The sequence below is a fragment of the Dermacentor andersoni genome, chromosome 10 (assembly GCF_023375885.2).
Source record: "Dermacentor andersoni chromosome 10, qqDerAnde1_hic_scaffold, whole genome shotgun sequence".
Classification (NCBI taxonomy): Eukaryota; Metazoa; Arthropoda; class Arachnida; order Ixodida; family Ixodidae; genus Dermacentor; species Dermacentor andersoni.
In genome coordinates, this window is record NC_092823.1 from 52,063,461 (window position 1) to 52,546,144 (window position 482,684).

At 45.0% G+C, this 482,684-nt stretch overlaps 2 protein-coding genes and 1 pseudogene across 7 annotated transcripts; all 3 read right to left on the reverse strand.

The window, feature by feature from the left end:
* Positions 1 to 94,879: 94,879 nt before the first annotated feature.
* On the reverse strand, positions 94,880 to 409,856 carry RyR (Ryanodine receptor). Of its 6 annotated transcripts, none has more exons than XM_055062323.2 (129): positions 409,316 to 409,856; positions 344,683 to 344,787; positions 337,051 to 337,149; positions 323,299 to 323,376; positions 322,578 to 322,653; positions 319,032 to 319,144; positions 317,612 to 317,717; positions 316,720 to 316,813; positions 314,283 to 314,357; positions 310,570 to 310,726; positions 308,449 to 308,571; positions 308,281 to 308,328; positions 305,704 to 305,825; positions 304,863 to 304,990; positions 303,103 to 303,167; positions 302,758 to 302,893; positions 302,096 to 302,203; positions 301,027 to 301,145; positions 298,944 to 299,080; positions 296,343 to 296,581; positions 294,169 to 294,361; positions 293,055 to 293,265; positions 292,041 to 292,145; positions 291,359 to 291,462; positions 290,463 to 290,540; positions 289,175 to 289,337; positions 288,071 to 288,144; positions 285,241 to 285,320; positions 284,789 to 284,873; positions 283,625 to 283,748; positions 282,471 to 282,570; positions 282,138 to 282,218; positions 281,555 to 281,681; positions 279,280 to 279,387; positions 276,033 to 276,149; positions 275,834 to 275,919; positions 274,963 to 275,016; positions 274,127 to 274,293; positions 273,127 to 273,253; positions 272,154 to 272,342; positions 270,764 to 271,139; positions 269,805 to 269,895; positions 269,461 to 269,547; positions 267,820 to 267,984; positions 266,716 to 266,909; positions 265,478 to 265,675; positions 263,811 to 263,948; positions 261,774 to 261,926; positions 259,947 to 260,056; positions 258,593 to 258,804; positions 257,623 to 257,721; positions 235,134 to 235,401; positions 231,538 to 231,811; positions 224,114 to 224,306; positions 223,355 to 223,484; positions 222,725 to 222,964; positions 221,498 to 221,667; positions 219,638 to 219,878; positions 218,796 to 218,956; positions 217,266 to 217,486; positions 214,356 to 214,446; positions 212,094 to 212,234; positions 209,455 to 209,615; positions 207,640 to 207,718; positions 206,227 to 206,316; positions 205,403 to 205,516; positions 204,490 to 204,564; positions 202,258 to 202,333; positions 201,998 to 202,121; positions 201,154 to 201,385; positions 199,126 to 199,244; positions 197,245 to 197,355; positions 194,988 to 195,226; positions 192,918 to 192,999; positions 190,613 to 190,639; positions 189,720 to 189,856; positions 187,834 to 187,969; positions 186,765 to 186,818; positions 184,905 to 185,020; positions 183,798 to 183,976; positions 182,735 to 182,805; positions 181,875 to 181,962; positions 181,414 to 181,542; positions 180,289 to 180,447; positions 179,584 to 179,643; positions 177,786 to 177,950; positions 174,103 to 174,215; positions 164,282 to 164,375; positions 162,004 to 162,116; positions 161,471 to 161,525; positions 160,997 to 161,065; positions 158,435 to 158,455; positions 156,493 to 156,592; positions 154,597 to 154,676; positions 153,555 to 153,631; positions 152,642 to 152,796; positions 150,205 to 150,293; positions 149,697 to 149,753; positions 149,549 to 149,620; positions 148,339 to 148,443; positions 147,516 to 147,597; positions 146,623 to 146,693; positions 146,007 to 146,072; positions 145,842 to 145,921; positions 144,599 to 144,702; positions 143,889 to 143,946; positions 143,445 to 143,521; positions 143,163 to 143,242; positions 141,501 to 141,599; positions 139,970 to 140,067; positions 138,324 to 138,527; positions 136,558 to 136,815; positions 131,738 to 131,891; positions 130,720 to 130,778; positions 129,741 to 129,885; positions 122,323 to 122,409; positions 117,551 to 117,838; positions 117,292 to 117,422; positions 115,862 to 115,904; positions 115,251 to 115,366; positions 111,692 to 111,752; positions 108,908 to 109,054; positions 107,586 to 107,717; positions 105,927 to 105,975; positions 105,095 to 105,202; positions 104,396 to 104,460; positions 103,282 to 103,382; positions 102,561 to 102,612; positions 94,880 to 97,248 (listed from the first exon to the last, which is right to left on the reverse strand). In XM_055062323.2, the coding sequence occupies exons 1-129, from the start codon at positions 409,367 to 409,369 to the stop codon at positions 97,144 to 97,146; spliced, it is 15,651 nt and encodes a 5,216-aa protein (XP_054918298.2). In that variant the 5' UTR covers positions 409,370 to 409,856; the 3' UTR covers positions 94,880 to 97,143. The 6 variants fall into 6 exon arrangements, with proteins under 6 accessions (XP_054918298.2, XP_054918296.2, XP_072140947.1 ...); XM_055062321.2 differs by having other exon boundaries at positions 275,822 to 275,919; XM_072284846.1 differs by lacking the exon at positions 174,103 to 174,215 and adding an exon at positions 169,338 to 169,447 and having other exon boundaries at positions 409,316 to 409,855.
* Positions 392,315 to 392,489, reverse strand: LOC126546455 (U2 spliceosomal RNA; annotated as a pseudogene).
* Positions 409,857 to 436,000: 26,144 nt separating the features above from the next.
* On the reverse strand, positions 436,001 to 455,413 carry LOC126545630 (neprilysin-1-like). Its single transcript, XM_072285130.1, has 8 exons — positions 454,967 to 455,413; positions 452,091 to 452,225; positions 450,160 to 450,397; positions 448,009 to 448,260; positions 444,378 to 444,497; positions 443,028 to 443,198; positions 439,477 to 439,861; positions 436,001 to 437,159 (listed from the first exon to the last, which is right to left on the reverse strand). The coding sequence occupies exons 1-8, from the start codon at positions 455,197 to 455,199 to the stop codon at positions 436,738 to 436,740; spliced, it is 1,956 nt and encodes a 651-aa protein (XP_072141231.1). The 5' UTR covers positions 455,200 to 455,413; the 3' UTR covers positions 436,001 to 436,737.
* Positions 455,414 to 482,684: the final 27,271 nt, after the last annotated feature.

Here is a 482,684-nt window from a genome sequence, read left to right on the forward strand (position 1 = left end):
CCAGCTACGCAGCAGATATTGTGTTCGCTGTGAAAGGCACACCATATGTTTAAAATATAGTAATAAGAAGCGGCGGAACCCATCTAACGATGACTGTCTACTACAATACGTTTAGCACTGATTCAATATACTGACAGAAGTTACTGCCACCATCGAATAGTTGTGTATGAGACGTTTACTGCTGCGGGATTATTCTTTCGCACTTCCCAAGAGCACACGACGCCATCTAACGTTGCCGCCACGAAGCCTGCGCTCGTTGTGCGAAATTCTGCACGCCAGTGCGTGCGAAAGCTGCGAGAAACATCATGCGGAAGCTGGGCTCCTCTCTCGTGCTTCTTTTTTGGACACGCTGCAGCATCTGGCGGTATGGCCGAGAAGTTCGTGCTTGGCCTCCGAGGCGAGAAGCGTGGGGCACCGGTGCCTGCCCACATTGAGAATTGTTCCCTCGCTTGCTGCACGCTCAGTGGCACATACTCAATGACCCAAGTTAGGGAGAAGTTCATTTAAGACATGACATGACAAGAACTTTATTTGAGTCCTGAGGGACTGCGATCTTAGGGAGCCAGAACCGAAGGCTCCCGAAGATCAAGTCGGTGGCTCCGCCCACGATGGGACCGGGAGATCAAGCACCGCTGCAATGTCGTGGGTCCTCTGGACAGCCTGGAGTTGAACGTGGAGATTGCTGCTCTTGAGAGATTCCTGCCATCGTTCTTTCGTGATGGGTGGAGAGGCGTTAAGGGCTGGGCACAGCCAGAGCATGTGGTCAAAAGAGTTTGAGCCATGACCACATTGGGGGACGACTGTGAGTGTTCAGGATCTATCTTGTTAACGGATCAAGGAGTGGGATACGAACGGGTTTGCAGGAGTCTGAGTGTGGTAGCTTGAGGTTTGTTCAATTTGGGGTGAAGGGGTGGAAATGTCCTCCTGCCCAGTCGATAATCGGAAACAATTTCGTGGAAAGTACATAATGGATCTTTGTTGATGTTGACCTCGTTCCAAGCCTGGCTACCCGCGACAGTGCGGTGCGTGAAATCGCGCGCTCTCCGGTGGGCCTGCTCGTTAGGATTACATCCAAGCGGGTTAATTGAGCTATCTAGATGGGCTGGGAACCACGAGATTTGGTATCCTCCTTCGCTGCTTTCTCTAGTCCTTTGAAGTGCTTTAATCACAATACTGTTCCCCTGTTCAGACATGATAGCGGACGAGAAGGATCTAACCGCCGTGCGTGAGTACGAGAACACGATAGCGGGAACTTTTGAGCTGTGAAAAGCCACAGCGATCGCCGCTTCCTCCGCCATATGGGCAAACTTCGTATAAACAGAGGCTGTATTGACGAGGTTGCCCCCCGCGTCTAGCACCGAGACAGCGAACTTATCCCCGCTGTCATATCTGGCAGCATCGACAAAGAGGGCATCTAGTTTTTGCTGATTGATCTTTTTAAGGATGGACTTGGCTCTCGCGAATCTTCTACCCTCGTTACGCACTGGGTGGATGTTTCGCGGGACGGGCTCAACCATGATGCGACTTCTGGCTTCCCGGGTCAAACTAACTTTGGTCGTTGGTTCATGTCTGGGTTGGATTCCCGCTTCTTCTAAATTCTTTGTCCCTGGCTTAGTGGATGAAAGTCTCATTATCTGAGCCGCTGTGTGAGCTTCTATTAGCTCATCGATGGTGTTATGGAGTCCTAGCTCCAGCAGCTTCTCAGTGCTTGTGGACTGCGGAAGGCCAAGCAGGCGCTTGAGTACAGTTCTGATTAGGGAGTCGAGCTTGGCTTTTTCCGCTTTACCCCAATTAAAGTACGGCGCGATGTAGACGACATGACTCAGGAAGAATGCCTGATAAGCTCTGAGCAAATTGTCCTCTCTGAAACCCCATCTTCCATTTGAGACGCGGGCTACAAGTCTTAGGACATTATTAGCCTCCTGTCCAGTGAGCCTGTTGAGGGCCGTCGAGTTACAGCCCTTGGCATCAATGAGGAGACCTAGAATTTTGACCGAGTCCTTCCTCGGTATGGGATGCCCATTTTTAGCTCGAATTTCTATCGGCATTTTCCAGAGGCGCAAGATTTCTGACCCCCTGTCTGGACTGCGGGTATAACAGTAGCTCTGATTAAGCGGGGGAGAGTTCAAGGCCTGTGTTGGAAAGAAAATGTTCGGTAGCCTCCAACGCGCTTTGTGACAAGTGTTCGAGCATGGCTAGCGATTCGCCCGGTGCCCAGATCGTGATATCGTCCGCATAAATGGCGTGACCTACGTTCGGGATTGCAGCTAGGCGAGTGGAGAGTTCGTGCATGGCTATAATAAATAAGAGTGAGGAGAGGACCGAGCCCTGCGGGGTGCCGCAGGTGTCTAGTTCGTAGGGTCCTCCCGTGACCATGCCTAGTCGGAGGTGTGCCTTGCGATCCTCGAGGAAAGATCTGGTGTAATCACGAAACCGTTGGCCCAAGTTGAGAGACGAAATCTCCGTCAGGATGTGTTTATGCGCGACCCTGTCGAAGGCCTTGGAGACGTCCAGTGCGAGGATCCCTCTCACGTCGCGAGTAGGGTTATCAAAGATTGCTTTCTTAAGCAAAAGCATAGCGTCCTGTGTGGACAACGCCTGTCTGAAACCGATTAGGTTGTCTAAAGAGCTCCTTGTTTTCAATATCTTCAGTGATCTTGTTATGTATCGCGTGCTCCGCAACCTTGGCGATGATGATGTAAGGGAAATAGGCCTCAGATTATTTATACGTGGGGGTTTTCCTGGTTTGGGTATGAGTACCACTTTTGCGGTACGTCAGTCTGTCGGGACCTGTCCACTTTTCTATACCTCATTTATTTTGGCCGACTATCCCGATTGACCTATCGTCTAGGTTCCTGAGGAGTTTATTCGTGATTCCATCAGGTCCCGGGGCTGATCTGCCGTTTAGATTAAAAAGAACGTGTCTGATCTCTGACTCGGTGAAAGGTTCGTCTAGATCAGGTGCGGAGAATCACATGTAGTTCACACGCTCTACCGGGCGATCCGCGTCTTTGGCGAGGGTGAGATAAGTACGTGCTAAGTTGTTGGCTAATTCCTTGTCGGTGAGACCGATTGCGGTTTGTTTCTTAATGAGCCTATCCGTTGCAAGGCTAACGGTGTCCTTAGACTGTTTATCGTTGAGGAGACTTTTCAGTAAGCTCCATTTGCTACCTCTTCGCATGCGCCCGTCCGTTTCGGTACACGTCTCATCCGATTGCTGCCATGCGAGCTGGGCCGAATAGGTTTCAATCTCCTTGTTAAGAAGCGCGATTTTCGACCTGAGTCTACGATTAAGCTTTTGCGTTTTCCACCTGGTTGAGAGGTCGTGTTTGGCCTCCAGAAGGTGAGCAAGTCTCGAGTCAATTTTAGGAACTTCGAGATCCGTAATGATTTCTTTGGTTGCTCCTTTAACCGCCATGTTCAGATTCTCTAGCAGATCGGCATACGTTTCGTCGGCGGGACTGTTTAATTTGTGATTTTCCGAAAAGGTCCCAGTCTGCATATTCATATCTCGTGGGTGATCTGGGTTTTACACGCAACAGAATTTCCAGTATGTTATGGTCACTGTCTAGCCCTTCCTGGAGGTTGTCCCACGTGCCTTCGATACCTCGGAGGTAAGTGAGATCGGGAGTCATATCTCGACTGACCGAATCACCGGATCTGGTTTCACCGGATCGATTTCTATTAACTGGGCCTCGAGGCCCGCTTTGTACGCGCGGAGCTCGTGCTCAACGAACGAGATGTTCTTTCTGATTATGGTGGCGATACCTCTGCCCTTTTCTCTCCTGTGCTACCGTGCGGTACCCCGAGAGGGAAATTCCAGTTGTACATAGCGTTTTCTGTAACAATATAACTTGCGGCTTGTCGGCAATAGACCTGATAAGCTGTCCCAATGGGGCTTTGCACCTCTGGAAACTTGCGCAGTTCCACTGCCAGATTTTCAGATTGTTGCTATTCGCGTTCGCCATTTTGCCTACTGAGAATGATGAATTAGCCCTTTAGCCCCAATTTCGGGATTCGGTTTGCCTGATTCTGCACTGCCGACACCGTAAGCCTGCCTTTGGCTTGGACCTTGGGTCTCTCTAGTTGAGTTAATCTCGTCTCCATCCCGGAGAGCATTTCCATCATTCGTTCTAGGGTCTTTTCTATGGCAGCTAGCTTGCTTCTGCTGTTTATTTTGGCAGGAGGATCGGCGGCGGGAGCCATGGCTTCGCTCGGCTCAGCCATCTCATCTTTCTCTTCTGTCTCACTCACCGGTTCTGGGTTGGGAGCTTTACGCTTGGATTTGCCAGCAAATGGGCCTAAATCTTTAATTTTATTCTCATCGCGGTTCGAGATTTCCCCTCTAATGCTATTTAAGGCCTCTTAAAGCTCTGCAAGTTCGCGTCTGAGCTGTTGATTTTCCGCCTCAAGTGATTGGATTCGGGGATCATTCACTTGCTCTGACTGTGCCTCACCACTTGCTGTTTTGGCCGTCGTAGTCTTTCCCATCGGCGGCGCTGTGCCGGAGCCCTTGACTTTGTCGGCCCACGTGGCCCGCTTCGCGTGCTGGGAGCGAGACTGGGACCGGGATCTCGATCTGGATGCGCTAGAATTCCCGCCTTTCCCTGAGCCGGTTCGCCTCCTGGAGCGAGAGCGCCCCCTAGATTGTGAGCGGGCTCGCAGGGTGGAGCCACCCGCAGGTGTCACCGAGCTCTGTGCGTAGGAGATACTGATGTCATCGCCGCTGGCCATCTGTGCTTTTCGCCACATTTGTCGTCGCCATCGACGCCGACGCCTTACGATGTATGGGATCTGGTAGCGTTGTTTGCATGTCCTATCTCCGGTGATATGGGGGCCGCCGCATCCTTCACATTTGGGCTTGCATTGGTGTTCCTCCTCTTGTGGCTCTGGTGACTTCATTTTCCCACAGCAGCGGCACTTCTTTTCCTCTTCGCTACTGGGGCACACGTCGGCTCGGTGACCCACGTGGCCACACGCGTAGCATACATCCACCTGCCGTTTGTACAGAAAGCATGGAACGACGGCGGCTACGCACATGACCGTGTTGGGCACTCGCATGCCGTCGAAGAGTATAACAACTACTTGTGTGTTCCTAATTCTTCTGACTTCTAATGCCGTAGGGTTTCTTGGGTTAAGAATCATCCTCTTAAGGGCTGCTTCGTCAAATGAAGGGTCGCTGTTTCTTATTACACCTTTCCGCGTGTCATCAGGGGCAGAAATGTAGGCTGACACCTCAAAGGCGCCGAGTTTAGTATGTATCTTGCTGATTCTTGCACATTCCCTCGCGCTTTGATCGTGAGGGGTAGAGATAACCAAAATGTTCTGCACTTTGTTTGGGCACACGGTGTCGTCGGCAGTCTTCTGTTGCGTGAAGGCCGCCGCCATGGCCAGGGCTTGGGCGAGGAGTATGATATCCGTTTTGGAAACGTCGAGGTCTCCCTTCAGGCGCACCATGATCTTGATTTGGTCCTTGGGTAATTTCGGTAGCCTCGAGGCTGCCGTTACCTGCTTCGTGAACCTTTTGGCCGGCGAGTTGGCCGTGCGGCTGTTAGCCGGCATATTCTTGGTGATACGTTGCCCACCATATGACGGCGTATTCGTTGGTTGTTTTCGTTCGCTGCCGAGGGTGGTCGTTCATCCCGCTTCATCGAGCTCCTCCGGGACGATTTCCATCCCCTCGACGACTATGGTCCAAGGCATGGTTTCTGTTGGTTAGTAGTTCGCTTGGAACGCCGGTCGTCCGCGCCGGCGGGGGCGTTAGGCCTACGCCTTCTCGCGCTGCCGCGCCGTAAGTAGGCGTAGCCCGTTAGGGTTGGCGCTCTCGCGGCGTGGTCGGAGATTCAAGGGGTCACAAAATGGTGAAAAGTCCGCCCACCGATAAGAGTCTACTATCAGCGCAATCCTCGGAACTTGCTGCTTCATAAAAGGTATACTTTTTGTGGGTCGGCTTCTCAAAACAGCGAAAAACTTTGGAAAATGGGAGCCGATGGCACGTGCGCACTACACTGCGCCTTCTTCTTCTCCATTTCAAGTTCATTTAAGAGCAGCACATTTTTTTTTCGCTTGGCTTGCCACACGGCATAGCGTCATAATTAAGCTAAATATAAGCATGCAGGCCCGTTTTACAGAGATGCTGCAACAGTGACCCACAAGAGTTTTTTGTGCATTCTTGGCGTAGCTCGCTAAACAGTTCGTGCGAAAGGCGTTCATTGAAAGCGGCACATATCCAGTGCATACATACTCCGGCGGCGGCTGCGTATGCCACAGCCGCGTGCGGCCTGTCTTGAATACGATCTGCGATGCGGACAGTGTGGGCCTTTGGGCGCACCAAGAGCCGATCCCTTCGTGTGGGATAAAGCATCCATACGCTTGCGACTCAGCCGCGTTCATGAAGTGAAACGTCACTGTGCCTTTTCGTTCCTGGGAATAATTACACAGGATAGCCAAATCCTAGATACGCTAAAGCGGTCTGAAATTAACCGAAGGCCTTGTCTTCAGAATACGTGAAGGCAATGGTATAAGCGATAATAGTACAATATTTTTTCGTTAATTCTGAATGTAGCGGACTGCTTCTGACGGAACTGAACAGTGTTTCACGTCCAAAACCTATCTACAAATGCAGATTTGCGGCAGAACCCGTCTGATCATCAATGTGGACGTTATTGCGATTAGCATTGAGGACATTCAGGGAAGCACTCTATCGTCGCCGCCAAGAGCTGTCATATTTGAGGCACGTATACAGCCGGGGTTCTCTCTCAACCACCTCACCGGACAGACGGTGTCATTCAGCAACGCCACCATGAATTCCGCGCAAGTCTGAACATAAGTATATGATGCGAGTTCGATTCCACCCCGCACCAGAATTGTTTTAGAAGAAGAAGAAACTTTAGTAAAGAATAGTCCGGCAGTTCTTGATGTGGTGGCCTCAGGTGACGGCTCGAAGTTCTTGGACTCGAGCGGCATCTTTGGCTTGCCGGACGGCCCAGAGCTGGTCTGCCAGCTCTGAACTTCTGATAGCCGCCTCCCAGCGGCGGCGACGCCTACGGAGAAGGTCCCCGGCGGCTCCCGCATCCGGGGCGGCGTCGGGAAGAACGGAGCTCGAGCCTTCTCCTACTCTGGCAACAGCCGCGATTCTGGACGCGTCGCCAACGGAGCTGCTTTGATTACCGTTGTTGCCGGCACACTCCCAGAGCATGTGTGACAGCGTTGCTCTGTGTCCGCATGCTTTACACGCGTCTGTTGGATACAGACTCGGATAGCAGTGGTGTAAGATAGCGGGGCTAGGGTAGGTGTGTGTCTGTAGCAAGCGTAATGTTACGGCCTCGTTCCTGTTCAATTTATCGTGCGGTGGCGGGAATGTGCGTCTTTCAAGTCTGTAGTGTTGGGTGAGGTCTCTGAACGTGGTTAGGCGATCGCCCCACGCCCAGTGTGTATCTTGTTGCTGTGTTTCTGTTGTAGTGTCCCGATCCGGCAGATCCGATGCCCCGCTCCCGGGGGCGGAGGCGGCCACATAATCAGCAGCGGCTCGGCGTGTGAGACCTCGAGCCGTGGCGTGGGCCGCCTCGTTTCCCGCGAGCGGAACATCGGTGTGTGCCGGGGTCCAGAGGAGGAAGACCGTAGAATTTTGGGGTTGCGAGGGCGAGTCGCCGTCGTCAGAAATTTGGAGTATGCGGGCCGCTTCCCGCGAGACACGACCACGCGCGAAGCCTCGGATTGCCGCCTGCGAGTCGCTGATCACGATCGCAGCGTTCGGCACCGCGACGAGTGCTAGGGCGATCGCGGCTTCTTCGGCCGCCTCCGTGTGTCCCGTGGTCACCGTGGCGCTCGCGAGGCACCTACCCGAGCGGTCTACAACCGCTATCGCGTGCGCGCTTCTCCCTCCTCCATATCGCGCCGCGTCTACGTACACCGCCTCGTTGCTGTTACCAAACTTCTTCTGAAGGTCGCCTGCTCGTTTGTTGCGCCTCCCGGCGTGGTGCGTCGGGTGCATGTTTTTGGGAAGCGGCGGGATGATCAGGCGGTCGCGAACAGAGGCGGGAACCGCCGTCTTTTCTCCATGCTGAGTGTGGTACGCGATGCTGAGCGACTCGAGGATGCATCGACCTGCCTTTGACCTTGATAATCGTTCGTATTGCGCAATGTCGTGCGCCTCGATTAACTCGTTGAGGGAGTTGTGAACTCCGAGCTCTAGAAACTTGTCGGTGCTCGCGTTGAGTGGAACGCCGACCGCCCTCTTGAAAGCCTTTCGGATCATGCATTCGACTTTGTTTTTCTCGGACCCGATCCACCTCAGGTAGGGGGCAACATACGTTATTCGGCTTATCGCGTACGCCTGTACGAGACGGATCGCGCACTCTTCACGCATACCATTGCGTCTATTCGTGATGCGACGCAAGAGTCGGATCGTGTCATCTACCGAACGACGAAGTATTCGCACCGTCTCTCCGTTATGGCCGTTTGCCTGCAGGTGTAACCCTAGGATTCTAATTTTCTCTACGTGCGGTACGGGAGTACCATCTGCCAATGTAATGCGTATTTTGGAATATTCCCGTTCCTCTTCGTGCAGGGTTTTACGACCTCTCCTTGTGGGTTTGTAGAGTAAGAGTTCGGACTTGGTTGCCGAGCACTCGAGGCCCGTTCCACGCAAGTAATTCTGAACCGCATCTACTCCTGCCTGTAGCGTTCGCTCGACGTGACCGTCACATCCTCCTCCAGGAACCCAGAGGGTGATGTCATCCGCGTAGAGACTGTGATGTAATCCTTCTATTTCTGTTAATTTCTCGGGTAGACCGAGTAGAACTAAATTAAACAGTAATGGTGATATGACGGACCCTTGCGGCGTGCCGCACGGACCCGTCTCAAATTCCGGTGATTCCTCGTCGCCGACGACGACGCATGCGCGCCTACCCGTGAGGAAATCTCTAACGTAATTATACATTCTTTGGCCTAGTCCTAATGTTCTAATTGTTTTTAAGATCGCTTCGTGCGTAACATTGTCAAACGCCTTTTTAATATCTAAGCCTAGAATTGCCTTAGTGGAGCTGGTAGCGTCGTCAACGATCTGGTGTTTAAGCTGAAGCAATACGTCCTGTGCTGAGAGGTTGCGGCGGAATCCTAGCATGGTGTGCGGGAACGCGTCATGATCTTCGAGAAAGTCGGTCACGCGGGTGAGAACTGCGTGTTCCATGACTTTCCCGACGCAAGACGTAAGCGAAATCGGTCTTAGATTATCGAGCGTAACTTGCTTGCCAGGTTTAGGAATCATGATAACGCGCGCCCGTTTCCACGCTTTGGGAAGGGAACCCTCTCGCCAGCACTCATTGACGTAGGCCGCGAGTCGGGAGATTGACTCGTCGTCTAGGTTTCGGAGAGTCTTGTTGGTAACCCGGTCCGGGCCGGGCGCCGATCGAGTGTTGAGTTCGAACAAGACTAACCGAATTTCCGATTCGCTAAATTCCGCGTCCAGTTTCTCGTTTGTGACGCCGTCGTACTCGGCGTGCTGGATGCTTTCGGCCTTCTTAAAGTAACGGTCACGTATTGCGTCGAGGAAGTTATCGCCTTTATAATCTCTTACGAGTCTACGAGTCTTATGGCCTTGAGCGGCCCGAGTCTCCTCCGGATCTAATAGGTGTCTAAAAAGGCGCCAAGCGCTCGCCCCGGTCATCTGCCTCTCGAGGCCGTTGCACGTGTCTTCCCATTGTGCCCTGCATACCTGAAGCGCGTGTTCTTCAATGCCTCTGTCTAACTGTGCTATGCGTTTGCGCAACGCCTTATTATGTCTTTGGCATTTCCATCTCTTTAGGAGGGCTCGCTTTGCTTCCCACATGTGTAGGAGCCTGCTGTCAATTATTTCGAGGTTCGCCTCGGGCGGAACGTCGCTCGTTGCTGCGCCTACGTCCCTTCTGAGCGTCTCACTCCACTCGTCTATGTCCGTAATCGGCTCGTCGGCTCGCCCCGCTTCTTTTCGCTTCTTGCGGAATGTGTCCCACTTCACGAGTTTGAGCTGACGACCTTTGCCCTCAGGGTTAGTATCCCGACCGCTCGGGCCCGTGCCTATCGTGATCTCGATCAGCGCATGGTCGCTCCCCAAATCTTCCTGGGTATTTTGCCAGTGCGCTGTTGTTACATTTGAAACAAACGCAAGGTCTGGCAACGTATCGGCACTCACGCTGTTACCTCTGCGTGTAGGATCGGCGGGATTCGCGATCAGTGCAAGCCTTTGGTCTTGCGAGTCTTCCCAAAGGTGTTTGCCCTTGGGTGTTTCTCGGGTGTAGCCCCAGGCTCCGTGGGGCGCGTTAAAGTCGCCCGCAACAAGTAGAGGCTCGCCGCCGGAAGCCGCACGCGCGCCCCGCAGTAGGTCCCCGAATCTGTGCTGCAGCGTGGGTTTACTATACACATTAAGGACGAAGAGTCCTCGGCCGCACTTAGGAATTAATTCTACGAACACGTGAGGTATATTTACGCAGGCAAGTTCTCGCTGCGCCACAGTGACATTACGTCGAACGAGCACGGCGGCGACCGGCAACGGGCGCGGCGGGGGAGACGGCCGGCGTGGCACCATCGCCCCTGGCCCAGCGCCACCCGCCACGCGGGGTGTAGCCCGTTTCCTTCTTTGCCTGTTCTCCGTCGCGGTCGCGTCTATGGCTTTGTAGCCAGCTAGTTTAACCGGATGGTTTGTCTCCTGTAAAAGGATCACGTCCGGTTTCGTCTCGCGGCTGCGTATGAATTGCTGGAGATTACCCCGCTTCCTCCTGTAGCCCCGGCAGTTCCACTGCCAGATTGTGTATTGTTGTTTCCCAGTGTTAGTGTGCTTCGTTGCGTGTGTAGCCATGGTGATGCCTGCGTTTAATTTAACCCGTCACCATCGAGGCGACTTGGTTGCTGCTGCGGTTGCAGCTGCGGTTGCGTCTCTACGTCTGTGAGCGTGTTTTGCTGCTGCTGATTGTGTTGTTGCTGTCTGGCGTACGGCTTGCTCATTGTTCTGATTGGTCTGCCTGCAGCTGGCGACAGCCTCGTTTCTATGTCGTCTATGCGCGCCAAGTGCGCGGCGAACATTTGTGTTATTTGATCAGAGAGCTTAGCTAGCGCGTTATTGAACATTGAACATTGAATTTATTTCACATTGAAGTATGGTTCATACCCAGTGGCATATACCCAGTGACCCAAGTCGGCGTCGAAAAATGGAGTTTATTAGCACCACATAGCCAGTGAGACGTTGTCAGCTGCCCTAGTAGGTCCAACGGTTGCTTTCGAAAGCGCTTACCTCAGCACAGCAGCGCAATTACAGGATGATCCAACCAATCCCTGAAGTTGGCGGGAAACGGCTTAGCTCCGGACAACAGACAGACAGGCCGATAGCTAGTTACCGGAAAGTGCGTGAACTATGCTGGGAATGCGAATCATAATAAATATATATACCAATGTCTGTAAATTGGTCATCAAAGCACCCTTTCTGCGCCTATATTTATTTCGCAATTCTCTTGAATTGTATATTTCTTAGAAATTTATGTGTACCGTTAGTGTACTTTGCTGCACCTCTGCATTATTTCCAAGTGCTAAAAGGGTGTTATGTGCGATAGATAGACGCTACGGTGTTGTAACATTATCTACGACGAACGTTTCAAGCAGAAGGAAACGGTCACAGCTTCGATCTTTCCCGAAGTTTTGCGCCAATTTATTGTTTCCACCCATCATAGAGTCAAAGTTGGGTACATAAATCATAACACCATTACATTTCTATGGTGTGCCAAGTGGTTGTGAGAAGGATGAGAACGTCTCTTCCTTTATTTGCTATCCTGACATTTGCTCTACACCACTGGCTCCATTCAAATTATTTTAACTCTGTTCTAAAATATAAATCAACTACCAAGCTGCAAACAATCAGGGTGCATGAGAAAATCAGTGTTCCGTCCACATATTTTGTTCTTTTTTTCTGATGTAGCATTGGCAGCTGCGCAATATTATGGTCATTAACCTGCACTTTTTCATGTAATATCAGTTGGAGAAAACATTCCAAGTAGTGTACAAGCTATCAATCATCGGACAAAACACATCATTCAGTGCGAAAGTGACGCTCTCCTATGGTCAAGTAGGAAGCCATGACTATTTCTTTCTCATCTCTCCAGTCTGGCGTGTCACGTTTTACCACTAAATTTGTGTAAATCATTTCTCTTTGTTGCTTCACAGTCTGGCGTCAGCTTATTACAACAGCTAGCACGTGACCCCACTCCTCAGGCGCAGCTTTCTCTGCTGTAGCAACGATGAATAGTAATAATTTACCTCTACTCTTTCGCTGGCTTAATTACCGCGTAAAAGGAACAAATCGGTCGTGTAACAAAAAAGATCTTTAAAAATGCTTTTTTTGGCACTTCACGCGCACTGCTTAGCGCGCTACACCGGCGCCTACCGCTCTAGTATTCAACAACACGCATCGGCTTACTTATACAGCTGCAGCCAACAGGTGTACGGCCGGCTTGCCACCTTTTCGTCTTCAAGGCGGGAACAGCGCTTACGCCACGCACACGGATGAAAGCACAGGAAAAAGGACAGCTCTTTCGTGATCGCCAAGCCAGTCATTATGTAGAGTTAGGTGCTTCAGGAGCCTTTCGAGATCGCTGCTTTCGCGCATGCGTCCGTTCACTTCGCATTATTTTCGTTTCGCGGTGCAGTTTTTGAAATAGGACACAAGTGCTATGAAAAATACAGCAAACTGTAAATTCATAATTTTTTAAATGCGATGCACCATTTGACACACTAGCTTTGTCAAGCATGCAAGTAAAGCTATTAGTTTTGATTAATGTTACAGACAGATTAATGTTATCTTTAAATTTTTATTCATTCATAGTTGTGCCCCAAAAATCAAATTGCACTTTAATTGTGCAAAATGACTTAAATGAACCTTGATTCCACACTAGTACCTTGTAGCCCAGTTTTTAAGAAATAACTTGTCCAACATTAACTCGCACACGCGGTATAGTTCATGCGAGAGCACCTTTGTACTCGTTGTAATTATACGCAGGTGAATATAGTAAAACTTGAGTGACTGAGAAATAAAACTTCAGGCAACCAATCGATGAGACCGAAGTTCGAATCCAGGCACTTTAGTAGAAACCACTCTCAGACTACTCTGGCATTTCTGCGATGACATCTGCGGATGCAGCGGCCATGACTAGGGACTTATGGCATAACAGATATTTCTCTAAGAGGTGAAGTGGTGGTTGCACTTATCTCAGAAGACCGCCTGAGAGAAAGGGTATAATTGCAAACCAACCACCTTTGATGTGATGGTGTTCTTTCACGAAAATATTTTCTATGAGCGGAATGGGAGAGCCAGTTACAGACACAACAAAAAAAGCTCAATGGTGCAAGTTTCTTGCGCACGTATGAAAAGTTCGATTCAACATTATTACAGCTGGCAATTATTATTCAGTCATCTTTTTCGCATAATAAGAAGTGCCCTCGAAATATACAAATTCTCAAGTGATTCCGCGTTTGTGTGTCACGAATAGAGTGCTCTTAATTGTAGAGTGTATAAATGAACACTGCTTTTATGCAAACGTGATTAGCCACGGTAGTTTATTGGCTATGACGTTGCCCTTCTGAGTTCCAGGTTTCGGTTTGAATTCAGGCCACGGCGGCTCCATCCTGATGAGGGAAAAGCGCAATAAAGCTCGTGTACCAAGCATTGCAAGCAGGTTAAAGAACCCCAGGTGGTCCAAATTAATCCTGAGACCCCCCCCCAAGTTGTTCCTCAGAATCACACCTAGGGCTTGACACGTATAACCCCCGACATTCGATTCATTTTATCTGTGCATTGTCTTTCTATAATATTTTAGATCCGCCATCTTTTTCAAGTAGATCGACACGACCTTTCAAGCATGCTAGACATGTATTCGTTTAAGCTCACTCTCCTTTACGTAATCGTCGCATACTGTCCCCATTCTGTAAAGAGGACAAAACTCGGTGAAGCGTTTAAGACTCCTTATTCGCTTCACATGTGTATGCGTCGATAATTGTGATGATGCCAAAATGTGCTAAACCGAAAGTTTTATTGCACAGGACAAACTGGAGTCTGAAGGCAACATCCGAGAATATGTTATATCTCTATTCGCTATATAGAGGCTCAGCTATACTGCCACGATTGACCTTTTTTACATCCGCAGAAACTTTATGTATACTTCCGAGCACTTAGCACCTAATACCTATCAGGTATGGCATCTCCACAAGACCCACTAAACACAGGCAGGGTGCTGTTGGCAATGTGTTTTGTCTTTGAGCCACTCATCTGCACTAATGCAGCATCCTCAAAGGGCAGCGACGATATGTATAGCGCTATTAGGAAGCCGAACTACGGGCGCACCGTCTCAAAATATAGTATTTTAATGTTCTGCACAGGTTATTCCTTTTGCTAAATGTTATATTATAAACAGTTACTTTTCTCACTGTCACATGGCTTTCAATTCGTTTTCCTGAGTTTGTGTAAACCGTTCACAGGAACAATTTTGTATACCCGGCGACAAAAGTACACATTAGCATTTTTTTTCACACAGATGGCCGCTATCGCCGTTTGAAACAAAGAGCACATACTACGAACACCTCACTACGTTAGGTAAGTAGTGTAAAGCAATCGCTTCAGTAAAACGGTAAGTCTAGGCATACGATCTTTCGTCACATATTTAAGACACTATCGGGGCCATTTCAAAATATTGCGCATAAACCATCCTTTGATGTATTTAGCTCAAGCTAGCAACAAATTCTTCCCTACGTATTAGAATATTTATCACAATAAATTAGGTTTACAAAAAGAGCAACAGTGCAAAGATTGTGTCTGCCTTTCGAACATCTATTCTATATTATATCTTTATCTTTTATTGTGGTATTTGAAGTACATTTGTTCATATATTCCGACCATATATACCTATTACTCTTCCTTGAAATTAATGCATAATGCGTCAGCAAGACAAATAGAAGAAGACGGTTTCGGCACTGTCGAATAAGAGCAGTTTTAGAACAATAAATAACAGCACCTTTACAGAAATACTAAGAGGAAATATCAATACAAGCAAGCAGTTTTATGTCATGATAGAGCATAAAGCTCGTTCAGATACACAAATATTATGCCACCTTTTTATATGAAAATACTTTATGAGAACGCGATATTTCTGACTCCATTCTTGATAATTTTCTAGTTCCAACAAATGAACGCTTGCAATGATAAGCTCATAATGTGCCAACCAATTCGAGGTAGACGTTCCCTGTTGTGCTGGTGTTTGCGCTGATTTACCCAGTTGACAGTCAGTCCAACATAGACATAATAAAAGAGACGGGAATCAGGTAAGCATTGTCATGCACACAAGTGACAAAGGGATGTTTTAACTTGAAGTGTTGCTGTAGGCTGTATACATGACATCTTCCTTCCTCTCAATTGCAACAGACGGGTTTTTAGCTTTATGGTTAGCTGGAAAAATGGTGTCCACATTATTATCAGCTGAAATTTTCTTTAATGAAATAACTAATTCAGGTAATTGGAGCATGAAATTCAATTTGAGATACCTTTCTTATGCTAAATTTATGAGCTTCATTCGGCGGACACTATATTATCTTCTTTAATGGTGCCGCCGGGGCCAACACAAGCATAAGATAAGCTACATTAGTCAGACATCGAAGCTGATCCTAACTACTATCATGAACTCTGTGTAACATCACCTCGTGAAGGCGCAGTTTAGAGAGTTAAACCACAAATAATCTATGGAATTATTGCATCGCAAAATGAGTGACCTAAAAGCGACATTTTGTCTTTAGCATCACAACATTACTAAGATATTCCGGTTTAATGTACGAACATACATCAAGAAAGTGCAAGGCATTTCCTTGGAAAACACACATGTGAGGGGCAGGCAAAAAATATTTGTTTTTGCACCTCCGTTAGAGTGGTGTTATGACAAGGCAGGATGTCTTGTGATAACACCAGTAAAACAAGATAAACACCGGTGCATGAAAACATTAATTATTGTCTGTATGGCCCAATCCACAGCACTCAGAAAGATGTCACTTGACGTTAGTGTCACTCACGTTGGTATGTAGAATCAAGATGTCTGAGTATAAATGCCACCCATAAAAGCAAACCTAAACCCAACATTACAAATAAATTCGGCGCAACTCTTCTCACGATGTCTGTCGACGGTAATGGGTTTGTCACTGAATCAATGCAGCGACACAACGTATTGCCACCGTCGAAACGAGTTATTTATTAGGCGTGTACTACAGCAGCAGAACAGTCGGTGCCATCTAGCACTTCTGCCGCGAAGCCTGCGCATGACATCTGAACTGCATGGTGAGTTGGTGGGTGCGGACACAGAGCAATGCGTCACGGGACAACCAGGCTCCTCCTCTTTCGCGTTTCTTTCTGGTCACGCTGCGCCATCTAGTGACGCAGCCAAGAAGTCCGTGACCTGCGAGACTAAACGCCTGGCGCGCCGGCGCCTGCGAACGCTGAAAGTCGTTCCCTAGCCTGCCGCACACTGAGGAGCACATACTCAGTGACCCAAGTTAGAGAAAGATTTATAAAGAGCGGCACGTACCGGATGCCCTAATAGCAAGCTCGCTAAAGCGTCGGCGTGAAACGCATTCATTGAAAAGCGGAAAATACCAAGTGCATCTGCGGCGCAGCCTCCTAATGCATCAGATTGCTGTCCATGAAGAATGCTTGTGGCGTAGGTTCAATTCTGCACAGTATCAGAGAAAGTTATGGATTTTCTTTTCTCATTGCAGAGCGGATATCCCAGTGGCACATACCTACGACGGCAAGTCGTAAACTCCTTGCCCCTATTTTTTAGCCAAATCACGGCTGTAAATGCAAAGTCAACATATCCGTTCCCAGCGGGAGACCTTTCTTGAACCGCCTCGGCCTTATCTGCCGCTAGCTACGCGGAACGGCGCTGCTGTCAGTTGTTGAAGATGGCGGTTATGCTTCCCATGTCCACGGCGTACGAGCAGCGAAGTGTGATTCGTTTTCGATAGAGCAAGGGACGAACCCCCCTGAATGCACAGGGAAATGAAGCCCACGTATGGGGAAAGAAGTGTGAGTTCGCAAAAGGGTCGTAAGGACTTGCATGACATGAGCGTTTTGGAAGGCCGCGCGCGTCCCTGACTGACGACACAGGCATCTCAGATTTAGTGGTGCGATGGTACAAATGCTGAACTGGTGTACGTATATTTGTAATTGCCTGTACATACCTTATTTTCGCTGAGAGAAAATAGGACCAAAGGCTTTCTTATTCGCCCTCGTAGTTACCCAAGTTGATGTGCAGAAAATGTGCACTTTAACATTTATGCCGCTGTAAAAAGATCAACACCTACCTGTGCAGTGCTACTTTGCATCGGGCCCTAATACACAGAGGTGTCTTGTCTATGGCATTGACCCGGAAGACACCCCTGAGATATGTCGTGCATTGACCTCCACGACACACAGGGTGCTCGCAGCTAGATTCATGGGGAAAAGCCGTACATGCTTAGTGACGGTACAGGGCCATCAATGTATCCCAGAACGGTTTTATTACTATGGTTGCATATTGCGACCTAAACCCTACCTCCCTCAGGCAATATTCTGCTACCGCTGCTTTCAGCGTGGACACATGCAGGCATTTTGCCCACAGCGTACTATTGATCCAGAGAAGCTCACACCAGAAGGCCAACCACGATATCGATGTGGCCTATGTAAATCTGATGAGCACGATATGACAAGCAAAAATTGTCCGGCCACAGTACCGATACGAAAGGCTATACCAAAAACGACTATAGTAACCACACACAATCGTTATGAGGTTCTTGCAGAAGAGCCAGAGATGCTCTTGGCAGAAGAAAAATCCCCAGAAACGCAGCTGTATTCTTCTGTTCTTAAACGTGGCAAGCAGTCGCAGACAAAGAAACAGAAATTACCGGAACCTCTGTATCAGTCGGATGATGACCATGATGACATTGATGCTCGGATAGACGCACAGGCCAGGGAAATTGAGCGACTACGCAAACATAAAGAATTGGTAATTCTGCGTAGTCAGAACACAGGATCAACATGTGACGCAACAACCACTGCGAATGCCACCATTACGCCTGGATTCCGTCCGGCACAACAGGTCAACCAAGCTGTTTGGACCGCAGTTTCCGATCAACTTGCTCAACTAACGTTGCTCATTCAGAATTGCCTACATCATGGCTACTTCTCTGCAGCAGCTGTCACAGGATGGAATTCTACAGTGGAATTGTCGAGGCCTAAGCTCCAAGTTAGGAGAAATTAAAACCACGCTTCAATACAATAAGCTACATGTATGGGCACTGCTTATTCAAGAGTATAATAAGCTATTCTCCCTGTTCAATTTTAATGGGTATCATAACCCATCTACTAGAGAGAGACATGCTACTACAATGGCTTCAGCTCCGGGAAAAACTGAAGTTTATATATCATCGCATATTGCTCACACACTGATTGATCAGTAGCCATGGTGTAGTGGTAATGAAGAAGTTGTCGGGGTCCTGACACGACCAGTGAAGACTCCTGTCATTCTAGTGTCATTCTACGCAGACCACAGCGCACACGTTTGAACTTGGGGTGGATAGCCCATCTCCGGTCTACGTACCCGGGAATTCCTATTCTCGTGGGTGGAGACTTCAATGTCCCACATACAGAATGGGGGTACAAGTACAAATCTCGAAGAGGATACCAAGTTAAAAACATCATAAGCGATGCCACTTTTACACTGTTGAACCATCACGCTGTGGCTACTTGTGCTGTACCCGCTGTATCTAGAACAAACGCTCCAGACCTCACGTGGTGGTAGGGCCCAGGAATGCCGCAGTGGCGGGTGGAACCAGATTCATGGGGCAGTGATCATATGCCAAAAATAATTGGTTTGCACAGAACGTGCCTGAAGAAAATTCGACGGCGAGTAATAGTCACGCATTGGGATAAGTTTCGGGAGTCATCGATTGATAAAGTGCCCTCAGAGCCCTCAGAAATTCTTCCCGCTTTGCAAGAACTGCTACGAAGGAACACCACTATAACCACAGTTGACGAGGAACAACCTCAACCAGAACACGCCCATTGCAACTTTGGCCAAAGCGACGTCAGGCAGAAGTGTATGCATCGAGAAATCCCGATGCCCCAGGTAGCCGTGCACGTGCTAACCATATAGCGGCGAAGGTGCGTCGGCACGAAAAGCAACTTTCTCGACGACGATGGTATGAGTAGTGCGAGAATCTTGGGTCGGGCATTGGAAACAGAGCACTTTGGCGTACGTTCCGGTCAATGGAACGCGGTCATAAGCAACCTGACCCTGCAGCGAGCGTTAGGTTAGCGATGCAGAGTTCGCCACATCAATTTGCAGAACACGCTGCTAGAGTGTTTTTCCCAAAATACGATCAAGCGTCACCTATAAACTGCCCCGAAATTGATGAGTCTCACACAACTTCCAAATCCGAAATATCCAGCCCTTTCCGCATGGCCGAACTAATAGCGGCGATTGAAACTTCGAAGCAACGAACAACACCTGGTCCCGATGGTATTCCTTATGAGGTTTTCAAGAACACGGAAGGAGCAGCTCTCGACGCACTTTTTCAGGCTATTAATAAAGTATGGGAGACTGGAAAAGTTCCACCTGATTGGAAGCATTCAATTGTGTCGCGATTCCGAAACCAGGAAAGTCCCCAAATAGCCTGCAGTCTTTACGCCCAATTTCCCTAACCTCAACTGTCTGCAAGCTCGCTGAAAAGATGCTGGCCACACGTGTTTCCTGGTGGCTTGAAAGCCACGATAAATATCATCCTGCTCAAATTGGATTCCGTTCTTATTTGGGAACTGAAGATGGACTTTTTACCTTATCAGACGATGTTTTACGGGTTTCACCACACAGTCACGCTGTGCGCACGATAGTAGCAACAGACATAACGAAAGCTTATGACAATATAGACCATGCAATCATTATAGCCAACCTCATCAACCTGGAACTTCCACCACGTGTGATAAGATTCATCTACTCATTCCTTCAGAATCACACATTTGCGATTAGAGTAGATGGAAGGCAAGAAAGATACTTCACATCGAACAGAGGAGTCCCACAAGGTACGGTTTTGGCTGCTCTTCTCTTCGACGTTGCTCTAATACCTCTAGCCTGGCAACTACATCGGATTCCAGACATCGATGCATATTGTCAATGCATCATGCGCTAACACCTGCAAAGTCTATACGGATGCTGATATTCTCCCAGACTTCGGAAGGACATCATTCCTGAGTACTACGCCTAATTTCATCAGCGGCCACCAGCTCTATTAATCTACGGAAGCCAGCGCTCTAGTAATGAAACTTCAAGCCATCCACGGCGCTGTGCAAGAAGCGACATCTAAGCTGCCTACCATCAAGCAACTAGATAGCTTCACTGATTCTTTAGCGGCTATTCAGCAACTCAAGAAGGTTGATAAGGCGATGGAAATCTGCGAGACAGTACACACTATGAATAGTAAAACAGCTACTTGCGTCAAGGTACACTGGATTCAAGGCCATTCAGCGAACCCTCACAACATTGCTGCTCACCAGCAGGCACACTGCCCTCCCCATCCTCATCTTCCACCTATTCCCCTCCCACCTCAACCCCTTAACTCGCTCCGAGCCCGTAAAAATTTTCTCCTGCAGGACACACGCGCTCTTATCCCACCATGTATCTGCTCCCTCTCCCTTCACCTTACTAGGGCGGAGGATGTTGTGCTTAGGAGGCTTCGGGCCGGGGTGGCCATTACACCGGCTGTTATCTCAAGGTGGAACTGGTTGCATTTACCACTGAGTGCTACGTGTCCATACTGCTCCGTTCCTGTGATGGAAGCAGATACATACCGCCTAATATGGACATGTACTGGTTTAAAATCGGAACGCTCGCGTCTCTTACTGCAAGCCGGCCTCCGCTACAGTGTGACAACCAGTTATGGCCGCTGGATACATGACAACAGATTCCACAAAACACTGCTTCAATTCTTACACAACACAGGCATCACAGCACACATATAATACAAATATACGCACCAAGAATTATGCCTTAAGGGCAAGTCTTTACCGCCATAAAAATAAAGTTACCCAAGTTGCCATCAATGAAGTTTATTAAAGAGATGCCAACACCTACTCGGAGCACATACCCACTGGCCCAAGTCGGCATCAAAGACGTTCATTGAAGACCAGCACAGACAAAGTGGCACATGCCCAGTGCTTCAAGTCGACGTCAAAGTGTTTCTTTGAACAGCGGAACCTACTTAGTTCAGCATCTAGCGAGACCTATGAAGGCGTGAGAGAAGTTCGTTGAACATCGACATGTATGTACACATTGCCACATACTCAGTGACCCAAGTTGGTACACTGTTACCTAAGCACAGCAGCCGAAAGCGCTACCCATTGAACCATGGAATACGCAACGGCCCAGATAGGTGGGGAACGGTTAGATAAAACGTGCGCACAAGTGTAGATGGATAGATAGCCTCTGGAAGGGTGTGATGTACCCTAAAATGCAAACGCAATAAAATACTAGAGCAGTTACAAAATCTTATTCACAGTGAACGAGGAGAACAGAAACAGGCGCTCGCTATCTTGTTAATCGCGACTTCATAATGCCAGCTGGCAAGGAAACCGAGGAAATCATTGGAGTAATTAACTGAACTTAAAATTGAACTGCAGAAAATATTGAAGAATAGCGGAAATAAATGTGCGCTAAAAGATACATTTTCGCTGCTGGCAATTAAACACACAACCTTCACACGATTACGATGCACTACCAACTGTACTAGGGCGACGACCATATTTAATTCGTACGCTAACTTGAGCATTCATGTGTGCTAGGTCCAGCGCTGGGAATGCAAGGCAGCGCCACTTAGAGCCATGGCTGGTGGATGTAGAATACCCTTTTATTTTTTTGCCCGAAGGTGTCACGTATCACGTGAACGTAGGAATGCAGGCACATGGCTTATAAACCTTCGTATGCTGCCTAATGGCATCGCAGCAGCCATATTTCAGAGCCTTGATATGAAGAAATGTTTGATTGTTTCTACGCTAATTGATTGCCATTAATCCCTTTAAACATATTGGTAGCTGCAAGGGCGAGATAGATGCTATTATAAGTAAGTTAGCCACTCTGGCGTATCCCTTATACCTGTACAAGTCATGTAGAGCAGCAGGCTCGCGCGGACCTTTGAGGCGTTTCGAAATACCGTGGTAATGCGGAATGCTGCACTAAATCATTTTCAAAACCTTTCTCAGCACGTTTTTCGGCCCCTGTGACGTGTTTATTATATTCTATGGCATGAGGGAGCTTACGATGTTGCACTATATCGTTCGTTTGTACGATTTGTCTACCGTAATATGCAATGAAATCGTCACTTTGCCTTCTATAAGGTTATTATATTACGCCTAAAGTTTATTTTGTTACAATCTTAATAAGTAATAGCTTTGCAACAATTACCTATCTATGTTTTACTATTGTGCCTTTTTTTTCTTCACTAAATATTCGGCATATTTTTTTATATCTTTAATGTTGTTACCCAAATCCTATCATCATCATCAGCAGCATACCTTATCTTCACTGCACAACGAAGGGCTCCCCCTGCAATCTCCAATTACTCCCGTCCTGCGCCAACCAATTCCAACTAGCACCCACAAATTTCCTGATTTCGTCGCACCACCTAGTCTTCTGCCTTCCTTTACTGCGCTTGCCCTCTCTTGCTACCCATTCTGTCACCCTAATGGTCCAACGATTATATAATCTGCAAATTAGCTGACCTGGCCAGCGCCTATTTTTTCTCTTAATGACTATTAGAATATCGTCTATACCCATTTATTTTCTGAACCAAACCACTGTCTTTCTGCCTCTTAAAGTTATGCCTAGCATTCTTCGTTGCATCGCTCTTGGCGCGGTCCTTAATTAGCTCTGAAGTTTTTTTGTCAAGTCTACAAGTCTCTGCCCCATTTGTCAGCACCGGTAAAATACAATGATTGTATACTTTCCTTTTCAATGATAACGGTAAGCTCCAAGTCAGGAGCTCACCAATGTCGGCAGTATGCGATCCGACCCATTTTTATTCTTCAGTGAAGTTTCTTCTCAAGGTCAGGTTTCCCTGTGATTGGTCGACCTAGGTAAACGTACTCCTTCACCGACTCTAGATGCTGACTTGCGATCTTGAGCTTTTGTTCCTTTGCCCGGCTATGTATCATTCTCTTTGTCTCCTGCATATTAATTTTCAAGACCACTCTTACACTCTCTCTGTTAAGGTCCTCAATTATTTGTTGTAAGGCGTCCACAGTGTTGCTGAATAGAACAATGTCATCGGCAAACCGAAGGTTGCTGTGGTATTCGCCGTTGATCCTTACTCATAAACCTTCCCAGTTTAATAGCTTGAATACTTCTTCCAAGCGCACAGTGAATAGCATTGGCGAGATTATTCTCCCTGTCTGACCCCTTTCTTTATAGGTATCTTCCTACTTTTCTTCTGTAGAATGAAGGTGGCTGTGGAATCTCGGTTATTATTTTCCATGGTATTTACGTAAGCGGTCTGTACTCCTTCATTAGGCAATGTATCTATGACTGCTGGTATCTCTACTGAATGAAATGCTTTTCGTAATCTATGAAAGCCATACAGAGAGACTTATTGTACTCTGCAGATTTCTCGATAACCTGATTAATGACATGGATGTGATCCATTGTAGAGTATCTCTTCCTGAAGCCAGCCTGTTCCCTTGGTTGAGTAAAGTGCAGTGTTGCCCTTATTCTATTGGAGGTCGCTGTGGTAAATATTTTATATAATGAAGGGAGTAAGCTAATGGGCCTATAATTTTTCAGTTTTTCGATGTCTCCCTTTTTGTGGATTAGTATGATGTTTGGATTCTTCCACTTTTCTGGAACTTTTGCAGTCGATAGGCACTTCGTATAGAGAGCCGCCAGTTTTCCTATCATTATGTCTCCTCCACCTTTGATTAAATCGGCTCTTATTCCATCCTCTCCTGCAGCTTTTCCCCGTTTCATGCCTTGCAAGGCCCTTCTGACCTCCTCTCTAGTTATAGGAGGAGTTTCTGTAGATTGTTCGTCATTGTTTCGAATAGAGTACTCCTGAGTCATCTGGGTGCCGTACATGTCAGTACAGAATTCTTCTACTGCTTTTATTATACTTTCGAGATTCCTGATGATATTACCCTGCTTATGTCTCAGTGCATACGTATTGGTTTGTCCTATGCCTAGTTTCCTTCTCACTGATTTCAGGCTGGGTCCATTTTTTACGGCTTCTTCAGTCTTGCTCACGTTATAATTTCGAACATCACTTATTTTTGTTTTGTAGATCAGTTTTTGACAGTCCTGCGAATTCTATTTTATCTCTTGAGTTGGACACTTTCATTATTTGTCGTTTCTTTATTAGGTCCTTTGTTACTTGGGAAAGCTTGCCTACTGGCTGCCTTGATGCCTTGCCTCCCACTTCAACTGCTACCTCTGAAGCCAGCCTCGTTACGGTTTCATTCATTACCCCTATGTGTCATCATCATCATCATCATCTCTCTGTTCTAAGGCTGAATATTTGTTTACAAGCAGCTGCCTAAATTTGTGTAATTTTATCCTTACTGCCTCTAAGTTGACCTGTTTTTTTCTTGACCAATTTTACTCTTCCTCTGTTCAAATTGAAGTGAATCGTAGCCCTCACTAGCCTATGATCGCTACCCTTTACCCTAACTATCCCTTCTACATCCTGCACAAGGCTGGGATCAGCGGAAATTATGAAATCAATTTCATTTCTTGTTTCACCATTAGGGCTTTCCCAGGTCGACTTTCTGTGGCTACGTTTGCTGAAAAAGGTGTTCATTATTCTCACCTTATTCCTTTCTGCAAATTCTACCAGCATCTCTCCTCTAGCATTTCGGTAATCCACGTCGTAGTTGCCAATTGCCTGTTCACCGGTCTGCCTTTCTCCCACTTTTGCATTGAAGTCATCCATTACTACTCTATACCGAGTTTGCACTTTTCTCATCGCTAATTTGAACTTCTGACTACCCCAACCGAGCATTCGACATAGCTCAGTAATATAATCCCGCAGGCGGCTAGGCTACCCCGTCGCCGAAAAGTATTGCCCACATGGCCCTACATGCCAAAGAGATACGCTGATTTGTCCACCCTCTGCGGGTTTTGCTGATCGTCATCGGTTGCACGATATGGTGTCGATTCTCCGTCGCGTAAGCTTTTGTTTCCGGAATCTCACGCATGCACGCGGTCTTGAACGCGCCTAGGTACACGAAATATTTTTGCTGAATTTGAACAGCACTAAACATTTGTGTGTAAAAATAAAAAAGGAAAAGTTTTCAGCACTTACCGAGAGGCCCCGAGTCGCGTATCATCCGCTTGTCGCATGTGCTTGTCCCTTGGCGTCCGAAAACTAGCGCAGCCGGGTGGCTATTCAGAATGGTGAGTCGCGCCACTGTATCAATACCGCTCTGAGCCTCGCACAAAGTAGGTGACCTTGACAGCCCGCAGTGGTGTATCCAGCCTTTCTACAGCTTTGGGGAGTGGTTATACCAGAGCTAATGAGAAGGAGGAAATGGGGAGGGGGTAACTGACCCCGTAGTTTTACAGATAAAATTTTGTTGTGATATCCAAAGAGATTGACAGTATGTAATTTATTTAGTTATCCTAATTTTCTCAAAACCCTTTAGAAATGCCTGCCGGAGTATTACAAACGCCGATATACACAGAAGGGGCCCCAGCGTGAGTACAAGATAATAAACTTTAATATCTAACTTTACGTTTTATCGCTCTCAGATCATCGTCAATTTTAGCACGCTAATCTGGCAGCAGTATTGCAGCAAAGACATTTCGCTCATTAAGAAAGCAATACTTCAGTACTAGGCATGCTACAATTTTGTGAGCTGCTGAACAGTTGAAAACTGTTGGCAGATGGTGTAACATTGTTATGACGATGTACGCAGACTTCACCTCGTTCTTGGCTCAAGCGTTTTTTTTTCTAATTTGTACGGGAGGTTGGCGTGTAAACGTGAAATTATTACATGGGATCCACGTGCTACCCACGTGAACCTGATACATTATACCGCTCAAGTTCGCGTGTCTTTAGTGAACCTCAGCTGCACATTAGGCTCAAACATAGGGGCACGCGAATGACATCCGATTGGTTGAAGTTATTTATAAATGAGTAGCCGATATTACCAAACGCTGCATACATTCGTGTACAGCTGTTCTCAAATACAGATGTACTTGTATGCTTTATTCATATAACCTAAAATCGCAGACTAGCGTTGACTATCAAGAACATTCAACATGGTATGATGTGTGCATGCAGTTATCGTAGACATTAAGATATTTGTATCAACGCAGTGCTGTCGAGGACAACGCCAGCATGAGAAGCGTGCCTGCTTCAGACACGAGAGTAAACCTGTAGATGTGATTAGCCCATCTCGCCGGAGAAGGGCGGAATCGCGACAGCTCGATAGCTTTAGAACATGTGTTCAGTTTGATAACGTAAGCTCAGACCAAAAGGTATTTCTCGAACCAAATCTGTCAGAGACGGAGAATGAAGTCGTGCAATTGAAGCATGAGTAATATTTCGTCTTATTCATTAAAGAAAGAGAAAAAAGCCACATATTTCTTGTTGGGCGTACTAATGTACCATACATCATGCTGTCAAGTTTCTGGATTTCGTTGGCGACTGCTTCCACGTTTGTGAAATGTGTATATTTGGGTTGTTTTTTAGTTCTCATACCTTTGGATCAATGGGGAGCCTGGCAGCGCAAGTGATGACCCGAGGCTTCACGGAAGAAGGTTAGTTGACATTGCAGCTATCATAATCTTTCGGCTCATTTTAAACAGCTAGGAAGTAATATCCAGGTAATTTCTTTTCATATCACTTTTTCCTCAAGCCGCTAAGATATTCTCGTCATCCACTTGAGTGATTATTATTTATGAATGTATCTACTGCACAATTTATACAAACATATCACACTTACGCGTTGAATATGAAACCCGATATGCTTTTTTCGTAGACCGTTTCCTGTTTTCTATTTTTGTCGTCTATAGTCGAACTGTGGAATGGCTTAGATATTCTCAATGCGGCAACAGCGTTATGTAGAACTGGCGCATGAAGTTTCGAAGTACGTTCAGTGTTAACTTTTATCCTTAGAATTTTCTAACATAGGCTGTATATTAGGGTACCCGAATTCTGTATTAACCATATTGATTGCTGGCTTTATTACAGTTGTGAATTTTCTAAGCTGTAAAATGCATGGATCGCATTGTGCGTGTAATAAATGCCCAACGATGTTGAATATTATTGCGTTGTTCTGTTTTCTATACTGTATGCGTTCCTGCAATGTACCAGTATATAGGTATAACAGTATGTACAAATAAGTAAACCAAAGAATAAATGAATTATTTATCTGTATATATATTTAGTGAAAAAATATACAAATATTCTTCAATTACTGTACCTAAATATCACAGTATCAATTCAATTCAATTCAGTTTATTTTTCATTGATAATAATTTGCACAATAGAACTGTTGGGCCAGTAGCCAAAGGCTACTTTACTTCTACAAGGCTATATTCTACGACTTAAACTGCGAAGAGGTGTTAAGATATCTGGCTTGAAACAATAATGTCCTTATATAACTATTGTTACCTTGCCCATTCTGCCTGCATGTATATCAAGAAAATCTGCATTTTTCTAGGTTTCTACTTTGGTGAAGAAAAAAAAAGCCGTAGCTATAGTTCACATTATCAAATTGACTTTCGACGCTTTCCGTGAACATATTGTGGCTAAAGCTCCCTATGAAGCTTTACTTGATCGCTTTATGTTTTTTTTTTTTTTTGCTCACTCTCTTCTTCGTCTTGCAGTGGTGCCTTAGTCGACTCATCTTCAATCTAATTTTTATAATCCGTGTAAATTCTATTTCTCCAGTGGCAAGCTATTATCAGATAACAGTTTTCTTTGCAGTCGATAAACCAATGGCCGTGTCTTGTGTCTCTGTATACGTAGGCCAATGGTCTCCGGGAACGCTAAATACGCGCAGGGAGTTTGCCTCCCAATAAGATGAGGCCAGCTAGACGCGCTATCAGGCTGCGCTCAACTGGCTCCGAAGCGGAGCCAGGGCAATGTCCCGAGTTCCGCTGCTGATATGATCATTTTCACCAGAAGCACTGGTGTTCCTTCTGTTAAGCTGCCTACTCACCCACTTCAAGTTCGCCTGAATACGCGAATACTTAATTACTTGATTACACCAGTAGCTGTTGCATACAACTTCACTTCAGCCTACAGCACATACAGGTTTCCTTTGCCTTCTCGTGTACGCCATTGAGATTAGAACACCCGCGATTTCTCTGAAGACGTTCCTCCTCACGCCACGGTTGTAAGACCTCAAATAGCTGCATAGACGCTGCTTTAGCTGCGCAATTGAAGTTATTTAGTGCCCTGTGTTGCGCCCGCGTGTCGCCGCCCGTATTCTTAGAACACCGTCTCAGGAACTCCAACAGAACACCAAACGTTTCCATACTTCGCCTCTTCGGGCAAAACTGCCCTGTGTCTGAGAAAATGTTGACTCCTAGCTTGCGTCGCAGACTGATATTCTTGAATGTTTGACAAAAATATGTATGGACTCATGCCTAGACAGATATATGGAATGTGCAACAATTTTATTCATGAGTAAACTTACACGTGGAAACTAGCCTTCCCAAGCCTTAATGTGCAGATTCGGGAATTGTGACCGAAGTTCATGCACAAACTGTCGTATTGATAGTAGAATACCAATCTGGACCACTGAAATGTTGTTTTCCAGGTCGCATGTGGAGACATCGCGACGGAAGGTACGTTTGGAGTACAGAAGATAAAAAGAAATTGAGGAACAAGCTACAGTGCTTAAAACCGCAAACGCACCAAACAAATGAACAAGCAAGACGGAAAAATCCAAATCAACAGGATGCGTTTGAAGTAAGACATATTTATGACCTGTCTTAGAAAGTGTTCACAGTCACCAATCTTTGTTTCGAATGGTGCCACGTGAGATAAACTCAGAGTACGGAAGTTCTAATGAGCAGTACAGCCAAACCGACAAACTTATGGTTTAACTAATTTGTAATATACCTGCCCACACAACATTGTGGGTAGGGCAGCAGCGTACTTTTGCCAGGATTGTTCAGTATTGTAATAGAAAGAGAGAGAGCGAACAAAGGAATGGGAATCGCCGGCAGGTTAAGCAGAAAAGGAAATCCGGTTCTTTGCCATGCTCTTGGGAACGGGCAACGTTAGGTAATAACAATGTCGACAGAAAGGGCGCACGGACACACTATCAGAGCAGACTGTCATAGCATAGTATCACTTATGCTTCAACAAACGCCAATTAGGCTACAGCCACTTGTGCACGTCATCTGTAAATAAAACCTTCTTCATCGTCAGCTGAGATGGCTGATGCCGGAATTCCATATTGATTTCCAATTAGAAGGGTCGTTCACCAAACCATGCTAGCGCGATTGCGAGCGATCACCTCTGTAGAGTGTAACGAGACCTGTCAAAGAGAATGTGTCGAAGAGTCTCCTAGCGTCCACAGTCCCCAAACAAAACAGTGTCGTCCAATCCGATGCTAAAGGAAACAGGCTTCGTGAAAGCCACCTTTAGCCAAAGCCTAAAGACCAGAATAACCTCGCGTTTGCAGAGTCAAGTTGGGATGCAATTTCGTAGAGAAGAAGGTCAAACAGTCGGCTACTTTGAAATCTTGAGGTCTTCCACAAGGATAGCGTGATACCTCGTGCGAGAACTCGAAGTTTATTTTTGGGTCACGTGAGGTTGAAAATGATATCATCACCTTCTTTCTACCTGACTGAACGGCTTTATCGGCGTGTTACTTATCCATGATGCTGCAGTGGCTTCGAAGCGACAGTAATGTCACGTAGTGTTGTTTTTCCGTCAAAGTACTGACGTGTACTTGTTTCTCCTTTTTCCCGGGGACTGCATATCCCCCGCTAAGAACCTAAATCTATTTACTCAATTTTTTGCAGGATAACGTTAGCATTATCACAAAGGTCTCAATTCGAAAAGATTATGCTGCAGTTGATGGAGAGTACCTAACAGACTTCAGACGCTGATCCAAAAGAGCGTACCAACGGAGCGGAAGTTTAGAAGCATGCAAAAATGCTCAGAAAATTTACAATGTAATACGTAGGCGCATGAAAAACTTAAGCAAACAGCGCTGGCGCGATTTCTGCGGCACGCTGACCCTCACATGTTTGTCCCAAGAATTTTTCTAGTAATTCCTTCTTTAAGCGTTCTCTTAACTCTCGCTATAACCCGAGACACGTGTGAGATAATAGTCGCAGATTAATTTTGCGCGCTCATTTCCAGACCTGATTTTTCATCACAATGAGCAGAATTTGATAATTCAGTAGCGTTAGCTGAGCAGAAAAGTAATGCTTTCTATTCGGCACAGCATTCTCAATTAGATTCTGCTTTCAAATTAAGCGAGCTTCAATGTGCAATTGCATAATGTCACCAAAAGTCCACTCCTTGTCCGAACAACATTAGGTATAATATGCTAAGAAACATCAGGCCAACAGGTGAAAAGGATCTCTCAGACATCTATAATAATATATGAATAGAGGAAACTGTACATTGTACAAATGTTTACACCCTTAAGGGTGTTTTCTTCTCCCACTCATAACATCCTTACGGTTAGGTCCTTAGAAAAATTTATACAGGACGATAACGGAGCTCTACGAGTCTAGACGTGCGATGACAAAATAGGTAGTTAAAGACTATATAATCATTCTGACATCCTTTGGCGCACATAAATATTCGGCGGAAGAATTTCATATTTCTCCTTATGAAATTTTCTTGTCGGATATTTCTGTGAGCTAAAGGCTGTCAGAATGATTACATAGTTTTCAACTACGTCTTTTGTCATCGCACGTATAGTTCGAGCTCCGTTGTCGGCCTATAATTTTTTGTAAAGCCCTAACGGTAAGGGTGTCACCAGTACGACAAGAAAATACCGTTAAGGATGTAAACATTTTTACGATGTACCTGACCCTTGGAAAGTCGAATCCTCCCCATTTTAAAACCGGGTAAGACGCGCTTGCTTCTTGAATCCTTCCAACAAGTTAGGTTGACAAGTTGTTTATGCAAAGTAACGAAGAAAATTATTGACACGTGGCTCCAATTATGGCGTAATGAAACGGGTGTGTTCTCCAACTACTTGGCAGGTTTTAGAAAACAGAGACGCGCAATGGATGCAATATTTTATATAGTAAGCTACGTGGAACACGAAAGTGCGTGTGCAAACTTAATGATAGCGGCATTCCTAGACATCAAGAGGGCATTTGACACTGTTAGTCACGTTCATGTTCTGCTTTTTCAAAGCGATTTCAAAGAGTTTTAGCTAGAGGACTGTGCATATGCCTAGGAGTTCATCAAGCGACTTTTAGCTGCCATGTAATATCTAAGGCCCGCCAATCACCATTCCCAGTTATGAAAACTGGAGAAACCGGCAGCCATTATTTTCGTCTTCAAACAAAGCATAAAAGCCACCCATTGTCTCAGACATAATGGAACGAGATAGAACTTATGTTTCTAAAGAAATTCAAGAAAATCCCCATAAATTGCCAAGAAATTAATTTTGGAACTAAGACGTCGAATATCCTACATGGCTGCTTATACTTCAAGAAATCAAATTGTCAGTAGACGGGATATTCAGAAAACGAGACATGTTCATTGAAGCTCTTCAACAACCAGCACTTTACCAGATATATCTGTGGTATGCAGGAGGAGGAGGAAATTTTAATGAAGAAAAAGCAGGAGAGGTCGGCCTGGAGAGCACGGCACTAGCCTGCTACTCCTCACTGTTGTAAGAGCACGTGAGAGATACAGGGAAATAAATGTAGGTGACAGGTGATTATGATATGGTACAATGAACTACTATTTACAAGTCCAATACGCGGATGCGCGCTTTAAACGCAATAAAGGTAAGAAAAATCTTGTCCACACAACACGTTATCGCGCAAGCACATTCTGCACTGTCTTCACGCCTCCTAGAGCCGTGAAGACAGTGCCTAGAGGCATGCCTAGTGAAGACAGGTCCTAGAGACGACCGTCTAAGCCAGTCTCAGAAAGTTCAAGAGTGATTTTATGGTGTGTTGGGCATGGTCAACTTTTCTCCACGCGCCTAAAATCTTTTCTTCCGAAAAGGGGTAGCAATCCCGGAAGTCCAAACATTCAACACTAGACTTACATGTTCTTCGCTTGGCCGCATATTGAGGGCATATCCAAAGTACGTGAGCTATTCTCTCGAGAGTGTGATAGACGTTACAGTCAGGGTCTCGTTTTCGTCCAATCTTGTGAAGGTATCGATATACGAGTGTTTCCTGGCCTCTCCGCGACCGAAGTGGAAGCCGGAATCGCAAGCCAGCGTCGTGTCTATGGAGGCGCTCATGCCGATGTTCAGAGTTGTCCCATTATCGCGCCACAGACGTTTTGATAGAGTTATGGAGCAAGGCATTAATGCCATACTGGGAAAAATTAAGCTTTATAATCTTCCCCTCGGTGGGTGCGTTTGTTGCCTGCGCGCCAGCCTATTTATTTCCAGTTATTTCACAATGGCTCGGAATCCACTGCAACACGATGGTATGCGCAGATTAAGACGCCTCATTAAGCAGAGCCATGATGTCATAAGCTAGAGGACTATATGCGATTACTTGAGTCATGTAATTGCTTATGAGTCGCAGTGACGGTTTTGAGTCACAGAACACTGTCCATTTCTCGAGGTTTTGTTGCAGTATGCTGCGGCCTTCTCAAACGGCGGTCAACTCAGCTGCTGCTGGCACTTTGTATCCTATCTTGTATCCTTGCGTGATTCCCATTCCAGGTACCGTGTAAGCTGCCGCGAAAGAGGTCTGTCTTAGAGAACTGTGTTCAAAAACATGTTTTGTATATCCCTACATATAAGCAATGTAGGACGGCGCGAAACGCTTGAGCCCAGCAAGCGGCATTTTCGACTTCTTCGGTATTCCGGGGACTGAGGGTCTCGCCGTCGGCTTTGGCATCATCCAGAATGGAAGTTCAGGTATGTGATGCGATGCGAAGTCCGACGGCAGTAGATATTGTTGCGATAACACGGCTTCTGAGTAGGCGGCGTCAGGCCATACGCTTGTGACATTTGTCGAAGGGTGATTTCTCTGCCTATTCAGTAGCGTTTGATGCACTCGCAATGACTCATGCTGCAGATAAACTTGAGCTGGGCATGCGCGTGCCTCAGCAATAGTGCCCCAAGTATAAGTACATTGTGGTAGTCCTAGGCAAATTCATAGTGTGCGTGCTTGAGCAATTTCAAGTGTGCGTATGGCAGATGGGCTCTTCCGAGAAAGTGCAGGCGCGCTGTAGCGGAGGTATCTAACAAATACTACCTGGTAGAGCTGCAGAAGAGATGAGTTGCACGGCCCCTACAATTTTCAAGACATATGTCGAATGACATGGCTGAAACTATCCAAAAGGATAGAAAGTTGGGCGAGTTGGCACGGTAACATAATCTTGGATCTTGGAGTTAGCGCTGCTCCTGTCTGCTTCTAGTCTATGTCCGCATCACTTCGCGCTACAATCCAAGATCATGAAACTATGCAGCTTGTTTCTTAATGCAGAGATATGCTTCGACCAAGACAAGTCACGGTCGATAGTGACTCCGACAAACTTGTTAGGGGTTACCGAAGGTGTAATATTCCCATAAATATTAATGGGGTAGCAAGCCATTAACCTCCGTGTAAATGCCATGGCTGCTCTCTTTGCCGGTAAGGGCTGTAGTCCACGACTGTTTAGGTATGTCGACGTTATTGACACCGCTCGCTGTAGCTTCGTTTGTACTTGCAAGGGCGTTAAGCTTGTGGACCATATGCAGATGTCATCTGCATACACAGAGATTGGGACTCTGCCTGCGAGATCTTCGAGCCAGAACACGATTAAATAAAGTTGAGCACAGTACACTTCCTTGGGGTCTACTGTACCACTGTCTAGAGTTGGCATGAATATCATTCTCTCTTGAAGATAGCTGGCTATCCACTGATGTAGACGGCCACGAATGCCATATTCTTCAAGGGCATATAAAATTGCATCATATGGAATATTGTCAAAAGCAGCATTGACATCACGAAAGACAGCAGCCGTCAATCAAGGGCGAACTTTTGAGGTTCAAAATTCGTTACTAAATCAATAAAGCTGTCGATTGACGACCTACCTTTTAGGGGACTTGTCATAACGTTTGGATAAATTTTACGCTTCTCCAAAAACCATTCCAGGCGCATTAAAACCATGAGTTCCACGGTTTTTTCTATACAGATGGCAAGCGTCGCAGGTCTGTGGGAAAGCATATAATGGGGTGTCTCGCCTCGCTTCAATAATGTCACATTTTGCTCTCTTCTAGTGTAAAGGCATAGCTCCCGAGGCTTAGGAGAGTTTATACAAAGCCAGAAGCTCTTCAGTCACTCCAGGGCCTAGATTGCGCAGGGTAGAATAGGTAATGCCATCAATCCCAGGTGCACTTCAATGCCTTGAAGAAGAAATCACTGCACGTAGCTCTTGCAGCGTGAATGGAAGGTCGAGACAATTGTTCATTGTTGGAGAAGTGCACCTGAAAAGCGAAGCTACCGCTTTTGTAGAACCGGAAAGGTGCACGCAGAAATCTTTCGCGATGTTGTCTCCCTCGAATGTTTGTCATCCTTCTAGCCCAAAGATGATGGTGGGCGTCGAAGTCATCGACGGTAACATGAGGTCCTTGGCTGGAGTCAAGAACAAATTTCAGGTTTCCAGCGTCAAATATTCCCCTGGGAGAAATACAGCCACCGACGATTGATATTGTCCAGCGCTTTAGCGTTGGTGTTATAGAAATGTACTCGTCGGTGTTGTGCTGCGGAACTTAGTTTACCGAATACGTGAGGTCACATCGCACACAAAGTTAACCAAGTCCAGACAATGCTGGGAAATTACAGCACAATTGAAATTTATTTAATCCCTCGATGGGCTAGATACTTTAATCAGAGAAACACTCATAGACGGGTTACGGAAATATGAAGTAGAAAATTTCACGAAAGGCTATAGATACACTCAGCTGCGGCAGAATCGTGTCAGTCGCCTCTTAATGAAAAATTTGCCTCGACGATATATCAATCGCAGCGTATGACTGCTTTGTTTACTTTGGCTAATGCTCATATTTTGTATTTTTAGGATGACACAAATGTAATTTTAGAGAGCGTTTTCAAAGTATCTAGCGTAGTTATTTTTACTACCAACGCTTTCCCACGGCTGCTTTGTCCAGCACTTCAATTTAAACGTCCACAAAAGAGTTTCCGAACAGAGAAGCTTGTGCTGTGGCCGCTATCAGATAATGGAAGTGACATCCACAAAACGTTACGCCCACGTCAGCAGCTTTGCTTTCAAGATAACAAGCGATTTGCGACGCCATCTATGACCTACATTTTAACCAGTTTACCGCACTAAAATTGACAGACCACGTTCTGCAGTACCTGCTGCACCACCACCGAAGGGTCCGCAGCTCGGCTAGCACGTAAGATGGCTGTAAGCAACGAAACGACAGCGATCATTATTGCCTGCCACCGTCGTCACATTTATTTCGAAAGGCGAAGCGTCGAGCGGAGCCGTGGCCGCTTCGCTTGCCATTTTACCTTCAAATATGTGAACATGAGTGCACGTGATATCTATCACGGTGGAATGGGGAGCGCTTCAGCCACCACTGCGCCCGCCGCTTCGCCTTTCGAAATAAATGTGAGGACGACGGCGCGCAATGTAGGCCACGATCGCGTCACCCTTGCATGGCAGACTCGCAAATTTAGAAAGGCTATAGGCACAACAGGCGAGGCAAGAAACAGCTCATACTCAGATGCATTAGCTCGTCATACTACGTACATTTGGTCCGTGGACGTTCGCAAGCACAACAGTGAATTAAATTGTAATGACTGACTTATTGCCGCACGTTTATGTTATACGGTGGTATTTAGAATGGAGCAAGGGAATAATCGCCGTGTTAACACGAGCGAAACTATGTCGCATAATCAATTTGTCCTTTCACGGGCGCCTAAACCTTCGTTCGAAGTATACACGCATAATGCGGACCAATTGCGTCTTTCCGGTCAGAATCAGGTTACCGGTAACCTTTAGAAGGGTGACAAATATTTTATTATAGAACGTGAAAGTAAAAGGAGAATTTCAGATTTTGTGATGCATTTATTTTAAATGTAATAATAAACTAAATGAACTTCTCTACACCCTACAATAAATAATTCGTGTTAGTCAAAAAAAGTTTAATCGTCAGCTGCGTGGACACTAAATGTACGTGGAACGTTTCCGTAGATGCGTTACGCTAGGTTAGTCTGTAATAAAGTGGTAAAACAACGTGTACACTGTACGAAGCTCACTCGGCAGTTTTAGCGACACTACTATTGATTGTGGAACAAAATTAAGCAGTAATTTCGCGGCATGTTTGTCATTAGTTTAGGTACATGACTGAAAAAAATGGTATCACTGGTTCGTTGTAGGACTACAATGTCATTAAACTGCGCATCTTCGGGATCAGCGAACATTTTTATACAGCACATACCCACGAGAACGCCCCATATTTTCACACAGCGCTACCTTGGCGGTCGGCCTTTATTATCAGACCACATAAACGGCAGACATTTATTGACTGCGCATATAAATGATAATGGCTGTGTGATGCAATAACATTATTATTGGTGCACATATTAAGACCGCGCAATCTTTGTGATTGTCACCTATCTTTAGACTGCCACCTTTGGTATCGGCTCACATTTTGAGATTGCAAGAACCCAGATATATGGCCCAGATATATAGACTGTGCATACGCACAGGAACGTTTTTAGACTAATCCACCTTCGAAATCACCCATCATTGTTATATTACAGCGAAGCTGTATATGGCTCATGTCCAAGGTTTCGTGGTGTCTGTGTACAAAAACTACGTGTGCTGGTCCTCGTAATAGTGCAGAAAGGGTCCAAGCTCAATGCCACCACTGTGGGCAGGGGCACCTGAAACGCGCCCTTGAACTACCCTTGTCACAGCTGGGGCCCAAAAAGGTCACAGGCACAAAGGTAATAACAAATATTTTTGAAAAAATGTGGCACGACTTTTCCAAGAAGGACTATTAAACAAATCTTGGTGCAACCGCGCGAAAGCGCTCGTGTCACTGCTGACGCGTTCGTTGTCGTCTTCTTCCACAGCTGGCTCCGTTGTCGCTCATCATACCAGTGTAGAAATTCACTTCTGTCGTCGTAATGGGGAGACCGCATTTACGGGTGTATGAGCCATTGCTTAGAGGGGGTATGAGCCTTTCATTTTCTTACGTGACGGATACATTTATTAGCAAAGGTAATTGGCGAATGTGTGTGCGTCCCTATATCGGCACGATGACCACAGATCAGGCCAACGAATACGTTCGTACCTTTGTTCAATATTCTGCGTCACCTCTGTGTCGTGCGCTCAACAGCTTCGCTGGTCATCCACCTTCACATAGTGCAGTGGCTCATGAATTTTGCACTTTCCTGCGGGAATGGTCCACAATAACAATTTGCTACCTTCAGGATTGTCTCCACATTGAGATGGCGCAGACCACGGGAAAGGACTTTATTTTTAGACTTCTCAAACTTATGCGAACAGCTTCAGACTTCACTACATTCGGGATCCGGCCCACATATTCCACAGCACTATCTCTGAGGTTTGCCTACGAAAGAGACTAGAAACGGGCATGCTCTATACATAAAATTGTCAATAACTCGCCATGGAAGACACTGTCTTCAAAATGATTACCTTTCGAGTAAGCAAAAAATAAAAAATCTATCAAATGAATTCCAAAAAATATTTAAAAGACAACTGAGATGCGTAAATTGTGTATCCTTTTTTCGATGACCATTTTAAACCAGCTAACCTCTCTTAGAAGGTTATCGCCCGATGCAAGACTCGTTTACATGTATCAGAACATTTCCTGGTGCTCTCTCCGAGTTTACGCGTCAACGAAAGATCAGTCACGCAGAAATACCGAACGCACTTGTCTGTAGACAAGCTTTTGACGACCTACTGTTGCGCTCGCTGCTATTGTAGTACACTAAGTGTCACTTGTTTTCCTGGGCGAAAGGTCGCCCTAATAAAATTTATATTTCTGATTCCCACTATCGATACTGATAGCTTTGTGACGATGACTACAACGCTATATCTCAGGTAATCAATGTAGGCTTGTTATTACCCATTGCTATTCGTAAGCTCATTCAGTCACTATTTGTACCGCTAGGCAAGATGAGGCTTGTGTTGTTTAATATGATTGCCGCTAACGTATGAACCATGAAGAAGTAGTTATTAAGTTGCAAATCTCATTAGATGTAAAGATAGATAGGCTAATTGGTGAAAATAGATTATTTGGCCAATTTTACCTTGACATTTTAATTGTGTTGTTTGCTTAAAATAAAGCAACTCGTTCATGATTATTTTCTTCCTAATGCAGAGAAGAGGAGGCGATCTTGCGCTTGCTAGGAAGTTGTACGACCATGTTGGGCTACGCACTTCTTTCTTCGTAAGTATTTCTGTGAACTTTCAGGGTTTTTAAGAATTGCAAGATATACGGGCAATATATTCAATGACACCAATAAGGGAACACTAGTTTATATTCCTGTATATCTTAATACTGAGCCACCTGTTTTTGCAGTGCCGTATGGAAGCATTACTAGCATCATCAGTTTTGGTTGTAATGACGTGATATTAAGTAGATGTTTTCTTAGTGAGAACACCCATAATGTAAACGTACAAAAATAATTCAACATGATGAAATGTCGACCGCACTTGTTTTTCCACAAATCTCCGAAGTACTGTCATGATGCAACAGCTCTTAATTATTGTACGTGGTATACAATACCACGCGTAGCTGAAAACCATTGCTTCGGTTTTGGATACTGTGGTCAGTTCAACCACTCCAGCCACACTAATCATTATGTATCAAAGTGCGAATTTACGTTCACTGAGTCATGTCCCGCTCACTGAGCCATGACAAATAGAGGGAAGTAAAGTACCTTTTACTATTAGGTGAAACTATTCAGCGACAAAATGGAGGAATTGCAGACTGGTGCGCTCGCCGAAGCAAAAAACTTCACATTCTATTTCCACGCAAAGCTACCTGTCGGCACCAATACAACTCGTCCGTAGTGTAAATGCCATTTTCCGTTGTAGATACATTGAAGCGGACACTTTTATTTCTTATTACAGCGCATTAATCGCTGCGAAGTCACGGCTCTGTGGATTCAGCTTAAGTCGGTAGTACATACTAAAATAGCCGGGTTAAAGAAGAACTTGCACGTTTCATCTCCAGTAAAGAGGCATGTTCAATTTGCAGTGACGATCTGAACTTTTCCGAATAACGAAGTCTCGATCAGGTTATCTGCCCCAACAGCTGATTCCGTGTATTACTTATATCACGTGGTTAAATCTGTACCGTAGGTGTAATTACCTGCTGCCGCACTAGTTCCTACTCTGAAAGTAGTTCTTTCTGCGATAATCCGCTATGTGCGTGGACGGTTCTTAGCTTGTCACAACCTGTATTTCAAACGCTTCTACGCAAGGTAAGGCGAGGCTTCTAAAAATCTTGTCAATCAATACCGCTGATAGTGCGGACCTGGCAAAAGAAACCGAAGCACAAACTTCCTTGCCTGTTGAATGCTCAGCGGGTATTGCTTTTTCTACAACATGCATGTGCTCCCTCTTTGCTTGTCTGATCAAGGCCTGTAAATTTGATCATTGGGAACAAACACAAGGTCATCACATATGTCTATACAACTTAAACACCAAAGTCAAGCTTGGGTAAATAAATGTCATTCGAATGCACCACGACGCCTACCTGGGACGATGGATACGACTTGTTAGAAAATGAGAGAACCCCACTTAAAGTTTACCTGCACAGCTCTCGGTGGAATTCGTTACTTTTTAGTGATTTCTGTTAGGTAAATAATTAGAACATTCTTTCATAATTACTATTTGTCGTCATTTAGCTCCCGTAGAAACGTACCTGCACTGCCGGTACATGCACATCCTGCAGAGGCTGTGTAGCACATCGCCCTCACTGTGAAAACTGATGTTATACGAAGGATATTTCTGGTAAGTGGCTACCGGCATTGTTTGGGATTCCCCAGACAGATGCAGGATACACCAGCGCGTCTGTATCAAGCAAGCAATTGTGTTTCTGATACGAAACTGCGTGTGCCTCAAAAGCAATACGAAGGCGGTAGTACGAGAAGTTTGCTTTTTACTCCGACAAAGAAAAGTTAGAACCTGCTACATCGCGTCGTGGGCCACTCCCGGAGACAGTACACTTGTCACACAGCCTCTCTGTGGCATTATCTGCTACGAAACCCGTGATACGGGGGCCAATTCCCAAAACTGAGTTGTTTAACAAAGCATGGTTGCCGTGCTACTGGTCGCGGTGCTCTGAGTCAATGTCTCAATTGCACCTTCGCACGACCGATTTCTTGGTTATTAACTCGGCCGAAGCGAGGTGAGATAGTACGCTGTCGACCTAACAGCCGCAAAGAGCCTGGACTGAGCCAAATGATTCTTCGCAGTTATTTTTTTGGTAGATGCTCCCTCCATTTTACGCCCATAACTTACTTTCCCGGTGCTCTTATCATTTCGAGCATCCGCTGTTTGTTTGAGTCATTAGAAGGCTGGTGATACCGTAATCGGTATCGTCCGAGAAGATGAATTCCATATTCAATTGATCCTTTCACTTTTTCCCATTTTTCACTGCAGAAACCTATTTATTATTATCATATGCAAGTCTCTACGTACCACTCTCTCGTTTCAAATTTTCTTTTATTTATTCCGTTTCTTGCTCATATTGCCTCACATTCCTTTACATTTCTATATCGTTCATTTGTGTCACTGTCTCCTCTACAACGTACTTGTTTGCCAATAGCCCTTATTGGTTCGCGCCAACTAATAAGAGGATGAAATAACACACAATCAGCAATAAATAAGAACCCCAATAACCCCATACGAGCGCTTTCTCGCCAGCTATAACGTGCCGCAACTTTTTTGACACCTACGCTGGCAGGCTCACAGCAGTAATGCACCCATTACAGTGCAGTCAATATAAGAATGAAAGTCACAAACAGGTATTCACAGCTGCACAATTTCTCCACTTTTCAGACCTTTGAAGATCTGTTGTCAAAATGTGTCACAACGTGCCAAACGTTGACCACAGAGGCCAAAAAGAAGCACTTACGAGAATTTTTTCTAGCCTATGCAAAAGTAAGTTCGCATCCCAAGAAAGAAAGAAGATCCCTGTGTGTTTGAAAAGTTTGAAGGCTAACGATTTAAATGCTGTCGTTATCATTTTGACATGAAAGCCAGCATATGAACGTATTCTTCCTCGTTACTTCCGCCAATCGTGATCATAGATTACCCGCCCGTACGCTAATTACCGAACTATTGGTAGAAGACAAGTAAATGCTTCGCTGTTGCTAAGCGATGGGCGGCCACTCTGCCGAATTTTTTTCCTTCATTTCTGTGAGCTGCCAAAATACTAAATACAAGTTCAATTTTCTATATTGTCTTTAATTCTTAATTCGACGAATATAAGATGGGATCTCCGTTGCCTAATGGTTGTTTGCTGGGCCAATTGGTTCAATGCAACTTATGTAACAGCGTGAAAAAAATACCGAAGGGACCACGATAAAGACCGAGTAAAAAGAGCGCTCTTCTCACGCAGTTTCTATTGTCCTCCTTGCTCATTTTTTAGCCCTGTTACGTAACTAGCTCCGTTGCTTGAAGCATTACAATCATGGCCTGAGAAAGAGAATGTATTGTTCGTGTGTTGCGAAAACGATATTGCCCTATTTCTTCTGCTCGTGCTGTCGTGCATCGCTGCAATATTTAAACGGCTGATACCAGAAATATGCGAAATAAATGTATGCGGACTGTGTGAAAATTTACTGTCATGACTTTCTAGTGGTATCTGCTGCTGCATTAGCCTTCGAAATTTGTAATTGTGGAATTACTAACATGAATGTAAGCCCCCTGTGGCTGCGCTGTAGCGATAGAGGAAGGACAAAAAAAACTAGAAACGAGCACCACCTGATGCAGCTATAGCCTCAGCAAGCCATTGACGCTGCACCTTCTTTGACGCCGCACCTTCTGCTCTACGGGCTTATGTACGCGGTGCCTGCAGGATATGATTTGGCCCATATGGTTGCCGAACGATACGAAATTGTTTGGTACATGGAAACTCTTAGTGGCGCCTGCCTGTATATGCATGGAGGCACGCAGGGAATAACGGCTGGCTTTCTGCTACTGCGCGCGTCGTTATTGGTTTCAAATGCGTTGCCTTGAAACGTGGAGAAAGGCTGGCATGCTTTACTCATGACGACCGAATTTTCGAAGCATCGCTTGTGCTTACCAACGCTCTTAGTAGACTTGCCAGCCCTCTCACCTCGAAACCCGTCCGGAACGCCCGAGCGTGGTCTATTTTTGCCACGCACTCCATTAGTAATGTCATATCTTTTTTTCGCCTTTCCTTAAACTGTAGTGCGCATTTTCTTGCTATTTTGTGTCGCGCACCTTGAAAGATACGACATGTCTTGCGGGACAGTTTGTTTGTCACGTTTTCGCTAAGTAAAAGGTTATGCTGTGCGTCTATGGTTTTAGAGAAATAAATAGCCTTATCCTGCACCTTCTATGCCGAAGTCATCGACATTCCTTCAGATTTACGTGTGCTATTTTCTAAGATTGTATGGTGCGAAGTCGTTACGCAGTTGAGACGCACCTGTAGAGTTCTCGCCGACCTGCTGATTGGCCAAATACTTTGAGCAGAACGAAAACCTTGACTGGAACCGTCGAGCACGCTAGAAGCCGTCAAAGCCCCGCGCAGACGTCCGCGATGGCGCCGACAAGGCGGCGAGCGCTCGCGGAGGCAAAGTCCAAACCACGTCAGCCGGGGCGGATCGCCCGCCGTTGGGCTCGACGCAACTTTTACGCTAGAATAGCAAAAGTGAAACAATTGGCCGACATGGCCTTAAATATGCTCAGGGTTCCTGGCTCGGCAGTCCTGCCTTGTGCACAACAAGGTATGATTTCCCACGGAAAAGCAGTCGCTGGACGCTCGCTTAATAGCCCGCGCGTGTTTGTGGGGGGCGAAAGGCCTCGTTATTTCCCAGAAGACGTCCCCAAACGCGACGAATCGCCATCAGAAGGCTAGCTTAGTTGCCTACACATATTTGCAGTACAAAAGGTTTCCTCGTTTCTCTGGAACCGCCCCGAAACGCGACCTCGGAGTCGTCCTTGAGGTGGTCCTTGGTTTGTTGGGCACAGTGCCGGTTACCCAATGCCTTCGTTAGCTACAGCATTGGCGCCTTTGCTGATTAAGCAGCGAGCCCCGTCCACGGAACGTGTGGTCCTTCGGTTCGCTACCTAACTGACATAACACAGACTCGCTTGTGTCACGCGCCTTCCCTAATCTTGGCGTGCATTTGTCACGCCTACCATGTGTGCCTGTTGCGAAATCCCTGCAGCAGACGCAACCAAAACAAGCCAACTAGAATCAGCCTCTTTTATATATTGTATGATTAAGATTCTAGACTGTCACGTGATGGTCCCTCCTAGTGTATTCCTTCCTCCATAATAGTGGCCTACTTCCCTGTGCCCCCTTGGGTCATGCAGCATTCTGCTATTTCTTCTTCTTGCCAATTTACTCTACTCGGCGGCTTCACGTCATGCCAAAAAGGGTGGTATTCTGCCAACCTAATGTACATGTGCGCGATTAAAACTTCGGCTGGTTACCTGTATAAGAGTGCCATATAGTGAAGTATCTTTGGCTTCTTCCACTATGCCATTAGCACAATGAATTCGACGGCGTTTATTCTTTCACCGGACTACAGACTGCATGCCATAATCAATAGTCTGAACCATACTCAACGGCCAATGACCTTATTGGGCTCGTACATAAATGACTGACGGTTTATTGTAGTTATGCGAATTTAGCTGTGCTCTTTGCGTGCATATAAGTAAGGGCGTCTTTTAAAGAAGCTTTCTTTTCTTCTTTGAAGTAGACCTCTATCACTAACATTTCTGTTATTGACGATGAACATAGGCAAACAAAAGAACATAAGTAAGGTTATTATTGTTCTGTGTAAAATAATAGTTTGCAGAAGTTTACGAGAAGGCATATCATTGTCATTTTCACATGCTCAGTACCAATATTGTTGGTGGCATGCACATGGTGAGAATATATGCGCTTTAACATAATCATATCAGCACCTAAGACAAACACACAAGAATGCATTTTAGAATACTAATAAATGCGCTTTTAAAGTTCCTCTTTACGTGATATTCGATGTGAAGTACCTATGCTACATCAACCGTCTCTTACATGCTTGCAGCGCCACTGTGAAGCTGATACAGATGTTGATGCTGAATACAGGTAAGAGTTGGTGAATTTGCGTAAATATTTTTGCGCGTACTCGTATCTGATACAATATACATTTGCATTTAAGCTACGACGTTGATAATTCGCCTACATGCACTCGAAAACGTTAGAAGTGTCCTTTCACGACGTTCTAAGCAAACTAGATCATTCACTATGTTTGTATTTCGAGAAAATAACAAGCACTTGTGGATGAACATCCTTCCTGTCGCAGGTGTCACGAGTACGTGATCTATTTGGGTGACGGCACTAGTCAATAAACCCGCAGATGCTACCTGATGGCATCAATGTTGCCGGATTTGAGGCACTTGTAATGCAATGTAATGAACGAGAAGAAAGGTAGCCGAGGGGCTCGATTTCTATTTTCCATATTGTCACGACGCCAAAAACACAGCATGCAGTACCAGGATGCGAGAAAAAAAACCAGCTCTCCATTCAGAGACCACAGCAGATAACGATGATCATGATGATCATGATTACGATGATGATGATGATGGCCTATTGTTATGGCTCATACACACACTGGGGGATTGGCCGAGATCGAATTGCGTACTGAAACGATTACCGATTCTTTTGGAGTGTTACCAATTCAATGGGAGAGAAAAAAGTAAGAAAAAGAAACATACAAGAACAAACTAAGTACAAGAGAACAATCAAAAAGTTATTCGTTATGTTGATTGTATGTAAACGCAAACGGCATCAAACACGTCCCAGTGGCTGACCCCTATAACTGAAGCACCGAAAGATAGTATGATTTCTGATGATAACATTAACCCTAATTTAGGAAGCGGAAGTTCTAGATGTCTTTTTCCTTGCAATTTGTATCGCCGACATACCAAAAAATAGTGATCTAGTAATTCTGTTTCTTGTCAGTATGGACACAGGGGTGATAGCATCAGACCAGTCCTGTCTAAATGTAGGTTTGATGGAGGGACACGGCAGCGTAATCTCCTGATCGCTACTTCTGATTGTCTTGACGGACACCACTGGATTTTCCACGGAAATTTGAGGTGCTGATATTCTGTCCATGTTGTTATTGATTCATTGATATCGCTATGAATTGAATATTTTCTATATCTAATTGCTGTTATGTGCGCCACTATAACGGAAGAAACGGCATTATAGGTCCACTCAGGGATGCTCCCGCTAATGATTGTGCCATTTCATTTGAATGTAAGCCACTGTGACCACATACCCATAATAGTTTTAGAGAATTTAACTGTGGAGGAACTAATCTTAGAAACGTCTTTAGAGTTGGCGAATTGGGTGAAGATGTAAGCGACCCGCCGTGGTTGCTCAGTGGGTATGGTGTTGTGCTGCTGAGCACGAGGTCGTGGGATCGAATCCCGGTCACGGCAGCCGCATTTCGATGGAGGGGAAATGCGAAAACACTCGTGTACTTAGATTTAGGTGCACGTTAAAGAACCCCAGGTGGTCGAAATTTCCGGAGTCCTCCACTACGGTGAGCCCCATAATCAGAAAGTGGTTTTGGCACGTAAAACCCCATAATTATATTCAAGCTGTAAGCGAAGTACAAGACCGAAAGAGAATGTGTTATAATAACCGCACTTATTGAGTTCGAAGGAAGCTTTCGAAGGGCTAAAATAATTGCTAGATGCTCGACTTCAAAAACTGGTGTGAAATCTAACAGTCTCAAGGAGAATGACCAGCCAAGCGGAAGCAAGAAAATGCCAATGCCCGCCTTTCCGTTGTTCACTGAAGCGTCTGTAGCTATTATGTTCTTTGTTTGTACGTGTGCAAGGTAATCTTGCAACAGATGTTTAAAAAAGTGGCTTATTGAAACTTGGAGTTTGGGTGAAAATGTCATCAAAATCTATCTTAATATTCTCATTTGATTCGGTTGATGGAATTGCCTCTCGAATGTTGACATTCAGGCTATATAATTGTTTTTCTACGAATACAATCTGTGGAGCGTGAAAGCGAGGCTAATGAGCACGAAAGAAGGAATTTAGATCATTAATAAAGGCGTATTCAGATTGTCTAGGCGGCAAGCTGTAAAGTTTTAGAAATGCTTGAATTGTTAAGATGCGAAATCTGCAGGGCAATGTTGGAAGGCGCGCTTCTTGATAGATAACATTAATAGCCACAAACCTGGGGAGTCCCTGACATAGGCCTAGGGCCTCACGCTTCAAAAAAACAAAGGTTTTTATTTATAGGCAGGGCCGCCTGAGAACAAGACACACCTAAATTCCAATATGGGGTGCATATAGATTTTATAAATAATCAACAGTGAATCCCTAAGTTGTCCATATTGCCGGTAACTCATTCTGTGCAGAATACCTAAAGCACGTTGTGGCTTACACGCTACATTTTCTATGTGCGGACTTCAGTTGAGTTTTCTATTATATATGATCCCCAAATGTTGGAAATACTCAACCTGTGGAATGGATTCTTGCTTATAAGCTATAGAAATTGAAGTCGGATCCGTGACCGGGAACACTAAAATTGTGCTTTTGCTTAATTTAATGTCATACAAATTGTCTGAAGCCATACCTCAAGCATGCTCACTTATCTTTGTAATTTTTGGTATAAAGCGGTAATGTCACTGTCAGCCACAAAGAATGCAATGACATCTGCATACACGTAAACCTGCACGTCCTGACAAGTGGGGATGGAGCTCATTATTATATTAAATAATATTGGGGATAGGACTACTCCTTGGGGAACACCGCGAGACTGTCTGAATTCAGACTAGGAACATCCGTCCTTGAAGCAATAATGTTCTCTTAATCGCGAAACTTCTGCCAACCACACGATAATATAATTTGGGAAATTACGACGCTGCAGAATATCCAGTAAAATTGAATGTTCAACACTGTCGTAAGCTTTAGCTATATCTAATTTTACTAAAGCAGAATACTGCCTCCTTTTCCGGGCAAGTTGGATGCGGCTCTCTAAATCAGCATGGGCACATCATATTGAGCAATCAGCTCTGAAGCCTATTTGATTTGGACTTAATAATAAATTATCCGTCATCCAACGCGCCAACTTCGTCTTTCCAAAAAGTAGCTTAGTCGGTGCTCGTGTCCCTCAATTCGTTTTCTTCGGTTCTCTTGCTAGCCTTTAGTCGTGGCATTAGCCTCTCTTCCTAAAAAGCGTTGTCCCGATGCTTTATCGTCAAGGAAACAAGACCGGGACACGCTTGCGGTGCAGTTAATTCACTCGGACAAAGAGGGCTTCATTCGGACCATGTTCGCAACCTCCGGTAGATGCCGTCGACGCCTTGAGCAATGCGGACTATCGGAAGCAAACTCATAGTTGACATCAGTGAGCTGCGGAAGAACTTTATACGGCCCGAAGTTGTGCCTTAACAGATTCTCTGAAAGGCCGCAACGACGAATGGGAGTCCGAACCGAAACTGATCGGTGACGAAGATTATAGCGTCTCGAGTCGTAATCCTGCTGCCTATGAATACGTATGCGAGCAAGTTGTCGCGCTTCTTCAGCATGCTGAGTTAAGTCTTCAGCATCCGTTTCGATGTGGTCGCATTCATATGGCAGCACCGTATCTAACATAGTTGTGACTTCACGAAGGGTTTGGGTATGGTTCAAACACCACTTACAGCGCGTACATCGACAGGGACCATACATCATTTCTTGTTGTCTTGCAGACGATGTTCTATTAAAAGAAAACAACTACTCGAAATCCCGCTTCGCTCTATTGGTCTAACTTTATCAGTGCCTGTGATCCTACCTTTTGGAGGCTCCATTATTGGGTTCAGCCACAGAAATTTTTGCTTGGCAATCCAAAATTACCAGATTGAAACCAATCGATTTCCATGTTAGACTGACCGTTCTCCCTCCCGACCATAGCTTTCTTTTATTTCTTATCTATTATTATTATTATTATTATTACTATTATTTGACTGGGCATGCTTAACCAAAGAAGATTCTTCGGGCAAAGTGTATGAAAGGTTCTGTATGCAAATGAAACATATTGAATTACGTTGCACACAGCTGATAGCTAGGCCGATAAGAAAGAGTCACTGCTGGATGAACACGGAAATTCTTGCTTCCATTTCGTATTGAGACAACTTGTGGAAACGCTGCAAAAGAAATCCCAGAAACCAAAGACTGCGATTAGAATACAAGTCGGCAAGAAATAGAGTTGTTGCTCTTCTGCGTGCCGCCAAACGCCGTTACTTCCTTTATAAATTCCAACAATCTTCAAATAATGTAAGCAAAACTTGGTCTTTGGTAAATCATCTTAGAGGAGTGAGTTGTAATAACCGGTCTATTTTCGGTGCTTTTCAACAACCTCCCACAGAAGTGGCTGATGCTTTCAACAGGCACTTTGTTAAAGCATCCCTAAGGGCCGTCTCTCCATATACAAGCACTCCGCCGTTAGGGCATTCCGTATCTGCGTCGGCTTTTCTTCCGAGAATTTTCAAGGGTGGATCTGGGAGAAATTATTTTCAGTTTCCATCCTAACAAGCCCACTTGATATGATGGAATTTCTTTACACACCATCAGAAGGAATTTCAATGCGCTGTCAGATATTATCCTGCATATACTGAATGGTTTTTTGGAAGGCGACGAAATTGCAAAACGCTTAAAAACTGCAGTTGTTGTACCACTACACAAGTCGGGGAAGAAAGATAGTATTGAAAACTATCGGCCAATGTCAATATTGCTGATCATTGCTCAGGTCTTAGAAAAATTTCTTTTCCACACTATGTCTTCTTTTCTTAACAAATTTTCTATCCTGACCAATCGACAGTTTGGCTTTATTTCAGGGCGTGGTACTGTGGCACTGCTTGAGGAATTTTCAGATGAACTGTTCTCGGCATTCGATCAGAATATTTTCACATGTGCGCTATTTTTAGATGTAGCGAAAGCGTTTGACACCCTGAACCATCAAATCTTGTTAAGTAAACTGCATTTTTTGGGGATTTCGTGGGCCTTTTTACAAAGATCTCGAAAATTACTTGAGCAACAGATTTCAGGTGGTCTCTACTGATGATAAGAGTGTATTTAGTTCTAAGCTGTCGGCAAAAGCTAGGGTTCCTCAGGGGTCCATTTTGTCGCCATTGTTGTTTAATATCTTCGTTAACGACTTCCCCTTGGCAATTTCGAAATGTTCACTATTCCAATATGCTGACGACACTGTATTATTAGCGAAACACCTTTCTTATAAAACGTCCACTGAAATGTTGCAAAATCACGTTTACAAGACAATGCTTTGGTTCTCTAATAATGGAATTGTTGTAAATGCCCAAAAAACAAAACTTGTTTGTTTTCGCTCCCCACTTAATACTACTGTTATTAACATGCCTCTCTACTTGCATGAGTCAGATTGTGTTCATTATAAATGTGCGCCTATTCCATACGTGGATTGTGTGAAATATCTCGGAATCTATTTCGATATTAATTTATCTTGGCAACATCACTTATCACTCATTTGTTCTAAACTGAGGTCAGTAACGTGGCTGTTGTTTATTATCAAAAGTATTGCACCCTTGTCTGTAAAAAAGATTATAGCACATGCACAAGGTTACAGTGTGTTGAGGTACGGCATTACAGTCTTTGGCTTTTGTTCTGATCGTGGGAGATGCAGGGTAGGCCGGATTAAAAAAACATTCTTAAAAATGTTGCATACAATTCCCGAATAGTAACATCTGCAAATATCTTCCGTGAACTTGGTCTACCGAACTTCCATTCATTACTTATAGAAACAGTTGTCGTTAAACATTTCTGGAATTCCGCTTTCAAACAAAACATGCCGCCGCAAGGGAGCTTAGAAAACATGTCTGTTATGTAGTTCCGCGTTCAGCCACAAGGTATGGCGCGCCAAGACGCTGTGCTTATGTGCCTGACATAATTAACAAATTGCTAGAAGAAATCTTTAACGCGACATCAAAAAGCACGCTCAAACACTTCTTAAAGCAGCTACAGTAAAATTAACCTCTTGTACAATTTTTTTTGCATCGCAATATTTATCTCTTCAACTTTTGTTATATGTACATAACCAAATGTTATCTTGTTCTTTTTAATTTTTTTGCCATTAGTTTTATTTTTTTATTTTTTTCCTTCATGTCTCATCAATTTATGTATATTTTTCTGCCTTGTGTATAATATTCATTGGCACGGTCCTACAAGCCAACTAAGGCTTAGACCGGCCTGCTTGTGTTGTTTTGTATATTGTGTGGCAATAATAATAATAATAATAATAATTATTATTATTATTATTATTATTATTATTATTATTATTATTATTAATTTTTTTTTTTATTATTATTATTTGATACCCGGTTTTCATCTGATTATTTCCTTTTTTCTCCATACACCAAACGTTTACTTTTAAACTCCAACGTTCAAATTGCTGTTCTTTTGGTCCCTGTTTATCTACGCGCTGTAGGTGATGTTTGAAACAGTGGCTTTACGACCATAGGATAGGGATAACTTTTTTGAAGCGCCGGCAAACGACCATGTAGAAGACGGAACGGTGTCATTCGCATTGCCTCTTTTGCTGAGCCGTGTTGTAAGCGAAGGTGACATACGGCAAGATTTTATCCCAGTTCTTGTGCTCAACATCCACGTACACGGAGAGCGTATCCGCAAGGGTCTTATTCATGCATTCTGTCAGTACGTTCGTTTTCGAGTGGTACACCGTTGTTCGCTGGTGAACTGTTAGACTAAGTCTTAATACTGTGTCCAATAGCTCCGCTGTAAATGCGCTTCCCTGTCAGTTAAGAGTACTGCTGGAGCGCCGTGCCTCAGTACAACATTCTCTATAAGAATGAGGCTGCTTCGCTTGCCGTGCTACGCTCCAGAGCCTTGGTTTTGACGTAGCGAGTAGTCTGTGGCAACAATAATCTATCTTTGACCCGCAGCAGAAGTTGGGAGTGGGCCTAGAAGATCCATTCCGACTCGAGCAAATTAAGTTTCGGGCACTTCAACAGGATGAAGGAAGCCTGCCGGTCTGACTGCTGGCACCTTTCGCCGCTAGCATTCAAGGCATGTCCGGGCGTATTGTTGAAAGGTCGCCATGAATCCTGGCCAATAGTATTTTTGCCTCAATCTGCAAAGTGATCGTGTGTAGCCCAAATGACCCATCATGGCATGCCTCTAATACTCCACTACAGAGAGGTGTTGGGATGACGACTAAATAGGTGTTGCAGCTCGGAGAGAAGTTTGGCTTATACAGGACGTCGTTAGGCAAGCAAAATGATGGTAGTCCTCTTGCAAAATGCCTTGGGAGAATGGAAGTGCTACCGTCCAAGAAACTAATAATGGGTTGCAATTCCGGGTCGTCGCGTTGCTGCTGTGCGATTGTAGCTGTGTTGACAACTCCGATAAAGGCTGCATCGCCGTCATCTTCCGCAGTGGCAGATTCGAATGGGGCGCGAGAAAAGCAATCGGCATCCGCATGCCGCTTTCCCGATTTATAGACAATAATCATGTCGAATTCTTGAAACTTAAGGCTGCAGCGCGCCAATCGACCTGATGGATTTTTTTAAGTTCATCAATCAACAAAGGCAGTGGTGGTCACGGACAACATTAAAAGAGCGGCCGTACGAATACGGGCGAAATTTCATAACGGCCCACGCCACCGAAAGGGACTCTTTTTCCGTGGTAGAATAATTCGCTTCTGTACGGGAAAGGGTTCTGCTTTCATAAGCTATTACTCGTTCAGCGCCGTCTTGCCACTGCACAAGTACTGCTCCTAAGCCGACATTGCTGGCATCGGTGTAAACCGCTGTCAAGGCGTCTTCATCAAAGTGTCTGAAGACTGGAGGCTTTTGGAGGCGTTGGCGCAGCTCGTTCAACGCTTGATGGTGTTCTTCACCCCATACGAATGCAACGTCTTCCCTGGTCAGGCGTGTCAACAGTGACGCAATTCGTGAAATGTTCCGAATGAAGCGTTGGTAATAGGCGCACATTCCTAAAAATTGTTTAATTGCTATTTAGTCAGATAGTGCTAGAAACATTTGCACTGGCAACTATTTTGTCGGGATTAGGCCGTATAGCTTCATTGCTGACCAGCTCTTCAAAACCAAAGTGGCATTTTGCGTGCTTCGCTTAATACTGGCAGATCGGATGGCTTCAGAAACCGCGTGTAGTCGCCTCAGGTGCTCGTCAAAAGTTGCAGAAAATACAATCACATCCTCCAAGTATACTAAACAGATTTGCCACTTGGGGCCTGAGAGCAGTGTGTCCATTAGCCCCTCAAATGTTGCCGGCGTGGAGCACAAGCCGATGGGAAGTACCTTAAATTGATAGAGGCCCTCAGGTGTCACGAATGCAGTTTTTTCTCGGTCGCTCTCGTCAACTTCTATTTGCCAGTATCCGCTCCTTAAATCCATCAATGGGAAATAACTGGCGTGTCGCAGTCTATCGAGAGAATTGTCTATACGAGGTAGCGGGTAAACGTCCTTCTTGGTATTCTGATTGAGCTTGCGGTAATCAACTGAGAAACGTAAGCTGCCATCCTTTTCTTTACTACCACTGGCAACGCCCAAGGACTCTTCCACAGCAAATTAGCGTCATATTCAAGTATCCTTTTGACTGACTTTCTATGGCTTCGCGTTCCTGCGGGCGTTCCTGTTATACGGGTTCTGCCGTTTGGGCCTGGCTGCATCATCAGTGATAATTCTATGTTGTGTCAAGGGCGTTTGACCAAACCTCGACGTCGACGAGAAGCAGTCCTGAAACTGATGTAAAAGCTCCAGGAGGCTTTGTTTCTGCACAGGCAGCAAGCTCGCGCCAACAGCGATGGATAGATGTCGAGGCACGGGAGGCAGGCTACTGGAACCACCTCGCTCTACAATGAAACAGTCTGTGACTTGAGTGAACTCTTCAACGTACGCGATTGGCATACCTCTTGGAAGATGCCGGTGCTCATGGTGAAAGCTTGTTACGAGAATTTCTGTGTGTCCACAGTTAATGTTGACGATACATCTTGCAATGTATATACCATGGCTGAATAGCCGCGCCGGAATTTGTTCGGCGACACCGTTGGAGCTGCTCGGTATGTCGCATGTCACCGACAGAAGGGAGGATGAGCGCGGTGGGATAGTCACGTTATCATCGGCGACGCGTAAAGTTCTACGTCGCTGCTCTGTACAACTGAAACTGGGCCTATGCCAAAGGTGGACGACCTGTCCAGAAGGTTTATAACGGCACCGATTCACGCAGAAAGTCCATACCCAAGATCAGGTCCTTGCAGCGCTCCGGTAAAACGACAAAAGTATCAACGAAGGCCGGTGCACCGATATTAATTCTAGCGGTAACTTTGCCTCTGGGCGTCATCAACTAGCCTCCTGCAATTATTATGTGGGGACCCGTTCATGAAGTCTTGACCTTAAGGCAATCGGCGAGTTTTGGGCTTACAATAGAGATTTCAGCGCCAGTATCTACTAGCTCTGTCACTGGGCGTCCATATACGTAAACGGCGAGGTCGGTGCTAACAATTTTCATTGGAAGCGGCGACGTCCTATTGTCCGGATGTACTGATGACGTTGGGGGCGTTGGAGCATCTCGACGGGCGGCAACCTTCCCCCCAGAGGTCGCTGCTTTTAGTTTCCCCATCGAGGACTAGGGGATTTGCCCCGGACTACATCGGCGTAGCTGCGACGGTGCGGTGATGTTCTCGGTGCAGGTGACACGGGGAGGGGTCGACGATATGGTGGAGCGAATGGCTGTGGTAGCGTGGATAAACTGGTGTCGCGTCCGTTGGCCCAATGAGCGCTAGGGAAGGTGGTTGGAAAGGTCCCGTATCCGGCGTCACGATACGGGGAAAAACGGTAAATATTGCTGGCTTTCCCACAATGGTAGCAAAGTGGACGTCGTTCGACTGAGCGCCACAAGTCCGCCTTGCGAACAAGTGGTCGTGTGATGGGCGGCCTTGGCGACAAAGTAGGGGTAGTCGGCGTAGGGTAGTAGGACGGCGTTTACACGGGCACATTGAGCTGCGGGGTCGGCGACGGCGGCGGGTGATACGGAGGTGTTAACTCACTAGAATAGGATCTTGGGCTTGTTTTTCCCCCCCGGTGTTAACAGCCGAAAACGTAGACGGGACACGAAAGAAGAAGATGGCACCACAAGCGCTTACTTTCAACAACGTTTATTTGAAAGCAAAATGGCTTATTATACCTTTGGCCACATGTGTCACAGACACGTCATTGCACTTCATGAGAAGCATGCACATTTCGCACTCAAGATAGCGATTGTACATGCAAAAGAGCTCCTGCTCTTTTTTTGTTTGTAACGAGGACGGCGTGCTAACACATTGGTTACGAAGTCTGGAAATCTCGGCTGCCTCAGTTATCCCCCGAACCTGCTGGTCATTCTGTTTTTTCAGCATTTGACAGCGTCTGAGTTCTGCAGCACAAGCTTTAGAGGAGCAATCCCTGACGTGGATACCTAGATTCCTGTTCACCTGCTCGACGCTATGTTTATGTTCCTTTAGTCCTTCGTTCATTCATCTCCCGGTTTGCCCTATGAAAGTGTCGGAAAAAACAACTTGCCGCAAGTGGGGAACGATCCCACGTCTTCGCATTGCGCGGGCGATGCTCTACCAATTCAGCTACCGCGGCGCCGTTTTCCCATTCATTTTCTGGGGAATTTATGTTTTACTACTAGATTTAACTCTAGGTACGCTAGCCAGCGCCACCACCCACAAACCTAGGCGGCGGATGTGGAAAATCCTTTCTGCCACAGGCGTCATGAATACGTGACCTTTTTCGGGGTGAAAGCAACTAGTCAGTAAACGCACCCATGCTACCTGAAGGCATTAGTGTGGCCGGATTCAAGACCCTCGTAAGGTATTGTAAGGAACGAGACCAGAGGGAACGGGGGGACCCAATTATTGTTAACCATATCACGAGAAGCCAACAAACAAAGACACCAAGGACAACATAGGGGAAATTATCTGCGGCTAGTTGTTTTTTCATCCACTTTCATTTCTATTTATTTATCCTTTGTTTAGTTCAATTAGTAAGTACAAGCAATTTCCCCTATGTTGTCCTTTCTGTGTGTGCGTGTGCGTCCGGCCTCCGACGTGGTGCCATACCGCGAACACAGGCATAAGTTTATTTGTGCTTTCCTATGACGAGGTCATAGCCATATACTTGCATGTAAACAAGCAACCAGAAAGCTTCAAACATAAATTAGTGCTCAGTTCATAGGTAAAATATTATGACACATATATCGTTTACTATAAACATCATGCAAATGCACTGTGCTACCAGACCAAATTACTCAAGTTGCGGCAGCATGAGGACATAGGTACCCTTTTACTCTAGTAAATCATTCTTTCCCAACTGATCATTACAACCTGGTATGGTACACCGCTAATAAAGAAAATACCAACATAATTGGTGAATTTCCTACTTACACATCATACTCCGGTGTTATTATTACAGCCTTCAGCAATGCAAAGTAACATTCGGACAGAAAAGAGTGGTGTGAACCCTTATCTTTCTTTATTTAAAGACCGCACAGTGAGTGTTACGAACGTATCTGATGCAGTACATGACAAGATGCATAGCAGACACAAAAAAGACATTTTCCAAGCATAGAGTGCAAGGAACAGTAAATAAAATATAGTTGTTCTCAGCCGATGTTACGCTTGTAACTGCAATAAAAGTATTGGTTTTTCTGGCACTAACATAAATGACGCTCTTTATAACGTGCATATGTTATAGAGGGCGCCATTTATCTCTGTGCTCTAAATTTGCTGCAAAATCTACAATTACGGTAAGATGAGTTTTCTTTGGACTAGCACAAAACTGTACAAGCAGTTATCTTACTGAACCGGTAACTGCTTACTAAAAAGAAAAACAATATCATCGACCATTACCTGAAATTATTGCATTGAAAATTTTCTTGCAGCGTCAACTTCGCCCTGAAAACATTTAAAGAGTTTGCAGATGCATTCGAGTGCACAACTAAAGACAAGATGAAAGGAGTTGACAGTTGTACAATTTACCCTCGGAAGCACAATGCAGAAAAAATTAAAACTGGGCATTAATAATCCTAGTATGTATGCTTCAAGAAGGTGACTCCAACAATAAACTTGTCATATTTTGAATTTCAAATGGTGTTTTCTTTAGTTGTACTTTTAATGTTATTTTTATTTTTAGAACTTCGAACCAGCACACGGCGTTGTGAGGGAAGCGGTAATAGACAACATACGACTATCCGGCGTTCCTTATAGCGCACCTAAGACTAGGTGCAGGTGGGTGATAGTACGGCCACCGTGTCTTTAGTTTTAGATGTCTTTAGTCTTAGATGCTAAGGGAAGAAGAAGTAGAAGAAATGTAGAAGTACCTCACATGAGCTTCGGCTTTTTCACCTCACAGCGACTGTCAACCTATAGAGCTCCTGAAAGTAACCACCGCCACTACTGCGCGAAGGCATCCGGACCGCGAAGAGCTGAACATCTCGGCAAGTGCTTCCATAGCCATCCATAAAACGCCACATTTCGTGCCCGGTTCGCCGGCCGCCGCGTTAACCCAGCCCGGCATCTCTACCAACTCATCAGGCAGCTATGGCAGTAGAAGTGGAGGGGACTGAAATCGCCCCAGAAGAACCAAACGAGGCAGGGTGGCTCGCCGCCCATAAGAACCTACAGCGAAGCAAACCAAGGCTTAACGAATCCAACGCCATACCGCGTACAAGAACTAGTTTGGTAGCGCAGACGACAGCGTTCCATCCGCGTCGGCAAGTGCCGAAGCCCCCACAGCTGCCGGAAGACGACTTCGAAGTGGTTCTCCGACCGCGTGACGCATTCAATACAGCCAGCTGGAGCTCCGCGCTCATCACCGACATCATGCGAACGACCGCTCTGAAAGCGGCGACGCAACTAGAAGACACGATCCCAATCAACACCAGCCAAAATATCATTATTGTCAGCACACCAAGAGAAGACAACGTCATCAAGTACAGCCAAATCAAGGAGCTCAAACTACAAGAGAAGAGATTCAGCATGACTACCTACATTACGGCGTCCGAAATCTCGGCCAAGGGAATCATCCACGGGATTCCAGACTACGACACACAAGAAGATTTTATTAGAAGTTTGGCGCGTAATACCCCCCGGGTCCTGCACGTCAGGCGCACGGCCAAGACGTCCTCAGTTATCATCGTTTTTCAAGGTGAAGAAGTACCACACTACATCAACTACCGAAATACTACGTACCGATGTCTTCTGTGCAAGAAGAAGATCGAAGTGTGCGGAATCTGCCGTGAAGTTGCCGCCGGGACGATGTGTGCTTCACCCCGAACTAAAAATATATCCGGTGCGGCAAGCAGAACCCCCCAACGGACCATGACAGTGAACTAATTTGCGCTCAAAGCAATGGAAGAAGCGTTTCCAAATCCCCTACATCGTCCGACAACGAGAGTGGCAGAAACTCTCTATGGAAGAACAGAACCATCCCAACGAGGGAAGGTAATGTAGATCGCGAGAACGCCGATCGACGCAGAACAGCCAAGAAACCAGTACAAGCTTTCTTCCCGGAGGATCCAGCAGCAGGAGCCGATCTCGATCTTACCCGAGACTAAGCTCAACTCCGAGCGCCACCGACTCCAGCGGGACGTCGCGGAACCGGTCGAGCTCCGGGAGATGAACGACGCCGACTAACAGCGCTCCACAGGTGAGCTAGGCTAACATGGTCTCTTCTCCCAATGCTCAGTATCCTAAGATGCAGGCTGTCGAGGCAGAACTCCAACAAATGAGGCAGTTAATAGAACAGAGAACCAAAATCACTCAGCAGCGGGCAGTAATCACCCGACTACAAAGAAGACAACAGGAGCGCAGTAAGACGCCGCCCCAAACTCCACCGTCTAATCCCTCACACAACCCCACAGCACCACCACAGAAACGTATGTCAGATGATCATACAGACAACTCTTCAGACATGTCCCCAAAATTCGACAAACTATAACATATGATTACTTAACTTGCCAACCAGATGCTTCAGCAGCACCAGGAGAATGGTGCCCACTTGCAACATATGAGCTCACGTCCAGACGCTCTTTAAACCAGAAGCACCAGCCTAGAGTCTCGGGTAGCCGCGACCGAGGCCAAAGTACTTCGTTGGGAGTCGAGATTTACATCCACGGCCTCCAGCTCCCTTAAGGGTGTGGCATCCAAACCCTATGACCGCCCATCCCTAGCCGAAATCTCCAAACCAATCGCTGAACCCCCGCCACCTCAAAATGGCTCAAACTCCTAACTACAAGAACTGGCAGTTGAACTGCCGTGGGTTTCGCCGCGAACGGCGAACCTTCAGCAGTGCGTTCGGGGTAAAGAGCCCCGGATATCATTGCCCTTCAGGAGACGGGAGGCCACGCAAAATTGGCAGGGTACAAATCCTATAATGCTTCTGGGTCGGATTCCACCACCGCTATTCTAGTTGACAGAAATCTAACAGCCATTAAACATGACATTGAAGAAGTCAACGTAGACCACGTCCGTATTGAACTCATCCCTAAACGTAAGGAGGATGGAAGCATATTCATCCTTAATGCCTATAGTAGCCCAAAGTGCCGACGTCACAAGTTCGGCACTCTATTCACGAAGGCTCTCAGAATCTGCCAACAAAAGGCCATATTATTATTAGGTGACTTTAACGCTCCCCACACTGCATGGGGATACCGCACAGAGGTAGTCAAAAGTCGTAATCTTTGGCTAGCAGCCCAACAACCGGGACTGACTCTCATCACAGACCCCCAGACACCCACCCGTATCGGGAATAGTGTCAGTGTTGACACCACTCCCGACCTAACTTTCATCAAAAACATAGGCAACTATGATTGGACCAATACCGGGGAAAGCCTCGGTAGCGATCATTATATCATAGAAATCCACATTCAGGCAGGTCCACCCCGCAAGAAGGGCAAACGAGTTTTGCTCACGGAATGGGACCGCTTCCGTCAGATTCGGGAGACAACCGCCACCGGGCATATAAACGATCTCGAGGCCTGGATCGGGCATCTTAGAGATGGCGCGAAGCGCGCCACGAGGGAAATCCCTGAAGATGATGGCCTGGTCGAGGTGAATAGCCTCCTCCTACACTTGTGGGAAGCCAAAAAGAGCATGCAAAGCCGCTGGAAAAAGAATAAGCTAAACCGTACACTCCACTTGCGCATCGCGAAAATCAACATGGAAATCGAGGAATACGCTAATAAGTTAACCGAACACCAATGGCAGAAGGTATGTGACAGCATGCACGGTCCTCTCGGTTTAGCCAAAACGTGGAATCTCCGATATGTTATGGACCCGGATAAGAGTAAATCCGAGCAAAGGAAATACCTCAATAAGATCACTCACCAATACAAGGGCACGAACGACGAGCTCAGAGCTCAGAACCAGGTACATAGGCACAAATGCAAAAATCCCCCAGAAGTCATACGCCGGTCCGGATAATCTTAACCTAGACGCACCCATTCTAGAGGCTGAAGTACGAGCCGTCTTACTGAAACTCCGAACTAAATCTGCACCAGGCCCCGATGGCTTAACAAATAGGACCCTCCGAAATCTAGACGACGCATTTATCACTGCCCTAGCACAGTACTTCAACCACTGTTGGGGAAAAGGTTCTATCCCCTCGCAATAGAAGCATGCACAAATAATATTCATACCTAAACATGGTAAGCGACTACAGCTCGAGAACTTACGCCAGATCTCTCTGACCTCGTGCGTAGGAAAATTCATGGAGCACGTCATACTTAACCGCTACCACAACTTTACGGAGGACAACAACCTATTCCTGAACTGCGTAATTGGCTTTCGTCCAAAACTTTCCAAGCAAGACATCATGCTTCAGCTTAAACATCAAGTTCTGCACCGCATATCCAAGAATGGTACCCGGGCTGTCCTGGGCCTTGATCTTACAAAGGCCTTTTACAACGTAACGCATCATGCTATACTAGAGAATCTGCACTACCTAGGTGTAGGCGAGAGGATCTACAACTACATCAAAGATTTCCTCGACCACCGCACAGCGGAACTAAGAATAGGAGAACTACAATCGGGTAACATTCCCCTTGGAAGTCGTGGCTCACCACAAGGATCAGTCTTGCCCCCCTTCCTCTTTAATTTAGCAATGATCCGATTACCGGAACCACTTAATCAGATTCCAGATCTACACCACAGTCTGTATGCCGACGACATCACCCTGTGGGTGATTAAAGGTAGCGATGGAGATATAGAAACCACGCTACAATAAGCTGTAGACACGGTTGAAAAGTACGTGACCGGCAAAGGCCTCGCCTGCTCTCCGCAAAAATTAGAAATCTTCGTACTCAGAGCCCCTACCAACCGCAAATCCGACACTGCACCATCCCCAGAAATCACTGTGCGAGCCGGAGGACGCGCGAACCCAGTGGTGACCACCATCCGTGTACTCGGCCTCTTCATGCAAGCTCACGGGCGCAACGGCAACACAGTTCATAAACTAGAAGCATGTGTTCAACAGACGATGCGACACATCTCAAGAATTGCCTACGGACACTCTGGCATGAAAGAAGCCAACCTCATAAGGTTGGTACAAGCCTTCGTGCACAGCTACATTGCCTACATCACCCCGTACCTCTGCCTCAAAGCGGCTGAGAGAGAGAAAATAGAGGGAATTATCCGGAGGGCCTATAAACAGGCTCTTCGGCTGCCTATAAGAGTGGCCAATGCTCAATTGCTAGCCCTAGGTGTGCACAACACACTCGATGAACTTGTGGAAGCGCACCTTATATCTCAAACGAAAGACTAGCTCAGAGTGCCACCACGCGAAACATCCTCCAGAAGCTCGGCATCACTTACAAGTCGACGCAAAGCACTAAAGTAGACATTCCTCACGATCAGAGGTGCCATCTCAAAATTAATCCACTCCCTAAAAACATGCACCCCGAATTCCACAAGGAAAGGAGGGCCGAGCGGTTCAAAGCCGTACATCAGAAATTCCACGCCTTCAATGACGTAGTCTATGTCGACGCAGCAGAATACATAGAACGCAACTGTATGTCCCTTGCAGTGGTGGACTCCTCAGGTCAAATACGCGCTGGTGGTTCAATCCGCACTAGAACCTCCGAAACAGCGGAAGAGGCGGCTATCGCTCTGGCAATAGCCTCCACACATTGTCATTACATTATTAGCGATTCCAAAGCAGCAGTACGCAATGTTGCGAAAGGTCGGGTCTCGGCTTCCGTAAAACACATAGTAGAGACCAACCAACACCCACGACCAATCCAGATCATTTGGGCTCCAGTAGACTCCTCCCTACCCGGCAGCGATGCCGCCCACACCGCCGCTCGAGGACTCGCCATCCGGGCACCCGGACGGCTCGCGCTATGATCAGAGAGGGATCGCGTGGTCAGTTACCAGGAAATAACTCAGCACTATAGGTCAGCCAGGGCAGTGTACCCGCCAGCTCATAAATCGCTTAACGAGCGACAAGAAGTAGCTTGGAGACGACTTCAGAGGAACACCTAGCCCCACCCCGTAGCCTATCACTACTACTACCCGGACGAATACCCTAATACATGTAAGCATTGTAAGAAAAAAGTGGATCTGTTCCATATTATGTGGTCGTGCCCAGCGGAAAATCGCACATATCACGAAATAAGTAATACTGAGCAGTGGGAGGCCGTGTTGCTTAGCTCGGACCCTGACCTGCAGGCCAAGATCATCAAGAAAGCTGAAGAAGCCGCCCGGGCCCAGGGGCTCGTGGCTGCCTAACAAGGTCATCCGTCAATACCTTGTTTTCAAATAAAGTTTTTACTCACTCACTCACTCACTTAGATGCTAAGCAACCACACTGATGTTTTTACTTCTCTTGTGCTAAAGTACAGAGCAGAGATGACATTTCCTCAAATCCACTCTTTCGACAGACTGCGACACTTGCTGGGGCTTGTCGCGGTAGGTTCTCATACCGGCGTCGCGCTTAAGGCACGACTGAATACTTTGGTTCATTTTCAGTCATTTTTTTTCACTCGACTAATATTTAAACATCGTTTAGTATGACTGCTTTACAATATTTCTCGTCCGACATACATTAAAATCAGCGCTGCAATACACATATACTAAGGAATAATACGTGGTAACCTTTCCCGCATCATGCGGCTTACCACCGTAACGCAGCAGCTCCGCTTACAGGAATTACGTAGCGTTCGCCAAACGGTCAACGTTAACAATTCGCATAGGACTTCACTGCAATTTCTTTTCCAGAACACATCTAAATGGTTTCAAAGCTTGAAAGGGTGATGTAATTATATTGTATTGAAATAGTAAAGGTTGTATTCCTTTGAGTGGAAGTGATGGAAATGCATACAGAATTATAGTGCAATTTGAAAATAACGGGAGAAGCTGAGAGGAAAGCTGCTTTTACTGTGCCTTCCATAACTTGACTCCCCGTTTCTAGCTTACATGTATGCGCATAGTGAGAAACTTTACCTGAATTAGGATTAACAATGTCAATCCTAGCACAAAGCGCATCATGCGCTGCCGTTTAGCGATACCGTATGAATTGTCGCTCTTCGTTTCATCATCTTTATACCGTCGTCGTACAGTGGTCTCGATGCCTTCAAGGTCGTTCTATTGTGGTCATTGCGTTGACGTCATTTCTTTCTCCCCATGCGTAGGACGCAGATGTTCGAGCGACACAGGTTTACATTGAGCGAGGCAGTTCACAGCTTAAAGAGTTCGTGTGCGCTATACTTGGAAATTTTTGCTAAACAAGAACAGCGATGTTCGCAAACACAACTGAAAGCTTCGCTCAAACAGATTTCCACAGCACGTGGAAATGGAGCATATTTTGTTAGTGAACGCCGCCGTTTAGCTCAGCCACGCCGCAAAAACATGGTACTTTAACCATCAACAGAACATTTCATTTTCATTTCATTTCATTTTATTTGTGCCCATTTACAAGCAAATGGAGGGGGCCAAGGTAAAAGCTGCTTTTTGGCAGCTTGAGTGGTCCCTGGCCCCCTTTACATATTGGCAGACCGGTGGCAAAGAACACTTTCAGAAATGAAAAAAGTAAAGAACAGTGGGTTACATCAAATAAATTACATTTCTTTCATTGAATGCATATGGTTTTACGGAATCATGGCGATTTAAATGGTAGTTTTCACCAGACAGATCAGCTCCGATAGTGTCAAGGCATGGATGTCAATGCCGGCTTCTAGGTAAGAATTTATTAGCCGTGGCAAGGTATTTGCGACCATTTGATGGCCGTAATTTGTCCTCGAGAAGGGTATGAGCCATTTTTCATGGCTGCGCGTCTCATATGTGGGTGTATTGTCTTTTAAGTTTGCTATATTTGTAATTAAGTTGCTTCTATTTTTTACCTGAAAGTAGTAGGCGCGTAGGAGGGTTTGTTTGTAGAGATGATGACTTTTTGTTATGTTGTACTTGGTAAAAAGATTCTCAGTGTGTGAGTTGTAGGGCACATTTGCGATAGCGCGTATTATCTTTTTTTGCATCAATAGTATTGTAGAGTGATTGGAAGCTGATGTCGTACGTGCCCCATACAAGATGGCAGTAATTTACTTGCGAAGCAAACAGTGCATTATAAATGATCAATTTAGCTGACATTGGTAAAAGGGCCCCATTTGCGCAGAAGGTCCGACAGATTTTCGGCACTACTGTGGGCCGATCGGATGCCGACACAAAAAAAAAAGCTCACCGACCACTGCCAACACGAAGGCGAGTGCTATACTCCGAACATTGGACATGTCTTGGCGCTGTGCGAACACGCTGTAGTAGCGACATGGCCGAAGCAGCAGGTTGTCGGAGCGGACATACCATTTCCTCAAGGACAACTCCATTTCAGTGCTGCTTGCTTTGGCCTCCGAAAGACATGCTGAGGCACCAGTAGTTTCAGTCTGTGTAGTGCACAGAACACAGTACAAATTATAAGCACATCACTGTCCCATAGCACAAAGGTGATCCATCCAGAACTACGTGAGAATGCAAAGTTTTCACTTAAAGGGACACTAAAGCGAAACAATAGATCAGTTTAGACAAATGAAGCATTGTTTGAGAAGCCTGCAGGCAGTCATTTCAAAAAATAGTTTGATTATTAGATGAGAAAATGAAGGTCCAAGTATCAGTATTTGAATTTCGCGCCGAAACCCCAGCGCCGGTACGTCAGCGTGACATCAGGGATTCCAACGTATGTTTTCGCATTTGGGCCGCGTTGGCTAAATAAAGGTTCCCGAAACTTTCCATGTTTAATATTTGGTTCTTTTAGAACAGAATGTAGTCAATCTGTACCGCTACATATAATTAGCAGGCACTAGAAGATGCCATCAAAATCCAAGACGTCACAGCCCCCAGGTGCGGGAGCTTAAGTAGGCGTCGCCACTCGCATTTCGTTCTTGCGCTTTTTCTGGCTTACCAAACGTCTTATCGTTCTAAGAGTGGTGTTTTTGGTGTTGTAGAACGGTAATTTACTGACGCAGAAGAAATCATTTTTCACTTTAGTGTCCCTTTAAGGTGAAAATGATGGACAGGCAGAAAGGGCAGGAAGATATTGCAGTTAAAGTCTCACACAAATCGCCGGACAGCACCTACATAGTTAATAACTTATTTATGTGAAACATGACATAAATTACGGCAGAACTCGCCTCATGATTACTGTCGATGATAATGCGAATAACAATCAAGCAATCTAGCGAAATGCCATGTTCTCAAAGTCACGTTTTTTACCACGCGTAGCGGTAATTCTGAGATTTTTGTTGCCCACGCTATGTACCACAAACTCCGATATCGTCCCACTTAGCTATGGCTTTCGTTGCCAAGAACGGCCATGAGCATGGAGGCATGACGACTGTTGTATGATGCTGACAGAGCGACTATGGAATGACTAAGGAATGATATCCATGGAACGATAAATGCGTATAATGACGATGACTTGACAACATTGAGATGTCGATTCTTAAATTATGATGATGGTACGACGACATCATCATCATCATCATCATAGCCAGGCTTATGATGATGATGATGATGATGATGATGATGATGATGATGACGACGACGGCGACAACGCGATGACGCCGACCTTAGGATAATTTGATGACGATGATGGTGTGACGTCAACCGCATGAAGAAACGGGAATGAGGACGATGGAACGATCAAGACGGCATGACGACGGCTGTATGACAAGGGATGCATGATAGCGTTTGTGTGACGATGCAGCGATGACGACGATGGCATGAAAATGGAGGCATAATCAGGTATAAATGACGAGAGCACGATTACGATAGAATGACAAACAAGGGATGGCGTCGATGGATCGAAGAAGGTGGTATGACAACCATGGGATGACGATACTTAGGTGACGATGATGGCGAAACAACATCGGGACAACGATGGCGTGATGATAATGGTATGACGAGTCCGGCATGAGGATACTCTTACATCAATGTTACTATGTTGACGACGGAATGACTATTACGTATTGCGTCCCGACGACGGTATGACAACGCGGGCATGCAGACGATACAGTGACGACGATTGTATTACCACGGCGGCACTACGACGACGATCTGACATTGATGGCAAAATAGCGGCTGTCTGACGATGACTGCGTGACAAGGGCGGCATAATCACGAGTGAATGACGAGAGTATGAACCACGAAGAAACGTTTACGTCGGTGAAATGATGAAGGTGGAAAAGCGATGTCGGCATGATGTCAATGGGATGAGATAACTAAAGTGCTGACAATGATAAAACAACCGCGTTACGACGACGATGGCATGACAACTGTGTGACCACAATGACGACGACTCAACTATACCGACGGCCTCAGGACTCTGAATACACACCTGTTGGCACATGCTATTAGATATCTCGGAAGAAGTCGTGACGACGATAGCATGACCAGTGTCGGATGACAAAAGTGGAATGACGGCGATGCGACGACCACAAAAGCATCACGGCCACGAGCCCACACCTAGTGGTCCGAGCGATTAGACAACTTCATCCACTAGGTAGGCATAGAATGCGTGACGATGACGACATAGCGAGGGCAAGATATCACGAAGCTGATCACACGGTTGGCGTGAGATTAGACAGACAGACAGACAAACAGGCAAGGAATTCGAAGCAAATTATATAGGTATTTGAAGAATCCACATTGGCAAACACAACAACGTATCATGCTGGGGACCGGTCTTTATTAACATTAGCTTTACGACGTAACTACAGATGTTTCCTACACTTTGAGTAGAGTCTTGGTGCAACATTGTGCAACAAAAAACTTGTTAGCAAAATTACAATAAGAACAAGGTGGACGCATGATAATACATACATACATATTATATATATATATATATATATATATATATATATATATATATATATATATATATATATATATATATATATATATATATATATATATAGAGAGAGAGAGAGAGAGAGAGAGAGAGAGAGAACAGGTGACGCGCACGGCCAAGGACAAACCTATCATCGCCTGTGCGCGTTGCCTGTCTTGGCATTGAGTCGGAACGATGCGGATTCCTTAATAGTAACAGCAGACTGTAATGAGTGTAATTCCGAATATTTCACAAATGTTTTCCTGATCATGGGGGATCCATTTCACTTAAACGTGAAATGCATCCTCATCCATTCGACATTCGAAATCCATTCCTCATCTTTTGCAGGAAAGTGCAGGTAAAACAAAACTTTCCATGAAATACTACGACCACACGGGCTTACGCATCGCCTATAGCGTAAGGATGTTTTACGGTCTAGAAATATTAAGTCATCGCGATGATTTTGTTAATAGTAAACTTCAGCCATATTAGAACTTTACAACACTCACAACCCTGAGAAAAACTCGCAGACACTAAATATACCGTATCGTAGGTGTGTTCAGATTACTAATTACTGTTGGACTGTTCTCCTACTCCTGCTTTGTTGTGACGTAGAAAGCAATCTGGGTGTCACCGTTGCGGATAAACTAAATGTCATACTTGACGAACATCAAGAGATAAAAAATGTTAGAAAGATACGCGATGCTACCTTTTGAGAATCGAATCAGAAGCTTACAAAATTGGACAAGGTCTTGGAGTTAACCAAAGTGAATGAATTAAAGACACAAAACGGAAAGAGACGGTACAACATTTGGAACAAGTTTTGTTAACTGAAAATAAACAGCTTGTTGACTTCGAAGACCGAGTTCGCTGAAGCAACCTTTTAGTTTTCGGTATTAAGTAATCTCCGGACGAAAAAAGCCAGGATCTTGAAAATAAAGTTGTCCGCAAAGCTTACCATCGAAAGCTTAGCGTTAGTGTCAGTTCACTCGATGGTATTAATGGGATTGGTAGGCCAGGAAAAAATAAGACCTGTGATTGTGCCTCTGTACAAGTATAATGAAAAGACATGGCTGTTTCTCGCAACTTAAGGGTACTGGCATATCCATTTCCAACAATTATTCTCAAGAAAGCTTGCAGATAAATAAATTGTGGCAGTTTAGATTAGACGAGAGTCTTCTAGATTACAAACTGAAACTTGTTCACCACAAGCTCGTTATGAACGGTGACGTCTATGCAAGGGACAATTCCAAGACCTGTAAAGTGTCGATCCGTAGGAATACTACATCAAATGACTGAAGCTGTTGTACTAAAAAGGAGCCTGCGCAGAAGGTTATTCGTATTGTTTGTTTGAATGCGCAGAGTGTGTGCAATAAACCAGAATGGCTTTAATGCATTTCGCCGTCATATGACCTTCATATAGCCGCCATCAAAGAAACGTGCCTTCATGCTGATATACCAGATAGCTGCGTAATCCCACCTTCATATTGTTGTTATTGGAAAGATCGTAACACAAAAGGAGGCGGTACTGCGATTCTTGCAAAGTGCGGATTCCTATCCTTTCAGCTGCGAGAAGTTTATAACGATCACGAAAGCGTGTTTGCAAAGTCGTGTTCAGCGGTAACACTGTCACTATTGTGGAAGTGTACAGGACACCTGGATCCGCACCATAATTCTTGTTAGAACTCTACAGTTACTTAGAAAAACACCGCGATCAAAATATAATTGTCGGTGGAGATTTGTACTAACTGAACCGAAATGAAGAGCGGTTCGGTTGATGTCCACAGTTCTGAAGTGTTTGACATAACGCTTGCATATAGCCTGAATTAAATGTTCCTTATCCAACCGCGTGTACCGGATTATGCTTCCTCAATTTAAGACCTTTTATTGTGCTCAAACCACACTCAGGATCGCGTAACGCAGAGTGCTTCACTTGCCACACACTCCATGGGCGATACTCAGTCACTGAAGATGACAAGGGGTTCATTGAAGAGCGGCACATGCCCAGTGCATTCATGGTTCAGCTCTGTAAAGCGTTGGCATGAAAACTGTTCATTGAACCCACACAGTGCATTTGTGGCACAGCCCGCTGGTGAGTCGGGTTGCTGTCCTTGAGAAACCCTTGTGAAGTGGGTTCGATTCCATTAAGCAACTAAAAAAATTCCAGAGATCTTTTTTCGTCTTTGTAGGACGGCACATTGTCAGTGGCGCATACCTAGTTAGGCAGTTTGACGTTAGAGATGTTTATTGAACAGCGGCACGCACCTATGGGGGCACACCCAATGACCAAAGGGTTGCAAGGTGGGCTTGTTCGTAATGTATCTTCAACGGGTGTATGGTAGCGCGATCAAAATACGGGACAAAAGAAGACACACAGGGACACACACAAAGCGCTGTGTGTGTCCCTGTGTGTCTGCGTGTCTGAGCGGCCCATACCCAGTGCTCTAAGTTGGCGTCCAATAGTTCCCCTTCGAACAGCGACATCTACCCGATTCCGCATCCACAGTGACCCGTGTCGGCGTGAAAGAGGTTCGCTGGAGAGCGGCACGTATGCTCAAAGGGGCACATACTATCGGACGAACTTGAGACACTCAGCAGGGTTCGAGCCCTGTCACCTCAGCGCAGCTGCCCGATTGGCTAAACATTCGACCACGCACTACCAAGTGACCCAGGTAAGCAGGAAAATGGCTAAATACAAACACACATACAACAAACAGATAGACACATAGTCCCCGGAAAATGCGTATAATACCCAAAGAATGCTAACGCATTAAAAAATTACGCAGAACGGACCTCATGATCATATGATTGTTGACGGTAACGCGATTAGCTTTCAAACAATGAAGCGACAAAGTATATTGCTGAATCATGTTCATTTCAAATCTGCAGTTTTAATCAGGTACTTCTGTTGCTTCTGCTATAAGCGGCTTAGGCTGTATCCGGTGTCGGATGACTTATGGCACTCGCTTTCCAAGGTCGTCCATGAACATGACGATGTCTCTGTGACGGAGATGGAGTGACGAAGAAGGAACGAAGTCTATGGAACGACAAAGGCAGTATGGCCACGACAACATGGCAACCGGATGACGATCCTGAAATGAGGACAATGGCATAACGACAAACGAATGACCAATCTGTAATGACGACGATGGCACGACCACAGCATGAACACAATGTGACGACGAACACATGATGGGGAGACGAAAACGGCGGGACGATGATGCCATGACGACAGTCTGATGAAGAAGCTGCAATGACGACGACGGAATGGCCACGACAGCATCATGACCGCGAGCAAATTCCTTCTGGCCCAACCTGGTAGACAACTTTGGCTGCTGTGTCGAGCTAAGATTAGACAGACAGACAGACAGACAGACAGACAGACAGACAGACAGACAGACAGACAGACAGACAGACAGACAGACAGACAGACAGACAGACTCAAATCATCCATTGAAGGCAGATAATGCTAAATACAATGATATTTAAATATTGGCACGTGTACGCGTTCATCCTTCTCTGATGACCGTTTTTCAGCACTAACAAACCTTAACCATTATTGCTCAGCGCAGAACGTGCCTGCATGTATCGGAAGTTTCTTGAATCGATAGTTCTAGTTTTCTGTCGCAACCGAACCTTGTGTAATCTGATTGCATGTGCGACGCGAACTGCGTAGTACTTTCTGGAAGGCACGCGGGCCCCATCGATTACGCTGGAATCTTCGACAAATCATGTATAAAAGCCGACGCGCTCGATTTGCTCATGAGATTTCAATGATCGCCGACAGCGTTCGCCGCTATCGTTGTGCTTCGAGTGTTACCTGCTATTGTGTTACCTGAGTATTACAGTTTTGTTACTGTGTTCTTCAACATCACTACAACGCGACAATATAGATATCGTCTGTCTGCTCTCCTTGCCTATATGATCATGATGTTCTTGCATGGTAAGGATACGGTCTTTGTTCCTGAAAGATGCTGTGTTGCCACGATAAATCTCTTAGTTGAAATGGCCAAACAAGCCGAAGCGTCACCTGCTCTGTTTGAATTGTATAAGATCCAAGTCTCGCCTACAGTCAGTAAACGCTGTTATACTTGTTCGCGGGGCTGAGCTGTCCTTACCTGGCACGAACTTGGTCTGGTGAGATTGTCGCAATGCCGGAGCTTTACTATTTTATTCTATTAGCATCAACCTTTCTTTAATGTGTGTGAGGGAGGGAGTACAGCGCATTCGTGCGCGTTAACTAGTACGCGCATATTCGTAAATTGCAAAGTTACAAACTCGCGTATATTTCAGGCCTTTCTTGCGGCAATGAAAAAGTGTGAAACGACGTGTGCGAATTTCAACACCCAAAGCCTACAGACCAAGTACGCGTTTCTTCACAGCTTACGTAAAGGTGAGTTGCAGACAGTAATAATTCGGGAGAAGATCTCTGAACCTATTTGTTATATTTTTTTCGCCCACCTAGCACAGATGTATTCGTGTGACCTCGCAAAGATACTAAAACCAGTTACAATGAGACACTTTCTCAAGGTCGTCCTTTCTATAAAGAGCGAGCTACCCTATACCATACTACATCGGCTTGCAGAAGAAAGCCTAATAGCCCCCCCCCCCCGAACCGCACTGCAACGTCCAAGCAGTGGGAGATAGTGCTGACAAGCTCGACATTAGAAGATCAGCGAAAGCTAAGCGCCTAAGCCGAAAGTTCTGCCACCGCTGCTGGAGCCCTTGTTTGAGAGTTCCTCCCCCCCCCCATGGTGTCCATCCCAGCAGTGCCGATTCGAATAATTTCTATCTCTGTCTATCTCTTTTCTTAAAGGCATGAATAAGCATTTCATTTTTTTTCTTAGCATCTTCAGAAATAATCGCGTTGTCTGAGAGTCCAATTGGCTAAAATCAGGTCGTGTGGTAGAAAAATCTTCTGTGAGTTGCTGTTACCACAATCACTCTTTCACGAATATATGCCACGCTCTTGAGGAGAAGAGCTTGTGCAACAAAATTAGAAAGGTTTAAGGATTTAGGAAATCGCAACAAATGTATTATGGAACAAGTTTAAATATGATAATTTCAAATGTTGTGTGTACAAAGACAACATAATGTTGTATGACCAACTTCGTCCACACGTTTTGCTGTATTCAGTGGTATAATTTTTACATCGAAGCTGTTTATGGCTAGGCTTCCGTGCATTTTTCTTCTGCAGTCATCAAAAACTAGCATTACAATGAATTGCTCATATCGCCCTAAGCAAGCATGTATGTGCGTACCTTTCGTCACTATGACCACCGAGCAAGACGATAAACGTGTTCGTACCTTTGTTCAAAATTCTCTCACCTCTGTGCAGTGTGCTAAAGAGCTTCGCTGGTCATCCACCTTCACAGAGTAGAATGGCTCATGACTTTTTCTGTACCTACAGGCAAAATCTAAACGCGTGCCTCTTGCCAGTTCGTCCACGCCGAGGTGTGTCCCATCCTCAGAGTTGCACTCTAGCAAAATCAGCACACCGCATTATTATTGATTAACATGACATCAAGATAATAAGCAAACAGTTTCTTTAACGCCATGGAAACGTTCTTATTTATTTATTTATTTATTTTATTTATTTATTTATTTACTTCTTTGTTTATTGAAGCAAAACATTAACGAAAAAACGCAGTTTTGCCCATAGGCAAACCATTTGATAGCGAAAGCAAGGCGTTAGACAACTACGTACGAAGCAAGGTTCGTATACTTACTGGACGTGTAAATTGAATAAACATTCGCTTACTAATTAAATTACCAACCATGGCGCCATGCGCGCACAGGTGTGATGAAGAGTGCCGTCAGAGGTGAGCGAACGCTTCGGGCTGCCTCTCGCTTTCAACGCGCCTCGGCAACTTAGCATTACGCTACTTCCAACGGTAAGCGCGTGGTAAGATCGCGCACATCAAGGCACTAGCAAATCTTGGTTTGCCTAGCCTTGGATCCACCGCATATTATATCCATGATAACGCACTCAGGTCACATATATTGACACGTGTGCTTGTTTATATTTCTGACATTACGTGACCGAACCTACCCTGCGACGTTCGTTGTCCTCCAACGGTGCTCGCTAGACGTATTTCTAGGCATTGACTTACTAAACTAACAGGGCGCAATCACGGACCTGAGGTCTAAGTCGATAACGATCCCCAGAGACAAAGCGATACCGCCGGAGAGGACTTCCAGTCAGCGCGTCTTGAGTGTACTTAAGGACTAAGTCAGCATTCCGCCTCGCACCAGCATCATAATATTTGCCGGGGCAGAAACAGCTGAAAACATGGAAGCCATCGTCGAGGACGACCGATACTTGCTACTCGACCGTAAAATCCGCATCGCAAGGGTTATTTCCCAGTCACGCGGAGGAAAAGCGGTGCTCGTGGTGACGAATTTTCGCCACGAGTATAAACAGCTGAACAAGGGCACGAAGGTCGCATACGTTCAGAAAGCTGCAGCCATCAGCGATGCACTAGGCCTCTCCTATTGTACCGAATCTACAACGAGGGTGCATGTCCCTGATCCAACCTTCGATATTAATCTGAGTCTTCCCAGGGATAAACAAGAACAGCTCAAGAGGCTCCTCCAGGAATTCGGGGACTGTTTTTCGTCGTCATCGAGGATACGGCAAACACCCGTTACAAAGCATCGTTTAATAACTGAGTAATCCATTCGACCACTCCACCAAAATCCTTATCGAGTTTTTATAAGAGAGAGAGAGAGCGAGGCCACAAAGCAACAAGTCGACCAAATGCTACGCGACATCATCTAGTCGTCGCAAAAAACGTGGGCATCTCCTGTAGTCTTGGTGAAGAAAAAGGACGGAACCCTACGCTTCTGCGTCAATTATCGTCGACTGAACAAAGTCACTAAGAAGGACGTGTACCCCCTCCCATGGATAGACGACGAATTGAATCGGCTCTGCAACGCTAAATACTTCTCGACAATGGACCTCAAGTCTGGCTACTGGCAAAATGAAGTCGACGAGCGGGATAGCGAAAAGACCGCCTTTATCACGCCAGACGGCCCCTATGAGATCAAGGTCATGCCATTCGAAGTGTGCTCGGCCCCTACAACGTTCCAGTGCGTCATGGACACGGTTTGCAGGACTGAAGTGGCAGACTTAGCTTCTTTACTCGGATTACGACGCCGTTATTTCTGCAAGTTTCGAGGAGCACTTGAGAGGCCTTGAAACAGTTCTAGAGACAATAAAGTCTTCCGGACTCACTTTGAAATCGGGAAAGTGGCACTTTACATGCGAAGAGCTGCTGTTGCTGGCCCACATCATCAGCAAGTCGGCAGTACGTCCCGACCCGCAGAAGACACCTGTCATCCGAAAGTTCCAGCAGCCCGTCGACAAAAAGGCATCGTATAGATTCCCTGGCATGTGCGCTTACTGAAGGTTCTCTGCCAAGGACCTTACATGCATCGCTGAGCCGCTGACACATCTGACTAAATCCGATGTCGAGTTGAAGTGGGAAACGCCGCAGGCAGACGGATTTCAAGAACTAAAACGATGCATGCAGTCGCCACCGGCATTTGCATACTTCAACGAGTACGCCGATACAGAAATCCGCACTGACGCCAGTAGCCTAGGCTTCGATGCCGTCCTAGTCCAGGGGAAAGACTGACTTCAACGGGTGATAGCTTACGCTAGTCGGTCGCTCTGAAAAGCGTAAGGCAATTATTCTACGACCGTAAAGGAACGCCTCGCCATCATATGGGCTACAGTAAAATTCCTCCCTTACCTAATAGCAGCCCGTTCAAAGTAGTAAGCAACCATCACGTGTTCTTTGCTGGGGAACTTAAAGGACCTTTCAGGACGCCCAGCATGGTGGAGCCTCAGACTGTAAGAATTATTTTCAATTCAGCGCAATTCACAAGTGCGGACGAACACACTCTGATGCCGACTGCCTGTCCCGCGCTCCCGTGCACCCGCCCCACTAGGATGGCCAAGACGAGGACTCCTTTTATAGGAATAATAAGCACAGACGAATTTGTCGAGCAGCAACGGGCGGATCCGGAGCTAAAAAGCCTTGATGAGTACTTGGAAGCAAGATCGACCTTCTCCCGAGGGTATTTATGTGCAGACTGTCTTCGTTCTTTTTTACAAAACACGACGTCCTGGTGAAGAACTTTTCCCCAGCCCGCGCAAACTAACTTTGTCCGCAGCACTCCGGTCAGAAGTGCTGCCCGCCCTGCACGATGATAAAGCAGCCGGGTACCGCAAATTTTTCCGTACGCTCGCAAGAATACAAGAGAACTATTGGCCGCGCTCCTCGCCGTCCTTAAGTCAAGACATGCCGAGACTGCCAGTGACGCAAGACACCACTGACAAGGCCTGCGGGATTACTGCAGCCGATAGAGCCTCCTTGCCGACCGTTTCAGCATATCAGGATAAATTTGTTGGGACCCTGAATGAGAGGCACAGCTGTCCAGCTTAGCCCTCGACGACCACCTCCAGCTGATCCAGAGAGCTGAGAAGATGGCAAGAGCTAGTGGAGCCCTGGACTAGGGGCCCCGACCATTCACGATTATTATTTTTATTTGAATAAAGTCTATCTATCTATCTATCTATCTATCTATCTATCTATCTATCTATCTATCTATCTATCTATCTATCTATCTATCTATCTATCTATCTATCTATCTATCTATCTATCTATCTATCTATCTATCTATCTATCTATCTATCGATGCAGTGATGGCGTGGAAGTATCGAGTAAGGCCAGCTTAGGACCCTTACGCAATTCGTCACGGCCACCAAGGAGGGAAGGGATAAATTCTTCAATTCCGAGGTATCGCAAGATATATGCCAAGGATTGGCATAATAGCTTAGTTTGAAGATCATGTGAATAATCTTGTTATTCAATCTATCGGGCTGTCTTCAGTTAGCCGGCGGCGTGTTAACCTCAGGTCAGAGCATTCCCGATGGAAGTGCTCCTGTGAACAACACTTTCGAGCCAGCTCCCCAGAAAATACAATTTTCTTCTTACTTTACAGCGCTGCGCCAATTGAGCTCGAGGGCATTGGGTAACGTGGGGATGTCTGAGTATTTGTGCCCTTGTAATTATCTTCGGCTTTGTCTGCGACTTTCGATTCACTTTTCTGGTAGTGTTCAGCCAGTTGACGCGGTTTATTGAACCAATCAATTGATTAAGCACATTTCTTTGCCGGTATCGTGCGCAGGATGTATTTCTGCTGCGTGGATCCGTGTCCATTACTGACTGATGCATCTGTCTTTTTCTAGCGTCACTGTGAGGATGGCGCAAGCGAAGATGAATACAGGTAAGCGAACTGCGCAAGTGATTTTGACTTGCTTCTGCTTCTATCATAATTGCCGTTGCGATATTTTAGTACTTGTCAGGCCCAATTCTATACCTGCGAGAACCTTCTTTAAAAAGCACTACAATTACATTACCACTATTTCTACGTGATCTACAACAGTTCAATGCACTGGCACATGTACAATAGCGCCATCAGCGGATCGTAATGTACTGAGTCCCCCCCCCCCCAAGAAATTGGACAGCTTCCCCAAAAGGCGAAGCATTGTAAATGATAGCAAGGTTCAATAGCAGCGCCGGAGGCGGTACTGTACAGGCACCCCGCGCTGGCGTAGCCAGGAGCGCTACGACCGGCGTTGGAGGCGTCGCACACTTCAACGGCGCAAACGATGAGATCGAAGAAACCGTCGGCCCTTGTGACTTGAAGTTGTGAGGGACTCTGCCTTGCGGCTACTTGCTAATCCAAAGCACTCCTATAGTGAAGAAAGCTAGCCTGACCTCCGCGGCTCTCAAGAAGATCACATTGGAACTTTTGCATTGCGCATACGCTGACCGAATCCATGTTTACACGGATGGTTCCGTCTCGGAAAATTCGACGGGCGCCATTGTTATACCATCATCGGTCGTCATCAAGCTTAAGACTTCACACGTAACATCTACTGGTTACGAACTGGCTGCTCTTCGCGCTGCTGTCGAATACATCGAAAAAGAACCGCCCAACAAATGGACGATATTTGTGATTCTAAAGCAGCCCTCCAGATCTGGCGAGGTTTATGACGAGGCAATTATGAACAGCTGGGGTCTAAAATCAACGAAACTTGCCATTGCATTTCTGAACGAGGACATGATATCTTTCAGTGGCAGCCGGGACATTGTGGCATCGTTGGAAACCACCTCGCCGATGACGCTGCCCGACGTGCCCAGGGTGGCGCACCGACACTCCTTATATCTTTATCGAGAGTAGACGCTGCAAGAGAGCTTCGCCGTCTTGCTCGTGCAATCACATTACGTTACTGGCATTCACCGCAGAAGTGTTGTTTATACAGCCTCGACCCATCCCTAAAGCTTAAATTACCAGGAAAGCTTTCACGACGTGACGCAACACTTCTGTGTCGGCTGTGGGTAGGAGTGGCATTCACGAACTCCTACAGCTATCGTATTGGAATACGATAGCTGTAGGAGTTGCACCCCCTAATGACATCTAACTGCGGTATGTTCAGCGACGTACTAATTTCGTTCTGATTTTTTCCGACTGCTAAAGAAACCCCACGAAATATGAAAAATACCACGTGACTGCACTTCCACACGCATCATAAAGCAGCACCCTTAAATAAGCTGATTAAAAGGAACGGCTTTGCCTGTCCCAAACCCGAAGAGAGAGCGCATCACCTTGATCATGGTACGGAAGGAGCACCAACGGCAGGTTTCGCGCCTTCGCAGCTATTCCTTGCTGTCATTTCTACGCCACACTTAATGTGCGTATCTCGAGTCCCTTGATAACACGGTCGAAGCGCCGCTCTGACCATCGCATCGAAAGAGTGCGCGCGCAGCTATATTTTACGCCAGAAACTTGGTTCGGATCAAACCCAAATTAAAGTGCCGGTTTTATTTTTCATGAAAGTGTATACGTGCTGCACAGTTTCATATGGCAAAAAATAAAAGCGAAATAAACAGACCGAGAAGTGACCCACGTGTAAAGAATAGCAAAAGTGATGCATTTAAAGAAGTAACGGTACCACTTCTAAATGACCCGAATTGGCAATGGGGACGTCTGCGCAAAAAAAAAAAAAAATTCGATGTTAGTGTGCCCTTACTATCTTTGAATTCGTAAGCGCCGTTGAACACCACCTGCCGCCTAGAAGACGTATTTGAACAGGTGCTCTTTTGCAGCTACGCAGTACTGAGTCCGCTTTGTCACATCTTCAGTGGCTTTCTTGATGACCGACGCTGGAATTCTACGGCAGACATACGTCATCCTTGCCTTGAGCTCATCTGACATGGTCGTCTCGATCATTTAAACGTGATATTTCACATAATTCCAGAGAAAGAAATCGAGCAGAGTGAGGTCAGGTGACCTAGTCGGACAATTTACAGGCCCGTGCATTCCAATCTATTGCGCATGAGAAGTCGCTTCCTGCTAGTTCCGTGCTCAGCTGCTGCTCTGTGCTGAGGCCCTATCTTGCTGAAACCACAGGAGTGCAAGAAGTGACCGCGGAATTTCGCTAGGAAACTTATCCACCCCTCCATCAACAATTTCGTCCACGTAACGCTGTCCAGTCAGTGTGTGATTGAAGAAGGTGGGACCGATTACAGCACCGGCGTAAATTCCGCACCACAGATTGAACGACCACTGGCACTGGTGCCGAGTGCGCTTTGCCCAGTGTAGATTGGAGTCACTCCAATAGTGTGCATTATGCTAATTAACCTGGGCGTTTCTGCAAAATTTGGCTTCATCTGTGCACAAGATGCTGCTCAAAAAGTCCGGTGACTCATCGGCTTTTGCGAGGACCCAGTTCGAGAAATCTACACGATGCTGCAAGTCCCTATGTTCCAAGCATTGGTGCTGGTTTAGGTGGTACGGGTGAAAGGCCGGGTCATTCAGGAACCTCGTAATTCTCCTTCTTCACACTTCGCTCCGTTTGCAACGTGCCGCACGAGACAGGTTGTCCATGCCAGCCAGTATATCGCGAAATAAAACACGCATAGAGTTGCGCTCAAATTTCACATTAGGAAGTATCGTAATCGCCGATGAATTTTTTTTTTTACTAACGGGCAGTCTCTTCATGAAGCTTCAAGGTCTTTTTCGTAGTTGGAACATTTCAAAGCATTACAACGGCTGAATTCTGCATTGTGTGGGTGTGCACACAGGCGGCAAACTACAGTCACATAAACAATTTTCTGTCATTTACGACACTGGAGTATTCCTGGTATAAATGAACAAACTACATAATGAAAATGACGCACCCTTACGTGCGATGGTAAAGTGTCGTCACTCAATACAGCCTTCGCGCAACGCGAACTGCGCATACGCAAAACCTGGACAAGGTCAACACGTGTTCTAACTGGCTTGATCAATGTCGGAAGGTCGCTACAAGGAATGGCAATGTCCACATTCTAGACTGCCCCAATCACCAAATCTTTCTGTAGTTATCCTGGAGTAGACTAATTGCTGCCTATGTACCCTGGACCCTTTGTTTCCGTTGCAAATCTGAACTAGGCTATCTAGCGGCGACTCCACATTGCTCTACCGCTTGTGGCTGGATGTTCCATTTCCAAACGTTTATTTTTACCCTCTTTCAATAGTAAATTCACCGACGTGCAGCATTTGTGGATCGGAGAAACTATCGAATTGTTGCTGCACCGTGGGCAGCACCGTCCTCAGCGCCACTAGCGTACCCAGTGACCCAGTGACCCAGTACACCCGCACCTCGATATTTTGTTGGTCCTGCAACATTGTAGCCTGAAACTTGATGTAATAAGGCCATGAGTGCTGAACTAGCGCGTCAATCAGAGTTTTCATTGCCTCCGCTGAGGCTGTGTAGACTGTAGTGCTGCTGTAGATCTTGTGTCACTCTACAAGGAAAAATAGCGCTTTAAAGGCCGGCTATATTGCTCGCAGTTCAAGAGATCTTGTCCTCGTGCATGGTGGCAGATGTCATAGCTGCTGGTCAGTACCAAATGGAGCCTTGCAGGCGAGGACGGCTATGTGGAGCATTGGGTGCAAGGACGCGTATGTAATACCACCCCAGAATGTCGGTCAGTCTGCGTGGCTCTATTTGTTGATTCTCCGTGGTCGTAATGTCGCTGTCGTCTAGGCCGTTTACTGTGCACGCCCCCCCCCCCCCCCCGACCTCCCTCTCACTCCTTTTTCCTCTTTGTATACCTGTTTTCCCTGATCCCCTTACCCCCAGGTGGCAAACCGGACGCTCTTCTGGTCGACCTGCCTTCCATTTCTCTCCTTGTAATGTCTATTCCTCTCCACGTGCATAAATGTCATTAATGGGGCTGCATGCAACTTACCAATGTCGTTTAGTGGACTTCTATCATTAGTTTACAGCTTTGCATTCTTTACTTACCTTGAAAAATTGTGCACTGTGTTAACTAAATTTGCTGTCTCATACCTAAATAGTAGTTACAATTGCTTTACAGGATAAATTACGCCCTAAAGACGTTCAAGGCGTTTTATACTGCGTTCGGCTGCACGGAAGGACAAACGATGAGAAAACCTGACACCTGCAAAATTCTTCCGCAGACTCTCAGCGCTGGCGCACAATCTCCTTGAGGTGAAGGGTGCCCACAGCGATGCACGTCTTAAGTAGAAAGTGCTGGCCTTCAGAAGCCATCGTCATATAATCCATGTAACAAGGGCAATTTGTTCGTTTTATTTTTGTTTTTGAGTGAGTTCGTACTAAAGATCAATAGACACCATTCAATGGAAGCGGGAAAGTGTCTTGGCGAACATTTGCAGGATCTATTAGCTATGGCAGAGGCACGCGGCACGTATAAAGAAGGGCATTTTGCACTGCTCAACCCTTGCGTGGAGTCTTGTACACGTCGAAAATTTCAACACGTGTAGTGAATGAACTTATATGTTTACAGTCCACTTTCATCTTTTAAGCCATGTGGCCCACTTCAGTGATCCCTGCGGCTTTCAACTCAGTCACACCGACAGCAGCAGGTTGTCGGAGCGGAAACCACCATTTTCTCAAGGACAACTTCTCCGCGTCAATACTACTTGCTTTGATCTTCGAAAGGTATGCTGAGGTGCAAGTAATTTCAGAGTATGTGTAGTGCACAAAACACAATACAAATTATAAAGCATTATCACTGCGCCATAGCACAATGGTTGGTGCACCCAGATTTTAGCTGAACTTTGCCGCAGGGACATGTGTTCTGTTTCAGTAGGAGTGCTTTTTTTCTCTCCACTACTTTTTCTGCGTTTCATTTTCCCTTACCCTTCCCTTAGTGCAGGGTATAAAACCAAAATATTTTCGGGTTAAGCGCCCTGTCTTTCCCAATGCGTTTCTCTCTCTCTCCACCTCTATCTATCTCTCAGAGGGTGTGGTGGGCAATATTTACTTTTTATTTCTCGTAGTGCGAGGCTGAGACTTCGGTTGGGAAGTGGGCTGATGATGACGACAGGAAAATTGCGACAATTACGTATTAGAAAGAACGGACTCACAGGCCAACACAGTTGCGAGCTTTTTTACTGCTGACGTAGCACAATATCTTGCGCCAAATTCCCAATGCTTTTCGTTCGTGGGAGTTGTTTTCTATCCACCGGCCACCTTCACTAATAATATGCCGAACGCCGCAATCATCCTGGTAAAACTTTGTGAATATAGGCCATGGACAAGAATTCGGTTAGCGAGTTTAGGCGAACTGGTAAGGCGCATACGATTCTGACTAATTGGCACTGTTTTTGCTTCATGTCCCTTCCTGGTGAAAGAAAAAATTAAGGCGTTTATTTAAATGCATACACAAGGGATTTATAAATTTTATTTCACTAGCGAAACGGTAGAAATCACTGTAAAATAAGTGTAAAATAAGCTACGCATCCATGTAACTAACGTCCCTGGCACGATGATATTGTGCGAAAATTCTACGAGGACATCGAAATAGCCCTTGCAGGTATCAACGCCATTCCTGTTTTACACGCACGTACGGTTTAGACAGCGCACACTCCTCGACAGGTGTTAACCTTGCCCGTGGTAACAGTCAAGCCAAATTAAAGTTCTTTTTACTAGGGGCCTTGGCAGTTATAGCAGCAACACGCACACGCTGCAGTGGAGCACATTATATATATATATATATATATATATATATATATATATATATATATATATATATATATATATATATATATATATATATATATATATATATATATATGACATGTGAGCACTTTCGAAACTCATTACGTCTTGTCCAAACAGCGCGAGCAGTGCGTAGGGTGTTTGTACTAAATGTGGCTCTAGAAGGGTTTTCTAAGCTGTCCAAACATTCCGCTTATGAATTAAATTACCATCAGTGTGTTTGGCTCTTCGTTCTGTATTTCGTAAACACATTGAAGCAGCAGCTGGTCCTGTTTTCTTACTCAGTGCTGCTCCTCTGTGCGGCCACTATCGGATTGTTTGGTTTCCGCTTAATCGCTAGCGGGTGGGTTCAGCTGCGATAAATGTTTTCTTGATGTGCACCAGGCTTGGGACGTAGATTATCGGCACTTTGTAATAGCTTGCAGCAAAGACATATTATCGCTAGTCTCTCGCTTAGTCTGTGGAGCATCACGAGACGTTCAGTTTCGAACATTCGTCTGCTGTCAATGTAGCCGCCGTCACCCAGGCTCCGGCGCATTGATTGAAGTCTGCGCGCATTATCACTTCTTCTTGGTACGTTGGTGGTACACTATAGTGCGGGCGTAAGTTGGGGTAGAAGCGTATATAGATAACGCGCAAGAAACTACTATGCCAGGGAGCGGCACTACTCATTTTGTTACTGTGTAATGAGCGGTACTCACTCTTGCCGACATTCCGGGGTTGAAGTCCTTTCCTTGGAGGTTAGCGATACAACGCCGGCGTATGAACGAATTCTTTTTTCCTCGAGGAGGGCCGTGCATCGCCAAGGGCCGAGAACACAGGCAGTCCAACCCTTACTTCGCAGCACTCCGTGAACTTGGCCACATGTATTAATTACATTCCTAAATATGGCACTCACTATTTTTGCAGCCAAATACGGCACACGTCTTCCCCCTACCGTTCCACGTTTTGTAGCATGAATGAAGCACCAGTGCGCTATAGCGAACAAACACCCAGTTGCATTTGGAACAGCTGATGGTACATCGGCAAGGCAGAAGCAGGCGTTTTCGATTTTCGTAGTTCTGGCAGCCAGCTAGTTCCGGTCCTGATGGGAAGTCACGTGGGCTGGGATCACAAGACAACCCGAAGCTGCTCGAAATTTGCAATATCTAACGCCGCGACAGCTTGCCGCGGGACAAATTTATACGCGCTACCAGGGTGGCAGCGCCGGGCGAGGCCGGCGCGAACTGGGCGTAGTTCGCCCATTTATGTGCTGCCAGCCTGAAAATATATAGTTGCATTCAGGTGTACGATAACTTTCCCGAGATTTCACGTGACTCGGCACAAGAGTGTCGCGTTGCTCTGTACCTGAAAGAATTGCTGTTGCTGGGTGGCGATATTGAGTTAAATCCTGGTCCCAATGTTGCGCAACTTTCAAAACAACTTGAATTGCGGCAGATATTTAAGAAATCAAAGAACGATTAAATGACATAGACACTAAACTGGTCGCAATATCTGGACTGGAGGCCAAAATCGTCACCTGTCAAAACCAACTAGCATCAATGAATCCCGTCATTGAAATGCTGGAAAATAGAATAGGTGACTTAAAAAAGTGCAGCCAGAGGTTAAACTTAATCGTTTATGGTTTAGGAGAAGAAGACGAGACCTCCGAGTCTTTGGCGAGTGGCGTGAACAAAAAACTAATTAAAGGCGTACTTGAAGTAGCGCCAGTTAGTATTGAGCGAATCCAGCGTTTGGTTCAACGCACAGAAAACAAGATTAGGCCAGTTATATTCAAGCTACTGGACTTCCGTCAAAAAACAGAAATTTTATAACACGGACGTAAACTAAAAAATAGTGGCATATCTATCGCTCAAGAATTTTCTCGAAAAGTAAGGGACATCAGAAAAAAAGCTCTGGAACAGTGCCAAGCCGAACCGTGATAAGAAGGATAAAGTTTCATTAGCATTTGACAAACGTTTTATCAATGAAAAAGCCTACGTCTGAGACAATGAGAAGAACGATAACGTAACATTGTAAGAAAAAACTGCCCCAAAAAGCAGGCGCAACCCGATGCGTTGTTACAGATGCAATCAACAGAATAGGGAATAACAACTATTTAAGCAAACATCATGCTTGTACTTTTTAATGCAGATTGCCCCAAAATAAATGTACTCGGGGTGACAAGGGAAGTACTTCAAAGGACAAGCAGCTCCGAATAATTAACGATAACGCCAAAAGCACTACTAATAAGTCTGATCAGCTTGAAATTCTTCTCCTTCAACGTGACCCTCAGGTCACAATTGTAACCGAAACGTGGCTTCACAGCGAGTTTCCTGATGACTTTACATTCCCCCCCTCGTACCGAATATTCCCTAAAGATAAGCCCTCGGGGGGTGGAGGAGTGGCCGTGATTGTTAAAAATCAAATACAGGCTGTTCTGCTCGAAGACATACCTGTTCTTGAGTGCCTTTGCTTAAAACTGTTTTGCTGGGGACATTGCTTTATTTTATATGCGATTTATAGGCCACCCAACGTCGCGCATGATTATATAACTAGGTTACAACTTCATATCTCAAAATACAGAAAGTACAAAATATTATTGGTCGGTGACTTCAACTTACCTGGCGTTGAGTGGGAAAGACTGCAGCCATGTTCGCAGTACAACAAACACGTAGATCTTCGACATAATGTTTACGCACGACTTGCATCAAGTGGTTCGTGAACCTACACGCGTATCTCGTACAAATAGTTCAGTTCTAGATCTAGTGTTTGTTCCTAATGACTTCCATGAATGCTCTGTATCGGTCGAGCGAGGACTTTCATATGATTACCTTGTCACCGTTTCAATACCCATAAACCCTTTTGCCAATCCAAAAAAACATGAAGAACGTCGTATCCTTGATTTCACACATGCCGATGACGCATCAGTTTTTGATCATCTTGAAACTTGCATTGTTGAATTTGAAGGGATTGACACCTGCGCACTCTGGAATCAGCTTAAAGAAAGTGCCATTATTGCCTAATTTTATACCTACAAAATACAAAAACATTCGGAAGCAGATGCCTTGGATGAATCGCAATATCATCCATGTCAAACGCCGACTAAACGGCTAGAAAAACAGCGCGTACACACAAGCACGATCTATAAGAGACAGCCTCGCCCTTGCTGTTTGCCAATCAAAGGATTATTATTTCAAAACAGCGTTGCCAAACTTCTTAAAAAAATGATCCTAGTATGTTCTGGTGCCACATTATCGAATAAAAAGCACCTATATCTGAAATAACAGTAGACAATACAGCTATTACCAGGAAGATCTCTAAGCTCAGGTTTTTAACAATTACTTTCATAGCGTGTTTTCCCAATCAAAGTTGAGTGATTTGCCATGCTCAACACCTGCACACCAATCCCAAGTTAACATCATCTCGTATGACGGCATCGTTTCCATGCTACTAAACTTGAAGACCAAATCATCCCCAGCCCCTGACGATATCCCCAATACGTTTCTTCGGAGGTAGGCCGAATCACTGGCCAGATATTTGGTTATCACATTTCGTGCTTCTTCGTTGACTGGTAGAGTACCTGGTGACTGGAGGATGGCCGGAGTTGTGCCTGCTTTTAAAAAAGGTTGATTGCTGACTGGTAGCAAACTACCGACCTATATCTTTTGCATCATCTTGCTGCAAACTAATGGAGCATGTCATCGCAACTAGTATTAACGCATTTTTAGATCGCAACAACATTTTGACAGATTTCCAGCATGGCATTTGTAAAGGATTTTCACGGTAACTCAACTACTTTAAGTTGTCTACTCTTTTGCAAGAACCCTTGACACTAACGGCCAAGTTGATGCGATCTTTCTGGATTTCAGTAAATCATTTGACAAAGTTCCTCACCACAACCTAATTCAAAAGCTAAAATCCATTGTCGTTCTGACCATTTTCATTTCCTGGGTACAAGATTATTTAACTAACCGCAAACAACACGTTGCGCTTGGTCTGCGCCTGTCGGATTGTCTTCCAGTGTCATGAGGTGTGCCAGAAGGGAGCGTTCTGGAGTCACTGCTGCTTCTAGCATATATAAACGACATTATTGCGGAAGTTTGCCTGGGTGTATACAAATCCGATTGTAGGCAGATGATTGTGTTTTATTCGTGAAATTATTATTGCTAACGATCAATGTGACTTGCAAAACAGCCTAATACTGGACAATGGTGCAAGCGGTGGGGCATGACATAGGATACGGAGAAAAGGGTTTTTCTTCGAGCAACTAACAAGAAAAGCCCACTAGAGTATGCGTATAAACTCTACTCATCACTATTACAACAAGTACCATCCGCAAAATACTTGGGGGTAACAGTTACTAATAACTTGCACTTGAAACACTCACATAGACAACATATGCTCACTCGCGCTCCATAAGCTGCGTTATCTCAGGCATAAGCTTCATAACGCTCCCGCTAACGTTAAGCTATTAAGGTATAATACATTAATTAGGCCAAAGCTCGAATACGCTTGCACAATTTGGGACCCCTATACCAAATCTAATATAAGGAAGCTCGAAAACATATGAACCAGTCCAAATTATATATTCAAAATTTCTACTTACCGACTCCTCGTCAGAATTGATGCGCGCCAACGACATTGTTCAACTTCAGTTTAGAAGGCGAAATTCTCGTTTAGATTTTCTTTAATTACTTCGCAACAATAAAATCCGACTGAACCTTTAACGTACGTACCTTTCCCCAATGCCAGCAAGAAATACATGATTCTATCACAAAGATTTATTATCGCCGCTTTCTGCACGGACCGATATGTATAAACATTCATTTTTTCCACGCACCATAGATGACTGGAATTCATTAACCGTATTTAGCCTGCCCCCTTGAATCTAATTTATGTTTATGTTTATGTCACTTATGTTTTTACAATCTCTCCATGTTATTATATTGTATACTTCCCTGTTATATTACTGTATTGCTATATATCTCTGTTGTTATATTGTTACTATATTATCTTATTCTTTTGTTGCTGTGATTTTGCCTTTGCATTATTGTGCCCTTCCTGCCTGGCTCTAACTATGGTCTGCGGTATGTACATAAATAAAAGACGCGCACTGGGCCAACTTCATTTTGCACAGCGCAGCAGACTGCCTCCGACGCGTCCGATGCCTGCATGCGAAATCGCACGTGATTGTATTCCCGAAATCGATCGCTCGACGACGCCTGCTTGGAGCGATCACGTCGCCCACCGCGGCATCATTGATGTGGCATCATTTGACATGCAAGACATGAAAAAGCAGGATATCAGGTACCCCTTATACGCATAAAATTTCGTGCCGAGCTGCTTGGGCTTCGATTTCTGAAAGTTTGTTTCGGCTGATGGTGCTTCTCATCTGACTCTATAGGGAGCTGGGAATGCGGTTAGCGCATAATAACGCGTGCCGGCTGTGACCAGCGAAATGTTTCACACGAAGAACAATATTTGTCGCGATCATTACACAGCTGAACCTCGCAATAACGAAATCTGCAGGGAACGCGAAAAAATTCGCTTTCGCGAGAATTTCGTTGTTGCGAAAAGAGACAACACAGATAAGCAATGCATCGCAGAACAACACTTTACTGTCATGATTCCGCTAGCCTACTTTGGGAATGGAATGGAATGGAAAACTTTATTGACTCTTTTAAGGTTTTAGCTGGTCGAGGCCGAAGTCTTCATTCTTGAAGCTTGGGTCCTCTTCAGCCATGGATGGGCCCCTAGTCCAGGGCTAGCTTTGCTCGAGGACATAGAACCGCATTGCCGACAGTACAAAGGGCGCTGCACACGTCGACAGTGGCAGTACAGTCATGGCCCAGTATTCTCGGTCAATTGCTTTCGGAGATTCGATTCCTTTTGCGAGATTTTGCGTAACTCGGCACCCGACGCAGAGCAACAGCGCATGCAGCAGCATTTCTCCAGCGCACGCTGTTGCCAGTAGGCGCCGACGCGTTCGGTTCCGAGCGCAAAGTGTTCGTATCTCGTGTACCCGAAGGCAAACGATCGAAATAACGGCCCTTCCGTGCAAATCTACGTCGGCGCCGAATCCGCACGCGATGCCTGTCGGGTGGCACCAAATCCAGCGTTCTTGAAACAAGGGATGCATATTCCCGGACGATCGCTCAATCATGGGCTGATGCGTGACACTCCATATGCTGCGACCGCCATCTCTAGCGCCATGAACAATTCCATGTCGGCGGGTGGCGGATTTCCTTGTTTTTTGCTGCATTTTTTCTCACCGAAGCGCACATAACGCAGTGCACTGCCGCAATCGGCGATTGTTGTTCGAAACGCGCGTTCAGTTCGCATTCAGTTTCGCGTCAAGCGATTGGCCTGGCCTCGCCGAGGCGTCAGCCGCGGGGAACGCAAACTGAACGCGTGTTTCGAACAACGATCCAAGATCTCACCTAGTATGCGTGCATCGTCGTCACATGCGTCACATGCGTCATCAGCGTCACAGACCTGCGACGCTGCAGAGGGTGCTAAGAATCCCTGGCTCCGGACAGGCCGCCATTGGAATATGAACCTGGCAACGTTTAACGCAAGAACATTATCTAGTGAGGCGAGTCTAGCAGTGCTATTGGAAGAATTAGAGGGCAGTAAATGGGATATAATAGGGCTCAGTGAAGTTAGGAGGCCAAAAGAAGCATATACAGTGTTAAGGAGCGGGCACGTCCTGTGCTACCGGGGCTTAGCGGAGAGACGAGAACTAGGAGTCGGATTCCTGATTAATAAGAATATAGCTGGTAACATACAGGAATTCTATAGCATTAACGAGAGGGTGGCATGTCTTGTTGTGAAACTTAATAAGAGGTACAAAATGAAGGTTGTACAGGTCTACGCCCCTACATCCAGTCATGATGACCAGGAAGTCGAAAGCTTCTACGAAGACGTGGAATCGGCGATGGGTAGAGTGAAAACAAAATACACTATACTGATGGGCGATTTCAATGCCAAGGTAGGCAAGAAGCATGCTGGAGACAAGGCAGTGGGGGAATATGGCATAGGCACTAGGAATAGCAGGGGGGAGGTATTAGTAGAGTTTGCAGAACAGAATAATATGAGGATAATGAATACCTTCTTCCGCAAGCGGAATAACCGAAAGTGGACATGGAGGAGCCCGAACGGCGAGACTAGAAATGAAATAGATTTCATACTCTGCGCTAACCCTGGCATCATACAAGATGTGGACGTGCTCGGTAAGGTGCGCTGCAGTGACCACAGGATGGTAAGAACTCGAATTAGCCTAGACCTGAGGAGGGAACGGAGGAAACTGGTACATAAGAAGCCGATCAATGAGTTAGCGCTAAGAGGGAAAATAGAGGAATTCCAGATCAAGCTACAGAACAGGTATTCGGCTTTAAGCCACGAAGAGGATCTTAGTGTTGAAGCAATGAACGACAATCTTGTGGGCATCATTAAGGAGTGTGCAATAGAAGTCGGTGGTAACTCCGTTAGACAGGATACCAGTAAGCTATCGCAGGAGACGAAAGATCTGATCAAGAAACGCCAATGTATGAAAGCCTCTAACCCTACAGCTAGAATAGAACTGGCAGAACTTTCGAAGTTAATCAACAAGCGTAAGACAGCTGACATAAGGAAGTATAACATGGATAGAATTGAACAAGCTCTCAGGAACGGAGGAAGCCTAAAAGCAGTGAAGAAGAAACTAGGAATTGGCAAGAATCAGATGTATGCGCTAAGAGACAAAGCCGGCAATATCATTACTAATATGGATGAGATAGTTCAAGTGGCTGAGGAGTTCTATAGAGATTTATACAGTACGAGTGGCACCCACGATGATAATGGAAGAGAGAATAATCTAGAGGAATTCGATATCCCAGAAGTAACGCCGGAAGAAGTAAAGAAAGCCTTGGGAGCTATGCAAAGGGGGAAGGCAGCTGGGGAGGATCAGGTAACAGCAGATTTGCTGAAGGATGGTGGGCAGATTGTTCTAGAAAAACTGGCCAGCCTCTATACGCAATGCCTCAAGACCTCGAGCGTACCGGAATCTTGGAAGAACGCTAACATAATCCTAATCCATAAGAAAGGCGACGCCAAAGACTTGAAAAATTATAGACCGATCAGCTTACTGTCCGTTGCCTACAAAGTATTTACTAAGGTAATTGCAAATAGAATCCGGAACACCTTAGACTTCCGTCAACCAAAGGACCAGGCAGGATTCCGTAAAGGCTACTCAACAATAGATCATATTCACACTATCAATCAGGTGATAGAGAAATGTGCGGAATATAACCAACCATTATATATAGCTTTCATTGATTACGAGAAAGCGTTTGATTCAGTCGAAACCTCAGCAGTCATGGAGGCATTGCGGAATCAGGGTGTAGACGAGCCGTATGTAAAAATACTGAAAGATATCTATAGCGGCTCCACAGCCACTGTACTCCTCCATAAAGAAAGCAACAAAATCCCAATAAAGAAAGGCGTCAGGCAGGGAGATACGATCTCTCCAATGCTATTCACAGCGTGTTTACAGGAGGTATTCAGAGACCTGGATTGGGAAGAATTGGGGATAAGAGTAAATGGAGAATACCTTAGTAACTTGCGCTTCGCTGATGATATTGCCTTGCTTAGTAACTCAGGGGACCAACTGCAATGCATGCTCACTGATCTGGAGAGGCAGAGCAGAAGGGTGGGACTAAAAATGAATCTGCAGAAAACTAAAGTAATGTTTAACAGTCTCGGAAGGGAACAGCAGTTTACGATAGGTAGCGAGGCACTGGAAGTGGTAAGAGAATACATCTACTTAGGACAGGTAGTGACTGCTGATCCAGATCATGAGAGTGAAATAATCAGAAGAATAAGAATGGGCTGGGGTGCGTTTGGCAGGCATTCGCAGATCATGAACAGCAGGTTGCCATTATCCCTCAAGAGAAAAGTGTATAACAGCTGTGTCTTACCAGTACTCACGTACGGGGCAGAAACCTGGAGGCTTACGAAAAGGGTTCTACTTAAATTGAGGACGACGCAACGAGCTATGGAAAGAAAAATGATAGGTGTAACGTTAAGGGATAAGAAAAGAGCAGATTGGGTGAGGGAACAAACGCGCGTTAATGACATCTTAGTTGAAATCAAGAAAAAGAAATGGGCATGGGCAGGACATGTAATGAGGAGGGAAGATAACCGATGGTCATTAAGGGTTACGGACTGGATTCCGAGGGAAGGGAAGCGTAGCAGGGGGCGACAGAAAGTTAGGTGGGCAGATGAGATTAGGAAGTTTGGAGGGTCAACATGGCCACAATTAGTACATGACCGGGGTAGTTGGAGAAGTATGGGAGAGGCCTTTGCCCTGCAGTGGGCGTAATCAGGCTGATGATGATGATGATGATGATGTCGTCACATGCGGCTAGTGACATGCATGCTGCTTCAAACGGGAGATCAACAAACAATATGGCGGCCATGACGTGTGTCCAGCTCACTGACCGCTTCCGGCGCTTGGTTAATTGTTTTTGTGAACAAAAATGGTGGCGCCCACACAAATGTAATGGGGTGGTATTTCATGCAGTTTTAGTGCAAAACAATCTCATTTGAGCACATTTTAGAGCCTGCTAGCCTTACGCGAGTAGGTAATATGTAGACTTACGTTCCGGCAAATTTCGTTGATGCGGGATTGCAGTTCAGCGACATTTCGTTGCCGAGAGGTACGAAATGCATTGAATCCTACAAGCGTTCGCCGGGGATACGAAAATGTTTCGTTGTCGCGAGAATTTCGTTGCCACATTTCGTTACCGCGGGTTTCGACTGTAGCAATAAGCTAATGTACGCCAATGACTCATTCTTAATAACATCGGCCTACTTAGAAACAGGGTGTCGGAATGAAATGTTTTTCGTTCTGGTTGCAGTTTTGACCCACTAAAAATCTTAGGTTCCGTTCCCGTTATCCCGTTAAGCTCCGGAACGAAAAAAAGAAGTTCCCTAGTGGCTCATAACGGTTTTTGTTCGCATGCAAAAATTTTCGAAGTAGAGTAATGATAAACACATAGTATTTACGTTTCTCAATAATTAGTGAATTATTAAGTCTAAGATCATGCTCAGTGCGTTCACTCAAGGCACTGAGCATGATCTCAGAAGCAGCGCGTCATCGAGTGTACTCGCCGAAATGCGAGACCGCTGTTCGGATAAAACGAATTTAAACGAATAATAAACCTTCGGAAACAAAGCGTTGTACCAGTAGGATACGAAACGATAAGCTCTTCAGCACGCAAGGAATGGGTTTTGCTACGATGCCGACCAGCTAGTGCACCGAGCTGCAGGCTAAGATCAGCGGAGCGCTTGCACTATCCCCATAGAATAAAGAACCAGCTATCCCTGCCTAAGCTACGCACTAATTCTGACGTTGCCTGATGTACGTCGGTTGTTTCGGATTGCCGACTGTTCCCTTGAACCAGAAACTGACCAGAAATATTTCGGTTTCACTGCGAAACGAAATAATAAATCACGGTACGTTTACCTTCTCGTTCCGGTCAAAAATTTCCTTTTGTTTCGTTCCGACAGGCTGCTTAGAATACATTGGTTTCGAACTGCCCCCCAAACATACAACGTATGTTTGGGGGGAGCGACCTAACTGTGATGCCTTGGCTAACTGCCGAAAAAGATATGCGCGAAAGAATACCACCACAGCAAGATGAACCGACAATGCACCGCACTATATGTGAACGCGGCCTCTACAACTCGCGGGGAACACGATGCAGATAACATGCACGCATGAGAGCGCGGCACGCTGTTCACGGCCGGGAAGAAGCCTTCGCGGGACACAAACACACGTACACAAAAGCTTCACATCGCTCACTGCCGCTCGTATCGCACCGCCTCGCAATGCGGAACGGTGCGTTAGAAACTAAGAAGACAACGCTAGAAGTAAGGAAATCCGACGATAACCGTAGCCATCGCGGTAAAGTCATCAAGCGCCCGCGCTGCAATCCGTCAAGTCCCCACAAAGATGGCGTCGAGCGCTCATCGCCTCTCTTAGTCGTCTGCTAGCCAGAGAACTTCCAGAGAGCAGCCAGACCAAAATCGTCCTGGCTGGTTCTGGCAGCGTGCGGGCAGCCAGAACCGTACAGCCCGAGCAAAACGAACTGCCGGCTGAAGTGCGTGGCGCGGTGCGCGGAGCAATCCGAGAAAAGCGAAGGCGCTCTGGCTGGCTCTGGCAGCCCGCGGGTAGCCAGAAGTGAAAAATCGAAGAAGCCCATTAATGGTTTCGTATTCCTGCGCTTTCGCGCTAAGGCAATGTGCGGCGCGCCGCCAAAAGCGCCATCTCGTTCCATCTAGAGCAATCTGCCCTGCGACAAGGGTGTACAAAGGCGAGTGCGAATACATATCTCCATAAACATATCCTTTGAGGTACTGAATGACCGAGTGCGGAACTGAAACCATGGTGGGTTGGCAAAGTAAGCTTCGCATTAGAACAAACGTTCACAAGTATTCATTTACGTGTCCTCACCTAGTATCCTAAGGCTGTAAAGTCACCAATGGATATTTCAGACGGTGATTTTTCGCCTATGCTAGATTATTCAGACTTATTCACGGCACTGCCGTGGACCCGCCAAAGACAATGCATAACTGCGTCCAACGTTTTGGGAACCAAACGATATCGTTCAATAATCAGCCCTCATGTGGCTGCATTTGTCATAAAGATGCTATATAAAGATACCTTAGCTTTAGAGAACGAGTCTTTTTTTCTGAGTGGGGTTCAAACTAAGGGTGGGCAAATATTCAAATATTGATTGAATATTACAGACCAAGTATTTCTATTCAAAAATGAACTATTCGGAATTTTCGAACAATGAAACAAAATATTTTGCTAGTGGCTGTTAAAGTCATGTTGCTGTGGCAGAGAACAAAGTACTGCAAGCCATCGAAAGTACAAAATAGACACCAGTTTTCAAAGCAACGCAGAAACAAAATGAGTAAGGCAAGCTTATTTTCAATTGCATGTCAGAAGCAAACGATAACCTGTGATTCTTGCCTATAGTAGGTATTTTATTGTTTCTTGCAGCCTAGCCACGGTGCAATCTTATTTTTTACACTACATCAAGTGTTTTCCTCACAAGGGCATTTTTAAATGTTTACACGATACACAGGTCTTTCAGCAGCTTTTTCCTTTCTTTTTCCACTATTGCATGCCGACCTTTTTCTTTTTCAACAATCATTTATTTGACTTTCTTGGTAAGCTAGTCATACAGCAGCCTTTCATTTTTGGGCAGCTTGTTTGCAACTAAGCTCTAAAGATACTGAGGCTATCCATGCAGTTCTTCTAATGGCAATAAGTGATATATTGCATTTAAAACTGATCCTACGTGTTCGTGATAGTTGGCTCTTTTTTCGCTGTCGGCACAAGCGTGGTACCTAATTATGCCAAAATAAATATTTCTCCTGTAAATATATGCATCTGCCTTTTGGCCATTCGATATTCGATAGTTACTATTCATATTCAAAAAAGTTTATATTCCACAGTTCTAGTTTAACTCATTATTTTTCACTTGTGAGCCAGGTATTTTAACCTGAGCATCAAGGCATTTTCATTGAAGTAGAAGAATCATCGGAGCATGTAATGCAGCTTGATGCACATGTGACAAGGCAATGAGCTCCACCCCTTTTTGCCTGCTTCCCAAACGAACACAGCCAAACACAGCTGCAAGCACTAGCGCAATATGTGCAACAGTGAAAACGCAGATGTCTTCGCATGTGCAGCAAGGTTCCTTGTGTTAAGCATCCAGTAAACCTCAAATGCTTGTCAGAGGGAATGTCAGTGAATAAACAGTATCTGCATCTTCTGATACAGTGCAACATATACTGTAAATGGCATAAGCAAATTGTGAAGCGCTTATGTAAACGCACTTATCAGAGGACATTTACGTGTGCCTTGGCTTTAACCAGCACATCTTTGTTCACTCTCAAAAGAAAATGCCCATAATTTTTTTATGGTTTTACTCTTTATTGAAAACTGCAGCCTGCATCCAGGCAAGGTTTAACAAGCAAAGATCGGTGCCCCTTTAGGCAACAGAATATTCATACAGCAACAACGTACAGGAGAAACAAACAGAACAGTGTGGCAAGGAGAGCAGCAGTCAACACCATCTTCAAGTAATCTTGAAGATATGAACATACAACTGTGAGGACAAACACAGGCAAACATTTCCTAAGGCAAAATTTCTCTAAGGAACATCACTAGACTCAAATATTATACTTGCACAGGTTCAAAAAAAGAAAACTGAAAACCATACACCAAAATTGCAGTTCAAGCCATTCACATAATCTCTTTCAGCATGCAAGTCATAAGAAAGGCATCGACTTTCACTCTGTCACATCATACAAGAGCTGCAGCAACAAGCTCTCTGTGAAAGAGAAAAATAAAGCAAAGGGAAAGCACCTCTCTGTATTTACACTGCGCTTTCCCTTTGCATGTATGGATCTGGTAATACTTATTTAAAGTCTATTTGTTTAAGAAATTCATGCAAATATTGCTGGGGAAACGGAATTATGCCTGCGACACTGCATAAGAACTGAATTGTACCTGCGACACTGCATAACATACGGAAACAAAAAGTGAGAAATTAGTATGGCTCAGATCTTCATTAGCGTATAATCAATATTATATCTGCGGAATGCACATAAGCATTCCGTGGATGCTCTATGTACCTTTATTAGACTCTCTTCTATACAGAGTAATGGCAATATTTTAAGCACAGTCATGCAGACTTTGGAGTATTGCCTAGTCACATATTAAGCAAAAGTCTACGCGAAAGACAGGTTTATGTGTATCTAGTATCGTACAACACCGTGATATTGTTTGTCCATGTCAACACATCCAGTCTCTTCTTCCATTGCTTCCTACATTGTCGTTGAGGTAACACAGGCAGCACAGAAAACATCATCAATAGAACTACATCATCATGTCGGATGAAAATATATGTGCCTCTGTGACAAAGACATCTAAACACACAACCGAGCCTGGAACATGTAAGTATGCACTTGCTGATCAACTAGGCACTGTTGAACAAAGGTCAAAGCAGTTGAGAAGCAGAGTGCTGCTGTTTGTAAACAGGTTAGTGAAGCTAGTATGTCTAAAAGAAACATGCACAACTGCAGGAAAAGCTACTCAAAGACACTGTCCTCATACATACTTTTACACAATCTTTATCGAGCATGACGAGTCTAGAACCCACAACACAACATGCCGTCCCTATTGCATTGTGATTGCTACTGCGCGGTCGATGGAGCTCTCCGCGCAAAATCTAGCACTTCTTGTGAACAGCATGGCTGTCAGATCACATGGAAGACACAACCTTATTTCCGACAGACTAGATCGGCACAATGATTGGCATTTGTTGCTGATGTGATATCTCGTATGATGCACGTATGCAGACTTGCATTGAAGTTCTTTCAGCCTTTGCACATGCAACATACGCAATGGGTTTCGCTTATGCAAACTGCAAACAGCTTAGATATGCAGTACACAAAGATTCAACACCACTGTCAACGTTTTTAGTATTACTTCTCAACAGAGATCTCTCGTTAGCGTCCGTGCCACAAAACTGAGGCACTGAGTATGTGATAATAACCTCTGTAAAGTGACACTTGTCATTTATTCTTTGGATGTAAATGTCTATGGCAAATTTGGGTGTCAATAGCTCACAAACACTACAGTTATTTTTCACTGTCAGAATTTGCAAATAATGTGGCACGTAGAGAGGAAATTTCTGGATCCATTTCATTCTTGGAAGTGAGTTGATTAAAGCAAAAAATTTTAAATAGTTGCAATTATCCACCGAACAATAGCGCAACAACGGAAAGCAAAAAATTAAAGAAAATAATCTTCAAATGCAATAGATGCACACTGTTATTTGCAGGCACAAGTCAATCTAGGCAACTTTTCAAGGTGTGTGAATTTTGGCACCTCAAAACATTGTTTTAACCCACCCCTTGAAATCAAGCAAAATGCTCTGCAGCGTACAATTTTGAACAGACGACTTTGAAAGAGCTTCATGTTATCTGCACTTGCCTGCAATTTGAAGATTATTTTCCCATGTTACATCACCTGCTAAACATTTCGAAGCCCCACTACTTCCTGCGTCAGTGACATGAATACAGGAAGTAATGCCTTGAACAACTGGTTTTAAATCTTTCTGGCTAAATGTGCTGATTGGTGAGGGATGAATGAGTTTGAAGAGGCGCTGGTTATCCCGCGCCCATTAGCTCGTCTTCATACTGTTTCCGGAAGCAGTCACCAACCGGGAAGAAGTCCCAGCAGCGTTTCTGATATAGCTCCCACACAAACGTTTCCTGTGGAGAGATGAAGGACACATCACAATTATACCCACTGAAATGACTAAGTGGCCATGAGTTGCTGCTAAAGCACAAGGTCGGGTGTCCAATTATAAGCTCTGAAGGATGAGTTTTGATGAGGGTAGAAGCAAAAATGCTCACGTACTGAGCTGCAAGTGAATGTTATGAACCCCAAATGGAGAATATTAAACTGTAGTTCACTTCTATCTCAGCTGGCATAACCTGGTTAATGCCTAACAAGGCATATATAATTTTAACATCATAATCACGCTACCCACATAGCACAAAAACAAAGGTGCTCACATTTAACATGACAGAAATTACAACAGCCCTAATTTTATGCTAAATCATCATGATAACCTAGGCCAAGCTGTGTGAAATTGTTGTAATTTACACAGTATATAAAAAAAACTGTACTAATGATTGATCTTGTGTTTAAAGGGCCTGTCACCAAGTTCCATAGGAAATTTTGGTTATACACTGGAAATCTTTAGGTATGTGTCCTCTAGAGAGCGTTTTACCACAAAAATGTTTCAAATCGGCTCATTAATAGCCAAGATAGAAATATTTCAGTGCCACGAACCCATGATTTCATGAGGTGAACTTCACTGCATAGAGAGACTCTCTCTCCACTCGTCCCTTCTAGCCTCTGCAAGCGAAATTCCTTCCCTGCATTCTCCCATACCAGACTTCGAGGATCGTGTGACGCATACGTCATGAGCCCCGCCTTCATTTTTTTTTCTCGCTTTTTTTTGCCGCACAGCACACTTCCACTGGCAGTGTCACAGGTGAGCTGTTGTGATTGTCTGGTTTCATGCAGCGCACGATTTTGCGCGCTGTGCATGAGGACACCTGACTAGTGGTATAAGTCAGTGCTACATGCATACTGAGGCAGACACAAGTGAATCACAGAGCGTGATCCCACGCTACTACACTGTAGAAAATCACATGGTTTCGGTGCCTGCGCATGTGACTGCATGATGTGGCAACAAACAGATGAAACGGAAGTACGTCTCTCTTGCTGCGGTGCGAAATAAAACAAAAACATACAGACATTCAGTTTGTGTGTTTTATTACTTCTTTTAATTTTAATTTGTCTATTCATGCAACATATTACACAAAAAACAGATGTTGCCTTGAATAATTCTCGAAGTCACGTGTCACCACGAGCAACGTCACACTGCAAATGCACTAGCACGTGTACGTCATGCTCTGGTTTAGAGTGCCGCAGCCACGAGGAAAAGGGAAAACGGCGTTCCATTTGGAATTTCAGATCTTTACGCGGTGCATAGCAATGCAATACTTTGTAGACACGATCGTTATCGCGCAATGTATGCTCTGCACTTGTCACCTAAAAATGGCCAGACTTGGTGAGGGCACCCTAGCAAATATTAACAAATATTAACATAGCCTGTATTAGTAGGCTATGCTCTTGAAACAGCAAAACCACCATGCCACACCACAATGCGCCACACCAACTAACAGCGTATACTCAGGTCCAGTTCCTTGTTCTTGGTAAGTAAGGAGTACATTGCATTCTGAAGGAACTAATGGTCTTATCTAGCCAGTTTTAATTTTTCTTGCCGAAAAACTGCCCCAGTACAAGAACCTTTCAAATCCATGGCGTCATACTGGTGTACCTGTGCTGAGGTTCCAGTGAAATTGAAACTTTATATGAAACAATGTCCTTCATGTTTATTTAATGTAGACAGTTTTGAAAGAATAAACGAATTCATTGCAAGTAACTTGCAAGACAATCACTACGTATGGCAGATGTGCAGCACAAATAAAAGAGTGAGAAGCACTTTACATGAAATCTGTAGGGGTGTAAATATTCTAAACTTTTGAATAAAAAATTGATTAGTGTCGTATTAGATTCAGTCTTCTAATTGAATTATCACTACTATACATAAATTTGAATATTTGTTACATATTTTTCACACATTTGTAAGAGTCAACTGTGTGCAAATGAACGTAAGTGGAGAAAAAGTACAATAAATTTCACCCATTGGGCATACTATAAGCATAAAACATGAAAACATCTGTAGTGGAGCAGGCTACATCGCTCAGGGAGCCATACTTTACTGGCCAGACAGCATACTTTCACACTCTAGAAAGAGTCCATTCTATGCAAGCAAACTGCTCGTGTTGTTCTCGATACCGTCAACAACCGATTATTCCTACACTAATAATTCGGGCATGCTTGATTATATAGTCAGCCCCGCAGCATCGCCACTGTTGCCCCACAGGCCTAATGTATAAGGGCTACCAAAATTTGGGACGCTTCACAACGTGTTGCGTCATCATCTAGACTCAGATTGCACAATCATGTGCTAGTACGACCACCGTGCAAAGCACAAATAGCGATATTCTCATTTTGACTCCTCGCTAGTCTTGTCGTTTCTCATGCCGCCTGTGCTCTGCGAAACCAATACTAACGAAGCCTAGTCGATCTAGTCATTGCCGATGATAATTCAGTGCATGCACTAGCTGTGCAGTAGACTTCTGTCATACCCAACATACCCAGAAATTTTCGCTCACGGACAACTCCGCCGGCGCCAACGCTGGATTTTCTGCGACACACATGAGGCCCTTAACACTCTAACGCGTTAGCAACGCATGTATGCTTTACCACGTAACACTGGTGTATTGCGGCAAAGCTAACTTTACATACTGTGTGGCGAAGCTGTCTTTAAAATTCTGGCCACCATTATGCAACAAAAGATCTTTTTCTAAGAAACGGGTGCGTGTCAGTAGTTTGTTTCGGAGCTTTAATGTCATTTCTACGTTATTTTAGTTTGCACAAGTGAGTGGACGCGCATTCGATTCGGGGTCTGCTTAGAACCGGGCAACTACTGCCAGATGAATCAGCAGCGAGTTCTGGCATTTTTCCTGCGCCTTGTTTAATTCGACTCGCTGGATAACTCGATCAATTTCGTCGGAGCCGTTAGGGTCAAATTAACGTAAGTCGTCTATACTTTAACCTATCTGTAGGGACAACATGACAATGGTCGCGATATGGGCTAAGATTTTGTAGCGACGCTTCCTGCTCGATTCTACACCACTCTTTCTGCTCGATTCTACACCACTCTTATCATCCAGTTCGTGGCCGGCTGATTCCGTTGGTAATGCGCGCGGAGCGCCTCTCTGACCACTGACGAAGCGCGAGAAGTGCGAAAAAGAACAGCATAATAGGAAGTGCTAGAAAATCTTGGCCACGAAATGTCTAGGCCAATGGCAAGCATATGTGCACGCATGCAACACGCGTTGACAAATTTGGGCCGTATTCACGAACGATAACCTGTGAAAGATACTTTCATTTTCGCAATGTTTCGCGTGACTAGCACTGGACGCATCGACGAGTGGCTGCGTTTCCCCACATTATAATATAGCGTGCTGCACTGTGCCCAGAATGACACAAGGAGAAATCGAAGTTGCAAAAGGCTTCCGTTATTTCGACTCCGGTTAATTCAATTTTTCGGTTCATTCGATCCCGACCGAAGGTCCCGGCCGGCGCCCACAAACTTCTATAGGCCCAAGCTTCCGTTATTTCCATCTCAAAATTGGCCTTCGCCCGACAAACTATTTATCAGCTTCGCCGCAGCACAGTATTGTTCTGCGGCAAAGCATACCAACATATAATGGAGCCATTGTCACGGAAAATAGTTCGCGTTTCTTAATTTTAAAGGCACGCATTCGCCATCTCCGCTTACAGTACGAGCACCCGGACGCCTAATAAGCATACCGGCCGCCATTCCGAGCTGTTTCTGAGGTTGCTGTGGCGATTCGAGCCATCATTTTGCCCGCCAGGAGTGTCTCGTATATAACACCGTTAAATTGGCCTAGTACGCATTAAGTATACGTACAGAGCACGCGCCGTACACCGAGAAGCAGAGAAAAACATCATATGTTTTGTAAAAGCTAGAAAAAAGGAAGGCGGTAAAATAGAAGTTTAAAAAAATAATTCACTGACGATTACGATACTCCTAATGCGAGTTTTGATTGCAGCTGTTTAGGTGTTTTGAATTCGCGATATAGTGTGGCAAAGAATTTGAATGACAGGGCACTCTCGGCGGCGGCGCTAAGCTTCTGCTCGGGCAGCTCATTTAGCAGCGGCGGCAGACGAAGCATTTCCACCGGTTGCGTCACTCGTTGTTCGGAAGGAAAGCGTGAACACGGAAAGGCGTGGCTAGTGTGGAGCACGTTCTTCAGCAGCGGCAACACCGCAGGCGAAGTGTCGCATGCGCACTGGGTGCGAAGCCCGCGCTTCGCTTCTGCGCTGGCTGCATGCCTGCACTCCGCTTTCCTTCTCCCCCTTTCGCCATATCCTCCTCCGCTTTCCGCCTCATAGTTTCCGCCTCCGCCGTTTCCGCCTCCTCCGCTTTCCGCCCCATACCCTCCTCGCCGCTTTTCTCCTCGTGCCTCTTCACTCTCGCCGCTTTTTTTTTCATCTCCCGTATTCACTCTCATCTTTCGCTGTGCTCGTTCGCTCTACGCCGACGCTCGACGCACGAACGGGCCCCTGAGAGGTGCGGCTCTAAGGAAACTGAGAAATTCGAGGGGATGTTTAGAGCCAACAAAAGAGCAGGCACGTATCTAAAGCTCCGGAGGTCTGCCAGTAAACCTAAATAGGCACCTCGGTGCTCGTACTGCTACCATTGACAGCGCATGTGCGTCTGTAAATTAAGGCACACGTGCTATGTCCCACAAGAGTAGCACCTTTTCCTGCTTGGTACGCTTCACCACGTAACGGCTGAGTCGCGGCGAAGCTAACTTTAAAGGCAACACTGCTAAGTGAATCAACGGCGTGTTACGGGGTTTTTTTTTTTCGTTTCTTTATTCAACCCGCCAGATAATTCGGCCCGTTCCATCGGTCACGTCAGGATTGAATTAACGGAAGTCGACTGCATCTCCGAAAGTCAAGATCTGAGAATATAATATAGATATTTTGGCCACATGTAGAGTAAATTCACTTATTTTGGGTTGAATCTGGGATTTCGGGTTCCCGGTTATTCAGATTTCTTTGGCGGTCCCCGTCTGGTCAGAATTATTCGTCGGCGACTGTACTCCATCAGTGGTTTTAGTAAACCATGCTTCATAACGTGCAATGTAGTGACAGAAACTTTGTAACATCACTAATACTAGGATGTGAACATTATTATATATAAATTGTGAAAGAAGTTGTGTATTATTCAAGAACTATTGAAAAATATTCAGCGTTCAATTCGCTTCCAGCACTGGGCAATTCGTATTCGGTTCAGCCTAAAACATTACCATTTACACACCCCTATAAATCAAGAAACACTTACCTGGCCTGTGTACTCTGTGTCTGGTTTGTTGATGAGATGCATCAAGAAGAACCTAAATTTAAGAAATAATAGTTTCAGGTAAACTTCTCAGCAGCAAGGTAACAGTAAAATTCACACACGATCACTTTTAAGCAAGACTTGCACAAAGCTAAACAAACAAACAAAAACTTGAAGTGCATCAGGGAATTTAATTAAAACAGCGAAAGTTCACAAGCATTCATTACAATGACCAATTTCTTTAGCATTTTTCACTATTAGTCGTCTGTATTAAACAGCTTTGGAGTACTTGGATACATAACACTTAAAGACAGCATTCAGAACTAAGTACTCTCAGAATGGAGTTTTTGCCAACTATCTTGTGCACATACTTGACAATGGGCAACTGTTCATAACAAAGAAGGGGTCTGAAAATGTTGTAGGCAATATCCCCAGAGCTGTATATACAGAATGAAATCACAGGAACATGCAGCAAACCCGAACTCAATATTTATAATCGTCATTTTAGTTTGACTATTATAATTGAAAAATTTAGTAAAATGTGGGACATATGGCGAATGAGTGTGATTTCAATATAAAGTCAGCTAATGCATTACTTCAACAGGAATTTAACTTGATTCACTTAGACAAAAGCCTCCAGCAAATGGGAGGTAGAAATGCATGGCAACCAAAGGGTTATTTAAAAAATAGTGAATTGAAGAAGTGAAGCAAGAGAGCTGCTCACATGTAGTTAGCCAGGTTGTGCTCCTTTTGAACGTGCGTGTCGAAGCCATGGGGCACCCGATCAAAGTAATCCTTGCCGATGCCACAGATGAAGCAGTTGGACTAGAATGGAGAAAGGCACACAGATCACACCAACAGGAAACACCACTGTACCAGATTTAGCCATTAACTTGCTCTTGGTAACCCAAGAAGTCTATGCTTTCCTTAGCTTTATTGTCGGCTTCAGGTTTGACATATAAGACAAATTTGAGACCCTCGGTTCCGCATTTATCGTGCATTAACATCAGTGAAACAACGCTACAATAACCCATCACTTGAAAACTAGCAGCTGGAACATGCTAGATACTGTTGTACATGATATGTGTTTGCCATTGCAGTTCAGGAATAGTATTCGGAAGATAATGAAGCCATCAGCATAATCTATGGGCACCAGTTATCCACAGCTACATTTTGTTTACAAGATAAAAACAGATAGGTGGTGTGCTTTGTCATCTGTTATTGACAGTAGGCAAGGATTACTCTTCTTTACATCACGTCCCTCTCCATATGTTATTGTACCTGTCACTCACGTCCATGCAGGCCATATGAAAGCGCAGGATGCCCAAAGTTGAACAGTGAGCTTGTCCTGTTTTCACAGCCAGACCACTACATATCACTGGACTACGTTTTACTTCAAGCCAAAAATAATTCATTAACCTATCCGATGTTTATTAAAATTATGTGCTGAAATATGCTGCCACACAGGTGCCCACCAGGGGTTCATTGCCTTCTTGGTTACAGCTGCCTTGCTTTGGTGGAACCAGCTTCCACAAATATATCTTCATTTTATTTTTCGTATGCTGACTACATTTTATATAATATATGCATGCATGTTCCAGCACACACACACTACAATTTTTATGTCTATGTTTATGTCTATGACTGGGCACACTACACACACTACAATTCTTGTGTCTATGTTTATGTCTATGACTGGATTACCACTGCAGTCCACTTAAATACACTCTTAAATATGGCAGCATACATGCATGACATGAAAAGTAATAAAAATATTTTTATAATAAAATAAATGCTTCATAACGACGTAAGTGCTACAAGGGAGATGAACGACTGACCTCCATATCATCAACCACACTCTGCAGTTGGTCTCTCAGCTCTCCAAAGGCGTCAATAATGAGACCTGGAAGAGTGATTGCAGTAGATTAGAGAATGCTTCAAGCAAGTGGACCAAGTGTGAATTAAGCAAGAGCACATTTTGAGCACATTCAGATTGACTGAACAAGTACATGCAGTCTCTCGCAGTGTAACAGACATTCTGTGTCCAAAATGCACTGAAGAAGATTTTTAGGTAATATGTACATATTTAATTTGCTAATCCGACTCCGTTTTTTCCAACCCTGACAGCACATGTGAAAATGGTTTGAATTAATCGATGTTTACATAAAAGTAAGTGTTTCAGATGCATATGCATACACCTTTGGAGCTGTTGAACAATGCATATGTATATATATAATGGCAGCTCTTTCTTATGCTTCTGGTAGATAAAGTACTCTTAAGCTTCTAACATTCCCTACTACAAAGATGGAAAGAATCAATGATTCTTCTTTTGGACTATTCACCTAGCAATGCTATCATATACACAAACTTCCAATGATGATAATATTGCCATTCTCTATATTTACACTCACAGTGAGTGTCGATTTAGTTTTCCAGGGGCTGAGGTTGCATTAAATGAGAAACAGTTGGAAGATGGTCGGTGATGCAAATCCAGGCATCAGTGACCGAGTCAGGATAGAGATTTGGGATGAGCTCACCCTGAATGATGGCCAGCAGGATGACAATGACAAAGAAGAAGAAAGTGATGTCGAAGATGATGCGGTACACTTCGTATTCGTCACCGTCCGGAGGCTCGATTTCATCACCTGAAGGGGAGGAAATAATCAGCATGCAAACCTTTAGAGCAGATTGCCTCTCACCACGAATACCTCACAGGCCTCAAACGACATAAGAGGAAGCCATATCAACGTGAATGCCTATCAGAGAACAATGTGATGACAGTGCACTAAATTTGAATGATCATTAAATTAATTATTTTGCAGTGTTGCCATCACACAGCGCTTAAATGGTACCTTATTGGGTCTTATTGCCTTAGGCCATCTTAACTCACAGGATTTAATTATAATTAGAATTCTGGTTGTTTAACATGAAGGGAAGGGGAGATAAAGAGATTTGACAAAATAAGGCCCCATATATCACAGTGAGGGCCATGTGTGGTTGTTTTAAAAAATATTGTTAAATATTATTTTATTTGAGTGTTGGAACCATGCTTCATCTGCTGCCTGGCTGATGGACAAGCACTACAGGCTTAGGTTGGTGAGCAATGTTAATTTGTACATTAAGGCCATAAACTTGGTTTGGTTTGGTATCAAGTCACGAGCAAGAATGCACAGTGCTTGGATGATTGTAGAGGTAAAAGAACAAAGGGATCAAAAGTGATAAGTGAAGCTTGGCTCTGCAAGAGACAAACACTGATTTTTATCAGTCAGCTGTGTAGATCTAACCTGGTGCCAGATGTCCACAAAAGTGGTTAGTTTTCAATCTGCGACTCCGGCACATTATGTAACACAAAGGTGCTGCTACACTTACCGATTCCGCCACCTGCTCTCACACCTTTGTAGAGGTGGAACACGAAGCACTGAAAAAGGATAGAACAAGAAGTCAGGCCCAACAAACCACTTGTGTGCATTGTCCAGATGGTGCATCACACTGTCATAAGGCAGGGTAAATTATCTGAAATTTTTCGGAGAGGAAACGCAGTTGCATGCAGAAGTCCAGAGTGGATATCTCATAACCATCACATCATAAAAAATTCATCTTAAAGGACTATTCCCACAGTAACAGCCTTTTTTTTTATAATTACTGCAGGTCATTTGCAACTAACAGTTAGCACTTAGGCAGAGCAGCAAGTGACTTTTTTCTTTTGCAGAACGCACTTTTTTCTTCACTAATAGTTATTCAAGAGAGTACCCAAAAGTAACTGAAATGTATTTCTCCCACATAAACACTTAGAACGTTTCTTAAATGGCACAGTCCAAATGAATGTGCCAAGCAGCATAGCTCCAAGATGAATTCGTCATTTCTTGCTTCAAATATTATTACGTGCACATAATAATTGTTTGGCAACTTGTAATCATCGATAGATACGTGGAGTTTAACATCTTATAGCAGCACTGGGGCTGTGAGAGATGTGTTAATAGAAAACTATGAAATTAATTTGACCATCTGAGGTTCCTTAATGTGATCCTAAATCTAAATGCATGGGTACTTTTGCATTTTGCCTCCATCGAAAACAGGAGCGCCTTTGCAACAAATCGAGCCCCCGACTTTGTGCTCCACAGCACAAAACCATAGCCACTGAGTCAATGTGCCAGTTGGCAACTTCTGATGATTGACTGCAAAGAGCAGAATGCATGCAGGAAAATGTGTTTTCTTTCATGGCCTTGTTCGTTGCTATGTTTCTGGATTTATCTCTTTGAGAAATCTCAGCACATTAAAGTGGCACCAATTTATAATGACTCTCAGCTTTCAAATTGCAAGAAAATTCTGACAAGCACCATCTTCTGATTTATAACAAAATAGGCAGGAAATGCATTTCGTGGACACACACACATGGGTGCACTTGAAAAGTCCACTATTTTATAAAATTATTTCCCAATATTGACTCGCTTGCAAAAAGCTTTTCGTTTCCAGTGCTATCCATGGCTTCTTAGGAAAATGAGTTAATCTTATGCAGAATTTCTCTCTATGTTTGCATCATTTTTGTTCATTAATAGTCAATAACATCCTGGTCTGTACTGGGCAAAAATTTGTTGCCTTCTATTGACTGCATGAAGGAATTTGTGTGGTGCACCAGCCAAACAGCATTCTTACAGCCATGTCTATGTACACATCTGCCTCAGGTTATGTTAAATAATAACAGAGAAACACATTTTCTTATACACTTGCACGGGGGAGGGGCGGACATAAGAAGATATGTGAATGTGCCTCACATGCCTACAGTAATAAACACGGCGCAATAAATGACCAATCACACATATTGTTACAACACCTGTCACATTGGCACAAAAGGGGTTTGTTTATGCTAGTACTGTATTTAGTACCACTGCCTTCAAAGAACGACAAATTGTCATGCATATCATTTTGGCTACTTCTGAATATGGCCTAATAAACACAAAATCATAGCGCACATGATGTGATGGCACCCGATTGCATGAAAACAAAAGCCACAAAAGAGTTGGCACCCACCGTGAGCATGCTGTGACACTTGTGGTCAACCTGGTCGTCCTCTTCCTGGATGTAGAACTTGCGGAAGAAGCTGAACGCTATCACCGTGTAGATGTACACTATGATGGTCAGCAGCATCACTGTCAGCACCAGCTGCAGCATTATAGGCACCAGTCATCCTCCAAGCTCATCACAATGTCAAACAATTAGTCTCTATGCAGTCACATTATAGTACTGTAGTTTTGTGTATACTACATTTACTCGGATCTACGTTAGGTTCAATTGTAGGCTGACACCTCGATTTCGGAAGGCAAGAAAAAGAAATCACATTCGTCAAGTGTAAGCCTACCAAGGTAATAGTGCAGTCAAAATGGTGTACTGTTACAGTGAATCTCCGGCAGTGTATAGTAATGGCTACAGTGCTATCCTTCTGTTGCTTGATGTTGACATTAACAGCCTACCATTTTACAGTTCTGACCACCATTAATGAAATCCTCAAATCTAAGCCAGCCTAGGAGTCATGTAACTTATGTTTTCAAAAAAAAAAGGTATTGGCCGACAATCACATAACTGTAGTAAAACATGTCCCTGCATGAACCCACACCACCCCCCAATCACAAACATTAGGAAAAAAAAGAAAAGAATGCAGGTATCTAACCTACACAAAAGCCACAGGCCCTCCTATGGAAACATTGGCCAACCTTTCTCAAGCTCCTTATTGCTGTTTATAACCTTTATACACAGTCTCCCATAAAAGTATTTACGAAGGAAACCTGACACAAATGTCTGTTGAAAGCATATCTACAGAAACTTTTTCGACTGGGTTTTTAGGTGTCATTTAAACAGCTGCTTTTCATTTAAACAACAATGCAGTTTAATGTAACATGTATCTAATTGCAGTGAAGCCACAAAATCGGGCATGGCTTCATGGCAAGCTGGAGCACATTGCCGCGAAGTCACATGGCAATGTTCACTAAGTACAGTTGTGCCTAGCAAATAAACGTTTATGGCATGGATGCTGGTTTTGTTCTTATTATAATTTTTTGCATTAAATGCTGAAGCACTTACATATTGTGAATTTATAGTCTTGTCAATCCCATTTTTCTGACTTCATTACTTTATTTTATTTCTTTGCTTTCTTTCCTTTTTCTCTTCATTTTAAGATTTACCTTGCTTTCTTGGTAGGTGTTTATGATTGATGATGTTCAGATAGCTGGTTCTCTGGTATTCCAATCCCTCATGAGTTTGCTGCTTAGTAATAAGTTGAAACTTTGTACTTATATTTCTTGAGCATTTTTGGTGCAGGCTATGCAGGCAAAAGATATGGTGATCACACTGCACACCTGTTTGCCATTGTGTGTGACTGACTGCAAGATGGTGCGCAGAGTCTTGAAGCCGACAGCCACGTCCAGCAGGTGGGCCGCAAAGAAGAAGTAGTTCAGGTTGCCCATCACCGAGAACGTGAAGTACCACAGGTTGTACAGGAATGACTGCGCATAAAGAGAAAGCAGCCACATGCCATAAGTGGGGATGCAATCTGGGAAAGAAATGTACAGAATCCCAACAGCATTTTCAGGTGTTTGCCTGTAGCGAATTCTGCCACATATTGCTATCATGTACTTTCTCAAGAGCACTCAATTTTTCGATGTACAGTTAGGTCTACTCTTAAAGAAAACGCCCAGAGTGCAAGAGAAAGAGTAGCAAAAGAAAGGTGGGGAGCGTAACCAAAAGAAAAGTTCACTTTTCTATCCTGCGTGGGAGAAAAGGGACTTAACAAGATAGGAAGGGAGGAAGGCGAGTTGCAAGATGGAAATCACCGCACAAAATTCTGAGGCAACACGCATCCGTATTGCTGCCTATCTCACAGGCCCATCAATAACAGTGTTTGATGATGGCAGCATCCATTGCTATCGCCAACATCTTTAGTAGATGGCATGATGGTGCAACAACGATGCAATGATGACAATGAAGATGATGGTGTGATGACAATGGCAGCCTGACCAAGATGACATGACAATGACAAACTCATAACAGCACGATGAAGATGGCAGCATGACAACAACGGAATGACTGACAAGAGCATGACAATGATGGCATGATAATGGCTGTGCACCTGCACTTTTTACTCCGCTCGTTTACTCCATAAAGGCCGTATTGCCACCGCCGAAATACATCATGCATGAAGCGTATACTTCACTTGGGCTCCTCTCTCACGCTTCCCTCTAGACATGCTGCGCCATCTAACAGTGCCGATGTAAAATCCATGTGTAGAACATGTCTGGATATAACCACCAGCAAGATTGCCTGATTATAGACGATGCAGTTCGATTCCATCAAAGACGAGATAAATTTTAAAGAATTTTTTGGCGTTAAAGAACAGAAGATATATCTTTGTGCATGCTCGGTCACACAAGCTGGCATCATAAAGGTTACATACAAACAAACAATCCAGGAAGTGTGTGAAGTTCTCAAATAATGCTAAAGGAACGCAGGGATGTTAAAGGGACACTAAAGTGAAAAATGATTTCTTCTGCATCAGCAAATTACCTTTCTACAACACCAAAAACATCACTCTTACAACGACAAGACGTTTGGTAAGCCAGAAAAAGCGCAAGAATGAAATAGGGGTGGCGATGCCTACTTAAGTTCCCGCACCTGGGGGCTGTGACGTCATGGATTTTTATGGCATCTTCTAGGGCCTACTAATTATACATAGCGGTACAGATTGACTACATTGTGTTCTAAAGGAACCAAATATTAAACATGGCAAGTTTCGGGAACCTTTATTCAACCAACGCGGCCCAAATGCGAAAACGAACTTTGGAATCCCTGCCGTCACGCTGACGTACCGGTGCGGGGGTTTTGCGCGAAATTCAAATACTGGTACTTGGACCTTCATTTTCTCATCTAATAATCAAACTATTTTTATGAAATGACTGCCTGCAGGGTTCTGAAACAATTCTTCATTCGTCTAAACTGATTAATTGTTTCGCTTTAGTGTCCTTTTAAACACTCAGAAATGTGGTTGGGTACCATACGCTGGGGAAAAGGAGAAGGGGAATAGAAAGAAGACAGAAAGAGAGGGGGGTAGAGAGACATGCACAGAGAACACCACAGGGTGAAAGGTGCTCGCACAAGTCAGATGTTCTCAGAAAGCACGAAAGTGCCTTCACTTTCTTCTGAGCCAATTATTGGTGGGGACAGTGTTCTGGTATTGTCTGCTCACTCAGAGGACGATCATATAGCTTCCTGAATGCACTGGACACAAATTGTCTTTGTGCTTCAAATTGTGGACAGTGGCACCATAGGTGGTCAATGTTCTCCTCGCAGCCCCAGACATCACATGCAGGTCCGTCAGCCATTCCAATTACTGATCAATAAGCTTTCGTGGAGACAACTCTCAATGACAACCGACACAGAAGTGATGCAATAAAATGATTACGTAACAAGTTGGAAGTTAGAAGTTGCTGAATGAGATGCTTCCTAGAACACTCTACAATTTATTGGAAGTTCTTTTCCTGAGGTAATGTTTGCAAAGTTGGTTATTTACCTTGACTGATTATGCAATTAGCAGAATACAAAAATAGTGTCCCTCGCTTCACTTCATTCCTCCTCCTTCGACCATTTGGTTTTAAAATCATGCAAATCCTGCACACTGTGGGAGTTAGTCCGAACGAAGCTCCCCTGAGCTGGCAAGATGAAGCAGTGCAGCTCAACAAGAGACATGCAGTGAACTTCAGTGACAAATGAGCCCTGCAGGGCACAGGCTTACTGGTAAGATCAACAAATGTGCCCAAGCTGCAGAGAAACACGATACGGCACCACCATGGGCAACTGCGTCTAAACCTTTAGACATCCCAAAGTTCTCGTGTGACAGCACATACATCTCAAAGGGCAAGATGGCATTCCGCGATCAACATGCTCCGAAACCGAGAAACTCGACTGCACGAGAGCACATGCCGTTCGCATCAGAAATGTCTGACCGTGACCATGAAAATGGGCAAAAAAAACAGAGAAAGCTATTCGCTTTATTATGGTGCTTTAAGTTTAGTGTATAACAGTGACTTTGAACATTCTTTTGTGCTCAACGCAGGTGAAAAGGAATGAGGTGCCTTTGCAAAACTCACATTATCAGTGATTGTGACTCCAGACTTCCAAATCTGGTATTTCCAGTCCACGTTTGTGATGCTTGAAACAAAAAGAAATTAAGATCACATCAATCATATTATCAATGACTAGACATCAATGACATAATCGATGACATTGCTGACATTTCTAGAATGTGTAAATTGCTTATTCTGTTTATTTTTACAGTTCAGCGTCGCGCTAATTTCTAGCTGTCTTTGTATACAGTCCACTTCCATAGCATTGGTCCCCTCAGGATCAAATCCTGACGGGACCAACACAACGGATCGAAATATCCGGCGGGTCGAATCAAACAACTGCAGAAAAAACACCAAATCCCACTGCTGATTTTTCGGCAGTATTTTTCTGACTTTAGGACACCTCTATATCAAACGAGCGCCCACTTACTATTCGTCTAATGTAGAAAGCCCACCTATAAATGACATAAGGCTCCTAAACAAACTAGAAATCTACCGTGCAGCCGATTCTTTAGCAAGAAAAATGAGCAGGGGGCTGGTTTTCTAAAGTCAACTTCGCCGCACATTATTTTGAAGTCAACTTTGCCGCAATACGATACTGTTATGCAGTAAAGCATACAAATGCCTTGAAGGCGGTTTTGGTATCGTGCAATTGCGCCGTGCAGGAAATAACCTCAACAATTTTAATGAAAAAATAAGGTTCATATTGGAATCAACTGAATATCCTATATGACATTGTGAGCTATGTTCTTGAAAACGTTCCTAGGCCAGGCCAGAAATAGGCGTTTCTAAAAGTAGATGATATGTGTTAAATGCATTTACTGACCCTGAGCTCCGCAGAGACAGATGTTGCCACTAAAGGGGCCACTATTGGGGTCACCATAGGGGTGAGCCACATGTGTTCCCACTGGTGAAGTTAGAATTATTTGGCAAAAGCCAAGTTTAGGATCAAAATAATGAATATTTGGGCACATAGAAATGCATGGACACTGGCTGCGAGCTTCGGTTGATATCAAACATAACCTAAAATATCTAATTAACAAGTCGAATTAATGGAAGGCTATTGTATAAGTCTATTTCTTTATTGTTTTACTGAGAGTTGTTGAGTTGTTGTTTATAAGTTTAGGACTGTTCCATGCACTTAATTTTGCCAACTTTTGTTTTTATGTGCATATGTTGTGTTGATTAGCTTCACATCTATGAATATTTTTCTGACCTGCCTACGCCATATGCAAAACCCAATTCATTGAGGCATTTGAGGTGTTGTAAATTATACAAGAAATATCTCACAAGCTCTCACGTAGACCAGACGGCATAGTAGTAACTCCAGAAAATTTTCACACAGGCTCCTGCATGCGCGAAACCGAGAGGCTCAAACAAATAATTTCTGTAAAGTCTATACATAAAGTGGAATTGAACACGAAACATATACATTACCCTGAAATGTAAAAATATGTGATCAAAAACATTTTTCATTATAGAAAAAGAAAAGTTTGACATCATATTTGCTGAGCCACTTTCCTGGTTCACCTAGTACAGTTTTATCAGACACAATTCCTGAACACAACATGTGGCAACACCAACTGATATGGGTATTCGTGCAAGTCTCACAGCTATAAACTGTGCATGCGACAGGCATGCAGTTTAAAAAAAACAAGTGAAAGAATAATTATCATTTGCTCATACAAAAACCAAGCATCTGAAGGATGGAACTCCACGTTGAAGCAGTCTTAGCAGCTAGAGAATTGTTAGACTTGCCAGAAGACATCGGGTAAAGACCACTATGACCATGCCAAAGCCAACCTACATCACCAGCAAGCAAAGAATAACTAGTCTAAGTGATAGACATTAGATATGCTGTTACATTTCTCACACAAGTAACATGATCAGCATGAAGTACTGAAAATTTGCAGGGGTTTGGTAAGCTTTGTGAGTGTGAATTCTATAATAATAACAGATAAAGAACTGCTCATGCTATCTAAGATTGATCGAATTTGGAATTTCCGTAACTGACAAAAATAAAGAGAGAGTAGGAGGTCAACAATACAGGCATTCACTCAGCTACCCTTTCCTAGAAAAAGTATTACATGGTATAAAAAAAGGAAGGGAGCGAGCAAACAATGAACGCACGTAAGATGCACAGCATGACTGAAGACAATCACTCTGATTTGTTGACTTGACAAGAGTGCTAGTGCTCGAATTGCTTTCTGCACCAATAACCAATGTGGCAATTGTAAGCAAATCGTGCTGCTATGGCCATTAAGGCTTGTGAGGAAGCACCACGAGTGTAGCCATTAGGATTTACATCGCCACAAATGAAGGGAAAAAACTAGAAAGGAGCATTGCGTCATGCTGCCAGCCTTTTCAAACCAACTTGCCGTGAAGCTATTCCCTTTACATTTTCTCATTCAAAAAGTCATCAAACAAGTGACCATGCTCGGCAGACTTGGCCAAGTGGGCTTGGTTCCTGGTAGCTTTTATTCTGCCCGCACTTGTTGAGATGCTTTGCTAACCTTTCTGTGCATATTTTCTCCCTGTATGCTTGAGCAACTTTGGTTGTTTGTCGCAACAGATAGGTTTATCATCTTCGTTGCAACATGTGGCTGTTGCACCTGACATTCTTTTTTTGGAAGAGCATGAGGTGAGTGTAGCACTGGAAGACACTAAAGCTTACTGCGACGTGATCCCCATGGTGGACTGACATTTCTTTAATTTTGTTACGTAGTGCTCCCACCTGGTTCTTTCCTTCCTCCATCTGCATCACCCTATCACGCACTTATTGACATGCAATTTAAACAACATTTCTTTCCTAACCAGTGTCCATCTACACTCTGTAGCAATGTTCCAAGTTTTTTTTTGCATCTGAAAATGTTGAGCTCGCTCAGTGTACTATATTTTTCACTGTACAACCTGTCTCTGCATTTGGCCCACACCTACAATTACATACACGCAAAAAAATGCGAAAGTATAACCTGCTGAACTAGCTGCGTACAACAATGCTCAAATCTTTGTAAAAGCCGTCTCCATTCGTGGATGCACAACTCATCCTTGTATCTTTGGCAGCGGCTCCATTCTCCACCTCTTTGGCGACGCTGATAATCTGCAACCTTCCGCAGCGTTGTAAAGGACTTTTGTCAAGTGGAGCTCATTGTGATTCGAGTTCAGGTTCACCGGCGCCATGTGTGCTATTCGCTAATTCCTAACCCATTAGAAACGCGAAATGGTGGCCCAATGAGAATGGGAGACCACAAAAAAGAGGCGAAGAAAGCGTCAACACATGGGAACGGGGGAGAGTTGGGTTCCCTAGGAGATAAAGCTGTAAAAGGCGGAAAATTTTGCCTTTAAATGTGGCTTCCTGGCAGTAAGGATCACACTGCTGTAAAGCCACACCATAGGTGGAATACACACTGCCACGAAGTCACACCTCAAGGAGAAATTAGCATAAAACCTGCGCCCCTACTTTATTGGTAAATTTACAATTATTGGTGTGGCTGATATGCGCAAAAATACAATTGTCTGGAGAAGGACAGCCAGCAAGGCAATCAGTGGTAAAATCCAAAGCTGTGACTCAGTCAAGACTTACAAGGGGAACAGGCCACTGGGTTCGTCCTTTTCTTGAGAGATAGATCCACTCTTGTCCATGCCAAGCACATTGCTCAGGGCCTCGGGGTCGTACGTCTCTGAGTACTTCTGACGCACCTGATGGAATAGAGATGAATGCTCATTATAAAGCGGCTTTGCGATATCTTTATTACAATCGTTGCAGGCTTGCACGAGCCTCTGTGGCTTGCACCAAAGCCTGTGATTCATCCTTGGTATCTCTTCTGCATTGACACGGAGAAAACGTAGCTCATCCACAACATACAAGCAGTTAACTGCCACTTTTTCAACATCACACTTATAAAGCACATAGAACGCCTTATAATGTTGTAGTGGTATCTGTTGGCATTATCCAGAGTAAGATGGAATAATGTCCATAAGGACAGGCAAACATTTTATAAACACTTACGGGAGAGCAACCTCTTGACTTTCAAATATGAGAGTTGTTTTTGGTGTGAAATGTATTTTTTTATGAATTTGCACTTAGCCAGATACAAGATATATGTATTTATATGCTACCGATGTCACTCCATGCGTTGAGAGTGGCTCATCGCTCACAAAATAGAGTGCTTTTTGAAATAGAACCGTTCTTACCCTTTTCTTGACGAACTTGTCCCAGTAGTTCACAGGAAAAGATCTGTAATAAACAGTGTGTGAGCTAATGATGGTTTTCTGCCTTTAAAGATGGCACAGACTATAAATAACTTCGGAGTGCATAAAACACATGCATACTTTATGCTGCTGTAGGAGGGACAATAACACAGAAAAACAGATGAGTGAACAAGTTGTATGTATACGCGAGTCTGAAGAGACACTACCGCAATAAATGGGAAAACATGCAGTAGAACTTGACTATCATAAACAGCTTCCAGCAATTAACAGTCGCACTTACATTCCTGTCTCTTGAAATTAGCAACAGCTGTACCACATTGTCACGGCTCAGTCGTGCTGACCTTAGATATAATTTTCATGTGTTGTCAGGGCAACGTTGTGCAAAAATTCCTGTCCCATTTCCACTTATGCTTTAAAGGCAAACGATTAATGTATTAATATCTTTGCATAATTTTCAAATATGAGGTTTTCATTAGGCCAATCTATTGTTTTGGGACATGAAATCGTGCATTTTTTAAGTAACTTTCTTTGGCTTTTTTGGCCTTTTTGTCCCTGATGCCGTGACCACCAGCGTATACTGCTGGTGTTCAGTGGTAGATGGTCAGACTTAGAAAGGAAAACGTTCATTTGCACTCTCTTGCTCCCTCCTATCTCTCTCTATAGCTGGCTCTCTCACTTTTTTGTTTGCTCACTCGTGCATTCGTTCGTGCTATTTGCTTACATTGGCAATCATCATCAATGGTTTCTGCACAATCGTTTTCTTCTAATCACACCCTGAATGCCTGTGAATACCTGCCAATCTCTGAGCATTAAAATTCGTAAAAGTCCTGCAGATAAAACAAAATGAGGGCTGGGGGGTGGGGAGGAATGGCATACATCTTTTTTAAAGTTTCCCCTGAGCAAACACATTTCTGTGGAATACCATCACACTTTATTAATGGTAATTTATCTTTAGACACAACATGCAAGCATCAACAGCCTTGGAAAAGCACAGATTGACGAAAAAAACATTGCTTTTAAATCAGAGCATCTTTGCTGTTGCTGACTTGGCCTGCTTCAGGAAATTCTGTTAATAAAGTTGCTCTAAGTGCTACTCTGGCATACATGGCATCTTGCAGGGCCATAAAGAGGCAGTAAAGGTGCCATTTACAATATATATATTTTTTTCTTGCATGGATTTTTTTGCAATATTGCCTCCGGCCCTGCCTTTCAACATGTTTACAGAATTCATTTTTTTAAGACTTGACACAATATTCGTAAAATCTTGAAACAAGAACAAATTTGTAAACTTCACAAAAAAATTTGGGAGAGTTGGAAAGTATGCCTGTGCTCTATAAGCACTTCCCCCTTCTACCCGATTAAAACTTGAAAAATGGTGCAGAAGGCATGCGAGGCAGCGAGATGCTGCTCACTTGGTGCTTATCACAAGCTTGTCCCAACGCGCGCGTACGTCGTCCTCCGCAGGCTCTTCGGTGATGTACAGGCCGTCAAACTCCATGGCACGGGCAACTTCTTTTTCTCGCTTGAAGATGGCTAGCGGAACCTGCATGTCAAGGTGGTTATGCTTTCATCACTCTTCATGCAATTCAATGAATTTCATTGGTCCCATCAGGGCCAAATGAACGGAAGTTGACTGCACTTGCTGGAAAGATTATAGAAGTGTCCACACACCTTGAGGTGGTAGTAAGCGATGAGCATGCAGAAGGAGACGAGTGAGTGAAACAGGGCCATGAACCGGATTATGGGCTCCAGATAGAAGAGTTTCTCTTCTATGATCACCCACTCCTCCAATTCCTCTTCGCTGCCTTCCGAGTCGGATAAAGCTTCGGTTGCATTAGCCAGCACTTCAGCCAGACCGCCGCCGGCATCGCTATCGCCCTCGTTGTCGCTCAGCGCCCCGGCGGCAGCGGCCACAGCAGAGCCTGCTTCGTCGTCGTCACTACTCTCGCCTGTCGAAACCTGCACAGTGAGCAAAGACATACTGATGCTTGACATTGAGCTACCTTCTACATTTAAGAGTTGTGATGCATAGGTGCATATATCTGCAAACACCCAGTAATCAGCAGTGGCCATGATTCCTTCTACTGTGAATGGCCCAGTTTTTTGCAGGACATTTGGAAAATCAATCCCTACTATTACAGCGTGTCTACCAAATTGACATTTCCAAATTCCCTGAGTTTTCCAGGCTTTCCCTGAGTGCCTTGGCAAAATTCCCTGAGTGATGCAGAACTATGTTTTATGTCAAGACGGGCTGAAACCATATTGCCCGATGCTGTCACTTTCTAGTAAGCATATGAACATAAAAAAAAACGACTTAACCTAATTTGAATACGAAGGAGTAGTGTTTGTTATTCACAATGAGAATAGAAGGCAGGGGTTAGTAAAATGCACCGCAAATAAAATGTCTTCGAAAAAAATTGCAAATCGAGTTAGACATTCTGAAATACTAATAAAAAGGAGATGCATACAGAAGCAAACATTTTCGAATATGAGCATTTCTATCAACTGATAGCAAGCTCAGTGGTATTAGGCTCGAACTTTGTCACAATTGAGATTTTCTCTCAACAGCTCGTAAGTCAACCTCAATTGTCCGGACATACTCTCAGCCTGTGCACAATGCCTCAGTGTTGTGTTTCACTGCTTTAAAGAGTTTATTTTGGTTTGGATGAGGGACACCTGCATCTCGGCATCAGCCAACACTGTTTTTTGAGCTGAAGCTCCTTCAAAATGGCGGCAGCATGCTTCCTTTCCCGTTCATTCCTTAATGTGTAGGTCCTTTCTGTTCTTGTCCTCCTTCCACTGCTCGTTTGCTCCAGGGGCCATTTGAAGCAACTTCTTGGTCAGTTGCACAGTCCATGTCTGATTTTTCGAACTACCTAGGGGCCGCGAGAACGTCAGAAAAATCGGCCAGTTGAAAAAAATAAATGCATGTCATTTACTGCCCGTAAGGGCTCAAACCACCACAGGCACATTCGAAAATGCTCTGAAGGCCTGTCGGTGCACGTATTAGGTATATCAGTGCTCACACTGTGACAGGAAATACCGGGTGTACGCGTGCATAATTAAGGAATACATACTGTGTCCCGTGGCAATAGTCCCTTCCCACGCTTATGCTTCGCTGCAATACTTTTGCATATACTTCACCAAGTAACATTTCTGTACATAGGCGAAGCTGACTTTAAGGAACAGGCATTATGCAATGCAGCGTGATTCCCAAGCTTCTAAGCCAATCGCGAGGACCACAAAGGCGGAGTCCGTGCCATTGCTGACAGCAGCAAATTCTTTCAATAAAAAACCCGGCACCTAATGGCAATAAGCTTCATAGCGAATGTCGAAGCAGCTAGGCCTAGCGTTGCCGCAGTAGTGGCTACGGCTGCCAGCGGATCTGCGTGCGAGAGTGCCAGTTCGAGGCAGCGAGGTAATCAAAATGGCAGCAATGGTGGCTTTTATTAATGCAGTTTCGGACCTGTGGTCACTGCAGAACGTCCGGAAAATCGGATGGCGAAGAATTCTTGCGTCCGAAATTTCAGACGTTCTGATACACTGACTATATGGGGTACATGGTAGTGGCGCGAAGCCGTCCAAATTGTCGGAAATCTGGAAAGTCAGTCGTTGACGGTACACTGGCAACTACTCCAGCCGACGAAAGGGCGTCAAAGTCGATTCATTATGATTCCTGTGTTACTCGAGCCAGCATTACCGTGACTTTCGACCCTTTATAAAACTACAGCTAATTTTCCCTGATAGAAGCACAAGTTCCCCGAGTTTTCCCTGAGTTTTTCCAGACTACTGAAAATCCCTGAGAATTCCCGGTTTTCCCAATTTTCCCGGTTGGTAGACACCCTGTATTATGTTGCAATCATGCTGAAGCGTCCTGCATTGAGTAGAACACCCTAGGCAGGGTATGGTTTTATTAACACCTTTTTATTAACACGTTTTTCGTCAATACCTAGTTGCCCCAAAACTTGGGGCAGAATGAATATCCTCACTGGGAAATGGTCATACAGTGCATAGCATTCTTTGTAATCATTACTTATAAAGCTTATATTCTATCCTTAAAACCAAGACTGCCGTATCTTAGGGGCTAAGCAACTCGAAGAAATACCCCGCAGACTATGACGATCTCCCCAATAAACTCGTTTTTGCCACCAATCTTGTGCTTAGTAAATGAAAGAAATTTTGTTGTGCTTTTTAGAGCGCCATCCTTAGCTGGTGGTTCCTGCATTGAGCATCAGCGTCCCTTGGAATAACTGAGTGAACAAGCACAGCCAAGAATGAAAGAGCGAATCCGGAGTTCAGTGGGAGATGAAGGACGGCGATAGCGAAGAGAACACAAGGAAGAAAGCGGAGGAAGAGAGTATCATGAAATGGCGAGGAGGATACCGGAGTGCCACTCGAGATGTGCTCTATGGCGGCAACCAGGCATGTGGCGGGTGAGTCCACCAATACCTTATATAGAAACAAAGGGCTGGCATAGGCCCTCTGCGCTCTCCGCGAGTGATGTGTTCCTGTGTTCATGCTTTCTTTCTAAACAATGAGCAATGCAACCGGTGGAAATGCTTCGTCTGCCTCTGTTGCTAAACGAACTGCCTCAGCGGAGGCTCAGTGCTGCCACTGTGAGGACCCTGTCATTCAGAATGAAATTCTTTGCCACAATACATAGCGAATTCCAAACACTTAAACAGCTGTGCTCAAAATTCGCATTGGGGAGTATCGTAATCATCACTGAATTTTCTCTTGCCTGATTTGCCTGCCAACACGCTCACTTGCATTCCAATGTATCCTCTTCAGAAGCTTCTCTCCGGCGTTGCAGATGCAATTCTCTCGTTGCTTGCATGTTCTACACGTACCTTGCCCTCGCAAGCTCTCGCTTGCATTCTAAGTGTGCCCTTGCTAGGCCGAATCGAAACGTGCCACATGCCTCAACACGCTTGCTTGCACATGAGAAATTTCTTGTACCGCTTATCGATGCATGCATCCGCGTTGTGAGGGCATGAATATCAGGCTTCTGTACTAGACATAGTGTGTTCAACTCCTGCTTTTGGGCAATTTTAAAGGTGTTTATCATATTACTTAAACCACACTTTCGTTAAAATTTTTAGTTCACAAAGTCGCGGTGCATTTGAAGCCAAAAGGACAAAGATTAGGCAAAGCCATATATACTAACTAAAATGCCCGTGCTAGCTTACCCACCCTGCTTGCAGCTACCGTGAAAACTACCCCCAGAGAGCGGGCAGCCAGTGGACTGCATTTCCATGCTCTTCAGTGTAGAAGCATGCTGGATGCCCGCTGCGAAGTGACGTAAGCAGAACGTCGCCTCAAGGGACATGCCTTTGTGCTCATTGCAGCTTCCCAGTTTCGGTTTCGCATGATAGCCAAAATTTATCATGCCACAGTTCCAGGGATAACCCCATTTTGCATGATCCAAAAGTTCATATATATGGCTTGCACGGAAACTTCGTTTCAATTTTTTTTCGATTACGATGAGCCCGCTGAAACTAAAAGTTTCAAAGTTCGATATTGGATTTTTGTTAGTTAGCAAGTAATTACCGCATATGATCTGTCACCCCGTGGTAGGCATCTCTGATGGCATGTCTCTGAAGGTGCTGTCCTTTTATTGCAGAACAGCCTTTTTTATTTATTACTGAAAGTCTTTGTAGAAACACCCGGCATAATAAAATAAAATGCTGATTTTACATACTAGTCATGGAAATCAAGGTGAATGACACAAAGGCTTGGGTCATTTCTACAAACTTTAGCAAAAAGGACGTCACCTGAGCACCCCCTCCATGATAAATAATACAGCAACCGTTCACCAAATAAACAAGGGCTCTCAGTACAGTACAGAGGATAATTCCTATTGTAGTACAACATACCATGACCTGAAAAATTTCGTGCCACCAGCACTCTTAGAGGCCAACTGCTACAAAATTTAACTTTGGCTGATTTGGCTATAAATGAGTAGCACACTACTGAACTTATCCTGTCAAAGTTGCAAGGTTGGTAATTGTGCAATTTCTGGATTAGCAGCCTTTAATATAGCACCTAAGCAAACAACGTGTACATCAGGCGGCTAGCCGATACGATGCAACTCCCAGCTCGTCGCTTCCGAGACTTTTCTGTGAGCCATATGGGCAGTCACTGTTGTCACCTTATTTCATAGGTCACGCTGAGAAGCTGTACTAGCTCTCAATGTTCTAAGTAATGCGTCACTTCCGGCAAGCGGTAACAGCGACATCTTTTTTTAGTTTCAGTATCATAAACGTTTCTGTTTCCGTGCCTTTTCACAATGCAGTCACCCAAATTTCAAACATAAAATTTTGCCCAGAGGCTCTTCTGCTGTATATGTGCCCTACCTAAAACTATAATTCTTGTGCGGCTCGAAATTTCATTGCAGTTGGTCTTTAAAAGCATTCCTATCAAAGGACAATGTGAAAAGTTACCTTGTAGAAGAGGAGAATGCAATTGATGAAGAAAGCTAGCACGAGTGCGATGTACTTCATGTTGTAGAAGTTGCGTGCCAGGAAGCTCTGCAAGACAGAAGGGGACACAAGGAAAGTGATTCATTTTGCAAAAATCTCACCAAAAATACAAGTGGCATCTCTTTTTTTTTTTTGCCATCAATCCAGTTCAAATCGTTGTACCTATACCTGTGTGATTTATCAAATTCAACTGCATGCTATTTTTTCGTTTCAGCTGCGTAGCAGGCAAGGTTTATTTCACACTGTAGTACCGAACATTACCTATCTGCAACTCTCACTCTTTCTGCTTTTACAGCATCCCAAATAAGAAATCCATTCAACAATCAACTTCAGTTTCCGTTGTCATGGGAGCAAAGTTTTAATAAGTGTTGTGCGAGTGCTTTCACAGTGTTCCACAGTTCACAAACACTTGAGACATTGCACACAAACACTATTGGATCTTTATATAGCTAGCATGGATATACAGTAGGCTTCCGGTAATCCAACTTCAGTTAACTCAATTTTTCAGTTAATTCAATCCCCACCAAGCACATGCATATCTATGTGCCCCGACTTTTGTTATTTCAATCCTAAGATTAGCCTTCGATGAATAATTCAAACTTAACCAGTCAGCAGGTGTGAGCCTGATCCCATGGTGACACCAATAGCCAGTGGTGACAGCAATAGCGACCCCATTAGTGTCTGTGTCACCGGAGCTTAAGGGACAGTGAATGCATTGAACACGCATCATCGCCTGTCAGAAAAGCTTATTTTCAGCCTGCCTACGAATATTTTCAAGCATAATTATTTCGCTCACAATGTCTGATTGCAGTATTTACCCGATTCTAATGCGCACCTCTTTTTTTTTTTTCGAGAAAATTGGGCTCAATATTGCCTGCACTGTGCACTCCGATAAATGCCTTTTGGCGTTTGATTTGATTTGATGTTTCTTTCTTTCAAATGAAAGGGGAAGCCAAGGCAAAAGGCGGTTGACCTGACTGGGCCTTGGCTCCCTGTTACACACAGCAGCACACACATCCAGTGCATATAAAACAACAAGATATGCGTGTAAATCAAATACACAACTTGATATAAAATAACAGAAAATACATTGGTTTTGTGCATACGCAACATCTATGACAATGCATCAATACAATAAGTGAATATTTATATACACAGAAAATATCATAAAGAAACTTGCCCTACACTGTGTACAATAATACTACAGCAAGTACAACTACAGGGGAGGACACAAGTTGGGTACTATATAGGTTATTCATTCAAATATTGCTTGATAATACTTTTAAACACCTTTGCTGAAGTCGAGCATTTCGTATTGTTTGCTTTACCGCATCACACTAATCTATTGATGCAAACCAGGCTAAAAAAACTGCGACGAAGTTGACTTTAGGAAACCAGCCACAAGTGTGCAACACATATTAGCCCGTTGCCCATTTTTCTTGCTAAAATATCGGGCACACTTTAGATTTCGACTTTGTGTAGGAGCTTTAATGTCATCATTTTCCTTGAGGCAGGTCAAGTGCACAAAGACACGAATGGCGAAAAGAAGACAGAGTGCCTTGTTTGTCTTCTTTTCGATATCCATGTCTTTGTGTGCTTGACCTGCCTTAAGGACAATGATGCCACACCAACTAGCTCAGATCTACACCCTTGTTCAGTATAAGCTTTAAAGTTCATCATCATCATCATCATCATCATCAGCCTGATTACGCCCACTGCAGGGCAAAGGCCTCTCCCATACTCCTCCAACTACCCCGGTCATGTACTAATTGTGGCCATGTTGATCCTCCAAACTTCCTAATCTCATCTGCCCACCTAACTTTCTGTCGCCCCCTGCTACGCTTCCCTTCCCTCGGAATCCAGTCGGTAACCCTTAATGACCATCGGTTATCTTCCCTCCTCATTACATGTCCTGCCCATGCCCATTTCTTTTTCTTGATTTCAACTAAGATGTCATTAACGCGCGTTTGTTCCCTCACCCAATCTGCTCTTTTCTTATCCCTTAACGTTACACCTATCATTCTTCTTTCCATAGCTCGTTGCGTCGTCCTCAATTTAAGTAGAACCCTTTTCGTAAGCCTCCAGGTTTCTGCCCCGTACGTGAGTACTGGTAAGACACAGCTGTTATACACTTTTCTCTTGAGGGATAATGGCAACCTGCTGTTCATGATCTGCGAATGCCTGCCAAACGCACCCCAGCCCATTCTTATTCTTCTGATTATTTCACTCTCATGATCTGGATCAGCAGTCACTAACTGTCCTAAGTAGATGTATTCTCTTACCACTTCCAGTGCCTCGCTACCTATCGTAAACTGCTGTTCCCTTCCAAGACTGTTAAACATTACTTTAGTTTTCTGCAGATTCATTTTTAGTCCCACCCTTCTGCTCTGCCTCTCCAGATCAGTGAGCATGCATTGCAGTTGGTCCCCTGAGTTACTAAGCAAAGCAATATCATCAGCGAAGCGCAAGTTACTAAGGTATTCTCCATTTACTCTTATCCCCGATTCTTCCCAATCCAGGTCTCTGAATACCTCCTGTAAACACGCTGTGAATAGCATTGGAGAGATCGTATCTCCCTGCCTGACGCCTTTCTTTATTGGGATTTTGTTGCTTTCTTTATGGAGGAGTACAGTGGCTGTGGAGCCGCTATAGATATCTTTCAGTATTTTTACATACGGCTCGTCTACACCCTGATTCCGCAATGCCTCCATGACTGCTGAGGTTTCGACTGAATCAAACGCTTTCTCGTAATCAATGAAAGCTATATATAATGGTTGGTTATATTCCGCACATTTCTCTATCACCTGATTGATAGTGTGAATATGATCTATTGTTGATAAGCCTTTACGGAATCCTGCCTGGTCCTTTGGTTGACGGAAGTCTAAGGTGTTCCGGATTCTATTTGCAATTACCTTTGTAAATACTTTGTAGGCAACAGACAGTAAGCTGATCGGTCTATAATTTTTCAAGTCTTTGGCGTCGCCTTTCTTATGGATTAGGATTATGTTAGCGTTCTTCCAAGATTCCGGTACGCTCGAGGTCTTGAGGCATTGTGTATACAGGGTGGCCAGTTTTTCTAGGACAATCTGCCCACCATCCTTCAGCAAATCTGCTGTTACCTGATCCTCCCCAGCTGCCTTCCCCCTTTGCATAGCTCCCAAGGCTTTCTTTACTTCTTCCGGCGTTACTTCTGGGATATCGAATTCCTCTAGATTATTCTCTCTTCCATTATCATCGTGGGTGCCACTCGTACTGTATAAATCTCTATAGAACTCCTCAGCCACTTGAACTATCTCATCCATATTAGTAATGATATTGCCGGCTTTGTCTGTTAACGCATACATCTGATTCTTGCCAATTCCTAGTTTCTTCTTCACTGCTTTTAGGCTTCCTCCGTTCCTGAGAGCTTGTTCAATTCTATCCATGTTATGCTTCCTTATGTCAGCTGTCTTACGCTTGTTGATTAACTTCGAAAGTTCTGCCAGTTCTATTCTAGCTGTAGGGTTAGAGGCTTTCATACATTGGCGTTTCTTGATCAGATCTTTCGTCTCCTGCGATAGCTTACTGGTATCCTGTCTAACGGAGTTACCACCGACTTCTATTGCACACTCCTTAATGATGCCCACAAGATTGTCGTTCATTGCTTCAACGCTAAGGTCCTCTTCGTGACTTAAAGCCGAATACCTGTTCTGTAGCTTGATCTGGAATTCCTCTATTTTCCCTCTTAGCGCTAACTCATTGATCGGCTTCTTATGTACCAGTTTCTTCCGTTCCCTCCTCAGGTCTAGGCTAATCCGAGTTCTTACCATCCTGTGGTCACTGCAGCGCACCTTACCGAGCACGTCCACATCTTGTATGATGCCAGGGTTAGCGCAGAGTATGAAATCTATTTCATTTCTAGTCTCGCCGTTCGGGCTCCTCCATGTCCACTTTCGGCTATACCGCTTGCGGAAGAAGGTATTCATTATCCGCATATTATTCTGTTCTGCAAACTCTACTAATAACTCTCCCCTGCTATTCCTAGTGCCTATGCCATATTCCCCCACTGCCTTGTCTCCAGCATGCTTCTTGCCTACCTTGGCATTGAAATCGCCCATCAGTATAGTGTATTTTGTTTTCACTCTACCCATCGCCGATTCCACGTCTTCATAGAAGCTTTCGACTTCCTGGTCATCATGACTGGATGTAGGGGCGTAGACCTGTACAACCTTCATTTTGTACCTCTTATTAAGTTTCACAACAAGACATGCCACCCTCTCGTTAATGCTATAGAATTCCTGTATGTTACCAGCTATACTCTTATTAATCAGGAATCCGACTCCTAGTTCTCGTCTCTCCGCTAAGCCCCGGTAGCACAGGACGTGCCCGCTTCTTAACACTGTATATGCTTCTTTTGGCCTCCTAACTTCACTGAGCCCTATTATATCCCATTTACTGCCCTCTAATTCTTCCAATAGCCCTGCTAGACTCGCCTCACTAGATAATGTTCTTGCGTTAAACGTTGCCAGGTTCATATTCCAATGGCGGCCTGTCCGGAGCCAGGGATTCTTAGCACCCTCTGCAGCGTCGCAGGTCTGACCGCCGCCGTGGTCAGTTGCTTCGCAGCTGCTGGGGACTGAGGGCCGGGGTTTGATTGTAGTGTTCATATAGGAGGTTGTGGCCAAGTACTGCACCAGGGTGGCCAATCCTGCTCTGGTGAGGGAGTGCGTTACCGGTTCTGATCACCGGCATCAGGCCACACTCCAGGCCTGTTTATGCAATTTCATCAACACGCGGATTTATTATTATTTTTTTTTTTTTTTAATCCGGTGGAAAATTGCGCGGCACCGGGATTCGAACCACGGACCTCTTGCACGCGAGGCGGGTGTTCTACCTCTACGCCACCGCTGCACAGTTAGCTTTAAAGTTATTTCTACGTTACTCTTTGTAGACATAGAAAGCGGGCATGCGTTTGATTCGGGGACATGTTAGAATCTGACAAATACTGCTAAATGAATCTTAATTGATTGGATTCACCAGATAATCAGATCAGTTTTGTCAGTCCTGTCATGGTCGAATTAACGGAAGTTGACGGTAGTAAATGAGTGGATATATAACAGAGTGGATATATAGCAGAGTGAATCTAAATTGTTTATCACCGGTATTCACATATCGTGAATATATGCTTAAAACGAATATCAGATATACTAAGTAGGGGTATATGAATACCCAAATATTACCGTATCAAAAAGTGAACATCTAAATAATTCAACTCACAAATCGAATATCTACTATCCGATTTTTCGAATAGCAGCTTTGTCTCTGGCCTGCTACTCTGCATAGGGGAAATGGAGGAGGAGAAGGAAAAGGAGAGAGCATGTGGACGATGATGATAGTGTGTGAACTAAGTACTACATGCAATATGCATACATGTTCTGCGCACACCTCACCCATGTCGCAGTAGCATGGCAACTGTCATATATAACTATAAAACAGTACCAGGGGGCATAGACAGCGAAAAAAAAAAAAACAGGACAGTGTGCTATCATATCAGTCTACTGCCTTGAGGTGAGACCACTCTCCGTTAGAAATGTCAGAGTGTTCATGTTGCTCTCAGTACACTTTAACTGACTGCTCTTCCATGGCCCTAAAATCTCCTGGTACGAAAAGGTTTGTTGTCTAATCCAGACAATGTGGCATCAAGTGTCTGTCATTCTCTGCTGCAACCAGGGCAATCGCAGAGGTTGTGAGACTGTCTCTGGAGTGTCACATTCCCGACAGCTGGGGTCACTTTTCATGCCTGTCTTGTGAATACAACGTCGCGTGAATGCTGCCCTGAGTCTCGGTCTTTGTAGTAAAGTCGTATGGTCCCACTTTACTTTTGATGGAATTCTGAATGCTATGTCTAGGTCTAGCATAGAAAGGCAATCTTGTCGAGGATTAGGATTAGCCCGATGCAAACTGAAGGCTCTCAGTATTGCAGTAGAGAGCAGTGCCATAGTGTCGTGTCTAGACAGTACAATGGTTACTGATTTGGATTCCTTATGTGCAAGCTTTACTTCTGTATCTGGCGATTCATTGCCAAGGATTCCAGAATGTCTCGGTATCCACTGAAACACTGTCATGTGACCTTTTGCCTGTGCTTTTATATACAACAGAGCTATGTCTACAATGACTTGGCTGTTATCTTCTCTGTTCAATAGACGTCCAACTCCTTGGAAAGCTTAGAATCTGAAAATATTGCCCATAGCCCTGGTATCTTTATGCAAATGAGTCATAATGCCTCACGTATAGCTGTTACTTCCACTGACGTTGAAGAGGTTGTGTGAGCGATCTTGAAGAGTTTATGTAAAACTGCTGGTGTTGCAGAAAACTGTGTGGTAGAGCACTATCCAAACACAAGAAATGTAAGACAAAGTGAGTTGTTTAAAAGTGGTTGTTGGCATTATCGATTGTGTTCCTATTTCTGGAACAAACAGGATGACCTGCGGATATGGCATAGCCCACAGCGAAGTACTTTGGAATTTGGAAAAGTTGACAAGCACATGGATTTGCTGTTGCGAAAATGTTGCCTTGAGGAAACTTGAGTCTGGCCATGCTTGAAAAATGTTTCGCAGGTGATGACTCTAGTGTTTGGCAGCATATCGGAGGTATACGCAAAGGAGCTGTTTAGCAAAGTAAATACTGGCTGGGCATGATTGGGCCTCAGCAACCATTTCACAAACTGATGTACAGTGGGGAAGTCTGAGACAGTGCCTCAGTGTTTGAGCTTGTCTGCTCTCCAACATGCAAATTGCAGAAAGATGTATTCCTGAAAATATTAGTGCACTATACCACAGATATCCAACATAGAGTGACAGCTAGTACAGCTGCATCACAGATGTTTCAAGTACTCCCCACGATTTCCCAGCCATAAGTCACAGGATGTTGGTTAAAATGTTAAAAAGCTTTTTCTTCAGCATCGAGATGTGTCTGGTCATGGACAAATCTTGATCTATAGTCGTGCCAAGAAACTTGCGGTGGGTGACTATCAGCAAATTGTGTCCCACTGATCGTCCCGCAGGTTAGTCAAACAATCCATCAGGTCAAATTGAACATACATTAAGCCGTGGTGGATCTTGATGTGTGGTTAAGAGCTTAGCCATGTTTATGGAGCCTGTATCGCAAGCAAAGGTGCAGTGGTCATAAGAACAGAACTTGAATATTTAATATCAGGATATCTAACTTTGTCGCTTAGATTGACTCTCTGCTGTAGTATTGTTCGCAGGAAACATACAGCCAGCAACAAGCTCAAACGTTTTTTAACTTTATTGTTAACAGAAAACTTTGTTAGGCCTCTTTAATCCAGAAAAATAAAGGGTAGAGTACTTTTGCACGTAAGTAGCGGTCCCACCACTTACCACAATCTTTTGCCCGTACTCGCTCAAGTCGATGGCGGCAACTGGTGGCGCCTCGGTTGGCTTGGGTGGCTCTACCGCTGCCATCTGGGGTGCCATCATCATGGCCGCCATCTCTGGTGTTGGCACTGCAGCACGCTTAACGTCCCTGCGTGGCATGCCAAACAAAGAACCACACAGACAACCTTCAATGTCTGCACACTCGTACGTACGCTAATGCGCGCTTGCACTGAATGTTGCGTAACTGAGGGATATGGGTACACACCGTTATCCCTCTCCTCTACACACACACGCCCGTATCCTCTACACACTCTATATCCCTATGTCCCTATATCCCTATATCCCTACATCCCCCATATCCCTCTACACAACTCCCCTGGCTGAATTTCTGGCTCGGGTGTGCCCAGTTATTGGACAGAGGTGACATACCACAGTGTAGTCTGTTTACTACAAAATGTTTGCAAGCAATATTGACCCATCTAAACCAGAGTAAACCAGAACCACAGTGGTGTATACGTCGTCCATGATGATGCTAGACAAGAAACAGATTTTCTCAGTAATGGAATGGGAATGTCATTGTTATGGGGAGACTTAAGGTGCTACTTGTTTCACCCTAACAATTACAAGCAGAGCCACCATTCATCTTATTACAATAACTTTTTGGCCCTGTATCAATGCAGATGATGTATTTGTGACTTATTTAAGATAAAACATGCTTATTTCATGAGTTCTTACAGGAAACTTCAACTGAATGTGGCTTTTTGCGTCCACATTTCAATCATGGCATGACTTATTCTAGTCTACATTCAAAAACTTCAATTAGTATTCAGATGAAAAGTAACCTATTTCATACAGCAAAACGAATCTGTTTTAAAAAGGGAGTGCAATAAACGTTGCTAGTTTAATGTTGTTCTAGCAATGTAGTTGGTTCTTGCAGGAGCTTCACGATAAAAATGTGCTATGAACAATCGCATGTGCTTACCCATCCATAGTAGCCTGGCCAGCATCCTTGGTCTTGACGTCACCATCCAGGACCGTTGTCTAAAAGAGTTGACGTACAAGATAGGTGAAAAGATAATACGCTACTCTGACTTCACGCTGAATGAAAAGCTTGTAGACACATACTTTTCATCAAATGAAAATAAGTAAACGAGACAATGTCCTCCCAACGACAACAATAAAAAAGAATGAAGGCCCTCAAGCTTTCAGCCAAAAGTGCAAAGTAAGATGGTTCAATAATTCTGTTGGCCACTGGTATTTGTCAAAAAGCAGATGCTTATTCAAGTGAAACCGTTTTATCGTGACTGATGATAAAATACAATGCATGCCATGCAAGTGTGGATCCAGAGTAGCCTCTGGGAGAGGGGGGCTGCCGAGGTGGGAGGGTTCAGTAATGTTCACGAGATGGGGTTTCAGGAAATGACAGGAAACCTCTAAAGAAATTTTAAACGCACATATAATGCTCTGCTCCCAAAATCATAACATACCCAGAGTTTTTTTTATGTGGGTGCATCATTATTGTTAAGGTGAAGTGATATGTCAGATGCAGAAACAGTACCGGCATCGTAAACTTAATTGGAGAAGAGAAAAAGAGTAAAAGCAGTTTAATGCCACTCGGGAAAGTGTCGGCAAACCATCTCCCTTGTCCTTAATTACAACGGCATTACCCACAAAAAGTTACAAACACTCCGTTTCAAAAAGAATGGGTACATTCATTTTGCTCACCCTTCATGCTTACCAGCAAGCACACCCTACCTCGAGTGCAACAGTACTCTAGAAACAAGGATGTTTTGGTTGAAAAACACTTTGCAGGTCAGCCAAACTGGTCCAATATGTCCTGAGAGGGGGGGGGGGGAAGGGGAGGTGATGTTATAAAACATCACCTGCATCCACCTGTGATGTTGTGTACCTTCGTTTGACACTGCATGCTTGAAAATAAACAACCACCAGCCAGTTCCTCTCTTGATACTTTCTCAATGCCAGCTCCAATATTCTGTTACCTGCGCATCTGGTGGAAGGCCATCCGGCAGCTCTCCATCGGGTGAACCCTTCTCGTGCGGCGAACCCTTGCTGGTCTCCTCGTCGGTGGTCTGGTCGGCATCATCCATGCTCGACTGGGGGCTTAGTGTGGACTTTGGAGGTTGCACGTAGTACCTGGCAAGGGAGAGAGGCAAATTGCGTGCGCAGAGTAACGTCAGGCTGTCATTCCAACAATTATGCAGCAAGAACATTGGCATGGCCTATTTTTTCATGCAAATCACACGACGATGCAGCGCACAAGAACGAAATAAAGTGATATACTGCAAAATAAAGCTTAATAATATAACTTGCTCATCTAGCGATATGCTGTACTTTTTCACACACTTATAACAAAGGCCATTAGAGAAAAAATAAATAGTGCAATTTAATTAAGTGTATTAAGTTTATCAAGTGCAAGTGTAACAACAATTGTATCATGATACAATGTTAAACCGTGATTCCCACATGTACAACAACAAATTGCTACTATTTGGCACAATGAATGCATTCGGCAATAAAAAAAAAGCTATAGAAACAACTTTACCGTAGTTTTTTTTTTTCTCAATGACATTTGAACAATATCACTGCATTTCTTGTACAATGTAATGCATGTATGCTGTTCATTCCATGTACAATTGATGTCCAACCTCTTCACCAAACCCACAAGACATACCAACAGCATCCTTATCTAACAGGTGCGGGCTTTATAAAGTCAACATCGACGGCCTTGGGAACAAAACAGGCCAGTGTAGAACACAAGTCGCTGCCTTTTTATCTCTCTTTTACGGCCAAAATATGCCTAAAGCAAGTTTTTGAGAGATATCACAGCAGCGCCCCTTATCACACTGCAATACACACATGCTAGTTGAACTTTATTGTTCTTACTACTCACTGCATCACATGTGTTCTTTACTAATACTGTTTGTAGTTCTCGTAACCAACTAACCTCTTAATGCCACTGGCCTTGAGATGCATTTAAACATGCACACAAATCCAAAGTACAGGAGCACTATGAATTTTTTCCTGTTGAAATGTGGCCGTTGCTGCCAAGAATCAAACTAACCAGGGATAGGCAAAGATACTTTGCAATTAATTGTATTGTCATAAGATACAAGATACTAGGGCAACAAGTGTTTGAGATACAGATACAAGATACTATTGCAATTGTTGTATCCAATACAATACTTTCCACTTGTATCTTAAGATACTTCGATACATTCGCAAATTTCTTATATATCTATATAATGTACTAGCAATATGCAAAAAAAAATGTTTGCTTGGAAATTTCTGAACTCTGACAAACCTTGTTTCATTTGAATCAAATGTGTGTTAGTATATCAAGTTTTTTGTGTTTCTTGCTCAAAATAAAATATTTTCCTTCCGAATTTAATTAATTGGGGTTGCTTTAGCTGCTTAAGATGAAAGATCTTCGTACGCTGCGCTGTGAGCGGTTTTTGCTTGCCACTCTTGTAATTTACGGTAGTCACTGCTCTTGTTGCCGACCAGCTAGCGGATGACTATCTAACTACAAGAACATCAATAAAAAGCCTCTGCACGATGGCGCAGATACCGCCACGGAGTTTTACCTTGTCCACAAACATATTATCGTTTACGCAATACCAGATCACTGGACAGGCATATAGCAGCAACAACATTGGAAGCGACATACTTTGAGAAGCATCATGTGTACAGAGAGCACAAAAAGCTGCAATAACCTTTCATATTCCACTTATCTGCTGGTGCAAAGCGTTCGTCAGCGAAATATTCATTAATGTGCAATCCTTTTACTATCTTTCTTCTATCAGAACATTAACATGCAATCCTTTTACTATTTTTCTTCTACGAGAAAACTTGTGCAGCCCAAAAACATTTCATATATGTTGTAGTGGCACAAAGCATTGCAGGATACCACTGCCATTCACACTACTGCCGCTTATACCTCTGACTACCTGGTGAATCGTAACAGTAAGAAATTTGAGGGTGAGCTAAAAAAAAGAAGCAAATATATCTATGTAGAAAGGTGGTTCCATATCACATAATCACAGTGAATACGTAGAAACACGATACATGGGGTACAACTATAGTAGCTATGACATTTCACTTCGACAATGTATAAGCAAGCGCTGGTCCATTTGTAATGTGCAGCTTTTGTAGCTTATACATATTTCGCAGAATTCTTATAACATAACGTGAACAGTCGGATATATTGTTGGTGTCACCACACAAGCACAGAGCTAAGTCTGCAGGACCAAGTGTACTCCACTTCGTTTCTAGCGCAAATTTTTGGCAGCGGCGTAATCGTAAGCACGGTGACTTTTGAATTTTTTTCTTTTTTGATAAGTCAGGTAGTCAGTCAGGATCAGTCAGGTTACATAAGTCAGGTAGTAAGCAGCATCTTTCTAACTACCGGCCAATATCTTTAACACCATATTCATGCAAAATACTAGAGCATATAATATACAAACACATTATGGAATTCCTTGAATCAAATAACATTCTCTCTAATGTACAACATGGATTCAGACGCGGTTTTAGCACAATAACACAACTTGTCGAGTTCACGCATGACATAGCTTCTAACCTGGATAAGGGATTTCAAATTGACGCTATATTGATAGATTTTTCCAAAGCTTTCGATACCGTACTTCACTGAAAACTACTGTCCAAACTAAATGCCATTCTTAACAACCCTCAATTAGTGAACTGGATAGAAAGTTTTTTGTCTCACCGCACTCAATTTGTAAGCTTTAACTCCATCAATTCTTCGGTGGTGGATGTGTCATCAGGCGTCCCTCAAGGCTCGGTCCTCGGACCTCTACTTTTCTTACTATATATTAATGATTTGCCACACGAGATATCATCTAAAATTCGAATGTATGCAGATGACTGCGTATTGTATGACATCATTTCATCTCCCTCTGAGCATGTTCGCCTTAGTGAATCATTCGTCAGACTTTCTAAATGGTGTGAAACATGGCAAATGAATATTAGCTTCCGTAAGACTGTCGTTATGTCCTTCTCTAATAAAGCTAACCCGTTCCTTTTCCGCTACGGATTTAATAATAATTTAATTCAACGCGTTTCTGAATATAAATATCTTGGTCTCATGTTCACCACTAACCTGTCCTGGTCAAAGCACATTGATTCCATTACGACTAAAGCTCTACAAAAACTCGGTTATTTACATCGTACTCTGTTTAATTCTCCGCGCGACACTAAATTACTGTTATATAAAACTGTTGTTCGCCCTATACTTGAGTATGGTAGTATCGTTTGGAATCCCTACAAACAGTACGAAATAGACAGAGTTGAGGCCATACAAAGGAAAGCCATTAGATTTGTCTACCGACGTTATGGCCACGAGTTCTCACCATCGTCTGTCATGCCTTCACTCAACCTGACATCTCTCGCCGAACAGCGACACGTTAATTCTTCAACATTTATCATGGCATTATTCGCTCATCTTGTCGCCTCTCCAGTAATGAATATATCACCTTTGCAAAAATCTCTTCTAGTAGGAGACATCACGCGCTTAACATTACACCATCTTTTGCACGCACTAATACTTTTAAGTATAGCTTTTTCCCTAAAGCAATTGAAGCATGGAATTCGCTACCAGGAACCAACCGTTCTCTCCCATTAAATGAATTCTTGTCTGTACTCCCTCAACACTGCGCCTAAACTTTCTTTGTTGCCTATTGTATTTCTTTCTTGTATTGTATTATCCACTCCTGCTATAGCCCCAGCAGGGGCTGCAGTATGTGTAAATAAATAAATAAAGAACATTCACGGAACACAAAATTGTCCCTAAGACTTTGCGGTTTGATAATGCATCCCAAAATGTCACTGCCAGCATCCGGTAATCCGGTATTACGCAAATGTCCTTGCGTATACCGAAATGCCATAGCCACTGAGCAATGGCAGGTAAATAAATTTTAAAAATTACGGCAGATCCCATCAACAATGATGTCTACGTTATGCAAGGGCCAACTTGTACAGCACGCATATTTTATTCCACTTCCATTACAGCCAATTGAGCGAAGCGTGATGGTGCATTCGTTTGATTTTTCGCTTTTGCGACCAAATGCACTGCAGGTTTTTGGAGACATTCTAATTCTCCACACACAAGCCGCAGATACCATTACAACCAACTGAACGAAGCATGATGATGCCTCCATTTGGGTTTGTCGATTTTGCAGCCAAACGCATTGCGTGACTCTGGAGACCTTCTAATCTTAAATGCACGAGTAGCGCATACCTTTGCAGCCAAATGAGCAGAGCATGACGACGTGTCCATTAGGCTTTGCCACTTTTGCAGCCAAATGCACTGGGCCTCTCTGGAGAACATCTAATTATCCATGCATGAGCCATGCATGCCATTGCAGCTGATGGAGCGGAGCATGACAATGTGTCCATTTGGCTTTGCAGCTTTTGCAGCAAAACTTGCTGCACATCTCGGCAGATGCACAACACACGAGATCAAGGCCAGATAGACAGACCAAAGTGGACTCACAGAGTCAAAGATATGCTCTTGCATTTAATATAAATAAGGTCACAAGGTTTAGTTTGCATGTTATATAGTATTGCATTCTCTTATTTCATCATAACACTTTTAACTTTCATGCATTTTACTTGCACAGGGGGTCCCACCCACTGTGAATTACCTTGGCTGTACAATGTTGCATCTGTACTCATTATGTATAGTATTATAATAAATGTGATTTGAATTTAATTTAAATAAATAGCTATATCACATTTCAGCGACAACAACGGACTAACAACATTGTTCCCCCGCACTCACTTCACTTCGCCATCTTCCTCAGTCTTGGTGATGTCCAGGCCGAAGGCGCGCATGTGCGGGGCCATGTCCGCCTCGGCCGGCAGTCCCCCGCCCGCTGCCATGCCTGCCGCCATGGCCGCAGCCATGGGCCCAGCCTCTAAAGCGAGCGGTGGACCCGCAGCACCACCATACTTGAGTCCCCTGGCATCTTCTTCAGGCACCGCGCTGCCCACCAGGGGCTGGCCACCCATCAGGCGCAGGGTCACGCGCACTACACTCCTGTGACAAGAAAGGCACAGCAGATGTCAGGGGGTACACATTCTGTCAAGGAATTGAGCTCTCTATTGCATGGTAACGTCTCACAATGACTATAGAGCCAGCTAGAACTATCTCACGAAAGAGTGACAGGATTGGACAACGAAACTGCATTACAGGGGCTGTACTTTGCAAAGGTTATTTTCCTCCAATATTGTTCAGTTGCCATCATTCCTATCAACGATTGGCCAATTCTGGTAAAAATTGGGGGCGAATGTCATGTAAGCCAATGACAAAGGTCAAATTAAATTGAAAAAGAACAGCCTCGTTACAAGGTGTGGGCTCCGAATGGGATAACAAAATGCAATGCCAGGATAGGCCTACTGATGGGAACAGCAGATTGCAACAGCGAAATAGGACCGTGGGATGGGGTAAGGGAATACATCGAGATAAAAGTACAGAATGACAACAGGATAATAAAATGCGATGAAATTAAAGGATTGGACAAGAGGAGATGGATAGGAGAATAGAATAACAAACACCATGGAATGGCAGAACAGTCAGAACTGAACAGAATGGCGCGGGAGTGTACAACAACAGAACAAAAGGTACGATCACGGCATAAGTGTTTTGCCATCTTTCTGTTTCATGCCCATTGCGCAGTGACAGCAAAATGCGTATCTTTGAATGAAATGTATGAGAAAGCTGAGAAAGCAAAGACATAACAAGACATTACACTGGTATTACCATAGGCCTTGAACCAGCAGCATGCTGCCCAATGAGTCCACGCATAAAGGCTGCTATACAAGGTGACTAATAAATAAATTTAAAGAGCATCAATTTGAAGAGCGAGAAACAAGGTTCCTTTTGAAGTTGCCTGCTTTTGTCTAGGCAACTAGAACCCACAAGAACACAACAAAGATATCAATGCCGTCATGCTTTCTAACAATATTTTTTATTTATTTACTTATCAAATACCGCCGGCTGCCCATTAGAGTGGCAAAGGCAGGAGGGAATACAAATGGAAAGTAAAGCAAAAGCAAACATACACTACCGGCGATAGCATAAAGTTACAAAATGAATACTGTCCATGACACAGACACAACAATGTTGACAGAAGTTAAGCAACACTTGAGGATTCACCAATATGATAGACACCATTAAAATCAGAACTATAGCAGCATTCATGATGTAACATTAAATTAAGTTCTGGAATTTTATTCTAAAATTTCTAGAACCACGATTTGATTATTAGGCACTTAAAACACCACCTGGCATTTTAAGCGAGCACCTAAATAAAAGTACACAAGCGTTTTTGCATCTCGCCCCCCTTTAAATGTAGCTGCTATGACCGTAATCAAACCTGTGACCTTGAGCTCAGAAGCACACCACTACAGCCACTAAGCTACCATGGCCATCCATGATGTAAATAACAGCCCAGTGAGGATGAGGACAACAGCAAAGTAACACAACTCAAACAGCGCTTTATTTGTGTCTCATTTAAACACCAAACAGCGTGGATAACCACTGACCTTGTAAAGGCAAAGATGAGCCAAATCATGTAGAAGAATCCAAAGAAGGACATCTTGAAGCTTCCCAGCAATATCTCGCCAAATGTCATGGAGCGCAGCTTCCGGTACTGATGCCGGATGTTGGACGGCCGCAGCACCGAGAGCAACGCACCAATGCCATCGCGCAGAAGGCCCAGGCCCTGCTTGAGAGGCTCCAGGGGGCCTCTGCAATCGGACACAGTGAGTCAGTAGGTTAGCACACGAGCATTCGTTGGACCGAGTGAGTGCTTGTTAAAGACACTCTAAAGAGAAATGACAAATCAGGCTGGGCTGGCATAAAATTACTCTGGTTATTCAAACCTATTGAAATGATATCTTGTGCTGTCTTGTCTAATCTTGAATACATACACAAATTTTGTGCCCAAGAAAGTGGATGATACAACGGCCACCACGGCAGCCTTATTGGTAAAGCACCGCATGCGTAATGTGGAAAATGTTGGTTTGGCTCCCACATAAGGCAAGTTATCTGTTCGTCCACTTCCATTTCCCTTTTCCTTATTATTTCTACATTTTGATTAGTAATAACAACTAATTTTCTTAATGCTGTCACTGGCTACATTATTTGTTACATTCATACAGTAATTATGACTAACAAGAAATCAAGCTTTTTCAATCCCCTTATCATTCTTGATCAAAAAGGCTTAGGGAAGATCTGCACAACCTCCAGCAGCTAGGCACCATAGATACTGGACAGCTGCCAGTACTGATCAACTTCTACCCCTTCGTTGCTGTTTTACGATTTCATTGTACACCTTGGTGCGGCCCGATGAGGTGCAAGGACTGCACCGCACTTATTTTTTCCCTTCAGGCAAACACGAACTGTCATCAGGAGAGAAGGTGATGCCCTCATATAAGGCATTATCGCAATCACAGGGTTCAAGTCGCATACAGAGATCATACAGAATTAGCGTCAAATGCGGCAAGGACCTTTGTGTACAGTAAAAGATCAATTCAACGAGAAAGAAATTAAGAACAAAAGAAGCATATGCATTTGGGCTGATTCGTTCATGATTGAAGCAAAAACAGTGAAAGAAAGAATGATGTGAGAAGGAGAGAGACAAAGGCGTCTGTCCCTTTCTCACGCCATGCATTTGCGCACTGTTTCTGCTTAACAAATGGAAAAGATTACAAGATTACGATGAAGTTTCATCTAAGATCTAAGCACGAAACTTAGATGAAGCTTGATTTTTCTCCGAGCAGTAGATAGCTTTCACAGTACGTCATTGACTAAGCTTTTCACTGTGCCTGTTCACCAACATGGCAACTATGATGACGTCAGTACACCCTGTTCACTGCTTCAGGTAATCTAGCTGCATACACTGTGGTAAAGACGTGGCTGCAACTTCCCTGGTGTCTGCGCCAGAACCATGGCAGCACTCCCATGTGTAAAGAATTACCAGGAACGCACACCATCAGTTACATTCCTTGTTTAAGCAGCTCCTCACTGTGCTCGCACACCAACACGGCAACTACAATGGCGTCAATGCAAACCACCTGTTGGTGAGCTGAAAACACTATCAAAACCTTCCAAAACTGTTGGGAAAGGAGGTGAAAGGATGAACCCTGAGCGACCAAGAATAAAGGCACTAGTAATGAAAGGCACTCACGGTGGCCTTGCCTCCTCAGCTCCCAAGAATGTGTAGGGCTCTGCCTTGGCTGGAGGCTCATCAGTGTCTTCATTCGATATGCTGCTCGCATGCTGCATCTGTACGGTCCAAACAATGCGGTAAATTCCTATGGATTTACCTGGCCTCGTTACCTGCACACAACTCTATATCTTGCCAAAATAGCAGTTAATGCATAATGGCACTTATCGATGAGACAAATATCTTTACAAATTGGCATTCCAGAAAAAGCGCCAACTTCTCCTTCTGAGACAGAAGGAAGATGGAGGCTTGAATCAATGAGCAGTGGTCAAACAAGGAACAAGTCAGCATTTCAACAAGGGGGCTTGCCTTTTCCAGGGCAGTAAAGGCCACGACAAAGACAAGTCAATCTGCCGAAACATAGGCTACAGCAACATTCCTTGTTTGACCACTGTTATTCAATGCTTCTTGCCGTTCCTCAATACGTTTTGTTATGGTTTTACAATATCAACTGCATATATATCCTCCGTTAACACTAGATACCTGTCAAGTAGCAAACATGAGTAAAAAAAAGAGAAAACTGTGCTATTCTTTCACATGTCACCTGAACGTTAACACGTTTATGTCAAAAAAACACATGCCAAGCGTGGCTCTTGTTCTATGAAACCAACAGCAGCAAGCCTTGGTGGTACTATACCTACTGATTGTTTATAGCCAGCCAGTGACCATATTTCGACAGTTAGATAAGTGACAAAGATGAAATTTGAACAATGACTTTTGGACAAATAACTCGGTGTAAAAATATGGGCTCTTTAGAATGCAGCTCTTAGGCAGCCGTTCTGACGTTGAGCGTCAGTGCGCCTCGGAATCCCTCGTAACCGAACGAATGAGAACAAGAACGAGAACGAGAGTAGCGAACGAGAACAGCAAAGGATGAAAGAGTGAACGTCAAGCATAGAGGGGGGGATGAAAGACGGCAATGCCAAAGAGAGCACAAGGAGGAAGGCGGAGCAGGCAGGCGCAGTGGAACCATGATGCGGAAAGCGGAGGAGGAGAGTATGGCAAGAGGATGAGGAGGAAAGTGTAGTGCCACACGAGACATGCGCCACTTTGCCTGCACTGCTTGTGCTAGAGAATGCACTCCATGTGAACCACGCCCACCCGTGTTCATTCTTTTTGAACAGTGAGCAACGCAACGGGAGCAGGCGCTTCGCCTGCCGCTGCTGCTGAACAAGCTGCACAAGCAGAGGCTCAGCACTGCCGCCGAGAGCACCCTGCCGTTCAGATTCAAATTCTTTGCCACAGTATAACGCAATTTAAAGATACCTAAACAGCTCCACTCAAATTTCATTTTAGGGAGTATCATAACCATTGACGAATTTTTTGTTTCGCATTCACATGAAGCATCACCACACAGGGTTTTTCATGTTGCGGTTTCAACAAAAGAAACAGAAGTCAGTTTTGAACTTTAATATAATAAATATTTCATTTACGCACTAGATAGGTGTGGCTATGGAGTACTACAAAGATCAAAAGGAACAAGGTAACCCACCTCAAATATGGCATCCTCACAGAAGTTAACGAATGCCTCTAGCTTCTCCTTGTCACCACCTTCAGTCACAATGCTGTAGAAGAAGGCCCTCTTCGACTCCTGCAAGCAGACAGGAAAGCATACACATGAGCTGGCTAGCAAAATAGTGCCATTATGAATATAATTTTCCAACCCAAGTATCGCAGAACATTTGACAGCAGCTTCAGGAGAACGCACGAGCTATTTTGGCTTAGCAGGCCAAGTTCTTACTGCAGCTGTCACAACGCTGCACTTCAGCCTTAACTCGAACCAAAAAAAGCACATTTCTTTCTCAACTTGTTTCCACCTGCAGACGATGCTCTAAAACTTCATGTTTTCAACTTCAACAGAGCCAATAAAGTTTGGAGAACTTTACCTTCTGGCACTTTTGCAAAAACGTTGCAGGTGGGTGTAAACAGGACTCAGTAGAGGGCAGCGTGTTGATTGTTTGCACGAAAACAATTGTGCAGGATTTCTTGGTCATAACGTGAACTACTGATTTTCCTCCAACGACAGAAAAGTTAGGCACAGTTATTATGCCTAAGAACTAACCATTAGACTAGCTTGCCTTGCATAACTGTTGCAGAAGAATCGCACAGCAAATGATGCACGCAGCACTTGTGTTTGTGCCTTTTCTGTACGCACACCTTTTTCTGGTGCTGATTCCTCCCCTCAAAAGTTATTATGCAGATTTGCCGAGAAATAGAGCAGACATGAATCGAAAAATGCACTACAAAGATTTTTTTCTGAAACTAGTCACCACAGCTTTCATGCAGCTTTGGTCTGAGGTCAACTAGGCAACCAACACGGGAAGCCACAGCTCTGCAAAAGTGAACTTAATTCCCTGTGGCGTGCACTACAGAATTGAGAAGTGCAGCGCGCGTATTGGACACACAAGCCAAGAATGTGCATTAACTTCAATCCCTGACTTCCCGACTGAGGTAAAAAACAGTTCCAACTCTGGTGTGACTTTTGTGCTCCAAAAACCTCTTCGGGTCTAAGTGCACAATAAGAAAGAGCATCAAGATATCATGAAGAGCTTACGTCTTTCCGTTATCATCTTGTATGGAATGTACAAGGCTTACGACAATGATGAGAATGACCTCAGTGAAGAAAGGGGGAAATGAATTTCCGTGAACCTAAACAGTGCCTTGCCTTCTCCAACATTCTTGTTCACTGCACCTTATCAATGTCATGGAAACACAATAAGGATGGTTCTCTGTTACGTCACATGAATGGAGACAAAGAGAGCTGAAATAACACATAGCAGCCAATGCTTCCAGATGTGTCAGTTGCATAACTACTACCAGAGTCCTTCAATAACATTATCAACTAATAACCTTAAAAAACCCATTAAATGACTCTGCTACCCCACTATGTACCATTTTTTCATTGCCTACAATGCCCATTAGGCAAAGCCTGTAGCGAGCATCCCTGTGTAGAAAACAATGGAAGGATGCAATATGGCTTCTGACATTTTGACGTGCAACATGCCCTCTGAGATTTTACTCTTGTTTCCAGTCTCGTAGACCATTCTTTGTTGTCTGCCATGCTGCAGCATGTGCCATTGACAATGTCTGGTGAGTGTGGAAAGCGGCAAATTGAGGTCGTGCTCCAAATCGGTAATACTAATAGACTGCTTGCCTTAATTTGTGGCTTTTCCCACTGATCAATTGTGGACTCTTTGATCTCGAAGTAGACCCTCTCTATTCTCTTGCTGCTACCTGTGAATAAAACAAGGGGGAAAAGAAGAATTAGAAACAAATCAGCACGCCAGATCGTAGGACACAAATCTCAGTAAACGAACCGAACCACGCTTTCTTGTTCATAAAGAGAGCATTGACACGCAGCAACATACACGAAGTTCCTTGCCACAGATGTCAAAAAGATATGAAGAGAAATTTCGAGCACCATTTTCCTGCTCACCCATAATTTCGATGCGACCAAGGAACTGCTCGAAATAGTTGAGCACACTGCTAGCAGTTTCCAGGAAACGCTGCAACCTGGGAGGACAACATGACTTTGCATTAGGACCCTCAAAACAATTTGACAACTTTTATTATGACCAAGACACTTATGTAGAGCAGAGACCTGAACAAGGTGGCCCATAGTCCCAAGTGTAATGCCGGCAGAACAAAGGTTATGTACAAATGAGATATGTACAAAGAGAGAGAAGGCACCGACGATGTCCTGTCTACACCATGCTTGCAGTCAGTACTGTATTTGTTCCACTAGTGTAGTGGTTGAAACTAGGCATTCTTTCTCAGCGTCATATTGACATTCTTTTATATATCTATACATATATATATATATATATATAATAAAGAATGACGGCTGGCTACAAGAAAGGAATATGACTGTGCTCCTTACCGTGGATCATTTGGCATATGTTCCGAAAGATTTGTTAACAACACAGCCAAGTTGAATCCTGAAACAACAGTTTGTCATCACGATTTGCCCACATTTGAGGGGGAAAAAAAGAACGAAAATTGTTTTTGTAAAACTAGGAAACATTAAGATCATTCTCGATTGTTCTATTTCCGCAATACGAGTTTAGAGGTAATGGTGTAGCTTTGAATGAGTAACATGATAATAATCTCAGCACCTTGTAAATCATCTCTGAGCATGCAAGTAGTCCTTCTAAAATCAAATAGTCAGCTGACGCATCATGTAAGACATTTATTTAACATTTTTTTCCTCCACATATACTTCATAATATATGTTCACAATTTCTGCATGGTAACATAAAGGTAGAATCCAAATGGAACCTACAATATTAAAACAGTTAAACATAACACTCACATTGTTACCATGAGCTCAAACACAGTGTAAAGCACCACCATAAGCACAGACAAACTAATTAGCCAGGAGTATTCCCATTTCTACAATTACTTCTCATTTCATTTTTAAAATTTTATTGTTTCCAACACATTACAGGTCACAGGAATGCAAGGTTAAAGGCATAAAGGGCTGTGTGACAATTGTCCTGCCATGCATGCACTGTTGAGCAATAATATGTTTTGCAATAGATAATCTCTACTACTGCAGGACATTCTCACCACAACAACAAAAAATCTTACCAATATCTTTGGCTGGGTTATGGAACCTCTCCGTGAACTCACGATAATCTATCAGGTCATCCATGTTTGGTTCACAGCAGCTCATAAGAAATGCAATTTCATCCCTAGAGGAGATACAGCCATTACTGTGAGTAAGCCTTCAACACAGTCTTACACATACATTTAACACCTAAATATTTTACCCATTAAGCTTAAGGCATAATGTACAATACAGGAAACCTTGCTTGCCCATGTGCCTAAATCTATAGACCACATACTATATGACTATCCTCAATGCATGGAAGATCGACAGAGGTTGACTACTATTCTTTCCCATCTCCACAGCCAACCCTTCTTAGAGGATGATATACAATGAAACCTCGTTATTACATAACTGCACATAACAAAATAATCGATATAACAAAGTAGGTGAAATTCCCCTTGAATCCTCCCTAGAGATTGACATTACAGTACATGCAATAATGGATATACCAAAGTAATGCATATAAGAAAGTAATTTTGCTTCTCTTCCAACTTTGTTTTAATGAGGCTTTACAGTATTATGACCTTGGCAGGGCTACGAGATCTTGTTTTCAGGCTATCCCCATCCGGGCTTTAGTCGACTTTTTGAAAAAAGTATGGGCCAGGACTTTAGCCTGTGAGTAGGCTTGCCCGATGTGTGTTTTGCCTCCTTCCTGTTTTGTCATCATCACCCATCTCGTACATCTTTCTTTCCCGCTTTCGTTTCTCCTAACGCAGAGTATAGCTGGCTAGGGAAGCGTACCTTAGGCCAACCTCTCTGCCCTTCTTACCATTAAACTTTTCTCTCTCACGTCCCAAGTTTACTTATGCCCATAGAATTATTGAATTAGTTAATTTAACTAATTAACTGATTATGCATTGCCAACACAACATACTGAAGAAATAACAAAGGCAGCACCAATTTTTTCAAGCTGTCTGTCCCATCCGAAAACAAGAACATTGGGAAGATAAAATGAAGCACATTGCCCTTTCTATTGTCATATTGCCATAATCCTTCAGACACTTCAACAGACCAAAATAGCACACTGTCATGAGCAAATGGGCTTCAAAGGTTTTTAAAACACCATCCAATTTAATCAGGGGGAGTATGTATTTCCAAGCTCAAAAAAGAAGCCGTTCATGATGTTTCAAGGTATGAAAGATTCATGCCGGAAAACTCGGAAAGGTTGGCAAGTTGGATACTAATCTAAGATGGTAGGATACTGTCGTATAAGAAACATACGGGTTGTAAATCTTCTGCTGCTCCATGGCCTTCTGGAAGTCCTTGGGTGTGATCCAGCCGGTGTTCTTGGAGTCAATCTCCTGCAAGCAGTAATCACAGAAGCACAGGTCACAACATAACACCTCCAGACTCCTAATGACAAATCCTGTTGGGTGCACATCGTACCTGGAATGAACTTGATGATGTGAGCTCCTTGAGCTTGAGGAACATGTCGAAGAACCTCAAAATGAGCTGCAACAAGGCATGATAATACCTAGATGTGAATTGTGGTTTCCTTAAAGGTGCATAGTAAGTAATTAAAGAGCATACTAATAAACCTGCTAGTTATCTGAGCTTGGTGGGAAAAGAATCAGAAAAAAAAGCTTCCTAGTCAAAATTATGGATAAAGTGAAGCACAAGAAGGATAACATTCTGCAAACAGTTCACAAGGTTGCACTATGATATAAAGGAGGACAATACCGGCATAGTTGTTCTAACGTGTGTGCTGTTTTTGGAGTGTCAATTTCAAGCCAACTAGCCCAATATTGTATGCATGGTCAATTAACAGGTAAACAAATCAGGAAAATACAGTTAATTTCATGCCAGGCTATTGGCTACACCTGCTCATTGTTGTGTTTTTGATTGACAGTTGCCACTGACAGTGACATGATTTTTTTTTATTACTGTGCTGTCAGGATAATATTTGACTAGTGCTAGCTCCCAATTCATTTCAATTTTTTTTTGGATTCTAGTACGTTGTTGTTTTGGTTTGCATTCTGAACATTTTCTGTGAAGAACTCACCTCAACATTTGAGGCAGATTCCACCAGCGTGTCCACCATTTGCTTTCCAATGGTTCCATTCATCACATTGCCTGCACGTACAGGAGAAGTCCTTGATTGTCACATTCACGTATGACTCTATCGCAAGGGCAAACAACTTCAAAGAAACCAGAGAAACAACACACATGCTTGATGTCACCTAAAAAATTTAGACCAAACAGAGTGACATGGCTTTTCATATGAGGCCTAACGCTTCAAGAATTTTCATAATATTCTGACACTTCATTTTTATTACATCACCACAGGTGTTAAATTCGTGATAATGAGAGCAATTAGGTGCACTGAGAACTAAGCTTGAATGCTGCATACCGAGCTGCTTTTGAATTCATAACGAAAAGATAAGGCCATAACTATACCAAACAATTGTTAAATTTACAGGTATTACCTTTAAGGAGCCTTTAGGAGGTTTATTCAGTCTGTTACGCATATGTTAACAATTAGTGCAGATGGTTATGACAACCAGTCCTGCACAATACAACACTGAACGAACAGAAAGAAATTTGCTTGCAGAAGCATGAATTCTTGAAACACATATGGAAATATCATGCGTTCACAAGAAAACTAGAATAAAAATGCAGGAAGAAAAAAAAATTTCAAAAGATATATTAAAGAACCATTGAGAGGGAAATCTCTATCCTGGTGGATAATTATGCTTTTGATATGTGCAGCAATATTTTTCACCTGAAATAATGATGTAGTATTTTAAACAGGGAACTGAGCAGCTAGCATAACTGGAAAGCACAATAACAATTCTGGTAGGTTTCTACCATAGTACACATTTATGAAGAAAATAAAATGAAGCCCAAATAAAGTGATTCCGCTCAGTTTTTTTTTTTACAGCACGTTCAACCCACCTTCAAGCATACTCAGCATCATGATGACCATTTCTTGCTGCAGCTGCAACAACTCATTGAGGAGATCTAGCTGACTTGAGTTCTAGATGGAAAAAATGAAAAATATTAAGTACTGCATTTAGTGCATTTAGTGCATGCAATGTATGTAACCAGAGAAATTCATGCTGCTATAACTGAAAGCTTTCAGCAAAGAAATATCTGGGTGCATTTGATCTGCACTGTAGACCGAGCTGTAGTAAAGAACAATTCAAAGCATACTAGTTCTGTACTACACTGTCTTCATGCTTGGATTGTCCGGCTTTGAACAGACTGTTGCAAATATTCTTTTTTTTCATTTAGTACTATTTCTATGTGCATATTTTTCATTTCATTTTTTTTTTCATTCTGCAGGTTTATGTAGTTTTTCGTTAAATAACTCTGTAACAAAAATTCTACTATGGGTTATGCCTACGTTATAGCATTAATTTCTTGCATCTAATGAAAAACAGTATTGTGAAGCACCTCCTACTATATTCTAACTGCTGAGCCTGTAATTTACCTCGGTTAAGTAAATCTCTCTCTTTATGCATGTAGTTTACTTACTAACATTCTTTAAAACCATATTCCTTAGTACTATGCCCCTTTCATGGCACATCGTTTATACTGTTCCTGCAACATTCTACATGATCTGTCATGTCAACCTGGTTTTGAACACAAGCTATGCAGCTGCGATTCCTTGAATAATGTCTAGAAAATAAAGTAGATTGTGCTAGCAAGTAGAGGACAGCTGAACCAAGCTTTAACAAGCAGCACCATCTTCCAAGCATATGTACGCATGTGTTACCTTGGACAGCTTGTCTTGCATGTGGGCAAAAAGAAAAAGAAAGCCGCCCACTGCGTCCCAGAGACGACTGTGTGCCAATGCCTGCTGGTTCAGTGAACATGGACCCTGCATGGCAAAAGTGGTTGAGAAAATTATAATCATCACCAGCACCCCCTTTTATGTCTACTGGAAGATGGAGGCATCTACCATTGATGTGCAATTACCTCCGTCTTGCATCATCTGATTGCATCTCACGCCAGCAAATTGTCATATGTGATTGCATGGTGGGGAAAATATAACATATCAAAGGACTGCTTATCTACATGCAAAACCTTCTGAGCCGTTATCACCCATTGCTACAACATATATCTTCCCACCTTGTACTAAACAACGGCGAGATATGATACAGAATGCCAGAGACACCTACAGTTGTGAGGCAGTTCATTATAGTGGACAACAGAGTTGGAGTACCTCAATTCTATTGCAGCAGCCTAATCCTTGCACTTGGCCAGCATTGTGGAAAAAAATCCATGACAAACAGTGGTCAAAGCACTGTCTGTAATGCCAACAACGTTTTCCTCACTTTCTCGTGTGTGGTAATGTCAGCTTCAGTTTCTGTACAAACTTACTTCAAGGGTAATAATAACTGCCTTAGGGTTTAGACACTATAAATTGTGGACGTATACCATGCATCACTTGTCTTAATGCAAAACACATCTTAAACCACATACTTAGATGGCCGGGACTTAACAACAAAACTATGTATGGCTGCCTGACACAGTCTCATACAAACACCACTTGCAGGATGCTACAGCACGATTAGGATTACATTGCATTTATTCAACATTAATATCTTATCATGCTGGAAAACCACTCTCTTTGAAAAAAAAATGTTATTCAAACTCTGTCAAATAAGAAAACATGATAACTTTCATGTACACCTTGTCGCTGGTAAATGGGTACCTTCTGCATCGTGGCAGATGTTGAGGATAGTGTACTGCACCTAATTAGCTTCAGTGAAGAAAGCAAGCTACCCGCACTAAATAAAGGCAAGGGGCTTTAAGGCATGACAGACAGCAGACAGCATTGGCACTGACACTTGCAGACAAAGCTGTACACTTTAGACTCCACCTCCCTTCCTGTGCAGTCCAGTGCAGTAAGACTTCGAAAATAGCGGTAATGTGTTCGCAACAGTATGACTGTGCTCCAGAGGAAACAACTTGCTGCTCACCTGTATGAACTCAGTGAGGGTGTTGAACACCTGCTTGGCCACCGTGATGGCACGGCAGAAATTGTCCTTGCCCTGCAACAAAAGCGCGTGAGCGAATCAGTTGGTGACCGCTGTAAGCATCAGTTGACGCAGTGCGATGTGCACTCACCGGCTGATCGATGACTTCTTTGCTTGAATAATGCCAGTAGAAATCCATTATCGATTCCTAGCAAAGCAGAGAGCGAAGAATTACTTTTTTTTGTCTGCCATTCACGCAGTGCTTTCAGGAGGGATACAGCAGCTACTAAGCCAGCAACATCCTCACCTCCCTCCTTCCAGAAGTCTCCCCCAAATGTATACATGTATGCATGCATGAAGTAATGTTTTGAAAACACTAGATCCAATGCTTTCTTTTTTTTTTACCAGAGGTCACGCTGTATGGCATATTACAATCAAACAACCGTAGTTTACACAGTTCTTCATGAAGAAGCTGCATAAGCGGCCTGTGGAACTTATCGCCCATAATTAACTCAACTTCTTCCTTGCCAAAATGAAACAGCACTGCAACTAACAAACATGTTTTGGTGGTGACATTTAAAGCTAACCTTAATTACTAAGCAATGTTGGAACATGACATCAAAAACATTTCATGCATACTTTGTCAACTAATGGCATACCTGCAGCCTGAGCAGGTAATCCACAGTGCTGATAACGACGTTCACCGTTGTTGTGTTGCCAGCTTGCGTTCTCAAGTAGTTCTGGAATTCTGCAATGAAAGAAGGCATCCGGAAAGTTAATTTTAAAGTTTGACACACAACACAGTCCTGAACTTTGTAACAGTGATGCATGATAACAAGTGAAAGCTATTTGGCCCTGAGTAATGCTGCAGAGGGAGCTCATTACCATCATGGTCCAGTCACAATGTACATCATCAGTGCAGAAAACACATGAATAAGACAAAGAGAGATTGGAGGGATGAGTAGTAAGAACCTTATTTATTTATTTGTTTTTCTTTATTTCTTTATTTGTTTGTTTGTTTGTCTATTTGTTTGCACATGCACCATGAATGACATTGTAGTAGAGGGCTCTGGATCAATTTTGGTTGTCAGGGGTATTTTGACATAATCTGATCAATAAATCAGGAATTCTGAACTTGAACCTTCATTGAAGTGCAGCTGCCACCTATGAATAAAACATAAAACCTTACTTTCAGCAGCAGAACACCACAACCACCGAGTCACCACTGCTTTGCTCATTCTTATCTTCTTTTTTTCTTTACGCTGGTTTTATGGGCCGCTATTTTGTAGCGATGCCTTATGCCTTATTCTATGCTATTCTTATCATTCACCACACACAGCCGCCTGATCGCGTTGATAATGTGGGCAGACCATCGCTCTGACCAGTGGCCAAGCGCGAAAAGCCTGAAAAGGCATAGAATCGGAAAAGGCATCACTACAAAATACCGGCCATGCTTTGCAACACAGAAAACCAGCTGACACAGCAACATGCACTAGTCGTGCTTCATTCATCACAAAATTTGAAGTTACATATCTTTAGCACTTTGTCAGGGCAGAACCACTCTAGAATCAACCATTCACTCTCCTTGGCATGAATAACACGCCCTCAGCTTAAAGCAATGCTCGTGCAGTGTCATCTAGGGCATCGATCACTTTCAGTTTGCATGAATCTGTTTAATAATGGCATGATATGACACCTGACATGTTGCTGATATAAACCAGAATAACAACCAATGTAATTGCACATTTTCATTCAAGTTTTGTATTCTACTGTACCCAACATGTGATACAAAAACTGCATCCTGTTTGTGTGCAAAAATAAATTAATGCTACCAATACGCAGGCAACAAAGCTATTTAAGAAATCACATTCTAAACCTTCAGTGGTTCAATTGTGTTTGGCAGCCAAATATTCAATGTTGTATGCTGAAGTGTAACCATAAACTGTGGGTGAACTGACATATGTACATCTGCAGCAGTGCATATGACTAGTGTATTCATGTTTTGGAAGTCACACGCAAAGATCCTGAGACAGAAGCATTAGCTAATACAAGAATTCAAAAGCTACTTGTGCACCGCTTATGAGACATTCAACACTGCAGGAGCAAGCATTGCATTAGGTACAGATCATTTGGCACAGTAAGTGCTACAACCAAGAGCTTTTGAATAGTTTACAAGGTACATATGCATATGAGGCATATCTTGCTGTATAGCTTCCAAGTGACCTCATCAAGCCATATTCTGTTATTCTTCTAAAATAAATACAGAAAAGCTTGGTGCTTCATCAGTATTCATTTGCTTATACTGCATAATTGCCAGGCTACAAACCTGCAACCTATGTTCCTCAGCTCCCTATGTCTACGTTTTTCATGTGCCAAGAGAGCCAGGCCTAGCAATAGTGACACTTGTATAAGTGCTCAACTAAAAGGCGTAATTTTTGGACAACAATACACACGCCCCTCCAAGCCTCCCCCATATATGTTGTTCAGCTATGCGGTGCAGGCCTTGCGCCGCTCCTGAGAGCCCTTTCATTCTCCAGGACATTGGAACTTATGATGCCACCACAGGACTTTCTTATACGGTATGTAGTAAGCCTGGAGGTCACACGCAATGCAGCTTGCATACTTTTGAGAAAGGGCACACCCACGCCTTCCCCAGTACTGCATAACACTAAGAAATTATGTGGTATATGAGATGTTATATACGTCACATAACACATGCTTCAGGTATATAGTGAGTTGAATGTAGTATTCACTTCATTACATGGCCTATATACCCCCCTCCCCTTATTGTTTCTTCTTCTTCTTCTTCTTCTTCTTCTTCTTCTTCTTCTTCTTCTTCTTCTTCTTATTATTATTATTATTATTATTATTATTATTATTATTATTATTGTTGTTGTTGTTGTTGTTGCTGTTGTTGTTGTTGTTGTTGTTGCCAAGATTCTTAAGGCAGAGGACATCACCATGCTTAGGGGCTAGCATATTACGCTACAATTTGAGAACGAGTCACAAAATCCATTACAGGGTTTATACACACTGCAAAACAAAACATCTCGCTCAATCAAAGAAAATTTAAAGAACGCAGCAGCTCCCCCTCACCTAAGTTATGGCCCTCACAGAGGAGCTGCAGGAAGCGGAACAAGGCACACGTGAAGTCAGCATCGTGCATGTTCTTCTCGCCTGCCGTCCCCTCTGCCCCAACACCCAGGCCCTCCGCCTTTTGAGTGCGCTCAAAGGCGTCCAGGTCCAGCACGCTACAATATGTCGAGGCAAAAGAAAGGGTGACAGGCTAAGACATTCGCATGATCCTGAGGCAACGCACTTCACTTGACAAAAAGGAAGTGACTACAAACACGTATAACACTGGGACTAACTTTTTGAGACCTCAAAGAAACGAACAAAGCCACATTATGATTGTCGCTACACTTGAAACTCCAGATTGCAACCACAGGAGAGGATTCGGTAGGGCAAAACTGATGCGAAGGAATTAAACTTGTAAAACAGGTGTTCAGCATTTGTTTACATTTTCAATCCATCCTCTCCGTTGAGCTCTTTCTTATTGGAAACAAGAAGTGCCACTTCACAAAAAAGATTGGCCTCTCGCGGGTCAGGTAACTAGGCAGTTTGCCTCCTATATGTATAAAGGACTTTGCTTGCAAATTTTTCCTTATGCATGGTATTTCCCCTCTTTGATAGGCTTTCTGGTCAAGCTTGGCCTTACAAAAATAAATACTGCAGTACATTCCGTGGCACAGCTGAAGTGAATTACAGAAAACGAAATGCTGTTAATTATCTACACATGTGCAATGTCTAGTATTTTGACACGATATAAAAAGCCAAGGTGCAACAAGTTTAATGTGAAAAGCTTCGAAAATAAATTTTACCGTTTACTATGCACCCAGTGACTGAAATAGCTGAGCACCATTTTTTTCAGTGGTTTGGCCAGTCATAAACACTTTGAGTCATCTTGCTTCACTTAAGAAACATAGCAGTCTGGCACTAGTTGCCTCACCTGCACAAGTTCATCAATCCAGCGATGGAAGTGAAGAACCCAACGTCTTTTTTTTCCTTGAGGTGTTGCAGCATCCGCTGTGAAAAGGCAAAAAAGAACTAAATTCTTTTGTGTCTTTCTCAAGCGCAAGACAACTACACGTTAATAGGAACTGTGGCAAACATCAACCAATTTGTAAATTTATACTAGTAATCTAGCTACGTTTCCTTTACATGAAATCGCCTTGCTGCATTGAAATGGTGTATAGACAAAGTTACAAAACAATGAAGGTCGTCTGTCCATATAAAAATAATTGCAACTTCAAATCTATTAATATACAGTTAACCCTCACTATAACAAAGTTGCAGCCAACACGAAATTATCTTTGGTATATGCAATGTTTGCTATAAGTATATATTCTTTACATGCTGAAATTGGCAATAAACATTTAAGATGTACATACTTTGTTATAGCTGACAATTGGTTACATCTACATTCATTATACTGAGATACGGCTTTATCTACTGACTACAGAGAACAGCCATGGTAGTACAACCTTTCAAAATTAAAACCAGCCATTTGGATTATCAAGTGACAGATTTAAGCAGCATAGTTACCTATCTCCATCTTACAGGAAGAAAATACTGCCATAAGCACCTGGCTATTTCTATGCTGGCATTGTTTTCAATTTTTTCAATTAAACTTAACAAATTCCACCCAGAAAAGATGCTTTTTGAAGGAATCCTGGTGCTGCTTGGTACAGTACAATTCTAATTAACTTAATTTAATTTATTTTAATTTATTTAATTAATTTTGGTTTAATGGCGCAAAGGCAACTAAGGCCATGCTGCACATCAACGCATCAGCATTCTTATTGATGATGCACTGATATATGGACCTTAGCACAATACTATATGCATCTGACTGCGTAGTTAATCTGACTGTAAACAGGGTACAAATATGTAACAGACACACAGGACTGAATTATATGGTAATAATATGCAAGGGCACAAGGACCATAACATACATTGAAGCTCTCAGTTGACACTTTCATGTGCATTACCATTTGGACTTCTTGATTGCCTCCTTTCAGAAGAGAAATGCCAAGCTTCAGGGTTTCAATCACCATTGGACCATGGCAACCTGAGGAAATATTGTGTCTTCGTTACACAGCTGAAGGCGAGCTATATTAGAAAACAAGTCTTTTGTTTAGGAGTAGCCACTTATATTTTCGAGTGATCTCAAACAACATCTTCAATTGCAAATTTTATGTACAATTGACTGAGCAACCCATATGATCATTCATGTGGCAGCCCTTTGGGAAATGTGGACAATATGCCGGTTATGGTTTGTTGTTGTGCCTTTTCTTTCTGTCTTGATAATTTTGTACTTAGAGCAAGTGGAGAGAAAGAAGACTACAAAAAAGGAAAGAAGTGCTCAGAAGAATTATATAGCCTCAAGCCAGCACAGAGTGAGCTCTGTACCCTACTGTCATGTTACAGCAATGATGAGACCAGGTTTGTATACATGCATGTAGTCACAGCCTGTCTGGACTACCGCAGTTTGTCTGGACCAATGTGACTCCACAGAAAACACACCGAGAACTGTTTTTATCCGCTGACAGACACTTCACAGAGAGTGGAAAAAACAATGACACCTTGCAGATGGCAAATGGGGCAGACGTCAAGTAAAAAGCATATTGGAAAGACACTGGTGTATTATGTCTGAGCGCTCTTGTAACTAAGAAAGTAATACACTTTTGTGTTCTTGTTACTGTTTAACTTGTCTACGTGTTATCTTTGTTAATCGCTCACAACCTACAAGACCTTCAACTACGGCTACAGGTACAGTAATATAACATCACGGTTGTTTCTTTCCCTAAACATATAAAATGATATGCATCACCTACACAACTTGCCATTAAGAAGAGAATGTACCTTCCTGACAGGCTTAATGGAAATCCACGAATGTCCACCTTTTCGATGCAACCTAGTTATAAGCACACACATTATTCGTGAAATTATGCATTTAGACTGTTTCACCATAATCAGCCTGTCTGTGATTTAAATTTACTGCACTGAAATTGCCACATGGGGACCAAAGTGATAGCCAATGTATTAAGGCTTGTGCATGTTGCATCGCCACTAACGCAAGTGATTGTCGCTACCTAATGTGGAAGGTGTTACAGTTATGTCATTGCATGTTTCTGTTAACGATTGTGCATTACCAGCGGTCCTCCTTAGGGTGCCTACGTTCAATTCATGTGAAATTTGTCAAGCCAACTTTATGAACTTAGTTTAAGCTGTCACTCTAGTTCCACTAGCTCAGCCACACTCCCTGTGGTCAGATTTGATTGCCACACTCCAAGCATAAAATCCAACCAAGCCTAAACCTCTCATAAACAATGAGCTAGGTGGATTGGTTTGAGATTTCTTAGTGAAAACTAGTGCTACAAGCATGGCACCAAGATGAAAACAACACTAACTAACAGGATGATCGCTCGTGTAGCATCTTTCTTTTCTGTCCCGCCTATTCAGCTGACGATACCAACCTAAATGCCGCAAATTTTGCTATTGTGGGCTCGCAATATAAACAGAAAATGCCTTCAGAGCTATCAAGAAATGAAATCTGCACTTGCCCATTTAAAGACAAAAAGCTCTGCAAAGTCGTTTGTTCTTTTTTTTTTGCAGTAACAGTCGACAAGAACACCTAGGAGTTCCAATTTATGCATTAGGCATTTGCAGTGCTTAGAAGAAGCTTGGCTAAAGCACTGATAAAGCCTGGCCATCAACAGCTCACCCTCCCGACAACATAAAAGCATTTTCCAGGTCTCTCTGTGAAGTTCCTTTCTTTTTTACCGGGTAAAGGCAATCACGCACAAGTGTCTACTATATCAGGGTTTTATGTAGATAGGCTTCTGTCTTCCTAATTACAGAGCAAATCCCATTCACACACTCACCCTTGCTGGCAGAAATGTAGAGAAGTGCCATTTCTGCAACACCTCGGCTAGCGAGACGTGCCTGCTGAAACAGCAATCGTTGCTTCTCCAACTCTTGCTCCTGTTGCATCATAAGGAGAGACAGCCTATGTTACTGATCTGTGGCCACTGCTAACCAAATTGTGTAGCTTCCATATTGAAAGCTGTTACATTGATTGCAACCATAGTTTATCAGCTTTCCAAGCAGCAGTTTTATCCTTCACAATGATTTACAGCATGAAGTGTAAAGAGATACGGCAGTTCACCTTCTGACTGTGCCTCTATGGACATGCTATGTCCAGAAAAACTCTTACGACTTCAAAGCTTGCAGTACTGCGAGGCACACAAAGCTTGCAATGCACAGGAGCAATGGAAAAACAAAGCTTGGGATTTTGAAACATGCATGGAAATGTAAGGCGCAGCCTTCACTTCCATCTGAAAGCACCATATAGATACTTCTGATACGAGGCAAAAGAGCTAAAGTGCAAAAAAATTCACTATACACTTTTTATATCATTGTTCCAGAAGCTTCTGTGACCAGATGCATCAAAAAAAACTTTAAGTGCACTCTTTTTTTGTGTGTGCAGCGGTAGTGGTTGCAATTATTATTATTATTATTATTACTAGTAGTAGTAGTAGTAGTAGTAGTAGTATTAGTAGTAGTAGTAGTAGTAGTAGTAGTTAAAGAAACATTTATGCATTTAAATAACTCAGCACTGTGACAATAATAAGAGAAGTACTAACACAGGGGCAAGTGCTTGCACGTTAGAGAAATTATCAGGAAAAAACTCATACACACGCATTAGCACGCGCACATTTATCCATAAGAGCTGTTCGAACACGAAAACCAAGAAAAAAGTTAAATACTCTCGGGGTGTTAAATACTTTCTGGCTTGCATGCTAGAAATTAGAGAGGCAGCGTACAGCTCACAAGAAAAAAGACAGTAAATTGCGTTCACAGTCTTTAATTGCTTTTTAATTATGCTAGCTGTTATGCAGAAATCCCCATAAATAAGTGATGTAGTGTTTGTGAACATAACCAACCGCCCACAAGCCAAAAATAATAATAATCCCACCCCACCTCATGATTTGATTTCAGCCCACTTGACAGCAGAGGAATATTACTGCAAAGCTATGCCAGCTGTTCAAAATATGTTGAATAAAGCGGCATAACACATCTGTATTATGTTTTGCCACAAGATTCAGGCAGCGGTAGACGAAGCAAAGTTCAACGCTAGGCTTGCTGCTTCAGCATTGAAGCATCAGGTTCATCTAACTTTCAAATGCAAAACACATATAAATCTGGAAAAATAATGAATTGTTCGTCTGGTGCTCCCTCTTTCCTCCTTACCGCAACCACCTCGTGCACTAAATGCAAAGCACATACAATGAAAAAAAAAAAGAATTTCGTTGTCACACTTCCCTTGCTGCCAACAACTGTCATCTACCATTTTTTTCTAGCTACTCACACTGGTCAAACTCTCCCCATATACATTGAAGACTGGTAAATAAAATTAGGTAGGAGCAAAAAGGCAAACATTTCAGCCATTAAGGCTGCAGCTATTGCTGCGAATGTACTGTATGTACATTGTGCAAGACTGGTGGTATTTCTTGAGGCTTCTACATTCCATAGACTTTTTCAGGTACCTGTGTGTCATGGGCACAGATTGCAGACAGCATAAATGTAAGGCTGTTTCTGCTTTGAAGTTAAAAACAAACACAAGGTTAACATGGACAAGGAAGATACAGAACAGGTGTTCCTCTTATTCTTGTGCTCACTTTTAATTTCCAAATATATGTACTAACTTCATCGAGTAACGCGCTTTGCTGTTCCCCTACGGCCCCCATTTTCTGCTCTTGTAAAACCTATAAAAAGCCATGTTGAAGCTATTAGCAGAACCTTTCCTAATAACTGCTTGCTTACCTTGAGTCGTCGAAATTTTTGCTATTGGGCCAGCATTGGCGGCATGCAAGAGAGAAGTGTTAGATGGCAGGTTAGTCAAAACAAGCGCAAGGCGTGCTCGGTTAGTGTGAAGCATCCAAGTAGACATGTAGGAGCACGTAATGCCTGGATTTCCTAAAAGTGACTGTCCAAATGTGTTTAATTTTTTTCTCCACTCTTGCGGGCACACGATGTGTTAAAAACAGACTTTATGGAGTGTAACACAAATAACAAACTTTCAGAGCACGAGCCACACAAAGATATATATATATATATATATATATATATATATATATATATATATATATATATATATGTGTGTATATTTTTTTTATTCTTAACATAAATAAAGGTTAATTGTACTCAAGTGTTAACTACAGCATGAAATGTCAGCTATTATAGGAGTCTCTAAATTAGGAAAACATGATGATACAGTGCCTGACTAAGAGTGCGTCATTTGCAGTGAAATACTATACTGAACATTTACGAAGGGACGTATATTAGGAGTTTCTTATGGTCACAACACTTCTACAGAAGCTAGCGTTGCTCAATATTTTAGAACTCCAGCCATCAAATTCCTTGTAAGCAATTACATATTTAAATTCATGTTAATTTAAGTTTCAAATATTGCATGTTCAAGAGCGCTAAAAGCAGTTTTTTTTGGAAAAGAACTTGAAAACAACGCAAAACAGTTACCATACAATACATGACAAACATGCAGCACCAGACACAAACACAACACAAAGAAATTGTTAGAAACTTACTAGAAGACCCTGACATGCATCCAGAAGCAAAGAGAGGAGAGAGAAATGTTAATAAAAATAGGCAGATCGGAGTAATACATCAAAATTAAAGAATCAATGCACACATATGAAAAAGACAAATGCTATGACCAAACAAAGATAACCAAAACAGGCATTATGCCTCGGGCAGTTGTAGCTTAAGCGAAGGCATATCCAAAATGCATAAACATGCAGTGTGATAGCTCTGGAAGGAGCAAAATCCTTCCTGGGTAAGAAAGGTGTTCAGGACCTTATTTAAATTAAAGTAATATGCAGTCCGTGCAAAACATAGAGCAAATTGAGCGCCTCATTCATGTAGGCCAACAGGATTTATAGAAATCATTCAGGCAAACTTGTACACAATTCTATAACAGAATCATGGTTGCAAACCATTTTGACATAAACAATTATTTTCACACGAGGATGCAGTTTCTTGAGGAAAAGGTGCAAGCCAGCAAGTGAAATTACAAATGGAAGCATCGAAATATACATCTAGCTTGAGGTCGTGGCAATAATTATTATGTCCACAATTCTACAAAATATACACACACGGGTTTGCACATCTATTCTTTTTTTGATAAAGAACTGTTTTTGTTGCAGCAAATGATAAAAAAATTCAGTAAAGTCACAATTGTTGCATCAACATAGAAATACACATCAGACAGGTGCAATCATTGAAGTCATGATGCAATCATAACTAACACTTGAAAGAATTAGTGTTTGTTTGCAGCGCCAATGATTTTCACTGCATGGACATTACTGTAAACTTGTCTGAATTACATAGAGTGCATGCTAGTTTTCAACTTTATTTTCACATCGGCATCAACACAGGATCTTTTCCTTTTCCCTTGGTGATAACATCTTAGTACTTTACCACAATGTGCCTTCTGTTATTCTTTTCTCTCATTAGTTTGTGTGAATTCACCGCCATTTCCAACCACTATTTTTTACAGTTAACAAACTTTTGTGCCACTTCATTTTTTATATCATCCACGATGGAATTCTTCATTTTTTTATACCCACAATGTTGGTCTTCATTGCCTTGCTACCAGTGTACGTCTCATAAAAGACAATTTAGACAGCAACATTTCACAGCAAATAGTGTTACGCTATCTATGTTACAGATCATGCTATTACAGACCATTCTGGTAAGCCAAAAAAAATGTGCTTGACAAAGTAGCAAGACATCATTTAGAATAGACAACTGTGCAAGTTATTGGTCGGCCATCTTGTCTGCCTCTCCCTGTATACATGCTTCCAATATTTCCTTTAGTACTTGCCACCTGTTTGTCCTCATTTGCACTTCAGTTATGTCACTGTACGAAATTTTCCAGCGCAGTGAAAAACAAAGTGTTAGACAGTATTACGGTAATACACGTCTCACTCACGAAAGGGATGCTTTCTTTGCCACATTATTAAACAATTAAAAACAAAATTAGACCCATACTACATTTAAAACACCTAATTTCTTTGGTGCTTTTTTTGTTGTTGTAAAGACTGTCACTTCCACAGCTTTGAATCAATTCCCTACGGTCTTCACTCCCTCTGGTTCTACCCAAGAGATTCACACCTCGACTTGAGCTCTTATAGTTTCCTATGCATGCCAACAACACAGTGTTATCGTGCGACTAATGGATTAAAAGGCACAGCCAGAGCTATTTTGCAGCAAACTTAGAAGACAAGCACGATCTCTACACCAGCAGAGGTAGTATGTTAGGACAAAAAATAAGGTCTGCTAACTATTTCAACAAAATAACCTCACATGAATCGAAGGCCCAGACTCTTCATCGCCTTCCTCCTCCTCCTCTTCCTCTTCGGCACCACCACAGCTCTGAGAGGAGGAACACACAGCATAAAAGGAAATTTAATTTACCGAGCATCAAGCTCTTGTCTTAGTCTACATTGGTTTCATTTCCCCAAGACAATTTATAAGAACAGGTAACTAAAGAGCAAGGACCATTAGAACAATTCAAATGTACTACTTCACTTAGGACCTAAGGGATTTATTCCAATTTTCATTGCAACTTTCCATCTACATAAGAAATTTAATGAGGTGGGCAAGAACATCTGATAAATTTTTGGAGAATGCGACACATTAAGATAACAAAAAATGAAAGCTGAGCCTTACAAAAAGTGAGAGGTCTCACAGCCCACAATTGATAAAGAAATTCTTTCACCACTGAAATGTAAAAATTAAGAACGAAGACAATGTAATTGAAATAAAGGTCATATGTACCTGGCTAAAGATGAAGGCATACTGCATGTACAGAGGATCCTCGGGATTGACGCCACTGAAATTACACAGAACAAAAAGAGCATATTACTAGCATAGCCAAACATTTCACGGAATTCACAAGCACCGAGAGCAAACCCATTTTGCATATGCAACTAAGCAGCTCATTTGTTAGCCAGAGCCAATGAACAAGACTGCACACTGGTGCAACTCCACTTTTCAGTCCGACTGGATAATGTCACAAACATTCCAAGATCCGAAACCAACAATATGCTAGCGCCATCTGGTGCAGATGGCATCAGTGTTACGGTAACCATGGGTGCGTAATGTTACATTACGAAGGAACAACATGGTGGCTTTCATTTTCTTCTACCAGATGCCACCAATTCATGCAGACCTTCCCCTGTGCCTCTTTCATAACTTCCATTTGTTTGACTTCTCCTGATATCCTATGTGACCATGGCAATTGCACACAGTATTACAAAACAGCCTTCATGCATTTTTTTTTTTTTGTTACACGGTCCTGATCTCCCAACCTGTGTTCAGTCGTGGCTTTTCTTGAGAAGGCCACAACAAGCTGCACCAAGGGATCGGGTGCTTCCTCTGTTTCTTCAGCAGGTTGCTCCTTCTCAGACTCCTCAAATGTGGTCTGCGAGAAAAGCAGGACCGATGTAAGATAAACAAGTTTATTTGATATCACTACAAGCCACAGAAAGAAAACAATGAGGGAATAGAAACATTTCCTAAATCAGTCTCGGCGATTGAAAAGCTCCCCCGGTAAAATATTTAAAATGCTTAGCCAAAACGTGTCATCCTGTCCAAGGTGGCACAAAAGTAAGAAAGGCATAACATTTGAAAAGATTGACACAAAAAATATTAACTCCAGCTATTATGACCTGCACAGTTAACAGCAAAGTCAAAAAGACAGGCTTGCTAGAAAAACGGTGTGCATAAAATAAACTTAGGCAGTGAAGTGCAGGCAGTAGCAGTGCACCATCCTTTAAATACCATGCTCTTACTTCGGCATGTGCGAAACCTAAAAGTTGTCACCTTACTCGCATTACTAAGGCCGCTAAGGACTACGGGCCTTCACAATAAACTTTAAGAATGGCGCCCCCTACTGCTCTATAGTGTATGCGGTTTGTTTGTTCTCATCTCTCTCTCTATCTCTACCTCCCCCTTCCACTCTCTTTCTATTTTTATCCCCCTTAACCCTTCCCCCCGTGCAGGGTAGCCAACCGGAACTACCTCTTGCTAAGCTTCCTGCCTTTCTATGCATCCTTTCTCTCTCTCTTGTCTCTTCAGGACTACTGATGTCATCTGGTTACTTACTCCTAGGTCAAAACGTGCAACACAAAGAGTGGCAGCATTGTCTGTTCCACATGAAAATGTGGCTTATTAACACAGATAATCGCAGTTGCATGTCGGGCCTACCTCTGAATTTTAACTGTCCGCGAGCGTGAGACGGGTGAGCCCCCCTGGGATGCATGTCCATTCACCACGGCTCCTCTCCCACTGTTTCATCTTGCGAGAACTGTCCCCCTTCTTTGTTTTCATCCTCGCAGCTGTCTTATTAAAGCGAAGCTTTCGTGTCGAACCCTGCCGGACTTCGCTGACTGTTGCTGCTGCTGCTGGCTCATGCTGTTGCTATCTTTTCACTTATTTCAACACAGGACAGCCAGGTATATCAGTGTATATATAACCATCTGCACTACCCCTATACATATGGCGGTCACCAGCTCTATTCTCTACGGCATTGCACAATGAAACAACCGACGCTACCAAGATATCTTCAAGTGCATCATTCAATTATTAAGTGAACTGATTTTCCTTAACAATTTCTCCTGTTTTTTTCACTGGAAGAGTATGTGGCCTTAATTGTACCCATGCATTACGCCAACTAGCTATTTGAGGCCCACATACTCTTGTACGAAATTCTTGTGGTGTCCACAGATCTAGTCGCTGTGGTTCCTGGCTTTGTGGCATTTCTTCACCACCTTGGCTGGTGGTTGCAGGCGATGTTCGTGGCAAAATCCTGCCGCACATTTTTTTACCCAGATGTGCTGTTTCATCTTGCCGGCTCGTCACAGCTTTGCTTGAACCAACTACCGCGGTGCGCACATATATGTGCATATATATGTGCACATATATGTGCCAAGCCATTGCTCCCTTGTTCCAAAGTTACGTTTGTGACTGTACATCTGTGCCCACTATAGCGGTGCGTGCCACACTCCTGTAATTTTTCAGGAGCATGCAAGCTTGCACTATCTTTTCTTCTGTTGTTGTATGTTCATGCTCCACATGCTTGTTTGTGCAACTGGCACTGCCAGTAAGCTTAGCTCAGCATGCATTGGTGATCATCTTCTTGTTTTGTTGACTGTGCTGTTGCAAGCCACTCTCTAGTGTTTGTGTTTTCCTAGCCTCACTTTGTTTTAAATTAATTCAATGTCACTGTGCTCACTGTGCTCCTTGTGTTTGCGTGTGGCTTCCAACTTTGAAGTATGTTCAGCTGAGGGAGCTAATTTTCCATTACAAGCAAGGTGAATCCGCTGCTTACATTTTTGTTTTCTCTTACTGAGGTTCCCTTTGTAGTAAATGTGATGCAAAAGTGATTTGGGAACAATAATCAAAATTAAGATTGACCTATATTTTGCCTTAATGGTTTTTTATCATGTTATTTGAATTTGCCAATTCTGGAGATGTGCAATCAAAAAAAAAATCATGAGCATCTTTGACTTGAATGACACCTTTGATGAAAATCTAATGTTTTCCATGTTCACGACAGTTTCAGTGCATTTAAAAATGCCCACTCACCGTGAGGTCATCAATGAGCTGCTCTTGGCCAACATTTTCCTCTTCAAGCCAGAGATTAGTGTACACGTTTAAGAATATGTTGATAGCGCGATGCCTGCAAAAAGGAGAGTTAAAGTTGTAGCACAGCCTCACAGCACGAATGTAACGTGAAATCGAGATGCAGTCTTATACTAATAGAGAACAAAACCTAGATTCGCAAGACTTTGGTGTTATTCACAAAACGTTATCCAATCCTACTGGCTAACAGTATTGTTTATATAAAATCTCTTTTCAAGCCTATTTACTCATACCTGCTCTTCTTGTTTCTCTAGAAATAAAGTTGTAAAAACTTAAATATGACAACAAGGTTAAAACGTTGCACAGTACTCCAGACTATTACAAGTGTTACAGCTGTATTAGCTGCAAACAATACTCAACACACATGAAAGTTCAAGTTCGTGGCTCTCTTTATTCTAATCTGTCTGGCTTGTGGCACAGAATAAAAAAGAAAGATATTGGCAAAAACCTGTCTCCTGGATAAAATACACAAAGGAATGAAACTGTAATTACGTTGTGAGTGTGATCGCTTCAAATCATAGAAACAGTTTGCTTCTTCAACAAATAAAATTATGATTGGCATAACATGCATTTACTTCCACTACAATACAGTGGCAATAGCACATGAATGGCACAGTCCAAGGTTCCAAAATATCGCTCCAACTTAAGACAAAACTGTAAAGAAAACAGGGAATTCAGTGAACATCTGTAATAATGACTACACTGCTAAACATGGAGTTGCGCAGCCCAATCTACAGTACACATAATTGCATGCAGCATAGCCATGCTGCAAACTAGAAGTTTCATGCAAAAAAGAAAAGAGACAAGCAATGTGGCTGCATGCAAAGCAGTGAGTGTTCTGAGGTCTAAATAGCATATTTATTTCAAATAACATTTCGGACAAATTTTAGCTTATTCGATCAAAATGAGTACCGTGTGCGCTTGCATTTGCTAGGCTACCAAACAGGTCTGAATGTATAGCGATTTAAAATACACTTTGCTTGAAGGTTTTGGCCTTAGCCTAAGCTAAAGCCAACTCGCCCAACAACAAATTCTCCTAAAATATATATATAAGGCATTTTAATGAAAATTGTGTGATCCTCAAAAGTAGATCTGAGATACAATGATAATTTTTGCTGGTCAAGGTTTGCAGCAGTAGACATCAGAATATGTGTGCTATTTGCCAATACCACAACTAATTAACCAATATCACAAATCGGCTTCATTACATAATGACATTTATTCCAGTTATGGAAAGGAAGCCACACAATGCTTAAGAAATGTGCACTCAGTTGGGCAGAATGTCACTTGGAATTTGAATGCATTTCACCACAAATTTGGGAACGAATATCTTGAAACAGCTGCTAGTCTTGTAATTCTTACTTAGCAGATATGCCTTGAGCATTGACAGGCTTGAATTCAGACACAGTAATATCTGTGCTCGATATTATTTAAATGCTTTCGTAAACTAAAGTTAACTGATCATCTTATTCACAAGTACTACACAAATTCTGATGTCCTGCTTTGAATCTTGGCTAGAATACTTATCTTGTCGAAAATCCCATTTTCAATAATCACAAGCAGCCACTACTGAAACACACCGTATAAAAATGAAATGGCAATTGGAAAATACAAAGTAACACTCAGGCTCTATAGCTTATTTAAAATGAACCGATGCATAAAATTGATAATTTACTTACATATTCTGAATGTTTGCTCTCACTGTGGGGCTGTACTGCAAGGCTTTAATCAGTAAATGGCACTGAATGTTTTGGGCAGATTATCAGGGTAGATGAAAAACATGTAGTTGTGGGCAACGAATACTATTTTTGCAAACTGAACAGATGCTCAAACAAATGATACCAGTTGCAGCCGAAATCTAGCAATGGAAAAGCTAATGCATGGTAAACTGAGATCCTAATGTTTGAGATCATGCAACAATATCATTGTAAATGGCACTGAATGTTTCGGGCAGATTATCAGGGTAGATGAAAAACATGTAGTCATGGGCAACGAATGAATACTATTTTCGCAAACTGAACAGATGCTCAAACAAATGATACCAGTTGCAGCCGAAATCTAGCAATGGAAAAGCTAATGCATGGTAAACTGAGATCCTAATGTTTGAGATCATGCAACAATATCATTGCAGTATCAAAGAAACACACGGTCCAGCACAGTCAGACTGAAACCAATTGGAATGCTGTCAAATGGTGATTCATGGCGTGGCACAGCATTAAAGACAAGATTTTAGAGAGCATAACTTTGTCAATTGTGACAGAAAGCAAAAGTCATCATTGCCAAAACCTATATTAGTAGACCTGCTTACTCTACACAAGAAAACCTCTGCAGCTTGTAGAAGTTGAAAATTTCTATCTTTGATAGCAAGCAAGCCAATGTCCCCAATGCAAGCATTGTTGGACTGGACGTACGTCTTCACTTTCATGGCCCGTACACAATAGAAAGTGCCAGTAGTCCGACAGCAGTAAACAGTACAGCCGGGCTACATAGGTGATAAGGTGCTGGGTAACTTGCCGTTGTATATAGCAGTTCTCACAAATCAACAAATGTGTAATGACATATGAGTAAATGTACACACTCTTACAATCTTTCATGCATTTTCTTTATGTAGGGTTATGCACATACTGCACTTCCTTATCACGAATAAGTGCATCTAAGCATCTTATAGCCTTCCTGATAAAAAAGAAACGGGCACACACAATAAAAGAAAGAAAATGCAGAAAGGTTGATGGGTATCATTGTGTGGCAAAATGAGAGCCTAGAAGGTGTTTAATTTCAGTGGATGCAGAACCATAATATTCCTTGCACCTGTGAAAGTGTAAATGATACCCATTAGAGTTTAAAAGCTCTACTTTGAAAACGCTATCTTTAGATGCACCTTTGGTACACATAAATTCTTATCTGTCTAGTGTCCACTTCCCATGTTGAATATTACCTATGCGCTTACTGTTTTTTGTTAACTTTGCTTACCTACCTAGTGCACCCCAGAAATGAAATGCAGTTTATATGATGAATATCACTACAAAATAAAGTACATGCCAAATGGAGTAAGTCATCTTAGAATGCACATCATACACAGCAACAATGAAGCCATTATGGCAAGTCCACAGAAACAGCAAAGCAAACATATGTACACAGAAGGTAATGAAGTGACAGCCAACAGTGCTGAGCTGAAGCAGGCATTGTATGCCTTATCCATGGCTGTAAATAGATGCCAGAGTTTAAAAATGCTAGCAACGCTGTAAATGGCCACCAGGTCACTTCTGCCTACAGATTTGATCAACACGGTCTCATTCCAAATAGATAAACTGTGGCAATCACTTCACAGTTTGCAGTGCAGAAGGTCATATGTACAAGAGATACAATTTCAGATAAAAAGCCAAGAGATTCAACAAAGCTTGAGCAATTCCATGATCTCTGCACGGTACTGTTCTGCTTAATGCCACACCACTCTTTTAATTACTACAAGGTTTTGCGAATGGTTGCTTCCCACAATCTAAAGAACATGAGCTAATTCAACCAGACATTCTATTATATCAAGCCACAGTGCAATCTATAACAAAAACACGTTGGAATACAACATGGGGCCTATAGTTCCAGCTCTTTCTAACCTAAAGGTAATGGCTGTTCCACGAGCTTCAAATCCTGAATTCAGCTCAGCAAGTATGCCGTACAACTGAAAATGATAACCGAGAAAATGACAATATGACATCACTTAAAGAAACTAAAAATTGAACACAGCAAAAGAGAATTGCAACACAATGACAAGCTGCCAAATTGATGCATGCAGCTGATGTAGGACGTAGATCCAGATGGAAATACATAGCTATCCTGCTGAACAGAATCATCAGCCTATTTCCAACTAGCAGAAGTTGATTCTCAATAGCTTCTTAAGTTCTTGGCTGTTTAATAGTGGGAATGGGCTGATAAGTCAGATCAGTGATCAGTAGGTCTCATTTAAATATTTTCACCGAACATCATATCTTGATACATACATTGTCACGGTGCTTATTCAAGCTGTGCCACACTGCATACTGCCATGTACTGAACACTGCATAAAAAAAGGGAGCCACATATAAGTGGCCTTTTCAGTTTATCTGCTGTCCGATATGTGCTTAAATTTTGTATTAGGGTTGCATTTAGGAATGTATTTTGTTTATTACCAAATTTTGATGTAGTATGGGCCTTCTCGTTCTGTTTTTTTTTTTTAATTTATCACAGTTAATTGTGCGGTGTCTATGAGTGTGCAGGACCAAAGAGTAGTTGTTTCAGTGAAAGGAATGCCGGCACTATCTACTACTGTGAAACAGCACATCGCAATTTGCTGTAATAGCAACTGAGGATGCTGCCTTTTGCATTACTGCAAAAATCCATACTTTTCATTTAGCATCACAATGCAAAATTGTGTCATTGGTATTCATTCTGGATGAAACAAGAAAAGTCAAACCTCAGTATAATGAAAATGAAATTAATGAATTATCGGATATAACAAAAACAATGCAACATTGTGTGGTTCATTTTAATTGTTGATGAAACAAGCAAATAGTTGCATCTCATTATAAAAAAAATATGTAACAAATTATTGAATATAAGGAATTATTAGATATGTGTAACAAAGCAAACATACAATTCGTGAATGTTTCCTCTTGATATGAGTGTGTATGCTTCTAACGAATTGAATACAGTTAAGCTGTTTCTGTGTCAGATGAAATTTTGTTATAATGAGATTCAACTTACTTTATCTGGAATTCGTACCCAACAATATACAGCATGTAATGCCAGCTGTGCATAAAATTTGTCACAAATCGAACAACCGGACATGCCATTTATATCTGGCTTCCTTGCTCGCACATACAACATCGCAGCAGCTCTGCTGACAACAAGGGCATTCAACAGGCATTGTAGACATGCCACAAACAAAGACAAAATGCAAGCCACGATGAAGAGGCAGGGGAGAAGGGCTTGTGCATGCACGCACAGACGCGGGCATTCATGTTACCTCTCGACGTTATAGAGTGGCACACTACGCAGGCATGCGATGGCCGCCCGCTTCTTGGAGCTGGAGAGCAGACGGCGCCACGCGTTCGACGAGGGCGGGGGTTTGTGCGCCTGAGGACGTTAGTTGGGTCAGGGTGGTGGTGGGTTTATAATAAGAGACAGAGGAAGGAACAAACGCAGACATGTCAAGAAGTCAAAGGAACCCCAAGAGTTGTGAAGGAAGGAGTATGGCAGATGGATTAAGGGGGGCCAAGAACCTGCCCACGGTATCTCACTTTGTTCTTTGCTCATTTCAAAACAATACATTATAGTATTTTCTGTTATGTTAGTACTTTCTTATTATTCATATTAGTATTCTCACTATAGGAGGTTATCCAATGTGTTACAATATCTTTCACAAGTCTGTGTGCTCCCACAAGTATGGTGTCTTCAAGCAGACAAGTCAAATACATTTCTATAGATGTGCAATAAGTAACACTAGCTCAGCCTGAATTTCAGACATTACAATATTTATGCAAATCAGCACCTAACTCTTGAAGCTAAGAAAAAGTTTGCTTGTGGTCAAGTCGTGCTAATTACTAACTTCCAGTTTTTAGTACTCTGTTTTTTCAACGTCCCTTTCAATCATGAAATGTAATTACAGCCTAACCTTTATATAACGAAGTCGTAATTGGATCAACTACTGTTAATTAAATTCACTATTCACTATAAACAAGCACGCAAAATTCAGCTGTGACAACTGTTCTGCCCCAAAGCGATGTGTGGCTGCATCTGTTTTGTCAGGACTGTTTCATGCCATAAAAGGCCACACCTTTGCTCAAGATGTCCTCTTTGCTGTTGGTACATGGCATAAGTGTTCAAAGCATACATTTTTTGAGCCGCCATGTGACTGAAACGTGCAAGAGTGAATGAGCTATGAGTTACTTTTTCAAATTTGCTGACTTTGTTGCTGCTTGCTGTAACTGATACAGCAATGAGCCCTGAAGTATTTATATAGATAGTAAAATAATCAGCAAAAGAAGTTGTTCCCAACAACATTTTACATTTGCTTTGCTGTGTCTGATACTTTGTAAAGTGAGTGTTTGTCATTTAGATGTTTGACCGCAGTAGTAATAAGGAGACTTCAAGTTGAACATGTGCAGCTTCCAAGTTGAAGACTAAAATGTAGCAACTGCTTCTGGAGTATCATGTACTGGCACCCTCACAAGCACCTAGAATATCTAACCCATATGTAACAAATCTGTCAGTCTACATGTCCACTCTGTATTGCAAACACTAATCTTCGCAGAAAATATAGCAAGTGAAAAAGTTACTGGTGATTGCAGTTGCAATTGCAACTAATATAAAAAAAACATAATTGCGCACCACGAATGCTGTGGCCTATTGATGACATGCTGATGGGACATGGCATAGAGGAATTGTAACTTAAAAATAAACCTTGCGTAGAGAACGCGTTACAACAGTACCCTAAGCAAGGTACATACACACCAGAGTTATATAAAATTATTGCCAAATTTCACTCTTTCATGCGTCACTCCTTGCTGTTACATTGTAAATACACTGCAGAAAGTTAGCACCCACACAGCGCAAGGTGGCCTTGCCAAGTTACTCCTTGAAACAGTAAACTTCATGTTCTATTCCTCCCGCGAGACACTTGGAGAGCTCAGATATGAATGCATAACGGATGGCTCCATATAATGCAGATGAATAATTTAATTTTGGACTGTGCAGCACAAGGAATAAGTACGAAAAGATAACTGTGATTATATAAAGGGCCTTTCTTGATGCATGTTGCCTGAGAGCATAACACCAGTTATAGGAGTAAGCTACAGATAACATCTCACGGAGACCCAAATGAGAAGTACAAACACAAATATATCACTGTGCTTGACATAGCTTGTGCCACAATGCACCATTTTTGTACAGTTGGCGATAAAGTTCCCTTTAGGAACACAGTATCAATTAAGGTTGCCAAACAAGAAATAACTTGAACTTGCTCAAAGTTAGTTAGTGCCCATAACAAACAATGCAATCAAGCTAGTTGTTAGGGAGTGTGCAGAAGAGTAATGAATGAAGTGCGGCATTCGACATTTTCATGGCCCATGGAGGTGTAATGCCTCTCTGTGCTTTCCTTTGTTTTCTTATACACATAGTAAACACTTTCCACATTAAGAGCAGTAGAAGCTTGGTGCCTGTGATTCTTTCCTCCATGTCAATCTAAAATTCACATTGCCTGCAACCTTAGTGTCTGTAAATTGGGTTACGTTTAATGGAACTGCATATCACAATTTGTGTGCGTTAAAGAATGCATTTAATTATTTGATCTCACAAGCTTACCAATAACGTTTGAAGCTAATATACATATATATATATATATATATATATATAATAAGACTGAAGCTAGAGCTTCTTTCTGCTGTCGAAATATAAAATTATGTAGCAGTGTAGTGCTCATTGATGAGATGTCAGTGACAAGCAGCTTTCAATATGAAACATGCAGTTGCCAAATTCCACCCACGGGAGATGAGGCTGCTGCTCTCGCCAACGAACAATTGCCATAGTACAGCAGCAAAATTGATGTAGCAACTGACCAATGGCAATTATACAGCAAAAGCTAACCGACATGCTCTACGAGAACAAATAACAGAATAACAACACAATAAAACCACATTGTCTAGAGAGACATGACAGAATCATATGAGCTGACCGAGCTATCTTTCGTTGTGAAAATATAAATAGGAAAATTTTTAAACAAATGATATATCAGCATGATTTTATCATACTAATCAGTGAAGTGACGTGAATAAAAAGGAGTAAAATATCTCTATATTTACTTGCAGCGGCACAGATTGCCCTTGTATAGTGGAGCCCAGAGAACTGCAGTTCTCCTTGGGCTTTCCTTACAACTTTGAGAGATTTTAACGTACCACAGTGGTCGGGTGCTAGTATTTCCTCTTCAGTGTCTGTAGCTTCAATCTGCTTGAGGTGCGATGATGAAGACTGGATATAAGAATCCACTCCGCTAATGACATGCCTAGGAAATTATGTTCAAGCACATAAAGGTGCTGGAAACGTCAGTGTTACAGTAAAACCTCGTTAAATTGTACCCGCTTAAACAGTAGTTTCGTTTTAAAAGTAGTAAAAAAAACCCCGACTCAGTGGCCATTGAAAATCATGTGTTTTGTATCCGCATAAACTGTACCCGCTTACTGCGTATGTATCAGTTTACACGTAGTGTTTCCACTTTTCATCGCGCAAACATGGCGGTGCGTCGTCTCCGTCGGGAGGCCCGGCAGAACAACAAGCCTCAGAGATCGGAGTAACAGCCTCCAAGTGCCCTGTGCGTTTGCGCGTGAAGCCACATCAACATCATTTCAACGCCGTGCCAGAGAGCGCTGTGGCGTCGTGCAACCAAGGACTCGCGTATGCCGAAGCTCGGATAAAAAAGGCCGGGTGCTCAACATGGAAGAAAAATAAAGCATCGTTCGTGCCATGCTTGTGTTATCGAACGCGTCACTAAGAATTCGGCACTGGCACGCGACAGGGATCTTCTGTGGACTATGGTGTGTGGCATTTGGAATGCAAAGAAGTTGCTCGGCAGCGCTGCTGCGACCGCGAAGAGATGTCGGCTATGAGGTTCGACTTTTCGCCATCGTTGCCTCTGTCGTTGCCGAAGTGTCGACTAGCGACAGTGATGAGGACGACACAGAAAGCGACAGCATGGGCGATTCAGGCCCGACAGTGGCAGAAGCTGCGCGTTACGTCAGACTCATGAATGCAATTGTCGCGACGAGAACAGCACCTCGCAATGAAAAGAGCGCCCCACGACGTCTGCAGCGCTACCGCACGCGTGTGCACAGAGAATACGTTACACCAATGAGGAATATGCCATGCGAGCGTTTGCCAAGAAGAGGGGGCTGGCTGAAAAGCTGGCTCGCAGCTTCAGTAAGCTTGAGGCCACTGTCATCGGTGCTAGGCCGCCACGGCAGCAAACAAAAATAACACTTTTGTCGCGCGAAGTGAATAAATACTGCATGTTTTTTCCCCTTTCATCGCGCTCTCTCCGAGTTCCTTTTGACAGGTAAGTGGGCGATCTCATGCTATTTCAATTAAGCAATTATGCTATTTCATTTAGTACGTACCTGTTCCGAATTCCGGTCAACTACGGTTTAATGAGGTTTCACCATACGTACAAATGAGTCAAGTGACTGTGAAGCTTAGTTAGTATGCCACTGTAACATCAAAAAGAGCTCGCACGATGAAAAGAACAGATTGTAGGCAATAAATATTTACCCAAAGACCGGAGAACAGCAGTGTTAAATATAGGACAATAGCAAGAACATCAGGAGAATGAAATGCTGGCTAATCACCACGGCTAACTGTAGATGAATAACAAATCAATGCCACACCATGCTCTCCAGCCTCACTCCAAGTTACAAAACCAGAAAACGAAAGCCCACTTTCACACTTTACATTAGAATGTGAGCACCACAGCACACAATGTTAAAAGGAACTCTTCAAACCCACGCTACTGTTGGGGAAGGGCAAGTGTTTGGAGGGCCAAGAGAACTAAAGTGAAAAAGACAGGGGGGGGGGGGGGGAAAGGCCAGAAGATTAAAGAAGGTGATGACAGGCTATGAGTAGTGGGATGAGAGGCCAACCTCTAGGCAAGCGTGTGTGTGGTGCCTGTATGCGTGCATGCCTCATCATGGCTGCGGGAAGGCAGAGGCTACCCGACTGCCGGTGTGAGTCACCCGTCCTGTTACCTGGGAAGACTGTGCAGCGAGGTCATTCGGAAGCAGGCAATGACGGCCCGCTTGCGCTGTGTGGACACTACACTGCGATAGGCACCCTTCTGCGAGCTCTGAGCATGGTCGATCTGAGGAGTGCGGGCAACGGAAGCAAACGCAACGAAGATGTAGCATCAGGCTGCTTGAGAGTGGTCAAAGAGAAAGGTCGATACATGTTGAAAGAGCCACAGTCATTCTTAGTAACAGTTCCTGGTCCCAACGATAGTGCCATATAAACATCTTTTTGGCACAACCATAATGAACCAACTTAGTAGTGTCTACAGGCCTTATCCACGCATTATCTATTTAGAGCATGTTGGTTAAACCAATAACACACAATGAGCCAAGTACTCATAAGTTGCAGTATTTCATTTTTTTTCTTTGTGCTTCAGGAAATAATGTAACTGCACTAAAATGTGGGAACCAGCTCTAAGACACCAGAAGTCCAGGACCACTCCTGCTCCATCAACCTCTGGTGACATTATTCAAGAGGGAAAGGGGATTGTGCAAATATATGTGCAAATAAACTTACAATTATTATAGCACAAAATCAGTCAGACCTGCTGTTTACGTTTGCAACCTATCTTTACAGCATAAAACATTATATGCCAGTGTCACATAGAAAAACCAGAGTACTGCGATGCTGAGCAAAATGTACTTTGAGATTTCCCAGAAAACGAAGGTTATTTTCTGCTTTTTCAGGTATGTTATCAGTAGACTCATGTTGAACAACATCATTATAAAAGAACAATGTGAGCTCTAACACAAGTCCATCATCTACTCTTGGATGGCACTCCAACTTTCTCCACTGAGCAATATACCTAAAGGGTGAACACTACTAAAACGACAATATTACAGTCAGTCAAGTCTACTATACAGTAATCGCAGACAACTTGCCGTTGCAATGAAGGGAAAGCTATGGGAGTGGAGCTTCTGCATATAAGTTACTGCGCCAAGTAGTGCAGTCATAGATTAACAGCACTTTTGGTATCTAGGAATAGATACTGTAAATCAGCATAGTTTCCACGTGTGATGATTTGATGTTTGCCCAAACACGGATGAGAACAGCTGAAAAATAAGTTGTACTCAACACTCACTGGTGTACTTTGTCGTATTTTGCTGGTGCAAATAAGGTGTTTTTTTCTCTTCTACAGCTTAAGCTAATGCTAATGAGAATGTGAGACTGGTTTCAGAAGTGCTCTGACTTGTGCATACTTTGCTCCCATAGCTATGGCTTCATTGCTACAGAAAGTTGTCTGAGTATAACCAGGTTCATAAAGAAGCACCATTTATGCCTAAAGCCTGACGAGGCAATCTGAAGTTGTGTATAGCTGTAAAGTACTGCAGAGAGAGTGTTCATATTCACAGTGTAATATCCAAGAAGACACACACACTGACGGAGAAATGAAGTGTAAGGGACAATCACTGGTGTTCATGTCTTCTTGAATTTTGTGCTGTGAATATGAATGCAAGCGCTAGCAATCAACTGGCCCTCCTTAATGCGTGGACAGCTACTGCAGAGAACTACACCAAGAGCAAAGAATAGTCCTTAGCATTCACGAGAGCATGGATGTGGCACGTAGATCCACAGGTGAGTCAGCGCACTGCAAGTTCTATCGTAATGTCAAACATCAATATACGAAAGATGGATGCGTCAGACCTCGATATGACAAACCTCGATTTAATTAAATTCACAATGTGATGAACTCTATTCATTTTCCAATATTAGATTTATTGAAAATCAAATATTTTTTTGCGATTTAACAACATAATTTTACGACACAGTGTTGATTTAACAAAGTTTTTGGCCATTTCAAGCTTATACTTGGAGCTTGAATGGCCAGGAAATCTGCCGCAAAAAGAAAACTATAAGAATGCTGACGATGCAAAAGTTATATTAAGCATCCTTCTGCGTGAAGAGTTTGAGAGGCGCAAATGCTGTCAAAGCGTGAGCGCCGGGATGCAGTAGGCAGGAAACACTGCTGCGGCACTTGCTGTGTTTATACACATGAAACTTGCAGAGGCAGTGCATGCAATAGCTCGCAGCGCTTGGAAAAACACGAGAGCTGGCTATTCCTTTTGCGCAAGGGGGTTGCGGAACACGCGGTAACGTGATCAAGTGCTAGGGGGGTTGAAGGTGGTGGGGGCAAACATATGTCTATCTATATTCTCCTCCTAGCGTGTGCGCCGCCTCCTCGCGCACGACCCCATGTGCGGGTCATGTGGAATATCGTGGAGGTAATCTTCCCCCAGCAAGTGCAAAGGTCGAGGCGAGATGGTTGGTGCCTTGGCATGCACTAGGTTCCCACGCATCTAGTGTTGACCGTCACATAATCCCAAGTTTCCGAGACAAAGTGCAAAGCGTTCGCTTGCATTGGCAAAGCGAGTTTGTAGTCATTGAGTGAGATATCTGGTAATGTTTGCCTGAGCGTGTGTGACACTGATAAAACCACAAACCTTGCTTTGTGTAGTTGACTCTATGCTATCGCCATCAATGCTCCGCCTTCCTGGTGGAACTGACTTCTCATTTTTCTTTGTCCAAGACGAATATGTAATACCTTTTAAATTTTTTTTTAATTTGTAGGTGCTGGTAGTGGACACTAAGCACGGTCAGCCATAATGACCAATATCTACGGCGCCACGCAACACAGCACAGGCGAATCTCAGTCGGTGGGAACGACGTCGATGCATTGCCCTCAGCAAGATCTGCACCGCACACACTGGCGCTCGTAACTGAGCTTTTATGTCCCGACTTTCTTGCGATATGTTTATAATAAAAAAAAAATTAAACTGTGGGGTTTTACGTGCCAAAACCACTTTCTGATTATGAGGCATGCCGTAGTGGAGGACTCTGGAAATTTCGACCACCTGGGGTTCTTTAACGTACACCTATATCCAAGCACACGGGTGTTTTCACATTTCGCCCCCATTGAAATGCGGCCGCCGTGAATATGTTTATAAGTGCTTACTAACAAGATGCTATCAAGCAGGAATGCCCTGAGAATTTGTGAAGTTGTTTTACCGCTGAAACTTTAAAATTTAGAAGTAATGAAATTTGCAATTTAACGAAAATTTTCACTGCAAATGCAACTTCGTTATATCGACGTTTGACTGTATAATGAATTACTGGACATAACGAAGCAAATCTAAAAAGGCTTTTCTCGAGAACATCCCGCAATGAAAACGGGCTTATAACGAATATCAGATACATATAATGAAAGTATTTTTGTGTCGAATGCAGTTTAACTGTAAGAGGTTCAACTGTATTCATATTAATTTGTTTGGCTTACTGAACTGCCAAGGCCCGCTTTATCCCCAAACGATGGGTTCATATGATGCCTATGGGTTCAGACAACCTATTTGCTTACGCAGTCTCGTGAACAATGAAATAAACCAATAGCATCAACAACAAAAAGGTTTGGCTCTGTTTGACACTAAAATTGCTACAGATCATATTACTCTTTTTATTTCTTCTTTTAGTGAAAACGAGAATTAGGTAGTTTTATGATATCACATGTTAATGAACTTTACTCGCAGCAAGGTGCGAAAAGCCCTTTCTCTTCAGTCTAAAAAAATCGTACAATTTCAATCCAACATCTCAGACTGCGGAAATGAAGAAGCACTCAGCAAAAAAGAAAATAGGCCCAGATCACACTTACCACATGTAGTCCATAGAGCACCTTGGCCATGTCCATGATGCGCTCAACGAGCCTGTCCTGGGATACAACAGGCACCACTGCGTTGGGCTCCACAGGTGTTGACCGTTGGCTGCCCAACTTGCTGTACAGGTAGTGTTGCCAGCTCATGGCATCCGTGGGGTCAATCTTTGCAAGTTGTGGAGGAGGAGGGGCAGCAGTAGAGAGAGAGATCAAGAGCTTGCTAGACCTTGGGAAAAAACAATGACCAACTGCAACGTGCGCTCAAGAGACACGATACAGAAAACCTGCCAGACAGTAGACTGATCTTTTGCATGTGCAGTAGAGGAGTGCCTTTTTAAGGTGGTGTGCTCTCTTAACACGAACGCTTTGGTAAGCCGCACAGTTTGGGATTGTTTCTTTAGTTTCTCACAGTTTCAGCTAACTTTTGTTAAAGGCTTTCTGTAAATTATTGCCTGTGTCGCTTAATTGGTAGGTGAATGCAACTATATAATAACTGTTTTACGAATCTTGCCCACAAGTTCTTGCTGCTGTGAGTAATCGCACACAGCAACTAACTAGATCAGTGTAGTTTCATTCCCTCATAAAAGAGTGCCTCCACAGAATAAGGTAAACCAAGGGGCCTACACAATACCTGAAAGCCGTGACGCCAAGGAAAAGAAAGGACAGTGGCAGGTCAAACAGCAGGTCCCATTCAGAATTAGTGTGTTTTTTCTATCTACCTCCTTCTGCAATAAGTCCTGTTCCCAAGGGCTACACTTTTGAAGTACGATATATAGCATCTACCAAATGACATATAACATGGATAATAGTGAAAAATGAAACAAAAGATTACAGGAACAGAGAACACGGGTGCTCACTTCCAACTAAAGTAGTTCATTGCATACAGGTGAAACATTATGCGGAAAATAAACTTGTAAAGGCATTTTTCAGCTTGATCATGGACTGTTTGCCCTATTATGTTGTGATCCCAACAGTCCTGGCTAACACTTTTGGAATCTACCAGATGGCCCATATATACTTCAGTTCTACACCAGGTGCTCTAACCAGGCAGGCTGAAATGCCCAATTCAGCTCTATGAATAACATAGATGATAAGATAAAGTAGCAAGAGTGCCTTTGCTCAAGCGCATCAGCCCTACCAAGCATTCGAAGAACTTAACCATGTCCAAAACTAGTATGCATGAGGGTGCAAATGTCTGAATACATTCATTCCACCACTATAGAGAAGCCTACTATGTTCCTTCAATAAAATATTTTGCCTCTTCAGAGCAAGTTCTTCCTTGTAAAATGCGGCGTATTGCAGCAGCAGATGCTGGCTTGATTTCGGCCTAGAGATGCCAAAAATTCAAACATAACTAACCACACAAAAACTCGTAGTTTGTCATACCAACAATGCACTTAAATTAAACAAAAGCTTAGACATCAGTCACGGATTTCATTTCTGCGTTAGAAAGAAGCCTTAAAGGTATTCTGTGCGTCAGGCTGTGTATGCATGAACAATGATAAACACAAGTGAATGGCAGTATTCACGTCCAGTTGTTGAGCATGAGCTTTCTGAATAACAAGGAACTGTGTATCCTCCATGATGATACAAAGTACATGGGCATTCTTCAACCTGTGTGATTGCCTGTTTATTCAAATGGTCACTCCTGGTAACTGCTGTGTGCTACCATGTGTGATTGGCGTAAAAATTGACAGGCCTTTAACTTTCACAAAGCATGCACATGGCATACTTTCCTGAAGTTGTCAACTGTCTGATGATTTGACATTTTTTAGAAGACACCAGCCTTGCAACTCACCTTATCAGGAAGAGTTAGCTGGAGCTTGACGTAATCAAAGATGTCCGAGTCTTGGCATTTCTGCAAAAATGATTCCATGTCAAATATTTGTCAGCATTGTACAGGAGACGGGCACTCAAGAAGGATGTTCCAACAAGGACATACAAATATCTTATTATTTATCATGCGTATATTGCTGCGTTTTTTGATTGCAACAATTTTTAACCTGATCATCACGCATGTCAATCAGTCATTCAACACAAGGTCCACCCTACTGCATCCAAAAATTGTAAAATGCTGTTGGGGATTCTTTAGCAAAGGGTCTGTCTAATCAGATTGCGCGCGCAAAAGGAATGCTTTTTTCTAGAACGTAAGCAAGCTCGAGCAATTATCCTGGAATGTGCTCTGATTCAAGTATACAAATAGCAGACGCGCCTGACCTGTGAGATAGCATTTTCGATGACCGACGACTGTGCTCGCTGCTGTCATTGTGCTGAAAGTTTTGCTCGACTTCCTTTGCACCAGACTGCTCAATAAAGAGCGAAGACGTTTCACTCGCCATTTGACAGTGCTTGGTTTCTTCGGCATCACTGTACTATGTGACATCACACAGCAAGTGTTGTGGCAAATTCATTGCAATGGGTTGTCACAGGGATAAACGAGGACGTCCTGTATGGTTCCGGGCTTTTCAGATTGAAAAGCTGGCCAACCGTGATGGCCACTCACTGTGAGGAACTTCTCCTTGGCATGTTGGACGAGCTCCTGCTCCCGGCCGGCGAACAGGTTGAGGCCGACGGGCAGAAGGCGCTTGAGGCAGGCGACCACGAGGCTGGCCGCCAGCTCCTTGTCCTTGTCCCGCTTGCCATCGCGCTTCTTTTTCTTCTCCTGCATGTGCACGCGGGCATTGCAGAGAAACAAAGTCTGCCTTCTTACCAGATCGCGACATCAACGACATGTCCTACGGCACATCATCTCACAATAGCCCTAAACCTGGCATTCTCGATTCGTGTTACCAGTGCACCATTAAATGGGGCGCAAGGAGAAGGCAAGGACACAGCAAATTCCAATGTCACAAAGATATTGTAGACATTACAGTGCAGACATCGCATACATTTTGCAGGCACGGCATCTGTGACGTCTGTGTCTGCTCTTGGTGCACAGCTTAATTTTGCCTTGGTAACTTGAACTGGGATCAGAGTAACCATAGCCCACATATAACAGCATTATCTAAACTGGCAAAAGTGTATTGCTTAAAATATTAAAAAGTAATACACAGGATATCAAGGAAAATCCGTTTTATAAACAAGCATAGTGGCATCTCTAGTGTGTCAATTTTGCGATATTCTTCTCAAACCGAAGCAACAGGTAGATGGTAACAATGGCTGTGGCACTTGTTGCCCATGCCTGCCCCCATGCAGAATCTATCAACAGAAAATACAGAAACATTAGTGGTGGCCATTTCTGCCTCTTTAGCTGCCTTTCTTAATGCAAAAAATGAGCGGCAGAAAAAAGATACAACAGCACCGCTGTTTGTCACTTCCAGTCTTCTGTACCTTGACATTCCCTGTCTTTGCACAGAAGGAGCAGACAGGACTCCTAAATGTGGTGCCGTTCATCACTGGTATATCTTTGTACACTCTACACTGTTTTTTCCAGAAAGCGACAAACCAAATAGCCCTCATACATATATATATGTATATATATATATATATATATGCTAGTAATAATTAAGTTAGGTATTTCAAGTTTTTCCAAGCAGTCTTCAGATGTCTTCGTAACAGTCTAGGGAGACACAGCGAACAAGACATCTTTTAAAAGTTGAGCACAGGTCTTGCACAAAATGGCGCCCACCTTCTTCTGGCTCTGGCCAGCGTCTACGGTCTGCACACTGGCTCGTCCACGTCCCGAGGAGGGCATGATGAGCGCCATGTTGTCGATCTCGTGCTGGGAGATGAAGTTGGCTTCCTCTCGCCGAAAGTACTGCACATATAGAAGGAAAATTTGTATATGTGCATTGCATATTCGCTAAACATATAAGCGACAATCTACTGAATGTAACCATTTCACATAACGTCCCATTTTACAAGTTACTTCGTTCAGTGCTGCTATACATAAATTTTGCATTCTTGCATACGTATCGTATGCTCGTATCACCTCTATATCATGTAAAAAAGGCAGTTAATTGAAACCTTTCGACATACTGTTCCCTTCAGTACCAAATTCTAAGTCATCAGCGTGTGCACAAACAAGAGACAACAAATTAATAAGCATGAATTTGAATGCTTTTTAACAAAAATATTAGTGACACTCACCTGAGACTTGTTCCAAGTGTTGAACACATGCGCAACGCAAGTGTATACTTGTTCAGCTTCTTTCACATTGTTCTTGAGCCAGTGATTTCTGCCGAAAATTAGGTGTGAAAGAAGAGGACAGTCTGACAATGTTCAAAAGCTACAATGGCCTTTTGAACAATACTGTTAGTGATAAAATGCTTTACAACAGTAAATTTATACATGTGTACACAAAAATGTATAGAAAAATATAAGGTGTCTAATACCTTAGCCTAGAGCACGCTACTTATTCTCTTGTTAACAGCTGTGAAACAGTGCAGTCAGTTTTATTTATCACAGGTGCACTTGAGCTTTTTAAGTTTTCCCTGAGCAGCTTTGGATAGTCATGGTTTTTTGACCTTCGACTTGTGTTAGTATTCAAATTTAGTAACGCTAAAATTAGTTAGCCATTCCTGTCATGAATGTTCTCACTCATTGATGTGTCTTCAGGCAATCTGGAAAAGCATGCTAAACAGTATTGTCATCCCTAAACAGAAATGCAATGACTTAAGCTCCAAGTAGAGAGGCCGAATATATTGATTCATTCCTGCAGAACTTATCACTCTCTTGAAGAGGTACAGAGACCCATGGAAACATTTCCTTCATAAAAACATATTTTGATAGAAAGGATTTAGGTTTTCGGAAGACACACTCTGTTTAGTCTTCCACTTGTATTTCATTTTTTTTTTGCTGATGCCTTGGCACTTTCTGGGGTTTGACTTGAAACGGTTATCTGCTTAGATCTGTTGCTAGAGCATCAGGCCATTATGACCAATAAGTCTGCACGCATCTGGCACATCTATCTTCCTAAAACTGTCAAAGTATTTCCTCTTAACACTCACCTCTGAAGGTCCACATACTTGATGAGCAGAGGGAAGAAGGCATATATATCCCGAACGAGGAGTGAGAACTCCTGAACAGCAAGAAGTAAAAGAATAAATGAACATACATACGGTTCAGATGCCCATATTCCAGCTACTACAATCAGCTGAAGCAATATACTAATGAAGCTTTCAGTATGTTCAGCAGCCATGTTAATCTACATTTAGCCATGACCAGAAGCATCACAATAGTCATTCGCGGAAAAAAGTATTGATTTTATGTCACAGTAGGGCATACAGTAGAGTAGACCCCCCTTAACGAAACTCAGCTAATATGATTTCTATGATAATTAATCTGAACAGTTAGCTGAACACTGTCTAGTTCTTAATATGTTCAGTACTATTCTATTACGCTGAAATGTGGAAAAACTGTTAAGACAAAGGAGATTACCACGGTTACTTTCAATTTGCTTTTAAGGCAGTCCGTTTGACATTATTTGCACTTTGCACACTTGTACTCAATGTAAAGAGAAATATACACATAAGTACTAATGCCTAAGCAACAAAAGCCATATAATGGACCACATAATTATTTACAACAAGCTTTTTAAAACTATATTGTTGCAGGACAGCCAAAGCCAACTCCAGATAAGTGTTAGCAGCAAAATTCTGCACGATGCTATTCTGCATACAAGTGCAAATAGGATAAAGATTTCACCAGGAGATTGCAGCTGTGAGACTGAACTGTATCAAAATCATGCGTTATAAATGTCTCTAATGGCCTAAATCTAGCTCAGGGAAAGGATATTAGACTTCTCTCATAGACCAGCGTTGATTTTCGCCAGAACACAATCCAATATTAATTAAGGCAGTTGATTGTTTTTTTATGCTACCTTTCACTTTATTAAGAACGTCGACTTAATACTGTCAAACAATGTGTTATTTCGTGATGCCTTTACATGCATCAAGTATCGCTTTTGTATTTCCCACTCCTGCTTACAGCCTTGCACAAAGCTAGCAGTAGCATGTACAAACACGCAAGCGAGAAATTGTATAAATGGAGCGTTCTGAGTGATCGACGCACCTCTTGGAGCTGGCTCTCAGCCTGGGAGGTGTCGTCAGTGCTGGACTTGAGGTAGCTCCGCATGCACTCTTCCTTGTGGAATACTGAGTCCGCACACTGCCGGACTTTCTCCATCAGTGGCAAGATGGGGTCCCGCAGCAGTTCCTCTGATGAGTTTATCACAATCTGGCCTGCGTGCCCTGAGTTGCATAAGGAAAAAAAGATCACAGAAAAACACAGGGTCAAGACAAAAGTCAATACAAAAATAATAATGCAAGGCTTCAGATCAACTGATCACTTAGTTATTCTGTCGACTGCTTAAGTCGCTTAAATATCTGGGGACTAACTGATTAAGGATTAAGAGAAATCTCATTAAACTTTACAAAAATATATGCTAGTGGATAATGTATACAATTGTCTGAGCATGCCATCTCAACCTACCTAGTTGGAGTGATTAGCTTTCTGTGCATAAATGAAAAGCTGTTTTCTAAAAAAACATTCGCATGTCCTATCAGGTTCAGAATAATACATACCTTAAGTGCAGTGTATTTTCGCTATCCTACTTTCACCTTCCAGGCACACTGATCAGACATTACCTACAGCTTTCGAAACTCTACCTTGGTGCATCTCTAAAACACAACTCCTTTATGTTGCCTGCTGAGCTAACCGGGTGAATTCCACCGTGCATGCCGCCATGCAAAACACAACAGAGGTTGCCCACGAGCCACTGTGTCTTTCGTGTTCGAAGATGTGCAGGGCGTTTGTCGTTCTTTGTACCCTCCTCTCTTATGTAATAAGTCAAACCTTGTTATGATAAAGCTGCATCTAACAAGAAAATAACTTTACTATAGCTATATTCATTATAAGCATATAGTATTTGCTACATGCTGATAACGACGAGAAAGATTCTAGGCTTCCTTTGTTATACCCTATAGTTCTTTTATACATGTTCATAATATTGAAGTTTGACTGTACCATCATTTGACGGCACTCAAAAGGTGATAAAATGAAATTAAATTAATGAAATTTGAGAGTAGCATCAGTTAAACAACTGATGCAGTAATCAGCAGTTGAAGAATTGACACAGTAATAAACATTGAGATCATGGTCCCAGACAGGTCAACGCACCTGCGATGGTTATCATCCAAGGAGAACCCTCAATATTGACAGTTTTGCGCAGAAGGTTCAAGACGTTTTTCAAAAGGCCAGTCAGGTGGTCACTGGTAACCATGGTCACGTGGTTTCTGTCAAAAAATAAGTGAAGAGCACCTCAAGCAAAAGCAAAACGAAAGTAGATGCAGTAAAATAAACTAGCTTCTCTGTGTTTGTAAATAAATCGCACCTGAATTTTTAGTTACTTAAACTAGTCAAATGCCTATTTTGTGCTTGCGCTTCAGTGCTTTGCGCAGAATTTATGTCATGAAGCCACTTAGTCTGCACAAGAAGTTGCAGCATCATTAGTCACCATGGAAGTGCTTCTAATGAAAGCTTAATATGTATACCTAAACCCTATGAAATGTAGATAGCTGCTTGTGATTTGCAAATGAATCCCACACCAGTAAATTTTACAGTCTCATCACACCACTTAACCTTCCACTGTTTTTAACTGTTTCCCATACCTGGGCATCCATACTGTTACTTTAACAACCCAACAGATTCTATCTGCTTTATGCACACTCAACTCTACTTCTTCCTCTTATTGTCAATTAGAAAATCAGCCACCACCATTTGCTTTCCAATCCAAACCACTGCATCTCTGTCTCTTAGCGTTATAGCTAATATTCTTCATTCCATTACTTGTAGTGCAGTTCTTAGCTTTGTAGCCTTTTGTTCTCCTTCAAGTTTGAAGCCCATGGATCAGTGCTGGTACACGGCATTGATTGTACACATTTCTTTTCAAGAATAATGGTAAGCTGCTGGTCCAACCCCGTTTAAGTCTAGCTAACGTAGCAACACATTATGACTGGTGCAAATACTCACTCTTAAAAAAATTTACACCCTTCAGGGCTTATCTTGTCCCATAAGAATAATCGTCATCTGTCTTGCCCGTAATTCCATTCTTTAACACAGCGAGCCCGGTACTTCCAAGTCACGAATGGCTTGCGCGTTATCAGCGTGACACGGCATTCTCGACAGGAAAATAGCGAGTGCTAAGTTTTGAAGAAAGGAAACGCAAGCAAGGCAGATGGCGACTATTGCTGTGGGACAAATATACACCCCGAAGGGTGCAAGTGTTCTAAGTGTGCTTAATTCTAAAGATTATCAAAAAACTAGTTCAGAATTCCCTGCTACACTGAAATACGGCTAACCTTGAACATTTTAAAAAAGCATTCACAGATTCAGTCTACACAATTTAAGAGCCGTAAAAATGAGCAGTTTTCCATGACAACTCGGACGGTAAACACAAGGTAAAGTCACATAAACCTTTGTACTTTCATCCGAATTCGAACCTATAAAAACCACCCTAGTTGATGCTGCTGCTTCGTACTAATGTACATCAACTTAACATGACACAGTAAATTCTGAAGCTCTGCTGATTCAATATGACATGAAGAAAGAAAGAGACAGCCCAACTCTTGCACCAGGTCTCAAGCTTTACAGTGCAATCTACCCTAGCAATAGAGTTTTTCTAAAGTTATACCCACCAGGTTATCACCATTTAATCACACTGTAAAAAGTTGAATGGGGACTACAAAACATATAGAAGTTAGTAATGAATCTGAACGACTGCAAGCAAAAATAAAGAAAGCGAAAGAGCATACACCGGTTCCATCAGCACACTGCACGTCAATAATGCCAAGTGCTGCTTCCCTTAGTTACTGTACAACAAAAGATCCAGAGAGACTGCTGGAGCTACAACGTACACGTCACAAAAATGCCAAGAATGCTTCCCTCACTGAAGAAACTGCTAATAACTGTGACATGAAGTTATTCCTCAGTCACTTGAAACTGTCCAACTGGGACCATGAGGCATTGTGTTTCCTTTACCCTGATGTAGGGTTGACATTGTCTGGACCTTGACTCCACCAAAAGGGAAGGTAGCTGAAAAAGTAAAAAAAAAGAATGAATGTACTAATTGGAGAAGCATGAAGTGGCCAGTATGCACCCTCCTGTTAAAATGAATGCTATTTTGCAGCTTCACTCTTATTATAGTACGTTATAACTCAGTCAAGTGTGTTCTGGCAGTTACCATTGTTATCTTCCATGACAAGAGATATGCTTTGAGAGCTGCTAAGTGACACATTTCTGTTAAAAAGTCTTACTTTTGCTTTTTAAGCTGCAAAAGCTAAGCACAGCTACATTCACCAATGCGCTTCAGCGACACATTTCTGTTAAAAAGTGTTGCTTTTGCTTTTTAAGCTGCAAAAGTGTAAGCACAGCCACATTCACCAATGCGCTTCAGCAACACATTTCTGTTAAAAAGTCTTGCTTTTGCTTTTTAAGCTGCAAAAGCATAAGCACAGCCACATTCACCAATGCGCTTCAGCAACACATTTCTGTTAAAAAGTCTTGCTCTTGCTTTTTAAGCTACAAAAGCGTAAGCACAGCCACATTCACCAACGCGCTTCAGCGACACATTTCTGTTAAAAAGTCTTGCTCTTGCTTTTTAAGCTACAAAAGCGTAAGCACAGCCACATTCACCAATGCGCTTCAGTGAGACATTTCTGTTAAAAAGTCTTACTTTTGCTTTTTAAGCTGCAAAACTGTAAGCACAACCATATTCACCAATGCGCTTCAGCGACACATTTCTGTTAAAAAGTCTTGCTTTTGCTTTTCAAGCTGCAAAAGCGTAAGCACAGCCACATTCACCAATGCGCTTCAGCTGTTAAGCGATGATCATACTGTGAGACTACCTTAATAAAGTAGCCTAGTAGGGTTACTAATTACAGCAGAGTTTCAAGTAATAAAGCCACCACATTATAATCATCTTGCAGCTGAAGTAAATATTCTAAACCTAGAAAACATTCCACAGAAATAATTCATGAAAACACAGGATGTTGTCAGAGACTAGGGGAATAAATACAAGCTTTCAAAAGCATGACCCGCCAAATCTTACCTGCAAAGCATAGGCATCATCACATCAATGATGAAGGGCTGCTCCGCATACTTCCCGTTGCCCGTCACAAACTTCTCGACCTGCCCCATGAGGTCCTCTAATGTTGGCATGCTTGACTCTAGGGTGGCCATCACAGCTGAAAAAAAAAGCCCATTGAAAGATGCATATTTGAAAGTGCTAAACAAAGACGTTCATTATAGGGCAGCCTCAAAAAGGTGCCAGAGGTAACTCGGAAGCGTAGTGTTCACTTTGAGCTTTGAAGTGCTGATGCGACCACAAGTTTCTTTACTTTTTTTTTGCTTCGTGTGTAGCAAACCTGCCATAACCATCCACTTCAGAACAAGCAGGCATTTAACCTCACACGCCTTCCTCACATTCCAGGTTACTCCAAACAGAATGTGTTTTCTTTTTATCAACAGTCGTACCAAAAGTGACAAAGCAGCGTGTTATTCAGGGTCGTCATATTGTAGAAATGCCTCGCGATCAATTCTATGCCACTTTTACCATCTGCAATTCATGGCCAGCTGATCTCATTGATAATGCATGTGGAGCACAGCTTTGACCACTCACAAGGTGTGAAAATCGTCTAAAGGAACAGCATCAGAAAAAGCATTAGTACAAAATTGTGGCTCAGGACTTCATGCTTGCCACTATCACACTTGCAATTTTGTGAAGGCATGATAGTCTGTCACTGTTCCAATGTTTCATTACTTAAGCAATCAAATTTAGGCGCAGCTTCCTATTGGAAACAATACTAACTCAAAAGATTGCTCTCTTTTTATCCCTTAGGTTTGCTTTAGCAGGTTTAAGTGTGTGCTCGGTACTCTCAAAATTCAGATAACATCATGTTCTTTGCTTCTTCTTCCCCGCAAACCTTCAAATGCTTTCAATTTTGTTCCACACTACATAGCTACTAACACACAAACAATTTTGTACAAGGCCTGTACCATTGGTCAGAAAATTTCCAAGCACACAGTGCACGCAACTAGAGTAGAAAAAAAGCTGCAAAATGCCTCTGCTGTTTCTTCCGTCGCCTTCACTGGCCTGATTTCAAAGCAAAAAAGTATCAAGGTCTCTAAAGACCAGGATGACAATACAGTGCATAAGACTTGCCTACTCCTGGCAGTACCCACCTCCTTTAAATTGCTTTTAACCTCTTTGCTACAGTTTCCACATTTGTGGACACTTTTCTTAAAGCTGTGTTCTCCTGAGCAAAAAGTTGCGAGACATCAAAATTGCATGCCTTTCATAGCCTTAAATATGGTTTACTAAACTTAAAAATGAGGTGGCCATACCTTGGCTGAGGCAACAAGATGGCTGCAAGCACTTACGCATATCTTCCTGTCTTCTACTAGTGTCCACATACGTGGACACTTTTCCTGAAGCCAAGTATGCCTCAGCAAAAGGTTCCATGACATTAAAATCATGCGAGATTGTCACCCAGCATTACAGTTCACCCTGCTTCCAATGAAAGCACCATATCTCGCTTGGGATGGCATTAAAAAAATTAGTGGCTTCGAACAGCCGACCAGATCTTTTCAGGACTTGTGTCTGCATTTGTGGACACAGTTTTTTTAGCTTTGAAATGCTGTTTATGTCACCCATATTTCTTTTCTGTGAGCTCCTCAAGTACTGTAATACAATGTTTAAGAACAGTCACTCATTTTATTGCTTGTATTTTTTTCCGGTAGTGAAAAGATTAAACAAGCACTTAGCAACCTGCTTAACTTTCTGTTCAGCTTTGAAGACTTGAATACTAAGATAGTAGAGAAGATTCAGCAAGCTCTGGCTTTCTTCGTTCTAACTGCAAGATATTTGGCCTGGGAACTTGTGTGTGGAAAGTACATTGGCATCATGGTCCTGTCATTACAAGAAAACAAACTAACCCTGTGCTTCGAGTGAATGCTCTTGAGCTTTGCCATGGATGCAGTACGGGTTGTGCTTGTTGTGTGAGGGCTCCAGAAATGCGACAGGAAAGGTGGCTGCAAAGGCACCCAGACAGTTGCCATACGCTGGTCGATGCCTACGGGAAAAGAAGCGTGGAGCAGGAATGCAATGCGATGTATCAGTCATCCAGAGAACTTAACATCAGCGAAGCTGGGTGAAGTGTTATATGGCATCTGTAGTGTAAAGCCCCCGCAGATTCACAGGGTTGATTTAAATTTATTTCCTTATTACGCTCAATAAACTAAAAGGCAAGCATTAGATGCAAGTTCTAAATTAAGAAGAATAGTAAACAATTTTTAGATAAGGACATTGCGTAATGTGCACTTCATATGAATGGTAAAACAGAAAACCCATTTTTAACATTTCTTTTTTTGGGCGGGGGGAGGGGGTTACGAACCTGGCTTGTCATGACTCAGTAGATGGCCAGATGAAGATTTCCAGAAGGCACACTCTTTTTATCTCATAGAACAACAAATTCAGGTAAGTGCAGGCAAGAAATTTCTTCAACCAATGAAATGGTTAAAGGATTAAGAGCTAGTAAACTTTCGATAGAAGGCAGCACATTTTCTATCAAATAATTCAAGACAAGGCACATGCTTATCAGCAAAAGTAGAATACAAAGTAGTTTCTGCCAAAGCTTTGGTTGCCAACAAGACTTTGAACATAGTTTGAATTTAAGTTTTGTGTTTGTTGGAGAACAGTAACTTAAAATACCTCTGTTTATCAGCTACTTGTCTATTTACACACAGCAATAGCTTGCCTACATGAAAAGACTTATAAACTGGAAGCCTAGGATGCAGAGTTGGACTAGAAAAAGAATGTGCTCACTCACCGCTCTAGCTCAGCCTTGATAAAGGACCTGCACAAAAAGAGCAAATAATATCACCACAGAGAAATAAAACATCCTAAGAAGCAGCAAAAAGAAGCATCCTTTTTTTAAAAAGGTGTTCAGTGCAAGTAGCCATTATTAAGTATGCTTAACTAAGGGACTGACTGTCATCTTGATAACGAATTACAAACTCACACTGGTTTCTTTGTCACTCAGTAATCAACTTTTCATGATGTATGATAACCATCAAAGCTGAAATGAATATGTGTGCAATGGAATCAAACAGCGCGGACAAAATTGCAAAGAAAACAACAAAAGACAATACAGCATTTAATTTCGTCTTGTCCTTCCTTCCTTTCTGTCTGCATGGTTATATTCGTACATCTTACCAACATGCTCATTAATATACAGTCAACTTCTGCTAATTCGAACCTGTCGATACCGATGAAATTGATAAAATTATCCGGCAGGTTGAATTAAACAAGACGCAGAAAAAACTTCAAAACACACCGCTGATTCATTTGGCAGTATTTGCCCAATTCTAACCTGCCCCCGTATCAAATGCACGCTCAAGTTGTACGTGTCCAAAGTAGTAAACAAACATAGGAATGACATTAAAGGTCCTAGACAAAGTATAAATCTAACGTGCAACCAATTTTTTAGCAAGAAAATTTGTTGCACGATGGCGGCAGGTTTCCTAAAGTCAGCTTCGCCACAGTGTTTTAAGTTTTGCTCCGCCACTGTACATTTTTGTTATGCAGCAAAACATACAAACATTGCGAAGGGAGTTTTGGTATTGTGTCCTACTGCGCTGAGCAGGCAATTTTCTTTAAAAAATAATGGCGCACTTAATTAATCTGGTAAACATAATTAGACATTGTGATAAACAGTTACTGCTTGAAAACCTTCCTAGGGTGGGTCGAAAATAGGTGTCTCGACGAGAGATCATGTGTGCTCAACGCATTCGCTATTGCTCAAAGCTCTGCCGACACAGACTGCGACTAAAGGGGTCACAATTGGAATCACCACATGGGTCAGGAACGCGCGTCAAACATAATTAGACATTGTGATAAACAGTTACTGCTTGAAAACCTTCCTAGGGTGGTTCGAAAATAGGTGTCTCGACGAGAGATCATGTGTGCTCAACGCATTTCCAGACTGACGAAGTTTCAATTATCCAGCGAAGACCAGTTTTAGGATCGAAATAACGAAAGTTTGGGCCCATAGAAATGCATGGGCACTGGCTGGGACCTTCGTACAGGATCGAATCAACTGAAATATCGAATTAACTGGAGTGGAATTGACGGAAGTTTACTACACTATACTGTCTTGCTTCCAACACTTCAAGAGCTAGAGCTTGTTTTAACCAAACTGTTACAACCTTAGTCTACTAACGCTCCTTTCTGAAACTCATTCTGTGCTCCTGCTTCAAGACAGACACGTGGAAATATTGTGCAACAGATTACCCGAGCTCAATATGTTTTTTTTTTCAGTTTTCACTAAGGCAACACATAATATGTCTATATTTCAGTTCTTTACACTTATCATAATTTTTTAAGCAGTGGGCAATATTTGAAGAGTGAATTTAGTAAACTTTTTTACAGATAGTACAAGAACAGGAAAATGAACAAAACGAGAACAAGGTGAAAGCAGGAGCCAATGTTTCGACAAGTGGACTTGTCTTCTTCAAGGTGACATGTGCTTTCCTTACCACAGTACATATAGGTAGGGTTCTCTCCAATTAGTGCTACATGTGACAAGGAAAGCAGAGGGTGCTCAAGAACAGGAAAACGAGCTAAAGAAGGCACCCAGCTTTTCCTTGGGCCTGGTGCTGGAAATGTTGGTGTCGGCTGATTGAATGATGAGGTAGAGTCACATAATACAGAGAGAAATGATGAAAAAGAACAGCGATTTCACAGTTCTATCATTTACAGCGACGTCAGTGAGTACTGTCAGTAATACTTCAGCGACTCCATGGTAAATACATAACAAGGGTTCTAGAGTACTCCTATTCCTTGGCAGAGCAGCGGACTAATGCATTCTGCCTTACACTTGGTCTCAGTTTTTCGTTGCAGAAGGGCCAAGGCTACAAAATGCAGTTGCTTGGACAGGCAACAAAGCTTGCGACGACAACAAAGTGCGAATGGATGGATACTTTTAAATCCGTTTGCTCTCCTCGTTGGTTTAGGCGCGGATAGCTTCCACAACGCTGCAAAGAACTACTAAGACTGAGTATAAGTTTGTTCGTTCTTTCTCTCAAAAAAAAGAAACTTGCTCCGCTGACGAAAATGTGAAATGGCCCACTAACCTCCCATTATGAAGTTCCAGGTTGGTGCCTAATGTGTACAGGCTGTTGAGGATCTTGTAGCAGGCCACCTGGATGTCACTCACTGAAATTAAGAAAGCAATTAGGAAATTAAGCACCACCCTGTCAAATAAGGCTCATCTCCATTTTAACCTTATAGAGCCACTCTAGATAAAGCTTGAATGCAGAGAGAACAGTCCTGCTTGTTATGAGCAGATTTGGGCTCCTTCTCACCTTTGCCGAGTCTCTTGTAGAATTCTCTAGCCTCTCGTCACAGTTTATTTAACTTGTTCTTAACAATTTTTCGTGCACAAAAGATTGTAATTCAATCTACACAGTTGGATTATGTTATAGTGATGTCGCACCTGACATCGGAAAAAGGTTTGTTATATCTGATATACGCTATAGGCGCATAGTCATTACACATTCGCATTCGCAAGAAACATTTCTGATAATGTGTATATCCATGCTCATTATAAGAAGGTTCAATTGTATTCTATTCACATCTTCCCAAGTCTCTTCACATCGTCAGTTTTCATACTAACCTCGACAGATGCATTTAAGTATTTAGGTAACTTTTCTCAGGAACAAGGAATACACTCTAAACACTATCAACCTTGATTGCTTGATACAAAGGAACATCATAATATATTTGATGCTGACCAGTTATTGCCGTTTTCCACTGATGCTTCTCAGTTTTAACAAATCCAGCCACCTCTCAAAGCATGTATTGAGACTGAATACAGGGGTGTTATATTAGGTTTCATTTTAAGACCTTTATTTATTGCGATAGCAATTATGTGGACACTCCAGACACATTTCTGCCATCACTGTAAGGTTCCGTATCAAATCCATGGGCAATGAAATTGTTGCCGCGGGCTGTGTGCTGTATGTGTGAGTGAAAGCATATGAAGGTGAGCCGGCGATCACGGCTCAATCTCGTTCACGCAAGCGAAGGAAGCAGGGAGAAAGCACACCATTTTCCGTCACGTACAACGATCCGGCGGGAGGGTAGGCCCCGGCAGCCCTGTGTGCATTCCCGGGCCACTGTATTTTTAAAACCCCTTGCAATGGGGACAGAGTCCGGCCACGCACTGTGTTTTCGCGGCTTAGTTTCCATTGATGCGAGACGCAGCACAAAGGTCAATTCACTCGCTGCTGCTGCCGCGCTTCCTTACTCCAGCATTTTGACAGCGAATTTCCACGGTCGTGGAGTGAGATGTGTTCATGTTTGCTCGTGCGTGCGTGACATCATGCTTGTTAATTTACTTAATATGCCTTCGTTTAAAAGTTTACACGGCAGATAAAACTACTAACCTTACTTCGTATAGCTAGCTGTCCCCTAATTTGCTATCGCAAATCAATGCTTCGCCTTTCGAGTGAAACTGCGACTTTTTAATGAAGTACTACTCTGTTTAAATTGTGGGCTTGTCTTTAGAGGGCTATCAGCTTGTTTGCCCGATTTCAACTGGTCACCAGCTCAAATATTTTTGTGAAAAGTCCATCTCATATGTAGCTGACAGATCTAGGTCACATAAGGCCAAATTATGCATTGTCATACTATGAAGTCTCATGCCATGAAACCTATCACTTGTGCACAGGTTTGACGTCAAAAGAACAGGCAGTTTGACTCATACAAAAAGTATAACTGAATTGTGTAAATCAGGTGCCCAATGTGTTTTGAGCTAGCAGTTCCTATGATACTGAAAATACAGTAAGGTGTGCACACTTAAAGTAAGCCACCACTTTTGTATGCAAACAATATACTACAGCTCACTGGTGATCGATTTTTACATCCCATATGTACAGCACGGCCTATTACGTCTCTAGACTTTAGACTGACAACCTGGGTTTTTAGAATGAGCAATGGCGCGCTCAGCCTCCATCAGAACATGGCCACAATGGGTGTAAGCGAATCTGCATACTTTCAGCCAGCAGGTTATGAGAGCTGCTGAATCATCACGCGGTAGGTGGCAGTAAACCTCACCTCAGTACAAAACCCCATCATGAGCAAACTTTACTACTGGCAAGGTGAGCTTAATTCCAACTAGAAGGTGCATCTGACAGACTCACGCAAAAGGTCGCTGCCGAACTCATTGGCAGCCAGGTGATCGAACAATGCGGTGAGCACGGGTAGCAACACAAGTTGGACATAGTTGAGCGACGATGAAGTCTTCATCGTTGTGCCACGCAGATGGCTGTAGCGGCCTTGCTCCAGGTTTACCAGTGTCTGGGCCAGGTCGTCGGCCGCGTTGTTGAAGTAAGTCAACATCGAGGTCTTTACAAAGTCGGGACAGTTCTTCACTATGGCCCTACAGACAACAGCATGGGAGGAAATGGGTGCACTCAGTAGAGCAAAATGCACTTAGTTAACATACAATACAGTCAAATATGACTAGGAATACCCAAGTCATATTCAGCAGCTGAAACTGCCTTTACTTTTGCACCGAAGCTCAGCAAGTACCTAGAGGCTGAACCTTTGACACGTAGCTTCGTGCAGGTAGTTTTGTTGTTTGCTACAGCACTAGACAATGAAAGCTACGAGTTATACATTAGCATAATTAGTCTTTTGGCATTAATCAGCTATTCCCTATCATACTTTACTGAACTGTACATTTCACATGTCAGTGCTTTATACTAAAAAGTTTTAGATGCAGCTACTCCGCATATAGGCAGGTGCTTGGCTTCATAGGCTATTAACAATAGAATACTCCTGCAGTCAAGCAATAACAGAAAAACACCAATTTCGATAGTCATTACCAAGTACCAAATTAAATATTTGTTTGATAATTGTATTTGAAAGTATAGGAGTGCTGTTCAGTCCGACTCCATCTGCCTGCAGCTTCAATTCACGAAATACCATGATGTGCCATGCCTGCACAAAGCGTGTATGTCTCTTCAATGGATGTTTCTGTCGAAACGCCTCTGTATAGCAGGTACTGCCAGACTGATCGTGATGAGATCTTGCATGCGGATGTCTCATGTGCAGACTTCCTTTAGAAGCCTACCTCAACTGGCACCTCCCAGAACTCAGGCCTAGCGTCTCAATGAGTAATCAAAGACAGTTTCCAGGAGGAGTAAGCGAAGATAGCTTTCAACTTGCCAGTGCTATACATACTGTACGCTCAGCACTAGAACAAAGATCTGCTGATGAAAGCTATGTGGTCTGCAGGCCATAGATGAAGTATTACTTAGTGAGGCCATGGTCTGTCACTATAACAGCAAATTATCTGAGACGGGCAAAGGCGATCAAATCAGGCTATGTTTATGCGGGTAATGTTGAATCCCCAACAACATTGCACTACTTTGCAATTTCATTTAAGTCTGATAAACACAGGCTCAGCTGCACATAACACATTTGTCTGCACACCGTATAAAGCTCACAGTTCTTCCTTCAGTAGCAATGTGAGAAAACAAGAAAGGTTTCTCCTACAAAAACACACTGTGCTGGCTCCCTTCTCCAGGGCGCTCCATGAAAAATGGCTAACTAATGGTTTGCATAGAATCGAGTGAGATGTGCAGCGGTGATTAATCAGTATAAGTAATGAACACACCGCAATTTCACACACACAGGCACATAAATGTATGGGTGTGTTTGTGCAGCCACTCGTTAGAACATTCTCTTTAAGCCCATCAATGCACAGCTGTAAAAACGCCATCTGAAAACCCAGAAAGAAAAGGAGTCATTTTTCAATCTTTGCTGTGCATACTCATGTGGTCGCATTCAATTCTTCGAAGACACAGCGGTTCTAATTGCAAAGCAGACAGAGGATCATACGTGGATGATAAGAGCTACAGTTACCGCTAGAAAAGGGTCTGCCAGAAAGCCTCCCACAGCACTTTTTAATGAAGAGCTATCTATTTAGAAAGCAAAGGAATTATTTCACCTTACGTTCATATATTATTTCATTTTCAATTAATTTTGGCAGCCCAGAATGACATAATATTCATTGGTGAATAGTAGCAAAATGATCATGTATCCATATACGTATGTTATATGCCATTTCAAGTATATGTACAAGTCAAAAGTCGGTGTTCATATGCGTCCCTCTTCATTTATTGTTTTTTCACAGTGAATTCCCGAATTGAGAGACAGAATCTGACTTAGCAACAGCTAATTAGCCACTGTGCTACTTCTTGCATTCGTGGCCCTTTTCTGAAGCCATTTAACAAACACGTTACAGCATCCCTCGAAGAAACTCCGTTTCCCTAGCATGTCTCCGTAAGACCTTTCACACACGAACGCACTTTCCACAAACAAATTTTTGCAAGGAAGACAACGTGCCCAGCTTTGACTAATTAACAAGCCTGTGCTACAACAGTCACTTACTTTGCATCTGTTGCACGAATGAGCACCTGTAGGCAAGAGACAGCGAGCTTGCACTCATTGCCAAAAATGCTGAATTTAGCCCTCAGCAGACCACCCAGCTTGCAGAACAGGCTGTGCAAAAAGAAAAGTAAGGCAGTGAGAAAACTTAAGACACAGGTGTGACCCCCAGACTTGCATTGTTTCAAACTTAACACAAAATGGAGCACCTACATCAAGCATAAGATGCGTGCCCCACACCTTTTATGACCATCGATAAGGTTTACATGTAAAAGTGGAGGTTGTGTCGTCCCCACTAGAGCAGCTTTAAGCTACAGCGAAAACTCGTGTTGGTTTCTCAGAAGCTGAAGGGAAGCTTGTGATCCGAAGAAAAATTTGCCTCCGTCCGGGGATCGAACCTCGGACCAACGCCTTTCCGGCACAGTTGCTCTACAGTTTGAGCTAACCAGGAGGCCAGCAGATTGCACCACAAAGCCAAATTATTCAACAACTTGAAGCATAGGGACACAGGATATGGCTGGCTGTAAACAGAGTCAGGGTGGCTGAGACACAACTCTTGCTACTTAACCTGATGCTGCTAATTTAATCACTTCTTAAGTAACTTATCTTCTTCCATTCGTGGCCTGGTATAGTGTGATAAAATGTGAAAGGCAATGAATGGTTGAGGGGCTCCACGATTTAGGAGAACTCTTGATACACAGGTGCTGCTGGAAGTAGTGCTATTGCATTGTGCAGATGCACATAAAAGCACCGGTGACAGTTGCTACCACTTGCTTGTTACAAAACCAGCTTGAAGACATGTTCACAAAATAAAATGTACGTGTGCCTGGTGCTTGCGAGCTCACTCTAATAGTGAACGTCACTGTCTGCCATACATACTGTTTGTCTGGAACAGGAACCTCACCTAACAGGATGAGACGTCAAATCACTGAGGGTACACAGGGCAAGGAAATCTGCATATTTTTCCAGCACACTGTGAAGGGTGCAGTCCCGTTGAAAACTGACCCAAGAAATGCATTTAGTCTAATGTTCGACAAAAACTTGTCAGCCTGAAGAAGTGCATGATAAAAATAAAATGAATACTTGCCTAAGGTTTGTTTCCTTTAGTCTTATGCAAGTGCACGTTTTATTTTGATCAAGAAGTGCACTTTTGCTAAACAGCTATGATATAGTGCTGAGATGGCTGACAAGACCAGTTTTCAAATTATCTTGCATTAATTATACTGAATGTTAATTCAATTGCTTATGAACGAATAAACACGGCCATTGTAATCACACTTCATTTGATCAGTTTACACTGATATTGTCTCCAACATGAAATTAAAGGCTTATGTCGGAGACACAAGGCTCTCGTCCCTTTTTTACTTAAGCATCTACCACAGAGCGCCTCCACTAATCGATAATGCAAAAACAGAAGCGTAAGAAATTGCAGCAGGCATGTACATAAAAGAGACAAACACACGATAACGCAAAGTAGTATTTGCACACGAGTGGTTAATACTCTCACATTTATTATTTGCTCTAACTTCTTGTAGCCCTGCCAAAGCTGCACAAACAACAGTTAAATATTTACCATTATTCATATAGAAGTATGTCAAATTCAGCTAGTTTGTACTGATTAATCTCCTTAACAAAGCATGAGCAAAACCATTATTCAGGGCTGCTATCTTGTACATGTTCGAAAAGCCGACGTTCGGTTCGACCTCAACCAATTGTCCAGGTCGCGCCGGTATCGCGGCCTAGGTCAATCTAGGCAGATTGCACGAGGTGAAACCGAACTTCGGCCTTTCGAACACATATAAGAAAGCAGCCCAGAGCAGCATTATGATTGCCAAAGAGCTCTGTGCACATTCAACACCCACCAAGCCCTCAACGTCAACCCACCTTGCGACCATCTCCTTCTCACGTATGGTGGCTGTGCCAACTGTGGAAGTGGCGGTAGGTGACATCAGGAAGAACGCCCGGTGAGCCACAAACACCTTCTCCATCAATGGCAACACCACCTGGATGAAGAAGAAACAAAGTGTGACAGAATTTCTCCAGAAAAACCGATAAACACAGAAACACAGATGTGCAAGAAACCACGTGCAAGCTGTGCTGTGCTCTTTATCCCTTGTCTTGTGTTACTGGGCTATCATCAAAATCTAGACAGCTTGGCAGTTCTGCCAAATGAAAGTGCAACGTGCAGATTGTTTACTAATAACAACAACACAGACTGCTGGGTTCGAATTAATGAGCCAGGGTGCTGACTTCCATTATGACTACCATGCTATATCATCTGGACCCAGCAGGAGCCAATAGGGCTCGATAGGAGCCAGGCAAGCAGAATTGAACCCCCTCCCCAATTCTGCTTTGCTGTATTGTGCATCTTTCTGTGAAGATGAAACTTTCAAACAAAGCAATGTAGTAGAGATAGGAAGCTTCGCTTTTCATTTCTCCTAAAAAAGCATTTAGACAACATGGAAAGGGAGCTTCAACACCTGTGCATCCCAAAAGACAGTCTGCAATCAGCAACACGTTGTGGCAATTCAGACAACTTAATCCTGCAGAGGTCAGGTGGCACTTCTGGTTTAGCTGACCTTTCTACGCTATGTTGTGAGCATAACAGGGCATCCACATTCAAAAGGACACACCCATGGACACATCCACTGTCAATGGAATGCACAGAACTACCAGCAGGTATAGTGCTACCAATGGTTCATGTGTCTATTAGCGCAATGATATGAGGTCACTAACAACAACAAATTAAATACTTCCTTAGAAAGGTTTAAGAGAAAATTAAAACATTTTTTAACCATGATTATTCCCGTCTGCCTGTGAACATTTTCTTGTGTCAGCTTATTAAACTGTTGTACTTCGATACGGTTACACATGCATTTATTCTAGCCTTTCTTTGGTTTGCGCTGTTTTATTCTAGGCATTTCTCTCATTGTACTTGCAAACAAGGTATCACATAAGGTGGTTAAACCCTCGGACCTGCTCCTATGTATGCACTACACGGTCAACTTTCGTTAATTCGACCTTCGTGGCACCGACAAAATTGATTGAATTATCTGGTGGGTCAAATTAAGCAAGATGTAGAAAAAAAATGCCAGAACACATTGCCGATTCATCTGGCAGTATTTGCCCTATCCTAACACGCCCCCGAATCAAACATGTGCTCACCTTATATGTGCTAAAAGCAGAAAACTAACATATAAATGACATTAAAGCTCCTAAACAAAAAAGAAATCATGCAATTTTTAGCAAAAAAAAAAAAAAAAAAACTGGCAAGGGTGTATGTGTTGCACGATTTCCTAAAGTCAGCCTCGCCACTTGATTACTTAAGAGTAGCTTCGCCGCATTACATTTATGTTATGCAAAAAAGCATAGGAGCAACGCAAAGGTGGTTTTGGTTGCACCGACTGCACGGCTCACCCAACTTCCATCCCAAATTTTTTGGGGAAGAAAAGGCTCGCATTATAATCAGATCAATCCCGTTTCCATACATTGTTAGCTATGGTTATTGCTTGAATTCTCCTAGCGTAGGCCAAAAATAGACATTTTAAACAAGAGACAATTAATGTGTGTTCAATGTGGTCACTGTCCCCTAAGCTCCGCTGATACAGATGCTGCCGCTAAAAGCATCACTATTGGGGACACCATAGGGCCCAATCATGTGCGTGCTGAGTTGTGTGGTTCGAATTATCCACTGAGGCTAAATTTAAGATCGAAATAACAAAAGTCTGAGCCCAATAAATGCACGGGCACCGGCCAGGCCCTTCATTTGGGATCAAGTTAACTGGCTATGATAACAGAAGTCTAGTGTATTTCTATTATGTGTGATTGGACATACAAACAATGAAAACGTGGAGTAAAGGGCTTCGAGTAAGAAGCATAGAAAACGGAGTAAGCCTCTCTTCTTCCGCCCACCTTGCTGAAGAACTTGACGTCCCGGCTGGAGGTCTTGAAGCTTGTCCGGCGGCTGAAGGGCACGCTGGGCCTTAGAACCTTGAGGTTTATCGCGGCCATGTCCAGGTACTGCAGCAGCTTCTCCAGCAGGGAGCTGGCAAAGCGGCGCTCCTGCCCTGGGGCCTGGCCTTGCCCGGGGGCTTGTGGTTCCTCGCTCGGGGCACCTCCCCGTTCACGGCGACGCAGGGCCTTGCTGCACAAGACAAAGTGGCAATTCCCATAAATGTGCAAATAAATTTCACCAAGCTCGACAAGGACAGAAAGCTTATAAAACACATCAAAACTCGGCATCAGTTGCAAGGTTTCTTTAACCACCAGCAAATATAGTGCAGGTCCCTGAAAGCTATGGAAGAAGCTTTAATAGATAGTTTTAGCTTGTCAATAAACACATATTTTTGTGGAATACCCGGTAAGCAGATATGTGCATGGTAGTAGCAAAGCTGGTAGCGGTGTCTTGTGATACTTTGTTCAGCTACAACATGTTGGAAGCACTTTTGTGTTACTCGAGTGCTCTTGTAAAAGGAAAATAATGAAGGACTCCATATTAGCAGACACGTCGCTGCCCGCACTTTACGCCAGTAGTTAAGTACAATATCATATGCCACTGCAACAAAGTTGTCTTTTCTGTGGTTGTTCTCTGCAGCAAAAGATGGCACCACGAAATAGGCTGTTCGTATACATCCCTATGATAGCCCGGTATTCCATAAACTGCAATACATTTATGGACAGCCTAAATGCTTCAATGTTTCCAATTTTTGTGGGAAGCTCAATGGTGCCCTGTGTTTGCACAACCTCCAAGACTTGCCTTGAAACGCGGTAGCCCTCATACTGGAGAAACTTGAGGAACTCTTGTGCACGGTCTCGGTTTTTGTGCTTCTCCCGGTCAGTGAGCAGGTCGTATGGCACCAGCTGTGCATGTATGCCACCACCTGTAGACACGGCAACAACAAAAGATGAGTTCGCAGCCTACATTTTACAGAACAGAAATCTCAATAAGAACCTTTAAATATCTATAAAGAAACACCAAAAGACGCGATGCAAGAGAACTGTAGATTCAATACACACCGACAGCGTCCAGCTCCTCCTTCATTTTCTTGGCCCAGATGTCGTGTGTGTTCTCGGCCAACCGCTCAGACATTGTCTGAAAAAATTTTGAAGTATGGCAATTGACACCTCTTAAGTTATTAAATACTATATTACCCTGCACGTCAAGAGGGCCCTGTAATATCCGCAATAAAAAAAAATGCACGTCTTTCCTGTTCTGATTGTTGTAATACTATCTTTTTGCCATCGCAACCATGCTCATTCATGCCTAGTGTTGTGCATAGAGCACTAGAACAGTTATTTGTAATTAAGGGACATCTTTTCTGTGGTAAACCGTTTTTCTGTGGACTAAGGTTTTCTGTCGTAAACTCATGAATGCTCTGCTCTCACACGCAAACAAAATGACCAATAACGGTTTCCACATTCAATGACCATGACAGGCACTATGGTGCAAGAAATGCGAAATTTGGAGAATTGTGCAGGAAAGGGCAACAAGACAAACAGAGAGAGAGGTGAGCATAGATGCTTCAGAAGTCTGCACAGTGAAAAAAGTTAACAAAAGGGATAAGTTCTAATTCGCTTAAAAGTAGCAAGCTTTTGTAGCATCATGCTGCATTTATACATAGTTGCGAACCTGGGAACACTAAAATTCAAAAAAATTCTACGGAGACAGCCCTGGGAAGAGAAGGGACGGGAATATCATGCATTTCTTGGGTACATATGCACTTCATTAATGATGCATTAATTAAGACTTTAGATGCACCTCTAGATACAGCAGGCGCAAGCAGCAGCAAACTTGAAACATATTGCAAGCAACATATTGTTTTTCAGTGACTTCTAGGGTTGACGATATTGCCTGGTTCAGGAAATTTCTGTATGAACTTGATCGACTCAAGTATCTCTCTGGCATCCTTTCACTATAAGAAGACCAACAAGGTAACGTTCAGAGGCCAATGAGAGAAATACATTGCAAAGACTAATTTTTCATTTTTTGCTGACTGTGCTCTCAGACCGACTGACCGTGCTTTCAGCAGCATGCAAACTCACACAGCAGTGCTTTCGACCCGGCAATGCGAATGTGCGCCGGCTTCTGCTCCTGTCCCTAGTTGCAAGTATCATATTTCTGCACGTATAAGCCGCATAAAAAATTTTTAAATTGAACAATACGGTTGAAGTACGAGTTATACGTGAATTTTGTGTCGAGGTGTGGCTTCACAGCTGCAAAAATTTTGCTCGTGGCCTCATGATCGCATGCGCCGCCCTGCTGTGAAGCCACACTTCCGGAACTAGTCACTCATGCAAGCTCAGTGCAAATGTAAATTATTTGTTCAATGAGCTTTTTTTAATTCTGACTCTGTTATATTCAAACAATTTTTCCGGTTGCTTTGAGTTGTAATTATTGAGATTGAGCTTACTTCTTAACACTCACTTGCCTTCATAGTACCTTCCATTAACCTTTACCAGTACTCAGTCACGCTCGTATTCACGTCCACTCCCACATCACCAAGCTTACTGGCATTTCAGAGGCCAATTTTTTTTCACATGCCAGCAGAGCCTTAACATTTTAAGGGTTCATAATGACCTCAACTTGCCAAAAGTGATAAAAAGTGACAGAATTTGAGTTCCCACCATGCTTGCATAAAAACTGGTGCTATAACCATGCCATTGAGTCATATCATGTAAAAAATAAGCCATTATGGTAGTTCTTCTGAAAAAGAAAATTAAGCAGAACCCATCTCATTATTACTGTTGACAGTGATGCATCAGCATTGAATCCATCTGGCCACATGAAGTATTGCCGACATCGAAACGAGTTAGGCATGAGGCGTGCAGTGCAGCGGGACTCCTATTTCACGCTTGCCCAAGAACACACGAAGTATCTGCCACAGATTGCTTCAGTATGGGGAGACCACGGCCCCGCTCAGCCTTACCACACGCAGCAGGTCAAGTGGCCAGCCTAGTGCGCCCACCCGCCTCCTTCAAATCCCCCCACCATCTTTCACGCAAAACACTGGGAGAGCAGGAAGACGACACATATTGAGCCACCATCATCCTCGGCTCATCCTGTCCTCGCATCTACAGCATGCAATGCCACAGGGCACAACAGGATCTCATTGCACTCGGGACTTCAAGTGGAACATCACGACGACGGCAACAGCGGAAATTCGACTGGAATGTCCCTATAATGGCTATTGCAATAAAAACACGAAAACACATAAGAGGGGACTGTGAACAATTGCTCCATCTGCTTACCATCATATCTTTGTTGAGTGTCAGCGTTGACATATCCACAGGTGTTGGCATGTAGGCCATTGGTGACTGGGCTTGCTACGTGAGCAAAAGAGAGACAAAAAAGAGGCGAAATTGAATGAGTGCATGCACCACAATGACCATTACGACCTTATCAATAAAATTTACCTTTTTAAAGGAAAGGATCCTGTATGGTTATCGCAAATGTGGAACAAACGTTGGGTCGCATATCGGGAGACCAGTCAAACTGTGATCCTCGTACAACATAGGAGTGTGCTAAAGAACTGTTGGCATACAAAGGACTTAACTCTTGTCCTGGAGCTTTGTGGCGTTCAGTCTAAAGTGGTCATTCTGTTATGTAGCCATGCTAACGGCTAAAATGACGTCTACAAAGATATTTAATGGGTGAACTCGTGAATGATGCCGACTGCTGTAGAAAGCTTGGCTTATTTATTTTATGCAAATTGGCACATTGCAATCAGATTAAATCTATGAACATAAGTTTGGTAAACTTGGCACCTCAACTGACAAACCTATTTAAATACAAAAACACCCCGGACAACTTGTTGCTGAATTCATGACACTAGCAACCACCAAGTTTAGTATAAGTGCCTCAAACAACCAAAACCTAATTGTTATTAGTTTTCATACTCTACAGAATCTCATCTATAGAGTAACCGCTCTCTTTCTTCATTGACTTCATTGACATTTCTTCATCCTTAACTCTGAGCAATCGTAACTAGAAAATGCAGCTTGTTTTCTAAGCTGATTAACTGACTTAGCATCTATTAATGTATATTACTGCATATATTATTATTGCAAGCTGCCATTATTGCAGAAATTATGTACCAAGTAACCACAAAAGAAAACTGCTGAGCAGCTAACAAAAATTAGTTTCAAAGGAAATTACGCTTACAGCTGCAATGGGTGCGTTTGAGCGCTGTGATGAGTCGCTTAGCTCCAGCTTCCAACCGAATGCCAAGAGAGCCTTGAGGAGCTCTCGAATGGGGTCCCGGTAGCGTTCCTTTTCCTGTGTAGGCCATAAAAACAAAGATGATTTACACACACACGCATCAGCAGCATTGAATCAACAGCTATATACTTAATAAAATGAGAAATTAACAAAATAACATTATATTCTGAAATATTACAAATATTTAATTTAGGTTCTTTCACTGATCTCTTAATTGTGATTTTTTTTCTTTTCGTGGCAGGTTTGAATAATTTGAAGTCATCCCTGCATTCCTGTATGTGAGCGATTTCAGTAAAGACATTTGTTCATTTTGTAGCTGCTTTAAAATTGTAGCATATTGCAGTTCACACTATATCTACTATCTTTGACATATGGACATAGTATTCCTCCTACGGTGCCGCTTTCTTGCTTTCTGTACCTTACTTTGCTTTAATGTATTGATGTGTACTTTGATATTGAATTTTGTAATCCCTCCTCCTTCAGCTGCCATAAGGGCTTGGAACGGATTTAAATAAATAAATATATAAATAAATAAATAAATTTAAAGTAAGACTAATATGATATTCTTGGGATTTTAGACTGTATTACACTGGCCGATCTGATTGTAATGACAAGTTTTTAATCTGTAAGCTAAATTGTAAGTTTACTGCCTATGGCAGCACGAATAGTTTAACACAGAACTAAGTCAGCTGTATATTTCCCAGACCACACATCAACAAATGTTCCAAAGGACAGAGAAAGCACGAAGCACAGTGAGTGTTTCTTACATAGTCGGTCAGCAGATTGTATGGCTTCAACCTTGGATGGGTCTTGGCTTCATCATTCCAGCGTTCTCCATACTGCCACCCTCGCTCAAGCTGGAAACAAGATGATCATGTCAACAACAAATAATGACAAATGCTGCCTTTCATTTTTCACTAAAAACACATATGGCTCTAGTACTGCCAGGTCAGAAGGCACATAAGTGAATGCGAATGTGCAAGTGTGCATGCAACCAGCCATGAATTCACTGGAGTATCAGTACATCAGAGTAAAGAAACCAAAAAGTAAAAAAAACATGCGCATTTTGCACTAGTGGTGCAAGGCTGGAGTCAACAGCGAAGCTTGCGATCACCTAGCTTTACATGGCTTGCCTAAGTTGTTTGTAGGCGTTGCGAGGGTATGCTAGGTTTTGCTAAGTTGTTGGTGGGCATGGCTAAATCGTTTCTAGGTTTTGCAAGGTTATGGTAGGCTTGGCTAAGTTGTTTCTAGGTTTTGTGAGGTTATGCTAGGTTTTGCTAAGTTGTCTCGGCAGGCTTGATGCTGGAACTTCTCGAGCAGTGGCAGGCCGGCATTGCCTTCTTGGCGGCGTCGAGCATCAGGTGCCGACCCTCGCGTTCCCTGGACTGAAACTCGGGATCCTCGACTCGGCGTCACCTGTTCTCAGCTGCAGCTTCGGCATGGTGTTGCAGATCAGCTCGGCAGCAACGCATCACTTCTTGCTTGGCAGTATGGTGCTCTTCCTGGTAAGTCACTTCTTCTTCGGGCATACAGACTTTCTTCAGTCTTCCCATGGCAGCAGCATGTATGCACGGACTAGAGGAAGCGAGAGGTGTGCTGCCACGTCGGCTGTTCCGAGCTTTTACTCGCCTGTGAAGTCATGATTTCACCCTATTACGTGGGTGCAAGGAGGTTACGTGGCTCGGTGCTCTCACAGGTGGTTGCTAGGCAACGCGAGGCGGCGCATAGCTGCACTGAGTTTTCTGGTAACACTCCACGGCGGAACTAAAAGCTTGAACAGCTTCGCTGTTAAAAAGTGTTCTACGATACCACCGTGCAATACACCTTCCAGTTAGGAACTGAAAGATAAGCTCAAGGACAGAAAGACACTGTCTTCAGCATGTGATAGGTAACTAATTACTGAGGCCCCATTGCAGTTTAGGAGCAAGAAAGATAAGATTAGAAATAAACATAATGCAGGAATGGTGCAAAATGGGTGTCAACTTAAAGCAGAAAGGCAGCATCCATACAAGCCTTCCTGCCACCCTGGCATAGTAAATACAAAGGATTTGAGAAGGGCAGTATAAAATATACAACATAAGGAACGATTACATGGAAATTTTGTCCTGTTATTGGTTAGATACCTAAGAATTGAAACTGATATTTAGGATAGGCACGAACCAAAAGAATGCATATATCACCTTTCGCATTGCCCAGGCATCATGGAAGTGCTCCGAGAAACGCTGCACAATGCTGTTCAAGTCCTGGTTCAGCTGAACTCTGGAGACAAAGCAGGAACAAGAACACAGAAAAAATCAGATGAGGAATTTGGGATGCAAACGCTGTCATTTTTACTATTCTGTGACCCAGGGTCTATAACAGTACGAGTATGTCTTTATTATGAACTTGTACTACCTGATACAAGAATAAAATATCTCAAACTTTCAAATATATTCAGTTCTGGCCAAATGCATAACGGATGAAAACGGTTCTTAAAGCCGACAAGACTAAATAAATCTGTAAGGGTGAATAAAAAATGTCTGGTAATTCAACTCAGCTGGAATTATCTAATGCAGAAACTGTTCTCAAGTACTGAGCACTGCTGTGCAGAGGCATTGGTTTGATAACACACAGATTAATAAATAAATTTTGCACATTAATCAGTGATATATCTTCCTTGTGCTGCTTGAATGACTTCAGTCATGTCAATAGTTTCGTTTCTAAGTCGTGTATATTTAAACAACTCCAGTCACACTTTGCCATGCCAGTGTTTCAAGTGAACAACGATCTAACAAATGCAGCCTCTTGGAAAGAATTCAATATTCACTTTCAGTTCAGCATTCTGCTTCTTACTCCAATGTATATCCATATGATTCAAATTTGAGTTGACTTGCAACATTACTATATTTGCACTCAGTGAGTTTGAATTAACTGTAACAACTTTCAAGTTCTAGTGTGCTATACAAGAGTTAGTGTACAGTCCTGTCTATATCAAGCTTAAGTCAGTGGCTTGGAAAACTTTCACCCCTGTCGCATGCATGCTTTTAAAAATAATTGATAACGAAGACCACTGAAACTCACAAGCTCAACTGGCTCGGTTCCATAAGACTGCGCAAAGAAGCCTATAAGGTTTGCAGATTTTTATTATAATTTCTTTCATTCAAAGTACTACCACTAAAGGCCATCAACATGATGGTATTACAAAAGGCAGAGTCATATAACGCCGGCATGGAGCAATTCAGCTTGCATAGAAACAAAAAAAAAGGACAAGTGAAATTGTTTTGCCAAAATAATAGCAAAGTGAATAAAAAATAATAATGCATCGCAAACATTAACACAGAATGAATATAAAACAATACAATGCAAGCAATACAAAAGACGGTTTACACGAGCCCTGTCAAAAGAAATGAATGTACATAGGTTGTGAAATTTATATATCTAATTTGATGGCGATGCTTGATGGAATGCCATTCCAGTAATTCATTGTGCATGGTATAAATGACATTGTATAAAAGAATGTGCGACATATTGGATGTGTTATCTTGTTTGGATGGTGCTGAAAGACTGCTGCTGACTGAACGAAGATGTCATCATGAAGCGATGCGTTACCATAAAGCTTGTGAAAGAGTGATAAACATGAAATTTTACAATATAGTGATAAATCTTCGATGTCTGCATTTGTTTTTAAAGCTGTAATACTTGTGCTACACGAATCATCTGAAAAAATATGGGAAAAGGAAACTATTGGTCTGTGATTTCTGTGGTCTTCAAAAGCGCAACTGTGACAGGTGAGTCGCCTGTGACAGAAGTGCACCTGTGACAGAAGTGCACCGGTGACAGAAGTGCACCGGTAACAGAAGTGCACCGGTGACAGAAGTGCACCGGTGACAGAAGTGCACCGGTGACAGAAGTGCACCGGTGACAGAAGTGCACTGGTGACGGAGGATTCACCTGTGAGAGATGTGTATGTGACACTAACATGCCTTCCTGATCAGCTACACATACAATACACACACCCTGCAGTGTTCACTGGTTCAGGCACATAGGGACCGGATGCTGTGTTCTGCTTGGACCAGTCCTCCTCATGGCCCTCGGTCAGAGAGTAGTCGGGCGGCAGTGAACAAGCTATGGCTGTCAGGCACGGCAGCGCCTTGCTGAACAGCTCTGGGTCATACTCCTGCAGGAATGGTGACAGAGGGGCAACCATAATGAGTCATTCCTCGTTGACACTGATCATGTTCGACAAGAGATTTTTTTGAAGCTGCAGAGGTAGAACAGCCGCGTATCTACCTCAATTTCGCCCAAGCACTATTTCAAATGGGTCCAAAAGTTCCATCTCAAAACCTTTGTAGAAAGGAAACACATTATCCTCAGTTCGTCTTAACCTCTTCTAGGTAGCTGTGATTTTTTGACATGTTGGTTTTAAATTCCTAAATCAGGACAGGATACCCAAACAAGAGAAAGCTGAATTATGATGTGCTATAATTGGAGTTGCGGCCTCTGCAATACTAACTTCTCTAAAGGCTGCCATATACGCAAGACAGTTTGCCTTGAAAGAATGTACAGTCGAAGGATGTACAGTCACGAAACGTACAGATATGACGCATTCTTTTGCTCTAGGAGCCATTTTCAGTTTTCCGCATCCAGACCACAAGTACTAGGCTTGTGTGAATATTCAATATTTTCGAATATTCGATCGAATTTTATGCTATTTGATTTTCGCTTCGGCTTGAATTTGAGTGTTCAAAGTATTCAAAGAATTCAAAACGAACAAGTATACATATCTTTCCACGTGCAAGTCGCACCCGCAATTACGACACCTCAGAACGAAAGAAAAGATCTGCATAAATTACCCACAGAAATAAGTACATATAACGCCTAAATCTTTGCAACGACAGTCTCCATTTACAGATGCATGAATCGTCCACAATGTATATTTGGTCAGTGGTTCAGTTCCCCGTCGCTGTGGTGACACTGGTGATGTTGAATTTTGCCCTAGACGTAGTTTCATGACAGCACGAGCGGCGCTGCCGTGAAACCACAACTCGAGGCAAAATTCACATTCACATGGAGCCATTAGAGAGCTGGACCACTTCTGTGAATAGATTTGCATCGACGCAGCACTAAACCGTAACTTCGGTGGCCAACACCCAGAGAAACCGTGCTGGCTGAGCCCAACAGCGAAGGCAGGTGCGGTGGTGGACAGAAAACCATCGTGGGAATCTTGCTGCTCATTAGTGATTGAACTGCAGATCAGGCGTACTGGCTAGACTGAGGACTGCAAAAGCAGCGAGCATGCCTATCAAGTTTCTCTGTGCACTTACAAAATGAAATGCATGAAGCTCGCATGTAGGTAAAAAGCAAGAAGCTGAATTTGCGCAACGCAGCGTAAACAGCTGGCATCATGCAGCCACAATCCCACTTCACAGCATCGCAACGATGCATGACAGGCAAACGTAAAATGCTCCCATGGCCTTTGACACCACAAAAGGTTATGTATATTGAAGCACAACAGTGAACAAGAGACTGTAAACCAATTTTCTGTTCTGCTGGAGTGGTATTAAATCTTTAACTTGCAGTTTCGCATGAAAATATCTGAATAATGGCACATTGAAAAAAAAAGCGAACTTAAGAGATGAACCTGTTCTCTTTTTTTTCAAGCAAATATCTAAAAAATTTTTAGATTTATGACTATCTGGCTTTTGTATCGAGGTATTGTGCAAATCCTACAACTAACCAAAGTATGTGCCTAAATTGATTTGAAATAATTACTATCATCTTCTGACTCCATCTTGCACCAGAAATTGATATTTGCACAAGCCTACACAAATCTCAACCTGATGAAGCAGATTGCGCGAAATTAATTCTGAATTCACACATTCTGGGATTCTCCTTTCCTTTCCCACTAGTGCTGATCATTGCTTAGCTGCTAGTACACTGCGCTAGACAGTTGCAGCGGTCAATATAATCCAATCCCCTTCCTTTTCCTTTATTTATCTATTGCTTTATATAAATAAACAACTAATTACCCCTACTACTACTCAATAATGTACTTCAAAGTGCAATTCAAATGTTTTTCATTAGGTAATAAAACATTCAGGCAGTAAAAGCTCAAATAGACATATATAATGTGCAAATCCACCACACCTCCATGTCCAGACCTAATGGAGTCAACAATAGGCGAATCTAGAAATGTACAGGGGCATAACATTTACATGTCTTAGACTCAGACTCATCGCAGTGTAAGTTGAAAGCGTCTTGCTCAGCTTTCCGCCAGCATCTTAGTGACTTTTCAAGCCTACCCTTTACACTTGTGAGCCCTCCTAAGCATGCATTTCTAGGAGCATCAAAGTGGTAAGTGCTTACATATAATAGATGACACCTAGACATCACTACGGAAAATTACACTATCCTTGTAGCCATATTCAAGAGACAGCAAGCTGTGTGTACCTTTAGCCCCTCAAGGGCTTCCTTCTGGAAAGTTAGCGTTGTAGAGCATTGCTATTGACCTAAAAAAAACAAACTCCTCTCAAGATAGCCAAAGATAGATGGCCTGTGTCTATCCTTTTTCATTGACCCATCCTATGATTACCGACTAAATAATGGCCTCTCTGAGACACTAGTCAAAAAGAGGGAAAGGGTTGCAGCAACTGACCATCTTGGACAGAGAGTCAAAAATGTTGGTGAAGAGCAGCATGGTGAGTCGGCGCTCTTCTCCCGATGCTGTCCCGTAAGCTCCCTGGCCACCGCTGGCGCTGTAGTAGCTCTTGCATCGCTCGTAGTGCAGGGTCAGCAGCTGAAAATAAAAAAATATGCATGTACATTAGAAATGCGGCATATTGAGCTACATGGTAATCTATTGTCATCACAAAGACGTATAGCAAAAGTAGCGGGGTGTGCAACAACATCACTCGTATCTCTCTGTTGTGTACAGCATGAAACCGCCGAGGTAACATATGTAATACTGAGGACATGCGCCTTGCTTTTAAGAATGTGTGCATATAAACCAAAAGCATAAATCTTCACTTAATATCTGCATGTGAAAAACTACTCAGCCTTTCAGCCCACACATAATGCCACTTACTTACACATACAATAAATTGCTATATGTTTCATGTAATTGTTTTAATGAATCACTTCTACTTACAGCCATTGAATATACTATCAGTAAGCGATGAGCATTATGTGCCAACAAGTGCAGCCTTCCCATTCAAGCAGCTGCTAGCAATACGGTTACAGGAGCTATGTGGCTATTATGAAGCTAGAATGCTTCAGAACAGATCAGTGAAAATTCGAAGTACAAAACTGTAAAAAGACAGAGAATGTATGTGAACCAGGCAAACGTGCTCTTGTACATTCTGTGTTCTGTTTTCATTGTCTTCATCGCACTTTTCCTAAAAATGCGGCATAAACATGGGATAGCTATTAATAGCCAATTCCAGAAATTAGTTCTAAAGAAATGTAAACTGAATCTCTGAAAATTCTGTTAACAATATTGCAGGTGAAAATATCTATTAAAAGCTCATTTCAGAAATTAATGAAAATAAAAACTAAACTACACTTTCAAAACACCATGATCATGTTTCAAAAGCATGTGCATGTTGATTTTATTAGCCGTAGTAGTCTCAGTGAACTTGTATACAGTTGATGTCCATTCATTCAGTTCTGACTGGGCCGACAAAACTAGTTCAATTATCTGACTGGTCGAACTAAACAAAGCGCAGAAAAAATGATGAAACGCGCTGTTGATTCACTTGGTTGTATCTGCCTTTAAGTTTAGCTTTTCCGCAGTACAATTTTGTTATGTGGCAAGCATATCAAGCGGGGAAAGGTGCCGCTGAATTATGGGACACAGCAGAGTTCATTAACTTACATGTGCAGGTGCGCCGTCTCCGGTCGCAGCACGAGCACCGAGACACTTAAGTTTACTGCCAGACTTTCATTGTTTTAGATAGACCCGAACTCTTCTGTGTCTTTAAACATCCTCTTGCCTTTTGGAGATTTTTCATCTTACCACCTTCTTTAACACTAGATCTCTCAAAACAAAGATGGTTTTTCTACAATTCTCAGTGCATGGCGCATGTTTGCATCTACAATTAAGGGACGTATACTACGGTCTCATATGTGAGACACGCATGGTGGGCAAAATGAGGATTCAAATCGCCATGGAAACGTTGGAAACACCTCTGAATAGCTGCTAGTATGCTTATTAGGCATTTAGGTGCTCATACTGTGGCCAGAGATGGTTCGTACGCATCTGTATAATTAAAGAACACATGCTATGTTTCGTCACAGTAGCCCTGTTCAAGTCTTGGTATGTTTCACCTCATCGCGCGACTGTATTGCTGCGAAGTCGCTTTGTCAAGTTCAAATACAAGGGCGAATCAGAGTCCTTGCCCACTTTGCAGTGTGCTTTCTTAGAACCGCTACAGGCGGTCTCCTTGTGCATGGCTAGCAGGTGGGTGTGAATGGATTCACAAGTTGAGGTTCCCCTAAAGGACGACTAATGACACCGTTGCAAGTCACTTCTGCAGCGGTGCTCTGGAAGGTGACCTTGGAGTATGCGTGGTTCGGGGGGATAGTGCGACGCCAAACCGGATGCATGACCACTATTATTGTTTTGTGTGCGTGCGTGATTGACATGCCTATATTCTCAAGGTATGTTGAGCCTCTGTAATAAACTTGACTGAATATGTAGAAAGATATAAGCAGTTTCTCTAGCCTTAGATAACTACAAACAACCTATTATATTAAAATATATATAACCATAGCATGAAGTTTCTTAGAGCATCGTAAATTACAATCCTCTGCAATGCATATGTCTCACAGTCCATGACAATAGAATGTTAGGACAATTTGGTGGAACCAATCTGCTGGGAACTTAAAAATAATCGCATTGCCTTCAATTTATACTCACCCTGAGGGCGACGGCGGTGTACTCCGTGATGACTGAGACATCCACCGTGAGTTTCCGCAAAAGGCGCAGAAGCATGCTCGGCTGCATTTCCCTGTACACATAAAAATGTGTCATTAGTTTAAATAGCGAGTTACAATAGTCTTGACATTTTTGTTTCTTGCTATCCCTTCATCACCACGTTCTTTAGGTACACTTCAGGACAAAGGCTATTATCTCCATGCAATATTCATGAGGAACATAGTGGCCAATTACAGCTACAGAGTGACCACACTTCCTGTTGTGTGATGGCAATGTCCTTTTAGAGCTCACCAGGCCTTCATAGTTTGATTGACCATCAGCTAACATTGCCCCATTTGCCCTTTGGCATGGTTTGTACTAGAATCACGCACCACTCTAAGCCCGACAGATGTAGTGACAGCTCAGATGGAGATTACAAATTGAAGGCACTGGGAACATCAGCCTGTGCAGGAACCAGTTTCTGATGCCCATTAGGTCTATTGTTGCTTCACGTAATTACCAACTATGTTTTCATTGTTTTATTCGGCCACTGTCATACTTACACAAGCAATAACACCAGAAAGGTCCTCTTATGATGGAAAAAAATGAAATAACATAAGAAAGTGTTAATGAATAGTTAATACAAACTAACAACTTGGAACGCATCTGAATATGAGTAATAGAAGTGGAAAATTTTAGCGTGAAACAACCCACAGTTATCTACAACAATGTATGCCTGTGCAGGACCATCTGAACATTTTTCAGCCATCGCAGAGACAAATCACACTCTATGTTATATTAATGACAGAAAAGTCATGCACTATATGCCAAGCGACGACATTTGCTTGCAGAGATTATACCTCATGGGTGCACAGTGCAGTAGAGTATTGTGCGGTAGGGTACGTGGTAGAACTGCTTTTTGCCCCACCCCCTCCTTCCTCTTTAATTCTCGCTCGTCATAGACCTTCATCTCACCTGTATTTTCTCCCTAGGGCATTGAGGGGTTGGCATTACAGAAAAACATCTCGCGTTATCCACATTAGAAACGGGGTTCCAGATGTTGTGTGACATGCATTCTTAAGCTGACGATTGCACAAGAAGTGAAAAGAAGCTCATGCAACACATTCCTGCCAGCACAGTATGGTGAGCAATGCAGAGGGAAGTAATGCCCCCTGTAATTGAGACTATTGTCACAAGCGAGAAATTGGTAGTGATATATTGAAGCTGCGCCAGTTGATACCATGATCATTGTACCTGCGCTGGCTGCCGCACTCCTACATAGTTAAGGCGTGCCGCTACAGATGGTTCAACATGTCCAGTGTATCGAACAGCCAATCACCAATCTCCGTTGCTGTAACCGAAGAACAACGAAGCAGGCTTGCCCTAGCCACAGAAGTTCTTGGTCACTGTATTTTGCTTCTGCTACGTAACCCAGCTATCTATCATTTATTAAACTGTATCATTCATTACCAAGCCAAACTTCTGGCCTAACAGAAAGCCTTACTTTACGGGACTGAAGAGAAACAAATGCTTTGCACTTTCCTATAAGCCCTTAACCAACCAAAGTTATTATTTAATACACATGCGTTAAAAGAACAATCAGTGAATGAGTGTCACAGTGAAGCATATCTGCCTTGCAAGTACAGCAGACTATTCTAGGTGGCAGTATGGTGTAGAGGTGCAGTGTCGAGATATGGGCCATCGAACTTGCGATAAAAAAAGCACTGCTGATCCAGTTATGATTTACCAAAGCACAGTGTTATGCAATGGAGCACAAAAAATGACTAGAATGCCAATGCATTCACTTCCCACTTTGGGACTGAACGTCTTGAAACTGGTGTCGTCTTGAGAATTTGTTCCAAGTTTACGTGCTTAATGAACTCATCAGCCACAATTAGTAAATTTGCTAAAGTACAGTCAAACCTCGACATAACAACCATGGATGTAGCGAGTTATCAGACAGAATGAAGTAAATGAAACCATTATGTCAATGCAACTACAGCGTAACAGATACGTTTGTAAGAAACAGCGAATATAACGAAGCTATTTTCATGTCAGATGTGCATTCATAAGAAGGTTTGTCTTACTGTAAATTAATTAGGTAAGAACTTAATCCGTGGTTTCGTGCTTATTAGTCAATTGTGCATTTCGATATCCCATGCACATAATATTCTCCTCTTCAAGTAATCCAGCTCATGAACTAGAATTGTGCTACCTGTCACAGGCAATTTTAAAACAACTCGGCATATTTAAAGAACACGCGCAGCATTTCAAAAAAAAAGAAATTGTAAATTGATTAACTTGCTCACTTTCACTTGCACGCAATTACAAATGCTTATGCAGCTAAAAAATATTCCCGATTCAGTGTTGGCTGATTATTAATAGCATATTTGGCTGGTTGTGTTCAAGTGCTCCCGAGCAGCAGGCTGAAATCAAATGCCCGTTACACATTTGGATAGTTCTTTCAGAGTGCTACACTTCAGCTCAGAGTGCTCAGAGGACCTCTCTTCTTTGACCCAGGAGCATGACCGAAATCTGGAAGAATTCTGGTCCTGTGGCTCATGCAGCTACCATTGTTGTCATGGCATCTGCCGTGGCCGGTGTGCATTGTTGATTCATTAGGTTTGTTTACAACAGAAGGAGCTTCCAACCTCCAATTGCTCCGGCAAGTGGCTGCATGTTAGGCTTGGGCACGCTTGCTCTCGCTCCAATTTCGAGAGAGCGCCGCATTCTTGCAATGCAAGTTGGAGCACGGCAGGAACCAGCCAAATGTACCATAGTAATTGTGATGAATATTTCCATGACATCAGTGACCTCAAAACCACAAACAGTCAGAAAGGCCCATTGACACCAGTTGTTTCCTGTCATGCACGACTGCCAAATGAGTCTAAATTTTCCGTAGCCCAAACTGACCTGGTAAGCGCGACGAGGAAGTCGGAGACCTTCTCACGCTGCCCCTTGGTGAGAATCTTGACCTTGGAGAGTCGGTAGACAGTGTGCAATGTTGCATCCAGCAAACTGGCATAGTTCTCTGCGTCGGTGAAGTAGTGGTGGTACTGGATGAGCATGGGCAGCACCGAGTTGCCAATGTAGCGGTTCAGGGCCAGCGCCATGTCGCTCTCCGTGTTGTCCATCTGCAGTCAGAAGAAGAGAGTCATGCGAAAGTGAGACAGGACATGCGAGGAATGATAGCTCACTCTGCCTTTCTGCTTGGTAGGTAGCGCTCTTCAATGTCAGAAGAAAGTCCTAAAATTTATCTGGTGCTGGGCAGAATGGAACCCACGTAATGAATGCTCAGGCTTCGTGCTATTGCTGCTAGATGGTGCCGTGTGTCCAGAGGGAAGACAGAGGGACGAGCAGGAGAGGAGCTGGCTGCAGGACATGTCTCATACATGACGCATTTAGGTAGTGGAAGCACAGTGTCGCTACATTGCTTCAATGCTTATCACATTAATGTCAACAGTCATCCTGAGATTGTCCCTGCCAGATTTTTCCCGTTTCCTACCAGTAACTTTTCAACAGTAACTTGTCACATCATATGGTACCAATAGCAGAATTTTCATGGACCTATAGGAGCCATATGGGGATGCTTGGCTCTCTTGTGTCCCCTTAACCCGTCTTCTCCGCACAACTCTTACACCTGATGTTCGGCTTTCTCGCATGACACGTGTGCAATCATGGAAGTGGGTGTTGCAGCTAGGCGGCTGCAATGAGAGATGGCGCAAGTGTAGCAATTCAAGTGCCGCTCGACCGTGTAGATAACACAGGCATAAGTGAAACTCGCTTCCTCCGCTTTAACCGAGGTACCAGCACATGCTGACCAATCGTACTTTCAGTGAAGCACACTGCGATACTGTCCCACAGAAGGCTTCCCACTTGGCTTCACAGCGCGGCACCAGCATGGCCAAACACAATCACTCATACATGTGTATTTGCGAGGCTGCACTCATGAATGATTTGGGTGTTGGTGCTCATATAGGCAACCACTCACTCAGTATCCATACTTGTGTGGTGAGTCAAACATCTCTGATTTCTCTGCATGTCTCCATCGAGGAACTGTAGTATGCCATGTATTTCTGCTAGTTGGCATTACTGTATAAAAACACAGCATTAAACGCACTTCTTAGGTTTGCGATAAGCTAATGTCATTTTCTCTCTTGCCTACAGCATTTGAGATCCCACTAGACTATCTAATCTAATCTAGCCATAAAATAAATTGGATATTAGTTGAAGAGAACGACACAAGCAGTGTACAAAGCGCTTACCTTTGCATTTTCTGTGCCAGTGTTCAGTCTGTGGTGAAGCCATTTGCAACTTTTCACCAATAAGCCCCATCATTAATGCTATTAGGATAAATGCCCACATGTCTATGGCCCTTATAGCCCCCTTTTGAAAAACATTAGCGTGCTGTGCTTTCGAAAGTGAGAACTTGCTGGTCCTCACCCGGTCAAGCATGGTGGCTGCTCTGAGGTCAGGCAAAAAGCCATCCTCAAGAAGGCGGAAGAAAGTCTCCTGTGTCTCCAGTCCATAGACTCGTTCCAGGAACATTACGATGGACTGCTTGTGGTTGGGCTGCAGTCCGGCAGGCAGATCAGTCTTTGGTGCTGCACAGAATTGAATGCATTTTGTCAGAAATAAAAAAGGACTTTTTTTACTTTTGTAAGCAGTTGTTTTAAACTCGCAAGAGCAGAAAGGATTCGACAATAACTCAATAAATTAGAGCATGAGGGCACCTCCATCGTAAGTTTTCATTCAATTAAAAGAGAGCATACTATTGCCATGGCTTAGTGGTTGCCAGGTTGGCCATTGTAGTTAGCCATATGTTGATGACCCTACGATGGCCAATGTAAAGCTAGTTTTGGTCCTCAAACTTGAGAATCTCAGAGCAACTGACTTCTGGTCGACCTCGGCAAGGTCGGCCAGGAACACTGGGAAGAGCATTTTTCTTCCATTAGAAATTAGTACACTATTGATGACAACATGAAAAGGGAAAAAACTGCTCTACGCATGGGTTAGATTCTTTCCTACCTTTTTTTCTTGCCTTACCAGCTCATTCTTGACCAGTCCCTTGTGGTGGATAACAATACAATGAGGGCCCTCTCTTATCTCTAAAGACTCTTATTCTTCAAGCCCAGAGGGTTTGAAAAACCATACTTGACCTGGCCCTCAGGTCCAATTCCAACAAAGAACAGCTTTTCAGGCAATAAATGAATATTGCTACGGTTCTCCGAGTCATTTGTAAGGCTCATTATTGGGTACCGCACTAGATGTATGCATGCACTCACTGGTGTCGCCTTTGCGGGGTATCTGAAGTGTGAAATGGAGACTGAGTGCCCCTAGTAGGTCATCCAGGGGCACGAGGGAGCGTAGGATGGCACGTGCCCGGATGCTCTCGTTCTTTCCCTGGGCGATAGTGGCTGCCTCGGGGGCGCACCGACCGAGCAGGTCCACAAGGGTGCAGTAAAAGTTGAGGATGGCCGCACCCATGTCGATGTCATCTTCGCCAGGCTCCTCCAGCTGCATACCCTGCCAAGTCGAAGGGGAAAATGATGAAAACTAGATGGAGCTGTAGATTCCCTCAGCTATAGGTGCCCCTGTTTTGAAGGTTTCACCAACCAAATTGGAGAACCCAGAAATGGGCATCACCTTCCACAGAGCCTGCTAGGAACCCGCTCGCAGTCACAACATGGCTAAAATCTCTGCATGCAACTTCGGTTATATCTGTGTGCAGCTTATCAATGATGCCAGTGTAAGATCTCGCTACAGCCCAACTGCAGAAATGCAGAATATTTACTCGAGTAATAATAAATTAATGCAACTCTTTTTTCAACAGGTACCTTAACAGAGCTGTAACACAAGATGTTGCAGCACACATCCCTAAGCAATAGGCAGTGCCAAGATACAGCCAGCAAAGGGCCACAAATAATGGTAGGGTAAGTTCAATTACAGATTTTAAATGCATGCTATGAATGAAATATGCAAGTTATGCCTATGTTTATCATCCATATGAACTGCAAAAGGCTGATTATTAGAGGTGTCATAGCAATATACATACAGTGTGTGGTGAAAGCACTCGAGAACATACCTAGCAAGTAATGACATCTTTTAGTCCCACTGTGGTTAAGAAGGGGTGACCATGTTTGTTTAGCAACATCAAAACACTGCTTGCTTACCATACCACTCAATATTAAGTCACAAACAGAGTAGACTTGTCTTAACTTACGCTCCATTTGGTGGTGGTCATACCATTAAAAATATTCCAGGCTTATGACTGAGTCAAATACTCTACCAAGTGACTCTATTTTGATGCGGCATTTTGAGCACAAATTACCTCTGCACCACCTCTAGCTCTCCCCTAGTCGCTACTTAGACCCTCAATTATAGACATCTGCTCAAAATGTATCTCTGTATACTGTCCTCACCTCATTTCTTCCAAAATCATATTGAACGCACTCCTCAGACAAGTATTGATGACGTGCGAGTATTGTGCAATGCTTTCTAATATGCTCCCACCTGTTCACTCACAACAGCCCGGCAATGTGCTTTGCCTTCCTCGGCAATGATAAAACAACGTGAAAAATGTTTATCACCTTTAACAGGCTCTGCCCACTTCCAACTCTTACACACAAGCAACACTGCTGGACAGCTACCGTTTAAGCGGGAGCACGGTGGTTGGACACAGATGTCAGTGTATAATGGCCAATTCAGCATCTATGCTAAAGCCACCACATGCAAACAGCACCAAGTGTAATAAACTCACCAATGCACAAGAATGTCTGTGTCATGCTTCATAACTGCTTGTTCCAATGAAGAGACTAAACCAAGCCTCATCAGAAGTAAAAAGAAGTTTCTCTATGAGCTCTTGAATTTAGCGGTATCCAGTATATGACACACATGTAGCTCTAACCTCTCCAACCTTCTTGGCGTAACAAGGATATGAGCCTCACTTGCTTCAGTTCTCAACAAAACACAGTGACATACTCCTAAATGCACTTGCGACTCTCTCTTTTTTGCTGCTGGGTCTCACAGGCAAGTACTTTTAATGTCTGAACAAGATCCACATCTGGCAAAGCAGGTCACAACATCCAATTGACTCGAAAACAATGTTAAGCAATGAAGAATCCTGATTGGTCACACACGCTCACCTGTTGCTGTTGCTGCAGACGTTCGGCAGCGATGCGTTCAGACATGCGAACAGCCTCACGGATGGCATCTAACAGCCCTGGACCTTCACCCCGGAGTGCTGGACCCAGGCACTCTGGCCGTCGAATGAGGAGGCGGATCACCAAGTTGGCATTCTCTTCCACTGTCTCACCTATAATGATGAGGTTTGGAACGTATAGCTGCAACACTTAATTCAAGGCAACACAAATGAGCTGCTTCCCTATGCAATGCAACAGTTTGTCATGCCAAATGATGAGACAAGCATATAAACATAAGCTGTAATAAAATTAGTGCACTACAATGCATTTGTATGGGTATGTAAGAGGTTGTAAATAATTGCAGCCTTTCATGATGCATACATACAACCACTTCAAAAATCTTCATGCATAGATACAAAGAATATATTTTTTGCAACCTTAGTATTCACAAATGGGCCTCGACTCAATGCTCTTCCTCAATTCCTCCAAGCACAGTGACACCACGCAGTTGAAGAAAAAACTACTTTTCAATAACCCTTTTCAGTGATTCCTATAAAAAAGGGTTGCTTACGGAACACCTTTCCACGCCTATGTTTTCGAGTACATAAGTGCGTGGTTACAAATACTACACCCACAAATCATCCTACGCAGTGAAGCATCATGACCACTACAGTTAGGGAGGGGAGCAGTGCTGTTATGCATATTTCTTGAGTCGAAGTGTAGTGTCAAGTGGAGAAGCGTGCTAGAACACGGGGTAAGGCATCAGCAATTAAATATTTCAATTTAGCTGGTTTCAATTGAACAATGCCGAGCACGAGCATCACAGCAAGACAGAAGCTGTGAAGCAGACGAGAAAAAGAATGCCTGCTCCTGAATGCTTCCCTAAAGACTCTATGTGCACTACAAGCAATCTGGAATACCTCTTTTTTTCAGTTTCCTTAACAGAAATATTGCCCTTCTGTACGCCACTACACGAGGAACTAAAAGGCTGTCTTTACTGGACTTAATTCACAAACAGTGAAAAGCTTTGATGCATATTCACTTTGCAAGGAAAGATACTATAGGAGCTGGCACTACATATGTCATCCATGTTTCTTCCTGTCCTATTGCACTGTTCATAAGTGCTACAAAGAACAGAACACTCCAAACACATACCACCTTTGTTAGTACTAACAACATGCTATGTGCTTATCATCTAGTGCCACCTGATTACTGTAGAAGCACACATACCATTGACCCAGACACAGAAGCGCAGGAAGTCCAGGTAGCGCTCTCCTTCTACTGGGTCCCATCCAACGTCAGGGTATCCACGGTCCACAAGCTCTAAATTAGACTGTAGGCCACATCGAGACATGTAGGCAGCTATCTTCTCCAAGTTGTGCTCCCTCAGGGCAAGAGCCAGCTCCGAGTTCTCCATCAGGGAGCTGTATGCCACATCCAATGGGGTTGAACCACGCAGTGACGGGCGTGCTGCAACCAGGTAAAGTGCCCATCGTGAGCAACAACTTTTCTGCCATTGAGCTCGCATGTAATGCATCGCCGCATATTCCTCTGTTTGCAGTGGTCTGAGAACACGCAACAAGCATTGCAATAAGAGACAAATTCAACTGTTAGCAGATCTAGTAGTGAAAGGGCCACCCTATATCTTAACTCCGGCATCTCACTGACCCCACTGATGCATCATCAGTGACATGATTCATTGCACGCAGGAACACGACACATACACATAGAGAATACACCTACTCTGTGCGCAGGAAATTTGACTAAACTGAAAGCACATTAGCGCAGTGGATCTGCTGGGAAGAAGAATGAAAAATGCAAGTCATGTGATATTTATCTGCACATGCTTCCTGAACTTACAGAGCAGAATGTTGCTGTTCTCAAGAAGGAAGTCAAGATGGTCGAACATGGCCTTCTGGTTCTGGCGACTTGTGCGGCAGAAGTAGCACAGGAAACGGCAGCAAGACACCACCATCTCGTGAGATGTGTCCTGGAAAATGCAAATACATCGAAGTTATGGAACAGAAGTTTACTAACGCCCACTAGCAGTGCCACCAAAGGTACCTTTAGGCAAAGGATCGGTGCACTGAATTTTCTGAAGGCTGTCGTGAAGTCAAAAAGAAAGGTTAATATGTAGAATATAGGTGAATAGGTCAAAGTTTGACTAAAACAATATTCCAAGCTTCGTCGAATAAGTGGCCCACTATAATACAGCCCTGAACCGTCCCATTCCACACCATAATAAGGTGCAGTAACAGGTTGTGTCTTTAAGATGCAGGCTAGCTCATTAAACAGAACGTCAGAATAACTGGATGTTATATTTAAGGGCACACATGAAAGAGCAAGCACTAAGTTGTAATATGGTTTTAAGTTGCTGGCCACTTGTATCTGCAGCACTTTAGCCCTTTTATCTTCAATGGAACTTGCTGTCCCTGATCTATTCTCAGCAGGAACAAACATGATGGATCTTTCTTTTAATTGTGGGGGTTTGATGCCCTGAAGCCACGCAGTGGATTATGAAGGACGCCATGGTGGAGGACCCTAGATTACTTTCATGATGCATTTTTGTAAAACAGGTACTTTCATCATAACACGCCACATCTTCAAACTGCCTCTTACCTTGTCGGCCGGTGTGGCTTCGGGTGCAGATGGTGAGGCAGGCGAAGACGCTGCTGCAGGAGCCTGGCCCGAGGACTGTGTCTGGGCCCGCTTTCCTAGAGTGTTGATCATGACGTCCATGACATTTTCATTCACACGCAGCACACGGATAAGGTCTGGATGTTGGAAGAAGATTCGGTTGTTCACCAGAGCCCTGCGCACACAAAGAGTTGCCGATTCAGAGCCATAAAGATTAGCAACAGGAATGAAACTCTTCCTCTGTAACAAGTTTATACTCAAAATGACTACGAACAATCTGCCATTGTTATCATATGACTAAAATGTACTACTACTTTCTTTTAACTTGGTTCAAATAACGTAAAAGAGCTTGCAGAACAATGTACTGATGACAGCCTTCAAGTGACTGACAGGGGCAGTGCAAATATGTTTACAGTGAGCCGAGGTCATAGTTTATAGAAGTTATGTTACAAGGAGCCCTTGGAAGGCCTTTTAGGTCCAGGGACCAGTGTTGAAGCATGCATAATCCTCTTCGTCATTTTATTTACCATACAGTTAGCCTTCTCAGGCTGTAACAAGGTTACAATGATTGCCACTGTTATCAGCACAGTTATGCTCACTGCAGCACAAGAGCTCTTGTTAGTGCTTGATGGAACAAACAATGCCTACCCCATACAACATGGTGGGCAACATGGGCATGACAGCATGTTGCCACACTGGGTAGGAGTGGTAATAAAATTGTTAGTTAACTCTTGGGGCACCCTACATTAAAAAGCAAGGTACCACATCTGTGACTGATGCCTCAGTAACATCGTATGCTACTCAGGCACAGATGTAACAGCACGGGTAATCTCTCAATGTTGTGTTGCGCAGGCACAGGAATTGCACCAGGCCCCATCTTCCATTTCAATAAATAAGTTGGTAGTTGGTGCTCTGTGGGCTTCTCCCTTAGATGTCTTCTTAGCGCCCTAAAATCATGTTTTCCATGTACAAGCAGCTAATCTACATCTCACCTTGTTCTGTATCCAATTACGTTCAATGACTGAACGTTCGGTCACAATTCATTAGCTAAGTACATTGTGATGCAAATGATCAATTTGCTAAATATTGGTACTAGGCAAGAACAGACTGCCAATTACACATTAAAAGCTTGCAACAATTATGTATGCATAACTTGAGTAATATGGCAATTATGTAATACTATATTTGTTGAAGTGATGCCCAATTATGTGCTGCATAAAGCACATCAACAAGTCTTGTCCATCTCATGCATAGCTTTGCTGGTGCTTGAGATCCAAGTTGAGAAAATGGCACCACTGGCAATACTTAAGCAGCTATTTGAAAATTATTCCCCATTATGTTTGCACCAAGTGAGTGAAGCACACTGCTTGCTGCATAAATGTGCATGCATCATTAGCAAGTGGATCTATGGCTGAGAACCAAAACGTCGAGCATATTTTTGGTTCTAACCCACGGATTAAATACAGCTTTCTACAACAGTCAAATTGCAGTTGTAGTATTCCTCGACAACAAAGAAGCCCCCCAGCAATAACACTTTGTCCATAGGGCATCCGAATCATGTCCTAACATCCAAGTAACATTTCAGATACAAATAGAACATTCGCTGGAAGTCCAGTTTTGTATATCCTATTACGGACGTCCGAAGGATATCGCACATGGACCTGTTTTGAATATCCTACTGCAGATGTCCCAAAATTATCCAATACAAACCTTTTTCAGCATACATGTGAATATTTGTCCTCCAAAGGAGGCTTTTTCTTTGAGTTTGCACGTGACAAAATTATGTTTTGTAGCATGTTTGAATTGCAATCCAAAGCTATCGTGTCTGTAGCTCACGTGTACGTCGTACTTTACGAATTTTCTCACACAATTTACATTGAAAACTTCAGTTAGTTTAATAAGTCACTTGCACTTGACAGAAGGCCAAGAAGAATGAGAAATATATTGCACTTACACAAACACGCATGCATGTGTAACATGTGTAAAAAATTAATCTGTTCTTGATGCGTATGCTAACAGGAGTACTGCAGAGCTCTGTTTAAGACCTGTTCTTTTCAACTTCCTATATATAATAAATGATTTCCAATCTATACCTAAATATTTTGACGGCTTGATGCACGCTGATCACACATCATTAATTTTGAACACAACAGACTTGAAGAACTAGGGGCTCTATTAAGCGAAAAGTTAGTTAATGTTCAAAAATGGTTTAACAGAAAGTGGTTTTACAGTAATAAGCTCACCACTAATAAAACTAGAAAAAAATAGGCCACCTCTTATTCTAAGAAAAAACTAGCAGATTATGACAATTCCTGGTTAAGTCTGCAAAATACCCCATTGGATTAAGTAATTTGCTAAGTATCTAGAAGTTACATTTAAATCTAATATGAAAGGGGGCACTCCCATCAGTAATATCTGCAAGCCGCATATGGGTGCTGTGTTTTGTTAAGAACACATGAATTCTTTCCTACATTTATTTTGCACTCAGGCTATTTTGCATTTCTTCCTTTCTACCTATTTAAACTGCTCAGCCAAACACAAAAACATGCAGTGTATTAAAACATCCTCTGCATTGACAGATGACAGTGCACCTCTCTTTATATCGCTTTGGATGTTGCCACTCGTCAGTGTACACAAATGCACGGTCACCCACAAAACCTTAGTAAAGAATGAACCATTTTTATTAAGCGTATTTACATTACCTACACAAAACACGTGACCCTACATTAACGACTTCAACTTGCCTGCCTGCAAAAGTGCTTGTGGTAAGAGATTATGCAAATTTATTGGAATCCTAATTTGGAATTCTATTCTGAATAATGTTAAAACTAATTTATTTTACTGGCATAAAGGCGCTTCTGTTAGATATGTGAACAACTATATGTCTGACTCGCAAAATTCTTGTGTATCTTTTCTAATTTTTTGTGGAAAATTGTGTGTGCCGTATGTTACGTTGCTACAAAAGGAAAATACGAACTTTGTTCCGTGTACCAGGCTCTGGGGTCCAACAAAGTTTTGTGTACATCTACAGCAGAACCTCGCCGATAAGTTCCCATTACGTACGTTTTCCCGGCGCCAACATTCGCAATCGAGAACACAAAAAATGACACAACAGAGTTAGCTCATTTTTTACCTGTTCATACGTTCCCGGAAAACACGATTTTTCGGCACCAACATTCAGTACTTCGCCAAACTGCGACCGTATGATACGTTTTCCGGCCTCAGGATGCCATGTAAACAAAAAATGCGCGATGCGCGCCCGATCGAGAACAGTATTGGGGGCGCGAACTTACGGAGTCGCCATCTGTCGGAAAGCGCCTCCCTAGCGTAGTGTGAGGGATAACACGACGCGCTCCTCATAGGTTTGGCTTACGGCGCCCAATATAAACACCACGTGGCAGTCCTCCTGAAGATTTCGACTATCGATATAATAATCTTGGGCAAACTGAAAGCACAGAATCGTTTACAGATGCTATGTCCTTGCCGAATACGTACAGTGAACGCCACTGCACATGGTCGCCGCGATGGAGTCTCCCGAACCGGCTTCTTGCGCGAAAGGTAGGCAAATGCTGAGAGCAAATTATGTGAAATATGTTCTTATAGTGGGCTGTCTGCATAACCAAATGGAGCATAACAGAATGAAGCCTCAATGCAGCGATCGCAGGGGTTCGCAAGCGACCGACTGCGCGTCTGCATGCATGTCCGCGCACAATATTTTGCTTTCGCGGCGAGCGCGTTTTCGCACCGTGCCGCGAGCTTTAGGCAGCATAATATGAACGTTTGGCAGTACACAAGCAACCGTTGTTGCATGGACGATATCAGAGCTGTTCAAAAATAATTTCGTGATGTGCCGTCGCGGCGATTCAATCTTTCTTTCTTTTCTTCTAAATTCTTATATGCTTCACTATCATTATTTCTCATGTTGCGCCTAAAGCCCCTCCATCCACGCGCCACCGGCGCTGGTCGGCGGAAACGTGTATGGAGGGGCTTTAGTTGCGCCGCACTGTATGTTTATCGGTTTTCTCAGCGTGCGATTTCCCGCTGCGCTTCTTTTTTTCGAAATCCAGTACATTAATTCATAACACAAATATGACCATGTGCCATGCCTTCTTTTTTTAAATGTGCTTCTTATTGCTTCCTTTCCATTCCAGTGAACTTGCCAGTGTCTAGCATCAACAAGTTCATAGACCAAATAAAGCGTCAGGTCACCAGCCGTGCAGCGGGAGCGGGCGAGCGTCTAAGTACGCGTTTTCTGCTACTCACCGAACATCGCAGTCCCGACGCCGTATCAGAGAATCTTGCTCGCGTCTGTGCTCGCTGCATGCCCGAGTTGTAGCCGATCGCTGTTTGCCGGTTATAAGTTTCGCGAGTCAATCTTCAATCAGCTTCTTGTCCTGCGACTATGTGTGGATAAGGCTGACACCAGGCTCCGTTGCGTACGTCCGACACTGCGGCACCGAGTAGTAGCCTGCCATGCTGCATGCCTCCAAAAGCAGCCACTACCTATTATAGTGCTTTCAAATGCTGTCATCCAAGGCGGGAGCACCTCGCCACTTGATCAGAGCCGTGGCGCAGGTGGGACTTTAGACTTTCGTTTTCAGTTCGCTTCGGCGGTTCCGAAGCAGCCGCTTGGATGGATGGATGGATGGATGAGGCTCAACCCTTTGAATCGGGCAGCGGCGGCGCGCGCCACCTAGCCTTTAATGGTACTATATGCATGCATATCTATGTATTTACTCATTTATTTTTGCGTTGATATTATCCACCAATCAGATAGCCTCCGTTTAGTTATTTCTACCTGTTCAAAGTCTATTTTACTTTCATTGTGTTTAAAACCCAAGGCTTTGAATAGTTCCCCGTTACATTCAACTGCGGGGTGAAGTTGCTTACAAGCAAGTATCAGGTGTTCAGCCGTTTCCTCCTTCTCTCCACACGCCCCGCACAACAAGTCTATCTCCTGGTATCTGGCTCGGTACGTTTTAGTCAGCAGTACGCCTGTCCTGGCCTCAAACAACAATGAGCTTCCCTTAGAGTTATCGTAAATATTTTCTTTGGCTGTTTCTTGCTTAAACGTCCTGTATGTCTCTAATGCTCATTTGGTTTGCATCTCTGTTTTCCACATACCCCTTTCTGTCTCCTTCACTTTTTTTCTTGACGGATGATTGTTTACCTGTCCCCCCCCCCCCCCCCCCTGCTGCCCAAGTACTTGCCGTCACATGCTTGTAACAAGCATGTGACGCCCCCTCGGGCATAATCTTCGTTGGCCCGCCAGGCTCGGTGGCCTGCCACGCTCAGTAGGCAACACTGGTCACCGCACCGCAATAAACAGAGACGAGCACAGCTGCTGGGTCAGTTAGTCGTCGTTCATCACCACCACGCTGCGAGCGGCTAACGGAGGGTGCCTCGAGCCCTCCCTCGTTCACGAACACGGGCGGATCGTGACACCCATGGTGACACCGCTGTGTCCACGTGATCCCTCATGACACGTCACGCCGACGGTGGCGCCAGCTTTTCCAGTGGTGGAGTTCACCCCCAATATAGCTGGGCGCCGCGGCAGCTTCACTGCAATACTCACCCGCCTGTCTGACGTGAAAACGCCGGCGCGCGCTGTTTCTCATTTCGGTACCAGCAAATCTTCCCCGGGGTCGTCGCACGCGGCATTCACAGCCATCACCGACAATCCTGCTGCGATAAGCATCTTCGCCTATCTGTTTTACAGCGCGTGGTGCCGTCGGAAGCGTAGCGCACGCTTTTAATAGGCGACAACCGAAACGCGCTGCCGTTCCCTGCTGCAGACTGCGATCGTATAAGTTTTCCGGTCGCTAGATCCCATGTGAATAAAAAGGCGCGAGGCGACAGCGATCGTGAATCGTATACAGGGTGTCCCACGTAACTTGAGCCAATAACTTAAAATTGAAAGGCGCGTCGGAAGCGAACTGAACCGAACGCATATTATTCGCACTGCCCTATAGTAACTCGGGCATTTTTTATTGTGATAGCAATTATATGGACACTCCAGGCGCATTTATGCCGTCGCCGTCGCCGTGAGGTTCTGTATGAGTGAAAGCATGTGAGGTTAAACCGGCGAACGCGCTCCACGGACGGTCGGCTCCCGTCGGATGACGGCGCAAATGCACGCTGCTGGCCGAGCGCTGCAGATGAGATAAAGAACTCCCTGCCGCTTCCCCGTCGCCAGTCACGATGCAGCCGACCTCGTTTACCGAATGCACGCTTGAGAGCAGCACGATACCACTGCGCAAGCGCTCCGTCACGTGGATTTTTTCATATGTCGCGGGTTTTCTCTGCAACCCAGAAAAATGACTGCCTGAGACGTATCGTACAGAAAGCAACTCGATCGGTAGTATCTGAAGGTGCTCTACAAATCTGCATATCATGTCTGGGGGTCCTCAGTCAATAATGAAAAAGTCGGGTAAAATAAACTTAATAAGTGAGTAACGGGGAAAACGAAAAATTGCCGGAGTTAATTGCTATATGCCAGTGCGAATAGTATGCGTTCGGTTCAATTCCGCTTAGATGCGCCTTAAATTTTTATAGTCTTGGCTCAAGTTACGGGGGACTACCTTTATGCCATTATCGACCGCGCGCGCTTCGCGCCTTTTTGTGTTCACATGGGATCTAGCGACCGCAGTCTGCAGCAGGAAACGGCGGCACGCTTCGTTTATCGCCCCTTAAAAACGTGTATTACGCTTCCGACGGCATCACGCGCTGTGAAACACATAGGCCCCGTGCGACGACCCCGGAGAAGGTCTGCTTCCGATACGCCTTTCATTTTTGAAATCTTGGGTCAAGTTACGTGGGACACCCTCCATAGCCGCTTGTCTCAGGTGAAAACGACGGCGCGCACAGTATTTTATTCCAGTACCAGCAAATATCCACCCCGGTCGTCGCACGCCGTCTTCACAGTTATCGCCGCCAAGCCTTTTGTGATAAGCATCTTCACCTGCCCGTTTTACAGCGCGTGGTGCGTAGTGCCATTAACGGCGTACTGCACGCTTTTAGTAGGCGATAATCCAAAGGCGCCGCCGTTCCCTGCTGCAGGCGGCGCGATGTGGGCGTCACGTATCGCTTCGGCGACATCCGGCGTCGCCCACCAGCTCGATTGCTTTTCAGTTTCCCGTCGCCGATGCTTTTCAGTTTCTCGGAGCGCGACGGCGCCTCGTGCCGCAACGATCCGCGCGACGCTTCACATTACGCAGATGTCAACAATAGTTAAGCCCGCTAAATTTTTAGTTACTTCGGATCGTACGTTTTCTCGTTTAATACGCTTCTCGCATTTTTTTTAATGCATGAACGAGGTTCTACTGTATGTATATTTCTTGGCAGAAATGAAAGACGTTAACAGAATGAAAAAAAATATGAACACGAAAACAAAATGTCCGACATACCAGAGGCTCTTGCGCATGACTTCCTCTTCGAGGGGCGACATCTGGACAGGCAGTAAGGCACGCACCCGTCCCAGGTGGCTGAGCACGCTGATGATGTCGGCCTGACTGCGGTGGCTGATGACGTACGTGTTCTCCAAGGCGTTCATCAGCTCCCCGACTGAGCTGTATATGCGCAGTAGCAGGCGAAACATCTGACGCACCACCTCGCGGTCCTCGATCTCTGACTGCTTTGCCCATTTGACCACCACTTGGACTACCTTGCGGGTGAAGATCTCTGCACACAAAGTGTAAACATCATCATCATTCACAGTAGTGAGACTGTTTAGGCGCACTGTATGAAAAAGACCTGTACAGGTGATCTGCAGTTACCTATAGCTATATTCTGCTTCAGCCATTTCCATCCTATGCCTACAAATTTCTTAATCTTATCGCTTATAGTTAATCTTACCAACTGCAACCTTCCACTGGGTTTCCTAGCCTTAACTACTTTTGGAGCAGAAAATCTCGGAATGCGCACTTATCCAGTCGTCACAGCATAAAGCCATGAAGACACTACTGGAGTTTCTGTGTTCACGTGATCTATAGCTGAACGACTGCTACGCCCTCCCATGTTTTATTTTTGTGTGTGCGTGTGTGTTTTTGTGTGTGCGTGTGTGTGTGCCTGTGGTTTACTCTGCGTTCCTTCTACATCGTTTATTCTCCTCTTAACCAGGCCTGCCCTAGTGCAGAGCAGAAAACTACATGTTTGCCTTCCATTTACCCTCCCTGCCTTTCACATTTCACTCCTTTCTCTCTCCGTCTTAATCTCAACTAAACTAGCAGCTATACCCATTTTCTTGAGTAATGGATACTGTTGTCTTCCTATCCTTTTATTATCTTGCTTCATTCTTTAGTTTTATTTCAAGTTTCTTTGTTATCCTCTAGCTTTCAGCCCCATCAATCAGCACTGCAGCATGCATTAATTACGTACTATTCTTAGGAAGCACATCAGTAACATTTTATTAATCTAGAGCACCGACTAGATGGACTCCAACCCATTTTTATCCATTTCCAGGCTTTCTCTTCATGTTACAGTCTATGATACATGACTTTAGGTCAAACTCACTCCTAAGTTCCAGAATTACACCCACATGCCAACCAGAACACAATACTACAACAATGTCGCAATTAAATAGGGAATTGCTCCAATTTCTTTGGCGAGCAGAAAAATAATCACTGTTATATTGTCTTAGTGCTCCGGTAGTGCACTTGTATAAGAGAAGGACGACTACCACAACGATAGACTCCTCGGAGAGGAAGACAAAAAGGTATACTTTCCCTGCAAATTTTGCCATCGCCACCACCTTGATGTCAACTCTAGTGCTTAATCCAGATGACAGTCCAACTTGAAATGTACGGCTTAGCCTTTAGCATATGTGTCCTTCATGTAATCGAATAATTGTAGCAGTGTGCGAACCTAGAATATAACCGAACCGAATCGAACTGTCAACGTTCGAATACTTTGGTTCGCGAATCGAATATCTGCTATTCAATTTTTCGAACACTCGATATGGTGACCCGCGCAGTGCCAGATGTCGCGTGTGCCGCAGAAGCCCCTCGTACTCGATGCCGCCTAGGCCAGCGTTTCACTTTGTTTTTTGGCGCAGAGGGAGCGTCGAGCGCGCCGCGAACGGGCCGCCCCGGCTGACGCGGTAGCGGACTGTCACCTCGAGCGCTCCGCGACGTCGTCCCGATGCGGGATCGCGCACACAGCTCCCGGACAATTAAAAAAAAATTATGGGGTTTAACGTTCCAAAACCACTTTCTGATTATGAGGCACGCCGTAGTGGAGGACTCCAGAAATTTCGACCAATTTCTTTAACGTGCACCTAAATCTAAGTACACGGGTGTTTTCGCATTTCGCCCCCATCGAAATGCGGCCGCCGTGGCCGGGATTCGATCCCGCGACCTCGTGCTCAGCAGCTCAACACCATAGTCACTGAGCAACCACGGCGGGTTCCCGGAAAATGGCGCCGCGTCGGCCGGTCCGCCTCTGCCATTATACAAGTCTCGCTGGGGTCGACAGGACCGATCGAAATGATAACGCGACGCGGACAGGGGGAACGGCAACCACAGCAGCACGTATTTCGTAAATAGCGAACGCATGTGCGAAGATCGGGGCGATTAGCCGCCGATAAGCTCACTGTTGAATGCGCGGCGCCAACTTCGCGCCGCTTCAACAGCCGTCACATGCACGCGCGCTCTTGGGAGCGAACGCAGCTGATATGAGCCACCCGTACCAACATATTTAGCGGCAAGCATTCCGCGACGGCTTGCGGCCCGTTACCGCATCAGCCAGCTGCGAATTTTCGTCACGGCTACTGCCTCGTTCGGCCATTAAGCCTACTTAGCGCTGCTTCATCGGGTGTTGGCAACAAAAGTTGCGGTTTGGTGCCCCATCAACGTAGATCTATTCGCAGCAGCCACTACGTTACATTTAAGAATCTTTCACGGGCGGAAAATAATTGCGCCAAACCTGACAACGAAACTGAGCGTACAGCGCCTGTCCTAAATTTACCGTCGCGACGTCGCCAGGGGCGGGGGGGGCGGTGATCGAGTCACGTGATTCGCAGACACTATGTCTGTCGCGCAGGCTGGCCTTACGATAACCAACCTGCCGGGAAGTTGGGCCAGCCCTTCTGAATTTGGAGAAAAACTGGAAAGCAAAACTTTTTATGCACAAAATAAAAGACTGCCTCAAAACGCGTCCAGTATTAAAGTGAGAAGCTCATCGGTATTCAGTACAAATGAACGTCACTAATCCATTAGCTTATGAGAAAAAAAAAGCGCTTGATTAAGTTCCACAGATGTTCTGTTAATAAAATAACATACTTTCCTGACATAGTATTCTAGAACTGATGTGTAATCAGTGATGGCATACTAAGTTAGTGTTCCCTTAAAAAAATTGTAGCTTACTGTATGCCTTGATTTCTATGTACCTAACCTACCAATTGCTTGCTACATTCCTGTTGTGCAATGCTAGGAGACTGCCGAGCATGTGAAGACCGTGTTTTCTTGCCCGAAATTCGTAAGCGTTAAAACCTGCGAAAAATTTTCTGTTATTCGATATTCGATTCTATAGTCGTCTTTTTATCTTGACTCGATTCAATATTCCATTTGAAATCTACTATTTGGTATTTGCACACCCCTAAATTAAAAGTTGGCAAAGAAACCAGGATGAAAATTTTTAGAAATCCTACGCACCAAGTAATTCGTGTATTGACTACCACATCACAGAGGATAGGGTGCTTGAGTTTCATGGATAGCTTCGAGTTTTCCGCATTCTGTTATGTTGCTCAAGAGCCATGCGTGATTCATGCTTGTTATGTATCATGTATGGCTATAGCCATGTTACCGGCATTGACTTGTCAACGGCTATTGGCCTTACACTTGCTGCATATTGTTTAATTCAAATAAATATTGAAATCGAATGACCGCTTCCCTACTAGGCCTAGCATTAAGCCACTGCAGCTATATGAACCAATGAACGCGTGAGCCATTTTGTGCTTGCTGAAAAATGAAGTCTCAATAAAATTGAGAAAATGAAAGCGGCTCACCTTCCGGAAGTATGATGTGCTCCTTCTCCTCTCCACCAGTCTCCTCCTGCGACTTCACCCAGTTCACCAGAGACGTGAGCTTCTGGCGCAGGGAGCTCTTGCTATCAGCATCCTCCTCTGTGGCCACCTCATCAACCGTGGAGGCTGCCTTGAGCCGCTGTACCAGGTCCTCGTGCATGGTGCCCAGTGCCTCACGCAGGTTTTCCCCACACGGGCACTGGTCGCTGTTCTCCTCCTCCAAGTTCTTGAAGCCGAGGATGGCACGCATCTGAGTGGATTAGCAGAGCAACATGAAGAACAAAAGACAGGTTACAGACATGCCAAATCATCGGACACACAGAAAGGCAAGAGTAAACCGCAACTAGTTCTGCAGTTTACTGTGCATAAATTGGACGTCGTTCAGTAAAATTAAAACCTGTTTCATCTCTAATACTATACGTATGTACAGCAAATCGTCCGCATTGACATATACTTGTTTGATATGCCAGTTTGCTGCACAGGTAATGTATATTCTATTTAATACACAAGCATCCTTCATGCAACGAACAAGCAGCCGTGATTTGTGAAAATAACTTCCAGAACCTGAAGAAGCAAATGCAATATGCACAAAGTTCACATGTTACAGATATCTCAACGGTGCGTAAATGTGAAATATGAATCGCGCCACAAAGCATAAAAAAATGTTTACTGCTTGAGATTATAGCGTCTATATTGCTACAATATTGTTGCTTCACTACATATGACATAAGATGACAAAAAAAAAAACGGAGTGTCGAACAAAGCATGGTTAAAAAAAATATGGTTGCGAACATAGCATGCGTGTACGCGTCGCCAACTTGACACAGGAGGTACTTGAGCCGCCCTCTTCTCCACTCCCCGACACCCGGTCCTTGGGAACGGGGGGGTGCAGCTTAATTTTGGCGGCTAAATTGTACTTTATGGTACGAGATTTTCAATATAGCACATACCAATATGTTACCAACCTGGCTTTAAAAAAAATCGAGTTTGCTATTGTTGGTGCCCCTCGTGATGTCTGCATCGCTAAATTTTAAAGCGGGTGTAAATTTTCATCGATGAGTGTCACTTTGTTGGTGATTCACGGGATAATTTTCAAGCGTGTTGTTCAACTACGGCCTTTTGCAGTAAACAACTGGTACTACAAGCGATTCAAAGCGTTATAGGCGTTTTACGAACTGCGCAGATAGTCGGCCCGCTGTCCCACAGAAAATTAAATTTTGCGAATATTCAAATTTATTGGAAATGGAGATAACGCGTAATTGTGGTTTCTATGTGTGCAGAGTTTAAACTGTGTAGATTAGTAGCTGTGGTCCTTGCAATAAACTGCTATACCAGAATTTGAAACCGCCATAAATGCGATGTTTTACCAGTGTCCTGAGAGAACCGCCGAATTTTTGAACTAGCTTGAAATGTGCATTGTATGTTAAACAGTATGCCGTATGCGTCCCACAGCAAGATGGCAGAACTTGAGCTAATTTGGTGTGGTAGCAAAATATGTATGTGATATATATATATATATATATATATATATATATATATATATATATATATATATATATATATGTGTGTGTGTGTGTGTGTGTGTGTGTGTGTGTGTGTGTGTGTGTGTGTGTGTGTGTGTGTGTGTGTGTGTGCTATCAGATTTGCACAGTCAGTCTGGGGTCACTGGCAGGTGACAAAATCGAGTGCCTTCTGCATGGTTTCGTTTTCACTTGTATGTGCGTCTATGCATCCGCTCCAGATAGTTTCAGCAGGCGCTCTCCGATTCGGTATGTTTTTATCGCATAAGTTCAAGACTCGTAGGCACAATGCAACGGCGATGACCTTGATTTGCAGTTCCTGCCACAGCGGGCGGATCAAGGAAAATCCGACGTCGTCCCTCCCAAAGAGCCCATGAAACGTGAGGCACGTTGGGGGCTGAACGTTGGACCAAAGGGCTGACGTGCTTCGGACTTGCGTTCTGAACACTTCACGTCAGAAATCTGCAGGTCCAGCCTACAACTTCTTGCCAAGTGTGGTTCCTGCTCGAGCACTCGCACAGCGGTGGGCATGCACCACGTCAGCAGGGTGCGCACACGGTTTCGGAATATTTCGGAGCAGGCGACACAGCTGCGCCTCAATTTGTGACGTCATGCAAGCCATGCAAAAATTGTATTTGCTGTCAGCGGGAGGAGCTCAGAGGTAGCAATTTCACATTGACCTTTCGGGTCAAGACGCACGCTCAGAGCCTGGTTTTTGAAAGTGGCAGCCTGTTTCGCCCGTTTTCGTAGTTGGCGGTGGTCCATGGTAGGTGGTGGTTGATGGACGACGGTGGTTGTTGGTCGGTGGTCGGAGTTACGATACAAAGGTGCCGAAGGAAAGGGTGCGTGCTCTCACGCAACCGAGTTGCGGGGAGGGAGGAAGGAGGAGGGCGGTACTGTCGCACAACTGATTTGCAGTAAGGGGCAGAAGAAATGGGAGAGGGAGAGTATGCTGTTGCTCTCTCGTTCATCCGCTCGTTCGCTTATTCGTTCGTTCATTCAAGCTGTTTGCTTAGATTCACAATCATCATCGATGGTTCCTGCATCAATTTTGTGGGTATTGTTACGTTTCGCCTACAACGCGCGGTAATGCCGGCGCGGATGCAACGGACGCCGGGGCTTCGCTCAAAGCGGCAGACATTTTGGCCCGTTCGACGCCGCCGCAACGCCTCCCCGCCAAGCGTGTCCAGGCGTGTTTCAGTGCCACGTGTCTTCGTATGTGCGTGTGTGTGTGTGTGCCCACGCTTGTCAAAGCGCGGCAGCCGGGGAGCGGAGCTCCCCAAGTGAGGGGCCAGCAGGTCTGTCCGTCGGCGGGTTGGCGATGCGTCACTACACTCGGCTCACCATGTCTCTCGGCTCGACCGTGCGCGCCGTCGTGGGCTCATGCTCCGCCGTCGCGTGGGCTCATCCCGTGACCTTCCTTCTGGCCCGCGACGCCGAGAGTATAAGAGCAGCTGCCCCCGGACGCCAGGAGAGAGGCTCCGATTTCTTCTGTTGAGTTACGTGCTCTCCCGTCTCTCCACTTCGGTCGACCTGACCGGCCGCTCTTTTGCTATGTTAGAATAAACAAGTTGTTCTGTTACCAGTCTTCTCATGCTTTGCCGGGACCTTCGGATGCTTCCAGTGCCCCAGGCCGCCAGGCCAACGCTACCCTTGGGGCTTGCGACCCATTGGCAATAACGGGCGTCAGCACCGAGTCCCCAACAACTGGTTGCCAGCGGTGAGATCGCGACAACGGAGGCCAGCAGCGAAGAGATGCGGTTGAATGTATGCTGAGCAGCACAAACGACCATCCGGGAGCAGTGCAACGAGCCCTGTGTGATGACTGGTTGCCTGCAGCGGAACGACTGCGCTGAAGTCTTGGCTGCGAGGTTTGGTGAGTGCGGGACTTTCTTCTTCTGAGTTTTGCCAGGCTTTTGTTAGTGTTAGAAACAGAGCTGGTAATTGTGGTTGTCGTTGCTGCCGGGTTAGTTTGCGGCAAGACAATAGTAGGCAGTAGAGAAAGCAGCATTCAGAGCAGCCATGGATTTGAAGTCGTTGCGCAAACCGAAATTGCTGGAGCTTGCAAGAGAGTTGGGTCTGGATGTCTCAGACAAACTCAGAAAACCAGAACTGCTAAGGGCTATTCTTGAGTTAGAAGCTGAGGATGACGAGCTGTCGGAATGCCTTGAGACCATTGAGGAGAGGGAGACGGCAAAAAGACAGGAGCGCGAACTTAAAGAACAAAAAGAGAAACAGGAGCGCGAACTAAAAGAACAAAAAGAGAAAGAAAAAGAAGAGCGCGACCGTCAACACGCATTGGAAATGAAGCGTCTCGAGTTAGAGATGGAACGCGCTCGTAATGGAAGTCAGGCACACGGTGCAGGAGAACGAGTATTGTTCAAAATGACTGACCTGATGCGGCCGTTTAAGCTTGGAGAGGACATTGGTTTGTTCCTGGTTAACTTTGAGCGAACGTGCGAGAAGCAGGGGTTCTCTCGGGAAACGTGGCCACAGCGCTTGCTCACTTTGCTACCCGGCGAGGCGGCCGACGTAGTCGCTCGCTTGGAGAGAGAGGAGGCAGAGGATTTCGACAAAGTGAAATCGAGTCTGCTAAAAAAGTACCGGCTGTCAGCGGAGGCGTTCCGTCGGAAGTTTCGGGAAAACGAGAAAGGCAGAAGTGAGTCATATACAGAGTTTGCGTACAGGCTTATGTCAAACATGCAGGAGTGGCTCAAAGAAGAGAAAGCGTTTGGTGACCACGAGAAAGTTCTGCAGTGTTTCGGGCTAGAACAGTTTTATAGTCGGTTACCTGAGAACGTGCGGTACTGGATCTTGGATAGGCCAGACGTTAGTACGGTGGCTCGAGCCGCTGAGCTAGCCGAGGAGTTTGTGACGCGTCGGGCTCGTGGAGCTAAGGACGGTCAAAAGGGTGAATTTGGCTCCAAGTTTGAGAGGCCGAAGTTCACGCCCATGAGAAAGCGGTTCGAGACGAGGCGAGCGCGCGTGTGTTATACGTGCCAGAAGCCGGGTCACTTTTCGGCGCAGTGTCCGACCGAACGTGAGGAGACGGCGGCAACCGAAGCCGAACGCAGAAAGCGGTTCGAGACGAGGCAAGCGCGCGTTTGTTATACGTGCCAGAAGCCGGGTCACTTTTCGGCGCAGTGCCCAGAAACAAAACCAAAAGTCGTGTTTTTGTCATTAGGCAGCACTGACGAGAACATGAAGCTTCTCGAGCCTTACATGCGAGACCTCCTCGTGAACGGGAAAGAGTGCCGAGTGCTTCGCGATTCCGCAGCTACAATGGATGTAGTTCACCCCTCTTACGTAGAACCCGATATGTTCACGGGCGAGTGCGCATGGATCAAGCAAGCAGTGGAAGCTCATAGCGTGTGTCTGCCGGTAGCAAAAGTGCTTATTGAAGGACCTTTCGGAGCACTTGAGACGGAGGCCGCAGTGTCATCTATGCTGCCCCCCCCCCAGTACCCGTACTTATTTTCGAACAGGTCCGATCACCTCCTGCGCGAGAAGGGGCTTTTGTTTGGTGAGGCTAGCGTTCAGGCCTTAACCAGATCGAAGGTTCGGGAGCTCGCTGCAAAGGCGGTAGTTGCGGGACCGACGTTGTCAAACAATGAAAAAGGGTCAGAGGTGCAGCAAGCTGATATTCAGAGCACGCCCGAACTGAATAAAATTGAGCCTGTAGCGTTAAAGGCACCAGATACTGGAAAGGAAATTCCCGATGCGGGAAAGTTAGAAGAGCTTCCGGTCGAGCTTCCGGGACTAGGCTCAGTGACGAACAGGAAAGACACCGATCAAGTCATTAGTGACTTAATAAGTAAAGCATCGCTGTCGCCTGAGCAGAAAACCGAACTACACCAGCTCTTACAAGAGTTTCAAGGTCTGTTCTCTGAGAGGCCTGGTAGGACTTCTGTCCTTACTCATGACATAGAACTTACCTCCCCAGAGCCAGTACGATCCAAGGCGTACCGGGTGTCACCCCGCCAGAGCGATATTATGGAGGCTGAGGTAACGAAAATGCTACAGCTCGGTGTTATTGAAGCGGGTGAGAGTGATTATACCTCCCCTTTGATTTTAGTTGAGGTACCGGGCAAGGAACCTCGTCCTTGCGTCGACTACCGCAGGCTTAATTCCATCACTAAGGATCAAATTTATCCGATCCCTAACATCGAGGAGCGCCTTGAGAGAGTGAGTAGCGCTCAGTTTATTTCCACCCTAGATCTTGTCAGGGGTTATTGGCAGGTTCCACTTACAGAAGAGGCTAGTAGGTATGCGGCGTTCATTTCACCAATGGGGACATTCCGTCCTAAAGTTTTGAGTTTTGGTTTGAAGAACGCGCCATACTGCTTTTCAAGCCTCATGGATAAAGTGTTGCGGGGACAGCAAGAATTCGCTTTACCGTATCTAGACGACGTAGCGATATTCTCCGCATCCTGGCCTGAGCATATGGCGCACTTGCGGGCAGTGCTAACCCGCCTGCGCGATGCGGGCTTGACAGTCAAGGCTCCCAAGTGCCAGTTAGCACAGGCCGAGGTTGTCTACCTCGGACACGTGTTTGGTCGGGGTCGTCGCCGCCCCTCTGAAATAAAGGTGGCCGCTGTGCGAGACTTCCCGCAACCGCGCACGAAGACCGATATTCGGTCGTTCTTAGGTGTCGCCGGCTACTATCAGAGGTACATCCCCAGGTACTCTGATATCGCGGCTCCCCTAACGGATGCTCTAAGAAAGACAGAGCCGCAAACAGTCGTCTGGGACGAGACAAAGGAAAGAGCTTTTAGCGCCCTAAAAAGCGCCCTAACAAGCCAGCCTGTGCTACGATCGCCCGACTACACAAAAGGGTTCGTTGTTCAGTGTGATGCTAGTGAGCGAGGCATGGGCGTTGTACTGTGCCAACGGGAAAATGGAGAAGTAGAACACCCCGTCCTGTACGCTAGTCGTAAGCTGACGAGTCGTGAGCAGGCGTATAGCGCCACCGAGAAAGAGTGTGCGTGTATCGTGTGGGCCGTTCAGAAATTGTCATGTTACCTAGCTGGCTCGAGGTTTATCATTGAGACGGATCACTGCCCTCTCCAATGGCTGCAGACCATCTCTCCCAAAAATGGCCGCCTCCTGCGCTGGAGCCTCGCTTTGCAACAATATTCCTTTGAGGTACGTTACAAAAAGGGGAGTCTCAACGGTAACGCCGATGGCTTAAGTCGAAGCCCCTAACGTGGGAATCAGCCTCAAAATTGCTTGTTACTGATGTTTTTCTTCCTGAGGCAGGATTTTTAACCTATTGCTTTTGTGTAGTGTTTCAAAGTGATGATGTGCTTTCTAGTGCAATTTTCCGATTTATGGACGCGTTCTGAGTGCTGCTAAACTACTGAAAGGAACTAGGCAGCAGTATAAAAGGGGAAAGAGCCTGGCAGGGCTTAGTGAGGGTTGTGCCGTGCTTGCTGACTGAGCGGTTGACTTTCGGCGTAGTTCTAACGCTTGCCGGAAACGAGAACAAAAATGTCAACTCTCCCGAAGTCACTTTGCAGTGTCCTGTGTGAACGTGAACGTGAGAACGAGGCCTTCTCTGTGCGCTGCGCTCAAGAAATGCCAAAGGACGCCCGACTTCGGTTATGAGCATCATCGAGCGACATCCCTCCGGACAGCGGATGCAGTCCCCTGACCATCGGGATCTCCTTCCCCCGGCGGGGCGGTCTGTTACGTTTCGCCTACAACGCGCGGTAATGCCGGCGCGGATGCAACGGACGCCGGGGCTTCGCTCAAAGCGGCAGACATTTTGGCCCGTTCGACGCCGCCGCAACGCCTCCCCGCCAAGCGTGTCCAGGCGTGTTTCAGTGCCACGTGTCTTCGTATGTGCGTGTGTGTGTGTGTGCCCACGCTTGTCAAAGCGCGGCAGCCGGGGAGCGGAGCTCCCCAAGTGAGGGGCCAGCAGGTCTGTCCGTCGGCGGGTTGGCGATGCGTCACTACACTCGGCTCACCATGTCTCTCGGCTCGACCGTGCGCGCCGTCGTGGGCTCATGCTCCGCCGTCGCGTGGGCTCATCCCGTGACCTTCCTTCTGGCCCGCGACGCCGAGAGTATAAGAGCAGCTGCCCCCGGACGCCAGGAGAGAGGCTCCGATTTCTTCTGTTGAGTTACGTGCTCTCCCGTCTCTCCACTTCGGTCGACCTGACCGGCCGCTCTTTTGCTATGTTAGAATAAACAAGTTGTTCTGTTACCAGTCTTCTCATGCTTTGCCGGGACCTTCGGATGCTTCCAGTGCCCCAGGCCGCCAGGCCAACGCTACCCTTGGGGCTTGCGACCCATTGGCAATAACGGGCGTCAGCACCGAGTCCCCAACAGTATAAACCACATTAGCACCTAGACTCTAAGTTATAATGATAAACTGCTAACAGTTGGAAGGCCCATGAAAGCAATGCCTCTATAAACTTGCACGAAATGGGGAGAATGTGATATGGATCAAATGTGCGTAAAGATAAAACTGAGTAGTTGAATTAAATGAATTAAAGGGGTACTACAGTACACGCAGAAATTACAGTAAACGGAAATACAGTACATATACGGTACAGTACATGCGGAGATTACTAAAGTACAGCTGGAAATTGTGTCGTGATGCTTCTTGGTGGCTGCTTTCAGCGCAGATATCCTTTCGTCATTGCGAAGAAAGGAAGACACAGCTGGAGGAAAGCTATTATTATTATTCTTCCAAAACCCTTGATGTCAACACTTCAGTGCTTTTTATTTGTGTAATGTTCTAAATTGTAAGCCACTTGCAACAACAGCTCTCTCGAGTTTTGTGTCATTACCATAGACAGCAGTGGCTGCGACCTCCAAAGCACGAAACAATGTTCTTTGCGGGTGGTGGCATATTCTAATTCTTTAATTCAGTGACGCTGTCTTCGTATGGAGGCACAACCTAGTTTTGAATGTCCCCCACCCCTCGGCTATTGGCCACAAAATGAAATATCTGAAACATGGCGCTGAATGTAAATGTCCCCATACTAACCAAAACAATGTATAATAATAATACACATAATACACATATTGTCACGTGGTGGTGACGTAGAAGAACACAGTAGCAATACTGTGAACGAGAAAACTAACTTTTATTGGGCGAACTTGTGCCCACAAAACAGGCTACACTTATAGCACAACGAAAGCGGCGAACACAGTCGGCGATCGTCGGAAATCTGAACAGCGGGTCATGCGCGTCGGCTTTTATAGTGCAGTCGTCGAATGTTCCAGACTAATCGTTCGGACCCGCGTGCCTTCCACAAAGTTCTACACCATTCGCGTCACGCGATGAAATCAGATAACATAAGGTTCGGCGACAACAGACAGCGGATAGAAGCATCGATAACTTTCCAGAAACTTCGGATACATGCAGGCGCGTCCCACGCTGTGCGATTACATTTGTTAGGCGGCGAAACGTGGTTGCCCGATACAGATAAGTACACGTGTCAATACCCCCCTCTTAAAAAGCATCGTCCCGATGCTACAAATATAAGAGAGCGAAACACAACAGGACACTTATTAAACATAAGTAACAAAACAACGAAAAGAAACAAAGTCCAAAGGTCAGTTACGCGAAGCCCCAAAGTTCATTAACGCTGGTAGTACGGCTTGAGTCGCACAACGTGGACTATTTCAGGTCGTGAGCGGCGCCGCTGTGATAGCGAAATGCCGTCTGGCACGACCTCATAGTCCAGTGCGCCAATACGTCGGATGATCTTGTACGGTCCGAAATAGCGACGCAAAAGCTTCTCGCTCAGTCCTCGTCGGCGTATAGGGGTCCAAACCCAAACACGGTCACCGGGCTGGTACTCGATAAAGCGTCGTCGTAGGTTGTAGCGTCGGCTGTCGGTCCTCTGCTGGCTCTTGATCCGGAGGCGGGCGAGCTGTCGGGCTTCTTCGGCACGCTGGAGATAGCTAGCGACGTCAACATTCTCTTCGTCAATGACGTGGGGCAGCATGGCGTCGAGCGTGGTCGTCGGGTTCCTGCCGTAAACCAGCTTAAACGGCGTGATCTGTGTTGTTTCTTGCACCGCCGTGTTGTAAGCGAAGGTTACATACGGCAGGACCGCGTCCCACGTCTTGTGCTCAACGTCGACGTACATCGCTAGCATGTCGGCGAGGGTCTTATTCAGGCGCTCCGTGAGACCATTAGTTTGCGGATGGTAGGCAGTTGTCCTCCTGTGGCTTGTCTGGCTATATTGCAGAATGGCTTGGGTGAGCTCTGCTGTAAAAGCCGTTCCTCTGTCGGTGATGAGGACTTTTGGGGCGCCATGTCGCAGCAGGATGTTCTCGACGAAAAATTTCGCCACCTCGGCTGCGCTGCCTTTCGGTAGAGCTTTTGTTTCAGCGAATCGGGTGAGATAGTCCGTCGCCACGACGATCCACTTATTCCCGGATGTTGACGTCGGAAACGGCCCCAACAAATCCATCCCAATCTGCTCGAATGGTCGACGAGGAGGTTCAATCGGCTGTAGTAACCCTGGTGGCCTTGTCGGTGGTGTCTTGCGTCGTTGACAGTCTCGGCATGTCTTGACGTAACGGGCGACGTCGGCGGTAAGACGCGGCCAGTAATACCTTTCATGTATCCTCGACAGCGTCCGGGAGAATCCGAGGTGCCCAGCAGTGGGATCGTCGTGTAAGGCGTGCAGTACTTCTGGACGCAGCGCCGACGGAACAACAAGAAGGTAGTTGGCGCGGACTGGTGAAAAGTTTTTCTTCACGAGTAGGTTGTTTTGAAGCGTGAACGAAGATAATCCACGCTTAAATGCCCTAGGGACAACGTCGGTGTGCCCTTCCAAATACTCGACAAGGGCTTTTAGCTCCGGGTCCCCTCGTTGTTGATCAGCGAAGTCTTCCGCGCTTATTATTCCAAGGAAGGCGTCGTCGTCCTCGTTATCTTGCGGCGGCGGGCCAATGGGGGCGCGTGATAGGCAATCGGCATCTGAGTGTTTTCGACCGGACTTGTATGTTACAGTGATGTCGTATTCTTGTAGTCTGAGGCTCCACCGTGCCAGCCGTCCTGAAGGGTCCTTTAAGTTAGCTAGCCAACACAACGCGTGATGGTCGCTGACCACTCTGAATGGCCTGCCATATAGGTAGGGGCGAAATTTCGCTGTAGCCCAAACGATGGCTAGGCATTCCTTTTCCGTTGTGGAATAATTGCCTTCCGCTTTTGACAACGACCGGCTAGCGTAAGCTATCACGTGTTCATGTCCATCTTTTCTCTGGACTAGGACGGCACCGAGGCCTAGGCTACTGGCGTCAGTGTGGATTTCGGTATCGGCGAGCTCGTCGAAGTGCGCAAGTACGGGCGGCGACTGCATGCGTCGTTTGAGTTCTTCAAATGCGTCGGCCTGCGGCGTTTCCCACTTGAACTCGATGTCACATTTAGTTAGCTGTGTCAGCGGCTCAGCGATGCGTGAAAAGTCCTTGACAAATCGCCTGTAGTAGGCACACATGCCAAGAAATCTACGCACTGCCTTTTTGTCGGTGGGCTGCGGGAACTTTGCGATGGCAGCTGTCTTCTGCGGGTCGGGGCGGACTCCAGACTTGCTGATGACGTGGCCTAGGAACAGAAGCTCATCGTAGGCGAAGCGGCACTTTTCTGGCTTCAGAGTGAGCCCTGATGACTTGATGGCCTCGAGTACCGTTGCGAGCCGCCTAAGGTGTTCGTCGAAATTTTCGGCGAAGACAACGACGTCATCCAAGTAAACGAGACAGGTCTGCCACTTCAATCCTGCTAAAACCGTGTCCATCACGCGCTGGAACGTTGCAGGCGCCGAGCACAGTCCAAATGGCATAACCTTGAACTCGTAGAGGCCGTCTGGGGTGATGAAGGCGGTCTTTTCGCGATCTCTTTCGTCGACTTCAATTTGCCAATAGCCAGACTTGAGGTCCATCGACGAGAAGTATTTAGCATTGCAGAGCCGATCTAATGCGTCGTCTATCCGTGGGAGGGGGTATACATCCTTCTTCGTGATCTTGTTCAGTCGACGATAATCGACACAGAAACGTAGGGTTCCGTCCTTTTTCTTTACCAGGACAACAGGGGATGCCCACGGGCTTTTCGACGGCTGGATGATGTCGTCGCGCAGCATTTCGTCGACTTGTTCTCTTATAGCTTCACGTTCCCGCGTCGAAACTCGGTAAGGGCTCTGGCGTAGTGGTCGAGCGCATTCTTCGGTTATTATGCGATGCTTTGCGACTGGTGTTTGTCGAATCCTCGATGACGTCGAAAAGCAGCCTTTGTATCGTCGAAGCAGACTTCTGAGCTGTTGCTGCTTAATCACGGGGAGACTTGGACTTATGTCGAAGTCTGGCTCGGGAACTACGGTTGTCGGGGTAGATGCGATAGAATCCGAGAGGACAAAGGCATCGCTGGTTTCCACAATTTCCTCGATGTATGCGATCGTCGTGCCCTTGTTGATGTGCTTGAACTCCTTGCTGAAGTTTGTCAGCAACACTTTCGTGTTTCCTCCGTGCAGTCGAGCGATCCCTCTTGCGACGCAAATTTCACGGTCGAGCAGTAGACGTTGGTCGCCTTCGATGACGCCTTCTACGTCAGCGGGTGTTTCGGTGCCGACCAAAATAACAATGCTGGAGCGAGGCGGGATGCTCACTTGATCTTCAAGCACACTCAAGGCGTGGTGACTACGAGGGCTCTCCGGCGGTATTGCATGATCTTCCGACAGCGTTATTGACTTCGACTTCAGGTCGATGACTGCGCCGTGTTGGTTGAGGAAGTCCATGCCGAGAATGACGTCTCGTGAACACTGTTGGAGGATAACGAAGGTGACAGGGTAAGTCCGGTCGTGAATGGTAATTCTTGCCGTGCACATTCCTGTCGGCGTAATCAGGTGTCCTCCAGCGGTCCGAATTTGAGGGCCTTCCCATGCAGTCTTAACCTTCTTCAACTGGACGGCGATGTGTCCACTCATTACGGAGTAATCGGCCCCTGTGTCGACTAAGGCAGTGACTGCGTGGCCGTCGAGAAGCACGTCGAGGTCGGTGGTTCTTTGTCTGGCGTTGCAGTTGGGTCTTGGCGTCGGATCACGGCTGCGTCGTGTTGATCTGAAGCTGGAACGTCGCGTCGTCAAGTCGTCTTTCCTCGGTGTACTCTTGGCTTCCCGACTTCTTCGGGACGGCGGCGTGTCGTCATGAAGTCGTCGAGATGGTTTCTTCGTCGTTTTCGTCGGCGGCGGAGGATCTTCGTCAGTTCGACGAACAGCAACCGCACCTCCATCGGTTGCTGCTTTTAGTTTTCCGGATATGGGCTGACGGACCGGCCCCGGGCTGGGCCAGTGTATGGTCGGCGCTGCGGCGACAGGTAGCGGCCTGGTGACGGCGAACGGGAAGCTCGTCGAGGGCTCCACTGAGTGGCGGCGAGGTAGTCGGCGATATCGCGAGGTCGTTCGCCAATCTGTGGCCGCGGCGCGTTAACGGCGAAACCTCGCAGTCCCATCTCCCGGTATGGGCATCGGCGGTAGATGTGCCCCGCTTCTCCGCAGTGGTAGCAGAGCGGGCGGTGGTCAGGAGCGCGCCAAATGTCCGTCTTCCTCGCGTAGGTCCGCTGGGCGACGGGTGGTCGTGCTGGCGCTGGCGGCGGCGGACGACGGAACTGCGGCGTGACAGGGCCCTGGCGCGGTCGCGGAGGGGGACCTTGACGGCGTGCGACGGCGGCGTAGGTCATCGCTTGCGGCTCAGGCTGGGGCGATACAGGGGCTACTCCAAGTTGTTGTTGGAGCTCTTCACGCACGGCGTCGGCAATCGAAGCCACTTGAGGCTGTGATGGTGGGAACAGCTTTTGTAGCTCCTCCCGCACGACCGCTCGGATAGCCTCGCGCAGGTCGTCGGTGGCCAGTGATTGGACTCCGGCGTAGTTCGTCGAGTTTGTGCGGCGGTCGAATTGCCGGTTTCGGATCTCGAGTGTCTTCTCGATGCTGGTGGCCTCGCGAAGAAACTCGTCCACGGTCTTCGGTGGGCTTCGTACCATTCCGGCAAAAAGTTCCTCCTTCACACCACGCATCAGCAGGCGGACTTTCTTCTCCTCGGGCATTTCAGGGTCGGCGTGGCGGAAGAGACGGCTCATTTCTTCCGTGTAGATCGCGGTCGTCTCATTAGGTAGCTGCACCCGGGTTTCTAATAGCGCTTGGGCTCGTTCTCGGCGTACGACGCTTGCGAACGTCTGCAGGAAGCCGCTTCGGAAAAGTTCCCAGGTCGTTAAGGTGGCTTCTCGGTTCTCGAACCACGTCCTGGCCGCGTCTTCCAAAGCGAAGAAGACATATCGCAGTTTGTCGTCGCTGTTCCAGTTGTTAAAGGTAGCGACTCTCTCGTACGTCTCGAGCCAGCTTTCCGGGTCCTCGAAAGTTGAACCGCGGAACGTCGGAGGCTCCCTGGGCTGCTGCAGCACGACGGGTGACGCTGGGGCTGCCATTGGGGTTGACGTGGTGGCCATCTTCCTAGTCGTCTCAGGCAAAAGTCCGTGCTCCGGGGGCAGTCCTTGCAGCCTGCGGCTACCTCGCTGGTTCTTGGCGACGTTGGTGTCTTCCGAGTGAGGGCTTGGGTCACGGCTTTGTGGGGGCGTCCGGTACATGAACGCAAAGCACCTCCACCAGATGTCACGTGGTGGTGACGTAGAAGAACACAGTAGCAATACTGTGAACGAGAAAACTAACTTTTATTGGGCGAACTTGTGCCCACAAAACAGGCTACACTTATAGCACAACGAAAGCGGCGAACACAGTCGGCGATCGTCGGAAATCTGAACAGCGGGTCATGCGCGTCGGCTTTTATAGTGCAGTCGTCGAATGTTCCAGACTAATCGTTCGGACCCGCGTGCCTTCCACAAAGTTCTACACCATTCGCGTCACGCGATGAAATCAGATAACATAAGGTTCGGCGACAACAGACAGCGGATAGAAGCATCGATAACTTTCCAGAAACTTCGGATACATGCAGGCGCGTCCCACGCTGTGCGATTACATTTGTTAGGCGGCGAAACGTGGTTGCCCGATACAGATAAGTACACGTGTCAATATAATACACATATACGCTCCAAGAATTATGCCTTAAGGGCAAGCCTTTATCGCAATAAAAAAAAAAAAGTAACCTTAGTATAGTAGTAATGTAATAATTATTTCAATTAGTCAAACTCTGTTAGGCTCTGACTTAGACATAAAATATCTTAAGGATGTAAATCAATTTACAGCGTAGGCCTCCGAATTTATATATATATTTCTGGAACGGGGCAGAAATTTCTGGCTCGTAACGTGAATATTGAAGTCACGTGTAACAGTAAGAACATTCAGTTATGTAGTTTGTGACTCAAGGGGCTAACGAAAGTTCAATCACCTTGTAAGCTAAACATTTTGACATCACTGTACATTTCGTCGGCTTCATGACCCGTCGCGGTAGCTCAGTGGCCATCAGATATGCATTTGCGCTGCTGAGCTCAAGGTCGCGGGTTCGATTCCAAAGGGGTGCCAAAATGCAAAAAGAAAGGACTCTCGAGCTTAGGCACATGCACGTTAAAGAAGCCCGTGTCGTAAAAAAATAATCAGGCGTCCCCCGCTATACGGTGTGCCTCATAATCAGATCGTGGTTCAGATCAAACCCTGCAGTTTAATGTTCTTTACTTGGTCGGTGCAACTAGTTATGAAGTGGACAAACCTCCCACGGGCCATGACATCGCACCAATTGCTGCTCATATCCTTGCCTACCGCGCACGTGCTGGTTCTGGCAGGCGCAAGCGATTCTATTCGTCCGGAGTTTTAGAGCGCAGCTCTTTGGCGTCCGTTCCTGGGTTTCGCGTCGTCGTCGGCGTTGTCGTCGGCCTCGTAACCAGCTCCGCCCCCCTTTCATCCCCCCAGCGCTAGCAGCGACCGACTGATACCGCTGGATGCCGCTGACGCCGCTAGAGAGTCAAGATAACGTGACTGCATAGAACACCGTCGCCGCCATGCAGAAAGAGGAAGGATTTGACAAGCAGGGGCGCCGGATCCGCCAGAGACTGGCCTGCTCTAAGACTGAAAGGCGGCCTAGTTGGTTTGACTTCATTCTGGAAAGTTTTTGCGCATACTGAAGGAAGACAAGAAGAAAAGGACACAAAGACTGCGCTGGTCTTATGGATCCTTTTCTTGTTGTCTTCGTTCCGTGTGCGCAAAGCTTTTCACAATGCATCTCGCCTGCACGCCTTGCCTGCAGCGTGCGAGCCGCTCCCTTCTCCCATAATGCCTTGCGCCTAACCACCACCAGCGGTGCGGCCGTCGCTGAGAGTGCACTTGAATTTCTGGAAAGGTGCACTAAAATGGTTTGATGTGACAGCAAAAAGCACTTTTTTTGTGTGTGCCCATGCGCTTACGCGCGCGCTAGCGACGTCGAAACTAGTTTTGTCTCCAGACATGAACCTTTTATATAGCACCCCCAACGAAAAATTGGGGTTTATTAAATCCTACGTGTCGGGCCCCGTTCAGATGTAAGCGGAACGCAGCTTTATAGATATTAATAATAGGTAACGGGGGCCTCACACGGATCTTATTTTCCTGGTATGGTTGACAGACGGGGGCAATGAAAGGGGAGAGTGGGATACTGTAGGGCTGGTGGTGCAGATGCTGAAGACATATGAGCATGAAAGCAGACGCATTCTAGCATAGGTAAGTTGTCTTACTTTTATGTCATTAAAATCAACATCCTTTCTTTTTTCGACGTTTAACTGCTATCTGGAGACAAAACACTGACTGGTTTACCTCAACGGCGCGTTAGCAGAGTTCGCGCCGCTACGCCAAAACAACCTGATGATGCGCGATGGAGGACGGCGCGTTTAATTCCTGCTTTCCTTGCTGACGCACGCGAGATCGAGCCAACACCGTCGAATCACCCTCGCACGCGTTCACTCGCACATACAGCATACGGCGCGCGGCGACGATGTTATCGCCCTTGAACTTTATACGGAACATCAAAGCGACGGCGACGGCAGAAATGCGTCTTGAGTGTCCATATGTTTGCTATAGCAATAAAAAATCAGCGACGCAAAAACGTTCAGGTGAATAAATACAGAAAAATCTGTCGCAGGGCATAGCTCCCTCTTAGTGTTTCATCCCAGAACGGCGCGCCGTCTGCTGTCCTGCAGACAACCCATCAGTGTGCGCAGACATCTTTTTCTTTTCTTGCACTGAGGAAAGTATGTCTAGAAAAGAATCCTAGTTATAAACTGTGCGTAGACACGCATAGGTCTACGTCAATACCGCCAAGCGTGCTTTCCCGAAGAAAGAAAAGAAAGAAAGAAAAGCATACATACGCATAGCACATATGCGAGACGCAAACGCAAATGTATTACACGACACGTGGTTAAAAATCCTTCACGCGCGTTGCTAACGAGGCGTATTTCATTCATACACAAGAGTTCTGCTAACAACGCTTATTTATGGCGCACGACGCTCGCCATCTGTGCGCCGCACGCCGAGTCCTAAAATGAACGTCACGTGATGGTAAATAAGTGAGAGAGGAATGGAGCCCTAGTAACTTACTTTCTGACACTTAAACATATATTTCCAAGGAATGTGATGTCCGTTTCTCCGCGCGATTTGAAATAACGCGAGAATAAAACGCAACCAGACGTAGTCAGGTCGGCAAAATAAGGTCGGATATACCAGACTCAGTCAAAAATTCTTATTATTATTTGCTTAGGGCTCACTGGAACTCACTCACCAGAATTCTACTCAGCTGGTTCAATAAAACTCAGACTCACCAAAACTCTATTCAGTCGATCGCGCTCACCCTGACTCCCTCGTGATGAATCAGACTCAAGCAGGTCTACTTGGACTACAGACGCTCCCAAACTCACGCTTTCTCGTGAATTGAACACATCAACCATTCGAAGACCATACGAAACTATAGTTACAACACGTGCAGAGGGCTTACAAACGGTAAACATTTAGGAGAAAGTATGCAGAAGACTTGCATACATACAAGAGTCTTTATTTCCTGAGCTTCACAGTGTTTTACAAGATACAAATAATTATGACGCGCGATTCACAGTGCCGTAAATATTGCGCCAAAGGACAATATGTGCTAAAGAGATCTTTTAAAAACATTAAAATTCTTATTTGTGTGTTTGTTCGTGTGTGCATGCGAGCGGTGCGCATGCGCACGCGTTTTTTGGCCGCTCAGGATAAAACTCGGGACTTTCTGTCTGCGATTTATGAAGGCCTGCCTCGTAAGCATAAGTGGACGCTGCTAAAATTGGTGCACAAAGAAAACATGACTTTACGCAATGCCATGTCTTGACTACGATTCACGGCAGCACAGCAGTAAGTTCGGCTCGCAGTTTTGCTTTTGTCAGTTGTGGGACGTGGTCGCCCTATAGGGGTTAGGAATTTCGCAATTTCTGCCTTGTCCACAAAATCAACACTTGTTTTGTCTATGACACTACTTGCCCTAAGTGCGGAGTTCCAGCAGCGACACTACTGACATTCATATTTGCTGTCAATCGTGCTGAACGTCAACACCAAACACGGAGGAAGGAATAGAACTAGGGAGAGAGCGTCACTCGACCATCTCGGAGCTGACTCATCACTATAGAAATATAGGGCTTTATGGGAATAGCCCTCACCACGTGATTCACAAGGGGTAATTTCTATCCGCTGAGAGCGCGGACCGTACGCGAGAGCGCAGACCGGAGAGCGCGTAACCAGGGTCAGTTTTGATGAGGGCACCGCTAGGGGGAACATCATACAAAACAGTGCCTTGAAAAGGCCCAGCAACCGTGGAGGGACTGCGTGACGACTCTTGGCGAGAAGCGGCAGGGAAGCGTGAGATGTTGCCTTGGTGTCGTGCTGCCTCCTAGCCTAAACTGTTTTCTTTAATGCGAAAGCGTCAAACGGCCTATTGAGCGAAAGAGCCGGCGGCGTCTGTAGCAGCGAAATGTGCCACTGCTAGCAACGCCACGCCACGAGCGTGCCTCGCGCGCTCTTGACGCTGGCTCGCGCTTGCTGGCTCGGGCCTCGACGGAGCATAGCGGGAGAAAGGGAACACCTTGACTCGGTATTGCGTGAGGGGAGAGGGCATCGCCGCGACGCCACGTCACCCTCGCTCTCGGAAGCCGGTGTTATCCACGCGTTCCTTGTGCACGCAAGCTCTCGCCTGTGTCCTAACTGCGCCTCGGTGAGGCCAAATCAGAACGCGACAAGCGACTCAATGCGCTCACTTAATCGCGAGGAGTTCATGACTCGAAGGGGCGCCCAGCGGCGTTCAATTGGACATTAATGTTTTCGTATTAACAACTCACAAGTGCCTATGTGTCCTCCGATATTTTTTTTTACTGACCTCCAATGCAGCAAAGTATCAGCGCGAAAGCTACATCGCCAGCGTTCAATATATATACGGTTCACGAAAGCGCTCCTGAACGCCCACCCCACTTCGTCGTTCCCGTAGGCTGCGCAGGACGCTGAACATTTGGATAGTCCGGTCGCTCCGCAGTGCACCCAAATGGAGTACCACTCCATTGTCACAAGCGTAGAGGCACAGCACGGCCAACAAACAAGCACTGCCATGACGTCCAGCCATCAGTCGCGCTGAACGCTAGCCATCGTCGCTCGCGCATGAAAACAAGGGAGCCGACAAAACAGGGGAGGGATCGGGCGAGCACAGCCGACCGTACTTACCGAACTCGAGAAACACGACAGGGTCGATCTTGCTCGCTTCTCGTAATAGCGCACTCCAGAGCGCCGTAGCGTCTACCTGTAGCCTTGTCTGACATTGGCGGTAAAAGTGAAAGGGCAAGCTTACAAAGCATAATCTACTCGTTCCTGCCCGGATGTATCGCGCTTCCCAGCGAGCGTTCTTCCACTTCCCTTCAAACCTGCCTCCAGCGTTTCTCGGAGTAGGAAAACGCGAAGCAGAGGGGATACACGAAGGGAGGGAGGGAGGGAGGGAGGGGGGGGGGGGGCTCGAAGCGCGGCGCCTTGGGTCTCGACTCGAAGCGTGGCGCCTTGGGTCGGCGCCAGCTTGCGTTGCCGGAGCTGCGATAAGGTCGACGGGCGTAAAATTGGTAGAGCGCGTGAGGAAAGAAAAGAAGGGGCGTGGTGCCGTTGCGGAGCCGGATGGCGAAGCGAACGACGGCCGCGTGTTCCCACGCTGGATTCTAAACGCGTAATCGTTTCTATGCTTACGCAACAGAGAAAACAGTCCCCACGTCTTTCCCGTATAAGACGACCCGCTTCGAGATAGCGTCCGCGGCAGCGAGCGGATTCACCTTCGTGCAGCCTCTCGCTTCAACGCCAACGAAGCGGCAACAACACAGAGCTCTTAGCACGCGCCTCCCTCTGCCACTTTCGCAGGTCGCTTTCAATATACGGGCCCACGCGTGTCTCTTCAACGCTAAGTAAGCGGCATGAACACAGTGCGGGAAGGTATCAGCAGTCGGCACTCTTCGTCGGCATCGCAGATCGCTTTCAAGATGCGGCCCAAGCGGCGGTGCCATACGAAGCCGCCACCCGAGGACGTTTGGTCAATGATTCGACCCGGATGGATAAGGCGCTAAAGAGCGATAACTGCTTATAACAATCGGAACGTTGTCAGCGCATCTGGCGCAGGCGTCCGCACCCGTTCATGTCGCGAAAGCCCTGTCTTTTTAGTGGTCTGATCAAGTTTTATAGCATTGATAATGACACCGGGCTGCGTGGAGATGAGAAAGTGGCACAATGCTTACGCATACTTGGACAACTCCCGGAGGAGTTTCTACGTGAATTATTTGTTTTTCTTTTACAGCGAAGCTGTTCGTGGAGAATCTTCTGTGCATATATTTTTTTGCGTCGATACAATCATCGCGAACCACGCATCCTAAACAACGCAGGCCCTCTGCGTGGCGCAGACGCATTAGTAAAATAATTGAATTTGTGAAAGTGAAATGCGCCAGAAAATTCGTTAAGTATGACTTACTCAAGAACCTTAGACAGGATAGCGTCGGATTGTTATTTGAATATACGAGAAAACATATATCTGCTACGGGGGAACTCAAACACAAGCCCCTTTCCGGTTGCCGTTTGATGTCTGTCTAAAAGCAGGAGTCGCATGGCCTGCTGGGCACCTTGGAACACAATCAGGAAAAAAAAAACACCGCAAAGCTCGCCTTCTTGCATAGCCCTTGCCGCCAGCGTTTCTAGGAAAACATTAAGGTTACATAATCTGCAGTTGACGGGAAGTGTCAGAAGCAGTCACGTATCTTTGACTGCTATCGCGTTCCACTCTTAAAGGCGAAGCTAAAGCGTCCTACCAAATGTAAATGTACGTGTGTGCGTACCTTTCGTCAAGGCGAGCACCGATCAAGCCAATAAACGTGTCCGTACCTTTGTTCAAAATGCTGTGTCACATCTGCGTCGCGTGCTAAAAGCTACGCTGGTCATCCACCTTCACAGAGCGGAATGGTTCATGAATTTTCTTTTTCATGCACTCGAGTGAGATATGTTGCTCGCCGCATGCAGACAGTTGCCGCAGGACATCATCGCCGCGTTCTGTTTCCACTTCTGGAGAGGCTCTACTTTGAGCTACTGTCGTTTCTGTCAGAGGAGTTGTTCTTTCTTGAGGAAGAGGAGTGTCTTCGACAGTGGTCATGCCGGCCGTTTGCTGTCGGTGGCTGATGGACGCGTATGGCTTAATTTACAGCCAGCCTGGTTCTTGTAGCCAGGCAATCGAAAGTATGCATTGAATGTGCATAGAATGTAGGTGCCAGTGATTTCCGTGTGTGCGCGCTCTCGTATAAATGATCATTCTTGTATATGCACATCTCATAACATCGCTACAAAATTATGTAAAGTCTCTCTGTCACACCATCATTGTACATAACTGTTGTGTACACTGCATATATTGGACATGATTTTATATATGTGAGAATTAGTCTATGTGTAACTGTGCGTTTCAGTGGGTCTATGTGGTTATATGTTAGTGAGTGAGCACTCGGACACTACTTTGAGAACGTGCCGTGTGTGCAATGCTTCGTACTTTGTATGCGTTGTCGTCCTGGTGGAATAGAGCCGTGATTGTGGCTCCGTGTTCGTATCGTCTCTTGTTGAAAAAAAAAAACTTTTTCTAAACACACCATCTCTTTAGTAAGATCTTGATGAGGGCTAGTTGGTTCATACTTAGACCTGAGGTGAAACAGCGCGAAAAAGACGAGGACACAAGGAAACAAATACCACAGACAAGCGTGCAGCGCTTGTCTGTGGTATTTGTTTCCTTGTGGCCTCGTCTTTTTCGCGCTGTTTCACCTCAGTTCTAACCATCTCTTTGCTGCAGATACCGCGATTTTCTGTATGTTTTTTATGTCGGCAAAATAAAAAAAAAACTCACTCAGGCTCACGCACTGAGTCGATTAATAAGGGAGTTTGTAGGTTCCCGACCTATGGCCTTAGCATATGCATAACTATGTATGTATGTATGTATGTATGTATGTATGTATGTATGTATGTATGTATGTATGTATGTATGTATGTATGTATGTATGTATGTATGTATGTATGTACGTATGATCAGCTCTAATAAAGCGATAGCAATGTGACAGGTCATTTTTCTGCTGTTCAACGGTCAGCGGTCGAGATAAGACAGAGAGGTTTAGAGTATTGGTGAAAAAAATAAAAGCAAAGAAATCGATGATGCCAAGGTGGTTACAGGCATAGGTGACTGATCGCGGTTTTATTGAAGTAAGATCAAATAGAGATAGACAAAATGCTAGACTGCAATAGGTGTCTATATAAAACCCGACTAGCTCAAGCAGGCTAGGTGACCATTTGTCGTAGCCCCGTTTCGAAGGCAATGCGAGCAAAAAGCAAAAATGTCTCCGCCTTGTCCCGGCCAGGGCGCTGCTTCACCAACGCGGTACGATGATTAATAACCAACTCGTCCGACTCTCCACATTACTGGGCGATTCCGTGCTGGCGGGAATCGCGTTCTCACCTGCTCCTTGGGCGTGCAGCGGAACTCCCGGGTCTTCTTGGCAGCTACGGATGAGGGCAGGTCGGACTGCTTGATCTCGATGTACCGTCTCAGTTGGTCCTGGAAAATGAAGCCCAGGCGAAAATTACGAAAGCTGATCGCGCCAAAGGCGGGCTCTAACTCAACGAATGAGGGCCGTCTCACTGAAATTTTACTACAGTGCCTCTTCTTGATTCGACAATAGGAGTGAATCATATTAAAATTCCCCTAAAACAGGTCCTAATAAAAGAGGCTGCTCTATGTCTGGTGCTTGAATTCGCTGCCAGAAGAGCTGCAAATGATCTGAGCTATGCAGGAGAAGGAGGAGGAGGAGCAGGAAAAAGGAAGGAAGGAAAGGTAGGGAGGTCAACCAGACGCACGTCCGATTTGCTACCCCACACAGGGGAAAGGGTTTAAGGTATATTATATAGTGCCTAAATATATTTTTCTCATATTCTTTGATTCTTTCGGCTGCCCTCTCTGCTTGCCTTGTAATCCATAGCCCTTCACCTTCTGGCGGCCGCCGTTCAGGCGTTACTCACTCTAGCTACAAATTGCTTCCTAAGGTACTTTAATATATATAAAAACAACTATTACTACTGCTATACAACAAAAGTGCTAGAACTTCTGCTAAAATTCCGCTGAAATCTGTCATGTGAAATATCTCGCAGGAAATTTTAGCATTTCAGTATATTGAGGAATTAAGCACGTTGGAGAGGGTCGACGGCAGACCTGTCGTATCCGTGACTTATGTTGCACGTGCAAAACCGCAACGGTACACCATGTAAATGCTTTAAAAAGGCAGACACAAATTATTTTCGGAGACTAACAATATGGTCTTAAATTTGTGTTGTTGATTCAGCCGGGTGGCCCCAAAACACGACCAAAACCATGATATGGGCACCTATTTTAGCAGTCGATCTTTCTTTTTCGAGCGTATGCACCGACTCACCGACTGCAGGTTTCCGACGTAGTCATCGGAGAAGCAAACAATGGCCTCCACTCGGTGTCTGAGCTGCAGGTCGCACAGGTGGTGCAAGATGAGGCACACCTGCAGTTTGACGCCCTCGGCGATCTGCATGTCGATGAGGCCCAGTGGGACGCCTCCATTTCCGCCTCCGCCGCCGTCACTTCCGGTCACCGCGGCTGGAGCACCGATGCCCGCTGCATACGAACATCGTTGTCAGCCCAATTGTTTATGTGCACACGGGACACATGTGCCACAGTGCTACGGATCCGCAAGTGCTCTCACTTAAGGTAGCTTCTTCATATGTGACGGGCGCCAGCGTAGCTGCAACTTCATAATTTCTTTATATCGCTGCACCTAATGCTCTACCACTTAGTATCTCAATTACAACCAACGAGGGGGAATTGGCCAGGGTGTGTTCCCTCCTGCCAGCTTGCTGATGTAGTTGTGAGAACAGTGCGAGTAATATCAAAGAAACACGAAAAAATAATAAAAAGACACGACATACTGTGAAGTCGAACACAATAATTCATCAAGAAGTAGCGACGCGCAAAGAGGAAAACAGTGGCCTGCATTGCTAAGCAACAACCATGAACTATAGATTTACGCACCCTGCACCCGGCACGCAAATTTCATTTCCATATTTAGGTGAGGAGGAATGATGAAAACTTACAAAGAATCAGAACTTAAAGGTGCGTTGCACAAGCTAACTGCGGTTCACCTGCGTCTTTGAAGCTCGCGATTCATGTATGTGGTCATGCATGTCTCACAACTGGGCTGGGGCAATGGTGCTTTCATCCTAAGTCACTCATGCCTACTCCGAAGCTTGCTAAAGTGACGATGAAACACATTTCAAAGTTTTCACTATTAAATTTTAAAAGTTAACGCTGCCCAAGGTGAATAGATTTCTGGTGGCTTCCAAACGGAAGATATACAGAAAGCTGTAGTTATCTTTGAAGGTAAAGTTTTACACATTACGGCATTTAAAAGTTTGTAGGTGTTGCACGCGTATAGCTCAACAATATATTCCAGATTACTAACGGGCCACTTGACAGGTTATATCTTGACATATCAAAATATGGGGGCGCTGTAGAGGTCAAGCATATCAGAAACAAAACATTGTTAAGAGATATAATCCGGCTTTAATATGTGGGACAAAGACTTATCGTCCCTGTTAGAGTCAGCTTATTATTCTCGAAATACAAGCTCGAATACGGTTTGTTGCGACTTGATACTGCTGCCGTAGCTTTCAGGAAAGGCCATTCAGAGGTTGCACAAGTGTAGGACAAAGAAAACTCTAAATGTAACGTAGACAAACAAAATAAATTATGTTACTAACCTTTACCAGGCTGGAAGGTGCTAGGGTCGAGGAGGTAGAGGAGCCACTGTAAGTCGTCGTCGTTCATGAGTCCAACAAGCAGGAGCTTGTCAGCGAGCTTGAGCAGGGGCCTACATGATGCAATTCGGGATGTTGTGACCGTCAAATGCTTATTAATAATTTATCTTTGTTATGCACCTCGTGGAGACACCGAATGGTATGACCTTTTAAGGAGACGAGAGCAGCTCGTGCCTTACACCCCCGCTATTTAGCGGGAGAGCCGTGTGGACCATACATTTCTGCAGTATCCAACTCGAAACGCGAGCTTTTCTCTGAGGTCCTTGGTCAGTCGCCCCGCACCGATATACGTTGCACAAAATGATCTGGCATGCCCATTTTGCGACCTACTGTTGGAACGCAACATTATCGGCTTTGGCTTTAGGCCATGAAATATTTAGTCAGCATGGGGCGGTGTGCTAGAATGCCAGAATTGACAACAGAAACCGCAAGGCTGTGGTGCCAAACAATCCGGAGCTTCTTTGGAGCAACATTTGAAGGGGCAACACAATAGTTCGGTTGTATGTTTTTTCTCTTTAAATACTGCATATCTAAGAGGAAGCTTTAGCTCTGACCCAACTCCGACGCGGCCTATTCAAATACATGTAAAACGCAAAAACGTTTTCCTGAGATAACCCCTGGACCGATTTTAATGAAATTTGTTGCATTTGAAAGAGAAAGTTAAATGCTAGTGACTGTTGGAAGCGGAATTTCGATTTAGAGCCTGAATTTTGTTAAAACGATTTTCGAATCGTTTCGACAGTTTTAAAAACAGATTTTCGACAGCTTTAAAAAAAATAGAAGCAAGAGGTTTACAAATCAATAGCTATACATCAAGAACAGATATCGCGGTTCTGTAAACGGCATACATTGATCAATCAAAGCGGACAAATCAGATATGTCATTTTACATCTTACGTGAATTTGTTACGTTGTTTACAAGGGTTCTGCAAAATCTGTATTTACATATTAAAAACTTTTGAGATTCATGTGTAACATATGAATTTTGTCCGCTTTAGATGTACTATTAGATGCAATTCACAGAACTATGATATCATTTTTCGTTGCTGAGTTACAGAGTGGTAAACTTGATAGTTTCGTTTATTGAAAATTTTCGATTTTTGCCAAATTTTGATAAAAAATTGACGAAGTAAATCAAAAATTCGAAGCCAGCGGTCACTAGATTTTAAGTTTTTCTTTTAAATGCAACAAATTTCGTCAAATTTGCTGCAGTGGTTGCTGAGAAAAACGAATTTTCCTTTTACATGTATTTAGATAGGAGCACCCGAGCTAAAGCTTCCTCTTAAGAGCAAATTGAACAGCAAATCACCTGTGTTTCTTTCTCTCAGGTCAGCTACATATACGGGTGCTAGAAGCATGCGTGTGGCGTGCTAAAGGAAACCACATAAAGCCTGAAGGATCAGGTTGCTTAATACGCACTACAAAACACTGTGTGTGGGGCTCAGGAGACGCATACACACACACAAAACAAATTATTATTCAAACTAAAAGAAACTCTATTTGAATTGCAATGCAGTGCCTGCACTTATACGTGAGGCCATTGATTTGCAGTCACCAAAATTCAGCCCTGAGCTATCCGAGTATGTTACGAGTTTCTTTTTACGCTTGAGTATATATTACAGCTTATATCTGTGAAGAACGCGAGGGTGTTACTGGCGTTTTGAGTTGTTGCATGGGTGCCCAGACCCTGCCTATTGAAGTCTATAGGCCAACAGCGCTTCGCACTTCCATTATTGGTGAGGCTAACTTAACCATATCGAGAGCCACTCACACGAACAGGTTCTCGTTGCTACCGCCGATGGGGTCCCGGTTGGGGCGACTGTCCTTCTTGACAGCGTCGGCCAGTGCTTCAATGACGAACTGCTTGAGGGTGTCGACAGGGAAGTAAGGAGTGCTGAGGTCTGCAATTGACTCCACTTTCTCCCTGCGTATGCAGCAATACAAGATCAACGCCCTATTCTTTAACATAATACGGGGGAAATATTTTGCTAAACGCTAAACGACATGGAACGCATTGCCGACGAATTATACGCGTAGCGTACTTCCTCACTGATTTTTCATTTGGACTACACTTGCATTTTGTACTGGACAGGGGAAAACGAACACGCGGAGACACAATTGAAGTGCGAACACCAGATTTATTTCGGAGAAGCCATGTACGTTCACACACGATCCTTCTAACCTTCAGTCTAAATAAACATATTTCTGTTTTATCATTACATAAGGGTAAGGGGCAACAGCAAAGTAAGTAAAATATTTTTTAATTCCCATGTAATCAAGAAAGACTGCGCTTTGGACGTCTATAGACCCTTTTCACCAGGATACTTTCTCCTATTTGCTCGAGCGTCGAGCGCGTGCGTGAGTTGCGAGAGACACATCTGGGCACTATCGCTTCTCGATATGGTACTAAAGTACTATGAAGGAAAACGGCGTGTCCCTATAGCCAAGCTGCACTATATACACGGCAGCGCATAAACATCCGGGAATATGTTCTCTCTGCGTTCGTTTTCTGAGCGGAAACAGCGCAAAATAACTGGACGTGAGAAAGAGACGGACAACGTCCAGTTGTTTAGCGCTGTTTCCGTTCGACTAATGAACCAACCAACCAGCACCCCCGCCTCCCCCCCCCCAAAAAAAAAGAAACATGCGTATGGTTCTCCTTTCGTCTTTCGCGGCGTCGAGCGAACTTGTCGTGGCCCTGCGGATTTCGAGATCTTTGACAGGTGGAAAATGACACTGAAACATTCAATGAAAAGGCGCCTGCTCTTTACCGTAGGCGCCTATACTGCGGTTGACCCGCGCACCACCAACGATGGCTACGGGGGGAGTAATGATCGAGTCACGTGATGCGTGGTACATGCATACGTCTGTCGCGCCGTTTGGCTTTACGGTATAACCTGCTTGTAGTAAAGATGGGAATGAGCTTCTGTATTTTGGAGAGAAAAAACTGCACAGCAAAACATTCTATGCAATAAAACATTGCCATAGAACACAGGCCCACGAAGAGGCTTATTGCCATTCAGTACAACTCAACGTCACTAATTCTTTAGCTTCAGGTCAAAAGAAAAGAAAAATCCCTTAATTTTATTGAGCAGACTACTGAGTTCATATTGAGATTCTATTGAGTTCATAAAACATAATTTCCAGACTTTGATATATTAGAACTGAGCTGTAATCAGTGCCGGCATATTAATTTGGAGTTCGCTTTAATAAGAGTAGATGGTACAGTTTACTGTGATTTCAATGTACCATGTTACTGATAGCTTGCTACATTCTCGTTATGCAATGTTACGAGACTCCTGAGAATGTGCCGCACCGTGTTTTACAGTCAAAGGTTTGCAAGCATTAATTTTTGTAATACATTGATAATATTCGATATTCAAATTGATGTTTCTTATGCTTTATTCGATTCAATATTTGATTCAATATATACTAATCGGTACTCGAACGCCCCTGCTTACACGTGGAGTCGAGTACAATATGCGCTAAGTGTTTACCACTGCAAAACAAGTTCTCATCACATTCTTTTGACCTTTGTCTGCGCTGGATGTTCCATGGCTTGCGCGTTATACCGAACAAGGAAATGCAACCTGGCGTTCGCGACAAACGCATTGTGCGGAGTTTAGCGCGAACTCTGCGGCATCATGTGTTCTTGCTGCTGAAATAAGGTGACTGCGAATACGGGAGGTATGACACACTTGATAGGTACAGATGACGACGGTGAGCTAGCACATGTAGTTCGCTATCGCTGCGTTCGCCTCAACGCGTGCCACCTTGCGAACGAGAAGTAGGTGTCTTCGCTCCTTACCTTGTCTCTGAGAAGGACATCTCTGGCCGTATGGAGACGCACTCCAGGGTGCAAAAAGAATGCGCCGTGCATGAGTCCTCGTACAGCGCTCGGATGTCGGGACCAAGGGGCACGATGAACTCGTTTTGTGTCAAACTCCTGCAAAGCGGTAAAGCAGTCTAGATGCTTCCGAGTACGGCGTAGGTGCCTTTGGGTTCAATGTTCATTCGAGGCCGCTTCCTTAAGGGACCCTTCAACAAGTGTCGTCACTGAAAACAAACAGTGACGCTGCGTAGAACGCTCACGGTTACGCGTGCTCTATAAAAATGAAGCGAGTTTTTGAAATGAAACACCCAAGCGTCCTTGCGTATCCAAAGTCCTACGATTTGCTTGCGTAATTTTGCGCTTCTTTCGTGCTATTTTGTACCCCCTTTCTTACGTTCTTTTGTACGACCGGCGGTTTGTGTCCCTTATCACTCTTGGTGCGCTAAACGTAAAACTCATTTTTATTGTGAGTTACTGAGAGTCCGCACAAAATCCTACGTGCCCTTCCCGGAGGAGCCGCGTGCCTTTTCCACCAGCACAGATGGTGTCACAGGCATAGCGCCACCACGTCACAGACATACAGTCAACAGACAGCAGCTCGGCAATTCCCGTGAAACTCACAACGCTCAAAACAACCTTCGGTTTTGACAAACTAGACTGACGTCATAACATAAGCACCTCATGGGCCCTCAACTCCGGTGTACAAAACAGGAGAGTTGAGTGCCGATGGGTGCTGGCGGACGCAATGAGAGGAAAGCTTACGCTGTAGGAACGTGGTCTACCTCCCTGCAACATGGCATCGCAACGTTTCATTCGATTCTATCTCGGCTATTACTAAACCATGTTTAAAAATTCTTGTGGAAGAAAGCTCCCTGAGTGTCTATTTAGAATTTCTAAAGTGTAAAGAAAATTTTTGTTGGGACCTAGCAAGAGGCACCTCGTGTACAGCGTAAATCTAACGGACGGAAGCGCACAACTGTCAGACGGTGGATGCAGTGACATCGAGCGTCCGTGGTGGTGATTATGGTAGCGAAAATTATTTGACCGCTTAGATCGATCTACAACTTGGTTGGACCTGTCTTGTATATCGGTATTTCGATGAGAAGGACAGCAACTATGCAGTAGGTACAGTACCTCTTCAGAGGCATGTTAGATCTTCAGCAAGAGCAGCTTTTTCCATATGTCGCTGTCATAACCACCGAACAATACGCGAGAGTACAGGAACTGACAAAACGTCAATTCATGTACATGGTTCACTTCACACGCGACTTCCAGTTTCCAAGAGGTACTGCGCTGCATGGTGTCAAAGCTGTGACCGAAGCAATCGCTGACTAATGTGATGCGATGAATGACTTTGCAAATGGTGACCGAAGCTCAGCCATACCAGTGAAAAGAAAAGCATTCTGTATGCATTTTGCACTGTTGCTCTTAGGTGATCGCTAATACTGTCATACTGCTTCACATGTAAGCAGCTACGACAACCTGCGAGCGCTGCACTTCGGTTCTGCCCTACGTCGATCTGGCGTTTACGCCGTACGTGTGCAAAGTTTCATACATTTTTAAAATAATTTTACCCAGTTATATCGCCAACTGTTTCGAGGAATTGATGCTAATGCTAGTTGAGAGCAGAAGAGTGCACCTACCTGGCGTATGCGTGGAACTCAAGGTGTAGAGAGATGAGAAGGTCGGTGAAGCCCGTTCTCAGCGGTCCCGAAAGATACTCGCTCTGTATGGCGTACATGAGCTGCTTCTCGTCCACGTGCGAGCAAATCATGTGCGCCGCTCTGTGGTTGCCCTGGAAACACAGCGCCCCGTACAGAGACAGGGTGTGCGCGTGGAAGCTGCAAGCGGGAGAAAGGGAGGAAAAATTAACACAACGAGAGAAACCTGTACTATAGTACAACCTGTAGCACATTCACAGCCACAGATGCAGCCTCAATGACCCGAAAATTTTGCCTCTCGCTTTCGTCTCAAACGCGTTTACTGCCATTTTACGCCTGTCGCGGTGGCTTAGTGGCTGTGGTGTAGCGGTGCTAAGCTCGAGTTCGCAGGATCAAATCCCGACCGCGGCGGCCACATTTTGATTTGAGACGAAATGCAAAAACTTCCGTGTCCCGTGCATTGGGGGCACGTGAAAGATACCCTTGTGGTCAAGTTTAATCCGGAGTCCTCCACTACGGCGTGCCTCATAATCAAATCGTGGTTCTCGCTCGGAGAATCCCAGAATTCAATTTAATTCCATTTTAAAAGTTGAGAGTTTGGTCATCCGAAGTGCCAGGACACCCGACGTTCTCTCTTGTACGCACAAGTTTAGAATTCGAGCGCAGCTTCTACTGCCGCGGTCTGACGCTTACGGGCACGGCGTGGAACTCGGAAATGCAACTATGTTGTGCTGTTTTACACTATGGTAGCGTAACAACGTGAGACATGCGAAAGTGTAATTGCCGGCCAAGCAATGTAGGTCAACCCCTCCTTTGGACTCCCTCACGGAATTTCTCCAAGAATCACAACTGCTGATGAACTTTTATTTGAGTCTCCTCTTTAGAACGCAATTTCCTCTCCCTTCCCCCCCAAGATGTTAACCACTAGAGGGGAGGTCAAATCCGTATGTGGTAAATTAAACATTTTTACCCCCACCACCCTCTATTCTTTTGTGTGTTAAAAAGTACGACATGAAAAGAAACAGAAATACATGCAAACTGTAACATTACTTCTTTTTTCAATTTCATCGCTTTGTCTACAACGATGGTTTCGGGATCTGTTATAAATATCTCGAAGTGTAGGTAACGAAGCGATCATACAGCTGGCGCTAGCAACAAGCTAATTCGACGTGGCCCCACCCCATTTTTTTTTCTCGCCCTCAACGGAGGACAACGCGTACTTGAGCAGGCGCTCGTTCTCGATGAGCTCGAGGACGTCGATGCAGCGGTGTTCCTCGGGTATGTGGAGGGCCAGCATGGAGAGCGGGTCTTCGCACAGCATACTCCATCCGCGCACCTCGGACAGCCGCAGGGCGTGCGGGCGAAGGTTCACGTTGGGCACGCGGGCCCACACATACGGCTGCAGGCATTGGACCTGCAGATCGTGGAGGAGCCCCGGGTGGGTCGCGTAAAAAGAAAGCGAGGGAGCAAACTACGTCTAATCAGGCAGAAATACTACACACATATATATATATATATATATATATATATATATATGCTTCACCCTTACAGTGAAAATGTACAAATTGAGGTCTGGGTGTAAGCAACGCGATCCAGATGAAGGCCGGACCCCGGCCGAAACGTCGTAATGATATATATATATAATTTCAATGGTTGTACAAGGTAAACAGAACACGTATTTAATTTCAACAGTTTCGACCGGTGGACCGATCTTCATCAGGGTTTACAAGAAAATGGCAGTTCGGCGCTAATAGTGAAGACACCAGACCCGGTACACGGTCGTTCTCAGATACATCAAACTGAAAAGGACAGTTGTGACAACCGCTGGTGCTTTTTTCAAACAGCATTTGGGACGCAAACTACAGCAGAAGCAACTAAAAGAAACGGTCATGTAAGATTAAGATGGCACACAAGCGTCGTTCATAAGTTATAGGGCGGGTGGGAATTTTGTTGTTTCCGTACGTGAACGAAATCAGGCCGTAAAAGGTCTTTGGATAAGGGAATTTACGAAAGGAAACTAAAATACAGAGAATAAATTTGGAAAAAAAAAAGAAGTAAAAGAACGCACCCTGCTGGAAGCCTTCAGTAAAATGTTTAACTATTTATGATTTCCGCTGCCAGTGAGCTTTAGGGGTGGTCTGTAAATAAGCTGCATCTCTGCACAAACATGGTACTGACGAGGCAGAGCTTAGCGCTCGAGACACAGCCGAGTTCTTCACGATGTCTTTTCTTTTAATATCTCACGACTACCCTGAGCAAGTATAAACTTCAATTTCAGAACTATAGGGGGCGCCTGCTGTAGTCTCTGCGCATGCGCGGCTAACCTTGAGCCTGGGAGGGAGCTGCGGCGTCAGGTGCTTGCTCGTCGTGTGAAGCAAGGCGGCCGACAGCGGCAGCGTGGTAGGCGTGCGGCCCAGCTCGAACTGCAGCACCTCTTTGCTGGTCGCCTCGAAGAACACCGCCGGGAACAGCTTGGTGCCCGGCTCCATCTGCGGCACGATGCGCAGTACGCACAGTCGCGTTTACTGCAGTGCACAGTGCAAAGCTTCGCGTGGTGCCTGAGCTACAACGACGCCCCTGCCTATAAACCAAACTGCATGCAGGACATGCGAAGTTTAATTTGAATTTGGGTACACCAATCTGTAATTCTTAAAAACTTTACATAATCTTAAAAAAAAAGGATGTATCCTGTGATAGATAGCGCGATTGCGCCTATAAAGGTTGATCGTGCGTTTAACGGGGTTTAACTTCTCAGAGCATCACATGGGTCATGGAAGACGCTGTTGCGGAAGGCTATGGATCAATATCGAAAAATTGGCGTTCCTTAACCTGCACCTGAACTGCAATACACGAGCGTTCTCGCGGTTGCCTCCAATGAGAGGAGCCCAGCAATTAAGCCCTCGGTCCTCGCGCACAGTTGCTGGCCGAATTGCACAACCACTGAGTTACCATGGCTGATTGCGCCTGATCACGTTTATTGTGGGAAGAGGAAGATGTTACTTGGGTGGCAAATCTCAATATTCACTTAATGAATAGTCACACCACAGGTCGGTAAAATAAACTGAATTAAGTGAGATTAACTCATAAAATGTATATTTCGCTTAATGCCCTCCTCACAAAAACTCACTCACCAAAATTCGACTAAGCTGGGTTAAGTCAAGCTCACGCTCACAACCCTAGGACCTGCTCGAACTCACTCAGATTCACGGGCAAGTCTGAGTTTGAATGAGTCGACTCAAGAGTGAGTTTGCCAACCTATAGAACTAACGAACTCCATTAAGTTACCGTTCTCAACTATTCTCTCCGTAGGGTTCATGCCACCACTGCAGAGTTGGACTACAATCAAGTCATATATCAATTCAATAGGAAACATCGTAGCTAGAGCACCAGTTTTCGCACACAAATCCACAAGATGTCATAAAAATTTCAATAATCTTTTAATCAATGCTCTTCCAAAAAGCCTCGCCCATGAACAGCTAAAAATTGTAGCCGTAGCACTAATGTAATGTAACGTAGTAACGGTGAACAAACCGACAGTACCAGAACTGCGATTCACGAATCTAAGTCTTTGTTGGGCGAACCTGTGCACACTAGGTACACTATACGTTTCTCAGGAATTGAAGAGCGCACCTACAGAGTAAGCCAGTATTCTGGAAAACCCCTCCTTAGTATTTCAAAGCTCATATCAGCTGATGTTTAGCATGAAATTGAGAAAACTATCCTTTTATTTATGGATATCATCATAGGGTGTTGATAAGGCACATTATTCCCGTAAAGCGAAGAAATGTTGGAGTTATGACCACTTGAATATTAATTAGGCGTTTCATTTAAAATGTGACCAATCTGTACATCTATCGTTCGCGACCACTGAACAGAAGACTGTTTATATAGGGCATGCATGAAGATAACGCTTCATCGATTTGAAAAAAGAAAAGAAACTGAAGGTGGCATATAGATGGACTTACCCTGAAGCGCTGCCTAGTCATGTGGCCATCAGCGCTGAACGTGATCATACCAGTGGCCACGTCAATGTGGCAACCCACGTACATGCCCTGAGAGGAGGCGAGGAACGAATGCAGGTGTAAGGATAAGAAGGTCACTGTGTCCTTCGAATCTGATTCGGCATGTGACAACACAGAGAAGCACTACTTTCAAGCAAGACTACGAATTAGACTACAGATCAGACCAAACTACAAATAAGGAAGCGATCAGAAGAGAACAGATTAAGAACCGTGGTGGACTAGGCAAAGAGAGCTTCTCTAAATAAAAAAAAAATAAAAAGAAAAATTACAGCACACCAATTGCATACCTGATTGGCCGAACGGCCTGCTGTGTCACCCTGGCTAATCTCAGCGGCCAACTGCCCCGCACACACCATGTAGCAGTTCTGGCGTTCCAAGCTGCAAGAAGAGAAGGCATCATTACCTGAGAAACCGCATGAATTACGCAAACAGAACTCTTCTCTGTTATTTTCGGTATGCTAGTTAGTCTTGAATTCCTCGACACGCGAGTGCGCAGTATATGACAAGTCCTATGGTACAGCACAGAAAGCTACTTCAAGGTTGAAGTTTTCAATCTCAGGTCTCTTTAAGCGGTGCACGAGTGGAGTCCGTGGGCGGAACACAGAGGTGACAGCATGATACATGCGACAAAAGCATGCCTCATGCTCCGTCAAGGTGATTTGAAACTGCCTTTATCGTTGAACTGCTGTACGACAATGCACCGTCTCATTAGTTTCGGTTACGCGAACTCGACGAGAGCGGGTCGAGTCGGAGATCGAGATTACCGGCCCGACCCAACTGCGTTTACGTTCATCTTGTAAAACGTGTTTGGCGGATTGACTGAATTCACATCGGCGCTCGCTCGGTTCGACCCGCTAGCGTTTACTTGTAGCATAGGACCAGAAGTCGGCCCGACAAGCCGACTCGGCTCGACCTTACAGTGTTCATGTAAACGTATAGCTATATTAACTACGTGGCACTACGCGTGTGTCGGGTAATCTAAAGTCGAAAACCGGCTAAGTGTGACAGAGAAATAGCAAAGGCTTGCCCAGTGTGCGTTGCCATTCTTTCCGTAACCTTTCCAATCTGCGGACGTAGAGCCCATCTCGCTATTATCCTATAATTGGCTAACACGACACATAGCTTTCCCAACACGGCATGGAGCTACTGAGATAACATATAAACATTGTCTTCAAGTTTAAACATGATGGACAAGTTGGTCGAACTTGCACACATTTGCGAAGGATTCCATTTTTTTTTTACTCACACGTGGTGGACGAGACCATCCTCGCTGAGCCCGTGGAAAGCGACCTTTCGCACCTTGGAGTTTCCGAAGGTGCGGTCGTAGAACTTGTACGCTGTCGTGACCCAGCCGACGTACACGTGGTTCGGGTCCTGGCCGGGGAACACCCGGAGGCCGAAGAAGTACTCGTCCACCAGCTCCAGCACCGACGTGTCCAGGTGGTCACCGCTCTCGTCGGTGGCCAGAGGTGGCGGGCCGGGCGTTATGGAGGGCCGCCGGAAGCTTCCGCTGCGGGGCAGGGTGGAAGTGCCGCCTCCGGTTCCGCTTCCGGGACTCGTCGGCGAAGACAACGAGGTGGGTCTCTCGGGCACAGGTGGGCACAGGAGTTGGTTGCTGGGAGCTATGAACGGGTTTGCCGGTTAGGCTGCCTCTTGTTATTTGCAAACAATAAAATTGGACAACTTGAACGGCTCTGTAATGCAGGACAGCACAAGTTTATAGACACTACAACTTACGCAGTTAGAGTCACGGTTATAGAAGATTAAGGCTTTTAACTGCTGCCTTATCCTCTCCTCATTGCACTAAACAAGTTTCAACTAACGGATGAAAATGTACGTGGTTTGTCAAATGATGGTTATACTGTAAATGCTGTGTTGAATGTTCTATGTATTGCTTTTTAGGGACTTCGAATTTATAAGTTCTTTATATTGCATATGTTAGGGAAAGTGATATGTTAGCATTGCTGTATTGTTGCCTTCTGTTGCTTTTGTTTTACCGGGCAATGGGGCCAGTCAAGCTCTGCCGTAAGGCAGCTTCTATCCCACTTATGTTACATTCTGGTTTGTACCAGCGCAGCGAAATAAAATCAATTCAAACGATATCAAATGTCAGAAATGAATGAAAAATAAACGTTACATATTTGATTTGTGGGGTACGTGAAATGAAACATGGCATATTTGTTCATATCTAAAACAGCGTCAAAGGAAAAGCCACACTGAACTATGCGGTGAATAAAATTTCTTTAACGATAGAACAAGAGAAGCCTTATCCAGGAGCCAACGTATCGAAAAAGGATCGCCATAAAAAAGACAACTCCACGGCTTCATCATGACGAAGTCTGGCCGAAACGTTGGCTGCTAGATCAGGCTCCTTTTTGTTCGGCCATTCTTGATCACTGCTTGTAATCAAGCGTCTAAAGAAATGGACAAAGTCTTCGTCATAACGAAAACACGTTCTTTCTTCGAAACGTGAGCTCCTGGGTGAGGCTTCTCTTGTTCGGTCATTGTTCAAATATTCGTTTCCATCTTCGCCTTGAATTTTGGATTAATATATGTAGTGCCCAAGATTGGGTCAAGCGGGTAGCTTGTAGATCGAAACAAAATGGGTCGTGGTCGTCATCCAGTTCCATACTCACCTGGCGACAGTCTATGGACGGACGGAGGTCGCACTGTGAGCAGCGGCGGGGACATGCTCTGTTGCTGACCCCCCTTTGAGGACGGGGGCGCTTGTCCCGAGGAAGGGGTTGTGGTGGCGGCGGCATCCTCCTTCTCCTCCTTCTTGCGGAAGAAGCGGAAAGGCGACTTGCCACGGCGCTTGGACTTGCCTGCGTGGCCGCGAGGAGAGGACGAGAACAGCATTGAAAACAACGAGCTTGCTTCGACGGAGGTGCTTACTACACTACCGCGGACTCGAGAATTGTGAATTCACATGCTCGAAGAAAAGTCGCATCATTTTCAGGCTCCAACGTACGCCCTCCACGCGTGTGTTCTTGAAAAGGTGGACGCTTAGGCGAGTTTGTGATTCAATCGACATGTCTGCGCAGCGCGAAAGACGGGGACTGAAGGAAGAACACAACAAAGGCGCTGAGGCTTCTCTTGTTGTGCGCCTGTGTTGTGTTCTTCCTTCAGTCATCGCCTTTTGCGCTGCGGAAACATGTCTTCTTGAACCTGATACAGAACAAAGAGGGGGAGTGTAAGGGTTTCAGCTTGACTAGAGTTGTAATGCGGGCTTGTTGGGACGGACGTCGTAAAATCAGCCTAGTAGCACGCACAACAAAACTTGGTCGCCAGTAAGACGCGACCATTTCTACTTTTAGCTCGGTATTTCTCTCTTGCTCCCACTTTTATATTTCATATAGCTGCTCGTTGCTTCTGGTATGCACGAAACAAAACTATTCCGATTTTATGTAACTCTGCCATGGTGTGAAACGAGGAAACTGCAGATAGCGCAACCACTTGTGACATATCGAACAACATAAAGATAACGCTGAAACTGACTAACAGCCCATGCATACATCATTTGATGAAACAATTTGCGAAAGTAGTCCCATTTTTTAAAATGCACCTGAAAGTTAAATTCCAGCGATGCAGAGAGAAGGGAAAGCTTACTCTCAGGTTCGGGTGTGACCGCTTTGGTTCGCTGACCGGCCTTGGGCTTCTGGCCTAGCCGGTTGAGCGCCTCCTCGCTCGAAGCTGCCCGCAGCCGCTTAGGGTCCGGACGGGATCCGTCAGGAACCTGCGCATGCGTAGAGAGAGCGAGTGAGGGATGGGCTCTAAAGTGCCTGGCAGTAGCCACCTCCGGCACTTTGTTCTCGTTGCAGCATTCTCATATGGTCGCCTGTCAATGATTGTCGGGGCAAGAGAGCGCGCACGCACACATACGTCGTATGCAAGTATGCGCTAATTTATTCTCTAATAAAGCTATAGCTCCCGCTTCTGCTTTTATGGGGAGTGTTGATTGCCTGCTTTATTAATCTGATTAGCAAACTTAGCCTACTTCCCTCCCTTTGGCACGTGCTGTGTGCTATCAAGCGCCGAAATATCACTCTCGCTCGCGAAAGACAACGGAAAAACATGTCCGACTGATAAAAGTGAGACCACGCACTCCTCTAGCTGACAGTAAGAATTGAAATTCTCTAAAGTTCATTAAAGAAAAAAAAGCAGTATCCAATAAAAAATGAAACTACATTTTAGTGACTCTAATTCAGTCTCGTATGAAAAAAACATTCGGACAGTTTATCCATTTTAAGTAGAGATCTTTCTCTCTTTATTGTGTGTACTTTGGGTAATATAAGTATGGCACTGCATACAACAGTCGTTAACAAATTAGCGGAATGTTCATCATGCCCCTTTGTTCGCGCACGTGGTACACACGGCACCCAGTTTATTTAAGCATTGTGTGCAGCTGTACGTACGTCAGTCATACGTCGTTCTGAGAACCCTGATTCATGTTTAACTCAACAACGGGCATCAGCAAGGCGTACGCCAACGAGAAGGCCGTGTGCTTCTCTCTGGTCTGAGTGTTCTTCAGTTCCTTCAGGACGAATTGACTGCGGAAAGTCTGGATCTCTGCGAAGGCGCCCATAACGCGTCCAGCACGATGGCTCACCTGCAAGGTGGTGGCAGCATCGAACGACTGCGTCTTGGTGAGGGTGCCGGTGGTACCGCGGGGGCTGAGCATGGAGCGGCGCCGCTGCTGGGGTGTCGGGGGCCGGTGTTCCACGGGTATCGGCTCCTCGGTGTCGCCGCCTTCGTCCGAGTAGCCGCGTTGCAGGTCTGCGACCGATGTGCGCACCTCGCTAATTGTGTGCGTCCTTTCTGTGGAAAGGTCACTCTGTCGCTCGAACTTAATAAGGGCGTCTATGCCTTAAACATCCTCTCTAAAACCACCACAAGTAAATCGAAACCAAATGAGGTTTGCGTGCAAATCAGCAAGGCGGAATTAGGTTTACGAAAACTTGGATGTAGCTACATGTACCCTGAGTTGGGCGGCAGGGAGTAAATTGGCTGGTAAATGATCCAGCGCATTGGGAACGCGACTACAGTAATATTTTGGGAGTGACATGTAGAAATCAGTGGTAATATTTGAAAACGCTCGGGTGTTGAACGTTATCATAGACGCCTGGTTTATTCTGTACAGCCTAGCATGTCCCCCACTCATTGTCTTTAAATCTTAGCCTCTGTATTTGCTTGTAATTTCCTTCTGCTTAATTACGTATATAGCCCCCCTCCCTTCCTCGCGGGTATTGTCTCCCCTGACCTTGGACAACTCAAATAAACTTCACTTGAATTGAACATTTGAAAATTATTACGACATTTGAAGGGCAGGTCAAAGATATGCAGCAGAATGTTGGCATAAACGAAAATAGCCACGGTTGAGAGCAACACACCAGCGACCACAATTTGCGCAACTTAATTCAGAGTGTGAAAGGGACTGATTCTCACCCTTGACGTCGGACATACTGAATCCGCTGCGAAGCATGTGGTGCTCCAAGTTTGCTAAGAAGAATAAACAGACACACGTGAGTTACCACAATTCAAAACAAATGTATAGTTTCTTCAGTGAAAAGCAAGAAAAAGCATTTTGATGGGGTGTTAGAAATTATACCACAAAATTTATTCTATCTCTGACCTCAGAAATGAAAGCCCAGTTGGGCTGTTGATCAGGATGTCAATGCTGCGTTTTTTAGTGTTATTCGATGTTCCCAAAGAAATATAGCCATCGCTCTCTTTCATTTCAATGTGCCTTGCAGACCATTCCCTTCAAACAAAGCTTATCCTTTTGCAGAACATAAGTTCTCATATATGTGTTGAATATGAAAAAGAAGGAGTTCCGGAGTTCTTAATTCTAGTCGGTTTTGTTAATGCCAACTCGTGCTAAAGTAAGCAGCTGCAACGTTCAAAAGTAGTACAGAAGTGCGCATTCAGACGACATGTTTCGAATAATTAAGTTGCAAGAAAAGGCGATCGTGACGCTTCAAAACGCGATCGCGAAGGAGTCGACAAACGGTGGCGCCATCGTTCGCCTTCTTCAGTTTTACCAATTGTGAACTTTTAATACCTAACCGGGCTTTAAATACTCCCGCATTCTTTTTTTCTTTTGCTAAGGGCTGTAGTTTTTTCAGACTGGTTGAACGAAGGTGTTTCCATCGATAAACTTTATTTATCACTACTACCGAGTATATGCTTATTACATGCACGCGGGTTAATCCCCATTGTGAAGCTTTCCAATACGCCAATGTGCGAAGCATCGTGCAACGTAGCAGCGACCACGGCTCGAGGGAAATGAGGAACGGGCGCATACATTGTGGGTTACCTGGATGCCGTACGCTGGACTTCTCGGCTTGCGCCCGCCGCTGTCGGCGGCGCACTTCCTCCCAGCGGTGCTCTTTTTCCAGCTCCCTGCGAAACAAAAACGAGGAAGCACGGAAAGAGAAGCAAACACGAGCTGGTCATTTACGTCGAAGCCCAATTGATAACCGAAAGACGTCGAGGTCAAAACGCACTCAACTTACTCGATCAGGTTCTCGTTGCAAGAAACGGGCAAACTGAGCCTCAGGAACTCGTAGTTGACCTTCTCCACAGACTCGAACAACTTGTGCGTGATCTTCAGAGCGGGTGGACATTCTCCTCTGCATTGAAAAAAACATGATGTGTGTCAGTATATCGTCTAAAGCGTTCTCTTGGACAGCTTGTATATACAGCCGTCTATACATGTCAGCACAGCGATTTCGATTTTTTTTTCTTTTTGCGTCCTGTCTTCCTTCTGGTCTGTTTTTTCGCTGTCCCCATTCAACTTATTCTCGTAAGTGACTGCCAAAGGAAAACAAAAGGAAGCTTAGATAAAGATTTCCTTTCTAATTGAGCAATACAAGTATCCATTAGGTATTTTGTTTCGCCTTTCTGATTGGTTAGAAGAGTCGGTCTTGCGTCGAACAGGTCTGAAAAATCTGAATGTGGATGTGCAGCGATTCATTTGGCACATATATTGGGTACTTCAAAAAGTTGGAGTGACACACGACTTCAAATACCAGTCTTTTAGTAATGAAAATCAGGTACCAACATGCTTGCTTTAACGATTTTAATAAACAATGATTAAAAAACATATTTCGATCATAAACCTTTAAGGGGTCACGACAAGAAGCCTTCACGAAAGTGGCGGTTCAACCGAAAATAACCACTCACGAACAGTAATTGCACAATCAAGAGTGTAGACCTTAGCCGCTTAGCATTATAGAATATTCTTCCGTAGAACATTGCGAAGAACTTGAACTGCACCGTAATTGAACACTGATCATATGATAAGTTGCTGTTGCTGTGCATACTGTTTAGGAAATCGTAATAACAAAAGTGGTAAAGTTCGCTATTTTTGTTGCATCATTACTGTTGTTCTATGAAGTAAAATATCCTTGTTGTGGAAGGTGTAGTGTTTCGAAGAAAATATTCGCAGCGCCAACTCGAATTGCATCGCCAAAGCTAATCTAGGCCGGGATTATGTAACATTTCTATGGACCGTTTTCACAGCGATCCTGTGGGCGCCGCTATGCTTGAGCACGTGGTGAAGCGTCCATTGCTTGCCTCAGCTGCCTCTGTTTCCTCCGTGTTTACAATGGATGTGCATGAAGCCTGGTGTGGCTCAGTAAAACTCTATTTCGGTAGATATCGTAGACGGTGACTGGGTGGACAACATGAAGCTTCGGCCACAGCTTAAGAGGAAGCTTTAGCTCGGGCCCAACTCCGACGCGGCCTATTCAAATACATGTAAAAACGCAAAAACGTTTTTCTGAGATAACCCCTGGACCGATTTTAATGAAATTTGTTGCAATTGAGAGAGAAAGTTAAATTCTAGTGACTGTTGGAAGCGGAATTTTGATTTAGGGCTTGAATTTTGTTAAAAGGATTTTCAAAAATTCAGACGTATGAAAAAAATAGAAGCACGAAGTTTAAAAGCTAATAGCTCTGCATCAAGAACAGATATCACGATTCTGTAAACGGCATCCATTAGACCATTCAAAGCGGACAAACTTGATGTGTCAGTTTACATCTTACGTGAATATTTTACGTTGTTTGCGAAGGTTCTGCAAAAGTTATAATTACACATTACTCCATTTTTTTGAGGTTCATGTGTAACATATTAATTTTGTCCGCGTTAGATGTGCTATCAGGTACAAATCACAGAATTGCGATATCATTTTTTCTTGCCGAGTTACGGAGTTGTAAACTTGATAGTTTCGTTTTCTGAAAATTTGCGATTTTTGCCAAATTTTTATAAAAATTTGACGACCTAAATCGAAAATTGGAAACCAACAGTCACTAGATTTTAAGCTTTTCTTTTAAATGCAGCAAACCCCGTCAAATTTGGTGCAGTGGTTGCCGAGAAAAACGAATTCTCCTTTTACATGTATTTAGATAGGAGCACCCGAGCTAAAGCTTCCTCTTAAGAGCATACGTTAGTGCTTTCAGAGCTCATCACGTCTTGTGAAAACGGCGTGAGCAGTGTAAACGGTGCTTTTGCTAAAAGGGATACTAGAAATGTAATCCAAGCTGTCCAAGCTTGTCTGCCTTTGAATTAAATAAGTATCGGGGTGTTTCTCTCTTCAGTCATTATTTGGCAAACACTTTGAAGTAGTGGCTTGTCAAGTTATTGACTCGGTGAAGTTCCTCGGTGCGGTCACTATCTGATTGTTTAGTTTCTGCCTAATCGCTCAGAGTGGTCAGGGTGGTGCTCTGCCCGCATAACCAACGGTATCGGGCAGCCACAAACAGTGGTTGATAAAGAATTAGGCTCGTGAAAGAAGTATACTTGCATATTACACGGCTCTGTTTGCCCAACTCGTCAGCACTATTAAGAGGAAGCTTTAGCTCGGGCCCAACTCCGACGCGGCCTATTCAAATACATGTAAAACGCAAAAACGTTTTTCTGAGATAACCCCCGGATCGTTTTTAATGAAGTTTGCTGCATTTGAGAGAGAAAGTTAAATTCTAGTGACTGTTGGAAGCGGAATTTCGATTTAGGTCCTGGATCTTGTTAAAAGAATTTTCTAAAATTCGGAAGTTCGAAAAAAATAGAAGAACGAAGTTTACAAATTCATAACTCTGCATCAAAAACTGATATCGCGGTTCTGTAAACGGCATCCATTAGACCATTGAAAGCGGACAAATTTGATATGTCATTTTATATCTTACGTCAATTTGTTACGTTGTTTACAAAGGTTCTGCAAAAGCTGTATTTCCATATTACTAAATTTTTTTAGATTCATGTATAGCATATCAATTTTGTCCGCTTAAGTTGTGCTATTAAATGCAATTCAAAGAATTGTATTATCGTTTTTCGTTTTAGAGTTACAGAGTTGTAAACTTGATAGTTTCTTTTTTTGAAAATTTGCGATATTTGTCAAATTTTATTAAAAAATTAACGACCTAAATCAAAAATTCGAAACCAACAGTCACTAGATTTTAAGTTTTTCTTTTAAAAGCAACAAATCTTGTCAAATTTGGTGCAGTGGTTGCCGAGAAAAACGAATTCTCCTTTTACATGTATTTAGATAGGAGCACCCGAGCTAAAGCTTCCTCTTAACACTCGTCGGTGTTCTTCACATTCCGTCCTATTCAAAGGAAGCGCGTGACAATGCGTAGGTAACTGCCAACATGGTAACCAGTTTACGCTACCACATTTTCGATTGCCTTTTTCTCGAAGCTGTACACTACGTAGACCAAGCAATGTCAACTAGCTTGCGGACGACAACAGCGTATGCCACTCACCCAGCCGGTATTCTGTTAACTTCGACGTTTGGCGAGAAAGCATCGTCCACGTTGACGAACATCGGTTCATCCTTGTTGTACCAGAAAGTCATGTTCCGGTTCATGTTGCTGTGGGGAATAGGCAACAAGGAAAACCAGAAATGAAAGCCCGCACAGTTAGGACACAAATTGAAGAATACATTGAATTGAAGACTATTTCTTCATCAACATTTTCAATAGAATCTTTTTACATAAAATGAGGGAACAATAATCGGCGTGCAGTGTAGCATGCAACGCCTCACTATTGTAGTTTACCTACTTCTATGCAAATGAGAACCAGCTGTCACTTCCCAAATTTTAGCAGAGAACAACGATCCGCCCGAAGAGGAAACCTATAGCCACCTTCTACATTTCCACATTGAACACACCAAATAAAGTCAGATTTCTTTTTTCGCTGTTTGGTTATCTAGGTTATCATAAGACAATATACTGTATAACGTGCGCGATGACAATTAAGGAAACAAAAGATGTGTTTTCACTGCCTGCAGTGCTCTTTATGCGTGCTCTTTACGTTCCGTATTACTACTGGTTCCTTCAGACTTCTAATTTTGATAAGTGACAATGCTGCAGCTGCCTTTCGTGGTTTGGAAATATTTGAGAACATGTACCATCAGTTCTTTTATAGTATAACAAAGAACGCCTTATTTTATCACGGAACGAAGCTCTAAGCGGCGAATAAATAGTTTTAGTGATGACTTTGGGAAGAATGCTAACGTGTTTACATTGGTAGCAAAGGCGCCAAGGACGCAGAAACTCACCTACGACGCGGGTGTTGTCAAAGTGTGTTGTTGTTAGCAAGTACGAGGTTCATCAGAGGCACTAAACTTGGTTCTTCGTTTTCAGGGAGTGAGAGAGAGAGCGGTTTTCTGCCCTTCTCGATGACACAGAGCTGATCTCAATGGTTCATGTCACAGAACATCGTATACGATGAAGCTAGTGTCTTCTTGTTTTTGTTCTGTTTCTAACGCTGCTTGCTTCCAAGACATGTACCATCTAGCTTACCTATAATGGAGGTATTGGACAGGGACATCTGCATAAGGTAATCAAAAAATCGGGAACTAAAGTTTACCTGTTTTTTTTTTTTTCAGTACGGATACCTTCGTACTTGTCGAGAACGTTGAGCTGACAAGAACAGCGTAGTTTCTGTACTGTTCTCCGGAGGCCGCTGTGATGAGGCTGCTTTTGTTTGAGAATATGGTGCCAGAATGACGTGCGCGCGGTACACTAATGACGGCCGTTGTGACAAGCAGACATAAATGTAAATATCGGAGAAAGTAGATGATTTACAGCCCCTCCATGCATAGTGCACCGCGCAGAGGCCAGAAAACTGAATGCACACATAGTGCCAATTTTATGTGTACTGTCATCGCTAAGAGCCGGAATTCTACTTGCCCGACGACAGTTTTTTGCGCACTTCGGGGACAACATTCGACATGCAACGCGTAATCGTTATGAAGCGCGCATTAGCTCGGACTTATAGCACACCGCAAAGTAATGCCACGTGATTGCGTTTTGTGACAGGAAAATTGGGATGCCACTGTGAGTTTGAGTGTTTATTATTTTATTAACTTGCGCAGAAAGCATTGACAATGATTGTCATCGTAGGCGAATAGCCGGACACTTCAAGAAAGCTATGGGCATTTAAAAAAAATGAACGATGCATATGATGGCGTCTATTCGTTGCAGTCAGGATATTTGGGTTGCGTTTGTTGTTTCATTGCGTTATTTTATGGAGAACAGAGCCGTTAACCAGCAGGTCTGTAGAGGCAGTCAAGGTGGACAGCAAGGGCGTTTCAAAACGCTGACATTCGGCAACAAACGCGAAAGAGTGAATGGCCCTTTTTTATGCTTACAAGCAGGCTTCCCAGAAGACTTCCGGTTAAGCCCTCTGGAACAACGGAAGGTAAAATAGCCTATAAATTTACAGAACCCTCCTGCTGGCATTAGTTTTGCTGTAAATTTGGGATGTTCGACAAGTGAATATTTATTGTTCAGTGGAACAAAAAAAAGCGTATAATGAGATCGACGCATGGCGCACTTAATTTATTCTTTATATCTGAGCGCACGAAGAATATGTGCCTACAGTAGACTACGCGGTAAAATGCTCCCGTTTTCTTGGCTAACTTGACGGTCAGAAATGCATGACCGGAAGTTTTCTGAGTTCCTGAATGCACTGCTGCCACAGCGTGGACGAAAAGGGTCTAAAAAGAACGATAATAAAGACAGCGACCCTTACACGCAGAAAGGCTGGTACCCCTCCTGCAAGCCGCAGGTGGTGAAGAACCGGAGCAGGTTGACGTCATGACCGAAGACCAGCTTCGCCTTCTGGCCTATGCCAAATGTGCATGCGGGTACGTAGGATGCTGCGGGGAAATAATATTGCATTAAAAACTTGCGAATTGCGATTGTTTATCACACGTTAGTGCATATGACAATGAAGTGGTGTTATAGAATGTTTGCAGCCGAGATTGGACGGCAAGACCTGCAGTATATAGCGTCCTTAATGTACGCCAGATTAACCCGCCGTAATGCCAAGTTCGTATAAAAAATAACTGCATCTGAAGCCTGCTCACTATTTAGATGTTGCGCTGATTTGCGTCGCACACCATGCAAAGCATGTATGCTAACATTGATAAAGGGTGGGACAAGGGCCAATTTAGCCAGGTAAAAGATTTGTATGCTTGTGTAACTTTGCAACAATTAGCGTGAAATACAGACATATATCTACGCAATTTAATATCTCCGTATGTTTGCTTTAACATTAGTGCATTTATTGGAAACTTCGCTGTGCAGAACATGAGCACAAAGACGTCACGCACCACCATCGCCGCAGGGAATGTCCGAGAAGGCAGCTTCTCCACCGAGGTTGTCAAGTAGTAATTCTCCATTCAAAGAGTAGCCTGCATGGAAGGTCACAGCGTGACGTAATTTAACAAAGGACGGAGACACACAGGAACCACTATCTGTATGAAGACTCCAGACACTTTGTAAGCAATAGCCTATTATTAAAATTAGGTAATTATAGTCGCTAATTTGCAACTCATGTATCAAAACAAAATTTGTTTCATTATGGTGAAGAAAATGGCATAGATTCTACCGTAAGTTTAAGGTTTATGAGTGAGAACAACGTCAACTAATGCCAATTCACTTACTGATGGTGCGGTCATGTAGGTCGAGCATGCATCCAATGACGTCACCGATCATCCATTGCTTGCCATAAGACTCCGTGCCCCCGCCGTGGGATTTGATAGCCTGTGGGCCAGAAAGCAGTGCTGAAACAATGTACGCTGGTCCACAGCTTGAAAATCATGTTCCTTGCTTAAGAAATATTTAATTGACTTTAGACGAAGAGGTACCTGACATTCAAGTGCGTTAAATGACCGTGCGCTATTTAAACGACAAAAAGCTATGGTAACTACTGGTATTGGTATTGGCTTGGAATACCCATGCAAGCTCAACAAGGAAAGCCACCGCACTGCTCACTATGGAAGGTGTGGTCTACGCATGTGCCAGTTTATACCTCACATAGATTACAAGACAAAACCAATACTGCCAGTAGCTATTCTACAAATAGCATTGGATTATACCAGGGCGGAATACTCGAATACAAGACATATCTTCACGGATGGCTAATGAGTACTTCAAAGTTCATCTTGCGGTTTGTTAGCGTCCTACACATTAAAGATATTACCTTACCGGCGCGAAAGAATATCATCGACATGCGCCGAGCTGTGTACGGTAAAGAAGCAATCAGATACCTGTTATCGCACCTTCTGCGACATTGGACCATCTTTACGGAATCGAAGACAGCCCTTCAAAGTCTGCACTCCAGAAAAACCAACTGGAACTACCACATGGCTATTATTGGCATAGCACCCATCCCTTAGCGTGTAAAGCGGGTCATCTCATAATATTTTAGTGGATTCAAACGCACTGTGGCACTGCAATTAAGCCAAAATGCTTAATTGGTAAAGCACAGCTGATGTAATGTGGCAAATGTGCGTTCGCCTCTCGCCTTCGGCAAGTTATATTTTCGTACACTCATTTCACTTCACTTCAATATTTCTACATTTCATTTAAACATAACAATCAACTTCCCCGTGCTTTGCTCGGCTTCATTCTCTGTAACATCGTATGGCTTGTAACTAAAAACGAACCGAATAGCTGTTATTGGTATTCCTGATAATCCACCGGTTTCTTGCTTGCTTTCTGGCATGTCGTAATCAAAATCAGCGCCATCTCACGCCCCCCATGAAAAAGAAATAGATTTGTAGGGGTACAGACTTGGACTGAGCATGAAACCCACCAGGAAGCCGTCGTAGGCCCAGGAGTTATGGTCACCACCGATCTCGCAAGATGGCAGGAAGCTGCTGGCGTTCGCCCACCCGACCTTCATGGGACCCAGTGTCATCACTTCGAACTCGAAGTACCTGCAAGTAACGAGGCTACCTGATGGCATCGTGCACGATGGGCCACTTTATTAAGGAAATGCGACGGGCAAAGACAATGCAAGACGGGAGTGTACACATTACCACGGTATACGGACGTATGGTATTCGCTTCGGAAATGCGGAATATATGGATGTAAATGGCCTGAATACTCTACCGATTCATGTGCACACAAACATTGATATTAAGCAACGAGCGCCTGCCTGACAGTTGCTCGATATTTTTCAGGCGGCTTCATGTAAGTACGCCAATGAATGTGAGCGATGGCATTAAGGAGCACCTAGTTTTGTGTGCGTTTGTGTACGATACTTGCGCAGTTTTCACAGTACTTCACGCAAGTTATTGGAGGAGAAAATGCGACTGTATACATGTGTTACAATGCACACTGTGGTAATTAAGAAAGAAATGGCTGCCTGGACTGGAAGTGAGCTTGATTTTGCACAAGCAGACTGTAATATAACTGTCCGATCCTAAGACTGATTTAAGTGACACAAACGTAGCGCAGCGTGGGGAAGAAACACAGACACATATCCAATAGTGTAGCATAGCGTTTTAAGCATTTACCAACATCTATTATTTTTTTTAATCACAGAATGAATAGTAAGAATTTATCCATACCACACAATAAACGTTACAACAATTACAGGTGTCTTGGTTGATGCATGAATCATAGCTGAATCAAGTCGTTTTTTGTTTTCTCGGCTGCATAATCACTTGTACCACAGTATGTGACATCGGTATAAACACCTAATATGAGGGTTGAAAATATGCCAGTAGAGTGTATAAACGCACGAGACAGGAAATAAACGCGAAACTACACGGCAAATTGTGCTGGTCAAGGAAGAATGTTGTAAAAAAAAGCATATGGAGAAAGCAGCAAAACACATACTACTGTTCGAACGAAAAAAATATAATTTTTTAAAATTACATTTTTTTTCATTGCGGTTCCTTTGTTTTAAGGTGCATGCAAAAAAATCTGCGTTATAATATATTTTTCTGTGAATATGGGTAAGAGCACTTACCACTTCCCTTCAGAAACGGAGTACGTTACTTCGGCACGGTAGGTTCGTTGATCGTATTTCACTGATGCTACTTTACTTTGCACGCCTGTGAGGAGGAAAAATCAAAACAAGCATGTTACTTTGAGTGTTACTGACTGAGCAAATGTTCCGCATATAACAACGTTTCATACCTGCGCTGAGAATTGCAGTTTAGCAAACTGTCGTTTTATTGTACAAAGTACGGAGGTACACGGGCACAATGTTATGCGCTAAATATGTAGCATCTAACTGCAAAACATCCAGTTTCGGAGAGTATATCTGCTTCTTTTTTGCCGCATAGAAGGCATGCTATGAACCAGCCTGAATATCAAAATTGTTTTAGCACGAGTAACAACCAGTAGATTTGTCCAGTGTAGCAGAGATTTCTCAAATGAAGTGGAGCGGTATTGGCACATGACGTGCTGTCCAATTACCTTCGAGGCTTTCAGCTGTTGGAGGCTCCAGGACATAGCCATAAGCAAGAAGTGTCTTGACCAGCTCTCCAGCAGTATCCCTAGTAGAAATGGGAAGTGAGATAGCACTTTAGGCACAATACATGACTCGCCAGTGACCAATAATTTCCGGCCATGAAAATTCATCCTTGAAATGACATACAGTTGAATGATAGCTTCGTTGCCACCCTGTTTGCACCAAGTTTACAAACTGAAAAATGTTTTTAAACACTCCTTATAGAAAAAAGATGAATAGGCTTCATTTTCCACTATCTCGTGTGAAAACACCTATGTTTATTTCTATTTTCACGTTGTCGTGGCAGTGAAGAATGAGACTGTGGCACAGCTGGGAGTCGTGAAACTATCTATTTACTGGGCGACCTTGTGCCCACAAGAACAAGTCACACTCTGGCAGAACGATAGTGATGGGCATATGCGTCGATCATCAAAATTTCATCACAGGTTCAAGCGCGTTCGCTATTTATACATGACTCGTCGAAGATTCCAGCGTAATTGCTGGTGCTCGCTTGTTTTCCCTAAAGTACAATACTACACGCGTCGTGCTCACAATCTGGTTACACAAGATTCAGTGACAACATAGGAATCGAAAAGAATCAACGATAACATTCGGGAAAGTTCTGATGCATACAGGCGCGTCTTGCGCTGAGCGATAAATGTAGATTGTTAGCGGGTGAAAAGCGGTTCCCGGAAAACGGATAAACAAGTGATAAACAATGTACGCGCGTCGATATTTAATCAGTCATGGTCCACACGGCTATATCGTTGAATTCTGAGGTTTCACGAGCCAAAATCACGATACAATTGTGTGGACGCCCTGGTGGGGGACTTCGAATTAATTTTGACCGCACGGGTTTCTTTTAACGAGCAGCCAGTGCACGGCACACTGGCGTTTTTGGATTTCGCCCCCACCAAAGTGGGGCCGCCGTGGCCAGGATTCGATCTCGCACCTTCAGGCTTAGCAGCGCAACGCCAAAGCAACAGGGAGGTTGACAGGGAGACAGGGAGTTTAACCAGAGGATGTCTCCGGTTGGCTATCCTGTACCGTGGAAGCAGAAAATGGATACAAAAGATGAGACAAAAAAGAAAGAAACAGTGAATAATGTAGAACTGTCAGTGTGGGTGCTGTCACGCACTCTGGGAAGGCGCAACATGGACGTACACAATGTCAATGCCCCACTGAAACACAGTGGCACACAGTGCTCAATCACAATTTGTCGCACAGTCCGATATCTTTAATGTAACACAGCAGCGCCTTTATAGCGGCTCACGCTGATGTACCTGTAGGCCACTGTGCAAGAATTTTGCTTTCTGTGAGTGGGCGCTTGTCCAGCTGGTCTAGTGTGGGGGAGGAGGGGGCTACTCTTTGCAGGTTGAAACGAGTGCATTCGCTAACAAAGTGCGCGGTCGTTTCGCTGCACCCGCAAAAGTCACAAGGTGGGCTATTGGCCATTTCAGTGACCAATGATTGCGCATTTGAAGATGCTACTCAAAGTCGTAGACGAGCTATGAGGGTGCAGTCACGTCGGGAGAGGCCGGACGGAATACGAAGCTGTAGAAAAGAGTTCAGAAAACGAAGGCGCGTGCTTGTAAATTTGGATGAATTCCACTAACCCAAGGGTAGGTCACGTGGAAGCCCGCGAAGCTTTTTTTTTTCGTTGCGTCCGCTCTCCAAAGAGGGATGGAAACACATGATGACGTCGTGGGTAAAACGGACGGCTGCATCCGCTTGATGATTTTCATGAATGCCACAGTGACAAGGCAACCATTGAAATATTATCTCGTATTCTTTGTCAACTGCTCGACGGTGGACTTGTATGATCTCTGCGAGGAGCTGCCCATGTGATCCGGGACGTAGTGGGGAGAGTGAACTCTGGAGAGCTGTCTTGGAGCCACAGAACATTAACCTGGTTGAATGAGGATTCCCTATATATGAGAACATAAGTGTTTTATATGAGATACTTATTCTTGAAATATAATAATTGGATATAGGGCATAAGGGTATATTCGACAGGAATAATTATCGCAATAATGGTTGCATTAACTATAATTCACTTTTTATATATTTTGATAGATGAGCTTATTGTGGTCTGTTGCGTATATCAAGGGCTTATCGTGAGAGCTGAGAACGGCTTCCTTTTGTTTAAACTTACGTACAAGTGATATGATTTCATAATGGCACAGGTCTCCTGCTTAGCAGACTTAACCTAGCTCCCTGAGCTAGACAAATAATGCATGACAGAATCACGCTATTATGCTACAATTAGCAAATGTTACTCGGAAATAGTGTTTCTGCTAATTTTCCTTTTATTAAGGGAAACGTTTCCATCTGGGAACATCATCCATCATAAATTTTTACAATACCTGTTTTAATCGGCATATTTGCCTTCTTTGACCACCGTGTCTAAAGTATGCAATAGTAAATGTTATTAGCGCACCACGTTGATTTAGCGTCCATCAGGCTCTTGCTGTCATGTGGCACTGCTAATTTGTTGATGGTGATTCCGCAGTGTTATCATTGCTGCACTACCTTCAAAAACCTTAGAAAACTTATCTGAAAGTTACATGGTACCAGGCGCTCTACATTATGGTTACATTTTTGCTTTCTATCAGTACCGCCACTTCCTGAAAACGCTCAATGGAATACTTTGTAAATTTAATTTTGCCTCTATACTGCTGCACTAGACAGCCAACCTGTTTGCTTTGTAACGATTTCGAGAATAAGCTAGAAAGGCAAGGTTTGTGGTTTGCGCTTGATACGGTAGTCATTCTTGTCAAATTGTCAGAGAATTACCTGTTGGCTTTCTTGATTACGTCATCGACGCTTTTGTAAGGCACTAAGTGTGGACTTCTCCTCGTTGGCTGGTTCTGAAAAAATAAAAGGGAAACGTACAAACAACGTCACATATTGTCTGCTTTGATGGGTGACAGCATGAATTGTAAACCAATCATATTGAATCAAGACCGGAAGGAGCTTTCATGTGGTTGGTATATCTCAACATTAACATGCTTCAACATTACCAGCGTTCACTTAAATTATGCGAGGAACGAAACTGAATGCAGTGGCTTTAAAAGGCTCAGACCCAGTCGCAAGTTTTCGTCATACACTGGAAGTTGTAGAACGGTTGGAGTAAAGTATCCATACATCGTTCCTTCTTGATTTTTACAAAACACTAAAATTAATTTTAAGTATTACTTCACTTTTGTTTACTTGTTACATTCTCAGGGCCAGATGCGTTGCCGAGGTAAGTGGTTACAAAATGACAACAATTTAATAAAGTATGTGAGTGACAATGATCTGTTTCTTATACAACGTCAACAAATGTGTTTAAAAGGCAATAAGTATCAATTCATAGATATCTTTGTAACAGTACTAATAGCGACTAAGTAAGAAACAATGCAAGGATTATAAAAATGGTTCTTACTTAAGCAATGCTACCCAGTGCTTCGCAAAAAGTGCACTTATTATTAATAACTTCTGAGTGAAGGTGGCTACATTCTTGATTTGTAAGACGAAGAAATTGAGCTTATTTTCGCAGAGTTAGGAAATAACATGGAACTATTTCTTATGTTACTTCCATCGAACGGACGTTCAAACCACGGTCGATACAGCGCAAGATCATGTTTCTCTGTGAAATTTTTAGCCGATGTCATACGCTGTCCATCTACTCTGAATGCTTTAATATTTTTACTTTAATGACTCTGACTCAATACAAAGCATTTCATTAGATTGAGGCATCGATGTCAAACGATAGTGATTTAGACGAGACGGTATCGCATTTTGACAGCACATCGACGCTGCAACCTGGTACCACCTTTGTCTTGTTTTGCTGCGCTGATATGTGGATAAACGTCACGTAATTCTTCTATCGTCACTCTTGCGGATATGTCAGCTTACCTCGACCAGGCCGTACGTCCATCCCTGCTGGATGCGCTCCTGGGCCCACACGTTGTGCGTATTCTCAGACAGTTGGTCCACCAGCTCCTCCATCTTGGCAGTCAGCGTGATCGCACCCAGATCCAATGGAGCCGGTTTGTAGCCGTTGGGTTGGAGGTACGGGCTATGGGATGTGGAATTCAAAATTAGGTGCTAGCTCAGAACGTTTGACGAAGCGCACTTTCATTCTATTAGCCTTTTGGTCTTCGCGACCCGAGGAAGTTTGATATAAAGTTTTTTAAGTACACCAAACTGCAAGTGCAAGTGCTTATGACAGCGAAAACCACATCGGTATTGACAGTGTCACATGATATTATTTTAGCAATGCGTTACTGGTGCCGGACTGCACATTTGCAGTAGGCGGTAGGTGGTTATCGGTAAAGGTAAACCGGCAGTGACATGCCAAAACTCCGTAATTAAAAAAAAAGGCCAGGGGGCCTTGCAGCACGGGAAACACCCCAAGAGCTCGAGTTCTTAGCGGCTCAGCAGAAGATCTGGCTAGTCGTGTGGTGACTTTGAAATTTCCAGGAAGCACTCCATGCCCTGCCAGTACCATAACACTACAGCTACTAACAAATGCTGTTACGTTGACCGAGAGAGCATGCCGTATTTCATGCTGCGGGATTTCCGATTCACTAGTATGGTCCACTGCCGAGATGCTAAATCGGAGCCGTGGCAGTTTCTGCGGCGGTGCCTAGTTTAATGAAGATATATTCATCATCTGATTATCGCTTGATATTTTATAACCAGTAAAATAAGGCTGATCTGTTTTTTTTTTCGAAGCCAAACAAATTAAACAGAATTGGAGAGCGTAAGAAGTTAACCTTAAGAAACATGATTCCTACAACATAAGGATGTATGGCGGAGATAAAACGTTTGAGCATGCCCTCTTCCCCAACCGCAGAAATGCATTACTTTGCAAAAGTATCACACGGAAACATGCAGCGATAAACTTGTTTTATAGTAACAGATGTTTTTAATAATCTGAAGGATAACTGTCATTTTACGGGGCAGGCCAATTGCTTGACGAGGAAGAACAATAGGAACACACAAACAGATTCCGGTGTGTCCAAGATAACTGAAAGGGACAGGTAGGTGACTGAGTGATCAAGACTTGCAAAGGCAAAGTGACCCGCAAGTCGACATCTTCTTCGCTGCGGCAAGCGCCGTCTTTTTATTTACATAACGTTGTTGTACTAGTACAATTGTATACTTACTCGTTACTTATTAAGGACATGGCAATACTCACTCGTTTGGGAGTTTGACTGTCTTTATACGCGCGGGCGGCTTGTCCACCGTGATGTGGTAGCCCAGGGCAAGGATGGTCCTGAAATTGAGACCAACTTCAGTTCGAAAAAGCTGGTGCAAACCGCCGAAGCGCAAGCAGTACGAGTAGAAACACGCATAAGCATGACGGTTGCAGAAAGACCTAAACGACGTTATCGCTGTAAGTCAGCACATACCACACATTGTTGCGAATGAGGAACCACATGCTAAATGGTCCCTTACCATGCCTCTTCGAAAATTTCGCTTGTATACTCTAAGCTGTAAATAGCCTTCCAGTGCGCGTTCTACCGCAATAGTATTGACTTAGCTTTAGTAGATGCTGTAATAGACGTAAGTCAAATTTTGCGTGTCCATCGTGCGACAATGGGAGCTGCTTTCCCCCGCTATCGCGGCCAGAGTCCGCAAGCGGCATTTCTCTGCCTTCTCCAATACCAAAGCCGAGGGTCCACGTGATGTTTAACCGCACGAGCATCACCTCCTTTTAAAGCGATTAGCTTTTTTTTTTGCTCTTTCGTCTCTTTTCGTGGTTCGCGGTGGTCGGTGGCAGTCGATGGTTGGTGGTCGGACTTGCATGCTCTCGCGCAACCAAGCTGGGGAAAGGGGCGCGGGAAAGGGGAGGAGGGGCTGTCGCGCAACCGCGTTGCAGGAAGAGGTGGGAGGGAAGGGGATTATCGTTCGTTCGTTCGCTCGTTCCTGCTATTAACTTACATTGACAATCATGGGCGTTTGTTTCTGCACAATTTTTTTTTTCTGCCTGTGTGGCACACCTAGGGTGGCAGTTTTGCGCCGTGCGCATTTCAAAGGAATCACCGAGTTTTCGATTGGTACGGATAATTTGCAGAACTAAAGTCGACTTACTTGAGAGTTTGAAGAGCCAGTGTGGTGTCGTACTTCTTTTCGGCCATCGGCAAGTGCTCGAATGATGTCAGGCACGGGTGGAACTTTTTGCCGTCGTCTCTCACCTGCGTGATCAGTATTAAATAGGCAGCTTCGAACAGTATCTTGATGTTGACGTACAATTCCCTTAGCTGTGCTTCATGACATATTTTTAGAAGCGATAAATTAATAATGCATGAAGTAAATTTGTTTCCACGTTGTACGTGTGCTGCATATAAAGGAGAAAAAAAAAGTTGAACGTTTACTTTTAGTACCAACGGTGCGAAATTGCACGGTCATGTCTATGCTTTTGCATTATATTTTAAAGCTTCGATAAACAACATTTCTGAGTGAGTTGACATGGCCTCTTTTGAATGTATGTAAGTAGGGTGCAAGTGCTGCGCTTTAAATGACAATATGCAGAAGTAAACGAATTAACGCAGCGATGAATAGCTTCAGGACAAGTTCGATCTAATCCTTGTACATAGAGAACTTGCAGAACGTTGAAAGTTGGGTTATGATCTGTAATTAAAAACGTGGCTGACAGTTTCTTAATTAGCTTTAAGCAAGTGACATATTCTTATCAAAATTAGCGTGTGCGATGCTCTACTATTCTTGTTTTCAATGAAAGTTTGAAATGCAACTGTGTCGTTCATTGACATACCTCTCCATATCTCCACCCGATGTCAATCTTGTTCATTGCCCACACTTCGTGGACATTTTCGGCGAGCTTGTCCCGGACGGACTCGATGTAGTTGGGAAGGGTAATCTGAAGAAGAATGAAAAAAAAAGACATGTACTGTATACAAGGAGTTTTCATGAAATATGGCAGATGAGAAAGCATTTTGTACTGTAGACAAGGAGTTTTCATGAAATATGGCAGATGAGAAAGCATTTTCTAAGTATCGATAAAAAATGGCAGCAAATTCTTTGGAGCTCCATAACTCTGTTCTCTAAATATATGCCATAGTTCTCTAAACTTTACCAATAGAGCTCCTGAAGCGGACGATTACGAAGCGTTAGCTCACAGCTTCCTTGTTACGTTGTGCTCAATGGTTGAGAAAAAGTCATATTGAGAAATTAAACACACATTCCAAAGACGCATATAATACACCAGCATATAAATTTTGCCCCCGCTAGACGTCCGCATGGGTATGGTTCACAGAATTGCGTCATCACTTTTCTTTGCAGAGTTGAGATGTAAATCTGGGGCATATTTGTTGTTTCTTAATTTTCTAATTTTCAGAATATTGCTAAAATGCGCAGTATAAATAAGAATCACTTTCCCAAACTCTTTAAATATTATGAATTTTTTTTTTGCTGTGTAAGCGTCATCAAAATAGGTCTAGTGGATGCTGAGAAAAAACAATTTCTGCGTTCACGTCTATTTACGTAGGATGCTCCCATTATTGTTTATATTTTTTTTTTCTGCCGGCGGTAATGCTCGATGCTCGAGTCATAGATGAGGCGCACTCGGTGCTCGGTTGTGACTGATTATGTGGAGCTCGAGTTTCGGTCCGTGGGGCCATAGGACCCAGGACACCGAAGCAGTGCGTTCGCTGGAGCTGTCCCCGAAACCAGAGCACCGATTGCGTGCCACACTCAACTGCCCCTAGCCTTCAATAAATGTTCCGTATGACGTTGCGCATCAACCTATAACCACAAAGGATGCGCTTACGTTGGACGTGTCTACGGGTGACGGCACGAAAACCACGTCGTCAGCAATTTGCGCCGGCCCGAACAGGACTCCCTTGGGCACGTCGCCGAACTGGAAGCACGGCTCGACGGCGAGCACCTGCTGCGGCAGCAGGGCCTCGACCAAGGCCGAGTGGCCGTCAGGAGGGCCGTACCGGAGCTTGCCCTGGTCTCCGCCGAGCAGGAATCGACAGCTGCGAACCAGAGGCCGGCTCGTAATGCAGGTTAAGGATAATACTAAAGAGAAACACTAAACCCACTCACTTTTAAAGTGTCATTTGAAAACTCTATTGCCGTTAATTACGCCATCTATATTGATTATTAGAAGAGAAAATGAAGCTCAAAGTTCTTTTTTTTTTGTGTGTGTGTGCCAAAGCAGCAATGCTGGGACGTCTTTGGGAGGACGAGGAGTGTTGCTCGCGGCAGGTGGACGCAGCCTTGCAAAAGTTTCCGGCAAACTGCTCCGCTCTAGCGCCACGTATCAAACGCGGTACAGTCTGAAGCCCGTCACAATACTTGTGGCAACTCTGACCCTGCATCGCATACCTCTGTACGCGATACAGGGCCGGAGGGTACCTCTAACTAGCCAGTGATTTAGTGCCTTGCATGAAACATAAACCAGGTAACAAGATCAGCTTCGTACATAGCTAGTATACAAGGACACAGGTGTGGCTGATATTTATGAAGAGGAGCATCTCAAATGACCATACATAATTTACGCATCTGTGTGTGGAGCGAGGCGTTAAGGGAAGAAGTTGCCACAGTCGAACTCTGAACTGAAATGAATACCCACAGAGAATTACTTGTACTCGAATGCAACAAACATTGAACAAATCATTTTCACAATCGCAAAGCGGGCTTTCCTGCGAAGCTGTTGCCCTGCTAATGGCAGCGTAGTAATTTTCACAAGCGTGTAAAATGTAGGTATTGCTCTCGCGATGAAACCACGCGCAAGAGACAAGCGGCATCATCATGTGCGTCTTCGTATTCACTTGAACGGGTGACGGGTGCCGCCATGTTCTGGGCAAATGTGCAGCACAGAGAAGCGCACTTGCGAAATAGGAAAACGCTTTACCGGAGATGACAATGACGATTACCTCACTTTCGCCGAGAAACTGATCGCCGGGTAGAACATGCCATCGGTGTTGAAGCTTCGGAAGCAGCCCTTCACCTTGATTCCGTTCACCGTGAAGCTGATCACCGGCACGTTCAGGTCGATGATGCACCCAATGACGTCGCCCTTACGAATGTAGGGTGGTGAAGACGACCTTACCGTGTTGCAGCGACCCCCTGCGCGACAGATAAACGCCACACTGACGTGCCCAGTTTCTATATGGTAGTAGCATACGACACTGACTGCAACAGCAATAGAACACTTGGAACAACAGGCCAAGATGTATTAGGTGCACGCTTTCATATCTCTGAGGGTGCGTTTTTCTAAAGATTTGTGTAAAACAGACAATGTTGCAACACTGAGTGTCTTCGGCTTTACCATTGATGCATGCGTGGTAAAGTATTTTATTTAGAGCTTTGTTCAAGAATATTTGTCAATTAGGCAATTTAAAAATGTGATCAATCGGTAAAATTGTGTTTGCTCTAGCATGCGACCCAGATAAAGCGGCATCATTGCAAGCGTGCGAAGAGCTAATCGTGGGGATCTTGTTCAAATCAAAACAAGAGGAGTGTGTGAGCCACACGTTGCCTCAAGCGAAAGGTCATGAATTCGAAAACATCACCGCTTCCGCCCTGCAACTCTGTGATCACCTGTGAGAAACACGACATGGTGATCGCTAATGCACTGTGTTCCGTTCATGCTGCAAAATGTGGAACGGTAGAGGGAAGAACTGCGCAGTAGTTGGCTGCAAAAGTAGTGACTGGCATGTTAAGAAATGGGCAAAATCTGTGTGGCCAAGTTCACGGGCCGTTGCTACACAAGAATGGCCTGCGTTGCCAGCTCTTTCGTTGCACAACTTTCCTCGAGGACCCCCCCCCCAAAAAAAAAAAAAAACTAATGCGCCAGCATTGTATCGCTAACCTCCAAAGAATGAAGTTTAACCCCAGAACGTCGGCAAGAGTGCGCAGCGCTCATTACACTGTGACAAAGGGAATAGCGCCGCTTCCTTGCATAGTAAGTTCCACGTACGTCATCTGCACACATCTACGCTAACTCACAATAAAAATGACTCCCACTCTACCGGCCGCATATCGAGAATAAGTGATTGGTGATTAAGTGAGCAAATGAGAGCGCACTAATGCTAAAAACTGAACGTTTCGTGACGGTTCACAGAGTAAGCGAGTGACTAGCGATTATATGTTCTTGCTACAAGTTATTACAAAGTAGAGAACGTCTGCGTTTCAAGCACTGCACACGAAAAGAACAAATATGCCGCAACTGAGCCCGTCCACGATCGATTAGACAGAAAATAACTAAACGATCAGATATATAGGCGAGGAACGTTACTGAGCCTCTAAAATGAGAAGCTGCAGTTTCAATGTGATCGGCAAGCAAAGAACGTAGAGCAAAAGACGCAGTTCCTTATTTAATTTAGAAGTGGAAAGTTTGGAGTGCTTTCAATACATTCCTCGTAGTTTTAGTGCTCGCACCATTTCGCAAGGCTAATGAGCTCCCAAGCGCTTACATGTTCCCTGAAGCTATGGCTAAGGCTTCGTGTCGTCCACCCAGCCACTGCCTAGTATATGCGCCGGAACAGAGGTTTGCGAAGCCGCGCCGGCGTCATGCACATCCATTGGAGACACGGAGGCAACAGAGACAGCTGAGGCAAGTAATGGACGCGTTACGACGTGATAAAAAATGAAGGTACCCAGGGGATCGCCGTGAAAAGGTTCCATAGCAACCTATCTTCGAAGCTCACTGGTATGTACAGACTTTTTTACGATGGCTGCGACGCCAACGTCTTGGTCTGTGACAACTGAGCGGCGAAGCATTGCGCGCAGTCGCGTTCCATATATGCTGCAACACGATCCTCGTTCTCGAAGGACCTCCAACCCTGCACGGTGGCGCCGACATATACCTGGTAAAAATTGGCTTAATAAATACCTGCAATCGGGACGGTGGTGAGTTGTCAAATATTTTGTATGTCGTCCCCACCGTACACTATTGGGGCCCCTTCAACCACTGGGATAGTGCTACAGCTCACGAACGTGGCTGTTCCTGCCGCTTCCGTCCTTATTCAGGACATCCCGAGCAGGCGATAGCCCTAGGCCAGTTCCAAACATTGCAGCGCCAATCGAAGAAGCGTGTGTCGCTTACCTGTCCAGAGGCAGGCGCCGTCGAAGCCGAACGAGTAGAGGTCGTCTCCGAGTCCGTTTCCACCCCACTTGGACCCTCCGCCCGGGTAGGGCACGTAACCGGCCGTGTTGGCCCAGCCGATGCGCAAGTGGGGATCCAGGTGGCTCACTTGCTCGCAGTGGTCCACCATGGCCTCATAGTACCAGCGCCTGAACAGTGCCGCCCCCTCGACCTTGCCAACGAAAATGTTGGGCTGCATGCTGTAGAGACAAAAAATAAAAATGTTACATTTATTGCGGGGGTCTTGCGTTCAATTACCCCGATCTGCGTATGAGGCACGCCGTAGTGGGTGGACATGGGAGACATTGGGAACCTTCATTAAATTAAAGAAATGATAAAAAACGAAAATGGAAGTTGATGAAAAAACCACTTGCAGCAGGTGGGGAACCATACCACGTCTTTGCATTACGTGTGCGATGTTCTACCGATTGAGCTACTGCGGCACCATTCTCTCCTCCAATTTCTGGGGGTATTCATTCAGAAATAACCCTGGGAGTGTTAGCCAGCACCACCACTCACAAACCTTAGCGGCGGATGCGGACCATCCTTTCCGCCGCAGGCGTCACGAGCACGTGATCCTTTAGGGTGAAGGCAACTGGTCAATAAACCCACGCGTGCTACCTGATGGCAGCAATGTTAGCGGATTCGAAACCCTCGTTATGTAATGCACGAGAAGAAATACACACACACACACACACGCACACACACACACACGCACACACACACACACACACACACACACACACACACACACACACACACACACACACACACACACACACACACACACACACACACACACGCACACGCACACACGCACACACACGCACACACACACACACACACACACACACACAAACACACACACACACACACACACTGGACTGGCTTCCCACACTTCACACACATACACTTTTTCCACTTTGATACTCCTTATGCTAACGCATTAACGCGTGCTGTGCACTGTGCATTGGATTAAAGAATCCCAGGTGGTCGAAATTAATACGGAGCCCCCGCTGCGTCGTGCCTCATAATTATATCGTGATTTTGACACGTAAGGCCCCAGAATTACGAAAAAGAATTATATCGCTGTGGTAAATCGTCAATTCAAATAGGGTGTAACCTTTTCGTCAAGTGCGGCGTTGCCGCCATCATCCCAATAATGCACCCTTAGGCGTATTGAGCGAACTATGCCTTTTCTACATCCTCAAATGCGCTATTCAGGATATGGATTATATCGTTAACTTTACACCTTATTAAAAATTATAATATAATGAATGAATCAATACTTTATCTGTACCAGCAAGTTAGGAAATGGACCCCCCCCCCCCCCCCCGAAAAAAAGAAACGCTAGAAAAGTGGCTTCAGCACCCCTGGGGCATACATGCTACATATATGCAAAACAAATACAGGTATGTTAGCTGCAGGGGCCGCACGCAGATTCTATATATGCCAGCAGGCAATGGTGAAATAGCATTTGAAAAGGACAGAAGATATAATATGTAATACTGGGTAATAAAAGATCTACAACAAAATCGCACACACAACGAAATGCAAACAGGTCAGGTATTAGGAATCAGTAATTTCTTAATATCTTTATTATACTTTGAAGAAAGCGGAAGACCAAGTAGCAACATTGTGGAGAGCGCGTCATACTTCTTTAAGGTTTTGGGCAATGAATACTATTGGTTCTGTTCGCCATAGTTTATTACACGCGGAAGTAACCATTTATTTGCCTGTCTCGTAGAAGTATAGATTGATGTACGCGTGTTATTTTAGAGAGAGCCTTAAGATGTTAAGAGACACTTGGGAGAGAAAATCTGAGGGAATATAATAATCGGTACTGAAAAATAAATACCACACGAAGGACATTTTGCACTCAACTGGACTGAACTGGAATGGACTGGAAAACTCTATGACGGTCCTTCAGGATGCGCTTAGCGCGTAGCGGTGGTCTACGACGTAGGGACTGACTCAATAAAAAGGTTATACTTATGAATTCTTTGACACCAGCAAGTCTTGTTGCTCACGTTGAAAAACTAGCCGCATATTATTGTTGGTTTTAGATTTGGTTGACCCATAGCAGGCGACGGTAATTGAGATGACAGCGATATATCGCATGGTAAACGATTACTTTAAGCTTGGGTTGAAGTTAATTAGCGACATTTCGAGAAAAAAGAAACCTACAGCGCGTGACATCTTTGATGCAATGTACCTGATATAAGGCTCGTTTTGTACAGCACTATACGTACACCATTATAGGCTGAACGGTGCAAACCGTTTTACAGTGAGCGCCGTGTTATCCAGAGCGGCACTTTCTTCGATGCGTGGTTACTGACACGCTGCTACGGCGAAATGCTCGTTTTCATTTGTCCTCTTTGTTTTGCAGGTTACGCTCAACGCAAGTACATCTTCATATTTAAACTTCACTCCCAAACTCGCCAAAGTACGCACAGCTAACTCGAATGAGAAGGTCACCCAAAATTCACATTCTACTTTATTTTATTTGCCTATGGGTCCTACGTTACTTTCCTGCGGTACGGATAGTTGCGGGGTCCTCACCTGGCCACGTGATCGACGAGACGGGTCTGCAGCAGCAGGTTCTTGCCGGGAAGCAGGTTGTCGCAGATGTTGTTCTGGCTGCTGCGCACAGCCACACCCTTGCCGGTGACGCAGAGGGAGCACAGGACGTCCAGCACCTGCGGTGGTTTACGCGAGCATGCTGAGGGCGTACTCTAACATGAGGCAAGTAGAAGATGGAGAATTGAGCCTTTCGACCTTTCAATGCGTACAATTTCAATGAAAGCTGCTCTGAATAAATAAACGAAAAACGGGGTTACTACAAGAAACGCGACATTATTTTTAAAGCTTTTGGCTTTCTGTGGGAACTAACTGCTGCGTTTTTCTTCTAACTGCTTTATTGCGCGAGCATTAAGATTGTCAAATCGGGAAAAAAGTGTACATGTTTAAAGTGCTGGCGTTTGGAGAAACTGCACGAGGTTCCGCCCTGGCCCTCGAGGCAGGAGTGTTCGAAGTAGAATTATCGGTTGGCTCTCGCGTACGGGTAAAGCACATCTCCGCTGAATTCCGACCAGCTCATCTACTTTGACGTGTGCAGAAAAAGCTCTGTACAAGAGAGTTGTCGCATTACGTTCCGATCGAATGTCGCAGCTGGGGCCGGTAATCACACCGACGACCTCGTTGTCAGCAGCACAACGCCATTGCTACTAAGCCAGCGTGGAGAGTTTTATCTTATACTAGTCTGTTGCTGTGGCTCTTAGCCTTCTTCAACTCTTGGGGCCAAATTCGCAAAGCCTCTTCGTACGTAAACGGGCGTTGCTATTAGAAATGGAAATGCGTCCATGGAAGTGGGTCACTGGGGCGCGTATCGATGCCGCAACCCCAAGCTCGTCAGCACTACACAATGGCCACTGGGCCGCTGCATCGGGTTCCATTCTAGTGTAAGTGCCTTTCTTTAAAAAAAAAAGATCGGGCCCTAATTTCTGAGTCAGGCCACGCACAATGTTTAGGAACAGCAGTGAGTTCGTATACGGGTGAACTATTGGGCGCGCATGAGCACAAGAGTCGGCAACTCGCCATGTTTACTAGGGAAACATTAGGACAATATAGTGCCACGTGGAACTCTGTGTGGGTTCCCGTGTTCCGTATTTAATGGGTCGACTTCGGGCCTTTGCACTTCCAGAGTGAATTATTCGCGTTCGAGTCGTGTTACTGGTGGTAGTTTTCTCGCTACTCATACGTTACCTCGGCTGTGCGCCAGCGGCCACAATATGTATACATGCGTGGCTACGAAGCCGGGATGCAGAGCAAGATGATGTGGGTTCGATTCTCACCTGTGACAGTCGCATTCCGTTGAGGATGAAATGTAAGAACGCTCGAGTGCCCTGCTTTGGGTCGGAGCTCAACAAATTGAGAAGCCTTAATTACGGCATCCCCGATAATTTAGTTTGTAAACCCCGTAATTTAAATTAAATTTCAATTTATGCAAGCTCACCCTGTCATTCAGGTAATTTCTGTCACACCAGGCTCGCCAGGGTTACTCCAGTCCGCATGGAGAAAGAACCTTACTACCAAAACATTTGCGTGCATTGAAATGTTATGAATTAGGATTTACGACAAGCTTTTCGGTGCGCTGTGTATTTGGATAAAGTTCCAGTGAGAATCTCAGCGTGTCTACTGGCCAAAAAAGTACTACTGCCAATCTGCTCATTTGTTCGACGCGGTCATTTTTCACTTGATCATAAACTTGCAGATATACACCTGTGGCATACCAAGGCGCAGGATGCCATAACCTTGAATCCAGCGATCAGGTGTTCGAGGCTGGCTCTAGCATCATTTTGTCTGTGACTCGATGTGCAGTTCCACATTGCCGGAACAGGACCATCCTTCTATGGTATACCCATGATATAATTGTACTCCATCGTGACAAATTGATACTTGTGAAACAATAACGTCACCTGCTTTGTTCTATACATTTACGATTGAGGCGCTTTTTTTTTTGATGGCTGAAAATTTAAAAGGCTGCTCGATAACGATACTGTGAAGAGTCGCCACTGTTGGATGAACTAGACAACGATCCTAAATTGCTGCAAGGAGATAATAACGGCGGCACCGGCATATTTACCTTTGGATCACGTCCATGCTTTTCAAGGAGAGAAATGATGACTTTGATGTGATCTTCTTTGAGAATATTGAGAGCTTCAGGGCTGTCAATCAGCACGCAGTGCAATACATCCAACATGCCTGAAGAAAGAAATGTGATGAATATGTCGTGAGGCGGAGCGCTATCTCCTCCGCGGGAGAAAAAAACATAAGGAAGTAAAACGGAACAATATTATAAAGAAATACACATATGTCTTGAAATCACTTTTTTTTTTCAAGGCAAATTAGTAAAAAAAATTTTTAACACAGATGCTACAGCTCCGGAAATGTGAACAGATACGAAGAAACCCCTGTTAATACGCGGCAACTGCAGTGACTGAATTCATTCTGCAAAATCATGTTTCGCACGATAAAGATTTGATACACGCAAGACAATACTTTTACTGTGAGCGATATTCATAAATATGTGGGTGGACCTAGATAACCAAATATGTTCTTTAGCAGTCTATAGGGGGATGCTCACGCATAGAGAGACGCTTACATCGGGATGGATATTCACAACGAAAGTACAGACTGTGCTCGACTTTTGAGACCGGTGCTGTGTATCGCGTCAGAGGTACGTGCCAGAGAGACGGCCACTGCGACAACAAAAGCTAGGGCAGCGCTCACAATGGATGCCCCCATTAACAGTGCAAGTGCGTTCCTTGCGGTTTACGAGCCTGCAAGACAAGCTGTGACAAGAGAGGCTGCGACATTCGTTCGTGTGGCCCGCGATGTTCGTTCGCAAATAACGTGTGTCCACTCATTTCTTTCCTTTCCTTTGTTCTTGAACTCATTCTGCACCAACTCTCCGTGCAGGGAGCAAACCGGACACCTTTCTGGCTAACCTCTCTGCCTTTACCCTCTTTTCTCTCCTCTATCGAATAAACGTCCCCATTGTACCCACATATTACAAGCTCGCAGGGAAATTTTGGACATGAACACAGACAGCTATCCAATGCACATTTAATGTACAAAGGTCTCCGTTCAGGAGATAGTGCAATTACTGTCATTGTGAACCTCTAAACAGCGTCAATATAAATACTGTTTACCTGTTCCTTCGGAGGCTTGTTGACTGCTCAGCCGGCTGAACAACCAGTCTAGTCTATGTGGTTGGGCGAACTGAGCGCAGTTGGTGTGGTTTCCCTTGATGATGGCAGCTGGAGAGTGAGAACACCAAAAGAAGCGTTGAAGACGCCAGGCACACCGCAAATACAGCGGAGATTTATGACACATTCTACTGGTCGTTTCCGGGCGCTCCTGCGAAGCTTGAAAGGTCGCTTAACAACGTAACTAAGCTTTACTGTGGCAATAAAAATGCTCATCTACCGGTGAAAATTACGGAATAATCCTACTAATCATATTTTTTATCCGTAATACAGCTGCATTGTTTTTTTACATGATAATCAGAGCGCTTTGAATGCGCTCTCAGAAGACCAGTTGAATGTGTCGTAAAATTGACTACTTCCTCGCTTAACAAATTGATTCATGATCATAGAGTCTAAAGGGCGTAATGGACATTTAAGCAATGAAAATTCACTGCTTAGGCCAGCGCTGTAATTGAAGTTGTTTAAGTGCTGCGTACAATAGAGGTAAAGAACTAGCAAGGTTCATTAGATATCCGAATGAAAGAGAAACCTGCACGCAGCGTTGCTCTCGTATTCTTAAGCCAGTCTTGTTCACAAAGAAATTGAAGTACTTTATTCTCACTGACCTAGCAGCTGGTACAGAAAGCCAGATATCGTGTCCCAGCTCTGACCGACGTCCTCGCCTCCCATGGACACCAGGTATCCGGACGTTGTGATCGCGTTGATTTTATCTATCGTTTCCAGGATGAGGTTCAGGATGCCCTGCAGAGAAATAAGGCTTAGGACAAACATTACGCTCTGCCTGAAGAGATAGAAGGAAAATATTCTTGTTAAAGGTTGGTTGCTACCTACAACGCTTTGGCCTAAACTTCCGAAGAAAACGAGAACGCACCGACAGACGTACATAACTGTATACCTCAGATTGCGCTCAGTTATGCAGACACATTTCAGGTAATGAGTGAAACACTTACCTCTTCTTGAAACAAGTCTTGTCTGTTCCTGAGAGCCTTTAGCTTATTTTGCTTTTCTTCGTGCTCTGTAAATGCAGCGAGAAACGTAACGTAGGTTATAGAAAGAGGGAAACAAATCTTAGGAAAATGCCTACAAGTGCGTTTTATGAAACGTAGGAAAGCATTATCCGCCACACCAACGCCGTTTGCCGTAGGATGCATAGCACACATAGTGAACCGTGTCGTACGTACATCACCTCTGATTTTTTTCTATCGTGACGACATTTCGTGATAGTGATGATGAAAACATTACGCTCGCTTTTTTTCTGATGGCGACTGCAAAGGAGCCATGGCATTCATGCACACATGGAAGCATTGCTGTGACAACTGACTTCAGACACGATTGTTTGTTTGTTTTTTGGCCCAAAAGCAAGGAAAGCTGGGATGCGTCCGGCCACAAAACTTATTTTTTGATGTGAGCATAACGGCAAGAGGCCATACAAAAGAAGGAGAAACTCCGCCTAACAGATTTATCTGTGCTGAAATTACTTGTTCACTCTGCTCGGCCAAACACTTTCAAGGAGGTTGCTGCGTACCAACACGACCCCTGCATTGACGGTTAATTCCTGTGCCTCAACTAACAGCTTACAGCGTTACGCAATTTATCGATTCATATGGATGTTTACTAGTGTGGTTTGTTGAATATAAAGATCCTGCAGTGAACTGCCAAACTCTCCAGGTTTGTACGTCTGTGGTCGAGAATTCTGCGTACGAAACTTCTTTAGCGGTATCACTACAAAATTAGGAAAAGTGATTTGTGTTCATGCATCAGTAAATTTCGATCAGCTATTGTTCCCTGGTGCGCGGTTGCCTACTCATCGAAGAGAAGTTCTGGTACAATTTACTTGGCGGCTTTGTTTGTCTTCCCAAAGCAAGACACTTGTAGTATTCGTGCAAGCAGCTGAATTCGCTAAAGTGGTTCACGAGAATGCAAGAAATGAGAGATCAGTGCGTATTTTCGTCCAGAGAATAGAAAACTTGTAGACATATTCACTTATCTCAGAATTTCATTGGATCAACTGACTGCAGAGACACTTACATTTTGCAAATGAAAAAGAGCTACAGCTTTTTGCCACGACATATTTTGGATTGTAGCATAAACTGATACATGATGTCTAAAGTCTCTATACAGCGTTCCATGCGTAGCAGGGAACGCCGTGGAACGCTACGAAAGTAGTGAGATCATATGGGTATCAGTGAGCATGTTCTTACAGAGTGGTTCTTATTGATCCGCGACACATTCTACGGAAGAATTACTTCATATATTGCAACTACTACTTGTGTAACCTTAACTTGTGTAAGTTAATTTCAAATTACGCATTGTTTATGTACTTTTGTGCGCCGTACTATATTTTTGTCGCGAGCACAAAAGGTTCACTGTGAGTGCTGGCGGCAGAAAAGTGTCACTCTGCTTGTTCGGTGCTAAGCATGTTCATATTTACAATGTCTTCTATGTCACAAATACGTCATATTTGTCAACATTAAAACAAAGAACTTAATGTCACATCTAACTACATGACACATACCTAAATTTTGCTTTCATATGTGACGCACAAATTCTTGGCCGCGATTGCGAGCAGCTAGAGAAGTCTCCCTACCTTCGTAGCGTATTAGGCTATGCATGAAACAGAGTACAGACACTTCTGACGAATTCCCCATATGCATAAGCATTATCCTGCTTCGTGTTGTGGTCAAGGGTAGTCAAGACTTGTAACACCGACCGATGTCGTCTTCCGGCTGGACGAAGTAGTTGATGAGGTCCTCGAAGCACATGATCATCTCGTCCTGGTCGATGGTGCTCATGGCAGACTCCTGCCTACCGGCACCACTTTGCATGGCGTCCAGGTTTCTGAAAGAGAGGAGGTAATGGTTTCCCTCAATATAAGCGAGCCAAGAAAGGAGAACAAAAAGTAGGCTCGTGCAGAACATGCCATACACTTCACGCTACACCGAATTACATGATGAATAATCATCTGTTTCTTTTTGATACATGCCGCACCACGTTTTTGTCGTGAATGCGAGCAGTGAGGACTCTCTGTATAGTTTGGGACAACTTAAAAATATAAACAAGCTCCACCAACAAAAACACTGTGCAGTTGCCCTTCACCTCTGAAAGAAAGCCGAGCCGGTTAGAGTGCACTCAAAGCTAAATGAATTTGCTCTGATAATGCAAGGCCTAGGATAATTGGAGAATAAAAACTCGCTATTTCAGGCTAAGATGTATCTGGCTGAGCACTGTTATCAGGGTCAGCCACAATATTTGCCCAGGTCGTTCAGGTTTCTTGCAGAAACCAGTGACACAATGACGGGACAATACGGAGAAAAAAATCCGTAATAAACGCACAACACAACCTCACGTCACGAAAATGAAAGAATCTAATTGGCTGTCGCTTCTATGCAGATTATGTTTGAGTTGGAGAGCGTACACATATAATCTTATTCTGATGTTGTCACCGAGTGTAGCTATGGTAACATTGCCTGCTATGCATGAAATGGTGTACAGGATCCTTTCACAACGATTTCTTCGTCTAGACGAGCTAGCACTACTTCGTGTGCACTTACACGATAAACTTGTTGAAGAGTGATCCGCATTTACGGATGACGCGCGCAGTGCGGGATTCCTCCACCTGGGCGCGGCTGAACTCGAGGCCGTCGTCCATCTTGCCTTCTTCGGACATAATGGCCTGCGCGCAGCCAAAACACGACATCGTACAGGGACTCTTCCATAAAAACATGATAAGGCGAGAGCACGACGCTGCTGCTTGGGAATGCAGTTATTCACCAACACTACGCTGCGGCAACTGCAAAGTTGTGCGGTTGCAACTGCATGTGCGCGAATCGTCACTGTGGCATGCAGTGAGTTCGGAAATCCGTAAATCCCTAGAAACCTAACAGGAGGTGAAGCGCAGCCGAAGTAGGCCTGAACTCATGGCAACGATGACTAATACAACACTGAACTTCTGCTTATTGCAATTGACGAAATAAAAAATCTGATGCCAACTTAGGACTTCTTATGAGCTGTGAATGCGAAAGCGTTAATGTCCAAGTGAACAGCGCTGAGCGAGGGGTCCTTCGAGTTTTGCGCTGCGACTAATGTACCATAGCGGTACGTGCTGCCCTAGCCAGCAAGCAGTAGTAGCCCGTGGTGCCAACGCCGAATGCCGCCCACGTGGCATTGCCCCCACCCCTTACGCAACACCTGGCGCGCTATCGCGACAGCAGTTGTTCCCATTGACCCGTTCTGCCAACGACTGGCTCGCTCAAGGAGCGCTCACCCGAAGAGCGAGAGCGAGGGTAACGCGGCGACGCGGCAATGCGTTCGCGCCTCACGCGACACCTGGAGTGCTATGGTGCAGCAGGTGTGCCCTTTCCCGGCCGGTCTCGAGGGGCGCACGCGCTCCCCTAGAGACCGGCCGTGGCCCTTTCGCCCGCTCTGCTGCATCAAGGCGCGTTCGTGACGTGGCGTCGCAGTCAATGGGAATGCGAGTTTAGGTCCCGTTTCGCTGCCACAGATGACAGACGTCGGCTTTCTCGATCAAGGTGCCATTTGACGCTTTCGCACGAATAAAAAAAAAAAAACAGAAACCGCGAGGGCCGCAGAAACGGTACAACATGGGCGAGTTAATCTAGCTTTTGGCATACAGTGGCGATAAACACCATTCTCTCTTATTTCTTTCTGTGCTCCTTTCAAATGGCATTTTTTTCTGTAATAAATTGTAACAGTGTGCAATGTTGGAAGAGGATTTGGATTCTGGTCTGAAAGACGACGAGGTATATTTGGGACTAACGCTCTTCGGCTCGCGTTGGCTCAGCCATTAGGAAGCTGACTAAATATACTTACTCTTCCTACCGCAAAAAGATATGTAATGTTCCTGATATTCGTATCTCCACAGTGTCTGTCTAATGTAAGTGTGTACAATTGCATTATCTGTGTACACTGTCTTGTATATATATGTTTACTATCGCAAAATTTTGTACATATTGTAAATAAACTTCTTATAAACAGTAAGGTGCTCCGAGTTCGATCAGTTCAGCTGGGCCTTCTAACGTACACATAAATCTATGCAGACGACGTTTGTTGCAGTTCGTCCTCGTCCAAATACGGTCGCATCGCCAGGAAACGAACCCGCCGACCTCGTACTGAGTTTACAAACGCCCTAACCACTAAACTACTGTGGCGGGACCTGCGTCCAGTGCAACTTGCCTAATGAATCTGTGTCGGTCAGCTGAGGTTATAAAAAGGAGAATGTAGAACGAAAGAAGAGGCTCCACGTTAAGTCGTAAAGAGGTTTACTGCTCCTTCTAATACATTCCTAACACTTGAATCTGAGCTTTGGATCCCTACGCATGACCTTTCCTCTTTTACGTATTGTTGGCGCCGATGCGAACTAATTTCGTAGTTCCTTTATTTAGGTGGAGGCAGACCTTGTGAATGTTCAAGTGTTCAAACCTTTTTTTTTTTAAATTCCGACAAAGGAGTACATGTATATGCTAGAAAGGTGCAGAAAGGTATTTGTATGACAAAGCTGGCTCCACTGTTATGCCTGTGAGCAATACCTTCTAAACATTGTTTACGTCTGTCGAGTTATTTTGAGCCTTTGCCCACTCCGACCGGTGAAGCCTTCGCTAGAACAATAACATAAAGGTCACATTGATGAGCTGGTCAATCTAAATCGTGATGGTTTCTGTCTCTGATTTCACAGTCTTGGTAGTAAATTTTAGGTGTATTGCCCAGGAAAGATATCACAAAGCTGTAAACATAATCACAAATAAGCTAGACTCCAAGAAACCTTTTCTTGGTAATGCACACAGAATTGGTAAAAAAAAACAAAACAAAAATTATGGGGTTTTACGTGCCAAAACCACTTTCTGATTATGAGGCACGCCGTAGTGGGGGACTCCGGAAATTTGGACCACCTGGGGATCTTTAACGTGCACCTAAATCTAAGTACACGGGTGTTTTCGCATTTCGCCCCCATCGAAATGCGGCCGCCGTGGCCGGGATACGATCCCGCGACCTCGTGCTCAGCAGCCCAACACCATAGCCACTGAGCAACCACGGCGGGTACAGAATTGGTACTGAACTACGCATGAATAAAGAGAAACATTCACTTCATGCGAAAAATTTGCGCAGCTCACCTGTTTTTCCTCCACTTTTCCAACTCCTCGCTTTTTAGTTTCATACGTCTGAAAAAACGAAAGACAAAGGAATCAGCTACTAGGTTAAACTGAGGTAACCAAAGAGCGCCAGTTATAGAAAACATAAAAGTGGGACTTCCATTTCAAAAGTTTAAGGAATGTTATCACCTTGTACGATAGCCAGAGTCCCGTCTCAAGATGCTGCAGAAACACCGTCGTGTCACCATATTTGATAAGGGGTGATCCAAGAACCTCTTCCTCTTTTTCGTCCAGAACGATCTTCTTGTCGTCCTGATAAGGGAGACAAATGCAGTGGACAGAGCGAGAAATAAAGCCTCTCCCCATAATGCAATTCCTTTGAGTGAGAGTTTCAAGATTAGCGGACTAAAGGTTGGCAGGTGATTGGCAGTGCCGAACGACGCACCACAGCGCACTTCAGTCTCCAAAACGCGCTAATGCTATTCTTTTAAAAAAAGAAATCAGACAAGGTGTATCACATTCTTTCTCGTTAGACGATGCTCGCACGTTAAAATGACGGCGAAACGCGGTAAATACCACCAAAAGTGTGAGCTAAGAATATCGCGCTATCGGAAGAACTTGTGCCCAGACAGGCAAGCAACACACAAATCACAGCCATAGTGGCGAGCGCGGTCCCCGAATCTTATCCCTCGGTACAAGTGCGTCGGCTATTTATGAATGTCTCGCTGTGCAAGTGAATTACGCGTTAACTACAGACGGTAACGCTTCTCTGTACACGGCAACGCATTGCAGCTGTCAGAGTAGGCGGTAACACTTCGCAGTGTCACACGGTAACCCTTCGTAGCAGAAAATAGTTTACTAATGCTTTTTACTAATTTACTAATGCAAAGTTTCTCCGACTGTAGCCAATTTGCACGGTCGAGAGGCCAGTGGAATAGCTCGCCGTTTTCGTGGACCGCTCCCAATGACAGTGCACTCTAAGATTATGAAAGGGAGAAAGGGACAAAGAGAAAAGGGGAAGGGGGAAAATGTCCGGGGTTGTGGTTCCCGCACAAGAACAAATATTCTTTCAACTGGGAAGCTTTCTTTCTGAGAAACCCGTAAGGGTTTTCTTTGTAGCTTCGTGCTACACAGTCGTGTGGATGACAATAACTTTTCCATTCCGTAAACTGTCCTCCACATTGCGGGGTTTTGCAGAAATGATGTGCCGCTCTAAAGCTATGTGCCACACCTCAGGTGATTACGTATGCACAGTTAGGTTCTAGTTTGCTTTCAATCTTGATATCTTGTCAGCCTGCCATTCCCCGTCTTACTCACTATAAGTATAAACACTACCGTACATAATCTGTACATGACCATTCGCTACACAGCATGTATATTAATTAATACAACCGTTCGCTACTAGCCATGAATGCTTCGCGTTACGTATAGGCGTCAACTACAGCTGAGTCTGCCAATTAATTTAAGATAACACTGAATGTAATAGTTGGATTTACAGGATAAGTGGCTTGAAAATATGAAATTCTGGAATTATTATTTTAGAACTAAACGAGGAAGACATTTTGGGTAGAACAGTCACGCAGTCACCAGCGACAGCCCACTTGAAATTGTTGGGATGTCTGTCTGTCCACGTGGAGCACGATAGTGTTCTTGAATGCTGGTCTAATTTTATACCTTCATTTCATATCCATAAGTTGAATAGAATAAAAAACATGTAAGGAATTCTAAGCAAGGTAAAGACAGAGGAAGAGGGGCAATGCTGGCAGTCTGTCTGACGTCTTTCCACTTTGAACCCCGTGTACCAGGTTACATGGCCAAATTTTGCTGAATACCTCCTTTGATCAAGCGTGACCTCGATATATTGCAGCGATGCATCGGTTTCGTAACACTGAGAAGACCTAAGTTTATTGATGCCGTTTAGTAATATATTCAAGGAATGCCTAGTGAAATGCGACAATGCCAAAGAATTGCGAACGCGAGACATTGCCTCTTGTTTTTTGTTTTTCATTTGACCATTGCTATTGCTACCATGAACGAATGTAACTTTTCACTCGCCTACAGCATGGAACAAAATGGCCCGTGACAGATGTTGAAGTCATTTTTAACTTTCCCACCTCACTAGAGGACAACTGAATATCTGCAGCGTGAATACACAAGGCATGAACGAAAACAAACGACGCACACAGATCACCATGTAACGTCGTTTCTGTGCCTTCGTTCTGTCGATTCGCGTAGCACGGGCTCAGCTTTTTGAAAGCAAATGGGAGCCTGTGACTAATCGAGGGCCTTACTACTTTGCGCAACTCTTACCTTGGTCTGCCTGAGACAGAACGCCGTCGCCGCGACGGTGGCGCGCTCTCGCGGCACGAGGCAAACCTCTCGGTTCTCGCCGAAGGCCAGGTATTGGCCCGTCGTGATGTGGTGGATGCGGAGCGGGTAGCCCCAGTTCACGAAGCCGCCCGCCCACCTGCAAGGGAAAGCGAACACGTTGCATTGTCAAACAGCATTGTTCACCTGACAACACCTGACAAATGTTAAGACGTGTTTGGTTGCGACAACAACAGGTGGCGGACATTCGAGGGACGCGCTAGTGTTCCTGTATATGCTCCCGCAGGGAGCAGAGTTGCGCATACCTTTTGCGGCGCCGCTCGCACCGCTATTGGCCGAGCGCGAAAGATGACGTCAAATGATCCGCGCCGCTGCGAAGCCAACTTTACGGGCGCATCGCCGACTCATGCGAACTCGTCGTTTCCGTCAGTACCATCGCCATTGCAATCAGTGGACCGTCGCTCGTGCGTTCAGAGGAGCAGCTAGAAGCTCTTGCATCTTGAATCTTTTTCTATTTGCAGATTTGCTGCTACTAAATAGCAACCACTACTAAATAGTAATAGTAAATAAAGGTAAGCTTTGCTTAAAATGTGCACATGTCAACATTTGAAATGCGCTTAAATCTGTGTCTGCACCGCATGTATCGAAAACGTGCAGCTGTTGTGAACGATGGTTAGTGATAAATGGCGCTCTGTTAACGGTCACTGACATAACTGCAGGCACGATAGCTCTCTTGGCGACGGTCATTAATCGGCTGGTTTCGGCAGCCAAAATGCGCTAAGTGTCCACCTTACGTGTGTGAAGTTTTAAACACTCTTTAAAACATTTCTTGCTTTCTGGCCATGATAAGACAACTTCATATGCATGCTGAAAATCATTGCACTGAGTGACCGAACGATATACCCAGTGGACTTTCTCTTCTTCCTTTAATCTTTCCGTCCCCTTTTCCCTTTCCCCAGTGTAGGGTAGCCAACCGGGCTCAGTCCTGGTTAACATCCCTACCTTTCCTTTATCATTTGCTCTCTCTCTATTGCACCGCTGTTTGTGGCAACGCACTGCGCGTTTGCGAGCGAACTTTGGAGCTGTTCGAGCCACGGGAGTATATTATTTTGGGGAATCGAAGGCGGTCCCACCCCATATTTGTACGTTCGTGTGTGTGTTTGTATATGCGTGTTTACATAGGTACATACAAAGTTTCAGTTGGTTGGAAGCCCACCCCCTCCGGCTGCACGAATGACTCGTTCGAGCGTAGCCTGTATTAACAAGTGCCCTTTGCTAAGCGCCTGCGAACAATTAGCGCTTGTAGCTCGCGACCACCAGAGAAAAAGGCGGAACACCGCGCGGCATTTGGCTCCTGCGCGCGCGAGGAGTGGCTTCGCTGCAGAGCTGGATCACGGCGGCGGAACTATGCGCAACTCTGCTCCCTGCGGGAGCATATACAGGAACACTAGGACGCGCGATCGCCGCGCTGCCCAGGTTGCGACGGCGCATGCGCGACCCGCCTGGCCTGCGTACCCAGTAGTCGAGGTCACGTGATGTGCTGCGGGCGCGAGAGCGAGCATGCGAGCGTGACATCTCGGGACAGTGGGCAAGGTGAGACGGCTTGTGCCTTGATGCGCGCACTCAATATTCGCACTCAAGTGTGGGAGATCAAGTGATCTGCGCTGTTTTGCAGGGACTGACAGTGACTGTGTTGAAGGTGCTTTGGAACAGGCACGTGCGCTGTCCCCTGTCGGTGTTTCTCATCGAGACAGCGTTGTAACCGCGAGTGCTCGCGATCATCGAATGAACTGTGTTAATGTGTGTCTTTGAACGCGTAACAACACTCTTATTTAGCTAGTATGCAAATATTTGATCCAGCCTATGCGGCTCATAAGTCTACTGGTTTTACTTCGAGTAATAATGTAGTGCCTTCCTACTGCTGTCACTGCTTCGCCCATCGAGCGAAACTGCAACTTCTTTAAAACCTCTACCAACCTTTCTATAAAAAACGTCTGTGGTCGCCATGAAAAACCTTTCTCCGCCCCGTTATCATTTATTGAAGCGCACATTCGGTGCCTGAATGATGAATACTCGAACAGTTACTGACTCCATGTTTTCTTGCACATTGCAGAATTTAAACTAGTTGATATACCAAGGCATTCCGCTGAATCGCACTAGCAAGCTGGTGCTGGAAGTTTCCGGCATCAAAGCCGGTCCATGCCATGTTACTACTACGACAAACGCCGAGTGTACTGTTGTCAGCGTCATATGAATCTGCGCTGGACGGTTCGCCTTTCAGCCGAATTTCAACCAATACTTTCAAACTTCGAAGGCCATTATGCTTTACCTGCCGTGGCAGGTAAGGCATGTTGTGGTAAAGCTTGTTTGTGAGACTTCGCGGTGAAAAGACAGTTCGAAAGAAATAACGCTGTAGCCACTCTATCCTGTACTTCTGTGTCATGTCGCGTTCTTCTGCAGCTTTCTTGACAAAACGCCTGCTTGGCTGCACATAATATATTTCGTGACCACATGAGCGATAACGCAAGTTGCCAGGTCCACTACCCGAATTCGGACGGTGGGTGCAGGGAAGGATTCACTTAAAAATAACAAATTACAGTTTTATGACTTTAGTTGGCAGGATAAGCTTCAACGATAACAAAAAACAGCGATATATGTCGCGTTTCTTAGTACTTGGAAAATATGAGCGTTATAAGTGACTGAATTCATAGAGCAAAGAAACAAAACAGCTATACAGTGTTGTGATATTACTCGCCAAAATGTGCTCATTGGTTTATTCCTTAAATAAACATGTGGGATCGAGTTCACTAAGCTCTCCATTGGTAAGTGCTCTTTGCCACTGGCTGGCCGCCTTTGCTAATAATATTTACAGCATGAGCATTGGCTGAAATTTTGCCTTACGAACGATGCTAGCTCAAGAGCGTTTGGTGAATCGGGCGCTGTTCACATATTCTTTGTCCCTTGGTGAATGCTCTGGCTAAGTATAACTGCATGGGGGGCAATGTTTGTAAACCTAGGATTCTTCTAAACTGCATTGCTCAATGCATTTGTGAACCGAGAACTTCAATTTCGAAACAAAAATAACAACAAGATCAAGAATCAAAAACAAAGAAGAATAGAGGCGCGAAGACTCTTAGACAAAACACCAGCGTACGGTCGCGTGTCGAAGTACCTAAGCTCGCGAGTCAGACGCAGAGCAACTTGATCATATTTCACCGATGAAACGTATAGCGTGCGATAACGACAGCGTGCTGAGAGCACGGGTGTATGCGTCACGAGGCGAATGCATTGTAATAGATCGTTACACGAACAATTAAGCCCCTCCTGGCTTGTGTTCCACTAATGTAAAGAGCGAGACACCTGCAAGCGATGCTATGCATAGACCATACCCAAACTTTCATTAAGTTACGACACCATAACGGTCTGCCATGGCAGTGTGTTGCCGCTCGAGGACTAGCGCAGCCAAGGAAGGTAATTCAGACGCGATTGCAGATTAATCACTGACACGGTCATTAAGGCCGCCTTACCGTCGGTACACAGGGTTATTACGATGCAGGCGCGGGCCATACGCGAGGGAATATCGCTGACTTTGTTTGTTTGAGTGCAAGAAAGGCGTATAGGGCCGCAATATCGGCGTTGCTGGGCAGAGTTGCGATGTTATGGAGTAGTGGAGCATAATGCAGAAAAATACTCACTTTGTTCGCACTAACTCGAGCCTCCATAGAGAACGAGCTTGATTCAGGACTGCACCGCCTTCGTAGACAATGATGCTAGGAGATAAAAAAAAAACAATAAAGAAAGAGCAAGAGGGAGAGAGAGTGAAGTTACATAGGAGATATCACTGTAGGCAGATGATGGTGATGATGAATGATGTTTTTATTTCTTTCCACATTGAAAAAGAGGAGACAGGACTAAAAGCTGGGGTACAGCTTGACGAGGCTCCCGCCCCCTTATACGTTTGACAGCAGAGCACTGCAGGAACATCACAAAAGATGCAACACTTGCAACAAAGTAATATTGGAAAACAAATGCACTTTTAACAAAGGAAAAAACCTAGTATGAAATTACACAAAATACATACATACTCATATACAGACACAATTTCGCATTTATGCATATATACACACATTCAGATACATACCATATGCACAAGCAATGCACACAGATCTATTACACATATGAACAGGTGTGCTAACATGCACTCATGACTGTAATATGTGAATAAAAATATTATGACATTCTAGTCTATTTGGCATAACTGACAAAATAGTCTTATTTCTTTATTGGAGTTGCGTAAAGGATCAAAGTCTTCTGGTGCGAGTTGATTAAGTAGAATGGGTACAGTAAGTGTTAATGATTGTTTATCGTAATTGGTCCGAGGTGTGCGCACGTGCCATTCCTCTTAATGCCTAGTATCACGGGTGCTACGGTTAGCTTTTAAGTCAGCCATGTTAAACACAATAGAGTTATTAGACTTCAAGTATGACCTGTAGTTCAAAATTAAACGATTATTGTATAAAGAGAATACAGGCAAGATTTCAAACTTTGAGAACAGATTTGCCGTAGAAAATAAACGAGGGACATTGGCAATGTATCGCACGGCTCTTTTCTGGAGCAAATGCAATTTCGTAAGGTTTAGCTTGCTAGTAGTGCCCCAAACGAGGTTACAATATTGCAGAACTGACAATACTAAAGCATTATAAAGTAAAATTTTAATTTTAACAGGAAGAAAGGATTTCAATCGACCTATGATACCTACAACAGAAGATAGCTTTTTACTTACATTTTCCACGTGATCATTCCAACTTAAGTCTTTAGCGAATGTTACGCCTAAGACAGAGACCGTGTTAACAATTTCTAATTGATCCGTATCTATTTTCATGTTTATTGTGCTTCGTAACTTTTTGCCTCTTTGCATATAGACAGCAACTTTTGTCTTGCGGGCATTTATTCTCAAAAAGTTTCCATCGGCCCAATGTTTAAATTGTCTTAACGCTCTGGTCCCCTGAAGCTGTAGTTCAGTTTCTGACGTAGCAGTGATAAACATTGCTGTATCATCACCATAAGAAATAAATTTTGCCCATTTTGAACTTTGTGGCATATCGTTTACAAACATTATGAACAGGAGTGGTCCAAGGATGCTTCCCTGAGGCACTCCAGCTCTTACAGCCTGAAGACTGGACTTTTCCCTTTCCAACTCTACATATTGTACTCGATGCGATAAATAAGATTCAAAGAGCTCCAAAGCGATACCACGGATACCATAAGCTAGCAGCTTAGAAAGTAAGATTTTATGATTTACAAGATCGAATGCTTTGGAAAAATCTATATATATTCCCATAAGTAATATTTTATTGTTGAACGCTCGTAGAATGGTTTCTTTATGAATTAAAAGAAAACGGGGAAAAGGGCCCTTACGATTGCGAAATATAGGGAAACGCTTTATTTAAAAAATCTCAGCTGTAACCGCACAAACTGCATCACGAAAAGCAGTAGAACGACTGTTGATCAGTTGTATTGATATGAGTTCCTTGCTTCTGGCATCTGTACCCGCAACGTGAAATAAAGATTGAAACTGATTTGATATGATTTCAAACACTACAACGGGACAAGCACAGAAGCTGAAGGGGAAAGAAGTTCAGTAAGAACTTTTTCTTCGCATCGGTGTTGACTTCTTAAAGAACGCATTTATGCCTAAAGAACGAGCACCAAGGGACCGAAGCTGTAATTATCATGGCACACACCCCTTGCGTGAAAACTAGAGAAATATTTTTAGCTAAGGGATCAGGTGGAAAGGTAGAAAGCCATGTGTCTTCTGCTGCCCCATTTCACTTCCAAGTTGGAGCTATAAACAATTAAAACTACTAAAAAATGCTATACATGAAAAAAGAATGTTGTAGATGACTTAATGCCAAACCTAAGCGGGAAGTTCTAAAGCTTAAAATTCAACTGCATGAAAAGTGTCAGCATTTTGAATAAAAATACATTCCAGCTTTATTTGAATAGTTTTCACCTATATAACATTTTCCCTATCACACAGCGGTGCTGTGCAGTTTTTACTGCTCTGAGGCAAAATGCACAGGTTTGGTTGCCCCTCTGGGGGAAGAGAATTCACCAAAAGTGAGCACCTACTTTTGACCGGCCTCCTCACTCCAGTTGGGCGGTATGGTGAGGCACTCGTCACCGCCGTGAAAGAACCTTAGCACTTCGCCGCCGAATACATAACCTGGAGAGTAAACAAGACCGCAAAAAAGAAAAACAACAAAAGAGATTGGGCATCCTTTCAGTTCTTCACAAATTTCCTCTTCTGCTGGAAGGCAAATAGCTGCGGCCGAATCGTCAAAGATTTTCGCGCGTAAGTGGCCTTGGCTAGTGGCCCGTCACCTTCGATAATGATACGGACAGAATAAAGACTGGCTGGAATTGGCTCTTGAGAAACAGTTATACAGTGAGACTATACACTTTGTGAAAGCGGGCCCAGATCTCTGACTGCCTAGTATTCCCGAACTTATTCATCTTCCTTAGATCATGCTCCAGATTGCCAAAATCGAGACAGCTGCTCATATTCAAGACAGCTAACAAGTTCCACCCACGGGACGGTGCTTTATCGCGCTCAATATAAAAAATAAGCAAACCCGCTACTTCATATACATAAAAATAAAATGTTCATTAGGAAGCCTAAGTGACTTATCAGTATAAATGCAGCAATCCTTAATTTCAAAGTACCCAAGGCTGTTATTGTGATTTCAAAGCTGTTAGTGCCACTCTTAGCGTTACATAATAACTTGTCCGTTATTAAGTTAGCGTATAGCCCCTAACGAACCAGTTTTTAAACAAAACTATCCCGACGCACGTTTTAAGGCCAACAGAATACGCAATAAACAAATTCACGTCTTTAGAGTAGCCTACGGATGTTTTACAAACTTTCACGTATCACATAATTGGCGTAGAAGGCTGCTCAGATGGCAAGGCACCTACGCTCCATAAAGTATGGCAGTTGCCTCTGGAGCGGAGTAGTACTCACCAACGTTCTTCGTTCTGCTGGTGCCCGTCCCGAATGGTGCCACTGACCAATGCGTGAGATGAAAGCTGGCGTTCACGATCGTGTCGTCGCCTTCCTTGGCCGTGTGCTGCAGGGATTTCAAACGGTGTAAAATGTAGCTGTTCGTAACCATTTACTCGGCGACCAATTCAGAGAGTTAAACAGCGTTCGATGATAAACTTTTACATTAAATTATGTTTGAGATTATACATGACATATGAATCTTCAATGGAACAATAGTTGCGTCGCCTGTTTCAGGCTGTTATGCACGAACAGCTGATGTTTGGTGTATACATTACGCAAAAAAGCAGACGAATAATTACTGAAGCGTTGGGCAGTTTGTGATGCTTTTCATGCCTCGAACTTCCCACGGTGGGACGTAGACTGCCCGAGCCAAAAGTGTACGGCAACAATTCACCGCGTTCCTTTATCCGTAGAGCAGTACCAACTGCACCATAAAGTTCAATAATAATAATAATAATAATAATAATAATAATAATAATAATAATAATAATAATAATAATAATAATAATAATAATAATAATAATAATAATAATTATTATTATTATTATTATTATGTTTGAAAACGCATATACATTTAAGAGAAAAGGGTAAGGGAGGAGCAGGCTGGAAAGTGCCGCCGGAAGGGGCAGAACGCCTACATACTTTCCAGAAAATGAATACGCATACTAAAAGCACACCAGTTTAAGGCAGATTTTCGGTAAGCACATAAAGTAATTTTTGTCACCTGAATTATTCTTTTCGTAAAAGCATGCTGCTACGGGCAGCTTTGAGGAACGTCCAGGTGTAATAGTAAATGATGGAGTCCAAAGTTTCATAAATATTCTGTTAATGAGAGACGCCCATTGCGGCGCCTCCACATATCATAATTTTCATTACATCGGGTTGGCTCTTTCGCGACAACTCTGCACAGAAGTCTTATATTGAACCGACCCAGTATACATACAGCGCCTCAGAACCATCTTCTTATGATCTGGTGCTATCAAAATGTAAGTGTCTGCCGCTCCTTTCTATAATGGTCCTTTGGTCTCGCAATAACTTGCGCTGCAATATATGTTTTAGATATGACAATAAGGTATCGTTACCGTACTAAAGAATACATAACCGCCTTTACGTTATTAGTAAAAATATCAGCGCAGTTAGGATGACTGTATGTTTAGCGCCCACATGACTTTCAAGGTAATGGTCCGTTTTGTCATGGCCGACAGATCACGAAAGAAATGCTTGAGCTCATTTGCTTCAACAATGGCGCTTGGAACCGCCTTGTTGAGGCTAATGACCAGACAAAACAATAACTAAATACAAGTAATACAAACATACGTCAGGAAGCTCTGCGGCTACTAAAGGAAGCAAAGCAGCTCGTGCGAATATGGATGCTAACCAGGTATCGCTCGGTGGCTACGCTGACGAGGATGAGGTCGTCTCCGACGCGGACCTTCTCTCCTTCGGACCTCTGCTTGGAGGCCGGGTGAATGGTCCACCAGCACGCCTCGCCTGGTGTGTGTGGGAGTGGAGGGGCCGGAGCAGGGTGCATGAAAGAAAACGCCCAGCATTTAGGAAACGGAGCGTCGGTGTACCGGAAAGCAAGAGCGCCACATCACTTGCAAGCGTGAGTTTAGCACCTTAGCTACAGTCTTCTGCGTGTACTGCAGCACGCTCGTCCCGCAATTTAATGAGCACTCAAGAAATTCGCGCTCACGTAACCGCCACGGAACCACTGCTGTCTGTGGGTGAGCAGTGAACGTGAATACAATATCAGTACGCGTCAAAGAGAAACAATCATCCCAGTCGCCACTGCGTTTGCTCACCGGCTATGCACTCGGGGAAATATCATTGCGAGCCTGCTATTCTTAACATAGCCGGAGGATATCCTACTCTGATTTGCTCCATTTGTCCACAGTAAATATATATCAACATTAGAACATTTCGGAACAATGCTTGGTTTTATCTCGTTTTGTGCTTGCCTTGCGCCGAAGCCGCTTCAGTGCTAGATGCATTATTCATCATCGCCGTCCGTTACCGTGCTGCATAAGCGTCGACGATGGGTGCAATATAGCACGATACTGCAAATGCTGCAGCAAAACAAACACAGGGAGAAAGAGGAGCTGTAAATAGCCAAGTTTAGACACGCATTGCCACAACCGCTGGCGATTGTGACAGGTGGGTGGCGCTGGCGTTTTCGCGTGTGATGACGCTGATAGTATTCATGCACGTTTGCTTGCTAATGCACTGACCGAAGCGCAATCTTAGCAGAGTCCGATGTCTCAGATCGAACATGCTCAACACAGCCACGTATAGATTGTCGCGAGATTCCTTAAAGATTGTATGACAGCGACAGAGCGATGGCGATGCTTACGTGTTCCTCTGCAACGCAACAATGCTCGAGTACGCAAGGACTTGAAAGCATCCTGCAGCTCGCAGGTGCGGTGAGCAATTAGGTGCTTCGTTATGTGATGTATCGACACACTGATAAGATACAGACCAAAGAAATCTTTTTTTTTTGTAACCGAGAAGCACATTATGCTATAGTGGTGATCTATGTGTAGAACTCAACGCGACGGGCGATTGGAAATCGAAACATAGAAACGCTGCATACTTCATTACGTGGCCAATTACACAAGCTTTTTCAGCATTTGGGGGGGCACAGTTGCGGGGAAATTTTGTGATTGCTGATGGGTATTCGGGGCCACTGCGATAAAAAAAAATGCACTAAGGTTACATTTAGGCGTCAACGTTGACCCCGATGCAAACTAGTCTGTACGCGAAACGACACAACCGCTGAAACACTTGCAACTGGGAGCGGAAATGCCTTACTTTTAAAATCCGCAGAATTTTTGTGCGTCTTTCTGCTCTGAAGCTACGTACTCACAGAACTGTGCCCACAGGTTTATTGCAAACACTCGCCCAGAGGCAACAAAATGTTTCTTTTTTCTCTCCGCGATTAGAGTTTCACCCCGTGCTCAAACATAAACTTTACAGTACCGTTATCATTTTTTTTTGCTACACAATCTTGCAAGGGCCAAAGTGACGCAAAAGATATTAAAAGTGCCACGTATTACACTACAACTGAAGGAACCTTACCAGTTACTTACCAAGAAAGAAGAAAGAGGAACAAAAAAGTGCGAAAGAAAGAAACAACGATACTGAAATAAAGAAAGTATATAAACATTGCCAGGGAACTCGACTGAGTTCTTGTATTCGCGAACTTCAAATGCGTTCATCCGAGCAGGAGAGCGACACAATGAGTCTAGGCGAATCGTTTGTTCAGAGCGCACGCCTAACGGGCCTCAGTGAACATAACGGCGACATCGCGCAGAGGAACGAGGGAGGCCATTAGTTGGATTGCCGTCACGACCAGTTCCTTTTTCACTCGCATGTCTAAGTACCGGCTCGCTCAACTACGGCTCAACTGCGTCAGACGCACACACGCACACGGCACAGAAGCGTGGCATTGCAAGAGATCCGCGCCACAGCTCCTAGTGGGGAGCTTAAACACTCGCTTGGAGAAACAGCAGTACAACGAGGTTCATTGTTCAAGAAACTCAATGCCTGAAACTCTCCTGCAACGGGACCTATTTGGAAGGACGTGACAGTGCTCGGGCCGTTGCTGCTTTTTTTTATATATATATAAACGAAAAATGTGTTGTGAAACGCCACAGGCCACGTCGAACGGTCGCGTGCCACGTTAGCCGTGTGTGGGTACTGCATGATCTTTACGAGGACGCAGTTGCAGCAGTTTTCTGAGATAAGCTCGGAAGAATATCACGGGCTGCCATAAACCGAGTGCCGTTAAAAAGAGGGTTGAATTCGCGTGCGATTATGCAAACTGCTGTTCCCAACGATCGAAAGAAGTGCTGGTTGGCCAAGGAAGCTTTTAGAGCGCGGCATAAACGGCGCAAAGCCCTTGAGCATGGGCATGTTGATCATTATCAGAAATGTCGGTTTCCGGATATGTTGTGAAGTTCGCTTGCTCCAGTCAGGAAACTCAGGTTTCATCAACTTTTACTAATGCGCTTGCGCAACCTATTCTTCTTGTGTTTCCTTGTGCATATATATATATATATATATATATAAGACGAACCGCACAATGTACGGTACGGTGCAACAGTGGAGAAACGAGAGATAGAGGAGGAAGAATAAAGGCAGCGTTCGGGCGACCATGTTATCCTACGTCCACAACCTCCCTCCTGCTCGCGTCACACAAACACACACACACACACGCACACACACACACACACAAATATATATATATATATATATATATATATATATATATATATATACGCATAATGTGACTTCTGTAAGGAAAAACCAGTGTTAGAAGCGAGACCTTTGTCTATGCTTTTTTATACTGTCCCTTTGTTTTCTTGTGGGCCAAGCGGCTGAAAAACGTTTATATCATCACGTAAATAGCCAGCCACTGATGCGACCGACGTTTTTCCACAAATGCTGGTGATTTTTACTTTATGCATCTTTGCAGGCCTATTGTATGACGCAACTTTAAGTTGGCTCTCACGAACGTTTGCACCAGGCGACAGATAGTTAGGCTTTCGCAAAGAATGTATGAAAAATCAATTCCTGATCTATTTTGTTTCGACTCCGACTATCTTGAAATTTGATTTGCAATCATGAGCTTGGCGTATAATTTTGCTGTGCTCTTTGTTTCTCCAGTTGCCGTAGACGGAGGTATGGTCGCTTTCCTAAATTTGACTTGTTTCGTGCATGGAAACAGCAAGTACGCGAAAGGCATAAAAAGGAGGTACATATAAAACCGACTTAGGCCGGGACGCGTAATTAATGTTTTCCACGTTATGCAAAGTGGGTGATGCGGCTGCAGATTACGAAAGTATAGAGCGAAGGCACAAGGTTTGTGCGTCTTTGTTCCTGTAAGCAGCAACATTACCTCGAAAGGTCCGGCATGCTTTACCTTGACAGTGATCTTGTAAGCCGACATCGAAGGCAAGCTTGTCGTTGTATGAGCTGCTCGAAAGACAGGCCAGGTACTGTGTTCAAGAAATGGGGCGAAAAAGAAAAAAAGAATTTTAGTTGGTAAGCAGTGGGAATCGATATACACAGTAACATCGTGTGGGAGAAAAGTATGAGCCATCTACTACTCTAAAAAGAACAAACTTGCTCTGTATAGCAGCAGTCTTAATTCCAGATTTTATTCGAAACCGCCTGGCAGACCGCCTATTAACATATGACCACGGGGCAATACATACAATTAATAATACTGAGATGTTAAATGTTGAAGCACGCAGTAACTCAGCCATTTATGTCCGCAATCAGTTTAACACGAAGCGCTGTTCGAGGAACCAATACTTCTTAAGAAAGAAAAAAAAAATACGTAGTCCTCATGTTTCTTTCAACAATGACCTGGAAATTTCCATTTCCTTTTCAACATACGCAGATACAGCGCTCTAATCCCACATGCGTACATATAAAAAAAAAATGACACAACGCGGTCAAAAACGGATGTGTGGCACACTTCCCCAAAGTTCGAGGATATGAGATCTCTTTCCAACAAACTGGGTCATGGAGAAACTTTGCAAAAGCAGCCGTAGACAATGGTTCAAGGGCAACCCGTTGTAACGCAACGCCACGCCAAACTCTCTAAAGTGGAAGGAAGCTTTTTTTCGTGCACCTACCATGTTGCTATTCTGGTGCCTCAAGAGCACGGCGTGACCATACAGCAGAGTTCTGTGGCCCGACTGCGTTCCTTTGCCCTGGAAGAAGAGAGAAAATAAAGGGGCGTACATAGAAACAGCACTCAGTAGAGACGTCGAGGTTTGAAGCTCTAACAAAGGCAATCACTTTTCAGAGGAGGACACGGAGGCAGAATAAAGCCTCTGCGCAAGTCAGACGAGGCAATGTTCATGTTTGCGAGGATGGATAGATAGACTGCTTTCATGCAATCTGGATTTCGTTTCCTGCTTGAAGGTACACACACAACACGCTCGCACGCATTCAGCAGGAATGCTTTGGCAGAATTGTACATAAACTGTGGGGTATTGTGCGGCACGAATGTTTGCGCTAACAAAATGAGACTGATATTAAGCTATATCGATGCGCTTCATCACAGTGACTAAATTTTTACTGTTCTTCATTTAACATTTTTTAACAAGAAAAAAAGAAATCAAGAAAGAGATTCTTATAAATAATCTCACTTTATTTATCAATGTTCATTGATTTCGTCTAATCGTGAACCAACTCGCCTGTCAGTCCATCCTTGCAGTTGAATATTCAATCATTCACCAGATGTTGGTGCAGACTTTCACTATTGTGGTCCTGGAAATAATATTACACCTTACCGTTTGAGAGTAAGGAGTTCGTTTATTAATAATAACAACACAAGTTAGCTTAATCGTCGGCGGAGGTTCTTGCACTCGAAACTCACGATGGCAATCAGGGTGGTAAAAAACCAACTGCTGCAGCAATTTCTGAGTCGTGAAAATAACTAGAAACCCTACAGACGAAACTGGAAACTGTTTGGACAGACTTAGATAAAAATTTGGAAAGCTATTCAATCTACAGTTGTCGTCGACCAAACACCGTGCCTCTTAAGTTGAGTTGGCGGTGAGAATGGGGTGGTATGCGACTACGCACTGCACTATATACCGCGTCACACCTCGCGTAAAGGGAGCAAGGAGGAACGTCGGAGTGCTTCAATTATTTTACTGCACTAACTTCGCGATCGACCCCAATTTCCACGTATGATGACGTGTTCACTAATTTTGACTAATTAATGGAGTCTTACTCGCCAAAATTAAGATCTAATTATGAAGCCTGCAGTTGTGGGGAAAGGCATGCGGGCGTAATGTTTAATTATTGGCATCACGCTTCTATGCTAGATGTCATCTGTTTGAATCCGATCGTCACACAACGTTGCTATATATAAATATATATATATATATATATATATATATATATATATATATATATAGATAGATATTGAAAGGGGGTTTATTGCAGCTCGTATGCGGGATCGCAAGTGGCTCTTGATCGCGAGTCCTAGCTGTTCGCATCAGCAGCCCGAGCTCGGGTCTCGCGCCGCAGCGGTGGCAGTCCGCACAGCGCCACATGCATGTTACCCACTACAATTGCCCCCGCGGTGAAGAGGAGCCATCCTGGCGACCTAAGGTGATGACACGATAAGGGGGTCGTGGTACGGCTTCAGGCGGCTGATGTGAACCGTCTCGCGGCCACGGCGGCGTTTGTCCGAAGATGGCGTCACCGGTTCGACCACATAATTCACCGGCGATGTACACGCGACGATCCGGTACGGACCCTGATATTTCGGAGCGAGCTTTTGGCTAAGGCCTGGAGATTGGAAGGGCAGCTGAAGCCAGACGTGAGAGTCCACGGCGAAGGACTGTGTGGGCTGCCCGTTGTCGTGGCGATCTTTGTGGATTCCTTGGGTATCCGACGTGAACGAGCGAGCCAGTTGGCGGCACTCTTCAGCATGGCGAGCAACTTCGGAAAGAGGGGTGAATTCAGAGGCATCCGGATGATATGGTAGCATGGTGTCGAGGGTAGTGGATGGTTCACGTCCATAAAGAAGGAAAAATGGGGAGAAGCCTGTGGTAGCCTGAACGGCGGTGTTATACGCGTACGTCACAAAAGGGAGGACATCGTCCCAATTGGAATGATCAGACGCAACATACATGGTGAGCATGTCACCAAGAGTGCGGTTGAACCGTTCCGTTAGACCGTTAGTCCGTGGGTGATACGCCGTAGTGGTGCGGTGAATAGTGCGGCAAGCGGCGAGTAGCTCATTAATAACTTCGGACAAGAAGACACGGCCTCGATCGCTGAGCAGTTCTCCCGGTGCGCCATGCCGTAAGATGAAATGCCGTAACATGAATGCGGCGACGTCGCGAGCAGCAGCCGAAGCCGAAGCAAGTGCAGCAGTTTCGGCATATCTTGTGAGGTGGTCTACTGCGACAATTATCCAACGATTTCCTTTAGCAGTGGATGGAAGAGGCCCATAAAGGTCAATGCCAATCCGATCAAAAGGACGTGCAGGACACGGTAAAGGTTGTAGAGGGCCTGTCGTATGAGGAGATGTCTTGCGTCGCTGACAGGCTACACATGACCGAATGTATTTGCGGACATAAGAATACATGCCGCGCCAGTAGTAGCGCTGGCGGAGCCACTCGTAGGTTTTCAGGACGCCAGCATGAGCTTGTTGTGGGTCGGCGTGGAAGTACGTGCATATGTCGGAGCGCAAATGGCGAGGGATGACTAGCAGCCATTTGCGACCGTCCGGCTGATAGTTTCGGCGGTACAAGATGGCGTCCCGTAGCACGAAATGGGTGGCTTGGCGACGAAGGGCTCGAGGGCATGTAGCCGTCGAAGAACTGTGAAGAATGTCAACGAGAGACACAATCCACGGATCTTTCCTCTGTTCAGACGGCATGTCGGTAACAGCAAGCGTAGCAACCGGGCACTCTATGGGTGAGGGTGGCGTTTCGTCGGATCGCATGGGCGATCGGGAGAGTGCATCGGCATCAGAATGTTGGCGCCCGGATCGATAGATGACGCGAATGTCAAATTCTTGGAGCCGAAGAGCCCAACGTCCAAGACGGCCTGACGGGTCTTTCAGTGACGCAAGCCAGCAGAGCGCGTGGTGGTCTGTCACAACATCGAACGGATGGCCATACAAGTAAGGGCGAAATTTGTTTAACGCCCAAACTATAGCCAAACATTCTTTCTCTGTGACAGAATAATTGGTTTCTGCCTTCGTGAGGGCACGACTCGCATACGCAACCACATATTCCGGAAAGCCAGGCTTGCGTTGCGCAAGGACGGCTCCAAGACCAACGCCACTGGCGTCCGTATGAACTTCGGTCGGTGCAGTCGGGTCCTAGTGGCGTAGAACAGGCGGTGAGGTAAGCAGACGACGCAAAGTGGTGAAGGCTTGGTCACATGCCGGAGTCCAATGGCGAAGGTCACCGGGGCCAGCCAGGAGCTTCGTCAGGGGAGCGATGATGCAGGCAAAATTGCGCACAAAGCGTCCAAAATAAGAGCAAAGGCCGATAAAACTTCGGAGCTCTTTCAGTGTAGTCGGCCGCGGAAATTCGGCGACAGCGCGAAGTTTGTCAGGGTCGGGAAGGACGCCGTCTTTGGAAACGACATGGCCAAGTATGGTCAGCTGGCGGGCGCCGAAGCGGCACTTTTTCAAGTTAAGTTGAAGGCCGGCGGTGGCAAGGCAAATAAGGACTTCGCGTAGACGAGAGAGGTGAGTGGTGAAATCAGGGGAGAAAACTACCACGTCGTCTAAATAACACAGGCACGTCTTCCATTTGAGGCCTCGCAGAATATTGTCCATCATTCTTTCGAATGTCGCGGGCGCATTGCAGAGGCCGAATGGCATTACTGTAAACTCATACAGGCCATCAGGCGTAATGAAAGCTGTTTTCGAGCGGTCGGATTCATCCACTGGCACTTGCCAATAGCCCGATCGCAAGTCCAAAGAAGAAAAGAATTCAGCACCATATAGACAATCCATGGCGTCATCTATGCGCGGTAGAGGATAGACATCTTTTCGTGTAATCTTGTTGAGGCGTCGATAGTCCACACAGAAACGAATCGAGCCATCTTTTTTCTTAATGAGTACTACGGGCGATGACCAAGGGCTGCAGGATGGCTTGATAACACCACGGTCAAGCATGTCTTCAACTTGCTCGGCGATGACACGACGCTCGGTGGATGACACGCGGTACGGACGCTGGCGTAATGGTGCGTGATGTCCCGTATCAATGTGGTGAGAGACGGTACTTGTGCGGCCTAATGATGCTTGGTTCCAATCAAAAGAGGCGTGAAAATCATTTAAAAGAGTAATTAGTCGCTCACGTTGTGTCGGCTCGAGGTCATCCGCAATGGAGCGACAAAAAACATCCGGTGGTACTCGGTTAGATGGCACATGGGGTGTCAGTGCTGCTACGTTGGCAGTATCTACGTCGTCGGCCATAGGGAAATGCACAATAGCGTCAATGTCGACAGACTCGACGGTACCAATAGTCTCGCCACAGTGCAAAGCCAAAGTGTATGAATTTGGGTTTGAAATCAGTATTTCTGCAGCACCATGGTGAACCGTGAGGAGGGCGAAAGGCAACAATATAGGTTGGCGGCGAATGAAGACGGCAGCGGGTGTAAACATGACCGTCGCTTCGGCAAGCGATGCACATGAAAGAGGGACAAATACAGCACTGTGAGGAGGAAGGTCAGTATCCGAAGCTACACAGATCCTGCTAAGATCCTGAACTTGAAAGTCGTGACATGGCAAATCGCACAGAACGGAGAACTGAACCTCAGCACGTGCACAGTCAATGACGGCATGATGGCGCGACAGAAAATCCCAACCGAGAATGACATCGTGGGAGCAACAAGTTAGCACAAAGAAATCAATGGAATACAATATGTCTCGAATCAGCACCCTGGCAGTGCACATAGCGACTGGCTGAACTTGTTGTGCACTGGCTGTTCTAAGCAATGGAACCGAAGGTTTCATGGTCACTTTCCGCAATGCACGACAAAGCTTCTCACTAATCACGGATACAGCAGCACCTGTATCGACGAGCGCAAGGCATTTGATGCCATCAACGGACACTTCAATAACGTTAGCGGGGGGAAAACGAGGACTTTGATGTTCCGACGATGACGCAGTTCGTGCCTCAGGAACTGCGGAAATCAGTTTTCCGCCTCAGTAGTACTGGCACTGGGTCTACGACGCATGGGTGAGAGTGAGCGCCGACGAGGAGAAGGCGAGCGACGGGTGCCGTAGAGCTGTGACTGCGGTGCCGGCATGCCATCAGCAGCGTAGGCTTCCGGTGGTGGTCGCTGAGGCAGACGGAAAGGTCGGAAGTCGGAGCTGAGTCGTCGCGGGGTGCCCACGGAGGCCGGCAAGCGCCAGCGGCAGAAGCGCACAACATGACCCGGGGTACCGCAGGCATAGCATATTGGGCGGTTGTCAGCAGTGCGCCAAGGATGTGGCCCCCGCTGCTGTGCACTGAAAAAGGATTCCACCGGCTGGCGAGGCGAAGGCGGAGGAGAGAACACCGGCGGGCGAGGCGCTGAAGGCGGAGGAGAGAATCCCTGTAGACGAGGCGCCCGTGCAACGGCTTCAGCATACGTCAGAGGCGCGGCCACGGGAGCCGGCTGACACGGAGGTGGAAGAGCTTCGGTCACTTGCTCTTGAATTATCTGTCGGAGCGCTGGAGCCAAACATTGAGAAGGCTTCTCCGTGGTCGGCAAAATCGAGAGCTGTCGTGCGACCTCCTCGCGCACAAATTCTTTTATTTGCGTCAGCAAAGTTGTGTGGTTGTCGCCAATAATTAATGCGGCTAACGAATCTTCCGTAGGCGGTGGGCGCCGAGCTAAGATGCGTTGTTTCCGTAGCTCGTCAAAACTTTGGCACAAATTGATAACTTCGGCCACGGTACGCGGATCCTTCGCTAACAACATCTGAAAGGCGTCCTCATCAATGCCTTTCATAATGTGTTTTATCTTGTCCTGTTCTGACATTGACGGATTCACGCGCTTACACAGGTCAATAACATCTTCGATGTAACTTGTGAAAGTTTCACCGTGATGTTGCGCACGCCCACGCAGGCGTTGTTCTGCGCGAAGCTTGCGCACAGCGCGGCGCCCGAACACTTCTGCGAAACTTGTTTTGAATGTGCTCCATGTGGCGAAATCGTGTTCGTGGTTTCGGAACCAGAGGTTCGCGACGCCGGTTAAGTAAAACAGCACGTTGTGCAACTTGGTGACGTCGTCCCACTTGTTCTGCTGGCTCACCCGTTCATAAGAAGACAACCAATCCTCCACGTCATGATCATGGGTGCCGCTAAAGATGGCAGGATCACGCTGGCGCAACACACCGGAAACGATGACCGCCGGAGGCTGTGGTGCATCTTCCTGGGTGGTTTCGTCAGGCATGGTCGTAGCAGTCGGTAGCGTCCGGCTTCGGAGTTTCAGTTTCCGAGGTCTACCCCGCAGCTCCACCAAATGAAAGGGGGTTTATTGCAGCTCGTATGCGGGATCGCAAGTGGCTCTTGATCGCGAGTCCTAGCTGTTCGCATCAGCAGCCCGAGCTCGGGTCTCGCGCCGCAGCGGTGGCAGTCCGCACAGCGCCACATGCATGTTACCCACTACAATATATATATATATATATATATATATATATATATATATATATATATATATATATATACCCAGCAGTAGCACTCAAGCATACTTGGTAGGGAAAAGTTGGGGTAACAGGTAACACGCCAAGAAAGGCACTGTCATTTAAACGGCTTCTGTTCGCTGATGTATCCTGTCCGCACAATAGCTTTCGCAGCAGTAATCAAAGCGCTAGCCCTTTGGCAGAATGTGTAAGAACTGAGGAGACGGCTCTTCGAGACATGGTAGTTTCCAGGAGGTAAGATAAACTGGAGAAGGAATTGATACACAAGGGCGTCACTAAGAGAGAAAACAAGCTTCGTTGGGTTCTTAAAAAAGCAAGGTCAACCAAATTTCAATTGCTGAGAAGAACCATTAAAGAAAAGTAAATCATGTTCTATAACATGTCCCACCCCGGAAACACAAAGACAAATTTGTTTTTCTAAGATGTATGCTCAGAGTATATATTTTCACCCCATGATTTCAGGTCAGGATACGCTTGTTAACCATATTGAGGTTTTTTGGCTTTTAGAGAGCCCAAAATACTTGCACAATCTTTACAACCGGCGTGGCTCTCTCGATTTCTTCATAATATTTCTATTGTTCTAGCGAAGGAACCTTTTTCCTATTTTTATTGTATCACGTCTTTTGATTATGTTTCTGGCGCATCATTACCTAAGCTGTTCTGGCGCCATGAAACTCCGCATAAGTAACTACAAAATAAAGGGAAAACTGCATGTCTGAGCTCTAGTAGCCAGGATATCCTTATTGTTCAGATAGTATTTGTAACACGCAGACTTGTTCCTTTAAAGTTAGAAATATATATCGGTAGTATGGCGACGAGGGTGATTTTTAGCCCCTAAGTTAAACCGTAAAATTAATTAGATCTGAATCGTTATGTTTTTGAGCGTGCCTTGTTATTACGAGGCAAAGACATAGCCGTGAGAGTTGCACGCAACCAAGGAGTGCAGCGGGCAACAGTTACATACGTAAGCGGTACAAACACAATGACGCCCGTGTAAGCTCTTGCAACTGGTGGAGTACGCAAAAGGAGATCATTTATTTTCAGTGAAGGAGAAACATCGACCTGCGCCAGTACGCCGAGACCTGCCTGTGTTTGCATGGGTACGGCAAAAACGCAAGGAAGGAAATAGAGTTGATGGATGGTGAACACGACATGAAGCAGGGATGCGAATATGCAAGAAATCCTATGCTTTGTTTTTGTTTTTACTTTTTTGTTGGAGTCGCTGGCCGGGCGTACACGGAGGGAAATACATCCTACCATGCACAGTCCTCTCGTTGGCAATACTTGCTGTCACGTGGTCACGCCACGGGCTCAGAATAGCCGCTCAGACAGTGATTACCCTTCAGTACGCCTCCTTGAGAACAGGCCAGATTCCTCAGCCCTTCGGGCTTATGGAGCGCTGGCGCAAAACAAACGTGTGGAGCTTGTTCATAATATACAATGATGCACCCGGCAAGATGCATGCTGCACGGCGTGATGAAAGGGAACGTCAAGGAGAATGGTATGCAGTTGGTTTTAGATGAAGCCGTTCAGTTGATCTCCGCCGTCCAGGACTGGTTTCTTTTCAACTCTCTCGCTGTTATCGTCGCCAGTGACCGTTTGTTTGGTCGATATTTTTATGGTGAATGCGTGCTGTATCGTTATTGATAACATGCATACCAGCTGCGAGGCAGGTATTGAGCAATAAAAGGAAATGCTTGGGCTTATTTTTATCCGTGCCAGAAATGTGATAACGGAATACCGCTGTTAGTACACGCACTCATACACAAAAATTTTTGAAAAGAGCAGTTCTTGTCAAAAAAAAAGAGAAAAAAAAATCGAATCTCGAATGCTCATGAATCACTCTGTCGCCAGGACACTTATTAGAGCCGATTTTTCATTGGTGCAATGCATCGGAGATTCGGAGGAATGCTGGTCTCTGGTTTTCTGAGCTTCGGAAACGTGAGACGCACGGCAGTAGCTCTGGGTTTACACTGAGCTCGGCGGCAGATGTTGATGGCGGAGTAACTTGAACACTGCCTCATTAAAACTTCTTTCTGGACGAGTTGGTGCATACTTGATTTGAATATTGTAACACCGCTAACCCATGCATCCACAAAGTAACAAAGTAAGTTTGGGAGAGACAAAGATTCTCGGTAAGAGTGCCGACACGACGGGACGCGTCATGGAAGCATTTTACATAAAGAAATATGGCAGCAAGTGCGTAAGCACCCCCTCTGTATCGCTTTTTTCTGCAGAGCTTCAATTTTTGGAAACGACCGCTTACTGATTGATTGTCTGTTAGTATCCCTTGGCTTTTTTCTTGTTTTTTTGTTTTTCTGTGTCTGTTTTCGGTGACTGCCGGCACTTACGTTCATCGATGCGCAATGTGATTTTTTTCCCGATTGTATCGCTCCCTTCGCCTTCACTTCTGCCTTTGCCTTCATATAAGGTATCCGTCTTCCGTCAATAAAATTTAGTTGACAGTCAGCGCTTGTGTCTCGTCCTTGTTACTTTGTGGATACATGTGTTAGCGCTGTTACAATATTCAAATCATGAACACTGCCGTGGTCTTTAAATGAACCAGAAGACTACGGGATCCGAAAGGCTCAATGTGTTGTTAGCGACAATGAATCAAACATACGGTGAAGCCGGAAGAAGCATAAGGGAAATTAAGTGCGTTAATTTAAGTTGAAATCACGAAACTATAACAGGAAGGGAAATGAAAAGAGACCAAAACTCGGCACAGGTGGAAGCCGAACCCACATACCCCGCATTACGCGCGCGGCGCGTTAGCATTGAGCTACCTTGATGATGCTCCCGTGAACTTTATCGGGTGTTTGCGCATGCGTATTAGATCTAATCCTGGGAGTGTTAGCCAGCGCCACTCAAGACAACGGCGGAGGACGTGGAACATCCTTTGAGCAGCAGGCGTCCCAATATTTTTTTCATTCATTTTGATATCATTTTCCTTATAGCTTTCACACCTGAATTAGAAATGGCAGTTGGACTCGCCCGTCTATTTTCTTATAGCTTTTTGTCTCTCTGTCTTCTACGGTTATAACAATACTAGTGGGAAGGAAATGGTACCTCACACGTTTAGCCCTCGCTCTTCAAGTGTGCCTCGGCTCGAAAGGTTACTGACTGACTGAATAAACTTTATTGAAACCAGCAAGAGATGGTGGCTGGGCCTAGGCCTCCCACGTGGGGACGTATGGAATAAAAATTTACTTATTATACGTTTGACAAATATGCTCCATTTCGGGTTCAATGCGACTTCGGTAAAAAGAAAACATACCGCGGGGTCGCCGAATGCTTAGCACTTTTCGAATTTGAACACCCTTTTGTGACTGAGTGGCTCGATACTTCGCTGATAACATGTCGATTATCACGATTGGTTGGTGATCCGTCTTTGCGAACCGTTTCAGTGCATGAAATGCCTTTTTTGAAACAGGCCCCCAAATTCATATTCTAGCGCGTTCACAGTATCCGTCTCCGCTATTGTTTCTTTTCCTTTTCTTTTTTGTTACCGATAAAGGCGCCAAGCTTTAGCGCACCGAGGAATTCGAACATCGACGTTCTCCCGACTTCACCGCGCAGAGCGAGAAAGACCAACGAAAATAAAGACTGGCCGTGTGCACGGTTGTGCGTCGTCATGTGTAGACGTCCGCTGCAAGACTTTCACCGAACGGGCGGCTCTTCTTTAGACAGCTCCGCGCGCAGAGAAGCGTGCCTTGTTCGACACTAAAACGATCGGCCGAGCGTGGCTAAAACGGGAAACGGCTTTTGTGTTCACCCCCCATGCCATCAAGAAGAACGAGGCGTGCGCAGGGCGCGTCGAGTGCATGCCGCAGAAAAGGAACGAGCCGCGGTTCGCTCTTGCGAGAGCTTCGCTTCGCGCTCGTGTGAGGCGCCCGAGGCGCCACTTGCGGGCGTCTTTTTGTCTTCAGAAACGCGGTAAAAGACGGGCGGTGCATGTGCTTCAGGCTGCGTTTATTTCTACACTGCTTTTTTCTTCGGGGACGGCGTAGGGCTTTCTACGCGGATTAATAGCGAAGGTTCGGGCCAGCCGGTTACCGTAATAACTTAAGTTTTTAGCGCACTAAAATGGACGAGAGACAGTGGTACGACGCGGACACAGCGGTCTATCGTCTCTTTTCGTGCGCTAAAAACCTAAACGTTATGGAATACAAACATGCCCAAACCTACGCTCTTTCACGCATACTGATGTAGGGATGCCGACCTAGGACAATCAGGGTACTGCGGTGATAGACACACCGTTTTAAATGTACACATGTAAGGCACGTCAGTCAGATGCACGTGTAGGCTAGAGTATTACGTATCCCATGCGAGCATATTATTCGTTTGCGTGCCAAAGGCCCCGGATGTACCCAAAAATGCGACTGAAGCTTTCATTATAGTACAGGGAGAAATGCTGCATTGGTGATTGGCGGTCATTCTGTATCGAAAACAGGGAAACTTTGGAAACTCGGGCTCGAAGGACGCAGACGACTTGAAGAAACGAAATATGCGCGGAAATTATAGAAGAGGAAAAAAATTGAAACTCACATTGTTCCCTTTGACCACGACGAAGCACGGTAATTGTATAAAACAAAAATAACAATAGCTGATGCGTGTACTAATACGAGAGCCTATAGGATATAAGACGGAAACGGGCTCATTTGATGGGGAAGGTAATAGCCAAAGAAGGAAAAAAAATGATATAGAACGCGAAATACTCGACATTTCCGTCACGCGTATTACTTTAACAAAGCAAGCATTAGAGACGCCGGTCCGCCTTCTTGGATTGAACTTAACTGCTTTAAGTTTACTATCCTTCTGCGCTCCGGCTCTTAGCCACAGCGAAGGGAAGACCAGCACTGCAATCCCGGATTTCCTAGAAGGATCAAGGAGAGTTGGGCACGAAATTTCTAATTTACAGTTTCTATATCTTTTAACAATATTGATTTTAGATTTGTTTTATTTGTATGTTTCTCATTTATTCCGCCATTTTTATCAAATCATTCTCTCCAAGCTAACTCTCTTAATTCTGTATGCTACCTATCATAACATTTTGTTTTCACCTGTCTCACTTTCCCTATTTCTCAATATATTTTCGCAACTGCCCGGTGTATTCGCCAGTCCCCCAGAGTGTCTACGCGCCACCAAATCGAAAACTCTACATCACCGTCGACTAGCGACATCCGAAACGTAGGAGATTAGTGTCCCTCCACTGTAGACATGTCTCTGGGCAGGAATGTGTCGCGGCTTACGAGGATGACAGGAGACGAAGGAGGCAGCGCGTGCGGCGTGTCTACGAGACGACAAGAGCCTAATCGCTTCGGACAAGTGCCGCTCCTCTTCGTCGGCTCCTGCCATCTTCGCGTAGGCACCGCGAAACGCACCGTGCTTAGCGTGGCATGGACAGCGCGTGAGTGACGGGACTCTGTACTTTATAGCTGGCTTGTGTGAATGCCTCTAATGGGAACGTCTTCCTCGTTATCTTTTTTTTCATCTCATCGCCCCCCTTCTCTTTCCCCATCCCTCTACCTCTCTGCTCCCTCTGTACACCACTATTTCCTCTACCACAGTACATACAGGGTAGCAAAACCAAAAACTCTCATCTGGTACAATGACAAATGCCCCTGGTGCCACGAAACACCCACGCTGTATCACATAACGTGGGCATGCCAGAAGATTGACGTGGTACCCCTTATACCAAACCCGAGTGCGGAGCAATGGGAGGGAGTGCTCTCCAGCGATCGCCAGGTCGACCAAGAAGGTCTGATTCGGCGAGCACAACTGGCAGCAGCATCCAGCGGAGCCCTGGACTAAGGGCAACCGACCGTTGTGCTAGAAGACGGACGATGCCATCTGAAGACCGCAGAAGACCAGCGAACCCAGAGCTGATAAAGTTTTTCACTCACTCACACACTCATCTGGTTAAAGAGGAAACGAAGCGCGACTTCAGACGGGACGTGAGACGAAGTGGACAGGACGAGGGGAGCGAAGCCGGGACCAACGCCGTACCGGGATGGTCACTATGTAGACCTAACAAGGAATCCGCTAGAATGTGCGAGCGAGGCGGAGTGAATTGACAACTCAAAGTACAGGGGCGGTGAACGGGGCAACACAGTAATGCCGTGTCTGTATTTTGTACCGCTCTGTAAGTTGCGCTTGTCAGAAAGAATAAGCTAAGTCCGTAGGAAGCAGAGAAATAAAGTCCATGTGTACGCGTGATGCGCGAACATTAGCGAGCTGCACGCGCGCACGACTTGCGAACACTGACTGAAAATATGCGTCACTTTGAGCGCGTCTGCGTAGAAACGTAGTCGACTTCGTGAGTTGAAGGCGTCAGCACCTCTCTACACTGTGTGCGCTGTAAAAGCTCGTTGCTTGTAAGAAATAACAAACGACGTTAATGAGAGGGAAAGTGACGTACTTTTTGGTTTCATCGGACTACGCGTAGTTTGGGTTTATGCATATTCCGTTTCATTTCATTTTCATATCACTTCATTTATTTCATCGTTAAAGGCCCGAGGCCATTACGTAAGGAAGGGCTACGAAGGGCTAGAATAAATAAAATAGAACAAAGCATAGGATAATAACATTTTGGACTCTATAAGTAAACGTCGCGTAGATCTTTTCTTTTGGTCGGAAAAGCACTCTGCAAGATGAAACTTCTGCGGGGTAACTTTTTCGTTTTTCATATTAGGGAACCAATTGCCTAGGTTGATGAAAACATAATGACCCCGCAAAGTTAATACAGTCAGACATTATTTAATGCATTTTTTTCAAGAGGGCATGTGCGTTTATGAGTGGTGCCTACTGTTCCTTTTCTGAAAACAAGAATACATATCAAGTATGCATGAATAGTGACTGATATCTTGTAGTTCAAGAAGCTTGGTTGAGTTGTTCAAGACTCTGTGCGCATCTTCATGGGCACTTTAGCTTCTAATTGCAATACAATTTTGCAAAGAATTACAATTGCTCAGAATATTCGGGTTTGAGATAAGTAGTAGTCCATATTATGGCGAATTATGGCGATAACACACGGTAAATATAACATGTCCCGTTCCCCGCGCCTCAAGCCGAATTCGCCGTGACATGCAATATATTTTTCTATAGGCATGAGCATTCATTCACATAGCAATTGTATCTGTTATTTTTTTTAACATTAGATGACTTCATCTGATGCAAATTAACACATGCATGAAAGGGAGTCACTGACCGTGTCCGAGTTGGCAGCCGTGACCATCTCCTGGAGGGCCCGCACCGACAGCGCCTGTTCCAGTACCAGCACGCATGACAGCATCTCCGGGGGAAAGTTCTGTCGCCAAAAAAAGAAAAAGAAAAACAGGTATACAGTGCTAGACGGCCGGTTGACATGCATAAAAGCGGTAATGGATGAAGCACTGACATCCGCGCTCATATCAAAACCGTGCAGTTGCCCCCCGACCTACCGACCGACCGACACACACACACACACACACACACACACACACACACACACACACACACACACACACACACACACACACACACACACACATATGTATATATATATATATATATATATATATATATATATATATATATATATAAGGAAGCGTTATCACGCTACAACTGCTCGTAAGAGCTGATACCAGCCAGACAATGGCGATGTTGCCTATATCATTAGCGATCGTGGCACCCCAATTGCGAACAGCCGACACAGGCAGACACACACACACGTATATATATATATATATATATATATATATATATATATATATATATATATATATATATATATATATATATATATATGTATATATATATACGTATATATATATATGCGAGGCAGATAGCGGGGGGCCACTGTAACCAAGTTGGTGGTGGTGACAACAAGTTTATTTCAACAGAAAGGATTTGTTTGACTTTAATGGGCTTCCATGGTGCGTGAGGAAAATTTCGAGGAAAACGTATTTTTGGAAGGTTGGGATTCGCTACGGTTAGAAAGCGAATGTTAAAAAAAAATACGCAACTGTCTCTAAGAATGGGTTAAATAAATCACTCGTGCACTTCAACCAATCACTAACTAATTGCCTCAATAAATTGTTAGAGCTATCGAGACCATTGCGAATCGACCTGTTTGCTATATACAGTTGGCTGTTCTCCCTCATATAATGTTAAAAGTATGAAAGAAAGTAGACGTTATGTCTCCGTAGTAACTACACACATCGTCTTATAAGTCAGTGATGGGTGTGTCGTGAGATCTATTTGTATAACGAGAACGCAAAACAAGGCCTTTTTACAAGCGCTAACACGAGTAGATACTCCAGTTCATCATCATTTGAAACTTGGCGTCCTAGAATATCGTGATAATCTACCCTGACTCGCTTATTCCAAAGACTACAAAGAAATGGAACGAATTTTCCACCGCCATCATCTCCTTTACGGACCAAGAAGATTTCAATTGCGCCATTCTCTCTCATATCTTGTTGTCTTTTTTTCGGTGTAGCGGTATCTTCTTTTGTATTGCATTTTTACACAACTCCTATGTCTATAAGCTGGTCGCCCTATGAATAAGGAACTCACAAACAAAGTAACTAAGCAAATAAATAAACTATGCATACAAAAGATTACTGCATTTATACAATGTTAGTCAATGCATCTACAAATCTGAAAAATAACGCGATGCTTACAAAAGGGTACACTAGGCGCTCCTGGACAAATTACAGAGGTCGGTGTCTATATAAAGACTGCCTCACGCATCGATCGATATAATGAATGGGCGAAGCGACACCGAGCCGTGAGATGACGTAACACCGATCACTGGCTCCTCAGGTGATTGGTATTTCTGTGCGCATGCTGCAGGCTTTATTGGGAAATTCCTCGAGAGAAGCGAGCCCACTTGGATAATAAACACCTACGCTCCTATCGCCAGATATTAGATATCCTCAGACGCCGCAAGAGCTGACAACACGCTTCACAAACTCCTATAGTTTGTAAATGAGAACGCCTCTGTGCCAGTGTGTAAATGAGAAAGCCTCAGTGCAGCACTGTGGCCTGAATACGAAATCAGATGCTGGAACGTGATCGAGGTACAAACTCAATTTATCAGGGAACAATATGCTTACTTTTGTTTCTGTACCGTTCTCAAGAATCCAGAAACAATGCCCGTGCTATATATATATATATATATATATATATATATATATATTTATATATATATATATATATATATGTGTGTGTGTGTGTGTGTGTGTGTGTGTGTCGGTAGTGGTGGCGCATCATGCAGGCGACGTTAGGCTGACGCGCTTTGCCGACAGTTGTTTCGAGCGAGCATCGTATATTCGGCCAGGAAACGGTGTTTTACAAAGCGTCCATCAATTCGGCCTTTCTGAGGAACGCAGTCAACAGGGGCAACGCTGTTTTCCCGATTATTCCGGGCCTCCTCAGGGACCCACACGTCTTGAAAGTTCACCTGTTGAAGGGCCCTGTCTTGTAGGCAGCGAACTAACGCCTTTCTTTCGCCTCCGAAGTACGGACACAACTGCGCAAGGCACGAAGTGAGAAAATGGATCGTCCAAGTCCTAAGTAACCCTGCCGGTGTGTAGGCAGATCCAGTTCTAATGAGAAACACGATGGCAGCCTCTTCGCGTGTACTACCCTTGACCACACGGGGCTGTCGAATTTTCTCGTAATATGATTTTGTTCTTTTTCGCATTCAACAGAAACGCAGTAGAGGTTCTTGGATGATTTGAGGGTGACGAGCCAGGTAACTGCAGTCTATCTATTCTATTTACAACTGGCTCGTTTAGTGCGCATTCATTTAATGAACAATACGTATTGCCAAAGCAACCTTGTCTTGCGAGGCCCACGTAAACTTTTTGTTTAATTTTTTCACCAGGTGCTACCTTTGCACTAGGCAGGCTTACAGTTACTCACTGAAGCATCGGAATGCGTTCAGACTGCCACACGAAATAAAGCGACCACTCGCGGCCGACTATCAACATATTCACAGCTGCAGGCCGCGTTTTTTGGACTCGGACGATGCCGCAATATTATCAAAATAATTGGGCAGTTCGAAAAAATAAAGACTGCGACGGTAAAATTTAATTTACCGTTTCCTAGGCGTCCCGATCTCGCTTCACAAAGTAATGAGCTTCCCTTTGAGTTATCATAAATTGTTCCTTTCCTGATTTCGTTTTTTTGTCTTAAGTAGTTACTCATGGCAGGTTTCTTTTCTATTGCCGCTACCCATGAGATTATTTCAGACTCTCTGACTTTCCGCTTGACGTTCTTTGTTGCTATGTTGCTCACCTTACAGGCCGCATACTTGCCGGTAAGCTTCCTATAGTTCTTTTCCTCCTCTGTGAATCTATGTTTTTCCTGTACAGATACTTCAACACTCCCCCAGCCCATTTACTTTCTTCCATATTTCCCAGTCGTTCTTCATAATCAATTTTACTGTGAGCTTCCCTCACTTCAAAACTAGTCCGGCCCATATCACCCTGCACAGCTTCATTTGTAGTCTTCCCGTGAGCGCCTAATGCGAGGCGTCCCACTGACCTTTGGTTGCTATCGAGTCTTGATTGTACCCCTGATTTCAAGCCAACAAGCGCATTTCCAAAAGTAAGTCCTGGAACCATTACACATTTCCACGTTCCTCTGGAGCACCTCGTACCTATAGTATCCCCATAGCGCTCTGGGCTTCATTATGGCTGCATTTATCTTCCCCTTTACTGTTATTGTTTCTTTCCTGTGTTTCCATATATCTATTGCCTTCGTTTATCCACATACCAAGGTATATATATTCTCTTACCCGAAGTATTTCGTGGCCCTGTATTACCACTGTCTGTTCACTGTATTCATTGAATACCGTAACACCTAATTTTCTTATGCTCAATTTCAAACCTCAATGCTCGCCTTCCTGTCCACCGTTATTAGCCAGATGTTGCAAATAACCTTGTTTGTTAGCAAGCAAGACAGCAGGAAATCGTCAGCAGGACATCCAGTGCCATCCAGTAGCGGCTTGCGAAGACTAACCAGCACGCGGATATGCGCCTGACGTTTAGTTACTTTCTTTCCGAGTTTTCGTACTCCGTACAAAGGTGCTGGTCTTGCTCGAGTGTGGACCTTACACCTATAAATATGACAGCTTCATTCAGGAAAGGTGCCCTCGCATAACAGCACAATTAAGCCCTTCTCGGAGCTTCTGTTTCTTAAGCTTAATTTGAGCCGCAGATTGTGTCGCTCTAGGAAGTTCGAAGTGTCACTTACGAGGCGGCAATTACGACTCCCTTCCCCCGCTGTACACTAACTTCGTTACGAATCGTCTTCGTATTAATTCAATTACTGTGAAACAAAGAGGGGATTCTAAAGTGGAATGACCCACAAGCACGATTTATTTTATAGAACTCTGAAAGCTTTATTACATTCCTTAAAATGGCGTTGTGCCTGCGTTTGAAATGTAGTTCCATTTCCTGTTTTATATCGATGTTTTAATCTACTTGTTCTTTATATGTGTACTTACCGATACGTGAGCGTCTACTTTTTTAGCAATTATGCATTTATTGTGTAAGTGTATCAACAATTTCCTACATCTTTGATTTATACTTACATTATACAATCTATGTGTTTACTTACGAACAGATACCTCGAAAGAGCTGACGTGACTCTCTCAGTGCTTACGGTAGGCGAAACTGATTTGGAGCGTTTCGCTGTAATCCCGGAATTGTAGCATCTGTGCTAAAGCAAATAAATGAATACAATTATTAAAATGGTATGTTAGTGAGGACTCAGAGTTCGTTAATTAGGTTGCTGACATATTTTACAACCGATTGCGGCTTCGTGCTACAATCGGCTGGATGACGATTTTTTCCTATCACGAACATTCGCCTACCTTGCGGGATTCAGCCGAATTGGTTTGTTAAAACGATAGCTACTTTGAGGCAACCTTTTTATGCAAGGAGTGCTCTTTATGTAATACCACGTTAGTTCAATTGCCTCCTGAAAAGTAATTCCAGTGAAGAGGCAAAAAAGATTTGGAGGACGCCCTTTAGGTTCGCCTTTAAGAGTGGAACGCGATAGCGTTCAAAGATCCCTGACTGCTTCGCACGCTTCCCAGCAAATGAAACTTATGTAACCCTAATGCTTACTAGCAAAGGCTGGCGGCGAATGCTATGCCCAAAGGTGAGTTATCTGGTAGAAAGGCAGCCCTTTGCGTGGGCCGATCCTGAAGTTCGTTCACAGGAGCACCAAAAATTACATTGTTTTAAGGTTTCTGTTATTGTTTCACACTTCTGAGCAAATTCAGTCTGAGCAAATTTAATATAAAAGTCATGTGGCTGTCGCTGTTTTGTTTCACGACGTTTGTTTGCGGGCTGTAATTCTCAAAATTCCGAGAAATAACTTTGTAAAGAATGTAAGACAAGGTGTGAGCAACTTTAGCGATAGAATGGTGTGGCAATGTAACCCGCATATACCGCGTCTCATATAGCAACGCGTGGTACATACATGTACCTAAATATATACGGAAATTTTCGCTCACAGGATGCCAACGCGGGCTACGACGTCGACACCGGATTTGCTCCGACTCGGGACCCTTAGCGCTTTCGCGTTTATAAGCTTCGTTTGGTTAGTGGGAGCTAAAAAAATGAAGAATTCATTTCGAAAGGAAAAGAAATTCACGGGTCGAAGGTGGTCAGTGAACTAAATTTTTCTGCTGTTTGTACTAGCGTTCGATTTGTCTCGTTGGCCTTTCATTTGTTTTTCCTATAGCGCAATACACTCACTCGAACTTAGACACGAAAAGTAAACAGTGAGTCAGGCCGAGCCGCTCTAAAACATTTGCGCAAGCGTATATCGACTCGCGCTGTTATCTCTGGTTCAAGCATTACACTGCTCAACTGGGACAATTTCCAGACTAGCCTCGCGAGTCATTCTGAGACCGTTGGCCTAGCGCCTGGCTCTCGGCGATCGATATACCGACTGGTCGCTCCCATGCACACCCTAATTACGAGCACGAGCCGGGTTCTGCGGCGACCAGCGGGTCGCAATTACTCGCTTCAAATGAGCTGCTTTGAGAAAGTCGAGTTGAATGGGCGCCAAAAAATCTCGCCGAAAATTGACGCTGTATCTTTCTTTCTTGGTTGATAATTATCCCTTTCCTATTCTATCGAATGTTTAAAGAAACGTTTTAGCTATAGAGTCGCGATTGCGTCTAGCAGCCCTCTTTTTGAGGACATTTGAAATCGGACCATGAAGTATAAAGGGACAAGCATACTCGGTCAGTTACGTGAGCCGCACTTCTCGTAGAGATATGTCAAGTTTGTTTTATAGGCTTAGGTGAATTTCATACTAAGAATGTCAAGGAACCGTCTGTTAATTAGGTCACATTAGTTTCCTTTCTGGTAATTTTGTGCTTATGCATGAGGTACATGTTTTGTATTTTATATAAGCATACATACGCGGGAACGGATTTTTTTTCTTAAATTGCGCGATTTCAGTATGGTTGCAGGGCAAGAATAAGATCAAGAGCTAATTAAAATCAATTATACTGCTCCCTTTGGTTGTCGACCACGGACAGTTTGGTAATGATATATTAGTTTTTGTCTTCTCTTTTCTTACTCCTTGCTTAACCCTTTGAGCCGCTTAACAAGCCACATAGTATAATTTTTTTTAACGAGTACTTCATGAATATGCTTACCGTCTCATTCACTGGTGATTTGAGGATATTGAAGGTGGGGGCAGTTTTTATTTGTACTCACTGTAGGAAAGCGTCCGTCTCGTCGCAGTCGTCGACTTTTGTTGCAGTTACTTTCACCGCAACGCAAAAGAAGCAAGAAAATTAACCTTGCGCCCTTCAATAGCATAAATTCGCTTAGCTTTGACGTGCAAGAGCGCAATGCTCAATGATCTTTGAACAGCTATTTACAAGTTCCTTTGTATCAAAGTTTTGAATCATTGGTAGTCATGGCGAAATACAAAGATTAAGACTTACCGGCTGTCATTGATATTGCGGAGAAATACGGAGATTCGCCTCGTGAGAAGACTCACTGCACTTATGCGCATTGTATTTATGTATAATTTATATGCATTTTTCTCTCGTGTGACATGAGTATCTGCATTAAGATTGTTGTGTTTGCAACGCTGGTAATGGTTAATATAACTATGCAGTTTTATCTTTTATGCCATTTGCATATTTGTGCGGTATCTGTGGTGTTTCTGCCACTTAACACGAGTCCGTTTATCTTTAATGTGTATTTTATAATTTATTTTATTTTGCTACTGCTATATTATCTAATACTATGTCATATTCGTGATATTTGTTATATCGACCAATATTAGATGATACTTATAATATGTGATAACTAGTGATACATGTTACGCATGTGAAAAGCAGTAGCCTGCAGTCTCATAATTTCGTGTCAACATGTTATTTATTCATACCACTTTTAAGAAGAAACTTGTGGGGTCGCAGACACGCGCAGATAAAACGTCATTTAGCTACAAAAATTGAGGCCAATCACACAGAGACACGACTATGGCGTAAGCTTTCTATACAAAGGAAATGAATTCCCAGGCTCAACGAGCTCCGATATTTACGATAACTGTGCGTAACATAATTCCAGCGTACGCAGATGAATATATCAAAGTTTTAGAGCGCTGCCGTACCACTGTGCGCTACAAGAAAGGCTCATTGGTGTGCCTATCCGAGAAACAAACGAACTTTGGATTGACTTTGGATACACGTGGCTCGTTAACGCGCACTCTGAGCGGCTTTCGCGTGCCTCCCTTTGCAGTTGCGCCCATCATCCCGTGCTCGCGGCCGAAGGAAGCGTATAGCAGCATCGACCAGTGAGCCCGCTCTTACCTTGTCGGCGATGTTTTCGAGGTAGCAGTGTCGGTTGCCGAAACCTTCCGCGGCAAGGCACACTCGGGTTCCAGTGGCCGTGCACTGGAGACACACCATGTCATCCTGGGAGCAGAGGAAGGACAAGGACAGCGTCGGGTTAGGACACGGCCATACCAGCGAAGGAGGATTGAGCGTGGGTCGAATGCCGCGGACGGGTCGAGAATATACTACAGTTTATGTTTTGCGGTCATGGCGCTAAATTGTCGCCGACACGAAAGACGACAGGATGTGCAGCGCACGTCCTGACACGGCTTTTCTTGTCCGTGTCAATTCAGCGCTATGGCCTCAATCACTCAAACGAGCCAACTAGACGAAAAATCTGTACTACCGTTTCTGTTTTTTTTTTTGTTGCTTATAAAGTGTGCCTTGCGGCATAAAACGAATGAGACATGTTGGACAAACCTACACCACACTTTGTTAAGGTTGACATAGTCCAATACGGCTCTATGGCATAGATAATAGGTGCCCAGGTGGTAGTCAGGTGAGTGGCTTGGGTGTAGCTCTACCTTTGACAGTGGCGCCTTAGTAAGGGCAGCCAGGGGAAGCTCCCGAAAATCGTGTTTTGAATATGAGTGCGGGACCAGGCTTTCGCATGAACCAGCTAGACCACCTGAAAACGAGAGAACTAGCCCGCTAACATGTGTAAGTGGGAAAATGAATCCGCTTAGCGCGTTCGCACACTTTTTAATCACGTCATACCAAAAAAAGCTCCCGCTGAAGCTTTGGGTGTCGTACTGCTGAGTATTTCTTTTACTGATCTTCAGCAGCGGCGTGTTCACGAGTATGAGTGGCAATGAACTTTGACAACTTTACAAATACTTTGACAAGATTAACTCATCTGAGTGGTCGTTTTTGTTGCTTTCTGCAAGAGCGATGTGTTCACGTTGGCGTATTGCTTGTCGTACATCATTAAACCTGTACTTTTTGACGCAAAAGGGACAATGTTTCGTTGCTCAAGTTATATAAGTTACGGAAAATGACAGCACCGAGTAAAAATTTTGACACGCCTAAGAATGATGGTGTTTGCCATCAAATGCCCACCAAGCGCCTTTAATGGCGCTTGAGTGTTTTGCACGCTTTTATACGCGCTGTTCTTTTTCCTATGGCTAACACAGTCATCGTTAAAGGTGTAAAAATTTTACGCTGGTCTTTCCGCCTGAGCATGGAGTTTTATTGAGAAACTACGAAAGGTACGCTGACCACCCAGTGAACTATTCAAATACAACCGTTGTGATTCAAACACAATAATTATAGCAATAATTATTAGGAGTTCACGTACAAAAGCTAGCCATGGGCAATACGTACGTATTTGCACCAGCTTATGTGTCAGTTTTCTGCAGATTGGATTTCCTAGAGCCCGCTTAAATATTGGCGCAAGGCATATCTTTTAAACGATATTTATCCTGTCTTCGCCTTCTTGCAGGATTAGATTGGATAAAGTTTATCCAATCCAATCCTACAAGAAGACGACGACACTGCAGGTTGCAAAACGTACATGTGTGACCACGGGGTGCTTGGCCGAGTTATAATTAACTTGTTTACAATTTGATGTTTTACTTTCCAGAATCACGATCTCATTACGAGGTACGTTATAGTGGGACGCTCCAAAAGATTGTTTTCCTCCCTGCTTCTTTACCGTGTACCCAATGAACGGCACACTAGCGTTCTCGCATTCCTCGCTCATCGAAATGCGGCCGCCATGGCCAGGATTGAACCCTTGACCCGGGGCTCAGCAGCGGAAGGCCCTAGCCGCCGAGCTACCGCGGCGGAGAGCACTGCCAAAGTTAACCAGGAGATGTGTAGACGTTTTCAGGACTTTGCCTTGAGACCCAATAAAAATATAAGTGGTGGGTTTGTGATTCCATTAAGGGCAACTTCGAAGGCCTTCTTTCAAACATTATAATCTAATGTTTGTATTTCCGGCATGCGTGCACTGTGGATCGGCATGGAAGGTTGCGCATATGCCTGTGCACAGAACATGAGGAATAACGGAGAGCGCAGACAGCTGCAATGGTATAGCAAACCGTCGCAAAGAATTAAACGGGGCGCTTGCCGGCGTATTTCTCGTGAGAAGAGACGTGACGTACGTTAATTGAAGAACAAGTCGATAAGGGAAGCAAACAAGGGGTGCTTCCTTTGCCGCGGAAGCATGTCGGTGACGGCTAAGAAGGACTCGTCGGATGTGGACACATACGGGTTTGCAACACCAGATGGGAGAGGTAAGCGGGATGGTGCGTCTGCACCAGAATCTTTGCAACCTGATCGGTAAACGACGCAAATGTCGCCCTCCTGGATCCGTAATGACCAACGGGCGAGTCGACCAGGTGGATCTTTCGAGGGGAGCCAACATAACGCATGATGGTCTGTAACCACGTCGAACGGACATCCGTAAAGGTAATCGCGAAGCTTTCCTATGGCCCATATGATGGATCGACACTATTTTTCTGTTAACTGAATAGTACGCTTCGGCTTTAGGGAGCGCAAGGCTGGCGTAGGCAACGACGTACTCGCGAAATCCAGGTTTACGCTGGGCAAGCACAGCGCCGAGGCCGACCCCACTGCCGTCTGTGTGTGTTTCAGACTGGGCGAGTGGGTCGAAATGTCGCAGCATCGTAGGCGACGTAAGTAGGTGGCGCAGTGTGGCGAATGCATCGTCGGCATGCTGGTGACCATGCCGAAAGGTCGCGGGTGCTGCGGAGAAAGCCAGTCAGAGAAGTTAGCTTTATCTAAAGGTCAAAAGGACACTGACTCAAAAGTGTGTACTATACGAAACCCACAAACTTCCTCGCTTACAAATTGCGCAGTTAGCCATTACCCGCCGTGGTTGCTCAGTGGCTATGGTGTTAGGCTGCTGAGCACGAGGTCGCGGGATCGAATCCCGGCCTCGGCGGCCGCATTTCGATGGGGGCGAAATGCGAAAACACCCGTGTACTTAGATTTATGTGCACGTTAAAGAACCCCAGGTAGTCGAAATTTCCGGAGTCCTCCACTACGGCGTGCCTCATAATCAGAAAGTGGTTCTGGCACGTTAAACCCCATAATTTATTTAAAAGTCAGCCATTCACTGTGGCTTACATACTACAATAGCAATTGAAACTGTGACGTCCAAGTAAGAAACAACTTCGTTCTGAATGTCTGCACTGCAGGACCAAAATAACAGACACGGACTGTCAACATAAACTGCGTTGCCCCTTAAGTTGCTATATTGATCTATTTAAAACATTGCCAAGGAAAACGATCAGAACTCCACCAACTGCCAGAACGGGTGCGGCGGTGCTACTGAGGGAAAAAAGAAGTCTGCTACTCCCGCGCATAAGTTCTAACGCTCTTCCATCCGTATGGTGATACCATCGCTACGAAACTATGTGAAGTCACATCATCATTTTACATAACCATTGGGCACACTGTATGCATTGAAAATTATTTTGTGTAATGTAACAATTAATTAATGGGTAATTGTGCGTTTCCGTTGGTCTATGTGGGTATATGTTAGCGAGTGTGGACCCGGACACGTCTTTCAAAACGTGCCACGTATACAATGCTTCGTGCTTTCTATATGTCATCGTCCAGGTGTATTTGCACCGTCATTGTGATTCAGTGTTCGTGTCGTGTTTTGTTGAAATGAATTCTTTTCTAAAATGAGGCAAGTTTCGCTTACTGAAAGTTTAGACAGTAACTTAGAAAGACGGAGGTTACGCATGTGAAAAGCTAATTCTTGGCCGGACGCTACACGGCGCGCGTCCCTTGAAAACTTTCACGTTAACGTGCTCGAACGCAAACGTAATGAAAAATTGTTAAAGGACAGGGACGTCGTCCGGTGCCAAGGCAGCGGACAGCTCTAGCAGAGCGTTTACGGTCCGCTTCACTCAGACCGGTGTATCCTATAGAACATTTCTACGCAACCGCTCAGCAGAAGGTTGCAGGTGTGCGAGTCGCTCGCATACCGGCAGCGGAACGTACAGAACGCAACCCACATTCCGCTACGAAGCCGACTAAGCAGAGCGCGGGGACGCTGCGTTGACTCGTTCGCTGTGTCAAGCTGCGAGCGCGTCGTCGGCGCCTATGGGAGACGAGCTCGTTAAGTAAGCGAAATCAACGCACTTCACGTAGCCGCCCGGGTGCACGCCCGTGTGACATGTGGGCGGAGCGGAGCGTGAGCAGTGATCTGCCGAGAACTGTCTTAGTACACGTTGGCAACCGTACTGCCTTTCCTCTGCCGTCCCGCCTCGTATAGTCGGACGGACGTCAGCTTCGCCGAACGATCTCGCAAACTGGACGCGGGCTAGGTGCTCTGAACTGGCGTTTCTCAAGCGAGTTCAGAGGAAGCGAATGCTTGTTTCACCCTTCATTCACGAGAACCAACGATAGCGAGAACTGAGGCATCGTAGGCGGCTGTTTCATGACCTACATGACACGCATGTCATGATATTCATGTCATGACTGATCCTTTATGTTCGTCATACACTCTTGCCATACTATGTCAATTTTGGTACATATAGGTTAACGAAACGACCATGAGTGCACCAACACGTAGGCGCCTGTTTCATGACCTACATGGCACGCAAGTCATGATATTCGTGTCATGGCCGATCACTTATGTTCGCCATACACTCTTGTCATACTATGCCAATTTTGGTACATACCAGATTAGCGAAGCGACGATGAGTGCACAAAGACGCAGGCGGCAAGACCGATAGATAGTCTAAAGCTGGCAAATGTTCGCCAAGAAATGCTTCACATTTGATACCTAAGTTAGTGCACGGTTTAGAAGCTGTTGCCGTAGCATAACTGCGAGTGCAACGCACGCGTAATGCAGAGGTTGTGTGTTCGGCTCCCACCAGCGACAAGTAATCCTTTCTGTATTATTTTCTACACTTCAATTTCAACTACAGCCAATTTCCTCGATACTTTCCTTGGCTTCATTGTCTGTTGGAATTACATGGTCATGATTAACAAAATCCAGCTCCTCGGTTTGCCTTCTTCTCTCGTTCTATCACTAAAGTTCTTCATGCCTTGTCTTACATTCTTGACAAAGTAATTCCTCTGAATTTTGAGAATGACAACCCCCAAACAAATGTCGTGAAACAAAACAGCGCCTGCCCTTTATGTTAAATATTTTCAGACTGAAACATTAAAAGTGTGAAAAATAACAGAAGATCGGCCCACGATAGAGGCCGCGTTTCTACCAGAAAGCTCATCTTCGTGCATAGCATTCGCCGCCAGCGTTTCCCGGAAAACATTACGGTTACATAAGCTGCAGTTGCCGGGAAGCGCCATAAGCAGACCCTTTGAATACTATCGCGTTCCACTCTTTTTTCTCTCTCTCTCTATCTTTCACTCCCCATTCCCATTCCCCTCCTCACTTCATCATCATCATCATCATCATCATCATCATCATCATCATCATCATCATCATCAGCCTGGTTATGCCCACTGCAGGGCAAAGGCCTCTCCCATACTTCTCCAACTACCCCGGTCATGCACTAATTGTGGCCATGTTGTCCCTGCAGACTTCTTAATCTCATCCGCCCACCTAACTTTCTGCCGCCCTCTGCTACGCTTTTCTTCCCTTGGAATCCATTCCGTAACTCTTAATGACCATCGGTTATCTTCCCTGCTCATTACGGGTCCTGCCCATGCCCATTTCTTTTTCTTGATTTCAACTAAGTTATCATTAACTCGCGTTTGTTCCCTCACCCAATCTGCTCTTTTCTTATCCCTTAACATTACACCTATCATTTTTCTTTCCATAGCTCGTTGCGTCGTTCTCCATTTAAGCAGAACCTTTTCGTAAGCCTCCAGGTTTCTGCCCCGTACGTGAGTACTGGTAAGACACAGCTGTTATAAACTTTTTTTCTTGAGGGATAATGGCAACCTGCTGTTCATGATCTGAGAATGCCTGTCAAACGCACCCCAGCCCATTCTTATTCTTCTGATTATTTCAGTCTCATGATCCGGATCCGCAGTCACTACTTGTCCTAAGTAGATGTATTCCCTTACCACTTCAAGTGCCTCACTACCTATTGTAAATTGCTGTTCCCTTCCAAGACTGTTAAACATTAGTTTTCTGCAGATTAATTTTTAGACCCACCCTTCGGCTTTGCCTCTCCAGGTCAGTGAGCATTCATTGCAGTTGGTCCCCTGAGTTACTAAGCAAGGCAATATCATCAGCGAATCGCAAGTTACTAAGGTATTCTCTAATAACTCTTATCCCCAATTCTTCCCAATCGAGGTCTCTGAATACCTCCTGTAAACACGCTGTGAATAGCATAGGAGAGATGGTATCTCCCTGCCTGACGCCTTTCTTTATTGGGATTTTGTTGCATTCATTATGGAGGACTACATGTGGCTGTGGAGCCGCTATAGATATCTTTCAGTATTTTTACATACGGCTCGTCTACACCTTGATTCCGCAATGCCTCCATGACTGCTGAGGTTTCGACTGAATCAAACACTTTCTCGTAATCAACGAAAGCTATATATAAAGGTTGGTTATATTCCGCACATTTTTCTATCACTTGATTGATAGTGTGAATATGGTCTATTGTTGAGTAGCCTTTACGGAATCCTGTCTGGTCCTTTGGTTGACGGAAGTATAAGGTGTTCCTGATTCTATTTGCAATTACCTTAGTAAATACTTTGTAGGCAACGGACAGTAAACTGATCGGTCTATAATTTTTCAAGTCGTTGGCGTCCCCGTTCTTATGGATTAGGATTATGTTAGCGTTTTTCCAAGATTCCGGTACGCTCGAAGTCATGAGGCATTGCGTATACAGGGTGGCCAGTTTCTCTAGAACAATCTGCCCACCATCCTTCAACAAATCTGCTGTTACCTGATCCTCCCCAGCTGCCTTCCCCTTTTGCATAGTTCCCAAGGCTTTCTTTACTTCTTTGGGCGTTACTTGTGGGATTTGAAATACCTCTAGACTATTCTCTCTTCCATTATCGTCGTGGGTGCCACTGGTACTGTATAAATCTCTATAGAACTCCTCAGCCACTTGAACTATCTCATTCATATTACTAATGATATTGCCGGCTTTGTCTCTTAACGCATACATCTGATTCTTGCCAATTCCTAGTTTCTTCTTCACTGCTTTTAGGCTTCCTCCGTTCCTGAGAGCATGTTCAATTCTATCCATATTATACTTCCTTATGTCAGCTGTCTTACGCTTGTTGATTAACTTCGAAAGTTCTGCCAGTTCTATTCTAGCTGTAGGGTTAGAGGCTTTCATACATTGGCGTTTCTTGATCAGATCTTTCGTCTCCTGCGATAGCTTACTGGTATCCTGTCTAACGGAGTTACCACAGACTTCTATTGCACACTCCTTAATGATGCCCACAAGATTGTCGTTCATTGCTTCAACACTAAGGTCCTCTTTCTGAGTTAAAGCCGAATACCTGTTCTGTAGCTTGATCTGGAATTCCTCTATTTTCCCTCTTACCGCTAACTCATTGATCGGCTTCTTACGTACCAGTTTCTTCCGTTCCCTCCTCAAGTCTAGGCTAATTCGAGTTCTTACCATCCTGTGGTCACTGCAGCGCACCTTACCGAGCACGTCCACATCTTGTATGATGCCAGGGTTAGCGCAGAGTATGAAGTCTATTTCACTTCTAGTCTCGCCGTTCGGGCTCCTACACGTCCACTTTCGGCTATCCCGCTTGCGGAAGAAGGTATTCATTATCCGCATATTATTCTGTTCCGCAAACTCTACTAATAATTCTCCCCTGCTATTCCTAGTGCCTATGCCGTATTCCACCACTGACTTGTCTCCAGCCTGCTTCTTGCCTACCTTGGCATTGAAATCGCCCATCAGTATAGTGTATTTTGTTTTCACTCTACCCATCGCCGATTCCACGTCTTCATAGAAGCTTTCAACTTCCTGGTCATCATGACTGGATGTAGGAGCGTAGACCTGTACAACCTTCATTCTGTACCTCTTATTAAGTTTCAGAACAAGACATGCCACCCTCTCGTTGTAAAAGTTGAGGAACTTGATTAACTTCAAGTGAAACTTGAAAAGAAAATGCGGACCGTCAGTTTTTGATAGGGTGTAGGAGGGAGTTCTATATCTAAATCTGGAAACAGTGAAATAGTGAAGGTGTATATGGAAGGTCTGACGTAAAGATATGACACATTGCTGTCTATCCTGTGAATGATTTTCAAGCATGAGCTGTTTCTTGCAGAGCAAGTGAACCTGACGACGTGGCTTAGTTTGGCAAATGCAAATGACACAATAACATTTGCATGTTTCTGTGCTAGAGTTTAGGGTCTCTGACCAACCTTTCGTCTTTCCTCTAATAAAGAATCTTTTTATGTTAAGAATCTCAGTGTAATATGCCTCAAATATCAAGATTTTTTTTACAGCGTGTCATGTACCTACTACATACGTATCGTCGACTGCGTTTAGTCGAACTGGATGCGGACTGCGACTGCGATGCGACTTGAAATTTAATTTTGTTATTATGCTTTCTTTCCGCGTACTAAGCGATAAAGAGTAACGGGCATTACCCATGAAACCGAGCTATAGCGCGCACACACACCCACCCACCCACCCACCCACACACACACAGACACGCACACACACACGCACACACACACACGCACACACACACACACACACGCACACACACGCACGCACACACACACACGCACACACACACACACACATACACACACACACACACACGCACGCACAAGCACACCCACACACACCGAGACCCCGACCATGCGACCCATCAGACCGCGAATTATACTGTTTCCGGCATTGGCCTCCTCTGCTATGACACTGCATCTAGGGTCCACGCGCATGCAAACTAGAGCAGGCCGTTTCTAAAGATAGGAGCAAGCTGTTGCTACGTTAAGAGGACGGATGTATGGAGCGAAACAATCGAAGGCTCATACCGGGACCTATATTGTTCCAGTCTTTTATATATATATCTGAAGAGACGAAGGAGCACACTTACGAAAATTGCATTTGTAATGTTTTAACATTTCGGCCGTGGCACGGCATTCGTCAGGTTTTTATTCTGCAGAAGGCCGTGCCACGGCCGAAACGTTAAAACATTAGAAATGCGATTTTCGTAAGCGTGCTCCTTCATTTCTTCAACTACCTATGCACCGGACCTACAGTACTTTCCCTCGAATTATATATATATATATATATATATATATATATATATATATATATATATATATATATATATATATATATAATGAAGAAAATGAGTATGACGTACGTTCAATAAGCACAGTATATTTGACTGAGGTTTCGGCTGGTGGACCAGCCTTTGACACAGGCTGGTTCACCGGCCGAAATGTCAGTCAAATATACTGTGCTTAATGGACGTACGTCGTACTCTTTTTCTTTATTTTACTACCGGGGCCAGCGTGATTTATATGTATATATATATTATATATATATATGTATAATATTATTTGAATAATAAATATCGTGCTCCTACTCGGTTTCTTTTCGTGAACCCGGAGAAATATTTATGAATGGAATGCTCACACGTTTCAGAAGAACAAAAATACTGTTATTTTACTAATGTTTCAGCCTGTGGCCCGGGCTTCATCAAAGTGAACGAGACTGCAGAAGATGTTCGTTTCTAAAGTGCCAGAAAGAGAAAAGACACGTGGAAAGGACATGTGACTCCAAACAGAGTGTTAGCGTAAAAAATAATTAAAAATGAACAACTAAAATCGGCGTTTCTTTTTTTTTTAAACGGAGGACTGAGGCCCGGATTCTGAAACACTCCTTTCCTTACTAAGGATGTCTCACACGCTGTAAGGCGACCTGGCGTCAATTCTGGAACGTACCTTACTAAGGGGCACTAAGTTAGGGCCTCCTTGGTGCTTCCCCGCGCTTAGGGAGCCGGAATGCTACCTTCATGCTTCCTAACCGTGCTCCTCTCACTGAACGCGTGCTTCTCCGCACGACTTTGTACGCGGTACGCTCGGCTAGAATAGGTGCCGTGCGCAGCCAAGGCCGCGGTAGCCAGCCACCGTGTATTGACGTCCAGTTTGGTTCCGCGGACCACGTTTTGTGCCATATCTTTTTACTTTGATTTTGGGAAAAGCGAGCGGCGAGAATGATGGCCTTGCGATATTTATCCGATGACGATAGCTTGGAAAGCTATGCGCGGTTTCTTCGACGTGCAAATGAACTTCTTTACGGGACTGTGTACAAGCCTCCGCCTTTGACTCCAGCCCGGCGTCTGACTGATAGGCAGAATCCACTGGAATACTACGACGAAGTGAATTTTCTAGCCCGGTAACGTTTTTACAAGCGAACTGTTACAGCCATACTGGCAGAGCTGCAACTTCATAGTAGCAGTAACAGGGGAGAGCCGCTGCTGCTCTCTTGAAGGTCCTCATCGCACTGCGTTTTTACGGAATGGGTGCCACGCAAACCGTTGTAGGCGACCTTGTGTGTGTATCCAACCCTCTGTGTGCCAATGTATTTGGGAGGTGACACAGCTGATATGCCTACGCCTTCAACCCAAGTACGTTCGGCTGCCAAACACCAGTGAAGCGAGGGTTGTCATGACCAGGTTCTATTCAATCGGATGATTCCCTGGGGTTATTGGGTGCATCGATTGTACTCATATACCCATTAAAAGTCCCGGTGTAGACGACGCAGAAGTCTTCCGAAACAGGAAAGGCGTATTCTCTGTAAATACACACACACGAAACAAAAGACAGGCAAAAAAAAGCAGCGCCTGACCAACCGAGCTCAGATTCTGCCATAGCTGCTAGACTGAGTTTTCTTTCTTGCCATTTGAATCATTTTTGAACTAATTTTACGTTATCAACCAAAGAAATGGAATTTATGCCCCGGTATATAAGTAGAAATGCAATTTTAACTGTCCCGGCACTTTACCTTGGCAATTCATTACAAATATTTTGCATTTTTTGTAACTAATCTCGAAACCAGAAGCCTCTCACGTTACATTTCCTTTGGTGAGGCGTTCCTTTCGCAGGGTAGGCGAAAGGAGGCTTTTAGAATTCGCGGTGGCCTTCCGAGGGCGCCTAACGTTTAGGTAGCATGGAGGGCTCCTTGCGGAAGGTAGGGAAATGGCCTAAGGTTAGGAGCATTTCAGAATCCGGCCCTAACACATGGACAACACATAGACGGCTGGGATAAGTCACGGACGAGGTAGCGTCGTCCTCCCCCCCCCCCCTTCCCCCCAAAAAGATAAACAACAACAAAAAAAAAAACGTCCTTTCTACGGTGGTGGAAGGGGAAGAACATGTGTGGGTGGCTGTGATGAGCCGCCCCAAAGGCAGCGCCTTCCTCAGTCTCGAGGGACCGTCATCGTTTAAGATAAGGCGACGCCACTCTCCCACAGACCTGCCGTGTGAATGGGGTACGCGACATACTAGCGGTTCCAGAGTAAAAGAGAGAAGATATGCCGACGGTGACATCACGAAGCAAGACCGTCTTACACTCGTCGTGTTTGGATTACAAGGAATTTCCTTTCAGCTAGAACTACATTGTTAACTCAGAAGGCAAGCACGCGAGTTTGCCGATGCTTTCACTAATAGCCGAGCCGGCGGTATTAAACTTATAAGGTCAAGAATTTCCCGGCCGTGGGGTGAAGGAAAGCCCGATTCCCATATCGTCTCTTTTAGGTCATTGAAAGAGTAACCGGGAAGGTTGACATATTTGCATACGGAAAGGTTCAAAAGAGATCTTGCGCGTGACCTGCGGTTATTAAATCGTATGTTGAAAGGTGTTTCTGTCTGACCATTTCCTTTAATTCGAACAGAGAAGAACAGAGAAGAGAAGAGACGCTATACTGATTGCTTTTTGTGTAGTTCTCATGTGAAAACACACCTGGCAACGTGATTTGTTCCAAGACATACGTCCTGTGCCACGGCTACGATTTAGGGTTATCGCGTGAATTTTTATTTTTCGCATACAACACGCGGGGAAGTTCCACAAATATGTGCTTAAGACGATCAATTTGAGCAAAGGTGTTATAGTACTTTCTAAGAATAGCTGGAACTGTCGCACTGACGCAGAGTGGGTGAGCATGAAATCTGTACATTCTTCAGTATTAGCCGGTTTAGCTTTATGTATGTCAGCACGGTTGAACTTGCCAGCTCGCGTTACAGCATCATCAGTTATCTGCTCCGGGTATTTCTGCTTCAGAAGGACGTATTTCATTAGCGTGCAATTAGCAATGAAATCTTTTTTCGGACATATACGCTGAAAGCGGTGTGCTTGACTGTATGGCATGCCCATCGAAGTTTATATATATATATATATATATATATATATATATATATATATATATATATATATATATTGTAGCTGTCCCTGTCTGTAATTTCTCCGCTGGAACAGAGAGGTGGCAGTGCAATACCTCTTTCTCGCATATCTACTATATATATATATAAAGAAAAAGAAAGTGACAAAAGATTGGAAAGTACTTTGCGGAAACGCTGGAAGCTATCGTGCACTAAAGCTAACAGTACACACTCATGGGGTAATGTGCCTTAATTAGGAACCTTTATAACACAATGAAACAGTGTACAATCGGTGTTTTCAAATAACGGAACATGAATGCTCGTTAACGTCTATCGTAAGCCCTCACTTTCCGTGCATAAACGTCCACAACACGTACCGAAGCGGCACGCATCGGACGTACTATAACGCTGCATAGACGCGATCGTATCACTGTGGGCGGCACCGTCGAGAAAGCTATCCGAAATCGAAATACGGACACGGCACAGGTGGTCCCGCAGTTATACCTGTGTCTGAGTACAGGGGATGCCCGAAAAGAGGGCCTTGTTTAGCTAACTGATGCACTTTCATTAACCACAGCGACCGCCGCAACAGACGCAACACAAAGACAAACAATAAAAGTGTACAGGACAACGTATGGGTAGGAGGGAACGTGTTTTACCGGTGCCTTGATGGTCGGCTTCAGGTTCCTGTTGCGCATAGTTGGTGCCGCTCGTAACCCGAAAAGCCGGAGCCGCTTCGCCGTCGAACCGAGGCTGCGCACACACTGCCCCCCAATCGAGAACCCGGGGCGCCCAGCTCGTGCCGCTACCGCGATCGAACCACGTTCGGAGCCAGCAATAGGTCTTCGAAGAGCGCCACTCTTCTTACTTTTTCGCCCGCCTTGACGTCGCGTCGATTTGTGACGTCAGGATCGCGTGAACCCTCCCCCAACCTCCTTTTAGAAAGGGCTATCCTATTTTTTTCCCCATCCGTCATTCTTTTTATTTTTCTTTTGGTTTGCCTCTTCGTGTGCCCTGCCATTGTTCCGCACTCAGACGGAACTCAGAGTCCTTCAATGCACGGCTAGCTTGTCTGTATATACCGGTAACGGTAAATTGGACTCGCGGAAAAAGCGAATCGCTCAGTGTGCCCATTGAAGATAGCCGGGTAAAAGCAGAAGGGAGTGAAAAAGAAAGAAAAGCATCGGCGACGCATGTCAGGAAAAGGCTATAAACGTCCTCTGAGTTGGGTAAATCCTGAGCAACGACTTCGCTCACGCACGCTACATGTCCCAGCGCCGTATAAGTCTCTTTTGCAGCGTTGGGAACCTATGGTAAGGCCAGATCGATCAGCGTGAGTGCATTAGCTGCGAACCAACAGAAAGAGTAAGCGTGACTGTTACTTTTGGGTGAACGTCGCGTTTATTAGACAGGCGAAGGCATTGCAAGTACCTGTACGCATAACTATATTCTTCGTACCCGATGGTTTGCGCGTATCGGGAGGCCGGCTTAAGGATCATCTGCGCGTATTTCTTATTTACACTTGTAGCTGGAGGAAGGTAGCACTTATATAGCGCGAATATCTTGGTACGTCGCGAGAGAGAAGAGATGTGGAAAAGAAAAAGAGAAGAAGGTTAAAGGGAACAAACAGTAGCAATTTTTCGCAAAGGACCACTGGCGCACCGTCCTCTCTGAAACGCACACCGTCCCACTGAGCGAGGAGGCGGCGGCCTACGGGGGGGGGGTTTATTTCCAGACTCCCAACTCTTCTCTCGTCCTCCGCCCACGTGGTGAAGAGCTCATCGTTAAGCCCCACGAAGAAACGTGGAAGTGAGGATGCACCGAGGGTCCGGGAGGGGAGGGCACGGCGCGCAGTGCCGAGGTCCTAACACTTCTTTTTTTTTCTGTCTTCTTTGTCACCGCGCACGCTTCTAGCAGAAACGGTGAGGTTGCCGCGGGCGCACACGGCCTGCTATTTGCAGAGCGTATAAGAGAACCTCTCCGGCGCGCCCACCCTTCCCGGCTACCATTTCCCGTGTCTTTCTTTCTTTCTTTCTTTCTTTCTTTCTTTCTTTCTCGTTATTCGCGCACACGTGGGCTAGCGGGTATGCGCTGCTCCTCCGGAACGACTGTCCCGTGCTCCCGTTTCTTTGCATCTTTCTCTCGCATTATTTGTTGAAAATTCTGCCACGTGCATTTCATTGCTTAATCTAAAACGCCTCCCGATTCCCCCATCCCTCCCAGCCGATTTCTTCGTCTTTCGTTTCCGATTACCAATGCGGCGTGAAAGCCGTTTGTTCCTCGCCGAGTCGGTTTGCCTGCTTCTTTGCTCTTTTCTCCACGAATTCGCGTCTCGTTCTCCCCTTGTTTGGCTTTGCTTGTCTTCTTTCATTCGTGGCGTTTCGTTCCGTGCCGCCGTGCCCGTACTGTGCTTCCATTTGCTAGATCGACATTGTGTCTGCTTTGTTGTTGGATTTGTTTTATGCACTGCAAGCAACGGCCCGGGAACGGTGTATGTGTTGTTTCAACGACGGCCTCTCGGCGGGAACGATGTACAAAAAAAAAAGAAGAAAAGCAAGCTAACAACCCGTTTGTTCCCTCCATATCTGCACGCAGCTTCTCACAACGGTTTCTGGCTTTCCGGCCACCACGCGGCATTTCCGTCGACACGACGTGCTTACGGGAGGGCAAGCGAATAATAGTAAACCTTGCGCAGGAGATGGGCAAGGGAGTGGGGAAAAAAAAAACATTGTTTGCATTGTGTGAGTGCCGTAGTGAGGCGCGAAGCGAAGCATTACGTTCTTTCTGCATTTGCTCATCGTGTTCCATCCGGAGCGCTCTCTGTCGTCCATATTTTTGTCAGCTTCGCTCAAGCGCGCGTTGTTTGTACGACGCGTGTCATCTTCAGTCAACAGCGGAACCCCCCAAAAAGTGTGTGCATAGGAAAAATGCCTGTTTTCTCTCAAAGGAGCAGGAGATGAAAGCAGAATAAAAAAAGTAAGGAAAATTTCAGAATGCAAGAAGAAGACGGAAATGTAAAATTTTCCTACAGTTGGCCTTGAGAGTTCCGCGGAAGGACGTGCTACAGGAAGCGCAGTTTTCGTTTAGATTGCTTCCATCGTGCTTGTAAGGGACACCAATTATTTTCGCAGCAACGGAAGCAAAGAAGGGCACAAAAAGAAGACACGGCACCTCAAACACAAGTCTGTGTTTGTCGTCCAGGTGCCGCATACGTCATCCGGTGCAAAGTTGTTTCTGGTGATGTCTTTGACACTCCGAGCCACGGTTCTGTTTCAAGATAACATGAAAGGTGCGTCTGCAATATTGCTCATTGTGGTTGCTGACCATCGAAATGTATTGGAATACATGGTCTCTTCTGAAAGTGTGAGCATTGACGCACGACGGCGAGACAGGGCCGGTTGCTACCTGCAAGCTGGCAACTATGCGCTCGGTTTTGTTGCGTTGGCTGTTTGGCTTCGCCGTGAATTGACGTTTAACTTTTCGCGCTTCCTAGTTCAGCATACAAAATTAAAAATGAAGACACCCTGTTTGCCTGCGCATATGCGTTGTGTCGGTCCCGTAGTTTGGCGCTCCCCCAAAAGTTTCAATGCATCAACACGCTCACTTTCCAACCCTTGCTACCGTATCGACCGGAAAACACTGCGGTAACCATAAACTTGAAATTCCTTATTCCACTTTGAGGGGACCATCAGGACTCAAAGACAATCAGTCGCGATTAGGCCTAATTGATCCGCAAAGTTATGGTGTAAACTTACGTTCCGCAAAAACTAAAGAAAAAAGAAAGAACGAAAGGAAGGTAGTTGAAGCACAAATGCCTAATATGTTTGTATAGCCTGGTCTTGAGTGAAATATTGCCCTCCAAGAATTGCGAGCCGTTTCTATTCGCAATCTTATTTTGCTTAGTCTCGATTTGGGTTCGTTTCTTTATCCTTACTTTAGTCACGTCACTAGCAGCACTGAGAAACCGAGAAGCCGAGAAAAGGAACAAAAGGAAACGGAAGAACAGCATGACAACACATCGACTGCTGCAAAACAAGAACGAACGTGCACACATGTACGCGTACGCACTGACTCGGAACTCGAGTCAGTGTTTATGTTATGCGACTCGAGAAGCAAGTGAACGCGCGTGTAGGTTTCCGTTCCCCCCTGGTTAATCATTGTCTGCACTGTTTTCATAATGTAGAATCACTAACTCACCCGTAAAAGTTAATTCCGTTGTGAGGTTAGACGTAGTCCCAGGTATTATTCGCGCTTTATTCTATTTCTTCGCCTTTTCGATATCTTGGAGTAAGTAGCACACTGTTTCTATAGGGCGCAAAAGGAACATATTGATGCAACATGTCATCTAGATACGGCACCTGTGGCATCTCGGAGATAAAATAAACAGTTCCGAAACTTATGCGGCGTGCTCAGTCACAGTTATTGCCCAAATATGCGGCAAACAAGGCTGATTATGATACTTATTGGCATCGTCCTTTGAAATGCAGGGGGGACAACTATTCACATTGCCTGCTTGATTTATTCAGGTTTTACTACATCTATCTCTATCAAGCCTTTTGCCTATCTGACATCGATATTAATTTTCGAATTTAAAACCTCCATGGCTGTATTGTACAATTACCTGTACTTGCAGTGATTCAGCTCCTATAAATCCCTTCCCTGCTTTTCTTCCCCGAATACCCTAATCGTCTCTTACTTATCTCGACTGCTGACAAGTTGATTCTTCCATCTTCTTTGTTATCAACGCTTCTGGAAGGTGGACACTCCTTACAGGTCTAGCTGGGTGAATATCTTGGCATTCCATTACGATGTTCCAAGCATTGACCGTTTTTTTCCCTTTTTTTTTGCCGCACACGCATTACTCATTTTGTGGCGCATATTTTCTCCGGTATGTTCTTGTCCTTGGGCACCCAGCTCGAGCCTCAAACAGCAAGACACGGCCCTTTATATTAATTTTCCCTCCCGATTTCATTCTTGTCACTTTTGTAAATCCACACAGTCTTTTTTGTTTCTGTTTCCAACCTTCGCACCTAACATGCCGTGTCTTTTACTCTCACTCTTTTTTCTTAAGACCCATGGTTGTCTATTTGCACTTTCACTTAATCTGCACTTGTTTGCTAACTTTTTCGGCCTGTCCCTCCATTCCGCGTCCACATCGACATACATATATGTGTGCACTTTAGCCGGCCATTCTTTTTTTTGCATCTGTGTTCCTTAGCCTTTCTTCAGAATCATTATTGCTTTGTGCTTCTCTGACTTCCAAAGAAGCCCAAATCACCGAACCTCGCACTTTCTCATTTGTGGTGTTACCGTGGGCCCCCAAAGTTACGCGGCCCGTCGCCCTCTTGTTGATCTCCAACCCCGACGTGATTTCTGATTTATAGCACAGAATCGCATTCGCGAACTTTAACACCATGGCACCGCTACACTATTACAAATTCCTCGCACCACCTCGTACGTTTGCAGACCCAAAGTTCTCTATGTTTCATTATTGCTGCATGCCTCCTTCCCCTCACTATTAGATGATCTTGTCGGACGCTTGAGTAGGCCTTTCCTTCGTTTATTTACTGCACCCAGCTATTTATATTGCTTGACAATGGTTATGACATCCTGTTGAAGCGATATCAGGTCATTACGGTTCTGTTCATTAAAGATCATAATTCCCGATTTATTTGGGCTAAACCTAAAGCCACGATTCGGCGCTGCATCGCCACTTATATTCGCGAGTCTCCGTAAATCCGTTGCATTGTCCGCTAGTAGCACTATGTCGTCCACATACATCAGCCTACGGACCTACTGTTGCACTTTTTGCCCATTACGGATGTAAGATAGATCAAAATCTAATTCACGGCTTTCTAGTCGTCTTTCCATGCCCTTCACACGAAGCGTGAGCAACAATGGATGCACAGGAGATCAGTCGTCGGTGAATTTCATTGCATTTGCCGTCTTCGCAAACGTTTTGTACAGTGGTCAACGCACTTGTCTAGAGCGGGCTCATGAGGGCCAACGCAGCTACCAAAACTAGAGCCTACCACTAGGTCGAGAGAAATCAATGCAAACTGTAATTGCGGTCACGCAAGCTCACATCCAACCCATATTGTACCGCATGTCGTCTTCAGATATCGCCAGCGCAGTTCTGATCATGTGGCTCGCGCGTTCTAGAGAGGTGTGTTGGCCTCTGTACTCGGTTGCGCTTGTATATTCCCCACAACTCTTCCACGAAATCGTCGTCTATGCCCTCGTGCGCCATGGCCATTCCCTGTCTACATTTTCGTAAGCTCCTTTAATATCTAGAAATGCTTTCCTGTGTGTGTAATATCTAGAAATGCTTTCCACTGTGTAGGGTAGCCAACCGGGCTCAGTCCTGGTTAACCTCCCTACCTTTCCTTTACCATTTGCTCTCTCTCTCTGTTGATAAAGGTCTAGTGTCAGGTATTGAAATCTTTGTGCATTGCGGTCTTACAAAGATACTATCCTCTAAGCGCCTGCCTAGTCTCCACCCATTCTGTGATTCCCTCGTAATATCGTTTTTCTTCTCCCACTTCGACAGCTCTCATTGTATGGCTTGCCTTGACATTCTGTACATCACCGACGTTACTGTAAATGGCCTGTATGACCATGTCTTATTCTTTTCTCTCTTGGCCTGATACACAAGGTTCATCGTGCCGACCAAACGGAATCCCTTGCTCTATGGCATTATTCAGCTGTGTCTCGCACTTTGGACGCAGCTTTCTGATTACATCTATTGGGATTTCGTCGGGCCCTGTGACCGTGTTATGAGCGACATCGTTTTCTGCATTGTGTGTGTGTTCTTTTTGCTGTGAGACGTTTTGCGCACATTTTTTGCTCTCAGGCTTATCTGTTGCTGGATCTGTTGGAGTCAGAACTACGCTTACTTTCTCGCCGAAGCTATCCTTGATAACATCTCGGATTTACTGCATGGTGTAGTCCCCTAAGCAGATGTTATCGGTTTCATATTTTAAAGCTATTAGATAATTTTTAGTTGGAGCTCAGAGCGCTGTTACATGGTTCCAGAATCTTTTTGGTGCGCTTTCAACTTCTTAGCGAATGTCATGCCCCCAGCTTACACCTGAGCATGCGCAAGTGGCATTGAGGAAAAATTGCCGCGCGACTGGCCGCTCGAGGCCAGTCGCGCGGCCAGTCGGCCTTCTTTCACGCTCGGCCCACGAATGTCCTTATCTCTCTTTCCCTCTCTCTTTTCACGCTCGGAAAAACACTTTTATGTAGCACGTATTGAACAACAGAAAGCCGTATAGGGAGTTTTCATGTTTTTCTACAATTTTCTTATTGGTACTTTTATTCTAATTAGTGTATTTGAGAAGTTTAGTAATTAATGGAGGCTAGGAATGTAATCAGGCGGAACGCAAAAATACTCTGAGTATTTCCAAGGGATGGCAAACAGCATTACCTTGGTTCTACATGTCCAGTTGCGTGACATTTGCATATTTTTAAATCTTGGTGCATGATCGTTGGGACACCTTGAAGAAAAAAACTTACGGGTTAGCTAAAACTCTTGCTTGGGCTGGTTGGTTCATGCTTGAATGTGTAAAGAGCAAGGCGCAATAGACCAGGACAGAAGAACACATATAGTGCCGCTCCTGTAGTTTGTGTTCTTCTTCTGTCCTGATCTTTGCGCCCTGCTCTTTACACATTTAAGGGTTAGGGGGCATGTGACGGTAAGAATAACGCACATTTTGCTTTGATATCGAATAAAGAATTCATTGACTGTTTACAAAATAACAACATCAGTTTTCTGCGCGACAGATTTCTGCTATGAGCTCCCCACTTGCGTATTTCACGTGGCAGCCTCAAGGGAAAACATGGAGTACTTAAAGAAAAGAAAGAAACACAGGAAGGAAATGCAAATTGAGCAGAAATGAATTAACATGGTATTTTATATTCAGTTAGTAATTGCTTGGCTGAACCATCCCCAAGTGAAACCTCCCTTCATCGCATAAACACGCTAATACAGTCCTTGTGTTAAGTTTACAGCGCCTGAAACCAGGTTAGAGATATTAAACTCAGCGTTTCGAAAAACGATGGGTTGGTCTTTTTGGGGTTAATAGTAGTGCTTCCCTGGCACAAATATAGTTTCCCCTTCGGTCTCATGCACCCGAGACGGGGCACGATACGCAACTTCACCCCGAGAAGAACTCGGGGAAATGAAAATCATCGACGTGCCCAACCCGGACGCAATCTTCGTCCCGAGTATGCCGGCAACGTTGAAACGATGGGAAAGCAGCCGGAGAAATGACTCGGACGGGGTTCGAGCTAAGTTCTTTGCATTCCCGCGATAAGAGAATGCCGCCTCCTTGCTCCCGCCGCAGGAAAAAAAGAATGAAAATGCAATCGAGCGATGTGGGCGCCGAATGGCAGTCACTACGAGAGTGGAATTTAGCCGCGGCAGAATGTTACTACGATGCTGGCTATTTCCCGTCGGGAGGTATAACGCCGATGCATTGAGGCCCATCGAAGCAATATTGGTGAAGCTTTCTTTTTATATATATACATGATGCGAAAGTATATTCCGGAAGCAATTTCCAAATAGGCTGTCGCGCTTGAACGTTTACGAGCTTTTGTTTCCGGTGTGGAACTGCACAAACTTGTTCTGTGTGTACTGCTACTGCGGGACTGTAGCAACATTTATGAGAATACGGTTATGCGAAGACCCCCCCCCCCCCCCCCCCCCCGCCCCCCACACACATCTCTTTTTTTTCCTTCGTATGCTTAATTTTTTATTTAAAGATTCTGGAAAGGCCTTTGTTGTCGGAAGTGAGATGGGTGCGAATGACGGGAGAGTGGGCGTTCTATACTATTGAGAATATTTTAGAGGTATCGTTGTTTGTTCATTGAAACTTAACATACTGCGTATCATGCAATGGTCCAGACAGGGTAGACCCAAATAACAATCCAACGCACGTGAAGAATAAAGAATAAGTGTCAATCAGCAACAGCAATAGAGAACAATCAAACAAGTAAACGTTTGTTTTCCCGAGTTGTGACGACCAATCCGACTTGCGAACATTTAGAATAAGTAGCGGGCGTTTCTACGAACACTTTAAGTAACGTTTAAATATAGCCGTGTTGAAATACAAGGACGGTTCCCTCAGAGACACACCGTCGGTGGTGGCGACCATGGGGTGACGGTGACAATCAATCGCTTGGCAATCAGTCGCTAATTAACAAAGATTCAATTATGTTACGTTCTTTATTTTCATCGGGCTCATCGTAACAGGGAAATTGAGGCGCGCTTTCCGTGCAAGCCATATGAACTTTTGCTGGAAAAACGCGATCACGCGCGGTAGTTTGGCATTTGCTGGCGATGACGTAACCAGCTATCCTACGATTGCCAATAAAGAGTTTTAGATTTGTGGACGCCATCGGCTTGCGCCCCCTAACCTAAAAATCTCTGTTGTCTAGCAACGCGTTACTAGATGCTGACACTTTTGTGAAGAAATTGACGCAGGTTTTTTTTTTTTTTTTGCTTAATTCCGAGTCGGACGCACCCTACGGTCATAGCAGTTGAGCTGGCTCACAATTAACCATAAACTATCACGCGAAAATAAGTAGGGGAACTCCGGCACGTGTGTACACGGGATCTGCAAGCAGGACAGTTCAGCTAGCAAGGGAATGACAGATAGTAAACGGATTCGCCTAAACTTCGTTCTTTTGATTACCGACGGCTTCGCAACTTTGCAGACGATCTACTTGCATACGAAAAATCGCGTTACAAGTTATAAATGTAAGAACTTGAAACTTTGGCGCATATGACCAGATGGTAATTGCCTTGCTGTGTTTAGGAAGCTGGAAGCTTGGGAACTGAAAGAGAAAAACGTAAACGCTGTAAAAATGCCAAAAGAACGTTTGAAGCCGCAAGCTGGAAGATTAGGTAAATCCATGGAAGTAATCATTATTCCTATGGCAGCTGAACGATACCAGCGCCAGGTTTCCCATCATTAAATTTTGTAGGAAGATACAAGCTTTAACAATATGCCGGAGATGTTAGCTTGTTTGCCTGTATGTAAAAAGTTGTATGCTTTACACCCATTGTTAGCCTCGCTAGTAATTTGACGCTTTTTCTACGTGATGCTGGAGGTATCACTGGCGTCGCGGTTCTGCGTTTCTGTTAGTATTTTGAGACTGTCCCCAAATGCCGCGTGCAGATAGATGTCATTATGAACGTCATAGACATGACGCGGAGCCTAAATGGAAGATATATTGTGCAAGAACATAAAGCCGAAAGGAAACACACTCGTTACTGAGAATAATGATTCATGATGGAATGCGCTAGTACAAGCGACAACAGTGAAATCGCAAGCTAGACAAACGACAACGGAGTAATCCGTCAATTTGCTCTTGTTTGTTCTTTCGTTGTCCATTGCACTCAGCGCTTCACGAGACGAACGAACTTTAACAAGCCACATTTCTCGCTATATATATTGGGGGCATTGGAATAGACACATTTTCAAATCGAATGGCACCCAGGCGTGTGTATGACAAAAGTTCTGAGAAGTGAATAAAATGCCGAATAGATCTCCACTTCTGAAAATCGAAAGAGAAACACATGATGGGCAAATGTAAATAGAAAGTCTCGCTGTAGCATCAGCAGTGAAAATTTCAAGAACTCTGTTGAGTTAGGCAGGTCCAAAACGAGCTGAAATTGGAAGCTCTATACCAGCTGAAGGCTGGCTTACGATGAGCCTCACGACGAGCTAGGCTTCAATAATGGTATCAACACCGTTCTTTTTTTTGCAATAAACAAAAATCGCAGAAATCCAATGTGAAATACACGAATCGCATGCTACAACTTGGAAAAAAAATACTCATTGGTCGATCCAAGTTCGTAAATTTATAGGAATCGCGCGGGTTTAGAAAAAAATCCGCTTTGAAGTGACGCTGTGATCTACGGATTCGTAAAGCGTAACCACCATTCCCTGTCGGCCCTGGTTGTCGATGTATGCAATTTCCTAGAATGATATTTTGATTCAATAAGACGTGCGTATATGAATAAGAATAATATGAATAAGATTCTGTAAACTTGTGTTATCTTTAGCTTGGATGCCTCGCAAACTTGTATCGCTCACGTAAATATAGTCCGTTAGTCCGTTGATTGCGAAGGCTGCAGCCAGTTTCGCCAGACCCGGTTATTGCCCCTCCTAAAAAAGTAATATAGGAAATAAAAATAAATGTGCGAAAGAAGCAAGGAAAGACATAACAACGCGAGTACTTCACGGAACGATATAGTTATTTGTTTCTCTCGCCGTTTTCTCGTCGATATTTTTACAACCATAAGAAACCTTGGTGTGATATTATACCAACTCAATTTAATGTGCAATATAGCGCAAACAAACAGGGAGAGTTTAGGACTAAATTACAAGACGGCACTGACTTTCATCTGATACCTTAAAGGGCAAATCACGTATATGTAATATAACCCAAGGTAAAAAAAAAAACTGACCTGCGCAGTACAGAAGACAATCTCAAATGGTGCAGTCAAAGGCTGAAAATGAATCATTGAAGAATCCAAAACATCATTTTTGTATGCCGGAGACCCTGGGCTGAAATGTGGTGCATATGGGAAAAAAATTGCGAAGTGTGGAAACCTTTCTACTGCTTGCGCCTTGGTGTGGCAGACGCGAAGCACTTTCTTCTTAAAATCCATCATGCAACCTTCACATCGCATTCATATGGAATGGCGTACTAGAACATAGGCTAGTAGGTGCTGGACTGCCCTCTTATGCGCCCTGTAAAGGCAACAGCCAGGCTTCAAACTTAGGTGTATGGACAATCATCCACTGTCCCTTGCAACAACAGTTCGACCATTACCAGTTAGTGGCCTTCTTGAAGGAACAGCTTTCAGTGTAGTGAAAAAAAGAACACGTTTTTATCGGGACGGACGTGTGCTCGAAATACTTGGGACGATTTAGTGCAGTGACCCTCCTTCGTCATTACGTGTCGTCTGTTTCTTTATTTCTTTCACTTTTTTATCAATGAGGGTTGGTGCGCGCAGAAGTTCATTTTATTAGCATGTTTATTATTTATTTTTAATGATTTTCCCCTCATAGAATTGAAATGAAGCTGGCGCAAGCGTTCTGCTTCTTATCACTCCAGTTAGTCACCATTTAACCCGTAGCTAACTAATCCTAACCAACTCTCACCCAACTCGCCATCTTGCTTTGCCAACTCGCCTCGAGAGGACTATCCATAGGCAGTGTAGCATATTTGCGTAGCCCTTGAACGTGTGCGAGAACTTGAACACGGAAAATGAAACCGTATGGGAGGGTCTTGCATGTTGGAATGTGTCACGCCACTAGCAGACGCATTTTCTATGCCCTGTCACGTCCCTTTTTCACATTTGTTGGCTGAGTTATGTCAGATAAAAAAGATGGTGGCATTCAACTGTCGGTACCGTGACTGCGCTGCTGTGAACACGTGACCGCAGGCAGCAACGAGACTTTCCGGCGAGCGCCATCTGAATGCGAATGAGCCTTTCAAAACTGTTCGAGAAAGAGCGAGCGTAACAAAAAAAAAAAACAAGAAAGGAAATAAAAACTTGCATGAACAACGACAATGGTTGTACGTGACCAAAGCAGTCGGAACTCGCGCCATACATTCACGTGAGACAGCTGCAGCTGACTGGCTACTTTTTGTAGATTTCTTTAAAATAGTGCGGCGATATGATAGCAGAATGTGGAGACGTTAGACGTTCCTCTGCCGCGGAAGCCTTTTTTTTTTTTTCATCCGTTACATTTTTGTCGATTCAAGAGAACGCGATCCTCGAGACGAGAGATGAGTTTTCTGCACGTCGTAGAAAAGGAAACACTTGCTTTCCTTTCCGCAACATTGCGCTTTGTCTGAAGTGTTAGTTCTATCCCCGTCGATTCGGACCAAGACGTATGCGCAGGCAATCTGTGCACGTTAAGAGGGATCGACAGCGTAAGTGCCGAATGGGAGGAGGCTTGTTTCATCTTTGCAAGAGACTTACCCTTTACTTACCCACGCGACATTGGCGAAGTTTCGACTCTTAAAGGGACACGCTGCAGTTTCTCAAAGCTTTTACTTTTCTGCACACTAAGGAAGCGACGTGCTACTCCGACAGGGACAGTAGCAACGCTACTGCTGTTAAATAAAAGATGCGAACTGAACAAATATAGGTCACACAAGGGTCTGGCTACTCCACTATCAAATTCAAGCACGATCTGCGCGAGCACTAAGGCAAGCTTGCCTCAGCTGGAGTTGAGCGGAAGCTCCATATTTCAAGCTAGCATAAGTATCTTCCGAAGGACTAAGACCCCCTCCGACAGACGGGGCTTTTGAAGCCGGCAAGAAATTTATAAGCCCAGTGGGCAAAGCCGACTTTTACGACCGAGGTCTCGGAGGCTCTAAGCACAACGAATTCCGTTTTACTGCCGTCTGGCGTGCAGTGAGGTCAACTAGTTTTTAGTCCATTCTTTCTATTTTTTTTTTACAGCGCGTTTCTTATAACCGTTTGCGGCGAATTATTTGATCAGAGGACGGCATGTCATATAGGTTTCGTTCCTTCGTCGTCTGCTAGCAATTTTCAGCTACCAAATATGGCACCGCCAAGACATTTCATGCGGTGATGATTTCACGGCAGTATATAATGAGATAATTTAGATAGCACACAGCCTCGCCGTTTTTATGTCAAGACTTAAATTTTTTATATATACACGCCAGAACGATTCCGTTAGAGAAGAAAGTTTGTAAGGGGTATCGACTATCTGTATTGTTTGCTTTGTGCCCTGCACTTTAACATAACTTACGCCCTTAAAAGTGAAAAAAAAGGGTATAAATATCTCTATAACTCACAACCTTACCCAAATTTTACGTGTAAGGGTGTGAATTAAACACGGATTGACACATAGGGTGTAAATATACCTGTACCTCCCTGCTTTACACCATTTTTGAGCATAAGAGTGTGAGTTATAGATAGATTCATACCTTTTTTTCACTTATTAGCGCTTAAGTTATATTGCAGTATGGTTGGAGAAATAGAGCAGAGAGAGGTTTGAAGCACTTGCTTGGCAAGGGCTTGCAGTTCATATAGCTCAGTGTTGGCATTAGGCCTTGTTCACTGCCCAAATGTCCAAGAAGCTTGATTGCAAGGATTCAACGGTTACAGCGGAGACTTGAATAAGCATCAGCCGTTACAGCTGATAATTAAATAAATTTCTCGGCTTTACTTGCCGCAAGAAACATATGATTGTAAGGCGCACCATACAGTAAGGGAGCCCGAATTATTTTGACCACCTGTGGTTCTTTAATGTACGCGCACTTAAATTTAAAGTACGAGAGCTTTTATGCATTCCGCCACCATCAAAATGCGGCCGCCGCGGCCGGGAACGAACCCGCGACTTCGTGGTCAGCAACACAAGGCCATGTAACTGCTGAACTACCACGGCGAAAATCAAGTTTACTCGATATACAATCGGAAATTGGGTTATTCATCACAAAAAATGATGCCTTCTCAAAACAAATAGAATCGAAAACATAACCTGGTCTCTTTTGTGCCAAGTTAACGTTTGTCAGGTAAATGACACTTTCCTTTTTTGCTGCCTGAAACTTCCTCTGGGTCGTGGATTTCTCTACAATACCGTTTTCTGGACTTAAACCCATTTGAGCAAGAACACGTTCGGTATATTCACGGTGTCTTGCGAGCGCAGAATGGGTCGTAGAGGCATGCACACCACAGATCGTGGGTTACTTCTGTGGCAGGTTAGTAGACTGCGCGATATTCAACGGCTTGCATTTGCCCGCTTGTATGCCTCCGACGGCGAAAGAATATTAACGCGCAGTGGCATATAACAGGCGAGTGGGCACTGGAATGTATACGAATGCGCCAGAGTCACGGGAACTCAAAAGTCAGTATTGTGGGACTCTGGTGTTCAGAGCCGCTGCAAGCGACACAGACTGGCAATTCACTGCCGCCACTTCGCGAGATGAGCGAAGTGGTTTGAACAAAACGTGTAGGGGGCTCTTTCGCAAGGACGTTGTAAAGAACGTGCGATGGGCCTGTTTCGAAACCAGCCAACCGAACACTTTAACTAACCTCCCCGCCTTCCACCTCTCGTGTCCCTCCTCCTCCTCCTCCTCCATCCTTCTCATGCCACGGATATTCTTCTACCTGCCTTCCTCTTTTTCATTCTTGACTTTCGATATATTTTTCTCTCCACTGCGAAAATCAGTGGCCCGTTTCCGGCATCCTTTATTCCTTTACGGTCTGTTTACTTGCTCCGTTATTTCGAAATATTCTTTCATTTCAAAAGAAACGCCGCTCTTTCGAACCTGCTTGGGCATGTCTTCTCAAAGGAGGCCCTGCCTGCGTTTCCACTGGATTCTCGAGCACATTTTCTTTTTCCTTCGTGCTCTTCTACAGCCTTACAGGCGCGGCGAAGTTACGCGACTCTCGCATCCCGGCTTCCGTGGCTGCATTTCATTAGGACCGAGTGCCCGACTCGAGAAAGATGACAGGGCTCCGAGAACACCGGCCGGCTGCGGATTTGCAATGCAAAGCACCCCCGAAATTTTATTCAGCAGCTCCCTGTCATCAGATGCTTTTGGAAATTCCCGCGAGGCCGAGTAAATTGACGATCACGATGGCTTCAACGCGTCCGCCAATGCGACTCCAATGTCCTGTAAGTGCTTTTTTTTTTTGTTCTTGCACCCCGAAGTGCGTCCGTTCAAGTGGGCTTCATGAAAAACATTGGTGCGAAATCTGGAGCATCGAAAGTTCTATGACAATGCTCCCTCGATTCTCCGCTCCTTCTTACAAAGGTCACATAAGGGACCGAGCAATAAAAACACCTGCGCGCAAAATGAAAGAGGAAAAAATTAAGAAAGGCAGAACAAATATACTTGGCACTGCATTTCTTGTATGTTATTTATTTGTATAGGTTTCGCGGGCAGGAGAGAACGCTCTGACCAGAACGCGTGTTACGAGTAAATGCGTGGATGTGCGGTGTGTGATCACTCTACAGCCACTTTTTAAGTACTGAGTACTCTCGAGTGCTTGTTTTGGAGTTTGAATTAAGAGGCAGCTTTATGTCGAGGCCAAGTACAACTTCTCTATTCAAATAAAAGTAAGGCGCAGAAATGCTTTTATAAGGCACCTACTGGTCCGACTTGAACGAACTTTTCTGCAGATAATTACAAAATAAAGTTGTAGTGAATTTGCGAAGCATAATTTTGACCAGAAACAGATTTTTTACAGAAATCAACAACTATCAGTAAAGAACAGGCCAACAAACAGAATGTCTACATATCCGTAAGTCTGGACCAAAAAACATATCGCAGTTCACTAAAGTGCATCTGCTGGAGCATTTAAAGTGGACCAATGGGATATATGATATTACAGCCTAAGTGAGCTTTTTTAGAATGTTTAGCAGGGTGTTGCAAAAGTCCCACTGACAAATTGGTGGTATAATTTCAGAGCAGTGTCTACTATATTAATTTCGTACCCTTTCAGATGTATTATTGCGTGCAGTTCAAAGAATTGCCATATTTTTATTGCTGAGCTACGGAGTTGTAAGCTCGATCACTTCCGTTTTGTTTTTTATTGATACCTTGATATTGATAACTACCTCCTTTTACATGGAAATGGATCCGAAAGCACGAAACTCGAGCTCTAGTTATCGTTGTGTTCACGATCCCTGTTATCACAAAAACGGCCTTTGCAAACCTCCGACGATATTAACGAAACGATACTGTTGGTAGACGTAATGTGCAAAGCATATATATATATATATATATATATATATATATATATATATTGCTTAGTCTTCCCGCAAGCTTTAATTCTTGGGATTTACATGCGAACACGACGATGTGATTAAGAGGCACACCAAAGCGGAGTACTGCCGACTAATTTTTACCTCCTGGAGTTTTTTAATGTGCCCTCAATGCACGCGCCTTTCTGTTCGTGCGCTCATTGTGGCTTAACAAATCCAGTCAACGTTCGCCGGAGCATCGAACTTCTTATTACGTTGCAGCGACGGCATAGCCGACCTATACGGCGGCCACTGGGCCCGTTGAAGCGGGAAAGTGTAAGCAAAAGCTCGTGACCGCTTCGTCTTGGGTGTCTGAAGCCAGTATCCCGATAGCTCACACTCCTACAGGGCACGTTATCGCGCACGCTGCGCTGTAGGACCTTGCCTGCGCTGTGTGTAATTGTACCAACTGTTGCTGTATTATAGCAATCTTCACAGTAGATTACCGTTCATAATTACCGAAAGAAAAAGAACGCATTTTGCTTCATTTCACTATGTTGGAAACCCGACAGGCACCCATGAACTATAAGCTTTCACCTTCCTGTGCAGAGCACGCCTGCAATCTGTCCGCCGTCCTGTGCTTATTAGAATGAACGGCTCAAGGGACAGCAGCGTCAGGAATTCTCGCCTGTTTATCGTCCTCCTGAAGCAGATAATTGTTTTCTGCATCATCTTTTGAATAAACAGTCTGCTTGTTAATGACCACGAATGTAAAGGTCGCGCACACTCGTGACATTACTAACACTGGCAAGTTCTCCGGATGCACTGCTTCATTTATATATGTGGTCCTCAAAGAGAGAGTCAGAGAAAAAAAAAATCTTTGTAGCACTTGCGCAAGGGAAAGGCTACGATTTTCAATGCTGCTGTAGCAAACAGCAGGAAGTGGAACCGCGAGAGGCCCACGAAACAACCTACACGGCCGACGAAATAAAGAAAGGAAATAAATATACGAAAGGAGTTCCACGACTGCGCTGACAAATAGTTGGAGCCATGGTTGTGACAGGAGAGCTATTAGTCGCAAAGATTTTGGAGGCCGAGTTACTTTTCTTTTCCTTCAAAAATGTGAGCCAGCAAAATGCAGACTCGGTGAGCTCAGTTGAGAGCAGGCGAACGAGCGGAAACATTCACGACACACTGAACTATCACTTTTTTCTCAATGTAGGTTGCTAGTACAACTTTACGCCGTTAAGACATCATTTGGCAATGATACTTATCGTGATACTTATCGTGGCAGTGATACTACGCAGTGATAGTTATCGGAGGTAATTGGGAGAGGCTTTCTCCCTGCAGTGAACATAAATCAGTCTGGTAATGCTGAAGATGAGAGTAATTGTTGTTCGTCTATATGGAAAAAAGCACACACAATGCATGCATTGTTTTTCTTACACAGGGTATCCCAAGTAATTTGAGCCGACATTAAAGATATGCAAATGCCACGTAGCTGGACAGAACCAAGGTAATGTCGTTGGCCGTCGCTTGGAGATACTCAGATTATATTTTTTTCATTTCGCCTAAGCTGATAATTAGACTTAAATTATTTATGAACTTCTCAAATATTACAACCAGGTGAAACGTGTTCATGACAAAATTGCGGAGCAACATGAAAAACGTATAGAGCAAGAGAAAGCAGTATCGGGAGTTTCTCATGTTGCTCTACAGTTCGCTCATTAACACTGTTCACATAATTATAATATTTGAGAAGTTGATTAACAAATTATGACTCATTATGCAATGAGACAGAATGAAAAAAATAATAATCTGAGTATGTCCAAGCGACGGCAGACAATATTATCTTGGTTCTGTCCAGCTACGTGGCATTTGCATATTTTTTTATGTTTAGCTCAAGTTACATGTGACACCCTGTGCACCGACATGCTTATTGCATCGGCGCAAAATTACTTATCGGAATATTTGCACAAGGCGAAATGTGATTGCATACGCTGAATGCGAAGACCGTACACTAGTTTTGGTCTCCATCACACCATTATTATCCGCTACACCGTTGACCTCAAAACTAGGTTTCATTAAATAAGCGGGGCATTAGCCCAAACTTCTAAGTGGAGCCTAGGTGGAACGAATATCCCGGAGCATCGGCTTTCCCTTCAGTCAAGATTCTTGCAACTGCTACTGTACATGACTCAACATATTTTCGGGTAAGCTTCCCTTAGTTAACGGAGCATCTTAAACTTCAGTCACACGCGGCCCTTCCGATTGCGATCGAGCCCGACCTCGATCGCGTTTCTCGATGGTCATCGGCTCCCTTCCGCAGTTTGTTCAAAGGAACCCATCGAGGGCGAGAAATTCGACCCAGACAAGGCTAGATTGCGGTGGAAATTGTACCGTCTGTCTGGTGTATGAATCCCGTTCCACGTAGGTTCTAGCAACTAAGTGGAACATATTTGCAAGTACATTTTACTAACTTGGAGCAACTTACGCGGAACGAGTTTAAAGCATACCGTCGCTCACACCGACAAGGCGCCATCTCGGCACGCACGGCTACTGATAGGCGTACGGGTACACCCATCGATGCAGTGGACATCGCGCGCCCTAGTGTGAGGTTACCTTTAGTAGAAGGACACAGCTAAGCCTACCTTTCAGGAAGCAGTGCATTCAGAATAAAACGTTACGTGCAGCTTCCCGCAAAGCAGAGGTTGACAGTGTGGTGATCAAACTAGGGTGATCAAACTAGAAATGCCTTCGCACTCAATGCTTCGACAAAGGGAGTTGTCTTCGTTAAGACAATTATCTGTTCGAACGTTCTACTTACTGTTAATACCGTTCTGCAGCTTCAGGGTCATATTAGGTTGAAAACTTTACGAAAATCGCCGCTAGAAAATCAGCGCCATCCTCGCTTGAACTACTAAAGATGGCAACCTCAAATTTTCATGCAGTAACATGTACTGATTCCTTTCAAATGCTGAGGCTTCTACCGAAATAAAGGGTCGCACGAGCCATTATAAAACAAATGTTGTTGAGGGGCCTGCTTGAAAATTCATTCGTGCGTGCCTTAATTGATGTGGGGCCCTAAAAAAAAAAAAAAAAAAAAAAAAAAAAGAAAAAAAAACGTGCAAAGGTCACTCAGTATGAGGAGAAATACTCTGGCGGCACTTATTTACAAACATTTAACCGTAAAGGTGACGACAGAGACATAGAAGCGGCGGCGACGGCATAACGCTACAGGCCCGCCGTTCGTACGGTGTTGTATGGTGACGCGTTATTTTAACATGCAAATTGTTTGTTTTCCCGCGTTTCTCGTCGATGTCTCCTCTCTCCGTGGTTCACGCAGTAGCAGCCTCTTGTCGGTACGACTAATACGACGCCGACGGCTTGACAACGTTGGCAAACAGATGATCGTCATAGTGACGGTTGCTTTTTACAGTGAACGCTTAGCGTAACATTCTTAAAGGACCCCTCATACCGGGTTGCATAGCAAATTTCAGCTGTAAACTTGGAAGTTCTTAAACGCCGTCTGGGGATCGTTTATCATTGAAGGAGAAGTAACTGAATGTCTCGCTACCATACCGCCAGGAGGCGAGCGCGAGTGCCAACACCGACACTCTCTTCTTCTGCCTCGAGTAGCGTCCGCAAACGACGTTCCATTCGCTGCCCTTTCCCACACCGGAGGCAAGGAACCACACCGGGTTCGCGTGACGAGCCCCGTTTCATTTCTTTCCCTCTCTCTCTCTCTTTCTTTTTTTGGCGAGCGGTGCATTCGCTGTAGCGTCGTTGTGCCTTCTGCATTGGACGATTTACCGAAGTAACGTGTCTTGGTGAGTGACGTTGCTTAAACTGGGAGTTACGTCACGACATATTGCACGCGTTACCCAGTACCTCTGGCTGGGAGCGTCATATCGTTGAGAAGGAGAACGAGCGGCATTTGGTGTAAAATTTGAGCTGTGGGCGGCGCTTGTCTGTTCAGAATGACCAAACCTGGTGAAGGGCCCTTTAAGCAAAATAATAATTCCAAGAAAACAGCTAACCACGCACGATACGCGGAGATCAGACAGAGCCCGATCAATGTAACGGTTCTATTCCAGTTCTCTTCCTTTTCACATTTCCTGAGTGGTCGTCGAACTGCCGTTGGCACAGAGATTGGCAAGTCGTTAGCCATAGATAATAAAAATTGATTGGACTATATATAGACAGGAGTACTTATTTCATACCGGTCCAATACGCAAGAAACAGCAGCCCGAGGCTTAGTTTGAGGCTTAAGTGCAAGCTTTAGTTCGGGAGCTCTCAGCTAAAAACACGAGAACGTAGAAATCGTTTTTATGTAGACCGCCACTGTAGCGATTTTATTGAAATTTGTTCTATCTGAATGAAAAAGTTGAAGGCTAGTATCTGCAGCAAGCAGATTTCTGATTTCGGTCGTCAATATATTTACAAAAATTGTTGCAAATCGAAGAAAAATATTAACTATCAAGTTTACAGCTCCGTAAATTTGCAATAAAAAGCGATGTCACAATTCTGTGAAATTCACCAAATAATAGACCTAAACGGAGACAACAGTGATATATTATAGACCATTCTACACCGATTTCGAATATACCACTAATTTGTAAGTAGAACTTTTGTAAAACCCTCGTAAGCACGGTAACAATTTCGCCTAAGGTTTAAATACATATGTAAAATTTGTCCGCTTTAGAAGTTCTAACGGATACAGTTCAAATAACTGCGATATCCGCTTTTTTTTTTTTGTGCAGCGGCACCAAATTTGTAAATCTAGTGCTTCAATTTTCTTAAACCTACCAGTTTTTGAGAATTCACAGACATGTTCCATAACGTAAATAAAAATTTTGCTCGATAGAGTCGCTAGAATTTAACTAAAACTTTTAATACTACAAGTTTCATTCAAATAGGTCGATCGGCTGTCTCATAAAAGCATTTCCGTATTATATACGTGTTTGAACAGGGAATTAGGAATTGGTCCCGCGCTGGAACTGCATCTTAAGAATGTCGTATAGTATGTACACGGCTAAAGCAGGTGCACATGTACATGCGTTAACTCGAACATACCGTGCAACGTATTTTCATGTCCTAAACGCGATTCGGCCATGCCAGCTGAGAAGGAGGTTTAGTTTCCTGCCCTTTGTACCGTGCCTAAAGAGGCGAATTGTTAGGTTAGACCCAGAAGGGCACTCGTAGAAGTCGGCGGGCAATGACAAACCGTAAACCACGGAAAGATATGGGCAAACAGTAATCAAGGCGAAGTCCATTAATGGGGTCACAGTGTACCTCATAAATATTCATGGCGCTTTAGCGGAGTGCATAATAGAAAGTCATCATTCAGCGCGTAGCAAGAAGGAAAGCAAAAAAGAGAAAGGCTGTGCAGAAACCAGCGACGATGAGTAGGCTGAGCGAACCAGCGAGTGAAAGGCCCTCCTACTCCTATACTCCTACTTCACGTCCTTTTCGCCAAACTGTTCGTGGGAGCTGACGCCCCCCCCCCCCCCCCCCCCGCTCCCGTCTGGCCCTCTAACAACTCGGTTGCCTGAGGGCACATGCCCTTTCCCCCGCCGCTTTCCCTCGCCGCAAGTACGAGCACAGACTATCAACTCCAGCCAACTACGGACCGCCGAATTCGAAAATGGGCGAAAGAGGCGAAGAGGGCTATTCGCTTGAAAAAGAAATTAAAAAAGGAGAAACATTAATGCGTGCTTGTGAACAGTAGGTGCATTGTACATTTTTCTCGAAACTAGTACTCGTTTCCGCAGAGCGGGAGGGGCTTGAACATGCAATACGATCTAAGATGTCGCGAAAAAAAAAAAAAATAGGAGTGCGACTTTCCGACGAAATTATGTATCCTCCATTATCGAACGGCGCGGAAATACGAAGGCCAAATAGAGACGATCATCAACTGCTACAGTACAGCGATTCGGCGCAATGTAGAAAGAAAAAGAAAGAGAGAAATGAACAATAACTTCCGTCTGCATTAAAGCGCGTGAGAACGGACGTAATTGTTATCCACTAAGCTTTATATTTGCGCTCCCGAAGGCATTGTACGTAATTAAAGCTTAAGAACGTGACATCTGCAGATATCAAGAATCTGAAAAAAATTGATCTGCTATCCTTGCTAAGTATCCTTCTTTGTGTACCCTAGTTTACCTGTCTGTTATTGCGAAGCCTTGTGGCGTCTACAGTGCCACTGGTGCGATTCCTCCGTTCCTGCCAACACTATAGGGCGAACGGAGTAGTTTTTCAAACGAGAGCTCAAAACAAAATAAAAAAGGCTCAGAAATCATGATTACAAGTAACCTGTTCCTTGAAATTGTTTCAATGGCTTAAGTACGCACCTAAATAATGCCCATAAAAGCCTACAAAATATACACAAGCGTAGGCGCACACAAGCGGTTAAACGGGGCGTCACTGATTTTGCATAACCTATACGCGCACGCACGCACGCACGCACGCACGCACACGCACGCACGCACGCACGCACACGCACACACACACACACACACACACACACACACACACACACACACACACACACACACACACACACACACACACACACACACAAGAAAACCTACTTGATGCCCGATGTGGACGCGAGAAGGGAGAAAAATGTACAACTGCAACAATAGCAAGAAAGCACAATGAGAATGGAAGACTAGTTCTAGGGTTGTGCAAAGAGATTGGGACGCGGAACCGGGAGGCATATTGAGTTAGTCTCTGCTGCAAAGGAATTCATTACTAGCGACTATGTCTGGGTCTTAACTATCGAGCCAGTCGTCCGTTGTTTCCGACATGAGGCTATGAAAGGAAACATTTTTACATGGCCAAGATTGAGAGCGACTTAAGGTACTGCAGCCATAATCAGAGCGACGGCTGCCAGAAATGGTATCTATCTATGGTAGTGTCTATTTAACCGTAACAGCCACACAAGAAATAAAGCAAGCATTGCACACAAGGGCTCTGGTGTAGCCATACAGCGACCATGTGGCAAATGAACAGTCTTATACGAAATAAGAAGTGGCCGTTCTACCGAAGTAAATTGTTTCGTACCAAAGGCTGCGCCCCACAAGCGAAGAAAAGGAAAACACGGGGAACAAGGAATACAGGAAAGGAAACAGAAGAAATGAAAAAGGAAGAGAACGTAATTACTGAACTTCAAGACTGTCGTATATCACTGCCACCATTAAATTTTCGGGGCCTCGATATATCTCCTCATGAGGATGGCAGACTTTCTGTTAGGAATCTAAAACCGGAAGCGAACTGCTATTGTGCTTCATGACTTTGACGCATCAAATGTATCGCAACACATCACACATACCGTATCGTGCCAATTCGAGCAGAACACAATAAAGAAAGGTGATTCCACTGCAAAGGATTAAACATCTCCATTTATCTTCTGGTACCTCAAGGCGGGTCCCCTGCTTCATTACCGAACACAAAAGGAAGAAAGAGAACGAGCAGCGTTGCTCTTCTGTCATGCTGCGAACGAAGAAGCCGCCGAACTGAAAAGCCTGATGCACGGAGACAAACCAAATAGCGAACGAAACAAAAGAAACCGCACTCGGTCACACAAAGGGGTGTGGTCCACATAGGGGTGGGAGTGTGGGGCTCAACAGCCGGAGCGTAACGCGCTTCGGCCGAGCACCGCGGTTTCGCTCTGACCCGCTTTTCCCTCCCCCGTCTGCTGCAAGGTCGCGCGCCACCGATTCCCGGATTCCTTCGCTTCGGGGGATGGTAGGGAAAGAGGGAAGCGCTGCTGGCCGTCACGGCGCGGCTGGGGATAAAAAATGAACCGAGTAACTCTGGCGCCGAGAGCAGAAATCGAGGAAGGTAAAAGTTGTAGTGGCGGCGGCGGCGTGGAGGTAACGACAGACACGTGACGTCGGCACGGTGGGGAAAGAAGGGAAACGGGAAGTGAATTGGGAGTATCCAGGGGCAACGAGGTAGCGGCAACGCTCACTGGATGTTGCGGGAAGCAGGAGAACCACTCTCTTATGGACAGCAGGGACTTCGTAAAAAAGAGAAGGGGCCGGATTTCCGGTATGGGCAGTTCAGGGGATAAAAAAGAAAAGAAACTTCAGTGCGTGATATAAAGTGTGGAAGGGGAAAGGCCGCGGCGTCGCTACAACTGGGAAGAAAAGCGGAGAATCGGAGAGAGAGGGAAGGGTATCAGCGTCGCGGTGTCTGCCACCATTTCGACCTCTCTTTTCCCCTTTCCTCCATTCCACTCACGCTCGCCTGGCTGCCCCACATTGCCGGCGGCGGCGGCGTCGGCGTCCGACGCGCGTCGATCCTTGTCGTATACGCGGGCATTAGCGATATGTTGCGCGTTCCGACGCAGCCGCCTACTTGCAGCTCGGGGCGTACTCGCTAAAGCGGAAGGCGTGACTTGGGCGTTGCTGTTGGCACAACTCCGATCGAGCGTTCGACGCCTGCGGACAGAGGAGCAACAGCTCGCCCAGCGAGAGCACGATCGTGTGGTTGACGAGGAGTAATTGATATTGAACCTCCGAGGAGAAAAGTGGCGGTCGGGAGGTCGATGCGACGACGCGCACTCGAGCGTAGGTATAGGCTGCGCCTCAGCAAGCATGCATCGACTGCGGTGACGTACTTCATGCGTTATCTTGGTCATTTGTTTTTCTTTCGGCGCGACCTCACACTTTTCTGCTAGCAGCGCGTGGTACGCAGAGAGCTAGGTAGGGCATGTTTTTGTTAAAATTTCAAAATTTTGATCAAAGGACAACGCTTGATGTCCTCCGCCACATTAGAATTTGAAATTATTTGAAGCAAGTAATTTCTGTCGACAAAATTTTACGGAAACGGCCGTTTCACTTCCATCGCTGTGTCTTTAGTGCTTCTATTTTTTTCTCTGCGCTTCCGACACTTTATTATCGGAGTTCAGATTTTCTATATAAACATACACACTCTAAACATTCATTATTCTTTTTCATTTATGCCATCTATATGCTGTTTCACAGGGCTTCTTACTGGTAGTTACATAACGTGCTGGGGGAAAATACATTCCGTATATCCACATTGGTTGCGCTGCAGATTCATATCTTTGGGCAATTAAATTTGACGTACGTTTTATTTTTGAAATGCTTCTCCGATGCCTGAGGCAGGCAGATGAGACCCCAAGCTGTTTGGTGTACCTCCGTCCACACGCGACTCGTGAATTCCCGGTAAGCGCTGAAAGTTTGTTTTCCTCATTTTCTTTTTTTTTCACATTACTTTTAAGCGCTGTTCAAATTCGCCGAAAATATATGTTGTAGCTAGCTACGTTCATGGCCGCATGCGTACGGGAGTCTCCGAAACAACGATGTTAGAACCATTGAGAAATATGTTGCGCAACCGGTTTCATGTTTTCAGGCGCGTAGGATCGTCTGGGCTGGAATTCGTCGACGTAAGTAGGCCTCACAGCCCGCAGGGCTATCTGACTGAGCTAGCTTGAATGATCGGTTGCCACAGTCAGAAATTTGAATCCTCGTTCTTTTCTTTCTGTCTTTCTTTTTTTTTTTTTGAATATGGGAAACTCGAAATCACCTCCCCTAGTATACTACATCTCTAGGCTTCGAGTGGGGCCTAACACCGGCAAAAACGCCGAGAGCAAGTGGGACTATACTAATCAATGTACAACCAAATTAGGAAGGCCCATAAAGCTTCAACACGACACTCCCTCACCAGAACAGGAATTGGCCTCCCTGGTGCAGTATTCGGCCACTCCCTCCCTCATGATTCCTACAATTAACCCACGGCCTTCAGTTCCCAGCAGCTGGGGAGCACCTGACCAAGGCGGCGTTCAGATCTGTAACGCAGCAGAGGGCGCTAAGAATCTCTGCACCCGCGCAGGTCGGTATTGGAAACTTGCCCTTACAACGTTTAACACCCGAACCCTCTCGAGTGATGCTAGCCTAGCAGGACTCCTTGAGGAACTATCGCGCACTGTTTGGGATATCATTGGCCTTAGTGAGGTTAGGAGAACTGGTGAGGCTTGTACAGTGCTGAATAACGAACATGTCCTCTGCTATAGAGGTCTCATAGATAAGAAGCAATACGGGGTAGGATTCCTAATCCATAAAGACATAGCGGGCAGCATTGACGATTTCTACAGCATTAATTACAGGGTAGCTGTAGTCGCAATCATGCTTAATAAGATGTATAGATTAAAGGTAGTACAAGCCTACGCTCCAACATCTAGTCACGATGATGAGGAAGTAGATTAGTTCTATGAAGATGTTGAATTGGCGATGGGAAAAGTGCAAATTCAGTATACTGCAGTCATGGGCGACTTCAATGCAGAAGTGGGCGAAAAGCAGGCTGTGGAACAGGCAATTCGAAACTACGGCGTCGATTCTGGGAACGCTAGAGGAGGGATGCTGGTAGAATTCGCAGACAGGAGTAAGCTTCGAATATTCAACACCTCCTTCAGGAAGCATTGGAACAAAAAGTGGACTTGGAAAGGCCTTAATGGTGAAACAAGAAATGAAATTGATTTCATACTTTCTGCCGATCACAGAATAGTGCAGGATGTAGAAGTGTTAGGTAGGGTAAAGTTCAGTGATCATAGGTTAGTGAGAGCTAAGATTAACCTCAATTTGAAGAGAGAAAGATTAAAATTGGTCAAGAAGAAACAGGTCAACCTAGTACACCCAAGGCTGTCAGAATGATTACATATAATTTCCAACTACGTCTTTTGTCATCGCACGCATGGTTAGAGCTCCGTTGTCGTCCTCTATAAAATTTTGTAAGGTCCTAACGGTAAGGTTGTTACCAGTTCGACAAGAGAACACGCCTAAAATTTAAACGTTTTCACAGTCTACATCCTGCTCTGCATAGGGAAAAGTGTCGGAGGCAGAAGATTCCCAGGTTTCTCTGCAGAATGGACTCTCCTTCTCAATAGCCACTATATTTAGGTCGAATACTAGGTCATCTGCCTTGTTCTTCAATGTAGCGCCAAGCTTTGACATTTATTTTCATATTCCTTCAGGACAATTGGCTTAACGTGACAAGCTGTATCATGTTTACGTCAACAAAATCCATTTGGTCTTGCCTGTGCATGCCATGAACGTATACTTAGCTTGTTTTCCTTTCCCCCTAAATGAAAAGTAAACAGATTGGCAATATCGAGTGTGAGAAAACGTGAAGCGTAGAGAGATAAGATACATAAATCTGGTCCCTAGCGAATCCTCCCGAGCTCCGTGTACACGAAAATAACGTGAAATTACGGATAAGTAATAGATTCACATAGATTGATTGACGGGTATTAAAGTTGCAAAAGAACGCTGAAGCTGTAAGAAACACCGCACTAGAGGTCCTCAATATAACACTGACGATTTAGGGTATTTAACATGCACAAATATCTAAGTGCATTTTACCGCGCGGAATGCGGCCGCCGGATTTGGGTATTGAACCCCGAACCCCATGAGTGAGCCACAAGTAGTGACTACATTGGCGTGTAGTAAGAAGTTTTCAATTCCTTTTCAGCGCTGCTCTCAATAAGGTACCATTTGGTGTGCGAACATTTGTTTTTTTTTTGTTTTTATTTGGTAAGGCGACTTGCCTAAGGACCTGAGGTGCACAGGTTAACAGCGGAAGCACGCGCGAGAAAACGGGGAAGAAATAAATAAAAATATACAAATGAAATCGAATAAAGTAACTCGCTGCTCCTTTCGCCGTACGATGCGTATAATATATTTTTTTTTTGTAAGAACGTTTGGGCCTTGAATGACAGCTAGCAATTTAAGAAACCTTATATGCCTGCTTTTTCGTTCCATAGGTGTAAAAACAAAACTTCGCCGAGACTTGTTAGCCGAAACGCAGCACCGTAGACAGTAATTAGTGTCCATCGAAGCAGAAAGTAGGAGAGAACTAAAAGTAATTAAAGGCAAACCAACGCTCTAGATGAATGGCGCCGTAAGACGCACCGTGCTTAATTACCTAACGCTAGGCGTTAAAGTATAGAGCAGCATGGAGGTTCGGGGAGCAGCGGTGCGAGCAATGTGGCGTCGAGCCTGAGAGTTAATTGCGCCGAAAGCGCCAGTCGCACGCACCGTGGCGTCTTCTCTCCGCTTTTAATTTTGCGGTGCAGCCGCCTTTCGTCCTCCGAGCAATATCACGAACGCGCGCGTAGGGATTGTGCAAAGCCCTGGGGTGAGACAGCGTTAGTCAGTGCAGAAACCGAGAATTTGTAGCGTTATAGAGTGAATGGGCCACTATATTCTGTTCGGTCGTTTATTGTTAACACTAATAATAGATAAGACAAATGTGGGACTGTCAACCTACAGGGGAACTTGCGCATGGCGATGTGCACGCGACGTTCATGACGCGTGCATGACGATGACGCTACTGCTACGTTTACCGCTGCAAATATCATGCATACTACTCCCACAGATCAACCACGCAAATAATAAAACAAATAAAACGGGACAAACCGCCAACCTTTCTGGAGGCACGCAAGAACTCTGGGCACACGTTGCGTTGACGTTTCACTGTAATATACGTGGCTGTCTTGAGAAGCCATACAAACAAATAAATACGTATCGAAGCACCTACATCAGAGCTACTACGATTTATGCATGTTTAAATCTTACACTGCACTTTACGTATTTTGTGTACAACTGTCAGACGACCAAATAGTTTGGCTGGAGGTCTTTATTCTTTATTCAGACATATCCCCGCTTAGCCCAAAAGCGTTGCAGCAGGAGGGTTACAAGCATGAAAAGAATACATCTTGATTCTCACTGCACACCTGCTCACACGACAGTCTATTCCACTGAGCGATAGTTTTTACAAAAAAAGAAAGGCCCGTCCTAGCCCGGTATTCTCTAATTTTGCACTGGTGGTCAGTGCGTGCCGATATATAGTTTGGTGGTTTTATGTACATTTCCCTATCAATTCCAGTTTTGTTGTGATAGATTTCATACAGAAGCTTTAGCCGCAGCTTCTTTCGGCGAGACGATAGGGACTCCCAGTTGAGCTCTGTTTTCATAGCTGTGCAACTGTACCTCCTCCCGTACCTACCCGAGACGAACCAGGCTGCTCTGTTTTGTATTTTTTCTAGTTTGTTTATAAGACATATCTGTGACGGGTCCCATAGGGTACAAGCATATACTAAAATAGGTCGTATACAAGTTACGTACGCCCTGCTTCTAAGGTTAGAATTTGCGCATTTTAAATTTCTTTGAATGTAATTCAAAGCAACTGCCGCTTTGCCAACTACATAGTCCACGTGTGCCCGCCAAGAGCAGTCGCCCGACAGCATCACGCCCAAATATTTAGTCTTGGATTTATTACTTAATATATTATTCATTAGACTGTAGCTGGCATCGATTACTTTTTTCTTCTTAGTAAACCGCACATGGACGCACTTTCCGATATTCAAATTCATTTTCCACTTTGAGCACCATTCGCAAATACGATCTAGGTCGGCCTGCAGTTTGAGAACATCATCTTCATTATCGATTTTTCTATACACAATACAGTCATCTGCGAAGAGCCGCATGTTAGAGTCAATACCTAAGTTCATATCATTAATATATCTCCTAGGGTGACGGAATCAATCAATCAATCAATCAATCAATCAATCAATCAATCAATCAATCAATCAATCAATCAATCAATCAATCAATCAATCAATCAATCAATCAATCATTGAATACTTTGGTGTTGTGAAGCCATTTGAAAACGGCATAGGAAAAGAAAGCGGATTACGCCTGAGCCAATGCTTCGACGCCTTTCGAAATGTTCAATGGTCGAATCTTGCAGGAACCTCGTAAGGAAACAACATGGATAGGTATTTAAAATGAAAGTATCAACAGCGTGAAGTCAGTTGTCAGCACTTGTCGAAGCTGCCGTTCGGTCGTATACAACAGCAAGGAAGTGAAAATCGAGGAAACTTGAGCAGTGACCTATAACTGCCCTTTTATGTGTGTGTATATTAAACGCGTTCCCGCTGAAGACCTACGGTAGAAATTTATTCTCGTTAAAAACGGTTCTCCCATCCCCGCTCCGCTCCAATTGTATTGGGAGTTCTAAAATAAGTTACACTATAAACGCGTGTAAGTGAATGCTATTTGCGCCAACTTATAATATAATAACCAAAGAACTTTTGAACCATCAAATATCTTCAATTGGAAGCGCTGTGTTCTTTGATTGCTTCCAGCGGAGCACTTACATTAAAAGCTTTCCTCCAAACGCATATTTTCCTCCCGCAAACACACGTAACGAGCAGTTTCGACACACTGACGCTGTATCCACTGGCAAGCAACAAAAGTAGCGCAACCTCGCAAAACAGGAGTGAAGCGATGCCCTTGCGTCACCGTTCCCGGACGTCGCGGCAGTAACAACAACACGAAGCTTTCTTGTATAGCAAGCAACGTTACACGAGCCTTCCGCGGATTGCCACAGGGGCCCGGTCGTTGCAATATCTCTCTCGAGCCGCTGCTAAGGGAACAGAGGACGATGGGAGGGAGGGGTACTGTCGGCTGGGCGGACAAGGGTTCTTCTTTTCCTCAGCGCACACAAAGATGCGGCGAAGTGCGTTCAGGCTGGCCTCATTTCGGGCTGAAATACGACGGCGATGCGTCAAAAAAATGCGCGATAAAGCTCAGAGGGTGACTTTCGCTGCCATACGTCCGTGTTGTGGGAACACGCGACTTTACCCGAAGTATGCGACGAAAACCGGAGCCACCGAGCTCAAAGAACGTCTGTGTATATATATATATATATATATATATATATATATATATATATATATATATATATATATATATTGCGCTAGCAAATCCCCTCCAACGCACCCTTGCGGGCTCGATCGCCCTACACTTGGCGTTACCCGCCTTCCACTTGCTGCTCGAGCGCACAGACACAATATCGCGTTTATACACCGCTGCAGTAGAGTTATTGATCCGGCCTTCTTTCGCGTAGGGTATTATCTTCGACTGCTTCGGTTCGATGCTGGCGTTGTAACGTTACGAGCCCGTTATAGGTCTTCTTCGTGTACGTTGGATACGTGGCGAAGCGTAAGCACTGAGCAGCGCTCTCTGTTAGAAGGTTGATAGGATCGGCAGGATGCTTTAGGTCAAGGCAGACTCATCAAAGGGTGAAAGCGACTGCGTGGTAAAGTATGGTACAGGAATAATGTGAAGAAAATTGAAATTATGGCTTTTGTGTTTCTGACTGTTCCTCATGATTGGTTGCGTTAATGCGACTTTTACTTTCCTCTGGGAGAAAGAAAGAAGAAAAAGACGCAACCCACGCGTACGCGGGAATCGGTTGTGAGCGAAGCTTTCTTTAACGTTTCCTGAAAGGCTTTCATTCACTTCTCCTTCTTGACTTCTGTGTTGCTCGAAGATCTTCGCTCTACGCACGCTCTGGTCCACATACGGTCCCCTTCTTTCTTCTCGATCGGCGGCTTTTGTTGCCGAATTGTTTTACTTCTTTCTTCTTGTGCATGTCTATTCGGGCACCTACCCAGTTGGCACCTACCTACGGGAGACTGGCCGAGAATGTTGGCATACACAATGCCGCATGCCCATTTGCGCACAACCATTGGGCCTAGTTCTCCATTCGGTCACTACGACGAGGCAACTACCCCAGTGACAAATTTGCTATAATCGCAAAGGCACTAGCGGCAGCCAGCAGCTACAAAGCATGGAGGAAATGCAAAGCAAGCTTCCCCTTGAAATGGCCCGGCGATGGAATCCACGGAGCTGTCCACTGCATTTTTCATTTGTTCGCAAAGTTCTCAATTCTGTTCGCGCGTTCGTATTGGTGAACATTGCTTCAGCGTTTGTTTGTACGGTACTGGTTATTGATGAGGCACAGAAGGAAATGAAATCATATCGCAATATGCTTTCACTAAAATTTGTCGTCGGTTTTGCGAGTGCTTTATGACTTTTCAACGCGTTAACAAAACATTTCATAACGTTCAGGCAGAAGCTCGGAGAAATGACCAAGCTCGCACATGTAAAGGCGTGTTCCATGCAAGGGTTCACATGTATATATTCACTGTCGATAAAGCGCTTCAGCATCTTTCTTGAGCTTGAGCAGGATGCCCACACGGTATCCTGCTCAAGCTACCGTTGTTAAAGGGACGCTCTTTTTGAGAGCCTACAGAAGAAAGTCCTTGTATATACGTGCCTGAAGCAGTTTGTGCCGAAAGGATCAGCTACAACCTGCAAGAGCTTTACGCATTCTGCTTACATTTCTAAGAAACACGATACTGTTGGAGCAATGGCAAATGCCCTAGTAGGCATGAAAGGGACTCTGAGGTGGTGCAATTGCCGGGCACACCAGCGGTGGTACCACCACATTTTTTTTATTAGACCAAAGACGCAGGAATGAAACCGGTTAATAATAGACAACCTTACCACAGTTATCCGCGTCGTACTTGTTTCTGCGGACACTCTTCCTCACTATTCTTAGCCTCGACGACATGCATCACCTTCGCCTCCGTCACATCAATGCGTCGGCGTCTGACAGTTTGCGTAAATACGAACTGCTGTGTGCATTTCGACGTATAGCTTGTGAATGGTGTAGTGCGGGAACATAATCATGTCATAACATTAAAGTTGTAACCGCGTTCAGTTAAGTTATGCTGATAGTAAATATCAGCATAGTACCGTTTTTTGCTGAAGCTATGTTCAATTTGGCTTAATGAAACTGCGTAACGGTGATTTGCAGTTAATAATAAAGAAGCAAACATAGTATTCTGATATACCAAGTCAAGCTACCTACTAGCAATAAATAAATAAATAAATAAATAAATAAATAAATTCAATAAGGCAAGAAGAAATAGAAAGCACAAACACCTCCTCTTTAAAGAAACCCTTAGACAAGAGAGGCAATTTTTGGAGACAGCAGTGCTGGTAATTTAATACTCATGCGGGACCACCGCAGATAAGGGACCACTGCAGGCGCAATCACCCGCACTCGCCTGCATTCTTCTAAAGAAAATCAGAGACGTCTCTATGACCTCTTACCATCGAGACGCACACTTTCCTCCGGGTTCTCCGGTGCTTCTCTGGTCACCAAACCTCCACGCAGGGCATTCCGAAAGAAGCTACTATCACGTTAAACCGGTCCATACCGCGTGATGCGACAAGCGACTCCCGTCACATATCACATCGCCCCAACCGGGACCTGAGCGTCATCGTCAGCACCGAGTGGTATCGTTCGCGTAGCAAGGATCAAGCCCTAACTACCACACTCCTTCACCCACTGTCGCGTTGACGATGCATTGGGACGGTGCTTCTACCGCCAGGGGTCATGATACAGGTCCGCCAGAGATAAATACAGGCTGCTGTGAATTTCGGCACGTCCCAAGTTCCGCGAGGTCGATCTCACCGCTGCCTACCACTGTTGTGAAATTGGGGGTCCGTACGGCCAACCAAGGTTCCATGGATGGTGCCGCGCCAGGTGCCGGAAGAAAGAAGGGTTCCGAGCGACGTTGAAGAGAAAGAAAAACGATTATATTTAAAAAAAGGTACATGGTTCAGTTTTACAACACGGCGTCTTTGCATGTCTGAGCGTCTCCCTCTGCCCGAGCGTTTCTCTCTTCCACAGCTGTCCGGATTCACTTTTTATGCCCTTTTCCTCCCTCTTTCCCTCGTTGAGGGAATTCACTGGCCAATCACAAACGCCGAATCGTTCACCATCTCCATCGACCCTCACTGGTCTGCTACGTGCTGCTTCTGTCTTTAACGTGCTGCTCGTGGTGATTCAGTCTTCCACGTGTTACTTGGGTCTCCCACATGGCACACCTGTCTCCAACGTGGCGCACTGTGAGGCAACTGCGTGGTAAACCGTGAACCCGCGGTTGATATCTCCGGGAGGCCCGGTCAATGACCCTGTGATCGATTAGTGGCCTATTCGTGACGGTCAGGAGAGCGTCGCTGCTGTCCTGAAGCGAAGTGATTGATGAGGCGTGAACATCAATCGTGACAGTTGCGTGTCGCTGGTGGGGCATCCCCCGGTCTAATGGACTGTCACGCATAACAAGGCTCAGCGTGGTTGAATAGAAGCGGAGGGTGTGAATATCTGTCATTCGCCATTTAAATTCCGCTTACACTTAAACGTACCTTGTGGATAGCATCACGTCTGATTTTCACTGAACATTATAATAAATAAAATGTCTACGAATTGAAATGAAACCTCGTTTTGAATGCCGCGCATCAATGCGTGCATTTATATCATCTGCATATTTTCCCAATCTGTACGCCGGTTCATCTTGGACCGCATTGCGGTCTCCCGTATGTTTAGGGAACATCTGGCAGCCATGCATATGTCGGGACTAAGTACTGTGTATATAGGGAGCAACCTGTCCTGCATTTTGTCTTTCTACATTACAACACGTGCCTAGAGCTATATGTTGAGTACATTTAATCTTTTATGTCAGTATGCTATAGATTTTCCGAACCTGTACCGTTTTGTTTTAGGTTACAATATTTTAATATTACTATTACGTGAACAGGGGAAGCCATCTGCATTTTCAGGTGACTACGTCTCTCTATTATTACAGCAAAGTTGTATGTGATCAGTTTCCGGCCGATCCATGTCCGTAGACCAGAAACCGTGGGCCCATCCAAAAGATAGTGCAATACCGGGCCGACCCGCGGTGGAGGAGAAGCAAGCTTGAAGCACCCCGCCAACTTCCGAAAATAAGCTGAATATGTCTGAATACAACCCGCATCAGTTATTGTTAAGCTCAGAATAAATGCTACATTTGGACCCGCTTCGGCTATGTCTACGTTCGCACCACCCTCTCATTGTCGGTGTGCCAAGCGCTTGCGTAACTCCTTTCTTTTCCTTCCGTTCCCCCGTGGTGGTGGTCACGTCAAAACGTCAGGCTTGTCTAGTTTCCTCCGGCTCCCAAGGTCGGCGGTCCTGTCGTACACGCGAATTGACATAAATATCACGGCAAATGAGTCCGTACCCATGTTCAAAATTGTGTGCAACCTCTGGGTCATATATTAAACAGCTTCGATGGTCATCTACCTTCACAAAGTGGAATGGTTTAAGTTTTTTTAATTTGAATAAAATGAATTATCCATCCGGTGGTGTCTCAAAAATCCTTTAAGTGCCACTGCGTTCAGCTGATCACTTGCGTGATACCGCGGGTGATCTCGCACTTTTTCTCGATTTCCCGTCGTCGTAGTCATAGCCACGGTTCCGCTAATGGCTTTTCTTTTTTTTAACAGGCAATTTCAAGCCTTGTAACTACGCGCTTGAATAAATGTTCCCTCAAAGGCCAAGAGGACCGCATATCGCCTTCCTGAAGTACCTCACTGGAGGTACTTGAGGAAGCGTTATAAGCACAGCCTAGAGAGCCGACACTAAGTCAGGTAAACACTGCGCCTTTCAGAGGAACAGGTTGCCGCTTTGCACGCCGCTGACGACATGGCGCCATTTGCGAGAGCACTTAGGGGAATACCGATGCTCCCGCTGAGCGAATGGGAGCGGCGCTGAATATAGCGTAGCCTTAGTTACGTGCAGCGCATGTTTCAAGCGTACGGTGCCAAACTACCAGGGGAGAAATCTGCAGTATTACATATATAAGTAAACCGTGCGTGGAAGGTGCGGTCTCAATTTTTTTTGCAATTCAGGAAGTAGGTTCTTCTGGGCTCCGCTTGGCTAGAATTCAGAATTAGTGAGATGAAAGGCGTGTGCGTCAGCGGGAAAGCCGATATTTTCTACGTGTTTGCGTATTAGAGTACCGCCGTGTTTTCGGGCTTTGGTGCCTTTGCGTCCGCGTTCGCCTGTGCATCGTGCTTGGTAAGTGGCACTCAAGAGCAGTTAACTTGCAACCTGCCGAAGAATTTATATTCTGCGAACTATAATATTTGTTTCGTCGGGTGCATTAGAAGTGACAGAACATTTGTTTCGTACCTGAGTTTAGGAATGGTGGCACATTTCTTTAGACGTGAACTTTAGGAATGATGCCAACGTATTCCTTCTCGTGGTTGCTTATATAATCATCATCGGTATCGCCATAGTTCTTATGTCATTTTGGCCAGCATTGATAGATAGATAGATAGATAGATAGATAGATAGATAGATAGATAGATAGATAGATAGATAGATAGATAGATAGATAGATAGATAGATAGATAGATAGATAGATAGATAGATAGATAGATAGATAGATAGATAGATAGATAGATAGATAGATAGATAGATAGATAGATAGATAGATAGATAGATAGATAGATAGATAGATAGATAGATAGATAGATAGTATAATGAAAACTGGGGAGGTTTGATTGGTACCAAGTGGAGCCTGTAGCATGGTGAAAGCGATAATAAAAGAAATCGTACACACAGAACACACGACGGTTGGCCAATGCGCATAAAACCATAACACATACATAGCACAGCATAGAAAGTTGAAGTATTCCAATGCGTCCAGCGCGTCTCGGAAAAGTTAGAGCTACAGCTACAGAGCTGTGACACGCTACAGAGCTGCTAGCAGGCACGATCTGGTGACAGCCTAATATCAGGATGCAATGTTCAGAATGTGACATATGTCAGCGCGAGCCGTCAAACCTCGTGCCCATAATGTTGACAGAAGATGTAAGCCTTTAGCTGACTTCGTATACCTTAGACATCGCAAATACATTCGAACAACAGGAACATATTTCGGCCTACGAGGAGAGTTACTGAGGTGGCGTTGCTGTTAAGGTGTCGTTGCTGTAAACAAAATATATGGTTACAGTAACCTCTATATTCCGTTTTGGATTACTAGCCTTATAAAAGAATTGCTCTTGCATTGCCAATATGCGTATACTACTAAACGTTCAGTGCGTTGTGGCGTGGGATGACGTCTGTCCATTAGAAAAGTCTATAGTAATCCATATTACGCGACCTTGACACTGTGCATGTGCTCTGTATCGTGAAGTAAGGAAGGAAACTGGCCAATTGGTATTGAGTGCGTGCAGCTCACTACTGTCGAGGCAAGAAATGAACAAATTACGCAATATTTTCTGATCCAAGTAAATGTTCGGCAACGGGACACATTTCGTGTATGCTCGCTGTTCGAGTAACACATTTGTTTTAGTAATATTTGAGACACAAAATAAATATGTCCTTTTTAACCGACTCTTTCTGCCACAGGCTCAAATATTCGCCACTGGATAGACGTGGAGTACTCGTATATCGGTATCTAAATTGGTTTTCAAAAGCAGGACAACTGGGAGGCGTCACGCAGTGCATGATGCGAGTTGTGCTAGTACTGTCACTTCCCATTACATCAGTATATGTGGCACATCAAAAACAATTGTGTTTCATGCTATTGTTGAGCGTTTGCATGTACTTTGAGTTCTGTTGTTGTACTTATACTGTCTTCAGAGCGAGAAAAGAAAACAGAGACAAAGCTTTAAACTTACCTCTAATTGAGCACGTTATATATGGGCTGCGTGAGTTCAGAACGTCAATATAGCTTTCAAATACAGTCGAAGACCATAATTTTATGTACTGTTTGTGTCAGTTTGTTTCTTTCCGGACAGCTCTCTTCACTGTTCTAATGAGTCAATTATTTTACATCAATTTCTTTTTCTACCGCATATGTTACACCTTTCGATAGCTTCTGGAACACATAAGATTTCTAAACATTCTCTATTTTTCTCAAATCCAATGTTGGTTTACTTTCGCGACATATATTTGTGTTGCCTCGTTGCCGAGGAAATTCGCGCGTTCTTTCTTCAATACGTGACCAAGCTATCTTATCATTTATTCACGGTCCTTGACACTGCTGTGGCTAATTTAGATTTATTCACTACAAGATGATCGCTTTGCTTACACACTGAAGAGAAAAGCGCTTTTTTTTAATTTCGAAACGCACATCATTGCATCAGCAGTAAACAAACGACCACAGTTACAGGCATGTTGCGATAAAATCAATCACGCCTTCGTAAAAGCGTCCGCCCTCCTCTTTGGCCGCTATGTTCTTAAAAGTGGGATAACACGTCAGAGATTCTTCGTCTTCATTTTTCGCACGAGTTTCGCGAGTGATCTTTAAAGTCACGCAGTTAATATAAGCATAACTGTCACGACAACTGTACAGTTGGTAGCATGCGATTAAGAGTATAGGCTACCGGGATTTCGGCCCGTACCTGTATTTCAGGGAACTGCACGGAAAGAGTCCCGAATATAAGGAGCTCGTGAGGGACTCCATCAAGGGCACGGGCGAACGCAGTTACCGCCAAGCGCGTAACGACCCTCGCGGGAGAACAACAGCCGGCCCGGCCCGTTAGCGCCTGCCCTCCCTAAGGAACAGCGAACTTTCGCACAGTGGCTGAAACATTCAGACATTTACGGCGCATGTCAGAGCTGGAAAAGTGAGCCGAGATTTCAATTGAAAGGAGACAGGTGTTGCCGTACAGCGCGAGCTGTTACTCTGTAAACAGAGTTTTACTGAAGGTATTTAACCCTGTGTAATGACCCGCCGCGGTAGCATAGTGGCTCTGGAGTCACTTTGCAAAGCGAAAGGCCTCGGGTGTGTCTTGCGGTCGCGGCGTGTTGCATTTCGGTGGAAAACTGAAAAAAAAATAAAAAAGAATAGAAAGAAAAAAGAAACCACTCGCGCATCGTGCGCACAATAAAAAAAAATAGCAGGGTGGTCGAAATAAATCCACAGTCCTCTACTACGGTGTGTCTCGTAATGATACTGTGGTTTTGGCACGTAATATTGCAAAACTTAATTTCTTTAATCTTGTAATGGAAAGCACAGTTGCATATCACGAAAAATCATTTACTTTTTCACCTTTGTTTTGTGGCCATGGAAAGTTCAACTCTACAAAAATAAATAAATACGTAAAGAACGGTTGTTCGAATGGTAGCGTAATTAGCACAGTGATTGATTACTTTGCCTGGAGACCTATCCACCACGGATGACTTGCTCGGTGAATGCATGAAATTGCCTACTCGTAAACACACACGCACGCAGGGTGCATAACTACAAGCACGAGCGTACAAAAACGAGCATCTAGACCTTCCGGGATAATTCAGTGTCCCGGATGAAGGACTAATAACATCCCCTTCGTTGTGCGCAAAGCAATTAGCAGCTCTGCTCTCCAATGGTCCAATATTCGGTCGTAACACTTCAACATCTGGCAAGTAAAGTTGAAGCAAATTTTCCGACTGCTTCTCCGGCCGCAAAATGCATGCGCACGCAAAAAATACGATGCAAGTCATCGCCCTGATACAGCACTCACACTTGCACAATATAGGAATTGCACCATTTGCAGTTCGTGTTAGAAGTAGTTTGCGCAGGAGTCGCTTAAACGAATACGGTGTAGACATGTGCGCTTACCCCTGGAAAGGCCATTCAGCAAATTAAAATTGCATTTTGAGTCAATGATCCATATTATTGATGTGCATCACGTTGACAGGTCCATGAAACAGCAATAGCAAGAGTTGATGCGCGATTTTTCGGAGAGTGGATCAGGCTCCAGTTGCAACGAGCCGTCATTCACTGCTCCGGCAGCCCAGCAGACGCACACTTGCCAGAACAACGCTGTGAAAGCGTTCAATGTAGCGTACTGAAAAATTGCCACAAACATGAGCTTGTGGAGAAACATCCCGGATATGGAATTTGCCTCACGCTTTATGTTTGGGAACCAAATGTACTGGAATCTTTGCTGTTTGTTAGAAATCGCCAAGTCTGTTTCTGTTGCCGAACGCCGAAAAAGCTACGGAAGGTTAGTCATACACAGCTTTCGCTGCAAAGAACACTTGCGCAGTGAGAAACATATACAACTAAGTTCCTCCATAATCCCAGATTCAAAGCAGGTTGTCTGTACATAGTCCATCGTAGTAAAATACTAGATAACTGATTCTTAGCAAGCAAAATTGAGCAATACGGTATCTAGCAGCATACAGAAGAAACAAACAATTGTGAGGCCAACTTTTTTGTTGGTGCCTGAGCCTACCCTTGTGTAAACGTGGCCGTGTGCCCTTTGGGAGGTCCCGACTATAGTACACAGGACTTTCCGATCATGCCAATCAGAACTTTCTCCTATGTCCATAAACCCGTGCTTTCTGGCAAAACAAGGAGGGACAGACACGTAAATCCCAACGACGTTTCAGCCATGACGATGATTACTTTTAATGGCATCCCCTTTGAAATAGGCCGGCGAAAAAGTGTCATCTACGCTAATTGTGCTGGTGATATCTTACTACACCTTATTGCTGCGGAGCATTTTCACTATCTCTACTTTATCTTCTTTCTGCAATTATACTTATGTCTATAACGATCACGCCCCATCCCTTGGCTGCTTTTTTTTTTCTATCAATAAACGTTCGCTGCTTATCTCGACCCCTCACCAGGTAATGCTTCCGTTAGCTTTGAACCACAGTGGTTCTGAAAGGTGGAGATTCTGTACAGTTCTGCCTGGTTGAATATCATGAACTTCCATCGCGGTGTGCAGAGGAAGTAATCTGATCTCTGAAAGAAGCATTCATATAATCACAGCTTTCTTTCTTTTTCCCCGTCCTATAGTAATGAGATTCTTCGAAATGAGCGTGACAGTAGCCATATATGAGATATACCTGGTGTTCCTATATATGATGATAGAGATACGGATCCAAACGCTTGTCCTACGGCAGCCACTATAATCCCCGTGCTAGTAGCCTCTGGATTTTATATTATTATTATTTTATTACGGCAAAAGGGTCCAATCAAAGTGGGAAGAAGCAAAAATTGCGGTTTAACATTGTTCAGATGAAATATATATATTTTTAAATTTCTCTAAGTTATTCTTCGCATAGCCTTTATGTTTGTTTTGCCAGTGTGTTGCAAATTTCTTGTCTCTTGTTTTCTTTTCTATCTCTCAAATACACATTTCGGGTCTACCAAATTTAAATATACATCTCAGGTAACACAACCTAGCAACTAATCCATTTGTGGGCATTCTTCTGTTGAAGAAGCCGCCGTTCTTCGCCGTTATCATGTGTAGCCTACTTCGCGTTCGATGCTCAGACATTTTCGCGAGACACCGCTAAGCGTTATACGAACGTCTTAACATTATACGTCTGCCGCACAATCAGATATCGCGCGCCGCCTTTGTTGCATCACTACACCGCGCTCGTCAGCCGCGGGCCCAAAGTGTTCCACCTGGACCGCGGCGGGCGAAGCTAGGAAACGCACCGCGTCTCCCCTCTCTCTAATCGCGCCCAAGGCTGGAGCCCGTCTCTCGCCGCCCGTGGCCCGATCGGAATTCCCCCAAGGGCGCCAGGAAGCCCTCTACGAGTCGCCCGGGGCTTATTTTGACTGCGCCGGCGCTGAAGCGCCCAGCAGTGCGGGCTACGCGGGAGAGAGAGAGAGACACTGCCCCGTCTTCCGGAGCTCGGGTGTACAGGTATAAAAACCAAGAGCACTGTGGGCGTCGTCGTCTCCAAAGGCACCGATTTTCCTCTCCCGCGAGTCTTTGCGAACTCTTTCGCGCGACGCAGACCGGCCCCGAGTCAAGACGCTCCCCTCGGAGCCCACAGCTATTCCGGGCCCCCCCTCCCCAGCAAGCGTGGGCTGCCTGGCTGGAACCACAGTTCGCAGCGGAGCGCGGGTCCCCGTACGTCTCTGTGGGCCTGAATGTATGCTTGTGTGTTTGCGAGCTATGCGGCAGCTGCGAAGTGTCCGCAGGGTGGAGACGTGGCTTCAGCGGGACATCTTCACTGCGGCGTCTGAGGAGACACGTCATAGTCGGCCCCGCTGAGAACTGCGAGAGGCATTTCATTGTGCGCGTGCAACGGGGGGTCTCGCCGTCGCGTATAGGGCTGCTTGAATGAATCACGCAGCCAAGTTTGTTTGCTCGTTTTCTTTTTTCCGGAGTTTTCGTTGTAGGGACCGTCCGTGTAGTACCCGTCGAGTAATCGGTGTATTATACTTACGAAATAGTGCGCATTGATGAAACGAGGGGATGCATTCATTGCAGCACTGTTTAGTGCACTGAAACGAATGAATGATGAAAGAAACCGTTTTTTCGTTGACATCACTGCTGGGTTCGAAACCGAGCATTGAATCTGTCTGCGCCAGCACGTGTGATCAGTTACGGGAATGATCTGCCCAACGGTATTACTAACAAGTTCAGTTCCCACACGCAATATTAGGCACCTGAAGCACTATGCACGGCATAGTACATAATATTACGTACTTTCACATTAAGCTATAACACAGAAAGTTTTTCTGTACAATTGCAAACTGCATGAGAATTAATAAGCTTTTTTTCTTGATGCATCGAACATTTGTATATTGTCTCGTTCTCTTTTCGCAACGTTCTTATTTGCTCTGTTTTAACATCAATGTTCTGCTTTGCATCTCGCAGTATTCCTAATAGCCGGCCGTGAATAATAGGTGAATAAATAGCTAAACAATTAGGAATGCTTTTATCGCCACATGCGACATTAAATCAATGTCGTGATTATTTTCGCAAGCTGCTACCGGAAAAGTAGGTGATATTACAGACTCTGCTGGCAGAACCAGAATCGCAGCTTTAGTGTAATCCCCAACATGAAGCCATAGTAATACAAAACGCAAGAATATCCAGAGAAGCTAAGAATGGGGCTAAAGTAGCGATGAGTGCAATACCTTATTCTGGTGCGGCGACGATTAGAGTAGCCAAAAAATACTGAATTATTAGTTAGAGGAGCTACACAATAATCTGCTTCATAGCAAGTGAGTGCAATGGATAACCAGTGCAATATATATATATATATATATATATTATAATACCGAGACCGATCAAGTTGTCCAGCGCTGTTTATTCCACCAAAGGCAACGCCCCCAGCTCACGCGCGAAGAAGTCGAAGAACAGTGAAGATGATGATGGCTATGTACAAATGAAAACGACGAAGTACGTTAATAGTGCTTACACTAACTTCCCCCCGTCATGGAAGCGGCCAGCCTGGCCGCAGATTAGAGATTATCTAAACGGGGAGTGAAGGGCTTCATCCGCGAGACGTGAACAATTTCAGCATTCCGGCGGCGCCGGTCAGTGACGGAGTGTACTGGGCGAACGAGATAGTTCACTGCAGATGTTTGCTGCACAACGGTGTATGGGCCAATGTAGCGTGGAAGGAACTTCTCACAGAGGCCTGGGGTGCGGACTGGAGTCCAAAGCAGGACTTGGTCTCCAGGGTGAAAACGTAGGTCACGGCGTTTGTTGTCGCAGTAACGCTTGCGCTCAGCTTGGGTAGCTTCTGTGCTTTGCCGGGCGATTTGACGGCAATGTGCAACTCGGGCAGCGAAATCTTCCGGAAGCGACGCGTTAGGCGAAGAAGGTGCGAAAAATAGTTCTCTGTCGAATATGGTGGAAGGAGATCGTCCATACACAAGGAAGAAAGGGCTGTAGCCGGTAGTTCGTTGAATAGCAGTGTTATATGCGAATGTCACAAAAGGAAGAATTTTATCCCAGTCAGTGTGGTCAGGACGGATGTACATGGAAATCATGTCAGACAGCGTACGGTGGAAGCGCTCAGTAAGGCCATTGGTTTGCGGATGATAAGTGGACGTAGATTTGTGGACGGTATTAGTGGCTCGAAGAACTTCCTCGAGGACTTGTAAATGAACGCCTTGCCACGGTCACTGAGAAGAACGCGAGGAGCCCCATGGCGCAAGACGATGGCGCGCAAGAAAAAGTCGGCGACCTCAGAAGCGGTGCCGGATCGCAGAGGGGCAGTCTCGGCATATCTTGTTAAATGGTCGACCGAAGTGACAATCCAACGGTGACCGGAGGGTGTCAACGGCAAGGGACCATATAAATCAATGCCAACAAATTCAAAAGGTGCGTCCGGGCAAGGGAGAGGTTGTAGTAAACCGGCAGGAGGGGATGTCGAGCGTTTGCGGTGCTGACATGACGCACAAGAGGCAATGTATTTGGCCACCGTTGAGGATAGGCCAGGCCAGAAGCAGCGGGTCTTTATGCGGTCGTATGTCTTGTGGAAGCCTAAGTGGCCAGCCGATACATCGTCGTGAAGTGCCTCTAATACCCGCAAACGAAGGCAGCGAGGTAGAACTGGGACCCACCGGTGACCTGTTGGGTGGTAAATGTAGCGGTGTAGCACGCCACCTTGAAGGCGGAATTGTCGAAGTTGGCGTCGCAAGCGGCTGTTGGGCGGTTCGGCGAACCCACTAAGGCGATCCATGAGAGCTCGACAGTAGGAGTCGGCCCGCTGAAGCGAGACGAAATCAGAGCGTGATGAAAGCGTAACTTGGTCCAGGGATGTTATCGAGAGTTGGTGAGAGGCAGGCGTAGCATCGGAACGACGTGGTTGGGAAGACGACGGCGCGTTACCTGGAGAGAGTGAGAGTGGGCAGCGAGACAATGCGTCTGCATCATGATGGTGTTTTCCAGACTTGTACGTTATAGTGAAGTCATATTCCTGCAAGCGGAGTATCCAGCGTCCTAAGCGTCCTGACATGTTTTTCATTGATGACAGCCAACACAGAGCATGATGGTCGGTGACGATGGTGAAGTGGCGGCCGTAAAGGTATGGGCGAAATTTCTGAATCGACCAAACGATAGCCAGGCACTCTTGCTCTGTAATGGTGTAGTTCCGCTCAGCTGGAGAAAGTGTTCGGCTGGCATATGCTATGACTTGCTCTTTAGATGCTGTATTACGTTGCAGAAGTACTGCGCCAATACCTTGTGCGCTTGCGTCAGTATGGAGTATGGTGGGGGCACGATTATCGAAGTGGCGAAGCACTGGTCCGGAAGTAAGATGCCGCTTAAGAGCTTGAAAAGCCGACTCGCAGTCGCTAGTCCACGTGAAAGAGGCACCGGTAACCAGTAGCTTGTGTAGAGGAGCTGCTATTGCTGCGAAGTTGCGTATAAACCTACGAAAATATGACGCCAAGCCGAGGAAACTACGTAGATCTTTCTGTTGCTGGGGGCGAGGAAACTGAAGAACGGCACTAATCTTGTCGGGGTCAGGCTGGATGCCATCTTTTGAGACGACGTGACCCAATACTTTTATTGTTTTGGTTGCAAATTTGCATTTTTTTGTATTGATCTGGAGACCAGCATTCGCAAGGCACTTGAGAACTTCGTCTAATCGTTGAAGATGTTGGCTGAAGTCAGACGAAAAGATGACAATATCGTCCAGATAACAGAGGCATGTCTTCCATTTTAGACCACGAAGTACGTTGTCTATCATGCGCTCAAATGTGGCAGGAGCATTGCAAAGGCCAAAAGGCATCACGTTAAATTCATAAAGGCCATCCGGTGTAGCGAATGCGGTCTTTTCTTTGTCAGTCTCGTTCATCGGAATTTGCCAATATCCTGATCGAAGATCAATGCTGGAGAAATACTCCGCCCCTTGTAGTGTGTCCAAAGCGTCGTCAATTCGAGGTATTGGATATACGGCCTTGCGTGTGATCTTATTGAGCGCTCGATAATCCACGCAAAAGCGAACTGAGCCATCTTTCTTCTTTACCAGGACCACGGGAGACGCCCATGGGCTAGATGAAGGTCGTATTATCTTCCGCGCAAGCTTGTCAGCGACCTGTTGTTCAATGACCTTTCGTTCGGACGGCGATACACGATAGGGGCGTCGTCGTATTATAGCGGAACCTTCGGTTTCGATACGGTGTGTAGCCGCAGGAGTTTGGCTCAACACAGAGGAACAGCTATCGAAACAGGCTTTGTGTTTTGCCAAGACCACCATTAAGGCTTCGGACTGCGCGGCTGTTAGGTCAGAACCAAGAACGGCTGGAGGAGGGAAAGAATCATCCAAACCTGAGGTTGGTGCTGGCGATGAAGAAGGGCAAAGCGTGACTAGAGAGATTGGTTGAGTGTCGGCGAGGGTTGCCACAGTCATCCCTTTGGGCAGCATCACAGGATCTGGGGTCGTGTTGCAAGCAGACAGAAGGGCGCGGCCGCGTGAAAACCGGACGAGACAGGTGGCAATGAGAATTCCGCGAGAAGTACAGCGGGAAGAAGGGGCGACTAGGGCGTCTCCGTCGGCGATCTGACTGGACGTTACGGCTACAACGTCTTCGTGACCAGGACGCAGGACGTAGTCTGAAGCGAGGACCAAGTTCACGCATGAAAGTGAAGAGTCCGCAACAGGTTCAAGCTCTGTATCTGTGATGTGGACAACTTCTTCTCGACATGAAATGACGGCTGAAGCAGAATGTAGGAAGTCCCAACCAAGTATAAGTTCATGGATACACGTTGGAAGGATGATAAACTCGATGTGGTGGCGTATGCCGTCGATGAGAACACGAGCAGTACACTGTCCGTCAGGGTGAATGAATGCATTATTAGCGCCACGCAAAATAGGTCCAAGATAAGGCGTTTTTACTTTACGGAGCCGGGAACACAGATCACTCCGAAGAACAGAAACGGCGGCACCGGTATCGATGAGAGCTGATGCGGGAACACCTTCGACAGTCACAGAAAGCATGTTGGCCGGGCGAACAGGAGGAATTTTTGAAGACCGATAAGAAGCAGTTTCCCCTCCAAAAACTGCAACAGTTAGTTTTCCGAGTGCTGGTCGACAAAATGGGAAGTGGGACGAAGTGGTGATGTAGAGCGCCGGTAAGGGGATGGAGAACGACGTCTGGCCGAACGGGAACTATGAGGCAGATTGGGAGCAGCTGGTGGAGACGGAGAACGCTGTTGAGGGAATGAGTGCGGTCCGGGATAGTAGTCGTCTGATCGGCGAGTGCGGTCTCTTTCGTGCTCAGCATAGCCTCGCCTTTCATCCTGCTGGCGCCGGCGGCAGAAGCGAGATATATGGCCGCGTATGCCACAGTAAAAACAAACCGGACGAGGTGGACGCCACTGAGGGTACGATGGCGCAGCAAGTGCTCTGGTTCCCATCGAAGCCAAATGGTCATAGGAAACGCCAGTAGGCACGGAAGTCACGGTAGGGGTGGGTAGCGAAACAACATCCGCGTAGGTAGGGGTGGAGCGCGCTACCGGCGCAAGATGCGTCGTGGGTGTAGTCATCGCTGTCAACTCCTGCTTTACGACCTCGCGCAAGTCGAAGGTGGGGGTTGGTGCGCAGGCAGCAGGGGGACGCTTTAGGTCTTGTAGTTGAAGCTCCTCGCGGATGATGGTGCGGATAAGAGCACGTAGATCTGGAGAATGAGCAACCTGAGGATCGCTGCTGTCATGTGGAAGACGAATAGACTGCAGCTCGTCGAGGCGTTGACACGTTGAAGTGATGTCTTGGACAGAAGCCGGATTTTGCACGATTAAGGCGTTGAACGCGACAGGCCCAATGCCTTTTAAGATGTGGCGAACGCGTTCGGCTTCCGTCATGCTAGGATTCGCACGGCGGCACAGAGCCAAGACATCCTCTATGTATGAGGTGTAAGACGCTTGGGGAAGTTGGCGGCGCGTTCCCAGCTTCTTTTTGGCGACTTCTGCACGGCCAGACGAGGAAGCGAAGATTTGCCGCAGCTTCGAGGTAAACGTGGTCCAATCCGCGATGTCGGTTTCGTGGTTGAAATACCACGTCTTTGCAACACCGGTCAAGTAGAAGGCGACGTGCCTCAATTTCTGGGTGTCGTTCCACTTGTTTCAAGAACTCACGCGGTCGTAGTGGTCGATCCAATCGTCTACGTCATCACCGCGGAGTCCCGCAAAGACAGGGGGATCGCGCTGAGGGCTCGTCACAGTCCAAGAGGGCGCCGCAGGTGGGGTCGTCTGTGTGGTAGGGTTTGAGGCGCCGGAAGGGCCGGGGTCGGAAGTGTCCATTGTTGTAGGGGTAGTTGGGTGCAGGCGGCGACCGGAACGGAGCTCCAGGGAGGACGGGAACGCGAGAGGACGTCGGGATCTTGACGTACCTCCACCACTTTATAATACCGAGACCGATCAAGTTGTCCAGCGCTGTTTATTCCACCAAAGGCAACGCCCCCAGCTCACGCGCGAAGAAGTCGAAGAACAGTGAAGATGATGATGGCTATGTACAAATGAAAACGACGAAGTACGTTAATAGTGCTTACAATATATATATATATATATATACTACTCGGCTACATCACGGATCTCGCCGCGCTCAGTAAGGCGAGGTCTGGGATGTGGCCGAGTAACGATATTTCCTTATGGTATTCAAGATGTGGCGTTCCGCGATAGGTATGAGATAAGGCCGTCCAAATGCAGATCACTTATACGAAGGACCCAGCTTATACTCTTCGTCGGCTTGATTCGGCTGGTCTACACGACAAATACAGCTTACGGCAAATGAAGTAGTCATACATCGAGCGCGAAATACTAAACAGCCTGCTGAGGCCAGGCATTGAAAATAATGGCGAGTACTACATAGCACGCTGACAAGAGTACAAAAATTACAGGCTTTACAATTTAGCAGAGGTGTATGGACGACATACATGTTTTACGTTCATTTACTTATATAAGTTTGACACATACACCTATTTAACGTGATTTAATGAGGGACATAAAATTGGGTATCATCAAATTAAGGCCTAAAGCAGTTGCACTGGGATCACTGTTACGGCTACGGACGTTACGATTGCGCCATTACCAGTAGCGCAGAAAAATGATGAATGAAGTCGACTTGATGGCGAGTGCGGGTAGCTGGCGAAAGTCAAAGTGGAACAGATTTTTATGCTCATCGACACCGGTCTCTTCAGTAATGTTTCGAGTGTGTGCCAGTGTGGTGCTTGTGGTGCTTGAAGGTATGTTCAACAAACACTTCGCTCGACACACCTAGCGCTATACTTCTTCCTTTTCGCAGAAACGTTTATGTCGCTACTTCGTCGGTCGTTGACCACCACTAGAGATCACCAGTCTTGGTGTGAACAAAACTGTAATATGAAATCTGACTGCAACAAAAGAGCGTGGCGATTGAAAACAAAAATACGCTCTTGACCTAGGTGGGGAGTACCGGAGCTTAATAAATGTTAGATGCTGTTGCTTAGCTTTAAAATGATTGATAAATCAATAAACAACATTGTATTAGGAAACGCGGTTTTTTCGTTTTCGTTCTGAACGACCGACTATAATTTAGTCGATTGAAATTGAAGCACAACTTTCTACCAAAGAGATGTTTATTCCTATTTTGGTCGAACAGCATTAAATGTATGCAGAGCGCTATCGCTATTATCAGATGCCCGATATTATTCGACAAAACACCGTTAGGGGAACTTTCTTGAAGATATGTAGGTTTATGTGTGGAACATACGCGATTAAGGCTATAGTAAATAACTTGCGTGCGATTGCACTTAATTTTGCTAGAGGGTCAACAATTTCATTTTATAATCTTTTGTGTCACCTTGTATATAGGGTATCACATAGACGATCCTTGTTTGAGCTACAAGTGAACTGAAAGTGACTGCTCTTTATTACTTATTCACATTACTTAGTATACAAATTGTGTGCGTTGTGACGTACAATACACAATCTTGAACTTTATGCAAACTATGCGCGAGCGCGTTGCGACATTTAATTTGTTTTTATTCGATTATTCTATCTAGTTTGTTTTTGCGTTTGAGCGAGCCTATTTTTGCTATGCACTGTCTGTATAGTTTGCTCGTATGAAAGACTGAGCTTGCCTATCACTGCTGTGTGCTGGTTGCCCGAGAGAGAATGAGCAGCGGACGCCACCTACGATACCAAGCTCACCTATACGCACCCACTGAATAAAACCAATTGCGGTAATCCGATAGGCTGTACTTATACCCAACGGGCATTCATTTGAAAAAAGGATAATGAGCACAATGCCAATGAGCAACGCGGCATATCAGCAGCTGATTATAATATGCGAGCGATGTTCAGTTTAATAACTTACAGAAGTGGGTAAAAAAATTACTTACCCTATCAGACTCTCAAGCGCCATGCAAAAGCTACCTCAGGGGACGAGTATGGACCGCCGCCTATAGTATTATACGAGGCATAAAACCCCGAGACAGATTCCACCTTTTATGGGTACTCAGTAATGAGGGAATCAGGGGAAACGGAGGGGGTGACAGAGTAGCTCGTGCGCATGCTACAGACCACGGGTGCTCACAGGACGCCTCTTACGACTTGATCCCGATTGACCAGAACTGCTCTGCAATTTTAAACTATCACAGAGGAAATAGAATGAAACTACCACCCCTAGATAAGAACCTCAGTAAGGAACAACAGGTTATATGGAGAAAGCTATACGGACACATGCCCGTAGTGCGGGGCCACGCCATCCTTAGACCACATCTCATGGGCATGCATGGCATATACACAAAAGACAAACACAGAAATTACGGAGCATACACAATGGGAGGCGGCGCTGTCCAGTTCACAGGAAGAAGTCCAAAGGGCCTTCTTCCGACAAGCAGGACGGCGCGCGGAATCCAGTGGGCCCTTTTCTAGGGGCTCCATCCATTGAGCGTTTTATTCTTCAATACAGTTGTTCTTCTTCTCCTTATTCACCGGAGGTAAAAGCACTTTGGGGAAAAATGTCGCAGACGTGATGACATAATTCATTCACAGGTAGTGTTCGAAATGCCTTGCTGGAAATTTTAAGCCCATGTCATTCGTATACGCAAAAATGCTGAACCTGCAAAAGTTATTGTCGGATCGTGGCACTCGAATGCTTATTCCTTATCAAGGACCCGCTTGCCAAATAAACGTCACCTCCAATCCTTACCACGCATGCGCACAATGCATACATGCAATGAACATATGGTGTTCCTTGCTGCGGGCTTAGGACGCAGTGCATTTAGGAGGGCTTCACTACGACAATGTCCTGTTGCTAAACCTTTGTAATAAACGCGTAGCAGAAGTGGGTGCATACGAGTAACCTGCAGAGCTGAGCAGTTCCTCCTACAGTGTTCCACTCGAGACATTCGAAGCGTGAACATCAACAAGCGAGGGTGAAACAATACAGGGCCAGCAACTATTCTCGCCCGTGGCTTGGACGCTTGCCATGGTCCGTCTGCAAACACTCGAAGCCAAATCGTGTCTCCTTCGAGCATCTTCCAAGTCCCCAGCGTGTCGCTAAGCGCAGGGAATATATTTACCTCCCGAGCCTTGAGCGTAAGAGTTTTTTTTCTGTCCTACAAGAGCTACGCAGCTTCGCATACTGACCAATGCGGTAATACGAGAAAACTAACAATGCACAGAAATAATGAATTACTAAAAGCGCTTTGAGCTGATACCAAGCCAGTGAATTCACTAAAGGAGACATCTGCGTGTAGTTATGTGACACTCACAAATATCCTTATTCAAGCTTCAATGTCTTCAGCAGACGCCACTAGACATTGGCGTAAACATATCGCGCACTGGAATGTTCCTTCTGTAAAACTTTTAAAAAGCAATATCATGTAGCAGATCCCGGAAGCTAATGCTCACTTCGGTGAAATCAAGAAGAGTTTTCGACTTTGTGAATACTGAACGCTTCAGTTGTAAAGGAAAGTTCTGGCGTCAGGAGAAGTTGCACATGCAGTATCTTGAAGTATGCCGTCTCTTCGTGCGATCTTTTTGACTTTCTCTGTATTGCCGCCCTCTTTCTTTTTTTGTCAAAGAAACGGATCACCAGGTGGGTCGGTTCACTCGGTTTACATCACACATCTATACGCGCACAGGTAGCTGTCGGCACCACCTCTTCCAACGGATTTGTCACTTACCGTGCGGAGGAATGACACGTCGTCCTGTTCGGACGACCCTTCGGCGTCCCCCATGGCTGGTTAGGCCTAGCTGCGTGCCGCCGTGTCGCAACGCTGACAAACAACACCGGCACTGGAGAAGGGTCAAAAAAAAAAAAGAAAGAACGAAAAAGCCGCCGGACACCGACACGCACTTTCACGCCGCCGCCGGGTCAGCCAGGCTTGCTCCTCGCCCGTAAAAGGAGGAAAGGAAAAAAAAGAAAGAAGGGGAGCAACGGGTGCTGCTTCCCGCGGTAACCTTATTCACCGCCTCCTCCTCCCCCACCACAACGAACAGCACACCACCCTTTCCCCTCCTCGAGCGACCGACCGGCCGGCAAGTCGATGAGACGACGTCGTTGTTCTCTCCTTACGGTATTCTTCCCGCGGGCCGCTCCATTCGCCGTGCGTCGAGGTTCGGAGCGCGGGCACGTCCGGCGCGCTCTGACACCGAGCGCACGCTGCTCGCGCTGCTGGCCGGGCCGTGGCTGGCGGGGCTGCCGCCTTCGATCGCCGGCGAGCGCCCTCGCAAACGCGGAGCTTGGAAGCGGGGGGGCCTGCTGCGGCAGCGGCGGCGCCTTGATCACTTGGCGACTTGCTCCCCCAGCTCTGGCAGGCACCGCGGGGTCTTTTTTTATCTCGCCGGCCCGGGATCGCTTCGCATGCGGTCGCAGGTTGCTCTTCCGAGCAGCCTACCGTGGGCGTGTTGAGCGGAATTGCAATGTTTTTGAGCGACGAGGGTAGAGGGCGCCAGGGAACGAGGGAACCCTCCAGAAGCGCTGCACTCTAAGAAAAGTTTACACCCATTGAGTCGTGTATCTTGCCACACAACGATAAACGTCATCCGTCTCGTCCGCATTTCCTTTCTTTAACGCGGCGAGCCCGGTACTTCCCAGCAACGAACGGCATGCGCGTTATCAGCATGACATAGCATTGCCGACAGGAAAGTAGCGGGCGCGGCGTTTTCAAGAAAGGAAACGCAAGCAAGGCAGATGACGATTATTGTTGTGCGGCAGATATACACCCCAAAGGGTGTAAACTTTTTTTAGGGTGTGGGGTTCAGCCTTGATGGGAGCGTTGACTCGTACAGTGAAGCAGTGTGGTGGAAGGCCTCGGCACAACATGTGTTGAGGTACGGGTGATGAGGGTATTTGTTCAAAAAAAGAAAACAAGGATGCTGGGAAAACACGAGGTCTGAATTGCTCACTGGCACTCATAACTTTCTCTAAACGATATTAGCGAGAAAAACGGCAACCGAGAGGCGCAATTTTTTGTTAGTCACAGCCATATTGTCACGTGGCGGTGACGGTCGAGAACGTAGTAGCAAAACTGTGAATGGCGAAACTAACTCTTTACTGGGCGAACCTGTGCCCAGAAAAAGAGGCTACGCTCAAAGCACAACGATAGCGGCGAACACACACCGCGGCGATCGTCGAAAATCTGAACACGCGGGTCAAGCGCGTTGGCTTTTATACAGGAGTCATAGAATGTTCCAGAATAATCGCCGGTGCTTGCGTGTCTTCCCGGAAGTATGCTACCCAATTTGCTTCGCGCACGCAATTAGATTACACACGGTTCGGCGACAACATATAGCGGATAGAACCATGGATAACATTTGAGAAACTTCCGATACATAACGGGCGCTTCCTGCGCTTAGCCATAACATTTATTAGACGTGAAAAGCGGTCAGGCAAGAACGGTAAACAAGTACACATGTCAATGTGAAGCCAACAGACTATAAGCCAAGGAAAATGTAGCGAGAAGTAGCTGCGGGTTTAGTTAAAAGGTAGGAATATTAAGGAAAAGCTGAATGAATGTGGGCGATGATACAACTCGACAGCGGTGCGTGCCAAACCCACTTCTTTCGCATTCTTCGTGCGATGCTCAACCGTCTGAGCTGCGGCAACGGCTGTTTCTTCGTACACTCTGTCGGGTATACGTGTATGTGAACTCGATTTGGCTCTGGGAGTGTTAACCAGTGCCGCTGATGCCCATGACGGTGGATGCGGTGCATAATTTTATCCGCAGGCCTCACGTAGTACATGAACTTTTTATAAGCCAGGGCAACCGGTCATAAACCCTCGTATGCTACCGGAAGGCGCCAATGCTTCCAGAATCGAGAACATCTACGTGAAAAGAAAACAAAAACGCAAACAAAAAGGGGCACCGAAGAACCAGGTTTTCCCTAGTCGCATCCATGTGGCGTTAACGTAAAAACAAGTCAAGGAAAGCATGAAGAAAATTGTACGAACGAGCGCACATGTAGACTGAATGCTTGATTACTATGCGGTAACTCCTGAGTAGTATATACAGCCTAGGTGAATGTTTGCCGGCACTACGATCAAGCCATAAGCGCTCGTCAGGCTGAAATCGTGGACGCAAAAAAAAAAAAAAGATGGAAAAATTGCAAGCAGCTGCATTCAGAACGGGGTCCTTATGTTCTTTTTCAGTGGCGCAGGGGTGGACACTGACGCACTGAAGCGGGACGTGGTTTACGAGCGGCTGACTTCTCGCCTCTCCAGTTGCTGGGATACGTGGCCTTTCACGACGTGCAAGCGCTTTTAGGCCGACGAACTGGAACGCTCACGTGGTAGCACTAACTCTCGGGCACCGATGTGGAACCTTGTGTGGCGCCATCTATTGGGCAAATTCTGCACCAAGGGTGCCTGCTCGCGGAGATAAATGTGTAACGATGTCCAAATGTTCTATCCTTATTATCAGAAGCCATTGATTATTCGACGAGAATTTAGGGGAACTTTGAGATCCGTCGCCTAACTAGTCAACGCGACGGCGGCTAAAAACATCAGATTGGACGTTTAGTCGTGCTCGTGAATTTAAGCAGCAAGTGAATGGGGGGAGCAGCAACGTTGCTGGGAAAAGAGAGCGCGTGCTTGGGTGGGGCGGAGCGGTGGGTCGGTGAGTCACAGAAATGCAACTAGAAAATGAGTAATATATATATAATATCTCGTGAAACAATACGAGCACATTCCAAGCTATTCTTTGTTGCGACGCTCTATTGAACGAGGCCGCAGTACTCGGCTCTTTACAAGTTCTCTGAAAATCAATTTCGAGGAGTAATTTGTTGGACAGGCATTTCTACTTCCAGGCGCTTTGTGTTCTTCGTTTACAGTGATCCTTTTATTTTGGTGCTCTTTTTTGTTATCTAATATGACGAAAACTTAGGTGTGACTAAGCAATTTGACTATGCGCGGAGAGCTCATGTTTAGATTTATGATATACCCAGCTTTATATTTCGATTACGTAGAAAATCACCTGTAGCTCACTGCGTATTTTCGTCTCTTCATACGAATTAATTGAAGGGAAGCAGGCAAACAGCTGCGAAGCAGATTAAGCGTTGACTTAGCAAATCAATCAGGTCTCACAATTCACGTTTCACTTCCTGGTTCACAATTACTTACACAATTAAGGCCTTGTAACCAAGGAACCAATAGATCTTACCACAAACCTTCAGGCTACACTACCAATTTCGATGTATTCGCCTTAACTGAGCCATAAAATACAGCGCTACATTTAATTCTGTCCGCGATGCTAGGAGAAAGCCTATCAAGAATCGATTAGCCTGCCCTTTGCGTTTACATCAGAGTTCACGCCTAAAAGTACAGTCATTTTGATTTAGCCGAACCGCTTGCTTCTCAATCGTGTTCTGCTAGAGTAAGAACAACAAAACAAAATATAATGAACCGTTTTCTCGTAGCTTTATTGACAAGCTATACGTCTGTTGCAGTAACAAACTATTACGTAGACATAATTTTTAGATATCCCAAAGAGTAAGATGTAGTATTGGTGAACGGAAACGATATTACAATATAAAATGTAAGAACATCGCAAGAATCTGGCTCGCTGATTTATCGTTTCAGTTATCCTGCAGCGCCAGTAAATATAAACGAAATTGAAGCGGCCACTCCACTCCACGGGCTCTTCGAGCAGTATATTTTTTTCGTGCGAGTAACCCTCGACGATCGTCAATCAGGAGAATCTGGCGGGCTCCCTCGGCTCCGCTACTAAGCCGCTTCTTCGTGGAGCTTAGCGGCGAAGGCATAATCTCGAGAATGAACCCCGATGAGAACGAGGTAACAGGACACCGTGGTCAGCACTTTTCAGAAGCAGGTTAAACAAAAGCCCTCGCGGTGAAATAAATCCGCGTCTCAACGCCCCTACGTGCCCTCAAAGAGGGGCTTGGACGCTTACACTGAGCTCTACGTAGATTAGAGTTTCTCAAAAAAAGTATATATATATATAGTTAGGGCTCAGGAAATCACGCTGGCTCCGGTAGTAAAATGAAGAAAAAGAGTACGACGTACGTTGAATATGCACAGTATATTTGACTGACGTTGCGGCTGGTGGACCAGCCTGTAGGGGTGGACATTAGTAGGGGTGGAGCATAGTAGGGGTGCATAGTAGCGCATGGTAGGGGTGGACATTGCAAAGACAATCATCTTTGAAAAGAAAAAGAAAAAAAAACGACAACAGCAAAAAAAGAAGCGACAAGAAAATACCGAAGCACATCCGCCAGGGTAGCATTAAAGCAGTAAATGTGGGTTAAGCAGCTTTTCAAGCAAAAACATCAATATAACAATAAAGTTTAACAGTGCACAATCAAGTACATTGTGAAAAAAACATTAAAAAGTTCAAATTATTATTCGAGAAGAAAGAGAAGAAAGCAAACTTCTACACAGAGCATTTAAGGCAAAGATCCCTCACAAATTCAAATTAACATTTCGAAAACGTGCATGCTGCGCACACGAAATGAAGCACAACCACGAGGATGGTTTACAACTAGTTTGCCAAACAAAGGGAATCAACGCCGTATCGACCATGCGCAATCTGCAAACACGACAAAATAAGATTGCAAATGAGAAAGCGAGAACAACCATGCACAGTATTGCAATCTGTTACAAAAATGGGAATTGAATGAAAAAGGAAGCAAGTGATAGTACAAGAACATAATTATGTGCAATAGAATAAGCACTCTCTTACAACAAGACAACCGGAACACGCCTCAACGGTCATCATCAGCAAATGTTAGGAAAGGAAATACATTGTAGAAGTCCAAGAATCTAAGAAAAGGGAAGTAGCATTCAAATGAGAGAGAGTACGTGGCAATGGCGATGGTACTAGACATTAGATGTATGTTCTAACTTTGCAGTGAAAGCGGACACTGTTTCGGCGTCCGTGACATCGGGATTTAACCAATTCCATTCGCGTATCGTAAGTGGAAAAAACGATTGCTCAAACGAGTCATTGTTTAAAGTATATTCAGTTAATGTGTATTTATACTTATGACGAGACGGGTGCGACTGCGCAAATGCGATATACTTGGACACATCTGTCTTATAGATGTCATGCAGCAGTTGGTACAAAAACTTGAGACGTGCTTTTTTGCCCTTGTGGATAGAGTCCTAATGCCAGAAGAAGCTAGAAGGTTAGTGGGAGAGTTCGTGCGTTTATACTTTTTATCCACAAATCTTATGGCTTTGCGCTGTACTGACTCCAATTTTGTTATATAGTTAGGGAATGAGGGAACCAAACTGTGTTAGCATATTCTAACACTGGTCTAATGAATGTAGTGTATGGTAGTAGCTCTGCGGCCGCGGGTGCCATTCTTAAGCATCTTTTTACATAGAACAGCTTGCGTAGTGCGGCAGCCGTAATGTTGGCAACGTGTGTGTCCCATCTGAGGTCAGACGTCAACGTAACGCCTAAATACTTATGTTGTTCCACATTCGCCAGTGGTTTACCATTAATAGTGTAAGTGAATTGGGACGGGTTCTGTTTACGTATTACTGCAATGGTCACGGATTTGTTTACATTAATGGACATTTGCCATTTAGCGCACCAGTCTACTAACTTATCAAGGGACGCATTGAGTTTAAGGTGGTCTGTGATGCTGTGAATTTCTTTATAAGTAATGCAGTCGTCTGCGAAGAGCATGATGCTACAGTCAATGTTTTTTTGTAATATCATCTATAAAGATTAAAAATATCAGTGGTCCCAGAACGGAACATTGAGGAACACCATATATATATATATATATATATATATATATATATATATATATATATATATATATATATATATTGCACGTTGTGATTGCGTTACACTGCGCGGTTTCATCAGAGAGCGCAACAAAAATGGTCCACTATTTCCTGTCGAAAATAGTTTCCACCGCAATGTCGAACATGATATTAATATTACTCGGTGTTTCAATTCAATGTGAATATCGTATTTTTACTAATATAGGTGGAACGCGAGTGTAGGTTTACCCTTGCATGTTAATCTTATCGAGAAATAAAAAAAATATATAATTCCAGCATAGGTCGACCCATGTATCTTTAGAAAAACGACAAGCTTTCATCATTACACGCATTCATTACCGTAAGCTCCGATACTAAATCTCACTAGCCGATGCCACAAGCTGCATCCTCATTTAACTGCCACAAAAGTTCTCATCGAATGCACGACCCTCTGCACGCCAAACGACGTCGTACTCGGCGCGTCGAGTTTATTTATTTATTTTTCACTTAGCATATTTCCGAAGCCCGAGGACACTACAGGAAGGAGTGGTAAATGACAAATGTTTCCAAAGCAAAAGAAAGAAAGAAATGCAGTTGAAGTTAGTAAAGAAATCACGTTAGCAAAAGGCTTCATGAATGGCAGTCGTGTAGCTGTCGACGTCGGTGACGGCGGCGATGGAAGCGCGAAGGTGGTTCCATTCCTTGCTTGTCTTCGGAATGAAAGATTCGCTGTAGGTATTAGTCCGACAAGATGGCACACCACTTTTGTAGTTATGATCAGAACGCGATGACACGTAGACGGGAGCGGAAGGAAGGAAGTCGTTTAGTATCGCATTATAATGATAGATTTTTTGTGGAACAATGAAAAGCGAAAGCATTTACGGCGCAAAGATAGCTCAGGCAAGGCAAGTATTGCTTTCACTGATGATACACTGGCATGCTGAGAGTAATTTGATAGACTGAAACGAGCTGCGCGATTTTGGACTGATTCAATAATTTCTGAAAGTGTAGTGTTTTTGGGGTCCCAGGTAGCGCATGCGTAATCTAATTTCGGGCGAACAAGCGTTTTATATAGATGTAGTTTTACTGACGAAGGTGATCTGGAAAAACTACGTCGTAAGTAACCCATCCTGAGGTTTGCGTTGTTAGTAACATGGTTAACCTGTATGTGCCATGAAAGGTCAGAACTGATGTGGGTGCCGAGGTACTTTCAAGAAGTCACAGCATCTAGTAGGATGTCATCAAGAAAATACGCGCTGCTAACAGTGTCTTTACACTTATTGTTGTTAAGCCGCATCATCCATTTATTGCGCCATGAGGACAAGTAGTTAAGATCTTCCTGAAGTTCACGCTGATCAGAAGTTTCGGCTAGTTTTTTCTTTGTATATGCAGCATTTTTTAAAGCTAGCGTGAACAATCTTGAGATTGGTTTTACAGCGGGAGTGCCGGATGAACTGCGTTAGATATCTACTTTTGCTAGCTTTGTTCGCAAATATATGTCGAAATTCGTTGGTCACAAATATAGATCCATAGTTAATTGTGCTTAACACTTCAGTAATAAAAAAAAAAGAAAAGGTTGCCCTATATTCGAATGAATGCAGGAGCTTTTTTGGCTCTCTTCACCGTTTTTACTGTTGGCGGCCGGAATTTTTCGGCTGGAAGAATGAGGAGAGAGAAAGTAGCATGCAAGGAAGGCGAAGCAAGCGGACAGAAAGTAGGTCACTGGAGCACTGGGAAAGACGCCGGTGTCCCTCGACCTCGCTGACTAGTAGGAGAGACGCTGACATCACAGCAGACGTTAGCAAACCGTGCGATTGGAGAAGATGTGTCTCAGTGTGTTGCTGAGAGGGCTGCGGCAGAAAAAAAAAAAAAACAAGTTCAGAAAGCGATGCGTGATTAGGAGTCATCGTGGAGACCTCCTGTTTAGTATTTGCCCGAGGATTGTGTGAATGCGTGGGTTGCGAGAGAGACATCTTGAGACTTTTGCTTTTCGGAGAGGCAGATGCGGCTTTAGCAGCTGGAAACCAATGGATAATGACACATCGTTACTGCAAATTCGTTTTATTGTAATATATTCATTTGCAAGTTATGCTTGAATTGTTCACAAGTGGGCGATGCATACGCATAGGGGGTCCATGTGGTACGTAACACTCCTGTCGCCGACAACCGTGTCAATGGAAGAGTGCCACGTCACACGCACTGTGACGTGGCAAATGCTATGCTACGTGCGTCACGTTGGCACGGGAAAACCACTCATGACAATGAACTGCTGCTTCGTGATTACGTACTCGGTACCGGCTGTTACGATCCACTTTGAATTGAAGCTTCTTAAGCGACGCTTACAATGGAGCAAAGCGCGCCGTCCTCCGTAGTACCTAGGCGAACGCACATTAGAAGCAGGAGTCACAAGCAGAAGTCCCCAGATTTCGCAAAAATCTCCCGTGTCTACATATGTCTCTTTTGCAACTCGCGCAGGCGCACAACGCTGGGGCTAATACGAAAAAGAAGCTTCCGTGGCATCATCGAGAGGTCGCCATGATTGCAGGGGAATGGGTGGGAACGCTGCGCCAACGACTTGCTCAAATAATGCAGCGAATTCCGTAAACAGATTAAAATCATCATCTTGGAGATCTCTGCGTAATTTTTGCTTGTTTTGAGCAAGCGATACAGGAAATACATGAAAATTATGAGCATTTGAAACAAAAAGCTGTAGAAACATGTGAAGTATATGGGAGAGTTCTTAATCGTGGCGCCAGACACAAATTACACAGAAGCACAGTCGAGACTTCTGTTCGACGCGTTGCGTTGCCTTGATACCAAGAAAATTCCTTATTTCAAATCAAAATACACGACGTGTACTTTAGCAGTTGACACAATTATAGCCATCTATGCTCCCGTAGTGTAACGTTGAGCACTGGGCAACCCTTAAATATTATGATTTCATTTGCTTCCTGAATTAGTACCTATAGATCTTCTAGCTCCACGTGTAAAAAGGCTTAAATAAAAGTAATGAATTCACTTGCAAGTCTCTGCATGAAATGGTCCAAAAGACTTCCAGAATGTTATGAACTTCGCATTGAGCATAGTAGCAACATATTTTTTTTTCAACAGAAGAGCTCTGCAGATCGCATCTGCTCGTACAACTACCTAAAAGTCGTAAGTTGTACCAAACTTAAGTCCTGTTTCGTATCAGTCAAGCCAATGGCGCATCCATATTTAGGACGAAGAATAGAAACCGAGATAATTAAAGTAAATTCTTCGATAGCGTGCAGCACACAATTGCTTACAGTTCCTTCGGTGCCGAAAGAAGCGTAATTTTCAATAGGCCCGGGCAAACTGTCCTCAGCCCCAAGGATTGACCCGGCGTCTGTAGGTAGTTTGTTCAGCGCTGAACAATGTCATGGGGAGCATCGAGAACACTCGGTATATGGCAACTGATAAAGCAGAAAAGTCGACTCAGTAAGGGAATAGCTCACAGACGTACTCTGCTTCCGAGTTCTGCTCCTCACTCTGAAATTTTTTTCGCAGGTGTCTTATCTCCCTGACGTATGCCATATCCGACTCTAGTGTAACAACATATTCCACATTATTTCCCAAAAGCTTCGAACTACAGTAGTGGGCCCGATCAGTAAAAGAATGATGAAAGTTTTTTTTTTACGATTTATGGTACTCAAACGTATTACTCGATGTCCTTTGTTAGGATTCAGATGACTAGCTAATCACACCAACCCAATGCCATACATAATTGCTCTAATATGAACTACTTTAACGACTGCCTATACGTGTAATGAAGAGCAGCGCTATTTTTCGTTGAACGTCTGCGTTTCGCAAGCGTATCTGAGAAAGGTAAAACAAGGAGAATGCCCAGAATCCGTGGACTGCAAGTCAGAAGCAATACACTGAAGGAAAACAGCACAAACGCATGAGACGTAATCTTAAATTGGCATCCAGGGAATGAGCGCTTCCATGGAATGAACCTACTAGCGCTCTACCTACTACACTACTACTAGAACGAGCAATGTGAGGCGATGAAGTACAGTCAAGTGCAATTAAGTGAACTGCGCTTGGCCAGTGAAATGTCTGAGTTGATAAAGCGCACTTTAGTCAAACCATTCTTCTAACACTGATGAATAAGCTTAATCAAACTTTGCGCATTGTCAACGACCAAATGAACGAAGCATTCTGTCTATATCGACAAAAAAAATCCGTTGTTGAATAACTGACCTGCATGATATTAGCGAGCAATGAAATTCTCGTCATATCATGATGTTATGGCGAAAAATTTTGCATGATCTGCTTGTGATTTGGAGCGTACAAGAATTTCGTTAGATTAGTGTTTACTGCTAACATATTTTAACACATTGTATTAACTGTAAAAAGATTATGCACGTAGTAAATTATTGGTGCTTTACATTTAGCACTCTACATATAAATTAGCGTTGTTCCGTTTGCGATTTAAATATGCATTTCTATGCCCCAAAAATATTACTAAAATTTTTATTGGCCCGACAAAGAACAGAATGATAGGTCTGAAAATAGTCGCTTAAGTCAAGCAGGCTCACATAGAGTCAAGAAATGCATTTACATTGGAACTCTGGGGTCGAATAAGGGATGTTCACTATGTCGAGCGCCATCTGTCCACCTTCAGCAAAGCACTGTCCACCATCTTGTCTAAAGCACCGCACGCTCGACAGCATAGCCACACGCATAGCTACTACTTAGACCCATGAGCTGTGGTGTCTTCCCACTACTTTTCCTAGCCATTTGCGAAGCAAACTATTTGGGGCAATGCTGGTGGTGATAGACATAAGAACAGAGCGAAGAAATTTAAATCGGCGTACTAAATAGTGGCCACTGCAGATGACGCTGTCCATATCGTTCCGTAGGGTGCGTTTGCGGCAACGTGCAAAAAAACTTCCCTCCTTCTTAAAAAATTATTTTGATCACCTCAGCTTCTATTAATTTAGCGCTCAAAGGCAACACGGGAGTTGTGGGTATGTGCCATGGCAATGCGTTTCATAATTTTTCTGCTCCGTGTTCGTGAACGATTTCGCAGCATTTTCTTGCGAATTGTGGCCTAATTTTTACACCATTCGATCCGTGAAGATACTAGGACTCCGTAGACGCCTCATTTTCGGGTGGGATACTCCATTTCCCTGTGCTACGGACATTTTCCTGTGCTGCGAACGTTTTTGTGAATCGCCTACGCCGCCCCCGCGTGTGCACGCCAGGCGCCGGATGCGCGGCGCGCACTCGAACGAGCTCCGTATCACCGATCAAGTTTCTCTGCCCCAGCAACGAGCATGGACCTCGAAGTGGCCGCCGAGACGGGCTGGCGAACAACTCGCCTTCGCCAACCGGCGAAGCTGAGGGACGACTCTTCACCCCAAACTGACTCCACCCAAACCTCACGCACTCGTTCTCGTTCCAAGACCAGGCCACCAGTCAAAGCACAAGTTCTCAAGGCTGGACGCATGCCTCCGCTACCTTCCAACCAAATCAAGATTATCATTCGCCCCAAGGGAGCCCTCAACATCGCCAAAATTGGTAGTCCTACCGTGACTACAGCCGTTCTCCAAGCTGCACAGCTCGGCCCAGCTGATATTCAACAAGACACGGTGTGCCCCAACACCCAACAAAACATTGTCGTTGTCAGTACGCCAAGTCTGCAGAACGCCGACCGGTATGTCTGCATAAAATCCATTCAAGTCAATGGGGTCACGCACGATGTTAACGCGTATGAGACGGCCGCCGAGGACACCACGAAGGGAGTCATCCGCGGAATTCCCCTCTCCGATACCCCACAGCAAGTCAACACCAATATCGTCAATACTCGCAACCCCCTCGCACTAGCCGCAAAACGCATTGGAACGACAACCACCGTTGTTATCGCCTTCAGTGGCCCCGACGTGCCATATCTGGTCCGTTACGGAGCTACCTTAATCCCATGCTCATTATTCCGCAAGCAAATAGAAATTTGCTACCAATGCGGCCGCCTCGGACACCGCATGGATGTCTGCCCTTTTCCCAATAACAAGATCTGCAGAGGTTGCGGAGTCCGCAACCCACCTCCCGATCACACTTGTAACCCCAAATGCTCACTGTGCGGCGGCCCTCATCTTACAGCTGACAAATCGTGTACGGCTCGCTACAAGACACCATACGTTATTCGCAAGCGCATTGGGGAACGCCGAGCAGCAATGCAAGCCACCCTTCAAGAAAGCGACTTCCCGCCCTTGAACTCCAGGCCCCGCTCCAGATCCCGGACTCCATCACTCTCGAGGCAACATTGTTCCCGGACCCTTTCACGTTCGAGACAGCGCCGTTCCCGATCCAGATCTACTTCTGCCCCACCCGCCAAGTCTCCTACTACCAAGGTGAGCTTCGCAGAAGCCCTTAAGGGCGCCTCGCGAGAGCGTCGCAGCACACCTTCTCCACAGTCCACCAACACCAATGATAACGCAGAAATAGCTCACCTCAAAAAAGAAAATGCCATTATGCGCGACCTAATTCACAGCTCTCGCAAGAGGTTCGCGATCTTAAACAATCCAAGACACCCGCTCCTACACCACCCGCCGAAGCGTCCCACTCCTCTAGCCACGACGCTCCACTGACAGCAGCCCCCAAAAAGCGGGCCCTCCAAGAGGAAGCCACGGGCCAAGTGCGCTCAGAGGTTAAGGACATGCTAGTCGCACTTCAAAGCACGATGACCACACTCCAGAACGCAGTCGAATCCATGCAACACGCCGTTCTCGCACTGGCACAGCGCGTCACAAACATTGAAACCCACCTACAAGCTCTCCCCATGCCCGCTCCTCCTACCCTCCATACCCCAGCACTGCCCCTGACGGCATCCCCCAATCCCCATCATGGCCCACAATAAGAGAGATACACTTATCTGGCAGTGGAACTGCCGAGGCTATCTCCGCAAACAGCCAGTCATCCGTCAACACCTTCGTACCGTCACCCGGCAACCAGACGTCATCATGATTCAGGAAACCCATATTCATTCGGTCACCCTCCCAGGTTACCAACCTTTCATCCCGCCACATGCTTCTCGCCGCCTCTGCACTTTCGTCCACAAGAGAATCACCGCCATCGAACACAATCTCCACAACCGAAACATCGAACACCTTCTCGTTGAACTTATCCCCACCAGGAGACGTAAGGAAAGTATTTTTCTCCTTAACGTGTACAGCCATCCCTCTGCCAAAGTTCGAAGCCGTTTTCTCACCCTCTTCAAGAAGGCCCTTAATGTAGCTGGCACCAACCCCCTCGTTATCGGTGGAGACTTCAATCTCCCCCACACGGTATGGGGATATGGCTACTCGACGACGGCGGCTCAAAACCTCTGGAAAGACTCCCAAGACCTCGGCCTCACTTTCATTACAGACCCCACGTTCCCCACACGCCTCGGTAGCTCCACTTCCCGCGACACGACCCCCGACCTGACATTTACCAAGAACGTCGCCAACGCCCAATGGAGGAACACACAACATGATCTCGGTAGTGACCATTGCATCATTGCCATACTTCTCCCTCGGATAGCTGCAGTTACTGCCAAACCCCGTGAGTTCACGTGGGTTGACTGGGATGCATTTCGCAAGCATCGATCCGCTGACCAGCACGCGGAACGCATAGCGGACATTGATGCATGGACCCGAAATCTCCACTCCGATACCAATGCAGCCACGCACACCATTACCACCGATGCCCCCGTCGAGCGCATGGACAGTAGACTGGCCCACCTCCTCGCGGCTAAAACATCCATCCTATCCCGCTGGAAAGGGCAACGTCTCAACCGGTGCCTCCGCGCTAAAATAGCCCTCCTTAATAAGGAAATCGAAGCCCATTGCCTCACTCTGAGCCGTCAGCAGTGGACTGAACTGTACAATACTGCTGACGGACAGATCCATTGTCCCTCTTCTTGGAAGCTTCTCAAACACCTCCTCGATAGTCAAGCCACCCGCTCTTCCAAACAAGATCGCCTCACTAAACTTCTCTATACGGAAAGGAAGAAACAGGGCCGCGCCCAAGTATTAGACTACCTCACCAACAAGTGTCTCCCCGTGGGCCCAGTGCAATCTCACGGCTCCTACACCGGGGCCCCCAACTCCCACTGGACGAAGACTTTAGTGTCGCTGAGATCCAAGCCGCCCTGCATAAATTAAACAGCCGTTCTGCCCCTTGGCCCGATGGGGTCACTAACAAAGCCCTCCGTAATCTGGATGATGCCTCCGTCACCCACCTGACAGATTATATCAATGACTGCTGGCGTAATGGTGCCATTCCGCCGGCCTGGAAAACAGCAAAGGTCATCCTTATTCCGAAACCTGGCAAACCTTCTAGCCTCGATCATCTTCGCCCCATCTCACTAACCTCATGTGTGGGAAAGGTTATGGAGCATGCCTTCCTCACGCGAATTAACACCCATCTGGAAGACACTGCAGCGTATCCTCACTCTGTCATTGGCTTACGGGCCCACCTGTCGACCCAAGACGTCATGCTACAACTTAAGCACCATATACTAGAAGATAGAACACGTACTACTAAAGCTATACTCGGCCTCCATCTCGAAAAAGCATTTGACAGCATAGCCCATTCCACCATTCTTGACCGCATCTCACGCCTTAATCTCGGTGCGCGCGCTTATAATTACGTCAGAGACTTTCTGTCTAATCGCACGGCCTTCCTTTCGGTGGGGGATCTCTGCTCCGACGCCCAGACTTTGGGCAGCGCGGGAACTCCCCAGGGCTCCGTTATCTCCCCAATGCTTTTTAATCTTGTCATGATCGATCTTGCCAAGGAGTTGCAGCAAGTGGACGGTGTCACCCACACCATATACGCTGACGATATAACCATCTGGGCCCACAAAGGCAGTGACGGCGAAATAGAAACGGCACTACAATCCGCCATTGAAACAGTCGAGACCTATATCGAAGGCACTGGGCTTCGCTGTTCCCCTGCGAAGTCCGAACTCCTTCTCTACAGGCCTACTCTCCGTGGCCGCCGTCCAAAATACTCCACCGCTAAACGCCATTACGAAGACATTGCTCTTCATCTCATGGATGGGAGCCCCATACCCCTAGTCACCAATATCCGTGTGCTCGGCTTGCTCATAGAGGCGAACGGAGCGAATGGCATGGCCCTCGCCAAAATCAAGATGAATACAGCCAACACCATGAGACTTTTGAAGCGGGTCTCCAACCGCCGTGGGGGTATGAAAGAGGAGAATCTGCTCCGATTAATCCAGTCATTCGTAATTTGCCACATCACCTACGTTGCTGCGTATCTAAACTGGTACAAGGCTGAACACACCAAGATCAACATACTTATACGCGGTGTCTTATAAACAAGCCCTCGGCCTCCCCGGTTGCACCAGCACTGACCTCCTCCTTCAACTAGGCGTCCACAACACACTGGACGAACTCATCGAGGCCCAACGTCACTCTCAGCTGGAGAGACTCACTCTCACAGCGACGGGTCGCCATATCCTCACCTCGCACGGTATCACCTACCACCATCAACACGGCTATAAGCACCAGATCCCCTCCACCATACGAGCTTGGATTCACGCCGATCCTATCCCCAGAAACATGCACCCCGAATACAACCACGCACGTCGCACAGCACGTGCCACGGTTCTCACCAAATCCCTTACTCGCCACGACGGTGTGAGTTTCGTCGACGCCGCCGAATATCCCCACGGTACCCGCTTTGCAGCCGTCACCACGCGTGAAGACTCTCTCCACTATGCTATCAGCCTAGTAACCCCACACGCTGAGGAAGCTGAAGAAGTGGCCATCGCGCTAGCCACACTAGACCCAACATGCCATACCATCGTCTCTGACTCCCGCTCCGCCGTTATCAACTATATCAACGGCCGTATTTCACACCAAGCCTTGCGCATCTTGCAACAAGCGCCCCGCTCCACCGACCATCAGGTTACACTCGTCTGGTTCCCGGCTCATGTAGGCACCGTCCACCCGCACCTCCCCAACCTCAACGAGGTTACCCACTCCCTAGCGCGAGGCCTAGTTAACCGCGCGGGAGAAGGGGAGGCTACCCCCACCGGTAGGGATCGCCTGACACGCTACAATGATCTTGTGAAGTCCTTCTACTTAGAGCGTAGAACCTTTCCCGGCCCACACAACAAGCTATCCCGAGCGCAGGCTACAACTTTGCGCCTGCTACAAACCAATACTTACCCCTCGTTACAACTTTACAACAAGATCTGCCCAGACATTTACCCCAATCCCACGTGCCATATCTGCAAGACACAGCCAGCCACACTTCCACACATGCTTTGGGACTGTACACACCAATACCCCGACACTAACCCCACGACCCTCTCGTCGAGATGGCACGCTGCCCTGCGTAGCCCCAACCTTGACGACCAACTCTGGGCGACCCAGCAGGCCTGCGAGGCGGCGAAGAGGCAACACCTCGACGTCCCCACGTGGGAGGCCTAGGCCCAGCCACCATTTCTTGCTGGTTTCAATAAAGCTTATTCAGTCAGTCAAAGGCAACACTTGCCTCCGTACAAATATTTGTTTGGGAATGCGAACGCCTGTTTAGATAAGGGTTCGGCAATTTTTTTAATTTCTTACCCGTGAAAGTTACTGCTGCTTTATATACAGTGCATTCCAGATACTTTGGAGCATTCTAAGCAACTAGCGGCAAATAATAATTTTGAAAACGGGATCAAATGTATGCTACGGTTATTGCGGCACATATGTTGCTCTAAATATTTTCAAAAGAACAGAAAAGCATTGCTTTGGACAATCGGGGCGTTCTCTTCATACCAACGATGCATGCGACATTTCAAATTTCTGCCTGTATTTTTCTAGCTTCTCACTGTAAGAGCTGTGGCTCGGCGCCTAATTTCCGCTGATGCACAGTTATCGGACGTCATCATATTCAGTTTACACGTAAATTTAAAGAAACTGAAGCTATAGCAAGCTAGGTCAGGAGAGATATGTGTGTGCTTACCGTTTATAGCTTTATCGTCTTAATAATAGATGTTCCTTGGGCTACCTGGTCGTGTAGAATGAGCTGCATATTCTTTTGTTGTTCTTTTTATCTCTTGGTGTAAAAGCTGCCGCTGGTGTCACGTAATAAGCAGTTCAAGGTTCAACGCTCCCTGTCATCTGTTTCTCTTTCGTAACCTGTATTTGTTATGTGGCTGGTTTCCTAAAATTTATTCATTTATTTATTTAGGTACTCTTAAGGCCGTGAGGCGTTACAGAGAGGAATGGGGGTGTGAAGAAAAACAGAAATATAAAGTATAAGAACAGGTACACTTCATTAAAAAGTTTCTTCAATTGCAGACTTGAATAATGCAGGCGCTGCAAGGGAGATTACGAAGGTAGGTAGGTAATTCAAATCGACGCTAGTCTTTGGGTCAAAGGATTCGTAATTATGTTTAGTATGCCAATTTTGCACGCCAGCTTGGAGATGATGGAGTCGAAGAAAAGTGATTGTTTACTGTTTCCATTGAAATAATAAATTTTGTCACGTACGCTTATGTGAGTAAGGCAGTTAAGCACTTCTACGATGTCACCGGCATTAGAAGGGTACCATTAATACTATGATAACGTTAAGTAAAAGCATAGCAGACGATGTTATTGTCGCTGATTTAGATTCGTTGGTATTCAGTTTCATTTACCAGGTGTCACACCAAGTAGCAAAGTTATTGAGATCAGATTGCGATATGCATGCATCGCATTTTCCTGTAAAGTGCGCAGTCATCAGCGAATATTATATTTGAGTGAACTGAAGCAGGAAAATTGTTAATGCAAATGAAGAAAAGAAGGGGCTCGAACTCGGAAACCTCATTTTGCGTTGCACTAATTCCAGAAAACAGCTCCTTGAAACAGCCACCGTTGTGAAATTTACATATTATAGGGCTAGAAAAGATTCTATTGCAGTGTAATACAGAATTCAGGAAGCGTCCTAAATATACATTCAGGTCAATTTTACTGGCTAGAATTGTAGCAGTGCACGTTTAAACGGCTCTTAGAGATACAGGAGTGACATGATGTGACTAGCAGTGTGCATGAGAGTAGTCATCTATGCCTTGGCTGCATATTGTGCTCTACAACTATGTCACAAACGTAGTACGGGCGTTGATATTACACAGTAACGCACGGGCTTACATAGTTTTACATAGTAACGCACGCGCAAGTAAAATAAATAAATAAATAAAAAATAAAAATAAAACACTAAATTTAGATAATAGCTTGCATTGGCGCCCTCCGGGACAATTGTCACAGCGTATTAATCACCCTTATGCTATTTTACCCTACACTACAAGAGCAGATACGTTGGAGAGAGAGAGAGAGAGAGAGAAAACATTTATTTATCAGGAGTTTGGGCGACTTCCTCGCAGGGTGGAGCCCTTAGTTCAGGGCCCCATTGGCTCGCGCCACTCCGCGTGCCCGCCGGATCAGCCATCGCTGCTCTTGCGGGTCTGAGCTGGCCAGCGCAGTCTCCCAGGAGGAAGGGGAAGGTGAAGGAATAGGGGAGTAGCCCGGAGGGTGTGGGCACTCCCAGGTGCAATGATATACTGTGGGCTTTGCTCCACAATAGGGACAGTATGAGGTATATTGTGTGGGGTGGAAGAGGTGAAGATAAAAGAGGCAGGGAAATGAATTAGTTTGAAGCTGTCGCCACGCGACGGCATCTTCTCGATTAAGGGAATTATGTGGGGGAGGGAAGTGTCTCCTGTTATCTCTGTAATATTGTAGAGTTTCAGTGTAGTTCAGTGGTTCTGTCGGTGCGTCGTCTGGGTTGGACAGCTCTTCCAATGGCGCCCGGTTAGCGAGCTCTCGGGCTACCGCATTAGCGCGTTCATTACCATGGAGAGAGGCGTGTCCAGGTGTCCAGACGATACGCACCCTGTGTAACGCTGTGGGGTGTAATGATGTAAGGATGCGGTGTGTGTAGGGTGTCACCCTCCCTTGTGCCAAAGTCCTGCAGGCGCTCTGAGAATCAGTGACCACTGTGATAGGTCCATCCGGCGCTGGCATGGTTGAAGCGTGTACGATCGCTAGGGCAATAGCAGCCTCTTCCGCCGTGCCACTTTCTACAGTGTTGAGCGTTGCCGAAGCTCTCAGAATGTCTGCACTATCTAGTACGACTAGGCATAGGGCACGTTTCTGTGGGTAGCGGGCCACGTCGGTGTATAGGACTGGAGTGTTTGATTTGTCATCGCCAAATAGGCGAGCGAGGGCTTGTGCTCTTGCCTGTCGTCGACCTTTATGACGGTCAGGGTGCATATTCCGGGGAATTGGGGCCACGTGAATTTTGTTGCGAATGCTAAGCGGAAGAAGTTTGCGGTTTTTCTGTTGTGGTTGTCTTGGTATTTGGTATCCTAGCCGGGATAGAATGTGGCACCCTTGCATTGTTCGTTGCAGACGTTGCAGTTGGCTATTAAAATGACCTTCAACTAGTTCGCGGATGGTGTTGTGCACCCCCAGTCGTAGTAAGAGCTGCGTAGACGCATGTTGGGGTAGTCCCAGCGCTGCCTTTAGTGCCGCACGGAGGAGGGTGTCCATCTGGTGCATCTCAGTCTGAGTCAGATTATGATAGGGCAGGTGGTAGGTTAATCGGCTAATTATGAGGGCTTGCACGATTCGGAGTAAGTCTTTTTCTTTCAGTCCTTGTCGGCGGTTTGTAATGCGCTTTATCATGTGCGTTATTTGGGTAAGTTGTTGGCGGAGCATGTGTAGGGTATGTGTGGCCTTCCCGTTGTGTTGTATGTGAAGTCCTAGTACACGTAGTCTGTCTACCCTTGGAATAACGTTGCCATCGAGATGCAATGTGATGGTACGTTGGAGTTTTCTTTTCTGCCACGTACAATTTTCCAATGGAATAAACTCGGTCGTGTGTGTTTATGAACTGACAATCACCTGAAGCCTTTCAGCGTCGTTTAGAGCTGCTTTATATATAGTATTGTATAATGTTTTCCCCACTCCTGTAACAGTCCGCAAGGGCTTACAGTATTGTAAATAAAATGAATAAATAAAATAAAAAAAAGAGGGAGTGGAGGAGGGGTTAACTACGGGCACAATAACGTGAAGCTATTCCAATCTGTTTCTGCCACTTTCCCTCCGCGATTGGCCAAGCATTGGCCAAGCATCACGAAAACATCAAAAATACATTTGATATAATATTACGTGTACACGATGTATATCCATGGTTAGGTCAAACAAAACAAAAACAAAATATTTTTTCCTATGCTACACACTTTTTTTTTCTTTAGCCCTCCGCTATGGTCCGAAACCACTTGGCCTGTCGGTCACGCGACTTCACAAGACCGCGAAAACTCACCTGGTCCAAGTGACGTGTACGCACTAAAGAAGCACTGATATGCAGAAGAAAAACAGATTTTTTTTCCTGTATAGCCAGGTAATGCCCGTTACGAAAGGGATAAGATATGATTGCCCTCGCCCTCCGAGCCCCCTCAACATCTCTGGCACTTGCCACTCGGAGCTGTCGAGGAGAATTGATTTCTCTGACCATAACAGGTATTTTTCGGCGAGAGTCTCAAGTTGTCGAGCCCCTTTGGCACGTATACCACATAGCTCTGCCAACTATTTTTTGCTGAAAATCCGTTCTAGCGGCATTTTTTAACTCTTCCGTGGCATGCCACCGCGATTGCCGACCCGCTGTGGGAAATTAAGTAAGGGAAAGGGGACGAAACGTCGACCGCAGAATCCTCCTCCTCACCCGGTTATTTACTTTCACAGCGCAACCGAAACCCCCTCCCCGTCTGAGCGCTCCTCGCCTCCCGTAAACCAATAAGATAAGAAAAAGAACTCAAGAAGGCAATGACATTTGCTTTCAAGGCAAACAAATGTGACATCTTATAAACGAGCAGAACGTTTGATTGGGCTTTTCAACCAACGCTGCAGGTCGCTGTACGATACTTGGGTCGGCGTTTACGGAAATTTGACTTCATGCGCTGCGAATAAAATCTGTATGATATAGTTTTACGTTGTACGGCTTTATGTTTCCACAGACTAATAACCTTGCAGGGTCGCAGATGCTTTCTTAATGGGGAGATTTAGTCGGGCACGGCCATCCGTTTTTCTCGGTATCGTGGCGTTGTAGGCGCCAACTACTTAAATTATGGATAAAGATGACAGATAAAGAAAGGAAGCACGTGTGGGGCCTTTGTGATGCAGATAGCTTCAAGGACTGCGAGGGGAGGGGAGAATATCACCACGCTGGTCTATTCACAGCAGCGGAGTCCAAACCAGCCTGCCTGGTGTAAGAGATGAGCGTGTGATACGAGCAAAACACAGGCTCAGACGTGAGAGCACACTTGAGGGCGTCAAAAGCAATTTGGCCTTCGTCCCACCATACATAGGGAGCTCCAGAAGGAAGGAGTTGATGGAGCGGCGCGGCAATGGTGGCAAAGTTACGTATAAAGCGCCGAAAATAGGAAGCTAGTCCGAGGGAACTACGCAAGTCTTTGGCACGTTGAGCCTCGGGGAAGTGGAGTACAACGGTAATCTTATCGGGGTCGGGTCGGATGCCCTCCTTGCTGACAAGGTGTGCAAGTACTTTAATGGTTCTGCTGGCGAAGTGACACTTTTTTGTATTCAGCTGAAGGCCAGCAGCTGAGAGGCATGTTGCGATGCGTTGGAAGTGTTGATGGCAGGTCGACGAAAATATGACTATGTCGTCCAGGAAGCATAAACAAGTCTTCCACTTTAGGACCCGTAGTACAATGTCAATCATTCGCTCAAATGTAGCGGGGGCATTACATAGGCCGAAAACATTATGTTAAACTCGTAAAGTCCATTGGGTGTGGTAAACGAACTTTTTTCTTTGTCTGCTTCACGCATGAGTATCTGCCAGTAAGCGGAGCGTACATCAAGGCTGAATAAATACTCCGCGCCTTGTAATAATTCTATCACATCATTGATTCGGGGCAAAGGATATACATATTTTTAGGTTATATTGTTCAAGGCACCGTATACTAGGGAAAATTGCACCGTCCCATCTTTTTTACGCAGCAAAACGACAGGTGACGACCAAGGGCTTGAGGAGGGGCGGATTATGCTTCGTTTCAGGACGTTGTCAACGTCGGTGTCTATGATCTGGCGTTCGCCGGAAGAAATGCGATATGGCCGGCGGCACACGATGAAACTTCCATCTGTGTGTACGCTATGAGCCGTCGCCTAAGCCTGTCCCAGAAGAGGAGAATGCACGTCGAAGGAGACTAACAACGCCAGTAACTTCTCTGTCTGCTATGGCGTTAGGTTGTTGCTAATTGCACTACCGAGAACAAAAGCAGGGACTGCATCTAGAGCTGTGGGCCGTTGTGAAACAGCAATATTCAAGGTAAGCACAGAGACAGGCTGAGTGTCTACGACGCAAATGACAACAGCACCTTTTGAAAGCAATACTGGCTCATTTGTTGTGTTTAGTACAGACTCAGTGGCCGTGCCGTTGGTGGAGCGATCAAGGCGGGGTGCTAATGCAATCCCTTTGTATAGACAACGGGCTGACGGTACAACTAGAACGTCTCCCAGTCAGGCAAGGCGCTCTCATGATTAAGAAACCAAGTCTTGGAAACATCAGTGAGGTAGGATTGGTAGTGGTGAGGTAGGATGATTCACGTGAGAATCATCCCACCGGTTAAACTCGCTCAGTCGGTCATAACTGTCCAGCCTGTCCTCAAAGTCATCACCACGAAGGCCAGTGAACATGGTTGTGTCGCGCTGCCGAGGGCTGACGGTCCATGAGGGAGCTGCTGGTTGGGCAGAAACAGCGACGCCGGAGGCTCCTGCTGGATCTTCTTGGGCCATGGTGGTGGAAAGACGGAGCAATTGGTGACCCGAACGAAGATTCAGGGAAACTCGAAGTCGCAGAGGACCAAGAAATCGAGAGCAACCTGCACCACTTGCGTGGTAGCTGTTATACTTCGACGCTTTATTCAACAGCTTATCGTAAACAGGTGTAGCGGATTCTCCGCAATGGCTGAAAGTAAGTATTCTAACTGCTTGGTTCTGCAAATGAACCATTTTGGGCAAATGGGTCTCATACGTGTTTCGGCAATATGAAGAACAGGAGGTAAGGTGACTGTGAATAGAAGAATGGTATAATCAGCGAATATTGTGCATTTGGCCGTAAATGCGGGTTTTAATCAGAACCACGATTTCCAGAAAAAATTTTGTCCGAGATTCTTGCGATGAGTTTGTTGTACTTTAGGTGGGAATCAATGGTAACTCTGAGAAATGTGGTTGAATGGGGACGGTTCAATAATATGCGCGTCAATATAGAGAAAGAGTAGCAACAGAAGAATTTTTCATTCCGGAATTAACATAAAATTGGTTTTACGCTTATGAATGACTAGTGGGTGAACAATACTGGCAACATCGTTACTTAATTCCTTAACTAACATTAAAGACATGATCAGAAGAAAAAATTGTGGTGTCGTCGGCATATAAAATACACATCTAGAAGAATGAAGGCAATGTTGTAAGTCATTATTATACCATACAAAATTTATTGTTCTAAAATTCAACCTCAGAGAACACCTTGATTAGGCATCTGAGTCGTAAAGTGCACCAGCAACTTGGACAATCTGTGATTTGTTCAGCAGATAATTACGTATGAGCGTTAGTGTGGGACCGCATATTTCATAGGACTCTAATTTCGCAAAAAAGAATGACGTGATTAGTGTCAAAAGCTTTAAAAAAATATACAAAGTAGGCCCCAGGGAAGGATGCTGTATCGATACAATGCTTAAGGTAGTCTGTAAATTCTATTTGTGCAAGACCTGTAAAAAAGCTAGGCCTAGAACCAAAATGACATGGTGTCAAAAGGCAACTTGTTCATTGTTTAGCCTGGCTACCAGCAACAATAACGTGCTAAAGAAAGGAATTATAGTTATCGGACGGTAGTTATTAACTTGGTTGCGGTCACCTTTTATAAATTCTTGTACTACTTTTCCCAACTTCAGTTCAGCAGGAAAGTCAATTCTTGAACATCAGGTTAATCACATGAGCCAAAGGAACATAAATTTCCGAGGCAATTAGTTTTACTCTGGAGGGATGAATGTTGTAATGGCCAGGCACAGTACATTTTAGTCCTTGTACGACTTGAAAAGCTTCCTACGGGGATAACAGACAAAAAGCGTGCAGACAACGTGCGAGAGTTGACACTGGAATCGATGCATACATGCTAGCCTTGACAAAATGCGATGTGATGTCGGAAGCATTTGCGAGTGCGCATGTGTCATCAGTAACATTTGTGACCGTTGGCTATAAAGCGTGCTGATTCAAAAATGTTTTTATCAATGCAAGTTCTTGGGGCTGTCACTGACATTTTTTTAGAATACGGTTCTGTTAATACCCACGCTTTGTGTCCGTTAATAAAATAGACACTGCTAGAATAAGTTTTGAACGGCCGTGAAAGTGGTAAATGAAACGGCTGCACCTTTACCTCCTCACACAAGCTGTTCTGGATGCTGCACAGGAGAACATTAGTCCCCCACAGTTGTCTCAGCACAGAAAACTCTTTCACGTACGATCACAGAGTGGGACATTCCTTGATTGCATCAGTGGATATATCGCATAGCTTACAGAACTTTGAAATATCGTAATTATCACTCAACACTTAGATCCAATCAGTGGGAAAAATTTATGCTGCAGAATTTACCCTACATAAATACTTCTTTACCAACAGTCTTGGGCTTATACTGCACACAGTTTTCCAGCAGCAGAAACACGGGATAAAGGTCAGTGAACTGAAAGTCAATAGCTCCGGCAGTTTGAGGTGAAGGTACATTACTTAATATGTTGGCATAATCAGAGCACGAAGTGTGAGTAATATCTATAACGTTTATATTGATGTCACCTATGAACATTATGTTCTTGTTTTCATTGGTAATTTGACTGAGTACTTCTTTAAATTCAATGCAGAATTGAGCGTAGATCGATGACGGTGAATGGTAGATACACCAGAGAGAGAGGCTTTTCTTTTGCCAAGAATACAAGGACCATCGAATTCCAGCCAAACACATTCGCAGTTAACAATAGAAAAGGCTAAATCGTGGCGACAAGTGTACGTCAGAGCATTTTCTACAAATATGGCAGAACCACCGCACCGAGTCTTACCTTGGCGAGAATACTTAGCCTGATATCCTGGCATGGCAAATTATGCATCATTTGACAACGCGAGAAAAGTTCCAGAAAGGCAAATCATGGATGAGTGTTGATTAACGGGAGTCAGAGACGCGTACAAGTTCGTCAAAGTGCCTATAGGCAGACTACGCGTGTTGAAATGAAATATGTAACGATTATATTTTGCAGAATAGGGAAATAATTCCTTCGCTTGTTGAACGGTGCACAGAGCCATAGTTCTACCCCGTGCGATTAGCATAGCTTGCGTAAAAACAGAAAGATCACCAGTTTCGGAAATGCGAAAAGCATGAATTTCCGGTTCCTTCCTGGCGTTAATGTGGCGGTTATCAACTCAGAGAAATTGCCACCTTTTCCCTTTAGTTAGAGCAAGCGCTGAGCAAAATTGAGCTTTCTCTCTGGTGTTAAGTGGTGGTTGAGAAACACTGGTCTGTCTTGATGTGCATTGAAGCAGATTGCCCCTGCTGTTAGAACTTTTGTGGTTGAGTAGAATTTGTCGTTTCGTACTCTCCCTCCCAAGCCTTTATTTTCCTTGTATGGCGCAACAACGTATTCATTAGAACTTTTGTGGCCTTATCGGCGAACTCGCTTTTCTTCACGCGCGAACATAACCGGGCAATAATGTTTTTTCGTTCATTACTTTTCTTGTTGGCACCCGATGGACGACGTCAACATCGGCACAGGTGATAGCACAACAAAATTTTTAATGCGAATAGCATTCTTTTCCCACTGCAGCCATCTACAGCACGTGTTACAAGCCCATCAGTGTTACAAAACCCATGAGGCAGGAGAGGGATGACTGGTTGCGCACGTTTTGGGCGATCTTGTCAGTCCCGGATGCCATAACTCTTCCGCTTAAGGCCGACACGTACAAATAATAACGCGACAAAAGAGCAGCGAACAGCAGTTGTAGACGCCAGGTGATTATGTAAAGTGTGCGTCTGGGCTAGTTGGTACTTACGTCAACAAGGTAACGGATCTAGAAAAAGACGGCGACAAAGAAAACCGCAGGGCCTGGCCTGACTACTAATTACCCGATTATTGCAGATCGGTATTACGCATCATAACAAAAGCAGCATAAAGAATGATACATGAACCACCCACAGACATGAGATACAGATCACAAACGAAAGAACGAACATCTCTGTCTACCTGACGCAGCTTTAAATCAAAACAACAGAATATTGCAGCTTCTGCATCGACGAAAAAGCCGAGGGTTAGGCAGGTATCTTTTGTTTTGTCTTATTCTGTATTTTAATATTACTGATGGCGCTTTAACCAGCTTTCCATTGCATTTGCCGCACTTCTTAGGGCGACTATAACGTCGACCTAGAAAAAATAAAGTAGTTGCAGTTCTGTCAGCGCTGGTGGTATAGTTTGCTGTCATCAGTTTTTGTTCGCGTTTTGGTTGGTTACAAGGTGATTTCCCTCAAGATTAGTCTCCCAGGTGGATGATACAAAAGCTAGGCGAGCCGAAGATAGCAAGTGTATTTATTCAACATGCTGATCACGCCATAGCAATGAAAGTAGACAAGGTCAGGGAGAAATACGAATATAAGAGTGCTTTTCTTCGTCCCACTTGTTGCCCTGGTCTGATCTTCGCACATCTTGTACCATCAAACTAACCCTTCGCCATATCTTTCTGAAATGTTATATGATGATGATGATTTATTGGCCCAACCTTTGGAACAGGGCGGTGAGAAATAGTCACCTAGCCTGCGTGAGTTACTCAGGCATGCTATACATGCTTCTTATTCTAGAATTTTTGTATACATCTCTTTAATATTTCTCCTCTTCGTCAAAATGTATATATATGCCTAAGCCTGTAACGGATCCGGTCGTATCAACCTCTTCCCTGCTTTTTCCACCAATATTCTAAACGTCTGCCTATTGCTTATCTCGACTGCGAACCGGTTGATGCGCCCGCGCACATTAAGTTCAAGAGCTCATGGGAGATGCACGTTACCTACGTTCGTAACGACGTGTCCGGCGACACTAATGGAAGCAAGTCGCGTTAAATTGTTCTCAAGGTTTATCATTCATAAGAACATACTACATTCATGTTACGTGCCTTCTACACAAAGGTGCCTGTATATGCAGAGTGCAATGTGTGTGTATATGTATAATTTCAGTCAATGGATAGCAGGAACAGCAGGCGGAGTCCGTATTTGTGGCAAGAAGACGGCAGTGCTCCGTTTGGAACGCCAGGTCACCATGCCCTGCACTTGTCCTTGGGGTTCATGTTTGACCCCTCAGCGCATGCGAAGACGCTCGCGAACGCGTCCGATTGGCGAAGCGCGAAGTTACACTCCGCGCGCCTCGACAGCGGAGCGTCGCAAAGCTGGAGGCAAGCGGCCAGGAAGAACAAGTGGGCGCTGGAGAAGTCCTCGAGGCCCAGCAGGTGGCCTCCGCTGCCGCTGGTCTCGACAGAGGGCGCCCTTCGCAGCGCCCGCCAGGCGGCCTCGATGCCGATGGCGCGTCGCAGCCACGGGTCCTGCTTGTGCGAGCACTGCGCCGATGCGTAGTGGCTGCGCTTGTCCAGGCTGTCCAGGAGAGCAGTAGGGAGGCCTTCGGCGAGCAGCGTCGCGTACAACGAGCCCGCGCCACCGAATATCATGCCAGGTGGTAGTCCTGGATACAGGCGTGAAGAATGACTGTGCTTTAAAACAACACTGCAGTTTTCCCTGGACATGGCTCGATGACCTCGATGAGTCGCTTGATAATTCGCTGTAATGCGCACCCCGGCCACACGATGCTTCTAAGACTTAGCAACGCTCATTCGCCTGTTGTCTTATAATACATTCGGTTGGATCCTACCACACTCCGACTCGAATCGCAACAATACGCAGCCAGAAAAAGAAAAAAACGTGCCGTAGTTGAATGCTCAGCCACTCACCAAAGCAATGGGACGCTGAAAGAAGAAAAGGGTCAATGCTTCTTCACTCCTTAACAATCAAGGTGTGCAGGCGCCGAGACACCCACCGGTTAAATAAAAAAAAACAATATATATATATATATAAATTCTGGGATTTGATGTGCAAAAACTATTACGCGTTTATGAAGCACGCCGCAGCGGTGGGCTCCGGATTGATTTTCACTGCTTTTGATTAGTTAACGTACAAATGGTACACGAGCGTTTTTGCATTCTGCTCCCATCGGAATACCGCCATGGCGGTGAACATCATACCAGAGGACCCGAGCTCCGCAGCGCAACGTCATAGCCACTAGGCTACATGCGGGGGTCATCAGCTACCGTCGTTGCAGACGGCTAGGTAACAGCGGAAGGTGAGAACGCCGCCGAGCGCTCTCAACTGGAAGCGACACTCTGAAAGAACCAGGTGAATGTGCTCCGAGCACTCGATTTCATCTAGCCGAATGTACCGCTCGCCGCTACAGCGTTTTGGTGAGCTCTAGAACAACTAACCGAATGTCTACCACTAGTCTTTTTCGGCCCCTGATGTAAGGCTAACACTCTGTAAGGAAGACAGCCCACAGTCATGGACGTAATATGTCACTCACCGCTTTCAAATCAGTTGCGGTAGTTTGCGGACTTATTTAAGGAGATCATGCGTGTAAAGTGCTTAGTGTGCAATTCATAGATCATATTGTGTTAATTGCTTATTGGGAGAATCAGTCGTTAGATGACAGTGGAGCCGGTGCACAGTTCGCGATAGGCGACTTTGAAAGTATGGCGCATGTAGTTTGAGTATGACAGTGACAACATATTTGCCTAGCAATAACTGCTACCGCCGTCAGTTCCAAGTGACCAGAGAATCCATGGACTGCCTCACTTTCTCGTCAACTTAATTGTGGCACGTACCAATAACTTGCGCATTCTTCGATTTGATTTTGTTAGGGTGTCCAAGACGTTTTTCAACAAAGCGCGGCGAAAGGCGCCGTCCAACAATAAGTGTCGAGCGCTCGCACCTATACAAAAGAGAATAATTTCGTGCTAATTTTGGGTCTATTACTGGCGTAATCTTCCATGCCTGCTTCTCGCTTAGTTTGATTAGGCGAGTTCCATCTAGGGATAACTGCACTAGGTTTCAGAAGGAAGACTTGCGAAGGGTCCACAACTCGAATAAACATCAGGACCTAGAATGTGTACAAAAGCGGAACGAAAGGAGACGGAAAGAAGAAGGCTAAGCTGCAGCGTTCGTGTTTTTTTCTCCCTCCATTCATCACACTTTTTTTTATGTCAAGGTCTTATTCGGTAACTGTAGATCAATTTTGGGTTCGTGGGGCCAGATTATCTAGCTACCGATTTCTCCCCGCTTCCGTCAAAAGACGTTTCGAGGTCTTTCAATGCATATAGAACCGCTAAAAAAACGCCAAATGAAGCTTTGAGCGAAATAGATGCACCAAATTACCCTAGAACTCTGCACGTAGCAGTGTTTATGCGTAATTAGCCCGTCAAGGCCAAAATTAAACCCCAAATCCGCGCATTCAAACAGCGCGCGCCTATAGAAGGGACCGGAAGTGTGGCTTTACTCAAAGAAAACACGGGCCGATGCCGGAGGCAGTGTAACCTAAAAATGTGAGTCAATCCTAAAGATATATTCGTTTGTTTGCTTGTGTTGTGCCCAAAGTGAAACCGCAGGTAGTGCAGTCTGAACAGGCGTAATGCTGCACTAATGCGCCCAATAAGACCTTGTGTTTTTACGAAGTCCACCCCTGTTGACTAGCCTTTTTTGTACGTATAAACGAAGCATTAAACATATTTCTTTTTGCGTTCGCATACTCTATTATTCGGACACAAAAAGAAAAACATCTTTGTACCGAATAATCTTTCTACCTAAAGCAGCGGCAACTGAGGCACCATGTTTTCTACATTTCACGGTTTCATATCACAGCTTTCTACGGCTATGACTATGTGAAAAGAGCAGCTTGACAGTCTCCTTTTTATGGAGACAATAAACCTCGGGAGAGAATTAGGTGCCTGTCTCACCTGGCCCGTAGATGGGAGGGAACATGATCCACAAGGGCAAAACTACAGCGGCGTCTCCGTTCTCGTAACGATGGTGCCAGGCAAATGGTCTGAAGCCGAACGGTCCCATCGGTGAGCCACCGGCGAGAGCTGCCGTCTTGGCCAAGCTGGCAACTGCGGGAGCCAGTGTAAGCCAGTTGTCCAGGAACGACGAGGAACTAGGCGGCGCTGGCATGGGACCGTAGGATCGTTCCAGCTGCAGCCTGGACGCCGTCTTGGGCCACAGCGAGAGCGTGACGTTGTGCGTCGGATCTACGTCGCCGTCGTGACTCAGGCTGAGGGCGCTCGTTGAAGCTCGCATCATCTGGGAAAAGCTCTTGGCCACAGAATCCAAGATTCCGTTTACCTGCGACGTTAGCAGCCGTTTCAGCGGTTCATCCGAACGAAACGGCATTTGCATTGGACGTGCGAATAATAAATTTTGCGACCGAATCGAATAGGAATCGAATTGTGACAGAACCGAATGGATTCGAGTACAATTTTGAATATACCTTCCGAGAAATGTTTGAATAATGAACTGCCCTGATCACAATAGATCTTCACATCAAAGTACATTCACAAGGTTAGTAACTTTCTGCAATTACATTGCGCATTGTGAAGGTTCGCTTATTAAAAGCGCAACTGGAGTATTATGAAGAAAAAGCTGATAATTGGCACAGTCCGGATTCATTGTTGAGTGCCAGTGATAGCGGTTTAGCTGGAGAAGTCTGGCGCTTTTGGTGGGCTATAGTGAGCTCAACCCTGTAACTTCTCGAGTTTTAGGTCTGTACTATGGCCGCTGGGATCATATTTATCGTGCAGTTGGTGATTTGAGTTTTCGAAAACTATTGACAAGCTATTCATATCTAAAAATACTGACTATTTGATTCGAAGGCCGAATCAAATAGGGTAACATTTCAATCGGTGTTCGAAAGCTTCAACAATCAAATAGGGCAATATTTGATTCGTTGTTCAAAAGTTTCGCACATTCCTTCCATTGGCTCTTGCACCTCAGAACGAGAAGAAAAAGGAATGGTAGAGATGTCAACTACGGTGGTGCCTCTTTGGCTGCACCACACTTGGGGAATGAAAGGAAGGAAAAGTAAAAGAAGAGCCGCTGAGTACATAGTCGCAGCAGAACGGTCACTTATATAATCACAAGTGGTCGCATAAGCCCTTTGCCGTCAAATCAAATGAAATCAAACCAAGCTTACTGCCGCGATGAAGAAACTGAATTCGCCGATGAAGCCTGGTTGCAAAACTAAATAAAGAAATTAGAAAGCGCACACCATCAAATTTTAACATAAAGCAAGGTTTCAAGCAATCATGCAGAGCAGTTGACAAGAAGCATTTAGGAAACAAGAAGGCCCGCATTTCACCTTAGTCACATGAATAACCTCCATGCACAGAAAACACTATTTGACATCTGTCTCTCAACGAATAAAATTACTGATTCTTTGTTATCTTAACTACCTATTGATGTGTATTAAACATTGTATTTGCTTCTGTTGAAATGGCTGATCTTGTATGGTCTTCTTGTGCAAAAAGATTTACCGCACAAATTAAGTGTTACAAATACCTTGCCTTCATTTCATTGTGCTTAGAAAAGACTGTTTGTTTGTTTCTCATGAAGGGAATGGTCATCTTGCTCATACTTCGGCTCCCTCGATACGCCGTATGTTGTTGCTAGTGCAGATATCGTCTCATCAAGCTCCTTGTAGATGAAGCTTTTAGTAGCTGCCCTGCCCTTCTTGTAACGAAAGGAAAAATAGATTATTTAGTGGTGATTGATGACTCACCGTTTTCTAATATCCTCCCAAGATCAGCAATACAATTGTTATAGTTACCGTTAAACGATAAGGAAAGGCAGCAAATATGGCCCATCTCTTTATAATAGAGGCTACTGTATTTCGAAGAGGTTGGAAAGTATCCTAATGAATGCCCGTTCACTCCCTCTACCACGTCGGTGTCCCAAAATCTCCAACGCTCTGTCCAGGGATGTTGATGCGTGCCGAAGGCATCAAGGAGGGAGGAATAAACTTGTGTTTATTTAAAATGTAGCACCCATTAAGCTAAGAATAGAAACCTAATGAAGGTAAAGATGGTCTCGAAGGAGGTACGATCGCAAAACGGGCGCGGCTCTCGAAAAGTGTTAGAATCCGCTCGCACGCAACCGTACTCCTGCTTTTAACCACTTTTTTTTTTACCCCAAGGAGGGAAAGGGGCTTTCCTTCGGCTCCTGTGTCGTTCGCTCCCCTGCACGTGACGTCAGTCACTCTGTCCCGGTGACAACCAGTTTTCCTTGCGGTTATCAGGCATTGACTACCCCAGAGATGATTCACCGTCTCTCGAATGGCTTGTGTGAACTTGCTGAGAATGACGGCGAAGTGGGGTGCCTTCGCCGTCAACGTTCGGACCCCTCGTCAAACGGCTTGCGTACTTAGGAGGACGCGAACCCGGTAAATCACACGTACCCACTTTGCGTGCACACGTGCACAGGTTGTTCTAAGATCAATGGTCGGCAGTGCGACGTCGTTGGGTCTACAATTCCCGCCGTCTGACACAAAAGCATTGGAATGTGGGTACGACGGCGGGTGATTTCTTGCGTCAAGCCACGACACCAAACGCCTTGATGGCAGTGTCTAAAAAGGTCAATGTGAATCGTATGGTTGTCGCTACCCCAGTAGTCCGGTTCACATGCCTTTAACATCATCGCGCTTCCTAGGTACCATAATAAATCCGTTTACTGCGGTGGAGCACTCTGTTTTGTTGGTGCAACGCGTAGGTGTTGACACATTATCTTAAAGAGTAAAATAGGTACCTGCAATATTGCCAAGCACGCACGTAAGCCGGCCACTGCATGCAGCATATCCCCACGTGGTGCGCAGTGCAATAAGTCTTCTGCCACCAAGACTGGTCGCTCAAGACAGTGCTTGTGCAAGTGAGCTATCCTTCTTAGGCATAAGCAAGACGCGCTAACAGTGTATGAGCGAACGTACTGCGACGTAATGGCAACGTTCGAACACGAGAGGCTAACCGGTACCGCCACGAGTTTTTTTCAGGAAGCGAGAACTGCACCAGCCAAAGGTTAACGAGTTCCCGACGTTTCGGGACTGCCTCGGTTCCTTCTTCAGTGGGTGAATGAAGCGCCCGAAGAAACAGCGTCCTTCAAACTCTTGCCTTCTTTATGTTGTGATTATTCCTCTCTGTAGCATCGCGAAGGCCCTGAACGTACACAGGGTTGAGCGTCTCCAATGACCGACTGATGTTGCCGTGAGTATTTTGAATGTGCCGTGACTCAAGGGTCTCTTAAGCGATTTGGTCTTAGTGTCGATCACAGAGGCGCCCTCGAAGTTAACCGCATGGTCGTGCTTCTTATGGCGTTCAGCTTGGAGTTTCCGTGCGTCGTCTTTTCGTGATGGTGCGTGTTCTGTCAGATTCTGAATGATAAGAACACCCAGTATAATATGGCCTATGTTCTAGTGACGAGATGTCCTTCTCAAGAGTCTGGCATCGCGTTAGAGTTGACTTACCTGCCTCCTGTACCTTTCGGGTAGGTGCGTGGCCAACAGCGTGGCCGTAGCAGCCTCTCCGAGCAGTGCCTCAGTGGCGGCCAGGCAGAAAGGTGGGGTGCTGTGCCGGGTGTCTACCTCACCCCCCAAACGCACGTACGCCAGCAGAGGATGAGCGGCCCAGCCCAGCATCTGCGCGCACCACGGTAATTGCAAAATTGCGACGTTTTTCGAAACGCCTTTCAGGACCTCTCTCACTATGGCGTTCTGGTGGCGAGTGCAAAGCAGCTCAGTTCCCGGCCATAACAGCTTCGTCCCGATGCAAATGAAGTTTAGTAGTAGGACGCAAGTGAAACTAGGATGTCCGAGTGACAGCCTCCCTGCCCCCCCCCCCCCCCTCTTCCCCAAGGCCCAAATTACCAATACCTAATATCATATCAAGACAGTCATGAGTCCTTTTCATTATTCTTTTCTGCATATGCATGACTGTACTTCACCTATCAAAAATGCGCGTCACTAAAAGAAGCTCGCGTAGTTTTTTTTTGGGTATTGCCACTTGCTTCTTTCAAAGAATTTACTGCAATAAATGACCACTTTGGCCAGTGTTGGAAGTGCACTGTTATATCACTGTGCTTTGCGAGCTTTTGACATAAAAAACTGGGGCCTCCTTAAATTAGCTAAATGAGTTCGTAAGGCTAAACAAATCACTTTAATATGAAATAATCATATAAAAAAACGAAACAGCCCAGAATGATGCGCACGATTTCACAAAACACATAGTAAGGCGAACAAAAGAGAAGATGCCGGAGGCGCACGTTAAAATCACATTTTTTGCCAGGGTTGGTGCTAAAGTAATCAAGGAATTGAGGGCGCATTTCAACCTATCAGCGTGTTAAAATTGCCGAAAATTGGGTTAGTTCTACGTGACCTGAATTGAACAATGCCGCTCGCCACAATGAAAAAAAAAAAAAAAACACGAAGGGCACACAAATGACAAACGCGTCTTGTATGTGCACCAAATAGCGTTGTTACATATGAGAATTATCAGCACAAGGAACGTAGCACAGGATATTTCTTCTTGTTTCTGAAGCCTGAGGTCACAGTTGATCGACAGTCCATATCATTAATTGTTTAGACTATATGTGATGCGCGATGTTTAAAAGTGCCCGAAACCATCGCCACGAACCATTTGGTAATCGAAACGTTGGTCAAGATGTTGCTCGAAAGCATAGGGACGTTCCGCTTTCATTGAAGTGTTTGCCGAATCATTTCCGTCATTATTTGACTGAGTCCTCTAAGCTTGTCTACATAGCCTTAAGAGGAAGCAGAAACGAGTAATTGTTAAACAGGCAGCGAGATTGGGGTGCGTACCTGAACTACGGTCCAGCCAATGACGTCCAGGAGGAGGTTGATCGGGTTAAGCGACAAAATTTTGCCGAGCGATTCACCGAATCGCGGATTCCACACTGATACAGTGGTGTTCTCGTTCACCTGGGAAGAACAGAAGAAGGTATAGTCAAAATCTACAAAGTAAGCCCTCTGATAAAACGTCAAACGTTCGCGGCAACCAATTAATGTGCAGCTCCTATAGCATCTTGTAGTTTGGGTTTAGGAATTCCTCGCACCTGTATAATTTGCCATCTGTACAATGTGCCATGACAATGATGCAGGCGATAAGCGTTACTGACGCAATAATGTCTTTGGGAAAGCGACGCCGAGCTGTTTGTTCTGCCGTTTATGACAGGAGTTATCAGCGTAGTCAAGTTTTGTTATTGTTTAGCGGAACGAGGTCGCACAAAACCGCTTTGCTTGTTAGAATAAAATCTTCACCTTTGCTTGTTTGCCTGTAGATGCGATTAGATCGCCATAGGGAGACTTTGAACAACGAAGTAATAACGGAGATATATGCGCATGTAAACCGGCAGTGCCCGTGGCAACATCCTGCGACCCTGTGGTACAAAGAATTGCGTTACAAACATTGTCGTGCTGCGTGACTCTCACAGAGAGGAGAAGATAAAGAAATATGCAAGTGGATATTACGTCTCTCCGACTGTGTGATGAGTGGAATAGACTTCACGATAAAGAAGGCTGTTGCACGCTATGATTTAACCGAGCGTCAAAACGCTTTATGATCAGCGGTGAATTTCAGGCCTACACCTCATGGTATCCCGGAATAGTTCTACAGATTACGTGTGCAACCGAGCTTTGATAATCTTGCAGTGACCTGCATGGGTCCCGAAGGCGTACATTTATCTGCCGCTTATCGTCGATTTGGGAGATTGCCGCATCGTCTTTACACTCCCTCATAAAGCCCTTACACGTAAATTGAAACCGGCATTACCACGGGACAGATGGTGGGCGTACTTCACGCTTGGCGTAATGTGGCGACATCAGTTATGGCATGCGAAGGTCGCACTTTTCTCAGCGTTATCAACTGATGCCACTCATATGAGCACAACATTGGCGCATGGATTTTTTTTTTTTAATTCCGTTTCTGGTCTGCCAAGGCAATGACGCACTTTGGCCCCTTCACGGTCTAACAGCGGAGACACGAAAACAATAGGAAAAAAAAAGACGAGAATTAAACAAAAAATAAGAACTGCGGATGCTCATTCGAAATAAAATTCTACGCGAGGTTTGCTGTCACTTCCTGCTTTGTGCAGCCATACAGAACACTAATATTCCAACCGGCTATTGCTAACCACAATCCTGCCGAATCCCACTCACGTCTGTACATTGAAATCGTAAATGTTGCTTGCATGCGTTCTCGGCAATGCGTCCTAATAAAAAAAAGAACATGTGCAGAAACTTCGAAGAAGATTGCCATTGGCAACAATAGCTCGCGCTGCCGTATACCGTACGCTGCGCCGAATGAGCCATTGCCTTCACTGAAGCCAAGCGGCACTGGCACAGCTGGTGCAGCGTAATCGCGTCATATTGGAGGAGCCGCGGGGCCCATTCGGGTGGCGTGATCGAGAGTGGTGCACGCGCAGGCACAACTCCCAACTGACACCGCCGGCGCCACTGCCCACTGTTACGCTCCTCTCCTCCTCGTTACGTCACGGTATACGCGAGACTCCCTTTCAGCTGCGCTGCGCACCCGCATTTTCCTTCTGGCAGAGCCTTCGTTCTCTCCTTACATCACGTCGCTCTCTCCTGCTTCTGACCTCGGAACTCCGCGGAAGAGAAATTTAAAAAAAAAATTTTCTTCAATTCTAACTGTGCAGCTGCGAACGTATTATTTTACCAAAGGCTTATGTCATGGTGTATGCTTTGTTACTTGCACAATACCGGCTCACCTACAGTTGCTATATCAGTTGACTCCCACGTGACATGCTTGTTCATTCGTTGCTTCCCTGTTTTATCACGTGTCTTCGTTCTAAGCTCGGTGTTGCGGCGTTAGCCACATTTTCTTCTCTTGTTTAAGTAGCTCGTTATGGCAGCAAGCCTCAGCAGCAACTTGTGTAAGGCTTGTTCATGGATGACGGGGGCTTGCTAGAGCAACTCTCAATATTGCCTAAAGAATGCACAAGTGGGATTTTATCCCCCGCAGACACCTGCATGTGCATAGGTAGACGGCGCGATAAAACTTCCATGCTCGCAGCATAGAAAAAAAAATCTGAGGAAACTAAGGAAACTAAGGGAGAGCTAAGAGTAAGCCGCCGCACACAATCACGCGTCCCTAAACGCCCTGTCTCTATTGCTAGAGAGGAAGAGAACGGAAGAGGAAGGCAGGGCATGCACTTTGGTGTCACTTCGGAGGTCACGGTGAAACGTTTAAGCGTTGACTGGGGACGCTGAATGCCGGTGCACAGAGAAGTGCCATGAGATGACGTGTGAGACATGGGAGAACGAGTCACGCTTAGCACTAGTAACTGATGTTACGGTTTTTGATTCAGTAATACGGTAATCCGAAGAAGTTTCGAAGGTGCACAAAGGGAAACTGATTATCAATTGCCAACGGACATTCCAGAAAATATCATGAGGCGTGTAGCTTCCTCAGTTGCTGTCGATGCTATCATGCATTTAACTAATACCACATACTGAGATGACGCACACTACCACCTACGCAGTAAAAGGCGCAGGAATGTGCGATACTGCAAAAACAAAATGAGAGCGATGCTGATCTTTACTCAGCAACCGCAGGGCAGGATGCTTCTTGAGCTTTATTGTAGTGTTGGTATCTGGTTCGACTGCGATGACAAGTACCCCCTCGGCGCCACCGCAGCCGTTGTGCAGTCAACAATCTAACAATCCACGAGCAAGCCGCGCGCGTGCATTGGGCACGGGCGCGGCTTGCTCGTGGATTGTTAGAAGGTCTCCAGAGACATGACAGATGCGCAGTGCGTTTGGCTGCAGAAAATGCCGAGGTCCAGTAGTGGCACTCTCAGGCTCAAGGCTGTGTTCTGAATTTCGCTGATGAGTTGAGCATTGCGAGCAATAAGAAAACAGGAGCATTCTTGGCGAGCTGTCATGTGTATAGCACGCCGCGGTGTAATCAGTGGTACGAGCGGAACGGACAGTGAATTCCAGCTAAGAACATCAACGGTATTTGCTCGGACTCATCCAGTTCTCCGTGGAGGTTCGATGCCTGCAGCGCCGCTGGCAGCCCTGCGCATAGCGCCAGCGTTGCGAGGCGCCTGGTAGCTGCCAGGGCTGGGTCTACTGCGCAGCAGATTTGCGCGCTAGCTTGCGCCAGCATGTCGCCCCCCCCCCCCCCCTCTGTCTACCGTTAACTCAAAGTCCGAAGAGCTCCAGTACAGCGCTAAACCTTGCTATCGCTTTGAATGCTTGGAACTTTGGGTCAAACTGCCAATGTTTGTATTATTCCATAACTTCCTCGCTCATCATGCCTCTGATAACGACAATGTTGGAAGATGTTAAATTCTACATTGCGAATCCACCACGCTAAAACCACGGAATCTCGACATCAACTTCAGCGCGTACCTTGGCAGTAGTAGACACTGAAGTCTAGAAAACGCTTAGGTGATGGTATACTTACGGAGGCGCCGACATGACTCGACAGGACAGCGAGCCAGCGTGAGGGTTTCACTCCGGGTGTCAGGCAGTCGGCGTGGCGCCACGTCACGCGGTCGCACGGCTTCCTGCCGTCCCGTGGTCCACGAGGCGGCTGCAGCGTCATGTTGCCTGCAGAGAGTTGCTGCGCGACCTGGAGCTCGAGTGACGCCAGCTGCTCCATCACGTCCCGCGTCATCGTTTCAAATCCATCCTTGGTAAACAGCTTGGAGGCCTCCTGCGTAAGATGGAGCGGATGTTGTGAGAACGACAACACTTCGAGCGAAAGTTTGCTAGATAGAATTTACTAGGTCGCGTCTGGTGCTCTTAAGTGCATCAAACGCGACCACGTCACGATGCCGTACTCGCCGGAGTGCTTTACTGGTTAGGAGGTTCAGCTACCGATCACATGAAGGTGGCATCAGTTCCTGGCTACAGGTTCAAGCATAGGGCCGGCGGAATTAACGATGAATGTCGACGGTAATGCGTTTAGCGTAGAATCGATATAGTGAAACAGCGTATTGCCACCGTCGAAACGAGTTCTTTCTGTGGCGTGTACTGCAGTGGAAGAACAATCGATGCCAACTAGCACCGCCACCACGAGGCCTGCGCGTGGAGTCCGAAATGCGAAGGCTCAGAAACTCGTCACGCGGCAATCGAGCTCCTCTCTCGCAGTTCTTTGAGGCCACGCTGCGGTATTCAGTGCCGCTACGGAGACGTCGGCGTGTGGCCTCCGAGACCAGAAGCGTGGCGCGCCGATGCCGGCGAACGCCGACAACTGTTCCCCTCGCATGCTGCGCAATCAGTGGCACGTACTCGGCGACCCAAGTTGGCGAGACGTTCATTGAAGAGCGGCACATACCGATGACATTGATGCAGCAGCTTGCTAAAGCTCTGGCGCGAAAGGCGTTCTTTGAAGAGCGGCACGTACCCAGTGCATTTGTGGCGCCGCCTGCTAATGCGTCGGGTCGCCGTCCTTGAGGTCTCTTGACGTAGGTTCGATTCAGTTTAGATTCACAGAAATTTAAGGGATGCTTCTTGTCACTCTGGAGTAGCAGGTTCTCAGCGGCACGTACGCCTAGTTACCCAAGCAGGCGCCAAATACGTTTATCGAATAGCGGCACACACCTACTGGCCCATACCTATACTCCGTTCCATACATACCAGTCAATGCTGTGGAAGCTACGCAAGAAGTTCAGTCAAGAAAAGTTATCAATCTGGACGTTCCGTCCATGCTTCGCTGTGTGCCAACAGCATTAGCTCGCGCGAGCATGCACGTGCGGCACCTCGCGACGAGTTGCAAGTAAAGAAAAACCTCAAAAGAACAACAAAAATAAAAACGATCTAAAACAACGTATTAGCAGCTGTATACCATAGTGTGTCTGTTTCTAAGGATTAAAACTTCTTTCGTTCAACACTGAGCCTATATAAAAACAGTTGTGCACAATTGCGGTAAAAAACCAAAAACAAAAGAAAACATCGAACTATATCTTAGAGGGAACGAAGTCACAGCAAGAAGTCCGCAGCGCTGACTGCTATGTATGGAATGGAGTATGGTGACCCAAGATGGCATCAAAAAGGTTAATTCAAGACCAGCACAGGGTTGAGTAACCCGCACCCAGTGCTCTACATCAGGGTCAAATATTTTTTTTTCGAACAGTGATGACTAGAAAGTCCCATATCTACAGTAACGGCGGGAAAGAGGTCTACTGAAGAGCGGCACACATTGCCAGATATCCAGTGACCCAAATTGGCCCGTTCGAGCATGGACTTACCCAAGTAGGTGGTAAGGCGGTTAGTTAGTTTAGATAGATAGATAGATAGATAGATAGATAGATAGATAGATAGATAGATAGATAGATAGATAGATAGATAGATAGATAGATAGATAGATAGATAGATAGATAGATAGATAGATAGATAGATAGATAGTAAGTGCGTGACCTAGCCTAAGAATGACAACGCATTAAAATTGTTGGAGATCAGCGCTCACCTTCGTCCCTTTTTCTCGTACTTGTCCGGTTGTGCTTTGTGATCTATAATATCGTTCCCAGTTCAAGTCTCATTTCCGTACTATTACAGCTGCCCTATCGCTTACTGCTTAAGAAAACCACAGTCGTCCCTGGTTCATACGAACCTGCTGATAAGCCAGGTACATCATCTGGCTTTCGTGGCGCAGCATCCACAGGAAGCGGGCCCAATCCTGGTTAACCACCCCTGGCTGCAGGCGCACGTGCACAGAGTTACTGCCGGGGGTCGCCACCAATGCGACATGGAACCACAGGTCGAGGCGCCAATTGAGGGACAGGTCAACGAGTACGAGCAGCGGGTCTGTGGTAACGTCGGCCGGCGCGGGTCGTGGCCAGAACAAGCCCCTGCGATGGGTCATGTGGCGGTAAGTGTCATAATAATAATAATAATAATAATAATAATAATAATAATAATAATAATAATAATAATAATAATAATAATAATAATAACAATAATAATAATAATAATAATAATAATAATAATAATAATAACCGTCATATTCATCATCACGACGATCTGTGCCACCATCAGTCTATTCATGTGCGCTGTAGGATTATTTACTCGTACCAGCAAGATCTGTACCAGCGGCGCCTTCAGCCAGGTTCACACGCGGCATTTGATGCGGCCCTCCTATTCATGGCGGCTTTGTTTCCCAAAGATTTGAAAGAAAGCCAAAATCCCAATATTTAGCGAGAAGGGAGGTGGGAAAGTGTTAACAAATTACAGGCACATTAGCTTGTTTTGAACCTAGTACAAAATATTTGCAAAAGTAAATTTTAATATAGTCAGGGTAACCCTTCCTTAAGTCTAGTAAACAGCCGACATTTAAGAAATGACATTCAACAATGGATCACATCCATGTCATCAATCATGTAATTGACGTCATGCGGAGTATAAGCTTTCTTAATGGATTTCATGAATTGTGAAGATGAGTTCGATTCAGCTAGATACCAGCCGTCATGGAGGAGTTGTGTCGTCAAGGGATAAATGAAGCAGAAATAGCTGCGTTTTGCCGGCACCTCTGCTGAACTGAACGTTTTTTTCTAATCTTCCAAAGTCATATAGAGATGGTCGTACTACGAAGATAACCGGTGGGATAGCAGCCATCAAAATGGGTAGCGTGAGAAGGGAAATGAAGGCGACGATGGCAGACGAGGAAGTAGTTTGACGAATTTATAAAATATGCAGGAAACAATGGAGGAAGCTTATACAAGAAAGGATAATTAGGAGAACTGGAAGAAGCCTTCGCCCTGCAGTGGATATAGAATAGGCTGCTGCCGCTTGAGTCTTTCAATCTACTTCTACCCCCCTTCGCTCTCCTCGAACGCCCGCTATGAGCCCTAGAACTAGGCAGCGCGCTGCGTGTTGTCACATCCGCATAGAACATTAGACAGCTGGCAAGAAGTGAAAAGTTATTCTTTCATTTTGTGTTGCACAAAGTGGCCCCCTGACATGGCCCCCGACACAATAGTACAGCTTCCAGCACGTGAGAGGCCTTCCATAGCTTGGCAAAAAAAAAAAAAGACATAGTGATGGCATAACCGTGGAGCTATCTGGTCATGAAGAACCAACTAGTCCAATCGTTCAAGATAACACGAATTCATTTGTGATCTGAGCGAATGGACAAAATTCGCATACACTTTGTTATAAGAAAATTTGATCTTGCTTGTGTGTCTGCAGCACATAGTGAGCCAATGATATTGCAAGGACGCCGAGAGGTCAGTCTACGCAGTGCGCTGTAATTTATGATGATGGATTATGATGACGATCCAATATATATCAAACTAACTTTATGAGGCGTTTACAAGCTACTATATTTTATTATTCATTGTGTAGTTTTTATGTCAAATCAGCTTCTCGAATCAGTGATTTCAGAACAGCTGTTTGCATTTACAAGGCACTGCCTGAATCACTGACATTGACTCTCAATGAAGTGCTTTTTATACAGCGTGCCATTCGGTCACATAATTTTCGAATCAAGCGGGTCTTGTTTCGGAGGCACAAATATCTGTGATGAAATTGTGAGTTAATTTGTACCTTTCTTGCAGGAATGCCCTCAGCTTCATTGTGTGGTCTTGGTTTCCGCGTATCGCTTCAACGCAGCTGCGGTACAGCTTTGCAGCATGCCCGATGAAGTCCTTGCCGTACTGCTGGTCCAGTAGAAGTGCAGCCCTGCGAAAATTACATCGGCGACTATGCACTTAGGCTGAAACTAGTGCATTTCGACGTTTTCATAATGTTACGCAGTTTGTTATTCCTTTAACAGTACTGCACCTCGCTTCAGCACAAGGTGCACTCTAATAGCGAAAGAAAACAAGAAACTCCTCTAGAAACTACAACAAGCTCCCATTTCGGGTTCAAGATAAATCCGGCACCTGCTTTGATACCCATAGCAGCCACCATGACCAGGAAAAACGTATGTTAGAACACCGTAGGCGAGCTTCAATATGCATTTCTTATCGCAGAGGCCAATTTTGTGGAGTGCACTTTCTATTGTGCTGACTTACTCCGACATGGAGCACAAGACCTGCCTGCCAACGTAAACGGTACCCAATGAACAGGGGAATGGGAGCCTCCACATCCCCGACCCCTTTTGTATTTACTGGCCTAGTCACACACCTCTGAATCCGGGAGGAGATAAATTAGTAGCAGAGATGACATGGTCGGTATGCTTGTCATAAATGGTGTCCATAATACTAAGGCCAAGGAGGTAAGGGAGGAAACTTGAGCGAGAGTTAGGACGGGTAAGAAAAGAACAAGTACAAATCATAGACCCGAAACCATAACGATACCAGCGCTCTTACTCTGAACAACGTACCTACTTATATGTTTATGTAAATAATGATACTGAACACTGGTATGGTCCCTGCATATTCTTTGTCTAGTCTTCTATTCACATTGTATTAGTGGTAAAAGAAACTGCTTAGCGTAAATGTGATGTCACACGGAACATTCAATTGTAGTAGCTTCCACCTCGGTAACAGCAGCGTTCATTGCTATTTTTCTGCTGGCGAGAACTAGTTACACGCAATAACACTCGGAAAAGTTATAGGCGACCGAAAGTGCGTAATCTTATATAATTGTCTTGAGCGATCTAAAAGGGCACTGAAGAAAAATGCCATTTCCTGTTTACTGTTTGCATTGTGCAAACCATATCTGGAAATCTAGTGTATAACTTAGTTGAAGGGAACCTTCAGTCAACTGACGCACGGACTACCCAAGTTGCATTTGCCTTTGCGTCTCAAACGATGGCGGAAAAGAAATGCAGCAGATCCAAAGAGTTGGAATCTACATACAGCGAAGCTCTGTGTGAGTGAATTAAGTCGAAATACGAGTTTCTGTTTTTATGGTTGTTTTTTTTTATCCACAAGGCCACCACCACCTCTGCCGCGGAGGCGAGCGCCTGCTGGTGGTGGTGTGAGGAACCCAACGACGATGACGTCGCTTGCGTCCTCCGCTACATACTCAGTAGAAACACGGGTTTCTGTTTTTCTGGCTCTTTTATTTTCTTTCCTCCACACGGCCGCTGACATCGCGGATGCGTAGAGGCGAGCGCCGTGTGGTGGTAGTAAAGGAATCCAGCGACAGTGATGGTCGCATGGGCCCTCCACTGTAAGTGGTTGTCCTATTAGGCTAGAGGACAGCCACGCATCTACCACGGTCATGAAAACCCCGCGAGAATCGCAAAGAAAAGCCTCACTTTTAAAAGTGAACCAACCCGTTGGATTTTGCACATACTCTAAAACCATTATTCGTCAGGAGGCTTATCCTACAAAGGGGTACGAATGTTTGAAGCATTTAGCCACACTGAATATTTCGGCCATCTTACGCGCACAGGGTAAACTGCCTTACTACAACTATAGGTAAAACATACCACTAACGCTATGCACGAATACCCACGCCTTGTAAGGTGGTAGACAGCGCTGCACTTCGAGCCTGCAGTGCAATCTGTGATCTCTCTGGGCCGTTGACGAACACTCCGCGATACAAGCATGAGACAGTAAAGCTCACAAAACGAATGCTTCTCCTAAACCCCTTCATGCACCAGTGATTGCTCATGTAAGGCGCAGGACACCGTGCAATTTTAGTAATTGTTGCGAACGTACCACATGAAGGGACCCAGACGCTTACCTATTATTTTAGCCCCTTGCACGAGGGTCATGCGATAAGAACACAGCTGTAGCACGATCTCGTAAGTATTTCATATCTCTCTCTCTCTCTCTCTCGATAACAATATTTGAGTCTAAATTTGGCAGAAGGCTGCTCTCATTGAAGAACATCGCCAGTCAGAGAGCTCGGGAAGCGAGTTGAAGAAAGCTTGGCGTATTTTTGTGATAAAGTTTCGATGAGCTGTGACTGCAGGCTGCTGAATGACCTTTCTTAAGGTGGGAATGAAAACGGACCTCTTTTAATTTTGCTGGCAACAACAGCAATAAAGTGCACGGGTAGTATCTAGAACTCACCACGGTCAGCGCACTGAAAGACTGCAGGATTGAGATTTGTATGACTTCATTTACTATGACACAGTTTACTGTCACAGTATAGAACTGTATCAATCATGCAAAATGTCACTCGACAAAAAGTCAAATGTTTATGTTTGACCCACGAGAATGTTTAGCGTACAGCTTCTAAGAATAACGGAAAATTCGCGACGTCTATACTGCAAGTCAGGCCCGGTACACAAAGAAAATTTCTCGGTAATCTTTGTTTTTAGGCCGATAGCAATGCTGTCTCTAGGAACGCTTAGAAATTACGTAGCCCAGAGTTTAGGGACGCGTATGCAAAAAGAAGGCGAAGGGACTCTGAAATAACTTGAAATACGCGGGAAGGAGTTTGAGTTTTTGGTAACGCAAAGGCGCTTGGGCACGCCGCTTCTACATCTCCCTTCTGTGGTATGCGTACGCGATACCGACCTGGACAGCGTTCTGAGGCGGATGTCGTCGAGCGCGGAACGCGTGCCATGAGCGGTGGGCTTCCAGCTCCCGCAGACGTACGCATAGAAGTCCTCGCAGGGGTCCCGATTGAGGTCAAGGGCGCGGCTCATCACGCTACCTCCGAGGAAGCACTCCTCCTGCACGCAGAGCAGCGCGCGCGGTCTTTGGGCGTCGCGCCGCGGCCTGGGCAGCAAGACCAGCAGCACGGTCATGATGGCCACACCGGTTACCACGGCGCAGGCGAGGAAGTAGGCCACCGCCCGGAAACGGAAGCGGGCCAGCAGGGACTCCGAGCCAGAGTCCTTGGATAGGTTCCGGAAGTCGTTGTTCAACTGTAGCCCCGCCTGTGGAAATCGATGAGAAGTGACGGGCAGCTGTTTGTATAGGCCGCCATGGCATAAAGCACAAAGGCACAATTTTTTTTTTGGTTTTGCACAGCACGGTGTTTCTTGAAATAGCCTTCATGAAAACGTGTACTCCTGATTGCGCTTCAACAAGAATCCCTGGATAAGGCTCCCAACAACCACGCTTTGGTTAGGGAACGCTTCACTTCCCTGTACTAAAATAACATCCTACCGTAAGAGTACTGTACTAAATTATGAAGGGCCACTCATTTCGCATGCTGAGTAAAATATGTTCGTGGTCCTAACCACATGCCATATAGCAACAATGCAACCGTGTCTATGCGTTTACCACAAGCAAAACTTGGAGCAAGTGACCATTATTGGTGTTATCGGAATGTGTTAAACCAATTCTGTCTATACCAGATAGAAAAACTCTATCATTAAAAAGAAACAACAGATGAATGAAGCAAGTTTGCCGGATACATGATTTCTCAATTCTTGCTGTAGCTTCGCTTAGGAGCGTGCGCGGATGTAATCTTTCATAGTGTTCCAGAAACAAATAATGGGCCTCCCGTTCCAAGCATGCAACAGTTTTCTTCTCCCAATTGGGAAGGGTGCTAGTTGCGCCGATCTCAGTTACATTTGCCCCACAAAAGCTGTTCGAGAGTTACAGAATGCGAGGAACCGGGAACGCGGAGTTATGTGTTTGAACAAATAAGCAGCGTTTCCTGTATAGTAGCATGGTGCAGCATTCACGGCATTCCTCACTCTGGCCTCAAATATGGCATAGAAACAAAACAGGCCGTTGTTTTAACGAACGTGTAGGACAAAATTTCGCTAAATAAAAAAAAAAAACGCGAGGATTAACTTGCCATCCCCTCTATATTATGAGGACAGGAATGACTTTCGTTCTCATTTGTTCGGTGTACTGACATCAGCGAGACACGAGCAAAAAATCCACCTCAAAAACGCGGTTTGGTTCTGTTTTATCGCTTTCTCTTTTCAATATTTCTAAGGAATCAGCTTTCCCAAAGAATCAGTACAGGAATGCAGGTTTCTGACGTGATAATTATTACAGAAATATGAATCCTTCAACAGCAAAAAATAAAAAAAGAACGAAAAGCATAGAAGGAGAAAAAAGGCAACAATGGTTCAAATAGTTTTGTCGGCTTCATTGCTACCTGCAACGATTCCCTTATCGCACGAGATGGAATCGAGTCTGTTATGCTAAACTTCCACGCAACAAACATTGTCGCTGCAGGTTGCACAGTCCGATACGTGTAACGGCAATTTAATGTCGACCGTATGTGAAGAAAAACAAACAAACAAACAACAACAACAACAAAAACACACGCCGTCTGTAACCAAGTCCATAAATATGGCATGGGCAACAAGCTCTGAAATTTCGCATGCCAACTGTATAGCCGGAACACGCAGCCTACCCAGTGAAGGTAGCAGTTTTTACTGGCACATGTTGCTATTTCCCATCAGCAAGTTCACAGTTCATTTTGAGACCACCGTGTGTCCAGAACGCGCTGCGATGGCTTAGCGACTGCGGCGTTGAACTGCTAAGCACGAGGTCGTGGGATTGAATCCCAGCCGCCGCGCGACCGCAATGCCATTGGGGCGAAATGCGAAAACGCCCATGTCCCGTGCTGGGGCACGGTAAAGATAACCTGGTGGTCAAAGTTGTTCCAGAGTCCCAGACTACGGCGCGCCTCATAACCAAATCGTGGTGTTGGCACGTAAAACCCCAGAATCAAATTCGTGTGTCCAGCTACTGACCTGCCAGAGTAGCGGCGCGCTAGAACGTTGGAGCGCATGCGCTTCTCATAACGCACATGACCACGGCAGGTCATGGACTGAGCTAGAATGAATGCGTCAGGCGATAGGCAAACGTTTGATACAGGCGCGCCTCTATTATCGTAGAAGACGTTGTGCCTATTTAGTGAGCGCCCTATACATGACGTCGTCAGCATAGTTCAGTCGTATATAGTCAAACTGCCGTAGCATTTCCTGGCCAGTCTAGTTGCCTATGGCTGCACTCTAAAACAAAATTACACCCTTTGGGTTGTATCTTGCCACACAACAATAATCGTCATCTGCCTTGTCCGCATTTCCTTTCTTTAACGCTGCGAGCTCAGTACTTCCCAGTAACAAACGGGACGCGCGTTATCAGCACGACATAGCATCCCCGACAGGAAAGTAGTGAGCGCAGCGTTTTCAAGAAAGGAAACGCAAGCAAGGCAGATGATTATTGTTGTGTGACAGATATACACCGCAAAGGGTGTACCTCTGTCTAAGGGTGTACTGAAGCACTTCTAGAATTTAGACTGCATTCTCGTAGACATGCAGATCTCAAATGGCCGCCTATAAGTTAGACAATAATGCATGGAGAAGTAAACGTCTTGTGCTGATTCATTTAGGGTAAGGAATAGGATACTCTGATTTTGCAGCTGAAATCATCGCGTCACGCAGCTATTAGCTGCCTCATCTTGTACCTTCCCACCTTCCCAATGTTGAAGGTTAATATAAACATAGCTGGGAGTGCGTATTTCCATAAAAAAGGAACAAACAATTATTTCACCCCGAAAAAAATTTCCGTGCGTGAGGTCATCGGGACTTTTCAGCCGCGGTCACAGGGCGAAGCAGGTTTGTGTCGTTATACCATTGCATACGCAGTTCACGGACTGAACTGTGATGCTTTTGAATTATGGAGTTATGAACATCAAGTTCTATATAAAGATTCCACTTACGTAGAACGTTTGCATCGTGGACACTTCGAAGGGGCGCTGCACAGCTGGCACCACGGGATTCTCCTTCTTCTTCTTCTTCCAATTCTCCTACCTCGCGTCTGCAGATTTATTCGGAGGCTCTTGCCAGCACCCGGCTGAGGTCGCCCAAAACGCGATCACGATTTGGTTCGTGCCATGGAAGTCTGCAAAATAGGGATTCATCAAACTTCAGCGAGTCGTTCGGCTCGGAACTCATTTATGCGAGGCCAGCTTCACCTAGTCACAAAATCCAGCGTGTTATTTGTTTTTGTGTTTTGGTCGCCAGCTTCTTAGAAAAATCGCGTTCATTCAGTATGAGGAACTGGACAAGAACCCAGCGGTAACAGGGTGGTTCGTTAAAGGGAAAGGGTGCAGTCATAAAAATACTTACATTCGAATGTAAAAATAAAAAAAAATATTTGTTATCAATTTGGCTGGTAATTAAAATTGCGTTATAGTATGAAAGGAGTAGCGTAGATTAGACAAGTTCCGACCTTTAATTATTTGGGTAGAACGGAGCGTCCTTTCCATGTCACATCGTATTGCATGTCGTGGAACTCGAACTACGTACGTGGTCAGACTTTAACACTGTTAGACTGCCCTAGTCTAAATAGGCTGCATTTATTTGTGAAACATGCATAGTTTTACAGAACCGTTTATTCGCAGTTTCCGCAAAGGTTATACTAATCTTTCTTTCTTTTTTGTTCTCGGCAGTTTAACATTTAATATTTAAATATATTCCATACGAAAACTCTTCACGCATCATGTTTATTTTTTCTGTGTTTATTGAAACACAGTCACGCTTCTTTGTTTTCAGCGTTCAAAAGCACAACGTCCAAGCCCCTAGATGGCCGACGTGACAGCAGCATGGAACCTGAGATGAGCTTGAAATGAAAAATCCTCCTACACATCTTTTGTCAATTTAGTTTTTACGTAAATCATTATTCAGGTCACAGGTAAGGAGGCACTTACTTTGTTTCATGGAGATTCATGATATAAGGTTTGATAACTCGTTTTGCAGATTCCGGCATGGACTTCAAAATGAACTCTGAGGGCAAAGATTCGTCTTCAACTGATTTTACGAGTGAAATGGCGCAGTGCCACTTGCGTGATTTGAGTGATTTCATTTGACCTTTAGATTTGCAGTACTACCATATATGAGGACTGCGGCGTCGCTGTGGGCATTGACGTTGCCGTTGCTTTCGGCGTTGTTTACCACCAAAACCTTTATTAGCGGTGCATCCTGTATACAGCAGGTAAGCGCTATGTTTGAGGCTTATCATCATCATCGTCATGTGAATCTCATTTGTACCGTATGCGCTGTATTCACAAACATTACAATGAAGAATTTCATGAAAACACGTCTCCATCTTGTCAGTAACAACTTCAATCCGACGCACATGATGTGGTCCTCATCCACTACAATATTGCTCATTATAGCCTCCGAAATACACGCATAAATGCCACTGCTCACAGAGTCTGTGTGGAGAGCTAAACCTTGCACTGATTGCCCCGCACTGTTGATGTGCAGAAACTCAGGGGTTGGCGCGCTCGACTCACAAATGCACATCGATTAACTGGCATCGCATTGCAGCCTCGTTTCTTTGCCGTAACGTAACAATTGCTGCACAAGTCGACACACGCACTCAGACGCTTTGTGCACTGTCACTTTTGAATTAATTAATTAAGTCACTGAAGTCAAGAGTGTCGAACAACATGGGTGCTTGCACAACGTTATTGAAGTAAGCCCGAGAAGATCCTAGCATCTGAAGATCCGTGTATGGTAGCTATGCAGTAATATTTAAAGAGAATGGTGCACTCATTCATCTTTTCAATATTCATCTTTTCACTGACGACTGCGTAATTTTCCATGAAGTAGTTACTGATAACGATGCTAACGTTCTCCAGTCATATCTAAATTCTATATCTAACTGACGCAATACTTGGCTAATGGAATTAAATATTAACAAGTGCAAAGCGATGCGTGTCTCTCGTGCCTCTATTAGTACTTTTCCATATTGCCTAAACAACTCTCCCTTAGCCGCGGCTTCAACCTATAAATATTTAGGCGTTCATATCACATCTAATCTAAGTTGGTCTTTTCATATTGAGAAGATAATTAACAACCCTAATCACAAGTTAGGTTACGTACGCCGTAACTTCTCAGCAGCCCCCTCATCTTTAAAGCTCTTGTTATATAAAACACTCATTTGATCTAAATTAGTATACGCCAGTCCAGTCTGGGATCCAGACACTAACAATTTGGTTGCGTCACTAGAAATAATGCAGAATTGCTCTACTCGCTTCATCTGTTCCTGTTATAACCGCCCTGCCCGTATAACTTCTATGAAATCTGATATCTCTCTTCCATCTCAGCAACCCGCCGAAAAAAATTTTTGCTTGAACTTTTTCCATCGGCCTTACTATCACCCGACCCTCCGTGACGAATTCATTCTTCAGCCCCAGTATATATCTGACTTTGTTGACCATCGCTTTAAGGTTGGTATCGAGCTATGTCCCCCATACTAAAACATTTCTTTACTCTTTTTACCTCGAACTTCACAAGATTGGAATCACCTTCCTACCGACATTTTTGCCAATAATGATAACACTCGATTTAAATCTACGTTAGCTAACATTGTATAATTAGGAGCTACCATGCCTTACCATGCTTTGTCATATTATTGTGCACTATGTCCATTTCTCTACCCACTCCCTTCTGTAATGCTTCGGCCCTGAGGGTAAATAGATAAATAAATAAATAAATAAATAAATAAATAAATAAATAAATAAATAAAAGTGTGGGCATAATGATTGCCTGCCCAAAGAATACGCTGCACGAATTTTATGCAAATATTGTAACAAGTCAAACTATTTTGTGAAGATAGGGCAATCAGGAGGTCGCCGTAAGAACTATAGGAATAAAAGCATAAAATATCAGTAAGACAATCTGTCCTAATTTTGAAGCTGATGGAGCTTTCTTTTTGCAGTGGGTTTTCTCTCACGCTGTTTTTGAGATCCAGATTGGTGTCATTTATGCGAAGCATAAGCCACGCGTAGGAGAACTACTGCAGCAGGTCTATGCGACACTTATTAGAGCAAGAAAGTTCTTATAGTACACTGCTGTTTACCTGACCTTTCAGTACAGTGGTCGCACCACACAAGTGCACGACGACGCCAACGTGCTCTGGAATATATTTCTCCATATCATTAACTTCCTCTTGCGATAATGGAGCCTCACCTGGGATTGCAAGCGTTGGTAGAACTCTGGAGTCACATGATACCTCAACTTCTCTAGTTCTTCCCTCGTAGTAATCTTTCGGCGCCTGTTTAACTTCGCTGACTTGCGATACCTTTTTCTATAATTACTCAGTACGTTGATGATGCTTCCGGTATTTGGTGTCATATTTTTCGCTTTGGCCTCGCCGCAGCGGTGTAGAGCTTGTAAAGACAGATACATTATTAGATCTTGTTAGGCTAGTTGGCAAATTTTCACCAAAGTTGCACCTTCTTAAAGGAACACTACGCCTAGGCACAAAGGACAAGCGCAGCGTCCTGTCTATACTTGCGTGTCATGTTACATGGTAAAGCGAATTCCATTGGCAACAAATACGTGCCATATTACGTCGCTTCGCATTTACGGAAACACGACATGAAAAGGCCGTTCATTATCAAATTTCTTGTGCACGTGACAAATACAGAACTTTTTTCGTTAAATAGTACACACAATCCATGCTAGTCCTGATTTTATTTAGTTGCAGGATTTTAGTACGAATATGCCTCCAAAATTTAGTAAGCAAATTTCTAAGTTTCAGTGCTGCTACATACTCATGTAACAAGTTAAGCATTGCTGGTTTCTCAATAGCTGGCTGAGAATACTCGGCATGAATTTTTGAGAGCTAGTTTTTTTGATCGATGAAAGTTTTCTATTCATCTGTGGCGACCGTCACTTTGGCGTGCCTCACCGTGGGGATCAATGCCCCTTGCTCCGGAAATGTAGTTTACCTCGCCTTGCTTCGCGGTGGGGGTCACTGCCCCCGGCTTTTTATTGGAACCGAGGTGGCTGCCCGACTCGGGTGCCTCCACAGCCACTCGACAAATCTGCTTTTACATTTGAATAAAACCAGTACACTCTCCATTCTCAAGCTGTCAAAACGTGTATTCCTTGCCTCGGCCAAACAGAACTCGGCCATCGTATTCCACCTCAAGGCATCAAGCCACTGAAATCATGGGTGTGGACAATCGAACGCTTCCCTACTCCAATCTCCTTTCGAAAGTTGCGAGAGTTTCTGGGGCGTATAAATTTTCACAGGGGCTTCATAGCATCCTGCTCTTCAGTCGCTTAACGATCTACTGCACCGCGACTCCAAAAAAAAAAAAAGAAAAAACGCCCACCTTCCACTGGTTCTGGGAGCACAACCTCAGAACTATTTTCGTTAAATAGCACTTACAAAACATGCTAGTCAGTTCTAATTCTTTCATCCCAGGAAGACCAAACACGGTTGTCGCCTGCAGTGTTGCCGATTCATCCGTTGCCCGGCGCACCTTCTCGGTAGACGCGTTGACCTCTGCAGTGGGTGCAGCACTGCAGCAGCACGATGGCACAGACTCGAGGCCACTCGACTTCTTAAAGCGCGCCAATCCTACAGAAATTCGTTATAGTACCATTGGGAGGGAAACGCTGGCCATTTGTTGAGCTGTCAAGCATTTCAGTTTTTGTTTGAAGGCCATAGCTTTTACATTCTGACTGACGACACGCCGTTGACCTTTGTTTTCAAGAACAACAGTTCCTTGAACTCAGAAGGTGAGCTTCGACAACTTTGCTTTATCTTCGAATTTTCTACAGACATCGGTCCCATCTCTGGGACCGAAAATTAGGCAGCTCACGTACTTTTGCGGATCAGCACTGTGCCTGCTGATCCTGTGGATTTCCATGCTCCGGCCTCCGCCCAACGAAACGACCCCGAGCTGCGCCAATTTCGTCATGTGTCACATCTTCAAAATGAGAAAATACCACGTGGTCAAGATTAAAGAACACCTAAAGCGAAACAAAAGATGAGAGTACGAAGAAGCGACAAAAAATTCTGTCGTCCTAGGCACAGGTTGAAAAGTGACGCGCACCTCGGATGTTGCGCAGGTTACTGCAACTTCTTGTAATTCAAAACGCAAATGGTGACTGCTACTTAAATGTTCTTTTTCTTCTTCCTTTGCTTCTCCCGTGTTCATCAACACTCAAGGTTGATGATGTCACAATAAAAAACTGGTAGCCGGAATGCTCTCCAGCGTAATTACATTGTGCAGAAAGCATTCGACAAATGTAAATTGCAAGTTTTCTACTTGTGAAAAAAATGAAGAGCGACCCCTAACATAAAGCAAAGTGAAATTTCCATCTGCGCGTCAGCTAGCATCAGTCGGCCCATGTGCTACTGTCGACAAGAAGCTTCAGTTTCTTACAACACCGCAGGAAATATGCGCCGCACCAAACCAAAAAAGATATTCGCTTGAAAACAACCGCGGAAGATCTTTCGTTTCGTCCTATAGCTGTTTTGATAAGAGTAGCGCTTGTTTCTTCATAACGACTGCAGAAAAATTCCGCTTACCTCTAGTCGGCTGGGAAAGTGACAAAATTTTGTCCTGCTGTTCGTCCCCGAGTCGTCACACCCCACAGCCGCGCAGGACGCCTTGTGCTGTATGCTCAGAGTTACCCACATTGCCGGAACGTTCCGTGGGCAAGGATAGAAAAAATTTTAACTGCGGAGCACCCGCATAAAGACGCGCACGTGCTTAGAAAACGGCAGGGGCTGCAGACAAACAGAATGGCTGCCAAAGCGATGAGCGAAAGCGCCACCCGCTGGCGCATCAAATGAAGCGACTAAATAAAGATGTAAGACGCCAAAAAAAGGAAACTAGCCAAGAACACATTCTATTTCTACACATTATTTCATCACGTTACTTTATTGCTATGTAGGTTGAAATGATAGAACCACATATGCAATTGTTATCAGATTTTTCTGTGGCTACCAGTGTCATAGCGACGCTTTATCACCAATGCCGAAACTAGCCCCACTGTCCACCCAATGATCCAATTATCTATGTACGTACTATGCCCGTGTGTCACCACGCGAATGGCATTAGAGACTGTGGTTTAAGCAGCGAGTGTAATTTCTCGTGTCCGCATCCGCATGTATTAGCTGCTGTTGTAAGGGTCCGTCGGCTTCAAGAATCATGGTGGCTGCCATTTTTTTTGCCGGAGGGAACAGCCGCATAGCACACGAAATGCTTCTCGCGTGCAGTGGTTGAACGAAGCGGCACGAGAAATCACCTATTTATGCTGGAGCCATCGCATCTGAGGCTTTGTGGCACTGGGCAAATGATAATAACGCAGAGGCAAGCTAAAACGTTCTGCGGTTACTAGCGTTCATTTGTGCCGAAACAATTTAAACAGTCTTAAGTGCACCGCGCGAAACCTAAAGTACATATATCACGTTCGTGCCTCTGTGTCTAGATCGTGCGCGTGCCACCTTCGAGGCAGGCATTGGTTTGTTTTCCTTTGGTGCAGCATGCGCATGCGTCATATGCACACGTACTTTATTGGCAACAGCGATTTGTACATGGTCACGCGGACTTGGATGACGCTGCCCAAGATTCACAAGATTGAAGGAGGAGGTGTCCGTGTACTTATAAGAAAAGGCAGAATCAAGTTCGCTGTTCCGTAGTGGATAAGTACAAAGGAGTTCGTGGTTACGGCTGCAACAGTCTCCTGCAGAAAGAAAAGCCTCCCTCGTCTATTCAACGATCCCGGTTAGGACGGCTTGTGCTTGCGCAATTCACCTATCCCACCGCGCGCTTTTCGATACAGGACGCTTGCGGTTGGAGCCCTGTCTCCAGTGTAACCAGAGTGAATCACATTGGTTCACGTTACGCGTGAGTCATCCCGCATATTGTAGAAGACAAGAAACAAAGCATATGCGTCCACTAGACTCAGTTTTGGCAAAATGCGGCGAAGAGCTGCTGACTTCAACTCAAATCATGTATCATGGGGATCCAGGTCAGGCAATGTGGAAAGCCTCTATGAGACTTTGCAACAACTCATAACTTCTCGTGTATAAATTCGGGTTCAGTTAGATTTCTTCGCGGACAGTTTAAATCTGTGCTGGATCTTACATGTTCGGGTCCAGTCCTTTCCATATTCGCATGGGAAACGGTGAATGTTGGGACAAGCAGTGATCATTTTCCAGTTGTATTTGAAGTGGTAGGTACGCAGTCCACCGTGGAGGCTCGAATCCACTATCTTGTGGATTATCATACATTTAAAAAATGCTTGCAGGTCACTTTCAAATCAAATGAAAATTATTCAATGGATGCTGATGATATTTGCTCAATCCTGGATACTTCGTGCAAAAAGTGACAGTTCCAGTTAAAGGCACGTAAAGACACTGCTTCTACAAATTGGTGGCATGGCGACTGCTCGCGGGACTACAAGAGAGGGAAAGCTGCACGGAAACAACTAATGCATAACAAGTCTCCGGAAAACTGGAGCAAAAATAAATTGATTGCTGGAACATTTAAAAGAATGGTATTTAAGGCAAAAGGTGATTACAATGTCCGTCATTTTAAATTTATTTTACATTAAATAATAAACATGCATTATCTCGGGTTTTAAGATCCCAAAAAAGGATTCCGCGCCCTTTCAACTAGGAGTCAATAGTTTTAACCACCAGTGAAAAAGCTGATTCTTTAGGCATAATTGCGAGAGGGTTGGAGACCCAATTCGTGGCCTCTCTTCCCTCCTCTCCTCAGAGACAGGGCACATCAGCAGATTTCGAAGAGATTTCTCTGTCAGAATTGTCCCAAGCTGTTACATGTTTAACAACTGCAGTCCCAGGTCCCGATGGACTCATAACTAAGATGATTAAACTTCTCTTTGACGTCGCTGCTAACGGCTTGTCAGATGCCGTAAATTACTCAATACAATATGCATGGATCCCTCCTGCGCGGAGAATCGCGAAGGTGATTCCACTGCTGAAAGGCCAAATCGAAGGGTATGTTCTAGACAATATTCGGCCTATTTCTCAAACACTAAATTTTGTAAAATTAAAAGAAAGATTGTTGCACGCACATATGGTTAAGTTAGTGACCACAAGAGAATTATTGAGAAACTGCCAAATTGGATTTAGACCAGGGATGTCAATTTGGTGCGCACACGTCGACATAGAGAGCCGAATTCAGTTGGCTCGTTGCCAAAAACAATGTGGTTACACTAGACATTCCTAAAGCCTACGTTAGTGCGGGACACCCTATCTTACAATAGGGGATGCAGGATATTTAAAATTATCGGGTTTTACGTGCAAAACCACTTTATGATTATGAGGCACGCTGTCGTGGAGGACTCCGGAAATTTCGACCACCTGGGGTTCCTTAACGTGCACCTAAATCTAAGTACACGGTGTTTTCGCATTTCGCCCCCATCGAAATGCAGCCGCCGTGGACGGGATTCGATCCCGCGACCTCGTGCTCAGCAGCCCAACACCATAGCCAGTGAGAAGCCACGGCGGGTGTGCAGGATATTGGATGACCTGAATACTTCCTAACGTGGACTGCTGAGTTCTTGCAGGGCATGGAGTTTTACTGTGCACAAAGTGAAATTTCGTCGATGGAGCAAGCAAGTGGAGAAAGCAGAAGAAATAGCCATCGCCCTGGCAATCGTAGACCGAGAATGCCACATGATCCTCAGCGACTCCAGACAACTGGTTAGGAACTACGCCAAAGGAAGAATTGCCTCAACGGTGGCACGCATCCTGCTCCGCAGGCAGACCGTGACAAGAGGACTCGAATCAAGTGGTTCCCGGCGCACGCAGGTCAAGCGTAGGAGAAGAATGCCAATCGCAACGAAACGGCACACGCCCGAGCGCGAGGACTAACCAACCGCGCACAAGGCAACGGCCGCCCGCTGTGGTTCAGCGCCAAAGACAGGATGACCAGCTATAACGAATTGACCAAGGCATTTCGGCTGGCCCGCAGACTTCTCCCGCCGCCCTGCAAAGGGCTGAGCAGGTCGGAGGCCGTGCTGTTCAGGCAACTACAAACGAGAACGCTTCCAAGCCCGGCGCTAATGCATAGGATGTACCCAGAATCGCACCCCGATGACAAGTGCAGAGCGTGCTGAAAGGAGACGGCCACATTCGAGCACATGCTATGGAATTGCTCCAAACATCCAAGCGAAGCTAACTCAGGACGTACACCGCCGCAGCTCCAGGAAGCAACGCGGACCGACGACCAAGAAAAACAAATCCAGGCCGTCCAGGAGGTCATTGAGGCGCTGCGCGCTTTACTGCAGGCTCAATAAACGTTTTCCGAATCTAATTCAATCGGGGAAATCCAGACGAACGCGCGGCGTTCCCCAAGGCACAGTTTTAACTTCGCTGTTGTTTAACGTCTTACTAAGCTCCATTCCTTATAATCAAAATGTAAGCAGGTACATATACACTGATGATATAGCGTTTTTTTGCTTCGGCAAGCGACATTCAGTCACTGTAGGAGTGCCTGCAGGAATACTTATGCTGGAATACAGGAATACTTATGGCTGGACAGTATCCACTTATCCCTTAATGTAAGTAAGAGCCCTGTTCTTGTCTTTCCTCTACAAGACCTACTTATTATATCACTTTCATACCGTCATTCCCCTATTCCACAAGTGGAAGAAGTCAAGTACTTTGGAATTATTTATGATGGAAATCTGAACTGGCGTCATAATATTGAACAGATTACTTTAAAAGCTTCCCGTGCAAAGGGGATATTAAGAAAGATAAGCAATAATCGATGGAGAATGCGCAGTGACACACTCGTAATAATTTACCGCATGTATATCAGACCTATATTAGAATTTGGCTGTGTGTTATTCTCCAGCGCTTCTGCTTATAAGCTACGTCCACTAGTTTTGCTGGAGCGGGAAGCCCTTTACTTAAGTGTGGGGCTGCCAAACTTTGTCGCAAATGCTGTGCTCTACAAGGAATCACAAATACCTTCCATTGAAATGAGATTTAATATACTCACCGTTCAAACATTCATACGTCTCTATGAATCCCTACGAACGAGGGCCCAGTAAATCTTTGTCAATCAACCAGCCCAATTTTTTGGAGTCTGGTGGCTTCGGTTTCCCTCGCCACAAGTGACGATAACACAATCGTTATTGAGTTTCTTAACTGTGCATATAAATGATATCACCACACTAAACAGTATCTCAAATTCATTGGTTAATAATTGTGATGACAGATATCCGAAGTATGCAAAGCAACGTACCCCGCATATTCTTGACGGTTTACTCTAGGATCACTTGAATCAGCTCCACACAAACGTAACTATAGCAACAGATGTTTCGCAGAGTGAGGAAAAGGCCGGTGTTGGAATTTTTTTGTCGTCATTGGATTGGCCTTTTTCTGTTCGACTCCCAGACTTCACTCCAATATTCCTAGCAAAATTCCTAGCTGTTGCCTTAGCTTTGTGTAAGGTGCAAGCTTCCAGAACAACCGCGGTAATAATCACAGATTCTTTATCGCTGTACACCTCACTTACTGCTCCCGCCGAGTGGTATATATTAAATACTTTGCACTCACCAGATCCAAGACATTTGCGTATTGTGCGAAAAATACGGGTACCGGGGCCCAAAGGCATCTTTATGAATGAAGCGGCAGACATCTTGGCCAAGGCTTCTATCAGAGGCCCTGTGCTCGCCCTTCTTCCAACAACGGGTTTTATCACGTCTGTCAGGTTGAGAAGATACATCCTTTTAGCATCAAAATCAATTATAACAACACCCTCGGAGCTACTCCACTTGCAGATCTCCTGGAGCAGGCAATTTCGCAAAACCAGTCAGACGGAACTGACATTAACGAGAATGCGTTGTCGAGTTCCACCCCTAAATTTAAAATGCACCAATCTTGTCTGGAAATTTCCCTTTTTGCGATTTTCGCAACTCATTAGAAACGATAGCGCCTTAATTATTGGAATTCCGGCATTTTTCCTCCGTGAGAAAAAGGACATTGGAAATTACAGTGCCACAGCTCGGCCTGCCATTGAACACTCCGGCACTGCTAGCTTTCGGAGCATCTTTGCTTGGGCATTCACACACGAATGTATGCATCGCCATTGAAAAAATCATTATTGAAACAAACCGTTATCAAAGGCGCCCTTTACGTCTAGAGATCTAGCTCTAGACGTAAAGGAAGTGGTTGATAACGTGAGCCATGAAGCCATTCTCCGTAACCTGGAACCACTTCCACCGTACTAAAGACACGTTATCGGACTTGTCTCCTGAGGAAAAAGCTAACAACGCTAAAGCGTACAATAACAATTTCCACTCGAACTTCACAAAAGGTGACGGTAACCTGTGAGACTTGAGTAGCAGTTCAACATCGCGCATCGATCCTTTAATCATATCTGACGCGGGTATCCTTAACAGACCCTTGACCCTAAAAAAGCATGTGGACCAGATGACATTCCAAACCATTTTCTAAAGAGATTCGCAGAGTGGTGCAGCCGATACTTGGGCCTCATATTTCGAAAATCCCTATCACAATCATCCTTACCCGACGACTGGAAAAATGCAAAAATCATCCCAATACACAAAACAGGAGACACCTCATTGCCCTCTAATTATCGACCAATATCTCTTACTAGCACCGCTTGCAAGATGCTCGAGCATATCATCCTTAAACACCTAACAAACTTTCTTGACACTCACAACTTAATAACGCCACACCAGCCTGGATTTCGCCATGGATTGTCAACCGTCACGCAGCTTACGGAAGTTTTGCATGACCTCGCATTTAACATCAATAACTGTAGCCAGACTGAAATAATTTTATGAGCTTTTTCCAAAGTATTTGATCGCATATGCCACAGTAAATTATTAACAATATTGCGAGGTTTTATTGGGGATGGGGAAATTTTAGACTGGGTAACAGATTTCTTAACAAACCGGACACAATTCGTACTATTTCAGCATTTGGAATCTGCGACAGTGCCTGTCATATCAGGCGTCCCCCAAGGATCCGTGTTGGGGCAACTGTTATTTTTAATTTTCATTAACGACATAACCAGAAATATTGACTGTAACATCAAACTGTTTGCTGATGACTGCATCCTCTACCAAACAATTAAGACCTACGAAGATCATGTTTCGCTTAGCAACTCACTGGACCTGCTAAATGAATGGTGCAAAAAATGGCAAATGACAATAAACACAATCAAATCAGTTTGCATGACGGTAACAAGAAAAAAACAACCTTACGACTTTCCGTACTTTATTAACGGCACAATGCTAACGAAAGTTCACCAGCATAAGTACTTAGGCATCACTCTAACTTCTGACCTGAGATGGGACGTGCACATTGCCAATGTGACCTCGATGGCATTATGCAAGCTATTTTATCTCCGAAGATATCTCCGTTTCGCACCAACGTCGACTAAGCTTCTCGCGTATACTACTTTCGCTAGACTGGTTTTGGAGTACGCTAACACAGTTTGGTTTCCCCACTCAGTAACTAACATAACGAAACTGGAAAAAGTACAGCGAAAAGCGCTGCGGTTTATTCACAGGTACAAGCGCACAGATTTACCCACCAGCCTTGCGGCTATATCGGGTTTAGCGACGCTCTCATGAAGGGTGAAGCAAGCACGGCTCAAATTTTTACTTAGCTTGATTCACAACTATTATAAGATTGACCTAACAAAATACATATGTTTTTCGCAGTCACGATCATCTACACATACACATGCACACGCTTTAACAGAATATTCATGCCATAATGACACATTCATGTACTCTTATTTCCCCCTCGTGATAAGGGAATGGAATCGCCTCGATCCGTCAGTCATTTCTGCAGACTCATTATCTCAGTTCACATCCCGGTTAGAATCCACATCTAGTAATCAGTAACGCAGTCTCATTCACATAATATGCTTTGCAACTCTTGTAAGCCATGCTGATTATCGTGAAGTTGTTTACTGTTATTTTTGTTCCAGTTTGCTGTCCTTTTCATGATGTATTCTTTGTATTGCTGTGCATGTCTCATAGAAATGTGATATCTATATTTGTTTTTTATGTATGCTTACCTTGTTCCTTTACGTTCCTTGTTTGGCTTATCGACACGCAATTTGTATGTGCATGTTTACTACCATGTCTTTCATTTCTGCATGTCCACCTGCTATGGTCCCTGATGGGACTGGCAGTATTGAAAATAAATAAATAAATAAATAAACAACCAAATAATTAAATAAATATCGGCTGAGGTGCCAAAACATACGCCTACATGAGCGCTTTCCTCACCAACCGTACGGCCACGGTGGGGATTGCCTACCTCCGGAAAAATACATTTCACCTACCTAAGAGGGGTACGCCACAAGGTTCGGTAGTCTCGCCACTCCTCTTCAACGTGACCCTCCTCAAACTTCCCCGTCCCCTAGACACAGTCCTAGGGATATTCCATGCTCTATATGCAGATGATATCACAATGTGGACGGGAGGCGCGAGCACGGGCGAACAGGAGACCCGTCTTCAGGAGGCGGTCAACATCATCGAACGGTACCTCAAGACCTGCGGCCTCCACTGTGCCCCGGATAAATCCGAGCTGTTAGTACTCAGGGTACGCACCCGGGGCGGGCCCCCAAGCCACGACGCACCGGACCCAAAAGTCCTTCTTCAGGGAGTCCCGATACCGAAGGTCGACTCACTTCGAATTCCCGGAGTCCATATACACAGGACGGGTACGGCTCCGCCACACTCCCCAGGCTACAGAACACCGTGGCACAGCTTACTCATCTGATACGACGGGTGGCCAATCGCCGCAATGGCCTTAAAGAGCACGACACCTTGCAAATGGTACAAGCCCTCCTTTACAGCCGCATTACATACGGAACTCCTCACCTCAACCTGAAGACAGCCGAGAAACAAAAGCTAGACCTACTAATACGAAAGGCCACGAAGCTCGCCCTAGGACTGTCGATAACCGCCTCGACTGACCGATTGCTTCGCATGGGAGTTCACAACTCCTGCAGAGGACTCGCGGAAGCGCACCTCATCAACCAGATCGAGAGACTCAAGCTAACAACCACAGGCCGAGCAGTCCTCCGACGCACAGGATACGTAACCAACCTAGAACACGATGGCGAACGTAAGGAAAAGATCACGTCGAAGCTCCGAGAATGTCTACAAGTTCTTCAGATACCTCGAAACATGCATCCAGAACACCATCGAGGCAGATGGTTCGCCAGGGTAAACGCCATCAGACACAAGCACCGTAACGACCCGCAGGCGCGCTACGTGGACGCAGCCAAGTAACCGGGCCGAAATGCCTTCGCCATCAGCGTCACAGACCTCAAGGCTACGACACTGGCGTTGGCGACCATTCTCGCCAAACGCGCCGACACAGCTGAGGAGGACACTATAGCACTCGCCACACAAACAAGCGAGGATGCCATAGTGGTCTTCACCGACTCTCATACAGCGGCACGTAACTACAAGAAGGGCAGAACCTCCATAAAAGCGATCAACATACTGAAACGTGGCGACACTCCTCCCACCCTACACCTGCATCAAGTGGGTTCCGGGACACGAGGGACTCGAGGGGAATGAAGCGGCACACACCGCGGCCCGCGCAAGCGTTAACCGGGCCTCCCCGCACGAGATTCTAGGCATGTCACACCCACCCAAATCAGTGGAGGAAACGGAAACAATACCGCTAACTTGTCAAGCACTACTGCACCACTATCGGCTTGGACGCAGGGTATACCCTCCACCACACCCAAAACTAACGAGAAACGAAGGCACAGACTACAGGCGACTCCAGAGCAATACTTTTACCCATGGAAGCTTACTAAATCCTTTCCACCCGACGCTATACAGCTACACCTGTCCACACTGCAACGTGCCAGACAGCCTTGCGCACCTCCTACTGCAATGCAAGAAGACCCGAGAAACCAACACAGCGGCACAACTAGTAGCAGCAGACGCAGACTCAAACCTCCTCGCTGAAACGTGGGAGGCTGCGATCTCCAAGCCGGACCTGGTCGACCAGCGCGAACTCGTCGCGCGGGCCCGGAGGGCGATCCAAGCCAGAGGGTTCCTGGAATAAGGGACCCTCCCACCTCGACTGACAAGTCACTGCTTCAAATAAAGGTTTCATTCTCTCTCTCTCTCTCTCTCAAACAGATTTTAGTGTTGACCGTATTATTAATTTCATTCTTCCTTTATTGCCTCATCTATATTAAATATACGTTTTTTATTGAATAACTGTCCACTGAATCATTTTGAGCTTTCCTCGCTTTAATTTATTCACCAGAATTGTAGATAAATTTATTACTTTAACAGATATACGAAATCTGCCCCACTCTTGGCCAATCCCCGTGCGTGGGTATGCGCCAAAGACATTAAAGTCATCATCATCAGCAGGAAGCAAAGCACTTGTGGGAAAAAACAGCAATTTCTCTCAAAATTTTTCGCACCTAGAAATGAGAGATATGGCCTTCATGCAAGAAATATTGCTGTGCGGTTACGCGTGTTTGCCTTCTGAGCACAAAATAAAGTAGCCTTTTATATACGTTCCTTATGGATATACATTAGCATAAAATATAAGTTCAGCATAATACTACGACCTTCTTTCAGTCATTATTGTTTCAGAGAACCGAAACTACAGCCATTTCTTATGCTTGGCCTCCAACTCTTACCGAGGCGAATAATGAACTCGAGCGCCACGTGACGTAAATATGTCAGTTTATTAAACATGCACTTAAGGCCGATGGGCTGCCTCCCTCGAATGATGCGGAAGCAAATCAAAATGCGTCACAAGAGAGCGCTGGCAACCGTGCAAGAGCGTGCCCGTTGCTGAATGGTGATACAAACAAATTATTTCTTCGTCGAAGGATTAGGACTAAATGGCCAGAAAGTGGGCCCATTGTTGTCACGGCTCGGATCGTCACGCCGCCGCGTCGGGTCCTTTCCTTGTAGCTTTGCTGCGTGCTGCTGTGGTTGCGCTCGGCTCGAAGGACCAGCGGTTGCCAAGACAGGCGCAACGGTGGTCGCAGATACCGAGGGCTCAGAACAACAGCTCGGCACTGTAGTCTGGCCGCTGCCCACCTGCACCTCTCTGATGGAATCTCTGCTCGCCGTCTCGGAGACTACCCCGGAAGCGAGCGCCGTACTTGTGGATTTAAAAGCCGGGCTGCTCGCCGTTCTGGACACCTCCTGTTTTGTCTCCGGCGAAACGGCATCCGCGCTAGTACCAGGAACCGTCACGACCGGCTTGGCCCTCGCTTTCTTGTCCGAGTGCTTTTTTGCTTTGCGGAACCGGATCTCGGCGTCTTCCTTGGTCTGCCCTTTAGAACTGCGCCTGCCACTGTGACGCCGGCCATGACGACCCGATGTCCCTGCAGCCTGTGATGCCAAGATCGCCAGTGACGGACTCCGCCCGGAACCTTCGGTAGTAGTGCTGTCCAGCACCGATCGTCTCGGCGTGCTCAACGCCTGCGACGTGTTCTCTAAAGTGAATGACACTGGAGGGCGCCTTTTATGCCGCTTCTTGTGTCGCTTTACGTTGCGAATTCCCCATTTCACGGAGTGGGTCTTCTTTCGGGGCTTTCCTACAGTCTCGTCGCTTGAGGTGGCTTGCCCCAAGTCGTCGCTCTCGTAGATGGTGGAGTCGGCGGAAATTGCCGATACTGATGGCGTAGCGGCTTCTGTTGGCCTGTTTTTTTGGTCTTCCTCGGAAACCGACATAGTTATCCCCGTCTTGGGGCGTTGTGGCGGTTCGAAACTTTTCCATATTTCTTGACTCTCAGTGTGAGCCGTGACATCTTGATTGGGCCCTTCAGATTCTGGGTGCATCCCAAAAGTTCCACTCGCCGATGCGTGCACGTTGCCAGGAGCGCGTTGTACCTCCGCGGATCTTTCAGCGAATGGCAAAGCAGAGTCCTTTTCGGAGGTTTCTTTGATCGTGGCTCTAGTTTCGACAACTATTGGACGACGCTTAGCCTCCACGTCTTGACCTTCTATCTGCGTCCTGGCCCCACCTGACAGACATTCGATCGACAGTGCGCTGTTTTTCCTAGTCGTTTCTCCGCTTCTGGCAGCAGGTGTTCCTACTCCAGTGGCATCTAGGCCACTCGTGTACTCCAAAGGCTTTTGTGTGTCATGAGAACGCTTTGACTTCTTCCCTTTCAAAGTTTGACTGGCCTTCTTGAGTTGTCCCAAATCGCCATTTGCTTCTGCTATTTTCTTTTTTGATGCCGTCAGGAGCGAGGCGGGTACTTTATTTTGTCGTGACGAGGAGTTCTGGATATCTATGTCAGGTGGCGAGATCTGCGTCGAAAGTGCGCTGCTGTCTTTGGAGCTGTCCAGATTTGATGCCTCGTGTAACACCCTGGCTTGCGTCTTTCCGACGGCTGATTTCATAGTTCTACCTTCCATTGCAGTGATATCCTGAGAATCAGATATTGGGCCATCTACTACCGATCTAGCGGCCAACTGGATCTGTGCAGGCTGAAACTCCGTCTGCGACTCCAACTGAGAACTGGCGCTAGGTGATTGAGAGGACCTTGCCTTCTCTGCGTGAGTGGCCCTAGACTTCCAAAGACTGTCGTTGTCCGCCAGAAGCTCGTCGGGGGTGATTGTCTGGGCAGGCTTGCCGCCTCGGTGAAGGTCCCCCATCGGTTCCGGCTGAAGGCTGCTGTCTTCCGAAAGCGAAGGACTAGCGATTTTCATGCGGCCGTGAATGGCCCTGAACTTATAGACGCTGTCGTTGTCTAGTAGAAGCTCTTGGGGAACGATCGCGTGGCCACTAGCGACACCTCGGTCGAGGTCAGTCACTGAGTTGGACAAATCACTCGGGACGCATGGTGGCGGCGAACGGCTCACCTTCTTGCGGCCATGGATCGCCCTGAACCTGCGGAGGCTGTCGTTGTCGCCCATAAGTTCGGCTGGGCCTATAGCCGGCGCGCTGATCTCTGGAGAGAGCTCCCCGCTTGCAGGAGTAGGAGAGCTCGCAGCATCCATTATGATTACTCGAGGCTTCCCGGACTCTTCCATTTCAGTCAGCGGCGTGCCGGTACCACGGAGCGTCTGGCGCACACTCGGGGACATGAGAAGAGACGACCGCCGGCGGCTGCGACGATGCTTGGCAGACCTGCGACCGCTGGCGCCTTCGAGAAACTGCTTGCGGGCTTCGCGTATCTTCTTGGTGCGTTCGGTCTGCCGCCGGCTTCGCCGCATCTGCGTGTACACGTCACCCTGGAAGGCCAGTTCATTCTCCTCGGACGAGCTGGGAGAAGAGGAAGTGTCGCCCGGCACGAAGTACGCCCTGCCCTGTGCCTCGTCGATGGTGGGGACGGTCTCCTCCGTCAGTTGCAGCGCCGATGTCTCTCCCTCCGGGACGTCCGGTTCAGAGGTGCTCGAGCGGCGACGGCGAGCGGCGAGGGCGTCGCCGATAGTTTTGGAGAGACGTCTCACTGGCCGGAAGAGGGTGCTCATGGCGCCCGAATCCCAGAGCTGAACCAGCACCGTACCATACTTCTCGTAGAAGCGCGCAGGGTGCAAGGTCCATGCCATTCCAGCCATGGCTGTGGTATTAAGGGATCCTTATTCCTCGACCCCTGACGCGGCTCGTTCTGCGTGAGGCGATAATGATGATGATGTTTCCAGACATTGGCAGATACCCACAATGGGACCTTCGTGTTACGATGGGAACGAGATGGTAATGGGGCTGTTTTCTTTTGAAAACAGCCCCCTTGAAGTATTTTATAGGGTGTACGTTAAAAAGCCACAAGTTCACACACGCACTATAGTGTAGAAAGAAACACTTCGGCTTTCAATTATGTCTTCACCCATTTCGGGGGCTTAGTAACAGATAACTTAAGATGTCTTGAGCGTGAACGAGTGCTTGACAGTGTGCACAAAATTACAAGTTTGATACATGCGATGTCTGAGAAGTTCATTTTGATGAATAAGAGCGTGAAGAGCAGGCCATGCTGGTTGACAGCATCACGCGCTGCCGCGATGCACTGCTGGGGAGTATAGGGCGCATCAAATAAAGAATACACATTATGGAGATAGTGCAATAGCAAAATGGGCCACTGTGATGCTATGCTAGGTCCATTAGTCCAAATCCTACAAAATATGATGCAGAAAATGAACAGAGTTAATGTGAATAACACTCTTACGATACTTCATGCACTTTAGTGTGTCTACCTGCCTGTCTGTTTATGTCTCTAACCATTTTTACAGCAACATGGGCCAATGGGTAGTGTACGGTCTAATCAGTAGAGCATTGAGCTGCAGTAAAGCCATTGGCACTTTTAAAGGTGGCAACAACTGTTGGCAAGGCCTCATGGTTTGTTCCAAGACAAAAATGATTTACGTGCGCGAGCCCTACTAGCCACCCTACATAAGGCGGCTGTGTGACATTTGGCAGCCATTCCGGCAGTTCGGAGTCTCTCTTAAAAGCGTACGCTCCCTTCCCTTTCCCTTTGCGTGAACAGACGGGGCCGAGCCAGGCAACTGCAAAATTTTTGTCATATCAAAGCCATATATTATCAAAATGCAGCTCCGGGTGCAAGCGTGCGTGCCGGTTGAGAATAGATTCCCCCGAGGCGCCTGCTGTCTACAAGCTGCTCCTGGCCGAAACCAGGGGGCGCGCTGAAGTTATGTTCCAATCACGTAGCTCGGCGGCAAGATCAAAGCCTATCGATATTTTTCGAAGACCCAGGAGATCAGCCGGCAGCAGTGAGGAAGCCGGTTTCAAAACCAACCGTTGGGCAAAGAAGGGTCACGGGGTGTGTGACACTGGGTATGTGTCACTCTTCAATAACCTCTTTGACGGCAACTTGAGTCCCCGGGTGCATACCACTGGGTATGCGCGGCTTTTCAATGACGAATTAATTATTTATAACTTCTCCAGTGGAGGGCGGAATCAAAAATGCGTCTTATATATTCTGTCAGTCTTGAACGACTATTTATATATATGCACATACGCAAAACGTGTGAAATTCGTGGCCGCACCGCTACGTGGTGGAGCGTGTGCAGAAGAAAGCATGAGAACGGAATCCAGCTGCATACAGGCCTCATGATAACGCGTCTCTACGGTGGCGACGCGGTGTGTTGCATTGCTTCAATGCGAATAGCATCAACGCCGACATTCATGGTGACGTATGTTCTGGAGGAAAGTTTAGAGCATATCAATTACCGCATCACGAGAGTTTCGCTTCACATATAGATTCCAGCGTTTACGTTGGATCGGGCACCATTGTATCTGCGAGTGGCGTTCAATAAAGATTTCCACTGACTGTCTTCCTGTGAGCAAATGAGCTCGAAAGTTGCGATATTTGTTTGTATCTCTCGACAAGGATGCCACCGAGTGCCACGAGCTTCTGCCATAGTTTTACTCTCTTGGAGATGCTGCTCTTGTAGAAGTGCTCAGGTTTGCCTTGACGCCATGACTTCGGCGATGAGCGCGTTTTCATCAGGAAAGTGCCTGCTTTGCAAAAGTAACTTAATATACGGAGACAAGTGGAACTTTGAGGGAGCAAAATCGTGGAAGCGCGTGGGATGGTGAACAGTTTCCTATCCACAGGAGTGTGCTTGCATTTGCGCAAAATGCGAGACGAAATCTGAAGCATTCTCTTTCAAGAGCAGGACGTATTTTGACAGCATGCTACGCGCGATGAATTTGATGGCTTTCCTTAATTTGGTCAGCAAGCTAGCATAACAGGTCCGCATTACGGTGGCACCTTTCGGCAGGAAATCTGCCACGAGCACTTCTTGCTGCTCTAAAAAACACTCAGGATCACCTTGCTAGCTTGAAGGTCGCATCGTGCCTTTTTTTAGAATTGGCCAGCCTAAGTCCTGCAATTAGTGAGACTGGAATATCGTTTTTTGATTATAACAATATTACCATGTTTCATTAAGTGTAATAAATCTTACAACTCTTCTTCGTTGTTAAGGCACGTGGCAAAAATTTCACTGTTGTAGGCTACTGAATGCTCGTTGCGAAAAATAGAAAGTCAGCGAGGAACCCAACGTGCCGATACCTTTCGTTTGTGCAGATGTTCATTAATAATATTTCCTACGGGCCTACACAGTTCTTGAAAGTTTCAGCTATACTCGCGGACAACTTTTCTTGGCGATGATGCGAAGGCTATGGAAATTAAGCGCGCCTTTTTCATCGCTGTTGGTAGTAGGCCCGCAGTTTTGCTCACGTTTTCTTACGCAGGAAATAAGAAACAATAGTTTGTTTTTTATAGGACCTAATTTGAAACAATACGTGACATTCACCAGTTAACTGTTGGTATCGTATTCTATTTTTAGTTTGCTCTTTCGTGTTTTCGCACACCCGAGACCATCGCACGTTTTGCACATTCATCAAGCGCAATATGACACCCGTGTCTTCTGGTGAGTGTTCGTCGCTTGCTGTCCTGCCAATCAACTCCCCTAAGAGGCCGTTGACCAACTTTAGCAGCAAAAGACTGTTGAAGCGTACAAAAAGAAAAGTTTTTACAGTGTCTGCGCGGAAACCAAGCGAGCCCTTCTGGAAATCGCAACCATCGGTATCTGCAAACGAGTGAGCGAGCTGACTGCTGCGCCGGCTCTACCAACGGCAGCGTCAGTTGCGCGTCGAAGTCCTAACCGACGCTATACGGCTGATTCGGAGCTGCGACGCAGGCTGCCATGCTCGCTGTTCAGAACTTGGTATACATATCGGATGTGAACTAACATTGACTGACGCCGAGTTATAGTATCTGCCTTGACTAAAGAGGTTGTGCGAGGCCGGCGAAACCGAAACCGGTGCTGAGCGCGCCCGGCCTACATTGCGCACGAATACAGTCATGTGCAGAAGCTCCGCCCCCGTAGCTTTCGCTTCATAGGCAAGAAAAGTTGTCCGCCAGTATAGTTATTGAGTGGTTATGCGTTGATCTTACAAATGACAGTCTCCACTTGTGTAACAGTGGAGACTGTCGATGGCTGAATGAGGTCGGCCGCAAGTCGGTGGCGTTTGCGACCATGTTACATCAACATTACTACCGACGCCAATATTGAGTTACGTCATAGAACGAGCACTCTAGTTATTTCCTGGCAATCTGTTTGCGTGCGTTGCCATTGAGTTTCAGAAAATTATTAACTGCTCTGTGCGCCACTGACTTCTCGCGCCCAGCTTCCTCAGTCCGACAAAACAAAGATAGCTGAAGAGATGCACGTCTAGCAACTTGTAAAAGTTCTTTCATGCACGCCAAAGTGCAATGGTTAACCATAAATCTTTATTGAACAACCCTTGTATGTAATAATATTTACCTCTTCTACTTCTAAGCACCCTATTGCATAACGGACAACTACGGAACGAGAACTTGACGCCGTTACATGATCGGGCAGGTTTTAGTAACATCGGATGTAAACGTGAGGCGCTCGCGAAATTTTCTGTTTCATGGGGCATATAATGCTTTCGCATTAAAATAAGCTGTGTTATTGCTAGGATACTTTCACTGAAGTGTACAATGAACTGCCGTACCACCATTGTGTTCATGCGTTTAAACCTTATTTACATCGAAGCACGCTGAAACGTGGACAGTACAATCTGACCAGCTTTAACACTAGCAAAAATATAAAAAAAAACATATAAAGATATGTAGACGGAAGCCACGAACGTAACAAAATTAAAGAAAAATATGCTTTTACAAAAGACGAAGAAGAACTCACGGTAGACTCTTAGGGGGAAGTCACCGCAATGGCTCGGGCTGTGTGGTAGGTGGGATAGATCACGTTTTCATCAAAGTTATAGAAGCGTTAAACAGGGATGTCTGTTTTATACTTCGCTGTGCATACACAGCTGCTCGCAATGTTCCTTCAAAGCTTGTCAAACATTAGATTAGCCTGCAACATACCGCTGCATAAATTTTGCATACAATGAGGCCATATGAGCTCACATATGGTGTAGCAATGGTGTTGCGGCGCAAACAATGACGTAAATTTGAAATAAATTCCGACTGCATGCTTCATATGCATATTTACGTAGTTGTTTATATAAACGATTAAAAAAAAGCTTCATGGAGCGTAGCAAGAAGTACGTTTTATCTGCCACATTTTTTTTACGGCGAACCTGTTTATGGCTGGGGTTCCGTGAATTTTTCAACTCTGTAAGCAAAAATATTGTCCCATCCTGGTGATAGTGCAGAAAGGGTTCAAGCGCACTTGCACATACGCCAGTGGACTCCACGTGGTGGACTAATGGTACCTGTAACGCACCCTTGAAATATGTTCGTCACACCTGGGACTCAAAGAGATCCCAGGCACAAGGGAAAGAATAGATTTTATTCGAATACTTATAACACAAGTAACGATCGGATCTTAGCCCAAAAGGCGGACCCGAGTTGGACATGTCTACGTTCGCAACGCCCTCTCTTTGTCAGCGTTCGAAGCGCTTGCGTATCTAGTTTTGTTTCCTTCCGCTCTCCCGTGTTGGCGGTGCCGTCGAAACATCGCGCATGTCTACTTTCCTCCGGCTCCTCTGGCCGGCGGTCGCATGCTCGGCTCTGTTCCTGCTGTCGCTGTTCGTAGGTGCTTTGCTCGTGGGGAGTCCGGACTATAGGCGAATATGATGGAATTAATAAAATAATAGCAGGGGTGATACAAGAATGCGCGTGCGTACCTGCCGTTACGATGACCGCGGATCAGGACAAGAAATGTGGTCGTACCTTTGTTCAAAGTTCCGTGCCACCTCTGCGTCGTGTGCTCAACAGCTTCGCTGGTCATCCAGCTTGACACAGTGGAATTGCTCATGATTTTATTATTAGAGTCACTTGAGTTGCCTAGCAAGTGACATTTCTGTCACCCAACACAGCGTGTAAAAACAACCACGCGAAGTTTCAGCGAGAAAGATCAGCGACATCAACGGGCTCACCTTTTTCCCACACAAGGCATCAAACCCTAAGGAATTGTGAGCAAAAACAGCTAATCATCGGCAAGCAGTCACGAGCAAATGAGCGAATGATTAGGAATAAAATTTTAAACCTTATACACAATCAAGTTAGCTACGTAAACATGAAAAAAACAATACGCTAGGGCAATTCTAAGTGTTCATATGTCTTCAGAACCTTTATCCTCAGGTAAACGCACCCAGTAATTGGAGACGCCATGATTTTTCAGTTAGTTACAATTTCCTTGCTTTACGTTTTTCACTCAGCTGACTGCGCTCATCTTCCGAAGTGAACACTGAAGTGTTCTGATAGTGCATTGCCGAGTAAATTGCAATACATATTATGCTACGCACAAAGCAATGCGAGCTTCGGCACTGAAAATGCGGAATGCAAGTGGTCTATAATAAAATTATTCTATTAGAGGCAATGAGAACCAGCAACGCATAAAGAGAACACAGATAACAAGAACCCTAAACTTCATCCATTTTGTAAGACATTGAAAAGAAAACAAACTGAATTTCTCACAACAGAGGCTTCGCGCTCGCAAGTGCAGACGCAGGCATTGCCCATTGCTTATCCTCAATATTAATTTTCTCGCGCTACAATAACCGCTCAACCAATGTTTCG

Coding starts and splice junctions, on each gene's coding strand:
- RyR (XM_055062321.2), bottom strand. CDS start 409,369: ATGGGGGACGCCGAAGGGTCGTCCGAACAGGACGACGTGTCATTCCTC. Junction 149,754..150,204: donor ATTACCTGCTCAGGCTGCAG/GTATGCCATTAG, acceptor CTGCTTTGCTAG/GAATCGATAATGGATTTCTA. Junction 122,410..129,740: donor AGTACGGGCAAAAGATTGTG/GTAAGTGGTGGG, acceptor TCTGTCTTGCAG/AGCTTCCTGGCACGCAACTT.
- LOC126545630 (XM_072285130.1), bottom strand. CDS start 455,199: ATGACCGTGCTGCTGGTCTTGCTGCCCAGGCCGCGGCGCGACGCCCAA. Junction 450,398..452,090: donor AGGGCATTCCTGCAAGAAAG/GTACAAATTAAC, acceptor GACCCATCGCAG/GGGCTTGTTCTGGCCACGAC. Junction 444,498..448,008: donor CGAGTCATGTCGGCGCCTCC/GTAAGTATACCA, acceptor TGTTCTTCCCAG/GTGAACGAGAACACCACTGT.